The sequence below is a fragment of the Phocoena phocoena genome, chromosome 6 (assembly GCF_963924675.1).
Source record: "Phocoena phocoena chromosome 6, mPhoPho1.1, whole genome shotgun sequence".
NCBI lineage: Eukaryota > Metazoa > Chordata > Mammalia > Artiodactyla > Phocoenidae > Phocoena > Phocoena phocoena.
The window spans coordinates 108,098,533-108,653,292 of NC_089224.1; the positions used below are offsets into that span (position 1 = coordinate 108,098,533).

A 554,760-nucleotide genomic window follows, 5' to 3' on the forward strand; every position below is an offset into this window, starting at 1 on the left:
GGCTCCAGGAGAGCCCAGGTTTTACATCCAAGTCTGTCTATCAGCAAAGGCCATGTTCGTACCCAAGCCACCATCTGACACGTCTATTTTCCCAGCACCCGGTGATGTTGGAGCCATGGGAAGTTAAGAACTGGGACTCAGACATATTGTCTGATTCCAGTTATGGAAATATTCAGAATAGGTAAATCTATAGAAACAGAAAGCAAAAAATGGTAGCTTAGGGATGAAGGGAGGAGACGTTTGGGGGGAACAGGGAGTGAAAACTAATGGGTATGGGGTTTCTTTTGGGGGTGATGTAAAGGTTCGAAAGTTGATTGTGGCGATGGTTGTGCAACTCTGGATACACTAAAAACCATTAGATTGTACATTTTAAATGGGCGAATTGTATGGTTTGTGGATTACATCTCAGTAAAACTGGTATTAAGAAAATGGTCGAGGCTCAAGAATCTCACCTCTGCCGCTTACCTGCGAGGCACATCACGTCGCATCTCGTAAAATGGGGAAAATAAACGTCTCATGGGGTTAATGTAAGCACTAACTAAGAGAATACATGTTACTATCCTCATTTTATCGAAGCGGAGCCTTAGGCCCAAAAAAGGGAAGTGACTTGGCCTAGGATGCACAGCTGGTGGGTGACAGGTGAGGGGCTCTGGCACCGCTGCTTCTTCTAGCATGATGTAGACTGGGTCAACATTTGTGCACCCACCCAGCCCACCACCACCACTCCCTTCCATCTTCCCCCTTCTCTTGGGCTCTGAGGCCCTGTCTCCCCGCTGCCCATGCCCATGAGCAGACTGAGGTAGCGGGATTCCCCCAGAGCACAAGACGCCCTCTCCCCCAGCCCCTACCCTGCTCCCCTCCTGGAGCCATGATGCTGTCTTGCCTTTGCTTGTAATAAAGAAAATATCTCAGCTACCCTTCCACAGTTGCTTGGCAACCCCAAAGGGGGGTGGGGGGAGCAAAGGGGAGGAGGAAAGGGGGAGAACTCTGGAGCCAATCTGGAGACAAAGAGTAGGATTTGGGTGACATGGAGCCTGTTCTTAGTGCTAACCTGGCCTGGCCGGGGCGACGGGTGGGGGCAGGGGGCTTCCTCTCACCCCACTGTCTCACACCAATAAATATGGATTAGGGAAATGGGCAGAGTTTTTCCCACGGGCCTGAAAGACCACATCTGACCTTTCTACCCCCTTTATGTACCAACATGACAGTCAGAGAGAGCAAAGAGCAGGACCCCCTGAGATGCCTCCCCCGTGGCCTTCTGACTTGGGGAAACTTTTCACCCTCCTCCTTCCCCAGGCCCCAGACCAGGTCACAGCCCCGCCTGGGCCCAGGTCCCAGAGACAGGAGGAGGCTGCTCTTCAGGGGCCAGTCAGGAGCTCCCAGCCTCGACGGCACAGAGCCCAGGCGGGCGGCCCTGGGACAGCCTGTAAAGGTGCTCCCTGCCTCCCATGCCAGCCCCCTGCCCCGTGGCTCGGGCTCTGTGCCCCCCGTCCCGCCCACCTCTGCCTGGGCTCCCTGCATTAGGAGCCCTGCTCTCCCCACTGGCCCTCCTACAGCCCTGTCCCTCTTCCTCGTCTTTCCTGACCTCACTTCACACCCCTCTTCCCCCACCACCCTCGTTTCCATTTGGTTTCCCTCTTTTCCTCTTCTCCAGGGTGGGCCCCCCTGCCGTAGTCCCCCCCAAACCAGGAAGCTCTTGAGGCTGAGATTCCTGAAGTGAAGATGGCAGAAGGGGTTGCAAAGGCGGGAGGGTGGGGTGGTGATCTCTCTCCCTGGTGCCCCGGCTCCCTGGCCACTGGCCCGGGGTGGAAAAAGGCCTCTCTGAATGGAGTCAGTGTGGAGACAGGAAAAGCAAACACCTCAGCCTGGGCTGTACTGGCCTGCTGGGGCGGGGGGCAGGATGGGGCAGGGGACTGGGCTCGTCTCAACCTCACCCCGTCAACCCTCCCCTGGTTCCCGAGGGCCCATGGCTTCCTGGACCCTCAGCCCACAGTGTCCAGAAAAGGAGTGGGTTTAGGGACTGGGGACAAGCCCTCCAGGAGACAACTTCGCCCCAATCTTTCCCTGCCCCCCTGCCCAACCCCCAGCCAGTGCCCTTCCTGCCCAGCAGATGCCAGGAAAATCTGTGCCCAGGAAGGGCGGGCTAGCACCTGAGGGCCTGCCTGACCAGCCCTTCTCAGCAGCGGGAACTGGGTAGGGAAGTCACCAGAGATGGCCCCAGCAGTGCCATCCACCTCCCGGGCCGAGGGGACCCCAAGATGCTCTGCCCAGGTGAGTGCTCCTCTGGCCCCACAGCCGGGCAGTGAGGGAGCGGGAGGCTTTGTCGGGGCTCCCTATGCGTCCCCAGAAATCTGTGACATTTTCTGTCGGACTGTCTCACCCTCTGTCTGCGGTGCGTGTGGCACTTGTAGTTTGGTGAGAGGAACCAAAAGGATGATTAGAAGAGCTGGAGGTGATATGGGGATGAAGGGAGACAGAAGGGGCTGGAGTCTGGGGAGCGGGACTTCTAGATTCCAAGCCAACCTTTTGCTTAAGACCTATGGAATCACAGAGGCTCCTGTGATGGTCTCCTTTGAACACTTTGGATCCTAAAAGACTCTTGGAATGAGCTCAGAGAGGGGTAGCAACTCATCCTGGGTGACACAGCGAGTTGGTGGAACTGGAACTCAAACCCACCAGGCCCCCTTATGACGCCAAGGGCAGTACTGTTTGTGCTCTGGGCGCTGTGCTCGGCCACCTTGCCTTCGCCCTCCACATACAGTTTGGTCCCTCTGGCTTTCAGGGGCAGTTGGGGGAGGGCAGACTCTGGATAGCACCTCCCAGGGCATCCTTCCCTTTCTATCCTCTCTCCAGGCACCATGCCCAGGGCCAAGCAACCCCTGCCCAGGCATCAGAGAAGCCACAATCTCTTCTGATGAGAAGGCATGGTTTGGCCTCGACCTTACAGATCCCAGAGAATGTGGCCCCCTTAGATCTCAGGGTCTAACTGTAGTCCCTTATGCTGTAATCAAAGCCCAACCACTCCTTGGAAAGCAAGGCCAACAGCTGACTGCCTGCTACAGGGTCCCCAAAGTGCCCACCTTGAGGTGCCCTGGCCATGGCACCTTCCTGAATAGAAACAGGCAGCCCTCACTGAGTCAGATGCTGTTCTAAGGCCTTGCATATACTTCGCTGAATGGTCTCCTCACTCCTAAAAGGTGGGTTCAGTTTTACAGATTGGAAAACTGAGGCACAGAAAGTAGAAGTAACTGTCCGTGGACCCACTGCCAGGAAAAGTCAGAGCCGGCATTCGAACTCACAGCCTGGCTCCAGTGCCCTGAGCCCTTAAATGTTCTCCTATCCTGCCTCTAATTCCTAGGAGGTCTCCACTAGAGGTCATTGTGTCCAGTCCCCGCATCTGGGTGTCTGCCCAGGCCAACCTCTGCTCACAGACAAGAATCATTCTAGTTTTTAAAGGCACCTGCTCCAAGGGTGGAGTTCCCCCTGGGGGTAATCAGACATTTATTTATTCATAGCCTTCTGGCTGGGAGGACAGGCCTTCCCACCCAGGACTCAGCAGGGTCCAGCTGCCTCGTTGCCCCTCTCTCCTTCCCACTGCAGTATAATCTATAATCAGAAGAGAACCAGCCTTGCCTCATGTCTCGGCTCCATAACCTCCAAGCTGTGTGTCCCTGGACAAGTGACTCAACTTCTCTGAGCCTCAGTTATCAACTGTAAACTAGGGTTAATGGTACACCCGCTTTGTGCGGTTGGTGAGGATTACATGACAAAAGCGGATGAAAAACTCTACTTTCAGGAATCATGTCTGTAGTTTGTTACTAGAAAAGTTTCTCTGAACGTGTAGAGCACCGGAAACCTCGAGGAGGAGGCACAGCGTTCTCTCCTGAGTGTGAAACCTGCTCTTGGTGTTGCTTCTGCAGCTGCCATTTGCCATTGATAATCGCTCTTCTCTTGGGAGAGTAAGAGGCAGAGGATGCTGCCTGAGTGTTCGCCATCGTTAAAAAAAAGAAAAAAAAGAAAGAGGAAAAGAAAAAGTGGGGGGGGGGAGGTGGCTTAAGGCAGAAAGGGGTCAGTGATCACAGTGCCTGGCACCTGTGAAGTGCCCAGAATGAAGTGGTAAATCCTCTCATCATCATCATCATCATCATCGTCACTGAGACCCTTTTGCCTGCAGGATCGGAGCCTCTTGCTTTCAGCCTTATCGTTTAGCCTCCTCATTACAGAGAGAGAAACTGAGGCCCAGAGTGGGGAAGGGCTTTCTCAGCAGAAAAGCTCTCAGGTCCCCTCATTCCCTGTTGGATCCCCTGTCTCTCCTCCTTCACTCCTTCCCACCTCGAGTCCTGCCCTGGCTTTCCGTGCCCAGGGCCGGGCCCTGGCCCCCAGTCCTGCCCAGGCAGTGCCCAGGAGAGAAGCGAGCAGCGGTTGGAAGAGTAGACGCAGAGGCCCTGCGCGTTCTCAGCCCTGGCTCTTTGTCTGTCGCTTTGTGATGGTAAGTGCTGCTCCTAAATCAGTTCTGTGACACTGTTATTGTTGCCCAGGGCGCAAAGAGTCTAAACTTTTCCCCTGAGGTCAAGAATGTGGCCGGTCCCCAAGCCGCCCGGAGCAGGGGCCTGGGTGTCTGGGGGTGGGGCTGGGGCCTCACCCCGAGCTGGGGCGAGATGTTGGGGGGAGGGGGTCAGCGGGAACAAAACGCTTTGAAATGCCTCCTCTCCATCACTGCCAACATTGTCCGCTGCCCACGGGGGGCCTGGCACCGCCTTGCCGGGGCTCCGGCCCCCAGCCCTGGCCAGACCCGGCCCGGCATCTGAAAATGGACAGAAGGTTATTGTCCCTCCTCGCAGCCCTTTGTCTGCCCCAGTTCCAGATGTCTAGGCTGGGACCAGGGAGCTGACCCATGGTGGGCAGGGGGGAGGGGACAAAGGGGGAGAGCACGGGTCACTGCATCCTGAGGGGTCATTCCCAGACCCTGAGATCCCACCCAGCCACAGCCCAGTCACCTTCTGGGCCATCTCAGCCCTGGGATTGTCCCTGTTCCCTTGTCTCTCCTGCCCTTCCCGGCAGACCAGGTTCCGGGCTCAGGAAGAGTTAAGGGCACTTTGGGATTCCCGGTGCTCTACCCCGCTAACTGTGTAATCTGGATAAGCTGTGCCCCTTCTCGCAGCCTTTGCTCTCGCGTGGGTATCACTGGACCAGGGTGCATTCATTCACAAGAAATGACAGAGCCCTCCTATGTGCCCGCTCCGTGCTGGGCATGGGGGCGCACAATGGTGGGTGGGCCACTCAGATCCTTCCGGATTGTTGTTTATAGTCGTGATAGTAAAGGGGCAACATTTCCCACCGACTCTGTGTCAGGTACCTGCTAACCGCTTTACTTGCATTATCTCATCCTTTTCACAACAAAATCAAGGACGCGGTAGATATTGCTCTTCTATCCATTTTCTAACTTTGGATACTGAGATTCCGAGAGGTAAAGTCCCTTGCCCAAAACTAGGCTGCCAGGAAGCAGCAGAGCTGGGATCTTAGCCCAGGCTGACCGCCGCCACCGAGAGGAATGATCCACTAATAAATACTTGGAAGGTGCTGAGCGCAGAGCCTGGCACTGCTCCGGACTCAGCCCACGGAGTGGGTGGTGGTGGTAATTCCACCCGTGAGCTTCCCATTTCACACATGGTGCTACTGAGGCCCAGATCAGAGAGAGAGAAGCTCGGGGAAACTTAAATAGCAACACCAACTGGGATTCCAGGACCACCAGCGTCGGCCAGAGAGAGGCAGGCAGCCCGGTTTTGGTTTCAAACCCCAGTTCCGAGTAGGCTTGGGCAAGTGATTTAGCTTCACCATGCCTCCATTTTCTCATCTATAAGATGAAGATATTCCCTACTTCACAGGGTTGTTGTGAAAACTAAGTTAGGTAATACATTTCAAGCACTTAGCACAATGCCTGGCACACAGCAGACAGTTAATGATAGCTATTACTGTTATTATTCTGAATGGGGTAACATCTATCCTTTTGAACCTTCCTCTCACCTGGGGTCACCTGAGGACAAGGCTCTGTTGAGAGGAGGGAGGGGCTGCGGGTTAGCAGTTGCTGAGTGGGGGTGGGGATAGCAATGCTTGGTCTGCTTGGGGGTTGCTAGAAGTGTTGCGACACGATACTCCTGCAGGTCAGAGGAAGGCAGAAGGGGTCAGGCTGGGAGGGGAAGGGGCTGCCTGGCCCCAGAGGAGTTAACAGCTCCTGGGCCCTGGCCCAGCGGGACTGCCACGATTTTAGCAGAGGAGCCAGGGCTGCTTCCTGATGGGCAAAACAGCTGGCTGCGCGAGGAAAACAGCTGGCCTGGACCCAGCCTCCTGAGGACAGAGGAAGATTCTCAGAGGAGGACAGCTCCACATCTGGGCTCCTGGGAGAGGAGGGCATGGCCAAGAGCGAGAGGGTGGTCCTTTGGGGGTGGGGTGGGCATTGGGTGGGACCCTGGAAGATGAGGGGGCATGGGCAGATTCCTCGACCAGAGACCAAGATATGCTATGTCTAAGCGGAGTGGTGACTCCATCTGGAATTTGGGGGTCTCAGTCTCCCCTCAAATAGGAAAGATGAGGGGCAGGGGAGCAGATGGGGGGCAAGACTTTGGCGTTCAGCCCTGGGTCCGCTTGGAACCGGGCTTGGAACTTCATGTAGGAGGGAGCCTACTGGGGCTCCTGGACCCCCATCTGCCGAGCTGCACTAGGACCAGGAGCAGGGTGTGGGCTCCTGCTCTGGCCAGGATCCTGGGCTCCCTTGGCCACAAAGCAGGACAGGGGCCCAGAGAGCGCCCAACCCAGGAGACGTGAAGCTCGCAGCTGGTAAGAGCTCCATCTGTGCATCCCCTCTGCCGTAGGCCCCCTGTTCCCATCCTGCTTGGCTGCCAGGCTGTGAGGATCAGCAACCCTGGGGCTCTGTGTGGGCCCTGGGGTACTTTTAGGCTGCCCCCACCCATTGGCAGGGAAACAGCACCTGAGACCTCGCGTTAGGTTGGGCAGGGATGGCGGAGGGTTAATGGGGGTGTGACCAGCGTCCACTGGACCACAGCCACCTGCCAGGGCTCCTGACCCCCAAGCCCCACAGGCCAGACACCCCTAATTTCTCTCTGACCTAGGGGGTTCCTCTAGCCCACCTTCCTAACCTCCAGGAAGAGGAGGTTAGCCTTCACCTTGGGTGTGCCAACCTCAGCGCCCCTCTCCCTGATGAAGGTCACTCTTCAGGGTCCTTGCCTGCAGGCAGACCTTGGAGCTGAGGCTCCCAGAGGGGAGAAGAAGGGTGCCGGGGAGGGGGACAATTCTTCCAGGGTCTCTGTTTCCGGAAGCCAGGGTGGAGCCTGAGGCACTGGCGCCACCACCTGGCTTTGGCCAGAACTACAATGGCTGAGGGACGGGAGTGAAGATGCTGTGGGGAGGGGAATCCAGAGCCCAACTATGTGTTGGTCCAGGGTGGTCTGGGTCCTATTCAGCCAGATGGACCCAAAACAATCATTTTCGGGGTCCTACGTGACCCCTAGAATGAGTCCTTAGGCCCATAGAATAGCAGCTTCAAACTTGAGCTGGCATCAAACTCACCTGAAAGGCTTGTTGGTTTAACCTCCACTCCCAGAGTTTGATTCAGTAGATATGGGGAGGGGCTTAGCAATCTGCATTTCTAACAATTTCCAGGTGACGCTGCTGCTGGCTCTGGTCCAGGGACCATGTTTTGAGAACCACTGCTTTAGAATTTCGGCGGGTTTGGCTCAATATTACCTTTGCAGAGTACGCCATATTATTATATGTGAAGGCAAAAAAATGAGTGTAAGTAGGAGCACAGGGGCTTGGTCAGCCCACCCTAGTCAGTAACCCCATAATATTTCTTTTTTTAAATTAATTTTTATTGGAGTATTGTTGATTTACAATGTTGTTAGTTTCTGCTGTGCCGCAAAGTGATTCAGCTATACATATATATATATATATATATATCCACTCTTTTTTAGATTCTGTTCCCATATAGGTCATTACAGAGCACTGAGTGGAGTTCCCTGTGCCATACAGTAGGTTCTTATGACCTCATCATGTTTCTATTGAGAGCCCACCCAGTGCCCGGCTGGCCCTGCTCTAGGGCTGGTATAAAATGGTGAAGGCGGTGGATGGGTCCCTGCCTCAGAACTCACAGCTGGGCAGGCGTGGCACGTGATCTTTCCACTTGCGAGTCTAAAAGGCAGCTCAAAATGAGGTCCAACGCAGAACCTGATTTCACATTCTACCTGCTGCTTCTCAGGTCTTCCCCATTCAGAACCTATCCCACCACCCAGCCCACTTCAAACCCTGTGAGTCATCCTGACTCCTCGCTCCATCTCTCACATCTAATCCCATAAGGCTGTGGGAAATCTCACAATCTTTTTTTTTCCTAATTTATTTATTTATTTTTGGCTGTGTTGGGTCTTCGTTGCTGTGTGCAGACCTTCTCTAGTTGCAGTGAGCAGGGGCTACTCTTCATTGCGTTGCATGGGCTTCTCATTGCGGTGGCTTCTCTTTGTTGCGGAGCACAGGCTCTAGGCACGTGGGCTCAGTAGTTGAGACTCGCGGGCTCTAGAGCACAGGCTCAGTAGTTGTGGCGCACGGGCTTAGTTGCTCCGTGGCATGTGGGATTTTCCCGGACCAGGGCTCGAACCCGTGTCCCCTGCATTGGCAGGCAGATTCTTAACCACTGCACCACCAGGGAAGTCCCCAGAGTGATCTTTTTAAGAGGAATCCTGTCACTCCTCTGCTTACCCCCTCCAGTGTCTTCCTGTTGCACTTTTCAAAAGAATCCAAAATCCTGCCATAGTTTTAAGGCCCTAAGTGGTCCTCACCTCTTACCACACTCCCCTTGCTCACTTTGCTCTAGCTACCCTGGCCTCCTTGCTTGTTCCCACCTGTTCCCTCCATCTGGAACACTTTTCCCCAGATCTGCTCTTGGCTGGCTCCCCTTTGCTCTGAAATGTCTTCACTGACCCCTCTATTCAATGTTGCCTCCCACCCTCAGTTACTCTCTGTTCTCATTACCTTGTTTTATTTTGTTCATAGCATTTACTGTTCTTCGAAGTTATCTATTAATTTATCAGTTTGCTTGTTTCCTGTCTGTCTTCCCTCATCAGAATGTGAGCACCTTAGGAACAGAGACTGTCTGTACCTCTGTATCCCCAGTACCTAGAATTCTTCCTGCACATAGCATGTGCTCAATAAATATTTGCTGAATGAATGGGATTATATAGGATTCCCTGTAGGAGTAGGTCCCCCTGACATGACATCAGGGAAGGCTTTCCAGAGGGCCTGTAGAAGTTGGCCCAGTTCAAGCAGAGGAATTAAAAAAAAAAAAAAGGATGTGGGAAGGTCTTCAAGCACGAAGTGTTCTGGAAACTGTACATAGTCCAATTTGGCTGGAGCAGGAGATAGGGGAGGGGAGGTCAGAGGAGTTGGAGAAGCAGCAGACAGGCCACGAAGGGCCTCCTTGTCCCTTGAGGGGTTTGAGCTCTATGCTGAGGGCAATGGCAGCCCCCAAAGGGTGTAACACCATGCAGTTGAGAAAGCACCACTGTGTGAAGAACAGTTTCCAGGGAGAAAGCCTCGGGCGCGGGGGTGAGTACTGGCAGGTGCTGTAGCCCAGGTGAGTGGTGCTGAGCCGCACAAGTGGCCACGTGCAGGAGACATTGAGGTGGTCTAGCCAGGATGAGGAGTGGGCTGAGAGAGAGGCACTTGTCATCAGCTTGAGGGAGGCCACCGGAGTGGGAGCAGGTTTGGGGGAAAGACTGGGGTTCTGTTTTAGACAGATGGCATGTGGGTCCAGGTGAGAAGCAGAGACACATGTCAGTTTTGCAGAAAGAGGGAGTGGTCCATGAGGTCAGCTGCTGGAGGGAGCCCTCTTGGATGAGGGGCCAGGAGGATGCCGGTCTTGACGGGAGCAGTTTGGCTGGAGCAGCCTTGGTGTGTGTCAATCAGCGAATGAAGGTGAGGAAGTGAGACCGGGAGCAAAGCACAGGCAGGCAGCTGACTGTATTCATATATTTAAAAAAAATATTTATTTGGCTGCACCAGGTCTTAGCTGCGGCATGTGGGATCTTCGTTGCAGCATGCAGGATCTTTTGTTGCGGCATGAGGGATTTTAGTTGTGGCATGTGGGATTTAGTTCCCTGACCAGGGATCGAACCAGGGCCCCCTGCATTAGGAGCACAGAGTCTTAACCACTGGACCACCAGGGAAGTCCCTGTATTCACATTTTAAGTTGGGGGAGGTTTAAGTCCTTTGGAATGTTGAAGGAAGGATCGAAGAGACGGATGTTGGTGATCCAGGAAGGGCAAGAGAATGGCTTTTGGAGTCCAAGGATGGTTCTGTTATGAGGAAGAGGTGCCTCTTCCATGGTAATAGGCCGTGAGAGCAGAGGCCAGCTTGGTCGCAGGGCGTGGAAGGTTTGGAGGCTGGAAATAAGAGTTCTCAGGTGATGGCTTCTCTTTTTCCAAAGAAGGCAGGAAGATTTTCACTGGGGGAGAGGGAGTGGAGTGAGAGCTTCAGAAGACCCGGGCGTGTGAAATGCCGCAGAGGAGCGGGGGCAGCAGCGCAGGGAAGCTGGATTGTTGGGCTCAGTGAGAGTCCAGTGGAGAGTGGAGATCAGGAGTGTGTGGCAGTCCTTACGTGCCCCAAAGCAAGATGGCTGTAGGGTTTTTTCAGGCAGGAATGATGGGACAACCCTGGGGCAAGGGAGTCAGTGACAGGCTAGACCACTGGGTGGACTGGGGAGGGAGAGAGGTGAAGATGGGAGGGGTCAGTGCATTGGGAGGAGGACGACGACTGAGGTGAGAGAAGAATCTGGAAGCCCCATGACTAATAGCATGGGCAGAGGCTCTGGGATGATCCTGGGATGGGTGAGGTGGGGGATATTGCTTTGGTATCCCCAGGACTTCCCTGGCGGTCCAGTGGTTGAGCCTCCACGCTTCCACTTCAGGGGGCACAGGTTCAATCCCTGGTCAGGGAACTAAGATCCTGCATGTTGCTCAGCATGACAAAAAAAAAAAAAAAGGGGATCCCCTTTCTGGGGCCGGGAGTGCCTTCCAGCAGAGGCAGCCGTGCAAGGGAAGGGACTCATTATTTCCCCAGGATGCTTCAGGGGGCCTCAGGCCTTCCATTGCAGGGCACTGGCTGTGAAGCAGCCCCACCTGGAAGCTGTTGGAGGCTTTGGAGCTGGGCTGGAGACCAGGACTCTGGGGTCTGATGCCTCCACATGCTGCCCTATCACCAGGCTGTTACTTGCTGGGCCCCCACCCCTTTTCTTGCAGTGGAGATAGTGTGCACAGGCTTAGCCCCCCTCCCTGACCCTGGGAAGAACCTGAAGGGAGACCCAAAGGTGCCATAGGAGAGTAGGTTCCCATGGGTGAGGGGCTGAATGGAAGGAGAGGCTGGCTTCTCCAGTTCTGTCTTCCAGCCCCAGGAACTCTTCCCGCCTGCCAGGCCCCATGCATAGAATTAAGTGCATTCACGCTCTCAAGGAATCCTTGCAAACCCTCCTAGGTGGGTGCTGTTAGCAGCCCTTCTACCCAGGAGGCCCTGAGGCTCCGGGAAAGCGGCCTGCCTGAGGTTGGTGGTAGAGAGGAGCTAGAACCCATACTGGTGCCTCCAGACCCCTCCCCTCCCCTGCCCTAAGAGAGTCTGGGGACCCTCTTCCATCTCAGCAGGGGCCTTAGGACCCCGACTCTGACCAGACACAGGAGTCACCCTGCTTTGGAGGGGGCTGGGTCACCATGAGAGGCTGAGTGGTGCCCCATGTTCTACACTCAATCTAAGAGTAGGCCTTGCTCTCCTAAAGGGCCGGTGCTGGCGACGGAGGCGAGGACGATGACGCGCTGGGGACGCCAGGCTCGGACCGCGGCGGGATGACGTCTGCAGGTCAGGGGGACTCCCTCCCCGCCCCTCAAGCCGGTCTTTCTGTCCGCCCACGCGTCGGCTGGCTGGTCTGAGAAGTTCCGTCTGGGCTCGCCAGAGGGCGCCAGGGGGTGGTGGAGCGGGCTGGAGCGGGGGAACCCGGAAAGGCCGCGGCCCAGTGGGTCCCGTCCCACGGGGTCTGCGGCTCAGGTCAGAGGGTCAGATGGATGGCCAGGGAATCCGGACTCAGGGGCGCTCAGTGGAGCCGGATTCTGGCGATTGCACGCCCAGGGATTCGTAGTCGAGCATTCTGAGATGCCCGGGCGGCTCGGATGCCGTCCTCCACGACCCTCCAGCAGGGAGGGAGCTGCTCCTGGATCGCGTCCGGGGCGGGTGTCCGGGCCCTGGCCTTGCGATGCCCCTGGTCGAGGAGAGGACACTTGAGAATCCAAGAATAGGGGTTGGGAGTGGGAGTCCACTCTTTGGGGGGTGCGCCCCCCACAACCCCTTCCGGGCCCGCCTCGGCCCCGCCCCGGCCCCAGGCCCCGCCCCGGCCGGGACGCACCGCACCGCCCACTACCCTCGGCTGGGCTGGGAGCCCCGGGGGCCGCCGCAGCCGCCAGAGCGCCCGCCATGCTCGCTACCCCCGCCGCCCCGCTGCTCCAGCTGCTGCTCCTGCTGGGGCCGCGGCTCGAGGCTGCGGGCGTCGCAGAGCCGCCGCTGCCCGCCGTGGTCCTTGCCATCCTGGCCCGCAATGCCGAGCACTCTCTGCCCCACTACCTGGGCGCTCTGGAGCGGCTGGACTACCCCCGGGCCAGGCTGGCCCTCTGGTGAGAGAGACCCGGGCATCGGCATCCACCGGGCATCTATCCCCCAACCCCACGGACAGTCCGGGCTCCAGATGGCCCCATCTGCTCGCTGCCCAGACACCACCCAGACAGGCCCCTCCCTCGCAGATAGGCCCTCCGCAACCCGTGTCCCTGGACAGGACCCCTTATCCCCCTGGCCCTGCAGACTGACCTCTGAGGCCTTAGGTTGACAGAGGGACACCATTCCCTAATTCTGGCCCCTATTCCTCCTCTTGGGACCTCCTCTGGGTGTAAGTTGGGCCCAGTCCCTCTTGCCCTAGCCCTCAGAGCTGAAACTGAACCCGTGGGACCTGTGGTTGGCCTGATTTGGAGCGGAGCAGACAGGAGTAGCTGGCGTCCCCTGGGGCCCGATGTGGCACAGACCAGCAGGCCTCCGGGTTCCTGGGGAGCCCGTTAGGGTGCTGTCAGCCCTGGGCTCCATGCTGCCCTATGGGGGATTCACACCCGTTCCCCCTTCCCCTGGGCTGGTTTCAGCCTCTCTCAGGAGAGGGGCTGGGTCCTGCGGCCAAGGGCAAAGCCCCCTTCCTGCAGTCTCTCCCCCTAGGCGTCCCCACAGGGCACTGGAATCAGAGGCCACAGTCTGTAGAAACCAGAGCGGGGAGGAGTCCCAAGCTGAGGTTGGGGATAAACTGAGAGAAATGACCAAACTACCCTCCCTCCCCAACACACCAAAGTTGGGCTGGGGTTGGAGCCAGTGGCCTGGGGAGGCTGCCCACAATTACCAGTTTGGGAGTTAGTTAGTTCCCACCCATAGAAGACTTGACACGTAGTTAATGTTCACTTCTGGGGAATTGACTTAAAGGGGCAGTATCACCTAAAACCTGGGCTCTTGGCTAAGCCCCCTGCACCCCCCTCTGTCATGAGAGCCCCTTCAGAGAGGCTACTCGTGGTGGCAACGGAGCTCGGGCCCATCAGCATTTCTCAGGGACGCTCAGAGTGTGGTTTGGTCGTTATTACAACTATCTGGTGGAGGGAAGCAGCAGCTCCTCTGTCCAGTCCTGACTCAGAGAGGGGAGGGGGCTGACCTGTGGTCAAACAGCAGGGAAGGAAGGTAACCAGAGAATGTGGCAGGTATGTTCCTCAAAGTTGAGGTACTTTTCATCCTTCAAAATGCATTCAAGTTCTGTCATCTCAGCCCCTGAGCATGCCAGGACAGCTGAAAGTTACAGGGAGAAAGTGAAGCCCAGAGAGGGTCAGAACCTGCCTGAGGTCACACAGTGGATCACAGACCTATGATTAGGACCTGGCTTCCTGCCTTCCTCTGGAGCACACCTGCCTCCTCTGCTCCCAGGAGAGGCCAGCCCTGCAAGTGTTGGTGCTCCGGGGGTCAAGGCTGCCTCGGGGTTTGGTCCTTCGGTGGCTGTGCCTCCTCACCCTTCTTCCTCCTGTGTCCTCAGGTGTGCCACAGACCACAACGTGGACAACACCACAGAGATGCTGCAGGAGTGGCTGGCTGCTGTGGGCGATGACTATGCCGCTGTGGTCTGGAGGCCTGAGGGGGAGCCCAGGTGGTGACCTGAGGGGAACGTTCTGGGGAAGATGGACAACAGCTGCAGCCCAGAGAAGGAAAGGGACAACCCCGAGCCACAGCCTCCAGACCAGGGCTCTGTCCACTGCCCTGCAGAGAGGGACACCACATGCACCTACTGCATGGGAACATCTCATCGTTTTACCCTCTCAGGTCCTACCCAGACGAAGAGGGCCCTAAGCACTGGACCAAAGAACGGCACCAGTTTCTGATGGAGCTGAAACAGGAAGCCCTGACCTTTGCCAGGGACTGGGGGGCCGACTATATCCTGGTAAGAAAGCCTGGCCTACAATTGGGCTTCCCACAGGTGGTGGCACCTGTCCTTGACAGAAACCTTGGTGTGACTTAACCACCTGTAGGCTGGCTCCTTCAGCTAGCAACGTGGGTCAGAACCCAGATCAGATATTGAGCTTGGATCCCTATGCTTGAGTTCAGACTTGGTACTAAACCTGGATCCCTGAGTCAGAGCTCAGGGTATATACTGAGACTCGATCCCTGGGCTAGAGCCCAGGGTATAAACTGAGCCTAGTTCCCTGGACTAGAGCTCAGAGTAGGTCTTTGGATTTACTTCCTAAAACTTCAGATAAAGTTCTTAGATCAGCAACTCGGGTATAATCTCTGGACCCAATCCCCGAGCCAGTGCCCCAGACTAGATTCTTGGTCCAGAAACGGATCTACTGGTTTATAGGTTAGACCTCTCTGAGGGAACCCCATTGGATCCTGGGAGACTTTCTGGGTTTCTGGAAATCTGGAGGGATCCCACTCAGTGAATCCTTGGGGGACTGCAGCCCAGACAAGGCTGGGGCCTGTGACATCCCCCTCCGCACAGTTTGCAGACACGGACAACATTCTGACCAACAGCCAGACACTGCGGCTTCTGATCGAGCAGCGGCTGCCTGTGGTGGCCCCGATGCTGGACTCTCAGACCTACTACTCCAATTTCTGGTGTGGGATCACCCCCCAGGTAAGGCCGGGTTCGGGGGCCTCAGGAGGCTTGAGGTCTGAGAGGAGGGACGTGGAGAGACTGAAGGCCTTAGGGTCTGTGGGCCCTGGCAGGGGAGCAGTGTGCTGGGGATGGAGGGGCGCCCTCTCACAGCCCGGAGCCACCCCTTCCCCAGGGCTACTACCGCCGCACAGCCGACTACTTCCCTACCAAGAACCGCCAGCGCCGGGGCTGCTTCCGTGTCCCCATGGTCCACTCCACCTTCCTGGTATCCCTGCGGGCGGAGGGGACAGAACAGCTTGGCTTCTACCCCCCTCACCCCAACTATACCTGGCCCTTCGACGACATCATCATCTTCGCCTACGCCTGTCAGGCTGCTGGTGAGGACAGCTCTCCTTGAGCCTTTCTCCCAGGCCTCTAGGCCTTTGCACATGCTATTCCCTCTGCTTGGCGTGCTCTTCCCCACTCTGCAATTCATCTTTTTAATTCCTGTGTGTCCTCCAGGTCGTAGGCTTTCTTGGGCCCACTGCCCCGGTAGGTTAGATGTCCTTCTGGCCGTCCCCACCATGGCCCTTTCACGTATTCCTTCATTAGGCAAATATTTATGGGACACCTACCAGGTGCCAGGCACTGGGGAGACAGTGGTGAGTAAAATCAGGCAGTCTCTGACCTCCTGGATCCTCCAGTCCAGTCAGTCAAAGGATCACACAAATCAATGTCCAATCACAGTGACCGGAAGAAGAGCTTTTTGATTATAGGTGTTTTGGGAGCTTAGACTAGAGTTAACCTGTCAGGGAAGGCTTCCTGGAGGATGTAAACTTTGGGGCTGAGATCTAAAATATGGGCAGACATTAACAAGGTAGACAGAGCAGGACAGAGCATTTTAAGCAATGGGACCAGCAGGTGCAAAGGTCCTGTGGTGGCAGGGGATACAAGAAGGCAGGCAGCTGGAGCACAGTAAGCAAAGGGGGCATGGTGCAGGCTGAGGCAGGAAAGGTAGGCAGGGGCCAGCTTGTGGACCTGATGGGCAAGCATCTGGTCTTTAGCCTGTGGATGTCGGGCAGCCATCAGAGGATCACGTGATTGGATCTGAACACTAGAAAATATCATTCTGTTGTCGGTGGTTATTTTTAAGATGAAGGTTACTAGAAAGTGTTTGGGTTTGGGGAATTCCCTGGCGGTCCAGTGGTTAGGACTCTGTGCTTTCTCTGCTGAGGACTCAGGTTTGATCCCTGGTCGGGGAAGGAAGATCCCGCAAGCTGTGTAGCGCAGCCAGAAAAAAAAGTGTTTGGGTTTGGATGGGATAAACCCAGTTCTGAGGAAGAGTCGAAGTTGAGAGTGAGACAGAGATACTGCTGTTGGAATAAAGATCTTGAGAAGGCTACAGAGAATGTATTTCATGGTGTGCACTCACGGGGGGCAAGGACATGAAGGCTGTCTAGTGGGTGGAGAACTCTGCTCGCGGTCAAGGTGAATTAGAAGTGATGATTTAGTCAAGAAGCGTTGCACTTGGGCAAGCAGTGTGTGAGAAGTGTCCAGGGAGAAGAGAGTGTCATCTTTTTTGTGTGTGTGCATGAGGTACTAGCAACATCTGCAGTGCAGAGATGCAGGAAGAAAAAAGATCAAGCGCAGAGAGAGTGAAGGTGAAACAATACATGGACAAAAAAATGAGAAGAAGCAAAGGTATTTCCTTTTTTTTTGGCCACACCGGGCGGCTTGCGGGATCTCAGTTCCTCAACCAGAGATTGAACCCAGGCTCAGAATCCTAATCACTAGGCCACCAGGGAATCCCCTATTTCCTTATATTTTCATTCTTACCTCTACTTTGAGTATCAGCTGCTCTTTATTGGTCAGCGGTTTGTAGGAATTTCGTGAACAGGGGTTCTGTCTCCATCATTCGTGCTTCCACCACCTGCACTGGGCCAGGCTCTGTGCTCAATGCTGGGCCTGGGGTTAACTTTTTAGTAGATACCATGTGCCTGCCCTGGAGGACTCACAGTCTATAGAAGACAAAGGCTAAATATATAATTATAATAAAGATGATAAACATTGAAGGAATAAAAAAGGCCACTCTGGTTGCCAGGTGGAGGACAGCATGGTGGGGGCAGGCGAGGGGGTGGGGTTAAGTGTAGGGATCCGGGCAAGAGGTGATGGTGCTGGATTGGCGAGGGGGGTTGGGCAGAGGTGGGAAAGATTTAGGGGGTGGAGCAACGCCCGGTGGCATCAGGTGGCTGTAGCCAGGTGTGAGTTTGCCTGCTCCTTCCTCACCTTGATCCCCCGAGGGCAAGGACTGTCTGTCTTTCTCACCACCAGCAGCCAGCTGGTGCTCTAGATGCGTCTATCGCGTGAATAAACCATTTCGGCAGGAAGATCCCTTAGATATTGTTTGAGCCAAGCCGTTTCTCCCTCCAAGCCCAGGTGGGGACGCCGGGTTCCAGACAGGACTCACGTGGTGGGTCACTGGCAGGACTGGGCCTAGGACCTCCCATCTGGGTTCTGAGAGCCCCACCCTGCACTCCAGTGCTCACTCGGCCTCTCTCCGCAGGGGTCTCGGCCCACGTGTGCAACGAGCACCGTTATGGGTACATGAACGTGCCTGTGAAATCCCACCAGGGGCTGGAGGATGAGAGAGTCAACTTCATCCACCTGATCTTGGAAGCGCTGGGTGAGGGCTGTGAGCCGGTGTGTCCCCCCTCCCCACCGCTGGGGTTGAAGCCTCTCCCCAACTCATTCCCTGACTCTGGGCAAGTCCCTTTTCCCGCTGGGCCTCAGTCTGCCCATCCGTACAATGGAGGCAGGTGGATTCTGTGATCTCCTGCTGGGTATTCTGCCAGGGGGCAGGAACGAGGGGGGCTAGGACTCCAGGGCTGCCGCTGACTAGAGCCAGTAGGGACTCATGATGGGGGGGTGCTTTCCTCTGCAGTGGATGGGCCCCCCATGTGGGCCTCAGCTCATGTGTCCCGGCCCCCAAAGAGGCCCAGCAAGATGGGGTTTGATGAGGTAAGTCTTCCGGGCCTGCAGGATTGGGGCCAGGAGGTGGGTGGGCTCTCCCCTCCCCCTGCACCCACTCCCCTGCCTCCCCTCCTCTTCCAGGTGTTTGTCATCAGCCTGGCCCGCCGGCCCAACCGCCGAGAGCGCATGCTGAGTTCGCTCTGGGAGATGGAGATCTCTGGGCGTTTGGTGGATGCCGTGGACGGCCGGTGAGGCTTCCTGGGTGGGGACAGGACCCTGGGCAGCCGGTGGGGACCGGGTGGTCCATCACAGCTCCATGGGGGTGGGAAAAGCAGACAGTGAGCTGAATGAGTTGGCCGTTCTAGGAGGTATTCAAACAGGGCCTGAGTAATTCTGTCTCGGGGAGTCCCAGGGCAGACAGAACGGGACAGGGTGCCCTCCCTCAGCCCACCTGAGGGAGGAGAGTACAGTGGTTAAGGCCCAGGGTCTGGAGCTTCTGGGCGTGGTCACCAGCTGCGTGACCTCCATCTCTCAGCCCTACTGTGTAAACGGCGAGTAACTGCCTTCCTCTTAGGGACTTGTAAGGGTTCAGTGAAGGTTTAGCCAGGGCCTGAAATGTAGTAAGTATCCCAAAGGTTAATAATGTCTTCATTACGGTTATCAGGGTTATTCTTTTCCATCCTGAACTTAGGTCCCTGATGGGCGGGGCGGGGGTGGGAGCAGGCCAGTCGTGTTCCCCCAGCAACCAGGGGTCACACGGCCCCACATGCCCACTGCTGTTTGCTGCATACGCCCCGGCCCTGTGGACTGCAGGATGTCCATCCTTCGCTTGGGCCGCTGCCTAAGAAGTATCTGCCGCGTTCCCCGCATTCATCCTGGGGTGTGTCCCCCTCAGACTGCCGCCCCCTCCCCTTAGGATCCCCCCCGCCCGAGGTGGCAGTGGCGCTCTAGGTCCAGTCACTGATGGCTTCAGGCCACACGAAGCAGTAACAAGACTGAAGCCTCCTTCCAACCAGACTCCAGTGTGACTGTCCCCAACTTGCACAGGCCAGTTCCCCCTGGACAGGTCCCTGGCGGGCACCCCTGACCCCCTTATACCATCTGCCTCAGGGCACTCAACAGCAGTGTCATGAGGAGCCTCGGTGTGGACCTGCTTCCCGGCTACCAGGACCCCTACTCGGGCCGCACACTGACCAAGGGCGAGGTGGGCTGCTTCCTCAGCCACTACTCCATCTGGGAGGAGGTGAGGACCCCCATCCACTGCTCTGTACCAGCACTCGTGTGACCGGGGGTGACCGAGCACACTAACAATGACCCGGCCAGCAGCTTTCAGCCTCCTAAGGGCCCAGCCCTATACCTTATTCACCCTGCGGTCTCCACTGAGCACCTGCTGTGTGCTAGGAGAACTTCTGCTCTGAGAACACAGAGGTGAACAAGAAGAATGCAGCCGGTCCCTCCTGGGGCAAAGGGACCAGAGCAAGGCGCAGAAATCAAGAAAGAACTAAGCTTGCCACGGAGCGGGGATATGCAGGCTGTTCAAGAGTGCGGACTGGCCCGGCCTCCTGGCCTCCTGTGGGGTCAGGGTGGGCCTCGCCATTGAGGGGCAGGGAGAGGGGGCTTCTCAGCAGAGGAAGGCAGTGCGTGCACAGGCCATGGGGCTGAAGGAGTTGGGTGTGTTCTGTGTGGGAAGAAGAAAGGCCTAGGGCTTGGCCAAGCAGCCTCAGCCCAGGGCTGGGGTGTGAGTGCCTGGGAGAGGTCACTGCCTGGACACGGCAGGAGAGGACCCGGGCCTGGCCCTCCAAGGGGCGCCCCCTCCAGGAGGTGGAGCACAGACTCACTCCTTGTTTTTATTTTCTACTGTAGCAGAAATATGGGCGTGTGAGCTTATATTTCTGCTTTTCTGCTACCTCTGAACAGATTGAAGGATGATGTACATTTCACCACTTACTGAGCTGATCTCATGCTCTTTTCACATTTCCAACAGTTACAAAAAGTATTTATTCTCAGGGATGTGTGGGGCTAGGGCCTTCCTCCACCCCCCCAGCCCCCCACCCCCCAGCCTAGCTTCCTCAAGGAAAGCCCAAGAGGCGGAAGTGAGGAGCCAGGCCCTGGAGTCCAGCAGATGTGGTTCAGATCCCAGTTCTGCCACTTCCTGGCTGTGTGTCCTTGGACGAGTGGGTTCATCTCCCTGTGTCTCTATCTCCTTGCCGCAGTACGGGGACATCGTGCCTCCTGAGGGTCCCTGGAGATGAGCACTGTGGCCCCAGTGCTCAGTGACTGCAGCAAGGGTTCTGATTGCCATTGTGATCTGCTTGGAGAGCAAGACTACCCTCTGGACCCATCTTCCATCGGGAGAAACCACTCAGAGACGGGTCCCCTTCCCCAAAGGTCACATAGCGCAAGGGCAGGGCTCACAGGCCCCCTTACTTTGCCGGCCTGATTCAGGGCCAGGGGTGGAGGGAAGAAGGGAGCCCCCCCCCCCACCCCGCCCAGCCTTTAGCAGCTGAGTGACGCAGCCAGGGCTGAGCATTTGGCCTGTAACTGAGGCTAGGAGTGTCTGTCAGAGTCAGTCAGGTGGGAGGGGTCTAAAGAGCCTCCCCCACCGTGTACCACAGGTGGTTGCCCGGGGCCTGGCCCAGGTCGTGGTGTTTGAGGACGACGTGCGTTTTGAAAGCAATTTCAAGATGCGGCTGGAGCGGCTGATGAAGGAGGTGGAGGCGGAGAAACTTCCTTGGGACCTGATGTAGGCAGCCTGTGCCCCCAGGGGCCAGGGAGAGGGGTGGGCCTCCAGGGGTCTGCTTCCTCCTGAGGGGTCCTGGGACATCTACAGTGACTCCTGGGACCCCTGGTGTCACCTGCAGCTACCTCGGCCGGAAGCAGGTGAACCCTGAGGAGGAGGCAGCCGTGGAGGGGCTGCCGCACCTGGTGGTAGCTGGCTACTCGTACTGGACACTGGCGTACGTCCTGAGCCTGGCTGGCGCCCGCAAGCTGCTGGCCTCCCAGCCCCTGCGCCGAATGCTGCCCGTGGATGAGTTCCTGCCCATCATGTTTGACCAGCACCCCAAGTGAGCCTCAGATGGGGGTAGGGCAGGGTCAGCCTGTCTCGAGAGCCCACCTCAGCAAGTAGTAAGTCCCCTCACTGGGCAGGTGGAGAGACTGAGGCTGGCAGGGCTGAGTCACTTTTCTGGTCACCAAGGAATAGCCCAGCTTAGCCTTGGAGTCAGACCAATCTATGTGTGAATTCTGTGATGCCCTGTGGTTTTCAGTCAAGCGATTTTCCTGTTCTGTGCCTCAGTTTCCCCATCTGGAAAATGGGGATAAGAGAAATCCTGCCTCAGGATTAGATGGGGAGGGCGGTCAGGTGCTCTGGGGGTGAGGTGCCTGGCTCTGGGCTGACATGGGTCTGGGTGGAGGGGCCTACCCCCGCCCCCCTGAGCCAGCCTCCCACCTCTTAGTGAGCAGTACAAGGCACACTTCTGGCCGCGGGACCTGCGGGCCTTCTCAGCCCGGCCCCTGCTCGCTGCTCCCACCCACTACGCGGGGGACGCTGAGTGGCTCAGCGACACAGAGACGTCCTCGCCCTGGGACGATGACAGCGGCCGCCTCGTCAGCTGGAGTGGCTCTTATAAGACCCTGCGGGACCCCCGCCAGGACCTGGCCGGCAGCAGTGGGCACAGCCTCCATCCCCACCCCCAGGATGAGCTCTAGGTGGGCCTTGGTTTTCTCTCGCCTTCAACGACTGACTCTGTGTTTGGGTCTCCCTTTCCTCTTCTCAGCTGTCTTCTCTCTCTCCCTCTCTCTGTCTCGGGCTTTCTCTCTCTCTGTCTCTGTTTGTATCTTTGACTGTGTCTGCATTTCTCTGTCCACCTCTAACTCCCTCTCTCTCGCTCTCTTTCTCTCTGCCCATCTCTATCTCTTTGTGTCTCTCACTATCTCTGTATCTGTTTCTGTCTCTGTCTCTCATTGTCCAACTCTAGTTCTTTCTACTTCTTTCCTCTTACCTCTCTTGTCCCACCAGGTCAGGGTGGTGACTCCAGAGAAGTACCAGGGAATAGGCCATAGCTGTCCAGGGAGCAGAGCAAGAGCCGCCACCAGGAACCATAGACCCAGTAGAGACCTGGCTTCCACCTTGGGCATGGCCACTCTGCCCTCTGGACTCGTCTTCCATTGGGAGAAACCACTCAGAGACGGGTCCCCTTCCCCAAAGGTCACGTAGCACAAGGGCAGGGCTCGCAGGCCCTCTTACTTTGCCAGCCTGATTCCGGGCCTGGGGTGGAGGGAAGAAGGGAGGGCCCCCAGCCTTCAGTTTCAAGCTGGGCGGACACAGGAGCCCTGCCCCCAGCTGAGGACCCAGCTGCTGGGGCCCCTCTGCCACCTTCTACCTCCACCTCAGTTCCCTATCCAGCTTGACACATGGGTCTCACCTGCCACCCTCTTCCCTGGCCAGTGGGAAGTGCAGGGAGGTGGGAGGAGGACCCAGCACACAGTAGGCCCTCAATAAAAGCTGGCTGGTATTGCACTTTATACTTTTTAACTCATGGTTGAGCCTCTTTGCGTGTCCTGAGGGCTGGGAGGGAGGTGTTCCTGATCTGTGAATGAGCAGGTGGAGAGACAGAGGGGGAGGGCAGCCTAGAGAAGGAGTCAGGCGATCGACCTGGCATCACGTCCTCAGTCTGCTCATTGGTAAAGTGGAGGTGGGAGAAGTATCTCACGGGCCAGGTGGGTATAAAGTAGCCAGGCCTGGAGCCCAGCCCACAGTGAGTGCTTACCCACTGCGGCTGTCGTGGTCATCACTGGCCTCACCTTGCTGGCCAGGGTGGGCCCAGGCCAGACCGAGGGCTGCTGAGGCCTCCTTGCCTTTGGATCTTCACTTGTGCAGTTGGAACCCCTCCCCTGGAAGTGGCTGGGGAGATCCAGGGCTCCCCTCCTGCCCTAACTAGTGTGGCAGCCAGAGGGCGCAAGGTGGCAGAACCTGGACCTTGTGGGCCAGGGCGCCCTCTGCTGGTTTGGGGCCAGCAATGGGAAGGGAGCCTGGGGCATTTGGAATCTGCCCCCTGTGCTCTGGGTTACTTGCAGCAGCTTCACCTTCTAATGCTCTCCTGCTTGGGAACTGCCGGCCTTCCTCTCTCCCCACCCCTGGAAGGCCCAGCAACTGTCTCCACTGCCTGCGCTCAGGCAGCCGGAGGGGATGGGGAGGCGACTCCTTGTCTTGCCCGTAGCTGCTGTGGCTCCACCAGCGCAGGACCTGCCATCTCCAGGTTTCCTCCTTCAGAGGAGCCCCTCCCCCATGCAGCCTCTTGACTTGGTCTTGTAAGCCCCTGGGTCCTGGCAGAGTCAGTCAGGCACCCCCTGGGGCTGGGCTTTCCCTCCTTCTGTACCAGGGATGAGGTCCTGCTGGCCTGGCTTTGGTTCCAGAGCTTGGCATGGCTCTGAGAAGGACTTTGGGCCAGAGCTGTGGAATTGGTGCTTTGTTCATTCCAAGACCAAAAGCCATTGATTCTGGATGGCTATGACCTTGAGTAAGTCACTTCTCCCTTCCAGGCTCCAGGTGTCCCTTTCATTCATTAAAATGAACATTTATTGAGCACCCTCTATGGGCCATGTTTAGATACTAGGGATACAGCGGTGAATAAAACTGTCCCTCAAAAATCCCTGACCTCATAGAGCTGATATTCTAGTGAGGGAGACAGACAAAAACAGAGAAGCAAATATTGGAGGTTGTTAAGTCCTACAGAACAAAACGAGGGAGGAAATATCAAGTATGAGCTGAGAAGTTAACACATGAACAAAGACTTGAAGGAAGTGAGGGGACAAGCTCTGGGGATATGGGAAAGAAGACCATTCTAGGCCAAGGGGGCAGCATATGCAAAGGTCCTGAGGCAGGAACAGGACTGGCAGGTTCAAAAGACAGGGAAGATGCCACTGTGGCTGGAGCAGAACAAGCAAGGAGGAGCCAAGTTCTGGAGGTGAGGGAGCCAAGGTCAGGGCCAGAGCATGGAGGGCCTTGGAGGTCATTTTGGCTTTTACTCTGAGACAGGGAGCCCCTGGAGGGTTTGAGGCAGACAAATGACACAATTTAATTTTTATTTTAACATGATTAGCCTGGCTGCTGTAATGAACTGTAGTTGGATCCAGGGTAGCAGTAGGTAGATGGGTTAGGAACCCATTGTAATAATCCAGGTGAGACATGATGGTGCCCCAGACCAGGGTGTTAACAGTGGGGTCGGTGAGAGGCAGCAGCAGAATTTCAGGAGGAGACACTGATACGCCACCGCTGGGAGCTTCTCCCTGCGCTGCCTAGCAATGGTCAGCCCCTCTGTGTTCTTCCACATTGTCAGCGAGCCCTTGGGCTGCATCTCCTTCAGGCTGTTTGCAGACAAAGTTCCAAAGACAGCAGAAAACTTGCGTGCTCTGAGCACTGGGGAGAAACGATTTGGTTATGAGGGTCCTCCTTTCACAGAAGTATTCTGGGATTTATGTGCCAGGGTGGTGCCATCATGGCACTGGTGGCATCCAGCTACAATGAGAAATTTGATGATGAGAATTTCACCCTGAAACACACAGGTCCTGGCACCTTGTCCGTGGCAAATGCTGGACCCAACACAAGTGGTTCCCAGGTTCTCATCTGCACTGTCAAGACTGAGTGGCCGGATGGCAGGTGTGTGGTCTTTGGCAAGGTAGAAAAGGTCATGAACGGGGTGGCAGCCGTGGACCACTCTGGATCCAGCAATGGCAAGACCAGCAAGAAGCTCACCATTGCTGTCTGTGGACAAATCTAGTAAATCTGACTCGTGCCTTATCTTAAACAGCCCATTCCTTCCGTAGCTCAGTAGAGCATCCCTCACCCTCATCTGCTTGTGACATCCTATAATCTTTGTGCTTTTGCTGCAGTGCTTTGGGTTTCACATTTTCCATTCCCCGCTCCAAGTCTATCTGAATTGCAGAGTTAAGTTTATGATTATGAAATAAAAGCTAAACAACAACAGAGAGAGAGACCTAGACAGATTGAGGATAATGTCAAAGTTTTGGACCCAAATTACTAGAAGAATGGAACTGCCATCAACAGAAATGGAGAAAACTACAGAGTGTGGGGCAGGGGACTGGCTTGGGGCGGGTCAGGAGATCATTTTCAGATGTGCTACATTTGAGATTCAGGTGCAGGTGTCAATGAGTTAGATACACGAGCCTGGGATTCAGGGGTCGGGTCTGGGCTGGAGATAGAAGCTTGGCATCCCCTGTCCTGACCCAGAAGTCCTGGCCCCAAACCACACACTCCACCACCTGTTACCTGGGGAGCTGGTTGAAATGCAGATTCCTGCCCCCTCCTAATTCTCCTGCCCAGGGTTCTGATTCAGTAGGTTGTGGGTGAGGCCTGACTGTTTTTGAACAAAACTATCGCAGGTGATCCTGAGAAGCTGACAGGTTTGGGAACTGTAGCTGAATCTACATATGGTAAAATTTACTTTGATTTTTTTTTGGAATGAATGATTCTTTAAATTCTATAGTGCTTTACAATTTTCAAAAGTTTCACACACATGATTTCATATAATTCCATAATAACCCTGTTTTCCCCCTACCCCTCTACTGCACCTCCCCCTTCCCTGTCCCCACTGGTAACCCCTAGTTTGTTCTCTGTATCTAGGAGTCTGTTTCTTTTTTTTTTTAATTATGGACATTTATTTTATTTTATTTTTTTATGTTGGGGGTAGGAGTTTATTAATTTACTTATTTATTTTTGCTGTGTTGTGTCTTCGTTTCTGTGTGAGGGCTTTCTCTAGTTGCGGCGAGCGGGGGCCACTCTTCATTCTTTTCTGTTTTATTCACCAGATTGTTGTTTTTTTTTTTTTTTAGATCCCATATATAAGTGATATCATACAGTATTTGTCTTTCTCTGTACTTTGATGATTTTTGACAGATGTAAAGTCATGCCACCAGTACTACAGTGAAGATATGGAATATATACATCCCCCCAAAAAGTTCTCCTCTGCCTCTCTGCAGTCGATTCCCTTTTCCCACCCCAGTCCCTGGAAACCACTGATCTGTTTGCCTTTTCCAAACTGTCACCTGGATGGAATCATGTAGTACCTGGCCTTTTGTGTCTGTCTTCTTTTATCCAGTATGTTTTATTTGGAAGTTTTATACAAAACTGAGCTTTAACGTCTTCCCTAATATTTTATACCACAGTTTCTAATCCTAATATATATTATGAAGAATGAAGTATGAAATTTTTTCATCAAGACTTCCAAACGTCCCACAATACCCACCAGACTACTTAGATGCTGTGTAAATATTTTGGTTTTCTGTGGGTGCCCTGCTCTGAAAAAAGGCTGGGAACTCTTTCTCCAAGGCATACCCACTGCTTGGGGAAGGCACGGGGAACTGTGAGAAAGTGAGAGTGGGGATGGGTCGGGGCAAGAACCAGGTCTCCTTCTCACTCCTGCTGGACCACTTCTAATCTGCTCTTCCCCCCACCCCGCTACTGCCACAACAGTGTGCAAACCAAGAGACAAGGGGCTTTGCTATGAGTAAATGGCAGCTTTTGGGCATTGGCTGTTTGCCAACTGTTTCGCCTGCTTGGAGAGCTCTTTCTTTCCTTCCGGTTTCTTAGCCGAATTGTAAATGCTGGAGAATTCCCTGGCGGTCCAGTGGTTAGGACTCCGCACTTTCATTGCTGAGGGCCCTTGTTCAATCCCTGGTGGGGGAACTAAGATCCCTTAAACAGCAGGGCGGCCAAAAAAAAAAAAAAAAAAAATGAAGGGATACTGGAGAAGAGCCCTCCCTGCAAACCTACTAGTCACAGCGTAGGCCCTGCGGGCAGAGAAAACTGTCTTGAGTTGTCTCAGCCCCTTCTAGCTCTATGACCATGGGCAAGTGTCCTGACCTCTCTCGAGACTCAGTTTTCTGCTCTGTAAAATGGGATTACACTCAAGCCGACCTCACCGGATGTTGTGAGGATCCATTGAGCTAATGCAGGTGAGCGCGGTGCCTGGCACAGAGGGAGTGCTGCACTGAGGGTCACTGGTATCACAGGGACCCTCTAGACGATGACCGTGAATCAGGATGGACTTGGGTGGTCTGCCTGAGTCAGAGGAAAAAGTGGGGCAGGGAGAAGGAGGGTGTCTCTGTAAACAGGTAATCGAATTTCCAATTTCACCTCTGCCACTTAATTATCTGTACCCCTTGAGCCAGGTCCTTCTCCTCTCTGTAAAATGTGTTTCCTTCATTAAAATGAAGGGGCATGACCAGATTTGCCCTCCAAGGTCACTCCCAGATGGTCCGGGAAGTGGTTCTCAAACTTTAGAGTCCAAACTTTACAGTGCATCCGAATCACCTGGAGAACTTGTTAAAACACAGATTGCTGCTCCCCCCGCCCCCCAGTTTCTGATTCAGTAAGTCTGGGGTGGAGCCTAAACAATGTGTATTTCTAACAAGTTCCCTGGTGATGCTGATGTTGCTGGTACAGGGACCCCACTTTGAGAACCGCTGCTTTGGGCCACCGTAGAACCTGGACTCTCTTCTCCACTGAGTCCAGCATCCATCCAATCTCAGAGGCCCAGGGTCAGTGAGGGGCTGGTTAAAGGTCCAAGAGGAGCCAATCCTTGATAGGGCCTGGGAGAATTTTCTCTCCCTACTCCACCCAGGACTTGAAATCTCTCAAGTCACCTGAAAGAAAAAGCTAGACCCTGTTTGGAGCACGGATTCCTTCTCCCCAGGGTTATGCTGTGGCCATTGCATCAGGGCCCTGGAGGAAGTGCTCTAAGATGGAAACAACCGGTAATCAGGCCCTAGGGCAAATGGAGAGGCTGCTTCAGAGCCTAAGGACTCCGGCCATCCCCCTGCCAGGAGCTGCACGCAGGGCTGGGGTCCAGCGCTGGAGCTAACAACTCCTCCTTCACCTGTGTTTATTTCCAACGAACAAGAAAAGCCCAGGTTCATTGTTGAAATTTAGAGAAACAGAATGAGGAAACTAAAATGGTTAGTGTTAACATTCTGAGATAGTGTCTTCCGGTTAAAAATTTTAAAAAAAATTAAAAAAATAAAAAAAAATCTTTTATTACTTAAGCTGGGTGGCTGGGTGGTGCTCCATTAGTGTTTATTTTATTGTTATTAATATTATTATTTTTGGCCGCACCGTGCAGCATGCAGGAATCCTACTTCCCTGACCAGGGATGGAACCCATGCCCCATGCAGTAGAAGCACAGAGTCCTAACCACTGGACCGCCAGGGAAGTCCCGATTTTATTATACATCTTTAAATGGAACATATGCATTATGTTTCGGTTGAATTGTGTCCCCCAAAAGTTAATATGTTGAAGTCCTAACACCAGTACCTCAGAATGCAACTTTATTTGGAAATAGATTTGTTATAGTTGTAATTAGTTAGGATGAGGTCATACTGGAGAAGTATGGGTCCCTAATATCCACTACAGCTGTTATCCTTATAAAAAGGGGAAATTTGGATGCAGACACACACATGTGGAGAAGGCCATTGGTAAACTGGAGTTCCGCTACCAAGGAACTACCAAAAGCTAGGACCAAGGCCTGGACCAGATCCTTCCCAAGCACCTTCAGAGGGAGCATGACCCTGCCAACACCTTGACCTCAGACTCCTGGCCTCCAGAACTGTTTAGTTCTGTTTAGTTTCTGTTGTTTCATTCACCCAGTTTGTGGTACTTTGTCAAGGCAGCCCTAGGAAACTAATACACATTACATACCCTCTTTTGTTCACAGTTTTATTTTTTATTTCATTTATTTATTTTTCAATTTTTGGCCGCCTCTCACGATATGAGGGATCTTAGTTACCCAACCAGGGATCGAACCCATACCCTGTGCAGTGGAAGCGCAGAGTCTTAACCACTGGACCACCGGGGAAGTCCCTGTTCACAGTTTTAAAAAGAGGATATATAAGTGTAATACAAGAAACACCCATGTATCCTCCACCCTAAATTTGTAGTTTTTTTCTCTGTGAATATATATCTACATCATCATGGTCGACTTACAGCTTTGCACCTTGTCTTTTACTTTTCTCAGCTATATGTTTTGGAAACCTTTCCACATTCAACAATTGATCTGTATTATTATCTATTTTATTATTTTTTTTTGGCTGCATTGGGTCTTCATTGTGGTGCGCGGACTTCTTACTGTGGTGGCTTCTCTTGTTACGGAGCACGGGCTCTAGACGCGTAGGCTTCAGTAGTTGCAGCACGCAGCCTCACCAGTTGTGGCCCGCAGGCTCTAGAGTGTAGGCTCAGCAGTTGTGGTGCACGGGCTTAGTTGCTCCGCGGCATGTGGGATCTTCCCGGACCAGGGCTCGAACCTGTGTCCCCTGCATTGGCAGGCGGATTCTGAACCACTGCGCCACCAGGGAAGTCCGGTTACATCAATTTTTAAACCTACCAGCAATGTGTGAGACTGCTTATTTCCCAATGTCCTCATCAGTGCTAGGTAGTGCTCTTAAAAAAAAAAGTGGCCAGTGCTGGCCAGGCTTGGAGTGGCTTGAATTCAGAAAACACGGTCCAGCAATCCAAAGTGATATCAGGGAATTCCCTGGCGGCACAGTGGTTAGGACTCCATGCTTCCACTGCAGGGGGCACGGGTTTGATCCCTGGTCAGGGAACTAGATCTCACAACTAAAAGATCCTGCATGCTGCAAAGAAGATCCCGCAAGCCGCAACTAAGGCTCGGCGCAGCCAAATAAATAATATATTTTTTAAAATTCCTGTTCTCTTTCCAATCGCACGTCCTTCCTGCAAGCCGCTTGATGCAGCCAAAACAAAAAACAAAACAAAAAAACCCCACAAAAAACAAAGTGATATCAGAATAACTCAAGTTCTTTACCTGCATTTCTCAAACACCACAAAAGGGGCAGATAACAGACCACAGCTATGATTTAAAAATTCCTCTTCTCTGGGACTTCCCTGGTGGTCCAGTGGTTAAGACTCTGAGCTCCCAATGCAGGGGGCCCGGGTTCGATCCCTGGTCAGGGAACTAGATCTCACAACTAGAAGATCCTGCATGCTGCACAGAAGATCCTGCAAGCCGCAACTAAGACTCGGCGCAGACAAATAAATAAATAATTAATTAATATTTAAAGAAAAAATCCTGTTCTCTTTCCCATCGCATGTCCTTCACCCACTACAGGTGTCCCTGTGCCCCTGTCTTCAGCACCCCTTCCTCCCTGTTGCCTGTCTCTAAGATTTTCCCCCTTCTCCTTCCTGTCACTCGCTTCCAGTGTATGCATGTGTGTGTATGTGTGTGTGTGTTGAGGGTGGTGACCTCTCAGTCCTGTCCATTCTCAGATTCTCCATCACAAAAGCCCCGAAGAACTGCACTGGCAGAGAAAAACCCTCCTCAGATGGTGGGTAGGGGACAAAACCACAGAGGCAAAATCCTTCAGTGGGTGGGGAGGGGAAAGCTTTAATCATTTCATCTGGTCACGTCAGAGGGGTTGGCTGTGTACTCCTTGAAGACCGAGTGGGATGTGTTGGTTTGGTGTCCCTCACCCTGGGCTTAGCACACAGTAGGGACTTAATAAATGTTGGTTCATTGAATGTGGGAGCACTGAGAAATGATCAACAACTCTGCGTTGGGGCTGGCAAGAGATGTTTTACAGAGATGTTTGACCTAGGCCCGCCTGGAAACAAGGTTATCTTGGGCAGCAAAAATGACATCACTTCTTCTGAAGGCGGGGGGGTGGGGGGGTGGGGGGGGTGGGGGATAAGGTGGGGGAAGGTGGGATAAGGTGGGGGAAGGTGGGAGAAGGTGGGGGAAGGTGGGAGAAGGTGGAGAGAATTCCACTGGATGAATTTATGTTTCTCTATGAAAAAGGAGAGTTGTCATATGGGATGGGGAAGAGGCAAAGATTTGGAAAAGCCAACGTGGCGGGCTTCCCTGGTGGCGCAGTGGTTAAGAATCCGTCTGCCAATGAAGCGGACACGGGTTCGAGCCCTGGTCCAGGAAGATCCCACATGCCGCAGAGCAACTAAGCCCGTGCGCCACAACTACTGAGCCTGCGCTCTACAACCCACGAGCCACAACTACTGAAGCCTTTGCGCCTCGAGCCCGTGCTCCGCAACAAGAGAAGCCACTGCAATGAGAAGCCCACGCACCACAACGAAGAGCAGCCCCCACTCACCGCAGAGAAAGCCTGCACACAGCAACAAAGACCCAACTCAGCCAAAAATACATAAATAAATAGATAGACAGATAAATAAAAAGCCAACGTGGGGAGGCGGAGGGGGTCCAGGGATAAATTAAACCACTGCTGGGCAGTGGTGAGGGCTCAGCTGAGGGTGGAGGAAATGATTTGTGCATTTGATCTTTGCAGAGACTCAAGTGGTTGGATTACAATAAGGATTGGGGATCCATCATTTCTTCAACAGGGAGAAAATGAACGGGGCAAGGGAGTGGAGGGCTCCCTAACACTGAGGAATGAACGCCATAAGCATTAGACAGTAGGCGGGAAGGCAAAAGAATGAGTTCTGTTTGGAGAGGGGGGAGCTGGAACTTAAAGATTTCAGGTGGACCAGTTGTGTGACCCTGGGAGTACATGGCTGAGGTGGAGAGAAGGTCATGGAGGTGAGGATGTCAAGGAACTGAGGCCAGGATGGCCCTGAGGACGTTAAAGTCTCCCAGAATCCAGGGCGGCTGCGTGAGTCACGTGACAGCCCCCCATGATTGGCTGACAGTGAAGCATAGTTGAGAAGATGGAGACTCAGCGAGAACTTCAACGGAGTAGGTGTGTACACACAGCAGCATACAGTGTGCAGGAGGGCAGTGAGGAGCAAGGGGAACGCGGACCCTTCCTCCCCCCTGGACAAAGACAGGCGATGTGGGAGGGGGAGAGAGTCTGGGTGGTGTGCAGAAGCGGGCTCCATCTCTGCACCAACAGGGGAGGAGAGACAGGGCTGTATTTCCAGAAGCAGCGCGCAGCTCCGGACAGTAACATGTTTCCTACCCCTGAGCCCAGTGGCCTAATATGAATCAGAGGGAGTAGGCTAGAAGTTGGGCGCTCCTCTGAGTTAGGGGAACCGATGAGGGCTGAAGGCAGGGTAAAGATAGCGGAGGGGGTAAAGCTCGTCTTGACCGGCGAGGCAAGCCCGGGCCAGGCCCGTCAGTGGCGTCGCGCGTCTCCCTGGCGACGCTACGCGTGGCCCGGAAGGGGGTGGAGCTTCTGGTGGGGCGGGGCATCTCTGTGACGCCAGGGGCTGGGCCTAAATGGCGACACCCGAGAGGCTCCCGGGGGGGTTTGAACTGGCCAATGGGCGACCTGCGGACCGGTTGTCGGAAAAGGAGGAGAGAGCGGGGAGGAGTCGCTGCCAGAGCTGGGTTGAATCCGCCGCGGCGTCTCCATAGCAAGACCCTGGTCTCCGACTTCAACGACTTCATAAGGAGGCGTTTCTGGGCGCAGCCGTGTCGTTCCTGGTGAGAGGCCGCCGGCAGGCGGGAGCCAGGGCGCTCCGGGGCGTCCCGCGGCCGCCGCCGGGCCTGGTCCCCACGGGCGGGGTGGCCCCCGCCGAGCTCGCCGGGTCCCGCTGCCCCCCCCGGGCCGCCCCCGCCGGCACCCTCCGGCGCGCTCGTCCAGTTCCCGTCAGAATCTCGCCCCCCCGCCCCGCCCACCGGCGCGGGCCTTCTCCTCCTCCCGCTAACGGGCGGGCCTTTCCTCACCTGACCACCGGCAGGGTTCTGCTCCCTCCGGGCTTCGGCCTTCTCTCTATGGGCAGAAACTGGTCCCCTCCTGCCCGCTGGTGGGTGGTCGTCCCTTCTTTCCGCCGACAGAGACAGGCCCCGCGCCCTCTTGCCCGCTGGTGGGCGTCGCCCCGTCCGCCTCGCCCTCCCTGAGGGCCTCGGCCCGGCAGTTATTTGCCGGCTCCTCGTAGGCAGCGCAGTCCCCGGGGACCGCCTCCGGGCCGCCCTACCCCGTTGGGTGGGTTCACCTGTCTAGCGGGCCTCCCGGTTCTCCCGCCGCGCTCCCTGCACGACCCGATGTCGAACCCGCTCTAACTCGGATACTAAATCTCAGCGGCCGCTGCTTCGCCCTGGAGGATTTTCCCTTTGCCGTCGGGGCACCCACTCGCTGCTTAGCGCCCCTTTCCCCCTGCAGCCTCCGCTCCTTCCTCCTTCAAATACTATTGGTCTTCTCGGGTGTCTATTTTGCCGGGAACGCCCTTCTCCTAGGAGACAGTTGCCCTGGCTCCGCCCCGAATATCCCTCCCGCTGCCTACGCCGGTTCCGGCCCTTTGGGGCCCACTTGGAGCCTAGCGGTTCTCTCCCGCCCGCTTCGCACGCGAGCCAGCCTCTCAGGTTTCCCCCCTGGTGGCCACCCACCTTCCCTCCCGCTTGGGGCCTGGGTGTGGTGGTCCTTTACTTCGAAGTTCCGCCCCCTGGCCCTCCCTGGGGAGGGGAGCTCTCACCGCCCCGCCCACCGGGTCGCTCAGCCTCTCCTATCTCCCCCCACTTTGGCAGGACAGTCAGTTGCTGTGCGACTTGGACAGCAGAGGAGCACCTCCCAAGTTTTCATCCAACTGTCACCCCCAAAGCTTACACTCTCCTCCCCTCAGGACGTTTGATGCCCGGCCCCTGAGATTCTCACTGACACGCCCCTCTGGGTCCCCTTGAGCAGAGCCTGCTGACCCAATTGCCCATCTTTGCGGCTTTGATGCCTAACCATGTCTGCGTCATCCTCAGGCGGCTCCCCCAGGTACTGCCATTGTGGGGGGCGCCTCCGCCATAGGGCAGGGAAAAGTGGGCAGGGGCTCCCAGGCCAGGCTCACTGGAGGATCCTCTTTTCAGCTCTCTGTTCTGTGTACTGAAAGCCTGGACCAAAACATTTAAAAATAATTTTTAAGAGGAAAGAGGAAAATGCACGCATGTAATCCCAGTTCTGCCTCCCTCTGGCCCTCCTTCCTCAGGTGCCCCAGTTCCTGGTAGCAAATAGGATCACCATCGTTGTCATTGGAGTACTAGGTTCAGATCCTTTTTGAAAGAAGGTTAGGTGTAAATAAATAACAACAACGTAAGAGGTGGACGCGGCAGTTAGTCAGATGTTGGTGGAATCCAGGTAGTTTGATGGAAAACCCGCCGAGGGTGAGAGCTTTCCCAAATCTATTGGCTTCAAGTAAACAGAAATGTTCTAAGTGAGGAGGGAAAAAAAAAACCCACCTGCACAGATTTGGTATTCCTTGGCTAAATGATTAGTAGGACTCAAAAGTTTTTTTTCTTTTATATCAAGGTGTGATATACATACAGCAAAATGTATGCTAAAGTGCTAAAGAATTTTTATGTTGCATTATTTTTTCCAAAATAATGGAGGGCGAGGGCAAGGTCATATTTTGGGGGCTGTCGTCAGGCAGTGGGATGGATCAAATGTACTTTCCAAGTCCCTTCCCATCCTGGAATTCTTGGATTGACTGCTGCCAGATTTTGGAGATTAAACTTTTGCTTTATTTGCAAATTTGGTGATGGGGCTGTTTATGTATAAGATGAATTACACGTGATGTTAAAAAAAAAATCCATAAAAGCAAAAATAACCCTGCCTCTTAGGTGCTTAAAGGGTAGCAAATGGAATATTTTGGGAAATGGTCATTTTTCATCCTCTTATTTGAATATTTAACTATTAATTTTATGAAACTGAGTCACAGAGACCTTGTTCCTGAGCTTATGCCTCTGTCTTTTCATGGCAGTCATTCACTGAGCATTGCTCCAGCCAGTGTCCTGGGTGGGCACTTTCGCCCTTGGCCAGACTAGCATGTTGGCTGTTGCCCACATGCTGCCTGCTTTTTTTGTCTCCTGACAGACAGGATGACAGCTGGGCTTTTCAGTAAAAGGTCACAATACGTGTGATGTGATGGCAGGTTAAAAGGCCAGCCCTGCGAATGCCCATCACCCCCTGCTTCCATCCCCCTGCCAGGCACACCATGAGAGCTTGGTGCTTGTGTACAGGGAGCCAAATGATTCCACACTGGTTCTCCTAGCCGTGGACTCGTTAGACACCATATGTAGTATATAACTTCGGGAGATCTAAGAAATAGAAGAGCCCTAGTTTTCTGCTTATAATCTGCTTCTTGTGCCTGGGTACAGGTTTCCATCGTGTGAGAAGAACAGAGTAACGAGTCTCAAGCAGAAAAAGGTCTTGAGGACACCTTGTGGCTCACCCAGTGTGACTGTGACGGTAGGTGGCATGCGCGCGGAGCAGCCCCATGGTCTGTGGCCCCGCCAGAAGAAACGCTTCTGCTGGCAGCCCGGTGGCCAGGTGCTCTGTTAAGTGCCTTCGTGCATAGCCTGCTGATTGATTGGATTTGGTTTTGCCTGTGGCAAGGCTGCCGGGTGTGAGGAGGTTGTGTTAACCTAATCCTTCCAGACAAACTTCAAAAATCTGAAAACAGAATTTCCAAAAAAAAAGACAAGAAGGAAAAAAGAAAAAAGTAAAAAAAAAAAAAAAAAAGAATGGGGATTGACAGGAGCTGGTGGTAGGCGAGGTCGGCGAGGGGTATGTGTTCAGCCCTGCTTAAGTGGCCTTTAGAATCCATACAACCTTCTCATCTCGGCATTTCCTCCAGCTTTCTGTCTTCACCGTCCTTTATCTACCTGCTGCTTGAAGTATTTTGCACCGTAACTGTTCTGTGCATGTCCCGTGCTAATCCGCATGCCCCATTCAGATTCCGGTGTAGGAGGACTCACCTTTCCATCTGTGCTGTGCTGAATGAGGAGGAGCTGTGCATTCCCGCAGGCTCGGAAAGAGATGCAGCTCTGAGGACCCCGGGGCCTGGGTTTGGGCTCTTTTGTAGAACTTGTGGGTCTCACAGACCCTTCTCTTGAACGGACCTGTGTCTCCCCGGTGGTCTACAGCTGGGATCTCTGCAGGAGCCTGCTGAATGGCACGCCCGCCTTGCTTCCTGCCCGCATGCCAGTAGCGCTGGTTGCTGTCCTGCTCGCTTGGTGGCTAGGCTTTCAGTGGCCCCCAGAGGCTGTGAGCTCGGTTTTTCACGCCCAGTTTACTCATCCACAGATCAACCTTTTTTGTGTTGTCCTCCCCCACCTGCCAGAAGCGAACCATGAAGGACCGCTCTTCAACTCCCCCCTTACATGTTCACGTGGATGAGAACACCCCTGTCCATGTCCACATAAAAAAACTCCCGAAAGCATCAGCGACCAACAGCCAGGTAGGAGCATGCCAGGGGGGCAAGGCCAAGGCTGTGGAGCAAGGCGACACCTCCCAGCTGGGCCTCCTCACACTTCTAACTCCAGAGATTTGAGAGACAGACACATTCGCTTTCAGAGCTCAGTTGCCTGGTTGGAAGGTAGGACGGTCACCTGGAAGTGGCAGCAGTAGCCTTAGTCAGAAGCGGCTCCCCAGCAGAGTTGGAAGCAGATGCCACCAGAGTGATGCCACGGCCAGCTGCGTGGGGAAGTGACCCTGGGTTTGTCCCTTTCCACAGAAATCTCATAAGCGCGGAATGAAAGGGGACACCGTGAATGTGCGGCGGAGTGTCCGGGTGAAAACCAAGGTACCTTGGATGCCCCCTGGAAAATCATCCACCCGGCATGTGGGATGCAAGTGGGAGGTAGGCTCATTCTCGTTCAGGCTTTTCTTCTCCAACTGGTCAGGTTCTAGCAGGCCTCACACTCTGTATGGCTCAGGGTTGGCGGGAGCTCTCAGAGACATCCCAGTAGGTCCCGCTTACTGAGCGCCTTGCTAAACCCTGAAAGTATGGGAATCTTCTTGAGTCCTGCCAACACTGCAATGTGGTAGGTCCCGCTCTCCCAAGGTGCAGATGAGGAAACCAAGGCTCAGAGAGGTGAAGTCTCACAGAGAGAGTAGCAGAGGTGGAGTTAGGACTCAGGGGTGGGTGTCTCATTCTATAGGCGGTACTCGTAGGCTCTCTGATTTGTATGTGAGGAGCTACATGTCTTGCTCCACGTAACTTTGCTAGTGCCGAAGCATAATTTTAAAATATATACCAGAACGTACATATCAAAGAAAGCATCTTCACTTTTACGGTCACCCCCATAAGAGACTGTGCACGTATTCCATAGACGTCATCAAAACCACTGGAATAATCTCCTGAGGAATAACTGCCTTCCGTGTGAGTTGCCAAGGTTCCAAGAGAACTGTTGTCTTTTTTTAGCCACACCTCAAAACGTTTTGCTTGTCCATCTATCCATCCGTGTAGTCATTCATGCATTTCTTGCGACACTGCTGCACACTGGGGTTACAGCTGCAAACTGGCAGCTGTGCCTTCCTTACGCTTACGTTCTAGTCAATTGCAGTGAAGAAACTCATTGACAAGACAAGGCCTGTGACTGTGTTTTAGACAAAGATCTTATTATTGAGACAAGTAAAGGGCTTGAAACTACAGTTGGCCCTCTGTATCCGTGGGTTCCACATCTGTGGATTCAACCAACCACAGATTTAAGAAAAAAAAAAAAATCCATAAAGTTCCAAAAAGCAAAACTTGAATTTGCTGTGTGCTAGCAACTACTGACAAAGCATTTACATTGAATTAGGTATTATAAATAATCTAGAGCTAATTTAAAGTATACAGGAGGAGGTGCCTAGGTTATGTGCAAATATTACACCATTTTATACAAGGGACTTGAGCATCCTTTGATTTTGATATCCATGAGGGTCCTGGAACCAATCCCTGTGGAGACCAAGGGATGACTATACCTTAAGATGATGATGCCTGATATATATATATATTTTTTTTTGCGGTACGTGGGCCTCTCACTGCTGTGGCCTCTCCCGTTGTGGAGCACAGGCTCCGGACGCGCAGGCCCAGCGGCCATGGCTCACGGGCCCAGCCGCTCCGCGGCATGTGGGATCTTCCCGAACCGGGGCACAAACCCGTGTCCCCTGCATCGGCAGGCGGACTCTCAACCACTGTGCCACCAGGGAAGCCCCTCATCTATTTTGAAAGATTCTCTTTCTGAGAGCTTATTACTTTTAAAATTAGAAATAATAGTAATCACTCTGAAGTTTAGAGTCATACTTCACTCTCTTGCCTCTCTGATTTACCATGTTATCCCTAAGAGACAAAGGGAGTTTGGTATTCTAGGGAATAAATGAAAAGTGTTCTGACACATCTCTCTATATAAAGTGCAAGGAAGACTGGAATTAAAATGCTTTTTAGATTTTTTTTACTATGTGTACCTCACTAATAATCAGTGAAATGTAAATTAGAAACAACTACATTTTAGATAAAACAAGCTGTCATTTTTATTGAATGGAAAAAAGTTGAAAAGATTATGAATACCTTGTGTTGACAAGCATATGGGAGGTATCAACGAATCTTTTTTAGATGGTTTTTTGTGTGTGTTTTTTTTTTTTTGGCCGCGCAGCGTGGCATGTGGGATCTTAATTCCCCAACCAGGGATCGAACCTATGCCCCCTGCAGTGGAAGCACAGAGTCTTAACCACTGGGCCACCAGGGAAGTCCCTGGACAGTTTTTTGTTGTTGTTGTTTTTTAATATATATTTTTAAATTTATCTGTTTTATTTATTTATTTTTGGTTGCATTGGATCTTCGTTGCGGTACACGGGCTTCTCATTGCAGTGGCTTCTCTTGTTGCAGATCACGGGCTGTAGGCACATGGACTTCAGTAGTTATGGTGCACGGGTTTCAGTAGTTGTGGCTCGCGGGCTCTAGAGCACAGGCTCAGTAGTTGTAGCGCACAGGCTTCGTTGCTCCGCAGCATGTGGGATCTTCCTGGACCAGGGCTCGAACCCGTGTCCCCTGCATTGGCAGGCGGATTCTTAACCACTGCGCCACCAGGGAAGCCCCCCTGGACAGTTTTGAGTGGATTGTGAAACCGATTCAGCCGTTCTGGAGGCAGTTTGGCAGCATCCATCCAAACATGGATTCTATAGTTCTACACTTGGGAATTGATGCTAAAAGTACAGGGATCTGTGTGTGTATCAGGATGTTTACTAAAGCATTGTTTGCAATAGAGAAAAATTAGAAGCAACCTAAATGTCTGTCAGGAGGGTATTGGTTAAATTATGATGCATCCGTACAACGGAATGCCATGCAGCCACTAGAAGATTGAGGTAGATATTTCTACATGATAATGAAGCACCAAGTGGCACAGCATGGAGAGTTTGGCCCTATTTGTGCAGAAAAGTGCATCTGTGTGTCCATGTGTGTATGGATATGTTTATATGTGCAAACCTGTTTTGGGGAGGAAATATAAGAAGTGGTAAGCAGTGATTACCTCTGGGGTGGGAGGCTTTAATGCTTTATCTTTTCATGGTTTGCTTGAATTTCTTTATAACAAACATACTATATTTTACTTAAAATGCTTTTTTTCTTTTCTTTTTTTTTAATGAAGAGACTTAGTAGTTCTCAAATTATATATCAAAGTCATGCCGCTATGGAAATGGACTTCCCGTTGACATGGGTTGCTAGGACTATGGTCCCCCCTGGAAAGCTCAGTGCCCCGTCCAGTCCTGGGGCCACAGAATCCTAGAAACGGAGGGGCCCAGAGATGTGACTTACCATCTCTCAAGCAGTAGCTGTCTTTCATGCTGTCCTCTTGGTTCAGCTCCTTTCCATTTTTCAGTGGCCTTCCATGTTCCTGGGAGGCCCCAGCCTGCCCTTACCATTATGGACAAGAGAGAAAAGACCACAGGAGGAAGAGTTTGTGGTGGAGCTGGACATGGACCCCGGAAGCTGCTATGTGCTTGTGGGGATTCATGTTTCTTTTCTTTCTTTTTAAATTAATTAATTAATTAACTTTTGGCTGTGTTGGGTCTTCGTTGCTAAATGCGGGCTTTCTCTAGTTGTGGCGAGCGGGGGCTACTCTTCGTTGCGGTGCATGGGCTTCTCATTGCGGTGACTTCTCTTGTTGCAGAGCACAGGCTTTAGGCACGTGGGCTCAGTAGTTGTGGCTCGCGGGCTCTAGAGCACAGGCTCAGTAGTTGTGGTGCACGGGCTTAGTTGCTCCGCGGCATGTGGGATCTTCCTGGAGCAGAGCTCGAACCCGTGTCCCCTGCATTGGCAGGTGGATTCTTAACCACTGCGCCACCAGGAAAGTCCCCGTGTTTCATTTTTAAAACCCCTCCTGGTACACAAGATAAGATCTTTGGGAGAAAGCAGGTCTGGGTTTTTTCTCTACCCTATTACTAATTAAGTCATCTATTTTTATGACAGAAAGCTGAAAATACAGAAAACTAGACAATCACTGTAATTCTACTACTCTGATCTGGCTGCTATTAAGTTTTAAAACCTTTTCATTGGAAAGTGCAGGATAGTACATGCATCAGAAGCATGTTGATGAATTTTTACAAAGACCCAGCTCAAGAAACAACATCACCAGTCCTGTTCTTGTCACTGCCACCCTAAAACTATTAATATTGCAGTACATTTATTATCACTTTTTCCCATGCGGAGTTTTTTTTTCAAATTGTAATCATACGGTCTATACATTTTCCTATTGTCTTTCTTTTATATATTAAAATAACTCTTTTTCTTATAAAAGTAATGCACAGTCATTGTTGAAAATTAGAAAAAATTAGAAAATCTAAATCAGCACAAGGAAGAAAGTAAAAACCACCTGTAATTCCACCACCCTGAGAAGAGACCCATGTAACTTCTAGGTGCAAGATTTCTGGATCTTTTCTTGTGAATAGACGTGTTCTTTTGATTTTTGTAACAATGGGATTATATTTTACTTATTGTTGTAATGTTCTTTTTTCCACATATTTTGACTATATTTATATCGCACATTATTTTTTTTTTTTTTTTTTTTTTTTTTTTTTTTTTTTTTTTTTTAACGGTATGCGGGCCTCTCACTGTTGCGGCCTCTCCCGTTGTGGAGCACAGGCTCGGGACGCACAGGCTCAGCGGCCATGGCTCACGGGCCCAGCCGTTCAGCGGCTCCGCGGCATGTGGGATCTTCCCGGACCGGGGCACGAGCCCGCGTCCCCTGCATCGGCAGGCGGACTCTCAACCACTGCGCCACCAGGGAAGCCCCGCACATTATTTTTTAAGGCATTATTCCATTGTGTGTACATTTGTGTACTGTTAGTATTTAACGAATACTATCTTGCTGTACATTAATCTATACCCTAGCCTTGAATTTAAATATTAATTCACATTCTTAGATATTCTTGATAAATTCCTCAAAAATAGAATTGCTGGGACAAAGGGCACATACCTTTTTAAAATTGCACCCTATGAGTCCTACTTGTTTGACATAACAGTTTACACCCATATAAAACACTTCCTTTGGGAGGGGGAAGGATAAGCTGGGACAAAGTGAGAGAGTGGCATGGACTTATATATACTACTGAATGTAAAATAGATAGCTAGTGGGAAGCAGCCGCATAGCACAGGGAGATCAGCTCAGTGCTTTGTGACCACCTAGAGGGGTGGGATGGAGAGGGTGGGAGGGAGACGCAAGAGGCAGGAGATATGGGGATATATGTACATGTATAGCTGATTCACTTTGTTGTAAAGCAGAAACTAACACACCATGGTAAAGCAATTATACTGCAATAAAGATGTTAAAAAAATTAAAAAAATAAAACACTTCCTTTTATTCCTGATAGCCATCATCTTTCCCTGGAAATTAGCACAGAAGTTTAGCCACCTCAGCTTATGAGAAGGAAAAAACGGTGCAAACAATGAGAAATAGCAATTACTTAATACAATGGAATAAATGTATAGAATGAGAGAGTCAAATTCAATATATCAAAATCCCATGGAGGGACTTACCTGGTGGTGCAGTGGATAAGACTCTGCACTGTCAATGCAGGGGGCCTCGGTTCGATCCCTGGTCAGGGAACTAGATGCCACATGCATGCCGCAACTAAGAGTTCACATGCCACAACTCAGGAGCCTGTGAGCTGCAACTCAGGAGCCTGCCTGCCACAACTAAGGAGCCCGCCTGCTGCACCTAAGACCCGGTGCAACCAAATAAATAAGTTAATTAATTAAAAGACAGTTAAAAAAACAACAACAAAAAACATGGAAACACTCGCCCCCAGATTAGAATATCTTTTTGAAGTCTTGAAAGTATTATATAGCTTTGCATAAACTTCTCTGAGGGACACATGCATTTTAAAAAATATTTAGGTAAATATTTTCCAGAAATACCATTTTAACCCTAAATAATTCAGTATGCATTTCTAATAACATTTTCTCCATAACCAAAATAACAGTGATTAGTCCTAAAAACTTCACTTCATTTTTTTTTAAACTTAATTTCTTAATCATGTAACATCTGGTTAATATTTAAATCTCTCCACTTGTCCTTAAAATACCTGTTATAGGGGGTTTCCCTGGTGGCGCAGTGGTTGAGAGTCCGCCTGCCGATGCAGGGGACACGGGTTCGTGCCCTGGTCTGGGAAGATCCCACATGCCGCGGAGCGGCTGGGCCTGTAAGCCATGGCCGCTGAGCCTGCGCGTCCAGAGCCTGTGCTCCGCAACGGGAGAGGCCACAGCGGTGGGAGGCCCGCGTACCGCAAAAAAAAAAAAAAAAAAAATAAAATAAAATACCTGTTATAGAAGATTTGTTTGCCTTTGCAACTATCCACAGTATTCAGTGTATTCATACAATATACAATGTATACCATATCCAATGTATTCATATTCATTTAAAAGACTTTTGACATATTTCATGTCTACCCTAGGTGTATGAAAATATTTACTGCCCCCAACTTTTGCCAACTTTGGGAATCACAGTTTTTGCCAATTTGTTATATCCTTCATTTTAAACTTGACACTGGGGATGTCCCTGGTGGTGCAGTGGCTAAGAATCAACCTGCCAATTCAGGGGACACGGGTTTGAGCCCCGGTCTGGGAAGATCCCACATGCTGCAGAGCAACTAAGCCCGTGCGCCACAACTACTGAGCCTGCACTCTAGAGCCCGCGAGCCACAGCTACTGAGCCCGTGTGCCGCAATTGCTGAAGCCCACGCGCCTAGAACCCGTGCTCCGCAACAAGAGAAGCCACTGCAATGAGAAGCCCACGCACCGCAATGAAGAGTAGCCACGGGCTGTAGGCGTGCGGGCTTCAGTAGTTGTGTAACACACGCTTTTTATTTCTATGTTAGAAGAGCTTCAGAAACAACATTTAAACAAGGGTAGGGGGCTTCCCTGGTGGCGCAGTGGTTGAGGGTCCGCCCGATGCAGGGGACACGGGTTTGTGCCCCAGTCCGGGAGGATCCCACATGCCGCGGAGTGGCTGGGCCCGTGAGCCGTGGCCACTGAGCCTGCGCATCCGGAGCCTGTGCTCCGCGGCAGGAGAGCCCACAGCAGTGAAAGGCCCACGTACCGCAAAAAAAAAAAAAAAAAAACAAGGGTAGGTAATGAGGCAGTGTTCCACCAAGAAGGTCGGTGTGCCCTTCCCCTTGGGGTCTCTGTGGTTTTGCCCTGTAGCAGTTTTAGCTCTTCCTGCTCAGCAGACAGCCAGGGATGGTGGGACCAATGGTTGCAGTTCTGCCTTATGACTTCATGTGTCTCTCCCTCCTCTACATCAGAATCCACCTCACTGCCTGGAGATCACACCACCATCTTCAGAAAAGCTGGTCTCAGTGATGCGGTTAAGTGAACTCTCTACTGAAGATGACGACTCGGGTCACTGTAAAATGAACCGTTATGATAAGAAGATTGACAGTCTAATGAACACGGTTGGTTATCTCAAGTCTGAGGTGAGGGAGGTAGGGGGCTGGGCTGGCCGGTGTCCCGAGGACACTTGGGACTGCCAGGTGAGTTCCTGGTGGACACCTCCTACCTGCTGCCTCTGCAGGCCTCCCAGGGTTTCAGGTGCCCCTGGGGAGGTAGTCGGGGCAGCCTGGGATCCCTTTCCATCAAGCACTTAGCCCAGGCCTGGCCCTGACCTTGCCTGGTGCTCTGTATGGATGGCCTGGTTTGATTTTTTACTACAGTAAACGAAGCCGGTGATATTATTGTCCCTGTCTTGGAGATGAAGTGACTGGGACACTGGGGCCTCTGTTTTCCATTTTATACAAAAGTTAAAAAAAAAAAAAAAAGAAAACAATGCCCCAAACAGGCAGAGGAAGTTTGTCCCCAGTTGCTGGGCTATGTCTTTGGGTGGGATGTGGCAATGAAATTGGAAACAACCCGGAAGTCCAAACAACCCGGAAGTCCAACTAATAAGTTGGTGGAGCTGCCGTGGAATCCTCGTTGCGGCTGCTGACGGGGCCTGTGTCTTTAGTCCTCCCCTGCGACTGAGGCCCAGGGCCCTCTTGGAGAACCTGCGGCTGGTGGTTGCCTGGCAACAGGCCTGCCTTTCTCCACAGCCCGAGGGGCAGGGGCCTTTTTGTGACATCTCTCCTCCCGTGGAGTGCCAGCTGAACAACCGTTTGTATCCTGGCTCTGTCCCCAACCAGAAAGTCACTCAGGCTCCCTTTGCTCCCTTTCCTCAGTGACGAGGAAATGAGAGGAATCATGTCTGTCCAGAGTCTTTGTGACGATTGACTGAGCTTGCGCCCAAAGGACCTCAGTAGTATGGAGCGCTCAATCGGAGGTGCCCCTCGCTTTGTCCAAAGCAGCGGGCCTTGAGATGCGGTGGAGAGGAGCTCCTCCCCTCAGTGGCCCCTGCCTGCATGCCCCTGCACAGGTCAAGATGCAGAAGGGAGAGCGCCAGATGGCCAAAAGATTCCTGGAGGAACGCAAGGAGGAGCTGGAGGAGGTGGCCCAAGAGCTGGCCGAGACCGAGCACGAGAACACAGTGCTGCGGCACAGCATCGAGCGCATCAAGGAGGAGAAGGACTTCACCATGTAAGGCGGCGCTGCCCTGGGTACCTTCCCTCTTGCGGGAGCACCAGCCTAGCCCGGGTTGCAGTGTTCAACAGAGTCACTAACGCACTCATGATTCCCGGTCAGGGAAGAGGGCCCCGCAGAGTTCCGGGGGGAGGGCATCAGGGAGGCCTTTCTGGAAACAACAGGAGTCCGGCAGGATGGCCAGGTGCTAGGCAGGTGAGTGCGGGGGAGGAAAACACACCAGGTAGCAGGAACATCTTGCAGGAAGGCCCCAGGGCGGGAGGAGTTTGCAACTAAGAAATGAAAAGCGGGGCAGAGCAAGGGGAGAGGGTGGGCCGAGGGGAAGGGGGGCCACGGAGGTTGGCAGGGGCCGGCTCTTGGTGGCCACTTCAGGGTGTTTGCATCGAGGGCGGTTGGGAGCCACAGAAGGGTTTTCGAAGCAGGAAGTGGTGTGACCAGACTTGGCTCCAATGGGGAGAGTGGAGGGGAGGGCTCAAAAGCGGATCTGAAGATGGTAGTTAGGTGGCCATGGCAGTGGCTGGGGAACGAGGTGACACTGATTTCTGTCTGAGAGACAAACAGGTGGCATAATGTCCCCCGGTGTGGAGGCCCTGCTCTGGTGACCAGGTGTCCTTCCAGAAGGCCACTCGGGCCAGAAGGGCCATCCCTGCCCCCTCCCCCACTGTTCCCTGACCAGGAGATGAGCCTCGCAGGGCATTGTGAGGTGAGCGTCGGAGCTCCGGGTGGGCAGGGGCCTGGGAGGGCTCACAGAGCCCTGTTCTTTCTGGGCCCAGGCTTCAGAAGAAACACCTCCAGCAGGAGAAGGAGTGCCTCATGTCCAAGCTGATGGAGGCTGAAATGGATGGGGCTGCTGCGGCCAAACAAGTCATGGCCCTGAAGGATACCATCGGGAAACTGAAGACGGTAGGTGGCCAGCCCAACCACCCAGTGCCGGGGCCGGGCCCAGAGCGGAGGCAGCTGCACACCGTGGCGGGGTCTTTACGCAGTCGTCATGCTGACTTTATGACATCTTCAGGCCAGGGCAGGGCACACTTAACTCCTCGGCCCCCACCCCTCTTCTCACTCTTGGGCCCTGACCTTCGAGGCTGACCTTTGGTAGCCAGGGCCTCTGAGATGTCATCGTGGGTCTCCTGGGATCACAGTGAGTCAAGGCACGTGTCTGATTCCTGCCAGTATCAGCCACCAAATGTTGTCGTCCAGGAAGCGCACCTCGTCCAAGAAGCCCACCCTAACTGCACTCGCCCACACTGAACTCTCCCGCCCGTTTCCCCACCTGGTGTTCTCAGCAGGCTCGGAACCTGCCCATCCTTCCAGGTCTGCCTCCTCCGGGAAGCCTGCCTTTGCCCAGCTCTTCTTGCCCGGGCTGCCTGGCACCAATACCTCTTAAGCTCCCCATGGGGACTCCCTGTGCCAGCTCTTCCCTTCTCCACCCGTGCCTGGCAAGACTGCCTGCTGTCTTCCAGGAGAAACAAATGACCTGCACGGACATCAACACCCTAACGAGGCAGAAGGAACTTCTCCTGCAGAAGCTGAGCACATTTGAGGAGACCAACCGCACCCTCCGAGAACTGCTGAGGGAACAGCACTGCAAAGAGGTGAGCTGCGGTCCTAGCCGCACCCCTACCCAGTGCTCACTCGGAGCCCTGGCCCTGTAGCACCGCAGGCTCCTGTCTGTAAAAAGAAAATATTCTTGGTGCCTGCCTGACTTGAGGGGGCCATAGAAAGATTTGCTGAAATCATTCATATGAAATGCTGGGCATCTGGTAGACGAGTGCTGTCTTCGTTGTTGAAGTGGGCCTGGTGGCACAGGAAGGACCTTGAAAGTCAGAAGAGCAGTGGAGAGTCAGGCAGGGGTTCAGCCCATCCCAGGGGTCATGCGACAAAGCGGGGAGAAGACCAGACCTGAGTTTTGGTGAAGCAGGCGGCTTAATGGCTGGCGGACACATTGTATGGTATCACTTTGTTTTCTTAAAAGGTGGTCTCTGAAATATATTTTATGTTAGCAAATGACTCTGAAAAGACTGACAGTATAAACAGCTCTCTTCCTGTTTGGTTCAAAACCAAAGGGATACCGAGAGTCTCAAAATGCCCATGCTGGGACTTCCCTGGCGGTCTAGTGGTTAGGACTCGGCGCTTCCACTGCTGTGGGCGTGGGTTCGATCCCTGGTTGAGGAACTAAGATCCTGCAAGCCTTGAGATGCAGCCAAAAAAAAAAAAACAGCCCGTCCTGATGAGATATTTTTTTTAGTTTAACTTTTTTAAAAAACAGTGTCAACTTCCTTTGTTTGTAGTTTAAAAATTAATATTTAAAATAAGTAAAAGTGTACCCACTATCCAGCTTTCCAAACAAAACTTGTCCACATGGTTAAATCCCTCTTGGTGTCTCCTTTGGCAGTAACCTCATCTTCCCACCAGAGGGAAACTTTATCTGGAATCTGAGAGTTTTTCACTTATATATGTATCCCTAAGCAACATATAGTATTGTTTAGCATGTTTTCAAACTTTACATAAATGATATTGTTCCATATGTTTTCTTCTGAGTTGGCTTTTTTCAATCAATGTTTCTATGAGATCCGTCCATTTTTATCCTTGAAGCCTAAGGTAGTTCATTTTCACTGCTCTATTCCATTTTATGACAATACCACAACTTATTTACCCACTCTTCTGTTGATGGAGACAATTTTTGGTTGTTTGCTTTTACAAGTGTTACTTTGCGCATTCGTCTGTACTATCCTGGTGTACTTGAGGGTTTCCAGAATATATTTCTATGAATGTTACTAGTTATAGCTAAATTATTCTCTTAAAATAGTTTTATCTGTTTCATTTCCAGCTCAGTGTTCATGGGTGGGTGATTTTTACCTCTCTGGGCTTCAGTTTTCCCACCTATAAAATGGGAATAGCATCTTCCATGTGGGGTTGTGAGGGACTTAGAAGTGATGTGTGGATGAGGACTGTGCGTACTCCTGGCATGCAGTGGGTACTTGGTAAATGGTGGCTGTCGCTGCTGTTTGTCCTGGGACTGGGGGCGGTGTGGGGGGGGCGGGGCTTCAGAAAACGTCTTCCTACCAGTTTTTTCCCTTTTCGCCTTCTTAGCTCCTACAATCCCGGAATCCCAGAATCTCCAGTTGGAGGTGAAGGGTCAGCTAATTTAAACTCCACCGCAGCAGGCATTCCAGGTTCTGTACAGGCTCTCGCCTCCTCCCGCCCATGTGGCCCTCCCGACCACAGCCCCGCTGCGGTGCTTACTGGGGAGTACTCAGTGTGCTGGGGGAATGCTCTGGCTCTGGAGTCCTTTGGCTTAGCGCCCAGCTCTGCCATCTCTGGCTGTGTGATCTCAGGCAGCTCACCTCACTTCTCCCAGCCTCGATCTCCTCGTCTGTGAAATGGGGGTGGTGATAGTGCCTGGCTCCTTAGAGTGGGGGATTTGGTGAGATGGTGTGTTAGTTTGTGTAGAGTCCCCCAGAGGCTCAGAGGGCATGGCCTGTTGGGGCAGTGAGAATAGCTTCAGGCTCTGGGGCCCTGGCCTAGGTTTTCGTCCTACGTTCTTTGCCTCCTCTTGTTGCTAGAGAACCCATAATGCTGTCTTCCTCCAGTTCCTAGGTTCCTGGGAAACTTTGGGACCAGGGAGCCCTTTTCTCTTAGCCTGCGAAGGTGACCTGTGGGACTGAAAGGGAAAGGGGGGTGAGATTTCTTCTAGGGACACTTTATTTAGGTGACTGGGAAGAATAGAGACAGTTCAAAGACACAGCCCTGTGCGAGAGTGGGCAAAGGTGTGAGCAGGCAGTCTGGGGAAGAGGAAGCTTAAATGGCTAATAAGCATATGCATAAATAGGGAAATGCAAACTAAAACAGGAGGATTCATGCTGGCAAGACTGGCAACAGGCAGAGGCTGGCTACTGCCCGGCGTTCTCACGTCCTGTTTGTGTGCGTCAGTGCAGGCATTTTGCAGGGCATGTCACCTGCCACAAATCACAGATCTTCGGGCCCAGCCATTCTTACTCTTTGTATCAATCCTGGAGAGACACTTAGTACGTGCCCAACATGTCCACTGCTGCCGTGTTTACAGCTGCAAAGCCTGGGAACCACCTTATTGCCCAAAGGTTACGGGGAGAAGTTAAAAAATGCCACGGCATATTAGAGACAGAAAGCAGATTAGGGTTGGGGATTTCCCTGGCGGTCCAGTGGTTAGGACTCAGCACTTTCACTGCTGGAGCCTGGGTTCTATCCCTGGTCCCGGAACTAAGATCCTGCAAGCCATGTGGTGCGCCCGCCCCCTAAAAAAGAAAGCAGATTAGGGGTTTGGGGGAGCTGGGGGGAGGGGAAAATGGAGACTGACGGCTTGACAGGTGCAGGTTTCCTTTTAGGGTGATGAAAAAATTCTGGAACTAGATGGTAATACTGGTTACACGATATTGGAAATGTACCATATGCCACTGAATTTTACACTTAAAATGAAAAAGTTTGTTGTAATATACCACAAACCATTGAATTATACATTTCAAATTGGTGACTTGTATCTGAATTTATATCTCAATAAAACTGTGGTTAAAAAATCCAGTTGTGACACAAAAATACAGTATGATACCATTTTGGTAAAATTACACATTAATCCCTTCTCACCCCTCATCCCCCAAAAGATACTTCTCTAGGTGTAGCTACGTATAAATGCATAGAGAAAGGATGGGCAGGACAGTCCGAACTCATAACAGCAGGGCTGGATTTGGAGGTAGGGATGAGGGGGACTTTATCGGTTTTCATTAAATATTTTATAATGAGAATATAATTTACTACTTCTATCATTAGAAGTATAATTTTTAGAAAAGGAACAGGACCTAGAGGATGTAGACATCTCAGTTTATTGCTTAATGAGTTGGCTTTCCCTGCCTTCCCTTGAAGGATTCCGAAAAGTTGATGGAGCAACAAGGAACGTTATTGAAACGGCTGGCAGAGGCGGACTCCGAGAAAGCGGTAACACACAGCTCCCCCTGCCTGCTCCAGGGGGTATAGGCGACGGCGTAGAGGTGCTGAGTGGCGGCAAGAGGGCTGGAGCCCCGCTCTGACTTTTCTTTGGGTCTTAGTTTCATGATCTGTGAAATCATGAAACACATATCCCCGTCCCTCCTGCCCCACCGGGCTTGTCTAGTCAATCACTCGAGAGCTTGAACCACCAAGCTGGACATCAGCATGAGGGATGGTGTTGACAGTGATGGATTTGTAAATCATCAGAGTGTTCCCTGAATTTCCTTATTTGTATTATGGTACAGACTTGTTGACTCAACAATTCCTATCCTCCCAAGGAATCTCTCCCAAGGCAGCATGTTCCAAAGTCTGTTGCATAGAACCCTGAGTTCCTCAAGGTGTTAATGGGTACAAGAAACAAAAGGGGGGTTGATCCATGGCCAAATAAATTTGGGGAACTGCTGCCCAGCCTGAATGACAAGTTAAACCAGCTGCTTAACTACAATACCTCTTGGAGCCTTTGATGTATTAATGCCTGTTGGGAGTCTCCAAGAGAAAGAAAGAAATAGAGACCATGGTTCCCGAGGTTTGGCCCTTGGCCCTCGGTGCCTGGCCGAACATCGCTGTAGGGGATTCAGCGGTCATGGCGATAATGCCTAAACCTGCATTCCCAGCTGAAGAGCCTTATCAAATTATGATACATCCGTAAATTGAAATGTTAAGGTGCTTTTTCAAAAGATATAGAAGATTTAGTCACACTATGGTAAATGTGGTTATAGTGCAAAATAGGTATCTGACTTTTTAATGTGTGCTAACAATGGTGATCTCTGGGTGGGGGATTATGGGGCTTACTTAGTGTTTTGTGTGTCTGTGTTTCAGTGTGTCCCACAACTAGCATTATTTTAAATTGTTGTAAAAAATTGTGATACAGATGTTGGGTGCTTCCTGCTAGAGTCTCTGTGTGACTTGGGCCAATGTATTTGGGACAGGCACTCACAGGAGTGTTTGTCCTCCCTGGGCGGGGCCTCCTCACCCTTCGCAGGGAGCTCAGACAGTGTGTGTGTGTGCCCTCTCCAGCGCCTGCTATTACTGCTGCAAGACAAAGACAAGGAGGTGGAAGAGCTCCTCCAGGAAATACAATGTGAGAAGGTACCGTCCCCAGCAGTTGCTCCTCTATATGGGCCAGCAGAGCTTAGTGGGTAGAGTGCGCTCTGGAACAGGAGAGCTGGGTTCAAACCCCGGCTCTGCCACTTTCTCTGTCTCTCCAAAGGCTCAAGCGAAGACAGCATCTGAGCTTTCGAAGTCCATGGAGACCATGCGTGGGCATTTGCAGGCACAGCTTCGGTGCAAAGAGGCAGAGAACAGTCGCCTGTGCACGCAGATCAAGGTACCTGCCAGCCCCACAGGTGGGGAAGGGAGGGGGCGGGGCCTGGCAGTCGAAGGGCAGTGGCCTGGCCAAGGCTCTCACACTCAGGAAGGCTTTGCCCTAAAGGTGTACAGGGCCGCTGTTGCCAAAGCACTCTGAGCCAGTGGCAAGAGCAGTGGACCCTGAGGGTCTTGGGTGCCCTTCCCAGCAGTGACCAATTGGGTGCCATGCCCCTGAGCCAATCACTTAATCCCTTAGGCCTTCAGTTCTCGTAACTACCCATGGGGTAGGGGGTGGGCTCCAATGCAGCTTGCATCTTTGAGCCAGGGACCTGCTGAGGTCACAGCTCTGCTGAGGGACACACAGCAGCTCTGCTGAATATCTCTGACCACTATGTTGAGTTCAAGGAAGGATTCCAGAAGAGCTCTGTCTTCACACTAAGACCCCAGTGGGTTCAGCAATGGGAGGGGTGCTATGGAGAGCTGGGAAGGGCCTTCACCTCTGCTCTGCACTGGGGGAGCTTTATGCCTCCACACAGTTGACCTGATTTCTCTCTCCCTCATTCCTTCTTTTTGCTCGTCCCCTCTCACCTCTACTCTCTGCCTTGCCCTTTCCCGGCCTTCCTTGTCTCTCTCCTCCGACTCTCCCTCATCCTTGTCCCTCTCCCCGCACCTGCTCCCGGGCCGTCCTCTCCCAGAATCTGGAGCGCAGCGGAAACCAGCATAAGGCGGAAGTGGAGGCCATCATGGAGCAGCTGAAGGAACTGAAGCAGAAGGGAGAACGAGACAAAGAGTCCTTGAAGAGGGCCATCCGAGCCCAGAAAGAACGAGCTGAGAAGAGTGAGGAGTACGCTGAGCAGCTGCACGTGCAGCTTGCTGACAAGGTAGCAGGCCTCCCCGAGAAGGGCTGGCCGACGGCGAAGGGTCGGGGGTGGGCTGGCTGACAGCGGATGGCTGCTTTGAGCAGGGAGAGGTGAAAAGCTGAGTAGAGGTGGCCGGGCGGGTGGGCGAACGGAGAGGAAGATGGCAGTGGAAAAGGGTGAATGAGCTGGGAGGACTGCTGGCTGCTGGATGGAGGGAGAGGCGGGGGGGGGGGGCAGTAAATGGGTAAAAGGATGACGATGGGGGTGGGCAGCTGGCTGGAGACAAGTGGAGGGTTTGTGGGACATTTTAACCACATCCATATTGTGGGTGGGAATGACGGTTAAGGAAGGATTTGCAGTCAGGGCGCGTGGGATGCTGGAAACTCAAAAGCAACAGCTGGGCTCCCGCTTCACTCTCAGTGCTTCTAGGAAGGAATTGCAGGAGTGAGGTTGAAGTTATCAGGGTGAGGGGTGACCTGGGGTGATTCCTAGCTCGCTTGGCTTCAGCGGTGACACCAGGCTGATGGGCCCTTCTGTCCCATGTTCCCAGGATCTTTATGTTGCTGAAGCTTTATCCACTCTGGAATCATGGAGGAGCCGCTACAACCAAGTTGTGAAAGACAAGGGGGACCTCGAGCTGGAAATTATTGTCCTGAACGAGTACGTCTGTGTTAGGAGAGGGCGTGTGGGCCGATGGGAGGAGGGGGTGTGCCAGTGCACGGCGCCAGGCAACCCGCGACAGCTCACGTCGCTCACACGGCTGCCATCTGGTCTCCTCTGGTCAGGGGCTGCATCGGACTGAGCTGTGGGCGGCCCTGGGGTGGGCCTTCTGGTTGGACCCTGGGTCCTGGCACCAGCCCCCACCCCAGCATCCTGCCCCCTGGCAGGCACTATGCAGGGGCCTTCTCTGCTCACACCTGGGCTTGAGCTGGGCCCCAGTCTGCACGGCATGGGAAATGGGCACAGGCACACTGGTATCCTCCTTCCTGTCCTTGGGGCACAGGTCAGCTGGTAATCCCTCTGTCTTCTCTCAGTCGTTTTGTCCACCAGTCAGTAGGTCAGAGGTATGGCCTGGAAGTAGGGGGCAAAAGTGGCCTCAAGTTGAAGGTGACTGAACTCATACCTTTCTTGCCACTGTTGAACTGTCAACAGTGACCATTCTCAGAGTCAGCTATAGTCATGTGATCATTCATTTAAAGATACTTATCGAGCATCTACTATATAACAGGCTATGTGTTGGCCTTGAAGGTTACAGCAGTAAAAAAAACAAATGCATTGGACTTCCCTGGTGGCACAGTGGTTATGAATCCACCTGCCAATGCAGGGGACATGGGTTCGAGCCCTGGTCCGGGAAGATCCCGCATGCCGTGGAGCAACTAAACCCATGTGCCACAACTACTGAGCCTGCGCTCTAGAGCCCGCGAGCCACAGCTACTGAGCCCGCGTGCCGCAACTACTGAAGCCCGCTCGCCTAGAGCCCGTGCTCTGCAACAAGAGAAGCCACTGCAATGAGAAGCCTGCGCACCTCGACGAAGAGTAGCCCCCACTCGCCGCAACTAGAGAAAGCCCGTGTGCAGCAACGAAGACCCAACACAGCCAAAAATAAATAAATGAAATAAATTAATTAAAAAAATTAAACACTAAAAAATTAAGTTGCGTAGGAGTTTGCCAGTAAACCAATACGAGGCGTTTGCTTGGGCCTAGTCAGTACTCACTAAATATTTGCTGAGTGGTGAACTGTAATTTATCAATACTGAAAACATACACTGTGCAAAGGTTCTGCAGTATCAGGTGGGTCTACAGTCGAGAGCCCCAGTGCTCTTCTCCTCAGTCTCTATTCTTGGATTATAGCCCTGCTGAGGGCCTGCGGGTAGGGGAAGGGAGCAAGGGAAGCTTGTGCCTTGTTATTGCTCATGGCACCTGCCCTCGACTCGGGGAGACAGAACCCCAGTGGAATATGTGTCTGAGGGAGACGGGTGCCTGGGGTTATCCCTGACCACTGGGCCTGCGAGTTCTGTCCTAACTTCAGTTCCTAACGGGTTAAGAGATCCAGGGGGTGCCGTGGGGAGCTGGGGAGGGACTGTGTCTCTGGCCCTTGTCTTCAGGGAGTGTCTCAGCCTCACAGGAGGATCACAACAGAGAAGGCTTCTTGGAGGGGGTGGTATGAGAGACAAACCTTAAAAGGCTGTTAATATGAAGTGGGATACCTGGGAATGCCACAGGCGACAGTGGCAGGGCAGCTGCTCCTCGGGGTGGAGACTGGGGAGCAGGCAGGGTGCCAAGAAGAGAGACATGGGTGACCTGGGTAGGAACACTTGGCCCTACTCCATACCAAGTCCAGGGCTGCTCACAACCTGTGGAATTGATTCTGTCTGCTTTCACTTTGTGACCTTCCAGCCGGGTGACAGATCTTGTAAACCAACAACAAACCTTGGAGGAGAAGATGCGGGAAGACCGGGACAGCCTGGTGGAGAGACTACACCGGCAGACTGCCGAGTACTCCGCATTCAAGCTAGAGAATGAGAGGCTGAAGGTCGGTAGTGAGAGCCGGGACCAGGATGGTTGGGTGGAGAGCAGAGGCTGATGGTACTCCTGGTTGGGCCCCAGAGATGACCACCCTTCAGAGGGCCTGGAGGCAGCAGCGTGATAAGAGGGCTTGTTCTGGAGTCGGAAAGACCTGGATTCAAGTCCTGACTCTGCCTCTTAGAGCTGCAGGACCTGAACGGGACGTTTCCTCCTGTGTTGCTGCAGTTTCCTCAGCGGGAGGAAATGAGGTCCTCGTGAGAAGGTGGTGATGCGTGTGAAGTGCTTAGCATGACAGTCAGCCCCTGCGTGTGAGATGCACCTGACTTTGGGGTTAACATTGACTCTTCTGGGGCACTACTGGGCCCCTTCACATGCATTAATTCTCACTTTAGCCTCCCGATAGTGTAATTATTATCTCTACTTTACAGAATAAGGAAACTGAGGCTTAGAGTTTAAGTTTCTTGCCAAGCTTTTGCCCTTGGAAGCGTTGGAGTTGGGATTTGAACCTCAGTCTGACCCTGGGGCTCTAACCACTAGCTCTTAACCACTCCCTCTACACCCTCCCAGCACACCGAGGGCGAGAGGCAACCGAAAAGAGGTAGATGTTGCAGAGCCAGGTTGGATCTTGGTTTTTAGTTGATCTGGGCAATAACATCTAGATCTATTTATTTATTTATTACTGATTTTTTTTAAGTAAAATTGATTTTAAGGAAGTATAATACAGAAAGGTACACAAAATGAATGTAACTATGTCCATCAGTCACCCTGATTGAACCTTAAAGCCAGCACCCCGGTGACCTTGCCTAGTTATAGACACCCCCTGCCAAGGGCACGGTTATCCTGACTTCTGTCACCGCAGATTAGTTTGCCTGGTTTTGAACTTTGTGCCTGGCCTTTATGGCTTTTACTCAGCATTATGTTTGTGGAAGTTACCCATGTCATGTGTGGCAGTTCATCATTCTCAGTGCAGTGCAGTGTATGAATGCACCACGATGTGTTTATCCATTTTACTGTCGGTGGACATTTGGGTTGTAGAACGTCTTTGTACCTCTTTTGGTGCATATATTTGGTGTATTTTTACAGTTTCTATACCTTGAAGTATAATAGAAATGCCAAGTCATCAGGCGGTGTACACAAATTCAGCTGTGGTAGATGTCAACAAATAGTAAAGCAGTTGTACAGATTTCCACTCCCATCAGGGATATGTGAGCTAATACTTGGTATTGTCCATCTTCTTCATTTTAGCCACTCTGGTGGAAGGATAATAGTATCTCATTTGTTGTAGTGCAATTGTTGGATAAATGACAGATAAGCCCCGTGTCTAACAATTAGCTGCGGTATTGGTTGCAGTATGGTATGTCTGTGTGGTGAAACACAGTGTGACTGTTCAAAATGATTGTAGAAGTGTATTTTCCTAGCTGTTATCATTACAAAGATAAAATATGCTCATAGTGAAAGTTGAAAACATCACAGAAACGTTATATAGAAGTGAAGGTCCCTGTTACCGTAGATGTGTATTTTTCCAGTTTTTTCCCCTGATACTCACATACACATTCAAACACATGCACATCCATTCATCCAGCCATTATTCTGCAGCTCGCTTTTCTCCTTCAACCATATTCCGTGGATATCTTTTTAGATTTTTTTTTTTTTGCTTTATCTCTTTCTTTTAAATGATTGCTTGTTATTTTTTTGAGATACCGTGATTTATTTTGTCCTATCTGCTAAGGTGAGCATTTGGGTTGTAGGAGAACATTCATTGATGAGAGAAGTAGTTCCCAACTTACTTGTTAATTGAAAAAGTTGGTTGCAAGGCAGTAAGTATATCATAATCCCATTCTTATTGGAAAAAATAAAATAGCTACACGGTTATCAATATATAGCCATATAATAAGGCATCATGATTCATTTTTCTTGGTTTTATCTCCCTTTTCTTTAGTGATAATGTAGTGCTCTTCTTTTTTGTTTGGCAAGCCGCAAGGCTTGTGGGATCTTAGTTCCCTAACCAGGGATTGGACCCGGGCCCCTGGCAGTGAAAGTGCTGAACTGAGTCCTAACCACTGAACCGCCAGGGAATTCCCCCATAATGTACTGCTTTTTGTAATTAGAACAAAAAACACAGGAGTCTCTTATTTGCATCTGTATTCACTTGAGTTGGTCTTATCAGGAATCCTGCCCTGATGCCTCTCTGAGGAAAACTGCTGGCGTGGGTTTGAGTAGGTGGGATGGCCACCTGCCCCGGAACCTTCCCACTGGTGACCAACGAGCCATCCCTTCTAGGCTAGCTTCACCCCAATGGAGGAGAAACTCAACCAGGCGCACGTCGAGGTTCAGCAACTGAAGGCATCGGTTAAGAACTATGAGGGAATGATTGACAACTATAAGAGTCAGGTAGGCCTCTCAGGTGCCAAGCCTGCCAGGGCAGCGCCTCCCAGGAGGCTGGGATGGAGACTCACCATAAGGCCTCTCCTGGGAAGGTGTTTTTCACCAAATCTTGGCTCTGCCTAAGATGGCCCGATGCTTTCTTGGTCCCCAGGTGATGAAGACCAGACTGGAGGCTGATGAAGTGGCTGCCCAGCTGGAACGCTGTGACAAAGAGAACAAGATCCTTAAAGATGAGATGAACAAAGAGATTGAAACGGTATTGCTCCCCTTCCTCGCCCTCTTCCCCTACCCAGTCCCATGTCTGTCGGTCTGTCCGTCTTGTTTGTCATTGGCCCTTTCCGATGTGGATGACAGAGATTCATGAAGGTTCTTATTGCTGGGCTGGTCCACTCTACTGTGTACGTACTCTCTCCTTCCTCGTCTCATCTCTTCCTTCTCTCCTGCTTCCTCATTATCCCTCTGTCTCATCCTGATTACCTTCTTTCTTCACTTTCCTTAAAAAAAATTTCCCCTGCTTGGAACATCCAAGTGGATTCAAATCCACAGATCTGTCAGGCCTTAGCTGTGCCTATTTCATCCTGTGTGGTGTCTTTATTTTGTGCCAACCGAAAGTGTTCCTCCTGTCCCCTTCCCCAAAGAGCCTTATTCTTCTAGAGATGACTTGTCTCTCTAGAAGCAAAGGGGTCATCTTAATAGTAACCTTGGAGATGGATTGAGTCCAGGCTCAGCCATTAACTTGTTGCATAACCTTGGGCAAGTCACTGCCTCTCTCTAGTCCTCAGGCTCCTCGTTAATACAAGGATGTACTAAGCCCAGATAGGCCGTAGCTTTCCCTCTGACCTAGAGCATTGTGATTGCCTTCCCAGGGGCTTTGAGGTTAGACTAGACTTGAATCCTGCCTCTGCCAATTTGTAGCTGAGTGACCACGGGCAAATGATCCTTTGATCCTCAGCGTCCTTATATGGGGATAACGGCACCTACTTAATAGGTTGTTGTATGAATTTAATGAGTAATGCCTGGGTCCTGGAGTTTGCTACATGGTTGCCATTATTCTTCAATGACTGAAGGAGTGGCAGGCTCAAGTGGCCAGTCAGGGCCAAGTGTGTCCCCCCAGAGAACAGCTGGACACCCTCAGTGGCCTGCAGGGAGGCCGCACTTCTGCCCGTGGATCTTTCAGGATCCTTTCTGGGGACTGAGGGCGGCCCTGCCCTAAATCCAAAGCACTCTGCCTGGCCTCTTCAACAGCCAGGCCCTTCCCAACGGTGGGCCCCTCTCTCCCACTCCAGGCGCGGAGGCAGTTCCAGTCCCAGCTGGCTGACCTGCAGCAGCTGCCTGATATTCTCAAGATCACGGAGGCTAAGCTGGCAGAGTGCCAAGACCAGCTGCAGGGCTATGAGAGGAAGAACATCGACCTCACAGCTATCATATCAGACCTGCGCAGCCGGGTAAGGGACTGGCAGAAAGGTTCCCACGAACTAGCCCGAGCGGGGGCCCGCTTACCAAGATGAGCTGCACGCCCCCCGGCCCCCAGGGAGGACCACTTCCTTTTTCTTGGCTGCCGCTTTCTCAGAGGAGTGAGCTATCATCAGTGCTGTGAAATAAAAGTCTGGTGTGCCAAATGCCTTGTGTTTGCACAATGTGATTGTAGTTATAGGAGCCGCCACTCGACTGGAGCTGCCGGGCCCTCCTGCTCTTGCCCCTCCCCGAGGGTTCCAAGTCTCCGCCAGCCTCTGCCCTTCCCGCTCCGCTGCTGCCCTCAGCCATGCGCCACCAGCAGACACCAAGCCATGGGTTTTCTTTTTTTCCATCTTTCTCTTGCTTTAGCTGCCTTTCCGTAGTCTTAACAGACCCCTTGCCTGAGCTAGGGGTCCTGAAAGAGGACTTCCTTTCTACCAGAAGCAGTCTGCCTCTGGGTTACTGGAACCAAGCCTACGGTGTCTAAGAAATGCTATGCCTCTCGTCTGCACTGTGACCTTGGGCAAGACCCTTCCCCTCTCTTAACCTGCTTCCTTGTAGTACCAGTGAAAGTAGCTACCATTGTTTGAGCACGTGCTCGGTGCTCCAGCATTCCCTCATTGAATTCTCCCGGGAACTTTGTAAGGGGTCTTATTTTCCCCATTTTACAGAAAGCAGCCCAGGGCATAGAGGGGAGAAGTCATTGCCTGAGGTCACAGAGCTAATACTTGTCAACAGGGATTGGAACCCAGCCAGCTCTGTCTGGTTCCCAAGCCCAGGTTCTCAGCACTCTCAAATCACCAGGCTTCTCTTGAACCTGAGCATTCTCAGGGCCTTTCAGGCCCAGACGTCTGAGGCTTCTGCAGAAAGCAGCCTTCTGGATAACTTCTCAAACTTGCCAGCCTGAAGGACTCAGTAGATTTCCTGTGGCCTTGCCTGCATTTGTCCCCATTTAAGAAGAATGAACTCAGCGGTCCCAACTACATCCTCGGTAAAGCTCCGTGGTGTGTCATGTGGGCCAGTTAGGCCTGCCGTCTGCTTCTGCCTTCTCGCGTCCGCCCAGATCCCACTGACTGGCCTCTCCTGATCAAGGAAGTGTCGTCGTGGCTCTTCAGGATCGAAGCTGGCTTCTCTCGGCGCAGGAAAGCCTTCAATCTCGGGGGTCGGGCCTAACCTGTCCCCGCTCTCCCCTCTCCTCCAGGTTGTGCGTTGAGACTCAGATGCCTGCTGAGGGCAGTGTGCCTCTCTCCTGGGTGTGGATGACAGGTCACAGGGAGAAGGGAGGGCTGTACCGGGAAGTTCTTTCGTAAACCAGTCTGTGTTCCTGTCATTTTAGATCGAACATCAGGGGGACAAGCTGGAGATGGCAAGAGAGAAACATCAGGCTTCCCAGAAGGAAAATAAACAGCTGAGTCTGAAGGTGGATGAACTGGAGAGGTTAGAGGCACTTGGTCCCATCTCTGTCCTCTTCCTAGGACCTGAGACTTTCAGCCACTTAGCTGCTTTGGGCCTAGTGTGCAGAAGCGTTTGAGAGACTCAAGGCCCTGGAAGGTACTAGGCAGACCTTAGAGGAAAAGCTGCTTCCATTGCAGTGGTAGGCGTTGTGGGAGAGAGGAAGGCGTTCTCCGGCCAGGGGGGACGCTCCGTAGCAGTGTGATCAAGGTCAGACCATCCATAGGCATCACCTATCAGAAAGGCACGCTTCGTCCAAGCAAACGGGCAGGGCCAGGATGCTGCGGTGGGGGCCTCCCCCCATTCTGCTCTTTGCTCCCGATCGTCCTTCCCAAGACCTTTCTGATCTGTTCTTCCCTGTTCCTCACGGACTGTTGGAAGCAGTCGGGTAAAGAGGACACGTTTTGGAATCAGAAGCTCTGGGCCTTGGTCCCAACTTGGCCACTTAACCTGCATTGTGATCTTGAGCAAGTCATTTCACCCTCTGAACCTCAGTTTACTCACCTTGAGAAAGGGACCAAGGTAGGGATAACAACCCAGCTCATGGGATTATTGTGAGTCCTCCATGAGATAATCCTCAAAGGGCTTAGCATACTACCCGGCATGCAAAAATGTGCCATATAGGTTAGTATATACGAGTTGATATTTTAGATGTGAGGAAACTGAGCTCAGGGAGAGGTTAAGTGACTTGCCCAAGGTCACATAGCTGGTACTTGGCAAAGCTGCGACTTAGACTGTCTTCCTCCAGGGCTTTTAGCATCTGTAAAATGAGGGCTGGAGCCTCAGTTTTCAGAGGTGAAAGGCTTGGGGTCCCAGGAGGCTGTAACTGGCCCAGGTGGCTCACACAGCCTGCCAGCAGGGACTTAAAGCAGGTGGTCTGCCCTGGGCTCCACCTCTACTCTGCTGGCCTCGAAGGTGTAGCTGGATTCAGCAGGACTTGCAGAGCTCCTTAAATTGCAAGGTGCCCTGGAAGTGCAGCGAGGACCATGTGTACACACGGGATGGTCACTGCTGCCCCATGGCTGGTCATGTATGATGTTGAGTGGCGCAGCTGAAGTCCCTTTGCTGAGGGAGGCAACAGTGAACAGAAGAAGTTAAGCACGTAGGTTTCGGTGACAGATGTGCTAGCTGTGCTGGCCTCAGCCAATGACTTCACCTGTCTTCGGCTCAGTTTCTTCATCTGTAAAGTGGGAATCATGATGGAACCCACCTGCCTGAGCCGCAAGTTGCCGTATTACACGTGATGACATACAGACTTAGCACAGCCGCGGTCAGTCTGTGCTTCTCCCACACTTCGTCCAGCTCCTTGCCGCCTTGCTGCTCAGCAGATTTCTTTGGTTTATTCCTGTTGTTCCTTGGAGATTCTTGGTGTGATGAGAACCCCAGCCCGGGGTGGCTGGCAGCCCCCAGCTGTGTGGAACCCGACAGGCAGGGGGACGAGCAGGATCTGATTGAATGCTTTCACCTAGGAAACTGGAGGCGACCAGTGCCCAGAATATCGAGTTCCTACAGGTGATTGCCAAGAGGGAGGAGGCAATCCACCAGTCCCAGCTGCGACTAGAGGAGAAAACCCGGGAATGTGGGACCCTGGCGAGGCAGTTGGAGAGCGCCATTGAAGATGCCAGGAGGCAGGTCAGTCTCAATTCCATTACTAAACTATCTCTGTGTCTTTGGACAAATCGCCTAACCTCTCTGAGCCTATCTCTCCATCTGAGAAATGGGCACATAGAAGTAGTACCTGCCTCATGAAATCATCATAAGGATCAAGTGAGCAATTATCGTAAAGGACTTGGCACTTTATTCACAACCACTCCTTTGATTGCTGCCTGAGTGGGCATCAGACAGGTGTACCACGTCTTAGGTGATGACTCATGGAGTGTTGGCAAAGGGCAGGTAAAGCGGGGTTGCAGAAGTTGTCCCCATAGTTTGCTCCTGCCCTGAGGCTCCAGAGAATTGTCCACAGCGAGACCAGTTAGTGGGAGCGGCCCAGCCTTCTCTTTACCAGGTGTTCCCCATGCCAGGTAAGCCAGCCCCACCTCTGTGCCTTTCTGGCAGGTGGAACAAACCAAGGAGCACGCAGCCTCCAAGGAGCGAGCAGCCCAGAACAAAATCCTGGACCTTGAGGCCCAGCTGAGCAGGACCAAGACTGAACTCAACCAGCTCCGGCGGAGCCGGGACGATGTGAGTCGGGCTGGGGGTGGGAGGACGGGGTAGGAGCAGACAAGAAGGGAGTGGGTTGAGATCTGAGCTTCCTGGCACCTGCAGGGCAAGGTGTCCTGTTATTTTTATGAATATGACATGGTTTTATTTTTCTCGCATCACTTTCCCATCCCTTCAGGATATCCCAGGCCAACCCCCTTTTTTATTAACAGTTTTGTTAAGACAGCATTTACCGTAAAATTCCCTCATTCAAATTGCACAATTCAGTGGTTCTGAGTATATTCAGTGTTGTGCCATTATCACCACAATCCAGGTTTAGAATATTTTCAGAAAGAAAATTACCTGTTAGTAGCCACTCCCATTCCCCTGCCCCCAACCCCTGGCAACCACTAATAAAGTCTCTGTCCCTATGGGTTTGTCTGTTCTGGATGTCACACACACTTGGCCCCGGCCCCGTTCCTCCTCTTAGGCTGACCGCCGCTACCAGAGCCGCCTGCAAGACCTGAAAGACCGCCTGGAGCAGTCAGAGAGCACCAACCGCAGCATGCAGAACTACGTCCAGTTCCTGAAGTCATCCTATGCCAACGTGTTTGGGGATGGCCCCTACACTTCCTACCTAACGAGTTCTCCCATCCGCTCCCGGTCTCCTCCTGCCTAAGGCAGCCACTCTTGGGCTAGGAGCTCGGATGGATGCCGTGGGAACTGAGGCTTTGCTAAGCCATACCCAGAAAGCCTGTTGGTTTTCCTCTCTCGTCCTGTGATGAAGTATGTTCAGGGTCTTGTCTTAGCTACTAGCTCCAGAGAAGTGCCTGAAGCAGCAGGGGATGAAGCAGAACCCACTTCGTTCTCTCCTCTCTGACAGCATCGCCTGACGGAAGTTTTTAATTACCCTGACAGGCCTTAAAGTTACTACTATTAGGGTCAGATTGTAACTCACCGTGACTTTGCTCATTCCTTTCCCAAGAGAATGTTTGGACTGGACTTGCCCTCCAGTTCCCTTACAGCTCTCTTCTTTTTAGGACTGTCTCTTGGGTTTTCCCTGACCTGAACCAGCAGGAGCTGTTCGCCAGAGGTCCTCACCGCTCCTCATGTTCACTTGCTGTTTCCCTTATTTCACGGGTACGGTGTTTTCCCCAAGGTGCTCCCCTCCCAAGCCCAGTGGAAACCTCTCATGGCCAAGTTTCCTCAAGGCCACTTGCCCTCACGCACTTGCCAATAGGCACTCGAGGGCTTATGTCCAGTTCGCCTTGTAAAAGTACAATCCCAATCTCATTGATTTTTCTCTTTGCCAGGTTTGTATCTGTGGAATGCATTTATTCTTGAAACATGTATGTTGTTTTACAAAAAGCTTTTATAATCAGTATTTAAGTCTCCATCGGATGATTTCCTTTACCCGCCCCAGCCCTCTTCTAAAAATGATTCAGTAAAATGCTGCAGGAGAGCCAGTAAACGTTTTTAAAGGACTTGGTGCATGAGACTCCTCATTTCATTTTGGCCAGGCTGGCTCTTTCTCCTTTGCGTGCTTTCACTTACAATCCCGTGAAAGGCCTGGAGGAGACACACTGAAGGGCACTGCTCAGTGTGTGAGGGTAGCCTACTTTAGCTGTTAGGAGGAAGATGGGATGTGTATGTATTACTATTTTTTTAATGTTAATTGTTTTCTGAATGATAAGGTTATGGGCTATTTTTGTTCTCTTCACATTTTCCTGTATTTAAAAGAAAAAAAATTCTTCAGAGAGAAGAGAACAAATTTGGTGTACTATGCTGGTACTGACCTCTGGGAGATCCAGTCTGGTCCTCTCTCAGCCACTCTAACCCAAGTCCAAGAGTTCCCCTATGTCCTCAAAAGCAATGGCTCCCACCCAGGCATCTGGATTCCACTACCAGAACCGCCCCCACCTCCCCATCCCCCCGTTTTGGAGACATGCATAGTTTCCAGCTTTTAATGTTTTGGGTTTTTTTGTTTGTTTGTTTTGTTTTTAATTTTATTTCCAGCTTTTAATTTTGCCAAGGAAGGTCACTGAAATCACTACTACCAGCTACCACTGCCACAAAACCAAGCCTGTTTTCACACCCTTAACATAAATGGACTTGAACTTTCATCCAATGTATGAAAGCTCTTCCTAAGAAAAAACAGTCGGCAAACTTACACCAGTGTGCATTCATTTCTGTATAGTTTGTCATTTCATTAGTTTGCCAAACTAATGAAAACCTCCTCAGTGCAGGGTTCTGCTATTTGTAATGATGGTGCGGGAAACACCTCTTTTCCGGTCCATTGCTGGGATTCTCCCAAGAGCGTTCTATTTTTCTTCGTAAAATGTTGTATTCCAGAAAGTCCAGAGAGTTTGTGGGAAATGTTTATATTGCTTCAAACTCGAGAGTTTTCCTTTCTGCCTCAGACTGAGATCCCATGAAATGGGCAAAAGGGTCAAAAGTTAAAGGGTCCTAGTTAAAGCTGGCCTCAGGCAATGGTGAACATTTCATTTACTGAGATATAATTCACATAAAATTCACTCTTTTAAAGTGTATAATTCAGTGGCTTTTAGTATATTCAAAGTTGTGCGACCACCACCTTTAGCTAATTCTCGAACATTGTCATCACACCCCAGTGGAACCCATACCATTAGCAGCTGCTCCCCATTCCCCTCCCCCCAGCCCCTGGCAACCACTAATGGTCTGTTTCTCTGGCTTTGTCACTCTGGACATTTCACATAAATCATATCATATTGTGACTGGCTTCTTTCACTCAGCACGATGTTTTCAAGGTTCATGTCGTAGCGTGCATTTGTACTTCATTTTTATGGCCCAATAATATCACATTGTGTGGATACACCATATTTTATTGACTCATTGGTTGACGAACACACGTGTTTCCATTTTTTGGCTGTTACAAGTAATTCAATATTCTACCAGTTTTTTGTGGACACATTTCTTTTGCGTATATATTTAGTAGAACTGCTGGGTTAATGGTAACTTTTTTGGCCGCAGGCAGGCGGGATCTTAATTCCCCGACCAGGGATGGAACCCGCGCACCCTGCAGTAGAAGCGCACGAGTCTTAACCACTGCCAGGGAAGTCCCTCTTTAACCTTTTGATGAACTGCCAGACTGTCTTCCACAGGAGTTGACCCATTTTGGAGTCCCACTGGCAGCGTATGTATGAGGGTTCCAATTTCTCCACATGCTCATCAATACCTGTTCAGTTTTCTGCAACCTGGAAGGCCCAGCCTTCTGAAGCCCCCAGGTCGGAGGTCCCTGCAGGGGAGCGAGCCTCGGGCCAAGCCCTGTGCGCAGGCGCGTTGGTGGGCGGGCTCAGTGCCAGAGGCGGGGCCATGCAGCCGTTAGGGGCGGGGTTGAACTGCGTCGCTACGTCTGCGCCCCGGAAGCGGAAGCGAGCACCTGTTTCCGGTCGGCTGATTCGAGGACTTGTTTTGTCTCAAGCGGCGCCCCTGGAGAACTGTAGCGGGGCAGGCCATGCCTTCCGAGGGTCGCTGCTGGGAGACCCTGCAGGCGCTGCGCAGGTCTGACAAAGGTCGCATTTGCTACCACCGCGATTGGCTGTTGCGGGGCGAGGTGAGCAGTGGCCCCAAAGGGGGCGGTGGTCCTTCCTGCCCCTCGTCACAGGACTCTGCTCTTCCCTAGCCCTTGTCATGTCCTGCGCCAGGGAACCGGTGCGTTCTTGTAACAGCCCGGGTTTGCTGCTTGACTCCGTGTGTGCACCACCGTCCCTCGCCTATTCTAGCCTTCCGTGGCTCCCCTTCAGACGTGCTCTTTGAAGGCTTCATTGCTCCCCGCAGCTGGCGTTAGGTGCCTGCGCCTATGTTGTCAAAGCAATCCTGGCCTCTCAGGGTCAGTTAGTTTACTGCGCGTCTCTTGTGTTAGGAGATCCAGATTTAGTGGTGAACGGTTAACAAGACCTAACCTATTGCTGCCAGTGAAATGACCAAACTTTTAGACGACGTTGGACGGACCTAGGAACTTTAATGGGGGCGTGGTCACTGCATCTAAGATTCGCAAAGCCCTGTACTAGACCACGCAGGTGGGGGAATATAGAGACGGTTAAGGCATAACTCCTCTTCCCGAGTTGCTGGTAATCTAGCTACAGGTATGATGTCTTGTCTCTTCAGACTTAAATGTGAAACGCTTCTAAAGCATTTATGTCTTTGACGGTTTTAAAGAATACATACGTTACATTCTGTAGGATGAATTCCAGCCTGAATCTGTATGGTGTAGACTCAGGTTATGCATTCTTAGCAGGACTACCACAGAAATGATGCTGTGTCCTCAGTAAGTCACATCAGTCACACATAGATGCTTCAGCCCATCCCAACACTGGTGATGCTCACCTTGATCACTTGGTTACAACGGTAACTTCCAGATATTTCCACGTAAAATTCACTTAAAGTTCATCATTTTCCCTTTTGTAACTTCTTAGTATTTTGTTGGGAGGTAGTCCAAGGTTACACAAAAATATTTTTTTCTTATCAAACCTCCACCGTTAGCATTTATTGGTGATTTCTTCCTGAATCAGTCTTTTCTGTGATGTAGACGAATGGTGTTTCTTTATAGCTACCGTTCCTACGTTTGTTAGCTGGCATTCTACTGTAAGGAAGAGCTTTCTTTTCTCTTCCGTTTAATTATTCATATCAGAATCCTCATGGGTTCCTTCTGTTTAATTGTTTATATCAGTATCCTCATGGGTTGTGATCCACTACTTGTAACCTTGTGTGTGTATATTTGCCAGTTTATGTCTTTGGCTCATTTTTCTATTGGGGTTTTGCCAATATTTTATAAGTTCTTTAGGTATTAAGGATAATAATATTCCTTTATCTGTGATATATATTTCATCTTTTTTTCTAGTTTGTCAGTTGAAATTACTTTCTCCGTTGATGGTGTTTTTTATGGGTATGGGTTTATTTTTTAGATTTGAAACTTTGTTCCTGGAATTTATTTTGGCGTAAAGAAAGAGTAAAAAGTTGTCTCAAATTCAACATCCTTTCATGATAAAAACTCTTCCCAAAGTGAGTAGAGAGGGAACATATCTCAACATAATAAAAGCTACTTTTATTATGGGACAAATAAAGCTACTTTTATTGTGGGACAGACCCACAGCCAACACAATACTCAGTGGTGGTGAAAAGCTGAAAGCCTTCCTGCTAAAATCTGGAGCAAGACAAGGATGCCCCCTCTCACCACTCCTAATCTAATATAGAATTGGAAGTCCTAATCACAGCAGTCAGACAAGGGAAATAAATAGAAAGGTATCCAAATCAGAAGGGAAGGGGTAAAATTGTTATTATATGCAGATTACATGGTACTATCTATAGAAAACCCTAAAGACTCCACAGAAAAACTACTAGAACTGATAAATAAATTTAGCAAGGTAGCAGGATATGAGATTAACATACAGAAATCTGTTGCATTTCTTTACACTAACAATGAAATATCAGAAAGGGAAAGTTTAAAAAAAAAAAAACCTTTTAAAGTCACATCCCCCCCGCAAAAAAAGAAACCTTAGAAATAAACCTGACCAAGGAGGTGAAAGACTTATATTCTGAGAACTGTAAAACACTGATAGAGGAAAGGAAATTGAAGATGATTCAAAGAAATGGAAAGATATCCCATGCTCTTGGATTGGAAAAATCAATATTATTAAAATAGCCATACTACCCAAAGCAATCTACAGGTTTATTGCAATCCCTATCAAATTACCCATGACATTTTTCACAGAACTAGAACAAGTAATCCTAAAACTTATATACAAGCACAAAAGACCCAGAATTGCCAAAGTAATCCTAAGGAAAAAGAACAAAACTGAAGGCATAACCCTCCCAGACTTTAGACAATACAACAAAGCTACAGTAATTAAAACAGCATGGTATTGGGACAAAAACAGACATGGATCAATGAAACAGAATAGAGGGACCATAAATAAACCCACACACCTACAGTCAATTAATCTTCAACAAAGCAGGCAAGAATATACAATGGAGAAAGGACAGTCTCTTCAGAAGGGTGTTGGGAAAGTTGGACAACTGCACATGAATCAATGAAGTTAGAACACTTCCTCACAGCATACACAAAAATAAATTCAAAATGGCTTAAAGACTTAAATATAAGACATGACACCATAAAACTCCTGAGGAAAACATAAGCAGAACATTCTCTGACATAAATCATAGCAGTGTTTTCTTAGTCTTCCAAGGCAATAGAAATAAAGGAAAAATAAACAAATGGGACCTAATCAAACTTACAAACTTTTGCACAGCAAAGGAAACCATAAACAAAATAAAGACAACCTACAGACTGGGAGAAAATATTTGTAAACGATGAAACCGACAAAGGCTTAATTTCCAAAATATACATGCAGCTTGTACAACTCAATAACAAAAACAAACAACCCATTCCAAAAATGAGCAGAAGACATTTCTCGAAAGAAGACATACAGATGGCCAATAGGCACATGAAAAGATGCTCAACATCGCTAATTATCAGAGAAATGCAAATCAGAACTACACTGAGGTACCACCTCACGCTGGTCAGTATGGCCATCATTAAAAAGTCTACAAATAATAAATGCTGCAGAGGATGTGGAGAAAAGGGAAGCCTCATACACTGCGCCCTAGTGTATGAGGCTTCCCTTTTGAAAAGATATATGCACCCCGATGTTGTTAGTAGCACTATTTACAATAGCCAAGACATGGAAGCAACCTAAATATCCATTGACAGATGAAGAGATAAAGAAGATGTGGTATATGTATACAATGGACTACTACTCAGCCATAAAAAGAATGAAATAATGCCATTTGCAGCAACATGGATGGACCTAGACATTATCAGACTAAGTGAAGTAAGCCAGAAAGAGAAAGACAGATACCATATGATATCACAAGTGGAATCTAAAATATGATCCAAATCAACTTTTTTTTTTTTTTTTTGGCTGCATTGGGTCTTCATTGCTGCACGTGGGCTTTCTCTAGTAGCGGTGAGTGGGGGCTACTGTTCATTGTGGTGTGCGGGCTTCTCATTGCGGTGGCTCCTCTTGTTACGGAGCACGGGCTCTAGGCACACGGGCTTCAGTAGTTGTGGCACACAGGCTCATTAATTGTGGCTTGGGGGCTCTAGAGCACAGACTCAGTAGTTGTGGCACATGGGCTCTAGGTGCGCGGGCTTCAGTAGTTGTGGCTCACAGGCTCTAGAGTGCAGACTCAGTAGTTGTGCACGGGCTTAGTTGCTCCGCAGCATGTGGGATCTTCTGGACCAGGGATCAAACCCATGTGCCCTGCATTGGCAGGGGGCTTCTTAACCACTGCACCACAAGGGAAGTCCCTAGTAAGCACTTTTCTATGCCTATTTTTTATTTGCTTATTTTCATTTTAAAAGGTATAACATGTTCATTTAGAAGTTAAATACAGAAAATTAGAACAAGTAGAAATATGTCACTGATCACCCAAGCTTAACTTCTGGTATATTTCTGTCAAATTTGTTAGGGTATTTATTTGTATTTATTTTGTATCATTGTAGACATAGTTATTTATACTCTTGTTTTTTCACTTAAAATTGAATCTTGGGGGAGGAGGAAATGGAGTAAGGTCGTCAAAAAATAGAAACTTCCAGTTATAAGATAGATAAGTACTAGGGATGTAGTATACAACTTGACGACTGTTAGCTAACACAGCTATACAATATATAGGAAATTTAAGAGAGTACCTGCTGAGAGTCTCATCACAAGAAGAAATTTTTTTTCCTTTTTTCTTTCTTTTGATTATATCTATATGAGAAGATGGATGTTGTTAGCTGAACCTATTTAATCATTTTACAATATATATAAATCAAACCATCGTGTTTAGGCCTTAAAATTTTACAGTGGTGTTTGTCAATTATTTTTCAATAAAACTGGAAAAATTTGAACCTTACATAGGATTCACAATTGGCATTTTTAAATGACTAATATTCACTGAGTGTGTATACCATAGTTTACTTCAAAATTCCTTTCATGTTCTTTTCTGTTACAACGTTTTAGATTGATTTCAAATCTGCTTTTTTTTTTTTTTTGCGGTACGCGGGCCTCTCACTGCTGTGGCCTCTCCCGTTGCGGAGCGCAGGCTCCGGACGCGCAGGCTCAGTGGCCATGGCTCATGGGCCCAGCCGCTCCGCGGCATGTGGGATACTCCCGGACCGGGGCACAAACCCATGTCCCCTGCATCGGCAGGTGGACTCTCAACCACTGCGCCACCAGGGAAGCCTCAAATCTGCTTTAATGACCATCTTTGTGCATTGTTCCTTTTTCTGTAGTTAGGGTTATTTAGTCTGATACTCTAAAAGGATAATAGTCAAGGTCATTATCAAGCAGCTACTGTACTTTCTCTTCATCTCTGATTGTTAATACAGTTACTTTGGGTCTTTGGTATGTATGTATGTATATATTTATTTAGGCCTTCTTAGATTTTCAGTAAAGCATGTAGTGGATTATAAGGACAAAATTATATTTGATTGCTTAGATCAGTTGACATCAAGTTGAGCTTAACCTTCCTCTTCCCTCTAGGATGTTTTAGAAGAATGTATGTCTCTTCCCAAGCTGTCTTCTTACTCTGGATGGGTAGTAGATCATGTCCTACCCAATATGCAAGAGAACCCACCTCCCTCTGAGACTTCAACATCCCCTAGATCTACTTCAGCCCTCGGCCAACCTTCATTTGTTCCCAAATCTCCTGTCAGAGACCCTGCCTTCTCACCAGCCTCCTCAGCAACACCAGATGGAACCAAGGTAAGGCTTTTGATCAGTTTAAGACAAAAGACAATGGTGGCTGCAAAGTTGAAGTGTTTAACATTGTCATACTACAGCGACCTTACTCTGGAGAAAATAATGGTTGCTTCTTCGAATTCTTGTAGCTGTTTGTAGCGACAGTGTTTTCCACATCACCCAGCGTTCTCTTTATGAAGACCCAGAGAGAGAAATTCCTCTCTATTCTTAGTACCAAGAACAGTAATTAATTTCATGAGCAAGTGGATTTTTTTCTCATGAGCATTGCATCTGTTTAACTCAACAAGGTCTCCCTTTTTGTTGTTGGCTGCTGGAAAGCTTAGAGTAAATTTTATACTTGCTCTTAGATTTACGTACCTTATTTTTGCTTCTGGATGAGTTTTTACCTTCTTTCTGGCTCTATTTTGTTCCTGCCTTTGTTTCTCCCACTTAAAACAGTTAAATTGTTGCTGGGGCTCTGCTCTTCTCTTTTCTCTTCTCTTCTCTTTCTTTGTATCTCTAGACATATTTATTTATTTATGGCTGCATTGGGTCTTGGTTGCTGCACATGGGTTTTCTCTAGTTGCAACGAGCGGGGGCTACTCTTCGTTGCGGTGTGCAGGCTTCTCATTGCAGTGGCTTCTCTTGTTGCGGAGCATAGGCTCTAGGCATGCGGGCTTCAGTAGTTGTGGCTTGCAGGCTCTAGAGCGCAGGCTCAGTAGTTGTGGTGCACAGGCTTAGTTGCTCCGTGGCATGTGAGATCATCTGGACCAGGGCTCAAACCCATGTCCCCTGCACCAGCAGGCGGATTCTTAACCACTGCACCACCAGGGAAGTCCTGTTGTTATGTTTTATGTTCCTTTATAAGATGCATTAAATCCTTTCTGGATCAAAGTAAGGTATAACAAGTAGTATAACAAGAGTTAATAGAAAAAAAGTCTTTTAAACTTCTAAGCACTATTGTGCTTTTTCTTTTTTTTTTTTTAATTAATTAATTATTTATTTATTTATTTTTGTCTGCGTTGAGTCTTTGTTTCTGTGCGAGGGCCTTCTCTAGTTGTGGCAAGCGGGGGCCACTCTTCATCGCGGTGCGCGGGTCTCTCGCTATCGCGGCCTCTCGTTGCGGAGCACAGGCTCCAGACACGCAGGCTCAGTAGTTGTGGCTCACGGGCTTAGTTGCTCCGCAGCATGTGGGATCTTCCCAGACCAGGTCTCGAACCTGTGTCCCCTGAATTAGCAGGCAGATTCTCAATCACTGTGCCACCAGGGAAGCCCAAAACTTCTAAGCACTATTGTGCTTTTTCAAGTTTTAGATTTTTGTGCCAGCAAAATAAGACTAGGCAACTCTTCAGAAAGGTAGAGATTACATTTTTCATGTTTAGCTTCCAAAAGACAAAGTTCTTTGTTCTTTTTGTTCATACTCACTGCAGACTTTTGTTTACTGAAAATATATTATCAATTCAACAAAAGGAAGAAGTTAAATCTCCCTGTGGTTTCATCATTCAGTCATCAGTTACTTCTTTCCACTTTCACATGGCTGCATCCTTGTACCTTGGCATAATTAAATTGTATGTGCACGTTCATGTTCTGCTTTTCCTTCCTAACATGAACTATTTGAATTATTTGTTCACGTTATTTCCACCTTTGTAAATGTCTACTTAGAGGATATGTAATATCCTGTAATTTATTAACCTGCTCCTTTATTATTAGGCATTTATATTTTTCCATTTCATTGCTTTTAAAGATATTACACTGAGAAACTTTCTGCAGAGAGATCTTTCCGTTTTTAATCTTAAAATATGTCTTCTGGCTAATATCTTAAAATAAATGCCCAAATGATTTGACTGGCGTCAAAGATAAAAGGGTATGAACATTTTTAAAAAATTTTAAACCTTTTTTAAATTGTAAAATATTCATGACATAAAATTTACCATTTAACCATTTTTTAGAGTACAATTCAGTGGCATTAAGTACATTTATAGTGTTGTGTAATCGTCACCACTATCCATCTCCAGAACTTTTTCATCACCCAAAACTAAAAACACTACATTCATTAATCAATAACTCCAGGACTTTCCTGGTGGTGCAGTGGTTAAGAATCCGCCTGCCGAGGCAGGGGACGCGGGTTCGATCCCTGGTGTGGGAAGATCCTACATGCCATGGAGCAGCTAAGCCTGTGTGCCACAACTACTGAGCCTGCTCTCTAGAGCCTGCGAGCCACAACTACTGAGACCGCGAGCCACGACTGCTGAGCCTACATGCCACAGCTACTGAAGCCCGCGCGCGCCATGCTCCACAACAAGAGAAGCCACCGCAATGAGAAGCCCGTGTGCCACAACGAAGAGTAGCCCCCGCTCACCACAACTAGAGAAAGGCTGCGTGCAGTAATGAAGACCCAACGCAGCCATAAATAAATAAATAAATAACTCCTTATTTCCCCCTACCCCCAGTCCCTAGCAACCACCATTCTACTTTCCGTCTCTATGAATTTGACCGTTTTAGGTACTTCGTATAAGTGGGATCATGTAATATTTGTCATTTTGTGACTGGTTTATTTCACTTAGCATAATGTCTTCAAGGTTCATCCATGCTGTCACATGTGTCAGAATTTCCTTCCTTTTAAGGCTGAATAATACTCCACTGTGTGTACCATGTTTTGTTTATTCATTCATCTGTCACTGGACGTTTAGCTTGCTTCCACCTTTTGGCTGTTGGTGACTAGTGCTGCTCTGAATACGCATGTACATGTATTAGTTTGAGTACCTGTTTTCAGTTCTTGGGGTTTGTACCCAGAAGTAGAATTGAGGAATCATATGGTAATTCTATGTTTAAATTCTTGAGGAACCATCATATTGTTTTCCACAGCAGCTGTATCATTTTACATTCCTACTAGCAATGCACAAGGTTTCAGTTTCTCCACACCTTTGCTAACGTTTGTTATTTGCTGGGTTGTTTTTGTCTGTTTGTTTGTTTTTATTTTGTTTTGTTTTACAAAAGCCATCCTAGTGGGCATGAAGTGTATCATTGTGGTTTTGATTTGCATTTCCCTAAATGATTAGTGATGTTGAGCATATTTTCATGTGCTTATTAGCCATTTGTATATCTTCTTTAGAGAAATGTCTTTGCAAGAGTTGTTCACAATAAGAAAGAATTTATTGTACAGTAAATAATAATCCTAAAAAATAATACAGGACAGAGATGATTATTCATATTATGAAAGACTGCATGATTACATACATAAAAAGTTTACTTTTTAGTTTATATTTCACACTTCATCTTTTAAAATATTAGTCTTTAAAAAATATTTCTAGCAATTGAGCATCATAGACACAAAAATGAACTTTAGCCTAAACTTTACAACTTACATAAAAATTAACTCAAAATGATCATGGACTTAAATGTAAAACTATAAGACTTTTAGGGAAAAAAAAAAAAAACATAATCAGAACCTAGGACTAGGTGAAGAGTTTTTAGATTTGACACTAAAAACTTAATCGGGCTTCCCTGGTGGCGCAGTGGTTGAGAGCCCGCCTGCCGATGCAGAGGATGCGGGTTTGTGCCCCGGTCCAGGAGGATCCCACGTGCCGCGGAGCGGATGGGCCTGTGAGCCATGGCCGCTGAGTCTGCGCGTCTGGAGCCTGTGCTCCGTGGCGGGAGAGGCCACAACAGTGAGGGGCCCGCGTACCGCAAAAAAAAAAAAACAAAAAACAACTTAATCCATAGAAGGAAAAATTAATAAATTGGACCTCATCAAATGAAAAGCGTGGCTCAGTGAATGACCTTGTGAAGAGGATGATCAGACAAGCTACTGACTGGGAGAAAGTAGTTGCAAACGACCTATCTGACAAAGGTTTATGTATCTAGAATATATTTAAAATCTATATCGAGAATATATATTTAGAATATATTTTTAAAACTCAAAGGTTAAACAAAAACTTTCAATCTTCAGTTAGAAAATGAGCAAAAGATATGAACAGACATTTCACCTAAGACAATATATAGACAATATAAGTACATGAAAAGATGTTCACAGTCATTAGCCATTAAAGAAATGCAAATTAAAACCAGGACGAAGTAGCACTACACACCTATCAGAACACCACCAAACGCTGACAATGATGTGGAGAATCTGGATCACTCGTGTATTTTGGGTGGAAATGTGGAACGGTACAGGCGCTCTAGGAAACAGTTTGGCAGTTTCTTATAAAACTAATAGGTACTTAACTGTATGACCTAGCAGTTGCATTCTTGGGCATTTTTCCCAGAGAAATCAAAACTTATATTTACGTAAAAATCTGTATACCAGTGATCACAGGAGCTTTATTTATTATATCCCCAAGCTGGAAACAGTGAAATGTCTTTCAACAGATGAATGGTTAAACAAACTGGTACATCTCTATCATGGAATACGACTGGCAATAAAAAGGAACAAGTCCTTGATAATATGCAACAACTTAGGATCTCAGAGGCATTACACGAAGTGAAAAAAGCCAATCTCAAAAGATTATGTGCTGTATGGTTCCATTTATTTAACGTTCTTGAAATGCTATCATTATAGAGATGGAGAACAGATTAGCAATATAAAGGTGTGGCACAAGGAAGCTTCATGGTGGTGGAACAGTTCTGTACTTTGTGATGGTGGTTACACATGTGATAAAATTGCATAAAACTATACACGTACCCAAATGAATTCCTGTAAAACCTGGTGAAATCTGAATAAGTTCTGTGGCTCATACCGTCAATTTACTGTTTCCAACTTCCTGTAAATTATAATTATTTCAAAATTTAAAAAAAAATTTAAGTTTCTATGAGCAGCTTCTCAGAGGCAGCAGTTCCTAGTCCTGATCCTGCCAATAGTGTGGCATGCCCTCAGGCAGGCGTCTTTCCCTCCTTAGGCCTCAGTTTCTTCATCTGTAAATCTGGTATTGGACTACATTGCCAAGGTCCTCTCCAGGTATAAAATTCCGTAATTCTTAAGGTTTAAGTAAAGTTTTGGGTGGCTTTATATAATGAATTGTATCATTTACAAATTTTTGATGTTTAGGTAACAGAAACCCAGTTTAAACTAGCTTAAGCAAAACAAGGGAGTCAGGGGAGAAATTAATTAGCTCATATAACCAGGAAATCTAGGAGTGCATTTCGAATCAATTAGATCTAGAGGATCTATTTTCTGCTTGTCTGTCCTTGATACTATTTCTCACTTGATTCAGTGACTCAGACCCAGGGCTTTGCTTCTCCATTTCTCAGTTCTGTCTAACTCATCTTGGTTTCATCTTTCAGATAGACTGTCTGGCAGGATGTCTCTTGGTAGCCCTAGACACATATCTTCTTAGCTTAGCATCCCCAGAATAAGAGAAAACCATCCCAAATAGCTCCATCAGGAAAATTCAGGATGGACTCTGGCTTAGCTTAGGTCATAAGCCTCATTCCTGAAGTAGATACTGGGTACTGGGTACAGGGGGACAGAATACTTTGATTGCCAGGCTGGTCACATGCTTAGTGACCCCTGACACTAGGGGGCGTGGAAGAATCGGGGATGTGGGCTGGGGTTTCTCCATCCAAACCAACCCAGCAAAAACGGACACTTATTAGAAGAAATAGGGAAAATGTGCTGGACAAATCAAAACAAACGAGCAAGCAAAAAAAAAAAAAAAAAACAAAAAACACAAAAAAACTGTACAAAGCAAAAACATCCACTTTATTAAGGAAACCAATTAGAATAAGGTCAATATCATGAAAAGCACACTGGTTCTAACATATATTGTTTTGTTGTTGTTACTGGTTGTTCATAAGTAAGGATGTGATTTTTGTTCAGATTGAATAACACCAACTTTACCATCTTAAAAGCTTAATTTTTCCATCTTCTGTCTGTATAGGACAAATACGAGTCTCAGCATACAGAACCTATGGTACTTCAGTCCTCCCAAGGGATCAAAGTGGAAGGCTGCATCCGAATGTATGAGCTGCTGCACAGAATGAAAGGAGCAGTAAGTAACCCTTGAAGTAAGACAGGCCTGACCCTAGGGAGCCACGTTTAAATGCAGTTCCTCAGGGATTATGAATGTCCATCATGTACTAATAATCATCGTGCCCCACCTACTAGTAGCTCTGATTCAGCTGGGGAGATAGCATAACATAGCAGTCAAGAGTAAGCTCTCTAAAGTCAAATCTGGTTTCAAATCCTACCTCTTCTATTTTACATGTGACTTTGGGAAAATTACCTGGGCTTTCCTGGCTTCCATTTACTTCTCCAAAATTTGAAGATGATCTTTGTTGTCAGATAAGGTTATACTGAGAAGATTGACCTTAACAGCCTCTTGAAAAAAGAATAGCACTATTTTAATTAGTCTATTTGACTTTATTCTTTTTATTAGAAAAACAATGCATGTTTTGTAAAACTTTTTCTTTTTCAAATTTTTATTTATTTATTTTTGGCTGTGTTGAGTCTTTGTTGCTACACGCAGGCTTTTTCTAGTTGCGGTGAGTGCGGGCTACTCTTCGTTGTGGTGCGCAGGCTTCTTATGGTGGTGGCTTCTCTTGTTGTGGAGCACGGGCTCTAGGCGCGTGGGCTTCAGTAGTTGTGGCTCGCGGGCTCTAGAGCACAGGCTCAGTAGTTGTGGCGCACGGGCTTAGTTGCTCCACAGCATGTGGGAATCTTTCTGGGCCAGGGCTTGAACCCGTGTCTCCAGCATTGGCAGGCGGATTCTTAACCACTGTGCCACCAGGGAAGTCCCAGTAAAACTTTTTAAAGAGTACATGAGTTTATAAATTTAAAGTCTTCTAGCATCTACCCTCATTCATTTATTCATGGAATCACCAAATACTTATTGAGCACTTTTGTTCTAGGCCTAGATAAAATAGTGAACAGGGAATTCCCTGGCGGTCCAGTGGTTAGGACTCCACGCTTTCAATGCTGATGGCCGGGGTTCAGTCCCTGGTTAGAGAACTAAGATCCCATAAGCCGCGTGGCACAGCCAAAAGAAAGAAAAAAAAAAACAGTGAACAGAGTAGACGCAATCCATGTCCTCATGGAGTTTATATGCTGGAGGGAGAAAACAGAACCAAGGTTCTAAAATATAGTTAGAAGACTATTATAATCTGAGTGAGAGACAGCAACAGTCATTGAAGCATTCACTTTGACACTGGATAAAAAAGGATGAAAGTTGCTTAGACTTTCATTTAAAGTCTAAGGGGAGCAGGTATCAATGGAGATAGTGAGGGAGAGAAAGACAGTTTCTTCTTGAGTTTTCTCAGCTCTCTTCTTTCAGTCATCACTTCTGCATGGACTTTCTGTCCTCCAGATGCGAGTAGAAAGGTTTTCCTCACTGATAATCTTCCTCATGTGCTCTCTGTTGTTGAGTCTTTTTTTTTCTTCCCAACTTTTAATTAAACAGTCTCAGAGGAGAGAAGATATATATTTGTGTTCAATTTGCCGCCTTCTACTGGAAGTTTTCTTTTTCTTCTTGTAAATTTATTTATTTATTTATTTTTTTATTTATTTATGGCTGAGTTGGGTCTTTGTTGCTGTGCACAGGCCCTCCCTAGTTGCAGCGAGTGGGGGCCACTCCTCGCTGCGGTGCACAGGCTTCTTATTGCAGTGGCCTCTCTTGTTGCAGAGTACGGGCTCTAGGTGTGCAGGTTTCAGTAGCTGAGGCTCGTGGGCTCTAGAGCGCAGCAGCAGCCGTGGCGCACGGGCTTCATTGCTCCACGGCATGTGGTATCTTCCTGGACCAGGGCTCGAACCTGTGTCCCCTTCATTGGCAGGCGGATTCTTAACCACTTTGCCACCAGGGAAGCCCTACTGGAAGTTTTAAAATAACTTTTAAAATACAATAGCCTAGGGCTTCCCTGGTGGCGCAGTGGTTGAAAGTCTGCCTGCCGATGCAGGGGACACGGGTTCGTGCCCCAGTTCGGGAAGATCCCACATGCCGCGGAGCGGCTAGGCCCGTGAGCCATGGCCGCTGAGCCTGCGCGTCCGGAGCCTGTGCTCCACAACGGGAGAAGCCACAACAGTGAGAGGCCCGTGTACCGCAAAAAAAAAACAAAAACAATAGCCTAATATCTTAACAATATATATTAACATATCACCATGCCAGTGTATACAGCGTGTCATCTTCCTTAAAGGCTGCAGAGTATTTTCTAGTATGACCTACTGTAATATGTTTAACTATTTCCCTGTTAATTTAAATTGTTTCAAATTTATTACCATTATCAACAAGGATGCTCATTATCAATGAGCATCCTTGTACATATATCTATTTTTTTAAATAAATTTATTTATTTTATTTATTTTTGTTTGCGTTGGGTCTTTGTTGTGGCACGCGGGCTTTTCATTGCAGTGGCTTCTCTTGTTGCAGAGCATGTACTCTAGGCATGGAGGCTTCAGTAGTTGTGGCACGTGAGCTCAGTAGTTGTGGCGCACGGGCTTAGTTGTTCCGTGGCATGTGGGAAGTCCCCTTGTACATATATCTTTGCACACATATGCAAGTATTTCCTCAGGACAAAGTCCTAAAATGGAATGAGTGTCAAAGGATATATACACTTTAAAATTTGATAGTTAAAATGTCAAATTACTCTTAAAAACCAAATGAGAGGGCTTCCCTGGTGGCACAGTGGTTAAGAATCCGCCTGCCAATGCAGGGGACATGGATTCGAGCCCTGGTCCAGGAAGATCCCACAGGCCGTGGAGCAACCAAGCCCGTGCACCACAACTACTGAGCCTGTGCTGTAGAGCCTGCGTGCCACAACTACTGAAGCCTGTGCACCTAGAGCCCGTGCTCCCTTCAACAAGAGAAGCCACTGCAATGAGAAGCCCGCACACTGCAACGAAGAGTAGCCCCCGCTCGTAGCAACTAGAGTAAACCTGCACGCAGCGACGAAGACCCAATGCAGCCAAAAATAAATAAATAAATAATTTTATTTTAAAAAAAAACACAAATGAGAGTACTCTCGTGAATAATAAATGGAATACCTGGTACCCTTAGGTATAAAGGAATGGGACTTTCCTAAGTGACGGTGGAGGAAAAGACTCTAGGCAGAGATAATAACCTGAGGGAAGGAGTGAGATAGGAGTGTGCATAGCATATTTATGGAATTAGAGTAAGGATTTCTTTAGATTACCCTGAAGCTCTCATAAGAATACACAGGATGGAAATTCCCTGGTGGTCCAGTGGTTACTGGACTCCATGCTTTCACTGACGAGGGCCCAGGTTCGATCTCCAGTCAGGGAACTAAGATCCCACAAGGTGTAGAGTGTGGCCAAAACAGAAAAAGAGTACAGTAAGCTTAAGGATGGAAGCTTAAAAGTGCAGGGCTATTTGATACTATGTTGGTGAATACCCGTCCATTCTTAGCTTATACTGGAGTGACATAAACCATATGGGGCAAATTGGAAAAGCTTTCCACAACAGCTGAGTTTAAAGATCAACCCAAAGCAGAGAGGTGACTCAAGCAAAGGTTCCAAGAAGTAGGCAGATGATTCCATGCCCCGAAGTATCTTTGATGGAGTTAAGGGCTGATGGGAGGGCAGCCCATGGGGTAGATGAGCAGGGTGTAATGGAGCTGCAGAGAGCTGGTTTTGATCCTTTGCAGGAGGGCTTGAGGCAGTGGCAGGAGGAGCAGGAGAGGCAGGCGCAGGCCCTCTCTGAGATGGCATCTGAGCAGCTGAAGCGCTTTGATGAGCGGAAGGAACTGAAGCATCATAAAGAATTCCAGGACTTACGGGAAGTGATGGAGAAGAGGTGAGTTCCCTGAATTACAACGGGAATGTCGGCGTGGTCCACCGGAACTCTTTCCCTACATAAAACCCAAAGGGAAGGAGTTGAACTTCTTCTGAGTCCTTAAGTATCAAAATAAAATAGCCAGAGAAACTTATAACCTAGAAAAATGACCAGCCTTGGAAAGATGAGCAATGCAACACAAAGAGAGGAGGCTTTTAGGAGAGGTAAAACAATTTTAGGAAGCATCCCTGACTCTTCCTCCCTCCATTTTTCATTCAGCTCCAGAGAAGCCCTGGGGCAGCAAGAGAAGCTGAAAGCTGAGCATCATCACAGGGCGAAGGTCAGAGCTTGGGAGAGTCCGTGTGGGTGTTCAGTGTCTGAGTGACGTGCCCGAGGAGTCGGGTTCCAGCACAGTCACAGAGGACCTGGCCCCTGTCATGCCACTGTGTGGCTGACTTGGGGCAGTCCTTTGTCGCTCTGGGCCTCTCTGTGAAAATATGTAGCCCACACAGGACTGGAAGAATGTAGACAGAGAAGGCCCAGGAGCCCTTAATTTGACCGCCCTTCCTGTAGATTCTCAACCTGAAGCTGCGGGAGGCAGAGCAGCAGCGCCTGAAGCATGTGGAGCGGGAGCGGCTCCGGAAGGAAGAAGGCCAGATCCGCCTGCGGAACCTCTACGCGCTGCAGGAGGAGGTGCTGCACCTCAGCCAGCAGCTGGATGCCGCCGACCAGCGCAGAGACCTGCCCAGGGTCGACCTGTCTGCCTTCCGGACCCGAGGCAATCAGCTGTGCGGCCTCATCTCGGGGATCATCCGGGCCACTTCTGAGGTGAGGGGACTTCATGAAGACTCTGTCTTTGAAATGAAGAACATTGAAAGCAAAACTGTTTTGTGATTTAAAAATAATACCTGCTTATTACCGCTTGTCATCCTCTTACCTAGAGATAACCACTGTTAGTGCTTTATATTTCTTTTTTGCGCACGCACGTGTGTGTGTGTGTGTGTGTGTGTGTGAGTGATCTCACCCTAAATTGGGCTAATATAGATATAATTTCTTATCTTAGGTTAAAAAAAAATTTGTTTCTTCCAACTGCAAAATACTATAGTTCATTCATTAATATAAACTGAACACCTTCTATGCTTATGATAAAAATTAAAACCTTACAGAAATGTATATTGCTTTTTTTCACTTCATATGGTATTTGATATCATTTCATTTGATATGGTATTTTGAACACGTAGTTACTGTAGTCATTGCAGTGTTAAAACCTGCAAGTATTGCCTTGACACATAATAGGTATTCAATAAATATTTGATGAACAGATGAAATCGGATACTTCCAACATGTAACCATACCAAAATTTATTGAAAAAGCATGCCTATTGGTGAATATTTAAGTTTCTGTGTTTTCACTATCGTGAGTAACACTGCAGTGATATCACTTTGTGTACGTCTTATCTGTATTTTTGATTATTTCTTTGAGGTAAATTCCTACAAATGGAATTACTTGGTCAAAGAACTTGAAGGTTTTGTTTTGTTTGTTTGTTTGTTTGGTTGCACCCGGTCTTAGTTGCGGCCCGCCGGCTCTTTAGTTGCAGCACATGGGCTCCTTAGTTGCAGTTCGCTGGCTCCTTAGTTGTGGCATGCATGTGGGATCTAGTTCACAACCAGGAATCGAACCTGGGCCCCCTGCATTAGGAGTACAGAGTCTTATCCACTGAACCACCAGGGAAGTCCCAACTTTAAGGTTCTTGATTTGCATCCTAAAGTTGTACCAGTTCACGCTTCTATGAATTGTATGTTCTTTTTTTTCTTTAACTTTTATTTTCCTTTTTTTAAATTTTTGGCCACGCTGCACAGCTTGCAGGATCTTATTTTAATTCCCCGACCAGGGATGGAATCCACACCCTCGGCAGTGAAAGCATGGTGTCCTAACCACTGGAGCGCCAGGGAATTCCTGAATTCTATGTTCTTTGCCCTTTGTTCATATCTCTACCAGTTTGTGTTTTGAAAAATCAACTTACGTGAGTTCTAAATGTTAAGAACCTTAAGCATTTATCATATTTGAGGCAGAAATTTATAGTTTATAGTTACCTTTCAATTCTCTTTTTGGCTTTTGTTTACCATTCTTTTTGTAAAATTTCAAACCTACACGGAAGTGGAGAGAACAGCATGATGTACCTTTTGGCACCCATTCCCCAGCTCCCTCAAGAATCTGCACATGGCAGTCTCATTTCATCTATGCTGCCACCTGCACCCCTTCCTCCAGATGGTTTTACAGTAAATCTCAAACATACTACTTCGTCTGGAAAATAATTTAGTATGTATCTCTAAAAGATATAACTCTCTATTACATAACCAAAACACTAATATCATACCTAAAAACCTAATAATTCATTTTATATGATCAGATACCTAGCCAGTGTTCAAATTTCTCCAGCTGTCTCAATAATTTTTTTTTTTTTTACAATTGGTTGGAAAATTAACATCCATACAAAGTTCAGCTTTTTGGTTTGCTGTGTCTTACTTCAGTCTTTTAATCTTAAGACTCCCTTATCTCTCTCTTTTTTCTTGCTATTGTTGAAGAATCTGGATCATTTGTTCTATAAAATTTCCTACATTCTGGAAAATTTCAAGGCAATTGCTAACCCTAACCCTTGGATTTTTTTTTTGTAATGTCTGAAACATTTATATTAACATATTTCCATACAAATAACCCAAAGAAAGTTTAGTATTAGTTGTTTTTCTTTTTTTACTGCAGGTTCTTATTAGTCATCAATTTTATACACATCAGTGTATACATGTCAGTCCCAATCGCCCAATTCAGCACACCACCATCCCCACCCCACCACGGTTTTCCCCCCTTGGTGTCCACATGTTTGTTCTCTACATCTGTGTCTCAACTTCTGCCTTGCAAACTGGTTCATCTGTACCATTTTTCTATGGTTCCACATACATGCGTTAATATACGATATTTGTTTTTCTCTTTCTGACTTACTTCACTCTGTATGACAGTCTCTAGATCCATCCACGTCTCAACAAATGACTCGTTCCTTTATATGGCTGATTAATTTTCCATTGTATATATGTACCACATCTTTATCCATTCATCTGTCAATGGGCATTTAGGTTGCTTCCATGACCTGGCTATTGTAAATAGTGCTGCAGTGAACATTGGGGTGCATGTGGCTTTTTGAATTATGGTTTTCTCTGGGTATATGCCCAGTAGTGGGATTGCTGGATCATATGGTAATTCTATTTTCAGTTTTATAAGGAACCTCCATACTGTTTTCCATAGTGGATGTATCAATTTACAGTCCCACCAACAGTGCAAGAGGGTTCCCTTTTCTCCACACCCTCTCCAGCATCTGTTGTTTGTAGATTTTCTGATGATGCCCATTCTAACTGGTGTGAGCTGATACCTTATTGTACTTTTGATTTGCATTTCTCTAATAATTAGTGATGTTGAGCAGCTTTTCATGTGCTTCTTGGCCATCTGTATGTCTTCTTTGGAGAAATGTCTATTTAGGTCTTCTGCCCATTTTTGGATTGGGTTGTTTGTTTCTTTAATATTTAAACAGCTGCATGAGCTGTTTATATATTTCAGAGATTAATCCTTTGTCCATTGATTCATTTGCAAATATTTTCTCCCATTCTGAGGGTTGTCTTTTCGTCTTGTTTATGGTTTCCTTTGCTGTGCAAAAGCTTTTAAGTTTCATTAGGTCCCTTTTTTTTTTTTTTTAATTTCCATTACTCTAGGAGGTGGATCAAAAAAGATCTTGCTGTGATTTATGTCAGAGTGTTCTTCCTATGTTTTCCTCTAAGAGTTTTATAGTGTCCGGTCTTACATTTAGGTCTCGAATCTATTTTGAGTTTATTTTTTGTGTATGGTGTTAGGTAGTGTTCTAATTTCATTCTTTTACATGTAGCTGTCCAGTTTTCCCAGCATTTATTGAAGAGACTGTCTTTTCTCCATTGTATATCTTTGCCTCCTTTGTCATAGATGAGTTAGCCATAGGCGTGTGGGTTTATCTCTGGGCTTTCTATCTTGTTTCTTTGATCTATGTTTCTGTTTTTGTGCCAGTACCATATTGTCTTGATTACTGTAGCTTTGTAGTATAGTCTGTAGTCAGGGAGTCTGATTCTTCCAGCTCCGTTTTTTCCCCTCAAGACTGCTTTGGTTATTTGGGGTCTTTTGTGTCTCCGTACAAATTTTAAGATGATTTGTTCTAGTTCCGTTAAAAAATACCATTGGTAATTTGATAAGGATTGTACTAAATCTGTAGATTGCTTTGGGTAGTATAGTCATCTTCACAATATTAATTCTTCCAATCTAAGAACATGGTATATCTCTCCGTCTGTTGGTATCATCTTTGATTTCTTTCATCAGCGTCTTATAGTTTTCTGCATACAGGTCTTTTGTCTCCCTAGGTAGGCTTATTCCTAGGTATTTTATTCTTTTTGTTTCAGTGGTAAATGGGAGTGTTTCCATAATTTCTCTTTCATCATTAGTGTATAGGAATGCAAGAGATTTCTGTGCATTAATTTTGTATCCTGCAACTTTACCAAATTCATTGATTAGCTCTAGTAGTTTTCTGGTGGCATTTTTAGGATTCTCTATGTATAGTATCATGTCATCTGCAGACAGTGACAGTTTTACTTCTTCTTTTCCAATTTGTATTCCTTTTATTTCTTTTTCTTCTCTGATTGCCGTGGTTAGGACTTCCAAAACTATGTTGAATCATAGTGGTGAGAGTGGACATCCTTGTCTCGTTCCTGATCTTAGAGGAAATGCTTTCAGTTTTTCACCATTGAGAATGATGTTTGCTGTGGGTTTGTCGTCTATGGCCTTTATTATGTTGAGCTAGCTTCCCTCTATGCCCACTTTCTGGAGAGTTTTTATCATAAATGGATGTTGAATTTTGTCAAAAGCTTTTTCTGCATCTATTGAGATGATCATATGGTTTGTATTCTTCAATTTGTTAATATGGTGTATCACATTGATTGATTTGCGTATATTGAAGAATCCTTGCATCCCTGGGATAAATCCCACTTGATCATGGTGTATGATCCTTTTAATGTGTTGTTGGATTCTGTTTGCTAGTGTTTTGTTGAGGATTTTCGCATCTATATTCATGAGTGATATTGGTCTGTAATTTTCTTTTTTTGTAGCATCTTTGTCTGGTTTTCGTATCAGGGTGATGGTGGCCTCATAGAATGAGTTTGGGAGTGTTCCTTTCTCTGCAATTTTTTGGAAGAGTTTGAGAAGGATGGGTGTTAGCTCTTCTCTAAATGTTTGATAGAATTCATCTGTGAAGCCATATGGTCCTGAACTTTTGTTTGTTGGAAGATTTTTAATCACAGTTTCAATTTCATTACTTGTGATTGGTCTGTTCATATTTTCTGTTTCTTCCTGGTTCAGTCTTGGAAGGCTATACCTTTCTAAGAATTTGTCCATTTCTTCCAGGTTGTCCATTTCATTGGCTTAGAGTTGCTTGTAGTAGTCTCTTAGGATGCTTTTTATTTTTGCGGTGTCTGTTGTAACTTCTCCTTTTTCATTTCTAATTGTATTGATTTGAGTCCTCTCCCTCTTTTTCTTGATGAGTATGGCTAATGGTTTATCAATTTTGTTTATCTTCTGAGAACCAGCTTTTAGGTTTTTTTTGTTGTTGTTTTTTGTGGTACGCGGGCCTCTCACTGTTGTGGCCTCTCCTGTTGTGGAGCACAGGCTCCGGACGCGCAGGCTCAGCGGCCGTGGCTCATGGGCCCAGCCACTCCGCGGCATGTGGGATCTTCCCGGACCGGGGCACGAACCTGTATCCCCTGCATCGGCAGGCGGACTCTCAACCACTGCGCCACCAGGGAAGCCTCAGCTTTTAGTTTTATTGATCTTTGCTATTGTTTTCTTTGTTTCTATTTTATTTATTTCTGCTCTGATCTTTATGATTTCTTTCCTTCTGCTAACTTTGGGTTTTGTTTGTTCTTCTTTCTCTAGTTCCTTTAGGTGTAAGGTTAGATTATTTATTTGAGATTTTTCTTGTTTCTTGAGTTAGGCTTGTATAGCTATAAACTTCCCTCTTAGAACTGCTTTTGCTGCATCCCATAGGTTTTGGATCATCATGTTTTCATTGTCATCTGTCTCTAGGTATTTTTTGATTTCCTCTTTGATTTTTTCAGTGGTCTCTTGGTTATTTAGTAACGTATTGTTTAGCCTCCATGTGTTTGTACTTTTTATGGTTTTTTCCCTGTAATTCATTTCTAATCTCATAGTGTTGTGGTCAGAAAAGATGCTTGATGTGATTTCAATTTTCTTAAATTTACTGAGGCTTGATTTGTGACCCGAGATGTGATCTATCCTGGAGAATGTTCAGTGCACACTTGAGAAGAAAGTGTAATCTGCTGTTTTTGGATGCAATGTCCTATAAATATCAATTAAATCTATCTGGTCTATTGTGTCATTTAATGCTTCTGTTTCCTTATTATTTCACTTTGAATGATCTGTCCATTGGTGTAAGTGAGGTGTTAAAGTCCCCCACTATTATTGTGTTACTGTCGATTTCCTCTTTTATAGCTGTTAGCAGCTGCCTTATGTATTGAGGTGCTTCTATGTTGGGTGCATATATATTTATAATTGTTATATCTTCTTCTTGGATTGATCCCTTGATCATTATGTAGTGTCCTTCCTTGTCTCTTGTAACATTCTTTATTTTAAAGTCTATTTTATCTGATATGAGTATAGCTACTCCAGCTTTCTTTTGGTTTCCATTTGCATGGAATACCTTTTTCCATCCCCTCACTTTCAGTCTGTATGTGTCCCTAGGTCTGAAGTGGGTCTCTTGTAGACAGCATATATATGGGTCTTGTTTTTGTGTCCATTCAGCAAGCCTATGTCTTTTGGTTGGAGCATTTAATCCATTCACATTTAAGGTAATTATCGATATATATGTTCCTGTGACCATTTTCTTATTGTTTTGGGTTTGTTTTTGTAAGTCCTTTTCTTCTCTTGTGTTTCCCACTTAGAGAAGTTCCTTTAGCATTTGTTGTAGAGCTGGTTTGGTGGTGCTGAATTCTCTTAGCTTTCACTTGTCTGTAAAGCTTTTGATTTCTCCATCAAATCTGAATGAGATCCTTGCTGGGTAGAGTAATCTTGGTTGTAGGTTTTTCCCTTTCATCACTTTAAGTATATCATGCCACTCCCTTCTGGCTTGTAGAGTTTCTGCTGAGAAATTGGCTGTTAACCTTACGGGAGTTCCCTTGTATGTTATTTTTCATTTTTCCCTTGCTGCTTTCAATAATTTTTCTTCGTCTTTAATTTTTGCAAATTTGATTACTATGTGTCTCGGCCTGTTTCTCCTTGGGTTTATCCTGTATGGGACTCGCTGTGCTTCCTGGACTTGGGTGGCTATTTCCTTTCCCATGTTAGGGAAGTTTTTGACTATAATCTCTTCAAATATTTCCTCAGGTCATTTCTCCCTCTCTTCTCCTTCTGGGACCCCTATAATGCGAATGTTGTTGCGTTTAATGTTGTCCCAGAGGTCTCTTAGGCCGTCTTCATTTCTCTGCATTCTTTATTCTGTTCCGCAGCAGTGAATTCCACCATTCTGTCTTCCAGGTCAGTTATCCTTTCTTCTGCCTCAGTTATTCTGCTATTGATTCCTTCTGGTGTAGTTTTCATTTCAGTTATTGTATTGTTCATCTCTGTTTGTTTGTTCTTTAATTCTGCTAGGTCTTTGTTAAACATTTCTTGCACCTTCTCGATCTTTGCCTCCATTCTTTTTCCGAGGTCCTGGATCATCTTCACTATCATTATTCTGAATTCTTCTTTCTGGAAGGTTGCATATCTCCACTTCATTTAGTTGTTTTTCTGGGGTTTTATCTCGTTCCTTCATCTGGTACATAGCCCTCTGCCTTTTCATCTTGTCCATCTTTCTGTGAATGTGGTTTTTGTTCCACAGGCTGCAGGATTGTAGTTTTTCTTGCTTCTCCCCTTGGATGTATTTTATAAATTTATTTCTGGCTGCATTGGGTCTTCGTTGCTGCACATGGGCTTTCTCTAGTTGTGGCGAGCAGGCTTCTCATTGCAGTGGCTTCTCTTGTTGCAGAGCACAGGCTCTAGGCACACAGGCTCAGTAGTTGTGGCTCGCGGGCTCTAGAGTGCAGGCTCAGAAGTTGTGGCGCATGGGCTTGGTTGCTGTGTGGCATATGGGTTCTTCCCACACCAGAGCTTGAACCCATGTCCCTTGCATTGGCAGGCAGATTCTTAACCACTGCACCACTAAGGAAGTCCCTAATATGTTCTTTTATTCCCTGTATTTCCTGTGAATTTGTAACTTTCTCTAGGGCAGTGCTAAGAGAATTTTCTGTGATGATGGAAATGTTCCGTATCTGTGCTATTCAATACAGCAGCCAATGGCAACATGTGGTTATTGAGCACTTGAAATGTGACCAGTGTGACTGAAGAACTGAATTTTAACTTTTAAAAAGTTTTTAATTAACTTAAATGTAAAGAGCCTTATGTGGCTACCTTACTGCACAGTGCAGTCTAGAGGCTTGATCAGGTTCAGGTTTGAATTTTTTCCCCCCTGCTACAGTACTTCATAGTTGGGAGTGTGTATTTGTTACTGTATCACACCGGGAGGTGTAGAGTATCTGATGGTCTTTCCATATGTGATGTTAAGATCAACCAGTGGCTTCAGATATCGTCAGGCTTATCTCCCATTTTAAAGATTCCTCTGAGCCTTTAGCTAATGATGTAGTAGACATTGCTGATCATTACTTATATCTATTATTTCAATAGGGGTGGTAAATTTTGAGTTTTTCTAATGCTATCATTTTTCTACATTTATTAGCTAGAATTCTACTACAAAGAAGAAAATTTCCCCGTAAACTATTTATCTTGAAGGGTAGTCTATATAGGGAAGGAAGGATAAATGATTGATTCTTTCCCTTTATCCGTTTTCAGAGTGTTGAGTTGCTTTTCTAGTATTCTCCCACAATGACTTGAGGTTCTCTTCTTTTTTTTTTAACTATCATTAAGAACATACGAATTTTATATACTTGAAGTATAATATGTTTCAGTCTGTTATAGATTCATTGTTGTTCAAATTGTCCAGTGGGAACACCTCCACATTGGCTCCTCTGTCCTTTGGACATGGCCCCAGTAGTACTTGTTGCAGCAGAAAGCAGGCAAGCTGTTTCTACCTCATCTTGAACATTTTCTTCTCCAGAGCTAGAATCGGGCATTTCTTCACAAAGCCTTATTACTTGTTAATGGGTAAAGGTATTAGAAAACACAGATTAGTTACTAGGATTTGTCATTGTTTTTAGGCCTTTTCAATGGATCAAACTAGGAAGTGTGTGTTTTTTTTTTTAGGTGAAAATGCATCATTAATTAATGCTGACCTTTTCCATTTGAGTGTAGTAAAGGGTTACAGCATTTATTTAACTTCTTTACTTTTATGCATGTATCATTTTTATCCCATATTGAAAATCTCAGTTTCTAAATTAATGAACATTACTTACTTACCTTACCCTACTGTGTACAGTAAAATATAGGTGTGTATATATGTACTATATATGTGTAATTTCATAACATGTAATCTCAAAATAATAATACCAATGCTAACAATATGATTGCTGATCACAGTTTAAGATTTGCAGTTCTTGGGCTTCCCTGGTGGTACAATGACTAAGGCTTTGTGCTCCCAATGCAGGGGGCCTGGGCTCGATCCGTGGTCAGGGAACTAGGTCCTACATGCCGCAGCTAAAGATCCTGCATGCCGCAACTAAGACCAGGAGCAGCCAAATAAAGAAATAAATATTGAAAAAAAAAAAAAGATTTGCAGTTCTTGGACTCTCCTGACAGTCCAGTGGTTAAGACTCCCCCTTCCAGTGCAGGGGGTGCAGGTTCGACCCCTGGTCAGAGAGCTAAGATCCCACATGCCTTGCGGCCAAAAAACCAAAGCATAAATAACAGAAGCAATATTGTAACAAAGGCTTTGTAATAAAGACTGTGAAAATGGTCCACGTCAAAAAAATCTTTAAAAAAAAAAAAAAGATTTGCAGTTCTTTTTGCCTATAGCTATATACCACTAAGGGATATATGATTAAATTACTGTTTCATTTCACTTGAAATAATTCTCCTGAGACTTCCCCGGTGGTACAGTGGTTAAGAATCCACCTGCCAATGAAGGGGACACAGGTTCTATCCCTGGTTCAGGAAGATCCCATATGCCGTGGAGCAACTGAGCCTGTGTGCCACAACTACTGAGCCTGCACTCTAGAGCCCATGAGCCACAACTACTGAAGCCCACGTGCCTAGAGCCCACGCTCCACAACAAGAGAAGCCACCACAATGAGAAGCCCGCGCACTGCAAGGAAGAGTAGCCCCCACTCGCCACAACTAGAGAAAGCCCGAGAGCAGCAACGAAGACCCAACACAGACAAAAATAAATAAATAAATAAGTTTATTAAAAAAGAAAGAAAGAAAGAATTCTTACTGTTAAGCCACCAACTTGATAAACAGTTGGGTTCTTTGTTTCATATTTGCTTTTGATTTTTAAGAGTTTTTTCCAACTGGATTTAATTTTATTTTATACTTATTGAAAACATTTACATGATTCCAGAGTCAGAACTACAAAACAAGGTATATTTGGAGAAGTCTGGCTTTCTTCTCATTTGCTTCCACCCTGTTCTTGTCCTGTCTGCCAGTGATTGTTTCTGTTAGCGTATGGGTGTTGTATCTTTTCTTTAAAAACAAAAGCAGGGGACTTCCCTGTGGAGCAGTGGTTAAAAATCCGCCTGCCAATGCAAGGGACGTGGGTTGGAGCCCTGGTCCGGGAAGATCCCACATGCCACAGAGCAACTAAGCCCATGCGCCACAACTACTGAGCCTGCGCTCTAGAGTCCATGTGCCACAACTACTGAGACCACGTGCCACAACTACTGAAGCCTGTGAACCTAGAGCCCGTGCTCCGCAACAAGAGAAGCCACTGCAGTGAGAAGCCCGCACACTGCAACGAAGAGTTAGCCCCCGCTCACCGCATCTAGAGAAAGCCTGCGTGCAGCAGCAAAGATCCAACACGGCGAAAAATAAGTGAATAAATAAATTTATTAAAAAACAAAAACAAAACAAATACATGGAATTCCCTGGTGGTCTAGTGGTTGGGACTCCACGCTTCCATCACGGGGGGCACGGGTTCAATCCCTGGTTGGTGAACTAAGATCCCACAAGCCAAAAAAAAAAAAGCATAAATATACATATATATGGGGTGGGGTGTGTGTGTGTGTGTGTGTGTGTGTGTGTGTGTGTGTGTGTGTGTGTGTATCCCTTCCCAGATAAAAGATAACTTGCTATAGGCACTGTTCTGGACCCTGCTTTTTTGCACTTAATTTATCTTGGAGATCACTGCTTTGAAACATGTAGTTTTCTTCATTTCTTTATGTAACTGCATGGCACTCTGTTCTGTTGCAACCATAGTTTATGACATTTTTTTAAGGTCTTTATCTTTTTTTTATAAATTTATTTTTTATTTTTATTTATTCTTGGCTGTGTTGGGTCTTTGTTGCTGCATGCGGGCTTTCTCTAGTTGCAGCGAATAGGGGCTACTCTTCATTGCAGTGTGTGGGCTTCTAATTGTGGTGGCTTCTGTTGTTGCAGAGCGTGGGCTCTAGGTGCACGGGCTTCAGTAGTTGTGGCGCACGGACTTAGTTGCTCCACAGCATGTGGGATCTTCCCAGACCAGGGCTTGAACCCGTGTCCCCTGTGTTGACAGGCGGATTCTTAACCACTGTACCCCCAGGGAAGCCCTTATGACATTTTTTTTTATATTTTATTTATTTATTTATTTATTTATTTTTGGCTGTGTTGGGTCTTCGTTTCTGTGCGTGGGCTTTCTCTAGTTGCAGTGACTGGGGGCCTTTATGATATTTTTCTTTTTTTTTTTTGCGGTACGCGGGCCTCTCACTGTTGTGGCCTCTCCCGTTGCGGAGCACAGGCTCCGGACGTGCAGGCTCAGCGGCCATGGCTCACGGGCCCAGCCGCTCCGCGGCATGTGGGATCTTCCCAGACCGGGGCACAAACCTGTGTCCCCTGCATCGGCAGGCGGACTCTCAACCACTGCGCCACCAGGGAAGCCCCCTTATGACATTTTTGATATAAGAATGCTTTGGGTTTTTTCCCCTCACTTAATCCACCTGGAATTTATTTGATGGTTGGTGGGAGATAAAGACCTTTATGCTGTAAAATATTCACACTATTTTACTACCACTTTCCCTCCTGATTTGTAAATATCTCTTATCACGCTAAATAGTATCCTAGGAGCTCTTTCTCAGTTTTGGTTTTTTTTACTTTTTATTTTATATTGGAGTAGAGTTGATTAACAATGTTGTGTTAGCTTCAGGTGTACAGCAAAGTGATTCAGTTATACATATACATGTATCTATTCAGTATTTTTTTCTGTTTCCTTGATGTGTTTTTATTCTTATATCAGGATCATTATAATTTAATTGATATAGCTTTTTTTTTTTTTTGATATAGCTTTATAATACATTTTAATACCTAAAAGACAAAACTTACCATGAATATCCTGTAGAATTTTTTTGTTGCTGTTGTTTTACTATCTGGAACAAGTTGGTTTAATATAAGAATTCAGGGACTTCCCTGGTGGCGCAGTGGTTAAGAATCTGCCTGCTAATGCAGGGGACACAGGTTCGAGCCCTGGTCCGGGAAGATCCCACATTCTGTGGAGCAACTAAGCCAGTGCGCCACAACTACTGAGCCTGCGCTCTAGAGCCTGCGAGGCACAACTACTGAGCCCATGTGCCACAACTACTGAAGCCCACACACCTAGAGCCCATGCTCTGCAACAAGAGAAGCCACCGCAATGAGAAGCCACCGCAATAAGAAACCCGCGCACCACAACAAAGAGTAGCCCCCACTCACTGCAACTAGAGAAAGCCCGCACTCAGCACCAAAGACCCAACTCAGCCAAAATAAATTAAAAAAATAAAATAAGAATTCAACATTGTAAATCAGCTATACTCCAATAAAATTTAATTTTTAAAAAAATAAATGAAAAATAAAAATAAAATAACAGGACTTCTCAGACAAAGGCAAATATATCACTAATATGTGAAATCTAAAAAATGATACAAATGAAGTTATTTACAAAAGCAGAAACAGACTCACAGACTTCAAAAACAAACTTATGGTTAGCAAAGGGGAAAGGTGGGGGAAGGGCTAAATTAGGAGTTTGGGATTAACATATACACACTACTATATATAAAATAGATAACCAACAAGGACCTACTGTATAACACAGGAAACTCTACTCAATATTCTGTAGTAACCTATATGGGAAAAGAATCTGAAAAAGAATGGATATATGTATATGTACAACCGAATCACTTTGCTGTACAACTGATGCTAACACAACATTGTAATTCAATATACTCTAATATAAAATAAAGATTTTTAAAAGTGAAAAAAGAGGACTTAATTCATGATGCATATACACCTGAAATTAATATAATATTGTATGTCAGTTATACTTCAGCCAAAAAAATTTTTTAATAAAAAATAAGAGATCTTGTTTTAAGTATATTGCAAATATCGTAACATTTTATTGTTTCCACTGTTGCTTTTTTTTTTGAGGTATAATTGACAACATTATGTTAGTTTCAGGTGTACAACCGTGATTCAGTATTTATAAACACTGCAAAGTGATCACAATAAGTCCAGTTATCTTCTGTCACCATAGAAACTAGGAAACATTTTGTTTTTCTTGTGATGAGAACTTTTAAGATTTACTCTCTTAGCACCTTTCAAATATACAACACAGTAGAGGCCTTGCTGATTTAACAGGCAAAACTATGAAACATGTTGATAGGACAGAACATAGAAAATGGTGCAGAGCTTCTCAATTCATTTTAAAATCCTGAGTGAAATTCTGACAAAATAGCACACTAAAAGAAATGTGCATGTTCGTTGGACTTGTATGTGAGCCCATTTATGAGCAGATGTTCTTAATAAAAGATAAAGAACTCAAATTTGTCAGTGACTCAAAGGAATAATGCACTATAACCAAAGAGGTGTCATTCTAAGAAAATGTAAAGCTGGTTCAGTTTTTATCTAGACTATTGCCACAAGCTTTTAAAAATTTATTCCGGGGGGCTTCCCTGGTGGCGCAGTGGTTGGGAGTCTGCCTGCCGATGCAGGGGACATGGGTTCGTGCCCCGGTCCGGGAGGATCCCGCGTGTTGCGGAGTGGCTGGGCCTGTGGGCCACGGCCGCTGGGCCTGCGCGTCCGGAGCCTGTGCTCCGCAGCGGGAGAGCCCACAGCAGTGGGGGGCCCGCATACCGCAGAAAAAAAAAAAAAAAAAAGAAAAATTTATTCCGGGCTTCCCTGATGGCACAGTGGTTAAGAATCCGCCTGCCAATGTAGGGGACACAGGTTCGAGTCCTGGTCCAGGAAGATCCCACATGCCGTGGAGCAACTAAGCCCATGCGCCACAACTGCTGAGCGTGTGCTCTAGAGCCCGGGAGCCACAACTACTGAGCCCACGTGCCACAACTACTGAAGCCTGCGCGCCTAGAGCCCGTGCTCCACAACAAGAGAAGCCACTGCAATGAGAAGCCCGCGCACCACAAGGAATATTAGCCCCCGCTCACTACAACTAGAGAAAGCCCACGCGCAGCAACGAAGACCCAGCGCAGCCAAAAAATAAATAATTAAATGAAATAAAATTAAAAAAAGAATTGGCTACCATCTTTTAAAAAAAAAAAAAAGTTATTCCAGCCAGGGTTGGTGAGAGCATTGAAAAATCTCTCCGTCGATCCTGTGGATGTGATGGTAAATCGGTATTACCTTTAAGAGAACAGGAAAGCAGTAGGTATCAACGTGTTGAATGTGGGTACTCCACTGGCACAATTCCATTTTAGAAATTTGTGGACTTGTGTGAGGTATGATTCAGCACCTCAGGTACCTAGGAAATAACCACTAAGCTCTGCCTCTGTCGCTGTGACAGAACGGCTTTCCCACAGCAGAGGAGCAAGCTGTGGCTGAGAGAGCGCTGCAGGAAATGCGGGACCTCCTTGTGAACTTGCAGCAGGAAATCGCCAGGGCCTGTGAGGACAGGAGGAGGCAGGATGAAGAGGAGGCCCAGGTAAACCGGCAAGAGTCACAGGTGCAGCAGGGGCCAGAGGTCCGCAAAGAGCCCCCAGCTTCCAGGCAGGGCCCAGGAGGGAAGCTGAATGAAGGTAGGTCTCGGTGTGGAAATGGTCCTTCAACTTGATGTGTAAAAGTTTCAGAATGGGAAAAGAAACAAGAACGTGTTTTGAATATTATATTTAAGCTACAGGACAATTTACCAGAACTTTTAAATAATGTAAAATTCAGTACTTTCAGTGAATTAAATTTAGTTTTTGTTGATGTGAAGCCTCACGTCAGATTCCAGCATTTGCCGTGAGGACTTGAAATTCTGTATAATTCTAGTAGATGTATTATTCCAAATATTGCTGATACTGAGTATTTTAAATAAGTATGTATAGAATATATGTTTATTGAATACACAAGAGCATCGATATAGCATAGTGGTTCAGAACGCTGCCTTTGGAGCCAGATCAGTGGGAATCTAGTTTTTGTACTTCCTGGCAACGTGACTTTTGCAAGTTACCTAACCTTTCCATGACTGTTTCCTAATCTGTAACATGAAGATAATAATAGAATCTACCTCATAGGATTACTATGACAGTGAAAGCAGTTAATCCATATATAAGGTGATTAGAACAGTACCTGGCTCATATTAAATGTTAAGAAATTCTCCTATTATGAAAGCCTTTCTTTCATCCCTCAGACCTCCAGGTGAAGGTACAAGATAGTACAATGCAGTGGTACCAGCAGCTGCAGGAGGCCTCCAGTCAGTGTGTGTTGGCCTTTGAGGGACTGAGCAACAGCAAAGACAGTCAGGTAGGAGGGATGGGAGTTGGGAATTCTCTGGGCCGCATGGTGCCGCCCACAGCCTCGTGTCCCAGAGGAATGTAGCTAGCGTGTCACATTCCCTAACCCTAAGGGCGTCTACTCAGCTCTTCAGAACACTCTGCCTTCTCACTGCTCTGTTCTGACAGGCCAAAAAGATCAAGATGGACCTCCAGAAGGCTGCCACCATTCCAGTGAGCCAGATCTCCACCATTGCAGGTTGGTCAGAGGAATTAAGAACATGGCCCTTCACTACATTGTACAAGTATTTTTTGAGATTCCAAATCCACTTATCTGTAAGGTTCTTATAAATAGAATGTGTTTCAACAAATGTTGACAGTTGGATTAGGTATATAAGCTATATGCATATAGCTTACTCTCCTTTGTTTTCTTTCAACATGTAGAAGGAAATCATTATGTGTTGACACATTAAAAAAAAATAAGCTATATATTAATAGTAAGTTATTGGGGACTTCCCTGGTGGTGCAGTGGTTAAGAATCTGCCCGCCAGGGGCTTCCCTGGTGGCGCAGTGGTTAAGAATCTGCCTGCCAATGCAGGGGACATGGGTTCGAGCCCTGGCCGGGGAAGATCCCACATGCCGCGGAGCAGCTAAGCCCGTGCGCCACAACTACTGAGCCTGCGCTCAAGAGCCCGCAAGCCACAACTACTGAGCACACGTGCCACAACTACTGAAGCCTGCGTGCCTAGAGCCCATGCTCCGCAACAAGAGAAGCCACCGCAATGAGAAGCCCTTGCACCGCAACGAAAAGTAGCCCCCGCTTGCCGCAAATAGAGAAAGCCTGCGTGCAGCAACGAAGACCCAACACAGCCAAAAATAAAAACAAACTAATTAATAAAAAAAAAAGAATCCGCCTGCCAATGCAGGGGACACGGGTTTAATCCCTGGTCCAGGAAGATCCCACATGCTGCAGAGTAACAAAGCCTGTGCACCACAACCGCTGAGCCTGTGTGTTGCAACTACTGAAGCCCGCATGCCTAGAGCCCGTGCTCCACAAGAGAAGCCACCACAATGAGAAGCCTGTGCACTGCAACAAAGAGTAATCCCCACTCGCTGCAACTAAAGAAAGCCCGTGCACAGCAATGAAGACCCTAGGCAGCTAAAAAGAAAAAAAAGTGAATTGTTTAGGAAGGCTCTTACCTAAAGTTAGAAGTTATTGCAGAAAGCACCCCTAAGAGAACCTAGGATGTGACTTGTATTCTTTGCTTTTTGTCCTACAACATTAGCTTTTCCAGACTCGAAGCCTGCTTGTTAACACTTGAGAATGCTTTCCTTTTCTCTCCAGAGACTGAGATTTAGAGAGGAAGAACCAGACAGGAGAAAGACCCCTTTTTCCTATTCTTTAGAAACAGAGGTTCATTTTCACAGAGCTCAGATGTGGAAGCCTCCACAGTACAGACTGTGCTGCGCAGTGGCTGGGGAGCGCATGCAGCGGGCAAGCTGCTCTGACTTTGCCTGGTTCCCAGTTCCCTTGAGTAACTTGTTGCCCAGAAAGCATAAGCAGTTGCAGTTCCTGCCCTTGAGAGGCTACATGACAAAACTTCCATATCACGTGGCTGCCTGGAATTCATTCTGGAACAGGGCAAGGTCAAATAAGTAAACACGTATCACTTTCTAGAATTGAAAGTGCCATTTCCTTTGATAGTCAAGGCAACAGGGGCGAGGTTGACTGAACAGCCGTTCCACACCTTCGCTGCTCTCCTCAGGCTCATCCTCAGGTCTTTACCCCTCAGTTGACCGCAGGCAGCCCTGCCTCCTCCTTCATCAGGAAAATTTGAGACGCCAGGTGTGAGATCCTCAGATGCACCCCCTTCCACCGACACACAGCTGTATTTACCTCTTCGTCTCCTGCTTCAAAAGGTGCGCTACCCTTCCAGCCCACACTTAGCCTTCTGCCTAAGCCTTGAACGAGGCTCTCGGGAGCCTTATTCTTATCCCCTCCCATCTCCTTCAAGAGAGATCGCTCCTGTTTTCTGCAAAATTACTCCCTTTTACAGGCTCCCTTCCCTTTAAACATGCCTGTCACTCACATTCTAAAATCTGTTTCTTTTGATTCTGTGTCTTCTCAGTATTTTCTAATTTTCTTGTTGCCTTTTGGTTAATTAATTTATTTTTGGCTGCATTGGGTCTTCGTTGCTATGTGTAGGCTTTCTCTAGTTGCAGCAAGCTATTCTTGGTTGTGGTGCGTGGGCTTCTCATTGTGGTGGCTTCTCTCGTAGAGCATGGGCTCTAGGCACATGGGCTTCAGTAGTTGTGGCTCATGGGCTCAGTAGTTGCGGTGCACAGGCTTAGTTGCTCCACAGCATGCGGGATCTTCACGGACCAGGGCTCGAACCCATGTCCCCTGCATTGGCAGGCAGATTCTCAACCACTGCACTACCAGGGAAGTCCCCATGTTGCCTTTTGGTACCGTTGATTATTCCCTCCATCACCTCTACTCCTCTGGCTTCCGCAGCATCATTAATTTCCAGCTTCTCCTCCTCCCTCTCTTTCTCCTTTGTGGGTTCCTCAGTCTCCTGCCCCCACATCAGTGGTAAGTGTGTCCTCAGGGATGTGCTTCTACCCCGAAGTTCTTCTCATTCTAAAGAACCCCCATGGTGTCAGACTTGACCTCTGCACACATGACACTCAGATCGGTCTCTGGGTCATTCCTTTCCTTTGAGCTTCAGGTTCCCTCGCTCCAGCTAGCCGAGGGGCAGCTCTGCCTAGATGCCCCTCAGCTTTGTCAGGTTTAGAATGTTCCGATGTGAACTCATCATTTTCCTCTTGCCTGCCTTTTCTCCTGTTCGCTCTAAGTAATCAATAGCACCTTATCTACTCGGTCACCTTAGTTGAAACCTGCGAGTCATCCCCCTGACTGCTTCTTCTAGTTCATTCTCTATATCTGATTAGACTCTAGTTTTGCCATTCTTCATTTTCCTGCCTATTCCATTCCATTCCATATGTCCCTTTGTCTCCATCATTATTGTAAGCACTTTAAGAGCTTACAGCCCAGTCAGACATGAACATTTTCTAGAGTTAGTGCCCAGTAAATGTTGAATGACTGAGAGAGAGGTGACCTAATTGCTGCCTCTTGAAAGGTGGGTGTCCGTGAGTAGTTAGATTCGGAGCAGAATTTAAAGAAGGATATGGTGCCGTTGTGACATATGGGATGTGGGAGGCCATATCAGGCATAGGGTTGGGACCTGATTTTCCTAACTGGAGAGCCACGGGGAGAGGGGCCGGCTGGGGATTTGGCCAATGGAGCCCTTTGAAACCGTCAGTCAAGGAATAGTAGGGTATGACTTAGCAGGAAGGTGAGCTGAGTAAATTTGTGTGGAAATGTACATATTTTAATATCTCAGTAAGGTTACAGTCTCTGTTTCTGTTTTTCTGGGATGATTAGCCTTGAGATTTCTGTGATATCTCATTATTTAATTCTTGGTTTCTTCCTGCTTCTCTTACTTCCTAAGAAATGTGCTGCCACTCTCCCCCCCCCTTTTTTTTTTTTTTTTTTTTGCGGTACGCGGGCCTCTCACTGTTGTGGCCTTTCCCATTGCGGAGCGCAGGCTCAGCGGCCATGGCTCACGGGCCCAGCCACTCCGTGGCATGTGGGATCTTCCCGGACTGGGGCACGAACCCGTGTCCCCTGCATCGGCAGGCGGACTCTCAACCACTGTGCCACCAGGGAAGCCCTCTCCCCTTTTTTAATGGAACTGAATCAGTGGTTTGGGGAGGATTTTTTTTTTTTTTTTTTTTTGCGGTACGCGGGCCTCTCACTGTTGTGGCCTCTCCCATTGCAGAGCACAGGCTCCGGACGCACAGGCTCAGCGGCCATGGCTCACGGGCCCAGCCGCTCCGCCCCATGTGGGATCTTCCCGGACCAGGACACGAACCCGTGTCGCCTGCATCGGCAGGCGGACTCCCAACCACTGCGCCACCAGGGAAGCCCTCTGAGATTTTTAAATATTAAAGTGATTAGGAATTTGGCAGGGTATTTCTAAACTGGAGATGCTGTATTTGTTCAAACATTGATTTTAAATAATGGAAACTAATTCAGATCTGCTTAAGCAAAGAAAAAAAAAAGAAAGAAAAGTAAAAAGAAAGGAAAGAAAAAGTGGGTGGGGTAGGGGGGTTTGTTCTAAAGATAAAGCAGTTTCGGGACTTCCCTGGTGGTCCAGTGGGTAAGACAGTGTGCTCCCAATGCTGGGGGACTGGGTTCGATCCCTGGTTGGGGAACTAGATCCCGCATGTATGCCACAACTAAGAGTCTGCATGCTGAAACTAAGAAGTCTGCACGCCGTAACTAAAGAAAAGATCCTGTGTGCCACAAGGAAGATCCCATGTGCAGCAACTAAGACCCGACGCAGCCTAAATAGATAGATAGATAGCAGTTTCACAGAACCTATGGCAGGAATGGAGCTGGATCTCAGGAGCCAGAAATTTTAGGACCCTTTTCTCTCTCCTCTTGGCTTCCCTCTGTCCACCTCCATTCTAATTTTGTAGACTGCTGTTCTTTGGTCCACATAGCAGGGCCAGAGCCCCACTGCTTACATGTGTACCTGTCACAGGAGTGGCCACTTCAAGGAATCGACTCTGTCAGCTGGATGATCAGCTCAGCGTGACTAGTCCTAATCTAACTAGCCAGTGTGGAAGATGGGGCACACAGGATCTGTAATACAAATGTAGCTTCTGTGTTGCTGAGGATAGAGGAAGGCAGGTCGAAGAGAAGGGGGGAATCACTGTGAGTTGGGGAAGATCCTTTAGAAGGTTTTCCCTAGAGTTGCAAATGACTTCTCTAGGGACCAGCCACACCCGTGGCATCTATAACAATTCAACACCTATTTCTATACTACTGTTCATCTCTCGGCTGTGTCAGTTTCAGAATTAGTTGACTCTGCAAATAAGGAATTCCTTTGAAATAGTACCACGCTTTGTGTACTTTCTCATCCCCCACATCATGGATTTGATTGTCATACATTTTTCCGCATCTGTATTTTGGCTTTAGGCGTTGACCTTCTGTAGGGCTGCACTGCTGGGTTTGTATAGAGGATTTGTTACTGCAGTGATGAAAAAAATAGATTGACTGCAGTTGTATCTTTTCGCTAACTTTGTCTTTCATACCCAGGCTCAAAGCTGAAGGAGATCTTTGACAAGATCCACAGCTTACTCTCTGGAAAACCCGTTCAGTCTGGTGGGCGCTCTGTGTCCGTCACACTTAACCCACAGGGCCTGGACTTTGTCCAGTACAAACTGGCAGAGAAATTTGTGGTGAGGAACCTTGTTGCCAAAGGTATGGGAAGAAGAGGCTGGTGCACAACCTTTAAACCTTTCTCAAGTATTAACTTAAAATCACCCCTTGTCTGTGCTCCCAGAAACAAGGGGAGGAGGAAGTGGCCTCCCATCATGAAGCAGCATTCCCCATCGCAGTCGTGGCATCCGGGATCTGGGAGCTCCACCCCAGAGTGGGGGACCTCATCCTTGCTCATCTGCACAAGAAGTGTCCTTACTCTGTTCCTTTCTATCCAGCTTTCAAAGAGGGAATGGCTTTGGAAGATTATCAGAGGTGAAGTTGTTTTTCTCCTTACTTACTATCCCTAGAGTGATGAATGAAATAGAAATAGAACTGGGATTTGTTTCCTCTCCTCAGAACATCTCTTATGTACCTTGAACATTCTATCAGAGAATACAGTATCTTTCAAACTGTCTTTGAAAGACTTATTGTCTTGCAAACTGGATGGCTTTAGAACACTGGATTTAGAATCCAGGGGTCTTAGAATTTTATCCCTGCTTTGTCTTTTAATAGATTTGCAAAAATGGGGAAATCATTTAATCTCTTTAAACATTATTTTCATGATTTGTAAATGGGGGTAATGATATCCATTACCTCCTGGGAGTTTACCTCTCAGGGTTTATATGATGCACAGATTTGATAATAGGTGTGAGTAGCATGTAAAAATGTATTAATAATAATGCTAAATGTAGTAATAATATAGTTACTTTTAGCCATAAAAAGTAATTGGTCACCCTCACTTTGGCCTTGTCACATTGAATATTTTCTTCCCACATAGGATGCTTGGCTACAAAGTGATGGATTGCAGAGTAGAACAGCAAGACAGCTTTCTAAAACGCATGTCCGGGATGATCCGTCTCTACGCTGCCATCATCCAGCTCCGGTGGCCGTACGGAAACCGACAAGAGGTAGTAGAAGCGGCTTAGTATCGATAATGAGAGGTTGGACCAGAGTCCACGTTAGTGTATCTTACCTGCAGGAAATACTGACCTTTCAGAGAGGCAGTCCAGTCACATGATAAGTTAAAGACTATTGCTGCTTCATAGGTACTCTTCAGAGAAGTTGATGTTGATTATTAGGAAACTTTTGGATCATCAGAGTCATTTGTTCAGAGACAAATTGGTGCCTTAGAGGCCATCTAGGTCACATACCTTTACTTCACAGATGGACAGACGGAGGCTTAGCAAGCTGTAGTGATACACACTTGTCAATGACAGAGCCACGGCTGGGGGCCAGGGCTTTGACCTGCCAGCCCAGTTCTTTTTTCAAGGAATGGAGATCAGAGGGTTGGAGAAGTTGATGGACTTGGAAACCTAAAGAGAAAGGAATATAGGTTGATTGAATCCAAGAAGTTTTTATTGTGCACCTGCTATGTCCCAGGTTCTGTGCTAGAGATACCAAGAATAATAAATAAAATGTCTATGAGAGTAACTGTGGAATCCCTGAAACTGAAGCTGACAGCCCTGTGTTGCAGGGATGCTGTGAAGAATGTGTGGATACCAGTGTCTGCAGTATTTAAAAACAGAGTTTGTTTGGCTTGTGTTGTTTCTGCCCTGTGGCAGCTGCTTAGGTTAGCTGATCTGGGGGTTCATGTCCTGTTGGTAATGGCTGGTTGATAATGGTGGAAATTTACATCTCTGCATAAAATGAGATTAAACAGTGACCGACTCTCTCCTCCCAGATTCACCCTCATGGCTTAAATCATGGCTGGCGCTGGTTGGCACAGATCTTAAACATGGAGCCCCTGTCAGATGTGACAGCCACCCTCCTCTTTGATTTCTTGGAGGTACGTAATACAGCTATCACACGAGAGAGAGCCAGTGGTTGAAGCAGCCTTGGGCCACTGTGTGACGTGACTGGGAAAGGAATATGGAGATAGAGACTAATGGGCATTTCCTGGCAGTCCAGTGGTTACAACTCCGTGCTTTCACTGCGAAGGCGCAGTTTCAGTCCCTGGTCAGGGAACTAAGATCCCACATGCTGCATAGCCAAAAAATTTAAAAAATACATAAATATATATACAACAAAAGATGTTCTTTTTACCTTTATCACTTAGGAAATTACAAGGATTTTAGGAGCTAAAATAAAAAAGAAATAGAGACTTAACGGTGAACAGCATTAGCGTCCACTATCATAAATTTTTTCCTGATCCCCAAGACAAAGCTAGCTTTTGATTTTTCTTCCCAGTGTACTTTCCTTCACTGTGTGGTTGTCTTCTTGTTCTAAAGAACAGAAAACTATACATCCCAGTACAAGTGAAAAGGAATTTGTTTCAGGGATATAGAAGTGACTCACTCCAGAATCAAGGGTAGGATGTGCGGTTGAATCTCATCAGGGCCTGGAACCAGGAACTGGAATGTCACCAGGTACCAACGCAGCCTCCCCCTGGGACCACGTGTCTTCCATGTCTGCTCTTCCTGCAGGTTGCCTCCTTCTTGCTCTATAAGCCAACTTTCTGAAGTTTTCTGTGCGTAGTGGAGAAGATGCCATCCTGGGCTATATCCCTCAGCCTCAGTGTGGTCACCCAGTGTAATGGGACTAATGTCCCACCATTGTGATTGCTGATTCCCAGGAGAGAAAATAGGATTAACCAGCTTGGGTCACAGATTACCAGTCGTCTAGGAGGCTCCGTATAGTCCTCTCTGCCCATTAGGGACCCCACTACAGGGAAAGGGTAGGGTTTCTGTGGAAAGGAGACAGTTCTTAAAGAATAAAGGCTTGGGGCACATGCCATAACAAATCTGGGACCATTTGGCCTATAACGCTAACAGTTTCTAGTCACCTTAAAGCTCCTGAAGTCACAATATGGGAAGTATGTCAAACCTTTAGAATCAATAGTAAGTTAAGGGTTTTTTTTGTTCGGTTGGTTTCTTTTGAATTTTATTTTATCTATTTTTTATACAGCAGGTTCTTATTAGTTATCCCTTTTATACATATAAATGTATATATGTCAATCCCAATCTCCCAATTCATCCCACCACCACCACCCCCAGCCACTTGCCCCCCTTGATGTCCATATGTTTGTTCTCTGTATCTGTGTCTCCACTTCTGCCCTGCATACAGGTTCACCTGTACCGTTTTTCCAGATTCCACATATGTGTGTCAATATACGATATCTGTTTTTCTCTTTCTGCCTTACTTCACTCTGTATGACAGTCTCTAGATCCATCCACGTCTCTACAAATGACCCAGTTTCGTTCCTTTTTATGGCTGAGTAATATTCCATTGTATATATGTACCACATCTTCTTTATCCATTCATCTGTCAATGGGCATTTAGGTTGCTTCCATGACCTGGCTATTGTACATAGTGCTGCAATGAACATTGGGTTGCATGTGTCTTTTTTTTTTTTTTTTTTTTTTCCCGTACGTGGGCCTCTCACTGTTATGGCCTCTCCCATTGCGGAGCACAGGCTCCGGACGCACAGGCTCAGCGGCCATGGCTCACGGGCCTAGCTGCTCTGCAGCATGTGGGATCTTCCCAGACCGGAGCATGAACCCGTGTCCCCTGCATTGGCAGGCGGACTCTCAACCACTGCGCCACCAGGGAAGCCCACCTGTGTCTTTTTGAATTATGGTTTTCTCTGGGTATATGCCCAGTAATGGGATTGCTAGGTCATATGGTAATTCTATTTTTAGTTTTTTAAGGAACCTCCATACTGTTCTCCACAATGGCTGTATCAATTTACATTCCCACCAACAGTGCAAGAGGGTTCCCTTTTCTTCACACCCTCTCCAGCATTTGTTGTTTGTAGATTTTCTGATGATGCCCATTCTAATTGCTGTGAGGTGATACCTCATTGTAGTTTTGACTTGCATTTCTCTAATAATTAGTGATGTTGAGCAGCTTTTCATGTGCTTCTTGGCCATCTGCATGTCTTCTTTGGAGAAATGTCTATTTAGGTCTTCTGCCCATTTTTGGATTGGGTTGTTTGTTTTTTTAATATTGAGCTGCATGAGCTTTTTATATACTTTGGAGATTAATCCTTTGTCTGCTGATTCGTTTGCAAATATTTTCTCCCATTCTGAGGGTTGTCTTTTCATCTTGTTTGTAGTTTGCTTTGCAAAAGCTTTTAAGTTTCATTAGGTCTCATTTGTTTATTTTTGTTTCTATTTCCATTATTCTAAGAGGTGGATCAAAAAAGATCTTGCTGTGATTTATGTCAAAGAGTGTTCTTCCTATGTTTTCCTTTAAGAGTTTTATAGTGTCTGGTCTTACATTTAGGTCTCGAATCCATTTTGACTTTATTTCTGTGTTTGGTGCTAGGGAGTGTTCTCATTTCCTTCTTTTACATGTAGCTGTCCAGTTTTCCCAGCACCACTTATCGAAGAGACTGTCTTTTCTCCATTGCATATCCTTGCCTCCTTTGTCATAGATTAGTTGACCATAGGTGCGTGGATTTATCTCTGGGCTTTCTATCCTGTTCCATAGAATCAATAGTAAAATAAGTTTGATTCATGTTTTCTGAAACACCTGGCTACCTGGCAGTCTGGTTAAATGGAGGTATTACCGTATATGAGAAATGCTTCAGAAGAAAGCTGGATTTTAATTCCCTTGCTTAGCTGGCTAAGTGGCATTGTGGTTGAAATTCTTGATAGGCACAAAAGGCAAAGGTCTGATTGTCCTTTATGGATCTCTCATATGAGTGTGAATTTTCATTCTCTGCTCTGACAGTGCCCACCTTCCCCTCTAGGTGTGTGGGAATGCCCTCATGAAGCAGTACCAGGTCCAGTTCTGGAAGATGATACTTCTCATCAAAGAGGACTACTTCCCCAGGTATTAGACTTGTTGAGTAGACACCAGGGGATTTGGTAGGTGAAAACTTACGACGTCAGATACCGTGGCTGCTGTTACATGCTGTTTCTGACTCAGTTAAGCACCTGTGTTAAGTGTAACATCTGCTCCCATCCATCTCTTCTTTGTTATTTGAATAAACACTTCTGAAGTCTCTCTTAAATATTGTTGACTAAATAAAAAAAACAAATTAGGAAGATCTTGGATTCAGATACCTGACGTTTTTTAAACTCTCTTCTTTTCTAAACTCACCTAGTTTAGAAATCTGGGATGGTGATTACATGCAGTCATGAATGAAACCAAGGAGGCAAAAACTCCCTCAGTAAATCAGCTGGTGAAACTGATTGGTCAGCCAGTTTGCTTGGCTCTGTTGTGGCTTTAACCTTCAAGGACCCTCTCATTCCTCTCAACTCACTGGCCTTGCAAAGTGGGGAAAGGCATTGGCAGCACCCATCCCACCTGATCACAAAGACCTTGGAAAGGAACAGTGCTCTCTTTTCCTTTATCCACTTATTTGAAAAAAATAAGGGGACTTCCCTGGTGGTCCAGTGGTTAAGACTCCATGCTTCCACTGCAGGGGCGTGAAAAAAGAAAAAAGAAAAGAAAAGAAAAAAATGTTGAGACCATTTAGTAGAGTGACAGCATCCAGTCTAGAAGACATGTCTGTGAGTCATTTGATCTGCCCCTTCCTCCAGATCAGCAGGTCTCTTAACTCCTCCAAAAGATAAGTGTGAGTCATAGGTATGATTCACCTGTCTTCTTTCTCTCCCTGTAGGATTGAAGCCATCACCAGCTCAGGACAGATGGGTTCCTTCATACGCCTCAAGCAGTTCTTGGAGGTAAGATGCCCTTAGACCAGCACATCCCAGACTGTTGTCGGCCTCCAGTGCACCTGTGTCTGACATGTCTTGCACATCCATACTCTGACTGTGGTCTCTTCCTCTTGATTTTTCCCAACCCTACTGTTTTGTCCATCCACCCCTCTTCACCTTAAGGGCTGCTATTTCATCGTCTTCCTATGCGTCATTGTCCATACTGCCCGTGGGGAAAAGCTCTCCTAAGAGATGAATAAAATATATGTAGTGAATCTTATCTCACTGATACACTTTTTGCATGTTGGCCAAGGTTCTTTTCTCAGTCTCAGGTCTAGGGAACAGGTATGTGTGGTCACCTTTCTCCACGAAAACAGACTACAGTTTGAGCCAGACTCCTCTCCTTTTTCCAAGTGCCAAAAAACTTTACGTTTTGGTATGTCTGCCAAGACAGCCAACTGACTTCCAGTTTCCAGTAGCCCAGTTGGGGAAATTGCAGTAGTGAAAGGTGAGGCCAGGCTGTGGGAGATGAAAGTGGGACAGACATTAACAACACCCTGGCATTTGTCTTCCACTGCAATTCATGCAGAAGGAGAAGTCTTATAGACAACCTTTTTTTTTTCAATTAATTTTTATTGGAGTATAGTTGATTTACAATGTTGTGTTAGTTTCTGCTGTATAGCACAGTGAATCGGTTGTACATAAACATATATCCACTCTCTTTTAGATTCTTTTCCCATGTACGTCATTGCAGAGTATTGAGTAGTTCCCTGTGCTGTACAGTAGGTCCTTATTAGTTATCTGTTTTATATGGAGTAGTGTGTATATGTCAGTCCCAATCACCCAATTTATCCTTCCCCCCACCCCGTAACTATAAGTTTGTTTTCTACATCTGTGACTCTATTTCTGTTTTGTAAAGAAGTTCATTGGTACTATTTTTTTTAGATTCCATATATAAGCGATATTACATTTGTCTTTCTCTGACTTACTTCAGTCAGTATGACAGTCTCTAGGTCCATCCACATTGCTGCAAATGGCATTATTTTGGGTTTTTTATGGCTGAGTAATATTCCATTGTATATATATGTACTATATCCATAGGACTTACTTCCTCTTGCTGTCCCTCAAAGTTTCTTCCAAACTTTAAGTGTTGGAAGCAGTGTTATCAGAGAATCATTCTGTTTTCCTTGTCTTTCCCTGACCAGAAATGTTTGCAGCACAAGGAGATTCCTGTCCCCAAGGGCTTTCTGACTTCCTCCTTCTGGCGTTCCTGATGTTACTCCATCGCCCACCATCACCATTTTGTTGCAAAGGGACAATAATAAAGCAACTGAAGACAGCTGTATTTGGGAGAAGTCATGTCAATATGTGTTTTGTGTACTTGTACCTTGTCACTAGGAGAGCAGATTTTCATGGGTCACAGATCTAAGAGGTCCTTTAGTAGATGTGATGACTCCTTAAAGGGGTCCGCATGGCACAGTAAGCAGAATTGGCCTTTCTCATTTTTGCAAAAAATTTGAAAATAAATTATGAGAAGAGTTTAGCACTTGATCTCACCCTTGATTTCCTTTGTCTCTAGTATCTTTCAGAAGGTAGGTTAATACCTTGACCATTTCACTCTGAGCTGAAGTGGCTTTCACTCCACCACCACACCCCAGCCCCTCCCCGCATGCTGCCCCCATTCAGTATAATTCCCAGGAGGAGCAAAGACTCAAGGTCACCTTTAAAGTAGCAGTTAATAGATGAGGCCCAAACCCTCACATGCAGGACTGGGTTATGTTTGTTTTGCCTTAGTCAGCTTGTGAAGTAATTATAAATTCAGAAGAAATGCCTGGTGTAGACATGGGCTAAATCAGTCCCAGACTGCATCGGAGGTAGCTTAGTGTCTGGGATTAGGACTGTTAACACATGTTATATTGAACCAGGACGCACTGTTTGTCCTCTTACTTTGGAATTTGGTTCCTGGATGAGTCGGCATGCGTGAACCAAACTTTGTTTTTCAATTTGAATTAAGATGGGCTGAGATGGAGCTTGCAACATTGTACATGAGCTGAGCATCCATAAGCAATGAGTCAGGGGTTTAATAAAGATGTTGGGGAAGAATTGAGAACTGCCTTACAATTTTTTTACATGTTCTGAGTAATGAATGATGATAGATTTGCCTGACTAAAGCCACTACAAAAATCCAGAGTCTGGCTGTACAGATAAGAGTTGAGATTTGCTTTATGGAAAGACTCATTCTCTTGGATCTATTCCTCTGTAGTAAATGTTGTATGTGGGGTTGTGTTTCTTGTGGAGGATTCTCTGGTAATCTTGAGTCGCTCGAAGTGACCCATTCTGTGAATTATCGACCGTAGTGCCAAAAGATAAGTAATAAAGCTTGATTTTTAAAAACCGCTTGCTGGTATCCAGTCTGTTCAGTATGATCAACTTCCTGTACCTGGAGCTGTGTAAATCATAAGGGGCATGGTGGTGCCCGAGTCTAGGTATAGAGTGGTGTGTTTTTCTCTTTTTTGTCTTCTTGACCTTCACCTTGGGAAAACTGATTTTTTTCTGTTATTTCTTTTGTGGAATTATGTACCAATAACTGACCCTGTTTTATCTACCAGATGGGAAAGAATTAAAGTCTTTTGATGTGGACACAATGGAATGAACACTGGGGAAGGAGTCTAGAGACTTGGGTTCAATTCACTTTTTTTTTTTCACATCTTCAATGGAATATAAATGCTTTACAATGTTGTGTTTCTGCTGTACAGTAAAGTGAATCAGCTGTATGTATACATATATCCCATATCCCCTCCCTCTTGAGCCTCCCTCCCGCCCTCCCTATCCCATCCCTCTAGGTCGTCACAGAGCATCGAGTTGATCTCCTTGTGCTATGCAGCAGCTTCCCACTAGCCATCCATTTCACATTTGGTAGTGTATATATGTCAGTGCTACTCTCTTACTTCATCCCAGCTTCCCCTTCCCCCCCCCCCCCGTGCCCTCAAGTCCATTCTCTACGTCTGCGTCTTTATTCCTGCCCTACCACTAGGTTCATCAGTACCGCTTTTTTAAATTCCATATATATGTGTTAGCATACAGTATTTGTTTTTCTCTTTCTGACTTACTTTACTCTGTATGACAGATTCTAGGTCCATCCACCTCACTACAAATAACTCAGTATTTTTCCTTTTTATGGCTGAGTAATATTCCATTGTATATATGTGCTACATCGTCTTTATCCATTCATCTGTTGGTGGACATTTAGGTTGCTTCCATGTCCTGGCTTTTGTAAATAGTGCTGCAGTGAACATTGTGGTACATGACTCTTTTTAAATTATGGTTTTCTCAGGGTATATGCCCAGTAGTGGGATTGCTGGGTCATATGGTAGTTCTATTTTAGGTTTTTTTTGGGTTTTTTTTGCAGTACGTGGGCCTCTCACTGTTGTGGCCTCTCCCGTTGCGGAGCACAGGCTCTGGACACGCAGGCTCAGCAGCCGTGGCTCACGGGCCCAGCCGTTCCGCGGCATGTGGGATCCTCCTAGACCAGGGCACGAACCCGTGTCCCCTGCATCGGCAGGCGGACTCTCAACCACTGCGCCACCAGGGAAGCCCCTATTTTAGTTTTTTAAGGAAACTCCATACTGTTCTCCATAGTGGCTGTATCAATTTACATTCCCACCAACAGTGCAGGAGGGTTCCCTTTTCTCCACACCCTCTCCAGCATTTATTGTTCCTAGAGTTTTTGAGATGGCCATTCTGTCTGGTGTGAGATGATATCTCATTGTAGTTTTTTTGATTTGCATTTCTCTGATGATTAGTGATGTTGAGCATCCTTTCATGTGTTTGTTGGCAGTCTGTATGTCTTTGGAGAAATGTCTGTTTAGGTCTTCTGCCCATTTTTGGATTGGGTTGTTTGTTTTTGTGATATTGAGCTACACGAGCTGCTTGTAAATTTTGGAGGTTAATCCTTTGTCATTTGCTTCATTTGAAAACATTTTCTCCCATTCTGAGGGTTGTCTTTTCGTCTTGTTTATGTTTTCCTTTGCTGTGCAAAAGCTTTGAAGTTTCATTAGGTCCCATTTGTTTATTTTTGTTTTTATTTCCATTTCTCTAGGAGGTGGGTCAGAAAGGATCTTGCTGTGATGTATGTCATAGAGTGTTCTGCCTATGTTTCCCTCTAAGAGTTTTATAGCGTCTGGCCTTTACATTTAGGTCTTTAATCCATTTTGAGTTTATTTTTGTGTATGGTGTTAAGGAGTGTTCTAATTTCATTCTTTTACATGTAGCTGTCCATTTTTCCCAGCACCGCTTATTGAAGAGGCTGTCTTTTTTCCATTGTATTTTCTTGCCTCCTTTGTCAAAGATAAGGTGACCATATGTGCGTGGGTTTATCTCTGGGCTTTCTGTCCTGTTCCATTGATCTATATTTCTGTTTTTGTGCCAGTACTGTATTGTCTTGATTACTGTAGCTTTGTAGTATAGTCTGAAGTCAGAGCCTGATTCCTCCAGCTCCATTTTTCTTTCTTAAGATTGCTTTGGCTATTCAGGGTCTTTTGTGTTTCCATACAGATTGTAAAATTTCTTGTTCTAGTTCTGTGAAAAATGCCATTGGTAATTTGATAGGATTTGCATTGAAACTGTAGATTGCTTTGGGTAGTATAGTCATTTTCACAATATTGATTCTTCTAATCCAGGAGCATGGTATATGTCTCCATCTGTTTATGTTATCTTTGATTTCTTTCATCAGTGTTTTATAGTTTTCTGAGTACAGGTCTTTTGCCTCCTTAGGTAGGTTTATTCCTAGATATTTTATTCTTTTTGTTGTGATGGTAAATGGGATTGTTTCCTTAATTTCTCTTTCTGATCTTTCATTGTTAGTGTATAGGAATGCCAGAGATTTCTGTGCATTAGTTTTGTATCCTGCAACCTTACCAAATTCATCGATTAGTTATAGTAGTTTTCTGGTGGCATCTTTCAGATTTTCAATTCACTTTTAGGTTTGTGACCTTGAATGGGTCATCCACTCTCTGAACCTCAGTATCCCCACCTGTGAAACACAAGAATTGGACCAGTCACCAGATGAGTAGTTTTCAAATTGTGCTCAGTAGCGGTGCCTTAGGGCAGAGCTTCCCTGCTGTGTGTCGTAGCATACTGATCTCTGTAGCCCATGGGGCCCATGGCCCTTTGCACTTCCTCTCTCTACCTGTGCTTTACAAATGGCATTTTCTGTGCATCATGACGGAACAACTTGGGAAGCACTGGGTGCTTGGTTGTTGAGTGGATGGGGCTCAGCTGTATAGTCAGTCAGCATATGGAGGCTTTGTGCAAATTTTTAAAAGGCTTCCCTTCCTACTACTGCCATCTGCTGGAAAGCTGTTCTATTAATAACTATGAAAGTGGAACCAGGAGGTGAGCAGTGCCTCTTACTGGAGTTAAGCAGCTCACATTTGCACAGCCTTTAATAGGACTTAATGGGCCTGCATGGAACGCTGGGATTCTCTCTGCCACAGCATTTTTGCTTTATGTGCTGTATATATTGGAGTTCTTTGTAACATTATATATGGGAAAGTTCTGCCAAAAATGAAATATAAAAAAAAATCACTGGACAAGATGATCTCTAAGGTCTCCTCCACTTTGAATTTGTACCACTCCATAACAGACACCTCTTACAATATTTGAATCTTCTTTCTCTAGACATGTTTAACAGTCTTGCACGTGTCATTTAAAGCTTGGTATTCCTATTGGGTTCTTGATGGTAAACCAAGAAAGGAGAGCATCACAGAGGCCAGGTTTTCAATACTCACTGATAGCGTTGCCTCCAGAGGTAGAGATTGCAGGCCGATAGCAGTGACTCCTGGTGGATGGTAGCGTCAGATTTCTAAGAGTAGAATACCAAGGACTGCATTTGCCTTTAAATTCAAGCGCTCACTTGCCTGCTTGCCTCCTTTTAAGTTTGACCTCATTTCTTAGGCTGAGTGCCCATATTTTTGTCTTATCATGGTCCTACATCATTTATTTATTTATTTATGGCTGCGTTGGGTCTTTGTTGATGCGCGTGGGCTTTCTGTAGTTGCAACGAACGGGGGGGGGCTACTCTTTGTTGTCATGCGTGGGCTTCTCACTGCAGTGGCTTCTCTTGTTGCAGAGCATGGGCTTCAGTAGTTGTGGCTCACAGGCTCTAGAGCGCAGGCTCAGTAGTTGTGGCGCATGGGCTTAGTTGCTCCGCAGCATGTGGGATCTTCTCAGACCAGGGCTCGAACCCGTGTCCCCTGCATTGACAGGCGGATTCTCAACCACTGCGCCACCAGGGAAATCCTGTTCTACATCATTTTAAAGCAAATTTGATGATGAATTGGAAGTTCCAATGGGAGAGAAACCCAACACATCCCTTGGATAGAAGAATGGAGTTGTTCTGGAGGTTTCTCACCCACGTGCTAGGAGCTTTCCCCCACTTCTCAAGCTTCCTGTGGTGACAGCAGTGACGTAATTAAGTTTGAATGTCTTCTATCTCAGTGCCAGGGAAAAAGAGCTCCAGAGCTTCCCACAGGTGCCTTATCAGGCTTGGCCATTCACTTCCCTTTTCTCTGTGCCATTAATGAATCCCTGATATTAGGTCCTGTGGACCTGCAGAAACCAGATGAAAGCTATGGTCTCCCAGCTGTGTGATGGATTTCCAGAAACACCCATTATAGAGGAATTTATAATATCATCTAGTTTACAGCCAGGCTCCATTTATTTTAAATATCAGTCTACACAGATGATGTAGTCAAGAAACATTTTTCTTTTAGCTCCTTCAGGATGTTTACACTAAATGTAGTACATGATGCTGGATTGGAACCTGGTCCAGGAAAAAAAAGATCATTCTGTGTGTTTGTCTTGTAAAGGATGTTGGGACAATTAGCAAAACTTGAATAAGGTCTGTATGTTAGATAGCAGTATTATGTCAACATTAATTTCCTGACTTTGATCACTGTATTGTGGTTATAAGAATAAAAGTACTTGTTCTTAAAGTACTTAGGGGTGACTGGGCATGACGTCTGCAACTTATTCTCAAATGATTCAGGGGGAAAATATCTACACGTGTGTGTATATGTGTAAGTATATACCATCAGAATAATGGAGCAAATGTGGTCAATTGTTAACAAATTGGGGAATCTGGTTGAAGAGTGTATGGGATTTCTTTCTATTACTCTTGTAATTTTTTACAAATTTGAAATTATTTCAAAATTAAAAGATAATCCTCTTCCCCACTTAAAAAGAAAAACAAACAACAGCAACAAAATCAGGCCTACAATTCTGATGAGGTGACAAATTCAAGCTCTAGAACCTAGAACCCTGCAAACAGGACGGTGATGCCAAAGGTGACCTTGAAGCCATCAACCTGTAGCAGGGATGGAAAGTTGACTCTAAACAGGTTTTGCTGGGACTTCCCTGGTGGCGCAGTGGTTGGGAATCCACCTGCCAATGCAGGAGACACGGGTTCGATCCCTGGCCCGGGAAGATCCCACATGCCGCAGAGCAACTAAGCCCACGTGCCGCAGCTACTGAGCCCACACACTCTGGAGCCTGCGCGCCACAACAAAAGTTCCCGCATGCCGCATCAAAGATCCTGTGTGCCGCAACTAAGACCCGATGCAGCCAAATAAATAAATAAGTAAATATTTAAAAAACAGGTTTTGCAAAATGCTTCCTACTTAAAGTGAAGTAGGTGACTGGGGGGTAGAATTTTAATTCAATGTAGAACGAGATTTACAAACTTGGAGTGCTTGATGGTTTGAACTAAAAGTTACCATAGTGCAGAAGAAAGCTCCATTTCATCTAGGTCAGCTTTGTCCAGGAAGTTTTTCTGCAGGAACCTAAAAAAGAGTTCAGCAAAGAAGTTTGGCAGCTACTGTGTTAAAGGTAAACTAGTGAAGTCCTATATGAAATAAGAATGGCAGGATGTTGATAATTGTTGAAGCTGGGTGGTGAACCGATGGAGGTTCACCGTACTATTCCATTTTCTAGGTTTATCTTTGAAATCTTCCATAATAAAATGTTTAGATTATAAAGAAAAGAAAAAGGACTTTTCTTGCAGGACTTTTTGGTGCCTTAACTATGATACTTTGAGTTAACCTCCAAGAGTTCATATTGTTTCCCAAACTTACCACGGAACTCTTGAGCTTCTCTTGGGACTAGTATTTCTGAGAATATACTTTTTGAAATGCTTTAGTTGGAGGTTAGGATGGTCAAGAAAGTATCTTGAGATAGTACTTCATCCAGATACTTAAAACTATCTGTAAATTTTTTAAAAGGAGATAAAAAAGTCCAAAAAGCCTTTTATTCTAGGTACCCACTGTGAACATCTCTTTAATCATCTCTGTGCATATATACATGGATATACAAATATAGCTCTTAAGTAAATAGCTCTTAATTAACTGACTGCCATTGTTCAGTAACATCTTAGATATTTTTCAAGTCAATCAGTATGAACTATATCACCAATATAGTCTTGAATTAATGAATCTTAATTAACCATTTTTCAGTTGGTGACTAGCTGCTTCTAATTTTTTTTTACAATTATTAACATTCTTAAATATATTTTCTACCTTCTTAGGTTGTATTCCTAAATATAACGTTGTGTCAAATGGCATGCAAATTTCATATGCTGATCCATATCGCCAAACTGCTCTTCCAGAAAGGTTCTACTTACATAAACTCAAAATGGGTAAGATTTGTCAGAAATGAGGAGTGGGTGTTGGGAAAGAAGGACATTCTAATTTAGGGGGAAAGTATGAGCAAAAGCATGAAGTTGGAAGAATAAATAACCTGTTTAGGAAGTGGCTAAGCTCAGGTCTAGAGAAGAGCAGTAGGAAATAATGCTGTGGAAAGTTTGTGTAGGCTCCGGAATCTCTATTAAAATAGTGTGGGTGGGGACTTCCTTGGTGGCACAGTGGTTAAGAAACCGCCTGCCAATGCAGGGGACATGGGTTCGAGCCCTGGTCAAGGAAGATCCCACATGCCGAGGAGTAACTAAGCCCATGCACCACAACTACTGAGCCTGCACTCTAGAGCCCGCAAGCCACAACTACTGAGCCCACGTGCCACAACCACTGAAGCCTGCATGCCTAGAGCCCGTGCTCCGCAACAAGAGAAGCCACTGCGATGAGAAGCCCACGCACCGCAATGAAGTGTAGCCCCTGCTCGCCACAACTAGAGAAAGCCCACACGCAGCAAAGGAAGACCCAACACAGACAAAAATAAATTAATTAAATAAATTAAAATACTTATATAAAAAATAATAATAGGGCTTCCCTGGTGGCGCAGGGGTTGGGAGTCCGCCTGCCGATGCAGGGGACATGGGTTTGTGCCCCGGTCCGGGAAGATCCCACATGCCGCGGAGCGGCTGGGCCCGTGAGCCATGGCTGCTGAGCCTGTGCGTCCAGAGCCTGTGCTCTGCAATGGGAGAGGCCACAACAGTGAGAGGCCCGCGTACCGCAATAAATAAATAAATAAAATAATAATAATAAAATAAAATCGTTTGGGTGATTCGGTAGGCAGTGGGAAGCTACTAGAGTTGTATTTATTTATATATGGCTGCATTAGGTCTTCATTGCTGCACGGGCTTTCTCTAGTTGCAGCGAGCGGGGGCTACTCTTGGCTGCGGTGCGTGGGCTTCTCATTGTGGTGGCTTCTCTTGTTGCAAAGCATGGGCTCTAGGCGTGGGGGCTCCAGTAGTTGTGGCACGTGGGCTTCAGTAGTTATGGCTCACAGGCTCAGTCGTTGTGGTGCACGGACTTAGTTGCTCCACAGCATGTGGGATCTTCCTGGACCAGGTGTCGAACCCGTGTCGCCTGCGTTGGCAGGCAGATTCTTAACCACTGCGCCACCAGGGAAGTCCGCTACTAGAATTTTTTGAGAAGGTTTCACATGGTTTATGAAACTGATTCTGCGCGTTCGGGATGAATAGGAAGGAGAGAGACTGATGGGGCTTAAAAGGTGGTCCCGTGAGAGTACATACGGGAAATAAGCCAGCTGGATTAGGAAGATGTGCCAGGGGAGTGAGGGGCTCCCCTCTTTGCTGTCACTTACAGTCCTGTTAGGCAAACCAGCCTGTTAAGTCCATGCTCCCAGCAGCTATCAGGCCTCTTCTCTAATGTGGCCCCTGCTTTCAGTGGCAGTCATTGTAAAGTAATGTAACATTTACAGTTTAAAATTTAACATAAAATTTACAGTTTAAACCATTTTTTAGTGTACAGTTAGTTGTCTGGCATCAAGCACACTCGCACTGTTGTGTTAACCATCAACACCATCCATCTCCAGAACTTTCTCATCTTGCAAAACTGCCACTCTGTACCCCTTAAAGACTGGCTCCCCAGTTTCCTGTCCCCACAGGCCCTGGCAACCCCAGCTCCACTTTCTCTCTGTGAATATGACTGTTCTAGGGTTCTCCTGTAAGTGGAATCATACAATATTTGTCCTTTTGTGTCTGGTTTATTCCACTTAGCAGAATGTCTTCAAGGTTCTTGTGGTCACTGTGTTGAAGGTCTGTGCTCTTCCTTGCCAGCTCTGTCGCTGCAGAATCTCATCTGGGAAGAAGTACAGCGCACCTGCCAGGGTGACTTCCCAATCGGCTCCCTTCTTGCGGGGCAGATAAAAGAGTGGTGCTTGCCTGTTAACTTTCGTGTGTGTGTGTGTGTGTGTGTGTGTGTGTGTGTGTGTGTGTGTGTGCACGTGCTTGTGTGTTAGAGACAGAAAGAGAGAGATTCTCCCAGGGAACGTGGGCAAGTAAATTGCCATGGCCAGAGTATGTGAAAACATCATTACAGTTAGTTTCCCAATGGTTGACCTCTCGAATGACTCGTAAAGGTATGGGGACTACCTAAATGCCTAAGCTTAGGATAGGGCACATATCAAACCTTCCTAGAACTGCTAGAATAGAAAAAGGAGCTTGGGGGAGTTCCCTGGTGGCCTAGTGATTAGGATTCCAGGCTTTCACTGCCGTGGCCCAGGTTCAGTCCCTGGTCAGGGAACTGAGATCCCACAAGCCGCAAGGCACAGCCAAAAACAGAAAAAAGAAAAAGGAGCTTGGAATTCAGTCCTAACTGTACCCCCACCTTTGCAAGAGGCTGGGATGGACATGATTAGATTGGTTACAGAGCTGCTATGCTACCCTTTTTTGTTTTTGTTTTTGTTCTGAATGAGCGGCTCTCAGAAAACAAAGAAAGCCAGTGTCTCCTTCATCATCTCCTTCCCCACACCTAGCAGAGTGTCAGGCATATGGTGAAATTGGTGGGAGGTGAGGTAGGCAGACAGTAGAACACAGGAAGAAGGGCTTTCTAAATGTCTCATTTCCAGTGCCAAATGCGGACGGGGTGGGTGACTGGGTGGGTACTACACAGGTCTGGAGGCAGTGGGTTTTGGCCGCATCTCAGATCAGACAAAGGATCGACAAATAAGACTTACATTTCTGTATCAATACAGAAGCTGTCTCTAAGATCTCAAATCTGTTTTGCGCCTGGTAAAAGCAAAACCCCCATTTCACTAGGAGGCCAGATTGATATAAAAGAAAAATCCTTCCTTTTTGCAGCTTCTGTCCACAGCCTTGAGCCCCGTTCTTTGCTGGAGCAGACGGTCTTGGAAATTTTGGAGAGCTATGATTGTGTTAGCCATTTTGTACCCAGAACTGAGTATTTGGTTAAACATTTTGCTGCTACCCACTGGAGAAGACGCCATCAGCTGTTCCCCGTAATGCACACCCCAGGCAGGAGTTACCCGGTCCTGTTTTCTCTACATGGAGGATTGCAGGAAATGCCTCTCAGCTCCTATGTCTTTCCTCCAGATTCTGTAAAGCCGCTTCTGGGGTGTGGCCACTCCTTTTCTTTTCTCTGCACTCTGGTAGAGTAAGGGAATGTGGGGGGGGGGCGTTCCTCATTATCAGGGCTCCAGCCAGAGCAGCTCAGAAACCCGATTACAGATCCCAGGCACAGGGAAGAAGCCAAACTACTGAAGACCAAGAAGCTCAGGGCTGGGCCGGGGCCCAAGTCCTGGTGCAGTGCCTAGTGCCTTTATATTTATTTAAAGGGGAGAGTGCTTGGTAACCAGGAGGCTGAGGCCTTCCTGAGCTGCAGAGCTCCTGGTCTGCCTGACTGCACAGGAATGACCTGGATGCTACTCTATGGCTGTCGCCCAGCTGTCATGGGGGTGGGGAAAGGGCGTCCTACTTGAGGGCTTCTAGCTACAGAGCCAGGCCCTTAAACTGCTAAGACTATAAGGAACAGAAATTCCAGAAATCCTCTGTTTTTCTTTTCTCAGCATTCCAGCATCCACCATCACAATGCCTCCCTTTCCTATGGTAAGGCAGTATAGCACACTGTTTAAAAGAAGGTTCTGACTGCCCGGATTCAAATCTTTGCTTTTCCTCTTGTTAGCTGCCTGACCCAGGGCAAGAGACCTAGCTTCCATGTCAGGGCTCCTTTGTAAAATGAGGAAATAATACCTAAATCATAAAATTATTGCAAAAAGATTTTTTAAAAAGGTAACACACATAGCATAGTGCTTGGTACATAAGGAAAGGTCAATTAATAATGGCGAGAAGAATCAATGTCTCATTTATAAAATACAATTCGTGCATCCTATTCCATTGCTGAGCTGTCGAAAGCTTTTGATGTAAGAATATAAGAAATTATTAACTCTTCAAATCTCGGAATGACAGACATAAACACCAAATTAGTCGGCTTTATTTTTTATGATCGGATTCGGCCTTTTCTTACCACCTTCTCAAACCCGGAGCCCCAAATCATCCTCGGTTTCTTGACCCTAACTCCCACCAGAGAAGGCTGACTTGGGGCCCCGGCACCAGCCTTCTCCTAGGGAAAGGGGGAAGGAGGAAGAGAAACACACGGGTGATCTCACCCTTTGGGACTGGATGTTTTTCCGGCTGGGACGCGCAGCATCCCCAGCCAGACTGCGGCGATGGCCCTGCCCCGCCCTTCGCTGCAGTCCTGGAAGGGCTCCCAGGGGCGGAGGGGTGGGCTGCCGAAGATTCTCTGCAGGGCGGGGAGGGGCAGGATTGGAGGATGCCAGCTGCGGGGAGGGCGGTGCGGCTGGAGCATCTCTGCCCGCCTGGGCGGACGCTGCGACTCCACTGCACCATCAACCCCCACCCCTGGCGCGCGCGCTATTCCTTCCCCACCCTGCCGCGTCCCTCCCGGGGCTCGACTCTTCCGCCGCATCGCCGCTTCGGCTCCTTCCGGGAGTTCTCGGCCCTTTCCGCCGGGTGATCGGGCAGCGAGCAGGCGGGAGCTCCGCCCCCTTTGGTTGGCCGGCGCTCGCCCCCGCCCCTCGCGCCGCGCTGCGGCGCTTCCCCCGAGCTCGCGACCGCCCGCCGCCGGAACGCGCGTGGCCGCCTATAAAAGAGGCGGGGCGCGCGCGTCGCCGCCACTACCCGCTGCGGAGCGAAGAGGGAGGAACGGAGGCCGCTGAGCCCCGTCGGTTCCTCCAGCACCCCCGGCCCGACGCACCCACTGCCCCCACCCCCAGGAGCCGGTGAGAGGGGGAGCGGGCGAACTCAGGGCGGGAGCGAGGCCCGAGGGCGGCCGACCCCTGGGCGGGGAGCCGGACGGCCCCTGGGGCAGGGCGGGGCCAGCGCGCGGACAGGTGAGCCCGGCCGGCCTCGCCGTTCCCTCAGTCGGGCGGGGAACCGGGCGAGCCGGCCGCGACCGGCTTGTGGTGCGTGGGCTGCGGAGGAGCTGCCGGGCCGAGCCTGGGCGCCGGCCGCTGGAATGTCATTGACTGGGCGGAGGGGGCGGCGAGGCCGCCGGGTCCTTCCCCGCAGCCCAGCCTGGCTGCGGCCCCGCCCTGCCCCATCCGGCTGCGGCAGGTGGGGCGGGGGCTTCCTGGTCCGGATCGTTTCTCCAACCCCCCTCTCCGCAGAGCGCGCTCCCCCCACCGCCCCCAATCCCTTCCCTCAGTGGGGAGCGACTTGTGCAGCTCCTTTTCTCACATCCCCACCAGCAATGCCGGCCCTTGAAGGAGAAAATTCCGGGAGTAAAGGGCTCTTTGACCTTAATTTCATCCTGTGTGGCGGTTCTTGGCCTTCTCTGGACGGAGAGGTCCGAGACCGGCCATCTCCGTTTCTTATCTGTAATAAACATATTTTTCTTACCCAACTGTGATTTGCTTGTAAATAGCAGGTAGGTGCGGCGCTTGCTTTGTATGAGACCCAAACCAAATAACTTAATAGCTTAGAGTTCTTTTTTTTTTTTTTCTTGCCCCGAGACCGGGTCTTTCGAGTCAAGGACATAATTATTATTTGTCAAAAATTTTACAGCCATGCCGGTGTTGAATGATAGAGCAGCCTTTTGTTTGAAAGCAGTCCCTGCGAATTTCATTAGATGCTTCCCAAAGAAAATTGCTTTTAAAAGTCTCTGAGGGACTGGGTTAAAATGTATTTTAAACAAAGGGCTTGTCAAGGTTAAGGGTTGAATATGTTTTAAATTAAAAGCTTGAATAGCTCAGGAAGCTGGGTTGAGATGATGCTTGAACTGGCCAACACCTTGTCAAATCTCTTTTGTATAATAGATCCTAAACTATGCAGGCCCTTTGTTCTGTCTTCATCATGGCATATTAGAAAAACTTAGCATGATGGCTGTTAGGGAAGAAGAGAAGAGAGACCATATGAAATATTTTCAGAATGTGTTGAGAAATTGCGTCGTCATAGCAATTGGACTTAACTAAAACAGAATGTGTCAAAGATGGAAGGGTGGGAGTGTCTGCAGCCAGGAAACAGAAAACCTGAAGAAAAGCAGTGGGAACACTCAGCTGTATGAAGCCATCGAGCCAAGATTCCAACTCATCAGACTAGTCATGTATTTTCCCTTTTGTCTGCAGCTAATGTCAGCTTTTGAAAGGTCACATTGAAGTCCGAGTTTTAAAAATGTGCTGCAGGAAAATAAAAACGTGCTGCAGTAAGGGCCTCTGTGCAGGAAATTAACAGTAAGCCTTTTTTAGTAACTGGGCCAATATTACTCAAAGGGACCCTCAAAGTGTGTTAGCTGTTATCCAGGGACCTAGATGGAGAGCCGAGACTCAGAAGGTGGATTTGCTCTCTGCTGGACAGGTGTGAGGCAGACCTGCAGTAAACGGTCAGCTGGGGAACATTCTCCGATATGCTTTTGGTCTTTGGCAGGGCGTTTGTAGGAATTGAATAATTAGCAACCTGATACGTCACAGGCTCACAATATGAGCTTGTCAAGCAATCTCATGAACAGGTTTAGGTGGGGAGAGCTGTTTTTAAGTATATCTTTTGGTTCCCTGGGTTAGACTTTCCTCTGCTCTTCCTTTACCCGCCTTCTTCCCTTGGGCGCGGGGGCGGCGGCTGCAGATGCTGAGAAGTGGGTGTCAGGAGTAGTCCACAGTCCTGTCATTGCTGAACCTGCACTAAGGACAGTGGGCACAAATCCGGCCTTGTAATCAATCCTCCGTGGGCTACGCGAGGACTCTGCTAGTCGTGCGGTGGGTCTGCTGCAGCCCATCAGCTGTGGTCGGAGTAGGTAGAAGAATGCAGCACCCTGATGGCAAATGCCGACTCCAGGAATGCAGAGGAGGCCCACAGAACTGATCGCTTGGGGCCAGTGGGCAGAAGCAGCTGCGCTTGTACTTCCCTTCCACCGCTTTTGCATACTCCTCTTGTATGGGTTTTGAACAGGAAATAGTATTTTGTGAAGGAAGTGTCCCAGTAAACTAGGCCCAAGGTCGATCTTTGTAGCTTGAGCTCGTTCTTGTTTCTGATGACTTCACGAAATTATGCTATTTTATTACTGAATGGAAGGGGGTACAGAAATCATCTAATACTGGGAATCTCAGCTAATGTATCGGAATGTGGGTTGGGGGAGTGCACGTCTAGAAAAGGGATATTTAGTATTATTCAGGATTATTTGAAAATTGGGAAACTGAGACCCAGAAGAGGGTATGACGTGGCCAAGGCAGCGCATCTGCTCAGACCAGAGAACCTTGGTTCTTTCTGCATTTTCAATTCCTGGTTTAGAAGCTCTGTAGAATGAGAAGGGCACTGGGAAAATAGCTGAAATTTGATTTTTACCTGTATTCATATATTTTTAAAGACCTGTTGTCTTCATTGTGAAATTATCGTGTTCAGTTTGCCCTTAGAAGCTTGTTACCTTGCTCTTCGCCCTCCCTCTTCAGACGCCACATTCCTCCATCATGCTGTCATCATTTCGTAAACGCAGAGTCCAGGTATTTGACCAGCATGCGGGAAGTGTGTTACCTTTTCGGTTTTGCCTGGCTTGCAGTGAAGACACATATGTGTCAAAGAGGTTGAATGATCCAAAGAGAGGGGGAAGAAACCCCTCCTGCATGACCTGTTAAGCAAATTGGTTAGGGTTTGGGCTTTTATTTGTTTTCTTTGGTGTTACATGAACAAAAGTCTTAGTAGCTTTATTCTAAAATTTCCAAAGCCTTTGTTTTTTTACCTTCCTCTCTTTAAGGCATGAATATATTAATTTCTTATCACCCTACTGGTGTCTGCATGTACTGTTTGCTAATTTTTTTGATTGATGGTTACTTGGTTCTTAAAAACCAAGGGAGTAAACACATTATCTTAGATATTTAGAAAAAGTAGTCTGAAAACATGTAAAAATAGTGTTTTTCAATTTGACAAATATTGTAAACTTGGGTTTGTTTCCTGTTTCCATTGATTTACGTTTTTTTGCCACAATCCTTATAATGAAATGGAACTTGGATTTTCTTGTTTATAAAAAAGCTCACTACCCATGTTTTTATTTGTGTACAGTTTTTACGTGTTTGCTAAATTGGACCTTTTTCAGAAAGAAAAATGCTTAAAATTAATGTCTTGATATCCCATAAGCAGAAGTATAAGCTCTGCAAATTTCTAGTGATTATGGGTGATAAATCCGAGGCAAGCCCTTTTATAAGTCAGACTGGTTAATTGTTTAAACAAGGTTTATAAAAATGGGCACGTTATACCTTTTTCCTGTTTTGAATCTCAGTAACAATATTTTGCACTTAAACACCTCTCATCTGGATTTTACAGGTTATAAAAGGTAAGTAGCAGCAAGGTAGTGTTTGGGAGGCATTCGGGAGTAAGTTTTCTCAACCTTGCTTGGCGTTTCTGGATTTTGATGCAGTGCAGTATGAATCTTTTGCTTCTTTAAGCTAAATCCCTGCTCACCTCCGCAGAATCCTGCTAACAAGTTGAAATGAATTAATCAATTTGAAGGCTGATGTGCAGATCTACAATCCTGATTGGAATGCGGTTTAAGCAAAAATATTTCTGTTTTTTCCATGGTTAAAATTCTTAATTTATATATCATTTACCTCTTGCTTACCCTCAGGTCTACCACTGAAATCTGCAGCCGAGCTGGTTTTGACTTAATTCACTTAATCTGAGAATCAGTTGGCATCAGATTTTATGGTGCTCACCATTTCTTTGGTGCTTTGTTCTCGGGGAGCCCTTCCGCATCCGTGGATGTAGTTCTCCTGCTTTGGAAATGTAAAATGTGCTGGCTTTCTAAGCCAGGGAAAAAGGGCATTGTTGGTTCTGCACCTTTGGGCTCTGACTAAGCAACAAAAACAGAACTGATGGATGGTTCCTCTGACATTTTGCTCTCGGTGATCTTTATGAATTTTTCCATAGAGCCAAATGCTCTCTTCATCCTGTTAGTCCTGAAAATCCCTTTCCCTGCAAAACAGTATATCTGAGTCCTGCCTGAGGTCTGAATTCATCTTGCAGTGTTCCAAACGCCCCTGTCTGCCACATTCAGCTCGCTGAGATGTCGGCACTCCCAGACCTTTGTTTCCAGATAGGCACTCCTCTTGTCTTCATGACAGTTTTACTGTCTTCTGAGGTTCCAGAGGGAAACTCTTGACTAGTGAATTCTTCCACTCTCCAAGATCTGCGTGAGGGTGTCCTAAGCTACTCACTCACTGCAGGTGCCAAGTGAGCAGAGTTGGAAGCATTTGACCTTTGGTTTGAAAGTGTGTTTCCACAGTCTTTTCTGTTGCTTTAACAGTGTTCTTCCCACCCACTGCCTCTCCCCGCCCTCCGCCCTCCGGAGACAGACACCTTCCCTTGCACAGTGGTCTTATAGCTTCTGTGGATGAGGGTAAGGCTTTAAAAACTTCCTAAGTACATAGCAGGAACTGCCTCGGACAGCTGTCTGTTGGCAGTTGTCAAGAAGACAAAGATATTAATTAATGGCTGGCTTCTTTTGTAGGAATCGTTTTCCATTGATAGTGTGTATAAGTTGGTGTTGGTTATGAGGAGTCATTCTCGTGCATGACTTTGGATTAAACCAGAACTTTCTAGCCAAGATTCATATCTTGGCTTTCTTCTCAGAGATCTAGCTGTATTGTCAGAATACTGACAAGTTCTTTTTATTTATTACAGTAGAGGACATAGTTGTAATTCCTGTTTTGTCCTCTGTGCTCAATTCACATTACTTGCTGAATGATGCAGCTAACATTTTGATTGCTGCATTGCAGCGGCATTTAAAAATAGCCAGTCTTCTCTAATAATTATTTGCCAAAATGTGACGTTTTTTCTTCAGTTCCCTTAAATGGGAAGCTGTCCTTAAACAGAGAGTACATTTAGCCCTTCGTCTCCCCTCCTTCGTTAGCCACAAACATAGACCTGATTGACAAAATCAGAGTTGAGATAAGCAGTCAGTTGATTGCTGTCCTGGAATTTGGCTCCTTTGTGGTTTTTAGGCAGTCAGTGGAATAGATAGATAGGCTGGTATGGTTGGAGATTTTTTTTTTTATGGCACATTTCCCAAAGTCTTCCTTTCTAGCTCTCAGAAGGTGTTAATCCCATTAAGGCTGGGGACAGCCCAGGGCATTCTTTGTGGAGTCCACCCTATCAGTCAGCTGCACGTTTCTGGCCTGGGGTGGAGTTCTTGCTGTGTGCGGCAGCCTCAGGAACACGGTGCCCACAGGCAGAGTCCGGAAAATTCCACTGACTCACAGAGTTTTGGGTGAGAGGTCGTAGCACCTTTGGATGGCAGTAGTTCTTTGGAGATAGGAGATTTTTTCCTGTGTTTAATGTAGTCTGTGGAAATGAGCCATTTAGAAGCAAAGAGAAACTGGAACTTGTATAGAGACAGCTCCCTATCAGGAGAGGGGGTGGGGAGGAACTGCCGTTACCCTGTCATCCTTGGCTCCTGTAATCACGCAAATGAAAACTCTGCCCACAGCAGTGGGAGAGCACTGCTGACTTTCAGATGCCCAGCTACCCGGAGACAGCCAGTTGTGACTTGGCCAAGCTCCCGCCTACTGGCGTCAGCTGATCTACTGCAGGAAAGAAAAGTCCATTATTGCCTGACCAAAGCACTTGGTATAGAATTGACTTGTTCTACTTCACTGGGGTGACAAAGAGGGCCTTTTAGGTTGGTTAATTTCAGCAGGGCCTCGCTGGACTGTCTCCCTGGATTGGTAGGGTCAGATCCGCAAGCGCAACCCAGGCCGAGGGGCTCGCTCAGGGGGAACCTTTTCAGTATTATTATGTTGGGAATTCTTTTTTCATCAGAAAGGGCTGCTTCCGAATGTGATCGTTTAGAGACTTCCGTGGCAGCTGAAGGAAATGCAGTGAATCCTGTCATCTGGGGCGGCAGGACAAACGCCATAGACATTCTAAAGACTGAGGCATCTTGTAGAAAGGCACATACAGTGGAGCTATTGTTACATGCATAACTAGCTATACATTCCTTGGAAATTTTATAAGCAAGCGAATTAGACACACAGTTTCCTACTGTTTCTCCACCTAACTGTTTCCGGAGAGATGAGAACAAAGGAAGTATATAAATTATTCTTAACACCAATTGTTTACTAACTTTAAGAAGACTCAATCTTAAAAAAATTAATTTTGATTTTTTTTTAATGATTCATATATGCTCCTTCCCCCTTTTTTTCCCCCCTCAAGTGGGGATGGAAAAGATAAGAGGTAGTAAAGGGAATTAATAAATAACTGAACAGCCTTTAATAAAGAGTGTGTCAGCTCCGATCATGTTAAGAATCACTGGTTCTAGCATGCTGGTCTGGGAACTGGAGCATCCTCGATCACCCTAGCTCTACAACTTGCTTATTAGATGATCTTTTGTCTCCTGACCACTTAATAATGAAGTGACAGCAGTTTCTCTATTTCTAAGCTCAGAGTGTAATTGACTGTCTAAATGTGTGCTGAGTTCTGTGGTCTCAGAGAGTAAGATAAGGTCTCTTTTTATAGTCCCTTAGGAACTCTAAATTCCCTAGAGAACTTACAAAAACGCAGGGAGAAGACAGTAATCACGTGGCAGAATGTGACGTGAAGTTGCTCTAAGGGGGGCCAGAGAGGGAGTGAGGGCTTCTGATTCAGGGCTGCAGACAGGACAGCGTAGTTGCTTTAGACTTGGAGGGCTTTGAATGGTATTAATGGTCGAGTTGGGAGTGGGGGGAGAAGAGAACATTTCGGCCAGAGGGAACTTTCTGGTTTGGGAAGTGGACCTGCCCCGGGCCTGTAACTTGGGCTTGATGAGGGAGTTTGATGTAAGGTATGCCTGGAGCAGGTCACGCAGGTGAACGAGTGAATTGTAAATGTGGCCGGACCCGGTAGGGATTCTTGTCAAGATCCCAAAGAGGCTGATGTCCTAGGGCGGCAGCGTAAACCAGAACGGCCCTGTTCTTAACAGACGTTTCCTTTGTCAAGGTTACCCTCAGTTTTTGGGTTTAAGGACTCTCTTGAAGCCCATTTTAAGAACAGAAACTATTTTTTTCAGACACAGCTATCTATGGATGATACAAAACTGTGCCTTCCTGAACTCGATTTCCCCAAGGTCCCACCCTGCCAGCGTGAAAAGAGCGGTTACCCGGGTGCGGGCCACCCAAGCTCAGTAATTCAGGTCTGGTCATTAGGTTGATGCCCCGTGTTGTAGCTTCAGTCAGCACATTCCAGCTGTTCATTCAGCCACCAAATCTAGCTGTTACCTGGCCAGAATTCCAGTTTGACGATACAGAAATGAAACTGGGGTGGACCACTGAGCTCTCTCCACCCTTCACAGAGGAGCTCAGAGCTGCTTCTCCAGCACTCAAACAAACATTTGTTAATGACATCTGTCTGTTAGAAATCGGGATACAATTGGGACTTCCCTGGTGGTCCAGTGGTTAAGACTACGCCTTCCAATGTGGGGCATCAGGGAGCTAAGATCTTGTGGCCAAAAACCAAAATGGAGAACAGAAACAACATTGTAACAAATTCAATAAAGACTTTAAAAATGGTCCACATTGGGCTTCCCTGGTGGCGCAGTGGTTGAGAGTCCGCCTGCCGATGCAGGGGACGTGGGTTCGTGCCCTGGACTGGGAAGATCCCACGTGCCGCGGAGCGGCTGGGCCCGTGAGCCATGCCGCTGAGCCTGTGCATCTGGAGCCTGGGCTCGGCAACGGGAGAGGCCACAACAGTGAGAGGCCCGCGTACCGCAAAAAAAAAAAAAAAAGGTCCACATCAAAAAAATCTTTAAAAAAAAAGAAAGAAAGAAATCGGGACACAACAACAAAGATTACATTGTTCAGTCTCATTATACCGTGAGAAGTATGTGCAAGTGCTTTGTAAATCTGCAGAAAAATGTGATTAAATCAGAGAAGGAGGGAGGGAAGGAGCCTTGAGTACAGCTTGGTAAGGAGGCCAGATCCCTGCAGCTTCCTCGTTTCAGCTCCTATTGAGACATGAAATTATCCGGACAGAGGAGAGACAGAACATTCTGGGCAAAGGAAGCCTGAGCAACCGACTTGGAGTCTTTAGAGAGAATCATGTGTTTGGGAAGAGAGTATTTCTCTGTGCCAGGAGGGTACGGGGCATGGGTGAGACGTATCAGTCAGGTGTGCTGGGCCAGATTGGAAGATTCAGCTAAGGAGGTAGATTCTTTCCTCTCTCAGAAGGGAGTGATGAAAGGTTTTAAAGCATGGGAATGACGTGACAAAGAATATGTTTCTTGTTATAGTCAACCAAATACATTGGACTTTGTGGGAGAAAACCAATAAAGATAAATGGTTAATATGTGGAGAGTAATTTGGAACGAATGGTGATAGGGCTAAAATCCCCTCACGTTCTCTCCCTAGGAATCTAGGTCTCTTCATAGAAAAGATAAGCCTCAGAGTTGGTTAGGTGCAGTCGATAACTTTTCCTGACACCTCTTAAAGCTGCTTTTCTCTCTGAAGAGCTGGAAACTTTGCCCGAGCTTAGCAGTGTTGTTTATCTCACAGCTGGATAGGGGCAGGGAGTGGGGGGCACTCAGTGGCCTCCAGACCTAATCCTTAGCCAGGCTCTCCTTTCCCATCAGCTGGGCCAGGCGAACAGGGTAACGGGAAGAGCTGTCAAATATGTTTCCTGGGCAGCACAGTTTTTATATCTTGTATAAATTATGGAACAAGAGCTGGAGAGGCCATAAAGCTTATCTGGTGTGCTTTTTTACCAGGTCACAACAGACCCTTCTCTGTAGAATGTAATTTTAAAGTTAGAAAGGTCTTGGGACCATCTCATTTTCAACTGGTGTTTTCAGTCATTCTGGGAAATTGAGACACAGAGAGGGAAGGCAGCTCGTACAAGGTCACATGTTACTGACAAATTTACATGCTCTTTGTCATTAGTGTGTACCTATTTCCTTCTGTGGGTCCTTCCTTGGTTAGAGGATAAAATGGCTTATTCCTGAGAGAAGAGCAGGGAGCATATTCTGGGTTTGTCTCATAAATAGGTCAGATTTTCTTTTTGACATTCAAGGTTGATGAAACTGTCCAGATCTGAGAGTTTAAAGTTGGGGTAGATTGAGTGCTATGGGAAAGTACCACCTACTCAATTAGCCTGGGTTTGTTGTTAACTGGAGCAGGTAAGAGTCGGGTAGGATAAATCTTTCACCACACCTTTTTTTTTTAAGATATGCTGTGATTTTCTTTTAATTCTGTGCATTCGGATGAAGCAAAGCCTGTGCATTGCCCAGCCTGAAGGAGATTGTAGGATTGACTTTTTGGGGTGACTGAAAAATCCACTACTTTAGGTAAATCCAATTGGATTTTGATGTTAAAGACCCAGTTACTGGGCTTCCCTCGTGGTGCAGTGGTTAGGAATCTGCCCACCAATGCAGGGGACACAGGTTCGAGCCCTGGTCCGGGAAGATCCCACATGCCGTGGAGCAACTAAGCCCGTGCGCCACAACTACTGAGCCTGCGCTCTAGAGCCTGCGAGCCACAACTACTGAAGCTCACATGCCGCAACTACTGAAGCCTGTGCACCTAGAGCCCGTGCTCCACATCAAGAGAAGCTACAGCAGTGAGAAACCCTCACGCCGCAACGAAGAGTAGCCCCCGCTCACCACAACTAGAGAAAGCCCACACGCAACAGTGAAAACCCAACGCAGCCCAAAAATATAAATAAAAAAAAAGACTCAAGTTACTTGATAATCATTCCCTTTTCTTCAGTGAATAACAGGCTGAGATCTAGAAAGGTAGAAAAGCTGAACTAAGAATAAATGTTTTCGGGCTTCCCTGGTGGCACAGTGGTTGAGAGTCCGCCGGCCGATGCAGGGGATACGGGTTCGTGCCCCAGTTCGGGAAGATCCCACGTGCCGCGGAGCGGCTGGGCCCGTGAGCCATGGCTGCTGAGCCTGCATGTCCGGAGCCTGTGCTCCGCAACGGGAGAGGCCACAACAGTGAGAGGCCCGCGTACCGCAAAAAAAAAAAAAAAAAGAGTAAATGTTTTCTAATCTCCACACCATGAAATGCACAGACCAGATGAAAGGACTGTTGAATGGATTTCTCAGTAATTCTTTGAGCTCCAAAGTTGGTGTTTCCTTTGAATTCTCAAGGCTCTGTAGAATTGACAGTGTAAACCATAGTTCTCCCCTTCACATTTCTCGCCTGGTCTCATTGCAGTGTTGGTGAGGCATCCTCTGAGGGGCCCACTTGGGCAGCCATTTTTTTTGAGGGAATGGGGCCTGGGCTTCACTCTTAGCTCCTGAGAAGGGACCGCTTTCAATTCATTTGTCTGCTCGGGCTCTCATAATTCTTTATTTCCTTCCAAGAGGCTAATGCCATTAAGTCTATTTTGGTGTCATGTGCTTACTTCAGGACCTTGTCTTTTCAGAAAATGGACCCAAGCGGGGTCAAAGTGCTGGAGACAGCAGAGGACATCCAGGAGAGGAGGCAGCAGGTCCTGGACAGATACCACCGCTTTAAGGAGCTTTCGACGCTTAGGCGCCAGAAGCTTGAAGATTCGTACCGATTCCAGTTTTTCCAAAGAGATGCTGAGGAGCTGGAGAAATGGATTCAGGAGAAACTGCAGATTGCATCTGATGAGAACTATAAAGACCCAACCAACCTGCAGGTGTGTCTGAGGTGCCTCCCAAAACTCTAGAGCTCAAATGTCTTTGCCCCGAATTTATACAGAGCTAATTATGACCTTGAGAGATTGAATGTAGATCAGACGTAAGGAAGGACTAACTCACTATTCTGAAAAGCCCTTAGTGGTTGTATTAGTGAGCATGAATGTGGAATCCTGCAGGTTTTAATTTATCTTTTGCGGATGCTTTAAGCCGATGGTTCTCAACCCGCTGCCTTATAGCCATTGGTGATCCTTCATCATTTTTCAGGGAGGGTCTGGTTTGATCTCTTGGAATATGTGTTTTTGAGAAAGGTATGCTAACAGTGTTGTTGCTGGTGAAAATTTGTATAGCTGTTTAAAAAAAAGCCTTTCTTGTTGATTTTGGTGAAAGACTTTTTTTTAACAAGTGGAATGAACAGTGGTTGTACCCATGGTTTTTTTTACTATGCCACAGTCATCTGAGAAGAGAAAATGATGAATGCTGGTTTAGGTGCAGGCCCTGCCCAGCTCAGCATATGAGTAAAGGGAGGTATTAAGAGATGGAATGGATCAAATCAATCAAAGAGTATGGTTTCTAAAGCAAGCTAAAAAAAGTCATATCATGAGTGAATGTGAATGGATTCGTCAAAGATAAACACTACATGCTAAGCGGGCTCTCAGTGTGGTTCTGTATTTCTAAAAGGGATTGGATGTCCATAAAGGCTCATTTCCTGATACACAAGAAAATTACGGTATTTTGTAGCATCTTTTGCTGTCTGCAAAGCTGTGGTCCTCAATGGCCAAGCTTTCAGAGGGCAAGTATGGATGCAGGCAGAGCATTTGAGTAATTGAACCGGTAGGGGGATGGTTGGGAGGCTGAGTGAGGCGTCCATAGAGAGAGGGAGTGGGATGCAGGAGGGGAGGAATAATAGGGAGCTGGGCGCAGAATGACGCGTGCCGAGGAGCACGTATGGCTCATTTCATGGTCCACCGACAGGGCAAGCTGCAGAAGCATCAAGCCTTTGAAGCTGAGGTGCAGGCCAACTCGGGAGCCATTGTGAAGCTGGATGAAACTGGCAACCTCATGATCTCAGAAGGGCACTTTGCATCTGAAACCATCAGGGTGAGTAAGAGCCGTGCCTCGTGTGGATGGCCTTCCTCTCTGGTAGAGGAATGTGGATTCATGCTTACATGTAAATTTGGGTTCCTAAAAAGATAGACTTCCTAAAAAGATAGGAATTTGTGAAGTATCCTGATGGAGTTACCAACTCCTGCTTTTGTAATATGATGATTCAGTAGGTCTATAAACAAGCGTTTGTGCACTCAGTGAGGAAATTAATGTTCTTTTTGTAGAACAAATTAGGATGCAATTAGACTTTAAAGAAGACTGCATATATTAAACTTTTAACATTTTCAGATGGTAATTGGATGGGAGAGCATATTAGTGAAATTGGTGAATTTAGGGATTAGGACACAAAGATAAATAAGATTAATCACAGACACTATAAAGTTCTCTGTCGGAAAGCTTGCTTTCTGGATCTTGGTGCCTTGCCCCAGGAGGGATTTACTGAGGTCTGGTCAGCAAGCCTGTTAAAGGTCCAGCTGTGAGGAATGACATGTGGTACCTGTTGGTCGGTGACCGTGGCGATGTAGCTTACTTTGAAGCAGGAGTCCTCAGACTTGGTCTGGCTTGTTTGGGTGCCATTTGTCGAGGCTGGGGCAATAATTGGTCTTTCTCTGTTTTGTTTCACATTTCCAATACCAAGGTATTAAGGGCAAACAAGCCTCTTAGGATGAAGTGCGCATGCGTAGTCTCTCATAGCTGGATGCTCTCATCTATCTTTGATTTCCTTCTTATCTGTCTTTGTGTTTTGTCCTTTGTCATCCAAAGTCTCGTTCCATTGAGGGACCAACCTTTTCAGTCCTTGACCTGTCGAGGCAGTCCCAAAGACTAAGATGAAAGCCACAGCTAGAAATGTCTCATCCTCTGCTGTTCCCTGAGATGCACAGGGGAACATCCACAGGGATTTCATTCCCTTAGGTTCTGGTCTAGTAAATACTTGCTGTGTCTCTTTTGCTCTAATATACTCTGCAGTCTTATACTGAAGACTTGCAATTAGCCTTAAGCTTATTATTAATAATAAACTATTACTAGTAATGATTGTAAACAGGCAATAAACGTAAATTCTAAATGCTATATGCCAACTATTTAATTACTACATTCAACCCATGCAGGCAACATGATGCGTGTCTCTGCAATTAAATACAAAGACGTGGGACTTCCCTGGCGGTCCGGTGGTTAAGACTTTGTGCTTCCACTGCAGGGGGCATGGGTTTGATCCCTGGTTGGGGAACTAAGATCCTGCATGCTGTGTGGCGCGGCCAAGAAAGTACAAAGATGCATCTGCTCATTTCCCCACTCTTTTGTATATAGTCTTACTGTAAATGAAATCAGCCAGAGTGCCGATTTGCTGATTCAGCTGCTCTGTATTAGTTTAACCAGGTTACAGACGGGGAAATATGAGAAATAGATCAAGTGTTTGTCTTTAGTAATTAATGTGGGGGAGGGAGACCCAAAGCTCTCTTCATTCCCCTCTTCCCTGTTTAGAGATCTTATTAAAGCAACATTTGAGGGACTTCCCTGGTGGCACAGTGGTTAAGAATCCACCTGCCAGTGCAGGGGACACGGGTTCAAGCCCTGGTCCAGGAAGATCCCACATACCACAGAGCAACTAAGCCCATGTGCCACAACTACTGAGCCTGCACTCTACAGCCCGTGAGCCACAACTACTGAGCCCATGTGCCACAACTGCTGAAGCCCACGCGCTCTAGGGCCTGTGCTTCGCAACGAGAAGCCACTGCAGTGAGAAGCCTGCACACCACAACGAACAGTAGCCCCCGCTCGCCGCCACTAGAGAAAGCCCGCGCGCAGCAACAAAGACCCAGCACAGCCAAAAATAAATAAATTTATCCAAAAAAAAATTTTGAAACTACTGTTAGCTACTATTTGTTGAGAAGCTGTTAATAGCTATTTATGTGCGAACACTTTGCTAGGACTTTTACATACGTTCTCTCTAATCTTCACAAGAAGCTTGCAAGGTAGCCATAGTATAGAAGGGTAGAAGCTGAGGCTCAGAGAATTTTGAGCAACTTGCTCAGGTTCCCACAGCTAATAGGTGACAGAACCAGTGTTTCAATCTACTCCTTTCTTTAGTTACAGTTATTCACTTTATTTTCCCAGCCCGAGTTTCATTCCTATCAGCTTTCTTTTCCCCCAACTGCTTTCTCTGAAAGCTGCTGCTGCTTGCTCAGGACCCTGTTGAGAACTTTGCCTGAGCCAGCCAGGATTCTCCTCCACCCTGCCCGCTGTCCACGCGTTCCCTAAGCGCACCTGCCTCCCTGCCCACTCACGCTCTCAGACACCAGCAAGCTTGTGAAACTGGCCTCTGTCAAAACTGCAGTATTGACAAGAGGAGACATACTGGGAGTGGGAAAGTTGTTCCAGTCCTGGAACAGTCCTGGCCCTGGCTCTTCCCTCGAGGGTATGGAAATGAGATTTGTGAGAGACTGACGGCTGACTTGTAGGTGAGGATTTTCTTGAGGCTTCTGTGGCCTCATTTTAATTTGAGCAAAGGGGGGACTTCCCTGGCAGTCCAGTGGTTAAGACTCCACACTTTCACTGCAGGGGGCGCAGGTTCGATCTCTGGTTGGGGAACCAAGATCCCATATGCAGCACGGTACGGCCAAAAAATTAAAAAAAAAAAAAAAAAAAGCAAAGTGTTCTCCTTTAATCCCTGCGTCCATGCCCGCAGGCCCCACGGCCGCCCCGTCTTGTTACTGACCTGGCCCAGTAACGCAGTAGCTTAGTTAGGCAGGCAGCATTAACGTAGAGGAAGGTGGGTGGGCTGTGAAGACTGTTTGTGTCCTGGATAACCTGTCTGTCACCGGTTTAGACTTTCACACCGTACCGGACGGCGTGGCGCCCCATAGTGACCGCCACCCACATTGGCTCCCACATCCGAGTAGGTGGAGTATTGACTTGCTGTTGGTTGCCTTTTCCCCCTTGCCTGGGAATGCCTTTCACTTCCTTCTCAGTGGTGGAGTCCGGTTTGAACCATCAGCGATGGAAGTGATTGTAGTGGTGGAAGTGAATTGTGTGAGCCTTTATTTTCCTCCCAGTGCTTTCTCCTTTCAAATGAACCACCAGTACTTGCTCCTAAGAGAATCCACCCACGTTGACTATCCCGTGGCTTTCAGCTTCTCAGTTTGCGGGGAGTGGCATCTCAACGATGGGTGGATCCCAGGTTTCTCTCCTGGTAGTGTTTGTGTTTGTGTCACTTGTTTCTGTCTGTGTTATACAGAAACTCCCAGTATCTTGGGTAGGCATAATCAACACCTAGAGATTGGGTTAGAATGCCCGACTGCATCGCCTAAGCTTGAATTGATGATAATCCCTCTAGTTCCTGACGGGTCCTTACTAGGACTGTGCCATGAGAACCCAAAATGCTGGGAAGTGACTGTTTGGGCCTGTGGCTGCCACCTGGGCGCAGCTTGACGTAAACCTCACTTGGGATGTACTGTATGTACCACAAGCTGCATCTTTTCACGAAGCACCAAAACAGCTTCTGCCAGGGATCCTCTTTGATAGCTGATTGTGTTTCAGGACCCCATCTTTTTACTTTTATACTAAGGTTTTCCTCTTTACTTGTGCCTCATAGTTATTTCTTTACACGTATGATGCCTATGGGACATCTTGTTTTCTCCCCTCTACCTCCGTGAACTCAGAACACACACTGAAGTGATTCCTGCTGCGGTTGCATGATCACACCTCATCTTTCCTTCCCCGGTAGTCTTATGACCTAGAAATCCCACTGTAATAATTTAACAGTTAATATAACTGAAAACATTACCTAAGTACTTACCAAATAATGTGCTATCTATAATAACTGATAGTTACAAAATAACAGTAAATTCCTTGGCATAAAATAGAATACATCTACCTACGAAAGGTCAGTTATTTTGTACTTTAAGACCTACCAAACCACTGTGAAGTGTGTGCATTTTCCTCTTCTCATTTAACTTTACAATTTCCCCTCAGTGTAGAGATCATCTGTCTTTTTAAAAAGACTTGTTCAGAGCTCTATGAGGTTTCTAACTTGTTGGAACTCTGTGGAGGAGCCAGATCCCACAGAAAAGGTTGTAATCTGTGGGGTTGGGCTCTTTAACCTCCAGACTCGTTTGATGGAGCTGCACCGCCAATGGGAATTACTTCTGGAGAAGATGCGGGAGAAAGGAATCAAGCTACTGCAGGCCCAGAAGCTGGTGCAGTTCTTACGAGAATGTGAGGACGTGATGGACTGGATCAACGACAAGGTACGTTTGAGAAGGAAGGTGTGCTGGGGAGGCCTTGAGGAAAGAAGGGGACGAGACCCCTCCATGTCTGCAGCTGAGAGACGGCAGAGCGGCAGTACAGCACACAGAAAAAACTGCGTCTGCCGAAGCTGCCGCGGCCCCTACCGGGGCCCATTTTGTGATAGGGTTCTGGAAGCCATTGTTCCCAAGTGTTTTTTGGTGACTCTGGCTCTGTTGTGGTCCCTGAATAGGAGGCAATTGTGACCTCTGAGGAGCTGGGCCAGGACCTGGAGCATGTGGAGGTTTTACAGAAGAAATTTGAAGAGTTTCAAACAGACATGGCTGCCCACGAAGAAAGAGTTAATGAAGTGAACCAGTTTGCCGCCAAGCTCATTCAGGTAAATAGGGAAGTGCTGTGCTTCTCACAGCATCGTCACATTAACTTCCTTTACTTGAACATTAACGTAATGTACCGTCATTACATTAACTTTTCCAGAAGAGAAGTTTTGATTGGGTCCCTGATTTCTGAGTGAGCAGGTTTTGGTAAGCATGTCTAAGAGTTCTGTTTAGGTCTAAGTAAGGCGGCAATACTGATCACTCCTAAATTGGAAAATGCGTTCTAACTTGTGGCCGTGGGCAGGAAGGGCAGAGTTCCTTTGATCTGTTTCCTTCACCCACTTTCAGGTAGGGCTGAAGCTTTTATTGGGCTGCTGAAGCTGGGTGTCGGGGTTTCTCAGACTAGGGTGTGGTGGTGAAAGCTTCGTAGGGTTGGCAGACGTCCACCACTGCCTGATTGCTCTTCCCTTCCTTTTTGAGTCGGAGCTTCCCTGGGCTCCCGGGAGCCTGGGGAGCCCTGTGATGAATGGCTCTCCACCGGGAGCTCAGGAGCCATTAAGAGGGGAGTGGGGCAGCCCCTCCCAGTTGCATGCATGTGCGGTCCTATCACTGCCGCTTTATTCTCACCTGCTACCACAGGGCTCCGGAGACATCGAGTAGAATGAACTCGGGAGTTTCTGCTTTAGGGAAAACGATTTGGGGGGCGGCGTACACATTTTATGTATGTAGATCCTTTGGCACCGGCACTTGTTCCCTTTTGGATCCAGAGCCAGCATTCCTCAGATGTAATCTCACCCTTCCAAGTGGCGAGTGAGCTGTCCCCGGAATCCTGGGCCGTCCCAGGGTTGTGCTGAGGAGAGCAGGCAGGCCAAGCCCGAGATCTCACAGGTGGATCCCGAAACCCGGAAGTGCTTCACCTTATTACTTTACATGTTATTTTTATTTAAACAAGACAGAATGTGGTTAGTGGGGAAGAATACTTTGAAAGGAATATCTCCAGTCTGAAGTCAGGAACAGACCTGGAAAACCATGTGTCTGGGCAGGAATGCTTATTAATAGCCTTGTGACGTTTGAAACTGAACTTTGGAGCGGCTGGGGCGAGCGGTGGCGTTGACAAGGCCGCCACAGAGGTGCAGCTGAAGGGCCTTAACTAAGCAGGGGGTTTGGTGCTGATGCACAGAGAGAGACTCGCCCCACAGCTCCAGGACACAGAGAATGGCTCTCGCCTTTTTATAGAGCAAGAAATGGAAGCTCTTTTTTTTTTTGGAAGCTCTTTTTGAATGAGCTTCCCTTCATTCCACACAAAAAGCCAGTGTTTCTTTAGAACAGTAAGGTTTGCTGAGGCGGCCGCATCAGGGAGCCAAGGCCAGGCGCGCAGTTGGTGGGGCCAGAGGTGCTGGTCTGAGCGCAGTCTCTGCCCTTCCTGGCTCAGGAGCAGCACCCCGAGGAGGAGCTCATCAAGACGAAGCAGGATGAGGTGAACGCAGCCTGGCAGCGGCTGAAGGGACTGGCCCTCCAGAGACAGGGGAAGCTGTTCGGGGCAGCCGAGGTTCAGCGGTTTAACAGGTACCGAGCTGAGGGGCTTGCGGGAAGGGGTCTCCCGTGGGGCGTGGTGAGGCCCAGGGCGAGGCTAGGAAGATGTGGGGCTGACTGGGTCTTGGCCCCGCGTGGCATCCCAGTCCCAGGTGGACGTCGTAACTGTGGATTAACAGGTGCCTCTGTGCTGTAGGGATGTGGACGAGACCATCAGCTGGATTAAGGAGAAGGAACAGTTAATGGCCTCTGATGATTTTGGCCGGGACCTGGCCAGCGTCCAGGCTCTGCTTCGGAAACACGAGGGTTTGGAGAGAGATCTCGCTGCGTTGGAGGACAAGGTGGGTTTTGAAGGCAGCTGACTCTATAAGTGAGTTAGCCCGGTCAAGAGAGCAACCCTGACAGAGTGTGTCTGCAGGTCAAAGCCCTGTGCGCCGAGGCCGACCGCCTGCAGCAGTCCCACCCTCTGAGCGCCACCCAGATCCAAGTGAAGCGAGAGGAGCTGATCACCAACTGGGAGCAGATCCGCACCCTGGCCGCAGAGAGACACGCACGTCTCAACGATTCCTACAGGTAGAAATGCTCCTCCAGGGCCCCGCAGCCCGTACCAGGGGGCGTTTTTTTTAGCGGTGATAGGAAGGCAGGGTTGACAGTCAGTTCTCTCTGCTGAGAAACCTGTATCGCTTGACAGCTTTCCTCTAGTAAGAAACGGCAGATGACTTTTTCTTACTGTATTTGTTAAGTATTTTTATATTGTATATTAATATATTTCTGTGTTATATTTGGAGATTGGAAACTTTGTAGTGTTTGCATATACACACATAATATTTATAACTTTATACATATCTTTTTTCCGTCCCATATCACTGTGTTAGAACCAATAGAAATGGAAATAGTCTCTTTAGCATCGTGTGAAATACTCTGTTAAAATTGAGTAAATCACGGATCGAAAGGGAGAGAATGCTTCTTACTAATAACTAAGGGTTGAACTGGGGAGTGACAAGGAAGTTGAAAATAAGGGACAAGCTTGGGGAATTATAGTGATGGACAGAACCTAAATTTTAAAGGCTTGATTTCAGCCTTCTTCTGCTTTCCTTTATAGTCTAGATTGAAAGAGTCCCATGTTTCCGAGGGCTAGAGTTTGTATGGTTCGTTAAGACATCCGAGGACATGAATTCAGAGCTCTAGGGCGGCATCTTCCACCTGGGGCCTCCCCTCGAGACCTCTCCTCACTGACCTTTCGTTTCCCAGGCTTCAGCGCTTCCTTGCCGACTTCAGAGACCTTACCAGCTGGGTCACTGAGATGAAAGCCCTCATCAATGCAGATGAACTTGCCAACGATGTGGCTGGGGCCGAAGCCCTGCTGGATAGGCATCAGGAGCACAAGGTAAGGTCTCCACGGTCTTCCAAAAGTAAGGCCATGAGCTTAACAGGGCATCACTGTAGCTCTGGCACCTATAGCCGGAAGTGGCTGAAACCTTGCTCATAGGTGGCTCTCACCGTAGCGATTGTGGCTGGTTCTGCCTTTGGAGACTTGCTTTACACCTTCTTCTAATAGATGGTTAAGGGAGTTACACGTCAGGAGAATAACTACGGTTCGTAAAAGCAAAGGGCCAAGCTCTGGCAAGGTGGAGGTGCTACTGTTTTGCACATGTGTCCTGTGCCACCTTAAACAATGTCTTTGTTTAAATGCTGAATTTCATAGTTGGTTTGAGTGAATTTAAGTTTCATGATTTGCTATTTCCCCAGAGAGCGTCCATGGGAAACTAGTTTTATGAGATCTTAATAGGCTCTACCTTAAGAAGGAGGGGTTTCTATGGCTAAGAAATTCTGGAAAACACTGTTAAACAAGATTTTTAAAATTATTATTACTATAGGTCTTCTGAGAGGTGCTAGATATAAAAAATTAATATACAACAGTCAGATATGCCCCCTCTGCACTAGCAGCAGTTAGAAGCGTAATTTTTTAAAATCCTACTTATAATTGCATCGGAAAATATAAGATACTTGGGAATAAATCTGACAAAAGTTTGTAAGACATCTGTGGAGAAAGCTGTAAAGTTTCGATGGAAGAAAAGAAACACTGAATAAAGGGATGGGCAGGGATGGAATGATCTCTTATAAAGGTACAAATTCTCCCCAAGATTTATACATTCAGTGCAATTCCAGGCGAAGGCCTTTATTTCTGGAATGAGACAAGATGATTTTTTTAAAAACTTAATTAATTTATTTTTGGCTGTGTTGGGTCTTCGTTGCTGCGCACAGGCTTTTCTCTAGTTGTGGCAAACGGAGGCTACTCTTTGTTGCGGTGCGCGGGCTTCTCATTGCAGTGGCTTCTCTCATTGTGGAGCACAGGCTCTAGGCGCACGGGCTTCAGTAGTCGCGGCACGTGGGCTCAGTAGTTGTGGCTCACGGGCCCTAGAGCGCAGGCTCAGTAGTTATGGCACACGAGCTTAGTTGCTCCGCGGCATGTGGGATCTTCCCGGACCAGGGATCGAGCCCATGTCCCCTGCATTGGCAGGCGGATTCTCAACCACTGCGCCACCGGGGAAGCCCGACAAGATGATTTTAAAATTAATTTGGAAGAAAAAAAAACCAAAAACAGCTGAGATAATTGTGAAGAACAGGGGAGGGACTCACCCTACCAGGTATTATAAAATCATAAACAGATCCATCTGGCAGGACTTCCCTGGTGGCACAGTGATTAAGAATCCGCCTGCCAATGCAGGGGACACTGATTCGAGCCCTGATCCGGGAAGATCCCATATGCTGCACAGCAACTAAGCCCGTGCACCACAACTACTGAGCCCGTGTGCCACAACTACTGAAGCCCACACACCTAGAGCCCATGCTCCCAACAAGAGAAGTCACCACAATGAGAAGCCTGCACACCACAATGAAGAGTAGCCCCCGCTTGCCACAACCAGAGAAAAGCCCACGTGCAGCAACGAAGACCCAATGCAGCAAAAATAAAATAAAATACGTTAATTTAAAAAAAAAAAAGAATCACCCTGCCAATGCAGGGGACACGGGTTCGAGCTCTGGTCTGGGAAGATCCCACATGCTGTGGAGCTACTAAGCCCATGTGCCACAACTACTGAGCCTGCGCTCTAGAGCCCATGAGCCACAACTACTGAAGCCCGTGCGCCTAGAGCCCGTGCTCCGCAATAAGAAGAGCCACCGTAATGAGAAGACTGTGCGTAGCAATGAAGACCCAACACAGCCAAAAATAAATTAATTTTTTTAAATGTTAAAAAAAAGAAATCCATCTGGCACAAGAAAGACCCGAAATAGACCAATGGAACAGAAGACAGAGAGCTCAGACCCTATAGATGTGTGGAAACTTGACAGTTTGACAGGTGGCACAAAAAGCCAGTAGGAAACAGACTTCTTAATAAATGATGCTCTCCTGTTCGATGACCTAGGCTGTTATTCGGAAACCTGGCCTTATCTTTGATTTTTTTCCTCATTCTAGATGTGATATTCCTGATTTGTAATGATTATGTGAAATTCAGTAACTTCCTCTTCTTTTACAAGATGCTGGGCATAAATTGTCCTTCCCCCCCCCCCCCCCCCCCCCCCCCCGCCTTAGGGTGAAATTGATGCTCATGAAGATAGCTTTAAATCTGCCGACGAGTCTGGACAGGCCCTGCTTGCTGCCGGTCATTACGCCTCAGATGAAGTGAGGGAGAAGGTAAGAGAGGAGAAAGACTCTTTTACTAAGTCTCCGAAAACTATTATCCAGCCTTAAATATCCAGACGTCGCAGTCACCCTGGTGTGTGAGAAAACTTACACAAGAGATTCCGCCTGGAAGCAGCAGCTCCAGAGATTTAAAAAGAAGATGTGTGGTGATTGATCAGGGAGAGAAAGTTCCATTTGTTTGGGATGCATGCAACACATTTCCTACTTAAAGGGGGCTTTGCAGGGAGCTGAGTCCTGCATTAGTAGTTGGAGCCAAGGGGAAACAAATTTGTATTATTTGTATGTGTGTGTATAATTCCAGGGTTTCAAAGTATCTTTATGAAGATGCTTGAGGAACATTAGATAACGATATATATTTTTAATATTATAGAGACCAAGAAGAGACATTTCAAAGACAAACTTTATTGTCATTAACTTTAGAGCCTAAAAATTAAGCCTAGGGCATTCCTGGGTCTAGTCAGCATATTCTGGAGAGTACCCACTCAATTGACATCTCTCACCTAAGAGCCCCTACTCCATTTATGCCGCCTCACTTTTACATAGATGCCCTTTTTCTTCTACCTAGGGGTTTATTCGCCATTTTTGCCTAATATTATTTGTGATAATGTGGCAGTAAATAAATTCTAGATTCATTGGAGCAGGGCCACCCCTCTTAGGTTTAACATAAACTTTCAGCAAGCCGCTCAGGATCTGTGGTTTCTTGTGGTTTGCCTGACTCGTGCAAGGAAATGTTCTCCTTCCCTTATTTAAATCGGAACAGAGGCCTGAAGGTTGGCAGAGGGTTGGAAATGCCAGGGCAGCCTCTGTGTCTGCCCAGCGGCCGTGGGCACTGAGGTTCCCTCCACCTGCCCCCTCTCCCTCCCAGCTGACCATCCTCTCCGAGGAGCGGGCCGCGCTGCTTGAGCTGTGGGAGCTGCGGCGGCAGCAGTATGAGCAGTGCATGGACCTGCAGCTCTTCTACCGCGACACTGAGCAGGTGGACAACTGGATGAGCAAACAGGAGGTGATTGGGGATGGGAACTGGCTGCCTGCGCCGTCTGCTGCTCAGTTAGCGCATTCTGTGCGGGGATCACCACTTGTTCGGTTCTGCGTCAGGTGGAGGGGTTGCCAGCTTCTGTGGGCTCTGCCAGCACGGTCCTTGCTGCCGAGATTGAAAGGCCCTCAGAAAAGGCCCCAGTTTTTCAGGGGAGTGTGATGGCGTGAAGTGTTCTGTTAAAGAGATTTTGTTTCTTTAGAACATAGCATTATACGTAATTTAAATCTAATAGAAGCAACAGAAGCTATTGGAAAAAAGTTTCAGTGGAATGTGGAGTAAGGATTTCATGCTCTTGTTGGATTAGTTTTAAGGGAATCTGAAGAGGCTTCTGGCTTTCTGGGGGAGATTTGAAGGTGTAATAGCCATAGAACTTCTTTCCTTCTTTTTGTCTTTCTGCCAGAACAGCCTTTGCTTTCCAGCCTTAGGAGGTGAAAGGAATCAGACATTATCTCAACACTTTGTTTCCTCTTGTAAGGCGTTCCTGTTGAATGAAGACCTGGGAGATTCCTTGGATAGCGTGGAAGCGCTTCTCAAGAAGCACGAGGACTTCGAGAAATCCCTCAGTGCCCAGGAGGAGAAGATTACAGTAAGACCCCTCCTTGCTGTCAGTGCCTTCAAATGATCATGAGAGTCAGCAGAGGTCTCGTCTTGTTCCAAACGGTTCCTGAGCAGGTTCAGTGAAGGCTCCGGGTGCTTAAAGTCTCACGGTGATGATTGACCACCTTGTTGGAGACACAGCACGACTTCTAGAATGAAGTCATTTTCTTGATGTAAACCTCCAAGTTGAGATTACCTTCCTCTAAAAGTAATTAAGAATTAATGTAAGAGATATTTTCCCATTGAACACAGACCTTAGAAGTAGGAATTGAAAGGCTGTTGACCCATATCTGACTCCATCAGTTCCTGCTGTGACGTTAGCTGCAGCTAATGTGTCCAGTCCTGAGTGAAGCTAGCGTGACTCTGTGCCCTCTAAGAGAACATCAAGCAAAAACTCAGCGGTTGAGGGATAAAGGTTGTCATAGCAAACCTCAGAATGAAAACCTTGACCTGTGTTCAGGTCTAGAGCATTCCGTGCCCTGTTCTGCACTTTCCTCTGGGGTCCAAGCGGTGGAAGAGTCGCTCACCAGTGAAGAACCTTATTCTTCTTCCTAGGCCTTAGACGAGTTTGCCACCAAGCTAATTCAGAACAACCACTATGCGATGGAAGATGTGGCTACTCGCCGAGATGCGGTAGGTGTGCAGCCTCTTTACACACCTCCTTTCTGTCCGTGGGTGGCCCTTCTGAGGCTGATCTGCGGGGGGGTAAGAGCTGGAGATTCACAGCGAGCCTTGCCTTCCAGCTGTTGAGCCGCCGCAACGCCCTTCACGAGAGAGCCATGTATCGCCGGGCCCAGCTGGCTGATTCCTTCCACTTGCAGCAGTTTTTCCGTGACTCTGATGAGCTCAAGAGTTGGGTCAATGAGAAGATGAAAACCGCCACGGACGAAGCTTATAAAGTAATGTCCTGTTAGCATTGCCATGTAGCACTTGGTTAGTAAGCTAAACACAGCACTCACAGATAAATTGTAGCTAAACAAAGAAATCGGAAATTTCAAAATATACACTGTTTAATGTAAGCTGGTCGTTTTATACGTCCCCCTATAAAGCTAAGTGTGAGGGTAATGCAGCATAACTTGATGTCCTTAGGTTCAAGATAGAACCCCCTTCTTCCTTTCCTTGGCAGGACCCATCCAACCTGCAAGGGAAAGTACAGAAACATCAGGCTTTTGAGGCTGAGCTCTCGGCAAACCAGAGCCGCATTGACGCCCTGGAGAAAGCCGGGCAAAAGCTGATTGACGTCAACCACTATGCCAAGGACGAGGTGGCAGCTCGAATGAATGAGGTCATCAGTTTGTGGAAGAAACTGCTGGAGGCCACGGAACTAAAAGGTGAGAGGAGGGCTTCCCTGGTGGCGCAGTGGTTGAGAGTCCGCCTGCCGATGCAGGGGACACGGGTTCATGCCCCAGTCCGGGAAGATCCCACATGCCACGGAGCGGCTGGGCCTGTGAGCCATGGCCGCTAAGCCTGCACGTCCGGAGCCTGTGCTCCGCAACGGGAGAGGCCACAACAGTGAGAGGCCCGCATACCACAAAAAAAAAAAAAACGTGAGAGAAGGTGTGCACGGGGTTACGGGAGGCCGTTTGGGGAATTAAATCTTCCTCCCTCTTTCCGCGTTTTGGGGACATGTGCCGCCCAGGCAAGCTGAGCTGGGTGACCTGGGCACTCGGGCTCACTTCCTGGGTAGGAGTCACCTGCCTTGGGTTCCTGATGCTTTGCTGATTTGGTGAATGTGGTTGAGCGTGCTGGTCAGGGAGGGCAGGGAGCCTGAGTGAGAAGGGGATGATTTGGTCGTTGGGCCTGACTGAATTGGGCCTCATCACTGAAAATCAGAGCTCAGCCGGGAGCCAAGGGCACTTAACCATTCGCCAGCCCCTGTCCCATGGGGGTTAGAAGGCTTCTTAAACGACTTCCACTTCAGCATCTAAAAGGTGGAGCAGAGGCTGCGGTTTTTCTTTATCCTCTTGATAGCAGTGACGCTGTAACTAGAATCCTGCCCCGTGGTCCTTCTGCGAGGTGCCATTGTTGAGAGCACACTGGCAGAAGGACAGTGTTAACTAATGCAATCAAACTTGCCTCCGTGACTAGGAATAAAGCTCCGTGAGGCTAACCAGCAGCAGCAGTTTAATCGCAACGTTGAGGACATCGAACTGTGGCTGTACGAAGTGGAAGGTCACCTGGCTTCGGACGATTACGGCAAAGACCTTACCAATGTCCAGAACCTCCAGAAGAAGCACGCCCTGCTGGAGGCCGATGTGGCAGCACACCAGGTATGGTGAGCTGGGCGCGGCTTTTGGGCCAGTGAGCACAGGAGTGAGAGTGGCCAGTCGGTCAAGAGCAGCTGGTGTGGGGAGGGATGAAGTGTGTTGATTTTCTTAGGGAACCATGTGTGCGCCATATGCTTCTGTTCAAATTAGACTGCCTTCCCTCGGACTTTTCTGGGATCCCAGAATGAGGGCAAACAGTGGCAGAAAGAATGCTCTCGGGTATGGGAAAAGAACCGTGTTATATTTTCTCGGTATGTGAGCAAACCACACCTGAAGTAATAAAGTCAGCCTAGAAATGTCCAGAACATAGTTCCCCCACGCTGGGCCAGGCTTTCAAGACTCTGTCCTACCTGTTCCCAGGATCGAATCGATGGCATCACCATCCAGGCCCGCCAGTTCCAGGATGCTGGCCACTTTGATGCTGAAAACATCAAGAAGAAGCAGGAAGCCCTGGTGGCCCGCTATGAGGCTCTCAAGGAGCCCATGATTGCCCGGAAGCAGAAGCTGGCAGATTCTCTGCGTTTGCAGCAGCTCTTCCGTGACGTCGAGGATGAGGAGACATGGATTCGAGAGAAAGAACCCATTGCTGCATCCACCAACAGAGGTCAGCCTCCCGCCGTCAGACAGGAATCCAGTTGGGAAAGGGCTCTACCCTTATGGCAGGAAGGGGACCAGTGTCAGAGTGAGCAAGGTCAAGTTTAAGTTGAACTGGAAGTTTAGGTAAACCGTGGTGGAAGCTAAGTGACAGTTATGCTGCCTCTTCTCTTGATGGCTTGGGTGACTTGGGAGTGGTTTCTCTTTCAGGCAAAGATTTAATTGGAGTCCAGAATCTGCTAAAGAAACACCAAGCCCTACAAGCAGAGATTGCCGGACATGAGCCCCGCATCAAAGCAGTTACACAGAAGGGGAACGCCATGGTGGATGAAGGTGAGTGTTGTCGGAAAAGTGGCTTCACTCTCATTCCTCACGGCACTCTTCTTGGAAGGCTGAGTGCGTGGACCTGAGTCAGGCTGGGCTGTAGGGTTGAAGACCGTCCCCGCTCTCTCCTGACTATGACTTTGACTTGCCCATAACCTCTCTGAGCTGAACTTGTTACCTGTGAGGTGGGGATGATATCACCTGCTCCCACAGTTGTGAGGATTAAACAAGGTCAGACACTGAGGAGGCTGAGACAGTGCCCGGCAAGTGTGAGTCTCCGTGACTGGGAGTTGGGGGAGTGGGGGCTGTTATTTTTATTGTTTCTTTATGATAACATCACTGACACCAACTAGGGATACCCTCCTTCTTAGAGTCTAGATAGACTTCATGCTTTGAGGAGGCAGAAGACAAGCAGATCTGTTGGGCTGGAACCTGGACCTCTCGTAAAACTGAAAATATGAAGGGGCCTGGCTCCCCAGGATGTAGTGTCGTAGGTGCTGCGAGCGCACAGAGGACGTTTTTGTCCTGCTGCAACGTGTCCACCTGCTTCTCGTTGTCCTCCGTCCCCTGCCTACCTCGCAGGCCATTTTGCTGCAGAGGACGTGAAGGCCAAGCTTCACGAGCTGAACCAGAAGTGGGAGTCGCTGAAATCCAAGGCCTCCCAGCGGCGTCAAGACCTGGAGGACTCGCTGCAGGCCCAGCAGTACTTTGCCGATGCCAACGAGGCCGAGTCGTGGATGCGGGAGAAGGAGCCCATCGTCGGCAGCACCGACTATGGGAAGGACGAGGACTCGGCTGAGGTGAGGCGAGCTGGGGGCTGCCGCGCTCGGGCTGGGGCTGGCTAGGAGAATGACCACGTAGAAGGTGCAGCCTCACGGTTGTCGCCCTTCGAAGTGTTTCAGCGTCTTTTTTCCCTTTTTACTATGGAAATTCAGTCATACTTAAAGAAGAGAGGAGACGGCCTTTCACCATCAGCCGTGACCATTTCTCCATTCTTGTTTCATCTTTCCTCCCCCACCTGTGTACACATACGTACATAAACACAGTTCTTTGTTAGTCATCTTTTTTTAGTGGACCCCTTAAATTTTATTCATAAAGGTCTAGGTGTAGCCGTGTGCCTACCTCTTCTCTTGCCAGTCTTCACAAAAACCACAGTGAGCTGAATATTGACATGACCTGAGATGAGTTTTGGAAGTGGCGGTAGAGGAAAATGGAGAAGCACCGAGTGTGGCGGGGAACGGGGTTCCCTGGACGAGGGAGCTGCCACTTGTTGGGAATGTTTATTTCTTAGGATGGGGGTGGATCTGCTGTACGTGTGATGTTGTTCTTTATGTCCCTTCATGTGTTTCAGGGATGGCATAGTTAAGCTTGTAAAGGCAGGCTGAAAAGATTATAGTAGAAATCACAGTATTTCCTCCAAATTAAATGTTTATCAAAAAGGGGGAGAGAGTGGAGGACTGATCAGGTTGCTGGGTAACTAAACAGATTTCAGAGGCAGGTGGCGTGTGGGAGAGGCAGCAGGGCGGCTCTGGCTTCTTGCTCAGGGTCGCCGTGTGTTATTTTGGTTCCAGGCTCTGCTAAAGAAACACGAGGCTTTGATGTCGGATCTCAGCGCTTACGGCAGCAGCATCCAGGCTCTGCGAGAGCAGGCCCAGTCATGCCGGGTGAGTGTGGCTTCCGTTCAGCAGCTGCGAGTTCCCTGGGGGCTGGGGGGCTGGGGAAGATGAAGGACCCGGATGCGGCCAGCAGGTGTCACGGTCATGGGTGTTGTTCTTGTGACCTCAAAGATCCCAAGACAGCTGAACTTCCTGAATCAGATTTTGTTGGTAGCTTCAGAGAAGAACTCTCACAAAGGTGTGTTTGGTCAGTTTGGGACAGCTGTGGAAGTTGGAGTCCCCCGTGGGCTTAGGTGCCACACCGGGGACATCCTGTAACTCTGTTTGCCCTTCCTTTGGATTTTTAGCAACAAGTGGCCCCCATGGATGACGAGACTGGGAAGGAGCTGGTCTTGGCGCTCTACGACTATCAGGAGAAGAGCCCTCGAGAGGTCACCATGAAGAAAGGGGATATCCTCACCTTGCTCAACAGCACCAACAAGGCAAGCACAGAAAGAGGCCGTGGGCGGGTCTCCATCAGCACCGCCAGTTGCGCTCAGTTGGGCGTCTTGGGAGTGTGTCTTTCCAGGATGAGGCTGGTTTCGAATTTGAAGACTTTAGTTCCCTGGTCCACCTCCCACTTCATACAGGTTTATCCTGTTTTGCCTGTGATCAAGATGACCAGTCTTGTTTCCTTGAATACCCGGAAGCTAGTGTAATGACCCACCCTCTCAAGGGTAGCTTTTTTCACCATTGAAAAAAATTCCAAGTGGAATTTTTTTCTCTCTTGAATCAAAGTGTGCTCCTCTGTATCTTGTACCTGTTGGTTCTAGACTGTACGACTACAGCAGACAGTTGAAGACGGCGCCAACGTCACCCCGTAGGCTCCGTCTTCTCAAAGTTGAACGCTGCCTGGTTCATCAGCGTTTCTCGCCTGACACATTCTGGTTTGGCAGTGTCCTTGGAGTGAGGCCGTGGTCCTCCACGTGTCATAGGACCGATCCCCAAAGAGCCTGCCTCCCCTCTTGGTCTAGGCTGGGGAAGTGTCCTCGGCCCGGCCGTTGTCAAGAACCTCCTATTCCCACACCCTCAGCTTACCCCAGTCGTGGGAGTTTGAGAAAACCTGACTGGTGTCTTTATGTTGACTCTCACCCTCAACCAACCATCCGGTCTGACTGACTTACTCAACAGCAGCGTCGTCCAGTAGAACCTTCTGTGGTGGTGGATGTTTTATGTCTGTGTTGGCCCTACAGTAGCTGCTAACCGCAGGTGGTTGTGAAGTACTTCACGTGTGGCAAGTGCAGCTGCGTTTTTATTTAATTTCACTTAACTTACTTCAGCGTGGCTCATGGCTGCAGTATTAGCACAGTTGCAGGGCGTCTACGCGAAGAGAAGGCTGGCCTTCCTGTCCCGAGCCATCGGGGCTGCACTGTGACTGTCTGCATACTTGGCACGTCACGGGATTCTCTTGCCGTGATCAGAGCTTTCTTTTGGCCTCCTTGGATTCTTCCTTCCTCAGGGGAGGAGTTGGCTTTCACGTCTCTCTCTTTTTCCACTTAGGACTGGTGGAAAGTGGAGGTGAACGATCGTCAGGGTTTCGTGCCGGCCGCGTACGTGAAGAAGCTGGACCCTGCGCAGTCGGCCTCCCGGGAGAACCTCCTGGAGGAGCAGGGCAGCATCGCGCTGCGGCAGGAGCAGATCGACAACCAGTAAGGGCCTCGCCGTCGGGCACGGAGGGCCCAGCGCCGCCTGGGGCTTAGTCTGCGTCACGCACGGGCTGAGGTTTAGGCAGCGTCCTGAGGCTCCAGAGCAAATGCTCTTATGATGCCTGTCTGCACTCAAGAACACGCTCTTCCTGCCTTTCCCAAGTCGCTTCTAACCCACACAGCTCTGTTGGAACCTAAAATCCCTGACCCGTACCTTTGTTTTCCATTGTTTTGTTGTCTTCCCCTGCATTGGCAAGTTTCTTTTCCTAGACATTTGCAAATTACTACCATCTCAGTCTTTGTCCTCGGGTCAGGAGATGTTCTTGAAATGGGTTTTTAGCTGTTCCACACCCCTCCTGCTCTGCCCTTTGTAAAAGGCCGCATAGGGAGCATCTCGTCTATCGACTTTGTGCTCTGAGAATGGAGTATACTTTTTATGAATTGGCTCTGTCCTCTTTCCTGTGGCTAAGCCCCCATAAAGACCTATGTCCCTCCTTTAGGGCATATCTTACTCTGCTAATGAAATCAAAAGCTTTTAGACACTTGGGAGAGACCCAGAAAATACATCCTCACTAGAGTTTAGAATAATAGAACTTTTCTGACCCTGATGATCCCTGCGAAGATCGGTTATTTATACACTTAATTAGACGTTTTCTGTTACTGTTAAGACAAGAATGAGAGGTTTTGGCCTGGATCATAAATACGAGAGCAACACAGTGGACCAGATATCTGACTACAGTTGCGTGTTAGCCCTCAGGAGAATCTCTTCCTCGGGGCGGTCACTGTATCCCCTGGCCTGGCTCTGCGAAGTGACCAGTGTTTCTAGCACAGGAACATTTACTGCCTTAAGCGTGGCAGACGTCAGGAAAATGAAGGTGAACTAACCCTCTAATTTAATTTGATTTTCCTGCTCTTTCCTTACTGTGATTTTACTGCCGGCCTGGCCTGCTTCCAAGAGCTCTTGAATGACTCCCTAATTTTCCCCACTCGAAGCCTCCGCCGTCACAGCACCCATCGGAGCCGCCGCCTTCCATCCCTGTGGATTAACCCACTAATCCGTGCGTGCTTTTGCTGTGCCCCTCTGTGCAGGACGCGCGTAACTAAGGAGGCCGGCAGCGTGTCTCTGCGTATGAAACAGGTGGAAGAACTGTGAGTAGGCCGGAAGCTCTGCCGAGCGCCGCCCTTGGCTCCCCGTCCATCCTCCCGCTGCCGCTTCTCTTGAAGGCGCTCGTGGGTCCAGGAAGGCGAGGGGCGGGAGGGGCCCGTCTCCGGCAGCAGCTTTCGCTCACAAGGGAAGGGGTTTGGGTGAAGCTGTGTCAGCTGTGGCCGCTTCTCTCGTTGGTTGCTTCTGTGCAGCTGTGTGTTCAGAGTGTTGTTGGTTCCCCTGCTGGTGGCTTTTGTGCTGGACCAGCCGCTCTCAGCAGACCTGGAGGCCGATGATGCCATAGCCCTCAGTAGGCAGGAAACCACATGCCTCGTAAAGTGCTCTGATACTTGGTAATTCGTTCCTTTTTTATTTCACTTCTGGAAGCTTAGAACGGATTCTAGATTTTTTTTTTTGGAATTTTAACTCAGTTGTGCTAAGTTTGTCATTTTCACATCTCTAAAGATACCAGAAGTTCAGTCTTTAGTATTTCAGTTCCCCAGGGTGAGAGTGTCATTTGAGTCTCTTCATAAGAAGCGTTCAGCTAATGAAATGGGATTTATGTGATTTCTCCTTCTGAAGTGGCCAAAACTTTCTGAGAAATAAATGTATTATTTTAGAAACAGTAGAAATTTCCTACTGTTCCGGAGATACTAAAATCCTATGTGAGGCTATTTAAGATAGCTCAGCATACCTTCCCCCACCGCCTGGGGGCTGCTGGCAGAATCACACGGCAGGAGAACAAGCCCTCTGTATACGTTACGCGCGGCAAGCTCATCTCATCTCGCAGCTGTAGTCGCATGGAGCCTGTGGTGGTGTGCCAAACGCTTGGTTTCGGTCCTTTGTGGTTGTGATGTCAGTGCGCACGTGGCTGGGCATGAGTGTGCCGGGCCACCCAGCCACCCAGTTGTGAACAGTGCAGTGTGTGCTTGTCCCTGAGGTTGTCTGTGGGTGCTCGGGGTCTTCGTCTGCCTTCCGATACTTTGTCACCAGGGCATCATCGTTACCGACGCACAGCCTGGGACCCACATCTTGGAGACAGCTGGTAGTTTGCCACTGTAGGAAGCTAACTGTCTCCCCTGCCTCCTCTTGTCACCCTCTCAAATTACATCAGGTACCATTCTTTGCTGGAACTGGGGGAGAAGCGTAAAGGCATGTTGGAGAAGAGTTGTAAGAAGTTTATGCTGTTCCGTGAAGCAAATGAGCTACAGCAGTGGATCAACGAGAAGGAAGCGGCCCTGACGAGCGAGGAGGTCGGCGCAGACTTGGAGCAGGTCGAAGTGCTGCAGAAGAAGTTCGATGACTTCCAGAAGGTACAGAAAGTTGTTCGGGGACTTGGTTCTCTTGATTTTTGCTGCGGATTACCAGAATGAAAATTCAGTGATGATATTCCTTCATCTCTGTAGCCATTTTTAAACGAGTTTAATCGAAACTTCTCTCACACCAGTTTAGTTTTGAGGAAATACATGCAGTTTTTTCTACATGTTGTTTTAAGAACTTTCCTAGGGCTTCCCTGGTGGCGCAATGGTTGAGAGTCTGCCTGCCAGTGCAGGGGACACGGGTTCAAACCCTGGTCTGGGAGGATCCCACATGCCACGGAGCAACAAAGCCCGTGAGCCACAACTACTGAGCCTGTGCGTCTGACACCTGTGCTCCGCAGCAGGAGGGGCCGTGACAGTGAGAGGCCCGCGCACCGCGATGAAGAGTGGCCCCCTCTCGCCGCAACTAGAGAAGGCCTGTGCCCAGAAATGAAGGCCCAACACAGCCAAAAATAAATTAATTAATTTTTTTAAAAAATAAGATTTATATTAAAAAAAAAAAGAACTTTTCTAAACCTAACGTACAAACGTGTGAAAGTAGCTTTTCTAATTGGGGTTAAATTCACATAACATAGAGTTAACCATTTTAAAGGGTACAATTCAGAAACACTTAGTTCATTCACAGTGTTGCACTACCATCCCCTCTGTCTAGTTCCAAAACATTTTTTATCACTTTAAAGGAGACCACAGACCCATTAAGCAGCCACTCCTTATCCCCCTCTCCCCTCCCCCACAGCACCTGGCAGCCACCGAGCTGCTTCTTGTCTCTGGATTTATGTATTCTGGACATTTCCTATAAATGGAATCATAGATCATGTACTTTATGGCTGACAGCTTTCACAGAGCATAATGTTGTCAAGGTTCATCCTTGTAGATGGATCAGTGATCTGTTAACTATTTATGGCTAATGTTCCATGGTGTGTATATACCACATCTTGTTTATCCATTCCTCAGTTTAAAAGTATTCTTGGGACTTCCCTGGCGGTCCAGTGGTTAAGACTCTGCACTCCCAATGCAGGGGGTGTGGGTTCAATCCCCAGTCAGGGAACTAAGACCCCCCGCATGTCGCACGGTATGGCCAAATAAAAAAGTATTCTTATAACCAATTCAGGTGGGTTCAGGGGCTTTTCTCCCAGAGTGGCTAGCATTAAAATTTCATCACAGTTTTGACATGTGTCCTGTCCCCCACAAAGAAAGGTTTTTAAAAAATCTCCAACCAGGGTTTCCCTGGTGGCACAGTGGTTGAGAGTCCCCCTGCCAATGCAGGGGACACAGGTTCGTGCCCCGGTCCGGGAGGATCCCACATGCCGCTGAGCGGCTGGGCCCGTGAGCCATGGCCACTGAGCCTGCGCGTCCAGAGCCTGTGCTCCGCAACGGGAGAGGCCACAATGGTGAGAGGCCCGTGTACCGCCAAAAAAAAAAAAAAAAATCTCCAACCAGAATAATGGATTTTTAAAAAATTAATTAATTATTTATGGCTGCATTGGGTCTTTGTTGTTGTGCGTGGGCTTTTCTCTAGTTGCAGCGAGCGGGGGCTACTCTTCGTTGTGGTGCGTGGGCTTCTCGTTGCGGAGCACGGGCCCTAGGTGTGTGGGCTTCAGTAGTTGTGGCACACAGGCTCAGTAGTTATGGCTTGCGGGCTTAGTTGCTCTGCGACATGTGGCATCTTCCTGGACCAGGGCTTCAACCCGTGTCCCCTGCATTGGCAGGTGGATTCTTTTTTTTTTTTGGCAGGTGGATTCTTAACCACTGCACCATCAGGGGAGTCCCAATAATGGATTATTATTAACTACAGATAGTTCAGTAAACATGAGACAGACCATCTCCGATGCCCTACTGTTTTCTTCCTTGGTAGTGACAATCAGCATTTTCTGATTTAGGTGACCGTCAAGGAGTAGAAAAACTATAAGATACCTATTGGGCAGAAATTTATATATTCAAACCATAGTTTATGAGTACCTGTTGCTCTTCTTTGAATTGCTCTTGTGGGTTTTAGTTATTATGTCTTTTTCTTTGAAGGATCTCAAGGCCAATGAGTCACGGCTGAAGGACATTAACAAGGTGGCTGAAGACCTGGAGTCCGAAGGTCTCATGGCGGAGGAGGTGCAGGCAGTGCAGCAGCAGGTGGGGGTCTGGCCCCTGCACGGTGTCTGTTAAGGAAGCAGCTTGGCTCCCCCTTCATCCTGCGTAGCCTAGCACGCGTGCTCCGTAGCACAGAGTGTGGCCAGGGCACAGGTTCTCTGTGTGACCTGCACTGTCTTGGTTACCTTTGATGGGAGGGAAAAACAGCTGTCCTCCTTATGCCCATTAAATATTGTAGAAGTTGTTGAATGTTTCTTTAGTCCTTAACTAGTAATAAATTCATGCAGTCCCTTAAATAAAGAAAAGGTATTACATAGGAACACTTGGTCTCTCTCTAGACTTTAAGAAGTTCCTCTGGCCAGTCAGGCTGCCTGTCTTTTTGTAATTCTCTCCAGGTTTGACATGACAGTGATGAGTGTAACTTAGAAGTGTGTATTTCCTCTAATAATAGAACTGGTTTTCTTCTCTGCTTGTAGGAGGTGTACGGCGCGATGCCCAGGGTAAGTGTCCGGTGCCCCGTGTGGAACTTGAACTTGAGAAGGATTAGCTCTTGGGAAGAGTATAAAGTCAAGAGCCTCATAAGGATTTCTGTTCTTGAACCTCAAGAGATGCCTTTTGTGTGTAAAAATCTGTGGAAAAGAAATAGCAGAAAAAAAAAAAAAGAAAGAAAAGAAATAGCAGAAGTTGGTCTCTATTGGCCATCCTCCAAAGATCAAAAGAGTTTTTTCTCTGTTCAGTTACCTAGAACTTTTTCCACAGCAATTCTTTTTTTTTTTTAAACATCTTTATTGGAGTGTAATTGCTTTATAATGGTGTGTTAGTTTCTGCTTTATAACAAAGTGAATCAGTTATACATACGTTCCCATAGCTCTTCCCTCTTGCGTCTCCCTCCCTCCCTCCCTCCCTATCCCACCCCTCCAGGCGGTCACAAACCACCGAGCTGATCTCCCTCCCCAGCAATTCTTTAGGTGTGTTTATCCCTCTTCAAAGAGTCCTCTGAATATGACATAAAGAAACGCTAGACATTTTATTAACTTTCCCCATTGTCTCCATCTCTCCTACTGCATTAAAAAAGGAAGAACTTTTCTCTCCTGTTTCTTTGCTTCGTTTCCCTCGAGCAGCCTTGCAGTTTGCTGCCAGCCAGTGTTGAGTTCTGAGTCACAGAGGGAATTGCTGTTCCAGCTGATTTCTCTGTGAACTTCCTGTCGTCCAGAGGGAAGGCCGGGGCTGCTTTGTTTTGTGCACAGTTGCTTGGCTGCCTAAATGCCTCCTTTTTCTTTGAATAGGATGAAGCTGATTCCAAGACGGCCTCCCCGTGGAAGGTAAGAGCTTCTGTGCAAATTATTATTTCCAAAGGTTTTCCAGGAACAGAAATACTTTACATCCTTTTCTGGCGTGCCTGTTATCTGAGTATTTAGGCTTGTCTGAGCCTGTGGTTGTTTCTGGACCTGTTTGGCCTGGTGTCTTTCTGACCCTGGTGTTGTATTCTTGGAATCTGTCATGCCTTGAAATGGGGTGCTTAATACACAGAAGCAAAATGTCTCCTTACAGACGCTCAGCACAGATTCAGTTAGGTCGAGTTTATCATGCACTGTCGCTGCCAGGGTATACAGTTGGCCCTCCACATCCGTGGGTCCACATCCTCGGATTCAACCAACCAACAATTGAAAATACTAGCATCTGATCCGTGGTCGGTTGAATCCAAGGATGCAGAACCTGCCCATACAGGGCGCCGGCTCCAAGGGACTTGAGCATCTGTGGATTTTAGTACCTCGGGGGGTCCTGGGATCATTCCCTGTCGGGTACCAAGGTTACAGGGGTGACTGCAGTTCACAGAGGTCACACTGCATAGTCAGGCATGGTCCCACCAATAGGACTACAGCCCAAAAGGACACATGATGTGAGGATGAAAAGGAGCGTAAGCTCCACTTATCATCTGCCTGACCGCTTCCTCCCGGGGCCTAAGAAAGACTTGAGAGAAGGTCCACATCCTGACGAGACACATAAAGGGGGGGACACCAGGTGTTTACCAGCTGCAGTGGACATTATTCCAGAGAGATCCAGGGGTGGTGCTTGACCAGAGTGGGCATAACTTCCAGGAGGACAGGGGATAAGCTTTTTCATGTGAAGCGTTTATAGCCGTGATTATGGAACTAGTTGCCTAAATGCCAATTCTAGCATCTTTCCTCCTGACCCAGCTCTTCAGGAATATGCCACTCAAGTTATAGACAAGCTAGAAAGAGCAGATTTCTACTTTATGAAAGTACACCTTCCTAAAATATGAAGAAAGCATGAAAACCTCTAAAAACAAAAAGTCTCCCCACACCGGTCCCTAGGTTGGTACTTCTCAGCCCTGTCATGAGGTCTGACCTGTTGTGAGGACCTAGGCTGAAAGGGGTTTGTTTCTTTGGCCTCCTTATCCCTCCAGGCTCTGACCATTCTGCTTATTAAATAGGCTCCAGATTGGCAGGAAGGGTACATTTTTCCTTGGATTCAGCTTTCTCCTCTTCTCTCAATCTTAATTTTCGTTGCAAAGCACAATTCAATCATTGGTGACATGAGTGAGCAGCACCCTTACCTGTCTGATCTCCTGCCAGAGTTTTTCTGGTAACAGGTGTTTTTTCAGAAACGTACTCCAGATGACTTGACAAACACCAGTCAGTACCTCCTGTTTCTGAAAAGGATTCGAAACAATGGGTGTCTGCTTTCCAAACCCTGTACGCACCCACACTGGTTGAACACGTCACTGGGTGTGTCACAGGAACATCCTAGGAGCCTAACTTCCCTGCGTCCAAGCTCAGCTCCTCCTTTTCTTTACATACTTGAAGATTACGAGAATCACAGTGCCTGCCAAGTGGGGTTTCTTTCTGATAAAACTAGGCAGGCTCTGAGATCCCAAGGGGCGTTTGATTTTTAGAAGTGACTACATTGATGAGAAGGAAGCTAACTCACCAGCGTATTTTCTTTCTCATCTAGTAAGGCTGTTGCCCTTAGTTCAAGGGGGATACTGTTAGAAGGAACCACAGTCCAGTAACCGTAAACAGAAATGAAATTAGTGGTGTCCTTGGCTATTTAAATAGTCCCAGCCGCCAGCATTTGTTCAGCTAAGTGTGTTTTCTGGACTGTTCTCCTGTAGTAGGGACAAGAAAAAGACACCAATCAGTAGTCTTTGAGCCTTTTTTTTCCTGTCCAACCAGCCGTTTTAATTGTGGTTTTCACCGCTCTTTTCACTCTTCGAGTAAAATGAATCATTGAGTTGGGTGTGATTGTGCACTTGGGTTTCTGCCTGACTTTCTAGCTGTTGATACTCATTGCTGCTCTGCTCAGAAATTTGATGGTACCCTTTTACAGTCATTTTGGTGGACATTTGGAACCTAATTAATAGCACTTGCACCTCAGATTTCTCTCTTAATCAGCAGACACTTGATTAGTTTGCTCTTCTGCTTTCCTCCCCACATAGTCTGCTCGCCTGATGGTTCACACCGTGGCCACCTTTAATTCCATCAAGGTAAGAAACCATGGCAGCTTTCCTTGTCTTCCCCGGTCTCCTTCCTTGTCTCCTTCTCCTGTCTTCAGCAAGGCTCTTGTCCTGATTAGTTGTATGAACTGTAGCACTGGTCACTCTCCTGGGCCCGAGGGTGTCCTGGCCAGGACTCTCTTTACTCTCTGTGCAGCAGGAGGCTGTGCTCGGCTCGCCTGGTCCTGGCGGTGAGCCTGGTGAGCTCCTCCCCTCCCCCCCAGGAGGGCCCGGAGCTGCGAGGAGCGTATTGTTGGAAGGCAGTGCCTGCCTTTCTTGCCTCCTTTCTGGACCCCGAGCTGGCTTGTCTCCCCAGTACAAGGGCCTGCAGCTGCGCTGCGCTCCTTGGGCTGCCGCTGCTGCCCGGCGATGCAGCCGTGCGGGGTGTTGGGGAGCAGTAGACTTGGGGGTTTGTCCACTCGGTGGTTGTTAGGGAGCAGTTGCTCTGAGGCCAGCACCAGGCTAGGCGCTGAGAGTGAAGATAAGTCAGCGGCGTCTCTCCTGCTGCTTCTGCGGTGATTCCAAGTCAGGTGTTGGTGGAGTGTTCGCGCCGTGGCGTCCGGCAAGCTGTGGCAGGGTCTGGCTTTCTGGACTTTTGCTGTCGTGGCGTGCTCATCGACTGAACTAGGAAGCCTGGAAACAGGAAATCATCTGTGCCCCAGCCTTTCCTTTCACGTTAAGCCACCATTCCTCTGGTTCTGGCCCTTTTCCCAGAGTCTGGTGTAGCTGACGCTTTGCTGTCCTCCCCCAGGAGCTGAACGAACGCTGGCGGTCCCTGCAGCAGCTGGCCGAGGAGCGGAGCCAGATCCTGGGCAGCGCCCACGAAGTGCAGAGGTTCCACAGGTGAGGGACGGCCGGGGCTGGCACGGGGGGAGCAGGCCACAGTTGGGTTCACGCCGACGGTAACAGCTGGCTCTTGTCGATGGTTGTGCTCTCGCACCTGGTGGGCGCTCTCAGTCAGTAACGCTAAGCGGATCCATATGTGTTCCTTGCTGTTTAGAGCTGTTGGGCCACTGACACGTGTGCTGGTGCCAGTGAAATGAAGTTTCCCTACTTGACCTGAGGTTAAGGCAGCCATACTCAGCACTCATTAACTTGAACGTGTGTCCCACCTGCAGAGATGCTGACGAAACCAAAGAGTGGATCGAAGAGAAGAACCAGGCTCTAAACACAGACAATTATGGCCACGACCTGGCCAGTGTCCAAGCCCTGCAGCGCAAGCACGAGGGCTTTGAGAGGGACCTCGCGGCCCTCGGCGACAAGGTGAGAGGACATGCGTGTGGAGCCGACTTCCTGCGATTCTGCCCGAGGCTGCGCTCTCTCCTTCCCTGCTGCTCACCGCTTTCTTCCCCAGGTGAATTCCCTTGGGGAAACGGCCGAGCGCCTGATCCAGTCCCACCCCGAGTCGGCAGAGGACCTGCAGGAGAAGTGCACCGAGTTGAACCAGGCATGGAGCAGCCTGGGCAAGCGCGCCGACCAGCGCAAGGCCAAGCTGGGCGATTCCCACGACCTGCAGCGCTTCCTCAGCGACTTCCGGTGAGAAGCCGGCTCGCTGGCTCTGGGCCAGAGGCCTTTCTAGCTGGATTAAATGCATGCCTGGATCTAGCACTTAGAAGGCTTAATCCTGGGAATTCCCTGGAGGCCCAGTGGTTAGGACTTGGTACTTTCACTGCTGGGGGTGTGGGTTCAATCACTGGTTGGGGAACTGAGATCCCACGAGCCACACAGCAAAAAAAAAAAACAAAAAACAAACTTAATCCTAAAGAAGAGCATTTGCGTTTGAAGCTGTAGAAAACTTAACCACAGCTACTGTCTGTAAGAACCTGTTTTTCTGTAGGGTGAGAAGATCTTAGTTATAAACCTCTTCATTCTTCCTCTGAGGAATTCTTGAGTTTTTCTTTTCTTATTATTTCAATAAGACAAACAAGAAGCTTTGAAATACTTTGCCTGGAGTTCTAGCCCCATTCGGTAGATTAACTAGATTAACCCCAAATAGCCCTCTGAGATAAGAATTATGTAGTTCTCTCTTTTCCTGGGCAGAAGGCCTGCTTGCCAGGTAGCGTAACAGCCATTCCTCTGTGGATCTGGTTTCCAGGGACCTCATGTCTTGGATCAATGGAATCCGAGGTTTGGTGTCCTCAGACGAGCTAGCCAAGGATGTCACCGGAGCCGAGGCCCTGCTGGAGCGACACCAGGTAGGTGGGCCTGCGGAGCAGCGGAGACGTGGCTGCCCTGCCAGGCTGGGAGGGCCTTTGCAGCTGACGTGAGAGTGGGCAGCTCCTGCCGGTACCTAATCCCTTCCCTCCTCTTGGCAGGAGCACCGGACGGAAATTGACGCCAGGGCTGGCACTTTCCAGGCGTTCGAGCAGTTTGGGCAGCAGCTGTTGGCCCATGGGCACTATGCCAGCCCCGAGATCAAGGAGAAACTACATATTCTAGATCAGGAGCGTGCAGACCTGGAGAAGGCCTGGGTCCAGCGCAGGATGATGCTGGATCAGTGCCTTGAATTGCAGGTACACGTGCTGGACAGTAGCTTCCTGTTTGCTGCAGGGTTTCTGGCCAGGTATGTCTTCACCACAGGCTCTGTCTTCTCACCTGCCCGTCCCCTCTTCAGCTGTTCCATCGGGACTGCGAGCAGGCTGAGAGCTGGATGGCTGCCCGGGAGGCCTTCCTGAGTACCGAAGACAAAGGGGACTCGCTGGACAGCGTGGAGGCTCTGATCAAAAAACACGAGGACTTCGACAAAGCCATTAACGTCCAGGTGAGGCCTTTGTACCTTTCCAGGTTGACATCTTCGGTCTCTCTGTTGGCGTATTCTCCTTTCCCTTCTCAGTGACGAGAGAAAAAAATAGTTATTGTTTGCTTAACTCAGCTGCAGAGCTTTGGCAGCATCCTCAAATTAAAATACTTGGTGTTGACTACAGAGGAAGCAGCGTAGTCCCCATCGGGTCCAGTGCAGAGCTGTGCATTCTAGGAAAAGTGACGTGCATTAATAGTTTTTTAAACTTTATATATAAATTCTGGCACTTCTGAGGTTTTGTTTGTTCGTTTGAGGCATACTTTTAAAAATGTTCATGTTATCCAATTTGTGTCTTTTTTTATGTTATTTATTTATTTTTGGCTGCGTTGGGTCTTCGTTGCTGCGCACAGGCTTTCTCTAGTTGCGGAGAGTGGGGGGCTACTCTTCGTTGCGGTGCGCGGGCTTCTCACTGCAGTGGCTTCTCTCGTTGTGGAGCACGTGCTCTCGGCGAGTGGGCTTCAGAAGTTGTGGCGCACGGGCTTAGTTGCTCCGCAGCATGTGGGATCTTCCCGGACCAGAGCTCGAACCCATGTCCCCTGCATTGGCAGGCGGATTCTTAACCACTGCGCCACCGGGGAAGTCCCATTTCTGAGGTTTTTGGTTTTTTTTAAATAACAGAGATGCCACAGGGAAAAAATTTTATACCGAAAGGGAAGAAAAACAAACTTATGGGTAGGTAAGTGAATCCATGAACGTAAACCAGAAAGATGCAAAACTCCTTGGCTTAGAAACCAAGGAGTTTTTTTTGTTGAAAATCGGACAGTGTTTTCTTATGAAACCTAATCTTGTACGTGACGTCTGCTGGTGCTCAAGCCCCGGCCCCACCCCAGCGTGACCTGGAATCTTCTTGAGTTAAACTCTACTCTAATAATGATTGAAATCAAGCTTTCCTCTGGCTTTTTACACTCCTGCTTCTAGAGTGTCAGTGTATTCTGATCGCATCACCAGCTAGTCACCCAAAATAACCGTTCTCTTCTCGAGACCTACAGTCCAGGCGAGGCGGAGTCGTCTTGCCCGCCTTGACCTCACGCCTCTTGTCTGCCGACAGGAGGAGAAGATCGCCGCCCTGCAGTCCTTTGCCGACCAGCTCATCGCCGGCGGCCACTACGCCAAAGGCGACATCTCCAGCCGGCGCAACGAGGTTCTGGACAGGTGGGTGGTCTGTGCAGCCGACGGGTCTTGCCGCCCTTGTGTGAGCGGCCCAGCCTGTCTAGTTCTGTGGGGTGCTCACCTTTGCTCTCGGTTTCACTTTCTCAGGTGGCGACGTCTGAAAGCCCAGATGATTGAGAAGAGGTCAAAGCTGGGAGAATCGCAGACTCTCCAACAGTTCAGCCGGGATGTGGATGAGATTGAGGCTTGGATCAGTGAGAAATTACAGACTGCAAGTGATGAGTCATACAAGGACCCGACCAACATCCAGGTGAGCTGAACAGATTAGCTGTTTATCTCCAAAGTAGCCTATGTTATTGAGCAGATCTTGTTAAAATAAGGTATCTTTAAAAGAGGGAGATACCTCTAAGACAACTTCCTCGTACCCCCAGTGATGCCGAGAAAAAGTATTTTAATAAGATGAACCGGTGGGAAAGCCTCACTTAAATGATGAGAGCCGTTTCAGAAGCCGCTTTCCTCATTTGCCTCGGTTGAAACCGTGTCTGCTATTAAAGAGTCTGCAGAAAAGGCCCCCTTGTATTTGCTGTTCCTGAATGCTCACCTTCCCAGGGGAAGTATGACAGCAAAATGAGTTTCTGTTGAATAGCTGATGTGCATATTCACATAAGTGTACTGAACTCTCGTTATTTTAATCTATTTTTGTAGCTTTCCAAGCTGCTGGTAAGTTTTATGTTTTTTATTTAAGAGTTCTAGTTAAACGAGCTCCAGTGTTTGTGCTCTTGTGTGTAGATTCTCGCAATTGTAGATTCTGCCGGTGTCTCCTCATCCATGCTTTTCATTTCTAATCATCCGTCAGCCTCCATTCAAGTGTCCCCGTGGGATGTGGCTTTCTCTGTTGTAATTAGCCTGCAGCCCTTCGCCCCCCTCCCCCTCCTAATTTATCACTTAGGCGGGTTGTGCACAGTGTTTGATCTGGGGGGCAGTAGCTGACTGCTTTCTTTTAAGAGGTGTGCTTCTTTTAAAAAATGAAATCGCTTTTTCTGCGTAAACTTGGGTTCCTCTTGCTCTGGGCTCGTGGCTCTCGGTGGACTAGGGCAGGGCCAGGTGTGAGAGTTTCGTTGCCCACGCAGTCTGGCATCCAGAAGTGCTGGCCACTGGAGAGGGACAGCTGGAGATCCACAGAGAGGCAGGTGATCTGCTTCCTAAGTCTAAGAGGAACTAGGGGTGAGAGGTTAAGATAGAAGTGAACATTACCCAAGGGGCAGGGAAAGAGACTTTCCAGTCGAAGTGTAGCTTAGAAGTTGCCTAAATGGTTGGAAGAACTGAAGAAATAGAATGGATGGGAGTTGAGCCAAAGAACGATCAGAAGGAGAAACAGAAGAAGAGGGGCTTTTGTCAGGACGCGTGGGCATTTGAGACTGTTTCTGTAGTTGGGCTTGGGCGCAGAGTTGGTGCGGGGACGCTTCAGGTTGGTGCTGCATTTCGCCAGCCACGTGGCTCCATCTTTTGACAGTTGCTGCCCCTGAAATGAAACATTTGATGCAGAATCCTTCCCCAGTTGTACTGCTTTTTTCCTTTTAGTTCTTTTTTCCCCATATCACATTCTTGCCTGCAACCCTGCATTTCTCACCCAGAACTGCCCCACAGCTGCGTCCTCCCACTTGTCTCCCGTGGTGCCCCTCAGCCTCAGATGCCCATCATCCTCCCAGCCCTCTCTTCTAGCAAAAAGAAATTCTTACCTACAGTCAAGCCTGGATTTTGACAAATCCAGCAGTTCTGATTGATTGCAGCTGCCAGATGAGAAGCTGGCAAAGCCAGGGTTTGCGGCAGCTGTAGCCTTCTTCTCTGTCGACGGAGGGGAGGCTGGCCCTCGGACACCTTGTTTCACAGTGCCTGCCACCTTAGATGATGAGAGGGCCATATGTGTGTGTTATTAGTTAGAGCTGCTTTCCACTAAGGAGAAAGCCGTGGATGGAAATTGATGCACAAGTAGATCCAAAACTACAGTTGGCCGTTACCAGCTCCTGCAAAATGTTAGAAAGTGTATAATTCTAGGATTTCACTCACAGATAGCTAGTCCAACTGACTCAGGGGTTGACACAGTTCACTTCCTCCTGAGCTCGGACCTTCTGCTGAACTTCCATCAGACTGACCCCTAAAGTATTTCACACAGATTCTGTGATCACCTTCTGTAAAAATGTTGACACTTGCCCCTAGTTCCTCGAGTCTGCTACCACTCCCTCCCTTCTGAGAACCCCTTCTCCCTGAAAAGACAGAGCCTAGCAGGACCTGGTTTCGAAAGGTTGTGGCAGGGTTTCTTTGGTGTTTTCAGAGCAAGCACCAGAAGCATCAGGCCTTCGAAGCAGAACTGCATGCCAATGCGGACCGGATTCGAGGGGTTATCGACATGGGCAACTCCCTCATTGACCGCGGGGCCTGTGCCGGCAGCGAGGACGCCGTCAAGGTACGCCGTCCCCCAGCTCCCCTCCTTCTGGCCCGGGAAGAAGAGGGGGCTGGATGTGACTTTCAGCGTTACTGTCAGCTTGATGATGACTCTAGAATGCAGTCTTAGGAGAATAAACAGAAGACTTCTGGCTGCGTTGCTGAGGGGATGCTAGTGAGAGTGGCTCCTGTGAGCATCTTCCGTCCTCCTCTGTGAGGGGCGTCAGGTTGACTTCCAGAGAGGGCGCTGACCGTGGAGTTGGCCACGTCCAACGGCTCTCTTCTCTTGCCCAGGCCCGGCTGGCCGCCTTAGCTGACCAGTGGCAGTTCCTGGTGCAGAAGTCGGCTGAGAAGAGCCAGAAGCTGAAAGAAGCCAACAAGCAGCAGAACTTCAACACTGGGATCAAGGACTTCGACTTCTGGCTCTCTGAGGTGAGGCCGCGGGGCTTCCCTTCCCCACTGGAGGATTCGTGGAAAGGCAGGGCTCTCCCGACGTCCCTTTTAACAGAAATCATCATCAGGTGTGAGCTGTGTACTCTGAGGGGTTTGTAGTCAGAGGGAGGGAATGTTTACACAAGAGAGAGCTTATCTCTAGTTGGACATGGGTCACTTGTTTCCATAGGAAAATGCAAACAGGAGTGGGTGGTGGGGTCTGTGTGCAGGCCGCTGTCACGGTGCCCAGACAGAAACCAGAACACCAAAGAGCCCGGAGTCCAGAGTTAGTCCTGCGGTCTCTGTAGACTGTTCGGAGAGTACAGAAAGTAAAAAGAAAACATTTTTAAAGACCACTATTCTGTATCTCTCTGGTCCACACCTATTTCCGTCACTTTTTGTGTAACTGTTCTTTTATGTGTATTTGAGCTCATGACGTAATTTTTCATCAGGACGTATTGGTGGTGTTATTTCAAGTCATGAAAAGTCTTCCTGAACATTTGAATTACTGCCTTAGACCATCACAGAGTTAGGCCATAATTTAACCATTCCCATACTGTTGGCCACACTGGTGCTCCCAGCTTTGGGGGATACGTTTTGCTGCAGTGAACATCTCTGTACATTAGTCTTTGCCCAAGCTGCTGCCTCTCTGCCCAGGGGAGGGTCCACGCCAAGCCGGCACAGCAGCAGCGCGTGGTGGGGAAGTTCAGCTGTCCAGACGGGGGGGCCTGGGGGACGAGTGGGCATCCTGGGTTTGCCAGGACAAGGGATGCGCTCCAGATGGCAGCCTTCCCTTTCATGTTTCATTGCCAGGTGGAAGCCCTCCTGGCCTCTGAGGATTATGGCAAAGACCTGGCTTCTGTGAACAACCTGCTAAAAAAACATCAACTGCTGGAGGCGGACATCTCTGCCCATGAGGTAAGCAGAGGGGGCGCCAGGCCGGGCTTGGGACACGCCACGCGTGACTCTAAGGCACCTGGCACATTCGGGGAAGGACAGTGATGTTCATCCCGTAAAGCCAAGGTGCTCAAACGCTGTGGTCTCGGGGCCATTTTGTACTCTGAACTATTATTGAGAGCCCCTAGGAGAGTTAGTTATGTAGGTTTTATCTATTGGAATTTGCCATTATTAAAAATTAAATTTTTAGAGTTAAATTTTTTAAAACAATTTCAAAAACATTAAAAAATAATTTCAAAAGGTTATCTACTGTATGATTTCATTTATATGATATTCTCAAAATGACAGATTATAGAGATGGAGAACAGATACGTGGTTGCCAGGAGTTAGGGACAGGGTAGGGGTACAACTGTAAAGACTATACGGAAGTTCCTTTGTGGTCTCAGAACAAGGTCCATATCTTAATCTTGGCGGTAGTTACGTAAATCTACACATATGATAAAACTGCATGGAACTACTTGCACATACTCAGGGACACACAAATGCATATAAAAATTGGTGAAATCTGAATAAGGTCTATGAATTGTAGCAATGTAAGAAAACTGAGAAAAATGTGTTAATTCGTTTAAAATAATAAACCCATCACAAGTTAACGTAAGTAACATTTTTTATGTATAATGTCTCTGTTTTTCCAAAAACAAAAATATAGCAAGAAGAGTCACACTGGTTACATTTTTTGCAAATCTCTTTGATGTCCAGCTTGATAGAAGACAGCTGGATTCTTATAGCTGCTTCTGAATTCAGTTTGTTGTGTGTGATGAAAATACAGCCTCACACAGGTAGAGGAGGGAGTAGTATTTTAATTCAGATAATTGTCGATACTTTTTGATACTACCTTCAGCTCAGTAGGTGGTAGTTTCTAAAGGTTAGTTGGAAAGTGAACTCGGAAACACTCAGCTTTTCATACTGTTTATATTTAAATCCACTGGTCCATCTTGGACTTTGAATGGATCATTTACTCATGCCTGAGGTTACAGAATCATTTGGGAAGTGTTGATTCGCAGAGTTTAGATCTTCTAAATGTTGACACATGTCTGTATATGGTATCAAACATCACGCTCGTTAACATCACAGCCAGTCTCAACAGAAAAATCTACACGTATCGGGGAAGCTGTCAGGCTCACGGAGGTGGATGCCAATTTTCCAAAATTCTAATTTCCTCATGAAAGTTTGAATTTTATCATTAGCAGCAAACTCAGTTTTCCTTAAAGTGACAGGTTCACTTTATTCATTCTCGACAAAGTATTTGTCAGCTCCCAAAGTCAGAATGACCATAGTTTGTCCGTTGGCCGTTCTTTCGAGTGAAACTGGTGTTCCGTGGAAGAAGTGGCCAGTTCAGCTCGGAACGTGCGCTTCTCCTCAGCGCGGTCATTGAACTTCGGCACTCGGCCGAAGTGCTTCGTGTGGGTTCCCCGTATTATCAGACAGGATATTAAAACGACACGTACTCAAAGATGGAGACTTAATAAAATTAACAACCTTGCTGCTTGTTCAAGGATGTTCTTAAGTGAAACAGCGATTTCTACTGGGAGTGCGTGGCAGTGAAGAGTTGGATTTCTGCTCGTAGTTTGCCACTGCCTTGAGCAGCACCACCCCTACCCTGGATTTTGCACCATCGGTGCAAATGTTCACAGTAAAAAAGGCAGATCATGTTTTTGTATTGTTATGAAAGTAGTTTTGATCTCTTAGAATTCTCGGGGTCCACATACCACACTTAGAGTAACCTGAATAAATCTTAAACCAACCCGTCAGTGAAGAAGTCCCGAGTTCTGATTTACGAGCAGATATTCGTGGGTGCTCCAGATCTCTGACCCCTCCGTCGTGTCCCTTGCCCAGGATCGCCTGAAGGACCTGAACAGCCAGGCAGACAGCCTGATGACCAGCAGTGCCTTCGACACCTCCCAAGTGAAGGACAAGCGGGACACTATCAACGGCCGTTTCCAGAAGATCAAGAGCATGGCGGCCTCCCGGCGAGCCAGGCTGAACGAGTCCCACCGCCTGCACCAGTTCTTCCGGGACATGGACGATGAGGAGTCCTGGATCAAGTACGCACCCCGCTCCGGGTGCCCTCGGTGCCCTCGGAGCCTTTCACGGAGGGCGTTAGGAACCCCGGGCTTATCCTCTCCTGGACCGTGGTGGTGAGATGGGAAGTGGGTCAGAAATGGCACGGACTCAGCAGCTGTGCCCAGCTGGTCCCAGCCTCACCGCACAGCCGCGGTGAGGCGCCCCGGCTTCCCCTCCTGGTGTCTGGGCATGTGGTGATGGTGGTCGGCCATGGCCTCCACGTGGCGGTGTGTGTGATGGTGTCCAGGGCTTGTCTAGTCCCTGCCCTTAGGTCACTGGTGACATGAGTGAGTTCCCATCTGGGAAAGATGGTCTGATCTCCTGGGGAAGATTGCTGCTTGCAGGAAGAAAAGTTCGTCTTGTTTGTTTTTATCTCCCCTCCCCCAGAATTTCAGTCTGCCTTTTCCAGATGATGTAGCCTGTAAACAGACCATTTTTAAGGACAGGATTCTCTCAATTCACTGCCTTAAAACACTGTTTACATTAGCATTTTCATATGTTATCGCGTGTGATACGTGTGTATTTGATCAGGTAGGATTGATAGGGCGACAGCAGCGGCACCTCCTTGTTCTCCAGTGCACCCCGACCCTTTGCAGAGTCGGACACAGGAGGTGCTCCTGGAGATGTACGTGGGCACTGTTCATTGGGGAAGTAGAGGCTTTTTTCCCCAGAAGCCTGGCTTCTGAAGGACTTTCCCGGAGAGATGGGTAGATGCAGGTGAAGGACATCACGGGGTGCGTGAGCTTCACGTTCTTCGACTGCACGTCTCCAGCTGAAGACACGCAGGTGCAGAGGCTGACCGCCCTCCTATGCTGCCCAGGGAGAAGAAGCTGCTGGTGAGCTCGGAGGACTATGGGCGCGACCTGACGGGCGTCCAGAACCTGAGGAAGAAGCACAAACGTTTGGAGGCAGAACTGGCTGCCCACGAGCCGGCGATTCAGGTGAGGCGGGCCTCTCCCGGCCGAGCGGGCAGCGGGACTTGAATGGGCCCAGGTGAGCTCGTCTCACTGAGGTCTCTACAGTGGTTACAGCTCCTCATCCCACAGCGGGGTGGAGAAGGCCTGAGTCTAATGTCGAGGCCCTTTCCTGGAAGCATCTGTTGACCCAGTCGTTCTTGCCTGTCAGGGGGTCCTGGACACCGGAAAGAAGCTGTCGGATGATAACACCATCGGGAAGGAGGAGATAGAGCAGCGCCTGGCACAGTTCGTGGAGCACTGGAAGGAGCTGAAGCGGCTGGCGGCCGCCCGGTGAGCGTGGCGGAGGGGCGGTGCCAGGGCCCTCCTGTGCCCCCGGGGCCCTCTTCTTGGTTGTGCCAGCGCCGCGGTTGGCTTGCTCTGACAGGCCCAGGCCGAGCTGGTCCCGTTATGTGAATCCGGACCGAGCATATGGTTCCAGGATCTCGTGTTGGACCAGCAGTCACTGCTCTGTGTTAGGAAGAGGGCTCGAGTGAACCATTTACGTCCCACGCTCATCATTCGTGTTTGTAAGCGTCCAGGTTAGAGATTATGGCTGATTTCATACTGTCCCCTGTGATTAGGGGCCAGCGGCTAGAAGAGTCCTTGGAGTATCAGCAGTTTGTAGCCAACGTGGAGGAGGAGGAAGCCTGGATCAATGAGAAGATGACCCTGGTGGCCAGTGAGGATTATGGAGACACTCTTGCTGCCATCCAGGTCAGAGAAACTGGAGGTGCTGCCTGCTGCTTCCCCCCCCCCACCCCCAAGCAGCTGCCTGCCCCACCCTTTTCCTGCCAGCTTGCTCGGTGGCTGTGCTCTTCCCAGGAGAGCACTCAAAGCCGGCAGCCAGCGTCTCGTTGGCGGGTCTCGGTCCTCAAGATCCCACGCGAGAGACGCTGCCCCTCTGTAGACAAAATTGGGGTGACTTTGTCAGCCCCAGTTCATGGAGTCCTGCTGTCAGCCCAGCAGTATGGTTGGTATCGTTAACCACAGGTTACTAGAACCCTGTTAGTTTCCTGTGGCTGCCTTAGCAAAGTACCACAAACTGAGTGGCTTTGAAATAATAGAAACTTGTTTTATCCTAGTTTGGCGAGGTAGAGGTCTGTGATCAAGGTGTCGACAGGGCCTTGCTCTCTCCGAGGCTTCTAGGAGAGGACCCTTTCTTGCCTCTCCCAGCTTCTGGTAGCTGGGCTTGTGGCAGCGTGACTCGAACCTCTGCCTGTGCTTTCGCATGGCTGTCTTCCCTCTGTGTCTTTGTGTCCCCGTGGCATTCTGTCTGCCTGTGTCTGTGTCCAGATTTCCCTCTTCTTATATATGTAGGACACCAGTCATATTGGATTAGGACCCACCCTGATGACCTGTCTTAACTTGATTGCACCTGCAGGGGACTCATTTCCACATTCTTAGGTGCTAAGGTCTGGACCCATATCTTTGGGAGGACGCAGTTCAACCCGTAACGTATTTCCTAAATACATTGGTTACCTATTGCTGTGTCACAACCCTAAAAACAAGTTTATTTCCCACAATTCTGTGCATTGATGGGCATTGCCTCTGCTGCTCTCACTGGGACCCCCTAACACAGCTGCACTGAGGCAGAAGGCCTCTGGGCTGAGAGGTGCACGGTGATGTCACTCAGGTGGCTCCAGCTGGGACGTTTCAGTCCCCTCCACGTGGCCTCTCACCATCTGGCAGCTTAGATCAGCTTCTTCAGGCAGCGTTCAAAGAGGCAAAGGAAAGGCTGCAGGGATCCTAAGGCGTAGCCTGTGGGACAGAGCAGCCCCGGGTCTCGGGGGTGAGGCGACTCCCCTCTTCATAGGGGGAACTGCACGTTGTGGTCGGGTGTTCCTCCGTCCGTGCCACCAGCTGTGGAAGCAGAGTTAGCATTCCCGAGGGTCAGGGTAGCCCCAGAGTTGCGCTCCTCCCGGTGGGAATCCTATTCAGCTAGTTGGGGGACGCAGGTAGGAGGCAGACGCAGTCATTGGTTTCCTGTCCTCTGCATCGCTGTGTTCCCTGGAAGCCGACACGAGGGGTGTTGTCTCCAGCACTTCAGCTGTACGGAGGAAAAGACAAGATTTGGGAGGTCCCGCAGGAGATGTGCTCCGGTTAAACCCTAGGGCGGGTGTCACTGTTCTGTTGGTGCTTATTTGAAGGCTGCTCGGTGTCCATTCTCTGGCCTCCTACAGGGAAATGGGGCCTGTGCTCGTTGACTGGCGGCAGCCTCACCCCTTCAGAAAGGCCTCTGGTTATGCTCGCGGTGTCCTCGTTTTACTGCTGTAGGATTTTCTGTTTATCCTATACCTGTCTGTTGTCTTAGCCCCAGCTGGACTGGGGTGCGTGCGAGGGCACCTTCCAGTCCTGCTCCTCTGGCCCCGGGGCCTGGCCCACCGCACGCACGTGCCAGGCCCTCAGTGGCGAGCCTTGCTGTTTCCCCTCCAGGGCTTACTGAAGAAACATGAAGCCTTCGAGACAGACTTCACTGTCCACAAGGACCGGGTGAATGACGTCTGCACTAACGGACAAGACCTCATTAAGAAGGTGAGCCTGGCCCGCTGGTAAGACCCTCATTTCTCGCTCCGGGACACCGCGTGCTGGTACCACAACCCGCAAAGCTCCTCCCCTGGGATACTCACCAAACAGAGGTCTGCGTGGAGACCGGTAGCGGCTCCATTCCTGCATTGCGTGTTTAACTGGATATTTACCCCCTTCTTGAAGCCAGTTAGTAAAGCCGTTCTGCAGCAGTTGTTTTTCTCTGCTTTAATTAAGCAAAGAAGCATCCCTGCTGTGACATTGGCACTCCCATGTGTTTGCTCTTCGAGTTTACTTCTCCAGGAATACAAGCTCTTTATAGAGGTGGTAGAAAACACAAGTGGGCAGGTCAAAACAGTCACCCATAGGACCACCACCGGAGATGGCCCCAGTGAGACCTCCGTGCCGGACCCTCCAGACACTCCTCATGCTGAGGCATCCACTAGGCTAAACGGCAGCTGTGTGAAACCTGGCTGCTATCCAGGATGTTTTATAAATGTGTCTGTCGGAATCACAAGGTTCATTTCATTCACACAGCTTTCCAGGGAGAAAGCAAAAACTAAGGGGTCTTGGTGCTGTCTCAGCAGCAGTGCAGTCGAGTCACTCCCCAGCGGAAATCCAGACTAAACGCGGTGCCGCGATCTGTCACGAGGTCCACGAGACATGTAGTTGCACAGGACAAATGACTTCTATCAACTCTGATTTCCTGTCACAAACACGTAATGAGTGAATAAAACTCCTCACAGAATTTGCGCTGGTGATCAGGCCTTAAGACTAGAGATTTGGTCCACAGGAGGTAACTGTAGTTAAAACCTGTGTTCACTAGGGAGCTTTTCTCCTCACTCTTGCGGGCAAACAACCTAACGGAGACTGATTTCAGATACAGACCATGTCCGCGTAGATGAGGCCTGTGTACGACTCACCACACACAAGTGCGCCCCACCTGTGAGATGACGGCTTGTGAATGTCCTTCAGCCTTGGGGCAGAGAGCCTGGTGCTCTGTTTCCAACAGCAATCTTCGTTTCCTCCCTGAGTTTCTTTCTGAATTTTATGCTGACTTATGGTTTGTTTTCTCACATACAGTTTTAACCAAGACTGCATCAGAGTGTTTGGGGCTTAATAATTTTTAATATCCACAGTGTGAAAACATTGTTCCAAGCCATTGTTTTTATTGCATACGTATAGTAGCCATTGAGTCATAATTATTTAGGCTTTTTCTAATTTTTTGCTGTCAGAAATGACACTAATGCATATATCCTCGTGACTTAACATTTTATCACATTCCTCATTATTACTTGTAGGAGTAGAATTGCCAGTGTTCATCTCTTTAAGGCTCTTAGAAAAGCCTTCCCCCATTCTCCTGGCGGTGGGCAGGGGAGCACGGCCTGTCACAGAGGTTGCAAGCCTGCCTGCGCCCTGCAGGGAGGGTGCAGATCAGGTAACCGCAGCAGGGGCCAGGCTGACAGGGTGTGCCTTCTCCACGGCCTAGAACAATCACCATGAGGAGAACATCTCTTCAAAGATGAAGGGCCTTAACGGGAAAGTATCAGACTTGGAGAAAGCTGCCGCCCAGAGGAAGGCAAAGCTCGACGAGAACTCGGCCTTCCTTCAGTTCAACTGGAAGGCTGACGTGGTGGAGTCCTGGATTGGTAAGCACGGCCTCGGCGCTGCCCAAACCTCTTACCCTCCCGGGCCGGGAAGATTGTTCAGAACCACAGCCTGTTTGCTTCCTACGCAGCTGGTTTTCTTCTGCGGAGAAGAAACCGCTGGAATGTGAGCGTATCAGAGACCCCTGCCACCGGGCAGACCACTGGTGGCAGCGGGAGACAGGGTCCTGAGGCAGAGAGCCGAGCCTCAGCGGTGCCCCTGGGCCGGCACGAGGGTTAACGAAACAAAGGTCCTGTAACGCTGAAAGAAGCAGTGGGCACCACAACACAAGTAAGGGCCACACGAGCCGGACCAGCCTGCACCGGCACCGTCCCCGAGCTACACGGGTCCAGGGTGTGATCCAGCCCCCAGGCGAGGAGGAGCTGCACTGATTTCAGGACCCACATGACCTTGGTAGTTGCTGTCGCATCAGTAGCGACTGAACAGCATCTAGGACAGGCTGGAGGGACCCCTTCAGGACACAGGCTTAGAAGGGGGCCCGGGTACAGGGAGGAGCCAGCTCATTTGGGTTCAGAGACTGCTGTCAGTAGTATTGGAATTCAAATGTAAGCAAAATGATAGGTCTCGGTTTTCTTTCTTCTTCTTTTTTTTTTTTCTTTCTTCTTTTCTTTTAAGTTTGTTACATTGAAAAGGGATGGTTGGTTTCCCATGCTTGGTTTTCTAGGTGAAAAGGAGAACAGCTTGAAGACAGACGACTATGGTCGAGATCTGTCTTCTGTCCAGACTCTCCTCACCAAACAGGTCAGTCGTGGCTGCTTTGGTGACTGACTGAAATGTACTCCAGTAGTACTTCCTGGTCAATGAATGATGGTTAGCATCTTTCATTGAGACATTTGACTATTTATATTAGGCCCTAGGGGCCAGCAGTAAACAAGACACAGTCCTGGTCCTCAGGAAGCTCTCAGACTAGGCCTCTGAGCTGCAGCCTGAGGGGTGCTAACAGGGCAGAGCACAGCAGGATGTGGACTTCACTCAAGAGGTGTCTGACTCAGTTTCCAGCAGGCAGGCGTTGACGGGAAAGTCTTCCCAGAGGAGGTGACATGCAAGCTAGATCACGGAGGGTAAACTGAAAGTGGTTGGTGAAGAGCTGGGCGGGTATTCTTGGCAGAGGTAGTGGAGGGAGCCCGGGTGCCTCAGCCCGAGGCTGAAAGCAGGGCCTGGGAGGAGCTGCCTCAGTGAGCTGAGGTCTGGAGGAGATGCAGCAAAGTGGCGACCAAGGTGTGACCAAGGGTCAGGAGGAGGTGGGGACTCGAGGCTGACAGTCCGGCCTGGGCAGCTGGCTGGACAGACGCGGGTGCCGTCCGAGCTGAGGCGCCGGGAGGCCTACGGTCTCATCTCAGTGCAGTCCCTGCATGTTGCCTTCTCGCTCCTCGTTCCAGGAAACCTTCGATGCTGGCCTGCAGGCCTTCCAGCAGGAGGGCATCGCCAACATCACTGCCCTCAAAGATCAGCTGCTGGCCGCCAAGCACATCCAGTCAAAGGCCATCGAGGCCCGGCACGCCGCCCTCATGAAAAGGTGGAGCCAGCTTCTGGCCAACTCAGCCACCCGGAAGAAGAAGCTGCTGGAGGCCCAGAGTCATTTCCGCAAGGTGAGCTTGGCCCCGGCCGAGCTCAACCAGCTCAATGCACAGGGAAAGCAAACCCCTCTCCCGGGACAGAGGTTCTGCACGGGGGTGTGGAGTCAGCGTAAACCAAGGGAAGGGGGACCCTTGCCTTCAGGAGGCTGCTGCTCGGCAGCTTCCGGGAAGACTGAGCTTGCACGCCCCAGGGAAAGGGGAGAAAGAGGGAGGACTTTTCAGCAGTGGGAGGAGGGCGGCAGAGAGCCAAGCCGAGCCGAGCCCGACACCCTGGGAACGACCCCCGCCTTTCTGGTGCCCACACCACTGCCCCCCCCACACCCGCCCACCAAGGATGGTCCATACAGCCCCTGCAGCTGTGCTGACTCAGTCTCCTCTGCTTTCAGGTGGAGGACCTCTTCCTGACCTTTGCCAAAAAGGCTTCTGCCTTCAACAGCTGGTTTGAAAACGCAGAGGAGGACTTAACAGACCCGGTGCGCTGCAACTCCCTGGAAGAGATCAAGGCCTTGCGTGAGGCCCACGACGCCTTCCGCTCCTCGCTCAGCTCGGCCCAGGCCGACTTCAACCAGCTGGCCGAGCTGGACCGCCAGATCAAGAGCTTCCGCGTGGCCTCCAACCCCTACACCTGGTTCACCATGGAGGCCCTGGAGGAGACCTGGAGGAACCTGCAGAAGATCATCAAGGTGCCCTTCTCCGCTGGGCCGGGTGGGGCGCTGGGCAGGGAAGCCCTTCCTGGCTGAAGCGTGAGGAGATGGGGGAGGAAGCGCAGTTTCATTCATCACAAGTCACCCTGTGTGGGTCCCGCAGGCCCGCATGGCTGTGATCGGCCCTCCCACCCACCCCCCGACGTCTTGCAAGGTCTCTGGGGAAGCGGGCTGGCGAATGCCTACCAGACGCCTTCCGTGCTGTCTGTGGGTTGAGATGAACAGCTCGTCCTCCCTGACCCCCCCGAGTAGCTTCAGAAAACTATGCCCTGTTCCTCTCTAATGTTGAGACCGGCCGGTCAGTGGCTGAGCCTCGAGCCTGTCCGTGAAGGGGGGCGGGGATGACACGCCTCTTCCTCCCTCGGTCCTTAGGAAAGGGAGCTGGAGCTGCAGAAGGAGCAGCGCCGGCAGGAGGAGAACGACAAGCTGCGCCAGGAGTTCGCCCAGCACGCCAACGCCTTCCACCAGTGGATCCAGGAGACCAGGTGCGGCCCCGGGAGTGCTCGGTCCTGGGGGCTGAACGCCCAGGCCTCGGGCTCCAGAGTGTGGAAAGAAGGGTTAGGAGTGCAGCCTGGTCTGGCTGGAGCCAGAGGGGTGGGCAGAGTTGGGAGGGTTCTCGAAGGAACTTCTCCAGAGGTGGAGTCGCTGGATGTCCTGGATTGGGTGGGACTGAGCGTCGCCCGTGGTTGCACAGCGACGGTGACAGGGGTACAGGGTTGAGCGCAGCGTGGGTTACTGATGACCTTGGTTTTGTTTTTGTTTTCTTTCTTGTGTCTGCCTTTGTCCCCCACCTCGCGATGCTGCTGTCCGGACACCACCTTGTCTTGTGGCTCCTTGGATCCCATCTCCACAGAACATATCTCCTCGATGGGTTAATATTGACTTCTTATTTCTCCGGGCTTGTGGTGTGATGGTGTCTAGTGTGCTTGTCCCTCTGCCCTTTGTCCCCTCGTGGCCTGGCTTGCAGAGGATCCCAGAATGGACCTTCCTGCCTGGGGCAGGCTGCACGTCCCCCACCCTACCCTCGCCCCCTTCCCTGGCACCCATGGCCCACTGTCCCTGACGGCCTGCAGTCTGGGGAGGGGAGCCGCTCCCACCTTCCTGTTCAGATTCCAAGGGTTCTCTAAGATAGGGCCCGAAGGCCAGAGCTGGAGTCCAGAGCCTCTGAGAATCCCCATTATTCAGCCATTGGGATTATACTGGACTTCTTTTCTGCCTTGTTCCCCCACGTGTCCATTGGGATCATGTCATGGGCGTGAAATAGGATGACATTGTTGAGGGGCTCCAGCTGGTGCACTAAGTCCCCGTCTGTGCACTGACCCCTCCTCCCCCAGTGCCCCCATGGAGGGCTGAGGCTGTCTTTTGCCTCAAGAGGAAGCCCAGGTGCTCAGGGTTTCTGGGTGATGGAGAGACACAGGACTTGGGAGGAGCCCCGAGAGGAGCAGGGCTGTCCTGCCCGGTGCCAGTGGGGCCTCCCCAGGAGGCCCTGGCCTCTGCCCGGATCGGGCACCCTTGCATTCTCTCCCGGGACCATGGTGGCTTAGACTAGCGCTCCCGAGGCCCTGCAGGCAGGCACGTCAGTCGTTAAAGGAGGCAGCGGGAGTAGTGTCACCCTCGCTCATGCGAGCACGTGCTGAAGGCAGAGTGGGGCAGGATCCTGGGATCACAGGTTTGGCTCGAGCTCATAAGCTGCCCTGGGGTCCGTTCTCCTCCCCGGTGCCCGTGGCCGTGTCTGCTGGCATTGGACTTGTCTCCACGAGGTGCCATGCTCCCCTTACCATGTGGCTCCTCCCAGCCCTGTCCCGTCTTGCCCTGTCCCCATGTGAGCCGCCCAAGGCTGCCTGCCCTCACAGGCCGGCTGTCGGCTTGGCCTGTACCACGTCCCTGCCTGGGCGCCAGGTGGCCCTGCCTGTGCACTGACCAGCTTGGGCCTTGTGGTGTGTGTCTGTCTCGGTGTGCTCTTGCCTCCCCTTCCGCTGGTGTATTCATTTGGTTTCTTTTCTTTGAATAGCATAGCGTATCGTCGGGTCATTCGTGTCTATCAGTATGAAGTTGGGGATGATCTGTCTGGAAGGTTTTTCTCCTGTTTCTCTTCTTACCTTGCTGTGGTTTTACCAGTGCACTCTTGACTTCCCCAGGCAGCTCTGCTTTCTGACTAACCCACCGCCCGTGGCCGCATGGGAAGGAGGGGTCTGCCCTCCTCCCACTGCACCAGCACCCGGCCTCCTGCCCCCAGGTCCTGGGGGTGTGCTTTTCCTGGGGGGACATGGCGTGACTGTGAGTCTGACCTGCTGGGGTAGGAGGAAGCCTGGTGCCTTGCCTTGCTAGAGCACTTTGAACCTAGGGAGATTTCACAGCTAATGCTGGCTCGCTGGGTGTTGAAAGGGTAGGTTGGGGCAAAGGTGGGTACCGGGGAGGCCGGGCTAAAACCCCACCCAGGACACACACACAGTGTGACTCATCCCTGCACGTAACCTCATTCATCTTCGTTCACTGGTAGCCTCTGTGACCTCACACTGTTGTCGGGAAGATAGAGGCTCCCCAAAGGCCCCCTGCTCCTCAGAACTTAGCCCCGGAAGGAGCCTCTGGTGCTGTGTCTGTAGATGATAGAACCTGAATCTGGGGCTTAGTGGCAGCCACCTCTCCTTTGGGCAGGACCAAACCCAAATCTGGTCATGATCTTCACACCCCAGTTCCCATGTCAAGGGGTCATCTGACTGCCTCTCCTCCCACTGCTGTCACTTATCCTAGAGTGTGGCTCCCCTCAGGAGCCTGCAGGAGACTCCAGGACTTCTCGGGGTGGCTTGCCAGCCTCCCCTCACCTTCAGGTCTCCTGTCTGAAGGGTTGCACAGGCGTCCTTCTCCCCCTGGTTGCAGAGGAAGCATGCTGCCAGGCCTGCAGCCCCTCTCTGTTCCTATGGAACTTAAAATCAGTTCCTGAGGTACCCTTCAAGGGCCTAGCTTGGATCAGGTACCATGCTACAGCCTGGGTGGGCTTAAGGAGCCAGCCACATGAGAAGGGGTCCCAGCTGGGGAGCGGGGAGCAAGCTGGATGGGGGCTCGGCCCTGGCTTATCTGTTGGCCTTACCAGGTGGCACACCACATCAGGCAGCAGCTTCCCAGAAGTATACTGGAGAAGTATTACCTGCCCTCCCTGGCTCCCAGAGCTGCTTAAGAAAAGATAGCCAGTAGCAGATAGGTTTCATATCCTAATAAGAGGAATTTGAGACTGCAGACACTTTTATCTGAGGGAAGTTAATTTCGAGCTGGCAATCGGGCCTCCTGCCTCACTGTGCTTCTGTGTTTAGGTCCTGCATGGTGGAAGAATCCGGGACCCTCGAATCCCAGCTTGAAGCTACCAAAGTAAGTGCCCTTAGTGTTTCTGGCGCGCCTAAAACCCTTCGTCCCACCACTGCCAGCAGGCCTGCTTGGCTTCAGGTTGGGTACAAGGTGGGCTGGTCAGGTACCCCCTTTTCCCAAAGCAGGCCAGGACCTCCGTCATTTTAAAGAGTTTTTTGTCTTTGACAGTTGCTACCAGGAGCCCTGCTGGGAGAGGAGGCGGCTCCTTTGGTCCTCAGTACTATGTTTCCCTGGCAGGTCAACCCACTGATGTGTGACTGTCACACTGACGCCTCTTCCTCCGTTGAGGCTGCTGGATTTCTTCAACCTCACCCCATCCCCACTTTCCCCTTGCAGGCAGCCCTGCAGGTCTCAGGCTGGGGGTGCAGAGACGGAGGAGGGCTGTTTAAGCAGGCTCTCGGGCCCGGTAACGGAGGCAAGAGCCGCTGTCCCACGCAACTTTGCTCCCTCACCCCCGCAGCGCAAGCACCAGGAGATTCGAGCCATGAGAAGTCAGCTCAAGAAGATTGAGGACCTGGGGGCGGCCATGGAGGAAGCCCTGATCCTGGACAACAAGTACACAGAGCACAGCACCGTGGGCCTGGCCCAGCAGTGGGACCAGCTCGACCAGCTGGGCATGCGTATGCAGCACAACCTGGAGCAGCAGATCCAGGCCAGGTACCTGCAGCTTCCCCGGGCGGGCACAGCGGCAGCAGGGGCCATGGGAAGCAGGGTCGCCCCCACGTCCAGCAGTCAGCTTACTGGGAGAGGACAGAACGTGTCACCAGCTGTATGGGGTGGAGTACCGGTCCCTAATTCTGTTCTTTCCTCCAGGAACACAACCGGGGTGACCGAGGAGGCCCTCAAAGAATTCAGCATGATGTTTAAGTGAGTATATGCGTTGCGCCCTTCCTGGCGGGGGAGGTGGGCTCAGCAGCAGGGCCTCTGTGCTGAGCCCTCGGCCTTGTGCCACAGACACTTTGACAAGGACAAGTCTGGCCGGCTGAACCACCAGGAGTTCAAGTCCTGCCTGCGCTCCCTGGGCTATGACCTGCCCATGGTGGAGGAAGGGGAGCCCGACCCCGAGTTCGAGGCCATCCTGGACACTGTGGATCCAAACAGGTGAGCGTCAGGGAACGTGGTAGAAGCAGCTCTGCACGTGGCTCCTACCGCACCCTCCCTGCTCACTGCACCTTGGCCCCCCAGGGACGGCCACGTCTCCCTGCAAGAGTACATGGCCTTCATGATCAGCCGTGAGACCGAGAACGTCAAGTCCAGTGAGGAGATCGAGAGCGCCTTCCGGGCCCTGAGCTCCGAAGGGAAGCCTTATGTGACCAAGGAGGAGCTGTACCAGGTCTGGGGCTCTGCTTCCCTAGCTTGGGGTGGGGGTGAGGGGTTCCTTTGAAAAGTGAAGCCCAGGCAAGGTTGCCCCGTTGGTTAGGGGCAGAGCCGACTCTAGAGTAACGCACCCCGGTTTTGAGCGTTAGCTGCTGGGTGCAGGCATGTTTATCCCTGTTTTCAAATGAAACTCAGTCCAGGCTAAAGGCCGTAGCAGCAGAGGTCCTGAAGCTTGGGCATTAGCGTTCTTGAAGTCGGCCTCGTCCCCCGGCCTCAGTGGGAATGGCTGGTGGGGGCTTGGCTGACAGGTGCCACCTTGCCCTCCAGAACCTGACTCGGGAACAAGCCGACTACTGCGTCTCCCACATGAAGCCCTACGTGGACGGCAAGGGCCGCGAACTCCCCACTGCTTTTGACTACGTTGAATTTACCCGCTCGCTCTTCGTGAATTGATCCTCTGCTCCTAGGTTAGCCTGGCCCACGCCGCTTGCCCTGCCATCGCCTTGCTGCATGTCAACTCATCTCTGTGCTCTTAAGAAAAATCCTCCAGACAGTGTTGCTTTCCATTGTAACCTTAACCTGCTTAGCTTGGGGTGAGACTTATTAGTAGAAAACGGTGCTTCAGTGAACTGCTCCTGGTCCGGTCGCCGGTGCCACGTTGCTGTGGGGACCCCTTCCTGTCGTGAAGCCAGCTGCCCCATTCCGACTGCAGAAATATCTAAGCAGCTGGCTAGTTCTTTTGTTCTCCCTCCCAATTTTCTGTTTCTGTGTAAAAGACAAATAAATGACTCCCCCCAAAGCTTGTCGTGCCTTCATTCAGCTTCCATCAGAACCATACAGCACAGATGTAGCCTCACCCCACCTGCCTCTGTACTTGGGACTCCCCCCACCTCAGGTGGCCACCTCTGCTGCCAGTTGGTCCAAGTCCTCTGTTTCCCGGGGTCCTTGTTCAGTGAACTCGCTGCTTAGCTGCCACACCTTTACGACGCCCTTGGCATCGCCAGCAGCCAGGAGCTGAGTCTGCTGACGATTGAATTCAAGACAGTAGACTGGGCTTTCATCCTGGGTTTGCTTGATCGAAACTGTGGGTTTCTGGGAGCTTTTCTGGAGATCAAACAGCTGCACATCACCTTCAAGGGGAGATTCATGGGGTAAGAGAGGCCCAGAGCAGCAGCCTCTTCAGTTTCCTGTGCACAAGATCAGGCTGTTACTCAGTGCAGCTCTCCACCCCACACAAGGAAAGTCATCCTCACCCCACGTAGTCTCCCCAGCCCAGAATTCCAGGTACAGGCTGGGCTTATGTCAGCTTCAACGCATCCAAGCCTGGTGTCCATTTCCTACCTTCCCCAGAAGCAGCTGCAAACACCAAAGGGCGCACTGGGGACCAGCGCACAGCGAACAGGTACTTGTGGGACAGTTGCAGGGAGGTCAGGGGCTGGGCCTGCAGCATGGAGTACAGGTGGACGTGGCCGTCGGTCCCAGCGCTCAGGAAGAGATTCCTAGACAGGATGCAGGGCAGACAGCCAGGCAGGGGATGAGCGCTGGGGATTCAGGTGTGGCTGAGGGCTTCCTGCCGGACTCCTCATGGGCTGTCAGGCTCATGAGAGGCCTCCCTAGGCCCCCAAACCTGGGGTCCTCCTCGAAAGTCAGGGGCCGATTACCTGGCGCCAACCCCAGGAGCTCCGGATACTGGGGCTCAAATGGGGAAGACCCAGGCCCAGGGCAGACCGCAGGTCCTTTAAGCAGTGCTATGTGTGGCCTGGTGGGACTCCCTCACCCTCCCTGTGCCAGAGGCCCTGTGGCTGATGGAGGAGGCTCCGGCCCTCCCTACCTGTGGAAGGGGGAGCAGCTCACAGAGTAAACAGGGCCACCGTGGGGAGAGAAGGTGAACTGTGCCGGGGCCCGCAGGGGCACAGAGCTGGGCACCCGCGTGAGGGCGGGCTCCTCCGCTGCCAGGGAGCACTTGAGCGGGAAGCCGCCTTCCGTGCCCAGCACGAAAAGGCTTGGGTCAAAGCTGGAGAAAGCCACTGCTGTGGCACCCACCTCGGTCTCCCCCCGGGGAGGCTGTGGAGAAAAGAACAGCAGGGCAGAGCAGAGGGAATCCGCTCACGGTGTCCCCGAGGAGCCCAGGCATGTGCGTGGACGCTGTGGCCCTCTGGCTCCCGCCTGCCTGCCCCCAGGCTCACTGGCTCAGGGGTCCCACAGCCTGGGGCTGCCTCGGGGGCCCATTTCCAGGGCAGCAGCCTCGCCCCTTCGTACCTTCTTCAGCTTGGTGCTCCTGGGGAGCTGCTGCACGGCCAGGGCGAAGCCCGCGCTGAGCTGCAGCCGGCCAGCCCCGACCGCCAGCCAGAGCAGCACCTTCCCATCAGCGGCCACGCTCAGCACCTGGAAGCGGTGGCCGTGCTGGGGCCCCGGGAGCCAAACCACCTGGACAACAAGTGTGCGGGGCCGAGCTGAGAAAGGACGCCTGCCCCATCTCCCAGCAAGACCAGGTGTCCCTCCCCTCCCCCCTCCCCTTCTCTTCCAGGGAGACTTACGCGGGGAGGCCTGGGAGCCGCCTCACCCACCAGAGGGTTCCAAGGTCCCCCCAGTCCCAGCAGAAAACCAGGACAGTGGGGACTGTGGCTCTGATGGAAGGGGCGGGTGTGACTCATGGCCTGGGAGCTGAGAATGCCAGAGGCAGCTGTTCACTGCCAGCTCCCTGGTGACCTTCTTCCTTGGCTGTGGCAAGCAGGCGCCCCCTCTCCTGCCCCGCGTCGTGGAGCAGGCCCGCGACATCAAGGCGCAGCCCGGGAGGACGTGCTTCCCCACCCGCCAAGCATGCCGCTGCTCTGACCTGGTACACGGGGTCCGTGTGCGCGTCGTCCGTCAGGCCCGTGCGCCAGAGGAGTGGGTCCTCCGGATGGCTCACGTCCCACACCAGCACCTCGCCATTGTACAGCCCCCCTGCGGGACCGAGAGGGCCTGGGCAGGAGCCGACCCACGCAGCAGCCAAGCTTCCTGGACAAGCCCCCACCCTTCCCACCCACTCAGCCAGGACGTGGGGCCACTTTCTCGAAAACAGTCCTGAGGAAGAAACGTCCTGGTCCCCGGGCCTCACACTCCAGCCTGCTGTACCCCGCCCCAGGAAGCTTCTCCCACTGCCAGGCTACCATCCCCCACCCAGCACCCTCCATTCCCTCCAGCTTCACCTGCCCCCTTTCCCCAACGTGCACAGCTCATCACCTCTGTCAACTCCCCAAGGGTGCCTGCTTCGTCCTGCCTCTTGTCCCGACCAGGCCACACCTCTGCATGGCCCACACCCCCTCAAGACTCAGCTAAGGACCTGCCGCCTCCTCCAAGCTCTGCGCCCAGCACGGGCACCCCAGCATCCTCACCTGAGCCCAGGGGTCCGGGCCACCTGTGGTCTCTGCTTCCCCCACAGACCTGCCCTGGCCGTGACCAGGGGCTGAGGGCCCAAGGGGGGGCTTTGGCCACCCTCTGCAGGGTGGGAAGCAGAGGCAACTTAGGCTGGTGGTCTCACCTGCAACGTGGGATGGCTGCGTGGGGTGGAAGGCCAGGCACATGACGGCGCTGGGCACCTCCACCACCGCCGACGGCTGCTGCGGGTTCAGGCCTCGCCGGTCCAGATTCCAGGCGCACACAAAGGACTTCAGCGTGCTCCAGTCCCCGTCATCCAGCCTGCACAGACGTGCCTGAGCTAGCTCTGCCCCTCAGCCTGGGCTTCATCCCAACCCACCCTGCCCCCACTGTGCTCCTATCACCTGACCCACCTTCACCCCCTACTCCCCCAAACAGGTGAGCCTCTATAGCCCCATCACACACAGACACTGTGCTCGGTATCGAAGCGGCAGAGGCTCCTCTGAGGCACCCCGAAGGCATGAGTTTCTCTGGAAAAGGGTCTCCAGCTGGGCGAACCTGGGCATATCAGGAGACAGCTCTCGGAGCAGGTGAGGCAGGCCTGGGGCCCACTGCTGGCAGGTGGGCACTGGGAGTCCCTTCCCTGCTCTTTTCCTGCCAACCTGATGCCCAGGCAGCCTTAAGAAGGAAGACTCCCAGAAAGGCCAAGCTCTGGGCCAACCCCTTACTGCACAGACGGGGAGACAGAGGCTCAGACAAGGGTCTGAGGGCCTTCTATTGCCCCACACCCAGCCCTGCTGCCACTCACCGGCCATAGGCACAGGCCACCACAGAGCCAGTGGTATTCCAGGAGACACCAGTCACATGCAGACCCTGTCCTTGGGCTGGGGGGTAGCCCAGGGTGTGGAGGCAGGTCACCTGCAAGAGACAAACCATCCCCAACCCTGAGCCCCAAAGCCACCCAGCCAAAAAGCACACACAGCCTTGGGCCTCCCAATCCCTGTAAGTGATTCAAGGCCACCGTCCAGCCCTACGGGAAAGTGTGGAGCCTTCATCCCAACATCTCCCCTAACAGGATGCTTCCAGAAACCCAGAAGGAAGGGCCTTGGGAACTGAGACAGACTCCAGGCTCCAGATCAGAGCTGGACCCTGTACTCACATCTGTTTCAAAAGCTTTGGCTTCTGAAGCTAGACGGTGGTGATGGTTGCACGACAGTGTGAATATACTCAATGCCACAGGACTGTACAGTTAAAAATGGTTGAAATGGTAAATTTTATGTTATGTGTATTTAAACACACACACACACATTTTTTTTAAACTCTGGCACCTTGTTTCTCAGCCCATAGGTGGCCAGCAGCAGCTAACGAGAAGGCCGGCGATGCCGGCCACGGCGAGGGATTTTGCACCACAGACACACTTTCCAGGAAGTATTTGCACCATAGACCAAAACTCCTGTGAACAGTTTCACACTTCTTGACCTCATAACCCCATATAAAGAAACCATCCAATGGAAAGAATCCAAAATCTGTAAGAAGCTGCACTGCGCCCTGCTAGTGAGAACGCAGAGCAGCGCAGCCGCTGAGGAGTCTAGCAGCTCCTCAGATGTCAGTTACCATATGGACCAGCAATTCCACTCCTAAGTATATACACAAGAGAACTGGAAACACACACTTGTACACAAGTGCTCACAGCTCGATCCGTAACAGCGGAGTGTGGTATATCCCTACAACAGAGTGTGATTCAGCCATAACAGGAATGATGCCCTGATAGACGCTGCAACACAAGGACCCTCGATAACACTCTGCTAAGCAGAAGCAGCCAGTCACAGAGACGTGTTGTATGATTCCATTTATATGAAACGTCCAGAAGAGACAAACCTACAGAGACAGAAAGTGGAGCAGTTGCCAGGAGGTGCGGGGGAAATGGGGAGTGACTGCTAATGGATATGGAGTTTCTGTTTTGGGGAGGTGATGAAAATGTTCTAAAACTGACTGTGGCAATGGTTACATACCTCTGGAAATATACTAAAACTCACTGAACCGTACACTTCAAATGGAGAATGATATGGGATGTAAATTATATCTCAATAAATCTGTTATTTTAAAACAAAGCCATACAGTGGGGCCAGGAAGTAGACGGGGCATGAGAAAACCTTTGGGGATTTGGTGACATTCCATTTCTTTTTTTTTTTTTTTTGACATTCCATTTCTTGATCTCAGTCCTGGTTCTACAAATGTTTTCACTATGTGAAAAGTATGGACTTGAACACTTGCAATTTGTGCATGTGTTTATGCATGTTTTATAAATTTAATAAAAGTTTATATTAAAAATAAACTATATACATAATGTATCATAACACCATTTATAATTGCAATGATCAGTACAATTTAAAATCTAAAGATGAGAATGCAGAGGGATGGAAAGATGGGCCGTTCTCGGGACTTCCCTGGTGGCGCAGTAGTGAAGAATCCGCCTGCCAATGCAGGGAACATGGGTTTGACCCCTGGTCCAGGAGGATCCCACATGCCACGAAGCAAATAATCCCGTGCACCACAACAACTGAGCCTGCGCTCCAGAGCCTGCGAGCCACAAATACTGAAGCCCACGTACCACAACTACTGAGCCCACACGCCACAACTACTGAGCCCCTGCACTCTAGGGCCCGCATGCCGCAACTACTGAGCCCGAGTGCCACAGCTACTAAAGCTCGCGCGCCTAGAGCCTGTGTTCCACAACAAGAGAAGCCACCACAATGAGAAGCCCGCACACTGCAACAAAGAGTAGCCCCCACTCGCCGCAACTAGAGAAAGCCCGCGGGCAGCAACAAAGACCCGACGCAGCCAAAAATAAATAAAAATTAAAAAAAAAAAAAAAGATAGATGGGCTGTTCTATACCTTCACTGATGGGTATGTGTTTGCCAAGATTCAACACAGCACACAGGATGAGTTTACCTGTATGGAAAATATACCTCAACAAACCTGACTCCAGAAGAAAAAGTTTATGGTAAAACATCATGTAGCAGTTAAAAAGGAAACAAGTCTATAATGGAAAAGAATCTCAAAAGAATATATATATATATATATATATATATATATATATATATATATATACACATACCTACATATGTATATCTGAGTAACTTTGCTGTACACCTGAAGCTAACACAACGTTGTAAATTAACTATACTTCAATTTAAAAAATGGTAATAGGGAATTCCCTGGAGGTCCAGTGCTTAGGACTCCATGTTTCCACTGCTGGCGGCTGGGATTCGATCCCTGGTCAGGGAACTAAGATCCCGCAAGCCTCCCAGCACGGCCAAAAATAAATAAATAAATAAAATAAAAAATGGTAATAAAAAATAAATAGGGGCTTCCCTGGTGGTCCAGTGGCTAAGACCCCACACTCCCAAAGCAGGGGGCCCAGGTTCGATCCCTGGTCAGGGAACTAGATCCCACATGCCTCAACTAAGAGTTCACATGCCACAACTAAAGATCCTGCACATGGCAAAAAAGATCCCGCGTGCCACAACTAAGAGCCGGTGCAGCCAAATAAATAAATATTAAAAATAAATAAATGGATAGAGAGATAGAGAGATACACAGATGGATGACATCTGTAGCAACGTGACAACACAGAACGGGCTTTGCTTCTGAAGAGAGAAGACCCCAAGATTGGTCACAGTGCCTCACAGCAGTCAGCCACACCCACATGGAAACAAGAGGCAGGACACGACACAGCAAAGAGGTCAAAGGTTTCAGGGGGTGCCCTGGGTCACCTCTTCCTCATCTCTAATTCTGAAGTGTTCAGCCACATTGTCACTGATTTTAGAATTGTGAAGTTACAGTCCTTCGTTAAGACTGGCATCTCAGGGCTTCCCTGGTGGCGCAGTAGTTAAGAGTCCGCCTGCCAATGCAGGGGACACGGGTTCAAGCCCTGGCCTGGAAAGATCCCACATGGCTGGGGAGCAACTAAGCCCGTGCGCCACAACTACTGAGCCTGAGCTCTAGAGCCCACGAGCCACAACTACTGAAGCCCACGCACCTAGAGCCCGTGCTCCGCAACAAGAGAAGCCACTGCAATGAGAAGCCCACGCACCACAACGAAGAGTAGCCCCCGCTCACCACAACTAGAGAAAGCCCGCACGCAGCAACAAAGACCCAACACAGCAACAAAGACCCAACACAGCCAAAGATGATAAATAAAGAAAAGAAAAGAAAAAAAGAGTGGCATCTCAGGCTTTCCGGGGCTACTAGAGCCAAGGACGGCAGTGAAATGTCAAGGCCAACACCTAGACAGCTGGAGTAGACACAGAACAACCAGACATGTCAGCCGAAATAGTAATCCCACCAGGAAGAACTAATCAAAATACTGATGCAAAAGAAAAACAAAGTGAGAGAGAGATTCACTTCAGTTTTGTCATATAACAGCAAAATCTGAAAGCACTACTCCTCTGCCCAACAGTCAGAAAGGCAAGAAACTTCAGGGCCGTGAGGGGACCACACGCCACACGGCCACCCAGAGGGTGCTGGGCAACCGCCCGCCCATTCACGTGTTTCTGGAGGATACGTGTCTAGAAGTGAAGCTGCTGCTGGGATGTCCAACAACAGGGGACTCAAGAAAGGCTGGTGTGTCTGTGCAGTGGGACGTGATGCAGGTTATAGGGGGATTGGGGCCCCTCTAGGAACTGGCGTGGAAAGCTCTGGTGAGTGAGAAAGGTCACAAAATGTACAGTGCTTTCCATTTTTGTTTAAAATGCTCTTAATGACAACCGTAGTAGCACTAATGCTATGTGTCAGTGTAGCATGGGAAAGGCCTCTGAACCAGGGCTCCCACTCACTGTCTACGTATTACATGTTCTGTATTTCTGTGATGTTCATATTTATTATAATGAACATGTATTGCTTTTGTAATCAGAAAAGAATAGTTTTTAAAGGGGGAGAAAGTAATACACAGGTGGACCAAACTAACTGCACAGAAGGGTGGAAAAGCCTCAACAATGAAGAACAAAAGCTTAACCTCTCTGAATGCAACTGTAAGAGGGGGCAGGCTGAGCTGTGCTTTTAACATTCATTACCTTCTTCTTGTGCTCTGCTTAAAAAGATACAATGACTCCACACTTTGGTGTGGACTCGGCAGCTATTTTTCAGAGGGATTTTGAGGATTTCTCTCAAATAAACCGACTTTCCCATACCTATCAACGAGTTGGTGGGAACAGGGCAACTATGTATCTGGAAATAGACAGAAGGAAGATACAAGAAGAGGAGGGGAGTAGAGGAGGGCTTATGACCTCTGAATACAGAATTATCTCCATTTCTAAAGGAAGAAAACATTGTATAAGAAAAGTTTTTACTGCTTGCTCAGTAGCCTGTCCACAGGCAACACCAGGGTGGAGCAAAAGCCACCAAGGGGCCCTCCTTCATTCAGAGGTTACCTGGTCTCAAAGCAGAGGCTGCGTACCCAACTGGACATTTGAGCTGACAGGGTGACAGCTCTGAGCTGTGCCTTGAGACCAGAAAGTCTTGGCGACGCTGAAGTCACTAGAGCATGGCAGTGAGACCAGACAGACCAGGACTCAAACTCCAGCTCAGCCACTTACAGCTGTATGACTGTGGACAAGTCCCTTAGCCTCTCTAACTCTCACCTATAAAATGGAGATCATGGGAATTCCCTGGCAGTACAGTGGTTAGGATTCTGCCAGGGGTCCAGGTCTGATCCCTGGTCGGGGAACTAAGATCCCACAAACTGTTCAGCGTGGCCAAGAAAAAATAAAAAATATAAATTGGAGATCAGGATAGCACTACCTCATACAGTTGTCCTGAGGGATAGATGAGTTGGCACAGAGAGTGCCTGGGGAAACACAGCTGAGTGGTTAAGAAAATAAGATCCAGAGTCAGACTGTCCAGGTTCAAATCCTGCCTCTACCGCTTACCAGCGGTGAAATGGAGATAACAAGGGCACCTACTTCAAGGGCAGCAGGGATGGCCCAGTGACTTCTTCTTAACTTAGTACCTGGCAAAAAGTAAGAGCTCGGTGAATGCTGTTATTATTACTTTTGGTGTTACTATTATTTGCATGGCACAAAAGAAGGACTTAAAAATGGGGTGAAGCCGCAACCTGAGACATCCCAGGCCCACACCAGCCCATCCCTACCGTCTGCTGCTGCTCGGACCAGTTCACCTCGAAGCCGTCAAACGCATGGCTCTGCCAATTCTTGTTCAGCTCTCGGGTAACCATGGCCTCCACTCTCCGGAGAAAGGCCACAAGCCGGGGGCCATCATACTGGGGCACAGACTGCAGGCTGACGGGCTCAGGGGCCTCGGTCTGCACCTCAGCATCTGCATGCTTCCGGGTCTGGGCGGACGCTTCAGCAGTGGCAATGCTGGCCGTCTGGCAACTTTTCTGGAGAAGGAGATCGAAACACAGTCACCAGCCAGATGTACTCCCAGCATCACCTGCCCAGGGCATTCACCCTCCCCCAAGGATAAATAACTGGACCGCAGTTCATTCTGTCTGTCCCCTTCCTCTAGTAAATAGCCTATCTTTCTTTGTGGCATGGGTGAAGACAACCCACTGAGAGGGATACCTGACCTCCAGCTAGCCAATCGGAGCACTCGGTCCCTCCCCCAGCCACAGTGATTGGTTTAGGGTGACCCAGTGAGGGCCTGACCCAGGACTTTCGGTGACACTATTTGGAGGGGACATGGGAGGGCCCTTTTTGAAAATATGGACATCAAGAAGAATCAGGTCATCTTAGGGCCAGCAGTGGCTGTCTTAGCCAGCACTGAAGAACCTCAGACCTGGTCACCAACAGAACACCCCTCTTCTCCCCCAACTTGGCAGCCAGCCCTCTCCAGTAGGGTACCTTTCAAGGTGCCACCGTGATCAAAGGACACATGTGTGTCCGTGATGAGCTAGTTGGGAAAAGACAGACTACTCCCCAGGCGCAGCTCTTGTTAGAACGTGGAGAACTCAGCACTTGTCACCATGCTCCTCTTCACGTTCAACTTAATTCTCTCTTTGCTTGTCCATCTCCCATTAAACTCTGAGCCCCTCCAGCATAAGAACTTCCCTGGTGGAGCAGTGGTTAAGAACCCACCTGCCAATGCAGGGGACACGGGTTCAAGTCCTGGTCTGGGACGATCCCACATGCCGCGGAGCAACTAAGCCCATGAGCCACAACTACTGAGACTGTGCTCCAGAGCCCACGAGCCACAACTACTGAGTCCACGTGCCACAACTACTGAAGCCCACGTGCCTAGAGCCCATGCTCCGCAACAAGAGAAGCCACCACAAAAAAAAAAAGAAGAGGAGAAGCCACCACAATGAGAAACCCGCACACCACAATGAAGAGTAGCCCCGGGCTCCCCTGGTGGCGTAGTGGTTGAGAATCCGCCTGCCAATGCAGGGGACATGGGTTCGAGCCCTGGTCGAGGAAGATCCCACATGCCACAGAGGAACTAAGCCCTTGTGCCACAACTACTGAGCCCTCCTGGGGCAACTACTTAAGTCCACGTGCCTAGAGCCCGTGCTCCGCAACAAGAGAAGCCACCACAAACAGAAGCCCACGCACCACAACAAAGAGTAGCCCCCCGCTCACCACAACTAGAGAAAGCCCGCGTGCAGCAACGAAGACCCAGCACAGCCAAAAATTAATTTAAAAAAGAAAAAAAAGAAAGAACCCGGGCTTCCCTGGTGGCGCAGTGGTTGAGAGTCCGCCTGCCGATGCAGGGGACACGGGTTCGTGCCCCGGTCGGGGAAGATCCCACATGCCACATAGTGGCTGGGCCCGAGAGCCACGGCCGCTGGGCCTGCGTGTCCGGAGCCTGTGCTCCGCAATGGAAGAGGCCAAAAAAAAAAAAAAAGAAAGAACCCTGTCTATCTTTACATCCCCAGCACTTTGCATGGTATTTGATAGCTAGTACAAGTTCATTCATAATATACACACACACATTTTATCTCTCTATTTAACATCTACTTGCCAGGTGCTGTCAGGCTATTATGGATATAGCAGAAAACAAACGTGCAAGATTCCTGTGCCCAAGGAGCTTACGTAGGGGTTGGGGACAGGCAAATAAACACACAAGAAAAACATGATGGAACACAAGTGGCGCTAGATGGATGCAGAGGTGTGGGAGAGAAGGGAACAGCTGGGGACGCAAGTGGGATGGGATGGCGAGGGAGCCTCTGGGGAGATGGCATTTGAGCTAAGGTGTGAAGGACAAGTGGAAAGCTGCAGGAAAAAGGGTCCCAGGAAAGGGTTGGGGGGAGAACAGAACAAAACCTTATGAAGAAAAGGCCCCATGCTTAGAGGCTGGACGGCAGGCAGCGTACCTGGGAGCAGAGGGTGAGGAAGGGCAAGGTCCAGGCAACAGAAAGTCTGTGAGCCAGGACAAAGGGCTAGGGATTCCTTCGCAGTATAAGCCACAGGACCATGATGAGAACCAGTGGATGGGGTGTCCCTGAACTGAAAGTGAGGGCAAATTCCAGGAGAAGAGAACACAGAAGGCTTTCTGTTAGACCCCCTTTAGACAGATGCCTCTCAGACATCCCCATAGAGGCGTCGAGGATTTCTGAGACTGGTCACGAGCTCCAGAAAGCATCCAATCACAGATGTGACTTGAAGCCACAAGACGAGGAGTCCACTGAGGGAGTGTGAACACTGATCAATCAATGGATGGGCACAGGAATCAGAAAGTAAACACACCAACGGGATTTCCCTGGTGGCACAGTGGTTAAGACTCTGAGCTCCCAATGCAGGGGGCCCAGGTTCGATCCCTGGTCAGGGAACTAGATCCCACATGCATGTCACAACCAGGAGTTTGCATGCCACAACTAAGGAGCCCACGTACCATAATTAAGGAGCCAGCATAACCAAATAAATATTTATTTTAAAAAAAGAAAAAATGAAAGTAAACATGCCGAGACAAAATGTTAAAAGACTGTGGGTGAATCTCAAACTTCCTGGAAGCCTCAAAGATTGTAACAGTACCAGTTGTTAAGTGCTAATTGAGGCACTGTCCCCATAGCTTTACCTGTATCATCTTTTTTTTTTTTTTTTTTTTTGGCTGTGTTGGGTCTTCCTTGCTGCCCATGGGCTTCCTCTAGTTGTGGTGAGCAGGGGCTACTCTTCATTGTGGTGTGCGGGCTTCTCATTGCAGTGGCTTCTCTTGTTGCGGAGCATGGGTTCTAGGAACACAGGCTTCAGTAGTTGTGGCATGTGGGCTCAGTAGTTGTGGCTCGTGGGCTCTAGAGCACAGGCTCAGTAGTTGTGGCACACGGGCTTAGTTGCTCTGCGGCATGTGGGATCTTCCCAGACCAGGGGTCGAACCCGTTTCCCCTGCATTGGTAGGCAGATTCTTAACCACTGCGCCACCAAGGAAGCCCCTACCTGTATCATCTTACTCATGCTCACGTCCACCCTATAAAGTAAATCCTATTTTTTGCATTTCTAAGGTTGGCACTGAGACACAGAGAAGTTAAGTAACTCACCCAAGGTCACACAGCAAAGAGGCAATCACAACAGAGCTTGAATCCAGGCATTCTGACACACGACACTGAATTATCTCTCAGTCAAGGTGTTTTCTCTCAGTCTAAAATCCTGGCCACTAATCACATCAGATGAACTCAAAACAATGTTTCTAAGAGAATGTTACATGAATGTCTTAATGTAAAAATTAATGTAAGGTCACAACCACAAGCAAAAATGTCCAAAGAGACAACAAGCTCTTAACTTTTCAGGTATTGCTATTAGTGTTCCTTTGCTGTTTGCTTATTCAGGCAAATAACAGATGCCAAAACACTAAGGAAAATTTATGGAGGGAAACTTAACTAAAACTTAACTAAAAAACTTAAAACCAATGACACTGCAGCCATAATTTTTTTCTGTTAACTGGTGAGAAGCCACTATTATTCTCTCTTCACTCTGGGACACCTAAGTCAGCTCCCACGGTTCGAGATACACATAACTCATAACCGACCCTGACCCATCTAGGGATGAGGTCCGGAGGCTCCGGGGGGAAGGGCTTGCCCACGACCGCCACATACAGGGTGGTGCCTTCCACGCCAGGAGGCAGCATGTGGCTGTCGCCAGGGCGCGGCTCCCATAATAAGCCTCTAAGAGGTGAGAGGAAGGATTCGCGGTGAGCAGGATCCTTGCTCCCTGGGCAGGTGACCACTGTGGATGCTGGGCCTGCCGCCTGCCTTCTGCACCTCAGAGGCACTGCAGGGGAAAACGGGTGGGATCCAGCCAGACTTCGATCACACTGGGACATGTGGCCAAGAAACAGGAGAACCATTCCCAAAGCAAGATCCTCAAACTCTGTGCAGCCTTCAGCGGAGCAGGAAGCCGGTGGGACTCAGGGAGCAGAGTCCAGGTAGCAGTCCTGCCCTCCGGTCCCAAGAGAGCCTACAGACACCCAGAATGTCAGGGCTCCTGCATCTTGCCAACAAAGGAAACCGAGGCCCAGAATGGTGAGGAAATACCTTCTAGAGAATCTGCCCTCCCACAAGGGCCAGTTTTTCCAAAAACTTCCTACCCATGATGCAGGCTGGGCCCAAACACCAGGCCTGTAGCTACCGACTGGACAAGAAGCAGAGACTAAGCAGGCCAGGCCAATTGGGTTCTCTCAGGGAAATTCACATCTGAGACAAAGACTCCAAGATAAACGGCACATGCCTAGAACTGAAACACAGTGCCAACAATCAGCCAGCGCCACAGTGCAGACAGGAGACGTGCAGAGACAGGCCTCACAGGGTGTGTGGCAACAGGAGAGCTGAGAGGTGGAGAGAGGGTCCCAAAGCCGCCTAGCTTCTGATTCCTGCCCCTTCCTCAGGACCAGGTGCATCTCCATGCCAAGCCCAGGAGACACCTCCGCATCCTAAAGAAAAGCGTCCGATGGGAGCTGGTTGGCTGGTTTCTGTTACTTGCTGCCAGAGCCCTAGCCCATACCCAGGAGGGCTCTGTCTCCCAGACCACCACCCCACAAAGCCCCACTTCAGAAATAAGATGCCGCTGCTGGCCTCAAGGACTGGTCAATCAATTTCAGGAACACTTCCCATGACTGAGGAAACGGCCCTCATGGGCCAGGCGACCAGTCACTCTCCAGCAACAGGTGGCAACAGTGGCCCAGAGGGGTGGTCTGTGAGAGAACAGGACTCTTCCCCACCTTCAGCCCCAAAGGTTAAAGGAATCCCATGTCGACAGTGCCTATGCATGATTCACTCATTCAGAAACTGTCCAGCCAGGGGATTCCCTGGTGGCGCAGTGGTTAAGAATCCTCCTGCCGGGCTTCCCTGGTGGCGCAGTGGTTGAGAGTCCGCCTGCCGATGCAGGGGACACGGGTTTGTGCCCCAGTCTGGGAAGATCCCGCATACTGCGGAGCGGCTGGGCCCGTGAGCCATGGCTGCTGAGCCTGCGCGTCCGGAGCCTGTGCTCCACGACAGGAGAGGCCACAACAGTGAGAGGCCCACGTACCACAAACAAACAAACAAAAAGAATCCTCCTGTCAATGCAGGGGACAGGGGTTCGAGCCCTGGTCCAGGAAGATCCCACATGCCGCGAAGCAACTAAGCCCATGCGCCACAACCACTGAGCCTGCGCTCTAGAGCCCACGAGCCACTACTGAGCCCACGTGCCACAACTACTGAAGCCCATGTTCCACAAGAGAAGCCACCGCAATGACAAGCCCGCGCACCACAAGGAAGAGTAGCCCCCGCTCCCTGCCAACTCAAGAAAGCCCAAATTTAAAAATAAATAATTTTTTTAAAAAAAGAAACCCATTCACACGGTGTCAACATGCAGTGGTCATAAGTAGAACACAGTCACTTTCTTATTAAAAATATACCTTCTAGATCTCCTTGACTACTGATTATAAAACATACCAATTGGGACTTCCCTGGTGGTGCAGTGGTCAAGAATCCCCCTGCCAATGCAGGGGACGTGGGTTCAAGCCCTGGTCCGGGAAGATCCCACATGCTGCACAGCAACTAAGCCCGTGCACCACAACTACTGAGCCTGCGCTCTAGAGCCCTCGAGCCACAACTACTGAAGCCCGCGTGCCTAGAGCCCGTGCTCTGCAACAGGAGAAGCCACCGCAATGAGAAGCCTGTGCACCCAACTAGAGAAAACTTGTGTGCAGCAACGAAGACCCAACGCAGCCAAAAATAAAATATATATATAAATAAATTTAATAAATAAATCAAACATACCAATTATTTAGTAATAGCTCTTCAGGAGGAAACTATATTAAATATACACATCAGTTGTGAGACACACCCCTTTGTAATACCTGTTAAAATGGGGGTTGGGAGGATGACGAAATACAGAAACACACAGAGAATAGGCAGAGGTCTGGGACGCCATGCAGCTGAAGGCTGAGCCCCCTCACTCTCTTCGGCAGTAACCACTACCAGCAAATACGGAGCACACAGCCCGTCATTTCACCCCCAAAACCCACCTGAGCCGCACACCTGACTCCAGAGTAGAAGAGGACCTCAGAGACCATTCTAGACTAGTGTCGTCAATGAGCCCCAGAATCACCGGGAGGCTCCTAATAGACAAACTGCTGCTTCCTCCCTGTACAGTTTCTGGTTCAGTAGGTCTAGGATGGGGTCCTAGAATTTGCTCTGCTAACATGCCCCCAGCTGATGCCATGGGGAGGGCACTCAGACCCCAGATGTGGGCCTAGCCCCTCAGCTATATACTTCCCATGGCCACACCCCAGGCCCCAGAGCCCTCACCTCTGCCCTCGAGGTGCAGACAGTGCTCATATTGCCCCCCTTCCCCTTCTCTGGGGACCCAGGTTTCACCTGGGTAGGATGGGGTGAGACAGGGCTCCTTCCCAGGGGCTGAGAAATGTTGCCAATGTGAACATGGCTCGGCACTGTCACTGCCACATCCATTCAGGCTCACTGCTGCCCCCCCCCTCCCTCCCTCCCTCCCAGAATTTCCCTTCCCCTCAGGTTCTCTTCCCAGCCCTCCCTTCCATGTCCTTTCTGAGTCTTATACACACACCTGATGATACTCAGGTGTGATGGGAGCCGAGATGACTCCTGACCTAATTCAGCAGCTCTTTATCAGCATACCAACAAAATTTGACCCTGGTGTGAAATACATTTTGATGTTAACTAGCAGAAGCTGTATGATGGGACTATTTTGAATATAAAGTTGATGGGAATTCCCTGGCAATCCAGTGGTTAGGACTTGGCACTTTCACTGCTGGGGCCGGGGTTCAATCCCTGGTCAGGAAACTTAAGATCCTGCAAGCCTCACAGCACAGCCAAAAAAAAAAAAAAACCAAGTTGAGCTGAGTAGATTTTGTGATGCAACATAGACAGTTACACTGTCTCTTGTCTCGCTGGTGTGAGACCTCCAAGAGTGTGCAGGTAACTGAACCCAGAACCAACATCAAGGTATGACCTCCCGTTCTTTTTGTTGTTGGTTTTTGGGGGATTTTTAAAAAAATATTTATTTATTTTTGGCCGCATCGGGTCTTAGTTGCAGCGTGGGCTCTTCGTCGCGGCTCATGCGCTTCTTTCTAGCTGTGGCGCGTGGGCTCCACAACAGTGAGAGGCCCGCGTACCGCAAAAAAAAAAAAACAAAAAAAAACCCAGCCAAGCCAAAGCAGGAGGGGAGAAATGCATCAGAATCATGCCCATGGATGACAGGACACAAGAAAAGTATTAAATTCAGTATTTCCTGGGGGCCTCTGGGACATACAAAAGTACACAAGACCCACACCCTGCCCTCTGGGAGCTCAGAGTCCAAAGGAGACAGACCGGAATGCCCAAAATGCAACGGCTGATAAAAAAGTTCTAGAACTAGATGGCAGTGATGGTTGCACATCGTGAATGTACTTAATATCACTGAATTTACACTTTAATATGGTAAATTTTATAAGTATCTCACCACAAAAAATGGAAAAATGCACCCTACATTCTGATAGGGTCAGAATGGGCTTCAGAAAGGTAACTGCTGCAGAGGAGGGTGGATTAAATTAGTGGTTCTGAAGTTTTGCCACACGTTGAATGACCTGGGGAGCTTTTATAAAACCAGATTCCTAGATCACACCATACCGATTAAACCAGAATCACTGGAGGTAAGGACCAGACATTCATATTTTTCAAGACTCTCCAGGGCATTCCAGGGTCAGCCAAGTTTGAGAAAGCAGATGAGTAAGGTTAAGGCAATCAGGAGCCCTTCATCTCACACAGCTGCTTGCCTGAGCACTGACACTCGTGATCCCCCCCACACCTGAACAGAGCTGGGATCTCAAACTGTTTTCTTAGGAGCATCTCATTTAATCCCACAGAAGTATTCTACCAAGACCTATTTTGCAGAAGAGATCACATGACTGGCCCAAGGCCAAGCCCCCAAAGAGTCTGTGCACTCAAACCCACAGACTGGTCCCAAAGTCCAGGACCCTGTCCTTCTGTGAACCAATCGAAACAGGACAAGAAAAGTCAAATCAGGCCAAAGATCATTAATACTTAAAAAAAAAAAATTCATCACTGGGACGTAAAAGTACATTCCAATATTGCACCACTACGTGGGCCAAGCAAAGAACAATTTTCGGCTTTTCCAAAGTAACTTACAAAAAAAAAATTAAGAAGCTGCATACAAATTTAGCTAAAACACTCATCACAGGGTTTGTCGATAAGAGAAAAACTGGAAACAGTCCTTCAAAAGGGACTGATTAAATAAAATGAAGTTATAAAAAAAAATTTAAACACAAAGGATGTTCAGGGTGTACTGAGTGAAAAAAGTGGGTCTACAAAATATTATGTACAGTGTGATTCCATTTCTGTAAAAAAAATGGGAGAAAACAGACAAAACAAAAAAGGAGCAGGTATAAACCAAATGCCTGGGCAATGAGACTGTGGGGTGGTTTTTATTTCCAGTCTTTGCTTATCCAGATTTTTTTCTAAATTTGGACACAGAAATTTCTATAAAGAGAAACAAGTTAATTTGGAAAAAGCAATTTACCACTTTCCTCTGACCCCTGCAACAATCTTACAACTTAATAAAGAATTTCCTTAATAAGACAGGAAAGACTGATTCAACTGGAACACCTGAGATGAAAGCCTTTACACCTCAAGTATTAGAATCAGTTCTTAGAGCCCTATGGGTTAAAACTATAGCTACGAGAAAATCAACAAGCCTCAATCTCATTCTTTGTTTTTAAAAAAAAAAAAGTAAAAAGTTAGACTGAGTCAGTGGTTCCCAACCTGGAATCTTTTAAAATCTGTATCTTGGACTTCCCCAGTGCCCCAGTGGTTAAGAATCCGCCTGCCAATGCAGGGAACACAGGTTTGATCCCTGGTTCGGGAAGGTCCCACATGCCGCGGAGCAACTAAGCCCGTGCACCACAACTAGTGAGCCTGAGCTCTAGAGCCTGCGTGCTGCAAGTACCGAAGCCCACGCACCTAGAGCCCGTGCTCTGCAACAAGAGAAGCCCCTGCAGTGAGAAGCCTGCGCACCAGCAACAAACAGTAGCCCTGGCTTGCCGCAACTAGAGAAAGCCCTCGTGCAGCAACGAAGACCCAACGCAGCCAAAAAAAAAAAAATTAAATTAAATTAAATCTGAATCTTCAGCAAACAAGAACTATTTCAAGTATTTTTTCAAAGCCAGTGAATGTGAATTACACATTTACCTTCAGTAAAGATGGATAGATATAACTAAACTATCCGCTGCCTTTGCTTTTAACTAGAACCATTAGTATCCAGCATGACGGAGTGTGAAGTGCTTTGAAGCCAGATGAAATCTGGCTTGAGACCTGCAGACTGCTGGCCAGAGGCAAGAAACCTGTCCTCAAGAGTACGACATCATAGGGCTTCCCTGGTGGCGCAGTGGTTGAGAGGCCGCCTGCCGATGCAGGGGACACGGGTTCGTGCCCCGGTCCGGGAGGATCCCACATGCTGCGGAGCGGCTGGGCCCGTGAGCCATGGCCGCTGAGCCTGCACGTCCGGAGCCTGGGCTCCGCAACGGGAGAGGCCTCAGCGGTGAGAGGCCCGTGTACCGCAAAAAACAAACAAAAAAAAAGAGTACGACATCACAGAAACCTCATTGGTATTGGTGTTGGTGAGGACATGGTCTCTGCAGGTTCTAACACCTGTGTGGCAAGCTCAGCCTGAGTTTCCTCTGCTGGGAAATATGCAGCCCCCTTGCAATGCTCATTTTCACCGAGGAAAAGCCAACATCCTTACAATGATGAGCAAGCCCTATACTTGACCTGCCTCTCCTTACCCTCTCCGACCTCACCTGGAACTATTCTCCCCTTCTCTTTCCTCTCCAGCCCCACCTGCCTCCTCACACACACCAGATTGGCTCCAACCCCAGGACCTTTGCACTTGAAGTTTGCTCTCCCTGGACTGTTCTACCTCAGGTGTCCACTTGGTGAACTCTCTCACTCCAAGTCCTTGCTCAAACATCACTCTCTCCATGAGGCCCGCCCTGCAGCCCACCTCTCACTCCCCAACCCAGACTTTCTAACCCCCTCGCCCTTTTTCTTTTGTCCATGTCCACTGCTCACCTCTAACACACAGTATACTTATTTATTACATACAGTTTATTTCCTGTCCGATGCAGACAAGCGCCCCGTGTACGCTCCGGGAGGGAGCTCACCCGCTGGTGACGGAGGAATCGCCCCCGACGCAGCAGGGGCTCCAAGTCTACACACAGATCCCTCAGAAGCCCTGGGCCCCTGCAGCCCTGCCCTCATCTCAGACCACCTCGTCTGTGTGCTTTGGATTAAACTACGTACTAGAAAACGGGTGTGTCTCGACCTGAAAATGCAGTTTGGTCGTCTTTTTTAAGTGAAAGTTAGTTTGAAATGCCTAAAAACCGCAGTTCACACGAAATCCTTCAAAACGTGGGGTTTTTAGAGGTTTTAAAGAAAAACTCTTTTGTTGCTATTCAAAGACTGGGGAAATTGAGACGAGGGTATCCCAAAGGGTTAGTTTCTGCGAGTTAAAATATAAAAAGAAAACGGTGGGACCTCAGAACCTGGGCCGGCAGCCGCGCGAGGCCCCTCGCCCTCCCGCCCACGTCGCCCCGAGCCAGACCCGCGCCCTCACCGTCTCCCCGCGGATGCCCTGGACGCCCCTCCACTGCGAGGGCACGGACGCCACGCCCAGGGTCTCGTCCTGCAGCGGACCGGGCCGCTCGGGCCGCTCGGTGCTCGCAGCCCCGCCTGAAGCCAGCGCCTCAGCACCCGCGCTTCCCGCGCGGCAGAGCTGCCCCGGCTGTGCGCGGGTTACCGTGGAGACGGCTCCGCCCCCCACCCCTCTCCCCAACCCCGGCGCCGGCGCAGTCTGACGCAACCTTCGCCCCCGCTCCTCCAGAGCGGAAGGCTGGGAAGGTGAGGCTATCGGCGCCATTTTTGAAATTGTCAGCGCGCCGCCTCCTCCTCCTCCTCCTCCTCCTCCTCCTTGTCCACCTTCTCCTCCTCCTCCCCCCCACCCCAAGATCCAAGAAGAAGAGATAAATTATTCTTTTCCGACGGTGCGACAAGCAATACCAGTTCTGGATTTTCCAAACGCAGAGGGAGCCCGCTTGGGGCATGCGCGTCTATTCTGGGTGGGGAGGAAGTGCGGAAGGGACGCGCTCGTGCCAAGTTCAAAGATGGCGCTGAGCGGCCAGGCGCAGAGGCGAGGGCGGGGGGCTGTGGCCGCGGCGGGCTGGAGTTGTGGGGCCTCGGGGTGCAGAGCTGGCGCAGCTGCCGAGTGCTCCAGCAGAGAGCTCCAGTTGGCGACCACCTCGAAGCCAAGTGCTAGCCGTCTGATCCTCAGTTTCTGCCACAATAGAATGGCGATTTTAAACATCCATATGAGGATCCAGTGTGGTTGAGTAGTTGGAAGGCCCAAATGAGGTCGAATGTAGAAAAATGCTTGTTAAACCGAAGTTAAAGGCCTGCACAACTACCAATTACTGAGTGTCTACCATGTGTCAGGTAGAACCCAGAGCTTTCTGTATGTTGATCTTAATAATCCTTAAGATAACTATGAGGAATCAACTGGAATGAATGTCGCTTGAGGGTGCTGATTGTCTGAAAAATAACTGCCCCACATCACCCATAAAGCCTGCATCACATTTGCCCAAGACCCCCTGGAAAGCTGCTTGGCCCCAGGGCCCCGTTCTGAGCCTCTCAGCAAGAATACTCTGGCCAGGTTCTCTGGGCCGCTTTCCTCCTATCCCTGAACTCTCAGAGGGATGGAAACCTGCCCAATCAGAGGCCTCTCTGTACCCACGACTGAGTCCTCATTGGGACCCTGTTCCAGCCAAGGCCATGAGGACCGATTAGATTAGCAACACTGGAAAGAATGGAATGCAACAGAAATTTCCTAGAAAGAAAGTAGAACCAAACAAAATTCTCCTGGTGAGGCCCTCTTAACGCTAGAAACACTTGCAAACATCACCAAGGATTCCAAAAATCACATTCAAAAAGAAGCTTAATGGGCCTTCCCTGGTGGTGCAGCGGTTAAGGCTCCACAATCCCAATGCAGGGGGCCCGGGTTCCATCCCTGGCCAAGGAACTAGATCCCACATGCATGCTGCAACTAAGAGTTCGCATGCCACAACTAAAGAGCTGGTGAGCCGCAAATAAGGAGCCTGCCTGCTGCAGCTAAGACCCAGCACAACCAAATAAATAAATGAAAACATCTTCCCAGCAATCAATAAAAAATGTTAAAAAAAATAAAAATAAGAAGCTCAAGGCTGTGGAAGTCGGGAGGCCTGGATATGAAGCCTGAACAGTGCTATGTCCTCTTTAATAGACTTGGTACCTCTCTGGGCCTTGGTTTCCTAGCTGTAAAATGAGGCTAATAAGACCTGCTTCACCTGAGTAAGGAAGGAGAATATTTCAAGAAGAGAAGGGTGGGGCTTCCCTGGTGGCACAGTGGTTAAGAATCCGCCTGCCAATGCAAGGGACACGGGTTAGAGCCCTGGCCCTGGGAGATCCCACATGCCGCACAGCAACTAAGCCCATGCGCCACAACTACTGAGCCTGAGCTCTAGAGCCCTCAAGCCACAACTACTGAGCCCACGTGCCACAACTACTGAAGCCTGCGCACCTAGAGCCCGTGCTCTGCAACAAGAGAAGCCACGACAATGAGAAGCCCCGGCTCACTGCAACTAGAGAAGGCCCGCACACAGCAACGGAGAACCAACACAGCCAAAAATTAAAAAATAAATTAAATTAAAAAATTTTTTAAAAAGAAGAAGAAAAGGGTGGCCCACAGTATTAAATGTCCCAAACAATTGCACGAGAGTAGTGGGAAAAAAAGCCAGCCTGGGGCTTCCCTGGTGGCGCAGTGGTTGAGAGTCCGCCTGCCGATGCAGGGGACACGGGTTCGTGCCCCGGTCTGGGAAGATCCCACGTGCCGCGGAGCGGCTGGGCCCGTGAGCCATGGCCGCTGAGCCTGCGCGTCCGGAGCCTGTCCTCCGCGGCGGGAGAGGCCACAGCAGTGAGAGGCCCGCGTAACGCATAAAAAAAAAAAAAAAAAAAAAAAAAAAAGCCAGCCTGAAGAGGGTTTAGGAGGGAAAGGAGGAAGTAGAGAAAGTAATGGACAGTATTGGGAAGCTCAACATAGAAAGTAAGTGTGAGTGTAACTTGGTAAAACTTAATTGGAGGGTAATTTGACCTTAAAGTGTGCCTCCTCTTTAATCCAGAAATCCTACTTCTGGGAATTTTTCCTGAATCAACATCTGATTCACAGAGACATTGAGACCCAAGGATATTCAGCAACTATTCATTTACGATAGTATTACTATGATAATAACAAGATCCTGCAGTCAGCCTAAATTTCTTTTTTTTTTGGTACGCGGGCCTCTCACTGTTGTGGCGTCTCCTGTTGCGGACCACAGGCTCCGGACGCGCAGGCTCCGCGGCCATGGCTTACAAGCCCAGCCGCTCCGCGGCATGTGGGATCTTCCCAGACTGGGGCACGAACCCGTGTCCCCAGCATCAGCAGGCGGACTCTCAACCACTGCACCACCAGGGAAGCCCAGTCAGCCTAAATTTCCAAGCAAAGTCTTGGCGCACAACAGGTATTCACTAAATATTTGAGAAAGAATGGATAGTAAGCCTTTGGTTGAGTAATTATGGTACATGGTATAGGATCTCAGGTGGCCATTAAGAGTGTTGTTATTTGCTATTTAAATGTGGCAAAATGTTTGCAGGATATTAAAGTTTTTATAAAATGCAATTTATATACATTGTATCCTGTTTTTATAACAATATATGTTTCTAACAAAACCTAGGGGTATAGATCCAAATATGGATAACAGATGCCTCTGGGTAATCTGAGTTTTCCTCTCTTTGTAGGGTTCAAGTTTTATGTGGTTTATTTATGAAAAGAAAGGAGGGAATGAATGAACAGACAAATGCGTAGCGTGCTGGAGAGAGTATTATACCTCGGGTGGACAGGACAGCTGGGGAAACATTTCCAGGGTAGGAGAGTTTCGAGCAGGCATATGTGCCAGAAAGGAGGAGGCTGAAAGGGTGAGCAGGGCTCACTAGAGGAGGAAGGGGAGGAGAACGTGCAGTTGGGCAGCAAGTGGCCCTGCGGTGCTTCTCCAGCCCCATCCCCATCCTGAAGCCTCAGACACTCTGGCCATTCCCTGTTACCATGACAGCAATTCAAACTCCTCCACCTGACCTCTAGCTTCCATGTACTTTCCCTCTTCCTGGAGCACTCCTCCCTGCTCTCCTATTTACTTCGAAACCAGATCCCAAGCCTATTGTTGGCTCTCAGGGGACTGAGTTTCTCTTCTCTGGAGCACTCCTCAAAATTGTAATTTAGTAACAAGGTAGTATTGCCTGTCTTTTCCCCAGTGGGTCAGCTCCTCCAGCATGGGGAACATAGATGTCCCCAGAGCCCAGCACTGTGCCTGACACACAGTAAAGACTAATTGAATGAATGTCTAGCCATCAGTAAGAACAGTTTCTAGCCTTATACATAGGACAGAGCCCCACTCGCTTTTTTTTCTGGCTTTGCCATGCGCTTGTGGAATCTTAGCTCCCCAACCAGGGATCGAACCCGGGCCCTCAGCAGCAAAAACCTGGAGTCCTAAACACTGGACCGCCAGGGAATTCCTGAGGACAGAACCCCTTTTAAATCTCAACTAGGCCTCATCCTGCCTACCAGGGCATTTCCAGGAAGACTCCTGCTTCCTACCTCTACTTCTTGCTGCAAAAAAGTTCAGTCAGTGTGTGTTCAGAGAATGTTCAAATACATTCAAGGAGACAAAGAGTCAAAAAAGAAGACATCCCCATTTTAAAACCCTGGTGACAATCCTTTCAGGAACATTCAGTTCTATTTAGTAAAACAACTCAACTTCTGAATGTCTCTACCATGCTCCAAGGACAAAACAATTATATAATAATAACACCTCCTAGAGTATGGAGTTCTCAGTATGTGCTAGGCACTTTGCATGAATTCTCACAACATCCTGATAGGTCAGGTATTATTACAACTCACATTTCACAGATGTGGGAAAGAACGAAGGCTAAGAGACCTTTGCAACTTGCCCATGGTCATGCATAGCTGGTGAGGTGGAGGTTGGACTAAAACCCAGAATTGCCTGATTCCAAAGACATGCTCCTTTCTTTAAATCATTCCATGCTTCAATTTTCTTATTTATAAAATTAGGTTGCTAGGCCTATCCCATTGGGTTGAAACAGGACTGAATGAGTTAATACTTGGAAAGCAAGCACAAAAAGCAGTACATAGTATGTTATCAGTATTTATCAGTACTTCTTAATTATTGACATTATTATTACCACCAAGCCATAAGGGATCAGAGAGACCACACAAAGGGAGGCTGGGCCTTAAAGGATGGGAAAGATTAGTCCTAAATCACAGGGTAGGTTCCACACACACACACACACACACACACACACACACACACACACACACGACTGGCCATCTAAATCAGTGCCGTCTTCCCCCAGGTTGACACCAATTATGAGCTAGGCATTGTGATAGGTTCTGGGAACTATGATGGTTCCCGCCCTCAACAAGCTTATAGTTGCACGAGAGAGAGTCAGTCGCAAAACCCTGCCTCAGCTCTCGGCGATGGCCAGGGATGTGTGGCCAGCAGAGGGCCCTCTGCAGTTGCGGATTGGGCCTCAGGGAGGAGAGGGCTTCTAGGCTGAGGTCTGAAGAAAAAGAAGTCAACCTGGCAAGGACAACCTGAAGATGAAAACTAGGAGTAAGGAGAGGGGGAGAGTCTTCCAAGCAGAAGGAAGAACTCTGCGAAGAAGTCCCCAAAGCAACAGAGAACCTGGTGCCTTGATGGTGCATGTGAACAGGGGCCAGACCATGAAGATGCTAAAGGGACATGGAGCTTGGACTTTATCACTAGATCACCAGGAAACCAGTGATGGGTTTTCAGCAAGGGAGTGACTTGATTGGATTTATGTATTTTAAGAAGATGCCTGGATGTAGAGTGGAGAATGGATTGTGAACAGCTAGATTCCCTTAGCCCAGGACAGCCCCGCTAATTCATTACCTCTAAGGTGCGCTCTGGGATTTCCCTGGTCACTCTTTTGTGCTCTGAGGTTTAAGAGACACTTACTCAAGAGGAATCCCAGAACTATTTAGAGTAAAGGCAATATCATTGAAATAAGAGCCGCTCAGAAGAGGAAAATCCCATAGAGTTCTGGGCAGTAGGCATTACCTCAAAGTCACATAGGCAGGCTTCCCAGCTCAGCCCTAGGAGGCCTTTACCAGCCTAGGTAAGGGCTTCATTCATTCATTCACCCATTCATTCATTTATTCAGCAAATGATTACCCTACATCCCCTACGTGTCAGCCACTGTGCTCAGGAGTAGCCGAGACCACCAAGCAGTTCTGCTTTCTTGGAATTTATACTCTGAGCCTTGACACATAAGTAATTATAGGGTAAAAAGGGCTTGGAAGAAGCCTAGGGTCATTACTACTGGGGAGATGGAGGGTGGGGTGGGAAGGATGTGGTGATAAAAGGCCCAACCCCATGCCTCTCACATGGAAGAACACAAATAACTATTTTATTCAACAAATACTAATAGAATGCCTACTATAAGTCAAAGACTAGAAGAAAAACAAAACAGGGGAAGGGAACAGAGAAGGATAAGGGTACATCTGGGAAAAACTCTTTTATCTAGGGCAGACAAGGAAGACCTCTAGGAGGAGGTGACATTTGAGAAGTCAATTCAGTCCCTTCAGGCCTCAAGATTCCCTCTTGGCCTGCCCGCTTTCTGCCTCTCGGCCTTTGCTTCCACCCAGCACAGGCCCCATCCCTCCCCCACCCGGAAAGTCCCCTGCTCAAAGGTGGATTAAGACAAAGGCTTAATAAACTTATTAAAACAGCTTTGTCAGAGCTGGAGTCTGAGAGCGGGAAGGAAGGGAAGGACAATGGGGTACAACTCCCGCCCCTTCCCCAACCGGGAGCCCAGGATGATAAATCCTCCCCGCACTCACAAGCATTGCTGTAGCTTCAGCCCCAGCCTTGAGCAGCCATCCGTCCACTCAGGATCAAACAAGGCCTTGATTTTTCTTCGGACCTCCTGTGTGTGAGTCCCCACACTTAGCCGGGTTAACGACGGTTACTAGAATGTCATGGAGGGGAGTTTGGCATCTGGCATTAGGGTTTCAAATCTTGGCTTATTCTGTAGTCCTTGTGTGACTTTGTGCCCTTCCTGTCCCTCTCTGAGCCTCACTTTCCTTGGCCTGGAATGTTTCTCTCCCAGCCCTGCAATGTGCTGGCTCCTTTTTTTTTTTTTTTAATTTGGAGGTGCCGCATGGCTTGCGGGATCTTAGTTCCCCGACCAGGGATCAAACCCAGGCCCATGGCAGAGAAAGCACTGAGTCCTAACCACCGGACCGCCAGGGAATTCCCTCCTTTCTATTTTTTAAGTCCGAGACAAGATTTTTCTTCTTAGACCAACCTTCCCTGAAGACTTGATTGAAAGAGGCTTTCCTTGTTATTCTCCATTGCAATCCTGCTTGGCTGCCTTCTTAACTTGGTATTACACATTCACTGTTTGTTTTCTGCTGTGCAGTGTGTCTCCTCACTCTACCATGTGCTGGGACCATTGTCTCTTTGGCTTCAAGCTTACCTGTGCCAGGCCTGTGCTCACCCACAGTAGGTAGGTCATCAATAAATATGTGCCCACCTTGAGTGAACACATAAAGTGGGATGATTACAATACTTGCCACACCTGGTCATTGTGAAAATTCAGTGCATCTGGCACCTGAGAGAGCTTAATAAAATGTAGCCATAATTAACGTACCTGTTCTGCGCATGCTTTTGTGTGGCCTCTGTAGGGCCACACCAGGGCTGGTGTGGCCCTACAGAGGGAAAGTGGAGGTAAAGCAAGTGAATATTCACGATTCCAAGTGTCACAGTCCCCATTATACAGATTACAAACAAACAACTGAGGTTCAGAAAGGAAGAATGATTTGCCATGCAGCTGAGTGTATATATGTCTTTTGTTTTTAGGAAGCAAACTGGCTTAATACACGAAGAGAACCTTCAATCAGTTACCTTGTAAGGTTATGATGTATATAATTATTCTGGGGCTATAGTTTATTTATTTGTATCCTTTTTAAAATAAATTTATTTATTTTGTTTATTTATTTTTGGCTGTGTTGGGTCTTCATTGCTGCTCACAGGCTTTCTCTAGTTGTGGTGAGCGGGGACTACTCTTTGTTGCAGTGTGCAGACTTCTCATTGCCGTGGCTTCTCTTGTTGCAGAGCACAGGCTCTGGGCGTGCGGGCTTCAGCAGTTGTGGTTCACGGGCTCAGTAGTTGTGGCACACGGACTTAGTTGCTCCACGGCATGTGGGATCTTCCTGGATCAGGGCTCGAACCCGTGTCCCCTGCACTGGCAGGCGGATTCTTAACCACTGCGCCACCAGGGAAGTCCATATTTGTATTCTTTTTAACTTTTATTTTATTTTATTTTTTGGCCACGCAGCAAGGTATGCGGGATCTTAGTCCCCTGACCACGGATCGAACCTGCGCCCCCTGCAGTGGAAGCGTGGAGTCTTAACCACTGGACAGCCAGGGAAGTCCTGGGGCTATAGTTTAATTCTGTGTGATAACAACTTCTTCTGGAACAATCATTTTACTCTGAGAAATGCCCAAGAAATTTCCTAAAACTGAAGAATAATGAAAGAAGTCAGGCTCACTACATATTAAGAAACAGATAAAGTAAAGCCAGATGTAAAAGATGACATATTGTATGATTCCATTTATATGAAATGTCCAGAAAAGACAAATTTATAGAGACACAAAGTAGATTAGTGGTTGCCTGGAGCTGGGGGTGGGAATGAGCATAAACTTTCTTTTTGGGGTGATGGAAATGTTCTAAAATCAGATTGTGGTGATGGTTACACAGCTTTGTAAATTTACCAAGAATCATTGAACCTTATGCTGCAAATGAGTGAAATATACAGCATGTAAATTACACCTAAATGAAGCTGTTAAAAATAAGAGAGATGGGCTTTCCTGGTGCCGCAGTGGTTAAGAATCCGCCTGCCAATGCAAGGCACACGGGTTCGAGTCCTGGTCCGGGAAGATCACACATGCCACAGTTATTGAGCCTATGCGCCACAACTACTGAGCCTGCGCGCCTAGAGCCCATGCTCCGCAACAGGAGAAGCCACCGCAATGAGAAGCCTGCACACCGCAGTGAAGAGTAGCTCCTGCTCTCCGCAACTAGAGAAAGCCCGCGTGCAGCAACAAAGACCCAATGTAGCCAAAAAATAAATAAAATAAATAAATTTTTTTAAAAAGTTGAAGTCAAAAAAAAAAAAGAGAGAAAATAGTCCAAGTAAAATAATAATATAGAATGTGGAATTGACACTGGGATAATCATAGATATCAATTCAACTGAACAGCAAGTCCAGAAACAGACTTAAGTATATATACATATATGTTTAATAAATTTATTTTTTTTTGGCTGAGTTGGGTCTTTCTTGCTGCACGCAGGCTTTCTCTAGTTGTGGTGAGCAGGGGCTACTCTTCGTTGCGGTGCGTGGGCTTCTCATTGCGGTGGCTTCTGTTGTTGCAGAGCATGGGCTCTAGGCGTGCCGGCTTCAGTAGCTGAGGCTCACGGGCTCTAGAGCACAGGCTCAGTAGTTGTGGCGCACAGGCTTAGTTGCTCCGTGGCATGTGGTATCTTCCTGGACCAGGGCTCGAACCCGTGTCCCCTGCATTGGCAGGCGGATTCTTCACCGCTGCGCCACCAGGGAAGCCCAAGTATATATATATATTTTTTTTTCCAAGTATATTTTTTAATGTATGTCAACGGTGACATTTCAGAGCGGAATAGAATACTTAAATTGCTCAATAAACGGTGTTGCCCTCAAAATCCCTGCAAGCACACACACTCCATTAGTCTATGAGATTTGAATGATGGAGCCATATCGTTTTCATTTCTGCAACCATAAGGCCTAGCTCAGTGCCTGACAACATATAATATCCACTCCACAAAAGGCTGAGCTATCAATTCCTTGCAATTTTCAAAGTCTCAGACAAGGGAATTCTCATCTTTTAAAGGGAAAACCCTGGGACTTCCTTGGTGGTCCAGCGCCTAAGATTCTGCTCTCCCAGTGCATGGGGTCTGGGTTCCATCCCTGGTCAGGGAACTAGATCCCACATGCTGCAACTAAAAGGTCCTACGTGCCGCAACTAAGACAGGGCGCAGCCAAATAAATAAATTTTTTTTTTAAAAAAGAAAAAATTGAGAGCCTTGCTTACATCAAAATAAAATACTTTAGTGAGTCTCAAAAAAAAAAAATTAAAAACCACTAAAGGGGCTTCCCTGGTGGCGCAGTGGTTGAGAGTCCGCCTGCCGATGCAGGGTACATGGGTTCGTGCCCCGGTCCGGGAAGATCCCACATGCCGCGGAGCGGCTGGGCCCGTGAGCCATGGCCGCTGAGCCTGCGCGTCCGGAGCCTGTGCTCCGCAACGGGAGAGGCCACAACAGTGAGAGGCCCGCGTACCACAAAAACAAACAAACAAAAAACAAACAAAAAAACCCCACTAAAAATACAATGCAAAGCAAATAACCTAGGGAAAATATTTTGCAATATGTAAAAGAGAGGCTTATATGCCTAATATATAAAATACACTTATAAATTAATGAAGAAAAGAGATACATCATAACAGGAAATTGGGCAAATTGATATGAATGGGCTATTTACAAAATAAGAAATGCCATTGTCAAGATGCATAAGAAAAATTGTTCTGATGCAAATCAAAACTACAATGAGGGGACTTCCCTGGTGGTACAGTGGTAAAGAATCCACCTTACAATGCAGGGGACGCGGGTTCGATCCCTGGTGAGAGAAGTAAGATCCCAAATGCTGCAGGGCAACTAAGTTCACACACCACAACTACAGAGCCCACGTGCCCTGGAGCCTGCACGCCACAACTAGAGAGAAGCCCACACGCTGCAATGAAAAGCCTATGCACTGCAACGAAAGATCCTGCATGCCTCAACAAAGATCCTGCATGCCACAACTAAGACCCGACCCAGCCAAAAATAAAAATAAAATAAAGGATAAATAAATCTTAAAAAAAAAAAAAACTACAATGAGGTACCACCTCACATTGGTCAGAATGGCCACGATTAAAGTCTACAAATAACGGGACTTTTCTGGTGGTCCAGTGGCTAAGACTCGGTGCTCCCAGTGCAGGGGGCCCAGGTTCGATCCCTGGTCAGGGAACTAGATCTCACATGCTGCAACTAAAGATCCCGCACGCCCCCACATGCCGCAAACAAGACCTGCGCAGTCAACCCAACTTTAAAAAAAAAGTCTACAAATAACAAGTGCTGGAGAGGGTGTGGAGAAAAAGGAACCCTCCCACACTGTTAGTGGGAATGTAGATTGGTGCAGCCACTGTGGAAATCAGTATGGAGAGTCCTCAAAAAACTAAAAGTAGAGCTGGTATATGATCCAGCAATCCCACTCCTGGGCATGTATCTTGACAAAACTGTAACTTGAAAAGATATATGCACCCCGATGTTCACATCAGCACTATTTACAATAGCCAAGACATGGAAGCAATCTAAATGTCCATCGATAGATGAATGCATAAAGAAGATGTGATATATATATACAATGGAATACTACCCAGCCATTAAAAAAAAAATGGAATAATGCCATTTGTATCAACCTGGATGGACCTAGAGATTATCATACTAAGTGAAGTAAGTCAGAAAGAGAAAGACAGATATCATATAATATCACTTATATGTGGAATCTAAAATATGACACAGGAAATTTCCTGGCAGTCCCAGTGGTTAGGACTTGGCGATTTCACTGCCAGGGTGTGGGGGGGCTGTGTGCAGGGCCGGGTTCGATCCCTGGTCAGGGAAAAAAGATCCTGTAAGCCATTCAGCAAGCCAAAAAGTAAAAACTAATTAATTAATAATTAAAAATAAATAAAACATGACACAAATGAACTTATTTATGAAACAGACTCACAGACATAGAGAACAGACTTGTGGTTGCCAAGGGGGTGGGAGGGTGGAGGAGGAATGGATTGGGAATTTGGGATTAGAGATGCAAACTATTACATACAGAATGGATAAACAGCAAGGTCCTACTGCATAACACAGGGAACTATATTCAATATCCTGTATTAAACCATAATAAAAAAGAATATAGGACTTCCCTGGTGGGGCAGTGGTTAAGAATCCGCCTGCCAATGCAGGGGACTCGGGTTCGAGCCCTGGTCCGGGAAGATCCCACATGCTGTGGAGCAACTAAGCCCGCGAGCCACAACTACTGAGCCCATGTGCCACAACTACCAAAGCCCACAAGCCTAGAGCCTGTGCTCTGCAACAAGAGCAGCCCCCACTCGCCGCTACTAGAGAAAGCCTGCGTGCAGCAACGAAGACCCAATGCAGCCAAAAATAAAATAAATAAATTTATTTTTTTAAAAAAAAAGAATATATAGGGACTTCCTTGGAGGTCCAGTGGTTAAGACTCCACGCTTCCACTGAAGGGGGCACAGGTTCGATCCTGATCCCACGTGCCATGCGATGCGGCCAAAAAATATTCCCCCAAAACGAGTATATATACATACATATATATGTATGTATATATATATGTATGCATATATGTATATGTATAACTGAATCACTTTGCTGTATATCAGAAATTAATACAACATTGTAAATCAACTGTACTTCAATAAAGAATAAATCAGGGCTTCCCTGGTGGTGCAGTGGTTGAGAGTCCTCCTGCCAATGCAGGGGACACGGGTTCATGCCCCGGTCCGGGAAGATCCCACATGCCGCGGAGCGGCTAGGCCCATGAGCCATGGCCGCTGAGCCTGCGCGTCCGGAGCCTGTGCTCCGCAACGGGAGAGGCCACAACAGTGAGAGGCCCGCGTACCGCAAAAAAAAAAAAAAAGAAAAGAAAAGAAAAACTGTTTTTCTGAGATAAAATTTTCCACCTACTGAATATGAACTTCAGAGAATGAGGCAGGGTTCAGTGAAATATACACAAACACTGCAGGAGAGCAGCTGGACAATTGGGCAATATGTTACAAACCCTTAATATTTTACATACTTTCCCACTCAACAATTGCTGTTCTAGGAATGTATTCTAAGGAAATAATCATATGTGTCAAGATTTAGTTGCCAGGATGTTTATCACAACATTGCTTATAATAACAAAATAGTAGGAACATCTTAAATTTCTATTGTCAAGTTTTGGTTAAATAAATTATAAGACATTTACCCAACAGAAAACAATATAGTAATGAAAAATGTTGTCACAGGAGTATATATAAAGAAAAATCGTTGGACTTCCCTGGTGGCGCAGTGGTTGAGAGTCCGCCTGCCGATGCAGGGGACACGGGTTCGTGCCCCAGTCCAGGAAGATCCCACATGCCGCGGAGCGGCTGGGCCCGTGAGCCATGGCCGCTGAGCCTGCGCGTCCGGAGCCTGAGCTCTGCAACGGGAGAGGCCACAACAGTGAGAGGCCCGCGTACCGCAAAAAAACCAATAAAAAAAAAAAAAAAAAAAAGAAGAAGAAAAAGAAAAATCGTTAATGGAAAAAATTAGACTAAAAACCAGCTTTGTACAATAATCCTGTTTAAACTGCACACAGATACATATTATAGGACATATATGTGTTGTTAGTAGTTCCTATCTTTTTTTTTTTTCAGGCACAACTTTTTTTTTGTGGGGGGGTGGGGCGGGGGTGCGCGGGCCTCTCACCGTTGTGGCCTCTCCCGTTGCGGAGCACAGGCTCCGGACGTGCAGGCTCAGCGGCCATGGCTCACAGGCCCAGCCGCTCCGCGGCATGTGGGATCTTCTCGGACCGGGGCACGAACCCGCGTCCCCTGCATCGGCAGGCGGACTCTCAACCACTGCGCCACCAGGGAAGCCCTCAGGCACAACTTTTTAATTATTTTTTGTTTGTTTTGTTTTGTTTTGAAATCAGTAAAAGAAACTGGAGTGATCTAAGCAGCAGCAAGTTTGTGCATTCATCCTTTTGTTTTTGTTTAAATACGTTTAAATTATCACACTGCTGGCACACCTCATTTGCATGAAATTCTGTACCAGATATACTAATTGTGGTAAAGTTACCCCCCCTTCGGGGGGAAAAAAAACTACCCTGGAAGATAATTTTCACTGAACTCTAACCAAACTTCATTAAGTGGACTGTGACAAGATTATAAATGATATGAAAAATAACATTTGGCCACAACTTAAAGAATTGGTTTGCCTATACAAATTTTTGTAATTTTTAATATATTCTACCATAATATGGTCCTCAGAATGAAAGCATAATGAACAGAAAAGAAAAGGAAAAAGAATGCAACTGAGTGCTAAGGCAGGACATCTTGCCAGAAGTAATGAAGGTAGAGTACATACTAAGTATCAAGTGCAGAATTTCATAGGGTCAACAAGGTAACAGTCTATCATTTTCACTTACACAGGCGAAGTGGATTTTGCAATTACCAGTTGCATAAAATGAACCAAATAAAGCTCTTACAATTGATACTATAAGGCACCACCTTAAGTTTTCCAGGCTGCAACCGTGCACAATTTTAAAATGGTTTTCTTAAATGTATTTATTTTTTTAAACATAACACGAGGAAGGTGTTAAAACTGGTGTAATAGCTCAATAGAATAAGTATTACAGATTTTGGGAGGGATGAAGAGGGAGATATTCAGAACCCTTCACCAGAATCCCCCCAACTTGATCATAGTGGATTAATGATGTGCTTTGTGGATGTGGTTAGTCAATGACACCAGCTTAACAGATCTTTCTTTCGGCACCAAATCCCACTGAGTTATCTAGTCCCCTTGGCTGACGAAGAACCACTAGGCAAGGAGCCCTGGCATCATCCAGGGTGATGTTCTTCAAGCGATTGACCAACCTATCAGGTCGTGGAGCTGCAACAGCCTTGGGGCCCTCGCAGACTCGCCAAACATTACAAGCACTGCACTTGCCAGTGCGCTGGTTAAAAATCACTGAGAATTCCACCTCATCTCCTGCCTGTAGCTCAATGCCATCCTGAACTTCTTTCACATGGAAAAAGAGCTTCTTGCTATCTCCTACTTCATAGTTAATGAAGCCAAACTGACCATTCACACATTCCACTGGGGCCCTACGCAGGGGTGTGATGTTGTAGGCCATAGTCTGTGCATTATGGCCCAGGACACACTATTGGAACTTGACGCTCTCCCCTTTCTGTAGGCAATCCCCTTTGTCGGCCATCCCAACTATGCCAAATGGATAGACCTCACCTTTCATATCCACTTCATCCATGATCTCAGTCATTCCTTGGTACTCAGTCTGTGTTGGATCAACATGCCTCAAGGGGCGAATAGTAGCTCCTACCTCTTGATGGTGGGATACCGGTGTAACTTTTTTTAGATGATTATTATTATTACTTTTGGCCGCGCCACGCAGCTTGCAGGATCTTAGTTCCCTGACCAGGGATCGAACCGGCCGCCCCCCTTCCCCCCCCCCACCACCACCCCATCCTCCCCTTCCCCTAGTCCCCGCCCCAGACAGTAAAAGTGCTGAGTCCTAACCATTGGACCACCAGGGAATTCCTTATTATTAACTTTTTAATAAGTACCAAGGAGCCAGAGAACAGTGTGAGGGCAATGAAAGAGGTACCAAATGACCCTCAGGCCCTGGCACCCATTTAAGACAAGAAACGCAGAATGTGGGATCTTAGTTCCCTGACCAGGGACTGATCCCGTGCCCCCTGCTTTGGAAGCACAGTCTTAACCACTGGACAGCCAAGGAAGTCCCGAAAGACACCAGTTTGAATCCTGAGTCTTCTATTCCTATCCTTTTGATTTTTGGACAAGATTCTATGGCCGTCAATTTTTCATTTGGTTTGATTCTCCCATCTGTAAAATAAGGACATAATACTGTCCTGGAAAGGTTGATGGGAAGGTTTAAAAGGATAATGCTATTGAAATCCTCTCATACAGCTACGGGTGTTTGGGATGTTTTGGAAAATTCTGGTTCCCAGAGAGAGCCTGGCCTCAGGGTTATGGAACGTCATGATCCTGTCAACTTTTGGGTGGAGTGGAGGGAGGTCATTTGCCTTGCCTCCACCTTGTCTGCAGCCAGTTCTGGAATGAAGCAGAGTTGCACAGTTGCCTGGTAACACCTCTGGGAATCCAGGAAGTTCAACTTTTGGAAGCTATGGAGGAAAGGAAAGGTGGGGTCTTGCATGTTTGAATTTAAGCTGACGTGTACCAAGTGGGTGCTGTTCTTATGTGATGTAAGTGATTCTAAGTACTAGAGCTCAGGTAATCTTTGTTTTGTTTTAATGTAATATATACACAGGTTCAAAATTCAAAATGTACAACAGGGTGAAGAGTGAAAGATCTCTCTGTATCCCTGTCCTTTCATTTCTCATCACCCAGTCCCCTCCCCAGGGATGGCTGAGTTATCACCTTCGCAGGAGTCCTTTAAGAGCTGTGTTACAAGTATACAAGCAAATAAGTGAACATGTATTTTTTTTCTACCCTCCCTTTTACACAAATGGTGACATACTACCTGCTTAGTAGGACCTTGCTTATTTCACTTCACCATGGCTCTTTTTCCCTATTTGATTTAATGGTTGCAGCTCATTCTGCTGTATAGGTTATACCCTTTGGTCACCCAAAGCCCAAAGAAGTTGTTAGGTTGTTTCCAAGCTTTCACTTTTATGATGTTGCAGCGAATTGCTTTGCATAGGTGCCACCTCATTTATCTGTAGGATAAAAAATAGAAGGGGAATTTCTGGGTCAAGGGTATGTACTTTTGCACTTTTGATAGATACTCTGATGGTTAAACTGCCCTCCAAAGGGCCTGTATCCATTTAAGGTGCCTTCTCCCAGGTAGGCTGTTTTTAACTTTTGGATCTCAGGTTGGTGGGTGATAAAAGGGAATCTCAAGGTAATTGGAATTTGTATGGGTCTCATGAAGTTCCTTTTGCTACTCCTCACTGACCCCCTTCTCCTTTGTTTCTAGGAACTGAGCTGGTGCAGCATCCGGTCAGTACACTCCCTTCTGGCTGCTACAAGCAAGGGATTTAGGGTTTGCCCCTCAGCTGCCAGAAGTGTCCTTTGCTGATACTCCCAGAAATCTGTAGCTAGGGCATCTGTCCTCTCTTCCTGCATACATCCTGTTCCTTTTCCACTGCTTTGCCCATCCAGCCACCTATTCTGTGCTTTGGAGTTTAGCTGACTCCCAGTTTCATCAAAAGAGAGTTTTTGTTTTTGTTTTCCATGCTGTTGTTTTGGACAGTTTCTTTGGTAAAAACAGGAGAAAGATGACTCTTTGTCCTTAATTGAAAATCCTGAAACAAAGAGGCAGGTATTATTATCATCCATTTTACAGGTGTAAAGACTGACACTTAGGCTGGTTAGAAAGTGCATCCTTGTGATAAAATGACCCCAGAACTGGGGCTCCAGTTTTAACTCAGTTTTTCTCCTCGTGACTTTAGGTAAATCACTTCTTTCAGGTCTCAGCTTGCCTAGCTGTGAAACCGAAATGTCTTAGAAGAAGCCCAAAGTCCCTCAAAAGCTGTCAGAGAATGGAGGGATGGAAGGGAGTAAGAGATGTTGGTGGTGCTCGGTCTTCCTCCAGAAAGAGCTCAGCTTTTTATCAGTATTGACATCACTGACTTATGCCTTAGGTTTATTTTAAGAGGGTAATTAATGGAAAGAAAACAAACAGGAAAAAAAAAAAGGAAAATCATTGCACTATCTCAGAGGTTGTAACCTCATGGCTCATAGGCTGAAAGTGGCCTGATGACATGCTTTACTTGGTCCACAAAGTATGTTTTAAAGTGTTTAATTAGGCTTCCCTGGTGGTGCAGTGGTTAAGGGTCCGCCTGCCGATGCAGGAGACGCGGGTTTGTGCCCCGGTCCAGGAGGATCCCATGTGCTGCGGAGCGGCTAGACCCGTGAGCCATGGCCGCTGAGCCTGTGTGTCTGGAGCCTGTGCTCCGCAACGGGAGAGGCCACTGCAGTGAGAGGCCCGCATACCTCAAAAAAAAAAAAAAAAAAAAAAGTTTAATTAGTTGCTAACTTTTTTTTTTTTTTGGCTGCGTTGGGTCTTCATTGCTGCGCATGGGCTTTCTCTAGTTGCAGTGAGCGGGGGCTGCTCTTTGTGGCAGTGCGCGGGCTTCTCATTGCGGTGGCTTCTCTTGTTGCAGAGCATGGGCTCTAGGCACATGGGCTTCAGTAGTTATGGCATGCGGGCTCTAGAGCGCAGGCTCAGTAGCTGTAGCACGTGGGCTTAGTTGCTCCGCGGCATGTGGGATCTTCCTGGCCCAGGGCTCAAACCCACGTCCCCTGCATTGACAGGCGGATTCTTAACCACTGCGCCACCAGGGAAGCCCTAGTTGCTAACTTTTAAAAATCCAGAGATTTCGTATAAAAATGTGTATCTCTGGGACTTCTCTGGTGGTCCAGTGTGTAGGACTCCGTGCTCCCAATGCAGGGGCTCCGGGTTCAATCCCTCGTCGGGGAAGTAGATCCCACATGCATGTCACAACTAAGAGTTTGCATGCCGCAGCTAAGAAGTCCGCCTGCCGCAACTAGCATGCTGCAACTAAGACCTGAAGCCGCCAAAAAAAAAGATTGAAAACAAAATGTATACCTCTGGCTGTTCTTTAGAAGAATCAAAGATATGGCAGCTTGGGGTTCACAAACCAAACACACTGGTATAGCAAACCCCAGATCCAGAAACTGGGCATCACTAGAAAGGACTTAGGCCCTTAATCCCACCTCAGATGATGTCCCTCCCCAGGGCAAACGTAACCACACTCCAGACTAATAACAGCATAGATCAGTTTTGTCTGTTTTTGTAATTTATATAAGTGCAATCACACAGCCTGTCCTATTTTGTGTCTTGTGTCTTTCACTCAACATTATGTTTGTAGGCTGCATTCACATGATGGCACATAGCTGTAGTTCGTTTGTTTTCATCGTTTTATCATGTTCCGTTGTATAAATATCTCACAACCTATTTATTCGGCTGTTGGTAGACATCTGTATTGTTTCCAGATTTTGGCTAGTATGAATCTCACTGCTATGGACATTCTTGTACACATTTATCACACATATTGGCGCACACAGGTATGCATTTCCGTTGAGCATGTTGGCGGGAGTAGAACTGCTGGGTAAGAGTTACTCAGCCCAGGCTCTGCTTTGATAGAGCCGGCACCCGTTTTCCAGAGTGGTTATACCAACCTACCTTCCTCCAGCTGTTGTGAATTCCAGTTGCTTGCCTTACTCATAGTTGTTACCTGACACGCATTGGGTTTTGGGACCCCCCCCCACCCAGACAACATGCCTTCTACAGGTTCTTCAAACTCTTAACCTTCTAATCGTACCTGAAATGAGAGAAGAATGAACGGCTGTCCCAAGTCCTCTCACGGGTACCTGCTTTTCCTTTTGCTTTCTAATACTCGACTGGGATTCTTTTATTTTTCATTTGGCTGTGCTGGGCCTTAGTTTCAGGATCTTCGTTGCAGGGCGCAGCGGAAGATCTTTAGTTGCTGCATGCGGGATCTTTTAGTTGCGGCATGTGGGATCTAGTTCCCTGACCAGGGATCGAACCCAGGCCCCCTGCATTGGGAGCGCGGAGCCTTAGCCACTGGACCACCAGGGAAGTCCTGGATTCCTTTATTTTAACATTCATTTATCCCTCCAAGCTGAGACGTGGAGGTTGGGAAGGAGTTAGCCAGACAAGGCGGTGGGAGTGGGGAGACTGAAGAATGTTCCAGGCTGAGGTGAGACAAGAGCACGTTTAAATCTTCTAGGAGGCCAGAGGAAAAAAAGAAGGGTACAGTTCTCAATGTGGGCAGTGCTGCCTACAGAGAATATTTGAGACAGGACTGGGGGATGGGCCACTGGTGCTTCAAGTCAAGACCAGGAGGGTCCCGGAAAGCACAGAACTGCTCCCCGCCCAAGGAAAACACCTCCCCCCCCCCCCCCCACCCCACTGCCGAGAAAGCCCTTAGAGAGAAAAGCAAAGAGCAAGTAAAAGAAGTTGATCTTGATTGGAGGGTGGGTAGGAGGTTGAGGCTGGGGGAGGGGGAATGGGTGTGTCCCACTGTCACGTAAATATCCCCTCCAGGCGGCTCGAGTATATTTAAACCTCTTGTCACCTGGGGCAGCCTTAGTTCTCAGAGCTCCTGGTACGAGCTTTTTCCCTTGGGTGGGTTCTTGGCTTTTCTCCCAGCATGGCCCCCAAACACCAGTCTTCACTTCCACCCCAAGCAAAGAAACCGAAGAAACCGAGACGGACTCCCGCCTCCAGACCAGAGGAAAAGTCTGCTTCTCTGAACTTGCCGAAGGAAGGTACGTCCGGACACTACGTTTTATTGGAGATTTAAAGGATTTGCAAGGATTGACTTCTAGGTGATTTCTTCTTTTTTTTTGCCCCACTTTTTGAGATGACTGCAAATTCCCCTGAAGGGTTTTAAGCATGGGGTGCATGGATTAGGTGTATGTGAAGGAAGAAGCAGAAGGGGTGAAAGTGGGAGGCCTGGAGCACGCGTGAGCTCGGTCCTGGCCCCAACCCCACACCTACGCTCCCAGCCCCCAAACTCGTTCCTTTTGTCTTGGTCAAGTGACACCAGTAGCCAGCCTGAGGCTGGGGGAAACACGGGTGACCCCTCTCCTCTCCTCCACGTGCCATCAGATCCCTGAGTCCTGGTGGTTCCTCAACACCTCATATCCGTCCACCTCTTTCCTGCTGTTGCTGCCCGCCCATAACTCTGGCCCGGATTACTGCCCCCTCCTCCGCCTCTTGCTTCCGGCTTCCTCCTCCCTTCCAGGCAGAGCAAAGCCAATCATGTGACTCCCTGGCTTAAAACCCTTCCTAGCCTTCCCATTGCCCTCGAGGTACTGACTAAGAGACTTCCGGGGCACTGCCCACCCGGTCCTTGCCGACCTCTCCTGGTTCAGGCTCCCTCCAGCACCTTTAACCTCTCTTCACCTCCTGGGGCTCCATTCTTTCACCTCGGGGCCTGGAAGCCTGTCTGTCCTCTGCCTGGATCGCTCTTCTCTCCCTACATGTGCATGCCTACTCGTTCTGCAGCTTCCTGCTGGAAAGTCACTCCTTGCAGGTATTCTCCTTTGAGCGACAGCTGCTGTGTGTTAGGAGCCCCCTTCTGCCCTTGCAGCACCCAGAGTCACCCCAGCCTGGCCTGTACATTCTAATTGTTGGTTTCATGTCTGCCCCACCCCCCCATTAACACTTAACTTGGAGGTGAGGGCTGTGTTTTGCACACACACAGCTTGGAGTTGAGCACAAAGTGCATTGTTCTAGTGATTAGGCCTCCCGGATAGATCGCGGGTGTGGTGGGGCCTTCGCGGCAGGGGGGCAGCTGGAGGGGGTGAGGGTGAGTTTGGATAGGTCCTGGAAGGCAGGACAGCATTGCCCCAGGAAGTGACAGCCAGCTGGCTCAGCATAGAGGGGAGGGGCTTGGAGTCCACGAATCTTCCTAATTTGCTCACTTGGCTGAGGTCCACATTTGCTTGTGGAAGGAGCAGTGGATGAGGAGCCCTCATTGCAGAGCTCCTGTGGATCTGTTGGGTGATGTGGAAAGTTTACGTTTAATGGGTCTCAGTCCATCCCCTTCCAAATGAGGTGCAAAGACCTCCTGCCCAGCCGATGTCCCGATGTGGTAAAGCTGGACAGGGCTCGAAACCTGGCTGCATCCAGCTGTGTGACCTCGTTGGGAAAGTGACATAACCTGTGCTTCTCTCCTCTTCTGTAAAATGGGCTCAATAGTATCTGTTAGGCTTGCTGTGAGGCTTAAGTGGAAGTGAAACACAAGACAGCAATTGGCTCATCACCACTGCTCTTGAGACGGATAGTAAACTCTTTCCCACTTGTGAGCAGCAAAATGTGGATGAGTCCTTCTGGTCGCCTTCTGTTTAGCTTCTTGGGAGAATTAACAGTACCAGAAGGGACGGCAGGGTGCAACCACAGTCCCTCCAAGGTGGTTCATCCTGGGACACTGCTGCATTTCAGGGAATGCCAGCATCTCTGTTCCAATCTTTAAGCTGTGGGATTCTCCTCCTTCAAAGGAAGCTGGGAAGGAGAAGGGAGAGGAATTCTGAGAGTGAGGTGAGAGGCCAAGGAGAGAATGCAGAGCTCCTAAGGTTGGAGGGGAGAGAGCCCACAGAGAATAATTCAGTGGGTGAATTATCTCTTAGTGTGTCCATGCCACTCCCTTGTTTACTGAAACTTGGCGTTTTCGCTTTCTCTTTCTCTTCCACTTCCTAGTGTGTGCTCCTTGAATTCATCTTGAAAAGTGCTGTGGGAAAGGTCTGGAAGAACAGGATGGTCCTAAGGGCTGGGGTGGGAGCCTTGAAGCCCATTGCCTAACCAGAAGGCATTAGAAGGCTCCCTGCAGCCCCTGCAGATACATGGGAAACACTGGTAGATCAGTCACTTAGGAGATGCTCTGGGTCACTGGTACCAACCGGTGAGCAGGCTTTGTTTTGTGTATGAAAGCAGCCTTCAGCACAGTGTTTTTCAGACCGTTTCATCCCATTTGTGGGTCATGAAATCATTTTAGTGGAGAGTTACCTGCATTTAAAGAAAATAGAAGATTAAGAGTCATCACACTCAGTGAGGGTAAGCATTGTTTTGTGTGTAGGTGTGTACTGGGCCCTAACGTCAAATGTACCTCTTACTGTAATTCATGTCAAAAAAGTGGAAAAACTCTGTCCTTAGGGCAGGAGCTTTGTTATCCATTAGCCTTGGTCCTGCCACCTGTATCAAAAAAAGTCGAGTTTATCTGTGAAATGAGAATATTAATACCTGTCTTGTATTTTGTGAGGACTGAAAGAGAAGGAAATGCGTGTATTTATCACAGCCTGTGGCCCATGCTACATGCTTCAGCAGTGCACTGGAGCCTGGTATTTTTGTTTGTTTTTTAAAATTTTATTTGTTTATTTTTGGCTGCACTGGATCTTTGTTGCTACACACAGGCTTTTCTCTAGTTGCAGCGAGCAGAAGCTACTCTTTTTTTTTTGTGGTACGCGGGCCTCTCACTATTGTGGCCTCTCGTTGCGGAGCACAGTTTCCAGACGCGCAGGCTCAGCGGCCATAGCTCACAGGCCCAGCCGATCCGCGGCATGTGGGATCTTCTCGGACCGGGGCACGAACCCGCGTCCCCTGCATCGGCAGACGGACTCTCAACCACTGCGCCACCAGGGGAAGCCCAGGGAGCTACTCTTTGTTGAAGTGCACGGGCTTCTCATTGCAGTGGCTTCTCTTGTTGCGGAGCACAGGTTCTAGGCACATGGGCTTCAGTAGTTGTGGCACGCAGGCTCAGTAGTTGTGGCTCACGGGCTCTAGAGCACAGGCTCAGTAGTTGTGGCGCATGGGCTTAGTTGCTCCGCAGCATGTGGGATCTTCCGGGACCAGGGCTGGAACCTGTGTCCCCTGCATTAGCAGGCAGATCCTTAACCACTGCGCCACCAGGGAAGTTGGAGCCTGGTATTTCTTTCTATCTCTGTTCAGTGACATCAAAGTGGTAGCAGGAGGGCTTCCCTGGTGGCGCAGAGGTTGAGAGTCCGCCTGCCGATGCAGGGGACACGGGTTCGTGCCCCGGTCCGAGAAGATCCCACATGCCGCGGAGTGGCTGGGCCCGTGAGCCATGGCCGCTGAGCTTGCGCGTCCGGAGCCTGTGCTCCGCAACGGGAGAGGCCACAACAGTGAGAGGCCCGCGCACCGAAAAAAAAAAAAAAAAAAAAAAAAGGTGGTAGCAGGAAATTTGCCATGGTAGGAGTATTTATACACCACTGAAATCAGCAAATGCTACAAATCAGGGTTTTTGGTGTGTTTTTTTCTCTTCTGGGAGCTGGTTGTCAAACATTTCCCAGCTTCTCATTGGTGCTAATAATTCTTCCCTTAAAAATCCTGTCCAATTGGGATGGGTATGGATTGAGCTGGACTCAATTGAGAATAATAAGGTTTGGAGGAGAAAGATTAACTTCTGGGTTTTGGGGAAAGCCCCAAGAAGACATTTGTATTCTCTTCCCATGGACTGTCTGCCACTTAACATTTATCGATCACCCACCAATGGATTATCTTGAACATGAAAGACACTGCTTGAGCTTTAAGAACTGATAGTAACATGTGAGTCCTGGAAGGCAAATAATCCAACCCCTGGTTTTGGTTATAAACACCCAAGGAGAGATTTCAGACTTTTTATGTCCATGTCTTGGGGCCCTGCAGGAGGGAGTAGAGCAGTTAGTGGTACATTTGCATTACCTGGAAAGCATAGTTTAAACAGAAATGCCTTGGCCTTCCTGTTTCAAGACTTGGCTTCTAAAGCAGGCCTTGTTCTCTGACGTAGCGAAACGAAATTAACACAGCCGACTCCATCTTGCAGTTGTGCGATGCAGGCGCAGTTGCTGGGAGTGGCGCTTAGCACTCTGTACGGATTCTTGCAAGCTCCTTGAATTAGGCACTGAATTGGGTCAAAAGCACCCGCGGATGAATGTGGCACCTCCTTGCCTTCAGAGGACTTCCACTTTAGCGTGGCCCTGCTTAAACATCACCACTTAACACAACGTTCCGTTTGTCAGCCTTTCTTGAATTTTGTAATTTCATAACAAATAGGCCCACAGAGGGAAAATGACTTGCCCAAGTGCACACAGCCTGCTGGGCAGAGCTTGGACTAAGAGGCAGGAAAAGCCCCTGCCTGTGAGTGGACTGGGCAGCTTCGGGCTTTGCAAACAAGCCTGACTCCGAAGGCAGCTTCCCTCTCTGGGAAATAGGATGGAGGTGGCGCCTTCCTTCCCCCACGAAGAGGGGCGCCCCAGTAGTGTCCCAGAGTGCAGAACCCGGGGTGGATATATATCTGGGCTCCAGTGCTCTGAAGCCAGGCTACTACGAGGCCTGCGCTTTCGGGGGGCTGCAGACACCCCTCTCCCCCGCGCCACCCGGCAGACAGGGGAAGCCGCTCCGCCACCACGTGACGCACCCGCCTGGGAGCCTGCGCGCAGCCTGGCGAGGCCCCGCCCCTCGGGGCGCCGCGCGCCCGTAGCGCGCAAAAGTCCCGGGTCGGGCTGGAGAAGGGGAAAGCGGGGGAGGGGAGCGCGGCGCGGGGGGCAGTCCCCGTACGTCGCGGCGTTCCTTCCTCCCGCCTCTTCGCCAGGCCCTGTGTCTCCTCGCCGCGGCTCCGCCCGCTGGTCCTGGCGCCCTAGCCTATGGTGAGGCGGCGCGAGCCTCTCTGGCCGGAGGCGGGGCGTGCGCGCGGGGCCTGGCGCGCCTGCGCCCTGCCGCCCGCCCCTCGCCGTGAGGAGGAGGTGGAGGAGGAGGCGGCTCGGGGAGATCGAGCAGCTAGCTGGAGCGCGGAGCGTGAGTGAGGGAGCAGAGCAGCCTGCCCGCCCGCCGCCGCCTCCCCTCCGTAAGCAGGAGCCCGGGCCGGGGCCCGGCACGCAACCCCAGCCCCTCCCTCGTCGTCAGGCAGCGAGGGCAGAGCGCGCGAGCCAGGGGGAGGGAAAGCGAGCGAGCGCCGGGAGGAGGCGGCCGGACCGAGCGAGCGCCCGCGCGTGTGGCGTGAGGGGAAGCCGCTGCCCGCCCCCTTCGCCTTCCCTTCTCTCCCCCTCCCCGCTCCCCCCCCGACCGCGGAGCAGCACCATGTCGGCGCCGGCGGCCAAAGTCAGTAAAAAGGAGCTCAACTCCAACCACGACGGGGCCGACGAGACCTCAGGTGAGGAGCAGGCGAGGCGGGGGCCGGCCCGCGCCGCCATCTTCGCCACCCGCCCGGCCGCAGGCCGCCGGCGGGGCTCGAGGCGCGCGGGGGGCGCCGGGTGGACGGGTCGGCGCGCGCCTCGGCGCCCTTTTTTGTGCGCGCGGGGCCGGGGCCGGGTGGCGCCGCGGCGGCGGACGGCGCTGCGAGGCGGGGGCGCTGCGGCCTGCTCGGCGCGGGCGGAGGAGACCCCCCCCTTCCTCTCCCCCCTCCCTCGCTCTCCTCCCCCTCCCTCCCTCCCGAGAAGCCTCTCTTTATTGTGCTCCGCCATGATGCCTCGCTCCCATCAGCCGCCGTCGCCGCCACATGGTGCGGCCGGACGCGGCCCCGCGCCCGGGCCTCCGCGCGGCTCCCCCTTCGCGCCCGGCCCGCGGGCGGCGCCCCCACACTCCCACCCGGATGCCGGCCCCGGCGCGGTCCTCTGCCTCGAGCTGGGGCGGGGTTGGGGGCGCGGGGAAGCACGCGGCCGCGCCGCGGCCCGGGCTGCTCGGAGGATGCTCTGGCTGGCCCCGGGCAGCCCCCACGTGGGGTGGCCACCTCGTCGCGGCAGCGCGCTGAGAAACCTGGCGCGGCGACCGAGGCGTCGGAGGGTCTTTACAATGGCTCGGAGCAAACCTACTGGCCTTTTCCGTAAAGGCTTTCTCGGCAGGGGGGCTGCACCACCCGGGTTGGTTGCCGGAAATGAACCGCGCGATCTGGCCCCTTCACGCCCCCTTAGCTTTGTAGGTTTTGTGGTCTTTACCGGACAAAAGGGTACCTTTCCCGTAGCACACCCCCTTTTCCTCCTCTCCGTTCTTTGGCCCATAGTTTCTGACTGCATGCTTGCTCCCTGTAAGTGTGCTCCAAAGTCGTGCGGGGCCGCCTCTGAGATCAGCCCGCCTGAAATTGGGTTGGAGGGGCGAGAAAGGTCGGATTCGAATCCGGGGGTTCATATTCTTAGAAGGTAAAGTCGAGTGTTTACGGTGGTGAGGTAGTTCCCAGGGCCTTCCCTGTCTTTGTAGGCGTGTCTGATGTCTTAATAGTAATCAATACTGAGCAATATTTTCAACTTCGTGTAAAAGAGGGTTTCACCGTGGAGATAGGTGGTGTCCTAATTTTTGTTAGTGTCATGGGTTAGTTTCCGTATTCTAGTTAATAGCTGGTGCTACTCTGTTGCAGGCTTATAATGTAATTTTTTAAAGAGAACTTAAGGATTTCTGAATAGTGTTTATTATCTCATTATAGAAACTTTAATTGGTCTTGTAATAGAACTCGTAAAAGCGTTACAGTCAAACATTTTGACTAGTCTAACAGCATGATTTGTGAATAGTCTTAATTGAAAAGTAATTTGTCAACTATACACATGAACACGTGGAAAGCATGCCTTGTAGTAGTAGGCAAGTTTTTTTTTTTAAACAGCTTTATTGATATAACATCACAGACTGTTAACGTCAGGAAGGAAAAGCAGTTAAATTTATTTTCAAATTAGTATTGAGTCTCACGCACCTTTTTCTTGCAGAAAAAGAACAGCAAGAAGCAATTGAACATATTGATGAAGTACAAAATGAAATAGACAGGTAAAGTTTTTCTCAATTTGCTTTGAAGTTTTCTGACATGCATCTTATGGTTTGGTAAATATTGAAACTGTGGCCAAATACATCTGTATCTACTGGCCAAGTGGAGATGATTATAACTTAGTTGGAAATCTCAGTATGAGGATTCAGTGTTATTTTCCTGTGAAACATTTTACAGTCACCAAAAAGTTTCTGATTAAAATACATTGACCTTGTAAAGACAGGGTTTGCTTTCGTAGCCTACAAGTTGTCTGAGCTGCCTTGTGTGCACTTGTGATAGTTTAGTAGTATGGCATCATTGTTGCTCTGACCTGCCTTATAACTTTGTTACTCCGTTGGCAGCTTTTTTTTTTTCTTCTTGATCTGCCTGAGGGAAACAATCGAAGTTGGCCTGGTAACAGAGTAGATAGATATACAAAGTTACCAGAATGCTGTTTGGGCACCGTCAGGACTGTCAATTGTCCAGTGCCTATTGGTAAAGCTGATCAAATGGCCATCTCAATTTTGACTTGGGTCTCTGGCTACAAAAATCTAGGTGATTTGGTTTTTATAAATGCGTACTTTGCATTGTTCTAAAGCTAATAAGAGTAAATATTCTGTAATCTCAGCAATTTTTGTATTTGCTAAGTACCGTCCTCGTCAACATGTCTTTTCATTTGCTTCAGACTTAACGAACAAGCCAGTGAGGAGATTTTGAAAGTAGAACAGAAATATAACAAACTCCGCCAACCGTTTTTTCAGAAGAGGTCGGAATTGATCGCCAAAATCCCAAATTTTTGGGTAACAACATTTGTTAACCATCCACAAGGTATGTTGCGGCAAAGCATTATTAGAGGGTGTGGGGTGTCCACTTGTTAGAGAGTGGAGGGACCTTGGTTGAGGACCTGGTCCACCATGTTGATTACATGCAGAGGTTGAAACGGGGAGAGGCTTGCAATTCATGCTTTCTATTTAGAAGAGATCCTATTCTAATTTGGGATTCTGTTTAATTACTTGATTAAAAGAAAGTGACAGCTCTGACACTGAGCCATTTGGTTTTCAGTTTACAATGGATTTATGAAACCAAATTCGGGAAATTTTAAAAGGGATTGCTTGAGTTGTTTGTTAATGTTTGTTTAATAATCATTTGGCCTATTTACTGATCTAGTGTCTGCACTGCTTGGGGAGGAGGATGAAGAGGCGCTGCATTATTTGACAAGAGTTGAAGTGACAGAATTTGAAGATATTAAATCAGGTTACAGAATAGATTTTGTAAGTATCAGTAACTTGTTTGTCACTATGGAAATCAACTTGAGTATTGGTTAGAAGGGCTCTTTTGTATTGATTTCTAATTCTCTGTTTATTGTAGTATTTTGATGAAAACCCTTACTTTGAAAATAAAGTTCTCTCCAAAGAATTTCATCTGAATGAGAGTGGTGATCCATCTTCAAAGTCCACTGAAATCAAATGGAAATCCGGAAAGGTATTTGAGGGATTGTTGGGCATTGATATTTTCTCTAGTTTGATCTAGTTGAACCATTTAATTAAATATTTGGTGTTTTTGTGATGTGTTAAATGCAGATCCTTAAAATATAAAAATGTCTATTTCGTTAAAGCCAAATACAGTAGCTTGTGGTCTTATAAATTATAGAGCAAGTTTTTGTTGAGGTGGACTAAATCATTTTGGTTTCTACATTGGTAACGTGTGGTTTCCCAAAACCTATTTCTGTCTGCGTTGGGTCTTCGTTGCTGCGCGCGGGCTTTCTCTAGTTGCGGCAAGTGGGGGCTACTCTTCGTTGTGGTGCGCGGGCTTCTCATTGCGGTGGCTTCTCTTGTTGCAGAGCGCGGGTTCAGTAGTTGTGGCGCGTGGGCTTAGTTGCTTCCGCAGCCTGTTGGATCTTCCCGGCGCCGGGCTCAAACCCGTGTCCCCTGCATTGGCAGGCGGATTCTTAACCACTGTGCCACCAGGGAAGCCCTCTCTGTGTTTAAGTAGTAAATATATTTTAAATTATACTGTGTTAAGATACTGGTTGTTGAAGTGGAACTAATTTTGTTTAAAAAAAAAGCCAAGTCTAGATGGTAACTTTCAAGAAAAGCTTGATATACAAATTTGACAGCGTTCTTTGTAGACCTAAAATTCTTGGGCTTCTCTTTCTCTTTATTAGCTGTACTTTTTGTAACTTTTTTTAGATAAGAATAATAGTGTAGATAATGTAACATCCAGTTTTTGCTCTGCTTTTGGGTTAAAACCTTCTTTAAATTATAGGTATTTAAGGTGTAGTGAGCCTGTGTCAAAAGTTCTTCCATCTTCATTTAGGATTTGACAAAACGTTCAAGTCAAACTCAGAATAAAGCCAGCAGGAAGAGACAGCATGAGGAACCAGAAAGCTTCTTCACCTGGTTTACTGATCATTCTGATGCAGGTGCAGATGAGTTAGGAGAGGTCATCAAAGATGATATTTGGCCAAATCCATTACAGTACTACTTGGTGAGTTGAGAGTGTTCTTTTCAAGGTTGCACTTGTTTCATTTGTTTGGAAATGAGTTCTTGAGGTGACTCTTGGTTTTTTGTGTGTGTTTTTTTCCCTAGGTTCCAGACATGGATGATGAGGAAGGGGAAGGAGAAGAAGATGATGATGATGATGAAGAGGAAGAAGGATTGGAAGATATTGATGAAGAAGGGGATGAGGATGAAGGTGAAGAAGATGAAGATGATGATGAGGGGGAGGAAGGAGAGGTAAAAAGATTTGGTTAAATCCAAAAAGAAAATCTTCAAAGAATTCACCATGTTACTTTGGAAATTATTTATATTGTATAGTGGAACTGACTCAACAAATTGTGGGAAGACTTGTAGAAAAGATAGGCTGTTTTGTCCAAGGTTGAAAATTTTGATAAGCTCATTGTATCAGTGATTCAATTAGTTCTGCTTTTGTGGCTAGCACTTATAACCGTTCAATTATGTCATTCCCTAGCCAGTACTTAAGGAAAGGGCTGTGGACTGTGCAGCTGCTCAGATTCTGAGAAATCTCCCAAATAACAAAAATACGCATGTTTTGGACAAACTGTAAAATTCTTACAATCATATTGGGATAGAGTGAGTTTTGGTTTGTATTACTTGGTCTGAAAGATGTCTGATTTGGTTACTTCTGAAAAGTTAATTTGTCTGAAACATCACTGAGTCTTTTAGTCAAGAATCAGATGGGGATGCAGATTGGGGAGCTCCCTGGTGGTCCAGTGGTTAGGACTCGGGTGCTTTCCCTGCTGAGTCCCAGCTCCTGTCCCTGGTCGGGGAAGTAAAATCTGTAAGCTGCGTTGCCCTGGGGAAAAAAAAAAAGAATTGATGAAGACTGATGTATAGTTTGTTTGTTTTTGTGTTTTTTTTTTTTTTTTTTTTTGGCAGTGTGTGGGCCTCTCACTGTTGTGGCCTCTCCTGTTGCAGGGCACAGGCTCCAGATGCACAGGCTCAGCGGCCATGGCTCATGGGCCCAGCCGCTCTGTGGCATGTGGGATCTTCCCAGACTGGGGCTCCCCTGCATCGGCAGGCGGACTCTCAACCACTGCGCCACCAGGGAAGCCCTGATGTATAGTTTGACCTTCGTATCTGTGGGTTCCCATTCTTCAGATTCAACCAACAGATTTTTTAATTCCAGAAAGTTCCAAAAAGCAGAATTTGAATTTGTCAAGTGCTGGCGACTATTTACATTGTATTTACAACTATTTACATTGTATTGGTTATTATAAGTAATCTGAGACAATTTTAAAAGTATATGGCAGGATGTGGGTAGGTTGCATGCAAGTACTGTGCCATTTTATTTAAGGGACTTGAGCATCCTGAGGATTTTTTTTAATTTTTAAAAATTTTTATGTCTTTATTTATTGGCCATGCTGAGCGGCATGCGGGATCTTAGTTCCCCTGCTGGGGATCAAACCTGTACTCCCTACAGTGGGCATGGAGTCTTAACCACTGGACTGCCAGGGAAGTCGTCGTCGTTGTCATCCCCCCCCGAGGATTTTTGTATGTGGAGAGGGTTCTGAACCATCCTTCGCACATACAAAGGGACCACGGTAGAGGTTCCTAAAATTAATTTCCCTTGGCATGTCATGTTCTGTGGAGTCCATCATGGTCCATATGAATATTGGGGACTGGCCTTAGAATTAACCCTAAAGATTAACTGCCTGCTTTTTTTTTCTTACAGGAAGATGAAGGAGAAGATGACTAATGGAACACTGATGGATTCCAACCTTCCTTTTTTAATTTTCTCCAGTCCCTGGGAGCAAGTTGCAGTCTTTTTTTTTTTTTTTTTTTTTTTTCTCCTTCTCCTCTTGTGCTCAGTTGCCCTGTTTTTGAGGTCTCTTTTCTCCTTTATACCATGGCTCACAACTTATTTTGGGGGGAAATACCTTGAGCAGAATTCAGTGGGAAAAGAATCTCTACCCCTTTCTGTTCCAAATTCATTTTTATCCCTTCCTGTCTCAACAAAAACTTTATGGAATCAACACCATCATGCTCTGTGGGAAAAAAGAAAAACCTTCTGCTCCCTTAGCTCTGCTGGAAGCTGGAGGGTGCTAGGCCCCTGTGTAGTAGTGCATAGAATTCTAGCTTTTTTCCTCCTTTCTCTGTATATTGGGCTCAGAGATTACACTGTGTCTCTATGTGAATATGGACAGTTAGCATTTACCAACATGTATCTGTCTACTTTCTCTTGTTTAAAAAAAGAAAAAAAAAACTTAAAAAAATGGGGTTATAGAAGGTCAGCAAAGGGTGGGTTTGAGATGTTTGGGTGGGTTAAGTGGGCATTTTGACAACATGGCTTCTCCTTTGGCATGTTTAATTGTGATGTTTAACGGACATCCTTGCAGTTTAAGATGACACTTTTAAAATAAAATTCTCTCCTAATGATGACTTGAGCCCTGCCACTCGATGGGAGAATCAGCAGAACCTGTAGGATCTTATTTGCAATTGACATTCTCTATTGTAATTTTGTTCCTGTTTATTTTTAAATTTTTCTTTTTGTTTCACTGGAAAGGAAAGATGATGCTCAGTTTTAAACGTTAAAAGTGTACAAGTTGCTTTGTTACAATAAAACTAAATGTGTACACAAAGGATTTGATGCTTTTCTCTCAGAACAGATATACTTAATATGACTTTCCAAGTTTGACTTGTATGTTACTGTCAAACTTTGTCACCTTAACTTCGTATTTTTTGATATGCACTTTGCAGGATGACCTCAGGGCTATGTTGATTGAGTAAAGGGATTTGAATCAATGTATTAATGTCTCCATAGCTGGGAACCCATATGGGTACAATTTGACATCAGTTTCTGAAATTTTTCACATCATTTGGGATATCAGATTGCTGAAAACTCAGTTCTGAATATGTTGTACCCTTGATTTGTATCTCAAATTGGCATTTCAAAATATGGGCTTTTATTTACCTGGATATAATAGTGCCTGCCACCACCATCAGACAGACCTGGTGCTCTACTGCTGAGTTAATACACAGGACGATTGTTGGCATGTCTTCGCCGGCACTGTAAAACGTGGCCGAGAAGACAGGCTTTCAGAGTAAGAAGTCCGTATTGGTGGTAAGAAACTCAGGTTAGGAGTACTTTTGTCTCAAAGTACCAGCTCTTTTAGCATATAGCTCTCAAGTGAGACCTGTCTGTGTGAATCTGGGGGAGATGATGGACTCTGCTGTCTGCTAAATGCCATTGTGCATGAATCACATTTTGAGAAGCTACCTAAATGCGTAAGCTTTTTAATGCTGTAAAGTATAGTAGCTAAAGTTAAATGCCACTTAGCTTTTTCAGAGATGAATTAATGGACCGCCAGGTCAAATTCAAAGCTTTTTGATGTATAAAAACTTTATAAATGGAACTATTCCATCAGTAGGCAAAGTGTAACGAAAACCTGTCTAGATGGATAGTATGTAATTTCTGCACAGGTCTCTGTAGCAAATACATCACTGTATACTGGTCAGGAATCTTGCTCCAATAAAGGAACATAAAGATTGTTTTGGCTGGGGTCATTCTCCTTGTTTTACAGAGAAATGTTAGTACTTGCTTTTGAATTTAGACGATAAGCTAGTTTTTGCTTTGTTTTTTGGTCTTGTTATTTCCGTTCGTAGTGACTGGGAAATGGGGAGAGCTGTGCTTCAGATCATAGGTACGTCTATGTGGAAAGGTATGTTTGGAAGTCATGGACAAATTACCGTTATTTGGAATGTAGTAGATTCGTGAGGGGATTCTGTATTTTGATTTTGAAGTCGGCATTTAAGGGACTTTTCACTATGGAAAAAAAACAAGTCACTTGAAGTAATACTCAAGAAGTAAGCCTGTGATTTTTGTTTCACAGAGTGACAGCTTACCAAAACTGGTTTTTAATGTGCTGGTGAGGTCATGGCACTGTTAGGTTATTTAATCAAACTACAATGTTTATTTTGGGGAATGTGGTCAAAAGATAGGAGCCCCTAAAGGTAATTTCTTCCCAGTTATTGAGACAACCCTTTAGCTTCCGCTGTGGCCGTAAATCTGAAGGAGTGCTAGGCTGTGAGAAGGCAGAAGGGGCAAACTTAGTGTACTGGAAGATGGCTACAAAGTAGTGTGCTTTGTTTGCAACTCCAAGAGTTCTTGGGCTGGCCCTTAGGCAAGTATGTTTTGGGAAGTGCCAGGTGAATGGCTCAAAGCGCCTTTGGTACAAGGACATCTAAAAAGAAAAGAGCAAATAGTGGCTGTGTAGCTCATTTCTCTTGAGACATCCTCTTCCAAAGCTGTGCCATACTCTGCTTACGAGGGGAACTTAACTGCATGAATTGGGGCAGAGAGGACAGTAGCTTGTAATGTGTCTTTACATTTAATTTAAAAACTTGTACGGAATGCTCTGCAATCGAGGTTGTGTCTCCAGTGATGTACTGATATTTTTAAGACTTTAGTCTGTGCTCTCTGACCTCCATGACAGGCCCTTACTATTTCAACCAATGCTGGCTCTAAAGTGTAGAGTTTAAATGTCAGTGGAGTACCTCAATGTCTTGTTGGGCTGACAGATTGGCTTGGCATCTGGCCTGCTTCACCTGTGTTAGCTGTTTGGGTGCTGAAAAGTAGGAGTCTTTTACTTGATGGATTCTTGGGAGTTTGGGGGCTTCAGAGGACTGTATAATTGTGTTTGTGTATTAATTTGGTAATTGTTATCATTACTGCTTTATAACACAACTGGTTTCATGGTTTCACTTGGTCCCATGAACACAAATTTGGTTTTTTTGCCTTTTTTGTTATATTTTGCTATAAACCCTTTCTGGCTATTGTCAGAATGGGATTCTATTGCAAAAAATGAAGACTTTCAGGATTTCATTTAATGAAGACTTACAAGTTTTATTTTTAATGGGTCTGAGGGGACAGGGACTGCAGTTTTGTGATGAGAACAAGAACAGGGAGGACTTTTAACGTGGAGGGTGTGTTACAACTTGATTAGTTAGTAACATTGCACACTCAGATACTACCCAAGGGAGGCAAATCTAAATGTAGATGGATTGATGGCTGCAGTACCAGGAAGGAAAAAAAAAGTATAGAAAGGGGTAAATGTTTCTTTATGTAGCCTGTTGGGACAGTTCCTTTCAGGTTGATATTACACAACTTTAATAGCTCGTTAGCCAGAGTTCGTTTGGGCTATTCACTACCCACTGGGTGTTAAATGTGAACTTCAGTTTTCCTAAGAATTACAATTTTATGAAGCACCATCACCATCAGACATGGAAGATGCAGCTATCTTCTCAGACTCATCCATCAGCCCAGGGCTATAGGTTTGTCCAGCCTGGGGTTCATTAGGAAAGGTGGATGTATTCTATTTCTGAACCCCTTTCCCTCAGTGGCCACTGAGACAGTGAAACACTTCACAGCAAACTTAAAAATCATTGTTCTTCCACATAATTCAGCTTTCTGACTGGAGGATTGGATAAATGAGCCTCAAGATGGGAACTAGATACCCTCCTGAAAGGCAGAGCTTTGCTCATTTGATGTTTTTTTTCTGAAACCCATGACCTACAGTCAGAAGCTGGTAGTCTTTTTACCTCTCAGTTGTTAACATTCAGCTAAGGGCACTTCGATAACCCCCACTTAAAGGAGCCTACCATGTGCCTGGCTAGCTTGCTTACTAGCTGTTAAATGTCTAACCTTCAATAATTCTGATTTGTATATATGTAAAAGTGTTGCACTTGGCTCTGATTATGAAGTCGACATGTCCCCCAGTGAACCAAGTCTCCTTAGCATATGTTCATGTCACTTGGTTGATTTCCCATTGCAGGACAATCCCAGGATTGCCCATGTTTTGCCGATTTCACTTTCCAGTACACTGTGAAGGAGGTGATAGAGCAAAGTGGAACTGACATGGTTTCCTCCTATAAAAGCACTGGAGGGCACCTCTTCCAAGTCAGCAAATAAGCCACCTTCAGTATTTGAGCCTTACTCACTTCCGGCCCCTTGGACAAGGCTCCTTCCAGTAAAGTCCTGGCACAAAGTGCTGGTGAGCACAGGATAACAGGAATTGCCTAAACAACTCTAGACTAGGCAGTAAAGAACCAGGGTCCCCTACATACCTAAGCCATTGCAAGAACCGCCTAGCGCAGGCTAGTTTCCTGAAATGGTGGCTTTTCCTCAAGGTTTAAATGTGTATTCTGTTTAGATGAGCCCTTTAGGGCAAAGGCTGAGCAGCTCTGGCTGAACCAGAAAGCTCCAGTCTAGTCAAGTGATGGGGCGGGGGTCCTGAGGGATTTTGGATTCGTTTGTAGTTTGGTGTAATTTGGGTAAGGCTTTATTGTTTTCTCACGCATGCATTCTTACAGTGATTACAGACAGGGCCAAGGCTCCTTGGAGGGCGACAGGTATGGGATTAGCCCATTTTACACCAATGACATGGGAGAGGAAGAGTGACTCCGGGCGGGAGCCAGGTCGCGGCGGGGTTCCGAGGAAGAGGCTGACCCGGCCCAGAGAGAACAGACCACACAGGCATTGCCCCGCGGCCGGCAGGCGGCGCTGTCCCCACCCGGGCCCGCCCCTCTGGGCGCGCGACCCGGCAGCTGGACAACTCCGGCCCGGGAAATGTCCTTTTCTGACCTTGTATCGCGGGACGGGGGTCAGTGTCTCAAGGAGCGGGAACCGCGGCCTCAGATGAGGGGCGCTGGGCTCCAAATCCCTCGGAACATCGGATCCGGGGGAGGCGCCGGGGCCTCTGGGTCAGGAGCCGGGCTCGATCCCTCGCGGCCGAGAGGCGGCGCTGATCCCAGGTCCCGCGAGGGCCAGCGGACCTCGGGAGGGGGCGCCCGATCCCGCGACTCCGGCGCCGCTTCCCGGGAAGTTTCAAGTTTGAAAGCCCTGGCGGAGGGGCCCGGGCTTCCGGAACCGGAGTGGTCGAGAGGAGGGGCCGAGCTGCCCGAGCGGCGCCATGGAAGAGGGGGCGCCGCAGCAGGTGAACGGCGCCCGGGACGGGCCTCGGGCGCGGGCCGGGGGGTGGGGGGAGCCTCATTCACTGCCCCGGGCTCCGGCTGCGTCCCCAGCCCCTCCCCGTGTCCCTTCCCAGCCCTTGCCCTGCGCCCCCCTACACCTTCGCAGGGCAGACCTGAGCATTGGGGGTAAGTCGTTCCTGCCTCCTGGAAACGTCCCCAAATCACCTCCAAGTGAATCAGAGCCTCCAGTCAGGCCTAACCATGAGCACGTCTGAGTCCGCAGTCAGGGCCACCAGGGTGGGCCCCAAGTTTCCTAAAATCTGTTCTTCCAGGTAACACTCTAAGGCCGATGTGCATCCGCTGCGAAAGCAAAGGGGGGCCATGCAGGCACCTAGGGACGGGTCCTGGGAGGGGAGAAGAATATGTGCGGCAGGCGGAGGGTGCCACTCCCTCGCGGTCGTGGGGTTCTTCCCAGAGCACACAGGCAGGCGGCGAGTGGGGACCCCAGAGGAAGGGGCCTACCCAGTTCCCGGGGGAACCCTCGGGTACACAGGGTTCCAGACCAAATGGCGAGGGGGCGGGGTTCTTGCCGGAGCTGGCAATAGGTTCGCGTGGGACCGAGGCTGTGTGTCTTATTGGGGAGTGGGGAGAGGTGGGGTACTAGCCCAGAGCAAATGGGTGTGGGGACGTTTGTGTACAAGATAGCGCCCCAGTCGCGGAGCCGAAAGGGAGAGGGGTGTGCGCACTTGGCAGGATTCCAGCCCGGAGCAGGCAGGACCATGGGCTCTGGTCAAGGGTGAAGTGTTGTCCACAAGACTCCTAGAGTGCCCCCACCCCTTGGGCAACTTTCAGGGCTGCGTCTGTGCCCTCCCTCCCCCTTCCTCCGGAGGTCCCTCTGCCTGTTCCAGCCGTGGCTTGTACATATTTTCCGATTTCCTGTTAACCTCCGCCCAGCAGCGGCAGCTGGGTGACTCAGGACCCCGGTGCCGGGCCCCCAGCTCCGTGGGATCTTTGTTTGCTCAGGCCTTTGGCTCTGGCCCTCTGGCCTAGGGCCCTCAAAGGATTTCCTGAGCCCCGCCCCTGCCCTCTGACAGACGGGCCAGAGGGCCAGCGGAGGCCTGGGGTGGGGGTCCCCAAGGCTCCACTGGGCTCAGGAGATGGAGAGCCGAGAGGTAAGGTGAGGGCTCTGAGGCAGTCCTGGGTTGGGGGCATCATGGGTTACCCTGGGCTGAGGTCAGCAGCAGCACCCGTTGGTTTGAAATGGCCTCTGGGAAGGAGCTTTTCCTCTTTCTTGCTCTCGCTTGGGGTGAAGCAGTGAGAGAGCCTTCTAATTCCTCCCAGGAGCTGAGCTGGGAGTGGGCCCCGGAGACCTCCTCAACCCCTCTGTGCCTCTGCTTTTCCAGCTGGGGTGTCGGAAGATCAGGGGAACAGCCCTAGCTTCCACTCAGGCCACAGGCTTCCCTGTCTGCATGACCTTGGTGGTGGTGGTGGTGGGGCCCTTCTCAGTGCCAAGCCTCTTTTCTGGTCCCCAGACCTTAGCCTGGATCCCAGACTGAGAGCAGCCTGATGTAAGCGTGACCAGCAGGGAGAGGCTGGGGCCCAAGAGATGACGGTGCATCTCCTTCCCTGTGTTGTGGCCTTGGGCAAATTACTTCACCTCTCTGTGTCTCAGCTTCCTCATCTATAAAATGGGGATAATAACTACACCTACCTCATGGGGTTGCTGTCAGGATCAACAAGTTAATGTCTGCACAGTTCTTAGAACAGAACACCATGTAAACATTAACAATTTTTCCCCCTTACTCTTCTCTCTGATGGCACAGGACAGGAGCATGGGCTGGATAAATAGCCTTGGGGTTTCCATCTGGCTTAGGGATGCTAGCTCTAAGCTCATAGTTGCTTCCCAAACTGTGTGTGTCAGTCCTGGGTGCCGACTGCGCCTGCCTCCCTCCCCCTCTGCCTGTGATGAGATGAGGCCGTGGAGGTGGGGACTGAGGGGACTAAGGCCTCTGCCTTTCCAGCCTGGGGCGGGCCAGTGGCCCCCAGGGGATGAGAAAGAGGCGATCCGCCGGGCCATCCAGAAGGAGCTGAAAATCAAGGAGGGTGTGGAGAACCTGCGGCGGGTAGCCACCGACCGCCGCCACCTGGGCCACGTGCAGCAGCTGCTGCGGTCCTCCAACCGCCGCCTGGAGCAGCTGCACGGGGAGCTGCGGGAGCTGCATGCCCGCATCCTGCTGCCCGGCCCCGGGCCTGGCCCGGCTGGTGAGTGAGGAATCTGAGCAGGCCCCTCGGGACAGCAGGCGGCAGGCTGACCCAGCTCCTTGGCCTTGGCCCTGACCTCTCTCAGAGCCTCCTCTTGTAGCCCCTGCCCGGGAGGGGCGGGGAGGAGAGAGCTAGGCCATGAGGGGCTCTCGGCTCTGGGGGAGGGGTTCATGAGCCCCACACTCTTTGCACACAGAACCTGTGGCCTCAGGACCTCGGCCGCTGGCAGAGCAGCCAAGGGCCCGACACCTGGAGGCTCTACAGAGGCAGCTGCAGGTAGAGCTGAAGGTCAAGCAGGGAGCCGAGAATATGACCCACACGTATGCCAGTGGCACTCCCAAGGTGAGGCCCCTGGGATCTGAGGGGAAGAGATTTGGCTCTCATATTATTAGAGAAGATGGTGATCCAGACCCTATTCTTTTTCTTTTTTTGAATTTTTGAATTTTTTTTATATAGCAGTTTCTTATTAGTTATCTATTTTATACATATTCGTGTATATATGTCAATCCCAATCTCCCACTTCATCCCACTACCAGCCCCTATTCTGATAGGGAAATGCAACCCGGCCATTGACCCTGTAAGAGAGACAGTCTCACCCTTAGTCTGATGGGGGAGGCAGAACCCTAAATCTCAGCTTGGTGGGAAAGGCATGGCTCGAACCCCTCGTCTAACAGAGAAGGCAAAACACCAGTCTAATGGGGAATCTCAGCCCAACTCCCAACCTGTCCCAACTCCCAGCATGATGTGGAGGCTCACCCTGATCTAATAAGGGAGGCTTGACCTTAGCCCTCCCTTGTCTAGTCTGATGGGGGAGGTCTGCTCCAGACCTAGTCTAAAAAGGGAGGCTTGGCTGTAGTATCTGGCCTACCGAGAGAGGCTTAGCTTCAATTCTGGACTGATGGGGGAGGCTTGCTCCAGTCCCTGATCTGACCAGGGAGGCTCCAGCCTGGTCCTGGCCTCAGGGGGCATATGTCACAACCCCACAGGAGAGGAAGCTTCTGGCAGCCGCCCAGCAGATGCTACAGGACAGCCAGCTGAAGGTGGCCCTGCTACGAATGAAGATCAGCAGCCTGGAGGCCAGCGGGTCCCCTGAGCCAGGTGAGGCCTTAAGAAGTGTGGATGGGGCTTCCCTGGTGGCGCAGTGGTTGAGAGTCCGCCTGCTGATGCAGGGGACATGGGTTCGTGCCCTGGTCCGGGAAGATCCCACATGCCGCAGAGCGGCTGGGCCCGTGAGCCATGGCCGCTGAGCCTGCGCGTCCGGAGCCTGTGATCCACAATGGGAGAGGCCACAACAGTGAGAGGCCTGCGTACCGCAAAAAAAAAGAAGTGTGGATGGGCAGAGCGGAGCCGGGCATGGGCCTGAGGGCTGACCCCCTCCTCCCAGGGCCGGAGCTGCTGGTGGAGGAGCTGCGGCACCGGCTACGCATCGAGGCTGCCGTGGCCGAGGGCGCCAAGAACGTGGTGAAGCTGCTCGGTAGCCGGCGAACACAGGACCGCAAGGTGCTAGCCGAGGTCAGATCATGGTCCCCACCCACTGCTGCTCTTCTCTGAGTGGTACCACCCTCTGCAGTGGCGGGAGACACCGCTGGACTGGCTGTGAGGGGTGGCAGTGAGGAAACAGGAGGCACATTCTTGTCTAGACCTCAGCCAGGGTGTCTCCAGGTGGCCTGAGCCACTGCCCCCGCCGTTACCCCATGGCCCTGTATCCCTTCTGCAGGCTCAGGCCCAGCTCCAGGAGTCCTCCCAGAAACTGGACCTCCTGCGGCTGGCCTTGGAGCAGCTGCTGGAGGGACTGCCTCCTGCACACCCTCTGCGTGGCAGAGTGGCCCGGGAGCTGCGGACTGCTGTGTCTGGGAACCCCCAGCCTTCAGGGACACTCGTGAAGCCCACCGCCATGACAGGTACCCGGGAGTCCCTCCTACTTCAGAGCTCTCCTTCCCTTCCAGGGAGGAGCCTGAAACACAGTGGGGAAGAATCTTGGAGACTTCCAGTCCTGGCCTCGCCATCCCCTAGCTGTGTGACCTTGTGCAACTGACATCCCCTCTCCAGACCTCAGTTTTTCACTCTGTCAAATGGGGGTGATGACAGCACCTATTTCATAGGGTTGCTGCGAAAATTCAGTGAGTTGTTGCGTGTGAAGTGCTCAGCACCGTGCAGGCACAGAGATCGCTCAGTCGGTGAAGCTATTATTTAAGTGAGGAACCATGAGAGTGCCCAAAGTGCCAGTGTTAGGGAGCTCATAGCCCTGGAGGCCTTGATACCCAGTCCCGGGCAGTTTGGGCTGTTGGAAAGGTCTTCCTTATCCCAAGCTGGATCTGCCTCCAGATAATCTAACAGTGTCAACTCTGGAAGCCCTGAACTTCCCACCTGGGACACGGTGCCAACTAGAGAGCCCAGCCCCTGCCAACACAGAGCTGATGCAGGGTAGACGGGCCCCATCCCACTGTGAGCAGAGCTGAGAAGGGGAAGTACAGCAGCTGGATGGGCCCCCTCACCTGGCCCCTGGGGAATCAAGGAATGCTTCCTGGAGGGGGTGGTGTCTGAGCTTGGCCTCGAAGGGCTTATGTGAGTTAGCCAAGTAGACAAGTTGGGGAAGGTGGGGGTAAGGGCTTGTTAAATGGCCTAAAATTCAGGTACTTGGGGCCACCCCACATCCTGTCTTCTGGCTGAATACCCATATTCTTCCAATCATTCTTCCACCCTGGCACTGCCTTGTTTTATGAGGTCTCTCAGAGTATAAACCCCAGGCCCAGACTCCCTAAATGGTGCTCTTAGGCCCAGTGTATGTCCTCAAGGGTGGCCAGAGTCCCACTGCTTCCTCTACCCTTTGAGGGACACATCTCTAATGACCCTAAAATGAATCTGCTTGGTTGGCAAAACACGCTTGTACCCATTGCAGGAGGTAGGGCTGAGCTGGCGCTGCTTGCCGCTGTGCAGATGGGGAGACAGGCCTGGGGAAGAGGTGGGACAGGGCCGCCAGCCAGGCCTCCTGCTCTTCCCTGGGCTCTCATCCCTGCCGTGGCGCTGTTCCTAGGCCCTGAGCCCTGAGCAGTGTGTCGCCACGCGCTGCGGTCCCATGCAACTCGGCTGAGGTCTGAGTCTCACTCCTCTGCCTGTATGTCCCTGCTTCTTCCAACACGTAGAGAGTGTGCAGGAGGGGAGGACCAGTTGGCCGACCCCAAGGGTGGCAGGTGGCTGCCGAGGCCTAATGTGGGCAAGGTCTGTGTTTAGCTATACCTCCAGGAGAAGGTAGCATTCCTGGGGTCCCAGGGGTCCATTGGAGGACGGCACCTGATAACGGCCCCCCACCATGCTCCCTGGCAGGGACACTGCAGGTCCACCTCCTGGGCTGTGAGCAGCTGCTGACAGCTGTGCCTGGACGTTCCCCCGTGGCCGCGCTGGCTGGGACCCCCTCCCAGGGCTGGCTTTGGAGCAGGGCCAAGCAGCAGCGTGGTGGAGGCGAGCTGGCCAGTGAGTAGGGGGCATGGGAAGCTGGGGAACAGCGAGGGACCCCCGCTCCAGGCCTGCCCTGAGCCCTGGCTCTGGCCCCACAGGTGAGGTGTTGGCCGTGCTGAAGGTGGACAATCGCATTGTGGGCCAGACGGCCTGGGGGCCTGTGGCCAAGCAGTCCTGGGACCAGACCTTTGTCGTCCCCCTGGAGCGGGTGAGGCTGCTTTGTGTGGACAGGGGTGACCGTGGGCCGTGGGGTGGAAGGCCGGCCAGGTAGTGGCTCGTGCCACGCTCCACCCCTCAACCTGGCCTCCCCACTGCAGGCCCGAGAGCTGGAGATTGGGGTGCACTGGCGGGACTGGCGGCAGCTGTGCGGCGTGGCCTTCCTGAGGCTGGAGGACTTCCTGGACAATGCCTGTCACCAGCTCTCCCTCAGCCTGGTGCCGCAGGGGCTGCTCTTTGTCCAGGTGCCCACTGGCCCCTGCCCTCTGACCTCGTGGGCCCCTGGCTCTGTTAGAGCAAAGAAGGGCCTTTGAGCCTGTGCTCTGCACCCACATGTAGGACTGGAAATTGAGGCCCAGAGGGAGGAGATCTAGAGGAAGGAAGGATTCCCAGCCCCTCTCTGAGGACTTCATGGGAGCCTAGCGGCCTGCATCCTTGTCCTGTCTGCCGTGCCGCGTGTGTGACCCTGGACCACCTCTGTTCTCCGGGCCTCAGTTTCCCCACTGGTCCCAATGAGGATGTTGGATCCATCTCTCTGAGTCCTTCTGGCTCTTGTGTCTGTTGACATGGGCTCAGGGTGGGAGCCTGGAGGCTGAGGAGGTGCCCGTGGCAGGTGGGGTGGGAGGGGACTGGTCTTCAGCCCTGCCCCCTGCCCCCGCAGGTGACCTTCTGTGACCCTGTCATTGAGAGAAGGCCCCGGCTGCAGAGGCAGAAGCGCATTTTCTCAAAACGCAGAGGTGTGGAGTGGAGAAGGCTGGCTAGTAGGGAGCAGGGCTGGGACCCTTAGGAGACCCCGGGACTGAGCCCCCTTTCGCCCCAGGTCAGGACTTCCTGAGGGCTTCCCAGATGAACCTCAGCATGGCGGCCTGGGGGCGCTTGGTCATGAGCCTACTGCCCCCCTGCAGCTCTCCAAGCACCATCAGCCCCCCGAAAGGGTGCTCCCACACCCCAGCCACACCCCGGGGGGCCGCCGGCCCTGCCTCGCCCAGGTGAGGAGCCTCGCCCCAGGCTGCCTGCTCCTCTGTGGAGCCACCTCACTCCAGATGCAGACAGTACCTGTCCCCGTTGCTCGCCCTCTGACCCGTCTCTCTGTCTCACGCGGCTGTGGGTCCACCCCCCACCCCACCCCCGCATTCCATCCGCCTGTGTCCGGTCGTGTGTCTGCTTCCTCCCCACAGTAATTTCCCGCCCAAGAAGACCCCCTTGCGAGAAGAGATCCAATCACCACCCAAGCCACCGCGCCTCTACCTGCCCCAGGAGCCGACCCCCGAGGAGATGCCGGTGAGCGGCGGCAGGGCTGGTCATGCTGGGGGCTGTCTGGGTGGGGACGGCAGGGCTGGAGGGAAGAAGGAGAGGAAGCCCCCTCTGCCCTGAGCCCCTCTGCCCTCACAGAGCACCAAACGCCCCCACATGGAGCCCAGGACTCGACTCGAGCCATCTCTGCCAGCCTCAGCCACCAGGTACCCCTGGCAGGCTCACCTTGGCGTTTGAGAGAGACATCTGTCCACTCACTTGGGTGTTTGCATGTCAGGCGTTCTCACGTCGCCCCGAGCTCTTGGCTTGCTCTCAGGTTCTCACTTGCGGAGCCCGCGTTACTGAGCTCCACCTGCATGCCAGACCCCAGGAAATGGCAGTCCTAGGAGCTCCCACCCGGCCTCTCCAGCCCCTGCCCCTCTTGCCTCACAGGTGGGGACAGCCCAGGACCAGGCGTGGAGGGAGGGTTTGGAGCGGCCCTTGGCGGAGCCCCAGCCCTTGTCCCAGGGGCTTCCTGTACCTTCTCTCTTGCAGGAAACCTCCCCGGCTTCAGGACTTCCGCTGCTTGGCCGTGCTGGGCCGGGGCCACTTCGGGAAGGTAGTGGGCTCATGAGGTGCAGTGGAGGGGGGTGGGCAGGCCCTGACACACTCTAGCTAGGGGGACTCTGGGGTCTGTGGGGCAGTGGGTGGGGGAAATAGACTCCTGTACTGCCCACCTGGAGCCCAGTCTCTCTCCGGTCCCCAGGTCCTCCTGGTCCAGTTCAAGGGGACAGGTCAATACTATGCCATCAAAGCGCTGAAGAAGCAAGAGGTGCTGAGCCGGGACGAAATAGAGAGGTGTGTGCTGAGGCCAGGGGGTTCCCGGCATCCGGGCACGTGGAGGGTACCCAGGATGGCAGGCCTGGGCTGGTGGCCCCGGAAGGCAGCTGAATGCTGCTGGGGCTTGTAAGAGGTGACCCTGTGGGGCCAGCCAGGCCTGGGCTCTCTTGTTAGCAACTGCAGTTGTTAACTATGTGCCCTTGGGCAGGTCCCTTCGTTTATGCACCTCAGTTTCCTCATCTGTGAAATGGGAACAGGGTGGTCGTACAGGTTCAAGACCTATGTGAGGGACTTCCCTGGTGGTCCAGTGGTTAAGACTCTGCGCTTCCACTGCAGGGGCTGCTGGTTCCATCCCTGGTCGGGGAACCGAGATCCCGCATGCCACACAGTGTGGCCCAAAAAAAAGACCTATGTGAGCTCCTGACACATATGAACCACCACTCTAGCTGCCTGGCACTTTGACTTAAGAGCCAGTGACCCAGGGGTGTTGTGTGGATGACAGGGCATAGTCAGGGGAGGTTTTCATTCCCTTTTGGGTTCCCTCCTTCCCTCTAAAACCCACACCCTCCTCTTGCAGCCTGTACTGCGAGAAGCGAATCCTGGAGGCTGTGGGCCGCGTGGGGCACCCCTTCCTACTCTCCCTCCTCGCCTGCTTCCACACCTCCAGCCACGCCTGCTTCGTGACTGAGTTTGTGCCCGGTGGCGACCTCATGATGCAGATCCACGAGGATGTCTTCCCTGAGCCCCAGGCCCGGTGGGTTCCCATCTCTCCTGTACGCCTCTTCCAGCAAGCCTTCCCTACTTCCCTGTACCTGGCGACGGCTTCATCCTGCTTCCTCCAGGGTGCCCATCAGCAGAAGAGCACGGAGTCAGGGAGGCCTTGGTTCAAATCCTGGTTATCAACCCTCACAGCGTTTGTGACCTCAGACCTCAGTTTATACAGCTGTGAATTGGGCTAATGGTAACTATTTCATAGGCCTGTTGCATGGATGAACATAACACTTAGCAACTGCTGAGCACAGGGACTGGTGAGCAGTAAGTAACCAACAGCTGGTGGTGTTATTTCTTGCCCAGCAGAGTGTGGGCTCTGGAGCCTGGATTCACATATCTGCTCAGCCACTAGCTGTGCGACCCTGGGTGGGTCATTTACTGGGAGTCTCAGATCCTCATTTGAAAAATAGGCATGACGGGTATCCACAGCAGGCTGCTGGGAGGATGCCAGGATCGGCGTGAAGGATACTCGGTGTCATCCCTGGCACAATCTCAGAGCCCAGGAAGGGCAGGCTGTTATCTGGAGGAGCTCCACCCCTGCTACACATGAGGCTACTCCCAGTCTCTCACCCACACATGACTCTGGCAGGGATATCTGGGGTCCCCAGGCCATGGCCATCCTGGTGCCTCCCTGCCCTGTCCCCCACAGTCCTGGGCCTGAACTACCCCCTGCCCCAACCCTCCAGGTTCTATCTGGCCTGTGTGGTCCTGGGGCTGCAGTTCTTACATGAGCAGAAGATCATTTACAGGTAACTTGCCCCCGAGATGCTGGGGGAGTAGGCGAGGGGACAGATGCTACCCTCCTCCTGGGCTGCTCTAGGGTGGGGCCGCTGTTCCCTGGGCCTCAGCGCTTCTTAGCCCCTTTGATCTGCCCCGCCTTTGCCCTCAGAGACCTTAAGTTGGATAATCTTCTGCTGGATGCCCAGGGTTTCCTGAAGATCGCAGACTTTGGGCTCTGTAAGGAAGGTGGGTGCCTCCTGTCCAGGATCCCGTCTTTCAGTCGTGCTCACTCAGCCCAGGCCAGCAGGGTGGTGGGCAAGTGGCAGCTCCCAGGAAATCTGCCTCCCAGCCCTCATTCCAGGGACTAGCTGGACACATTGGCTCGTCCTTCCCAGCCCTAAAAGCTCTAAAAGAGCCCCTTGCCCTTGGCCAGAGGGAGTTCCTGGGCCGGGAGAGGGCACTGGGTTCTGCTTTCTGTGTGACCCTGGCACACGAGCTTGTCTGAGACTCAGATTCCTCATCAATCAAGTGGCATAAAAACCGTTCCCACCTCCAAGGGTATGGGGCAGGGCTCGGCACAGGTTCAGAACATGGGGTCATAAGGGTGGGTGCTTGATTCTTACAGCGAGAGGTACTTGTGGGTAACACACCGTGCTGGCATCAGTGTGGATGTTGGTTTGCAGGGATCGGCTTTGGGGACCGGACGAGCACCTTCTGTGGCACCCCGGAGTTCCTGGCCCCTGAGGTGCTGACCCAGGAGGCCTATACGCGGGCTGTGGACTGGTGGGGGCTGGGCGTGCTGCTCTACGAGATGCTGGTGGGCGAGGTGAGCGCTGGACGGGGTGCTGGTGGGGCCTCCAGGTCAGGTGGGGGTGGGGGTGGCCCACGTACCCTGCTGAGCCCCATCCCTGCAGTGCCCGTTTCCAGGGGACACCGAGGAGGAGGTGTTTGACTGCATCGTCAATGCAGAAGCCCCATACCCACGCTTTCTGTCGGTGCAAGGGCTTGAGCTCATTCAGAAGGTAATTGCAGGGACTTCCCCGGTGGTCCAGTGGTTAAGACTCTGCACTTCCACTGCAGGGGGCACGGGTTCGATCCCTGGTCGGGGAAACTAAAATCCCGCAAGCTGCGTGGCGCATCCCCCAAAAAACAAAACAAAACAAACTCTTTTAAAAAAAAAAGAAGGTAATCACCGCAGGGTCCAGGGCTGGGCCGACAGCTGCTCCTGGCTCAGGGATCCCTACCTGAGAGGCTGGAGAGGGGGAGGCGGGCAGTGCCTGGGGCCCGAACACCCTGAATGAGCACCTGCCCTCTCCCCCAGCTCCTCCAGAAGTGCCCCGAGAAGCGCCTGGGGGCGGGGGAGCGGGATGCTGAGGAGATCAAGACACAGCCTTTCTTCAGGGTGAGTGGCCAGGGCCGCAGTGGTCCAGGAGCCTGGCACAGTGGGAGGCATCGAGGGCCCGCGGGGCTGCCACTCCCGTCGTCTGAGGCACCTCTACCCTTGCCCCCAGACCACCGACTGGCAGGCCCTGCTCGCCCGAGCCGTCCGGCCCCCGTTTGTGCCCACCCTCTGCGGCCCCACAGACCTGCGCTACTTCGAGGGCGAGTTCACGGGGCTGCCACCTGCCCTGACGCCGCCTGATGCCCGCAGCCCCCTCACCGCCCGCCAACAGGCTGCCTTCCGGGACTTCGATTTCGTGTCCCAGCGATTCCTGGAGCCCTGAGGGCCTCTCGGGCTCTCTACCCCTTGCCCCCCCGACGGTTGGAGCCTCTGCTTGCCCGCCTTTCTGCCCGCCTGGGCGCCCTGGTATTGATGAGCCGTTGGGACTCAAGGTGGCGGCCACGGGCTGCTGTCGTGGCTTTGCTCAGTCACCGGGCAAAGTGCTGCCTCCCCTCCCTTCTCCCGACCACCTCTCCCCTGCCCATTGCAAGACCTGGACCCGAAAGGGAGGCACAGCGAGGAGCGGTTTGGTTTGTTTTTTTGAATACTTGACTTGCTTTATGGATTATTAAATTTATAAAACTGTGCACTGGAGGCAGCCTGGCTTGGGGTGGGGAGGGTGGAAGTCTCCACAATCCAGGTCCTTGGTGCCCGAGCCCCCATGGGTCCTCTTCCTCCTTTGAGGCAGGGTTCTGTCCTTCAGCTCTACCCTGAGGCCTGGGAGGAGTGGGCAGCAGTGAGGAGGTCCAGGCCCTCGGAGCGCTGACGCCCCCGGGTGCAGCCCCTCCGGTTTTCAGGCACAAGACGGTGGCCCGGCCTCTAGCAACCCTAAACATCCTGGCTGCTGCCTTCCTCGTCCTCAGCCCAGAGGGTCTCCCAGGACCCCGAGGGCCATCCACAGAAGAAGTGGGCCAGGTTGCGGGTCAGGCCGCGGTCGAAGGGGTTGCCGGAGCGCTGGCGGAGGTAGGCGATACGGTGTGAGGAGATGAACTCCCAGGTGGTGGTGTTGCTGGCCACCAGGTAGAGGTGCGAGGCCAAGAGCAGGCTGGCCACTAGGGAGAAGAGCGACAGCAGCAGGAAGGTGGCAAACAGGAGCCCGCTGGACCGCAGCCAGAGCCCCCAAGGCCGGAAGAAGCGGAGGCCAGACCTGCAGGGAAGGAGGGGGAGAGGGACCCAGAGCTGGCGGGTGTGTGGGTGGCAGCTTTGCCCCAGGGACCCCAGGTGGGCCGGCCATTTGGGAGAGGGTCCGAGGCCCCTGAAGAGGGAGCCTGGCTCTCTCCACACCTGGTGGGTGCCTGCTGCCTGCCCCCCCACCACCCAGGGCGCTGGGGGAACCCACCATGCCAGGTACAGGCCCCACAGAAGCACCACCAGCTGCAGCGCCAGGTAGGCCACGAACAGTGGGTGATTGCGCTCTCCCACGCAGTTCTCCATCCAGGGGCAGTGGTGGTCATATCGGCGGACACAACGACGGCACTCACGGCAGTGACGGGCCCGCAGGGGTTGCTGTGGGCACACAGGGAGTCAGGCCTCAACACTGGCTCCCTTCTGGACCCAACAATGTGGGCGGGAGGTCAGGGCTGGCATCTGGGAGGCCTTCCTGGAGGAGGGATGAGGCCAAGGAGTCTCAATCTTGCCCGACCCTCCCACGGAGGTCCCTGCGTCACCCACCAGCACCATGCAGTGTCTGCAGCGCCGAAGGGGGATGGCCTGAGGAACCATGGCTGTCTGCTCTTCCTTGGCCTCCTCCTGAAAATGGGGGGACACAGTATGAGATGGGGTTCCCTTGGGAGGCAGAGGGCACTGGTGGGTAGCTCCCTTGGGGGCCAGCTTAACTCTGGGTGTGCACATTTGGGGATCCATCCCCTGTGTAATGGAGGCGGTAGAGTGGGGGCAGAGTGCCCTGGACGGCGGGGCTGTGTGACCTTTGGCAGTTACTTCCCCTCTCTGGGTCTTGGCAATTTCCTCATTGTAGGATGGGGCTCTAGGTCTGGCAAGACGATTCCCTGGGATTCCCTAGGAAAGCCCTCAGCACAGGGTCTAGCATGAGATTGTTACTGGGGCCTTGAGTTCCCTGTTGGCGGGGGAGGAGATGTTTGGGAGCCCTGGTTACCTGGGGCTGGGGCAGGACATTCACGTATCCCGGGTCCATGAGTGACACAGCCAGGTAAAGCAGCAGGGAGCCCAGTACCAAGAGCAGGAAGGTGAGGGGCGCGAGCAGCTCCCCCTGCTCTTCCCACTGCCGCAGCGCTGGAGAGGCCAGAGGGGGAGAGTGAGGCGGCGGGGACAGAACAGGAGGGTGCAGGTGAGGGGTGCAGCTGGAGGGGGGAAGTGTGTCCCTGGCTGAGGGAAGGCCTGGAGATGGAGTCTGAAGAATGGTCAGGTGTGGCCACTGCATAGGGTGCAGGAGGGAGAAGTTCATGTTCGGCAAAAAAAAAAAAAAAAAAAAAAAGAAGCAGTTCATCTACACTCTCTGGAGCGCAATAGAGAACCATGGAAGGTTATAGGGTCAGATATGTTTCTGAAAGCCCTCTTACTGCTAGAGAAAAGATGGATCAGAGGGGAGGCTTATCTGGGACACGGAGCGGAGCGTGTCTGGACAAGGGCAGTGGCAGGAAGGGTGGAGAAGAGGGGATGGACGGGGGGGTAAGGAGGCTGATGGGGCCAGACTTGGCTGGATGTGGGGGAGAGGGAGGAGGGGTCTGGCTCTGAGATGCGGAGAGGCTGGCCAGGTCCAAGATGCCCAAGAGACAGAGGAGGGCAGGGTCGGCAGGCTGGCTGGGATGCTGCAGAGGGACAACAGGGGAGCCCAGGCCAGGAAGGGTCCAGCCCAGGGAGGTGACTGAAGGATTTTGGGAGGCAGGGGGCTGAAGAGCGAGGGGCAGGAGACAGCCAGACAGCCGAGTGTGGCCGACTCTGGTGCCCCTTGACTGTAAAAGGGAGCGGAGAAAGAAGGGGGGTTGCACTGAGGGGGGGTTCTTTCTGATGGGGAGACTGAGCAGGTTTTTAGGCTAAGGGGCAGAGGCAGTGGAGGAGACTTGAGGTCTTGGGAGAAAAGTGAGAACGCCCCCGGTCCGGGGTTTTATGCTGGAGCAAGGAGGGATGATGAGTGGGGGCTGTGATGGGTAAAGAGGGGGAAGGGTGGAAGGGGGTTGATGGGATGAATGAATGCTACCAGGGCGAGAATCAAGGATGAGGACGTGAGGGACAGGCTGCTCCCCTATGCGGTGTTCTCTTGCCTGAGGCTGGGGAGCCTGGACTTGGGCAGCTAGTGGCCACAGGGCTGGGCGGGACGCCAGTCCTTCATCTAGTTGATCCTCGGAATCTTGGGAGTCAATTCCTGGGAAGGGTCGGGCGGGTCCCAGGATCAGGGGAGAAGGGGGCTCGAGTCGGTCGTCGGATCTGGGGCACCGGGTGGGTCCTGGGACAGACAGGATATCTGGCAGGGATCAGGAAGATTCTGGAATTAATTAGAGATCAACTGGGTATTAGGCAGAAAGCAGGTGGCTCTTGGAATGAGAGATGGGGAGGGGGCCTCAGGATGTGGAGGAGATTGGGTGAATCCCAGGATCTCTTGGGCTTCGGCAAGGGACTCGGTGAGACCCAGACATCTAGGGAATCATGCGGGATCGGGGGGGGTCCAGGGTCGCGCGGGGTCCGGCTCACCGGTATCATGCAGGAAGAGCACCAGGGTGATCCCCCAGGTCAGGACGGTGTGCCCGGTCCGCACCAGGACCCCAGGCCTGAGCAGCGCCCACGGCGCCATCGCCTCTGCCCGGGGCCCCACCCGGAAGAAGCGCTCAGAGGGGCGGGCCCTCCGAGGGAGAGGACCCACCACCACCCGGGGATTGGAGGAGGCAGGCTGTGGGCGGGGCCGAATTGGGTGACGGAGACTGCCTATTGGACGGTAGCTGCGGCCGAGTAGGCCCTCGAGCCCACAGGTGCCTGAAGAGGCCGAGGGCGGGGCCGGCGCGCGCGCAGCCGGTAACTCCCCCAACCCCAGCCCCCACCCGCCAGGTAACTTTCGAAAGCCGGGGAGCCGTCGGGAGCCTCGACCCAGCCCCACTGGGGTTCCACCACCAGCCCTAGGGCCACAGCCTAACGCATGCGTACAGCTTCCTGGACGCTTCAAAGATCCAGGTGTTGTGACTTCAGGTTGCAGAATTGTGCGCGGTTCGGAGATGTGACGCCTGAGGCCTCGAGAGGGGCAGGACTCGCCCAAGGTTGCGCCGTGGTGATACCCTTACCTCCTGTTCATTTTCAGATATTGCAGATGGGATGAGAGCAGAGTGGAGGTACGTGGTGCAAGTCTGACTCTGACTTGGGTCAGAGTCAGAAATCCCAGCACTGCCTCTTCCTACCTGTATGAGTTTGGGCAAGTTACTGAACCACTGCGAGCTCTGTTTTCTGTCTGTGTAATGGAGATGATAATAGTACCCCTCTGCTGAGGTGGTTGGAGGACTCAATAATGGAAATAAAAGTGTCTAGCACAGGACTGTCTTGTCTCCCCGGCTCTAAGCCAGCACCTGCACCCTTCAGCCTTGCCCAACCCAGGGCTTCAGGCCAGGGAAGTCCCAGTGCAGCTTTGATTTGTATAGAGGTGACTGGGTATTTTAAAGGGAGAATGAGGGAGTTGAGATGGGGAAGGGCAGGGGCTTGAAGAGACTCAGAGCAGTGAAAAATTACAAACAGTGGGTCAGGGTAAATGCTGATTGGGCCAGCTGTGTCTGCTATCTGGCAATAATTGAAGTTCAGCTTCTATCCTCCCACAGAGACTGGGAGACAGAGGCCTGATCCTTCCTGATGATTACATTTTAAAGGGATGGCTATCAGGTCCTTGAGAAAGACACTCCTGAGTTGTAGGAGGTACAAATACACCTCAGAGGGACAGAGAAAGCATTCACAATTGTAAGCCCTTTTTAGTAAATGCTCTAAGAAAGGGTGGTCAGGGGCCTGTGATCAGGTGTTGGTTAAAAACAGTAAATTCTTTTGGCAGCCTGGAGCTTTCTCAGGCAGGCACATTAAGGGGGGGCTAGGGTCATCCTAGGGATGTGACCTTGAGCTGTTAGAAGCTATGTTAGTGTTTAAGTCTTTTAATGTCAGAGGTAGGAGTGAATGAAATCACTTGCGCTGAAGTCTGTAGTTGTTTGTTTTTTTTGCGGTACGCGGGCCTCTCACTGCTGTGGCCTCTCCCGTTGCGGAGCACAGGCTCCGGATGCGTAGGCTCAGCGGCCATGGCTCACGGGCCAAGCCGCTCCGCGGCATGTGGGATCCTCCCGGACCGGGGCATGAACCCGTGCCCCCCGCATCGGCAGGCGGACTCTCAACCACTGCGCCACCAGGGAAGCCCTGAAGTCTGTAGTTTTTATAGGCCAAGGTTGAGGCCTAGTGGAGAAGAGGGCTTGGAGCCTGGCTACAGTTTGGTCTAGGAGAGGGCCTTTGTCACTGGGCACTGGGGACACACCACCTGGCACATTTGGGAATGGTTCCACTTGATCTGGGACCAGCACCTAGACTGTTTTTTGGGGAAGAGCTCTCCCTCATTGGGTGCAGCCTCAGTAGTACTTCAGGGGCACGGAAGTCACTGCTGATAGTCACTGGGACAACAGGTGTAAACCAGGACCATCCTGGGCCGAAGCTGAGTCATCTCAGGATTTGGCCCCGGCTCCTTCATCCCCTCCTGCTGGCGGCCTCGCCCTCCACTCTGCTGCAGCCACGTGGGCGGCTTCGTGGTTCTCCCTGCGAGGTCTTCTCCTGGCAGGGCCCTCTGCCCAGGACACTCTTCCCCTGGACCCCTACAGCCAGGCCTGGCAGCCCGGTCTTTCTGATGGATTCAGCTCGCATGTCTCCGCTTGTGAGAAGCCTCCCCTGCCCAGGATACCACGCTGTCCCTTGTCTGCACGTATGCGCTTCCGTCTCCCTAAGGGGCTGTGGCCCAGCTAACTCCAGTCTCTGCTGCATACTCCCACCGGCCCACAGGAGGGGCCTGCTCTGTGCTCCCTTCTCCCTGCTCCTCACACACCGGGTCATAATCTCGTATTTAACATTTGTCTCTACCATCAGACAGCCATTCTGGGCGGGGGCCCTGTTGGTCTGTTGCCAGCTGTACCCTCAGTGTCTGGGCATAGCGGTGTGGAGAGACTGCAGAGGAAAAACAGGTGCTCCAGCCCAATCTGCCACCTGTCCCCAGTCTGCAGTTGACCCTCTGGGCTGGGCACACAAACTGACCCAACGCACCCTCACTCAAGGCCCACTGCCTGAGCCAGCCCAGGGCCCTCTCCAGACCCCATCCCTTCCACAAAAAAAGACACTCTGCTCCACTTTGCACAAAAATGTATTTCTGTGACATCCCAAAGTACAGACATTTACCCAGGCCCCAGGTGGTAATGCAATGCAATGTGAGCTCTGCCGGGGCCTGGCTCAGGCCACGTGAGCATGGAAGGGAGGGGCAGACGTGGCCCATCTGCTAAGCTGAGGGACGCAGGGCAGCTGGCCCTTCCCACAGCTGGGAGCGAAAGACCCCAGGGGAGAAAGGCCAGGTGCCTCTCCCCTGGGCTGCTCATCCAGACCGCTCTGTCTGCAGGCAGAAACACCAGGAGAATCCAAAAACAGGCCCAGGGAAGGAGGAGGGAAGAAAAGCCACCCCCCAGGGGCCACCTGCAGAGTCAGCTCTGCTCCCCAGCCCTTGTTCCAGAGGGGCCTCCTCACCGCCGTCTGTGCCATGAGAAGCAATTCGGAGTGACATCAAGGGAGGACCACAAGATATTTCAAGATACGTTTGTGTCTCACACTTCCCTGAAACAACAGCACGGAGGTTTCCGAGGGAAAGCCTGGGGTCAGTATGGGAGGGGCGCGGGAAGGGCCCCGGAGGGCCGGGCAGGGCCGCTGCAGGATGTGCCAAATGCTGGTCTGGAGGCGGCTGCCCGTTGCCACCGGGAAGGGCTGGCGGGGGACCTCCTGCCTGTGAGAGCGGTGTGGAGGCGCCTGCCCGTTGCCACCGGGAAGGGCTGGCGGGGGACCTCCTGCCTGTGAGAGCGGTGTGGAGGCGCCTGCCCGTTGCCACCGGGAAGGGCTGGCGGGGGACCTCCTGCCTGTGAGAGAGAGAGGTGTGGGGTCCTCGGGGCAGCGGGGCAGGCAGGGGCGAGTGAGGCAGGCTCAGTTCTGCTGGTGGGGTGCCTGGGCACCGTGGGTGCTGCGGGCAGATGAGGGGTAGGGGGTGAGGGGAAAAAGCCCCTGGCCCCAGGAGGTGCTGGCTTCCAGGGTGGGGGGCAGGTTCTGGATATGTTTGGCAGAAGGGGCAGCGGAATCTGCCTGAATTCTGACCAGCCCTGGGCTGGGGCCTTCGACAGCCTGGGACCTGGTGGGAGACTAGGAGGCAGCCTCCATAGCAGCGTGGCCTCAGGCAGGCCTGGCCAGAGGGCAGCAGAGCCACTGTGAGCTCCACTCCTCAAGGGCCCTCTGGGGCTGGGACTGCCTGGACCTAGACAGGTACGGCTTACTTGCTCGCCCCAGAGGCCCACAGCCGAGAGCACCAAGGCATTTGGGAGACCCAGTGGGGTTAGTTGTAATCTCCAAACCCCATCAGCTGCACCCAGGGACCTAGAGGGCGTTCTCAGGCTTTGGTGGGTGGGTTAGGGTGCTGGAGTGGGCTATCGAAAGCCCATTGCCTCTCCTAACAGGAAGGGAGGCCAAGGTCAGAGGTTACAGGGCGAGGGCTGGACACTCACAATGTTACAGGCATTTAGTCTGGCAGGCGTAGGAGTGAGTGTGGCAGCGATGAAGGCTTTGAGTTGGGGCTTGAGAATGGCCGAGGAAGCTGCGAGGACTCAGGGAGTGTTTCTTTTGTTTTTGTACAGAAATCATACACACAAAACTTCACACTTCCTAACCAAAAAAAATATATATATATATATAATATATATATATTATATATATATATATAATATATATATATATTATATATATATATATATATATATAATATCTATATGTCACTAATGTTAAGGAAAAGCGTCGGCTGTGCAGAAGCCCCCTGTGTCCCTTCATCCAGTGGGAGGCTCCCCGAGTCGGGATCTGCCAGCTGGGCTGCTTGACAGTGCTTCCTCCCAGCCTCGTGGTCCAGAGCAGTGGCGGCCGTGGGGGCAGAGGCCTCTATCTGGATGTATCCATGTTCTCCTCTTTAAAGTTACTGCAGTGCTCAATCACCTTGCTGGAGACAATGACAGAAAGAGGATTGGAAGGTGGGCTCGGGTCGGGGTGGACCCAGCCCCTCCCAGCTGATCAGGCTGCTGGATTTGTTAGCCAACGTTAACCATGATGTTGACGCTGAATGAGATGAAGCGTACAAAGTGGTGGGCAGAGTGGCCAGCATGTGCGGGGTGCCCAGGAAATGGTACTTGTGGCCACGAATGCCATCAGCCCCGCGTGCTCCCCTCCTACTTCCCCAGGCCCCCTTTCCCACCTCTCAGTGCCTGGGCATCTGTGGTTAGAGGCTTCCCTGAATCAGCTCAGGCCTAACCTCCAAAACCTTCTGGTCTTTTTTTCAGCAACATCTTCCTTCTTCACCTTTTCCCTGTACACCCAGGCCTTTTTCTTCCCCAAAGTCTACTGGTGGTCCCCAAACTGGCTGCGCATCAGATTCACCCAGAGATCCTGATCCAGCAGCAGGTCCGGGTAGGGCTAGGGCAGCTGTGCTTGCACAAGTACGAGGGCCCGACACCCTGCAGCGGCCAAGTCCCCGTGCAGCGTTTGGGAATCACCCCTCATGCTCAGATCTCGAGTCTGTCTCCCACTCTAGTCTGGCCCTTGGGAACCGCCGTCAGGTGTCACCCTGAACCCTGCACGGCCTTCCCGTTCACACTAAGCCTCTGGGTTGGTGGCGGGTGTGTGTGTGTGTGTGTGTATGTGTTCACTGCAGCCTCCATGTGCTAAAGAGGTGCCTCAATGCCTTTTAGGAAGTAAGGGATGCCTGGGGTGGGACAGGACTGGTGAACAGGCAGAGGGATTTCTCCTAAGCACCCTGCCATCAGGCTGGCCAGCTTGGGTACACACCTCAGGTCTTACAGAGATGTTCAAAGTGACTGGGGTAGGTTATGGGTCAGTCTTACCCAGTGCTTCTCAAACCTCCTGGGAGCCCTGTTGACAATGCACATTCCCAGGCTCACCAGAAAAGAAAATCTAGAGTGGAACTGAATGTTTTTAACAATCTTTTTAGGTGATTCTTTAGGGAGATTAAGTTGGAGAACCACTCATTTTACCATTCTCAAACTCAGACCAATCTGTCAATTAAATGTTTAAGCAGTGGGCTTCCCTGGTGGCGCAGTGGTTAGGAATCCGCCTGCCAATGCAGGGGACACAGGTTCAAGCCCCGATCCGGGAAGATCCTACATGCTGCAGAGCAACTAAGCCCGTGCGCCCCGACTACTGAGCCTGCGCTCTAGAGCCCACGAGCCACAACTACTGAGCCCGCGAGCCACAACTACTGAAGCCCGCATGCCTAGAGCCCGTGCTCCGCAACAAGAGAAGCCACCGCAATGAGAAGCCCGCACACCGCAACGAAGAGTAGCCCCCGCTCGCCACAACTAGAGAAAGCCTGCGCGCAGCAACAAGGACCCAACATAGCCAAAAATAAATAAATTAAAAACAAAAATAACGTTTAAGAAGTGCCTTTTTTTTTTTTTTTGCTGCGGTACGCAGGCCTCTCACTGTTGTGGCCTCTCCCGTTGCGGAGCACAGGCTCCGGAAGCACAGGCTCAGCGGCCATGGCTCATGGGCCCAGCCGCTCCGCGGCATGTGGGATCTTCCCGGACTGGGGCACGAACCCGTGTCCCCTGCATCGGCAGGCGGACTCTCAACCACTGCGCCACCAAGGAAGCCCAAGAAGTGCCTTTTGCCAACAATAACTGCAGAAACAGCTAGTGAGTAGTTGTCTGGGGAGCCTCTGAGCTCCAGGCCCCTCCCCCACGATACTCTTTATTCTGCGCTGTGTTTAGAACTGGGGTAAACTTAACTCTGTTCTCTTCTAGAATGCATCCTGGGGAAAGCAAGGTCGTTACTGCTGATTGCGACACGTAGCATCTCTGAGGGTCTCTCTTGTGCACTGATGGGTGTGAGATCCCGGTAGATGATATTTTAGACCCCGTAGTGAAAACGACACAGCAGCGGAAGGCCTTGATGGCCCTGCCGTGTCCGGGACCTTCACATTCAGAAACTCATTTGCATTCTGCCTGATCCCTAGAATGTATTTTACCATACTGTGTCCTCTCTTTAGTTGGAATGTCTTTGGCCAAAAATAACGACAAGTTCTGACCTGACTTGCTAATGCCCAGGGATGAGAGGACGTAAGAAAATAAAGCTTACAGATGAGGGCAATGACGCTCCGCTCAGAGCTTGGTCATCCAGTTTCCGGCCGCACTGTGGCCAAAATGACACTCAGGGAGGCCCCAGCTGGACGTCAGTATGCTGTCCACCTCCTCACTCAGCTGAGTTGCCCCTGGGAATTTCAGCCATTCCTAACCACGAGAGGGCCTGGCTGTGTCCCTCACTCCCCCAAGTCTAGGCTCCAAGCAGAAACACTGCCAGTCTCTCACCGGGCCATTTCCTTGGTCTCTTGCCGCGCGGTTGCCATCTTGATCATGTCCCTCAGGAGGGGCATCCCCCCTTCTTTGATCAGCAGGGGGCAGTACTTGTCCGCTGTGGATAGGGACAGACAGCAGGTGATCAGGGTGGGATTTCTATCAGCCTGTTGCCCAGAAACCCACCCTTGCTGCAAGAACTGCCCTCCCAGGAGGCAGGATGAAGACTCGGCCCTGAGTGAGGGCACTGCTGCAACCGGCCAGGAGCCATGTTTGCCCAGCCCTGGGGCCCAAGTTCCTGAGGCCACCTGGGGGAAGCAAGGGATGAACCCCTTGGAAAAGGCTCTTCCCTTCTTTGCCTCACGGTGGCATTTTCCCCTGCCAAATGTCACCCAAACCAGCACCTTCTACTCTGAGAAGTTTTTGTAAAAATAGAGCTTCCTAAGCACTGCCCTTGGCTATTCTGATTCAACAGATCCAGGAACCTACTTATTTGTACTTTTAACAAAATATTTCCAGCCAGGATGGAACCACCAGGGCTACCTATTGGGTGGCTTCATGGTTCACTCCAACAAAGAACATTCTAGGGCTCGGTATCCAGGGCTATACACTCCACGGAGAACACGGGCATTTCAATGGCCCTCCAGCAGCTCTATGTCGTAGGAGCTATTTTTATCATCTCCATTTAATGACGAAAGAGCTGAGCTTCAGAGAGATGAAGTTATCCACTCAAAGTCACTCTAGAGGCTTGTCTGAGGGAGTCCGGGCTCAGGGCTCTTCCTCTGTGCTACACTGCCTCTTTGAGGTAAGGTGCTACTTTTTAGTAAGACTAACCTCAAGGAATAATAAAAAATTGGCAAATGCTTACTGAACAGCTGGGATGTGCCAAAGCACTCTTCCAAACACTTTACATGTCTTATTTCACAGCAATCCTATGCGGAAAGTACTGTTACTACCCCATTTTAAAGGTGAGGCAAATGAGGCACGGAGAGGTTGAGAAACCTGCTCAAAGTAACACAGGCAGTCTTCCCCCAAGGCCTGCACTCTTATTCACTCTGCCAGTAGCAGGACTGAGCAGTATCCAGGCACCAGGGCTCAGCACTTTCTGCTGGTTCTCTTTCCACATCAATCTTATGAGGTAAGTGTTATTATCCCCATTTTACAGAGGAGAAAACTGAGGCCCAGAGAGGTTAAATAACCTGCATGAGATCACATAACCAGTAAAGGAGAGAACCAGGGGTCAAACCCGGTCTGCAATCAAAGTCTCTCGGTGCTGCACCCTCTTTTTCCGCTCCCCCAAAGCCACTGAGCAGAGGACAGTTCAGGCTCTTCTAAGAGGGGGTGGGAGTCTCTCCGAGGAAATGAGTGAGACTTGTTTTCAAGTTCTCTCCTGTTCTCTCGGATGTCTGTTTCCTCGGGGGTTAGTTCTTGGTTTGGGTTGGTCTTACCCTGCCTTACAGAAGGCATGGAGATTTTTGACTATCTACTTGTATGGAAGCAGGAAACATTAGGAAAGCTGCCTGGGATCTCTGGATGGGCCGGCTCATCTGCCAGGCCTGCTTCTGCCGATGAGGCAGGGGCCAGCCATTATGCTGGGTGTCCCACCAATGCCAGAAAGTGGAGGGCTGGGTGCTGAGACGCAGACACTGACACCAGCTCTCATAGTACTTCCACCTGGATTATCACCTCCCTGAGGGCAAGTCTGCTTTCAGCCGATGAGTGAACAAAGGGTTAGTGGGTACTCACGGTAGACAGACACCAGGTTGTACAGGGCCCAGGTGGCCCAATGCTGGCTGACAGGTGAGATGCCCTGGGGAAGGAGGCGAAGAATTGGCTCAAATGACCTATAGGAAGAAAAATCAAGGTCACTTTTTTTTTTGCCACTCTGTGCGGCTTGAGGGATCTCGGTTTCCTGACCAGGGAATGAAGCCAGGACATGGAGTGAAAGCCTGGAATCCTAACCACTAGGCCACCAGGGAACTCCCTCAAGGTCACTTTTGATGCCGGGCATTGTGGGGGGAGGTGCATTGTCTCTTGTTGGGGGGTTGTCCTCACTGAAGGGTCCCGTGGACAAATGATGAGCAGGCCAGTAGGATGGAGGGGACGGGGGGCACCCGGCCCTTCAGGCTCCACAAAGAGAGTGCCCTGGTGAGAGAGGTCATGAGCATGAGGGAGGTAGGAGGAACACAGATCAGGTGGTGCAGAAACTGGGGACCACGGCAGGGAGGAGAGCCCCAGCCTGGGAGGTGGGGGACAAAGGACGCTGGGAAGCAGAAGAGATTGACTGCACTTCCCATAATGGCCTTCTACTATGCATCATCTGGAGTCATGGTCCAAAAGCCTGAAAAATGTATGTGCAACCTCCACCCCCTCCCCAGGCCAGTGAGTCCACTTCAGCTCTCCTCTGAAATGACAGTAATTGGAGTGTCGGCAAAGCCACGAGTGTGAGCCTGTTCCTCCCAACACGGGTTTTCAACTTCAATGTCCATCGATACAAGATGGCCCAGGTGCACACAGAAAGTGACTCAGTTGTAAAACGATGAGGGAGGTGCATAGCTGCGGCTTGAAATTCACACACGAGATAGTAAGACTTGATGCCAGCTGGACTGGAGGTAATTAAATCTGTGCATAGAAAACTGCTGGAAAGGGAGACGCCAGAATGTTAGGGGGAAGATGCTCTTTTAGGGAATGAATGGTTTCCGTTTTGTCTCCTGTTGCGTGTCTGTATTTTCTCTTTTTTTTCACAACTGGACAGGTATCAAATGTTTGTAGACGACAGGCTTTGGGTACACACAGGTGTCGATGTGAGGAAACAGGCACCGAACTGTAGAGGTGAGATGTGCGCATTTACATGCTGTGCTCTACGTGGACTACACCTCAGTTAGTAACACCTGACACAGGACTAGGAGGAGGGCAAGTAGCTCGCACCAGACCTTGTTGGGAAGGAGCATCCTGTCCTAACACTTACCCCACGTCCACGTCCCACGCCTCCCCACTCCGCACCTGTAATTGATATTTCTCCGTGAGTTGATGTCCCAGCTCTGGATGGCTGCCCACATGCGCTCCTCTACCTCCTCCCGCTGGGGTTCACAGATGCCCCAGGCCTCAGGGCCATCAAACATGATGTGGGAGAGGACGCCACAGGCATTGTAGGAAACCTCAATCCCATCAGCCTTGCTCTCCAGCAGGTTGCTGCCAAGAAGAGAGAAAAATGGAGTCCTGATCCCCAAATCCCTCTTCAGATACCAGCTGCTGGACCCCAACTAAAAGACCAGATACCAGAGGTACTACTGATTTCTTTATCACTTATCATTTGTACCCAGATGACTTCTAAAGGGGATATAAGGTCGCTTAAGGTAAGATACAGCTACAACAGGACCATTTATGGAGGGTTGAAAGAATAAGAGACCGCATCATAGAGTGAAGGCGGCATTCCTAACAGAAATCTAGGCTAACAGCAGTTACTGGAACTGAGCACTGACTAGAGCTCTGAGCATCCTGGCAGCCAAGGCAAAAAGGAAAAGAAGAGAAGTACCAACCTGAAGACACTGATGAACTGGGAAGTCATTAGCTGGGGCCGTAGCTCCTTCACCTCTGCCACATTCCCCAAGAGTCCTAGCATATTCCGATGCAGCTCCTGCTTCTCTGGGAACTCCTGGCAAGATGAGAGCCATTGGGGGTCATATCAATGAGTACTTAATTAGTGTCTGATACTGGTAACCTAGAAGCTTTATGAGCATCTGTCTGGCCATTTCAACTAGATAGACAAAGCGGGGGTGGGGCGGGTGCGGGTGCAATCTGCTGCTCTCCTACCTTCCGGTACACCTAGGACAGTGCTGGGTACACACTACAAGGGATTAAAGTGGTAGAGCTCCCTGCCACAAAATCAAAGGCTGAGTGGAGATCTGACCTATAAAATTATGAATGGGACAAACATGATTCTATTTACCAAAGCTCAAAATGTTAGTCTAAGGGAATCCTTTTGGAAACTAGAGCAAGACAATCAAGAATGAGTTTTAGGATGAAGAGACCATCCTACTGGACAGAATTCTGTCTGGCTGATACCTCAGTGGACCCCAGCCAGACCTGGAGAGTCTGAGAAATCGTGCTGAGAAGGACGGGGCTGAGTTCTCCCTTGGAGGGAGGGCTCTAAGGGAGCGCCCAGCCAGGTCGTCTGGGTCAGGGAAGACCTCTGGAGCTTCTTCCTGTTGGCAGCAAATCCTGGCTGGCGGGCCTGTGAGTTGATCCCCACTGCCCTTCCATGGGAACCATGAGGAGAGGGGTTGCTGGGGGACATGGGGACAGAAGAGCGGCCAAGTGGGAGTCAAGGAGGCTTCTGGAGAGGGCGCTACCTTCAGGCAGTCCAGGAAGAGCTTCATGCCGTTGAAGTTAAGGAACATCTCACAGTTGTCGGGAGTCTCATCCGTGATGTTCCACAGGGCGCTCCAGGAGAACTCCATCACCTGGTCACACTGAAGCGGGGAGAGGGCTCAGCACAGGTTCACCTGGATGGGCCCCCAGGCTCCTGGCACCCAGTGACAGGGTCCCCTGACACAATGTGGACACCCCCCCAGGGGCAAGCCAGTCCCTTCTCAGGCTAGGGGAGGGGCAGGGTGGCTCCATGAAGACTCAACTTACTGTCTTGTCCAGCAGCTTCTTCTGAATCAGCTTCAGCATGGTCTGCGGGCAGAGAAGAGAGCTCGCCAGGGGGCCAGGGCTTCAAGAGCTGCCACGTCCCCCAAGAGCCAAGAGGGAGGGAAGAGTCAGCAATTCTATTCCTGTTAATACATCCCGACGAGACCAAATCTGCCTATCTATTTGGGAGGCTGTTGGGAGAAGTGCCACCCACGGACCTGATACTTGGCATCAGGACGCCTGGGTGCTAGTCCTGGCTCGAGCCTGACCCCATGTGGCTGTGGGCACGGCCCTCCTCCTCTGTGGGTTTCAGCCTCCCCAGTGATAACTGAAAGGAGGAGACTAGATGTGCCTTCCTTTCTTCAGCAAATATTGATTAACTCCCCACTGTGCACCAGGCCCTGTGCTAGGAAGTGCCGGGGACGGGATGATGGAAGGAACAAGCATGGCGTCTCTCCCTACGGAGCTCACAGCCAGTGGGGAGGCTAATGTTAAACAGATAGGCTCTCAGATATTTATTGAATCCCAGTTGGGAAGACATAAGAGGGGCACTTGGTCTGAGGAGGCAGGAGTGACTTGTACAGTGGGACCCAACAGGAGAGTGGAGGGGCTGGTAGAGGATGACAGAGTGTTCTCTAGGTGGAGGAAATCTACAGGTCATCAGCAACTTTCACCGTTAGGAAATTCTTCCTTTGGAAGTAGCTGGTTTTTTTTGGGGGGGGGCGGGGCAGCTGTTCCACGCGGCACACGGGATCTTAGCTCCCCAGACCAGGGATCGAACCCGCAGCCCCTGTATTGGAAGCTCAGAGTCTTAACCACTGGACCGCCAGGGAAGTCCCAGGAAATTCTTCCTTTGGTCCGGCCTAAATCCTCCCTTTGGGCAGTGGGGCTGTGGAGGAGGGAGGGAGAGGCAGCCCCCACCGCGCACGCACGCACCACGACAAAGCCCATCTTGCCCACGGCCTCCTTGTGGTCGTTGTCCACCTGGCAGACCAGGGCGTTGCACAGGTGCACGGCGATGCGCTGGATCGACTCGTCCTGCCGCGTGGGGTTGAGGATGCTGAGCAGGAGCTCGTTGACTCGGCGGTACTGGAACTCCAGCTCCTCGGGGATGCTGAAGTTGCAGAGGGTCAGGCAGCAGTTCCGCTGGACCTGGGCGGGGCCAGGAGACAAGCGGAGCACAGTCAGGGTCAGCCTTGGGAGCCGGACTTGAGGGGCTCTCTAGAGGTGTGAGATCATCCAGAGCTGTGGTGGTCCACGAAGGCTGCCTGGAAGAGGAGACTACGAGGCTTTTTTTTTTTTTTTAATATTTTTTAAAAACGTGAACTGTAATATACAGAAGAGTGCATAAAACACAAATGTATAGTTTTGCAAATAATTATAAAGCAAACAAGCTTTTCAACAACCATGTAAACACCATTTGGGTCAAGAAACAACATTGCCAGCACCCAGAAGTCCCCATATGTCCCTTCCTTGTTATAAGCCCCTCTCCCCACGAGAGAGCCCCATCCCTGCCTTTCACTTGAAAGATTCTCTAGCATCTTGTGGCTTTTTGTTCAACCACAGGTTTGCAAGATCAACCATCTTGTTATAAGTAGCTGAAATGCATTTTTTTTCATTTGCAGTATAGAATTCTAATTTATTTATGCAGTCCACTGCTAGCGGACGTTCGGGTAGACTTCAGCGTTTGGCTACTTCAAACAATGTCCTGTACGTGCATCCTGGTGTCCATGTGTGTGGGCTCCTCTAGGGCACCCACGCGCAGGGTGGAGTTTCTAGGTCACAAGTTGTGCACGTCTTCAGCTTTACCAGGTAACACCAGACTGTTTCCAAGGTGGCTGTACCAGTTTATACTCCCACCAGAAGCACAGAAAAGTTCCAGTCACTCCACATCCTCAATTACTCTTTGTGCTGTCTGTGGGTTTCTTTCTTTCTTTATTTTACAGTATTCTCAGTGCATTTTCCTCATAATTTCCTTCCATGCTTTCTCATTAGATACTGGAAGTTCACCATACTTCATTACTTATATAAATTAGAGGATATCCTAATCCTCTAATTAACTTGTTAACCCTTGTTAACTCTGTCCTTTTTCTCCCCCACAATATACATATATTTCGTAATTTGAGAAAAAAATTATTTAAAATCATAAAAGCAATACTTACTATAAAAATTTCAAAATATACTATCTGAGTAGAAAGTTATAAAGTCCCCCACTTAATTCTTCAGAAGTAATTGCCGTTAAAAGTTTGATGCAGGACTTCCCTGGTGGCGCAGCGGTTAAGGATCCGCCTGCCAATGTAGGGGACACGGGTTCGAGCCCTGGTCCAGGAAGATCCCACATGCCGCGGAGCAACTAAGCCCGTGCGCCACGACTACTGAGCCTGTGCTCTGGAGCCCGCAAGCCACAACTGCTGAGCCCACGTGCCACAACTACTGAAGCCCGCACACCTAGAACCCGTGTCCCGCAGCAAGAGAAGCCGCCACAATGAGAAGCCCACGCACCACAACGAAGAGTAGCCCCCGCTCACCGCAACAAGAGAAAGCCTGCGCACAGCAACGAAGACCCAACGCAGCCAAAAATATTAAAAGAAAAAAAGGTTTGATGCACAACCTTCTAGATTTTTCTACCATGGCAATACAAATGTATACTTGGGGGAGGGGAGAGGCGAAAGAAGGTTTTATCCATATTGGCCCAAAACTTCTCTTCACTTATCAACATGCAGGGCCATCCATCTTTCCATGTTAGGATGTACAGATTTACCATCATATCCCATGATGTGGGCAGATCTTACATTAATCTTTCAGGTCCAGGCCCCTATTGCTAAAACATTTTGGTTGCCTCTGACTTCTTATTTAATCAAAAAGGGAGGATGTACATGTATCTTTTTCCTCTAAGAACATTTCTAACTGTGGAATTTACGCCAAAAGATAAATGCATTCACAGTTTTGGCAGGTTCTGCAAGTTGCCCTGTGAAGAGGTTGTTCAGGTCACACCTCACCAGTGGAAAGTGCAAGTGTGTTCTTCCCCTGACCTTTGTCAACGGACATCATCAATCTCTCGAGTCAAAAAGTGATTATCGGGCTTCCCTGGTGGCGCAGTGGTTGAGAATCTGCCTGCCAATGCAGGGGACATGGGTTCGGGCCCTAGTCTGGGAGGATCCCACATGCTGCAGAGCAACTAGGCCCTTGAGCCACAACTACTGAGCCTGCGCGTCTGGAGCTTGTGCTCCGCAACAAGAGAGGCCATGACAGTGAGAGGCCCGCGCACCGCGATGAAGAGCAGCCCCCGCTTGCCACAACTAGAGAAAGCCCTTGCACAGAAACGAAGACCCAACACAGCCAAAAATAACTAAATAAATAAATAAAGTTTAAAAAGTGATTATCTTGTTACTTGAATTTCTATTTCTTTGAAAGAGTTTATGAATTTGCGAGTCTTCAACTAGCATTCTTTTCTCGTTAAAAAAAAAAAAGAGACAAGCCTTTTACCTGATTATAAAATCAATCTCAATGCAAGAAGAACTGTTGCTCTAAAGTCTGGAGTTGGCAGGCAGTGGGAAAGGGGGCCTTCTCATCCCTACAGAGACTATATCCCCACCAGAGCCTTTCTGGAGGACAATGCAAGAACACGTACCAAATGCTTTAAAAATACACAAACCCACTGCTCCAGCCATTCTCCTTTTAGACGTGTCTTATGAGGAGCATCAATTACTTGTATTCAGCAAAGCCTTATTTGAAATAGCAAAACATGAAAAGCAACCTAAATGTTCAACCGTGGGGCTGACTCAGTAAGTGCAGCCCGTGTATTTGGGGGAGCCCCGTCCTGCTACCCCTCGGGGATGGGGCTTGACCACTGCCTCTGAGCCCCAGCACAGAGTCAGCACCAGGGCAGCCTCTCCTTGGATGAGAACACTTCACACTATGTTGACACCAACACTTATGAAGCCGACTTGTTCAAACCAGCTGCTCCGGGGGGAGGAGAGCTGGGATTGGAACTTTCACTTTCTAGTTAGTGCATTTTCTATTACTTGAATTTGTTTTCTAAGCATTAGGTATCTCACTTTTGTGATCAGAAAAGAAACAATGCTTTTAAAATTTTGTCGTAAAATGTTTTGTTGATATGGGAGATGTTCACATTTACAAGACGCTGTTGAAATGAAAATCCAGGTTATACAACAGTACACACAGAATGGTCCCATTTACTAAATAAATATGCACAGACTAAAAGCCAGAACAATAGATATCCATTGTTAATCTTGGCTCTCTGTGTGCTGGGATTACCAGTGTTTTTTTTTTTTTTTTCTTTTATACCTGTAATTTTTCTCCAGTAAAAATTTTGATTACTTTTATAATAAAAGCAGTTATTGAAAAAAATACCCACCTCAGCAGAGTGTCACTGGGCAGGCTAAGGAGTTAGCACGAGCAAAGGCCCAGAGTCAGGAGGACAGGGCCCCTGGGGGAGGGTGGCAGTGGGTGACGGACTGGCCGGGTGGGGCCAGGTCCCAGGGCCCTGAATGCCAGGTCCCAGAGTCTGGCAGCAATGCAGCGGGAAAGGGGGATTGGGGGGGGGCGGTATAGAGCCAGGAGAGAAAGGTTGAGAGCAAGCATGGCACCGGGAGGGCTCTGCGAGCCTGCTGGCGAGGCTGGGACACACAGGGTGAGCAGGAAGTGGGGTGTCTGGGGCAGAGCAGGCAGCGGGTGGGGGCTCACCGTCACCTCCTGGTAGGATTCCATGCCATTCAGCACCACCTGGATGACCTGCCGGCGCAGCCTGATGCTCTGCTCTGAGCGATACTCGGAATTGGTCAGGTAGAAGAGGGCAGCGCTGCCTGTCACTTGAATGTTCTTGTCATACTTGTGGCACTTGAGGGCCGTGATGACCAGCTGTATGAAGACGGAGTACGGGCTGGGGTTGGCCAGGCCCGTCCAAGTTGTGCGGGGACAGGCCTGGGGCTGTGAGAGGGGCTTGGACGGTCCTCTGGGGCAGGGCTCAGCCTGATCCTGCTGCCTGAGGGCAGAAGTAGGGGTTGGGGAGCAGAAACTGGGGCAGGCCACAGTCCTGGGACAAGGCCAGCGCTGGGGCAAGTTAGGCATTGCGAGGCGGGGCTGGGGTTTGGGAGGCGGCACGGCCGGTGTCCTGGGGAAGAGGAGGGGTGTAGAGGAGGGAATGGTGGGAACGGACCGGAGCCCGAGGGCCCCCAGGGTCGGGACTGACCTTCAGGGCCCGCAGAAGCTGGTTGCAGCGTTCAATGCGTGCGATGTCAAAAAGCAGGTTGATGGCCCGTGAGGTGATCTCCGGCCTGTGCTCCGTGTAGGCCTCGATGGCATTCAGCACCTGTTCCTCATTTTTGTCACCACTCACCTGGAGATGGAGCATGATCAGAACATCCCAGAAGAGGCCAAGCACTGGGATGCCCGATCCCAGCGCCGCCATCTCTAGGCCCAGGGCAGACCCCTCCTTCCCTTCTCCCAGGGCACCCTGGTCCTCCCCTCCCCCTCCCCCTCTCACTTTGTAGGCCGGAATGTGCGTGAGGCGGCACAGGGAGGTCTCGAAGAGCCCAAGGAACTGCAGTGGCCTCTTCAGAGCCCGGAAGGGCATGATGCTGCTCTTGGAAGGCTCGATGCTGAGGGAAGAGGGTGTTGGGGTGAGTGGCCTGGGGCCCGGGGCTGCCCTGGGTCAGCACAAACAAGGGCCTCTCCCTGGGGGGTGGCGAGGCGTTTCCTTGGGGCCCTCTGCTAGGCCCTCCGGCCTTGTCTATTTTGTTTTTGATTTTTTTTTTGGCTGCGTTGTCTTTGTTGCTGAGCACAGGCTTTCTCCAGTTGTGGCGAGCAGGGGTTACTCTTTGTTGCGGTACACGGGCTTCTCACTGGGGTGGCTTCTCCTGTTGCGGAGCATGGGTTCCAGGCATGTGGGCTTCAGTAGTTGTGGCATGCAGGCTCAGTAGCTGTGGCACGTGGGCTCAGTAATTGTGGCACACAGGCTCAGTAGTTGTGACACGCGGGCTCAGTAGTTGCGGCATGCAGGCTCAGTTGTCGTGGCACGCGGGCTCTAGAGCGCAGGCCCAGCAGTTGTGGCGCACGGGCTGGTTGCTCCACAGCACATGGGGTCTTCACGGACCAGGGCTCGAACCCATGTCCCCTGCATTGGCAGGAGGATTCTTATCCACTGTGCCACGAGGGAAGCAGAGAAGTCCCTTTTTTTTAAAGGCAGGGGACGGACATAGACCCCACCTCTTGATGGGAGGGTGACAAGGTCACACTGTAGAGAACATGTGGGATAGGAGATACTGTTGCAGCCATCTTTGGAGAATCCTATCTGCCATTCTAGTGAGGATGTGTCACCTTTAGGTTCCCCCAACAGTCATGAAGGGACATGCCCATCAACCAAACCCCACTCCATTCCGGTGGGGGAGAGGGTTTACGGCCAGTGACAGCTGGATGGGTTTGAATCAGCTCTCTCCTCCAAACAACGAACCTGGGGACCAGCCTGTCTGCCCCATCACCTAACGAGTGGCGGGTATGCTGGCCTTACCTTAATACCACCACACCAGCTCCGGCCCGTCTGAGCGCCGTAATCTCCCAGTCACTCCCCGTGCAGTACCTCCAGCCTTTGCACGTGCTGTCTCCTCTGCTAGGACACCCTTCCTCTGGCAAACTCAGAATGAGCTTTCTGCACAGCCTGGGTGCCATTCCTCTTCCTCCCTCCTTCCTGACCCTCAGGGCAACCCCAGAGCCCTGTGCAGCCCTAATAATGACCCGTCTGTCCCCACTAGCTCACACAGACTCGGGAGGGTCTGATTTGTTTCTTTCTGTCCAGCATCCAGGACAGCACTTGACAGAGGGGCACTTGGTCAATGCCTGTTGAATGATACCCTGCTAGCAAACATGGCAGGTGGGTCCCCACCTGGTCTGTCCTGCATCCTCGTCCATCTTAGAGATGCTGCAGTTCTCCAGGATCATGTGGCCAGAGATGTCCAGGGACATCAGGTTCCCCAGCTTCTGCACAAAGAGGCTCAGCACCTTGCGAGTCAGCTTGAACTTGTAGTAGCTGGAGAGGCGGTCTCGGGAGATGTCCAGGTGTCTGGAGATTGGAGTTGGGGGCACAGGTCAGGAGCTGGACACAGACTGGGGCTGCCTCGTAGACCCCTGCTGTTTCAGTCCATGGCAGGGGAGGGCCCATCCCTATTACAACCACTCCAGGGCGTTCTGGGAAAAAACGTGCTGGGACCCAGGTGCCCTTAACAGCTCCGGTCAGACCAAAACAGTGGGTTTAAGGAATAGGACTGTCTCTTCTATCCCCACCTTCTGCCTGGCCGGGGGCTCAGGAATCTCCTGGGACTGACAATCCGCACCTCCCCACCCCCACCCCGCGAGCTCTGGGCTCGCAGCTCACCGCAGCTTGTGCAACTGGACAATAACACGGATGTGGTCATCAGACAGGTCCATGTTGTAGAGCACGAGGGACACCAGGCTGTCTTTCCACTGGGTTAGGAAGGCCGCGTCGCTCGTCTGGATGCCCGAGAGGTCCAAGGCGGCCAGCGAGTTGAGCGGCCGCAGCAGGGACTCCACGGGGACCCCATCGATCATGCGGCCCAGGTTGAGGAAGCGCAGGCGGCTAAAGCCCTCGAAGGTGAAGTCCTTGACCAGCACCTGACAGGTGGGGTTGACGAGGCACTCGTCTTCACAGCCCCCCGGGTTCTCCTCCTCGTAGAAGATGTTCGCGCAGCCGAACAGGCTCAGGGACACCAGGGTGTGGCTGAAGCTCCTCAGCGTCTGCAGGCTCTTGGCGGACAGCTTCTCGCAGTTGGTCAGGTACAGCTCCACCAGGTCCTGGCAGCGGGCACAGCCCCATTATCACCTCTGCACCCACACCCCAGCCTAGGCCGGGCCCTGAGCCACACGTGGGGCTTGGGGAGGGGTCTGCACGAGGGGGAGAGCCCTGGAGGTGCCTCAGGATTCCTGGGCTGGAGGTGACCGGTCCTGCCCCAACTCTGCCTGACCGTCTCAGGGTGGCCTCCCCTGGCCATCCCCGGTGCCTGGTGACCAGGTCTCACCTGCTTGCGAATGGCTTCCAGGTCCTGGTCCTGCACCAGGTCCTCGCGGAGGTGGATTCGGGTGAGGCGGGTGCTGCGGGGGTCTGAGAAGAGGCTGAAGAAGCTCTCATGCGGCTCAAAGTTGCAGGCGGCATTGACCAGCTCCACATACCTGGGAGGGAAGGAAGCCTGGCTCAGGGGAGGGACCCGCATGCTCCCTTCAAGGCCCAGCACAGCCCTCCCCTTCCTCTGAAGCCTTCCCTGGCCACCCCGGCAGCAACCTCCAACTCCTCCCCTCCTCTTCCTCACAGCACCTGGTTGGATCCTGACTACCCTACAGATGAGACTAAGGGTGGCCCCAGCAACCAGGAGTCCAAAGGTAGACCAGCTGGTGATAAAGGGGCCTCTATCAATGGCAAATCCCAAGCTCTTCCCCGCCAAACTGTAGACGCTTCTATAACAAACATACACGTCCACACTCCCCATCTTCTTTAAGCCAGCTTCTGACTTTGATCAGCCCTTCCCAGAACCCTGTCCAACAGGAAGACTGAGCCGAGGCGTTTGGAGTTCCCAGCTGGGTACAGAGCAAGCTCTCAGCAAAACTCTTGTCGAGATACCAGCAGATGCTGGTCTGGTGGAAAAGGCTGTGGAGTCATACACCACCCTGGCTTGGCTGTTCACTACCTGGGCAACTTCACACGAGTAACTGCAATTCCCCAGACCTCAGTTCCTTCATCTGTAAAATGGACACAACTCTGCTCTGCAGTGTCCAATATAGTGCCTGACCCACATTAGCTGCTCAGAATGTTTTTACAAGTTGGGCTCTCAGGTCACACACAGGTTCCCACTTTTATATGCAACTGTCTGGTCTAACAATTTCCCTCTGGGCATCTGGACTGAACCTCCAGCAGTCAGGCCTGTATATCATCCTTCTAGGAGCCTCTATTAGTGGGGAGTCCCTTGGAGAAGCCACACAGAGATTTTCTGAATGATCTGATCCCTGCTCAGGGGTCCATTATTCTGGCACTGGTGCATAAATATGTATGTATTCAGGTTCACACACAGACACGTGTTCACAGGCACAGGTGCATCGTGTGTGTACGCACACGCGTGTGCGTACACAAATACACACACAGGACAGCATATAACTCCTTCATTTATATTATAGGAGAGGTTTCTACACCCTCTCATAGGTGTAATGCATACCTGCAGTTTTACACTCAAACCTACCCTGTGCTGCAGAAGCCCACGTGTGTGCAAACACATTCCTTCACGTGCGCCCCCCTCCACACACATACCAACATGCGCAATTACAACTTTACAGTTATGGAGGGGCCAGTGTTCTCTTGCACCCACAGATACCCACGTGTGTGCATATCCCCACGGGGGGGCACACACAATGCTCCCAATCTCTCCGCACAACTCATGCTGAGGCTCAGGCCCCTGCCCCAGCCCCACGCCCGCTCACTCGTTGACGAGCCGGTCACAGATCTCGCTGGGCAGGAAGATGTCTGGATGGAGCCGCAGAGTCTCCTTGTCCAGCAGGTAGCCCAAGGTGCCATCCAGGTTGCGCAGGCAGAAGTCAGTGCAGAGGGCCATCAGGGACTCAGGGGTGTCTGACGCCATGCTGGGAGCAGACAGGTAGACCACTCTGGGACAGGGGCCCCCAGGGGCAATGGTGACTCCCTGACACTCACAGGATCATTAGCTGAGCCACGGCCTGGGGAACCGGAAAGAAGCTAAGTGAGCCATGCATAAGGGCCAGAACTACCAGCTGCCCTATGTCCACTCTCTAGTAGAAAAACTGAGGCCCCTGGATGGCACATACAAGCTAGCAGCTTAGCAGGGTCAGGGCCCGGGACTCCTGATTCCTCCCTTCCCTGCCCTGCTGTGCTACCACCTACGTGTGATTTGACCTGCAAAGAACAGGGGGCGTTGTCTGAGCATTTCTATGACCTCCCAATGTCTGCGGGCAGATGTGTGTGTTGGGGACCCAGTGCTTGGGTGGGGATTACAGGGGATTTTTTTTGGCCACACCACACGGCTTGTGGGATATTAGCTCCCTGACCAGGGATTGAACCCGGGCCACGGCAGTGAAAGCACCGAGTCCTAACCACTGGACCGTCAGGGAACTCCCTACAGGGTCTTTGGTTAACAGCTAAATTGTGGTGTCTGTTGCTCTGTGTGTGTGAGTGTGTGTGTGTGTGTGTGTGTGTGTGTGTGTGTATTACCTGTATATAGCTGTCACTGTTTGAATGCTTAGTATGTGCCAGGGCTTTAAAGACACGTCATCAGTGAATCTCATTGTATATGATTAAGAATGAAGGCTCCTCACGAGAGCAATGAAAATATACTTCCACATAAAAGTTGTACATAGTGGTATTATCCATAATAGTCAAATGGAAACAATTCAAATGCCCATCAACTGATAAACGGATAGACAAAAACATGGTATAGCCATGTAATGGAACCTTATTTAGCAATAACAGGAATGAAGTACCAACACAGGCTACAACACTGCACCTTAAAAACATTATGCTAGGGGGCTTCCCTGGTGGCGCAGTGGTTGAGAGTCCGCCTGCCGATGCAGGGGACACGGGTTCGTGCCCCGGTCCGGGAAGATCCCACGTGCCGCGGAGCGGCTGGGCCCGTGAGCCATGGCCGCTGAGCCTGCGCGTCCGGGGCCTGTGCTCCGCAACGGGAGAGGCCACAACAGTGAGAGGCCCGCGTACCGCAAAAAAAAAAAAAACGTTATGCTAAGTGAAAGAAACCAGTCACAAAAGGCCACATATTTTATGATTCCATTTGTATGAAATGTTTAGCCAGAACAGGCAAACCTACAGAGACAGAAGTAAATTAGTGGTTGCCTGGGGCTAAGAGGTTGGTGGAGGGGGCGGGGATGGGGAGTGACTGCTAATGGCTGTGGGTTTCTTTTTGGGGGGAAGAAAATGTTCTAAAATTGACTGTGGTGATGGTCGCACAACTCTGTGAATATCCCCGAAACCCACTGAACTGTCTGCTTTAAATAGATGAACTGTATGGCATAGGAATTACAGCTCAACAAAACTGTTATTAAAAAAGTAAGGTCTTGGGCTTCCCTGGTGGCGCAGTGGTTAAGAATCTGCCTGCCAATGCAAGGGACATGGGTTCAAGCCCTGGCCTGGGAAGATCCCACATGCTGCGGAGCAACTAAGCCCGTGCGCTACAACTACTGAGCCTGAGCTCTAGAGACCGCAAGCCACAACTACTGAAGCCTGCGCGCCTAGAGCCCGTGATCCACAACGAAAAGCCACGACAATGAGAAGCCCACGCACCGCAACGAAGAGTAGCCCCCACTCACCACAACTAAAGAAAGCTTGTACACAGCAACGAAGACCCAACACAGCCAAAAATAAATAAATAAATTTATTTATTTATTAAAAAAAAAAAGTAAGGTCTTGGGACTTCCCTGGTGGTCCAGTGGTTAAGACTCCATGCTCCCAATGTTGGGGGCCCGGGTTTGATTCCTGGTCAGGGAACTAGATCCCACATGCTGCAACTAAAGATCCCGCATGAAGCAACGAAGACCCTGTGTGCTGCAAATCAGACCCAGCACAGCCAAATAAATTAATTAAAAAAAAAAAGTAAGCTCTCATCAGACAGAGAAACATAAATACTGTATGATATCACTTACATGTGGAATCTAAAAAATAGAACTAATGAATATAACAAAAAGGAAACAGACTCACAGAAATAGAGAACAAACTAGTGGTTACCAGTGGGGAGAGGGAAGGGGGAGGGGCAAGACAGGGGGAGGGGAGTAAGAGATACAAACTATCATGTATAAAATAGTTTATAAGGATATATTGTACAACATAGTGAATATAGCCAATATTTTATAGTAACTATAAATGAAGTGTAACCTTTAAAACTGTGAATCAGTATGTTGTACACCTGTAACATATAATATTGTACATGAACTATACCTCAATAAAAAAAAAGTGAAGTCTCCTACTACCTTCATGACCTTGAGATAGGTAAATATTTCTTAAGTAGGACTCATAAGGGAAAAATGATAAACTGATATGCACTGAAGTGAAGAATGTTCATTCATATACACACAAAAATTAATTTGACATGGACCACAGACCTATACGTGAAAGGTAAAATGATAGGTTTGTAGAAGAAAACATAGGAGTATATCTTTATGATTTTCAAGTAGTCAATAATTTCTTAAATAGGTCACCAAAAAAAACAGAGAGAAACTGATAAATTGGACTGCCTCAAAATTTAATATTCTTTTCATCAAAAGGTACCATTAAGAAAGAGAAAAGGCAAGGGACCTCCCTGGTGGCGCAGTGGTTAAGAATCTGCCTGCCAGTCCAAGGGACATGGGTTCGAGCCCTGGTCTGGGAAGATCCCACATGCCGTGGAGCAACTAAGCCTGTGAGTCACAACTACTGAGCCCACGTGCCACAACTACTGAAGCCCATGCACCTAGAGCCCATGCTCCACAACAAGAGAAGCCACTGCAATGAGAAGCCCGCACACCGCAATGAAGAGTAGCCCCCACTTGCCGCAACTGGGCAACGAAGACCCAACGCAGCCATAAATAAATAAATAAATAAATTTATAAAAATAGGGAAAAAAAAGAAAGAGAAAAGGCAAGCCACAAACTAGAAGACGTTTCCAATAATATATCCAACAAAAGGCTTGTATTCAGAATATATAAACAACTTCTACAGATCAGGACATAGCATCCAGTTAAAAAATAGGCAAAGGACTTGAACAGGCATTTCATAAAGGATAAAGAAATGCGCAATAAATGTAAAGGAAAGGAAAACCATAATGAGATACCGTTTTGCACCCACCAAAAAGGTTCCATTGGAAACAATAGTAATACAGGCAACACCCAGCTTGTGTTATAGTGAAGCTATGGAACGAGGGGAAGTTACCCACACTGCTGGTGGGAGTGTGAATTGGTGTGAACTGGCAGTGTAACTGGAATACTGTGTGACACTATCTACTAAAGCTGAACAAACACATATGTTCAGTGTTCAGCAGCTCCACTACCAGATATACACCCATCAGCAACGCATATAAATGTTCACAAAAAGACACAGACAAAATGTCCACAGCAGCACGATTCCTGATAGAACAGAACCTAAATGTCCACTGACACGAGAATGAATATTAGGGTCCACTCACCAGTGAAACACTACACAGCAATGAGAATGTACCACCACAACAGCTTGGATGGACCTCACAATGTTTAGTGAAAGGAGCCAAACGCAAAAGAGTGTATACTCATATACTGAATGAATCCATTTATGTTTTACTCCCTTAAGTTAAAAAACAGGAAAATCTGGGACTTCCCAGTGGTCCAGTGGTTAGGACTGCACGCTTCCACTGCAGGGGGCATGGGTTCGATCCCTGGTTAAGGAACTAAGATCCTGTATGCCGGGTGGCATGGCAAAACAAACAAACAAAATTTAAAAAAACAGGAAAATCTAATCTGTGTGGCAGAAGTCAGGACTGTGGTTACTTTGGGGGTTTGGTTCGGAGCTAAGAAGCTTCTAGTCCCTTATCTGAGTGCTGGGCATACAGGCATGTGCACTTCGTGAATATTCAGGGAGCTGTACATTATGACGTGTGCACCTTTAAAAATGTATACTGCGATTCAACAAAAAGTTAAGGAAATGGCCTGGACACCAAAGAGGTCCACGTTTAAAAGGAATTCGGGGTTCAGCGAAGTAACGATCTCTGACTATGCACCCTCAGCTACAATAAGTGGCTAGGAGAGAATGAAAACTGAACCTTCACATCCAAGTTGAGTGAACAGGATAGAAAACAATCCACCATTTATAGACCTGCGGACAGTCAGGAATTAGTCCCAAACCTTTCTCCTATGAGAGTTTACATCAGAAAGGGGAAAAAATAGGCAAAATGAATCTATGGTGTTAGAAGTAAGGGTGGCGATTACCTTTGCAGGGAGGCAGTAATTAGAAAGTGGCAGGGGGGCCTCTGGGAGGGCTGGGACAGGTGTGTACACCTGTGGAAATTCATCAAACTGTCTGCTCATGCTTTGTGGTCCTTTCCTTATCTATATTATCCTTCAATAGCTATTGCTTATTTTCCTTTTAAGTGAAGGCTCTAGGTTAGACAGATCTATGTTTCAATCCAGTTCCACAATTCACGAGTCTATTACTTAACCTCTCTGGATCTCAGTTTCCTCGCCTGGAAAGTGGGGACAACAATCCCCACTTCACAGGGCTGTTGGGAAAATGCCTCATCTCAAGCTTGAGATGACTCAGTGCACAACAGATGGTGGTTATGAGCCCACCTTACAGATGAGGAAACTCAAGCTCAGAGAGAGGGGCTACTCTGTCCAAACTGGCATGTGAACCTCATCTCGTGGAGGGTTATGCAGGAGCTCAGTTTGCCCCTGGCTTCTTGGAGCCTCCTAGTCCACATGTGAGCCTTCCAGGATGCTCAGGAAACCGAGTGGGCGGCCACAGAACGCTGTGCCCTTTGCAATGGCCAGTTCTCAATTCTGGCAGCACCATTCACTGGTGACCGTGCTCTAAGAGCTCTGGAGCCAGGCCAACCCAGCTCCAATTCTCAGCCCCGCTGCATAAGAGCCGGTGAACTTGGGCAAGTGTCTTCACCTCTGTGCCTCAGTTTCTTCTCTAAAATAGAGAACACTGTGTGCAGATGGACACGGAACAATACAGAAGGGGTTTAGCGTGGTGCCTGGCACATAGTAACTGCTCACTAAAAGGCAGCTTTCATCATCAACATCCCTCTCTCCTGCCTCACCTGCCCTGGGCCCTAGAGCAAGGTCTGTTCCTGTCCAGCTCCAGGCCCTTGCTTCTCAGGCCTGGGTCTCCTGCCACAAGGCCCACTGTGCCAGCTGCCCCAGTGGTGCCATGACACCCTCGAGGAAAAGCACAAGAAACAGGCTGCCTGGACCCTGGGCATGGCCTTCCTTTGCCTGCACTCACTTTCAGATCTTGACCCAGAAGGAGCACCGCTGGCAGGGAGACATGCCCTGCTGGAAACTGCCAAGTCCAATCTCTTCAAGCAGTCATTCAGGGCTTTCAGAAGTGGGACCAGCTCTGCGGCCTACTCACCACCCCCCGACCCCCTACTCCCGCTGAACTGGCCTCCTCCGTTGTACTGGCAATAGGCCAGAGGCACAAGGTCACCTTCGGACCTTTGGTCATCCACTTTCTGTTCTAAATACTGCTCCTAAACCCCCAAACACATTCATGTCCCTCTTCCAGGAAGCATCTCCCAACCACTCCAGCCCACAATACCTTTGAATTCTCCTCTTGACTCAGCTCATGTCTATGCACCCTCAGGCCTTAGTGTCACTTCCTCCAGGAAGCCTTCCCTGACCCTCCAGGGTGCTCTTGCTGTGTGCCCCCATAGGCCCTACCATAACAACTAACATTTAGGACTGATGCTGTTTTAATTATCCAGCTTTCCTGCCAGACGGCCAGCTGCACGAGGGCAGGAACCGGGCTGTCTCCTCTGACATCATCCCTGTACCTAGCCCAGGGTTACTGTCTATTGAGCACTGTAGGTCCAAGGGTGAGCGAAACCAGACAAGGTCTTTGTCCTCGTGGAGCACACTGGCTCTGGAGCGAGACAGATCTCCACCTAAGAAGCACACAAACCCATGCCACGGAACTGGGCCCAGTGCTCTGAAGGAGAGGGTGGGACCTGGGACCCTGGGTGCCCGTGCCAGGGGACCTGCCCTGGACTGGGGAGTCAGGGCAGGCGTCCTTGGAAGTGACATCTCAGCAGTGACCCAAAAGATGAGTCATAGTTCACTCCAGTGGCGGGGAGAGAAGGGAAAGGCGTTCCAGGAAGAAGGATAAGATGCTCACAGGCTGAAAGGGCAGAGGGTGTGCGACACTGGCACCATGGGCCCAATACCACGACTACTGGCTGAACGAGGGGCTGCACACCCCACGTGGGCCTGACACGTTGTAGGGTTGCAGCACATGCAGGGAACCTGGGAGGCAAGGCACGCTCTCAGATTCCCCCTGCCCACCATGCCCAGGACAGTGCTGGGCACCCAGTGGCCACAGTGAAACTCTCACCACTCTGGATGAGAGAGCCGCCAGGGGCTTTGCCCTTTCTGCAGGATGAGCTCAGTCACCCAGGTAGCCACTCTGCCCTAACCCTGCTCCCCAGGTGGAAGAAACACCACCTTGTCAGCCGCCAAGATCACCAAAAGCCTCCAAAAGATAACCCGGGCAGATGGCACAGATCTGCTAACCACCTTTTCGCAGTGCTGACCCCGCTGCAGGGGGCTGGCGTGAGCTGGAGGAGGAAGGAGCCATCTGTCTTGGCACCAAGGCTGGAGGCCTGGGGCCGGCGCACCCTGCCACTTGGGCCCCTTCCAGCTACAGCCTGGCACCAGCCAGAGGTGGCCATCTCTACCCACCCCATGCCCAGCCCCTAGGGTTTCTCATTCTTGTGGCAGGCACCAGCCATCTGGGATTCTGGCAACGGGAGATGGAGGGAACTCTGATTATGACAGAAGAGCACACATTAAGAAGAACCCTGTGTCTTTCTCCATCCGGCCTCTTGCCTGGATCCACCATGAGCTATGACATCCTGGGGGGTGGGGAGCAGTGGAGAGCGAATAGCAGCGGCCACCTCCAAGCTGGTTGCTTCCAGTCTGAGCTCCTTAAGGGGTTTATTTCATATAGTCTCTAACTTAACCAACAGACGACATTGCCTAGGATCCTGTGCTTGTGGCTAATTCATCATTTATATAACCATCTGTCTAACGACCCCTCCCCCAGCCCACAAGCTCCAGGAGGACAAGAACACTTTCCGCTTCCACACTTCTGGATCCTTAGGGCCCGGCCTGTGCCTGGCATGTAACAGAATAAAGGTTTGTTCTTGCCTGAGTTATCACACTAAAAAACCGTGAGGTAGAGATTGTTACCCCGTTTTCTGACGAAGACACTGAGGCTTGTCTAAAATCACACAACTAGGGACTTCCCTGGTGGTGCAGCGGTTAAGAATCCGCCTGCCAATGCAGGAGACACGGGTTCGAGCCCTGGTCTGGGAAGATCCCACGTGCTGCGGAGCAACTAAGCCCGTGCGCCACAACTGCTGAGCCTGTGCTCTAGAGCCCACAAGCCACACCTACTGAGCCTGCGTGCCACAACTACTGAAGCCCGCGTGCCTAGAGCCCGTGCTCCGCAACAAAAGAAGCCACCGCAATGAGAAGCCTGCACACCGCAACGAAAAGTAGCCCTTACTCGCCGCAACTAGAGAAAGCCCACGCTCAGCAGTGAAGACCCAACACAGCCAAAAATAAATAAATTAAAAAAATCACACAAGTAACAAGAGTGGGACACAATCCAAACCTAAAGCAAAGCTATGCTTCTCACCAAACCATCCAGTCTTCTGTCCATCCAGTGTAGGGGGAAGAGAATGTGAGGTCCAGAGGAGGGAGCACGGGACCCCACCAGTGTCCTGACCCCCAGCCTCTCTGTTGGCTGAGGGAGCCAGAAGCTCTGAGCCTTGGAGCGGCACCCACCCTGTGAAATATTAACCCAGGAGCTGGGGGGAAAACCCAAACAAATATCCTATTTACAGAGGCTGGAAGCTTTCCAGGAGGGAGTGGATCACAGGCCAGATACTGGGGGTGGGAGGCTGATGTGAAGGGAGCCAAGGCAAGTGCCAGGGGCCCCCTGGGGGCAGGGGTGCAGTTGAGGATCTGACGGCATCCCGGGGGGGGGGTCACTGACCTGCATAGACTAATCTGCAGGGTGGGTTACATTAGGAAGATATGAGGGGGGAATGCGCATCACCCCTCACTGATGCCACTTGGAGGCAGAGGGCCTTGGGGACACCTGGGTTCCAGGCTGGCAGTCAAACAGTGATCACAGCCATACTGAGCACTGTATTCCAAGGACTCTGCTAAGTACTCCACATGCATTAACTCACTTAATTCTCCCAACAACTACACGAGGCAGGAATTATAATCGACAACTTACAGATGAGGCAGCTGAGACTCAGTGGTGACGTGACCGGCCACAGACTATGTACATGTACAAGGGTCTATATGTACCTATCAGTATGTATACATGTATTCATTAGTTTGAGACCCAGAATTCTGAGCTTTCCATGCATGTTTTCATTGAAGCCACAAATAACCTATAAGGACATACTATTTTGTTTTCCAGATGAAGAAACTATGGTTCAAATATGTGCATTGATGTGCCCAAGTCCCCCAGTAAGTGCCTGGCTCTCTCCACCATTATGCTATGAGCAGGAACTGTTTCTCCAAGCCTCAGGTCTCCCTTCTGCGGCATGAGCCTTTGCCTGCTTACAACCTGGAGGGTCCTGGGCCCTGAGCATAGATGATCGGGCATCACTGGTAACTATTCTACAGGCATATATCATTTTTTGACCACAGGACTAGAAGCTTCCTGAGGACGAGACCTAGTGTGACCCATGGGGTCTCCATGACACAGTGAGTGCATGACTGGTTGGTTGCGGGTGAAGGAGCCTCAGCTCCATGAGGTCCCCAGGCAATATTTACCAGCCTCAATATTCATCAGGGTCCTTATCTGTCAATGGGTTGCAAACCTACCACATGGGGCTGCTGAGCAGATGCCATGAAATAATGGCAAGAAGGTGGTAATGAATAATTATGGAGTGATTTCCTAAGAATAATGCTTGGAGAGATCCTTCTGCTCATTTCTGAAGCTGGAAAATCAGCTTCAGGGATTGAACCAGATATAGGATGTTTGTCTCAAAGTAAATGATCCAACAGGGGTCTCTGAACTTGCATTTCGGGGGTCAAGAACAGCTGAGGTACTGAAGCCTTCTGCCCCAAAATAAGTCGCAGAATCCTGGTGGTGCTAATGATAACAAGAACTGTTTTTAACCTTTGTAGAGAGCTTTAGGATGCACCGAGTTCTTTCATCCTCCCAGTAGCCTTCAGTTAGTGTAGAGATAGGAAAACTGAGGCACAGACAGGGGATAGGACTTGCCCAAGTTCACACAGTGAACCATAGCAGAGCCGGGCTTGAACCCAGCTCCCCAGATGACTAGTCCGCGCTTTTACCCACAACAACCGGCTCCAGCACCCTGGTTCTTGGCATTGGTGTGCTCTGACTTTTCATTTTCAAATCCACTGGCCCAGCTGCCCTGCTCAGCTTATGACCCAGGCCTGATGACACAGTCCAGGCTTGGGGGTTGAGGAGAGAGAGCAACCATTGTTCCACTCCCTATAAGGCATGCTGCAAAGTCTCAGCCTCTGCTGGGCACATCTAGGATCAACAGTCTCCAGCAAATCCGCCACACACAACCCAACCACACAAGTAGAGCCAACATATACTGCCCTACCCAGCCCATCTCCATGTCATATTTATTTCAACACCACCATTTAGCCTATATTATGCAGAATAGGGATTTGCTTGCTCTTTAAAAAAAAAAAAAGGCCCCATAACCTTCCACTGGTGTGAAAAAAGACAGGGCCAAGCCACCATGACAGTGATGTGCAACCACTGTTCCCACTGAGGGGTGACAGCAAGTTTCCACTTTGTCTCCCCCGCTGTTCTCCAAAATTCTACTAGTTCAGGGAGGCAGCCAACAGCTGGTGACATCAGCAGCTGGTGCTAAAAAGAAAGGCTTTGAGGTAGACACATGCAAATATTTCCTCACCATTGTCATTGCCATCGGCATACCTACAATGTCCTGAGGATTTAATATGTGCTAAATAATGCACTAAGCGCTTCAGTGCATGACCTCTCATTTAGCCCAACAACCCTATTTTACAGATGCGGACGTTGAGGTGGGAAAAGGTGAGTTGAAAGTGAAACTGACTGCTGGCTACTATAGCTCTGTGGGTGGAACTTGACTTGGCTGCTTGACTTGCCCAAGTTCTCACAACCAAAAAGTAAGTGGCATGACCAGATTTATTTACAGTGTTCTGTGGCTGCCCTTTTAAAATTTATTCCATCAGTGGCCATTATAAAGGTGGAGAAAGGGTACTTACAATGCCAGGCCAGAGCACAATGTCCATTTGTCATCTAGAACATGTTTTCTCTGAACACCAGACACTTCAAATTAACACAGTTCTGAAACGGTGCCCCATTAGACACCCTGTGACCCTGCATCACATGAACAGCCCCTGATATCCTCCCCACCAATATCTGGTCCCTACTCTTCTCTGATTTCCTTGTCAACCACTCTTCCTCTCCTTCACTCTGCTCCAGCCCTATTGTCCTCCTGCTGGTTTTTAAAATCATCAGATATACTACCTCAGGACCTTTGCGCTTGCTGCATGGCTTGCTCCCTCCCTCCCTTCAGGTCTTTGCTCAGATATCACCTTATTAGAGCCCTTCTCTGACCACCCTCTATAAAAAGGGCAACCCCACTCTCTGGCCCTTACCGTGGCCCTTCCTGCTCTATTTTTCTCCAACCTACATATATTTTTCTCCACCTTACATATATTTCTGATTTGCTGAATGAACTAGTGAACTGAAACAGAGAGACCCCCTCACCACTGGCAACCACCTCCTGCCCTAAGTACATTCTCCTGTGACCCTTTTCAAAGCTGTTCTCAATGCTCATTCTAACCAGTTTGAACCCTGAAGAGAAACATTCTGTGGGAAAGATCATATGGGGTGATTTTTCCATGGAGGCATCAGGCATTCCCCCTCTGATTTAAAAATCAAATGTGCTGACAGGCACAAAGACTGGAAGTCTTGGACTCCTTGGGCCAAAAAGCAGCCAAGTCAAGTTCTTTCCACAGAGCTATAGCAGCCAGCCGTCAGTTTCACTTTCAACTCACCTATCAGGCTCCCTTGGCCCTTAGATTTGCTACCACCCCATCCCTTTGCCACCCTGTTGGATTTCCCCGCGCCTTGTCATCCCTGAGCTTTCAAGCACTGCTTTGGGGAAACTTAAGCTCATCCAACAGGTAGGAGGGGCAGAGGCTGCCTCTTTCAGCCCTGCATCTATCCCCCATTTTGTAGGGGCATGAGACAGGGCGTCATTTTCTTTCTGGAGGAAGGGTGCTCACTTTTAAAGGCATGTTTCTCAGACCTGGCAGCAGAGGTAGAGAACGGAGTCCTCCCACCACTGGCCGAGATGGACCTTTGCAAATGGTTGCAGCGGCGATGGTGAGGCACCGGAGGCAAGAAGGGAAGTGGGGAGGACGCAGATATATCCCTTGGCCCCGGGAGCGGACGGGATGCTTCCTCGGCGAGGAGGAGCGGAGGATGCGGCCCGGGAGATGCTGGGGAGGCATGGGATCTAGTCAGGCTAGGGCCGGGGTCTGCGGAAGACGAGGGTCGGAGGGGTGGAGCTTGGAATCCCAGGGACAGGAGCCGGGGGCGGGATGGGGGTCGCGCCGGGGGGACTCCGTGGCCATTACCTTGCCCTTAGGGCGGCGGGCGGGGCTGAGGGACGCCGGGTGCTGGCTCCGGGGCCCGGCCCCTCCCCCGATCCGGCTCCTACGGCTCGCAGCCTGCAGCTGCCGCCGCCTCCGCTGTCAACAAACCCGGGGCGCGTCACTTCCGGGGCCGCCCCTTAGCAACAGCTAACGGGTTCCCCCGACGGGTCCCGCGGCGAACGAGGGCGGCGGCTGCCGAAGGTTCCGGAGCCCCGCGACGGCTCTTCTCCCGGACACCGGCTGGGTCTGCGGGTGGAGGAGGGAGCGGTTGGTCCCCACCCCAGTGCTCAGCGCGCTTCTCACGGGCTCTCGCTGGGCTGGGGGAGCTGGGGAGGACCCGCTCGGTGACACCGGCTTCCGGGCCCGCTCTGCCTTGCGGTTTCCCGGAGTCCAGGGAATGATTAAGGGCGGACTGACTCCACCTTCCTCGTCAGCACGGACATGCCTCCAGCGCCAGCCCCTACATCCAGCGCCCTATTGAACATCTATCCCTGGCTTATCCGCAGGTAGCTCGCACCCACGCGTCCAAAAGCGGTCACCATCTTCCCCCCGAAACGCGCTGCTACTTCTCCAGCTAGTTAATGCGCCCTCCAGGCAACTCGGCTGTCACCTGGGAAATGGGGAGTCGGCCTTGGCCCCTGCGTTTCCCTTAGCTCCTCTTCCAGTCGCCAAGTCCTAAGGATCTCTCAAACCAGCCCCTCCCCTCCTCCGCCAGTAGTGCCCGACTCTGTCCACCATCATTTCTCCTCTGGATTTCTGCAACAGCCTCCTAACAGAACTCCCGGCTCCCTCCCCTCATTCTCTCCACAGTTCGACAGTGAATTTTCCAAAACCAATAAATCTGATCAGAGCACCTCGCTGCTTATAACCCTTAAGGTAGACAAGGATGATCTGTCCCCCGTCTCTCTCCCCACCCTCTTCCCTTATTTGCCCCCCCCCACACGCTTTCATTCTCCAATTCAGACAGTTTAAAGCAATTTTGGTTCTTTTAATGATCCTCTTCTCTTCCATAGGCTCAAATAATTTCTTCCCTACTAAACACTTTTCTTGCTCCCATCTATATCCTCGTCCTTCTGGTCTCAGTTTAGATGCTGTTTTCTTGACGAACCCTTTCTTGACACGACCCTCCTAATAACTACTTTTGTGGATGTTTTCGTTCTGCACAGTATCTTTTAGTCTTTAACTATGTGTAAGCATGTTTGTGCAATTTTGAATCCTTTAAAAAGCCTTTTGATTTTGAATTCTCAAAACAAGATGTGCTTGTTTAAATAAAAAATCTAAACATTACAGAAATATAGGGTGGAAAAAATGAAAAGTCCCATTCAAACCCTAACCCAACCCCAATTTCATTCCCTTCCCCAGAGGGCACCACTCTTTAACAGTTTGGTGAGTATCCCCTTAGTCCTTTAAAAATTTGCATGCATATGTAAGAGCTAAAACTATAAAATTCTTAGGAGAAAATAAAGGCATAAGTCTTTGTGATTTAGGGTTAGGCAATGGTTTCTTAGATATGACACCAAAAGCATAAGCACAAGAGAAAAAAATAGACAAACTGGATTTCATCAAAATTTAAAACTTTTGGGCTTCCCTGGTGGCGCAGTGGTTGAGAGTCCGCCTGCCAATGCAGGGGACACGGGTTCGTGCCCCGGTCCGGGAAGATCCCACATGCCGCGGAGCGGCTGGGCCCGTGAGCCATGGCCACTGAGCCTGCGCGTCCAGAGCCAGTGCTCCACAACGGGAGAGGCCACAACAGTGAGAGGCCTGCGTACCGCAAAAAAAAAATTAAAAACTTTTGTGCTTCAAAGGGCACCATCAAGAAAGTGAAAACACAACTCACAGAATGGGAGAAGATATTTGCAAATCACATATCTGGTAAAGAACTAGTAATCCAGACTATATAAAGAATTTATGACTAAATAATAAAAAGACAAGTAACCTAATGTAAAATAGGCAAAAGAGCTGACTAGACATTTCTCCAAAGAAGATACGCAAATGGCCAAGAAGCACACGAAAATATACTCGACATCATTAGTCATCAGGAAAATGTAAATCAAAACCTCAAAGAGATACAACTTCATATCCTAGGATGGATACAATCAAAGAGATAGACAATAACAAGTATTGGCCAGGATGTGGAGAAATGGGAACCCTCCTACGTTGCCGATGGGAACTTAAAATGGTGCAGCAGCTTTGGAAAACAGTTCGGCAGTTCTTCAAAAAAGTTAAACATAGAGTTATCATATAACCTTGCAATTCCACTTCTAAGTATATACCCAAGAGAAAATTGTCACAGCACCATTATTCGTAATAGATAAGAAGTAGAAATAACCCAAATGTCCTTCAACTGGTGAATGAATATGATATGGAATAATATAGTCATACAATGGAATATTATTTGGTGAGAAAAAGGAATGAAGTAGTGATACATGCTACAATATGCATGGGACTTGGAAACATGGTAAATGAAAGATACCAGTCACAAAAGATGATACACTTATGATTATATTCCTATGTCCAGAATACACAAATCTATAGAGACAGAAAGTAGATTAGTGGTTGCCTAGGGCTGAGGGGGTGGGGGAGAATGGAATTACTGCTAATGGGTACAGGGTTTCTTTTTGGGGTGATGAAAATGATCTAAAATTAGATGGTGATGATCATTGCATGGTTGATGGATGATAGTTGTATATGTACAGCTCTGTGGATATTCTGAGAAACAGTGAATTGTTCACTTTAAATGTATGCTCTAAATGTATTGTATATGTGGGGCTTGCCTGGTGTCGCAGTGGTTAAGAATCTGCCTGCAAGTGCAGGGAACACAGGTTTGAGCCCTGGTCCGGGAAGATCCCACATTCTGTGGAGCAACTAAGCCCGTGCGCCACAACTACTGAGCCTGCGCTCTAGAGCCTGTGAGCCACAACTACTGAGCCCGCATGCCTAAAGCCCATGCTCCCCAACAAGGGAAGCCACTGCAATGAGAAGCCCACGCATCACAACAAAGAGTAGCCCCCGCTCAGCACAACTAGAGAAAGCCAGCATGCAGCAATGAAGACCCAAAAAAAAAAAAAAAAAGAAAAAAAAAAACGGTATGTGAATTATATCCCAATAAAGGTGTTAAAAATGCATTTATAAACGTGTATATGTAAACTCATAATGCAGGATGGATTTAACAACATAAATAGGATCATACTATACAAATTGTTCTGGGACATATTTTTATCACTTTTTATGTCAGATCATATAATCCTGTTTAATTCTTTAGAATGGTTGCATTGTATTCCAATAATTGCACAATCTTCTTATTGGTGGAATTTGGTTGACAAATTTAGGCAGAAGACCTAAATAGACATTTCTCCAAAGAAGACATACAGATGGCCAAGAAACACATGAAAAGCTGCTCAACATCACTAATTACTAGAGAAATGCAAATCAAAACTACAATGAGGTATCACCTCAAACCAGTTAGAATGGGCATCATCAGAAAATCTACAAGCAACAAATGCTGGAGAGGGTGTGGAGAAAAGGGAACCCTCTTGCACTGTTGGTGGGAATGTAAATTGATACAGCCACTGTGGAGAACAGTATGGAGGTTCCTTATAAAACTAAAAGTAGAATTACCATATGATCCAGCAATCCCACTACTGGGCATATACCCAGAGAAAACCATAATTCAAAAAGACACATGCACCCCAATGTTCACTGCAGCACTGTTTACAATAGCCAGGACATGGAAGCAACCTAAATGCCCATTGACAGATGAATGGATAAAGAAGATGTGGTACATATATACAGTGGAATATTACTCAGCCATAAAAAGGAACAAAATTGGGTCATTTGTAGAGATGTGGATGGATCTAGAGAATGTCATACAGAGTGAAGTAAGTCAGAAAAACAAATATATATTAACACACATATGTGGAACCTAGAAAATGGTACAGATGAACCCGTTTGAAGAGCAGAAATTGAGACACAGATGTAGAGAACAAATGTATGGACACCAAGGGGGGAAAGCGGCGGGGGGGTGGAGGTGGTGCTGCAATGAATTGGGCGATTGGGATTGACATGTATACACTGATGTGTATAAAATGGATGACTAATAAGAAAAATTACATAAAAAATAAACATTAAAAAAAGAATATGAGGGCTTCCCTGATGGCACAGTGGTTGAGAGTCCGCCTGCCGATGCAGGGGACACAGGTTCGTGCCCCGGTCCGGGAAGATCCCACATGCCGCCGAGCGGCTGGGCCCGTGAGCCATGGCCGCTGAGCCTGCGCGTCCGGAGCCTGTGCTCCGCAACGGGAGAGGCCACAACAGTTAGAGGCCCGGGTACCGAAAAAAAAAAAAAGATTGTCACTATAAAAAAGAATATGAAAAAGAATGTATATATATATGTGTGTGTGTGTGTGTGTGTGTGTGTGTAACTGAATCACTTTGGTGTACACCAGAAATTAACACAACATTGTAAATCAACTACACTTCAATAAAATAAATTTTTAAAAAATTTTAAAAAATCTCTCATAAATTCTACCAGACACTTAAGGGGTAAATATACCAAATAATACCAGTTCTACACAACTTCCATAAAATTGAAGGGGAGGGAAGACATTCCTACTCATTTTATGAGGCCATCATTACCCTGATACCAAAGATAGACAAAGACATGACAAGAATATAAAACTATAGACCAATATCCCTTGTGAATATAGATGCAAAAATTTTAACAGAATTTTCAACAGAATAAACTGAATTCGTATTTTTGTTTGTTTTTTTTATAAATTTGCCATGCGCAGGCTTCTCATTGCAGTGGCTTCTCTTTATTGCAGAGCACAGGCTTTAGGCGCCCGGGCTTCAGTAATTGTGGCACGCGGGCTCTAGAGCGCAGGCTCAGCACTAGTGGCTCGTGGGCTCTAGAGCGCAGGCTCAGTAGTTGTGGCGCAGAGGTTTAGTTGCTCCGCTGCATGGGGGATCTTCCCGGACCAGGACTCAAACCCGTGTCCCCTGCATTGGCAGGCGGCTTCTTACCCACTGCGCCACCAGGGAAGTCTCATTTCTTCTTTGAAGTGCCTGCTTATAAGCTTTGCTGTCTTACCTCCTTCAGGTGTTTGCTTAGACATCACCTCAGAGCAGTTTTCCTGACCCCCTATGTAAAATTGCAGCCCCTCCCGCTGCCCACTCCTGTTTTATTTTCCCCTGTCGGAATTTATCACCATTTGATGTACCATTTAGTTTACTTATTTACCTTATTTAATGTCTAACTCCCCTCACTAAAATGTCAATGCTTCGAAGGCAGAGATTTTTGTCTTTTATTCACTACTAAATTCCCAATACCTAGGACATACCTGGCACGTCGTAGGCACTCAATACATTTCTTGAATGACTGAATGCTTTTTTTTTTCTTCTTCTTCTTGGGGTGTTTGTCTTTTTCTTGTTGATTTAAGAACTCTCTATACATTAGGGAGATTAACCCTTTATCATAAAGGGTACATATATTTTCCCCTGTTGATGCTTGTCTTTTCCTTTACCATTTAGAGACTGAGAATTTTAGGTAGTTATATATCTGTCTTATATTTCATGGCTTCTGGGCCTTATGTCTTCCTTCTCCGAGATTCTAAACATTTTTCTATATATATTTTTTCTAATCCCATAGGATTTTTCCCTTGCAGAGCTTTAATTCATTCAGAATTTACTTTCCTGTCAGATGTCAGATAAGAACAGACCTTTATTTTTTTCCGAATGATAGCCAACTGTCTTTTTTTCTTAACACGTTGTTTGTGTTTTTCCCTGTCTTTCTAATCAATCTTTCAAAGGGCTGGTGGTATTTTTTTTTAACCTGGAAAAAATTCCTGTCCTGTTGTGCAACTAAGTCAACATTTATTCATTTCTTATATTTCATGCAAAGGAACATAATCTTTGTATTCTGATGAAACATTTATCACAGTACCTAGCACATAGTGGGAGCAGAAATTTTGGGATGAGTGAATAAAGGAACGGGTCTCCCTGTGCTTGCTCCATGGAGTAGTGAAATCCTGGTGGGCAGCAGCTGAGAGCTGGAGGGGCTTTCGAGATTATACAGTCCAGTGACAAACTTTTCACCGATCTGTGGAGAAATTTAAAAAATAAGGACAGGAGTTCCCTGGTGGTGCAGTGGTTGAGAATCTGCCTGCCAATGCAGGGGACACTGGTTCGAGCCCTGGTCTGGGAAAATCCCACGTGCTGCAGAGCAACTAAGCCCGTGTGCCACAACTACTGAGCCTGTACTCCAGAGCCCGTGAGCCACAACTACTGAGCCTATGTGCTGCAACTACTGAAGCCTGCGCTCCTAGAGCCTGTGCTCTGCAACAAAAAAAAGCACTGTAATGAAGAGTAGCCCCCGCTTGCCGCAGCTAAAAAGCCAGTGCGCAGCAACAAAGACCCAACACAGCCAAAACTAAATAAATGAATTTATTTAAAAAAAGAAAATCTGCCAGCCAATGCAGGGTAGAAGGGTTTGATCACCAGTCTGGGAAGATCCCACATGCCGCGGAGCAACTAAGCCCGTGCGCCACAACTACTGAGCCTGCGCTCTAGAGCCCGCGAGCAACAACTACTGAAGCCTGCACGCCACAACTACTGAGGCTGAGCACCTAGAGCGTGTGCTCCACGAAAGGAGAAGCCACTGCAAGGAGAAGCCCGGGCACTGCAACAAAGAGCAGTCCAGCTGGCTGAGCGCAGCAATGAAGACCCAACGCAGCCAAACATAAAATAAATAAAATTTCCCTTCCGAAAAAAAAAAAAGACAATTATGCACATATGCATATATAGGTGTAGAGAAAAAACTGAGAGGCTGCCAACTTTTTTCTTGGGAAGGATCCTGAAATTTTGGCTTTCCTTTTCTATTGTCCTGATATTATGATAAATTTCATGTTCATGAAATCCAAAAGTCAAGGAAACACTGAACTGTAGTCTTGCTCTTCCATCCAATGTTTATTGAACCATCTGCTCTGTGCAGTCACTGCTATAGGCGTCGAGGTTTCAGCAGTGAAAAGACCAGCAGGCAGGCCTTGTATAGTTTAGCAGGTAAGGTCTACATCCCTGAAACGATAACTCAATAGCTTATTGCAGGTGATGAACGTGTAAGGAAGAGGACAAGGTGACAGGTATACTGCCTAGTTGGAAGCTGAGGCCCAGGAAAGGTCAAGGAATAGCCTTGGGGAGCACAGACTGCGCGGTCACCTGCGCGACCTCAAACTTGGCGCACTAGGTCCGCGGGCCTCGTAGGTGGGGGAGCGGAGGCGGGACCGTGTTCCCGGCGTTCTCTTGCCCCGCCCACCCCGCCGAGCCGCCAGACGGCAGAGCGGAGAAGGGGTGGCACGTGAACGGGGCGGGGCGGAGCGGAGCAGAACGCGCGCGCCTGAGGCTGAGTTTCCGGTCGGAGGCCTTTGCCCAGCGCCCCGCGTCCCTGAGGGGCGGCGGCGCTGGCGGCGGCGGAGGCAGCGGGGGGATCCGGAAGTCAACACCATGTCGAGTCTGCACAAGAGCCGGTAAGGGGCCATTGGGGCAGACCAGCCAGGCCGCTCCTGGCCAGGTTGCCCATTCTGACCTGCGGAGGGGGCGCGCGGATGCGGCCGTGAACCGAGACACCCCCCGCCCTGCCCCTGGCAGAAGGTTTTGGGCGCCTACTTTCCAACCTCTTTGCTGTGGGCCTGAGGGGGGCACGGAGCGTGGACACCTCTCCTGCCCCTCGGTGTCGCCCCTTTTCTCGCTTTCTGTCTCTTCCTCACCCTGGATCCCTTCCCCTGGTGTCTTCCTCTTCCAGGGCCTCGATGCCCGATCTCACCCCCACCTCCCGTCCTTTTTTCCCTTGTTAACCCTTTGCCCCAGTACCTTAGTCTATCCAGATGCTCCCCGTCCCACGTGTCCTTTTCTTACTAGAAATGCTAGAAAACCTGGATTCTCCAGTTTGTTCTCTCCTCAGGCCAAATCCTGCAGCGTTGGCTAATTTTGCTCTCTCTTCAGTTTTCCTCCAGGACTTTTTTTTTTTTTTAGTTTAATTTTATTTACTTTTTATACATCAGGTTCTTATTCGTTATCTGTTTTATATATTAGTGTATGTATGTCAATCCCAATCACCCAATTCATCCCCCTCCCCACCCCCCGGTGGAGCAGGACTTGTTTTTTAAACCTTTTGTCCTTGCCTGCGGGCAGGCCCAGAGGTCTTCTAATGGTTATACATTTGAGCTTGGAATGCTGATTACACAGGTCCTCATCTACAGATCAAATTACTCCTGATTCCTAGGGTTTTTTGAGTTCAGATAGCAGCAGTGTGTTGGACCTGGCCAGCAGGAAGTGCCCAGTAAATGCCAGCTCACTAAATATTAGAATGTGTCTAATTTCATGGTGCTCATATGAGAACCTCTAGACAAGAATATCTCTACGTTTCTGGGCTTAGAGGAAAAAGTGATCTCTAGTTCTCCAAAGCTGCCTTTGGCCAGGTTTTGCTTGAGCTTTGCACATCTGTATGTCCCGAAGGGGAGGGAGGAACAGGTTGGAGACTGGTGGTGTAAGGGAGCTGTGGGCTTTAGGAGTGGTCGCTAAGCCTGTCATCTTGGGGTTTGGTTGTGCCTCATTTGCCTCCCCCTCCCTCCTTCTAGGATTGCAGATTTCCAGGATGTCCTGAAGGAGCCCACGATTGCCTTGGAAAAGCTTCAGGAACTCAGTTTTAGTGGTAAGAGGCAACTCTCCATTTTCAGGGTTTTCCTAGAGCAGCGTTGTGACTAAGATGGAGGGGAGGGTGCCCAAGGCCACACCTGGCCGGTTCTGGGGGCCAGCCTGCCTTTTGGGGCCATCTCCAGCTTCTGTGGAGCTGAACAACCAGTGACTACCCTGAGCTTGGAGGGGGTTCCTGGAGCAGTGGCCACAATTAGCATGCCTGTAGGCCTTAGACAGGGTGCTTATGGGCCTATAAATGATGCTGATTGCTTCCTGAGAGTAACTGGAGGGCGGAGGGGAGACTTCGTGAGCTGAGGTCAGGTCTTTCCTCATTCCTCAGCAAGCTTCCTGTCTTGTAGAATTTGGTTAGCTACAGAGTGGTTCCTGGTTCTATCCCTGGCTTAGAATCAAAGCTAACTCAGGCAACAGTGAACTTTGGTTAATGGTAAGATTCCAGCCTTGAGACACTCACTTTAAGGAGCTGAACCCCAGCAGCTTTTGACTTTGCCCTCCGTGGCCTGTTAACTTCGCAACACAGAGGCTTTTGCTTGTCTTTAAAAATACCCTAAGGTGTTCTGGGTAGCTTCTTGTGACTGCTCTGCCCTTGTAACTTTGTCAGCAAGTAATGCTTGAGTTGCCCCCCTTCATCCCCATGCAGATTCTGAGGTGGGGGTATTAGCTCCTGTTCACGGTACTGGGGAGACGGTAGCAACAGCTGCTTTAGTGAGGTTCATGATAGTATTTCAGGAGAAGTTTGTCTTTCTGTTCAGGAGTGATATTTAGGCCCTGAAGATCTTTTTTTTATTATTTTTAAAAATATCTTTATTGGAGTATAATTGCTTTACAGTGGTGTGTTAGTTTCTGCTTTATAACATGGCCCTGAAGATCTTGAGGGGTTCTGGCATCTGTGCTGAGCTGAAGAATCTGCCAGACCCCAGGGGTTGCAGCCTGCTGAGGTGGGCTCTAGAGTCAGACAGACCTGTGTGTGAGTCCTTGATTCCTCTAACTTTACAGATGAGTTTCTTTATCTGTAAGATGGGGACAATAATGCTGATCTTCCCTACTTACTAGGGCTATAATGAGGATTAAGTGAAACAATGTCCGTAAAGCCCAAAACACTTAGCATTCATAGCTTTGTTTATATTCCACAGATACTTATGGACTACCTGTTGTGGGCCATGCCCTGGGCTAGGTACTGGGACTGTAAGACAAATTTGGTCCTCGTCTTTCTGGGGCTTACCCAGTAGTAGGGGTTAAAGGTGTTAAATAAATATACAAATCACATTATACGATCCCATTTGTGGTGGATGTTGTGAAGGAAATGCAATGGAGTTATTATTGTTTATGTCAAGGGACCTGACTTTGTTTGGGAAGAGATGGTGGTTGGTAAAGGCTGCTCTGAGGAAGAAATATCAAGGGTGAGAAGGTGTTATCCTCCAAAGAACATTCCAGATGGGCCATGGAGAGAGAGTACACACAGGATTAGCATCTAGTCTAGTGATCTTTCTGGCAGAAAACCATCCTTGAAGAAGTAGTTCTTGCCCACTCCATTCCCTGCCGACTGGCTCCGAGGTGGAGGACTGGGGGGTTCTGGGACTCTGCGGGGGCGTGACCTTTGCCTGCTATGTCCACAGGCATCCCCTGTGAGGGCGGACTGCGGTGCCTCTGCTGGAAGGTGGGTGTGCCTGGGTTGGAGCTTCTGCTCTGCTGAGAGTCCCTGGGTTCCTGCATGGGCTGCCCCCACCTCTGGCCCCTTCTTCCTGTTCTCTGTCTTTCCTTGCTTGTCCCAGGAAGCTCTTCTGGGAAGTTCTGTGTTTTCTGTTTCTCTTGGCGTCCCCTCCAGGATCCCCTTGGGGATGGAACACTTTGTAATGCCAGCGAAGCCCTCTGCTTCCTGGTCCAGACAGCTCAATGGTAGTGATGCTTATTGGGACAAAAAAAGGCTGCGCTTCGCCTAAAGCCTTTTGCTGAGGTGGGAGCAGAACCCCGGTGTCCTGGTTTCCAACCCCTTTGAGCACAGAGTTTTATTATCGTTTGGAAGAGTCTGTGTGAGGAAATGCAGTAGAAAGGGCTGGCTCAGGATGAAGGTGGGGGAAGCCAGTGGGGAGAAAAGGGGAGGCTGCCCCCAGCCCATGCCTGTGTTCCTGGGTTTTATTTAGCCCATCTTGCTGTCTCCGGGGTTTATCAGACATTTTCTTTGAGGCCTCTCAGCCTCCATCTACTTCCAGGGTTGGGCTGGGGGGCTCGCCAGAGCTTTGCTCTTCTCTCTCTCTGCAGATTCTCTTGAACTACCTCCCCTTGGAGAGAGCGTCATGGACCTCCATCCTGGCCAAGCAGAGGTGAGACCCTGACAAAGGCGGGTGATGGGAGGCCCTTTGTATCAGACAGAGCAGGTGGTGTGAGCCCGGCCCACTTCCTGTTGCTGCTGCTGCGCTCCGGGCTCCCTGGGTGAGACCTTTGGGGATCATCCCTCTCTCCTCTTCTCTCCTACAGGGAGCTGTATTCTCAGTTCCTGAGGGAAATGATCATCCAGCCTGGCATCGCCAAGGCCAACATGGGTGTATCCAGGGAGGATGTGACCTTTGAGGACCATGTGAGTAGGGGTCCGCAGTGGGGACCGAGGCTGCAGAGTGGGGAGAGGTGTGGGCTTTGGAATGGACTAGGTCCCTCATGCCAGAGGCCAGGTGCAGCTGCTCTTGGTCCCCTCTGGCCCTCCCAGTACCTCATTTCTGCATTTAGCTCCTCAGCCCCTGAAGGCTGTTGTCTCTCCCTGTTCTCCGCAGCTCTGGGCCCAGTCGGGACTGTAAGCAATGACTGGGATCACAGGAGCGTGTGTGTGCAGCGCTGAGCCAGGTCCTCCACGTGCATTGTCTCCTTTCCTCCTCAGTCCCCTTCCTCGAGGAAGGTTCTGTGATATTATAGTTGAAGGGAGTCAGAGCCGGGTCGGCGGGAGGATAAACTGCCTTTGTGTGGCCTGGAGGAAGCCTCGTTCCAGCCACAAATACCGAGCTCCTCCCTGGTGCTTTGCAGTCGGGAAGTGGAGATGGATTGGACCCAGGCCGACTGGAATTGGCAACTCAAAGTAGTAATGAGTTAGATTCAAAGAGACCTAATGATACAATATTCATTCATTCAGCAGGCAAGTGTTCAGTGAGCACCTGTTACAGGCAGCATTCTAGAGCTACAGACAGGAAAGCCAGAGTCCTTGCTGCGCAGGGAAGTACTCAGAGCGGACTACGGGGCTCGGCTGCCGGGTGTGGAGTGTGATCGTGCTTTGGGAGGCTGCACGAGGCCTGTGCTGCCCCCAGCTAGCTCACAGGCTGTCTCAGCGACAGCTGCGTCTCTGCTGGGAATGCTGGTTCGGAGGCACTGCTCAGGCCCCCAGACTGGTATCTGTCCCTGGGCTTCTAGCCGGCCGAGGACAGAGCAGCTCGTTTTCCCTGACAGCCACTCAACCCTAACCCCGACAGCCGATGGAACACGTACTTTAAGGACAACGAGGTGCTGCTGCAGATCGACAAAGATGTCCGGTGAGCCGGCCCCTGGGGCTTCTGGGGGATTTCCAGTTCTTCTGCCCTGTCCCTTCCCAGCCCAGGCCCGCAGGGGCGTGTTTGAGGAACTGCTGGTGAGTTGTCCTGGTAGCTGAGTCCAGGCCCTAGTGATAGCAGGCCTGGGCTGGGGCTGGCGGTGCGGTGAGTGCCCTGAGTGCCCGGCTCTCCTCTCTCCCTGCCTTAGTTTCAGTTGTAGCCCTGGCGTCTGTGGATTCATCTCTTCCTTCCTTCAGCAAATATTGAGACCCCGCTACATGGCAGGCTCAACGGCAGGCTGGGCGTTGAACGCGGAATAGACAGACATGGCCCCTCTCCTTAAGGAACCTAGAAGCTGGCAGGGAGGACGGGAAGACGGATGTTCAACAAAACAGATGTTCCGTGTCACTAAAGTTTGTGGAGAATGCTCTGAAGGCAGAGTTCAGGGTGCTTCAGGGCACCCTGAGGTCGAGAAGCCTCGCCTGAGGCGGCAGCTGAGATGAGAGGAGCGGGCACCTTGGGGCAGGAGGGAGGGGAGGGGAGGGGAGGGCCCTGTGGTGCTGGGCAAGGAGCTGCTGTGGGAGGCCCTGCGAGCCTGCAGAGCTTGGCTGTCCGAGGAGCAGTGCGAAGGCCTGTGTGCCTGCGGCCACACTGGAGGCAAGCAGGGGTCGGACCACCGCTCCATCCCAGGGGTGTGGGTCAGGCGCGCAAAGGTTTTAAGCACGGGAGCGACAGGGTCAGAAGTGTGTTTTTTTTAAACTGTGAGCTACGCTGTGTGCGTGTGCATGCCGCTCCTCCTGGTGGAGAAGTGTGGAGACGCTGGCTGTGCTGTCCTGTTGGGTGGGCGAGTCTGGCGGTGGGTGACTCTCCCACAGGGCTGGGTGAGGAGCCGGCAGGCCTGTCTGCAGTGGACCCAGTGCTTAGAGCTTGGGTTCTGAGTCTGCCCGCCTGCTTTCAGTTCTGCCTTCACCGTTTGTGTTTGCAGCCCCTCGCCACCTGGGGCTGCTCCTCTCCTGTGCTCATTGTGCCCGCAGTGGGACCCAACCCTGGGCGGCTCAGCCAGGGGGCAGAACAGGCTCTTGCTTCCTTCCTTCTCAGTCTGGAGCCTCTACTCACCAGGTGTTTAATAGCCCCATTTAAGTCAGGAACCACATCTTGAGCCCAGTTCTGGGGAAACAGGTTCTTACCCTGGTAGTGATTGTAGCACGTTGTTCAGTGTTTATAGAGGGCAAGTTCGCAATGTGCTCTGTATAAGATCTTTGGAAAATGTGCGTGTACTGCAGTACATATATTTTAAAAACTTGATCACGATCTAGAGCCTGTCTCCCAACTTGCTTTTTTCTCTTGCTCTGTCTTGAGCATCTCCTATGTCAGCTGTGTAACATTCTGTTGTATAATGTGTGGCTTAACGGAACCTCTTTTACCATTTTAAGCCACAATGCAGTTAATACGTTTTTACATATGAGATATTGTTGACATGCAAAGACGTTTGTTTTAAGAGAAGAGTTAAGACCCTAAGGACACTTAAAAATACATATGCGTGTGTGTGTGTCTATTTGCAAATACACGTAAGATATATGGGTATGTATACATATACCGTGACTATATTGCTTTTGAAATAAAATGTTATTAATTTAAAAACACGCACACACATACAAGAGGCTTTGGGGATGCTGGGGCATCTGGCAGCAGGGTGCTGGTGGGATGCCTAAAAATTCCACGCTGAGTAACAGTCCTCTCCTGTTCCGTCTTGACAGAAGGCTGTGCCCAGACATATCCTTCTTCCAGAGGGCCACCGAGTACCCCTGCCTCCTCATCCTGGATCCGCAGAATGAGTTCGAGACCCTTCGTAAGCGGGTGGAACAGACGACACTGAAATCCCAGACGGTGGCCCGGAACCGGAGCGGGGTCACAAATGTGAGAGGCAACCTGGCAGCCCCAGGGACGCCCCGTGATGGCCTTTTCCTTCCTGCTTCTCTTGGACTTGTGGCCACGGGCCATCAGACCCCTGACCGTCTGCCCCGAGAGTTACCCAAAGCAGCCTTGGTCCTGCCCGGTCCCCCTCCAGGCTCTCTCTGAAAGTCAGGCATCAAAGGCTGGTGTAATGGGTGTGGGGGAGGGCCCTGCTGTGCTGTGAAGGAGCCACACTTCTGGTCTGTGGTGTAGACGGCGCTTGGAAAAGTAACTACCAGTGTGATGAGAAGGTGCGGTGGGAACAGTGATGGGGGGAGCCGACCTGGTCTGGGCATCAGGGAAGACTTCCCTGAGGAAGTGACATTTAAGCTGAGGCTCCAAGGATGAAGAGGAAAGAGACTTCCAGGTGGAGAGGATGGCATGTGTGGACGTCCTCAGGCTGGAGAGAGCTGGGTGTGTTCAAGGAAGGGAGTCCAGCATGAGGTGGGGCGGGGGGGGGGGGGTTCGGTGGGGAGGGCTGCTGGAGGATGCTGGAGAGATGAGTGGTGGTGAGGCCAGCGGGGCCTTTATCCTGAGGGTGGGGACCCCTGCACCATTCTAAGAGCAGGGATGTGATTTAAGTCTGCCTTTATACAAGATTTGACTGGCGGGGATAGGAATGGAGGTGGAGAGGCCGCCTGGGAGGCAGCTGAGGTGTCCAGGCAACAGGGGGTGGGGGTGGGGGCTGGGGGCTGGGGTGGAGTGGGGAGGGGTGTGAGAGACCTAGGAGAAAAGAATGGTAGGTCTTGTGCTGGCCGGGTGATGCCGAGTGTTTGAACCTCGGTCTTCTAGCAGGTTCCTGTGGTTCTGAGAAGCTGCTTGTAGCTAAACAAATATGTTGTCTTGTTCCTTAATTCACACCTACTGCTTTGGCACCTGGAGCTTTGACTTGTTCCTCACAATTTTTCGCTGTCTTCCAACAATGGAAAAATCCTCTGTAACCTCCAACAAGTTAAGCTCGTTTCCCCCAAGTGGAGTGACCGGTCAGGGCTTTGTGTTTCCAGGAGAGCAGCCGTTTTCCACCACAGGGGTGACGGGGCCGTTCTGGCTGATCCCCGGGTGCCACGTGCTCACGACAGCTGGGTGTGTCAGGAGGTGCCACGTGCTTGGCTAAGTGGCCCCGTGGCTGGGTTGGTGGCCCTGCTGCTTGGCTGCTGTTCTAGCTGCCTGGCAAGATGGGGACCCGGCTTCTGTCATGCATTTTACTACAGTAATTGGTGGCTGAGAACTGATTTTAGGTTTGGACCTGGTCCTGGTGATAGAGAACCGGACCGCAAGCTCCATCGCTAGACCTCTGGACCAGTGGCTGGGCAGTTTTGAGTTTAAGCAGACTGTTTGATCCTGGGCAACTAACACCAGACTCACCTTGCTGGGCCTCCGCCTCTTCTTCTGTAAACTGGGTGTAATCATTTCCGCCCTGTCTGGCTTTTGAATTGCCCAGAGGGTGAAATGAGGTCATGGCTGTGCAGATTCCTGGAAAGCAGTGGGCACTCTCTGAGGCCTGGGCCTCGGGTTCTAGAGTGAGCTGGTCTGGGCTCACTTTAGTGCGAGACGTCTGATGAGTGGCCTAACATTTCTGAGCCTGTTTCCTCATCTTGAAAATGATGTTGAGAGAGTATTCTAGGCCGTTCAGGGCATTAAACAGGAAGGCTTGTGGAGCTCTGTTCTGCAATAGAACACTCTGGGTAAACATTAGTGATGTGTGTGTCTGTGTGTGCACACGTACACGCATATGTATATGTGTATACGTGTGTATATATAGTGGAAAAGGGAGTTTCCTGTTTTCAGGACCCTGGGCTTCCAGGACAGTTTCATACTCTGTCCCTGCATGGGTGTGCCTGTGGCTCTCATACAGTTAATCCCAGGCACCTGAACCTTTACGAAGCTCCCAGGGGATCCTGATGTTGGGGACCTCGGCTCTATTGCATGAGTTTTCAGCGGGGATCATCTCTTCATTCATCTCCCAACTTTTTCTTATGAAAATTTTGGAACATTCAGAAAAGTTGAAAGAAGAGTACAATGCACACCTATATACTTTCCACCTAAATCCAACAGTTGTTAACCTTTGGCCATGTTTGTGTGTGTGTCATACATAGACAGACGTCCTGACCCTTTGCCTCCAAGTACTTCAGCAGGCATCCCGTGAGAATAAGGACATCCTCCTTACCATTGTCTCATCTACGGAGATTAACCATAATCCATAACAAGACCTCACATCCAGTCCAGGATCGGGTGTCCTCTGTCGTACCAAGAATATTTTGGTTGTTTGAAATCCAGACCAGCCCCTCTTCAGGGTTCATGTGTTGCGTTAGGATGTTACGTTTCTTTAGTCTCTTCATCTGGAGCATGCCTCCACCCCCGCTTCCTCAACATTGGACTTTTTTGAAGAGTCTTAACCAGTTGTCTGTTTTTGATATACTTTTATATTTTTTTTAAGTTTTTTTTTAATTGAAGTATAACTTACAATAAATGCACAAATCTTAGGTATACAACTAGATGGACTTTTTCTTATGTGTACACTCGTGTAACTGCCAACCAGATCAAGACACGGAACATTCCCATCATCCAGAAAGTTCCCTCATGCCCCTTCCTAGTCAGTACGCCTTCCCTCAGAGGTAAGCACCATCTGACCTGTATCACCATAAATTAGATTGCAGCCCAGCTGGCTTGTAGAGCGTCGCACATTCTGGATTTGTCCGCTTGCTCCCGGTGGTGTTGGACGCGTTCCTCTGTGCCCTGGGTTGCCCATGAGATGGAAGTTAGGTTTCGGCTTGTGGGTGAACATATCCGGTGAGAACATACTGTCGGTAGTGCCACCCACCTTAACGGGCTGCTCCTCTTCTCCCCCAGATGAGTTCCCCGCACAAGAACGCGGCGCCCTCAACCGCAAACGAGTATCAGGTGCTGCCCAACGGCTGTGAGGCCCACTGGGAGGTGGTGGAGCGGATTCTGTTCATCTACGCCAAGCTCAACCCTGGCATCGCTTACGTGCAGGGCATGAATGAGATCGTGGGGCCCCTGTACTACACCTTTGCCACCGACCCCAACAGCGAGTGGAAGGGTAGATAAACGGGCTCCAGGCTAATGGGCTTTGTTGTGTCTAGCTGTGCTGCTCACTTTCCTCCTTTGGGCCTTCATTTTCTTGTCGGATAAGCGGGTTGGCCTGGATCATCTCAGATCTTTTCTGGCTTGAACTTTCTAGAATGTTAGATGTTCACTGACCACTTGCTATCTGTAACTGAATTTCTGGTAGAGGAGATGAGCTGTATATACAGGAAGCTGAACGATAGAAAGGATTTAAGTAAATCACAATTTGAAAAAATGTCAGCAGAAGAGTATGTAATCAGTCGCTGAGCTGGTGTACAGCATTGTCAGGTGTGAGAAGAAAGAAGTGATGTCCTTAGTCGGGGGTGGAGAGTGGCCACGGACAGAGGAGGGGCGCAGCCTGACCAAGGTGGGGTGACTTGGTGAGGCTCAGAGGGGAGGGGTGTCTCGCGTAGCTGAGCGGTGGGGTGGGACACGGGAGGGTGCCAGTTCTCTCACGGCTGCCCTCACCCTGCCCGTCTCTCCCAGAGCACGCTGAGGCGGACACCTTTTTCTGCTTCACCAACCTCATGGCTGAGATCCGGGACAACTTCATCAAGAGCCTTGACGACTCACAGTGTGGCATCACCTACAAGATGGAAAAGGTGTACTCCACCCTGAAGGATAAGGACATGGAGCTCTACCTGAAACTGGTGAGGACCCCCAGCACCACACGGGCCAGGGCAGACAGAAGGGGGCAGAGGACGGCAGGCTCCTGAGCATCCCAGGCCCAGGGTGAGGACTGGCTGGAGCCTGGGGCTTGGACGTGGCTGCTGCTGCCAGGGAGTGCTGAGCCGGGTGCCGAGGTGGGGCCGGGGGACCTGGGCAGCAGGTGGTGGGAGCCTAGCGAGCTGGGGGTGGGGGAGGTGGATGCAGTGCCCCGTGTGCCAGGCGCGGTGTGGGGCCTTGACTGTGTGCTGTTAGTCCTCTAAGAAAGGAAGTATGAACTTCATTTTTAAAAATTAGTGGAGTGGCATTCCATGTTTATTTCAGGAAACAGTTCAGTAAAAAGGATATTTACTTATAAACAAAACAAGTTTCATGAACAAGAAGATATATATATAAACATATCTTTTTAAGCAAATATGGAATCACATCTTGCTGTTTTGTAACACGCTTTTTCGGTCAATAGTGTTTGCTGTGGCTGACCAGAGGGCTCGTCTCCATTGGGAATAATTGCCTTGCAGGGTTGCCGTGTGGAGTAAATAAGTGAGATATTTACCATGTTAAACACAAGGCCAGACACGTAATGAGTGCCCAATAATGGTTTCTCTGTCCATAAATCCAGAGTTATAATCTGTGTAGTGTATTTATTAATCTAAGGAGCTGATATAAAAGTTCGGGTATCTGGCTTCTCTCAAAAAACCATCAGACGATCTGACAGCATTGGCTGGCAGCAAGCAGGAGCTGCCCCTTGCACTGAGCGAGGCTCCCTAGGCAGCTCCGTGCCATCCCCGCCCCAGCGTGCCTGGCGCTTACGCCTGGCCTGTTGCTTATATGAATTCATGTCTAACAGGTTGCATGGTGTTCCGTGGCAACCAGCCAACACGGATTCTTGCACCCACCCTGCACCTCTGTCTCCCCAGCAAGAGCAGAATATCAAGCCCCAGTTCTTCGCCTTCCGCTGGCTGACACTGCTGCTGTCCCAGGAGTTCTTGCTGCCTGATGTCATCCGGATCTGGGACTCCCTGTTTGCCGACAACAGCCGCTTTGATTTCCTCCTTCTGGTCTGCTGCGCCATGCTTATGTGAGTGTGGCCGCGAGCAGGGGGCGGGCGGGGCCTGCTCTTGAGAGGCTGGTGAGAGCTGCTGGGATTCTCAGGCGAGCATCAGACCAAACTTGCTGCGGGTGCGGTGGGGCGGCAGGAGCGGGAAGGGGCCCGGCGGGCCTGCACTCAGAGTGGCCCAGGGGCCCAGCACTTTTGTTGCTTGTTTTTCTTAGACTGATCCGCGAGCACTTGCTGGAAGGGGACTTTACGGTAAACATGCGGCTCCTGCAGGTAATGGAGTTTGGAGGGGCAGGCTCAGTCTTCAGCCATGAGACAGACACTTAGCAGGCGGCCGCCCCACGCCAGCTGCTGTGATAGGCTGCGTCAGGATCAGGAGAGGGTAGCAGGGCTTGAGTCCAGACCCCTGAGGCAGGTCTGTGTTTGGATCTGGGTTAAATCTGGCTTTGCCACTGACCTTGAGTGTGGTGTGGCCTTGAGTGAATGACTTGGCTTCTCTGAACCAAGCTGGTTCAGAGAAGCCAAGTCATTCACTCAAGGCTGTGACTTATTACCCAGTATGTGGTAATAATGCCCGTTGGTAATCGTGCTCAGACCAGGGGAAGGAAAGCGTGGGCCTTAGTGGTTAAGAACATGGGCTTGAGGGCTTCCCTGGTGGCGCAGTGGTTGGGAGTCCGCCTGCTGATGCAGGGGACGTGGGTTCGTGCCCCGGTCCAGGAAGATCCCGCGTGCCGCAGAGCGGCTGGGCCCGTGAGCCATGGCGGCTGGGCCTGCGCGTCCGGAGCCTGTGCTCCGCAGCGGGAGAGGCCACAGTAGTGAGAGGCCCGTGTACCGCAAAAAAAAAAAAAGAACATGGGCTTGAGAGTCAGACGATTTTGGGTTCACATCTTTGTTCTCCCGTGCTAGTCATGTGACCTAAGCTATGTGGCAGCCTCTCTAGGCCTTAATTTCTTTGCCAACGCCTGGCCTGAGGTTGGTTTTCAATAACTTCATTGACTAGATCTATAAAACGGGCCGATTCACAGTAAGCCCTCATTGGGCTGTTGAGGTGACCCAGTGAACTAGTACATGGACAGTGTCCGGCCCTATTCCAGGCTCACTGTCAGTGGAGGTCAGGGTTCGATGGCAGGAGTGGGGAGAGGTGAAGCAGGTGGTCCTTGTCCTAGGGAAGGGGCTGTGAGACATTTTGGGTGGTGACTAGTTGGGTTGGTTAAGTTAACTGCTGCAGTGGGTGTAGTATAGCTCCATGCAAGGTTTGGGCAGACTGGGCCTATCCTGTGCTCCCTATCCCTTAGGCCTGGGGTCCAGCATGGTGACAGGTCTACTGGAGAGGGCTGGGGGCAGCAGAGGTGGTGAAGGGTGAGCTGAATTCTCAAGCATACTGTTGGCCTTTCCCCTGCCCAGGATTACCCCATCACAGACGTCTGCCAGATCCTACAGAAAGCCAAGGAACTCCAAGACTCCCAGTAGCCTGGTGGCAAGAGGCCCAGGTTTGGGAGAGAAGCCACCGCCGACCCCTGTGCCCTGGCTTCTGGGACGTGCAGGAGCCCGTGGGGTCCCAGCCAGCGGGGCCGCTGCAGGATCAGCCCGCTCCAGGCCTCTCACCCTGGTCGCTGCCACCGGGGGCCCGCTGGGCCCTGTTCTTCCCAACCACCGAGCCCTGGCTCCTCCCCCCACTCCACCCCTTCAACCCTGGACCCTTGGCCCAGGCTGCTGAGCAGGGCAGGAGCTTGTGAGGTGGTGTCCTGGGGCTGGGGCAGATGCGGGCCCTGCGGGCGGGCAGGCAGGGGCCCCTCCCTGCCTCTGCTCTGCTTCTCTCTTCCTGCTCTCCTGCTCTGTCTTCTGGGCGCTGGTTGGGGAGGTGCTTGGCAGATGAGCCAGAAACCACTTCTGGAGGTTGGTGCTTGGCCTTCTCCACAGGGAAGGTGACACCGTGAAGGAGCTAAGAGGCTGCCAGGCCCAGGTCTCACCCTGTGTCTCTGCCACAGAGTGTTTGTGTGTGTGTGTGTGTGTGTGTGTGTGTAGTTGTGGGTTGCTGTGTATGTCTTCTAATCCCCCTCGCGTGTGCTTCTCTTTCGTCTGTGTGTGTTTTCATGTGTATGGAGGGAGGTGACTCCCTCTTGGTCTTTGCTTCTCCTTGTCTGTCTCTGCCTCTGTCTCCCTCTCTCTCCTTCCACCTCTTTCACTGAGGGTGTGTGGCTGTCACTCTGTCCGCCCCTCTCTCCGTTGCTCACTCTCTCCCCTCTCTTGGGGTTGCCTTATCCCCCGCCTCTCCCCCACCCTCCTCGCTATGCCCAAGAACCCTGGAGACAGAATGAAGAGTCTGGCTGAGCCAGGCTCCTGGAAGTCAGCCTTGACCTTCGCAGCCTGTTCCCATCTCCCAGCTCTAGGCTCCCAGGGCCCCCAGTCCACAGTGCCTCACTCGAGGGCCCTGAACCCTTGCCCCACCACAGGATTCTTGGAAACCCAGAGTTGCTGAGAATTAATAGCCCATGAAGCTTTGAGCCTCACCCACCTGCCCAGGGAGGGAGTGGGGAGGTGAGGGAGAGCTGGGTCTTCCAGAGGTTCCCCCAAAGGTCCTTCTCTCCCAAAAGAAAAAGGACATTAAGGTTGGGATCCAGGTACTTCTAAGGTGTAGTCGTTCCCATGGCTTCCAGGTGCCAGCCCAGGGCAGGCGAGTCCCATAAAGGGCGGTGGGATCAAAGGGAGTCTCTCTGGGCCAGGCGTGGCCAAGCTCAAAGGCCTGGGTCCTGTCAGGGCCAGGAGAGCCATGTCTCCCTCAGGCAGGGGAGCTGAAGGAGGTGCAGGCCCTTCTCCGGTCACCTGCCGGGCTGCTCCCAGGATGTGGGGCCCATGCCTACTGAGTAGGAGCCGCCGGCTCCTCCCAGGCTGGGCTGTGGGACTAGTGGGCCTATTCTGACCAAGGCCCTCCCTCCTTTTGTGAGGAGGCAGCTGGTTTGCATCTGGAAGGCTGGGTAACGTAGCACGTAGCACGGGTCCTCTTCGTCTCCCCAGACTGGCCAGCAGGGACCCTCAGGCCCCCCGGAAACATCCTTAGCCTGACAGCCAGGACTTGTGGCTATGGGCCGGGGACAGCTTTCCCAAGGAGGCGCCTTTCCAGGCTGTCCATTGGATGCTTCTAGGACTCCATGCACTTGCCTTTTTCCTCCTCCTCTCCCAGCACAGTATTTGGGAGGTTTTTACTATTTATTCAGACTCCTGGTTATTTATTGCAGGTTGGCAAGTGCTTGATTTGGGGATGAAGGGTAGGGCTCGAATGGTGGAAACCAGCTGGAGTCATGGTCTTCCTGACCTTCCAAGGTCAGTCAACATCCTCTCCACCTGCTTCTGGGACCTTCCTTGTTTTCCAGCAGGTCCTGCCTGGGAGGGCCCTGAGCTCTGTAATAGAACTGGGTGTAAGGGAGACAAGAGAGTTGGTATCCTTGCCAGCTTCCAAGACACCGGCATGGGGTAGAAACGCTGCTTCCCAGCAGCCTGGCTCACCCTCTTCCCAGAACTTGTCAGCTGGTGGTTCAGTCACAACTTGATCCCTTCACAGCCTGTCGCTTGGGCCACAGCCTGGGTCCCAGCAGACACTGCCCAGGACACCTGATGCATTGCCTCTTGCCTGTCCCTCTACCTTCCCTCCTGGGACCATACTAGAATCACTGCATTTCATTTGCCTCAGTGGCAGACCTGGGTCCAGTGCCCTCTCCTTGACCTTGTGATGAACGTCAAAAGAGCACAGGGACCACGTCCAGGTTAGACTGAGCTCGCCAATGGGAGGACCTGCCCTTGGCAATTCTCCCTCCCCAGACTCTCAAGGGAGGTCCCCAGAGAGCTAGAGACCCCAGGCTTCCTGCTTGGGAAGCTGCCCCCAGGACTTAGGACGCTTAGAGAATGGGCTGTATGAATTCAGCAGGTCTCATTCCAAGGGTCAGAATGTTAAGTCTGCTTTTGTTTTTTCATCTGTTTCGTTCTTTGAATCAGTGCTGTTGATGACAAGTTGTCTTTAATAAATCATGTGTTCTTTGCAGTGGGCATTGGTTCTGTGAGGGGCTGAAACCTTCAAGACCTCTGAGCAGGAAAAATGAGCAAAGATGGAGTCAGGAAGCTCTTAGAATGGTCAAAGGAAAAGGTTAGGAAATTGTTGGAAGAGCCTATTCAACTCTTCAACAACTGCAATTTGCAGTTGTAGGGAGGAGAGAGTGTGCACTGGGGCAGAAGGTATTATTACATTATGATTTCATAGCAAGTTATTTTTTAGATTGAGAAAATTTTGAAATTCAACAAGTCGTTCACAGCCCACAATCTGGAGAAAATCACCGATAACATGTTGGTCTTCTCTTCGTTGATGTAATTACTATTATATAATTGTCATTTTCTTGATACGGAGTTTTGTGTATTGTCTCTCCCTTCACGTTAGGTGGTGAGCAAGTTGCTGTATGATTTAAAAATATTTTTATGGTCTAGATACTATTCTAATGTGCTAAAAATGTCCGGAACCAGTGCCTATTTCCGAATATTTTGCTTATTCCCCGGCCTCTATTATAAGTAATACGGTGGGGAATCCTTGCATCCCTGGTTTATTTCCCCAGCTCAGTCTTCTAAGTGATTTAGAAGGTATGAACCTTTTTAAGGCTTTTTTTTTTTTTTTTTTTGGTCCGCTGGGGGCTTGCGGGATCTTAGTTGGCGGAGCGGGAAGATCCCTCGGTGGAGACCAAGGCGACCTGGCGGGGCGGAGCCGGCTCTGGGGGCAGCCAATCACAAACCGCGACGGTGATGCCACGCCCTTTCAGCGCCCAGTCTTAACAAGGGCAAAGGAAGGGCCCTGGGAGGTCCAGTTGGGCCGGTTCTGACGCCTGGAAGGGTCCCGGGAGGTCCAGTTGGGCCGGTCCTGACGCCTACTGTTGGCTTCCTGAGTATAATATTAATACTTTGGAGCGCTCGGGAGTGGAAGGGACCCGCGTTCCGCTGTCTCATTCCTCCACTCGGCGCTATCCTCGCGGTGGGCCCCGCAGGCCTGTGCGGCCTCTTTCAGAGCCTGCCGGGTCGGACGCGTGAGGTCGAGGCTTTCCTTCGTCTCCGCGGACCGCTCTCCATCCGCGCTCCGGCCACAATCCATGGCCAAGCAGTTGCTTCGGGGCGGCTTGACCCTGGCGCTGGGCGCAGGACTGGGTGCAGCCGCCGAGGGCTGGCGGCGGCGGGCGGGCGCACGGGCGGCGCCGGGGCTGCTGAGCCGGCTGCCCGTGCTGCCTGTGGCGGCGGCGGCCGGGCTTCCCGCCGTGCCCGGGGCTCCGACGGGCGGCAGCCCCGGCGAGCTGGCGAAGTACGGGCTGCCCGGGGTGGCGCAGCTCAAGAGCCGTGAGTCGTACATGCTGTGTTACGACCCGCGCACCCGCGGCGCGCTCTGGGTGGTCGAGCAGCTGCGGCCTGAGAATCTCCGCGGCGACGGCGACCGCCGCTCCTGCGACTACCACGAGGACGACTCGGTGCATGCCTATCACCGCGCCACCAACGCCGACTACGGGGGCAGCGGCTTCGACCGCGGCCATCTCGCCGCCGCCGGCAACCACCGCTGGAGCCAGAAGGCCATGAACGACACCTTCTACCTGAGCAACATCGCGCCCCAGGTATCGCCTGCGCCCCCCGCCCCGGCGGCGGAAGGCGAGGCCACCGCTCGCCTCTGAGCCTCGATTTGCTCCTCTGCAGATAGGAAACCTGCCGAGTGCGCGCTTTACGCCAGGCGCCTGGCTAAACACACCGCGCGCCGCAGGCGGAAGGGACGGAGCGGTGGGGCGCTGAGCACCCACTCTGCACTCTGATCTTAACCGAGGGCCCCCGGGCGCCTCCCTGATCTTCAGTTTCCTTGTCTGTAAAATGGGGATAAAACGTTATTCACCTACCTCGTGCAGAGGCGCTGAGGAACTGAGGACACCATGCACGTAAAAGTACTGAGCACACTTTCTGGCACACGGCAAGCATTCAGTAAATACCAGCTATAATGAGGGAAGTGATTCTCGGAGAGACAAAGGGACTGGCACAGTGTCACAGTGGGAGGAGACCCAGGCAGCCTGCCTAGAGGACTCTGAGCTTTCAGCCATTGTCCTACCCTGCCTTCCTTCCAGGAGTAAAAGGAAAGATAGCTGCACGCAGTGGCTGTTAGTAGCAGTCGCTGTGCGCCTGGACTAGCCGCCCTACCTCTAGCCCTGTTCCCACCAGGGCCTGATACCCACGTGGAGACGGATGTCAGGCTCTGAGTGAGGCTTGTGAGGTCCTAGCCTCTCTGACCTGACTGTGCTCACCCAGGAGCACAGTCCCCTACCCATTTGACTAGACGCCGTGCTGAGGACTGGAGAGCTCAAGTGGTGGAGTCAGGAGCAGATTCCTGACCTTCCCCGCTGATCTCTGCATGCGGTTCAGACTAGGAAAAGGAAAGGAGAGATGGTTAGGAGAGCTGGTCTTCCCACGAGCCCCTGGGGGCAGTGGGCAGGACTGTTTCTATCTGGGAGGTTTGCTCCTTTCCTTCATATGGCTCTTTGGAGCTGAGAAACAGCTTTGAGACCTGGGATGCTAGTTCTCCCACTCTAGCTGGACGAAAGTAGCACCTCCTTGAGCTCTATCCGGGCCCCACCCTCGTGACTATGTAGGCTAAGTGACTCTCCTTCCATGAACCTGTTTCCTCCACCTGCTTGTTCCCACCCCCCACCCACGCTGGAACTTTCTGGCGCCATGCCAGTGCCAGCCCCTCAGGGCCTGGGGCAGCCCTCTGACTGCAAGTGTCCCAGTCAGTCTCACTGAAGCCCACTTCTCCTGCCAGGTGCCCCAGCTCAACCAGAATGCCTGGAACAACCTGGAAAAGTACAGCCGCAGCCTGACCCGCACCTACCAAAATGTCTATGTCTGCACGGGGCCTCTCTTCCTGCCCAGGTAAGGCTAGAGCTGGGGGGCCTGGGGACACCAGCACCTCCCGTTCATCCCGTCCACGCTCCCCCCAGGCTCTGTGTCAACACCACCAGGTCCCCACTCATCTGGTTTCTTGGCGAGTCTGTCCATTCCGTCTCGGGCCCCCCAGTTCTACTCCACAGAGACCTTTGGGGTACCCACCTAGACATCTCCGCTGCCCGTGGGCACCAGGCCCTGAGTCTACCCTGTTCCTCTCTCCTGTGTCATCTCTTTTCACATCCACCTGACTCTGTGTTCTGCGCGGGTAGAAACCCTTGCACTAGGCTCTCGCCTTTGGGCTCCCCTACTTGGAGCAGCCTTCCCCTATGCTTCCCCTGGAGCCAGGTTTGAACTCCATCTCCCTGACCCTGAGCCTTTACTCTTGTCCCTCTGCAGTCCGGCCTCCCGGGTAGAAGGGACTGAGCTCTTCTGAGCTTGCTTGGTGATTTTCTAGCCTGCTGATCACTGGGATGAGTGAGGCTAGACGTTGTGGCCACACAGCTGGCTCTGCCTGGGCTGGAATCCAGGCCCTGTCACCTCATTTCTGGGTGCCGTGGGCAAATGAACTCAACATCCTCTCCTGTAAAATGGGGATAATACCCACTAGCTACCACGTGGTTGTTTAAGGGACAAAGGGGGATGGTGGATGTCACCGTAGTAAGGGCTCAGCACAGGCTTGCTGAGGCGCTGGCTGGGACACTGATGTACTTTAATTAGCAAGTGCCTCCTCTGGCCTGCTGAAATGGAGCGGACGCCGTGGAGGCTTAGCCTGAAGTCACCCAGCCGGTGCTCCGGGCACCTGCTCTGCCCTGGGCCCTGTGCTGGTGCGGGGAATTCTGCTGCCACAGCCCTGCCCATTTGGTGCCCACCCTCCACAGGGAGAGACAGACAGTAGTCAAGGGTCCACACGGATGAATGTGAATGAAGGCCTGATCCTTTCTGCAGCGTTTATTGCCACCACCCACTCTACCTGACCCAGTGTTGGACATGAAGAAAACAGGGGAAGAGTGAGTCTCTACCCTGCAGGGAGCTCCCAGCTTCCTGGGGGAGCCAAGCAGGGCAAAGAAGCCTCACGCTGAGGGGTGGTCCTGCAGGTTGACACAAGCTGGAGGTCGGGTCAGGGAAGGCTTCCTGGAGGCGGTGGCCTTGGGTCTGACCAAGCCCCCCAGGAGCCCTAAAAGGCCATGTGTGCCTGGGTCTGCCCACAGGACGGAGGCTGATGGGAAGTCCTATGTGAAGTACCAGGTAATTGGCAAGAACCACGTGGCGGTGCCCACCCACTTCTTCAAAGTGCTGATCCTGGAGGCAGCAGATGGGCAGATCGAACTCCGCTCCTATGTGATGCCCAACGCACCTGTGGATGAGGCGGTCCCGCTGGAGCGCTTCCTGGTGCCCATCGAGAGCATTGAGCGGGCCTCAGGCCTGCTCTTTGTGCCAAATATCCTGGCACGGACAGGCAGCCTTAAGGCCATCACTGCAGGCAGCGAGTAAGGGCAGCCCCAGCCAGACTGTGGAGTCGGGGGGACTGGGTCGAATTAAAGGTGTTCATTTTTGGAGACAAGTCTTTGGTGTGTCTGTCCCAGGTGACCCATGGGAACCTCTGGCTTCACCACTGCTTCTGTGCCATCTTGGGCCCGACAGAACCTTCAGCTGGGCCGGGCACCTGCGTGGGTGAGGCCAGGCTGCAGGGCAGCCAGGGAGATGAGGATGGCTTCCTGGAAGAGAAGCACAGCAACAGGCTGGGGCCTGGGAAGCTAGCGGGTGCCCCACTGCCCAGGACCCAGCCCCTTGGGGCATGCTGCCCTCAGCAGGGCCTGGGGTAGGGGGGTTGTGAAGCACAGGCCCAGCTTCATCCTGCAAATCTTGTCACTGGCCAGGAAAGGGCCTCACCTCTCTGCTTCTAGGTATCTTCCTCTGTAAAATGGGGATGACCGTAATAGCTGCCTCCCAGGGTCGGGGAGGGGGAGGGGGAGGGGTTGGTGATGGGCAGGAGGGCCCTCTGTGCAGCTGTCGGAAGGGTGGGAGCAGGGATTCCTGCTGGGAGGCTGTAGCTGGCAAGCGTGCAACACCTGGCCCTGGCAGGGCTCTCAGGGACAGGTAGACTGAGGCTGTCCACCTGTTTGGTCACCACCCTTTGAGACCAGTGGAAGGAGTGGCACCTTCCCCCAGGAAGTGCCCACAGGTACAGCGTTCTGTGCTGCCCTCAGAAGTGGCTGCCCAGGTGGAAGGCTCTCAGAGCTGGTCGCATCCTGTCCCCCGTGGGACAGAGGTGCCAGAGAGGAGGGCTGCCCTGCCCACCAGGGTCAGACACGGGGAAGTGGAACACGGAGCGTATAGCTAAGGGAACAGGCCTAGAGCAGGGATGGGTGGGGTCTCCTGGGTCAGCCAGGTGCTCCTGGAGCAGCTGGATGGGCACCAGCACCCAGGATTCCCAACTCCCAGCCTACTCTCAACTTGTCCCTGCTGCAGTTCTGCTGTGGTGAGAGGCCAAACGGGGCGAGGAGGCTGGCTCGGGGCAGCCCTGGGCGGGGTGGGGGACCGGGAGAAGTTGCAGCGCCCCACTTTGGACGGACCCCAAGGCTCCAGCCCCTGCTGATGGTGAGCAGGCTGGGCCTGGAGGTCGGGGGGGTGGGCGGGCTCACCTCGGTGCGGATGGTGCGGCTGCCCTGCTTGGGGCAGGTGTTGACGTACCGGTCGAAGAGGACACTGGGCTCAGCCACCTCCAGGTTGGGGTCAGCATCCACTCCAGCTTCCAGCCCTTGGAGGCCCCCAAACACCACGAGAGCGTGCCTGGCGCCCACAGGAGGGGGGTCACTGAGTGCAGCCCCCAGGGCTCTCAGCCCCCCATATGCGCAGAGGCCCGGTCCGTATAGCTCTGCCCCCACCAGTCCTGTCCCCTGCTGCGTTCCTCCTCCCCTGGCTGGACCCACCTGAAGTTGGGAAGCTGGGCGGAGGCCACGTCTGAGCCTCGCTCTGATGTCCCAATGGTCAGGTCATAGCCGTCCTGGAAGGGGGCCTCAGCAAACACAGCACCTGGTGGGGAGGCAGGCTCACTGGGGGCTCTGTTCCCCACAGGCCACTGCCACGTGGCTGCACGTGCGTGTTGGGGGGCGTGGCTTAGGTAAGAGAGCCACAGCCAGGCCCCTCCCTCTTGCTGGGAAGTCAGTGGTGGAACAGGCAGAGACCGTGCGTGTACCAGCTTGGGGAGACAAAGCAGAGGGTGGGGAGGAAGGAGCTCCAAAAGCAAGTAGTGGACCTCTGACTTATCTGGCCCTTTTGCCCCCATTCCCGACCCCATGGCAGACATTATTAAAGATGCTTTTCCTCAGAAGTCCTTAAAAGCATTCCAGGCAGTGCACTCAAGGAGACCAAGGCCCAGAGAAGGAAAGGCACTTGCCCAAGTCACACGGCAAATGAGTAGGGTTAGGACCCCGGTCTGACTTTTGGGTCAAGCAAGGCTCTCTGTGGCCTCCCAGAGAGAGAGGACGGATATTCACAGGAGGAAGCTCTGTCCTTACTGAGGCAGGAGGCCAGGCGGACCGTGTAGCCCCAGTAGAGACCAGCTTTGGTGCGAGGGTCCTGTGACGACACAACTTTTCCACGGTAGGTCTTGCTTTCTGGAGGGGAAGCAGACAGGCTGTGAAGACGGGGTGAGGGGACAAGGAAGTGGTTCTGAGCCCGCAGGCGGGCCAGGCTGGGGACGCTTTAGGGTACCTGGGAGCTGCTGCTGGTTCAGCCGCACCGTCACCCGGAGTCCAGGCTCCAAGTGCTTGTCGATCTTCACCTCCTGGGAAGAAGCCAGAAGAAACTGGTGCTGTCCTCCGCAGGAGAGCGGGGGTCGCTGCTCTCCCAGACACAGGGGCACCCCAGGGGTCCACGTCACCCTTCGAGCCCCGCTCCCCGGCACCCGGGCCAGACCTGCTCACAGAGACCATTCTTTTATTATTAATTAATTAATTAATTTTGGCTGCATTGGGTCTTCGTTGCTGCACACGGGCTTTCTCTAGTTGCAGCGAGCCGGGGCTGCTCTTCGTTGCGGTGCACGGGCTTCTCATTGCAGTGGCTTCTCTGGCTGCGGAGCGCGGGCTCTAGGCGCACGGGCTTCAGTAGTTGTGGCGCTCAGGCTCAGTAGTTGTGGCTCTTGGGGGTCTAGAGCTCAGGCTCAGTAGTTGTGGCGCACGGGCTTAGTCGCTCCGCGGCATGTGGGATCTTCCCAGAGCAGGGCTCGAACCCGTGTCCCCTGCATTGGCAGGTGGATTCCGAACCACTGCGCCACCAGGGAAGTCCAAGAGACCATTCTTGCAAAACGACTACTGCAAGACACTGGTCCAGGCCTGGCACAGAGTAGGAAGTATTTCATGAGTAGATTAAATCCCAGTTTCCTACATTTTGGTGCCTATGCCACTTACTAGCTATAGCAGTTTGAGTGGTCACTTAACCCCTCTGAGCCTTAGTGTCCTAATCTGTCAAACAGAAGATGTTCCGTAAATAATACCTATTGTTACACTGCAGGGGGCCTGGCATGAAGTAAATGCTGACTACATAGGAGCCTGTGACGAAGGACACTTGATGTTTGCGTTTTGTCCCAGTTTTAGTTTATTTTTTCCCCCCACCGCGCTGCATGGCTTGTGGAATCTCAGTTGCCTGACCAGGGATTGGACCCACGCCCTTGGCAGTGAAAGCGTGGAGTCCTAATCAATGGATTATGAGGGAATTCCCTTGTCCCAGTTTTGAATTCAGGATGGGACACTTTCTCTTTTGAGGGTTTCACATTCATTTCTCTCTTCATCTGGGTCTGGGTCATCCTGTTCTGTTTTTAGCCAGTTACCTCAGATCTGTTCTTTTTGAGGGGAGGGGATCCTCATCTGTTTAAATGTTTCTGCCTCCTTCTCTAGGAGACTTAGGATTAATAGGTGGCAAATGAATGCTCCGAGCCCTGGCTTGGCAGCACCCTGGAACAGCCCCAGAGGCATTGTGAACTTGATTTTCCCGGGTTTTGTTTTGGTTTGTTTTTCGTATAAGGACTATCTTCTGTTGATTTGATTTTTCTAAAACAGTAAATTTTGCTCCTGGCTTTATCTGTTGAGCCCCATTTTAGGCACTTCTCTGGCCCAAATCTGCATCAATGGGGGACTGGCAGGCAGAGATGCCTGGGGCCAGGGCTCCCTACCCATGTGCCCTCCGTAGCCAGGGTGTGTCTGGGAAACGTGTCTCGACCCACCGTCCAATTCCTACCTTCTTCATGCCACAGTTGACAAAGGAGCCCTGGCCCGGCCGGGTGGGCCGGTCCACCACGATGCCCTCTCGGAACTCGGATTCCTCATCCTGACGCATGTGGTGAGGGCTGTCCAAGGGGTTCAGGAGCCCTGTGGTTGGGGAGGGCCAGGAAGATTCTGGGAGGTGCAGAGGCACACGGAGGGGTAGAAGGTAAGGCTGGGAACCCTGGTTCAGGTTCCAGCTCTGCCACAGATCTGCTGCTTACCACCAGCCACAGGCCTTGCCCTGCCTGGGCTTGCTTTCCCAACTGTACCATGATTTCTCAGGGTCTGGGGGATGATCCATGGGAAATGGGGGTCAGCCACCCCCAGCCTTACCTGCAAACAGTAGATCCTGATGCTTGGGGAAGAATGCTTTTCTTAGGTACCTAGGAAAGGACGCACATCTCAGGGAGGCCACCTCCCATCCGACCTGCACAGTGACCACCCCTCCCACATGCTCTGGCAAGTCTGTCCTTCATGCCCTTACTGTGGACACTCTAGGTACTGCAGGATCCGGGCCAGCTGCACGCATGCCTGCCCCTTCTTGCCGACTCCCCTGAATTCCCCCTCCACAGTCCTGGAGAGAGAAAGAAAGGGCTCAAGCCCACCGGGTTTCCTTCAAGAGCTCCTCCCCCCAGTATGACCTCTGCAGCGCCCCTGCTTTGCAACTCGACCCGCCAGGGTTACAATGGGGGCATTCAGACAGGATCCTCAGCCCAGGCAAGTAGGCAGGGAAAAAAGGGAAGCCCAGCCAATCATGGCAGCCCCGGGGCCCGCTGGATGGCCCCTCACTTGGCATCTTGGCCCTCTTCATCAAACACCACAATCTCATCCACACAGAAGATGGTGCAGGCTCTAGCAATCTGGCCGGCCAGGTAGGTGCGAAGCTCGGGCGACTGGGCGTTGTCCAGGATGGAGCCCGGAAGGGCCACGCTCAGGGTGTAGTGCCGCCCTGGGCAGGACAGGGGTGTTCATGGTCAGCCAGAGAGGCCAGGGCCATCCCTCCCCTCCCTTGCTCTAATCCCAGGGCCCAGAGTTAGAGAATTTTCCTACTGTGAGGAGTTTTGAGCTAACTCCCCTCTCTGGGCCTCGACCTCTCCAGGAAGAAAATGGAATCAGGTCTCCAGGACGCCCATAAGAAGGGCGTACCACTGGGCCAGGCAAGGGAGCGGTTAGAAGAACTGACCTATATTCACATCCTCTGCCCCCTACCGCCTCAGCTCTCCAGGCGTCAAATAGGGAAGATAATGAGTTAATATTTATTCTTAGTGCCTTTTATATGTGCACGTTTAACCAATAATCCTAGGAAGTAGGTACTACCATGATCCTGATTGAGAGGTGGGGAACCTTCAGCCCACAGAGGTCAAATATGTGACCCAAGGTCACACAAAAGGTAGGACAGCTGGCTTCAGAGGGACCACCACACTTTCCCTCCCAGAGTTGTCCAAAGGGAGCCACAGGAGATAAAGGGCTTTCCTGGTGTCAGACAGCTGACATGCTCAGTTTCTGTCCCCACTGTCACCATCATCACTGGTAACCACTGGGCTTACAGAGTACAGTATGGCCCCCTGACCCTCCAGACCTTTGGGTCTGGCCGAGGAGGAAAGATACAACTTGTTAGGGTAGATCCAAATGTACGAACACGGAAGGACATCCAGGACACAATGTGGGATGAGAAAAAACAGCTCCAGAAGTACGTGGATAAAGCAGTCTCAACTTTTGTAAAACTGTATCTGTATACCTCCCTATCTATATATAAGTGGGTGTTAACATAGCTGGAGAAACGTTAACTGCAATGTTTGCTGGGATTTTTCCTTTCTTTATTGTTTTCTGTATTGTTTGGGGAGTTTTGTTTTGAGCATGTATTATTTAATGAGAAAAAAGAGACATTCTTATTATGAAATCAAAATAATTAAATGAAAAGTGAAATTAAAGCACGGTGATCAATAAAAAAGGAAAAAAATTAACTATCATATTACAATGATGAGGTTCTAGAGGCATAAAGTGGTGATATATGATGCTTACCCTCCACAGAATCAAAATCTACCTAAGTAGGAAGTTAGGACTCAGTTTTCTGGGTCCCTCCCATTCTCTGAGCCTCATTTTCTCCATCAGGACAAGATGTCTGGACCCACTGGCCCCTAAGGGCCCTTCCAGCTGTAACATTCTCTGCCCTACCGAGGGCCCAGCTTGCTCACCCCGATCCTCCCTCTGGGCAGCTGCCTCCTCCTCCTGCTGTCGCTTTGCCTGTTCCTCCTGCACTCGCTGCCGCTCCAGTTTCTTCATCATCTTGAGATCCTTCCACTTCTTTTTCTCCTCTTTTTCTGGATAAGAGGACATCCCGATTGGTGGAGGGAAGAGGGACTTGGAGGTGAGGAGGACTTGGAGCAGTCCAGGAGGTGATGTCCTCTCAGTAGGGGCAGCCTGGGCTCTCCAATGCTGCTGAGACAGCAGCCAAAGGCGCCTCCCAGGGCTTCTGGCCCCGTCTTCTCCATTTTGGGTACTGTGGGACCTAGAGGGGCCAAATCTGGTGGCTTTTCCCCAAGATTCAGCTGTGCACTGATGGAGTGGCCTCGGGGAGAGGTGAGCACAGACGCTCAGCTCCCCATCTGAGCCCACCGCCCCGGTCCCTTACTTACTCTGTTGCTTCCATTTTCGCCACTCCACCCTCTGGCCATGTTCACCCTGGAGTAGGGGTGGGAGGAGATGTAGGAGTGAGGCTGAATGGTCACACCCGAGAGGATGTGGTTGGTGCTCCACAGCTGTCCCCTCTCTTTAAATGGAGGTGGTGAGGAAACGAGGAAACCCTCCCCCCGCCCCCCACGCCACACTCCTGCTGCCCAGAGAAAGCGTCAGGAGGGCAGGGACCTGTCGTACCCCCAGTGCCTGAGACCACACCTGGCACACAGTAAGCGTTCAATAAATTGTTTAATGAGTTCCCACTGGAGAGAAGAGGAAACAGGTTCAGGGGGACAGGACCTGCCCACTGTCGCCCTGGTGTCAGAAGAGATACGCCACAAAAGGGCTCGGGATTCCGAGCCGGGTCCGGTCTTCTGAATCCGGGCCCCGGGCAATGAGTTACCCAACGCAGCCCCGGCTCCGACTCGAACCCCGGCTCCCACCTCGAACCCCGGCTCCCACTTCCGGTTCTCATCTGGACAGGGGTGCTTGAGGCCATGAGCATGCGGCACCTCGGGGACTCGGGCCGCGGAGCAGCGACGAGCAGGGCCAGGCCCCGCCACGGGCCCCCAAGCGGCTCTTTCTCCTGCCTCCACCCCGCGCCCTGCCGCGGGATCCCACATCCCTCCACCTACCGGGCCGCAGGGCCTCTTCCTCCCGCGCTCCGCCATGTTCGTCGCACACCGTCGGCCCCGCCCAGCCAATCAGACTCACCCCTTCCGCCAACACCTCCTCCGAGCCGTCCAATCGGAGAGCCAATGGCGTGCGAGGGCGCGGCCTATGCGCCGGGCTGAGGGAGTGTGTGGGCCTGGGACTGGCTCCTGGGGGCGGGCTCCCGGGGGTGGGCGGGGCTCATCGCAGGCCTGGGTGTCCAAAGACGCACGGTATCCGGTTCTCTCCTGAACCCTTGGACGATAGGAGAGCTACCCTCTCTCCTCCCGTCGGGCGCGAAACTCAAAGCTCAGCTTGGTTTTACACATGGGGACCCTGAGGCACAGAGCTGGAGTGTGATTCAGAGCTGGCAATAATTTAATCCAATTATTTTATAGATTCGTTCATTTACTCTCTTTTAATTATCAGACTTTACTTTTTTAGAGATTTAGGTTTACCGAAAATTGAACAGATAGTACAGAGTTCCCACATAACCCCCACTCAGTTTCTGTTGTTCACATGTGTTAATGTGTACATTTGTTATAGTTGATGAACCTATATTGATGCATTGTTCATAGTTTACATTAGGGTTCACTCTTTGTGTTGTACATTCTAACAGTTTTGACAAATGCATAATGTCATATATCTACCGTTACAGTATCATACAAAATTGATTCACTGCCCTAAAAATCCTCTGTGCTCCACCTACCTCCCCCACTCCTCAAGCCCCTGGTAACCACGGGGACCCTGATCTTTTTTACTGTCCCTATAGTTTTGCCTTTTCCGGAATGTCATATAGTTGGAATCAGACAGTATGCAGCCTTTTCAGACTCCCTTCTTTCACTAAGCAACATGCATTTAAAGTTCCTCTAAAGTAGGAGATAGATGGGCCCCTGGGCTGGACAGCTGGGGTTTGTCAAGTGGAGTAACACTGAAGCTGTGTTCTCACCCAGATGCTCCAAGGTCAAAGCTAGTGGCAGAAGCTGAGCTCTGCTGAAGTAAAGAGATAAGATAACCACTCCTGAGGTCAAGGAAAACTTCCTGTCTGGACATGTGCAGGACGGCTCCTTGGGGGTCAAAAAGGGAGGGGGCACCACCCCATAATAAGTGTGGACATATACACACAGGCCTCTGCGGTGGAATCCATCTTAGCAAAAAGTTGCACACGCAGCTTGGGGAGGGTCCTAGGACCAGTCATGTGTGAAAAAAGAAACGAGATAATTGGCCAAAGGTAAACAAAGACCAGGAAGAACTGTCCTATATAAGTGATTTAAATTGCCTCTTTACTCCACTCCTCCCCATTAGAAAGGATGCCCACACCCTTTCTCTCTGGGTGTGTATTTCTGCCTAGCTTCGACTTAAATGAATAAACTGTTTCTCTGTGTGCTCTCCCATAGTGCTGTGTCTCTAATAATAAACTTTGTACCTGTTTTTTACAGTTTTTGCCTCCTTGAAACATTCCTGCTCTCAAATGGGGGAAAGAGCCAGGGCCACTTTGCTTCTAGCCTCTAGCCCCTGGTGCTCTAGCGGCTAGGATTCCTGGTTTTCATCTGGGCTACGCAGGTTCAATTCCTGGGCAGGGAACTAAGTCCTCACTGCTGTCTCTCCGAGATCTCCTCCATATCTTCTAATGGCTTGACAACTCATTTCTTTTTCTTTTTTTTTTTTAATAGTAGGTTGAAGATATAATTTTTAAAAATTTATTTATATTTATTCATTTATTTGGTTGCGCCAGGTCTTAGTTGCAGCTCGCCGGCTCCTTAGTTGTGTCATGCGAACTCTTAGTTGCTACATGCATGTGGGATCTAGTTCCCTGAGCAGGGATTGAATCCGCGCCCCCTGCACTGGGAGTACGGAGTCTTAACCACTCCACCACCAGGGAAGTCCCCGATAGCTCATTTCTTTTTACTGCCGGATACTATTCGTTGTATGGCTATGCCACTGTGTGTCTATCCATTCACCTTTTGAAGGACATTTGGTTGCTTCCAGTATTTGGCAATTATGAATAAAACTGCTGCAAATATTCATGTGCAGGTTTTTGTGTGGACATGAATTTTCAGCTCATTTGGGTAAATAGCTGGAAGTCTGATTGCTGGATCCAACAGTAAGACTATGTTTAGCTTTGTAAGAAATTGCCAAACTGGGAATTCCCCGGTGGTCCAGTGGCTAAGACTCCTTGCTCCCAATGCAGGGGCCCCGGGTTCAATTCCTGGTCAGGGAACTAGATCCCACATGCATGTAGCAACTAAGAGTTCGCATGACACAACTAAGGAGCCCACACGTGGCGACGAAGATCCTGTGTGCCGTGACTAACACCCGGCGCGGCCAAATAAATAAATAAAAAGAAATGGCCAAGCTGTCTTCCAAAGCGGTTATACCAGTTTGCATTCCTACCAGCAAGGAATGAGATACACTTTCTTTTTTAAATAATAAATTTGAGTCAATATTCATCCAATCAACAAATATTTATCAAGCAGATCCTATTTTGAGGCTGGAACTCCCTGTGCTAACCGCCAGGGACACAATGGTAGGGAAAGCAGATACTCATCTGGAGTTTACAACCTAGTAGAGGAGAGATTCATTTCTAATTCAAAGTGTGTGTTAACATTACAGGGGTTGTGTTTATTTCACCATTCCCCGCTCTCCCCTATCTGAATGAAAGGCAAAGTCATTTATGCATCTCAGGTTGGCTGAGGTTACTCAGTCTAAGATCTGGAACCTCTGTAGAGTCACAGATTTGAGTTATGGGCAGATTCTGGATTGGTTCATGAGACATGAAACCTTTGGTCAGGGTGGTTCTATCCAAGAAATCTATGGGTTTACCCCATTGAGGACTTTCTTATCATCAGGCTATGTGTAGTATGGCAAAGGGGCTCCAACCCTGAGCCTCTGAGTTGTTATTTTGTTTCATAATCTTGACTTTGGAACAGTGATAGTATTACAAAGTCATAGTTGGGAAAGGAAGAAGTGTCCTGGGACTTCCCTGGTGGTCCAGTGGTTAAGACTCTGCACTTCCAGTGCAGGGGGTGCAGGTTTGATCCCTGGTCCGGGAACTAAGATCCCATGTGCCACCTGGCCAAAAAATAAATAATTTTAAAAATTAAAAAAAAAAAAAAAAGGAAGTGTCCTGTCATAACACCAAGTATGTTCCAAACAGCAATTCTCTGACACCAAGTGGGTATCCTACACTTCAATTAAATTCTGACAAGTTGGCACAGAACTCATAGGTTAAGGGATCAGTCCCACAAGACTGTCTCCCACTTCAGATGTCAGCAGCAAGTGGGGTCACCAGCCACCCCCACTTCTGCCTGGCCGACTACAAATTCCAGCATTTCCATGACCACCCCCCAGATTCAATAATTTGCTGAAACAATTCACAGCCCTCAGGAAAGTGCTATACTTACAATTAGAATTTCATTAGAGAAGGTAACAACCCAGGAACAGCCAAATGGAAGAGGTACATAGACTAAGGTCTTGGGAGAGGGGGGTGCAGAGGTTCCATGCCCTCTCCGGATGGGCCACCCTACCAGCTCATCGATGTGTTCACCAACCCAGAAGGTCCTTGAGCCTCAGTGATTCAGGGTTTTTATGTGGGATTTTATTACATATGCACATCTGATTAAATCATTAGCCACGGGACTGAACTCAATGTCCAGTCCCTTTTCCCTCCCTGAGGTCTGGGTTTGAGGCTGAAAGTTCTGACCCTCTAATCACATGGTTGAAGGGGTTCATTCTGAGTAACAAAAGACACTACTAACACTCATGGAATTACAAGGGTTTTAGGAGCTCTGCGCCAGGAACCAGGGACAAAGACCAAATGTATTTTATTATCCTATATGTTCCCATCAGCTCCCCAGTTAAATATGTGATATGAGCAAAACCCATGAGCTTGCTATGCAAATGCAACTTCAAGACAATTCCCCAGCACCACCTTCCAAATGATTTCAGGAGTTGCGTTGCTTTCCAGTGGGAGGCCCACCCCTGGGATCAAATCTCATTTCTACATTTTACCAGCTGGATGGCCTCAGGTAAGTCCCCTCACCTCCAAAGCGGTTTCCTCACCTGTAAAATGGAGGCAGTAACTCCTGTCTCAGAGGGTCCTTTAATGAGATGGTGTGCATCCAAGTGCCCGGCATATAGGGGTGAGCAGTAAATGTTAGAGGAAACATTCCTTTCCCCTTCTGTCTAATTATGTAATCCCTGGCAATCCTGGCCTGGACTCTGATTCCTGTGGGGTGTGACTGTCCGAGTCTTCCCTGTTAGACACTCAACTGAGGCCCCCATCACACACACACACACACACACACACACACACACACACACACACACACACCCCACACCACCACCACCACCAACAACAACGGTAACACACACCATCTGGGCCCCTAGGCCTGGTTTTACCATTAACTAACTGGGTGGCCTCAGACAAGGTCCAAGTCCCTGCCCTTCTTTGGGCCTCAAAACACATTTGTACAAAGAGTCTGGGATCTGAGGTTCAGGGAGGTGGGAGTTGCCTTCCATTCTGACTAAGCCCCCATCTGCAACCAGCACCAGGGTGTGAAGCAGAGAGAAGCAGCCAATAACAGTTTGAATAACTTAAAACTTTATTATGGGCAAAAGTACTGGCTTGAACAGTCAAGCCTAAGGGCAACTTTCCAAAATCAAGCTTAGATAAGGAAAGGGAGGGATGCCTGAGGCCTGGATGGGGCCAATGCAAGGCTGGGGCCAGTGCTGAGACCCAAGGTCAGTACACTATTGAACTCTGCCCTCTGAGTCCCAGCTGAGTCTGGGGAGGCCAGAGGGGACCCAAGACCATGTAGCCCAGCACAGGGAGGACCAGGGAGAGGCCTCGGTCAGGCCTCCTTCACCTCTGCAACAGGAACACAGCTATGCACCATGGGGAAGTGCTCCTGACTGTCCCAAGACCAAAAGGGGGGCTCTTCCCTGAGGTTATTCTGTGTTACAGAGAAGAGATCCTCCAGTACCATCTACCCCCAACCTGGGAATGGCTGAAACCTGGACAAAGACAGAGCCCTGCAGAGTGTCAGGGAGCAGGCAGTGCAGGGCCCAGGGGGTGATGTCAGGGCCTAAGCTCATCCTTCCACTTCTGTAGCTTCTTGTCCATGGCCCGGAGCGTGGATTCATCCTGCACCAACACAGATTGGTCCTGCCCCTCTCCCCATACCCGCAGGAGGCATGGGGAGGCTTGAGGAGGTCTTCCCTCCCCCAGGCCTGTCCTTTACCTTCATGAAACAGAAGCGGATATAGTGGTCAAAGAGCTCCTGATGTGGCACGCTGCAGAAGATGGAGACCGGGATGGCCATCAAGCCCTGTGGAGGAGGAAGCCCATGTCTCAGCGGCCCCACCTCTGGGGGGCTCCAGGGGGTCAGAGACTGGACTTTGGCACATCAGCCCCCTGGTCAGGCACCCTTAGCAGTGCACAGCCTGTAACACGTACACAGCGGCCCTGGCAGAGGCCCAGCCCACCTTGTTCTTGATCATCCACTTGACAAAGCGTCTGTCGTAGGGCTCATCTGCAGCTCCAGGCAAGTTGGGCATCTTGCTCTCTGGGGGACAGAGGCCAGGCTGAGCCCTGAGCAGCCTCCAGGACCCTGTACCTGGCCCAGCCCGGCCAGTCCCACTCACTGAATTCCGAGATGTCTGTGATGAGGAAGTAGCTGCCCTGGGGGATCACGGGCCTCAGGCCTACAGACTTCAGGCTCTGTATCATGTGGTCACGGCAGCGCTGTATGGCCTGTGGGAGCTGCACAAAGTAGCTGCTGGGTTGGCCGAAGTGCAGTTGCTCCCGCTCAAAGCTCTGGGCTACTGCAGCCTGGGGAGGGCGGAGGGACAAGCAGGTCAGGTGTGACCTGACCTTGGAGCCAGCCCGAACTCCTTTCTTGCCCCACTCCCTCCCCCGGTGGGGTGGGTCCTGCCCCCCCCCACTTCACCTGGGCCTGTGTGGGACAGTGGAAGATGGAGTTCTGGTGCATGGTGCGCAGGTGCTTCAGGAGACTGTCCGGGCCTAGGACCCAGCCCACCTGGACCAGGAACATAGGTAGGGGGTGAGGCTCTTCGGGGCCTGACCAAACCCTTTCTGGATTTCCAGGCCAGACTCGCCTACCAAGGCTTGTAGAGGGAGGGGTCACCCCCGCCCTCGTTGACTCACCTTCCAGCCTGTGGCGCTAAAGGTCTTGCCAGCGCTGCCAATGGTCAGGGTGCGTTCCCACATGCCAGGGAGGGTGGCTGCCCAAGGCCAAAGAACGCAGCCGCTGAGATGGGGGTGGGGGCAGGGGAGGGGTGGGGGCTGGACCCCAGCAGGCACTCAGGCTCTCAACGCTCCGGATTCCACCATGTGCTAAGCTACTCCCAGGACTTATTTGAGCTCACCCTCATGACAACCCTGGGAGGCAGGTGCCATGTGTTCCCCTGTCCTCAGAGAGGTGAAGTCACTGCCCCAGGTCACCTGACCTGTGTGGGTCTAGACCCCTCGGTCCTAATCAACAGGCCTGCGCTGACACCCAGACTGGGCTCAAGGCCCTGCCACAAATGTCCAGGGGAACGGGGGCACCCTGGCCGGCTCGGCTCACCGATGCTGACGTGCTGGCACCCGTCGTAGACCAGCCACTGGTAGACCTCGTCGGTGATACACACCACGTCATGCTGCTGGCACAGGCTGGCCACCAGCTCCAGTTCTGCCCTGGAGAACACCTGCAGGGACCATCCCCAAACAGAGAGGCCTGCTTACAGAGATGAAAAGACAGGGCCAGAGCCGGTGCTGAGGGCTTTTCTGTCCCATCCTATCCTTGCAACAGTGACCCTGTGAAGTTGGTTGTGAGATAACAGAAAATGCATATATATATATATGTGTGTGTGTGTGTATATATATATATATACACACACACACACACACACACACACACACATACATATATATATATATCTGCCCCAATTCCTGGCACAGAACTCCTAAAACCCTTGTAAATTACTAAGTGGTAAGAGCACTAGGAACATCTTTTGTTCTAATACTTGCTCTTTGATCCTGACCTAGACACAGGGCGGCTCTGGAAACTCTTGTAAATTCCTAAGTGATAAGAGCACTAGAAGTGGACTTCCCTGGTGGCACAGTGGTTAAGAATCCGCTTGCCTTCAATCCCTGGTCTGGGCAGATCCCACATGCCGCGGAGCAACTAAGCCTGTGCACCACAACTACTGAGCCTGTGCTCTAGGGCCCGTGAGCCACAACGACTGAGCCCTCGTGCCACAACTACTGAAGCCCATGCGCCTAGAACCTGTGCTCCACAACCACAACAAGAGAAGCCACCGTAATGAGAAGTCCGCGCACGGCAACAAAGAGTAGCCACTGCTCGCTGCAACTAGAGAAAGCCCATGCACAGCAATGAAGACCCAACACAGCCATAAATAAATAAATAAATAAATAAATAAATAAATTTATAACCAAAAAAAAAAAAAGAATCCGCCTGCCAGTGTGGGGGACACGGGTTCGAGCCCTGGTCCAGGAAGATCCCACATGCCACGGAGCAACTAAGCCCGTGCGCCACAACTACTGAACCTAAGCTCTAGAGCCCGTGAGCCACAACTACTGAGCCCGCATGCCACAACTACCGAAGCACACATGCTCTAGGGCCTGCATGCCACAACTACGGAGCCCAAGTGCTGCAGCTACTGAAGCTTGCACACCTAGAGCCTGTGCTCCGCAACAAGAGAAGCCACCACAATGAGAAGCCCATGCACCGCAACAAAGAGTAGCCCCCACTCGCTGCAACTAGAGAAAGCCTGCACGCAACAACAAAGACCCACTGCAGCCAAAAATAAATAAATTAAAAAAAAAAAGAGCACTAGAAGCATTTTTGCTCTAATGAGGCAACTCTAAGTGGGCTCTTGGATTGGGGCTGATCATCAGAAAGACGAAGCCATATTGGAAGTTTGGAATTTTCTCCAGAGAGGGCAGAGGGGCTGGAAATGGAGTTGATAATTGAAGCCTCCATAAAAATCCCAATAGGACAGGGTTCAGAGAGCTTGCAGGTGGGTGAGCACATCCAGGTACCAAGAGCTTGACACACCCCAGCTCCACAGGGACAGAAGCACCTGTGCTCGGGAACCTCCCAGACCTCACCCTACATGTCTCTTCATCAGGTTGTTCATCTGTATCCTTTACCGTATCCTTTAATAAACTGGTAACTGTAAGTAGGTGTTTCCCTGAGTCCTGTGAGCCACTCTAGCAAATTAATTGAACCGAGGAGGGGGTTGTGGGCACCTCAGATTTACAACCATAGGTCAGCAGCACAGGTGACAACCTCGACTTGTGACTGGTGTCTGGAGTGGGGTGGGGGGCAGCCTTGTGAGACTGAGCCCTTAACCTGTGGGATCTGACGCCATCTCCAGGTAGACAGTGTCAGAATTGAATTAAATTGAGTTGACTTGTGGGACACCCAGCTGGTCTCACAGAATTGCTTAGTGTGGGAAAAAAAAACACATATCTGGTGTCAGAAGCGTTTTGAGCGTGATAATGGTGTGACAGTAAAGGAGAGACACAGGTGGAAGCCTGGGTCTTCCTTCACATCAGTTCTGTCATGTTCCCATTTTCCAGATGAGAAACTGGAGAGGTGAAGTCACTGGCCCAGGTTCATGGGCAAGTCATGGAGATGTCCAGCCCGCTCCACCACCCGAGGCCTGATACCTTCCCTGGGGATCCCTGCCCCAGGCCCTGGGACGTCTGGGAGCTTCGGTCCTCAGAGCTCATCGCAGGTAGTCCTCCCACTTCACAGACAAAGAAACTGAGGCCCCATGGCAGCACAAGAGTAACAGAGCAGGGACGTGAGCCAATCTGGAGGGGTCCCCAGAGGAGGTCTCTCAGGTACCTTTCCCAGGGGGTTGTTGGGTGTGTTGAGGATAAGGGCTTTAGTGCGAGACGTGAACTTGCTGGCCAGCTCCGTGGGGTCCAGCTGCCAGCTGCTGCTGGAATCCAGTTCCCCATCCTGGTTGGGGCTCTGCAAGGAGGTGGGAGGGGGTGGCAATACTTACCCACATGACTTTCATCTCAAGAAAGTCAGCCTTCCTCCCCCCAGGTATCTCTCCCCACTGTCTCTCCTCTCGGGCTCTGGACACCCCTCTCCTCACCCTGGAGAAACTGCCCTCCTTCACTTCCTTCCTTCTTTCCCACCTCCCAGGGTTCAACCCAGCACACTCCTTGGACCCCTCTGCCCACCCACACCCCAACCAGCATCCTTACCGGCTTCAGGGACACAAACACAGGGCGACCCCCTGCCATCAATGTCATGGGCTCATAACAGTCAAAAAAGGGCTCGATGATGATGACCTGGTACAAGGATCAGATTGGCTGGGGTCGGCACCACCCTGACCCTTCACCCCCACCCAGCCCTGGCCTTGCCCACTCACCTCATCTCCTTCGTCCACCAGGGCCTGGAAGGCTGTGAACAGGGCCCCATAGGCACCCACAGTCACCAGCACGTTCTTGAGTGGGTCTATGTCCTGTCCCAGCAACTTCCCGAAGAAACTGGCCAGGATCTTCGTCAGGGGTGGATAACCCTGCCGGGACAGCAGGGGTCAGCGGCCTGGTTCAGCCTGGGCCCAGCCTCCCACTCAGATGCATCCAGGCAATTCTAGCATCTTCCAGCAGCAAGCCTTGGGGCAGAGTCAATTCCTGTGGGGTGAGTTCTTTCATCTCCATCGCCAGCGCATGCCATAAAGCCTGCTCTGTGCCAGGCCTAGCATCCAGGGCTGGGATCAGTGGGAAACCAGACAGAGTGTATGCCTTCGTGGAGCACAGTGCAACGGAGCCCTCAAAATAGCAGCAACTCCACACTTTAAACACCTCCCTCTAAGTTTAAGTAGCACTTTTGTGCCATCTAATCCTCTTGGCAGCCTTGCAAAAGAGGTATTATTTGATCCCCACCATTTGACTGGTAGAAAAACAGTGAGCCAGAGAAAGAAAATGACTTTCCCAAGGTCATGCCAGTTGAAGTGCAGGAATAGGACTTTATGTTGCAGCTTTGGAAGTACCCCACTTTGAGAGGAAGACTGGATCTGTATGCTTGTTTGTTGAGGACACTTATAAAACACTCCAGGCTGGGCTTCCCTGGTGGCGCAGTGGTTGAGGGTCCACCTGCCGATGCAGGGGACACGGGTTCGTGCCCCAGTCTGGGGAGATCCCACATGCCGCGGAGTGGCTGGGCCCGTGAGCTATGGCTGTTGAGCCTGTGTGTCCGGAGCCTGTGCTCCGCAACGGGAGAGGCCATAATAGTGAGAGGCCCACGTACTGCAAAAAAAAAACCCCAGACAAACAGACAAACAAAAAAAAAACACTCCAGGCTAAGCCAAGGGACTGAAACCTAAGGTCTAGAACTTAACTAAATAATTCACTAAACCAGAATTGACTACATAAAAATGAAAAATTTCTGTACAAAAAATATCCCATGAGCAAAGTTAAAAGACAAAGAGAGGAACACTGCAACATAAGAGAAAGAAATAAGATATTTAATATATAAAGAGCTCTTTCAAAGCAATAAGACAAAGATATACACCCAAATGAAAAAAACAACGTCAGGCATGAAAGAAAAAGTCCTGAGGCCCAATATGTACATGAAAAGAATGAACATTCCTGCCAGCTCTGAGACCAGCCTGTTGGTGGGTATGTGAGTAAACCTCACTAGAGGGCAATTTGACAATATCCAGCACAGGCTGAAATGCTTACACCCTTTGATTCTCTAGTTTTACTTCTTGGGATATATCTGAGAGAAATATTTACATATGTGTACAAAGGGATACACAAAGAGATATTCACTGTGGCATTGCTTAATAGTGAGATAACCAAACCAGATCATCAGTGTAGGGCTGGGTAAATAGATTATGGCACACCTAGGCAATCGGATACTATGCAGCCATCAAAAAGAATGAGGCTAATGGAGTACATATACACAATGGAATACTACTCAGCTATGAAAAATAATGAAATAATGCCATTTGCAGCAACATGGATGCAACTAGAGGTTATCATACTAAGTGAAGTAAGTCACAAAGAGAAAGACAAATACCATATGATATCACTTATATGTGGAATATAAAATATGACACAAATGAACCTATCTATGAAACAGAAACAGAATCAGGGACATAGAGAACAGACTGGTGGTTGCCAAGGGGGAGGGGGATGGGAGAGGGTTGGATGGGGAGTTTGGGATTAGCAGATGCAAACTGGTATGTATAGAATGGATAGACAACAAGGTCCTACTATATAGCACAGGGAACTATATTCAATATCCTATGATGAACCATAATGGAAAAGAATATGAAAAAGAATGTATGTCTGAGTCACTTTGTTGTACAGCAGTAATTAACACAACATTGTAATTCAACTATACTTCAATAAAAAATAAATTAAAAAAAAAAGAATGAGGCTGTTTTGACATGGAAAGATGCCTATGTCATACTATTTAGTGAAATAAGTTATAGAACATTACTAGAGTATGAGTCCATTTGTGTTAAGAAACACAAATCTCACATGTGGGCATGTGAATGTGTGTGTGTTTATACAAGCATTTTTAAAAGTTAAAAGTTCAGGGGACTTCCCTGGTGGTGCAGGGGTTGAGAGTCCGCCTGCCAATGCAGGGGACACGGGTTTGGGCCCTGGTCCGGGAGGATCCCACATGCCGTGGAGCACCTGGGCTCGTGCACCACAACTACTGAGCCTGTGCTCTAGAGCCCATTATCCACAACTACTGAGCTTGCGTGCCACTACTACTCAAGCCCACGTGCCTAGAGCCCGTGCTCCACAACAAGAGAGGCCGCCACAGTGAGAAGCCTGCGCATGGCAACAAGGAGTGGCCCCTGTTTGCAGCAACTAGAGAGGGCCCAGGTGCAGCAATGAAGACCCAACACAGCCAAAAATAAAATAAATAAATAAACTTATAAAAGTTAAAAGTTCAAAAGTCTAAACACTCAGCAAAGTAGCAAACTGTTAGCAGTGGTTACCTCTGGGTGGTGGCACTGGAGGGAACTTTCCCCCAGGGCGATGAGATGCACACCTAAGTTTAAGAAACTACTCCAAGGGGGCAAATATTTACTCTGTGGTTCTTCACAGAAAGACTTCGGATTTAGAGGTAAAACAATCAGCAGCTTGTCTTTCAGGGTTAAGCTTAGGTGTCACCTCCTTCAGAAAGCCCTCCCTGATCTCCCAGGTCTCATTCCCTCCTTCTTGCTCCCAAGTACCCCATTCTCCTCCATCACAGCATATCAGCTACCTTTGTCTTCTGCTATTGTTTTGGGTTTTGGTCTGCTTTTCCCACTAGACTATGAGCTCCTGGCTCATGCTTTTTTATCTGTCTTTCCCCCAGACCATGAACTGTTCCAGGGACTGGAACAAAGGAGACAGTCAGTGAACACTGAACCATGACCAGACTGAATTCCCGGGGCTCTGCCCCATGAACCCTGACACTCAGATGGGCCTGCTGCCCAAAAAGATCTGCTCCGTCCTCCCCTGGGACCTCCTCAGAGGCCCATGTCCAGGGACCCCCCAGAGGGGCTGGTAGACTCACAAATGCCTTCGTGTACTGGTTGAGCATGAAGTCCCCACTGACGGCGTGCTGAAAGGCTTCCACGGCGAAGTCTGGGGGTGGGAAGTCTGGGAAGCCTTGGCCCAAGTTCACGACATCAGCCTCACTGGCCAGTTTGACAAACTCCACCCTGGGCAACAAACAGAGAGTGGGTACCAGCCCAACCCTCCACCCCGACCTGTACTTCTGCTTGCTTCCAGGGCAGGGTGAGCAAGGCGTTGGGCTCCTTCTAGAAAAACTGCATGATCAGCATCCACCCTGGTCTGGAGATCTGTTCGTGGTCATAACTGGTTCCATGCTGATCACATGTCTTAGCCCAGGGGCTTTCCAACTTTCCACCACGATCCATAGTAAGAAATCACTTTTACATCCCAAGCTCTGTAGAGCACAAACATGGACTCAACTTTCTCCTTCCGGTGTGATCCACTGCAGTACTTCCCATCCTATTCTACTCTAGTCTTTAGAAATACTTGGTGAGCGCCCCGAAATGGATTTCATGACCCGTTCATGTGTCTCTCAGCACCACACTTTGAAATGCTTGCTCACATCATCTCTGATAGTCTATGAGGCATGTTCTGCTCCTTGATCACAGGGGGGACGGAGAAGCTGCGGTTCGGGCGACTTGCCCAACATCTCCCAGTTAGCACTGCCAGCCTTTGGTGTCTGAAGCACCAGTTCTGCGCTTGACGATTACCCTGGACAGACTGGGGCCTGCCATCTGCCGTCTCTGGCCCCTGACCATCTTTCTTCTGGCCCTGCCTAGTGGCTACCTGTTCAGGGAAACTGGAAGAGAGGCTGAGAGGCTGAAGAGGCTGGTATGCAGTTCCAGGTCGGTTGGGGGCAGAGGGGTCAGGCTGGGTGGAGTTGAATTTGCATAACAATAAATATCATTATGTCTAAAATTGGTCATTTTCTCTCCAGAGCGCCACAGTGTCTCTGAAGACAGAGTTGCTGAAGCTCAGAGAGGCCAGTGACCTGCCCAGAGTCACACAGCCGCTAAGGCAGAGCTGAGATGCAAAATCAGGTGGTGGATGTTCCATGGTGGCTGGGACAGGGGAGCCAGGCTCAAATACCCTACGGAGACCAGCTGCCCTGTGGGTTGGGCCTCTAGGGTCCTGATCCTCAGGCCACCACCCTGGGGTCAGCAGGAACCTGGGACCTTTCATGGCCCTCATCCCTCCTGACACTCCTCTGCTGTCCCGTGCATTCCTCCCAGGCCAGCTCCTGCTCTGCCCTGCCTTCGCATGAGACTTAGCCTCTCCTGGCCTCAGTCCTTCCTTCTGTACAATGGGTGTGACGGGTTCAAGAGTCTGCTGGGTCTGTGAGTCAGGAAAGATTCTTCCTGTCTCTCCCAGCCAGTCATTTCCTCCTTCGGAGTTGGACTTTACCTTATCTGAAAAATGGGCCATAAGCCTGCCCACCTGCCTCACAGAGAGGACAGAGTGTGGCAGCCTGGGGAACAGGACCCTGGAGGCCCAACCTAGAGGGCAACCGGACCCTACAGGGCCTTTGGGCCCAGCTCCCCCATCCCAAACACCACGGAGCATCAGAGGAGAAGATGGAGGTGGAAGATTTTTGCAAAACACAAAGCGTTGTACAGCAGGGGAGTTTGAAAGAAAAACTGGTTCTCTTTTTGGTAAAAACAACAGCCAATGATTTTTTTTTTTTAAACATATAGAGGTGGCTCAATGCCCTTGGCCAAAGGTAGAGCAGGCCAGGAGCAGTGGTTGGGGGGAAGCGGGAAGGTCATTAAATCTTTCTCACACATCTTCCATTGCATCCATCGAATCACGGGTGACAAGGGGCACATATGCCTCTCATATTTAGAATAGGTCAATAAAGAAAAGATGTCGACCTCTGCAAGTGTTGGTGAGGAGCTGCCCGTGTCTTACCTTCTTATATTCCTTAGCTTAGCTTGTTCTGTACTAAGTGTGAAATGAAAGAATCCCTGGAAAGCCCTCAGCCTGGTGCCTGGGTAATGCCTGGGTAATGGCCATCGCTCACATAGTATGTCACCTCATCCCCCCAGGCCCTTCAAGGGAAAGGGAATTACCTCCATTTCCCAGATGGGAAACTGAGGCTCAGAGCAGGCGAGTCACCGGCCCCAAATGCCACAGCCAAGCAGGGCGAGGCTGAGATCCGAACCTAAGCTGGCTGCTGGGGGTCTCACCTCTCAGGAGCTGTGGCTACAAATCTTCCCCCGTCCGAGTGCGCGGCCGTCCTGGGTACCACTGAGTTACTGCCAATCCAGGGACCGCCAGCCCTGCCCTGCCCTCGAGCCCAGGGGACCCCCACACCCCTCCCCAGCCCCGCCCAGCTCACCATGGGTTGTGGTCGATCCCATCCAGCCTTCGAGCCTGCAGCCGTTTGGTCATGGCGAGCTGAAGACAGAACAAACGGAGGGTCAGTGGTGGAGGCCCAGCAGCCTGGGCCTGCCCGGGAGGCAGCTTCTCTGGGGCCACAGCCTTGGTGCCCACTCCTCCAGGCGGGAGGCAGAGAGCAGGGCTCCCAGACAAGACAAGGGGGCGGGGTCTCCCGCCGCCCCGCTCAGCTCCTCCCACTCCAGCAGCCTGGACTCACCCACCTGCCAGCCCAGGGTCCACGTATCCTGGCACACAGCCTGGATTCCATCAGGCTAAAGTTTGACCCAGGAGGGGCTGGGGCCGAGGAGGAGGGGCAGGAGGAAGGGGGAGAGCAGAGCACGGGAAGGATCGTGGTGACAGTGACTGCAGCAGCTTCTCGCTAAGCTCTTCCTTTGACTTCTCAGGACCACCTGGCTGGTCCCGTTTTACAGATGAGAAGATGGAGGAGGGGGAGCGGGGAGAGGGATGTGTTCAAGGTCATACAACAGATACACTCAGACTCGGGGCTATTTGAGACGAGGCCACGTTCTGACTCAGGCAAAGAGGACACTTGCTCGGTCCTAGGGGGCTCAGGGGACCTCCCCTCCCCTTCTCTATGTTCCTTCCAGGCCAGCTTCCCCCTCACCCGCAGGTGTGCAGACACTGGCCAGGCCTGAGAACCACCAAACTCGGGTCCTAAGCCCACCTTGGCTGGGTGACGTTGCACAGGTGCTTTAGCCCCCCTGGCCTCAGTCTCTCCATCAGTATAATAGGGGCATAGGCTCTGTGGTCCCTCCCAGCCTCCTGGTCCTGTGGCTTGGAGTCTCAGATGGCCGGCAGGTGGTGGGGCCACAGCTGTATCTAACAGTGAGCCCCCACTGTTCCTCATGGGCTTAGTCCCCACAGCACGTCTATCAGAGGGACCAGGATAATCCCCACGTAAAGATGAGGACACTGAAGCTCAAAGAGGTTCAGGGACTTCCCCAAGGTTGGAGGAGGAGCTGGACAGGACCCTGGTCAGGGTGGTGGCAACAGCAGGGCTCCTAGTGTCTGGCCCCTGCCCTGGAGAAGGGCATGGGGACCATCTGTATACGGGCCAGGCTTTTCCATCACCTGGGAGTCTTGCTGATGGGAATGATTTGCAGAGAGCCCAGCATGGGGCTGACACCTAGTAGGTGCTTTGCTAACATTGGCAGCCCTGTCCCTGACACCTCTCACCAGACCTGGCACTCAGAACATGTCAAAATAGTTAAAAATGAGAGCGTGATCCCTGCCAGGGAAAATCATGTCATCACCCAAACGTTAGTCAGCAGTGATTATCTTTAGTTGGTTAGTTGACAGATGTTTTTCTTCTCTTCCTTATAATTTTCTTATTTTCCAAATTTTCTAAAATAAAGGTTTTATTTTTATGATTAAAAAATGTGGGAGAAAATTACATTTTAGAGGAATGTTTGTAAATATGATATACCAACATCAATAAAACAGGCTACAAAATAGCATGTACAGGATGATTCTATTTTTAAAAATATACCCTAATATATATTTTTATGTATATATATTTTTTATGATCATATGTGAATAGAAAAAAATTTAGAAGGAAACATACCAAATGTTAAGAAAGGTTCTCTCTGAGTGGTAGAATTATAGGTGATTTAATTATAAGTGTACTTTTCTATGTTTCTAAGTTTCTTGTATGGAGAGCATACCATGTTTGATTCTGTGTATTTTTTGCACATTGCACTTTCAGATGTGTCTTAGAATCTACAGCATGAGTTTAACTGGCAATTTCCCCACTTACTAGTCCATAAAATAACAGTGCATCTTAATATTGACGGCATTATAGGTTCAATGATATAAGGAATTACGTTTGAATCGGGTATGCATCATACTTAAAAAAATAAGGTGAAGATGAGTCAGGGCAGTGGGGGTGGGTGGGTAGAGGTTGGAGTGAGGGAGTTTGTGGAGGGCTGGGGTGGGCGAAGGAGTAGAGGGGTGCAGGGGCACAGAGAGAGAGCAAAGGGGGTGGATGGAGTTGAATGAGTTCAGGAAGAAGATAAAAAAGGAGGGACTCTAGAAACTTGGGGTGCTCAATGGAGTGACCTTTGAGTATGTCACACACTACCTGGATAAGTGAGGAACCAGTGCCTGTTCTTGAGCTTATGCATAATGTATTTATTCAGCCAACATTTATGAAGTACCTACTGTGTACCAAACACTGGGCTGGGCCCATGGGGTGATGCGGAGGCAGCAGCTCCGAGGAGACCATTCAGATGCATAGCTACAAGTTCTAGATTAGAAGCAAGGGCAAGGGAGAGGCCCACATCCAGGCTGCGGTCAGAGAAGGCCTCCTGAAAGAGGAGGCTCATGCACAGCTTTGAAGCCGGAACCAAGCCAGATCCCAGGAGCCCTGGGGCACGCAAGCAGCAGAGCACGAGGGGCTAGAGCACTTACAGTCTGATGCAAACACCGGGCGAGCGAAGCTCCAGACTTCCTTCCCCGGAAGGGCCCCACCAGGTGCAAATAGATGGCCGCCGCATTCCTGAACATGCCTCCCAGAGCCATGGGGCAATGACGACGTCTCCTCCAAGGGCAGAGGAGAAGAGAGGAGAATGCCCTGGCCAGAAAATGGCTCCGAGCTCAGGACTTGGGTCCCCCACACAGCTCTAATAACAACAACAACAGTAAGTGCTAATATTTATTGAGTCGTCCCCGTGTGCCAGGCACGGCAGCAAGTGCTTTGCTGCATGGCTATCCTTCAGTCCTTGAAACCCTGGGACCCCTTCCCCCGCAGCAACCAGAGTGACCCTTTCAAAGTGTAAATCACCTCTAATTAAAAAATGATCCAGGGACTTCCCTGGTGGCACACTGGTTAAGAATCCACCTGCCAATGCAGGGGACACGGGTTTGAGCCCTGGTCCGGGAAGATCCCATGTGCCGCAGAACAGCTAAGCCCGTGCGCCACAACTACTGAGCCTGAGAGCCACAACTACTGAGTCCCTGTGCCACAACTACTGAAGTTCATGTGCCTAGAGCCCGTGCTCCTCAACAAGAGAAGCCACTGCAATGAGAAGCCCGCACGCTGCCATGAAGAGTAGCCTCTGCTCGCCGCAACTAGAGAAAGCCCGCGTGCAGCAATGAAGACCTAACACAGCCAAATAAAAAAGATCCAGGGACTTCTCTGGTGGTCCAGTGGTTGAGACTCTGTGCTCACAATACAGAGTGTAAGAGTTTGATCCCTGGTCGGGGAACTAAGATCCTGCATACCATGTGGCAGCCAAAAAAAAAAAAAAAATCCAGTTGAAGATTATGGATGGCCCCTAACATTGCAGACAGAGTCAACCTTACACGTTCTGACTCTGGAAACACACATATCACCTGCAAATTATTGCTGTGCTAAAACTAAATCTAAAGCAGATCATGCCTCTGGATTACTAAAATACAAGGGACAGAAGAACATGTTAAATTACACCATGGAGATGCAATTAACAAATTCAGACTGATGGAAACTCTATAGAATAAATGACCCTGTTTCTTCAACAAATAAAATGCAAGAGGGAAAAAAAGTCTGGGACTTCCCCGGTGGCACAATGGTTAAGAATCCACCTGCCAATGCAGGGGACACGGGTTTGATCCTTGGTCTGGGAAGATCCCATATGCTGTGGAGCAATTAAGCCCATGCAGCGCAACTACTAAGCCTGCACTCTAGAGCCCGCGAGCCACAACTATTGAGCCCGAATGCCACAACTACTGAAGCCCGTGCACCTAGAGCCTGTGCTCTGCAACAAGAGAAGCCACTGCAAGGAGAAACCCATGCACTGCAACAAAGAGTAGCCCCTGCTCACCACAACTAGAGAAAGCCCCTGCGCAGCAACAAAGACATAATGCAGCCAAAAAAAAAAAAAAGCCTGGAGCGTTATAGATTAAAAGAGACTCAACAGACATAAATTAACAAGTGAATGCCTTGGGGCTTCCCAGGTGGCACAGTGGTTGAGCGTCCGCCTGCTGATGCAGGGGACACGGGTTCGTGCCCTGGTCCGGGAAGATCCCACATGTCGCAGAGCGGCTGGGCCCGTGAGCCACGGCTGCTAAGCCTGCGCGTCTGGAGCCTGTGCTCCGCAACGGGAGAGGCCCCAACAGTGAGAGGCCCGTGTACCGCAAAAAAAAAAAAAAAAAATAGACACTTTTGTGTCTCAAAGGATACCGTTAAGAAAGTGAAAAGAAAACCCACAGTATGGGAGAAAATATTTGCAAATCATAAATCTGAATCTCTCCAAAGAGATACAAATGGCTAGTAAGCACATGAAAAGATGTTCAACATCATTAGTCATTAGGTAAATGCCACATTAAGATACCACTTCATATCCACTAGAATGGCTATAACAAATAAGACAGATAATTACAAGTGTTTCGAGGATAGTGAGAAATTGGAACCCTTGTATATTGCTTCTGGGAATGTAAAATGGTGCAGCTGCTGTGGAAAACCATCTAGAAGTTCCTCAAAATGTTAAACATAGAGTTACTATATGATCCAGCAATTCTGTTCCTAGGTATACACCCAAGAGAAATGAAAAAAATATGTCCACATAAAATCCTGTACATGAATATTCATAAGCAGCATTACTCCTAAGAGTCAAAAAAGTGGAAACAAACCTAAATGTCCACCAACTGATGAACAAAATGTGCTAAATCCATATGATTTAACAATATCATTTGACAATAAGAGGGAATGAAGCACTGAATCACGCTACAACATGGATGAACCCTGAAACATTATGCTAAGTAAAAGGAGCCCATTACCAAAGGCCACAAATTGTACGATTCCATTGATATGCAACAGGCAAATCTAGAGAGACAGAGACTAGATTAGTGTTTGCCTTGGGCTGGGAGTGGCATGGGAGGTGAGGGTGGGGAACGACTGCTAATGGGTACGGATGTCTTTTATTTTTTTAAGATTTATTTATTTATTTATTTTTGGCTGCGTCAGGTCTTAGATGCGGCGTGCGGGTTTTCTCTTCTCTAGTTGTGGCGCGCAGGCTCCAGGGCACATGGGCTCTGTTGTTGGCGGCACGTGGGCTCTAGTTGAGGCATGAGAGCTCGGTAGTTGTGGGGCACAGGCTTAGTTGCCCCATGGCATGTGGGATCTTAGTTCCCTGACCAGGGATCGAACCCGCGTCCCCTGCATTGGAAGGCGGACTCTTTACCACTGGACCACCAGGGAAGTCCCGGTATGGGTGTCTTTTTGCTGTGATGAAAATGTTCTAAAATTAGATTGTGATCATGGTTTCACAAGTGTGAATATACCAAAAACCACTGAATGGTACACTTTAAGGTTGAATGGTGCGTGTGTTATATTTCAATAAAGCTATTTTTTAAAATTGCCAAGGTTTAAAAAAAAGGCAGTGCCCTGGTAGTGGCCACGGGGATGTGTCTCTGCACTGCCAGGAGCCTAAGTGACAGAGGGGACGGCTGTGCTCAGAAATCCATCCCCATCCTTAGCACAGAGGCCGTGCTTCCAAGGGCTGCTCCCAGCCAGTGCCCAAAGGACAGTGAGACAGGCTGTTGCTGGGACATGTGGCCCTCTCAAGGACTCCCACTGGCTTTCCTGGAACTTTCTGAGAACTGCACTGCATCTGAGACTTTTCCTTCCTTCCTCCCTCCCTCCTTTTCTTCCTTCCTTCTTTCCTTCTCTCTCTCCTCCAAGGGGGTCAGAATACAGCCCTAAAAAAGAAGTGGGTGTCTGGGCGTGAGGGGGACTGTTCTAGATTAAAAGACTAAAGAGACACTACTCGGCCATAAAAAAGAATGAAATAATGCCATTTGCAGCAACATGGATGTAACTAGAGATTATCATATTGCAATACAAGTGAAGTAAGCCAGAAAAAGAAAGACAAATACCATATGATGTCACTTATACGTGCAATCTAAACTATGGCACAAATGAACCTACCTATGAAACAGAAACAGACTCACAGACATAGAAATCAGACTTGTGGTTGCCAGCGGGGAGGGGATAGGGAGAGGCATGGACTGGGAGTTTGGGATTGGTAGATGCAAACTATTACATTTAGAATGGATAAACAACAAGGTCCTACTGTATAGCACAGGGAACTATATCCAATCTCCTGGGATAAACCATAATGGAAAGGAATATTAAAAAAAGAATGTATAGGGACTTCCCTGGTTGTCCAGTAAGGGAAAATGCACACCAGGGAACCATGGAGTGTCTCAGTGAAAGGGTCTTCGAACTTATTATAGGACCTATAAGGGAAAAGAATCTAAAGAAGAGTGGACACGTATGTCTATGTATAACTGATTCGCTTCGCTGCACAGCAGAAACTAACACAGCATTGTAAGTCAACTGCATGCCGATAAAAATTTAAAACAAACAATTCGCTCCTCAAAAAAAAAAAAAACTAGTTTAGGATTTGGACTTTGGTGGGGTGATTTGGGTGAGGGTCCAAGGCGTGGGACTTTGCTCTGGATTGGTGCTTTCAGAAACAGGGATAATTTTATGGTTGGAGATCTCAATAATTTTATTTATAGGGAGGGAGGGCAGGCTAGAGTGAGACTAGTTATCATGGTAAGGAAGCTGCAGTCCCTCGGATTAGCCAGGAGAGGGGTGTGCTTGGTGTTGTGTGGCTTCAATAATATTCGGGTTTGTCTGTGTTTAGACATGATTATGGAGGGTCTTGTTTTTTTTTTTTTTTTTGCGGTACGCGGGCCTCTCACTGCCGTGGCCTCTCCCGTTGCGGAGCACAGGCTCCGGACGCGCAGGCTCAGCGGCCATGGCTCACGGGCCCAGCCGCTCCGCGGCACGCGGGACCCTCCCGGACCGGGGCATGAACCCGCGGCCCCTGCATCGGCAGGCGGACTCCCAGCCACTGCGCCACCAGGGGAGCCCGGGGTCTTGCTTTGTCTTGATTCCTCAAGGTCACAGGATGGCTTTGTCTGATGTCGATGTTCCGCGAAATTGTTCAGGTGCGACGCAAGACCAAATCTGTAGGTGCTGGACAGCTCCTGGATTCCAGATTCTGCTTTTCTTTTTCTAAATCCTCATACCAAGAATAAAATCCAAAGTCTTTCCCCTGTACCATGAGGCCGTATTAGGTCAGACGTGAGGCCTCCTGTGCTGGGGATATCCTGCCACTGTCCATTTTGCTTGCTGTCCCCTAGCCACACTCACGATTCCTGTCTGTTAGTTGTTCTCCTTATTCACTCTCCTTATCCTACAGCAGCGCCAGCAAACGTTTTCTGCATTGGGCCAGTGCAAATATTTTAGGCTTGACAGGACAGACAGTCTTTGCTGCAGCTTCTCAAGTCTGCTGCTGTAGTGGGAAAGCAGCCTTAGACAACACGTACACAACGTACAACACGTACACAACAACAACAGGGCGGCAGCGGTTTGCCCTGTGGCCTCACGTTTCCGATGGATCTAAGGAGAGGTGTTGATATTTCATTTTGCTCAGCTTTTTATTCAGAAGGACAGAGTAACAACTTCTAAGCTCCTTATGTGCAGGACTGGAAACCGGAAGTCCAATATAACCTATCTGTTCACACCATTTCATAACTATCAGTACAACGCTCGAATTTTACTAGAGAGGGGAAATAAAAGGAGAGTAATTTATAAACCAGTAATGGATATTTTAATATGTAAATGCTCAGGCCTGTCCACACTAGAAGGTTCTAGGAAGTAGAGAGCTGTTGGCACCTGCTTATAAGAAATGTCTGACCTAAACTAGGCAACTCCCTAGCCTAGTCCCTTCTAAACCCCTCCTAACCTAGCCTCTTCCTCTAAGGTCTTTCAAAGCATCTCAGAGCCCTGAAAACTAGCCATCTGTCCAAAGGTGGGGCAATTCCTCCTCTGTTCCTCACTCCATCCTCAGCTTCTGCCAAGCATGTTCTCTGGCCAGGCCCTGACATAGCGCTGAGACTCCAGTGTGGACCAGGCCTGGTGAGAGATGCCCACAAACACTGTCTCCTTCATTATCCAGCAAGTATTTCCTGACAAGTGCAAAAATGTGTGTTATGGCTCGAATTGTGTCCTCCAAAAGGATATGTCCAAGTCCAAACCTCTGGTACCTGTGAATATGGCCTTATTTGGAAATAAGATCTTTGAAGATGTCATCAATTTAAGATAAGGTCATACTGGATAAGATTGGACCTTAATCCAGTATAATTTGTGTCCTTATAAGAAGAGGAGAAGAGACACAGACATTCAGGGAGAAGGTCATGTGAAGATGACGGCAGAGATTAGAGTAGAGCACCTACAAGCCAAGGAACACCGAGGATTGCTGGCAGCACCGAAGCTAAGAGAAAAGCGTGGGCCAGATTCTCCTCTGGAGCCTTCAGAGAAAGCATGGCCCCAGTGACACCTTGATTTTGGACTTCTGGTCTCCAGAACTGTGAGAGAATAAATTTCTGTTGTTTAAACCGCCCAGTTTGTGGTACTTTGCTGCGGACGACCAGGAAACATACAGCGGGACACTAGGGGGCGCTGGGGACACAGCCCCCCGCATGCAGGAGTTAGGGAGGGCTACTTGGAGGATGTGGCCTTCCAGCTGAGTCCCAAAGGAGGGAAAAGGGTGCCAGGTGGTGCAAAGGCCCGTGGAACAGAACTGAGAGATTCCAGGAGCTGGGAAGTCAGTCCGGCCAGAGTTCACCCTCTAATTTCTCAGAATCGAGAGTACTCCCTGGAAACCGGAAGTACTCCCTGATCCCTGTGGATCCAGAACCAGAGCTTGGAGCAACAAAGGGCAGTGTGATTATTATCTGAGGAGGGGCATTCCACCATGTGTCATGTCAGGGGGTGGTTGTCGGCATGCTTCAGCTTCCCTCAGCCAGAGGACAAGAGGCCCACGGCTGGGTCTGAGCCCAGTGCTGGTTATAGTGGGCGCCTTGTGACCACTGCGTGTTCTAGGGGGACCAACCATCCTGCTTGCCTGGGATTGAGGGGTTTCTCGGGATGCAGAACTTTCAGTGCTAAAACCAGGACCATCCTGAGCAAACGGGGATGGGTGGTCCCCTCAGATCGGCCAAATGTAGGGCTGCTGCTCCCGTCCTGTGCCTGATGTCCTGCTGACTCCTCCAGATGGGCTTAATCCTATGGGACCCCCCTTGACCATCTTCTGACCACTTGGTTCAAAATCTGTGGGTGCCTGGTAGGCTGATCCTCTCTCTGACACGGTCGCCCACATCACTCCATGTCTATGATTTCTGTCCTTTCTCCTAAGGTGGCTACACCTCCTCTGCCCCAAATCATGCTTTCATCATCTCACCAGATTACAGAGGTAGGAATAATATTAACACAACCAGCTCTAATTTGCTCACTTGGCACCAGGCACTGCAATAAAGACTGTACTTATGTCATTGGACCTTTTCAACAGTCCTGGAAAGCAGGTGCTATTCTTACCTCCATTAATAAGCAAGGAAATTCATAATAATGAAAAAATAATAACAAACACTCAAATGGAGCTCCTGAAGGTCGGGGGAGGGTCTGCATCCCTGGATACCCAGTAAGTGGCAGAAACTCACATGGGAAAAGATCCCAGCTTGTGGCCCTTTCCTCTCCTCTGCCCCAATCTCAGCCCTTCACCCTCACTGCCAGCTCTCAGGAAAGGTGGTACCTTGGGGCTGGAGGTGGTACCTTGGGGCTGGAGGTGGCCTGGGACACCTGGCTCCATGGAGGGCGAGGAGAGCCTGTGCTGGATGAGGATACGCTTAACCAGTCTCGCTGCCTCGGGGCTGGGGCTGGAAACCAGGTTGGGGCTTTCACTGCAGAGCACTGCCAGGGCAGGGGGCGGTGTGTGTGTCCGGGTGAGTCTGTGGGCACGGGAGTGAGCGTTACACTGCACCCCCTGTGGGGCAGATTTGTCCTGCCAAACATTTGGTGCTCCCCTGGGATCAGGCACCAAGCAGACCCCTGAGGAGAGGACTAGAACACAGCCTTTGGGGTCACGCAGACCTTGGCTGTGTGACCCAGGGCAAATCACTTCTCCTCTCTGAATGTCAGTTTCCCTGTCTATAAAAAAAATAAAAATAAGATAATTCATGGAGGGACTTCTCTGGTGGTCCAGCAGTTAAGACTCCATGCTCCCAATGCAGGGGACCCAGGTTCGATCCCTGGTTAGGGAACTAGATCTCGCATGCCGCAACTGAAGATCCCACATGCCACAACTAAAAGATCCCGCACGCCACAACGAAATCCCACGTGCCGCAGTGAAGGTCTGGCGCAGCCAAATAAATAAAAATAAAATAAATAAATATTTTAAAAAAGAGATAATTCATGGAAAGCACTTCACTTAGTGCCTGGCACATAAAGGGTGACCGTAAATGACAGGTTTTTCTATGTTTGTTTTGGCCACACCACACAGCTTGCAGGATCCTAGCTTCCCAACCAGGGATCGAACCTGTGCCCCCTGCAGTGGAAGTGTGGATTCTTAACCTGGTTATTGGACCACCAGGGAAGCCCCAGTGACAGATATTAATAATAGAGTGGGCACTTTTTGGAGCTAGATGTGTGTGAATTCACACATGCTCACTGGTGGGGCTGACTTCTCCGTCAGATCTCCTCAGGAGGCTTAGTGCTGAGGGCCTGTGATAGTTTCAGGAGCCTATGAAAATGTTTTCATTTTAATTTATTTTAAAATAAGAAATAAAGAGAATATAATAACAATGAATTGTATAATGAATCCAGCCTGGACGATATCTGTTATTTACACCAACATAGTTGTAAAATATAATTTTGTTTTTGTAAAATATAACTTTTATTATTATCTTTTAATGGAGAAAGGGGTCCATGAAGTAAAAATGAATAGGGTCCCTGGAAGTTTTAATGTGACTTTAAACATGGGTATATCTGTGTGTGGTTGTGACGTCATGTGCAAATAACAGTGTTTGAGGGATGGGGGGGTGGGAGCAACTGGGAGATTGGGACTGACATATATACACTACTATGTATAAAATAGATAACTAATGAGAACTTACTGTATAGCACAGGGAACTCTACTCAGTGCTCTGTGGTGACCTAAATGGGAAGGAAATCTAAAAAAGAGGGGATATATGTATACGTATAACTGATGCACTTTGCTGTACAGCAGAAACTAATACAACATTGTAAAGTAACTATGCTCCAATAAAAATCCATTAAAAAAAAGTGTTTGCCCTTGAGCACTTGTCCACGTCTCTGTGTTTGTGAGCATGTGGGCGTCGTGGGGACAGTTTTCAGGAACTTGAAGGGGAGCGAGAAGCCACTGGGGGTCTGAACCGAGGGCAGGAAGGGCACAGGTGGCCACGTGGGCTGCCCTCACCAGCAACACTGCCTGACGTCAAGGCAGGAGGGGAAGTGGCTGAAGCTGCCAGCAGGGGGCATGAAAAGCCAGCCCTGTCTAGACTTCCAGGTAGCTGGCCCTGAGGATCCACACGTTAGGCCACAGGACAACTTTCGTGCCTCAAGAGGGGGCTGTGGCCTCACTTCATAGAAGAGGTCCACCGCGGGGAGCTTGCTGGTCCAGGCCCACCTCGAGGCAGGACTGCTGGCCTCCCAGTCCAGGGTTCTCCCACTGACTGGGCTGACCTAGAGACCTCCACAGGAACTCATTCATAAGCACCTGGGGGCTCTCACCGGGGACCCATTCAACTCATTCAAGGGCAGCCTTTCCCAGGCCACACCCACCTCCAACTCCCCATGTGCCTCATCTCTCATCTTCCAGGAGGCAGGTCTTCCCTGGACAACTCCTCTGTAGCCCTGAAGTCTATGCTAAGGGTAAGGACAATGGCCTTTTATTTACTGCACACGTTCTCTGTGCCAGGCTGCCGGCCGAGCACCTCACAGGGTCCATCACTTTATTTATTTATGAATTTTATTTTATTTATTTTTATTAGTCATTACTCATCAATTTTATACATCAGTGTATACATGTCAATCCTAATCTCCCAATTCATCACACCACCATCCCCACCCCCCCGCGGCTTTCCCCGCTTAGTGTCCATACGTTTGTTCTCTACAACTGTGTCTCAATTTCTGCCCTGCAAACCGGTTCATCTATACCATTTTTCTAGGTTCCACATATATGCGTTAATATACGATATTTGTTTTTCTCTTTCTAACTTACTTCACTCTATATGACAGTCTCTAGATCCATCCACGTCTCAACAAATGACCCAATTTCGTTGCTTTTTATGGCTGAGTAGTATTCCATTGTTATATATATCCACTCTATCCATTCGTTTGTCGATGGGCATTTAGGTTGCTTCCATGACCTGGCTATTGTAAATAGTGCTGCAATGAACACTGGGGTGCATGTGTCTTTTTGAATTATGGTTTCCTCTGGGTATATGCCCAGTAGTGGGATTGCTGGGTCATATGGTAGTTCTATTTTTAGTTTTTTAAGGAACCTCCATACTGTTCTCCATAGTAGCTGTATCAATTTACATTCCCACCAACAGTGCAAGAGGGTTCCCTTTTCTCCACACAGGGTCCATCACTTTTAATTCCACCAGAAAGGTTCCATCAAGAGGCTAAGTCACACATCCAAGGCCACAGCTAGCATGTAGCAGAGCCGGAATTTGAACTCAGGACACTGACTTCAAAGCCTGTATTCACTGCCACTGTGGAGCAAGGGGAGGCTCTGAGCAGTGACATGATGGCCCCTTAGGCCACTGACTCCTACTTCCAGAAAGAGCCAAAGAAGCACAGACTGATAGGTGTTCAAGGGGAAATGAGAGAATTTGGTCCAGTCGCTCACATTTTACGGATGGGGATACTGATGACCAGGGAGGGGAACTCACCAGCCCAGATTCCAGTAGGACCAGGTCACCTGAGTCACAGTCCTGGCATTTTTCTCATCCTAGCAGGCTGCTTAGGACATTATGCACATGGCCCAGAGGAAGCTGCTCAATAAACTTTTGCTGAATGAGAGAATTAATGTCTACTCTCCAACCAGATTGTGAGCTCCATTAGAACAAGGACTCTCCTCTGTTCATCTTTTTACTGTCAACATCTGGTTCAGGGACTTAGGTGCACACCTTTTTATCGCTTCAGCAAATATTTATCGAACTTCTGTTATGTGCTATGCCCTAGGCTAGCCGTCAGGCACACAAGGGTGAATAGGATACCTTCCTTTCCTTCAAGGTGTGCACACAGAATGAAGGAGACAAACAAGTAACCAGACTATTCTAATATAGTGTGAGCCTTAATATGCAAAGGATTCTTATAAATCAATAACAAAAGCCCAACATCTCAATAGAAAAAAAAAAGTGTGCAAAAGATATAAATTCACACAAAAAAGAAAATAGCCAATAAACTTGAAAAGATGCTGAATCTTGTCATAATTAACAAAATGCAAACTAAAGTGAAACACTATTTTCTGCCTCTCAGGCAGAGAATAAGAAGATTAAGATCCACCAAGTCAACACTATGGTGCACTAAAAGTCATTGGTACAACTTTCGGAGGGCAACTTAATAATAGTGACTTATATTACTCTTTGACTTAACACTTCATCTTCTAGAAGTATCTTACAGGAATATTCATACATATACATAAAGAGGTATCCACCTGGATGATTTGTGCAGCATTGTGTGTAAGAGAGAAAAACTTGGAGACAATCTGATGTCCATCAGTTGGAGGCTGGTTCAATTTGTTATGATTTATCCATACAATGGAATATTGTGCAGCCATCAAAAGGAATGAGATCACCCCTAGCATTCTGACATAAAAAGATATTCAGGTTACATGAAAAATGTGTGTTGATTTCAAAACTTACTACAAAGCTACAGTAATCAAAACAGTGTGGTACTGGCATAAGGATAGAAATACAGACCAATGCAACAGAACTGAGAGCCCAGAAATAAGCCCAAGCGTCTATGGCCAATTGATTTTTGACAAGGATGCCAAGACCATTCAATGGGGGAAACATAACCTCTGCAACAAATGGTGGTAGGGGAACTTCCCTGGCAGTCCAGTGGTTAAGACTTCACATTCCAATACAGGAGGTGTGGGTTTGATCCCTGGTCAGGGAGCTAAGATCCCACATGCCTCGCGGCCAAAAAACCAAACAGAAGCAAATTGTAACAAATTCAATAAAGAATTTAAAAATGGTAAACATCAAAAAAAAATCTTTAAAAAACAAAACAAAACAAATGGTGCTAGGACAACTGGATAGCCCCTCGCAAAAGAATAAAGTTGGACCTCTATCTCACTCCATCTACAAAAATTAACTCAAAATGAAACAATGACCTTGATCACATTCTTGATAGTGTCCTTTGATGCACAAAAGTTTTACATTTTTATGAAGTCCAAACATAGAATTACCTTATGACCCAGCAATTCCACTCCCAGGTATATACCGGAAAAAAATAAAAACATATGTCCACAGAGAAACTTGTACATGAATGTTAATACCAGCGTTATTCATAATAGTCAAAACGTGGAAACAACCCAAATGTCCTTCAACAGAAGAATGGGTAAATTAGGGTATATTCATACAATGGAATATTATTTAACCTTAAAAAGGAACAACTGACATATTGATACATGGTACAATACAACTTGGATGAACCTTGAAAACATTATCCTAAGAAGTCAAGCACAAAAGGTCACCTATTGTGTGATTACTTTTATAGGATATATCCAGAAGAGGCAAATCCATAGAGTCAGAAAGCAGATTAGAAGTTACCAGGGCCTGGGAGGGGGAAATGTGGAGTGATTATTCAATGGGTGTTTTTCTGAGATAATGAAAACATTTTGAAACTAGAGGGAAGGGGTGGTTGCACAACACTGTGAATACACTAAATGCCCCTGACCTGAACACTTTAAATGGTTAATTGTATGTTATGTGCATTTTACCTCAATTTTAAAAACGTATGGTAGGAAAAAAAGGCAGGTTGAAGACAATATACTCCATTTGCGTTTTAAAATTATACAGATAGATACATATGTGGTGGTACATGCATACACATACACAGTCCTCACGTCCCACTGTACTGTGGGACTGTAAAAATGACCATGCAAGCTGAAATCATGCAAAGAGAACTTAATTAATGGGAAAAATTATGATCGTTCTGTGACCTTTCAAAGTTGTTGTTGAAGCATTAAAAACTCTTGATGGTCTGTTACACATGTAGAGACAAATGAAAAAGTAGTAAAACTAGTAATAAATTTAATACTTATTAAATTACTAGTGTAATTTAAATTAAAAACATTGGAATTCAAGAGTTTTCTTTCTTTATCAAAATGTATCAAGGACAATCCAGCAATCCCACTTCTGGGTATACAACCAAAGGAAGCGAAAACCCTGTCTCAAAAGATACCTATACTCCCATGTTCATTGCAGCATTATTCATGAGAGTTAACATTTGGAAACAACCTAAGGGTCTGTTGATGGTTAGATGGATAAAGAAAGTGTAGTATTTATGTATATACAATGGAGTATTATTCAGTCTTTAAAAAGAAGGAAATCCTGCCATTTGTGATGACATGGATGAAACTGGAATACATTATGCTAAATGAAATAAGCCAGAAAGAAAAAAGACAAATACTGCATGGTATCACTTATACAGAAACAGAGTGTGTAATAATGGTTGCCAGGTGCTTGGGGATGGGGGAAGATAGGGAGGGGTTGATAAAAGGGTACAAACTTTCAGTTATAAGATGAATGAATCTGAGGATCTAACTGGTGACTATAGTAGATAATACTGTATTGTATAATTGAAATTTGCTGAGAGAGTAGATCTTCTCCCTAAAAAAAGGGTAACTATGTGAGGTGATGGATGTATCAATTAACTTGATTGTGGGAATCATTTCACAATGTATACATATATCAAATCATCACATTGTACATTTTAAATATATTACAGTTTTATCTGTCAATTATGCCTCAATAAATCTGGGGAAAATTATCAAGAGTAGTTTGAACAGTGCTTGCCTTCTTCCTGTAGTGTAACTTGAGATACAGAACGAGCATCTTTTCTATGCATTGGTGAGTCATCATACTCCTTTCTAAGTTTAGATCAACTTAAAACATTTTATCCTTTGTACTTTCAATGTCATGAAATATATCTGGCAGTTCCTTTAATGTGATGTTTTTGCTGGCATCACTTCCTCAGGACAACTTCATCCTTTTTGTCAGAACCACTCCCATTCATATGTCGATAGGTGTACCTTCACCAAGTTTCCCTGGCTGCATACCTAGAGTTTCTGGAATAGCAAATAGCTGTGGTGTCAACATTCCCAGAGCCAGCTATTCTTTAAATCACTCCATTTACCTTCAGTTCAAATTGCACTTTCAGTGTTATCACTCTGCATTTCTGTGCTGCTCTTTCATGTGTGTTGGCCAATTCCCTCTTTTGCTGATACATTTTTATAAAATGTCACATGGGTTTATCACAGGGAGACGGGAGGCAACACAAGGACATGCTTTGCTGTCTGTGTAGGAACCGAATAACACGCATGGTGACCAATCAACAACAGGCTTTGAAAGAAGTGGTGTAACTGGTCACTGGCCATTATGCATCTGTCATTTCCACAGCGATTTGTGGATGGAAGAGCTAGCAGCGAAGTCCATACTTAATGCAATTACTCACAGTTAACATAACATGGCAACTGAAATTTGAACAGTGTTATTGAGGGACTGGTGTTATTTAACTAAACCGTGGTATCTGAAACTCATACAAAGCAAGTACTGCCTGATTATATACTGTATATGTTTGTGCATGAATTATTAACAGTGGCTCTCCCTGGGATTGGCTTGGGGGGGGTGTTATAAACTTCCATGTAGTTTTTGTTTTGTTTTGTTTTGTTTTTTTAATGAGGCTGTGAAGTTCTGGAATCAGACTGTGGACTGAAGTCATTTACTAGCTGTGTGACTTTTGGAGAATTACTAACCCTTTCTGAGAATCATTTTTGAAGTGAGAATAATGATAGTTCCTGCCCCACGGGTTGCAGTGAGAAGTCAATGAGACAACACGTGAAAACCACTTAGCCTGGTGCTGGGCAAGGAGTCAGTGTTCCACAAATGTCATCATTGTTATTGTTATTACTAAAATTTAGTCTGAGAAGTGCTGAAATGCAGGCAGCTCTTGGGAGGCCAACCCTGCCTGGAGAAGGGAGCAGAGATGCACCAGGTGACCTTTAGGACACCTTCCTGTGCAGCCTCCCAGACATCTGAGGTCACAGGTTTCCTTGCTGCCAGGCGAGGGGCTGGCACCCGGCGGTCAGTGCCCTGCCTAACACACGCCTCCATCAATCCGGGCAGCTATTGGCCACCTTCTCAGCCAGAAGGCACCACGACTAGTGAACAGCAGGTGGGTGACCCTTTGGAACACGCCTCAGCGACCAATACTCTGGCGGCTGATGTCAGCTACACCTCCCGCTGGGTACAGCCTGTGTTGAGACTGGATAAAGTCCAAAGCCTCCCTAGCCTGGCCTTTGGAGCTGGCCTGAATCCAGACTCTGCAGCTTCCATGTTCTCTCCTCTTCCAGACATACGAATCCTTTGCTCTTGAACAGAGGTTGCCCATCTTTGCTCAAGCTGTGCCCTGCCTGACATGCCCTTTAATCTGATCCCCCTGGCAGGGCTGAGCCCCACCTCTCTCCGCCTCCTCTCTGAAGCCTTCTGGGTCGGCCTGGGCCTTCCTCTGAACTCAGAGCACCTACTATGCACCTGCCCCCCTGTGCTAAACTCTCATCTTCACAGCAGCCTATGGGAAGGCGTCATTGTCCCTATTTTGCTCAAGAGGAGAATGAACAAAGCTTACTCAGCTGAGAGAGCCTGAGCCGGGATTCAAACCCTGGTTCGTGTATTTCCAAAGTCTAAACTCCGCCCCCCAATCCTTCTTTCAGGAGGTGGGTGCTGCTGCCTCTATCAGCTCAGGAGCCCATCAATCCCTGGGGACAGGAGCCACGCCTACAGGAGCCCATCAGTCCCTGAGGACAGGAGCCACGTCTTTTCCAGCTTCCACCCTGCATGGCAGCTTGCAAGGACAGGCAAGGTGATTTTGTCTTTGCAGCCTAGCCCCACATCACCTAAGCCAATTCTGTGCAGTAAGGATATTTGGTTTTCTTTATTTATTTATTAAAAAAATTTTTTTTTAGGGCTTCCCTGGTGGCGCAGTGGTTCAGAGTCCGCCTGCCGATGCAAGGGACGTGGGTTCGTGCCCTGCTCTGGGAAGATCCCACATGCCGCGGAGGGGCTATGCCCTTGAGCCATGGGCGCTGAGCCTGTGCGTTGAGAGCCTGTGCTCTGCAACAGCCCGCGTACCGCAAACAAACAAAACAAACAAAATTTATTTTTTCAATTTTTTTGGCCGCGCGCGCAGCATGTAGGATCTTAGTTCCCTGACCAGGTATTGAATCTGCGCCCCCTGCGGTGGAAGGGTGGAGTCTTAACCACTGGATGGCCAGGGAAGTCCCAAGGATACTTGGTTTTAGTGTTTCTCAATAGTGGTACACTTGGAATTTGGGCTGAGTCAGTTCTTTACTGGACAGATCTATACAGTGCCTAGAACGATGTTTAGCACAACTGGGCTCAAAATGTCAGAAGCCCCTTCCCTCTCCAGTTACTGAGAAAATACAAACCATGGCACCTCTGGAGAAGAGGCCTGGGAGGGGGTACCATGCCCAGGCAAGACCAGTCTGTTACACGAAAAACCACAGAAGATGAAAGCTTGGATTTGGAACTTGGACTTGGATAAAATGGTCCCAGCTCCATTCCACTAGCTATAGGATCTTAGTCGTGCCATACCAGGGTTAGCTTCCTCATCTGTGCAGTGGGGACAATAATAATGCAATCACCCCCAGAAAGCACGTAGCACAGGTCCTAGCCTACTTAACATGTCAATGACAATAAGCTAGTAACATTTAAACCTATAAGACTTTCCATAAGGGCTTTCCTGGTGGTACAGTGGTTAAGAATCTGCCTGCCAATGCAGGGGACACGGGTTTGAGCCCTGTTCAGGGAAGATCCCACATGCCACAGAGCACCTAAGCTTGTGCACCACAACTACTGAGCCTGCGCTCTAGTGCCCGAGAGCCACAACTACTAAGCCCGCGTGCCACAACTACTGAGCCTGTGTGCCACAACTACTGAAGCCCACGCGTCTAGAGCCCGTGCTCCACAACAAAAGAAGCCACGGCAATGAGAAGCCCGCGCACCGCAAGGAAGAGTAGCTCCCGCTCGCCGCAACTAGAGAAAGCCCGCGCGCAGCAATGGAGACCCGACACAGCCAAAAATAAATAAATAAAATAAATAAATTTATTTTTAAAAAAAAGGAATGCAAGAAACAAAAGAAGCAAAACTAAAAAAAAAAAAAAGCCTTTCCATAAAAATTAGTTAACCAAAGAGGACAACAAAATCTCTTGCAGTTAATGAATCCTGATTTTTCTGTTAAGTTTGCTTTGGATCTAAAAACACAGAGTCCCTACAAGACGAGTGTTTGGTGAAAACTTGTCAAGTCAACGGTTCTGCCCCAAGGGAGGTGACAGCCTATCTGGGGAGCCCCAACAAGTACACTGACTTAAGACACAGTTCCCCTTGGCTTTGGAATTGGCAAAAGAGAGAGAAATGGCTTCCGGAGCCCAGACTGCAGGTTCCGGGCCAGAGGGGTTGGCGGGTGGGGATCCTAAGTTAGATACACAGTAGCAAAGCCACTCCTTTTTCCTCCTGGCACAGGATCCAGATCCAGAATCGGAATCTCACTCTTTAGGGCAGTTTTACACATGCAAGAAAAAACAATATATGTATATATATTTAGTGCCTGGCAGGAAGATTAGAGAGCGTCATATCAGTTTTACAGATGGAAAAACTCTCAAAGTGGAGAAATGACTTACCCAAAGTGAAAGTCTTAGAAAATCACAGAAGGACCCCAGCTGTGAATCCAAAGCTTGTATCACTGTCCAAGAATGAGGAAGTGAGATGAGGGTTTGGGAAATATTTCAGGGAGATGGCAGTGCCATCTGAGAGTGGGATGTGGCCCCAGGTCTGTTAGGGTAGGAGCGACGGTGATTCCTCACTTGCTGCAGCTGGAGTGACTTTGGCCTGCTGGCTACAGAAGCGGGGGCGGGGGGGGGGCATGCCCAGCTAGATGTCACAGCACACAGGCAACCTGATAACCCCAGTGGGCACAGATGGCCAGGGAGACAGGAGGGACATTCCTGTGCTGACACACCTTTGTTCACATGGGCAGAGTTTCTACGTCAGCAAGCGTGGGCTGCCACTCTGGGGGCCGAATGAATGGGGGGAGGGGGCACCAGTGTGAAGGACTTCCTCACTGCTAACTCTCCTGTGTTCCTTTGTTGCCTGCATCTGGATTATGAAATTAGGGAGTCCTACCCTTTGGGGATGCAGAAGGTTAAGTGTGGCCTGGAGGGTGGGAAGCCACAGATGTTGCCATGAGGAGACATTCTCTAGGAGGAAAGAGCAATTCAGGCAGAAGCCAAACTGATCATTTCTAACCTGCATAGTCTCTGATCATGTCAGTTATCTTCAGGCATGAGGGCGTCTCTGCTCCAGTCTCCAGCTTCATCATTTCTCCTCCCAGATATCTTATGTATCTTTCAGTCACAGATTAAAAGTTACCTCCTTTGAGAAGTCCTCTGTGACTCCACCCAGGCTGGACTAGGGGCTAGACTAGGTGCTACCTCCTCTGTGCTCCCAAGGCCTAAGCTTCTGCTCACCCACCACAGTGCTCATCACAGGTGCTAACTGCTGGGTTGTCTGTTGCCCTGAGCAGACTCCAAGGACAGGAACTGTGTGTCTGTCCTGTTCTACATCAGCTCCACAGCCTCTGGCAGCTCAACTAGCCCATCTGAGGTGTCTCAAAGAATTCGTGCTGGGGCTTCCCTGGTGGCGCAGTGGTTGAGAGTCTGCCTGCCGATGCAGGGGACTCGGGTTCGTGTCCCGGTCCGGGAAGATCCCACATGCCGCGGAGCGGCTGCGCCCGTGAGCCATGGCCGCTGAGCCTGCGCGTCCGGAGCCTGTGCTCCGCAACGGGAGAGGCCACAACAGCGAGAGGCCCGCGTACCGCAAAAAAAAAAAAAAAAAAAAAGAATTAGTGCTGATGACCCCAGGAGGCTGAGGGAGAGACCAAGGAGCTCAACAACCTCTCCAGAAGTGGGGGAGTAAAGACTTGTGGGGACCCCCTTTGGGCAACTTTTTTTAAATTGAAGTACAGTTGATTTACAATGTTGTGATGGGCAACTTTCTTAACTTCTCTGTACTTCACCTACTGACCTGTAAAATGGAGCTAGTCTGCCTGTAAAGCACAAAGTAGGACACGAGGGAGCACTCAGTGTCAGTGACTGTAGTTAGTTCTACAGGAGGGGGCGTGGAGGCTCAGGGAAGTACATGCCAGGCCCAGAGTCTCAAGGCTGGAAAGGGTTCTGGCCTCCAATGTGTGCCTCTCTTCATTTTGCACTGCTGGTTGTCTCCTGTCTGTTCCACTTGCTCAGTCCATAAACAGCCAATAAATAGCTGCTGGATGCCTGCTGGGTGCCAGGTCCCAAGCTGAGTGTTGCATGGTTGATAACAAAAAAGCTTTTCAGGAGGGAGTGCGATGAGAAAGAATGGTGGGCATTAGCATAAAATCCTCCCTGGCTCAAATTCCAGCTTTTCCACTTCCTGGCTATGAGATATTACTAAGGTCCCAAATCCCTGAGACTGTTTCCTCCTCTAATGATGGGGAAATACAAGACCTCCCAGCAGGAGTGCTGAAACCAGGCACTGGTCAGCTAGATAAACGGGAGCCAGTTATTATCTGCAGCATCCCACTTTATTTTTAACCAGCCTGTTCGCTTGGTAGTAAATTCTTCCCCCTTGTCCGGGCACCCACGACCCTGGTTCTCCTGTCGGAGGCCACCACTGTTAACAACTCGTGCATCTCACCAGCCGGCTCGTGCACACACCGGCAGACACCCATGCCCACACACGCGTTCTTTCACACAAACGGTAGCACCAATCAGCGCTGTTCTTTTCGCCCCTTCCCTTTTCCATCTACGGTATGTTGGAAGTGGTCCCATATTAGTGCATATTGAACATTTTTCTTTTTAGCGGCTGCATAGTATTCCATTGTATGGATTCTCTTTTGGCGTGCTTGCCGTTACTATTATAAATATGGGAACTCCGAGGACTTAGGATCCCTAGAGCTGTCGAGCTGGAGTCCGGCACCCGGTTCCAGCCCCGGCTCTGCCCAGAATTCTCCCAGTCGCCTTGGGCTCCCTCTCCCCACCGGTACCGGTACCGTACGATCGCGGGGGTGGGGGTGGGGCGGGGGATGGGGGTGCAGAGAGGACCAGCCTGGCGGGTCCCAGCGTCCGAGTGAGGGTCGGCGAGTAGCACGCGCAACAGCTCCCGGCTGGGTCAACCTTTCAGCGTAGCCACTCCGCTATATCAGAAGCACCAAACGCAACGAGTAGTCTGGCACAATCGACCTTGTAACCGGTTTCCAGGCCCTCCCGCCTCGGCACCTGACCCCGGGGCAGCAACGCTCCGGCACCAGCTACTCACCCCTGCCTCGGCCGCTTCACCCTTCGTCCCCAGGCGCCGAAGGTTACAGCCGTCCCTGTCGTTTTAAGAGGGCCGAGCCCGGGCTCCGCTACTTCCGCCCCAAAGCAACATGGTGCCTGCAGGGAGAGGGTGCAGGCGTGAAGAGAGCTCCCCTCAAAAAGATGGCAACGCCCTGGTGGCCCCGTTCGCGCCCGAAGGTGACGTCACTTCCGGGGCGGAGGAGGCTGAGTGGTGCAGTGAGGGACAAACAAAAGGAGGCGCCGGAGGGGCGCAGCGGCTGGCGGCGGGACAGAGCGGCAGGGGCTCGGGGCTGCCGGCTGGGCGGCCGCGCGCGGCTGGCCCAGGTGAGTGGGTGGGGTGGGGAAGGGGGTGCGAGCTGTCATCTCTCGAAATACACTCCTGTACGTCCCCGGCTAGTTGGCTGGCCCCGGGCACCCTGGGTAGCTTGGGCTCTGCCCGCCAGGGCCGGCTCCCTGGGGGCCTCCCGCGGCAGCTCAGTTCGGCCTACCTCCGGGTTCCCCATCCCCCGGGTCACCGGGCCCCCCCCCCCGCCTCTCTCTGGTGCCGCGGCGCGCGAGCCCCCTCCCAGGCACCCCAGTGCCTCCCTGCGCTCTACATAACCGGGAGTTTCCGCCTCGGCTCCCCAGGTCCCCTTGTCATCTCCTGGGTTCCCCCAGATCCTCACCCCTCCACACACACACGCCCCCCTTACTAGAGGTTCCACCTCTGGGCTTTCTCCTTGGCAGGTTTTTTTTTTTTCTGTTTTCAAAGGTTCCCCTTGCGCTCTTCTCCTGGGTTCCTGGCCCCCTCCTCTTCCCTTACACCCCTCCCTCCTCTTGACTGGGCTGGAACTGTGCCCTGACTTGGGGGCAGATCCCTGGCTATGCTTGTGGGGCCTGGCTGGGCTGGGGTTGCTGGGAAGCCCAGTCCAGGGTCTGAGGCTCCGGACCCTGTCGGTGTCCTGTGCATCCAGATGGGCCTGAGAGCCAGGTCTGATGAGGTCTGGGCTGGAGACCCAGCAAAGTTGGCTGACCAGCTGAAGCAGCATAGCCGCTGGTTCTTGAGGTTCATGATGATTCTGCTCCTTTTGTTGACTGCTTCTTTCCCCTGGTCTGGACTGGACTGAACCAAGATTGGGCTGGTTCTTAGCTGATGCATGTGCTGCCTTTTTTGGAAAGGAGGAGAGATGGTTGGGGGGTGGCTGGCAACCTCCTCCTGGTGGGGACTTGGCTGGAAGGGTGGGGCCGCCCCTTGGTGACCATGCTCCCCGGAGGGCTCTTCTGCTGCCCCACCCCCGGAAGCCTTTTGAGGATGAGGTGTGAGGATGAGGAGGGAGAGAGCTTGGTGCGGGAAAGGGAATTTGGGCCTAAATTGTGGAGGAAGGATTTGGGGGAGCTGAAAGGCTCCCAGGGGCCTCTCCCACCTTTTCCATTAGGAGTACCTTTTACCCCTGATGAACTGTATCCTGCCCTTTGAGCAGACAGACAGACTGGAGGCAGGAGGAGGAGGTCTGATGTTGGTGATCCCTCCTGTGGAGGGGATGGGGGAGTGAGAGCTTTGTTCAGAGGGACTGGGCAGTGCCGACGGCTCAGTCACACTGGCATTGCCTTCGTGAAGGTCAAGTTTTCCTCTGGCTCAGGAGGGGAGGCAAGGACAGATGACAATGCTGGAGGACTGGCTTTTGGAGAGGTGCTGGGGCATGAATGACTGGCCCCTGCCTCCCTGTCTTCCCAGTTTTAGAGATTCTTTGGGGTTAGCTCTAATGCCCCTCTGCCTTCCGGGGGCTGTGAGGCACAGCACAGGAGCCCAAGAAATATTTGTGACTTCCCCCTGGAACTCAACCAAATACTCCATCCCTTGGGCACATCCGCTAGGAAGCTGTTTCCTCTGCAAACTTCGAATGGCCTTTCTGGATAGTGGAAGCTCCTGAGGATTGCCCCAGTAGGTCAGAACTCAGGGAGCTGGCTTGGCCTGGACCTCGCCTGCAGGAGTTGGAGTGAAGGGATCGGCCTGGTTCCTGACTCTCCTGAGAGTGGAGGTGATTCTGGGTTTTCACAGGCTTTCACGGGGAGTCAGGTGGGTTGGATGTGGGGCCCTGGAGCCCAGCACACCATCTCTCCATCCCTTGACTCATTCATTCATTCATTTATTCATTCATTCAACCATCCTTTGGTAAGTGCCTGGTCTGGGCCAGGAATGGTGCTACGAGAACACAGTCCCTGGCTACAGTCTGGGAGGAAAGGCAGACAGGAATACGTTGATACAGTGGCCAGCATAATACTAGAAATATTACAGAGGCAACCCAGAGGAAAGAGGCATCAGCTGTGGGTGAATGTGTAGGGGGTGGTCAGCGTGTGTTTCCTGGAAGAGGAAGGGTTAGAAGAATCAGTGCCAGTGAGTCCAGAGGCCTGAGTTCTGGGCCTGCCTCTGTCATGGACAAGTGACTGGCTTTCCCAGCCCCCGTGGGTATCCCTCTCTTTGCCGAGGAGGGGAGGGGTTGGGGTAGAGGCTGGCTCCCATGGCTTCTGTGCCTTTACAGACGCAGGTGCTTCGCTGTCTAGCTGCCATCACTCTGTGTGGGATTGCCAGGTTACTGTCTCTCCCTGTGAGGCTGGAGACTATCTCCTGCTTCTTTCCTCCTAGCACAGTGCCTAGCATTGAGTAGGTGTGATAAATGTTCAGTGGTGTAAACAGCTGAAAGGCTCCACGATCCCTTTGTCTGTGTAACCACGCCTCCTCACCCCCCTTCCTGCTAACTCCTCCTTGTCCTTTGGCCTTCCTTGATGGCTGGGTCACACTCCCAGCGCCTGGCTGGCTTAAATACTCCCCCTACCCTGCTGTAGCCTGACCACACTTTTCTCCACGCCCTCCTAACTTGTCTTGTTCCCTCCTGTGAACAGTTCTGAGCAGAGTGCCTGGCATGTAGTAGATGCTCACTAAACAGTTCTTGACTATAGATGATGGTTGGGTTTTTGGTTTTTTTGTTTTTCTTTTTTGCGGTACGCAGGCCTCTCACTGTTGTGGCCTCTCCCATTGCGGAGCACATACTCCGGACGCGCAGGCTCAGCGGCCATGGCTCACGGGCCCAGCCGCTCCGCAGCATGTGGGATCTTCCCGGACTGGGGCACGAACCCGTGTCCCCTGCATCAGCAGGCGGACTCTCAACCACTGCGCCACCAGGGAAGCCCAATGGTTGGGTTTTGTGTTTGAGTCGAACTCATGTGTCTGGGTTGAGGGTGTGTCTCTGCCTGGATCCAGCTCACCCTTCTGTAGCTCACCTCTCGCCACTTCCCGCCTCCAGTCCTAGATCCAGCCAGAACTCTCAGCAGGCTCTAGATGTCGTGTTCTCTCCCCTCCAGGCAAACGTGCTGGTCCTTCTCCCTGGAATGCTCTCTCTCCACCTCCCACTCTTCCCCAGCAGTCAGCCCAGGCAACACCCTCTCTGGGGAGCCTTCACTGACCCTACTAGTCAAGGTCTAGTGCTTCTTCCATGTCCCCATAGGGCCCGGGCTCCCCCCAGCAGAGCCCCGGGCTCTCAAGAGCCAGTTGTAATTGTTGCCTTGGCATATCCCCCGCAGACTATCTGATTCTCTGTCATCACCCCAGAGCCCAGCCCAGGCCCTGCACCGAGCAGGGGCTCCGAAACTGTCGGCAGTACAGCAGGTAGCGCTGATAGTCACACACGTCCCTGCTGACTGTAGCTCTTGCTTCCTTGTAGGGAGGCAGCTTCCATGGAGCAAAAGGAATGCCAGGACCCTGCCCAGACAGACGTGGGCCAGCCTCAGCACGGACAGCCAACTCGCAGATAGCAGAGCCTTCCGCAGGGTAAGGACTGGGCCCCCACCCCCCAGGCCAGCCGAGCAGGTGCCTGGAGGGCAAAGGGTGGTGTCTCTGTCCCTGCAGCCCTTTGTTCTTCTCTCTGGAAGGCCTGGGCTTCTAGGGCAGAGATGCCAGGAAACAGAATTCTTCCTCCTTCTTCTGACTCAGTGGCCAGCTGAGTAGTATGTGCTGCCATACTCAGGCTGGCGTGAACTTGTATGGTGAACCCCTGGCTTTTGTCACTGGGTGGTGGTTCGTGCTGTCTCGTGACCACGTTTCCTGAGGTGTGTTCTGTGGAACACCAGTTTCTTTGGTCACAGTGGTCAGGTGATTCCAGGAACAATATCTTGTCGTAGTCTGTGCTGCAGGACTTCTCAGAGCCTTGAAGGATGTCTCAGAGCTCACTGAGAGCATGACGAGTCTCTGAGAGGGAGCTAGCAAGTCATGTTTCCCCACACTTATCTGATCATGTGGACGTCTTTGGGCATGGGGGTTCCTCGTCCTGAGCTTTGGAAAACAGTTTCCAAAGGCAGGAGCGTGCACTGGTTAGGACCCAGACTTTGTAGTCATACCTGGGTTTGAGTCCCAGCTGTCACATGCTCGACAAGTGATTGTGGGCCAGTCACTGTACCTCTCTGAGCCTCAGTTTCCTCATCTATGGAAAGAGGATAATATTAGCACCTTGCCTCCCTTTAGGGTATTTTGAAGATTAAATATGTTGATATAAGGAAGGTAGCACAGGGTGTCTTAGAACGTGTTCCCTAATCATAGCAGGTGTATGTATAAGCTGCTTAATAATTTGTAAAACAAACCTTATCAGTGATCTCTTTGGTCATTTGCGGAAACTCAGGGAGTGGCCTTGATCCCCCGTTTACAGACGTGGAAACTGGGGCTCAGAGGGAGGAAGCAACTTGCCCAAACTCATCGGGAAGAAGGTAGGGATGTGGGACCTGAGCCAGGTCCTGGAATCCTGGGCTGGGGTCCTTTGTTCTGTGTCTGAGGGCTCCCTGCCTCCACCTCTCCCATCTAGGCTTTTTTTTTTTTGGCGGCTGCGTTGGGTCTTCGTTGCTGCGTGTGGGCTTTCTCTAGTTGTGGCGAGCGGGGGCTACTCTTCGTTGCAGTGTGGGGGCTTCTCATTGCGGTGGCTTCTCTTGTTGTGGAGCATGGCCTCTAGGCGCACGGGCTTCAGCAGTTGTGGTGCGTGGGCTCAGTAGTTGTGGCTTGCGGGCTCTAGAGCGCAGGCTCAGTAGTTGTGGTGCACGGGCTTAGTTGCTCCGCGGCATGTGGGATCTTCCCAGACCAGGGATCAAACCCGTGTCCCCTGCATTGGCAGGTGGATTCTTAACCACGGCACCACCAGGGAAGTCCCTATAATGTCTTGATTTTAATGTCATGTAGAAAGTGAGAGTCTCCCTTGATCTCTATCTCCAGAGATTTGAGTGAGGAGGGGTAGGTTCTCCCACATGTATTTTTACCATTTGCTTATTTTCCTAAAACCAAGTCCTGTTAGAGCTGCTGGTTTGCACCTTGCTCTCGTTTCATTTAATGGTCCGCCCTGGACCTCTTTCCCAGGCGAGGGTAGAGCTGTGGGTGAGTCCCGTCAGAAGAGGGAGGTGGGAAGTACCTGATGTGTGATTTTGTTGACTATCCTGTTTACTGGGACAAGGTCAGCAAACCCCAGCCCTGCCCTGTAGGAGTTTCCTGTTGGTTTTGAGGAACTCTTACCTCCCCCCACAAGAAGGGAAGACTGAGCCGAGGTCTCTGGCCAGTGATGAGCAGGAAGCAGCAGGTCCTACTTATCTGAGGTCAGAATTCCTCCTCTGTGCCAGGGAGGAATGGCATGGGCCAGCCTGACAGGTTTTAGCCTCCAGGTTTTGGTCCTCCTCTGTCTGCCTGAGGCAGGGGCTGCTGTGTTGTGTTGGCCTGAGCCTGGCCCTGAGTCCTTTCACCTGACTGTCCTTGTGGACAGCCCGATCTTGGTCCCCCTGGACGCTCCTCTCAGGTTTTAGCCTTGAGGGTGGACAGGTGAGGCGACGGGGTTGGGGGCGGGGTGGGGGGGCTTCCCTGGGACCTGGGTCTAGAGATGCACTGCTGGGGCGTAGACACCTCAGGCCGGGTTTCGGCAGGAGGAACCCCCGGCCTGGCAGCCTGGCTCGGCAGGGACCACCCTGGGGGTGAGGTCTGTGCAGAGACGCGTCCCTTGGCCGGCGGTGTTCAGCTCTCCGTCAGGACCCTCTCCCTCTCCCCTGTTTCTTTCTCCCAGTCTTTCCTGGAGTCATTTTCCTTCTGGCACAGGCCACTTCGGGCCGCTTCCTGTGGGAGCCCGGGAGCTGGCCTCTCGGTGGACGATGCTCTGCTCGCCCTCCTTCCAGCAGCAGAGCCTTCACGTCCACGGTGGCCGCGGTCCAAGCCCAGGCGGCGCGCCGGTCACTGTGAAGTTTGCCATCTTACCCGCCACCGTCTCCTGTGTCACTTTTACAGGCGAGGAGACCAGGGCTCGAGGCACGAGGGCTCCCGCCCAAAGCCGTACAGTTCAGGTGGCAGAGCCGGGATGTGAACCCGGGTCTGTTTGCCTTGGAAGCCTGTGCTCTTTCTACCCCACCTTCCGTTTGTGTCTTTCTCTAGGTTCTCGGGCTTCGGGGTGCTTCAGAGTCTCCCGAGAGCTTGTTCAAAATGCTGGTTCCCCTGGACCCATCACCGCAGCCCTGCAGAGTCCAAGTTGGGGGGTGGGCCTAGGAACCTGCACTTTGAAGACACTCCGCAGGCCGTCGTGAGGCTGGGGGTCTTCCGACTGTGCTGGCCAACACTGACCAGCACGACTCTTTTGGTGCCGGTCCCCACCAGCTGCCACCAGAAGGGTCGCCCTTGGTGTAGAAGCGGGGCTGGGCTCCCTCAGGCCCTGGATTTCAGTGTGTATGTGCGAGCAGATGAGGTTTCTGGAACAGCTTTTACACCCAGCCACAAACATCTCCCTGTGCGCTTTCCCGATGCGTTTCTACTGCATCTCACATCTCGTAAAAAGTTCTTTGTTTAACTGTCTCTTGAGGACGTAAAACCTCAAAATTAAATAGACATTGCGATACAGCCTCATGCCGGGAGCCGTGTTCCACTGGAGTAAAAGTGGCTGTAAAATTCCATGGCTCTCACATGGCACCTAGGCACCCTCAGAGACGCCACTGCCAACCTCATCCCCCGGCAGAGTTGACCTGTTGGCAAACGTGCTGACCGGGTGGGGCGGCATAGGAATCCTTCTGTCACATCTCCCGGCTGGTGGCCTGGGTCAGGATCCCTGGGGGCAGCCCCCCAACAGCCCAGAGAGCCAGGCGACAGATGGCTTACCCTCGGCCAGGCCCTCTTGGTCCCAATCCCCTTGGATCTCAGCAGATGAGTCTGTGGCCTCCTGTGGGCGCTCCTGCCCACTTTTCGTGCGCTGTCCAGGAAAGCGGCGCTGGTGTTCAAAGCAGATCAAGGCCTGTCTTCAAGGCCCTTCTGCCCGCCATGGGCCCAGACCCAGCACCTGGCTTCCGGGCTCAAACCCAGAGCTGGGCTCCCCCACCAAAGTTTCCTGAGTATGGCCTGCTAGAGTTCCCTGCAGAGACCTTGATTCCATGTACCCCTCCGGAAATGGGGGTCTTGTCCCAGGAAGCATTTCCAGGGTCCTCTGGGTGCCCAGGTAGGTCCAGGAGACCTGCTGGCCTTTGAGACAGGTGGGCACAATGGAAAGGCAGACCTGGGTGATCTTCCACACCATCTTCTTCTAGCTGTGTGGCCTTGGGCAGGTCAGTTAACCTCTCTGGGCCTCAGATTTCATACCCCTAAAGGGACTGATAAAACGTCCCATGATGGTAACAGCAGCTGACGTTACAGAGGCTTACTGCGTGGCAGGCCCTGAGCCAAAAGCTTTCTATGGACCGCCTCATTCATTCCTCACCACCGCCCTACCAGGAATAGACTCAGTGGCCACTTCATGGATGAGGAAACCAGAGCCCTGGGAGGGAAGTGACTTTCCCAAGGTCACATGCTGGTGAAGTGGGGAGCCGCCGTACCTGTGTTTCTGGAAATTGGGGGCCGAGGCCCAGGAAGTACCAGGCTCAGTGCTGGCATGTAGTCCACGTCAGTGACCCAGAGCTCATGTCAGTAACACGTCAGCCTGGTGGGGTGAGGGGATGGCCTGAGCCTCAGGCCTGGCCTGTTGCCTGTGAGTGCTTGGCTCAGGGAGCCATTGCCAGAAGCCCCAGGTGGGTGTCCTTCACCTGTCACCCTTCCCCCGCCCCCAGGCCGCCTGTACCCTTGCAAGTTTGCATGAGAAGCATGAGGACCAACCTGTTTGGGAGGCCCAGCCCACATGGAGACGAGTTTGGAACGGAAACTTGTTCCCTCCCCCCTCCCACCCTGGGCGTCTCCCCTCTTCTTTCCCCAGAAAGTGAGGGTGTGCCCTTCTACGCAGGGTGCACGGAGCCAGGTGGTGCCCCAAGCCCGCACGCTCCCTGGCTGGGTGTGGGGACCTCCAGGGCAGTGCCCGTGCTGGGGCGGGTGCGGGCCGTGTGCACCAGAGTGGGCCCTCTCCTCCCTTCCTGCTCTGGGAGCAGAAGAGGCCCCAGGGTGCTGACCGAGGAGCAGATTCACAGGCCCAGAGCACTCCCAGGACAAGACCTGTGACCCAGTGTCTTCCTCCAGCCTCTTGGGTGTGGCCCTTCCCCCTTCCCTGGGAGAGCCTTGGAGGGACAGCCTCCCCAAGGTAGGAGGAGGGGCGAGAGGAGGGGTGAGGGGTGCAAGCCTCCTGCCTCCCCTCCCTCCCGCCTGGGAAGTTTTCCCAGCCTCTCTATTTGGGCTATAACAAAAGGCTCTCTGTGCCCTGTTTACCCACAGCCTAGCCTGCCTGCCGCGGCTCAGGTGTGAAAGCCAAATCTCTGCAGGCCAGCATGGGGGTGGAGCATGCTTGGGTGGTCGCCCAAGGGGGCAGCGTGTCATTTCTTTGACTTCTTTCCCCATCTGTGAGAAGCTCCAGGAGGAAATCACCAATGTGGACCAGGCTGGACACCTAAGGGGTGATTCTGCGAACTGCTCACCAGCTCTCTGTCTCTGTCCTGTCCTGGGGTCCTGAGCCTGGGCTCCAGAAGTTCAAGGCCATTGAGTGTGGTCTCTGAGTCCTGGGAGGTCCTGGGGGCCTTGGGGATGCTTGGAGGTATTTGTGCTTGTGGCTCAGTGCTCTCCTGGGTGTCTTCTCCCACTAAATTCTGGGTGGGTTTCTGCAGTGGCATGTGGGTTGGCATAAGTATGGTGCGCCTTCCTCTGTGCCAGGCCTGGGGTTGTCCCATAATATGTGCATTCTGTTATTTTTAATTCTCACAGTAAGCCTCTGAGGTACTGCAATATTCTCATTTTACAGGTGAAGAAACTGTGGCTTAGAGAAGGAAAGTCATTCATCCCGGGGTCTGAGCTCACCCACCCTGAGGTGTTGCTTCCCTGCGCCCTGTCGAAGTGTGTGTGTTACCTGGGTAGGGCAGGCAGGGGCAAGCTAACCTTTTCCTTACATGATAGATGGCAGGTACTTCTTGTAAACTCTTACAATATTTAGAAACGACTCGGTGAGGGAGGTCTTTGTTTTTTTCCCAAGTATTTTTTTCTTCTCACAAAAGTAGCAAATTTAAGTACCACATACTGGAGTCATGAAGTATTTGTTGTTTTGTGCCATTTTATATTGTTTTATCATGCATGATATATCATATCATATGCTGGTCAACATCTTTTATTTTATTATTACTTAATATCCCTTGGACATCTTTTGGGTCACTGTATACAGATCCGTGAGGTGGGTAGCACTGTTCTTACTTTAAAGTTGCAAAAACGGAGGCTTGGGCTAAATAATTTGCCTGGAGTCATGGAATTATTTCATGCTTGAGCTGGATTTGAACCCATGTCTCCCCAGCTCTGAAGCTATTGGTCTTCACACTCCCCGAGATCTGCCTGCCACCATGGGGAGGAGAGGGGCTCTCTGGGTTGCCCTAGTTCTGCTGCAGGAACCTGGTCCCGCTTCTCTGCACCTGCGTGTGCTGGACAGTGGGAAGGGTCTAGCTGCATCCTACACACTTCTGCATCTCCCTGGGGCAGGGCAGGACTGGGCACGGGTGATGCTGCATCCTTCAGTGTCCTCAAAGGCCGCAGGTGCCTCTGCGCCAGCCAGGAGCAGGCCAGTTGGAAGGAGGACCTGAATCTGCTGCCCTGGCGATCATCTAGTAGAGGCTGCCCCCAGCTGAGCCCAGCAGGTGTGAGGACCAGAGAGAGGAGCAGCCAGGAGTAGAAACAGATGCTTTTGTTCCGGTAAACTTTGTAGGATATGGTTTAAGCACACACGAACGTTATAAAACTAGAGCAGATATCTTTGTTCCCAGGGCTCAGCTTTGTTCGACTTTCATGTTTGGCAATAATTGCTTCAGACACACACACACACACACACACACACACACACACACACAGACACACACACATACCCCTTCTCTCTCTCCCTGTCTCAAATCATCTCAGGCACAATATAAGCCTCTTCCCCAATCCCATTTTCTTCCCTCTCTAGATGAAATTAGCATCTTGGTTTTGGGGCTCTCCATGCATGTGTTTATTTATTTTTGGCTGTGTTGGGTCCTCGTTGCTGTGCACGGGCTTTCTCTAGTTGCGGTGAGCAGGGGCTTCTCATTGCGGTGGCTTCTCTGGTTGCAGAGCACGGGCTCTAGGCGCGAGGGCTTCAGTAGTTGTGACACACAGGCTCAGTAGTTGTGGCTCGCAGGCTCTGGAACGCAGGCTCAGTAGTTGTGGCACATGGGCTTAGTTGCTCCGTGACATATGGGATCTTCCCGGACCGAAGCTCGAACCCGTGTCCCCTGCATTGGCAGGCGGATTCTTAACCACTGCGCCACCAGGGAAGCCCCCGTGCATGTGTTTATACCTTCACTACACTTGGATATGTACATTACAGAACACCTTATATAAGGTATGTATTATTCTATAGCTTGTTTTGGGGTTCAGCATTGTTTTGGGGTCTGTCCATGTTGGTACGTGTAGCTAAAGTTTACTAACTTTACTGCTTTAGCATTTCACCGGATGCTTAGAGCAATTTATACTTTCTCCTGTTGATGGACATCTAGGTTGTTGATTTTTCGCTATTAAAAACAGCTCCGGAGTGATCATTCTTGTCTGTGGCTTCATGCGTATGTGTAAAGTGACTCTCAGATCTTTACCTGGGAGCGAAATTGCTCCGTTGGAGGATGCGTACATACATTCTATCTCCTCATTTAAGAATTCAACATTGTTGCCAATCGCAAGGGAGCGAAATGGCATGTGACTGTCTTAATTTGCATTCCCCTATTAGTGATGAGATTAAGAATTGTTTCATCCATGCATTTCCTTTTGTATTTTTCTCCCATAAATTGTCTAGCCGTACGTTTTGCCATTTTTTGCCTGTTGGATTGTCTTTTTGATATATTTGTAACAGTTGTATATTTGTTCTTTGGTAGTTATACCTATTGCAAATATCTCCTCCAGGTCTGTGGGTTCTTTTCATTTGTTTATTATTATGTCCTTTGATGTGCAGGCATTTTAACTTTAATGTGATCAGTAGATCAATCTCTGCCTGTAAGGATTTTTATTCTTTGTGATAAGAAATCCTTCCCTGTCTTAAAGCCATCGAGATGGTCTCTTAGATTTTTCTTTAAACACTTTCAAGTTTTACTTTAGGTCTTTAACTCATTGGAATTTATTTTCCTGTAAGGAGGTAGATGGAGCTATGCTTTTCTCATGTGAGTAACTAAGCCAGCTCCTTTCCTGGACACCCATTTTTCCCCCCGAACCTGCATAGACACTGTCATGTCTAAGTTTCCAGAAATTTTGGGGTCTGTTTCTAGGCTCGCTCTTCCAATCCTCTGGTCCATCCATCCATCCCTATATCAGCACCACGCTGGCTGAATTCCTAGAGCTTTATAGTAAGTCTCCTCCCACGTTATTCTTCCGAATTGTTTTAGCTATTCTTGATCCTTTGGAATCTTGATTTTTAAAATCTTTTTTCTTAATTACCTGAGTAACATATGCTTATAACAGAAAATAGAGGTACGTTTGGGGTGAAAAAAGATTATAAACAGCAGGCTGATCTCACCGCCAATATTTTTCAAATATACGTCTAAGTTATTGCAGGAGGCTTCTTACTCTATCACAGTTTTGTTACCTACTTTTTGCATTTAACGTATTTTGTCATGTCATCAAGTGTTTTGCTCGAACATGTTTTCATTATTTCATAGTATTCCATCATCTGATCATTTAATAGGTATTTACCAATCACCCAGTAACAGGCATCTAGATTGTTTCCAATTTTCCTGGGGTATAAATAACACCGTGATGAACGTTCCTATGACTAAACCTTTGTCCTAGAGTCTTTCCCTGACAATTGCCAACCTCCCTCCTACTTCCTCTCCCTCCTGGCTCAGCCCAGTTCAGCAAACCTTTACTCTACCTTCGGTATTCCGGGCTCTGCACAGAGACTGGGATGAATCTGGAGTGGTCCCCATCCTGTAGGGCTCCCAGTCTACCCCCATCCCCACCCCTTGGTGGTCTCTTGCCCATGAGCTTTACCTGGTACAGCCAGGGTGAACCCCACCTCACTGGTGGGTGTCAAGCCCTGACCTCCAGGAGGGCACAGTCTGTAGCTTTAAACAATGCATCTGTTCTGGAAGAAGGAGGATTAGCTGGACTGGAGCTCAGAGGACAGCAGGGCATGGGGCCTTTTTGTCTTTCTCAGCCACCTCGATTTCAACCCTTTAATCTTTGCCCTCTATTCAGGATCCTCTGCAAATTCTCCATCTCTTGGGGCAGAGATCTGATCTGACCCGACTCCCCATCACCCTCCCGAGATTGCCCTCTGAGAGCCACAAAAGAACACCTGAACTCTCCACCTGAGAGCTTATTTTTTTCTTTCTTTTCTTCTAGACTGTATTTATTTTAAATTCTGTACTACTTTTCAATCACAGAGGTAAGGCATGCTGGTAAAAAATTCCAGTTTCCTTTCATCCTGCCTCCTATTCCCACTCTAAGAGGGAGCCGTTCCCCAAGTTGGTCAGGGTTTATCAGCATGGGATTGTATTTATTTATTATTCTGGCTCTCGCTTTTTTCCAAAATGGCATTACATACAGAGCTCCTTTATTCTGCTGAAAAGGCCCTGTTGTATTCTAGAGGCTTCTTTAAGCGACCAGGATCTGCTTTCTGCCCGCCTCCTTTGTGCCTGGCCCCACCTAACTCTGCCCCTTTGCCAGGTGTCAGGGCAGGCGTCTTGGGTGCTTTTTCTCCTTCCGTTTCCTTCCTTCGTGCTCAGGTTCTGCGCTCTTTTCATCTGCCCATCGACTGCCTGTTGAAGTCAGGATTGCTGTCGGGGGCCAGGTCTGCATCTGTCTTAGCCTCATTCCACAGATGGGGGAACTAAGGCTTAGAGAGGTGAAGTCATCTGCCCAGCGTCACAACATTGCTGAGTGGCAGAGCCCAGGCTGGCCCGGCTGGCCCTCTCCCTCCAAGCTCCTATCACCGTTCTTCCTTGCTCTCCACCTGCCTGAGATCCCCACCACAGGCTGTCGGGGAAACCTCACTCTTGTGACTTCCTGATAGTCCTGAGAGCTTGGCAGGGCATCTGTTACCACGTGCATTTTATGGACGGGGAACCAAGTCTTGGCTGCTGGAGGCGCCTCTCCCTCCCTGCTGGCTGTAGGCAGGTACTGCCAGGACCAGGGAGTGTCTGTAGTGGTGCCAGTGGGAAGGGAGGTGTCAGGGTGGGTGGAGGCCTGGATCACGTGCCCCTTGGTACCTTGACCACCTTATACAAAATGTGGGCACATCCATGACAGAGTCTCTGTTCCCTTCCTGACGGGGAAACGGAGGCCCCAGGAGAGAAGCTGTTGCACACCTCTGCTAGGGGCAGTCCTGGCTGCGGAGGACCGGAGGCCTCAGTGCAGGGAAGGGATGAATGCACTGCCTACAGGAAACTTCCTGAAAAGGGAACTCTCCGTAACTAGGAAAACAGGCCCCTTTTCCCTTATGGTGCTTTCCTGACCACCCCCAGGTGTGCCCTGGGGCAGCTGTCAGCTGGGCTCTGCTCCATCTGAGTGGCTTCCTGGAAGTGCTACTTGTCAGCGCTCCACCCCAGAACTGGGTTTGAAGGTGGCCTCTAATCCCTGACAGGCAGTGTGAAGTTGGGCACGTGACTTCTCTCCCCAAGCCTCAGTTTCCATATCTATAAAATGGGCATGAGGAATATTATTCAGCCTAGAAAAGGAAGGAAATTCTGGCACCTGCTAAGACATAGATGAACCTTGAGGACATTATATTCAGTGAGAGAAGCCAGTAACAAAAAGACAAATATTGTATAATTCTACTTGTATGAGGTACCTAGAGTAGTCAAATTCATAGAGATAGAAAGGAAAATGGTGGCTGCCAGGGGCTGGGGAGGTGGGAATGGGGAGTCGTGTTCACTGGGGACAGAGTTTCAATTTTGCAAGGTGAAAAGAATTCTGGAGATGGATGGTTGGTGATGGTTGCGCAACAAGGTGAATGTACTTAATGCCACTGAACTGTTATGGTTAAAACACTAAAAATGGTTAAGATTGTAAATTTTATATTTTGTGTATTTTACCACAATAAAACTGTTGTGAGAAAAAAAGAAAGGGTGCCAAAACAGTGTGCACCTCTTGGGCTCCTGAGGATTCTGGGCTGGGCCGTCATTCTCAGAAGGAGCTGTTCCCCCCAGGGCCCTCAGGGGTGGGCAGGAACTGGGAGGGGACCCAAAGCTGCCTCAGCTTCCTCCCTTGCCCCGACCATCTGAAGCTGTGGCCCCACCCACCACCCAGGCCCCGCCCTTCCCCGCCCCACTTCTTCCCCATCCCTCCTCAGGCGCTCTCTTGATACCTTTATTGAGCACCTGCTGTGTGCGGTAGACCCTTGTCCTCCAGCAGCATCTGGAGGAAAGGTTGAAGATTGACGACACCAATGCAGACTGCCTGCTGCCCTACTCTGTCCTAAGTGCTTTAGACGCATGGAGCCCCCTGGGCTCTTCCGGGCAGCCCTGCGGGGAATCTGCCCCTGACATTTGTGAAGAACCTGAGGCTGAGAGCCAGGGAGGACCCTGCCCGAGGCCAAGGCAGCAGCAGAGCCTTGGCCTGCACACAGGTCACATGCTTTCGGCTGCTGGCTACCCCCTGTCACCTCCACTCCAGAGGGGCTGCCCCGACCACCTGGCCGTCTCCTCTTGGGGCCAGTCGTGGGGAAGGCGCGGTCCCTGGCACCCTGGGGACTAAAGCCTGGGCTTTGGCACCTGCAACTTCTTTCCAGATTGCCCCGAAAACGCCATCAGAGAGGGGCAGTGACTTGTCCAGAGCCCCACAGTGAGTTGGTGGCAGAGGTGAGGCAGAAACACGGTGCAGCTAAAGGGTGACCCCTCCCAGACAGGTCCCCCACACGAGGCCGGGCCTGCCCTTCTAAGCTGTGTGACCTGGGCCCCTGGCTCTGCCCCTCTGAACCTCTGAGGCCTCCTCGGCACAGTGGAACGGGCGCCGGCCTGGGCTGAGGAGGCACCAGCAGCCTCGGGGGCCAGCACAGGACCGTCCCCTGCACGAAGACCTTCTCAGCAGGGAGGTGGCATCCATCTCTCCTGCCATAGCCATGGCTGCCCCCTGCCCTGACTCGAGTCTAGTTATTTGGACACTCCTCTGTCCCTCCCACCCCTCCCCACATGCTCACACTGGCCCGAGAGCCCCCTGGGGCAGGGGCGTTTTATTGGTCACATTTATTACCCATAGAGGAACGGGCCAGGGGCTGAACGGAGAGCTTAGAGCGTGCTTCGAGACAGGTGTTTGGGGGCCGGGGGTCGGGAGGAGCCAGACACGCTCGGTGGATGGGACTGTCTCCTACCTCTTGGAGCCTCAAGGTCCCTCACCTGTGACGGAGCTGTGGACAGTTCCCACCTCAGACCCAGAAGGAGTTAGGAAGGCGACATAAGCAAAGCCCCAGGACAGCAGGGGCCCGGAGACAGCTCCTCACCGGGAGAGGCTGAGTGTTCTCCAGTACGTGACACACCCACTCCCCCGAAACAGTGAGGTGGTAACCACATCCTGCCTGGTCATCAGCTGCCCCCACCCCCAGCGTCTGGCATCCTGCCCTGGCAGTCTCGTCCTGGACTCTCCAGGGGCAGGCTGTTGCACATTCTTGGGCCCTCCGTCCTGGCCCCTCCTACCTTCCGGCCCCCAGTCTTTGGGCGCCTGCCTGGATGTGGCCAGGAAGGGAGGGGGGAGTGTCGGGGTGTCTTTCAGCTGGGGGCCGGCTGTGTGATTCAGCAGGCCCTCCCCTGGACAGCTGCTTGCCCAGGAGTGTGGGTGGTGTGAGGGGCCAGCTGGTCATTAGAGGGCCCGGGCCTTCCTGTGGGGCCGGCTCTCACCCTGGCCTGTGAGTCCCGGCCTCACCAGGAGGGCTGACCCCGGGGCTGGAGCCGCCGGCTCAGGGCAGGTGGTGGTGGTGTCTGCTGGCCTTGCGGTGACCTGAGCTCTGGGAACCCCGCAGGGGCAGGGAAGCTGAACTCCTGGACTCTATCTCTTGGCCCTGCCCTGCGTGGGGCCTTGGGCAGGTGGATGGCGAGGCTGTGCAGTGGTGAGGATCTGAGTGGGGAGGTGGAGGGACAGGCCTGAGTTGGATCTCGGCTCTGGCCCTGAGTAGTAGAGTGACGTTGGGCAGGTGACTCTCCCCTGAGCCTCAGTCATCCCACCTGTGAAATGGGACCAAAGACAGACCTGCATCTGGATGTCAAAGGGACCCCGCGAGGAGGATTCCATCGTAAGGACCAGCCCGGTGCCTGGCACACGTTCTCTGTTGAGCACCTCTATTCCCTCAAGGGGTCTAGGTTTGCTTTCCTCCTGTCCTCACCCGTCCCAGCGTGCCCGAGGAAGATGAGATGGGAAGCATCTGGTGTTTGCAGGGAGGCCCTGTTTTATGAAGTGTCTGTTACTTACTATTGTCACTATTAATATTATAAATAATCAAAATAATGTGGCCCCGTCCCATAACCTGGGCACCCTTGTGCCTCTCCCAACAGAAACAGACCCATTTGTCAAAACACAGGTATTTAGGGACCTCCCCAGCAGCCCAGTGTTTAGGAATCTGGGCTTCCACTGCAGGGGGCATGGGTTTGATCCCTGGACAGGGAACTAAGATCCCACATACTGCGTGGCACAGCCACAAAAAAAAAAAGTTCATACTAAGCCCCCTCTTCTGCATTTGGCTTTTCTCACACTTTGAATAAATCTCTTCGGACCACTGGCGCAGCTTCGTGGCAGCTGGTGAACTGGAAGTTTTCAAGTAGCCCCTCTGGTTGGTCTGATGATTAGCAGGATGGGGTCTCTAGACAGGAATTCAGGAATACTCCTGCTGAAACGTGGGGGTCCCTGTGAGGCTGCTTTCGCAGTCTGTCAGCGTGACCTGGATCTCAGTGCTCAGCCTTCCTGTCTATGGAATGGGGAGGCTGCCTGCCTTCCCTCTGGTGGTTTCCCAGCCACCTGGTGAACATATGGTTTCTGGACAGACGCCGATCCGTGGGCTGGCCCATGAGTGTTGCCCAGCTAGTGTGACTCACAGCTAGACTCGAGGTAGAATTTTGGACAGTGGGTCCACCCACTGGCCCCCCTGTAGTAACCCCCTCCCGTGGGTCCCTTTCAGGTTGAACCATGATTCCGGTGACAGAGCTCCGCTACTTTGCGGACACGCAGCCAGCGTACCGGATCCTGAAGCCGTGGTGGGACGTGTTCACCGACTACATCTCCATCGTCATGCTGATGATCGCGGTTTTTGGCGGCACGCTGCAGGTCACCCAGGACAAGATGATCTGCCTGCCGTGTAAGTGGGTCACCAAGGACTCCTGCAACGACTCGTTCCGGGGCTGGGTGGCCCCCGGCCCAGAGCCCCGCTACCCCAACTCCACCATCTTGCCGACCCCCGACACTGGCCCCACAGGCATCAAGTATGACCTGGACCGGCACCAGTACAACTATGTGGACGCGGTGTGCTACGAGAACCGCCTGCACTGGTTCGCCAAGTACTTCCCCTACCTGGTGCTTCTGCACACACTCATCTTCCTGGCCTGCAGCAACTTCTGGTTCAAGTTCCCTCGCACCAGCTCGAAGCTGGAGCATTTTGTGTCCATCCTGCTCAAGTGCTTCGACTCGCCCTGGACCACGCGAGCCCTGTCGGAGACGGTGGTGGAGGAGAGCGACCCCAAGCCAGCCTTCAGCAAGATGAACGGCTCCATGGACAAGAAGTCGTCGACGGTCAGCGAGGACGTGGAGGCCACCGTGCCCATGCTGCAGCGAACCAAGTCTCGGATCGAGCAGGGCATTGTGGACCGCTCGGAGACGGGCGTGCTGGACAAGAAGGAGGGGGAGCAGGCCAAGGCGCTGTTCGAGAAGGTGAAGAAGTTCCGGACCCACGTGGAGGAGGGGGACATCGTGTACCGTCTCTACATGCGGCAGACCATCATCAAGGTGATCAAATTCGTCCTCATCATCTGCTACACTGTCTACTACGTGCACAACATCAAGTTCGACGTGGACTGCACCGTGGACATTGAGAGCCTGACGGGCTACCGCACGTACCGCTGCGCCCACCCGCTGGCCACGCTCTTCAAGATCCTGGCATCCTTCTACATCAGCCTGGTCATCTTCTACGGCCTCATCTGCATGTACACCCTCTGGTGGATGCTCCGGCGCTCCCTCAAGAAGTACTCGTTCGAGTCCATCCGCGAGGAGAGCAGCTACAGCGACATCCCCGATGTCAAGAACGACTTCGCCTTCATGCTGCACCTCATCGACCAGTACGACCCGCTCTACTCCAAGCGCTTTGCCGTCTTCCTGTCGGAGGTGAGTGAGAACAAGCTGCGGCAGCTGAACCTCAACAACGAGTGGACGCTGGACAAACTGCGGCAGCGGCTCACCAAGAACGCGCAGGACAAGCTGGAGCTGCACCTGTTCATGCTCAGCGGCATCCCCGACACCGTGTTCGACCTGGTGGAGCTGGAGGTGCTGAAGCTGGAGCTGATCCCCGACGTGACCATCCCGCCCAGCATCGCTCAGCTCACGGGCCTCAAGGAGCTGTGGCTGTACCACACGGCCGCCAAGATCGAGGCGCCCGCCCTGGCCTTCCTGCGCGAGAACCTGCGGGCGCTGCACATCAAGTTCACGGACATCAAGGAGATCCCGCTGTGGATCTACAGCCTGAAGACGCTGGAGGAGCTGCATCTGACAGGCAACCTGAGCGCGGAGAACAACCGCTACATCGTCATCGATGGGCTGCGCGAGCTCAAGCGGCTCAAGGTGTTGCGGCTCAAGAGCAACCTGAGCAAGCTGCCACAGGTGGTCACGGACGTGGGCGTGCACCTGCAGAAGCTGTCCATCAACAACGAGGGCACCAAGCTCATCGTCCTCAACAGCCTCAAGAAGATGGCCAACCTGACGGAGCTGGAGCTGATCCGCTGTGACCTGGAGCGGATCCCGCACTCCATCTTCAGCCTCCACAACCTGCAGGAGATCGACCTCAAGGACAACAACCTCAAGACCATCGAGGAGATCATCAGCTTCCAGCACCTGCACCGCCTCACCTGCCTTAAGCTGTGGTACAACCACATCGCCTACATCCCCATCCAGATCGGCAACCTCACCAACCTCGAGCGCCTCTACCTGAACCGCAACAAGATCGAGAAGATCCCCACGCAGCTCTTCTACTGCCGCAAGCTGCGCTACCTGGACCTCAGCCACAACAACCTGACCTTCCTCCCCGCTGACATCGGCCTCCTACAGAACCTGCAGAACCTGGCCGTCACGGCCAACCGGGTGAGTGGCTCGTGGCGGGGGTGCTCCCGGGTGTGGAGTCTTCAGCTGTGGTTCCCAGGACCCCCTGGGAGGAGCTGGTTGAAAATACAGATCCCCAGGCCCCGGACCAGACCTGCTGAATCAGAATCTGTGGGCTTGGGAGGCCATCTGTGCCGCAGAACGTGGCAGAGTTCACCTGCCAGGAGGGATGGTGTGGTCAGGCGGGGCCTGTCCCCGAGGTGGCCTTGGGCGGGTTCCTCGAAGGCAGTGATGTGCACGGGCAGGAGGTCCACGGCCTGCCCTGCTCTCTCAGAGCTCGGTCGTGGGAGGTGGGACTTAGCCTGGAGCTTGCAGTGTCTTTCTCAGCTTGTCCTGGACCAGATTTGGAGCCCAGGATGGGCCCACCAGGGACAGAAACTTTGTGGGTGACTGGTGCGACTCCCAGCGCCACTCACACCCTTTCCCCTCTGTGTTTTGAGGGTGGCAGAGGGCAGAGTTGAGCTTAGCTGGGGCTGGTTTGTTACCACTTGCCTTTCTGGAGAGGAAATTGTGCGAACCGTTGTGGGCCCGTGGTACGGGAGGCCACGCCCGGGAGACGATCGAGACCTCTGGCGGCTCCCGTGCACCAGCCCCTTGCCTGTCTGGACAAGCCCCCCACCCAAGGGCCCCTCCGCGGAAGCAGGCAGGTGAGGGTTGAGGGCAAGTGGTCCTGTGGCCTTGTGGCCTGGTCTCTGCCGTGGAAACAAAGCCACAGCTGCTGGGGGGACCTCTCCCTGCCCTGCCCACCCCTTCCGGGGCCCTGCAGGGAGGTTGATATTGGAAAGAAAGTCTTCCCGGTTTGTTCCTACTCTGAGTGGAAACCCTCTTGCAGTGAAGAGGGTGGTATCAGGGTGGACACTCTCGCAGCGAGGCCAGGGGTGATGGAAGCCCGTGGCCGGGGGCTGGGATGCTGAGGGAGAGCCAGTCCAGCCAGCACCTCTGCGCCTCTGTTGCCGGCAGCAGCATGAAGCCGCCCCGTGGGCTTATGGAGCTCCTGCTCTGTGTCCACCCTGCGCTGGGCACCCTGCTCCCGGCACCCTGTGAGTCCTCCTGGCAGGAGCTCTCTCCAGCAGCCTGGAGGCAGGCAGCCCCTGAAGTGTCCCGTTCTAGGAAAGGACGTGCCTTCTCCAACATCACCCAGGTTGGAGGGTCCAGGCACCCCAGACCTCTGACCACCAGAACCCCTCCCGTCTTCCCTAAGCTTCTCTCCCTGTAAACCACAGAGATTTTGACAAATCCTTTCTCCCTCCCTCAAATTATACCTGTGTGCATGTGTGAGAACGTACAGGGGTGAAGGTCAGATCCCAGGCTGCTTCACTCTGGAGAATCCGCCTCCAGGGCCTGGGACAGGCCCACTGGTCAGGAAAATTGGCCTCCCGGGGAGAAGCCCCATTTGGGGAGCATAGGACAAACACACACTTCCTTTAGCATGTTGAGGGGGACCAAGGGGCCCCCCCCCGGAGCACAGTGCGGGGCCAGATTGCCCCTGGATTCGGGGCTGCCTTGGGCATCCCAAGGACCCCTCGTGGTGCCCACTCTGTCCCGGGAGCTGTGTGGGCACCAGGTCTTGATGGGCCTTCCCAGCCAGTGGAGGGTGGAGGGTACAATTCCCGACCTGTCCCCACCCCCAGCTCCTCACCCCAGGCATGGCTGCCAGGTCATGCCTGTTGGCTGAGGTCACCCCTCAGGAAGAGCTGGGGGCAGGCACGCTGTCGCTGTCCCGAGGAAGGAGACCCTCTGACACCCAGTTCAGCACAGTGCTTAATCATGTCCTGTCCCCGCCCACTGGAATGCTAGAGGCCTTTGTGGGGAAAAAAGTTCGCTTGGGCCAGTCCTAGTCAGGCTCCTCCTTTTAGGCAGGAGCCCCCCTCCCTTCCTCCCTCTGGGCCTGGCGGTTCCTTGTGAGCCACCCCGGGCTATGGGCCTCGTGTGAGTGGACAGGCAGGGGCGAGTGTGGCCCGGCTCAGGCCCTCGGCCTCTGTTTTCTTAGGTTTGAACTCATGTTAGCGAACACCTCGATAAGTGGGCGTCCACTTGTTTGGTTATTCATTGGTTCATTGATTTGGGGAATGTTTTTTGAGCACTCCTAGTGTGGAGCAGGGAGCTGGGGACCTAGGAACAAACAGGCGGCTGCCCATCCTGAGCTCACCTCTCTCAGGGAAAGACAGGCAACCAGCATTTAGCACAGTGGACGAGACTAGGCTGGGGTACAGCGGAGTGGCCTCAACCCGGACTTACCCCAGGGCAGGCGGGCCTCCTGGAGGAGGGCGCATCTCATCTGGCCCTGCAGGACAAGGAGTTAGCCAGGTGAAGAGGAAAGGGAGAGTCTAGGAGGCTCTGTCCACAGAGAGCTGAGAGCCCAGGGGGAGGAGCCGTGAGCTGAGCCCTGGAATTTGGACTTTCCCCTGAGGCCAGGGCTTGAGGAGCGTCCTGTTCTTCCCACTTGGTTTCAGATAATCTGTCTCACGTCCCTTCCCTCGACCCTCTGACAACAAGGACCTTGGCTCTTCCGTCCAGTGCCTGACGTGGACGTGGAGCAAAATGTTCACCGAATTCCCATTGACTGAGCGAGGACGAAGGAATTAGGCTGCCTTGGAATTTAGAGAGCTCGCTCCTGCTGCAACTCAAGGGTATTGGGGGTGGGGCAAGATGAGAGGTCAAGAGCGGATAGGATAGAAAGCCCGTCGGCAGCCATCAGGCGGGGGCGAGGCCTGGACTGGCAAGGGCTGCCAGGGATGGCGAGACGGACGGATGTGGGGGAGACTTCGGGGATGGAATCCACAGGACATGGGCGGGATTGGATGTGGGGAGAGAGACGTCTGACGTGACTCGAGGTTTCTCACGTGGCTGCCTGGGTAGCTGGAGGGTCATTGAGGCCAGGTGTGGGACAAGGCACAGGTTTTCAGAGAGGAGAGAGTAGGTCCCATATTGGGACATCCAAGGGACCAGGTTGAGTCAGCCTGAAGCCCAAGGAGTCATCCCCCCAGGCTCCTGGGTGAAGATGGGTCCTCGATGAGGTCACGGGGGAAAGGATGGAGGGAAGGGGAGTCTGGCTCGAGCCTTTGGGATTGACGGCGACGAGCCGGGCCAGGCAGGAGTGGGTGGGCACACAGCCCACGGGGGAGTCCGGTGAAAGGAGAACAGTTGCATGTCCGGTGGATTAGGAGTGACCGCTGCTGGCTCTGGCCAGATAGTTTCCAGGGTGGGCAGCGGCAGAAGCCAGATCACGGCGGGCCAAGGAGAGAGACGGCGTCTTTCCAAACGGTTTGTTGGGAAGCCTGGAGAGGCTCCTGGGAGGGTTGTCTCTTTTGCAAAGACCAGGTGGACTTGAGGGGGAGCCAGTGCTGATGGGGGAGCCGTTGAGGCCCCTGAGGAGGTGGGAGAGGGCAGGATTGGGGTGACGGGACACGACTTCACACCTTCAGCGCACGAGCACACCTCACGAGGGACAGGAGTGGCCTGGGTGGGGCACTGAGCCACCGAAGGCACCTTCTTTTCTCTCCACGCGCCTGGAAAGAGCTCGCTGATGGGCTGGGGGTGCTCCGGGGAGGGGACGTGTCAGGGGGAGGGCTCCGATGTGAGCCCCAGCTCTGCCACCTGCTGGTCCAGCCTCTCCCACTCCCTGGCCACTGTCTGTGTCACCAGAGGAAGCCAGTGTTGGGCGCAGTGGGGTCTCTGGGAGGCTCTGGCCCGTCCGTCCTGCCGGAGCCCACTTCCCATCTGCCCTCTCACCTTCATGTCCCTGCTGACCTGGAAGCCACCTCTGCCCCATACCTGACCAGTGGGCCACGTTGAAGCCCCAGGTCAGGAGTCCCCTTTAAAACAGTCACAGTGTCCCTCATGGCATGGCCTCTGCCTTCTCAGCGGGAAAATGGGGACGGTGACAGAGCAAGCTCCCCGTCACCCTCACATGGGCTCGGGCCCAAGTCCCTTGGCTCCTGCCCTGCTGGAAGGGTCCCTCCTGCCCACCATATCTGAAGGAGGTGGTTGTAGGAGAATAGGCTCAGTCAGAGCTCGTGTTTGTAGCTGATTGCTCACAGGAGGGCGGGGAGGAAGCTGGCTTTTATGGGGCTCTTCCCGTGTGGCAGGAGACACGGCAGGTCCCCACCCAGGCTGCACCATCAACAGTGTGGACATTTAAGAGCACAGACTGTTGAGCCACGTTCGAATCTTGGCTCCACCCTCTCCAGCTATGAACCTCTAGGCAGGCTGGCTCCTTCAGGGCCTCAGTTTTCCCATCTGTAAAATGGAAAGAGTGTTTACAAAGTACTTACAGGTAGTTCCGAGGGTTCAGTGAGTTAATAGCATCAGCGCTCAGAGCGAACCTGCCCTGTAGTAAGTGGCATGTGGGTGTTGCCCATTATTCAAATTTTGCAAAATCAGAAGGAGGGGGCTCTGAATGGCCAACACTGGGTTCCCCACACCCACCATCAGCCTGTGACTTGACAGGTAAGGAAACTGAGGCCCAGGAAGGGGAAGTGATTGGTGAGCTCTCCCCAGTTCTCAGCAACAATTAAGGCTGTGGAATTTTCTCAGCAGGTTGCTCTGCTTTCATAAATTGCTCTTAAACCAGGCAGGACCAACAGCCTGGCTCCTGGTGAGCCCTGGGCGGTGGAGGACGGGGTGTGATTGGGAGTAGCTGGCTACTGTGATTTGCTTCTGGGGTGCTAGGCGCTGGGAGACAGCGGGGAGCACAGCACACCCAGCCCTGCCCTCTCAGAGCCCCCTGTCTGGGGGCGACAGGAGATCAAGCAGTTTGACCATGGAAGGGATCAGTGCTGTCCGGGGGACGTTGGGTGCCATAGGTTACCAGGAGGTCAGGGAGGCTTCCTGGAGGAAGTGACTGCAGAGCTGAGACCTAAAGAACAGGGGAAAGTTAGCCAGACTTGGGCCCAAATTGTGCTGGTCCCTGGGGTCTGGGGTAGCTGAAATGGGCATCAGAGAAGGTGCTGGTACCCAGGGCAGGGAAGCCCAGAGGCCCAGGTCCGAGGTGCGCCTGCCTCACTTCGCCCTCTGCTCCTTCCCTGTAGATCGAGGCGCTGCCCCCGGAGCTCTTCCAGTGCCGGAAGCTGCGGGCCCTGCACCTGGGCAACAACGTCCTGCAGTCACTGCCCTCACGGGTGGGCGAGCTGACCAGCCTGACCCAGATCGAGCTGCGGGGCAACCGGCTGGAGTGCCTGCCCGTGGAGCTGGGCGAGTGCCCTCTGCTCAAGCGCAGTGGCCTGGTGGTGGAGGAGGACCTATTCAACACTCTGCCTCCCGAGGTGAAGGAGCGGCTCTGGAGGGCTGACAAGGAGCAGGCCTGAGCCACCACGGGCACTGAGCACAGGCCGCCCAGAACAGCCAGCAGCGGGGCCTCCGGGGAGGTTTCAGGCCCAGGAGCCCAGGAGGCTCTGACTGACGACCGGCCCAGCCTCTCAGTGGGGGCAGGGCAGGAGCTGGGCCACAGGACCGCCCCTGAAGGGCTGGCCCCTTTCTCCTCAAGACTCACGCCCCCGCCCCCCGCGGGGCAGGCGCCTGAGGGGGAGATCAGAGACCTGTAGTCCATCTCTGAGCACAGTATTTGGACAATCAGGGCCTCCTCCCTGGAGGCCATCTCTGCCCCAGAGGCTGAGCCGACACCAGAGGTCCAGGGACACCTACTTAGTTCTTGGTATTTATTTTCTCCGCCTCCCACCCCCTCCCTCCAGATAACTTATACATTCCCAAGAAAGTTCAGTTCCGATGGGGGGTGTCTGAGGAAGGGTGGGCTGCGTTTCCCTTTTCCTTTTTTTGGTGGTTTCAAAACCATTTAGGGCCCACCCAGCCTTGAGCCGAGCGGTCCAGGGTGAACCAGCTGTGGGACGGTCACCCCAGAGGTGCCAGGCTGGGCTCTGGTGGCACGGCCCGTGGGAAAGCAGGCCACCAGGCGGAGAGGCCAGGCCTGGGGTTTGCCGCAGCAGTTTAGATTTTTTTTAAGTAAAAAAAAAAACAAAAAACAAAAAATTTTTAAACTCTAAAAATTGATGGTTTGGGTATTAAAAAGAAAAAACTAAAAAAAAAAAACAAAGGACACTAAAGGCCAGTGAGTTGGGGTCTCAGGGTGGGACAGCAGTTCCCCTTGAGAGCGGCAAGACACTGAATTGTGTTTCCTCCCCCCGGGGTGCAGGCTGCAGGATGTCTTCCGAATCTGCTGTGACCTTGGTCCAGGAGTCTGTAGTTCCTCTCCCTGCCTGGGGCGGGGATTGTTGTGTCTTGTTTTTGGTGTCTTGTTTTCTTTCTCCTCCATGTATCTTGGCAGGCTCTCATTTCTGTGACTGTTGGCCGAAGAGAATGTTCCGGAGCTTCCAAGAAGGGAGGGGACTCGGGTTGGCTAATCCCCAGATGAACGGTGCTCCATCCCCCCCCCCAAATCCCTTGTCGCGGTGTTAAGGAGCCCAGAGGAGCCCCCTCACCCGGACTCTGTTTTCCCACCTCACGCTCACGAGTTTGACCAGTGCTACTACTGGCCTCAGCCGCTGACGTCAGTCCTGTCACCACCTGGTCCTTCACAGCGGACACTTGGAGGCGGGGCCACGGGTGAGGAGGTTGCCGCCGGGGAGGGCGGGCTATCCAGGTTCTGGTTCCAGTTTCTGTCCCAGGCGCCTGGCACGTGCAGCCCACTCAGCGCCTGGCGGCGGGAAGCCAGCTCACTTTAGATCAGTCACCGGGATCCCCGCTTTAGAAGGGTCCCCACCTTAGATCGATCACTTGGACATTAAGGCACGTTTTAGCGTCTCGTCTTAACGATTATGTCCACTCGTCCATTTGTGTTTTCTGCGTCGTGTCATTGGATGTAATCCTCAGAAATAACGCACACTAGCCTCTGACAACCATGAAGCAATCTGTTACACGTGGGTCTGAACTTGTAGACTCGGTTCAAATATCAAATAAATCTATAACAGAAAGTAGCCTCTGGAGGTCTCCATGTCATGGGCGGACCCTTCCCTCATCTGTCTGAGGCCCGCTCAGCCCCGTGGACTGGTTTGTGGAGTGATCATTTATCGGGCACCTAGAAGATAATGAACTCTGCTCCTCTGCCTGCCCCGTGATACAGGAAGCTCCTCGGAGGCAGCTACCGGACATGAGCTGGACGCAGCCCCTGTTCCACATCCGGTGTGGGCCCCACCAGGATCCCACAGCCAGCACGTTCTCTGCTGGCTGAGGCCTAAGGTTCGGGCCCTCCCGAGCTTTGATGGGAGGGAGGGAAGGGTGTTGGAATGGGAGCCAGTAGTCTCGGGTCCTTTTCCCAGCTCAGTCATCCCCTTTGTCAAACTGGGCAAGCCCCTTTCCTCCCGTGCCCTCCACATCCCCAGCTGTGCAGTGGGCACTTCCACTCTGCTCCCATCCGTCCCTTGTAATTCCAACAGCCAGTCTCCAGGGCTCTGCAGAGGCAGGACTGAGTCACCGTGGGCAGGCCTGACCCAGCTTCTAGCCCCTGTGGGCTGGAGGTGCTGAAGGTGTTGGGGTCAAGGGCAGAGGCTGGGGGAGATGGGCAGAGTTGTCTTCAGATTCTAGCTCTGCCATTTATTTGATGTGGACCCTCGGTTTCCTCATTTATAAAATCAGGATTGTTCTGGGGCTTACTCAGCTTTGTGATAATTTTGCTGGTAGGTGGAGTTTTTAGCAGAGGGGCTGGCTCCTGGAAATGAATAAATGATCTATCTTCCTCCTGGCCCAGCAAGGCTTGTGCTGGGCCAACGTGGGCCCTGGGGCAGGGGTCTTTTGGTGAAGAAAAAAGGTCATTGTGGGGGGCTTCCCTGGTGGTGCAGTGGTTGAGAGTCCGCCTGCCGATGCAGGGGACGCGGGTTAGTGCCCCGGTCCGGGACGATCCCACATGCCGCGGAGCGGCTGGGCCCGTGAGCCATGGCCGCTGAGCCTGTGTGTCCGGAGCCTGTGCTCCTCAACGGGAGATGCCACAACAGTGAGAGGCCCGCATACCGCAAAAAAAAAAAAAAAAAGGCCCTTGTGTCAGACCTTGGCCTTAACAATGAGTCCTTACCTGCTGCTTGGGCACCTCCTCTGGGACACACCAGAGTCTGTCCTTCCTCCCTACGTGGGACTTTGACCCCCCAGGTGACCTCAGGAGTGGGTCAAGAGTCCCTCTCTCTTCTGCCTCTGTCGTGGGATTTTTGACTGGGAGGCCAAGCAGCTGGCTTGGGCAACCCCCTAGAACACCCTCCTTTATCTCCAGAGTAGAGGTCTTCCTCTCCTGTCTGGTCTGGTACCTCCCCACCAGTGCCCGCTGCCCTGCCTCAGGCTTGGGGTGGCCCAAGCACCGGATCTGGAGCTGGTTAGCTTTTGGAAAAAAACAGCAATGTGGAAACACCACCCACCCACTTCCCAAAGCCTGAGTGGAATGAATGAACAAGTCGTGGGAGGCCCAGCCGTCCCCCCGCCTCCCCCCAACTCAGGGCTCTTCACTCCATTTAAAACCACACTGCTGGCCTTTTCTCTGATGATAACAGCAGTTTGGAAAACTTGGGGAAGTTCAAAAAGTAAAGTAAAAATACCCTCACATTCCACCGAGAACAGCTCAGAACAGCTCCTGCTAACATACGGTGAACAGCCAGTGGGCACTTTCCAAGTGCCCAGGAGGTACTTCTGTTATCCCCAAAGCACAGATGGGGAAAGTAAGGCCCGGGTGTGGATGTAAGCCTTGGATGGGGGTTCCCTGAGGAGTTGCTAGCCCAGCACTACTGGACCCTCACTGTGTTCCTGGCACATGGCAGGTGTCTCTCTGGATCTGTTGGGAAGGGGCCAGGACAGCTGGGATCGCTCCCTGCCTTGAGTATTGGCTGTATTTCCCCAAAGGGTTCTGTCTTCCACCTGTCTTCCTCACCCGGCCTGTCCCCTGGGAACCTCTTCACCCTCCAGCCTCAGGAGCCTGCTGGGGCTCTCCCCTCCCCTGGCTCTCTGCTCTTGGGAAGCAGGGACCAAGCAGCTATACTCCCAGTGCGGTGGCACAGAAAACACGACTTGACTTAGGGCCAAGGCTCCTGAGGGCTGAGCAGTGTCCCCACGCTCGCTCCTGAGACACTCTGTCCCTTCGCCATTCAGAAAGCATCATTTCAGGGAAGGCCAGTGGCGGCTGGGTTTCAGAAGCCGCAGCCAGAACGGCCCCGCCAGCTGCTGAGCAGGGCTGGTTGGAAGGGTGGGTGTGCTGACGCGGCCTCCGCTGTGCCAGCCGGCCTCAGGCACCAGCATCTTGGGCCTGGGGGTGGGGAACAGGAACCATGGCTTCCCTCGCTCTCATTTTGAAGACCCAGGCCCCCGCTCTAGCCCCTTCCCCTTTCTAAGATCCCCCCTTATCTTCTCTCTTCCTCTGAGCTGCAGACAGATCTGTAATCCCTTTAGGACCTAGAGAGTCCCAGGGGATCGGAGCTTGGGGGGCAGGGGCGGGGGCCCAGGCAATCCTCTGAAGCCCTCTTCCACCTTTGGAATGCAGAGCTCAGAGTCTGTCTGATGTGTGTGCCCCCAGACCCACCTTGCATCCCATCCCACCCAGATGCTGCTGCTGGTGGCCTGGGCACTTTCTAACCCTGCCTCGACCCAGGGGCAGATATGGGGTGGAGGTTACAATTAGTTGTGGCACCTGGGCAGGGACTCGGGTGTCCTCCTGCCTGCCCAGACACTCCTAGGACACAACTTCTGGGCACCTCGGAAACAGCCAGCCGGGAGTGGTTTCTGGAAAGAAACTGCAAGGAGGCAGTTAAAGATCTTGTAGGAGATCAGAAATGGCTAATCCTGGATTAGCTGGGGGGATGGACCCAGGGTGTGGGGCAGAGACAAGGGCCCCTACCCAAGGACAGAAGTGAGAGGGGGTGGGGTGGGTGTGTTGGGGGCTGGGAATAGGTTTTCTCTGGATGGGGGGCAGGGAGGAGCTGAAGGCCAGGATTCGGTTTTCTCTGGGCAGGGAAGGGTTAAATCCTCCTGGGCCTCCCAGGCTCTGGCCTCTCTCCCCTCCTGACCTTTCTCCTCTCCAGCCTCAGGCACAGCCGCAGAGCCACCCGTGCGCCCTGCCTCGTCCTCATGGCCTACCTGAGCCCCTCACAGCTCCAGAAGGTAGGGCCCTGCTGGGTGGGTACCCCGAGGGTCAGGTAAATGTGGGGGGCCCCTCCGGACTTGGAGTAGTCCCGGGGAACTCGACCCACCCCCTTACGTTTTTCAGAAGAGGAAACTGAATCCCAGAGTGGTCGGTTCACAGCCATGACCCCTAACTTCTGCACACACAGCCAGGGGCCATTCAGGCCAACGCACCGCGGTTGGGGTGGGAATGTTTGCGTGAAGAAACCAGAAGAGAAAACAGGATCCTGTGAACTGGGGGCGGGGGTCTGGGAAGAGGCGGGGCCGACGAGGGGCGGATCCACCCGCCCCACCCTACCCACAACCCACCTCTAGCGCGGGGCGGGTGGCCGGGCAACCACCCGGTGGGCGCGTTCAGACCCGAAAAGGCTAACCCATGGGAATCACAGCGACGGAGACTTTTAAAAAACATGACCCTTGTTGTTTGTTCCTGATGGCAAGAGGAAAATGCAAAAAAATACAGGAAAGCTCAAAAAAGAAAATTTAAACCCACCTATGGATTCTATGCTGAGACAATATTTTGGCATACAGCCCTTGAATCTCTAAAAGTTTCAGGGGACTTCCCTGGCGGTCCAGTGGTTAGGACTCCGCGCTTCCACTGCAGAGGGCACGGGTTCAATCCCTGGTTGGGGAACTTAGATTCCACAAGCTGCGCTGGGGGGCCAAATAAATAAAATAAAAGGTCCATCACAATACACAAAAGCTGTCGCCGATTGCTTGCTTGCTTGCTATGTGTTTCATAAAGGAGGCACTACTGTGCTCCCCATCTGATAGCCTGACAGTCAGAGAGGGGAAAGCATTTGCCCAGGTTCTCACAAATTAGGATACTAATTTGTAGTTGGCTTTTTTTTTTTTAACTCACAATATGTGTGGAACACATTCCCATGCCAATAAATATTTTTCTATCAGCTGTTTTTTTTTTTTTTTTTACTGAGTTGCATTTTTTTAATTTATTTTTTATTTTTTTGGCTGTGTTGGGTCTTCGTTTCTGTGCGAGGGCTTTCTCCAGTTACAGCGAGCAGGGGCCACTCTTCATTGCATTGCGGTGCGCGGGCCTCTCACTGTCGTGGCCTCTCTTGTTGTGGAGCACAGGCTCCAGACACGCAGGCTCAGTAGTTGTGGCTCACGGGCCCAGTTGCTCTGTGGCATGTGGGATCTTCCCAGACCAGGGCTCGAACCCGTGTCCCCTGCATTGGCAGGCAGATTCTCAACCACTGCGCCACCAGGGAAGCTCCCACTATCAGCTGTTTTGTATTTCAGGTAGATAAACCATACTTTGTGTGATAAGTTCACCTGTGTGCTGGTTTGTTTGATATCCACCTCCTTCCCTAGACTAAGTTCTGAGAGGCAAGCATCATGGCTGGCTTGCTCATGACTGAATCTCCAGCTCCTAAAACCATGTCTGGTGCACAGGAGATGCTCAGCCAATATTAGCTGAATAAATGAATGAGGTTGTATTCCCTGGAAGGTTAGGGCGGGGACACCTCCCCTTCCACTTCCCCTTCCTTCATTCAAGCAGCCAACACTGATTGCTCTTCACTGGGCGCTAGACACCATCACCAGGGAGGGGGGCAGAGCAATGAACAGGATGCTTTGTCCTGCCTCCACACGGCTTATGGTTTGGGGTAGGGTCAAATCAGTTCTCATCAAGAGCGTTTGAGGGCAGGGAGAAAGAAGCCTGAGTCTGCTTCCTGCCTGCAGTTTCGGGAGGATGGATTCCTGGTGCTGGAAGGATTCTGGTCTGCCGACGAGTGTGTGGCCATGCAACGGAGGATTGGCGAGATACTGGCTGAGATGGATGTCCCTCTCCACTGTCGCACGGAATTTTCCACCCAGGAGGAGGAGCAGCTGAGAGCCCAGGTAGGTGCCTGGAGCAGGTAAGAATGAGATTTGGTCTTTGATGGGTGGCTCAGTCCCCAGCCAGCGCAGCAGCCTGGAAAGGTTAGGACCCCAAGGCCCATGGGCTCATGCTGGTAACGAATCAGGCCCCAAGCTCACTGTGGGCCAGGCTCCAGGCTAAGTGTCTTATATGCATATTTCCTTCACTCCCTACTACGAATTTATGAGGTCAGCATTATTGCCCCCATTAGACAGGTGGGGCAAATGAGGCTCAGCTCACTTGCCCCAAACTACACAATTAGTAACTGATAGGGTCAGAATTTGAACCCAGATCTGCCTGATACCAAGTACATGCTGTCACTGCCCTGCTGTACTTTCTTAGAAGTTTTCCTGCCACAAAGGACCTCTTTGTGGCCAGCAAGCCGGCATGAGCCAAGTGATTCTGATGGGCCCACCTGGGTAAGTCATCCCCCAATGAGACAAGGAACTGCTTGTTTCCCCCAGTGACCTACTAGGACTCAGTACAGCTTGAGATGGGTAAGTTGCGGCCCAGGGGTTCTCCCACACAGTTCTCTTAACCCTTCATAGGCTGAATTTATGAGCCTGCCTGCGGCTGGGCCCCCAAGCCAAAGCTGTGGTCCAGGCTCAGTAATGGGGCTTACGCTTACTCATGGCTAGGAGCTTCTGCCATCTGGTGGGCATAAAGGGAATTACAATGACTAGAAGGCTTGCAACCAACCCAGAGAATGGGGACTTCAGAAAGAAAAAGGGTTACAGAATGACACTTTCCTCCAAACAGTCGGTTTCATTTGGCTGCACTGGTATTCAGTAAACCCTCAATATTCACTACTGATACTGTGAAAGACTTTGAAATGGGTTTTTAAATAATTAATTAATTAATTAATTTTTGGCTGCGTTGGGTCTTCGTTGCAGCGCGCAGGCTTTCTCTAGTTGCGGTGAGCAGGGACTACTCTTCGTTGAGGTGCACAGGCTTCTCATTGCGGTGGCTTCTCTTGTTGCGGAGCACGGGCTCTAGGCACGCGGGCTTCAGTAGTTGTGGCTCGCGGGCTCTAGAGCGCAGGCTCAGTAGTTGTGGCTCACGGGCTTAGTTGCTCCGCGGCATTTGGGATCTTCCTGGACCAGGGCTCGAACCCGTGTCCCCTGCATTGGCAGGCAGATTCTTAACCACTGCACCATCAGGGAAATCCCTAAAAATGAAAAAAATATTGGCGGTGTCCTGTCTAGTAGTGCTCCGATCCAGCTTACCAGCACCTTTCATTGTTTTTGAGTTATTATACAACTCTGTAAGTTAGTTATATAGAACTGATAGTAACTCACATGATACTCGTCCATAGAAATGGGTATGAACTGGGCCCGGCAGGATGCAGTTATTGCCCTTGTGGATCGATTCAGTTTTGCATTGATATGTAAATTCATTTCAGCGTTTCTTATTGCCTATATTTGTGTGTTTCTCGGAATTCTCCTTTCAACATGTTTCTGGTTCCCTTGTGAATTACTGAGTTAAGTAAAAATCTTTGACACGCGTGTAGCGTCACCGTCTTTATTATTATCAGTTATGCTTCCCAGACTTGTTTCCCTGCTAGTGCAGAGGAGTTAAGAATGTTGAATAAAAACTTTTAGTTTTCAGTGGGAAGGGTGTGGAAAGGGCCAGAGAGGTCACTGAGTTGAGCCACGCAAGGCACTGTGACAGTAGTGCCTTGTGCAGTTGAGGCAGTGCTGGGGCTGTGCCATATGGGAACCCAGGTAGGGGCGTCGGTGACACTCAAACCGTACTTACGTCACCATGAAGGAAGATATATATGGTGATCGTAGGTGGCTAAAGCCACAAGGAAAGCATGGGGCATCTCCCTGGAGCATCATTTTCTTCTTTTTTAAAAATTATTTATTTATTTATTTATTTATTTATATGTGTTTGGCTGCATCGGGTCTTAGTCGTGGCACTCGAGCTCTAGAGCATGCGGGCTTAGTTGCCCTGCAGCATGTGGGATCTTAGTTCCCCAACCAGGGATCGAGCCCACGTCCCCTGCACTGGCAGGTGGATTCTCAACCACTGGACCACCAGCGAAGTCCCTGGAGCATCATTTTCATATGCTGCTAGGAAATTTAAAACATGATATTCAAATTAACAAGAAGGGAGTTCCCTGGTGGCCTAGTGGTTAGGATTCGGCACTGTCATTGCTGCGGCCCGGGTTTGATCCCTGGTCGGGGAACTGAGATCCCAGAAGCCACAGGGTGTGGTCAAAAAAAAAAAAAAAAAAATCAATAAAATTAACAAGGAGAGGTTATTAAGATAAAAGAACAGGATTAGTAATAGCTTGTGTTTATTGAGAATTTAGCCATGTCCTTGCTGGGTGTTTTCTGTTTAGTAGCAGTAGTAATAATAATAATAAAGGCAGATATTCACATGACACCACAGTCCAAGGACTGTTCTTATATGCCTTATATATACTGATTCATAATCCCTACAACACCCTATGAGATAGGTGCCATTAATAGCCTCTATATTTTATGAGGAAACTAAGCCTGGAGAGGTTCAGTAATGTGGTTGTGACTACAGTCAGTTAGTGGCAGAGCTGGGATTTGAACCCAAGTATTCTAGCTCCAGGGTCTGTGTTCTCAACTTCTATAAGATTCAACCTCTACCTGAACCTGAAGCCTCCAACAGTCCAGGGAGGTCAGTTCTATTATTATTCCCCTTTTACAGATGAGGAAACTGAGGCTTTGAGAGGTAAAACAAGTGGCCCAAGGCTCCCTGGGAACCAGGTGTGTTTGATCTAGTACCTGTGTTTCATGCCATTATGGAGTATGAGTCATGTGATTTATTTAGAGGTTTCTAAGAAATTCTATGCTTGTAGCTTCCGGCTGTGCTTCCAGGTCCTTGGGGTTCCTCAGAGGCGTCTGCAGCTCTGTGGGGTGGGAAGCATCTGAACCCTCTTCCTTCTCTGCCAGGCCCACCTGGGACCCCCGATGCTCTCTCAGCCCCTCTGTTGTCCCCTCTCCACAGGGCAGCACAGACTATTTCCTGAGCAGCGGCGACAAGATTCGGTTCTTCTTTGAGAAAGGCGTCTTTGATGAGAAAGGTTTGGAACTGGGGCCCTAGAGGCGGGGGTGGCTGGACTCCAGTCCTTCCAGCTTGACCTGTCCCTTGTGCCACAGGAAATTTCCTGGTCCCTCCGGAGAAATCCATCAACAAAATTGGCCATGGTAAGCAGGGGCTGGAGAGAAACTGAGGTCTGAAGAGTTTGGGGGCCATCCCCCAAAGCACACGTTAAGGTAGTAGCCCAACAAATGGCATTTCTGGGCGCAGGGTCCTTCTTGGGCCCTGCTCTCCTGCATCTTATGAGGCTAATCACATGACACTGCCACTGTATCCCTGGGAAGAGGGGTCCATTTGAGCCCACCCCCCCGTGCAGATGGGTGTGTGGAGGCTCCTCAACTCTCTACTGCCGGGCCTGTGTATGATTCAGGCCCCAGGCATGTGGGGATTCTGGGTCCCATTGCTCCCTGAAGGCTTCTTAAGGAACACCAAACATGTTGACAAGGTCCCTGTTCCAAGACCCCTAAACCAAGCTAAGAAACCCTCTTTTTTTCTTTCTTTTTTTTTTTTTTTTTTCAGGATCGTGCATTATAGTTATTTTGTAGGGAGTTCCCTGGCGGTCCAATGGTTAAGACTCCGTGCTCTCACTGCCGAGGGCCTGAGTTCGATCCCTGGTCAGGAAACTAAAATCCCACAAGGCGCGTGATGTGGCAAGAAAAACAAAAACAAAAACAACCCTTATAATTTATCTTGTAGACTGATTTTTAAACATGAAGTTATATCATGGTAGCTTTGCTTTTTTTTTACAAGTTGTGGTAAAATACATATAATAGAAAATTTACCATCGTAACCATTTTGAAGTATACAATTCAGTGGCATTAAATACGTTCAACCCTCACTTTTTGTAATAACAACAGTAGTGAATAATGAGAAGAGTGACTGTTCTGTACCTGGCCCTGGGCTGTGCTCGCACACGCATTAGCCCATGGAGTCCTATGGCAGCCCAGGAGGCAGGGCTGATCCCATTGTACACAGGAGGAAACTAAGGCTTAAAGGAGAGAAATCGGTGCTCAGAGTCCGACAGAGCAAGCGGCAGTACCAAAACTGCTACCAAGTGATGGGTCCCTTGGAGTCCTTGGTCCTCTGAAGGGCGGCCAGTCAGGGCTAGAAGGTCAAGAATAAGGTCATAGGTCAGGTGAAGGCATCTGTGGGGCCCATTTCTCAGTTATAAGCAAGCAGAAAGCTTAATGCACAGAAAATAGGTGAGAATATCAAAGCGAGGCCTGACCCTGGGTGCCCAGGCCTAGGCGTGGGAGGGATGCATGGGGACTGGGGACTGGCTCTTCAGCCCACCTCTGTCCCGCAGCTCTGCACGCCCATGACCCTGTCTTCAGGTGTGTCACACACTCCCCCAAGGTGCAGGTGAGCAGAGGTGTCGGTGAGGGTGGGCCGGTGGGCCATATGTGAGTGTGGGCGGGCTGGCCATGTGACCTCTGCCCCCTTCCAGGCTTTGGCCAGAAGTCTGGGCCTCCGGATGCCTGTGGTGGTGCAGAGCATGTATATCTTTAAGGTGAGCTCCCCGTCCTCCCCAGGCCTCCATTTACCCTCTGTAAAATGGGCACAGTGCTCATACCAAGCCCTTCCTTACAAGGGCCGCAAGCTGCCTCCCTGAGGAAGTATTATTAAGTTGGTGGGAGAACGTGAAAACCGGGTCTCCTCTGGTTAGAGTGTCTGGCACTTAGTTGGGGCTCAGTTAGGGTGCCGTGGAAGGAAAGGGGATCCTGGGGCTGCCTCCTCCCTTTGTTGGCTCTGCTCCCAGTTTTCAAGGCCCAGCCCAGTGCCACCTCCTCCAGAAAGCCTTCCAATGCCCTTGGGAAGAGAGGACACATCTCTGATCCTGGAGCCCAGAGGCTTAATCGCTGGCCTGGGCCCCAGCCTCTCCCACTGCCCCTCACTTCTGCCTTGTGTTCTCGTTAGGGACGTGTGTGCTCAGACTGGGAGCTCCCTGCCAGACAGGGTGGCTTTTCTCTTTGCAGCCCTCCTGGGCCTGGCACATAGTAGGTGCTCGATAGCTGGGTGCTGACGTGGAAGCCTTGCTTATAAACACCTGTGGTGGGGGGAAGAGCATCCTACTGGGAGGACTCAGGGCAGCCCCTGCCCCTCCCCGCTCTCCCTGGCCTCACCCGGCCCCTCCTCTCTCCTGCAGCAACCTCACTTGGGCGGCGAAGGTGAGCCAAGAGCAGGCTGGGGGGCCAGCAAAGGCCCCGGCGGGAGATCTGGGACTTTAGTGGTTGTCAGGTCTCCAGAGGGAGGGAAGGCGCCTGCCAAGACGTCCGTAGACAAGAGCCTGGGCCAGCGGAGGAGAAGCCATCTTCTGCTGCTTCCTGAAAGAGTGGATGCCGGGGGGGTGGGGTGGGGTGGGAGGGTGGAGGGGGGTGTCCTGGAGCCCTTGACCCAGTGGTTCCCAAACCTGGCAGCGACTCCTTGCTGGTTAAAAATACAGATTCCTGGGCCCCATTCCCTGAGATCTTGAGTCAGGAGGGTGGCAAGGTCCTGGGAATCTGTATTTTACCAAGTTCCCTGCAGGACTGATTCAGCATAGAAACTGCTGATCTGACTACAAAGCCCCTGGATACCCAGATACCCTTTCCAGCCTCCCTCATGGGTGATGATCCACTTCTCTCAAATACCTCCAGTGACAGAGGGCTCACCACCCGTACAGGCAGCTCTTCCTTTCCTGACATGAGCTCTAGTCATTCCCCTTGTGAGGCCCCCTCCTCCCCACCAACCAGCCTGAGGACAGTCTCCTGAAGGGATGGCCATCCTCTCCCTGAGCCTTCTCTGCTCAGTCCAGCACCCCCAGCTCCTTCAGCCATTACTCCTCCAAATGTTTTGGGGCCCCCACCATCAGGACACCTTCATCTGGACACTGTCTGGATTGTCAAAGTCTGACTTAAACTTTGGTGCTTAGAAAGCACACAGTTCCCCAGGAAGGGATGAGGCGAGACTAGCACCCTCTTCTTGTTACAGACTAAGGTCCTCTGTTCAGCGGTTCTCCATCCTGCCTGGGCCCCAGCATCACGCAGGGGATGTTTACAATGTGGATGCTGGGTTCGTTTCCTGCTTCACACCCAACTTCCAAGTCTTAGACCACTGGTGGCTTACACTGGACCATCTGGTGGCTGGAGGTGCTCTCGCTGGTTAAGGACGGAGGCTTGAGTTACCTGGCTGGAATTAAATGATAGCAGCTGCTTTTCAGGCAGCGATTACAACGTCAGGCCCTGTACTAAGCACTCTTCCTACACTGTCTCAGAATCCTCCAGCAACCTCGTGAGGTTAGGTTATCGTTGGGGCTGCTTTATGGTTTAGGAAATTGAAGCTTGAGAGGTGAAATCTCTTGCCCAGAGTCTCCGGGCCAGGAAGCAGTGAGATTCTAACTACTCATGGGAAGGCTGGGCCTGGAGGGCCCTGGGAGGACCACGGAGTGAGTAGAAACGAGGCCAAGGTGGGGTGAGGCCAGGCGCCTCATGCCCAGGCGGGCCTGCTGCAGTCTCCCCTCACCAGGACGCCTCCTTCCTGTATACGGAGCCTCTGGGCCGGGTGCTGGGCGTGTGGATTGCTCTGGAAGATGCCACGCTGGAGAATGGCTGCCTCTGGTTCATCCCTGGCTCCCACACAGGTGAGGCCACCTGCCTCTCCCTGCCCACTCGTCCCCACCCCCCACAGGGGAGGGACCCCGAATAAAGAGAGGCTAAAGTCCCCACCTTGGCCCGCAGGCGGAGTGTCGAGAAGGATGGTCCGGGCCCCTGCTGGCTCGGCGCCTGGCACCAGCTTCCTTGGGACCGAGCCAGCCCGGGATAACAGCCTCTTTGTGCCCACACCGGTGCGGAGAGGTAGGGGGTGTGCAGAGGGGCCCGGAGGCCATGCCTGGGGGTCTGTGCTTGCTCTGACCAGCCAGCTCACCTGAGGGCTGGCAAGTGACCGCATGAGGGAAGGTAGGGCTGGGTGGGCACTGGGAGGTCTGAAAGCTGTGTGGTTGACAGCAGGGTCTCCCAGATCAGGCTGGAATTCAGACCCTGCTACTTCCCGGCTGTCTCTGTGAGCAAATGACTGAGGCCCCAGCTGGCTGGCATGGGACAGAGAGCTTCTGTCTGGTTCTGCAAATGCCATGGAGGTGGATGCCCTTGCTGAGGCTTGCCAAGGGCACGGGCCACAGCGGAAGGGACTTGACCCCAGGGGAACCCATGTCCAACAGCACAGCCTCCGATGCTGGGGCAGACTCCAGGCCCCTGAGCGTCCGGGGATGGGAATGGGGATGAATAGCCCACGACGCCGCTTAAGGGAGGGGGTGCCCACCATGTCCCTTCCTGCCTCGAGTGCGCTTTTGACTCGCTGTGTCCCTGCCAGGGGCCCTCGTCCTAATCCACGGAGAAGTGGTGCACAAAAGTGAGCAGAATTTCTCCGACTGCTCACGCCAGGCCTATACTTTCCACCTCATGGAGGCTGCTGGCACGGTCTGGAGCCCAGATAACTGGTAGGTGGCAGGGTGTGTGTGGGCCCCAGACAGCTCCCGAAGAGGTCCGGGAGGCTGGGAGCAGTGCTACTAGCACCTCGAGGTCCTCTCCCCATCCTCTGCAGGCTCCAGCCGACAGCTGAGCTGCCCTTTCCCCCACTGTACACCTAAAGGCCCTCTGAGGGCAGGGACGCCACCCCCTCTCGGGAGAAGCTGTGGGCCACCAACGCCAGCGCCTCAACCCACCGCCCGGCTGCAACGGGGAATTCGCATCTCTCCTCCAGGGCTTTCCTTTTGCTGGTGTCTGTGCAGACAGGCAGGCAGGAGCAGAAGTCTGGGCTGGGTGCCTTCCCCGAGATCTGTCTCTGTCTGTCCCGACCCCAACACAACCTCCCCCTAGCCTCATGGCCATGAAAGGGTTCTGGCTGCTTCTCTGCTGGCTTCTCACTCGTCGTCTCCCCTCTCACATGGAACTCTTGGTCATTACGGTGGGAGACACTGAATAAAAAAGACTTCCAAATGCAGCATCTTGATCCTTCTTCCCTAAGCAGCCTTCCTCTCAAGATGGGAACCCTGCTGAAAATCATCGCAGGTAGCCCAGCCCTGCCCGGTGAGGTAGGCACGGTGTTAATAACAGTAAGTGACATTTAGTGGGCATTCATGGTGCCAAGAGCTTTCTGTGCTTTATCACTGGATCCTCACCCCTTTCAGGTAGGTGCCGTTTACAGATGAGGGAGCTGACACATGGGAAGGTTAAGTGACCTGCCCAAGTCCCACAGCTGTTCAGGCGTTTGGCGAGGTCAGCCGGATCCGGAGCCTGTGCTTCTAACCTCTATGCTCTCAGTTCTCCTTTCCTGGGGAGGGAAAAAACCAGAGCCTGGAATCTAGTCTGAGATTCTGGTCCTGGCTCTGTGACCAACTCGATTTCCGGCCTCAGGCCAGGCCTTCTCTCTGGGCCCATTTGGCCACCTGCACCATCAAGGGGCTGGACGAGGGCCTCCACAGGTCACTCCTGTTTGGACATGCTTGGCAGGCACCCAGAGCTGCAGGAACAACTACCAAATCTGAAACCTGCCTGGCGGGGGTCTGCTCAGAGGTTGCAAACTGGGGGCCACCAGCCGATTTCACAACGCAGAATTGTTTTGTCTGGGCCTCGGCATTTTAAAACAAACGAACAAAAAACCCACAACATTTTAAAATTGGGAGATTTCACGTAACAATTCAGGTTTCCAAGCTTCTTTTTTGTTTTGTTTTTGTTTTGTTTTGTGGTACGTGGGCCTCTAACTGTTGTGGCCTCTCCCGTTGTGGAGCACAGGCTCCGGACACGCAGGCTCAGCGGTCATGGCTCACGGGCCCAGCCGCTCCGCAGCATGTGGGATCCTCCCGGACCAGGGCACGAACCCGTGTCCCCTGCATCGGCAGGCAGACTCTCAACCACTGGGCCACCAGGGAAGCCCTCCAAGCTTCTTTGAATGAGCAGGTCAACAGCCCGGGGGCCTGTGGTCTAGCCTACGTACCACTGGCTGAAGCTGCCTTCTTACAGGCACACGTGCTCTCCGCTTCCCTTCCCTGTCCTCCTTCATTGCATTACCTGCCGGGCCTCAGCGGCCTTATGATTTTATGACCTTGACTTCCAACCCCTACTCTGTATGGGAACAAACCACCCAGGGAGTCAGTGGGGCAAAGCCAGCACTCATATACACTACACCCTAATCAGCGAGCAGTCGCGGGGAGCCTGAGCCAAGGGAAGGGTTTGTTAAGGCTCCTTTGAGCCCGAAACCAATGTCGTAATACTCTCCGAGGGAAAGGGCTTGGCAGTGATGCTCAGGCAGAAGCAAGCTCCCAGAGCTGGGCTCCTGGCTTCCGGCCTTGGTGGGCCCAAGTTCTCACCTCTTCCTGCCTAGGCCCCTCCCTGTCAGGCTGGTGGCAAGTGGGGAGAACCCGGTCCAGCCTTGAGAAACCTGCTGTGCTATCTTCTCACTGATGGGAAACGTTCATCCATTCAGCGAAGGTCTGCCGAGTTCCTGCTATGTGCCAGGCTGTGCTGGCACTGGGGGATGCGGTGGGGAACCAGGGAGAGCTGGACTCTGCCCTCCCAGAGAGCAAGGCTGAAGCGTGCACTGCCCCCTCCCCCCGCCCCGGAAGAGCGATCCTGAACTCTCAGTAAACTTCACCAGACCTTGCCTCTAATTTCTCGCCAAGAGAAGAGACCAACACAGGTGTGGACGTGACTGGAGGGTGAGAGGCCTCAGGAGGGACCCCCTGACAAGGACCCTGTGCTGTCCAGCCTGTCCTTCATCAGCACCACTCGGCCAGGCAGCAGAGGCCTTGAGGCAGGGTGGGGTTGGCTGCAACAGGTAGGCGGCCCAGGACGGATCCTCTTCCTCCAGCCCTTCCAGGGATGTAACAAACAGATCCCATCTCTCCCCTTCAGCTCTTCCTAGCCCAAATGGGAGAAACCACATGCACTTGGCTATTTTCCTCTCGTAGTCTCCTCTGAATGAAGCCAGGGGAGTAGGGTCACTCTGGTCTCCAAGTACAACCCATATAACCCTTTGGTTTGCCTGGCTTTTTGCTGAGATGAGGACTGGCCTTGGGTAACAATGACACTTTCCCTCACTTACGTGACACTTCCGCACTTGAGTGCAGGCTCTGGGCTGGTCACCTCACACACGTCACTTCGCCAGAACCTCACGACACCCCGTGAGGTGCAGGCTCTTATTCCCATCTTGCAGACGTGAGAATTGAGGCCCAGGGCGATTAAGCAACTCACACAGTTAAGACGTGGTTCAGCCAAGGATTCTGACCAGATGAGTCTGACACCAGAACCTGAAGTGTGAACCACTCTGCCCTACGGCCTCCAGTGTCCACTCCGGCCCCCCCGAGGACTGCAAGGTGAGGGGGGGCCCTACGGCGCACTCAAGCTCTTTGAGCTGTTGCACCATCGGTTAAGCCTTTTTGCTTTTAAAAATATCAGGAAAACTAAACCCGGGAGTGCTTTGATTTTTATTTTAAATCTCAATCAACTGAAAAATTAAATCTGCTTCTCCCCTCCTGGCTCTTCAAGCCCAAGTGGCTGGCTGCCGTGGGGACCATTTGTCTTCCCCATGTCCCTGTTTCCTTCATTGCTGCTGCACAGCACCTAGGCCATCAGCAGTATCAGGAGGTAGAGAGGCAAAAGGAGGTTGTCTATCTGCGTAGTGTATGCTTCTAGGAGGGACACGGTGCTGATGGACCCCAAAATCCAAGCATAACTGTAGTTTAAGTCCACTCCACTGTCGAAGATTAAGATCAGAGCTACAGAAATGATCTGGGCAAATATAGATGTCATGGTCCCCTCAAAAGTCTTTTTAGTTCCAGGCCAGCGGATCTCCCCCATGGTGCTGCCGAATATGGAGGCCACAGTGTCGCCCACACCGACGGCCAGGACTCCTGCATAGGGGACTAGGGCCCTGGCTCCCCCGAGGCTACCCTTCTGTGTGCAGGGTCTGGGGACTAACCAAATGGGAAGAGACATGCCTAGGAGCAGGTAGATGTGGGTCAGGATGAGCGGTCCACTGTCTCGTTCGTCCAGGAAGAGGGACAGGAGGCTTCGCAGAGTGTGGCCCAGGGGCTTGATGCGGAAGTAGCGCACATACTCTAGGAAGATGAAGACCGCCAGACATACGGTGGCGGCCACGTAGAGCAGTGGCCGGTCCAAGATGATACCTGGGATGTAGGTGGCTACCACAATGAAGTGGAAATACTTCCGAGCAATGGTGGGGGCCTGGTGCTTCTTGGACTCGGAAGATGACCGCTTGGCATTCTGGTATAGCACCACCAGGCAGGCTAAGGTGGCCAGCAGAGACCAGTAGGCTAGGAGGTAGACTCGGGTCTCTGTCTGGAAGAGGAATTGAAAAAGCCACAGCAGGGGGTTCCTGCGGATGAGCCGGTGCAGCCAGGGCAGGACCACGCCGAGGCCCAGTACACAGGTCATGAGGTGGAAGAAGATGGAAGAGGCCCAGGTGCCTGAGTCCATGAAAACAAAGAGGGTGCTGAAGAAGATGCCCATGAGCACCATCCCTACCACCACTACCAGCAGGAAGAAGTCCAAGGGGTCCCCCTGGCTTTCCACCACAGTCAGAGAGCGCTTGATGAGCTGGTTGAGCACGAAGCTGATGCCACCCAGTACCAGCAGAGCCTCTCCAGGGGTGAAGCAGCGGGGCAGCAGATACAGCAGGATCATATTGAGGTAGACAAAGATCAACAGGACCTCCAGGACCTCGATCACCTCGCCTACACTCAGCGAGTGCTTCAGGATATAAACGATGACACCTCCGGCCAAGCCCGAGAGGACACAGGTGTTGGTGGGCACTGGGCGAGTGATGCCCAGTGCCAGTACCGATGAGAAGAGGGCCACTGCCATGCCAGTGGCCGCCACCACAATTCCAAACCGCTCGAAGTATGGGTTCCCCGCAGCCTGGCAGCGCTCCTTCATAACCAGCCCGAGCAAAGGCATGACCACCGAGGCGGGCAGTAGGCCACTGTTTGCGGACATTCGAAACTGGAAGACAGCGCTTCCCTGCTGTAGCAGCCGGTCCCACTTGTATTGGACGTAGAAGGCCTGCACCGCGAGGGCCACGGCGCACCACGAGTATCGATCCCACACGGCTGCGTGGATGCTCAGCACCACTACGAACACCACTGCCGCCTCTGCCAGCACCGAACCGCTCAGCGGAGCCCCAGGCCCAGGGGCCGGGGAAGCGCACTCTCGGGTCATGTCTTTAGACCTGAGACTCCGGGTAAACTGGGGTGACCAGGAACACCCTGGACTCTGGGCCCTTTAATCCCCGCCAGGCAGAGAGCGGTAGCTTCGCCCAGCCAGCACCTTCTCAATCCGTTCTCCAGCTGCGAGAAGGGAAGCTCTACTGTAGGCCACTCTCTGACGCCTGGGAGCTGGCGTCGGGCTACCCTCCACCGCCTCACACCTATGGCGTAGACGTCGACCCTCGGCCACCTCCCTCACAGCCTCGGCCGCCCTAGCCCGGACTTCCTCACCTCTCTGGGAATCGCCATGTTGGCCCCGCCCCGGCGTCACGTGACGAAAAGCCCCGTCCACGCCCTGGAGGCGAGTGATCACGTGGGCGTGGCGTCTGGGGGCGGGGTTGGAGCGCGCGCGCGCGCGAAGATGGCGGCGGCCGCCGGCGATCCGTGTGTGAGGTGCGGAGCGGGCCGAGTCGGCGGGCGTGACTGTGAGGCGCGGGGTCGAAGCCGAGCGGAAGCGGGGCGGAAATTGGGGGCTAGATGTGGCAGCAGTGGCTGGGCGAAGGCCGGCTAGATGGACGGGCTCCGGGACGGGAGGCGGTTACAGCCAAACGGTCCCCGCGCGCGGGGGTCTGAGGTGACTTCTCCAAGAGGGGGGCCGGTGCCTCACCACTTCCCTGGACTCCGGCCTCCTGTCTCCCTACCCAGTCCCTTTCCCTTCCTCCCCTCTCCCCTCGGCGAGTCCCTCGGCGCCCCCTCCCCCCCAGCTCGCTTCCTGTACGGCGTGACGCTCCCTCGAGGCGAGACTCGGCGCTTCGCGGTCGCCCGGGGGAGCCCCTACCCGGGCCCCGCTGCAGCCTCCTGTGCCCGGCCCGGCGGCGCTCCTCAGGTTACCCCCTGTGCTCTCGTTGGGAGGTCTGTTTCGGACGTCGCCGAGCCACCTCCTGGCAGTTTCAGCCCTCTTTCGTTGCTCAGCCTTTCATTCATCCCATCCGTCTAGTCGTTTTCTCATGCATCGATTCCGTCAGCGGACATCCCAGGCGCTGTACTGGGTTTTGGGGACGGGAAGAGAAAATATTAAAAAAGAAAGAGACAGTTCTTGCTAGCGTACAGGCGCACTAGCGCCAGACACTGGCGACGCGCTTTCTTTTATCCGTGTTATCTTCTTGAACTCCCACAACTCCGGGAGGCACCCTGTAATTTACAGATGACTCACAAACCCAGCTCCGAACGGGCTGCGTGTCCGACTCCGAAGCTTTAACCGGATCGCCACACTTCCATCTCTCACTTATTAGCCTGAAGTGTTTTTCCTTTCCAGCCTCCCGCCTAACCGTCCCTGTCACTTCTTGCTCCCTGTGCCAGCAGTGGTTCCCCACTTTTTTGTCTTGTTCACTGCTGTAGCCTCAACACCCAGAAGAGCATGTAACAGGCTCTCGGTAAATGTTTATTCCGTTTGCCATTTCCTTCATCTCTCCGCTCTAGTGAGGTTTTCTTCTTTGGAATTTCCATGGAACTATCCGAACCTTGTGAGGACCTTTTTTGCTTTTTCTTCCTCTGCTGTTTCGTGTCAGCTCTTCTGTCGGGCAGCATGGTGGTCGCTGTGCTCTCCTTTTCTTAGGCTTATCTTACAGCCATTGTGGAGCTTGGGTAAAGTTTAGCTCCTGCAGGGCAAGGCGCGTTCTTAATGAAAGAGGACAAGGAAAGGAAAGCTGTTAGTTTGCCTGAAAGATGCTCTCTGCATCCTGGAGAACCTACCAAGCTCATACCTGAAGGTGGAAGAAATGACACTAGGATTTCTAGGCGCTGCTTTGCTCATAGCTTGTTTTAGGAGCGATCTTTTTTTCTTTTCTTTTTTTTCCCCTTTCCTTTCTATTTGTGTTGGAAGGCATGCTGTAATGATTGGGATTATACTGAACAGCAGCCTTCTGTTTGAAATGCCTAGAGGTCTGAACTAAGAAGAAACTTAAATTCTATTCCTGGTGCCTGCTGATTTGCAGATGACCACAGACAGGCCACCTTACCATATGAGTCTGTTTCTCCAAATGAGAATCGTTTTCAGAGCAGTATTGAGGTGGCTGTGAAGCATGTATGTTAATATGAGTTGGCACTAGTCAAAAATGCAGTAATACTCTCAAATCACTCAGGGTTTTGGGAGGATCACTGAGGGTTTGACGGGAAGTCAGTTTGAATTTTGGCATTTTGGCGTATCTGTTGTGTTCTTCAGTTAATGTGTGCTTAAAAAACAAACAGGGCTTCCCTGGTGGCGCAGTGGTTGAGAGTCCGCCTGCCGATGCAGGGGACGCGGGTTCGTGCCCAGGTCCGGGAAGATCCCACATGTCGCGGAGCGGCTGGGCCCGTGAGCCATGGCTGCTGAGCCTGCGCGTCTGGAGCCTGTGCTCCACAACGGGAGGGGCCACAGCAGTGAGAGGCCCGCGTACCGCAAAACGAACAAACAAAAACCCCGTGGTTTGAAAAGCTTGCTGCTTAGCTTAAACCCCAGTTCATGCAAGAGAGGTGTGCCTCATCTGTGGAGTCAGAGCATCCATGAGCATTCATTATTTCCGTGTGGAATATTATAACTGTGTTTCTCAAAAGAACTATCTCAGAGTAGATTGACTGTGTCTCAGGCTTTCTATCGAAAGGACTCAGTTGTAGAGACTGTTAATTCTAATCTCCTGGTTGCTTTCATCCAAAGGTTTCCAACCACATGGATCTCTGTAAGGAAGATAATTTCCAGTTTCATTAACTTCAGCTCTTTTAGGAATGGAATTCCATGTTGTCTGCTAGAACATTGGACTGCAAGTCAATATTTTTTTTTAACCTCACCTTTGAGGCAAGTTATTGAATTTCTGTGCCTTAGTTTCTTCCCAAAACACTTAGCTCAAATTTATTTATTTTATTTATTTACAGTGTCTGCAAACAAATGACAGACACTGTAGCACTTATTTCATTTCTTGAAAGTATATATGGAAGATGTTACTCTGAGGCTTGAATTAGACATCACAATTCCAACCTTGTCTGTTGGGTCTTGAAAATCACCTGCTCAAACCTCCAGATCTCAATTTGAGGTGAAATCTTTCATTGATCCCTGGATCAGTACCCAGTGGTCTCTCTCTTTTCTGTCCTATATGGTTATTTTCCTTTGTAGTGTCTAATTATTAGGATCATGCCCTTTGGTACTTTCTACTTTTTTGCTGATTGTGTAAGGTATGTTTAACATCCTTTATCATTCCCAACACTAAGCTTATGAGTATCGTGAAGGTCTTAGATTTATTTGGATCCCCATTATTCCTAGACCATAAATGTGTAGGAATTGAGGATCCAGTAACACTCATTTCCACAAGGATTCCCTTCCTGATAAACCACTGTTTTCTCCTTTATTCTGCCTTCTCTTGGCACTTCTGCGTATAATATTTGTTATTTCTAGTTTTTCTGTTCCAGGTCTAAAAAGGACTTATATCATTCTTATTCTTTAATATTTGCTCATCAGCATGTGTATTTTGAGCCTCTCCTGTGTGCCAGCCGCTGTGTTAGGGAATGGTCTGCCACTGTAGGACAGAAGGCTTCGCCTCAGTCTTTGCCTGCTTGCAGCATGAAATTCTTGGGTGCAGCTTGAGGCAGTGTAATATAATGATTGAACTCTGGAGTCCTGCAAACCTGGGTTCAAGCCCTGGCTCTATTATAAATTAGCTTTGTGGTCTAACAGAATTTACTTAACCACTCTGAAACCTTAGTTTCCTGATGAGATAATGGGGATAATAATAGTATTTGCTTCATAAGTAAGTTGAAATATTCAGTAAGACAAAGCATTAAAGACTTACTTAGCACAGTGCCTTACATAACTGCTCAATAAATGTTGGCTAATCTTGTTATCAAACTCATTCTCAATAAACATTATTGTTTTTGACACCTTATAACAAAAAGACCATAATATAACTTAGTTTTGCAAGTGAGAGTCTTAATTTCTAAAGATATAGCTAACTTTTTTTCTTTTAAGTAGTAAGTGTAAAAATTACTGTATTTTTCTAGGGCAGTGATCTATCTCCAGTTTTGTTTTGTAGCAGAATCGTTTTCTCCCCATTCCTCCCCGCCAAAAAAATAAAAAATAAAAAAGCCACTATATCAAGCATAAAAGGCAAAGAAGATCGGGACTTCCCTGGTGGCGCAGTGGTTAAGAATCCTCCTGCCAATGCAGGGGACACGGGTTCGAGCCCTGGTCTGGGAAGACCCCATATGCCGCAGAGCAACTAAGCCCATGCACCACAGCTACTGAGCCTGCGCTCTAGGGCCTGTGTGCCTCAACTGCTGAGCCCGCGTGCTTCACCTACTGAAGCCCACGCACGTAGAGTCCGTGCTCTGCAACAAGAGAAGCCACAGCAATTAAAAGCCCACTTTCCACAACTAGAGAAAGCCTATGTGCAGCAGCAAAGACCCAAAGCAGCCAAAAAAAAAAAAAAAGGCAAAGAAGATCTATACTGACCAGGTCTTTTACCTGCTCCTCTGAGACAAGCTGATGCCCTAGAGCAGTGGTAATTTAGGAATTCATTTGAGTACTCATTTTAAAATGTAGATTTACCATGCCCAACCTCTGAGAAAGAGTAGCTCTGGGTAATGACCAGGATTCTGCAATGTTGCTATGTTGTTTCCAGCTGATTTTGCTGTTTGGGCTGAGGACCAACTACATTTTGAGAAACACTCTTAGAACATTTTTTTGTTCTTTTTTAATAAATAAATAAATTTATTTAAAAAAAAATCCTTGACGTACAAGGGAACACCTGTAACACTGTTGGTAGAACGTAAGTTTGAACAGCCACTATGGGAAATAGAATGGAGGTCCTCAGATATTAAAATTAGAACTACATATGATGCAACAATCTCATTTCTGAGTATATATCCAAAGGAAATAAAATCACTATCTTAAAGAGATATCTGGACTCCCACATTCATTGCAGCATTATTCACAATAGGCAAGATATGGAAACAAAGTTAAGTGTCCATCATCAGATTAAGAGATAAAGAGGATTTGGTATCTATACACAAAGGAATATTATTAAGCTGTGAGAAACATGAAATCCTGCCATTTGAGACAACACAGATGGAACTTGAGGGTGTTAGGAAAATTTAAAAATTCAGACAAAGAAAGACAAGTACTATATGATATCACTTACATATGGAATATAAAAAAGCCAAACTCGGGCTTCCCTGGTGGCGCAGTGGTTGAGAGTCCGCCTGCCGATGCAGGGGACACGGGTTCGTACCCCGGTCCGGGAAGATCCCACATGCTGTGGAGCGGCTGGGCCCGTGAGCCATGACCGCTGAGCCTGCACGTCCGGAGCCTGCGCTCCGCGACGGGAGAGGCCACAACAGTGAGAGGCCTGCGTACCGCAAAAAAAAAAAAAAAAAAGAATAATTTAGCTCAGGCATACAAAAGCCTTCAATTAATGATAAATTTCTTTCCATTAATTGTGATGTAATGTTAGCCCCATTATTAGCTATTTATTATATAATAGGTATCTAATCTGTTTTGTGCAAACCAGAAGCTATCCTTGGTAAAGTAAAAGCATATGCCATTTTAAAGCCCCCCCCTTTATTTTTTGCTAACTCAGATTTATCAAACAAGTAAGTTAGATGATAATTATTCTCTTTACAAAAGGCATTCTTCCAAAATTTACTATAAATTTCTTTAAACAGTGAGCTTGCTTCTGTCTTTAATTTCTTAGGGCTTGGCTTATTCGTACCTTTTAATATAGATTATCAGTACAAAGAGATATATTTGTTTCATCAACTGGATCTAATCTCCTAATTTTTGAATAGTGAATGCTCTCGTTATCAGAAAGATGATTAGTGATTCCACAGTGCAGTTGTGGGAGTTGGTGATTATTGATTCAGCAGAATTGAAGTTGTTTTCTTAAAAGCATTAACCTTTAGGAAAGATTTATAATTTTTAGGTGTCTTTCATCCTCTTTTGATGGGAAAATCCTGAACATTTTTAAATAGGGCTAGTGCTTTGTGTTACTGTCTTAATGGGGAAAAGATTTTTCAATTTATCCTCGTAGTTAATATAACTTGCATTCTTGTTAACTGTCTAGTATATTTTATTAGGACCTTTTCATCGTCTCTCTGAAAATAGGCTTTCTAAGCAGTGTTAATTATTTCAGGTTACTATTCTAGGGCTTATTTAGGATCTCCCAAAATATAATCCCTATGCTTTTTATAATACTTTCTTTATTTTATGACTTTAAAAAAAAATTGGGGCTTCCCTGGTGGCGCAGTGGTTGAGAGTCCGCCTGCCGATGCAGGGGACACGGGTTCGTGCCCCGGTCCGGGAAGATCCCACGTGCCGCGGAGCGGCTGGGCCCGTGAGCCATGGCTGCTGAGCGTGCGCATCCGGAGCCTGTGCTCCGCAACGGGAGAGGCCACAGCAGGGAGAGGCCACAGCAGGGAGAGGCCTGCGTACTGCAAAAAAAAAAAAAAAAAAAAATTGTTACTTTTATTTATTTATTTATGGCTGTGTTGGGTCTTTGTTGCTGCCCGTGGGCTTTCTCTTTGTTACTTTTATTTATTTATTTATGGCTGTGTTGGGTCTTTGTTGCTGCCTGTGGGCTTTCTCTAGTAGCGGCGAGCGTGGGCTACTCTTCATTGCGGGGCGTGGGCTTCTCGTTATGATGGCTTCTCTTTGTTGCGGAGCATGGGCTCTAGGCACACAGGCTTCAGTAGTTGTGACACGTGGGCTCAGTAGTTATGGCTCACAGGCTCTAGAGTGCAGGCTCAGTAGTTATGGTGCATGGGCTTAGTTGCTCTGTGGCATGTGGGATCTTCCTGGCCCAGGGCTCGAACCCATGTTCCCTGCACTGGCAGGCGGATTCTTAACCGCTGCGCCACCAGGGAATTCCCCATAATCCTTTCTTGAGAGAATTTCTTAATGATTACATTTTGAAATTTAATTCTAGATTAAAAAAAGAACCACAAAACATGTTTCCATGGATGAGGGAAGGAACTGGGGTTAGCACATGGTTGGGAGTATATTTGAAGAGCTCCCTGAGGGCAGGGACTATATCTCATGTGTGTGGGGGGTATTTTTTTGGTATCAATGTTAAATTTCTTGATTTCAATTGTTGTACTATGTATGAAGTTGTCCTTGCTTTTAGGAAAGATACACTGAAGTGTCTAGGGATAAAGGAATATGATATCTCTAATACAATTTTGTATAGTTTTGGAAAAATATGTGTGTGTACAGGTACACAAATAGCATTTTTTGTTGTATATATAATACAGTTATACACACACACACAAAGAGGGAGAAAGAAAATAATAAAACAAATAATAATTGGTGAATCTGAGCAAAGGATATATGAAAATTCTTTGTAATATCAGAAGCAGAAGTTGCTTCCATGGCTCCACGGCTAGAGAGAAGACAAAGCCTGTTCTGGGAGATGGATTCACCAGTTCACTCTGTTCCTACTTTTTTTTTTTTTTTTTTGCTTCCTCTTGCTGTGATGTACATTCTTTAAAGGACTCACTTTTGGAATCTTACTGGAATTAAGTTAATATAAATCTGAAGTAGATTCTGATAAGATGTATGTGATAAGCCCTTGAACAGCCACTGTTTTTTCCATCACTTTATCCATATTCCCCAGAGATGCCACATTTCTCCAGAAATACGCCTGTTGTTGAATGATGAGTTGATGGTCTTGGAGGGCCTTCTGGGGAGGTGCGATGTGGGGGGGCAGCTTCGGCTCACTGCGAGGTGAAGGACACTGGTGGTGGAGGTACTGGGGATACTCATCGGTATGAGCTGTCCTGGAGGCCGCCATTTTGACACCAAGACCTGGCCCTGCTCCTCATGTGTGTTTTTTTAATCTCCTGTATTTAGCACTGCGTGTGGTACCTAGTGGGAATTCATTAATGATTGAATGAACGTAGTGCCATTCATAATGACTGTTAGACTTTACTGGATTGAGAAAGTGCATTATGTCATGTATTTAGAAAATTTTCTGAAGGTGTTGGGGGTCCTGAAACAGATTAGTCTTTTTCTGGACTTTTGTTCCTTATCGGTCATTACATTTTAATGAGAAGGGAGGAGATAGAAATACTAAATTGAGGCATCTTCTTAGCATAGAAGATGTACTGTAATTCATTAATTACTGTGTTTCATTAATTCTAAAATATACATTTTTCTTTTTTCCGAAAGAGCAAGATTACCTCTGCTTTCTGTCATTTTTTAGGAGTAGTAGAGAACTGTGGACAATTTTGCTTGGAAGGTCAGCTCTGAGAGAACTGGTAAGTGGTGTGTTCTTGAATGGATTCTGTGGTTCTTTGTGTAGTTTACATGACCCAAAAATGCCCTTCTCTTTGAAATAGGAAGTAAACACCTTTTATTATTCCTAAAATAGGCATTATGCATTCCCCACTTCTCTTTGCTGAAATGCAGTGTGTCTTATAGCCTAGCTGTTGAAGTTTTCGAAATCTCCACTTTTCTTTGTACCTCAGTGATTCCTTTTCTGAAAAGATACCAGTGCCACTTGACTGGCTGCTGAGAGTAGGGGTACAAACACCATTTTACTACTATAGGCTAACAGAGATTCTCAGGCCTTTTCTCTGTCTCATATTCACTTGCCTTTTCTTCCTTTTCTGTTTAGCTAGCTGCTTAGGTCACAGAGGCTGAGGTTTTTAGGACATTTCCAAGTATATAATCAATAAAGAACAGTTCTTCATGTGGATCCCTGAGTGTTCTGACTCTGTGAGGCTGAAGTGTTAAGATGACATATAATTATTACTAGTGTTGTTATTGTAATTAGCATAATGAATGTTAACATCATTTTTAGAGCTTTAACAGTTTTTGATATGCCTTCATCAGATAATTCCATGTCTGAGAATATATTTTAAAAGAAAGAAATTGTTTTGGGCACAAAGCTCTTTACCATAGTGTTATTCATATAAATAAAGAATTATAGCCAGCTTAAATGTATCTAACATTAGAAGAATGGTAAATAAATTATGATCTAGCCACTTGATAAAATATTATGCAACCACTAGAAAGGATGTTTATCCAGATTTTCATAATAAGGTTAAATCATTATGTTAGAATGTTAAGCAAAGAAAAGCAGACTACAGAATTCTATATCCAAAATTATTTCAACTGTGGGGGAAAATGCATATTAAAAAGACTCAGAGGAATATTTTATCCTCAGTGTGATCCTGGAATCTGATTAAAATTGCATTTGTATAATTTCCTTCTTCTTTTCCAGAATCAGATTGAGGCAGAGCTGAATAAACATTGGCAGCGGCTGTTAGAAGGGCTTTCTTACTATAAACCTCCCAGGTATGGCTATTCTTTGGGTCTCATTTGAGTAATTCCCCTGAGGAACCTGACATAGATGAAACCACCCTCATGTAGGATTCTGTGATATTACTGGGTTAGTTAGATCAGAGGATATATAATTTGGCTAACCAGGGAAAAAGAGTAGGGCACATTTTTTTCTCTCTGTTGAAGAAAAGGAAATTCCTTCTGGAAATACAGTATTGTTGAATCCGTTGTATAACCCTAGTATCCAGGGATGAGGATTTATTAAATACTCAATTAAGATTCCTAATACTTATTTCAGTCCATCATGTTTGTGTGAGAGACCATCAGCACCAAATGCTAGGATATAGCAGTGAACAATGCTGACACAAAATAGCAGCTGACACTCATGTATTTTTTGCTATGTACCAGTTACTGCTGTAAGCAGTAGACTTACGGTAAGTTATTTAATCCTCACAACAGCCCTTTGAGATAGGTACTATTTTTGTTCCTTTTTTTTTTTTTTTTTTTTTGCGGTACACGGCCCTCTCACTATTGTGGCCTCTCCCGTTGCGGAGCACAGGCTCCGGACGCACAGGCTCAGCGGCCATGGTTCACGGGCCCAGCCGCTCCGCGGCATGTGGGATCTTCCCGGACCGAGGCACGAACCCGTGTCCCCTGCATCGGCAGGTGGACTCTCAACCACTGCGCCACTAGGGAAGCCCTATTTTTGTTCTTTGTTTGAATATATAGATTTTTTTTGCTCGGCAGTGGAAAAGAACAATAATAAAATAGAAAGTGGTTAAAAAAGAAGACTCTTTTATCTTAATTCCTAGTCCAGCTCTTACTCTGTTATGCATCATAGTTCTCAAGCTGCCCTCATTTCCCTTCTACTTCTGAACACCTGTTGATTTTATTACATCTTCCCCTTCCATCTTCATTCTCTTAGGTTAGTGAAGAACTTTCTTTTTTTGATCATCTGTTAACCCTTCCCCCATAATTATTTTGAAGTAACTCCCAGACATCATGTTGTTTTATCTGTAAATACTTTACTGTGTATCCAGAATAGATGGACTTGAAAAAAGAAGATAAGTACTATGTTATCACATGTAGGTATTTTTATTATTATTGTTTCCATTTTACAGATGGGGAAACTGAGGCACAAAGAGGTTAAGTAACTTGCCCAAGGTCACACAGCTAGTAAGTGGTAGAACCAGGATTCGAACCTGGCAGTCTTACTCCAGTGTCTGTGTTCTTAATCATCATTCTGTGTTGCCTCTTTCAGACCTTATTGTTTAACTTTATACTAGCCTTTGTGTTGTGGATTTTCTGTGAAATGTGAGAGTCTCTCTAAAAAAAAAAGAAAAAATCCAACAACAATATGCTTTAGTTCACAGAATGGGCATTTGTGGTATGAATTTCTTTTTTTAAAGACAAAAGTTCCTTTTGTAGTAGCATGGGATTTTAAAGTCTGACAGACTTTTTTTTTTTTAACTGCAGGCTTAATTTAAATTTAACACAGATTTTTAAACATTTTTAACTTTTTTTTAATGTCCTCTTTCTGTTCCAGGATTCAGCCCAGGGTATCGTATTGCATTTAGTTGTCATGTCTCCTTAGCTGTTAGCTGTGACAGTATCTCAGTCTTTCCTTGGTCTTCATGACCTTAAATAGTTTTGAGGAAGACTGGTCAAGTATTTTGTAGTAGAATACCGTCAATTTGGAAGTCTGTTTTTTTTTTTTTTTTCATTATTAGATTGAGGTTGTGGGTTTTTGGAAAGAATACACTGAGGTGAAGTACCATTCTTATCACATCATGGCAGAGGATACATGTTATCCACATGAAGTCACTGGTGATGTTAACCTTGCTCACTTGGGTAAGGTAGCATTTGCCAAGTATCCCTTCTGTAAAGCCACTCTTTTCTCTTTCCCTACTCTATTTTTCGGAAGTGAGTCACTCAGTATAGCCTGCTTTCAGTGTGTGGGTGTAGTGAAATTAAACTACCTCCTGAAGGGGGTAGCATATATGTGTGTTACTGGAACTCCTTCTGTAAGGAAGATTTTTCCCTTCTTCCCCATTTATTTATATATATATTTATTCATTCATTTATTTAAATCATTATGGACTCATGTATATTTCATACTTTGTTTTTACTTTGTTCTAGCTTTGGCCATTGGGCATTCTTTGAGGTTTTGACATGTCCCCATGCTTTTGTTTTCTGAGTATTTTCTTACTTTCTGGCATTACAAGGTGCTCCAAGCTCATCTGGTATTTTCCCCACCCCAGCTCTAGAATCAGCCATTTCTCCAAGGAGTCCTGATACCTTTTGTTAGAGAATGGTATTAGAAATAAAGATCTGGGTGCTGGGTGTGCGCGCTGCTACTGGAATGTCATAGCTTCTAGGCCTTCTGAGTGTACATAGACAATAGATATATGTATACTAACAGACCTGGTTTTAAATTTCACCTCAACTTTTTATTAGCTGTGGGATTTTTGGTAAGTTATTTATTCTTTCTAAGTGTTGGTAATTCCATTTGTAAAATGGGGATAGTAATGTTTACCTTCCAGGCTAGTTATAAGGATCAAAAATAATTAATGTAACTAAGTAGATCTACAAATAATATAGTTATAACTATAGTTTGTAACAGACATATACTGTATTTATTACTTAGACATAGTTTTGTGTTATAAAGTCTGTAGAGATGAACTTGTGTGTGTGTGTGTGTCTGTGCGCGCACATGTATGTGTATTTTATAGGCACCTAAAAGGCAGAAAAAGGTCTGTGGTAAAAATATCTTTAATATTTTTGTTTTAAACCCCTAGAGGGTCATTGAGAATGAGGAAATGATTCACTGTTCTTTTCATAGTCCAAATTCAGCTGAAAAAGTGAAAGCTAATAAAGATGTAGCTTCACCACTGAAGGAACTGGGTTTAAGAATCAGCAAGTTTTTGGTGAGTAAAAATTAGCACTGGCTCTGTTTATTACCTGCAGGGTGGATATGTGTGGTTTTGTTGTTAGTGATTGTTAGTGAAAATTCAGTTTATTTCAGTTTTAGAGATTAAACTGAGCATATTATATTTCAGAAATGCCCAAGTTGCAATTCTTCTTGCTAAAAGCCACAAGTCAAGTTGCCTGACCCTGTTTACTGCATATCATAGAGTTTTCTTCAGCATACTTGGGGTGTTCTTTAAGTCGCCCAGATTGTATTTAATTATGTAGCTGTTTCCTTTTCATTTTGGAAACCCATATCATGCCTGCTGCTATATTAATGTTCTTGGTGAATAAGCACAGTTGTTTCTGACATGTAAGTTTAACTGGCATGTAAATTACATGTCAGTGGCTGCTCCTTTTTTCTCCTGTTTGGGTTAAAATTATGTTGTGTGAAATCTTTTAAAATAATTTTTGTTTATTCAAGTTCCGTGTTCATTCTATAGAACAAATCTTTAGATTGCTTTGCGTGCTCTTTGTGGTTTCTGACCTGAGGTGGCTGTTCCTCCCTTGTAACCTCTGTTTTCAGGGTCTTGATGAAGAACAGAGTGTGCAGTTACTCCAGTGTTACCTTCAAGAGGATTACAGAGGTACTCGGGACTCACTAAAGGTTTGTAGTTATGTCCAGCTCCCTTCTCCTACCTTTATCCTTTTCCTTGTTGGTTTTAGATAATTCAGGATTTTGGTGCCAGTTCTCTGCAACAGAGATAGGTGATCAGATACAGCCATTCTCAGGAAAGACTTTGTAAAGCCTTTAAAAAACATATGCTTAAGTCGAGGTCTGTCCTCAGACTTGGAGGGGCCAAGAGGTCAAAGATTGACATGTTAATCATAGAATCGCAGGATGTCAGAGCTGAAAAGGACCTGAGACAACATCTAGCCTTTCCAGCCCCTGATTTTATATATGAGGAACTTGAGGCCAGAGGAGAGGGGCAGGGATTTGAGCACAGACTTGGATACACTTAGGTAAAAAAATGTATCCAGAAATGAACGGGCAATTATAATCTTGAACGGTAAGGTAAAGATGTTTACCTTTTTCTTTGTTAATTGATTTTGCTAATAAGATGGCTCTTTGTTCTTTTTTCTTTCAGATGGTACTGCAAGATGAGAGGCAGAGCCAGGCCTTAATCCTGAAGGTCAGTGCTAGTCGCCATTTCCATTCTTTGATGTAAAATTGGGCAACAGATTCTTGACCGTGTTCTGAGCATTGCTGGCTTTTTTAAATGCAGTAGGATTAATTTGAAGTTTTAAATTTCTTTATCTTTCTTTCTTTATCTCCCCCCACCCCCAAAGTTGTATTTTTGTTTTATGATTTTCTTTGCTGTGCAAAAGCTTGTAAGTTTGATTAGGTCCCATTTGTTTATTTTTGCTTTTATTTCTATTGCCTTGGGAGACTGACCTAAGAAAACATTGCTATGATTTATGTCAGAGAATGTTTTGCCTTTGTTCTCTTCTAGGAGTTTTATAGTATCATGTTTTATATTCAAGTCTTTAAGGCATTTTGAATTTATTTTTGTGTATGGTGTGAGGAAGTGTTGTATCTTTGACCTTGATTTACATGTGGCTGTTCAGCTTTCCCAGCACTACTTACTGAAGAGACTATCTTTTTTTCATTGTGTATTCTTCCCTCCTTTTTCAAAGATTAATTGACTGTAGGTGTGTGGGTTTATTTCTGGGCTCTCTATTCTGTTCCATTGATCCATATGTCTGTTTTTTTTTTCACCGCACCATATGGCATGCGGAACTTCCCTGACCAGGGGTCGAACCCGCGCCCCCTGCAAGTGTGGAGTCTTAACCACTGGATCATCAGGGAAGTCCCCATATGCCTGTTTTTGTGCTAATACTACACTGTTTTGATTACTGTAGCTTTGTAGTATTGTCTGAAGTCTGGGAGGGTTATGCCTCCAGCTTTGTTTTTTTTCCTCAGGATTGCTTTGGCAATTCTGGGTCTTTTATGGTTCCATATAAATTTTAGGATTATTTGTTCTAGTTCTGTGAAAAATGTCATGGGTAATTTGATAGGGATCGCATTAAATCTGTAGATTGCTTTGGGTAGTCTGGCTATTTTAACGATATTAATTCTTCCAGTTCAAGAGCGTGGGATATCTTTCCATTTCTTTGAATCATCTTCAATTTCCTTTATCAGTATTTTATATTTTATAGTTCTCAGCATATAAGTTTTTCACCTCTTTGGTCAGGTTTGTTCCTAAGTTTTTTGTTTTTGTTTTTTTTGGTGTGATTTTCTTTTTTTTTTCCTTTCTAAAAAATTTTTATTTTATTTTGGAGTATAGTTGACTTACAATGTTGTGTTAGTTTCAGGTGTACAGCAAAGTGATTCAGTTTTACATATACATGTATCCATTCTTTTTCAGATTCTTTTCCCATATAGGTTTTTACAGAATATTGAATAGAATTCCTTGTGCTATACAGTAGGTCGTTGTTGATTATCTAGATGTGATTTTAAAAGGGATTATTTTTTACTTTCCTTTTATGATATTTTATTGTTATTGTAAAGAAACACAGCAGATTTCTGTATGTTAATCTTGTATCCTGCTACCTTGCTGAATTTGTTTATCAGTTCTAGTAGTTTTTGTGTGGAATCTTTAGGGTTTTCTGTGTTATCTACATGTAATGGCAATTTCACCTCTTTTCTTCCAATTTGGATACCTTTTCTTTTTCTTCCCTGATTGCTGTGGCTAGGACTTCTAATATTGTGTTGAATAGAACTGGTGAGAGTGGGCATAGGATCTCATTTTAACATGGAATTTGACCATGACTTCTGAAGTAGTTTCCTATTTGGTATTTAGTGAGAACTGGGTACATCAGTTACAAGCAATTAGGACATATACTAATGGTATTTTTATATTTGCTTTCATGTATTTGGCCTGTCAGTTTATTTATTTATTTTAAAATATTTATTTATTTATTGGCTGCCTTGGGTCTTTTTTTAAAAAATAAATTTATTTATTTATTTATTTTTGGCTGAGTTGGATATTTGTTGCTTCACGCAGGCTTTCTCTAGTTGCAGCGAGTGGGGGCTATTCTTCATTGCGGTGCGCGGGCTTCTCATTACAGTGGCCTCTCATTGTGGAGCCTGGGCTCTAGAGCGCAGGCTCAGTAGTTGTGGTGCACGGGCTTAGTTGCTCCGCAGCATGTGGGATCTTCCAGGACCAGGGTTTGAACCTGTGTCCCCTGCATTGGCAGGTGGATCCTTAACCGCTGTGCCACCAGGGAAGACCTGCATTGGGTCTAAGTTGCAGCACATGGGCTCTCTAGTAGCTTGTGGGCTTCAGAGCATGTGGGCTCTGTAATTGCAGCGTGTGGGTTTAGTTGCCCCGTGGCATGTGGGTCTTAGTTCCCTGACCAGGGATCGAACTGGCATCCCCTACATTGCAAGACGGATTCTTAACCACTGGACCACCAGGGAAGTCCCTGGCCTGTCAGTTTATAGTCAGTTTATTACTTGAATGCCCAACTGAGAAGTCATGCTAGAAAACTTGTTTATATTTTTAAATAATTCCTTTTATCTTGTATAACTTTACTTGTATCCTAGTTCATGAAGGTCTTTTGCTTTCTTTTGGCCTAACACTGTTTCCATTTCTGTGATTGTTTATACAGATCTAATTTTTCCATTCACATCTTTTTTTAAAAAAATTAATTAATTTATTTTTGTCTGCATTAGGTCTTCATTGTTGTGCGTGGGCTTTCTCTAGCTGTGGCGAGCAGGGGCTACTCTGTTGCAGTGCGCGGGCTTCTCATTGCAGTGGCTTCTCTTTGTTGCAGAGCACGGGCTCCCTGCATGTGGGCTTCAGTAGTTTGGGCTCGCGGGCTCTAGAGTGCAGGCTCAGTAGTTGTAGCACACCGGCTTAGTTGCTCCGCAGCATGTGGGTCTTCCCAGACCAGGGCCCGAACCCGTGTCCCCGGCATTGGCAGGTGGATTCTTAACCACTGTGCCACCAGGGAAGTCCCCCATTCACATCTTTAAGTGATTTTTTAATCAATAAATTTAAAATTGAGTATCTTCCATGCAAAGGTGAGTAACTGATTTTGAATCTTTGGGTTCTTCCCAGATTGCAGATTATTACTATGAAGAAAGAACATATATTCTTCGTTGTGTCTTACACCTTCTCACTTATTTCCAAGATGAAAGACACCCCTATAGGGTAAGCCCATTTAGTCCTCTTGTTTCTCTTTACCCTGTAAAATTCAATCCTTTTTATAATTTATTCATATTTCTGTTTATTTGAATATTTACCTTTTACTCAACATATAAGTTACTGTTTTGGATTTTTTTTTTAAGGTTGAATATGCAGACTGTGTTGATAAATTGGAAAAGGAACTAGTTACAAAATATAGACAGCAATTTGAAGAGCTTTATAAAACTGAAGCACCAACATGGGAGACACATGGAAACCTCATGGTATGTGGTTATTGGGCCCTCCTGTAACGCTCAGGAGAATTGTATATCTGCTCATAGAGCTCTAGGTGAAATTATTTATTCACCTATGAACTTAAAACATTTATAAATTGTCATTCTTTAGAATAGTTTAAACATGTGATATGAATCAAAACATTGACTTTAACTAATGGTATTTAATTTGGGCCTTCCCCTTGACTTTGTCTCTCCAGTTAATTTACTTTTTTTCTTACCTGAAATATTCTCTTAGTGGTTAATGAAACTCTAAACCCAAGATTTCATCTTCTTTATTATCATTATCTATTAAGTGTGTGACACTAGTCTAATTGTTTTATCCTAAATCTTAAACCAATGTGCATTTATAGATTAGAACATGACCTTTTTTGTTTTGAAATTATTATTATGTTTATTAAAACAATTCAACCAAAATACAGACAGTAGCTATTTAAAATACTTAATAGAAGAAAAGAGCTCACTTGTAATAGCAACAAAAGCATAAATTTCTCAGGAATAAGCTTACTATAATCCAAAATCTAAATGAAGGGTACTTTAAAATGCTAAAGGGATATAAATAGTCATAATCAAATGGAAAGACATGGTGCCTTCTTAAAAATAAAGACTCAGCACCAAGTGTCAGTCCTTCTTATTTTAACCTATAAATTTACTGTGATCCTAGAAAAAATAATAACAAGTATTTGCTTTGCCTTTTATTTTGGAACTAGACAAGCTGGTTCTAAAATTCATTTGAAAAATAAATAAGAATAGCCAGGAAGTTTTTCAGAAGGGAAGATAAGCTTTATTAGATAATAAGACTAAAATAATTTAAAGCATGGCAATGGTACATGAATAAATAGACTGATGAATAGCACATAGTAGAAAGTCTGGTGTAGACCAAATGCTGATAGGGAATTAGTATGATAAAGGTGGCATTTCAAATTAATGGGGAAATGTTGGGTTTTTTTTTTTTTTTATTTATTTATCTTTGGCTGCATTGGGTCCTCGTTGCTGTGCGCGGGCTTCCCCTAGTTATGGGGAGCGGGGGTTGCTCAATAGTTGTGGCACAGGGGCCTAGCCGCTCCGCGGCATGTGGGATCCTCCCAGGCCAGGGCTCGAACCCGCGTCCCCCGCGTTGGCAGGCAGATTCTTAACCACTGCGCCACCAGGGAAGTCCCAAATGTTGGGTTTTTCAATAAATGGTGTTGGAACTACTGGGTAGCCATCTGGAGAAAAATCAAACTGTATCTCTATCTCATTCCTTCTACCAGAAGAAAATCAGAGAGATATCAATGATTTAAGTTTTAAAAATTCAACTATAAAAATACTAGAAGACACATGGGAGTTGGTTTTGTTTTTATTTTTTCGGATTGGAGAAGACTTTTTAAAGTCTTCTTCCTGGACTTCCCTGGCGGTCCAGTGGTTAAGACTCCGCGCTTCCACTGCACGGGGCACGGGTTCCATCCCTGGTTAGGGAACTAAGATCCCTGGTCAGAGCACTAAGTGCCATGTGGCCAAAATAGATAAATAAATAAAAATAAAGTAAAACTCAGAAGCCATAAAAGAAAAAAGAAAAGATAAACCCGGCAACATCAAATCAAAAACTTTTACAAGGCAAAAAAACAAAAATAGTGCTATAAGCAAAGTCAAAAGACAAACTCATAGCATAAAGGGTTCTTGAAATAGAAAGAACACCTGTAAGTCAATAAGCAAAACCGAACAGAGAAACAGGCAAATGAAATACATATTTGCATGACAAAACTCACATCCAAGGGATGGGATAATGGGCACTCATACTTTGCTGTTTGAATTTGTATACTTTTTAATGGAAAACATTATGACAATATCTAAAAATTGAAAAGCACATATTTCTTGACCTAGTAGTTCCACTTTAAGAGTTTATCCCATAGATACATTCACACTTACATGAAATGACTGTGTAAATGACAAATCTGTAGCATCCCTCAGCTTTATTCAGATATAATTTACATCCAGTAAAATTGATTCATTTTAAGTGTACAGTTTGAATTTGGCAGTTGTATATAGTTACATGCAGTAACCACCTTCATGATCAATATATATTGATAGAACATTTCTGTCTATCCAGTAAGTTTGCAGTTAGTCTGTGACCCCTGGCCCCTAGCAACTACTAGTCAGAATGAATGAATGTGTGTGGCATATTATTGGAAGGAAAGACAAACCTCTAACAGTGGTTGCCTCTGGGGATAGATTTGGATGACTGGGCAATAGGAATTGTAGGGAGGGATACTTTTTTTTTAATCTTATTTTTATACATGATTTACCTAATAAAAATAACTCGAAGAATTTAAATGTGTTTTAAAATCTGACTTTATTTCTCTCCCATTTTTCTTCATTGGTTGTGCAGACTGAGCGCCAGGTGTCTCGCTGGTTTGTTCAGTGCCTTCGGGAGCAATCCATGCTGCTAGAAATTATTTTCCTTTATCATGCATACTTTGAGATGGCACCTACTGACCTATTGGTATTAACCAAGATGTTTAAAGAGCAAGGATTTGGTAGTAGGCAGACTAACAGGCACCTGGTAGATGAGACCATGGATCCTTTTGTGGATCGGATTGGGTAAGTCTGAATTGAGGTCTCAGAACTTGTACAATGTTTAGAGTTTAGAGCATTGATATTAGAGTGGTCCTGTGAATGGGTGAAGGTGGGGGCTAGGTATACTTTTCACTTAATGGGTGGGGAAATAGATGGGCGTACTACCATGTTCTAGGTCATTCAGGGAGTGAAGACTTGGATTGAGAGGGATATCTTCTCAAAATAAGTATCACATTCTATTCTTTTACTTACTGTTTTCATCTAATAGTTCATCCTTTCGTTCTACAAAAAATTCGTTGAGCAACTGTTGTAGACCAGGCACTGTGCAAATGCCAAGAAGACAGTGATAAATAGGGGAGGTGTATTCCCTGCCCTCTTTGACGTCATAGTCTATGTACTTTGAATTTTATGGAAATGGGTATATCCACATTTTGAGGCCTGTTTCCTCTGTGAACAAAAGTACACACTTGACAGACTTTCCTCGTGGCACAGTGGTTAAGAATACACCTGCCAATAGAGGGGACACAGGTTCGAGTCGTGCTCCAGGAAGATCCCACATGCCATGGAGCAACTAAACCCATGCACCACAACTACTGAGCCTGCACGCTACAACTACTGAAGCCCACGTGCCTAGAGCCTGTGCTCTGCAATAAGAGAAGCCACCGCAATTAGAAGCCTGTGCACCACAACGAAGAGTAGCCCCCGCTTGCTGCAACTAGAGAAAGCCCGTGAGCAGCAACGAAGACCCAACACAGCCAAAAATAAATAAATAAAATATTAAAAACAAATACACACTTGACCATTGAGACATTTGATCTGGCCTAGATGTAATTGGTGGCTGTAGAAACCTTCAGTACTAGATCTGTGCTTTGATAGGCAGAAGCCACATGAGCCTACCAGCATTTAAAATATGACTGGTGGACTTCCCTGATGGTCCAGTGGTTAAGATTTTGCATTTCCACTTCAGAGGGTGCGGGTTCGATCCCTGGTCGCGGAACTAAGATCCCACATGCTGCGCAATGCGGCCAAAATAAATAATAAAAAATAAAAAATAAAAAATAAAATACGACTGGTCATGGGAATTCCCTGGTGGTCCAGTGGTTAGGACTCTGCGCTTTCACTGCTGAGAGCCTGGGTTCAATCCCCGGTTGGGGAACTAAGATTCCACAAGCTGAGTGGTGCAGCCAAAAAAATAAAATATGGCTGGTCAAATTGAGATGTGCTGGAATTGTAAAATACATATTGGATTTAGAAGTCTTAGTATGAAAAAAGAATGTAAAATAACTCAACCTTTTTGACACTGAAGTGTCTTACATTTCACCTTAGTCTCCATTGAGGTTCAGAGTAGCATGTATGACACCATGATATTTTTCTTTCCAGCTACTTCAGTGCCCTTATCCTGGTGGAAGGCATGGATATTGAATCCTTGCATAAGTGTGCTTTGGATGACAGAAGAGAACTGCACCAGTTTGCCCAGGACGGGCTTATTTGTCAGGTGAACTTGGAGCAGCTTCTTAATTTTTTCAGATGGTTTGTAGTTAGTAGTAAGTTTTTAACCACTCAACTATACTGCCACATACAATTTTCCTTATTGTGGAATTTGTGGTTCTACATTGTTAAGAAGTTAATTGGATCTGGAAGAAGTCTCAGATTTGTTAGTTATTTTCACAGAGGTGAGAGTTGAATCTGTGAGAACAAGTAGAGTGACTCAGGGAGATGATATAAGGACAAAAGAGGCCCAAGGACAGAACCTTGGCTGTTGTCTGCATTCATGTAGCCTGTGAAAGAAGAGGAAAGGGGAAGAACATGAGATGGGATGGTCAGAAAGATAGAAAAAGAGAGAGATCTGAGAAAGTTCTAGGAGGATCAGGGAAATTTACTAAGGAGTCTCTATTTGAACATGTATGTTATAATCTTAATACTACTTAAAATCAAGAGAGAAAACTGTGGGTAAAGGGAAGAGTAATTGAGGGGTCTAGTAATGAAGTAGCTGTGGCTTGGGAAGAGTAAAATGTCAGAATGGGAGAGAGGGGCCACTGAGGATGAATGGAAGACTTATTAAGCATGGTGAAGGATCCTCTGGAAGGGTCTTGACCCTTTCTGTTAAGTGACACAGACGTTGTTTTCTCTTTCCATTAGGATATGGACCGTTTGATGTTGACCTTCGGGGACATTCCACATCACACCCCAGTGCTTTTGGCTTGGGCTCTCCTCCGTCACACCCTGAATCCAGAAGAGACAAGCAGTGTTGTCCGGAAGATAGGTGGCACAGCCATCCAGCTGAACGTATTTCAGTATTTGACCCGACTACTCCGCTCACTGGCCAGTGGGGGAAATGATGTGAGGCTTGGGCTATTGGTGTTTGAGCATGAGAGTGGGCAAAGAGCGAGGCAGAAGCTCATTAATGAGTCATGATAATAATAATAGTAATTGTCAAGGACATGGATAATGAAAATAGTTTTGTAACTAACCTTTATAGAGCATTTACTGTGACAGACGTGCTTGGCACTTTCTGTACAATATCTTGTTCCATCCTTAAAATACTGTGCACTAGGGCTTATCATCCTATTTTACACATTAGGAAATTGAGACTGAGGGAGATGGAATTTGCCCACAGAAACAATAAATTGGCAGTAAATCGTGGATACAGTTTGAACTATGTCTGACTCTTTGCTAGTATGTTATGCTGCGCCACTTAGTATCTCTTAGAAGATAGCTTTGGTCATAATGACTGGAGAAATCTTTTTGGGGAGCTTATTCATTCAACTGTACAGGATGAATTAGAAATTCTCTTGAGTCTTGTGTGTTGGGACTTAATTTGAGTGACACAGTTTAATCAGCTTGTTTTGACATGCTAAAGGAAACCTCAGCCAGCTTGTTGGCACTGGTTGATTTATCTCGGTGACAGTTCAGGCAGCTGCATCATTCATACCAGCACATAGAGACTCTATCCTTTTTGTAGGCTGGAGGTGGTTTTATTCCCCACAGAAACTTTGATCAGTTTGAAAATGGTTCCTTTTTGATGTTATTCTTGACTATGTTGTAATATTTATGGTTCCTGCTTTCTCTTTTCTCCCTTTGTCTTCCTGATCTTGGGACTAAATTAGGAATTGTGAAGCCTCAGGTTCTCTTCCCATTTGTTTACAGAGACTATATTAATGTGATGGGATTGTGCTGAGTCTAGAAAAGAGTGGTGTTACTCAGAATTACCCACTGACTCCTTTGTCATTACAGTGTACCACTAGCACCGCGTGCATGTGTGTCTATGGACTCCTTTCTTTTGTTCTGACCTCACTGGAGCTGCACACACTGGGCAATCAGCAGGTCAGTGTCTGGCTTTCATGAGACTGTCTACCCTGCCCCACTTTGCAATCATCTTCCTAAGATACCCCTTTGAAGCTGATATAACACGGACCCATTTACTTCAAGTATGATTTGTTTATTGTTGTTTTCCACTTATTATATTATAAAAATGATGCATATTAATGATTAAAAAATTAGAAAGTGCTGATAAAAAGAAAAAACTATAATCCCACCTTGCAGGATAACATATGTTAACATTTTGATGTGTTCCCTTCCAAATATAAAAATATAATAATTCTCTGGAAATGGAATCACAATGTATATACTGTTTTGTAACCTATTTTTTTTACTCTGTAGTGCATCTGTCCCAAACAGCTGTGGATGCTAATTAATATTCTTGTGCAATATTTTTTTAAAATGAAATATTTCAAAGTTATTCCAAAGGAGACAAAAATCGTCTAATGATCCCATCACCAGCTTCCAAATTATCAATGCATAGCTGATCTTGTTCATTTCTGCCCCTTTCCTCCTTGATTATTTTGAAGCAAATCCCAGACATCATTTAGTAAATATGAATATTTTAGTAAAATTTCACAACCATTATCATATCTAAAAAAAAAAATCTTCAAATAATCAAGGCACGGTTCAAATTTCTAATTATAAATGTCATAAGTTTATCATAAGTTTGTATCAGGATCTAAATAAATAAGATATGTACATTATTGGTTGGTAAGTCTGTCAAATTTCTTTTAGTCTATAGTTGTGCTGTCCACTATGGTAATCACAAGACACATCATTGTCTAGATCCATTAGTTCCTTAGGAGTTACGAAATGGCACCTATTCTGACTCTATCTCTCCTCTTTTGTTTACTGGTTGGAACATTGCTATAAAAAAGAAATTTGTTTCACCATATATACAAATATCAAATCATTATCTAGTGCACCTGAAACTAATATAATGTTATCTTTCGATTATTTCTCAATTAAAAAAAGAAATTCTCTCTGGTTAACTATTTGATACTCGGTATGGAGTACTGTACATGCTTCTTTTCCTGTATTTACCACTTTTCCCTAGCATCCTTAGTAGCATCCCAAGTTGGCTACTGAGGTTTATTTTTTACATGGCATTGTGAACTCATGGATTTAAACATATTAGCTGTGTTTTAATTCATTGCAGTCATTATTCTTTTCTCATTTTTTGTTTGTTTTTTGTTTTTCTGCAGTTAGTATTCTTAGGCTCAGGTTGCCCCATCTTTGGCCAGTAAGAGCTTTTTCAGATTAGCTTCTGAATCTGTTTGACATTTCTCTTACACATTTTGATAGCTCTATTGCTTTCTGATATGACAAAATCTTGCAGGATTATCTTAGAAGATTCTTGCCCCAGACTTGGAATCTGCCGTTTCTCCAAGGAGCCCTGGTTCCTTTCAGTGGGAAATGATATTTGAGTTCTTTATAACTAAGTCATTTTATTCATTTACGATGAGTGACTTATTTTGGAAATTGAAGAAATTGATTAAGTTGATGAAAATGAATATTTCTTATCATTGGAGAGAAAAGAAATTGGTGTTAATTGAAAGACTCAATTTCCAAAGCTCTAGGAGCATAGAACAAGCTTTGTATCCTTTGCCAAAATTCTGGTCACATTTGGACCCTACTATATGCCTGGAGGATTGGTGTTAACATTTTGGGGTTACAGGTGTCCTAGTGCTTGGAATTTTTTCAATAAATCATTTCATAAGCCTTCACTAGATTCCCATTGTGTGCCAAACTCTGTGCCAGGTGCTGGGAATAAAAAATTTAAAAAGGCGTTATTCTTGACCTCTAGGAGCATAGATCAGCTGAATCTAGTAGTACCTAACATTTACATGGCGTTTTAAACTTTACAGTTCATTTTCTCGTACATTATCTCATTTAATCCTTATGACAACACTGTGAAGCAGATAATAGTTTCACCATTTTAGAATTTGAAGTTCAGAAAGGTTAATTTGCCTAACATCATACAACAGATTAAGATTACATCCCTTACTTTTTTTTTTTTTTTTTTATGCGGTACACGGGCCTCTCACTGCTGTGGCCTCTCTCATTGCGGAGCACAGGCTCCGGACACGCAGGCTTAGCGGCCATGGCTCACGGGCCCAGCTGCTCTGCAGCATGTGGGATCCTCCCGGACCGGGGCACGAACCCGTGTCCCCTGCATCAGCAGGCTGACTCTCAACCACTGCTCCACCAGGGAAGCCCCATCCCTTACTTTTTAATCCCAGAATTCTTTCTGACATACTATATGAAGGTATTATTCATGTTTTTATTTTAACAGAATACAGTTAAAAAAAGATGGACTGGTTCAACTAGGGAAAATAAGCATTTTCTTTTTCCCTCCCCAACAGGATGTAATCGACACAGCATGTGAAGTCCTGGCAGACCCTTCTCTTCCAGAACTGTTCTGGGGAACAGTAAGTATGTCAGAGGGAGCCATGCTACGGTATTCTCTATAGCAGAAGAATTTATTAATCACTTACTTTGTGATAGGTCTTATACTAAGCTTTTAAGTCTATTTTCTCATATAATCTATACAGAAATCTATGGATTGGGTAGTATTATTATCATCACCATTTTGCATGTGAGGAAATGTGATGCTCGGAGATGTGAAGTGATTTGCCCAAGCTAGTCACAGCTAGACAGTCAGGATCAAGATCTAGTTCTGGCTGACTTGAGTCCCTAGTCCACATTATTAACCAGTGTGTTCTCTCTCCTACACATCAAGTCTTTTTTTACATTGAGAGACTCAGGCACCAGTAGTGCTATTAACTCCTGAACGTACCACTGGGCGATTGTAATTGTGTCTTAAGAGATTTCAGAATATTGTAACAGGTTTAGAGTAAGAATATGGCTTTGGAGAGAACAGTTTCTCACCAGTACTTAGTCTTACCATTGACGGCCTCAAGCCTCAAGGTCCAGCTCATGAATAAATCTGTTTTCCCTTAAACTGTGGCCTGACTGATTTGCCTATATATCTTATCCTCTTTTTCCTGAGATGCTATCCAGTCTCACAGAATCAGTGTTCCAGGGAGAATCCGGTGGGAAACAATATTCACATTGAGGATGTGTTGCTCGTGTGTTTGGTGCTATCTGCTGACATGTTGTGGGTGCTTTTCACATTAGTGGAAACAGGTCATGCACAGGTGAATGGTGTTTTCCTATGGAGAGGACGGCAGAGGTCACTGGAGGCAGCAGTAGTCTCTCCTCAGGTCCTGACTCAATCAGTAGTTGATAGCCTTTTTCAGTGGAAACGTGGAAGTCTTAAATTATTAGAGAGGAATGATGTCTGCCTAAAGGAAAGGATTAATTTTACTCTTCCTTGTGATTGCTGGGCAGTTCAGAGATGTGTTAATCCGTGGATAATGTGAAGGTCGGTGACTTCTACCCTTCCATCATAGGAGCCAACCTCTGGTCTTGGGATCATTCTGGACAGTGTATGTGGAATGTTTCCCCATCTCCTCTCCCCACTCCTGCAATTGCTACAAGCCCTCGTATCAGGGAAGTCTACTGCCAAGAAGGTAGGTTTTATTCAGTTAGATGCCTAAGTAGAGTAGGAGATGTTTTTTAGGAATCCTTTTTGCTTTCCACATTGAAATTTCATTGCCATGGCAGGAATTAGTGTGAGGTTGAATGAAAAATGTCAAAGACAGTGCATCAGTTCTATAAAATTAAATTTAAATCTTTTTATTAAGTACCTATTGTAGATATTTTGGGAGTGAGACAAAATGTGAAGTCCCTTAGTATCTAGATGGAAGAGAGTAAGGGGTCTAAGAAATAAGTAATAAAGCCAGGTGGTATGTAACTAATGTCATCTGAGTGGTAAAGACCATACTGTTCAGGAGAGGCAACTCTGTGTGGAGTGAGGGGGGCCTTGACTTGGGTGTTAAAGAATAATAAGGATTTGACAAGGAGTGCAGAGGCAAGTCTAAGAAGAGTCACAGGGGTGGGTTTGTAAGAAGTTTGAGAGTCAGCACAGTCTGGCTGACCACACAGTTTGGCTGAAAGAGCAGAAAAGCAGATGGGAAAGACCCCTTAAATGTCCCCCTGGTAAATGTGTGGCTGAGTTTTTTTTTTCTGTGTGTTGGCAGGTGTATAGTTTCTTGGATAAGATGTCTTTCTACAATGAACTTTATAAGCACAAGCCCCATGATGTGATCTCCCATGAAGACGGAACTCTCTGGCGGAGGCAAACACCCAAACTCCTTTACCCTCTTGGTAAGATAGGCAGACCCTGGTTCAGCCGTCTCTTTTCCATGGCCTCTGTGTGGACCTTACTGCTGTTTTAATATTTCACATGCATGCCTTTAAAGCAGGTCCTTCTCCTCTCCACTGTGCTTGTTGATTTGCTAATAAATAGTTAGTTTCTCACTTCTTTCCATCTTTAGATTGTTTTACTTCAAAAATAATGCATGTTCATTATAACAAGGGAAACAATGCAGAGATACATTTTAAAAAGCTAATCTCTCTTTAGACCTGTCTCCATCAGATGATTAACGTTAAGAGTTTGGTGTGTGTCCTTTTGCACATTTCTGTGTTCTTTCAAAATTCATTCTGCAAACTGATTTTATTACATGTGGATCTGACTCATTCTTTTTAGTAACTATGTAATTATTCTTGATGTCCCATCATTTTTTATCTTTTCCCTTCCAGAGGACATTTAGGCTGTGTCAGGTTTTTGCCACTATAATCAACGCTGCTTTGGGGACATGTACCTTTATATACTAGTGCTTTTATTTTTAGTATATAGAATCCCCAAAGTGGGATTGTGGGTAAAAGGGTATATACAATAAAATTTTTAAATGCATGTCCACTGACAGATGAAACGGATTTTTAAAAACGTGGTATATATAGGTGAGACATTAAGTCTTCCCAAGAGCCAAAATGTGGAATATTATTCAGCCTGAAAGAGAACAGGAATTCTGACACATGCTATAACACGGGTGAACCTTGACGGCATGATGCTAAATGAAATAAGACAGTCCCAAAAGAACAAACACTGTTCCACTCATATGAGGTACTTAGAGTAGTCAGATTTACAGAGACAGAAAGTAGAATGGTGGTCACAGGGGCTGAGGGATGGGGTAATGGAGAATTATTGGTTAATGGGTATAGAATTTCAGTCTTGCAAGATGAAAACAGTTCTTTGGGTGGATGGTAGTGACAGTTGCATAACCATGTGAATGTACTTAATGCCAGTGGACTGAACACTTAAAAATGGTTAAAATGGTGTATTTTATGTATTTTTTACCACAATTTAAAAAAATAATAAAAAGTTTTGAATGGTAATATCAAATTAAGTTGTAGAAAAATGTTGTAGCAATTTCCTTTCTTACTGTCAGTGTCTAAGAGTAACAGCCTTACTGTCCTAATCTTGGCATCATTACTGACTTACCCAGTCACCCAGGCACCTACTGTCCCATAAGGTGGTCTTCCTATAGTCATCATTTGAGTGGAGAACCACTCTGCACTCAGCTGTTTTTCAGACACATGGAAAGAGTCACTTCCCCAATGATAAGAGAGGGCTTTTGTTTTTGTTTTTCTTTTTAATGGAAAAAGCTGTAGCAGTGTTGGATACTAGGAAGAGAAACTATGCATCTCTGAGTGATTAAATATTGCTGTCTGTTATAGGAGTCACCTCTTCCTATTAGACTAATTTCTCTTTCTCCCTTCCTTAGGGGGTCAGACCAACCTTCGCATACCTCAAGGCACTGTGGGCCAAGTAATGTTGGACGATAGGGCCTACCTGGTACGCTGGGAATACTCTTATAGCAGCTGGACCCTCTTCACCTGTGAGATTGAAATGCTGCTTCATGTTGTTTCCACTGCAGGTGAGGTCAGCTTTGGGAGACATCTCTGTGGGAAGAAAAATGGACATGCTTAGAGGATTTGGAAGATAGAGAATTTCAAGATAAGATTCAGAACCTTCCAGATTGTGATTAGCATAATTTGTTCATCTGGGTCTCAGAGACTGCTCGGTGATCTTAAAGGAATTGTTTTCATTGAGATCACAAGCTTCCTTCCCCCTCAGATGTGATTCAGCACTGCCAGCGGGTCAGACCCATCATTGATCTGGTCCATAAGGTCATCAGTACAGACCTGTCGATAGCAGACTGTCTCCTGCCCATCACGTCCCGCATCTACATGCTGCTGCAGCGGTCAGTATCTGGTAACTCCACTGGGCTCAAGTCTGCACATGTTGCACTGTGGACAGCCCTGGTGATATCTGTCCCCAGCTGAGGGCTTTCCTGTCTCCACATCCCTGCTGCCAGGAGGGATTTGGGAAGAGGACTGGGAAGTACTTGGGATGCAACGAGCCGCATCGTTCATTTTACTGAGGACAGTGCACTGCTCTCCACCAGGTTAACAGCCGTGATCTCCCGGCCTGTGGATGTCATTGCTGCTTGTGTCAATTGCTTGACCGTTCTGGCTGCCCGGAACCCAGCAAAGGTGAGACGCCAAGTCTTCCTAACAGCCAAAAAACGTCACGCTTGGTGTATACCTGAAGACACATGGACATTTGACTCTTCTTTTCCCTTCTCAGGTCTGGACTGATCTTCGTCACACAGGCTTTTTACCTTTCGTGGCCCACCAGGTCTCCAACATGAGTCAGATGATTAGGTGAGCCAGGTCTTAGGTATAGAGTATACATACTTAGAGTATATTCCCTGGGAGTACCACATACATTTCAGATCTAAGCTAGCTTCGTTAGTTTTTTTTTTTTTTTTTTTTTTTTGCGGTACGCGGGCCTCTCACTGTTGTGGCCTCTTCCGTTGTGGAGCACAGGCTCCGGATGCGCAGGCTCAGCGGCCATGGCTCACGGGCCCAGCCGCTCCGCGGCATGTGGGATCTTCCCAGACCAGGGCACGAACCCACGTCCCCTGCATCGGCAGGCGGACTCTCAACCACTGTGCCACCAGGGAAGCCCTCGTTAGTTTTAAAGATGCTTCTCTGCCCGTTTGCTCCTTGTCTGTTCAGCCCTCTCACCGGAAATGAGTGAGGGCAAGGCAAAAGAGGTGATGGGACTTGGGGCACAGAGGCTGCTTTCCTCTTAGGCCAGCACTGATGGTTCACAGTCTTGAAAGCCTGAGAGAGAGAGACACAGAGAGAAAGAGGTATTTCTCATTCACTTTAGGTACGTGGGAGTTAACTTTCCAGTCTAGAGTCCAGAGGTTTCTGGATCCAGAGGCTCAACTTCCCCTTTTTAAGCCATAGTCACTCTGTACTTTTCCTTGATTCATGGCCACTCGGGCTTGCCTGGTAGACCAGTTATTCATACACAGGCTCCATCTTACTACCTGAACATTCTCTCCTTGCTTTCTTTTGCTTACAAGATGAGGATGTTTTCCTCATGTTTATTTGATTTTTCACTTTTGAGGTTGTATATCAATAAAGTCTTTAATGCTTACCCTGGGTATTAGATAGCCTAGATTTGATTAATTCCTGTGCAGAGCTTTCCTGTTTTATGCCCAAGCCATCTAAATAATAAGAAGAATGCTCTGTGATTATAATTTTTTTAAACCTTTTTTTCCCTCTGCCTCTCTGTCTTTTCCCAGTGCTGAGGGGATGAATGCTGGAGGGTATGGAAACCTCTTGATGAATAGTGAACAGCCCCAGGGCGAGTATGGAGTCACTGTTGCCTTTCTGCGCTTGATCACCACTCTTGTCAAGGTAAAATCTAATCAGATAGAAGTATCTGAAATAGTTTCCCTGCCCCCAGCTACTGTAGTCATTTTGTTTGCAGCTAGACCAGTTGTCCTGATGTTATGGTGATGACAGTTTCTGTGTATTGAGTATTTATTGTGTGCCAGATTCTGTAGTAGATGCTTTATCTGTGTTAACTTATTTAATGCTCAGAGGCTGTATGGTATAATGCAGCAACTCTCAAGCTATTTTGACAGAGCCCAGGGTAATATGTACACATTACATCATATCCCAGGATACACATTGTATGTTTACTTCTAAAGCAGAGTTTCACAGTACAACACTACTTTTATTATGCAAGATGCACTCAGATGTTTTCTAATAAGTTATCTCACAATCCACTAATGGGTCACAGCTCTCTTTGAAAACTGCTTGTGTAGCATAGATTTTGGAGTCAGAATTAGGTTTACTTTTCAGGTTGACCACTTACTAGCTGCATGACCTTGGGCAAGTATTGAATTTCTTAGAACCTCTCTAAACTGGGATGATAAATATCTCTGCCTCATGGAGTTGTTGAGAGGGCCACACATGCAAAATACTCAGCACACTTCCTGCCTGCAGGAGTCAGTCAATCAGTGAGTGCTTAAAAAGATAGAAACAATCCTATGTAGAGGTAGGGATATAGATATTGATGTTTATATAAAGAAGCCCCATTTTTAAGATAAGGAAGCTGATGGTAACAAGTAAGATTAGGACAAAGAATTTGGACTGTCAGATCTCCTTTCTGATATCCGAGTGATGGGGTAGAGGTTGGGGGTGGTTGGTGATCACGGCAGTGAAACTGGCATTCTCCATCATCAACAGTCCTATATCCTCTGTGTTTAAGATAGACCTCTCTTCTGCTCAGATTTAGCCTTCATCCCTCTCTTTTCTTGCCTTTTGTGACATTATCAAATTGTCTTTTTAGTCCCTTTCTCTGTTCTAGAGAAACCTACAACTTGGATTCAGTTGAACTAGAGTATTCTGATGTTTCTTTTTTTTTTTCCACTGATGGCCAAGGTTTGCCCAGATTTCCTTTGGACCTATTTGGACCTATGGTTTTGGAGTTAAATCTCTAGTGACAAAATGACTTACCTTTAAGTGGCATAAACCTTCACAGCATGGTTTCTTATAGGGGCAGCTTGGTAGTACCCAGAGCCAAGGGCTGGTGCCCTGTGTCATGTTTGTGCTGAAGGAGATGCTGCCGAGTTACCACAAGTGGCGGTACAACTCCCACGGAGTGAGAGAACAGATTGGTAAGGAAAGCGTGGGCAGGGAAGATGGGAGGAATTGTTGGTTCCCTGGATTTTTCTCTCTTGGGATAAGGTTCATCACACAAGGCCGCGTCATTCCTCTGTCTTTTCTGGAGTCCAGGTTGCCTGATCCTGGAGCTGATTCATGCAATACTGAACCTGTGTCATGAGACAGACCTGCACAGCAGGTAGGAGGCGGGTGATTGCTAGAGCTCAGTACTCTCGGATGCTGCCAGTCTGCAAGGGAAGACACAGGCTTCTGCTGTGCAGAGCTAGCTCATTCTTCCAGAGTACTCAACTTGGTTAGGCCCAGAGCTCAGTGCTCCTGGGTTCTGACTTGCTTTCCACCAGGCTGTTTCTCCTTTCTCCCTATGAAGAGAGAAGAGCCAATGAAATGGGAACAAGGTTGTTCCCAATGAAATTGTACACACACACACACACACACACACACACACACACAGACCTTTTTTATGACCTTTACAAAAATTATGCATGTTCATAGGGAAACAGGACTATTAACAAGTTAATGTGTATCTTCTAGGTTTTTTCCTCTGCTTGTACTAACTCTGTACCTTTTATTTCTGTGCCACTGCATATAGATCTGTCTTGTTTTAATGGTTCCATGCATTCCACTGTATGGATTAATTATGATTCATTTCAGTAAGCATATCCATTAATTGACGGACATTTAGATTGTTTCTCAGGGTCTATTTAAGGGAAGGAATCGGAGTGGCTTCCTCTGGCAGCGAGAGCTGATCTGTTTCACTAATGTCCAATTGTTTAGGTTTGGACAATACCCTTTCCTTCCAGTAGTAAATTTAGTAAATTTGGCAGCTCCCCGGTAACTCAGAACATGTCTGTCTTCCAGTCATACCCCCAGTCTGCAGTCTCTCTGCATCTGCAGCCTGGCCTATACGGAAGCAGGACAGACTGTGATCAATATCATGGGCATTGGCGTGGACACTATCGACATGGTGATGGCTGCTCAGCCCCGCAGGTAGGCCTCCCTTGCCACCTTCCCCCATTTATCTTTATTGTGCCTGCATGTTGTAAGAACTTCAGCATAAGAAAGACAACCTTGTTCTTCCTAGGGCATAGCCTTTGTGTAACCTAGTGGCTGCTCTGTAGACTGGCACATAGCAAAGGGAGTTGATTGCTCCTCCTCTCTCCTAGTTTGGACTGGGGCCTCTAAAAGAAGCTGTTGAACTCTGGGATTATTGTTGGAATCTAATTCATGAGAGCACATGTATTGCGAATGAAGTCATATTGTCTGAATCAACTTTGGTTTCCATTTGGCACCCTAGTGATGGGGCAGAGGGCCAGGGGCAGGGCCAGCTGCTGATCAAGACGGTGAAACTGGCATTTTCCGTCACCAACAATGTTATTCGGCTGAAACCTCCTTCTAATGTGGTGTCCCCCCTGGAACAGGCTCTCACACAACATGGTATGTAATTTTCTTCCACTCAGCAGCATTTCTGCCCATAAGTACATACTTCAGGCTGTGTTTTTAGAGGTTAACAATATTTTCTGATGGAACTCTTTGAGGAAATTTGGGAGTGATCACCAGTTCCCATCCTGGACTTAGAAATAAGAAGACTGTATCATACTTCATCTCTTCCTCCTATTGATGACAGAATAATAGTAAAGAACACATGTTCAAAGTTAGACGGTCGAGGTTCAAATTCTGACTTCAACCAGCTTTGACCTTGGGCACGTAATTAAACAACTCTGCTTCAGATTTCTCGTCTATGAGGTGGGGATAATAGCAGTATCTACCTTATGAGATTATAATGAAGATTAAATTACTACTTGTAAAACCTGGTACCTGTTTAGTATTGACTGTTATTACTCTTTGACCTTAAACTACTCATTTAACCTCTTTGGGACCCAGTTTCCTCATTTTCAAGTAGGCGTTTGGGTAACGTCTCTGACCTTTTTCGAGCTGTATCATTTTGGGACTTTTAGCATTTCAGTGCCGTGCTTTAATGTGGTGGCACTTTAATGTGATGCTTTAATGTGGTTAGGTTTTCCTAACCTATTTGTTAACATGCTGTTTTCTTTAAAATGTATCTTTTGGGCTTCCCTGGTGGCGCAGTGGTTGGGAGTCCGCCTGCCGATGCAGGGGACACTGGTTCGTGCCCCGGTCCGGGAAGATCCCACATGCTGCGGAGCGGCTGGGCCCGTGAGCCATGGCCGCTGAGCCTGCGCGCGGGGAGCCTGTGCTCCACAACGGGAGAGGCCACAACAGTGAGAGGCCCGCGTACCGGAAAAAAAAAAAAAAAAAAAAAATGTATCTTTTGTGCTCTTTTTTTTTTGATTTATTTAATCTATTTTTTTTTTAATTTTTGGCTGCGTTCGGTCTTTGTGCGGTGCACGGGCTTCTCACTGAGGTGGCTTCTCTTGTTGCGGAGCATGGGCTCTAGGCACGTGGGCTTCAGTAGTTGTGGCTTGTGGGCTTCAGTAGTTGTGGCTCACAGGCTCTAGAGCGCAGGCTCAGTAGTTGTGACACACAGCCTTAGTTGCTTCTCAGCATGTGAGATCTTCCTGGACCAGGGCTCGGACCCGTGTCCCCTGCATTGGCAGGCGGATTCTTAACCACTGCGCCACCAGGGAAGTCCCTCTTTTTCTGCTCTTAATGAATTGGATTGAGCTGTTTACCCCAATCCTGCCTGTCCCCTTGGCTACTGAAAAAAGAGGATGATACAGCCACCTAGATTTGCTCTGGCCCTCCAAGTACTTGAGAGTAAATTCCCTCACATATATGAGCCTTTTTGAACAGAAGGCTCTCTTAAGAGCTTGAATCAGGCATGCTTTGGTGTCTAAACTGCTTCCTGTACTTCTTCAGGTGCCCACGGGAACAACCTTATTGCTGTTCTTGCCAAATACATCTACCACAAACATGACCCTGCTTTGCCACGTCTTGCCATCCAGCTACTGAAACGTCTGGCCACGGTAGGATCCCACCTAACGAGTCAAAGCCCCAGAAAACTGACTTTGTGCTTGAGACCACTCTTGCTTTCTCCCAAGAGAAGTAGCTAACTTGGACTTTTAAAGTGATGTAGCCATAAAGACACACACACACGCACGCAAATTGTGTTTTATGAGAGGTGTTTTTTTCCCCTGTTTATAAAAGACATACAAATTCATTTAAAAATGTTTATTTAAATGTTACAGATAAATGTAACATAGAAAGTTAAGGTACCCTATGATCTCCTCATTCCAAGAATTCCTATGAGCAGGTTGGTACGCATTGCTCCAGATTTCTTTTTATCTGTGCTTATATATTAAGGGATGTTTGGTGTGAGCTTTTTTTTTTTTTTTTTTTTTTTTTTTTTTTTTTTGCGGTATGCGGGCCTCTCACTGCTGTGGCCTCTCCCGTTGCGGAGCACAGGCTCCGGACGCGCAGGCTCAGTGGCCATGGCTCACGGGTCCAGCCGCTCCACGGCATGTGGGATCTTCCTGGATCGGGGCACGAACCCGTGTCCCCTGCATCGGCAGGCGGACTCTCAACCACTGCGCCACCAGGGAAGCCCTGGTGTGAGCTTTTGTTCTTTCCAAAAGCAGAATTCCACGATACATACTGTTTTTTGTCTAGCTTTCTTCACTTAACACGATATCCTGCAGTATTGCCGTGTGGGCACATTTGGAGCTACTTCATTTTCTCATGCTTGCAAGGCATGCCATAGAATGGATGCCTCCTAATTTATTTGGACTATTTTCTGTCTTAGTGTTAAACAGTGCTGTAGTGAATATTCTTATCCATAGAACTCTGTAAACTTTTGTTTACAGTTCCTAAAAATTAGATAGATATCAATGGGCATTTTAATTTTTATTAGAAATTTTGAAGTTACCCTCCAAAAAGGATTGTAACAGTTTATGCTCCTAAAACCCAAGTCTTGTATCCTTGCCACAGTGGCTCCATCAGTTTTTTAATCTTTGCTAATCTAATAGACAAATCAATACCTTTTTTTAAACTTTGCATTTATTTAACCATGAGAGAGGTTATGCATCCTTTTATGTTGATTACTATTTCTTCTGGGAGTCGTTGGGCATCTTTTGCTGTAGTTTGGAATGATGTCTCTTCTGACCCAGAGCTATCCATCTGAATGTTTCCCTTTCTGGCATTTTCCGAGAGTTGTTCAGCACCTTTCTTCAGGAGTCTGTTGAGGTTTCTCTGGAGGTAGAGCTCTAAGCCTGTGTGTCCCGGTCTCCACCAGGTGGCCCCAATGTCAGTATATGCCTGCCTGGGCAATGATGCGGCTGCCATCCGCGATGCCTTCCTGACCCGACTGCAGAGCAAGATTGAGGACATGCGCATCAAAGTCATGATTCTGGAATTCCTCACAGTTGCCGTAGAGACGCAGCCAGGCCTCATTGAACTGTTTCTGAATCTGGAGGTGAAGGATGGCAGTGATGGCTCCAAGGTGAGCCTGCACCTGGGATGAAGCTGGGAGATGGCTCCCTGGGAGGTGGGTGCTGGACTCTGCGGGTCCAGTTGATGGCAGAAGCTGTGGGGCTGAACTGTCACCTGCCCCTCTTGCAGGAATTCAGCCTTGGGGTGTGGAGCTGTCTCCATGTGGTGCTGGAGCTGATTGATTCCCAGCAGCAGGATCGCTACTGGTGCCCACCGCTGCTGCACCGTGCAGCCATTGCCTTTCTGCATGCCCTGTGGCAGGACCGTCGGGACAGTGCCATGCTGGTCCTCAGAACCAAGTGAGTCTGTCTCCAGGAGTTACTTAACCTCCAGAGCTCATGTCCTTGTCTGTAAGATGGGGTAACAGTCATTCTGAGAGATTTGTTGTGACAGGTCCCTGGGCACATGCATAAAAGTGCTTAGTGCCTGGGTCGGTGTGTGGGAGTTTATTCTCTGTTTAAAGCTGCCACCAGCAGGTGTAACCTTTACTCTGATGTGTTTACCTTAGAGTTTCCACCTTTTGCATTTCTGCCTTCTGCCAACCCCCCAAAGCCATTGTTCGTGAGAAACGGTAGATTCAGATGAGAGTGGCTCACTCAAGCCATTGGACTGAATGGAGCACCTCTTCTCTTGGAGCCTGTTTTTTCCATGGAACCCTTGATGTTTATGTAGGAGCAAGCGGCCCACGCAGCAGATGTTAGGGTTGTGGGAGCGATAAAATGTGGGGAAGTAACCACCAAGGGGAGGTGGAGAGAGGAGAAGGGACCGGGTAAGAGAACATGTGATTGCCAACACGTATTTTCTTTTTAGACCCAAGTTCTGGGAGAATTTAACCAGTCCACTATTTGGAACCCTTTCTCCTCCCTCAGAAACATCCGAGGTGAGCAGTGGTGGAGGGAGGGACAGTGACTGAAAGTCCCTGGGAGTCAAGGCTGGGCTGTGAGACTGAGCTGTGGAAAGTGACTCCTCCCCTAATTAAACAACCAGAATGTTTTCTTCACTAGAAACTTCTCTCTCGGAGAAGTGCTTGCCTCCGCTTCCTTTGCTGTCTTGCTCTGGGAAGGAGAGCGGCATGCCCTGCTCTGTTGCTGGCTCTGTGGTCTCTGCTCACTTGGAGGCACTGTGGACCTGATGCTTCTGCTCTTGCTAGTTAGATGGCCGCTCACATTCGACAGGGAATGTGCTTTCTCGTTTTCTAGTGTCGGGTTCCTGCTCTGTTTCCTTGTGGGAGGGCGGGGCACCAGGGGAGAGGTTCTCATGATTCTCTGCTCTCCCTCTCCACAGCCCAGCATCCTGGAAACCTGTGCCCTAATCATGAAGATAATTTGCTTGGAGATATACTATGTAGTTAAGTGAGTCCTTTCCCCTTTTGAGATTTTAATTAGAGGTTTGTGGCTGGGGGACCATGGTAGTCTACGGCTGAGGGCACGGCTATATGAGCCAAGGCAGAGGAGAGAGCTGGTTTGGAGCCATTTATGGAGGGCCACTGGTCTGTGTCCCTGGCCAGTCCATTGATGGCATTTATGATTGTCAGAAAGAGTTATTGTGAAGCAAACTCTATGTGCTTGGGATTTTATGGAGGAGGAATCTTAGAAAAGGCCTCAGCCTAACCCATTATGCTGAGCAAGAAGTGTGAGCCCCACACATCAGAGCTGATTGGGAGCTGTCTGCTTTTAAGCCCATGTGAGGTGGTTTTCTCTGCCTCAGCAACGATCTGTGCCCATCACATTCCCATCTGCTTTTAAAACCTAACTGTAGGTTTTGTTTTTCTCGGCACCATAGGGGCTCATTAGACCAGTCTTTAAAAGATACACTCGAGAAATTTTCCAGCGAGAAACGCTTTGCCTACTGGTCAGGGTATGTCAAGTCCTTGGCAGGTCACACGGCTGACACAGAGGGCAGCAGCTGCACCTCCCTGGTAGAGTATCAGATGCTGGTCTCCGCCTGGAGGATGTTTCTCATCATCGCCACCAGTCACGTAAGAACCTCCTGGGGTGCGGTTTTCACTTTGGTATCCTAGCAACGATATGCTGGGATGCCTAGCAGATACAGCCCCTTGGGATAAAGAATGAATCAGGATTTTTCTCTGAGAGCTAAAACGTAACAGGTTCTGTGCCAAATATGGGGTGTTTGAGGGCTTTGGGGCAAACAAGAGACCCTTAAAGAAAGTGCAGAGAAGTCATTTTAAATCCCTTCAGACATTCATGAAACCCTCCTATAGCCACCTTTGCAGCCCTGGATAGGTCCAGGGGCTCCCTTCATTCATCCACCTCTTGTGCACGTGGGTAGTTGGCCTTCTCACACTGTGTGCCCTGTGGACGCTAAGTACATATTTGTTGACTAGTCAGCAGGTAGCTACAACGGCTGCAGCAGCACCCTCTCTAGGGAACAGTTGGTTTTCCTTGGTTCTAGAAACGGCATTTCCTGGGCTTCTTAGAAAAAGAACAGAGGCCATTGTCTCTGCAACGTGTGTCTACAGAGCATTGGATTTTAGAGAGAGAGTTAACGTTTGGGAAGAATTTGCATTTTCCCTTGGCGCGCGCGCTTTGACAATGCCATGCTGTGGAATAAGGACTTGATATTGACCTATTTTGCCTTAGGGAATCCAGATTATTATCTTGATTTCATTACTAACTTCAGCTTAATAGATGCCCTTTGTTCCAGGCACACTCTTACATCTTCCATGACTTGTTCCCTAGTGCCAGACTGCCCACAGCCTTGGAGCTTGGCTGTGGCAGAGTGGTTTTGGACCCCTGAGACTGTAGACACACTAAAAGGCTCAACCATCTTGGGGGAATGATTGATTCCCCAGGCAGTAATTTGTGTGTCACCTGCCTTTTAGGTCCTACCTGGGCAGCAATTCTTGAATTGCAGCTCTGAAAATCTCACCATCCTCTTTTCCCCTAGGAAACCTATTTGGTTTAGTCCAGGATATTGATCATTCATTCATTTAATGGATAGTAATGGAATGCTTACTATGTGCCAGGCACTGGGATGCAGCAGTGAATAAGGCAAATAGGGTCTTTGATCTCATGGAAGGTGGCCCATGAGAGAGGCAAATTGTGAACAAATTTACAAAGAAATACAGTTTGGGATTGTGGTAGTTCACTTGGAAGACGCTGTGGTAGGGCTTCCCTGGTGGCGCAGTGGTTAAGAATCCGCCTGCCAATGCAGGGGACACAGGTTTGAGCCCCAGTCTGGGAAGCTCCCACATGCTGCGGAGCAACTAAGCCCATGCGCCACAACTACTGAGACTGCGCTCTAGAACCCACGAGCCACAACAACTGAAGCCCGTGCACCTAGAGCCCATGCTCCGCATCAAGAGAAGCCACCTCAGGCTTCCCTGGTGGCACAGTGGTTGGGAGTCTGCCTGCCGATGCAGGGGACACGGGTTTGTGCCCCGGTCCGGGAGGATCCCACGTGCCGCGGAGTGGCTGGGCCCGTGGGCCATGGCCACTGGGCCTGCGCGTCCAGAGCCTGTGCTGTGCGGCGGGAGAGGCCACAGCAGTGAGAGGCCCGCGTACCGCAAAAAAAAAAAAGAGAAGCCATCTCAATGAGAAGCCTGCACACTGCAAGGAAGAGTAGCCCCCGCTCACCACAACTAGAGAAAAAAGCCCGTATGCAGCAACGAAGACCCAACACAGACAGACAGACATACATACATACATACATACATACATACATACATACATAAATAAATAAATAAATAAATAAGTAAATAAGTAAGTAAATAAATAAATAAATAAATATAAAAGAAGATGCTATGGTAGCGACTGCTAAAGGAGGATAGGAGTGGTCGGGAGGCCCTCTCTGAGGAGGTGCTGTCCACACTGAGGCCTGAGTGTGTGAGGAACCTTCCAGAGGGTGCTCTAGGCAGTCAGAGTCACAGATGCAAGTGTCCAGAAGTGGGAAGAGCTTGGTGTATTCACGGAGGAGGAAGGAGGCCTGTAGGGCTGGAGTCGAGTGAGCACAACGGGGATGATACCAAAATCAGGTGGACCAGATCCTAAGGGGCTCCCAGGCCTTGTAGAGGAGTTTGTGTTTCTAGATGGGTTCCACTGGGAAGCCTTGAAGGGTCTGAGCAGAGGAAGGATGTCATCAGGGGGAGGAGGTGAACCTGGGCTTGGTTCTGAGCATGACTAAGGTGGACAAAGAAACAGCAGGGCCCTCAAGCCCCATTTTAAACAGGCAGTCGGTAAGGACCCCACCTTTCTTGGCTTTTAGAGTCTGGGAAATTTTCCAGACGTTTTTTTCCTGTTCCTTTGCAGGCGGAGATAATGCACCTGACTGACTCTGCAGTGCGTCGCCAGCTCTTTCTTGACGTGCTCGATGGGACCAAGGCGTTAGTAAGTGTGTCTGGGAGATTTCCCATTCCTCCCAGGGAGAAGGTCTCCGAGGTCAAATAGCTGCTCGCAGCCTGCAGCCGCAAGAGTGGTCAGGTCAAAGGGCTCAAGTGGCCTGGGAGGCCCGAGGCTGCAGTGGGAGGCAGAGGCCTGCTGCCGCCGTGCCAACCCCTGGCCTCTTCCCCGTGACCCACCCCTGTGAGCTCGCTGCTGGGAAAGAAAGGCCTGAGGCCGAAGGTGCCTGTGGACGGAGCTCACATCTGCCCGCCTTGTCAGCTCACAGGAAGCCTGGTGTTAACTGTGTGCCGTCTCCCCTCAGCTCCTAGTCCCCGCCTCCGTGAACTGCCTCCGCCTGGGCTCCATGATGTGCACTCTGCTGCTTATTCTTCTCCGGCAGTGGAAGAGGTGAGCCCTGTGACAGGAGGGGCGGCCTGTCCCATCCTCTTTAGTGACGCTTGCCTTACCCTTCCCGAAGGGGAGGAAGTGGGTGTGAAATGGGCTGGGCTCCCCTCGTGGGGAACGGGACTCAGGCAGACACCTGACGTGAGGCTCACTGCTCCACAGGCATCCTGAGGGGGAGCAGGGCAGTGTGTGGCCTTTCTCTGAGGTGTGTTCTCCCGGCCCTCTCCTCTCCACGTTGCTTCTAGTGAGTTAGGTTCTGTGGATGAAATCCTCAGACCCTTGACGGAGATCCTGGAGGGAGTGCTGCAGGCAGACCAGCAACTCATGGAGAAGACCAAGGCCAAGGTGTTCTCAGCGTTCATCACGGTGCTGCAGATGAAGGAGATGAGAGGTGAGGGGCAGAGAGGAGCCGGTGGAGCAGTCTCCTGGCCCCTGTGCCAGCCAGCCTGGACAGGGCTTCCTCCACTTCAGAGCCAGATGTTTCTCCTGTGAGGCTTGAGTTTTTGGTCTTGGAACTCTTATCTTCAGGAAAACTCTTTTTCTCCTCCCCTCCCATGGGACAGATGCCTTGGTGAGCATGACAGCATCCCCTCCCGTCTGCTTTGCAGTGAGCGACATCCCCCAGTACTCCCAGCTGGTGCTGAACGTCTGTGAGACCCTCCAAGAAGAGGTGATTGCGCTCTTCGACCAGACCCGCCACAGTCTGGCATCAGGCAGTGCCACAGAGGACAAGGACAGCATGGAAACTGACGACTGCTCCCGGCCCCGGCACAAGGACCAGCGGGATGGGGTGAGGGGGCACCCTGTCTGTCCTTCCCACACGCATCCACAGATATGAACTGCTGCCTCGTCTGTGCCAGGCCCTGGGGCTGATTAGTGACCAAGACAGTCACAGCCTGATGGGGAAAGTTAATAAATCAGACTGTGCAGAGATGTGTCAGAATTCCATTGTGGAAAGTCCTGCAGGGGTGAAACAGGGAGCATGTGCAGCATGGAGTTCTCACATCATCTAGGGACTCAGAAAGAAAGTGCCCTTTCAGCAGTGACTTAAAGTACTGGTAGAGCCGTGCAGGCCACGGGAGCAGGGGAGCTTCGGGCAGCAAGGACAGTGTGTACTGAGCTGTGGGTAACAGTCATCTGGTGTGAGCCAAGATGAAGTGAGGCCTGGAGAGCTGGGGGCTAGATGACCAGCAGCCTTGTCAGGGTCTTTGGTCTGGGCTCCTAAGTGAAATAGGAAACGATTTAAGGATTTTAAGCAAGGGAGAGGAAACATGAGATTTGTACTTTAGAAAGTGTGGTGGATGTAGTATGGAACACTTTTTCAAACTGTGGGTCAGGACCTATAAATGGGTCCTGAGCTCATTTGGTTACAACCAGCTTTTTTTTTTTTTTTTGCGGTACGCGGGCCTCTCGCTGCTGTGCCCTCTCCCGTTGCGGAGCACAGGCTCCAGACGCGCGGTCTCAGCGGCCATGGCTCACGGGCCCAGCCGCTCCGCGGCATGTGGGATCTTCCCGGACCGGGGCATGAACCCGTGTCCCCTGCATCGGCAGGCGGACTCTGAACCACTGCGCCACCAGGGAAGCCCCACAACCAGCATTTTTTAAACGAATTAGAATAAAACATAAACGAAAATATCTGTGCTTTGCAGGAGATAAGGGTAGGTTTAATGAAAACATGTAAGTATGCCTATACTGGAGCGCAGTGTAAAACGTATTATTACTTTGGGTGGCTCGTGGTCAACAGTAAGTGTGAAAAGCCACTGGGATGAAGAATGGAGTAGAGAGGATCCAGAGAGAGTGAAGGCCCATTTAGTAGGTGACTGCAATAGTGCAGCTAGAGGGGAGGCCACTTTGACTCCACGCAGCAGCGGGCTCAGGTGGTGGAATCGGGAAGGAGCGCTGACACGGCTTGATGGCAGTTTGGGGTGGTGGGGAGGGCGCTGGAGTCCTGTCTCAGCCGGCTCACTCGGAGTGGGGGTGACCGGGGGGCAGTCTGTCCTCGTCCTCCCCTCCTCCTCCCCCTGCACTGCCTCCTTCCCTTTCACCCATCTTTGCCCCTGGGCCCCAGCAGGTGTGTGTCCTGGGCCTGCATCTGGCCAAGGAGCTGTGTGAGGTGGACGAGGATGGCGACTCGTGGCTGCAGGTGACCCGCAGGCTCCCCCTCCTGCCGACCCTCTTCACCACCTTGGAGGTGAGCCTTCGCATGAAGCAGAACCTGCATTTCACCGAGGCCGCGCTGCACCTACTCCTTACCCTGGCTCGCACCCAGCAGGTAGGAGGCAAGCCCGAGGGAGCCTCTTTGCGTATGCTGGGTGGGTTCTGACGCTGCCTGTGAGTCTCCCAGCCCAAGACCTCCACCTGCCCTTGGGTGGGGCGGCTGCGGTGACAAGCTTCCATCTCATTCTGCATCTTTCCCTCCCAGGGGGCCACAGCAGTGGCTGGAGCCGGCATCACCCAGAGCATTTGTTTGCCCCTCCTGAGTGTGTACCAGCTCAGCACCAATGGGACAGTGCAGGTGAGTGCCAGTGGCCTGCCACTGCCTCCCCCAGCCCCACTTGGTGCTTTCACTTGCCCCAGAAGTTGCTCTCTTTAGTGGCCTAGTTAATGCACTGATGGTGCAGAATCCTCCCCGCCCCCAGACTGACCTCTAGCAAGAGTAGCTCACACAGTTAGTTAGTGCTGGACGCGGGTCTAGAACCTAGATTCCTGTAACTGCTGCCTTCGGACCCCATCTGGCCCTGCTGCCGTCCATTCCAGGAGCTTTTCTATTCTGACCAGCCAGGCTGCCTCAACTGCTGGGCTGCAAGGAGGCCCCGCTCTACCTGTCAGCTGGGTTCCTCGGCGCTGTCGTGATCCTGTCTGTTGTTTGTGTCTCAGACGCCCGGCACCTCTCGGAAGTCGCTGGACGCCCCCTCTTGGCCGGGTGTCTACCGCCTGTCCATGTCCCTGATGGAGCGGCTCCTCAAAACCCTGCGCTACAACTTCCTGACCGAGGCCCTGGACTTCGTGGGGGTTCACCAGGAGCGGGCCTTACAGGTGAGGGGCCGCTGGGATCCTTGGGGTCGGGGCTTGGGGTTCAGGGGCATCTAGACTGTTCGGGTCTGAGGCTTGGCAGTTGAGCGGTGCCAGTACTCCCGCTTCTGAGATGCCGTAAGGACTGTTGGCTGACAGGCCAAGCAGTGTGGCTGCCCTGCTGAGGGAGGGGAATGGTCTGGGATCCGCTCAGACAGAAACCTCTTAGTCAGAAACCGCTTCGTCCAGCCCCCTGTTAACGCTGCCACCTCAGCGTATGTGGACCCAGGACCTCTCCTCCCCGTGGGAGGGCAGGAGCAGGCATGGCAGGTCCCTGAGTCACCCCATCCTTCCCCGTGTCCCCCCTCCCAGTGCCTCAATGCGGTGAGGACGGTGCAGAGTCTGGCGTGCCTGGAGGAGGCGGACCACACCGTGGGCTTCCTCCTGCAGCTCTCCAGCTTCAGGAAGGAGTGGCACTTCCACCTGCCTCAGCTTATGCGGGACGTCCAGGTGGGGCCTCAGACCTGCTTCTTGAAGGGTCTGGGGAAATGCTCGGAGGGGATGGGGCAGGCAGTGAATCGCAGGCCTGTTCCTGGAATGTGGGCTTTTTCTTTAGGTATCACAGGGTTTGGTTTCACACTGCTCCCTCTGGAGCTGAATTTTCCCTCCACAGGACAGGGCAGCCTCATAGGTTGAGAAGCTGGGCTCTGTGGGATCGACCTTGGTTCGCATCCCTTAGAACAGGACTTGGGAGCCAGCCGAAGAGGGGGGCAGGGAAAGAACACAGGCTCTGGAGTCAGACAGGCCTGTCATTTGCTGGTTGTGTGAGCTTGGTGAAGTTACTTCACCTCTCTCTAAGCCTTTTTCTTCTTCTGTAAGATGGGAAAATTATCCCCATCTTACTTATTTACTTAGGACCTCATACTGTGCCTGGCATCTAGCTGGGTCCCAGGGAAACCGTCCAGGCATCTGTTGACCCACAGTCTGCAGTCGAGCGTGCTTGGTGGCTGTGAGATTTTGAGATAGAGAATGTAGGGAGGGGCTCAGGGGGCCGGAGAAGTGCGTTGTTACCATAGAGACCTGCAGGGTCGGTCTAGTTGGTTGGGCTGCTGCCTCGAGGCTCCCCCTCACCCCTCCCCTGGGTTTGCTGCAGGTAAACCTGGGCTACCTGTGCCAGGCCTGTACCTCCCTCCTGCACAGCCGCAAGATGCTGCAGCACTACCTGCAGGTAACTGAGCCCTTGTCCGCTGCTGCTGCCCGGACCGCCTCGCCCCTGGCTTCCGTGGGCTCCAGCCATCTCTTGTCTCCCCCCCAGAACAAAAACGGGGAGGGCATCCCCTCGGCTGTCGCCCCCCGAGCTCAGCGGCCACCCACAGCTGCCCCCTCCTGCTCCTCCTCCAAGCAGCCCACTCCTGACACAGAGGCCTCGGAGCAGCGGGCCTTGCACACCGTCCAGTACGGGCTCCTCAAGATCCTCAGCAGGACCCTGGCGGCCCTGCGCCACTTCACCCCCGACGTATGCCAGATCCTGCTGGATCAGGTACCAGCCACATTGTGCCACCAGCCTCCAGTGGAGCCGTGAAGGCTCTGCTGTGCCCTGCTCTGCACCAAGAGCTGCCTGGGCCCTGTGGGGCCCTACATCGCTCTCGTCTTGCCTTGCCTTGCAGTCCCTGGACCTTGCTGAATACAACTTCCTGTTTGCCCTGAGCTTCACCACTCCCACCTTTGACTCCGAAGTGGCCCCCTCTTTTGGGACCCTTCTGGCCACAGTGAATGTGGCCCTAAACATGCTTGGTGAGGTAAGTTGGCCCCTCAACCCAAGTCTTCCTGTGGGCACATTTATCTAGCCTTCCCTTCATAAAGGGAGTGTGATAGAGCTGACCTGTAAGAATTAGCATGAGACTTAAATGAGTAACTGATAAAACAGCTTAATGTAGGCCCTGCAAAATGGAGGCTCTCAAGGAGTTGGAGCTGTTACTGTTACCTTATTTTTTTAACCCCATTTCTTTTTCTCCAGCTGGACAAGAAAAAGGAGCCTCTCACCCAGGCAGTGGGGCTCAGCACACAAGCGGAAGGGAGCAGAACACTGAAGTAAGAAAGCCTCCTTCCGGGATTGGTTTGGGGCTGGGGCAGTCTTGGGCTGGCTCTTCTCTTGGCGCAGTGGCCCACCGCACACTGCCAGCTTGGCCCTCCCTGCAGCAGCGCCCAACCTGCCCTCCTCCAGGTCCCTCCTGATGTTTACCATGGAGAACTGCTTCTACCTGCTCATCTCCCAGGCAATGCGTTACCTTAGGGACCCGGCTGTGCACCCCCGGGACAAGCAGCGGATGAAGCAGGAGCTCAGCTCAGAGTTGGTAGGATGGGTAGGGGGCCCTGCCTGGTGGGGCAGGGCCACTGGGGAGGGGCCCCAGGAGGTCCCAGTCCCCCACTTCCCGTGGCCAGTCCTGAGGGTGGGGGACACGGGGCCTCATCAGGTGCTTTTTCTCTTGCAGAGCACTCTGCTCTCCAGCCTCTCACGCTACTTCCGCCGGGGAGCCCCCAGCTCCCCTGCTGCTGGCATCCTTCCCTCGCCTCAGGGCAAGTCCACCTCTCTCTCCAAGGTCAGCCCTGAGAGTCAGGAGCCTCTGATCCAGCTAGTGCAGGCCTTTGTCCGGCACGTGCAAAGATAGGGCCTTGGGCCCGCCGCCACTCTCCACCAGCCTGCATGGGAGCCGTGGGCAGCAGGGGTGCTGCTGGCCTGAGGGGCCTGTCTGGGGCTGAGAGCAGCTCCTGTCACCCTCCCCAGAGTAGCCACGACTCCAGCCACCAGCCCCCAGCATTATTTTTGTAATAGATCAAGAGGTCAACAGCGGGGAGCCACGAGTCTACTGCGCTCACAGTCTCATGTTCAGAATGCCCCCAAGAGGTGTATTCCTTTCCTTCAAGCATTCCCCACAGCACTTGACCCTGGCCCTGGGGAGAGATGGGGGAGCCAGTGTCACGTGCAACCAGGAGAGGCTGTACGCACGGGTTTGAGAATCTCTTTTCCACGCTCTGTTCTTGCAGTTTTGGGTAATATTGTGGTCTATTTATACAAATATTAAAATACTGTTTATACACAACCGTGTGGGGTGTACCTTCAAAGCCCAAGGACTAGCCAGCTCTCAGAGCATCGAACCGCCTCCCTCGGCCGAGGGCCCAGAGTGGGGTGGAGGTTTGGGGAAGGCGAGATAGCCACCACTGACCTAACGAACATTCCTCCGTTCACGTCTTGGTGTTGGGGGTGCTGGGTGGGCGCTCAGATTCCGCCCCCCAACCCCTACCACGCACCTCCACTTACAGCTGGCTGAGCTCACCACTGGCTAGAGCCTTCCTTGAAGCTCTGCTCCTGTTTATAGCTCTGTGCCTCCCCCTCCCTTCAGAAGGCCCGACAGTGAGGCCCACCAGCCTCTAGCCTCTAGCCTCCTTGGGACCTAATCACAGAGTTCTGGGCCCGGCTACAGGCCTTAATCTAAAACTGGCTTGTAGCCCAGAGCTACCACTTGAAGTTTCTGGAACCAGACTGACCTGGGCTAGAGTCCCTGCGTGGCCACTTGCCAGTTATGGAACGTTGCGGAGGTGACTTTCTGATCTCTTCTTCCCTCATCTGCGAGGACGACACGAGAATACACGTGAACGTGCTTGGCTCAGTGCCGGGCCCCTGGGAAGCACTGTCAGCCGGCAATTACTCGAGCTTAAACTATCGTGCAAATTTTACAGTCCACTCTACCCGATTTTAGGCAAGTCTTTCTTAGGAATAAAACATCTATTATGCAGCTTCATGGGACTTCCCTGGTGGTCCAGTGGTTAGGACCCTGCGCTTCCACTGCAGGGGGCCTGGGTTCAACCCCTGGCTGGGGAACTAAGATCCTGCAAGCTGCACGGCATGGCCCAAACAAACCCCCCGCCCCCCCCCAAAAAAAAACGTAATTACGCAGCTGCAGTAGGAGAACAGCACTCCCTCCTGAGCAGCACAGGCAGCGTGGGAGGAAGGGAGGTGCTGGCTTTGCCCTAAGAGCTCTCCCTCCCTCTGCCCTAGTGCTTCTGGGAGGGGCCCACAGCAGGCACGTTGCTCTCTCTGTACATCACGCCCTCCCCCCAGAAGAAGGGGTGGTGCAGATGTGAAGTCTCCTCTTCCCTTTCCCACCTGTGAGGCCCGTGACCTGACCGGAGCCCAGGCAACATGCACACGAAGGATGGTTTATTATTTGTCACTGGCTAGAGAGCAAGCAGACAGGCAGAGTAAAAAGATCAGTTAAAAAGTGAGTGTGGAGAGGTGCAGGCTGCAGCCACCATACTTGGCTTGAGCTGTATGAGAGGGGAAGGGTAGCACCGGGGAGATGCCGCTCCATGGCCCAGGCTCCCCTCTGCTCCAGCTCATCCAGAGGAGAAGACATCCGGTCCTCAGGCCTCCACACACCTGCCTGCCTTTCCCCCTTTGCTGCTTTTGGCAACTAAAAGGCAGGAGCTCCCTCCCCCAGGGTGCGCCCCAGGGCTTCCTCAGGCCTTCTGCACTGACCCCCACGGGCCTAGGCGCTGAGTGCTGCCGCTGCAGCCAGGCCCTCCCTCCTTAGCAGGAGCCGGGAGGGCTGGGGAGCTCAGAGATGCGGGCGGGGGCGGGGGGGGGGGGGCGCGGGGCGGGGGGAATCTCCAGAACCAGGTCAGAAGCAGGGCTGGGGGAGGGGCCAGGATCATTCAGCCTCTGGGGCCCCTCGCAGCTGGAGGACCACGGGCGGGATGGGATGGGGTTACTTTCCCCACCCTGAGCAGCTGGGTCACCAACAAACAAGACAAGTGGCAGGGCTGCACCCATCCTCCCCTCCCAGGCCAGAATGGGCAGGGCCTGGCAGGGGCCCGCTTAGCTAAGCAGTTCCAAGTAGGTGACAGGGACCTTGCCCTTCTTGTTGCCTCTCTCGCCAATGAGCCAGTCAGGGTCCATGCCAGGCAGGCTGTAGACGGTGATGAGCTGAGGAGGGCGGAGAAGGAGGGTCACGCCCCGGCCAGACAGAACTGGCCCCAGCCCTAAGGGGGAACAGACTTGCGGTCTCCCCTGATACATAGGAAACGACCTCCTCAGCTGCTCTACAGAGACAGATCAGAGAGGCTGCTTCCTCAGAGCTGGAGCCGTCTCTGCCTACCCGACTGGCCCCAGCTCTACCCGCAGGGCCACTCGGAGGCTGGAAGCCCGCGGTGCAGGGTCTGCAGGCCCCATGCCCCCAGCTCCAGTTTCCCGGCGCCCGTGAGCCGGCCCTCCCCCCGTCCTCGTGGCCCCCAGGCCTACCTCGTCAGCCAGCAGGGCCAGCTCGCTGCTGTCGGCCGCCTCGTAGTCGTAGAGGACCCGGGCCTTCCGGGTCCCGCTGGCAGGAGGCGCCACCTCCTCCAGGCAGAGAGCGGCCTCCCCCGGAGGAGCCAGGCTGGCCACAGAGGGCCCCCCAGGCATAGTGGCCGCGGCGGTGGTGGGCGAGGTGCTGCTGAGGGGCGGGGAAGCGGGCTCTGTGGTGCCCACGAAGGTGCCTGGAAATCTGGAGAGGAGAGTGGGGGCACACCTCAGCAGCCGCGAGCCACACACCCCCGGGAGTCCCATGTGCCCTGCTAAACGCCAGCTAGGTCCACGGCCGCGGAGGCGAGGAGACCCCGCTACTTACATGGCTCCCTGGGAGCTGGCGGCATGAAAGGAAGAGGGAAACGGGGAATGTGAGATGCTCCCGCCATCCCCGCCACCCCCCACCCCCCAAAGTCTCAAGAAACCACGCCAGCAGTCCCCAAGGCCAGCCACCTCGCTGTCATGGTGAGAGGGTGCCCGGGCCCAGAGCGCAGTGTGATGTCCCACCACAGTCGGCAGCCCTCCACCCCGCCCTGGGTGTCACGGGGCTTTCCGAGCTTGGGGCGGTCGGGGCTGGGAGCCAGGGGACCCCGGTGGGCACCTGCCCAGCTGTTTCTGTAGGTCCAGCATGTGGCGGTAGCACTGGGCATAGTAAGTGGTCTGAGACTCAACGAACTCATGGAGGCAGCGAAGGTGGTTCACCTGCGGGGAAGACGCCCATGGCTGACGGGGGGGATGCGAGGGGCCAAAACATCCCATTCCCCATCCTGTCCTCTGCAGACCCTGGCCCGGCATTCTGATGTCTTCTGCCCAGGCCACTTGCTCCCTGGGGTTGGAGGGAGGTACCCACCCTTTGGGACCTGCTCTGCTGAGGCTAAATCCCATCCTTACAGACTGCGGGCTCAAGTACACCCTTCCCCACCTGCCTTCGAGATCCAGGTTCACTTGCTGCCTCAATATGGACTAGTTTCATGGGGACACGAGGGGCGGCAAGAAGACGGTGGACGACAGAAGGAGGAAACGGGGGCAGGACTCACGTGTGTGCTACTGATTCCCTCCAGCAGGAGCCGGGTCACTTCTGCCTGCCGGTCAAACTCTGTCTGGGCCACTCGGAGCTCCTGCTCAGCCTGGGAAGGGCGGGGCATGAGCGCGAGAACAAGAACCGCCCCCCAGCTTCCCTCCCACCGCCTTCTCCCGCGCCCCTGAAGCCGCCCAGGAGCGGCCTCCTCTTCCCTTCTGTGGCAGCTGTCACTTCCCCCCAGGGATGCAGACATTGGTGGCAGGAGTGCACTTCCCACCCCTGACTTCAGGCCTGAAGCCCTGACCACTGGAGGAGCCCCGCTTGGACCCCACCCCCTCCTGAGGCCAGTTCCTGGACAAGCAGACAGAGCCTCGGGCGCCCTGCCTTGGCCTTTCATATTCATTTGCCCATCTGACGCCATCACGCATCAGGGACAAATCCAACCAACAGTTGCCTCCGGAGGGCCCACTGTGTGCAACAGGACAGAGGTGAAGTGACAACCCCTACCGTGGCCCCAGCGAGTGAGGACAGAGCCCAGAACTAGAAACAGACCTGCCCCTGCCGGCAGCAGGTGAGCCTGGACTCCCGGTGCCCACCCCCTGCAGCCTCTTCCCTGAGCCCCGACTTACCTTGTCCACCTCATCATTCCAGAGCTGCGGAGACCACAAGAGGACAGGTCAGCGGGGGAGGGAGGGGGGCACCGGTCAGCAGGGGAGGGGAGGACGGCTGAACCCCAGAGCCCAGGCCCTGCCCCAGCTCCCTGAGACCCCAACCTCTCCCCAACTCCCTCCCCACAGCCCAACGAGGGGCTGAGGCTGGGGTGAGGCCTGGTGTGAAAGGGGGGGCTCCGACATCAGAGTCCGTCTAGTCCCACATGCCACATGCGGGGAGGGGGGACAGCCAGCTGGGGAGTCCTACTTGGGTTTCTCCTACAGTGCCAGTCCCCAGGCTCTGACTGGGGTCTCAAGGGAGATTGAGCGTCCCGCACCCCACCCTGACACTTGACTAAGGCTGGTGGGCTGGGAGGCAGGACTGTGTGACCCTGGACCAGTCACTGAACCTTTCTGTCCTTCGGCAGAGAAAGGCAGCCTCGTGCCCGAGTCACACTGGGGTTCAAAGGCACAAGGAAAAAACAGGGCCGTCTCCACCCTCCTGGATACTCCTCTTTCCACTCGGCCCAGGAAGGGGGGCGGGAAGTGTCATCCAGAGTCTAAAGAAGAAAGACCCCCCTCCCCCCCCCCACGGCTTAGGAGACCCATTTCTCCTGCCCCCTGCTACCCTACGATGTGACCTGAAATGCGGAAAGCAAAACAAGGCCAGCCCTTGGACAGATGTGTCCCACCTCAGTGCCGTTTAGCAAATCACAACACGGGAAGCAACCTCCACATGGACACACGTCGGAGACCCAGCCACAGGGGCCCGGTGGACTACACTGTGGTTCACGCCCCCGAGGACAAATGACTGCACACGGCAACATGCTTATGACAGATGGAGAAGAGCCAGAGGGTCTTGGCAGAAGGTTGTCACCCGTCGGGGGGTGGGGTGGGGGTGGTGGAAGGGACAGAGAGAGGCAGAGACACAGTGGTGGTTTCGACAGGCATGATGGGATAGGTGTGATCTGTCTATTTCCCAAACTAAACAGTAAATACCACAAATCTCAACAGAGCTGTAGGAAGAAAAGACACCAAGACATTCAACGTCCTCCTGATCCAGCCCCGCCCATCCGACCTCCAGAGTCCCCGCCCCCGCCCCGCCCTCACGCTCAGCTTCAGGCCAGCTCAGGACACGCTCTGTTCTCCAACGTCTGGGCCTAGGGCCCAGGCGGCTCCTTCCCCCACCCAGATGTGCCCTCCCACCCTCCCTGTTCAGTCTCAAGCACTTCCACGACACCTAGCAGATGTGCTACGGAGGCAGCTGGATGGACAGCGCCGTCCCTGTCTCCCGTGACCCCGTGGCAGGCCAGGCCCAGACCTCCTCCCTCTCCTCCGGGCCGCACGGCCGGTCGCTCCGGGACGGTGAGTGTGAGAGGGGGCGGTGCCTGCTTTGGGGGGATCGGGGCTGGGCAGACTCTCAGGTGCCCTGGAGGTGGGGCCGCTGCCGCCCCAAGTGCACCGGGCTGTGCCGTGCAGTGGGCCAGGCTCACCTTCAGCGCTGGGCAGGGAGAAGCAAGGCCGGCAACACGGGCACAGGGCACAGGGCAGAGGCGGGTGGACAGAACTTGCCTGACCAGGGGCGCGGCCCCTGCCTGCCCCTCTGGCTCCAGTTCGCTTCACGTCAGGCCCAGGCCCGAGTGTGGGAGGGGAGGGGGGGCGGGGCGGGGCAGGGGCGCTTACCGCGGAGGCGCTGGCCGAGAGAATGTAATTACGAGGTCTAGTCTCCTGAAAGTCAGGCACCGTCTGGCGGGGAACAGAGTTCATGGGGGGAGGGGGTCATGCGGGGCCGGGGCCGGGCCGGAAGGCCGCCCTAGACCCTCCCATGGGAGATGCCAGGAGCCCCCGACCCCACGGACAGGAGGGTACAGACAAATACAACACGGAGCCCCCCGCTTCTCCCCAAGCCAACCACCTGCAGATGAGGCGGGCCGAGGCGAGTCCAGACCAAGATTAAGTGGGTGGACATGCCTGCCATCAGGGCCCTTACCTGGGGCAAGCCACAGACGGGTCCAGCCCCTGGCCCGGCGGCCACGGACCCTTGTCCCCAGGCCCCGGCCTCACTCAGATGCCCCAACTAGACCCACCGTCCTCCCAACAAAGCCCGCCCCGCCCAGCTCTCTCCGTTCAGAACCTCCGCACACCACGTCTCTCGCTCCTGCAGCAAGGACCAGGCCCCTCTCCCCACAACGAGGATGGACAGACGGATGCATGGATGGACACAGTGACAGGCTTTCAACATTTGCAAAAAGCTGACTCACAGGCTCCAATGCCTGGCGTCCCCCCGAAGCAGAGGCTACACATGGTAGAGCCTCCGGTGGGGAGACCAGCTGCTTGCAAAACGCCCCGAGGACGTCCCCGGCCGACCCGGCACTGTGGGCCCGAGGCCGAGATGGGCAAACCAGAAGCAGCACAGCACGTGGGATAGGTATACTCACATCTCCCTCACACTGAGCCAAGTTACCCAAAGCAGAACAGAAAGGAACAAAAACAAAGAGTTAGTGAGTCCACAGCGCAGGCGGGAGCAGGCCCCTGGGGTCACACAACCCTGCCCTCTGGAAGGAGTCCTGACACGTACGTGTGTGTGTGTGTGTGTGTGTGTGTGTGTGTGTGTGTGTGTGTGTGTGTGTGTGTTGAGAGGGGTAGGAAGGACACGGTACACTGCTGGGCTGGAGTCCTCTGGGATGCTGTATCTGGGCTGCCAGGGCCCAGCTCGGGACGGGGTGTCCTGCCCAAGCCAAAGACTCTGGGCCAACCAACTGGAGGGGAGGTTGTGCCGTCCCAGTAACTAAGGAAGGGCTCCCCCGCCTGGCTGATGTAGGAAGAGCTTGTCCTGGCCAAGTTACTCCAGAGAGGTGGTCCACCCCTGAGTGGCGGGGAGACTGTCCTGTCCAGGTGACTTAGACAGACATAGGTCATCCTGCCCAAGCCAACAAGACTCCAGTGGCTGAGCCCCTGCCTCCAGTTTGGACCCCACATAATTGGATGAGCCGGGACCTTGCCCACGGCTCTCGCCAGACGCACTGCCCAGGCTCAGCGGCCCCAGGTGGCCACACTGAGGGAGGGGAACGTGAGAAGGGCTGGAGGCTGTAACTCTCAGGGGAGCAGGGAGCCCAGGCCGGATGTTTCCACGGTGTGCCCTGGACCTGACCTGGGGATTCCCTCCCCAGGGCGTGAGGTGGCCTTTTGGGCCCTGCACCCCAAGCAGCCTGGCCACCCTCAGGCCCAGCTCTCCCAACCCTGGCCTAGCCCTGGTCAAAGTGTCCCACACTGTGTCCCATCGGCCTGGCTGAACAGGCCTCCGTGAGCCGAGAGTGAAGGGGGAGCGAAGACAGCCCAGGCCCTACCCAGTGCCGTGGGGCCCCCAGAGGACCCCTCAGACACGCCCCTGGGCAGGCGGGTAGTCCAGCTCCGGGGCCCTCCGCACCACCACAGGGGAGCCTGAGCACAGGGCACCCTGCGACCAGCGCTGGAGCAGCAGGTGGGGGAGTTAGTAGGGGGAGCCATGCCCGGGCAGAGCCGGGAACAGAGCCGAGCACCCAGGGAGGGCAGGGCAGGGGCATGCAAGAAGCCAACTGGCTGTCGGTCTGGGGAGGCTGCGGGCCGCCCTGAGCCCAGGTCGGGGCACTGCTGGTCCGCCCACCCCATCAACGTCTGCCCTGGGTCCCAGGGCTCTGGGCCGCCAGGGGTCCGTTGCAGGTGGGGCAGAGAGGTGTGACCTGAAGTGGTCAGCCCAGAGCAGCAGCCCCCAGCCAGGCCTCTCCAGGCAGGGACAGGGGAGAGAAGTCATGCCAAACACCAGGTTCCTTCACCCCCTCCTTGGCTCCAACCAGGACCGGTGGGGGTGGGGGGGGCAGGAGGCCGGCACGACACCTACCGTGGCTTTGGCTTCTGCGGCCTTGGCCTTCTTCAGCCGTGCTTTGCAGGCATCCAGGTCCAGACGCCGGTTATGGAGGAGCCGCCTCTCCTTCTGAGGGGGTGGGGACAGGGAACAGTGAGACCTGGGCAGCCCTGGGAGACCCCTGGCCCTGGCAGGACCAGCCCCCAGGACCATCTGGTCAAGACGGGGAAACTGAGGCCTGGATGGGGGGAGTCATCCACTCCAGGCCACTCAGTCCACAAGAGCCATGTCTGGGGAGGTCCCAGGAGTGCTGGGTCCCAGCATGGGAGGAGAGCCTGGGCTCGGCAGCTATGAGGAGAGGGCTGCCACCATTACCAGGAAGCAAGTGGCCCCAGGCCCCTCACCGAAATCGTCTTCCAGTCCCCTTCCAGGAAGGTGCGCAGGGGTGTAAGGAAGTTGATGGAGGCCGTGTGGATAAAATCCCTCTCTGCGGCTCCCAGGCGCTTTTCTGCTTCTGCCACCTTGATCAGTGTCTTTCCTGAGAAACAAAGTGGAGGGGTGAGGAAGAGGGTCTGGCTCAGGCCGCTCTGACCCCCAGGAAGTAGGGGAGAGCTCAGAGAGAGATGTTCTGAGAGGCAAGAGCAGAATGGCTGGCCTGGGAAGATGTGGAAAATCTACATATCCATATCCCTATCGACAGATAAATAGTGGGATGCCTGAAGAACGGACCGCTACACAGCCATTAAAAAGATGTGTGGTGGGGGGGACTTTCAGAATGACAGAGGAAGGAGCTCAGCAAATCCTCTCCCCAAAAAGCAATAATAAAACTAGACACAGGGACTTCCTTGGTGATCCAATGGTTAAGACTCCACGCTTCAACTGCAGGGGGCCCAGGTTCAATCCCTGGTCGGGGAACTAGATCCTGTATGCTGTGCAGTGCGGCCCAAAATAAAATAAAATTAAAAAAAGAAGAATATCCTTTAAAAAAACCACAACTGGACACGGTTCCCAAAAACAACGATTTCTGGACTCTGGAAGTTAACCTAAGGCAAATAACAAATTGAGAAGCATTTATTCCAGAACTTCTGGACCTTGGTTAAAAACAATGGAGCCTGTGGCTTTTTGGCCTGGGGGTGCTCCCATCTCCTCAAGCTCTGTGGTGCTGTAGCTCTAGCAGGGTGGGGCAAGCCCTGAGGGGGCTGACTTGATTTGGGCTGGAACACAGAAAACCCATGGGACAGGACCACAAACAATAGTGATCTCAATGGCAAACAATCAGGAACATCACAGCTAACATGAAGCTGGAATACCGGTTGGAACAAGCAACAGAGCTGCCGGAAATTTAACAGGACATCTGGGAAATGAGATAGTCATAGTGGGCCTTGATAAAATCCAGATATCTCTGGTGGTATGGAAGGCTATGCATGTGTATAGCACACTTGGGAGAGATGGGGGAGTACCCCAGCTATCAACTCATTCTTGGCTAGTGGGATGCTTTGCACATTCACAAACTAAAAGATGGGCAGACATGTAAATTGCTTGAACTTTGAGTGTGTTCCCCAGCCCACTCATAGATTCATCAGTAAAGCCTTAATGGTGCAAGATGTTTGAGCACAACCTCTGATTAATCATTGGCTGACCACTAACATATGCTGACCTGGAAGAAACCCCTAGGAAGCTAGGCTTAAAAATAAGGATAATTTAAAAAGAAAAACAAGTAGACATCAGTAGCTGCATACTGCAGAGAACGCAGACTCTAAACAATTAGCTCAGGCAAGTCTCCAAAGAAACAAACAAACAGCAGTAATAACTCAACAAAAATTATAAGACATGCAAAGAAATAGGAAAGTACGGACAGTACACAGGGAAAGAAAAGCAATCAACAGACACTATCTCCAAGGAGGCCCAGACATTAGACCTCGCAGACCAAGACTTCCAAGCAGCTATTACAAATAAGTAAAAAAACAAAAACAAAACAAAACCCTGACGGTGGGGAGGGACAAATTAGGGTTATGGGATTAAACTACTATATATGTAATAGATAAGCAACAAGGATACAGGGACTTCCCTGGTGGCGCAGTGCTTAAGAATCCTCCTGACAATTCAGGGGACACAGGTTCAATCCCTGGTCTGGAAAGATCCCACATGCTGCGGAGCAGCTAGGCCCATGTGCCACAACTACTGAGCCTGCGCTCTAGAGCCCACGAGCCACAACTACTGAGCCCACATGCCACAACTACTGAAGCCCGTGTGCCTAGAACCTGTGCTCTGCAATAGAAGCAACCTCGATAAGAAGCCAGTGCACTGCAACAAAGAGTAGCCCCTCTCTCCACAACTAGGGAAAGCCCACGCGCAGCAATGAAGACCCAACACAGCCAAAAATAAATAAATGAATAAATTTATTAAAAAATAAAAAAGAATCCACCTGCCAATGCAGAGGACACAGGTTCGAACCCTGGTCTGGGAAGATCCCACATGCCACAGAACAACTAAGCCCATGCGCTACAACTACTGAGCCTGTGCTCTAGAGCCTGCGAGCCACAACTACTGAGCCTGCATGCCACAACTACTGAAGCCCATGCACCTAGAGCCAGTGCTCTGCAACAAAGAGAAGCCACTCCAATGAGAGGCCCACACACCACAACGAAGAGCAGCCCCCACTCGCTGCAACTAGAGAAAGCCCGTGCACAGCAATGAAGACCCAACACAGCCAAAAATAATTTTTTTAAAAAAAGGATATACTGTATAGCACAGGGAATTATAGCCATTATCTTGTAATAACCTATAATGGAATATAATCTGCAAAAATACTAAATCACTATGCTGTACACCAGAAACACATATTATAAATCAACTATACTTTAATTAAAAACTAAAAAACCTAATAGAAGCAATGTTTAAAGATTTAAGGAAAGTATGATGACAATGACTTCTCAAATAAGGAATGTCAATAAAGAGATTAAAACTATAAAAAAGAAATGAAAATTCTAGAGTTGAAAAGTATAACAACTGATAAGAAAAAATCGCTAGAAGGGTTCAACAGCAGATTTGAACTGGCTTCTTATCAGAAACAAGGGAGGCCAGATAGTGAGAAGATATATTCAAAGTGATGAAAGGAAAAAACTCTCATCCAAGAATTTTATATACAGCAAAACTGTCTTCCAAAAGTGAACACAAAATAAAGACATTCCCAGATAAACAAAGGCTAAAAGAATTCATTGCTGGCAGACCTGCCATAGAAGAAATACGTCAGGTTAAAGTGAAATGACACTAGATGGTAACCTGAATCTACATAAGGAAATACAGAGCAGCAGTAAAGGTAATTATATAGGCACATATAAAAGACAAACTTTTTTCTCTTTTCTTAACTGATTTCAAAGACAACTTCATAAAACAATAATTATAAAACTGTGTTGTTGAGATATAATGTGTATGACAATAATGGCACAAAGGAAGAGGGCGAGAAGGGAGTTATACTGGAGCAAAATGTCTTTATTTTACTGGAATTCAGTTAGTATTACTCCAAAGTAGATTGTGTTAAGTTAAAATGCATATTGTAATTTAAATTGTAAAACCACTAAGACGGACTTCCCTGGTGGTCCAGTGGGTAAGACTCCACACTCCCAATGCAGGGGATATGGGTTTGATCCTTGGTCGGGGATCTAGATCCTGCATGCATGCCGCAACTAAGAAACCCACATACTGCAACTAAAGATCCTACATGCTGCAATGAAGATCCTGAATGCTGCAACTAAGACCTGGCACAGCCAAAATAAATATAAATAAATATATTTTATAAAAACCCACTAAGAAAGATTTTTAAAGTAAAAAAAAAAAGCAACAAAGAAATTAGAATATTACACTAGAAAATATCTATTTAACTCAAAAGAAGGCAGTAACAGAGGATCAAACAAAAAACACCTGAGATACAGGGAGACAATAACAAAATGGCAATCCGACCACATCAACAATTACATTAAATGTAAATGGATTAAACACTCCAATCAAAAGGCAAAGGCTGTCAGATTGGATTTTTTAAAAAAAGATTCAAATATATGCTCTCTATAAGAGACATACCTTAGATTTAAAGACATAAGTATGGTGAAAATAAAAGGACAGAAAAAGATACATGCCCCTGTTTGCATATAACAATATGAGAATAGGAGTGACCATAAGAGAACAGGAGTGGCCATACTACTATCAGATAAGCAGACTTTAAGACCAAAAAATGTTAACTAGAGACAAAGAGTAGTATTTTACAATGATAGAAGGGCCAATTCATCAGGGAGATATATAATTATAAACATACAGACCTAACAACACAGCTCCAAAATACATGAAGCAAACACTGACAGAATAAAGACAGAAATAGTTCAACAGAAACAACTGGAGACTTTAATACTCTCAATAAAGGATGGGGCAATAAGACAAAGTCAACAAGGATATAGAAGATAAACAACACTATCAACCAAGATGGCCTGACAACACTACCCTACAACATAAAGTACAATATCTAAGTGAACATGAAACATCCTCCAGTAGATACCACACACTATAGGCCATAAACAAGTCTTAATACATTTAAAAGGATTAAAATTATGTCAAGTATGTTTTCTGACCACAGTGACATTAAATTAGAAATCAACAACAGAAGGAAACTTGGAAAATGCATAAATATCAGGAAATTAACCACCACCCTGCTGGTGGGATGTAAAATCACACGGCCACTTTGGAAAACAGTCTGGCAATTTCTTAAAAGGTTGGTGGTCCAGTGGTTAGGACTCTGCACTTTCACTGCCGAGGGCCAGGGTTCAATCCCCGGTTGCGGAACTAAGATTCTGAAAGCTGCACAGCACAGCCAAAAATAAAATAAAATTTAAAAAAATGTTAAACATAAATTTACCATATGACTCATCAATTCCACTCCTAGGTATATACCCAGTAGAAGTGAAGACATATATCCTCACAAAAGTTCATATGCGACTGTTTAAAGCAAAACAACCCAAATGGTACGTGGACAAAGAAAATGAGATCAGCCCATACAGTGGAACACTCTTCAACAGTAAGAAGGAATAAAATCCTAAAACACATTATAACATGGATGAACCTCAAAGACAAAGAAGCCACGTGCAAAAAACAACATATCGCTTGATTCCATTTATATGAAATATTCAGAAAAGGCAAGTTTATAGAGACAAAACCACATTGGGATTTCCCTGGTGGTCTAGTGGTTAAGAATCCACCTTCCAATGCAGGGGACTTGGGTTTGATCCCTGGTCGGGGAACTAAGATCCCACGTGCCGCGGGGCAACTAAGCCCATGTGCTGCAACCACTGAGCCCATGCACTCTAGAGCCCACGTGCCACAACTAGAGAGCTCACATGCCGCAACTACTGAGCCCACGCGCTCTGGAGCCTGTATGCCACGCAAGTAGGGAGAACCCTGTGTGCCGCAATGAAAGATCCCACATGCAGCCAAATAAATAAATAAATTTATAAAAAATGACAAAAACAACAACGAAAAATAACAAAGCCACATTAGTTTTCTGGGGGTGGGAGTGGGACTGACTATAAGTAGACACAAGTTACTTTTTTGCAGGTGATGGAAATGTTCTTTAAATTGGATTGGGGGAGTCACCCAAGTCCAGGAAGCACAGAAAGTCTCATACAGGATAAACCCAAGGAGAAATACACCAAGACACATAGTAGTCAAACTGACAAAAATAAAGACAAAGAGAAATATTAAAAGCAACAAGGGAAAAGCAACAAATAACATACAAGGGAATCCCTGTAAGACCATCAGCTGATTTTTCAGCAGAAGCTCTGCAGGCCAGAAAGGAGTGGCACAATATATTTAAAGTGATGAAAAGGAAAAACCTACAAACACGAATGCTCTACCCAGGGCTTCCCTGGTGGCGCAGTGGTTGAGAGTCTGCCTGCCGATGCAGGGGAAACGGGTTCGTGCCCCAGTCCGGGAAGATCCCGCATGCCGCGGAGCAGCTGGGTCCGTGAGCCATGGTCGCTGAGCCTGCGCGTCCGGAGCCTGTGCTCCGCAACGGGAGAGGCCACAACAGTGAGAGGCCCGCATACCGCAAAAAAAAAAAAAAAAAAAAAAAATACTCTACCCAGTAAGGCTCTCGTTCAGATTTGATGAAGAAATCAAAAGCTTTACAGACAAGCAAAAGCTAAAATAATTCAACAGCACCAAGCCAGCTTTACAATAAATGCTAAAGGAACTTCCCTAAGCGAAAAAGAAAAGGCCACAACTAGAAACAAGAAAATTATGAAATGGGAAAGCTCACCATTACAGGTGAACATACAGTAAAGGTAGGAAATCATCCACACACAAACGGGATATCAAGACCAGTAATTGTGAGAGAAGGAGAGCACAAGTGCAGGACATCTGAAATGCATTTGAAATTAAGAGATCAGCAACTTAAAACAATCATGTAGTTACACAGACTGCTATATCAAAACCTCATGGTAACCACAAATGAGAAATTTATAACAGATACACACATGAAAAAGAAAAAGGATTCCAAACATAACACTAAAGATAGTCATCAGCGACTTCCCCAGTGGGCCAGTGATAAAGAATCCACCTTCCAATGCAGGGGACACAGGTTCAATCCCTGGTCGGGGAACTAAGATCCCACGTGCCATGGGGCAACTAAGCCCGCACGCCGCAGCTACTGAGCTCACGCACCTCAATGGGAGAGACTGCGTGCTGCAAACTACACAGCCCACGCACTCTGGAGCCCACGCACCACAACTACAGAGCCCACGTGCCCAGGAGCCCACGTGCCACAACTAGAGAGAAGCCCACATGCTGCAACAAAGAGCCCACGTGCCACACTGAAAGATCCTTTGTGCCGCAACTAAGACCCGATGCAACCAAATAAATAAATATTTTAAAAAACGTTTAATCCATCTATCCTAAACCCTTAAAAAATAAATAGCCATCAAATCACAAGAAAGGAGGAAAGAAAAGAGGAAAGGAAGAAAAAAGACCTACAAAAACAAATCCAAAACAATTAACAAAATGGCAATAAGGGACTTCCCTGGTGGCACAGTGGTTAAGAATCCGCCTGCCAATGCAGGGGACACGGGTTTGAGCCCTGGTCCGGGAAGATCCCACATACCACGGAGCAACTAAGCCTGTGCACCACAACTACTGAGCCTGTGCTCTAGAGCCTGCGAGCCACAACTACCGAGCCTGAGAGCCACAACGACTGAAGCCCGATGCCTAGAGCCCATGTTCCACAAGAGAAGCCACTGCAACAAGAAGCCTGTGCACCGCAACAAAGAGTAGCCGCCTCTCGCCGCAACTAGAGAAAGCCCACACACAGCAACAAAGATCCAACACAGCCAATAAATAAATTAATTAATTAATTAAAATAAATGTATAAAAAAATGGCAATAAGAACATACACATCGATGATTACCTTAAACGTAAACAGATTAAATGCTCCAACCAAAAGACACAAATTGGCTGAATGGATACAAAAACAAGACACAAGACCCATATATATGTTGTCTACAAGAGACCCATTTCATTTTTTTTTGGTTGTGCCGTGCAGCATGTGCGATCTTAGTTCCCTGAACAGGGATCGAACCTGCGCCCCCTGCATTGGAAGCACAGAGTCTTAACCACTGGACAGCCAGGGAAGTCCCAGACAAAACAGACTTTAAAATAAAGACTGCTACAAGAGACAAAGAAGGACACTACATAATGATCAAGGGATCAATCCAAGAAGAAGATATAGCAATTATAAATATATATGCATCCAACACAGAAGCACCTCGATATATAAGGCAAATGTTAACAGATGTAAAAAGAGAAATCGACAGTAAACAATAATATGGGTCTACTTAAACACCCCACCTACATCAATGAACAGTTCATCCAGACAGAAAATCAATAAGGAAACACAGGTCTTAGATGACACATTAGACCAGATGGACTTAATTGTTATTTATAGAGCTTTCCATCCAAAAGCAGCAGAATACACACTCTTTTCAAGTGTACATGGAACATTCTCCAGGATAGATCACATGCTGGACCACAAAGCAAGTTTTGGTAAATTTAAGAAAACTGAAATCATATCAAGTATCTTTTTTGACCACAATGCTATGAGATTAGCAATCAAGTCCAAGAAAAAAACTGCAAAAAACACAAACACGTGGAGGGTAAACAATGTGCTACTAAACAACCAATGGCTCACCAAAGAAATAAAAGAGGAGGGACTTCCCTGGTGGTCCAGTGATTAAGACGCTGCACTCCCAATGCAGGGGGCCCAGGTCCGATACCTGGTCAGGGAACTAGATCCCGCATGCTGCAACTAAAGGAGCCCATATGTTGCAACTAAAAGATCCTGCATGCCGCAACTAGGACCTAGCACAGACAAATTAATTAATTAATTAATTAATTAATTAATTAAAAAAGAAATCAAAGATGAAATTAAAAATACCTAGAGGGAAATGAAAACACTATGCCAAAACCTATGGGACACAGCAAAAGCAGTTCTAAGAGGCAAGTTTATAGTGATACAAGCTTACCTCAGGAAACAAGAAAAATCTCAAACAACAAAACCTTACACCTAAAGCAACTAGAAAATGAAGAACAAACAAACCTAAAGTTAGTAGGAAAGAAATCATAAAGAACAGAGCATAAATAAATAAATTAGAGACTAAGAAAACAACAGAAAAGATAGATGAAACTAAAAGCTGGTTCTCTGAAAAGATAAACAAAATTGATAAATCTTTAGCCAGGCTCATCAAGAAAAAAAGGGAGAGGACCCAAATCAGTAATATTAGAAATGAAAAGGAAGAAGCTACAACCAACACCACAGAAGTACAAAGGACTGTAAGAAACTACTACAAGCAACCATATGCTACTAAAATGGACAACCTAGAAGAAACGTACAAATTCTTAAAAAGGTACAATCTCCCAAGACTGAACCAGGAAGAAAGAGGAAATATGAACAGACCAATTACAAGTACTGAAATACAATTTCTGATTTAAAAACTTCCAACAAACAAAAGTCCAGATGGACCAGATGGCTTCACAGGAAAATTCTATCAAATGTTTAAAGAAGAGTTAACACCTATCCTTCTGAAACTATTCCAAAAATTGCAGAGGCAGGAACCAAACTCATTCTACGAGACCACCATCACCCTGATACCAAATACCGACAAAGATACCACACAAAAAAGAAAATTACAGGCCGATATCACTGAAGAACATAGACACAAAAATCCTCAACAAAATACTAGCAAATTGAATCCAATAATACATTAAAAGGATCATACACCATTACCAAGTGGGATTTTTCTTCCTTTTTTTAAAAATATTTATTTATTTATATTGGCTGCTCCAGGTCTTAGTTGCAGCACGTGGGCTCTTAGTTGCAATGTGTGGGCTCCTTAGTTGTAGTGTGTGGACTTCTTAGTTGCAGCATGTGGACTCTTAGTTGCGGCATGCATGCAGGATCTAGTTCCTTGACCAGGGATCGAACCTGGGCACCCTGCATTGGGAGCGTGGAGTCCTACCCACTGGACCACCAGGGAAGTCCCTGTAAGGATTTTTCAATGTCCGTAAAACAATCAGTGTGATACACCACATTAACAAATTGAAGAATAAAAACCATATGATCATCTCAATAGATGCAGAAAAAGCTTTTGATAAAATTCAACATCCATTTATGATAAAAACACTCCAGAAAGTGGGCATAGAGGGAACCTACCTCAAATGATAAAGGCCATATATGACAAACCCACAGCTAACATCATACTCAATGGTAACAAACTAAAAGCATTTTCTCTAAGATCAGGAACAAGACAAAAGATGTCCACTCATGCCACTTTTATTTAACAGTTTTGGAAGTCCTAGCCACAGCAATCAGAGAAGAAAAAGAAATAAAAGAATCCAAATTGGAAAAGAAGAAGTAAAACTCTCACTGTTTGCAGATGACATGATACTGTACATAGAAAATCCTAAAGATGCCACCAGAAAACTACTAGAGCTAATCAGTGAATTCAATAAAGTTGCAGGATACAAAATTAATAAACAGAAATCTGTTGCATTTCTATACATTGACAATGAAAGACCAGAGAGAGAAATTAAAAAGAATAAAAATACCTAGGAATAAAACTACCTAAGGAGGACTTTCCTGGTGGCGCAGTGGTTAGGAATCCACCTGCTAATGCAGGGGACATGGGTTCGAGCTCTGGTCTGGGAAGATCCCACATGCCGCGGAACTAAGCCTGTGCGCCATAACTGCTGAGCCTGCGCTCTGGAGCCCACAAGCCACAACTACTGAGCCCACGTGCCACAACTATTGAAGCCCGCGTGCCTGGAGCCCGTGCTCCGCAACAAGAGAAGCCATCACAATGAAGAGCAGCCACAACTAGAGGAAGCCTGTGCACAACAGCAAAGACCCAATGCAGCCAAAAAAAAAAAAGATAAATAAATTTATTTTTTTAAAAAAAAGCTATCTAAGGAAGCAAAAGAACTGTACTCTGAAAATTATAAGATGCTGATGAAAGAAATGGAAGATGAGGGAATTCCCTGGTGGTCCAGTGGTTAGGAACTAAGATCCCACAAGCCACGTGGCACAGCCAAAAAAAAACACCCAAAGATGACACAAGCAGATGGAAAGATATACTGTGTTCTTGGATTGGAAGAATCAGTATTCTCAAAATGACTATACTATCCAAGGCAATCTACAGATTCAGTGCAATCCTTATCAAATTACCAATGGCATTTTTCACAGAACTAGAACAAAAACTTTTTTAATTTGTATGGAAACACAAAAGACCCTGAATAGCCAAAGCAATCTTGAGAAAGAAAAATGGAGCTGGAGGAATCAGGTTCCCTGACTTCAGACTATACTACAAAGCTACAGTAATCAAAACAGTATGGTACTGGCACAAAAACAGAAATATAGACCAATGGAACAGGACAGAAAGCCTAGAAATAAACCCATGCACCTACAGTCAATTACTCTAGGACAATGGAGGCAAGAATATACAATGGAGAAAAGACAATCTCTTCAATAAGTGGTGCTGAGCAAACTGGACAGCTAAATTAAAAGAATGAAATTAGAAATTCTCTAACACCATGCACAAAAATAAAATGGATTAAAGACCAAAATGTAAGACCAGATACTATAAAACTCCTAGAGGGGGACTTCCCTGGTGGCATAGTGGTTAAGAATCTGCCTGCCAATGCAGGAGACACGGGTTCGAGCCCTGGTCTGGGAAGATCCCACATGCCGCAGAGCAACTAAGCCCACGTGCCACAGCTACTGAGCCTGTGCTCTAGAGCCCACAAGCTACAACTACTGAGCCTGTGTCAACTACTGAAGCCTGCGCACCTAGAGCCCATGCTCCACAAGAGAAGCCACTGCAATGATAAGCCTGTGCACCGGAAGGAAGAGTGGCCCCTGCTCACCACAACTGGAGAAAGCCTGCGCACAACAACAAAGACCCAACGCAGCCAAAAATATATATAAAAAACAAACAAACAAACAAAAACTCCTAGAGGAAAACTCTTTGACATAAATTGCAGCAGTATCTTTTTGGATCCGTCTCTTAGAGTAATGGAAACAAGAACAAAAATAAACAAATGGGAATTAAACTTAAAAGCTTTTGCTTAGCAAAGGAAACCAAACCAAAGGAAACAAAACGAAAAGACAACCTACAAGATGGGAGAAAATACTTGCAAACGATGCAACTGACAAGGGATTAATCTCCAAAATATACAAACAGCTCATACAGCTCAATATCAAAAAAACAAGCAACCCAATCAAAAAATGGGCAGAAGATCTAAATAGACACTTCTCCAAAGAAGACATATAGATGGCCAAAAGGTACATGAAAAGATGCTCAACATCCCTAATTTTTACAGAAATGCAAATCAAAACTACAGTGAGGTATCTCCTCACACCAGTCAGAATGACTATCATCAAAAAGTCTACATATAATAAATGCTGGAGAGGGTGTGCAGAAAAGGGAACCCTCCTACACAGTTGGTGGGAATGTAAACTGGTGCAGCCACAATGGAGAACAGTATGGAGGTTCCTTTAAAAAGTAAAAACAGAGCTACCATATGATCCTGCAATCCCACTCCTGGGTATATATCCAGAGAAAACCATAATTGGAAAAGCTATATGCACCCCAATGTTCATTGCAGCACTATTCACAATAGCCAAGACATTGAGGCAGCCTAAATGTCGATCAACAGGTGAATGGATAAAGAAGATGTGGTATATAAGTACAATGGAATATTACTCGGCCATAAAAAAGAATGAAATAATGCCATTTACAGCAACATGGACACAACTAGAGATTATCATACTAAGTGAAGTTAAGCCAGAGAAACACAAATATCATATGACACCACATATATGTGGAATCTTAAACAATGATACAAATGAACTAATTTACAAGACAGAAACAGACTCAGAGACACAGAAAACAAACTTATGGTTACCAAAGGGGAAAGGGGGGGGTGGGAGGAGGGATAAATTAGGAGGTTGGGATTAACATATACACACTACTGTATATAAAATAGATAACCAACAAGACCCACTGTATAGCACTGGGAACTACACTCAATATTTTGTAATAACCTAAAAGTGAAGAATTTGAAAAGGAATATATATTTATGTTGTGTATGTGTGTGTGTGTATAACTGAATCACTGTGCTGTACACTTGAAACTAACACGATATTGTAAATCAACTATACTTCAATTAAAAAAATTAATTAAAATGTCAAAAACACAAATTGGATTGGGGGATGTTTGTTCAATTCTGTAAATTCACTAAAAATCATCAAATTACACACTTAAAACAGGTGTACTTTATAGTGTATAAACTGTACCTAGATAAAACTTAAAAAATAAAGATTGAGGTGACTCTATAAATGCTGTGAACAGATTATTTGTAGTACAATGCCAAGTTTAAAAATCAGGTTGCAGAATACTACACATAACATGATCCCATTGAAAAATACACACAAACCAAACCTGGGTAAGGGAGGTTTCAATTTTTTTTGTTTGTTTTTTGGCTGCACTGTGCGGCATGCGGGATCTTAGTTCCCCGACCGGGGATCAAACCCGTGCCCACTGCACTGGGAGCGCAGAGTCTTAAGCACTGGACCACCAGGGAAGTCCCGGGAGGCTTCTATTTTTTACTCTATTTTCATCTCCATTGATTGAGGTGTTTACAAGCAGAATGAATCCAGGTATCATGTGTGCAAATTAAAAAACAGAGAAAGGAAGGAGAGAAGGGAGGGAAGAAGATTCGTGCCAGAGACCGTGACCCCCGACCCTGGCTGTGGGGACTGGCTCACCGTAGGGCGTGGTGGGCCCCAGCTCACTGGCCGCCTCTGCCATGTACTGAGCCAGCAGTTCCCCGTTGGTGACCCTCGAGGGCACCTTCCTGTCCAGCTTCTCATACAGGAACTCCTCCACTCGGGCACCTGCGGGGAGACAGCAGCCAAAGCCACAGGGCTCTTCGGTAGGAGCCCAAGGATGAAAGCCGTGGTGACAGAAACAGATCCAGACCAGGGCCTGCCCACAGGGGCGTCCAGCCTGGTGACTTCCAGAATACTCTCTTGCTGATTCTCAACTGTGTGAGACTGGCACTTGACCCCGCGAAGCCCTCACTCTAGAGAGGAAGAAGCCACGGCTCAGACACGTGAAATGCTTGCCCAAGGTCACACAGCTGAAGGCAAGTGCCACCCCTTCCCGCCTCACAACTTCTCCCTCCTTACACTATGGATTTACAGGGCACAACACACACGCGAGCAATGCCCTGGCCTGGCCCCAGAAAGCTCTCAGTACACTCACTCAGCTAACAGCAGACATACAGGCAGACAAGCTCCCCGACCCCAGGCCAGCCAGCCCCTCTCTTCCCACAGGTTCTCCTGCAGCTGCATCTGCCTGCACCACGTTGCGTGTGACTCTCAGCAAGTCCTCTTTCATCCCTGAGCCTCGCTGCCTTCCCTCCAGTGACCTGGCTCCCGTTTCTCCTGCCTCTTCTCCCAACTGTGTTTTAGTGTCCAGGCATTTCTTCAACTCCTCTGTGCGACACTTAGCATTTCCACTGTCCCAGAGAGCGCATCCTGGAGCCCGACACTGAGTCTGCTGTTTTCTTTAAGTGGGACCCCCCAAAACAGCAGCCTTAAGCCCCAAGTGTCTAACCCAAATCCCACCTGCCGCCCAGGCCCACCTGCACGGTCTCAGCAGCTGGGGCTCCTGCCCGCTGCTTCCCGCCCCGAGCCCGGGGCCGGCCCGTGTCCACTCACTGGGGTTGGGTTGCAGCAACACCTCTGTCTGCCTCAGGATTTTCTCCGTCCAGTTCTTGGTGCTGTCTGCCCGGGCCAGAAGGTTCTCAAACTGGGCATCAAGCTCAGTCTTCTCGGCCTGGCCGAATTTCTCCTCTGTGAACTGTGGGGAGAGCACCCAGGGCGGAGGGCTCAGAAAGGGGGACGGGAGGAACACCCCTGCCCCGCCCATCTACTCCTCCCACCTGGCTGGAACTCAGGCCCCAAGGTAAAGAAACTTGCTCTGCCCCTGACCTGATCAAGGTGCAACCTTGCCCTGGGCCTCAGTTTGTTCCTCTGTGAAATGAGGTGGTTGGACCAGAGTTTGGGGATCATGGCTCCTTTTGGAAATCCAATGAAAGATACAGACTCCCTCTCCCCAAAAAAGCACATCAAAATCAGACATACAGCTTAGGGTGTAAGGAACCCTTGGGAGCCTACCACTAAGGGTCCGCCCAGCCTGACTCTGAAGGAAAGCACTTTGGTTACAAGTGCTCAGGGAACAAAAGGGGCACAGAGCAAGGTCTGGGGTTATCAGGATGTTCCAGGGGCAGCTGGGAGCCACGGGAAGGGGATACCAAGGGAGGGAGCCAGAGGAACCCAGGTTCCAGAATCAGAGGGACTTGATTCAAGTCTCAGTCTGATGAGCTGTGTGACCTTGGGCAAGTGGCTTTGCCTCTCTGAGCATCAGTTTCCTAAGCTGAAAATGGTAATAATAGGTAGTAGCATCTCCCTCATAGGTTGTAAGAATGAAATAAAAAAGATGTGGATAAGACATGAAGGCTAGGATCTGGCAGGCAGGCAGTGCTCAGTGTAAGAGCTAATGCTGTTAAGAGCTGATGCGCAGAGAGATGGCTGGGAAGGAAGGGGAATGCGGGGGGCGGGGGGGAGGATGGCCACATGGCTGGCCTCCAGTTGCCTGGAGTGGTAGATGGGGAACAGCGCCAGCTCATCAGAGCCAACTGCTGGGCACACCCAGGGCCCAGAAAGCTCAGCAGCCCCGCCCCAAGGCCAGGAAAGGACCAGGATGTCACAAGGGTCCCCCTTCAGAGCTGGCAGAAACCATGCGGGCCACCTAAAAAAAAACAGAAACCGGTCCAAGTCCTGGCCTCTCTGATCTCAAAGGCCCCGTCCAGCCAAGGGGAGGTCACAGGCAAACAGCAAAGGGGTGAAGACCTGCAGGAGTAGATCAGCCCTGACAACAACAGACACTGCCCTCAGGCCGGCCAAGTTTCCCATTTCACAGAAGATGCCGCTGAGACTGAGTAAGAGGCAGGCTGTGCTGGAGTCACATAGGCTGGGGGTCTGGAAGCCCTTCCCAGATGACCAGGCAGCGGTGAGGCATCCAGAGGCCAAGGACAGGTCCAGCTGCAAGGGGCAGGAGGCACCTCCAGTGGTCAGGCTGCCCTGTCGGGTTGCTCCAGCTCGGCAGCCATCAATTATGCATGGGGGCTTGGGTTTCCCTCTGCAGAGCTGGGTGGGCCAGGGTTAGAGCCTGCGGCTCCTCACCTGGGAACCAGCTGCTCCTGGCCTCCTCCCGGTCTCCCCACTCCTCTTCTTCGTCACATTCCCCAAGCTGGGGCCTCCCCGAGCCAGGCCCTGAAGAGGCCTCACCTCACCCAGACCCTTCAGGGGTTAGCATTACCCCATTTTGCAGATGAGAAAATCGAGGGTCAGAGGCAAAGTCACCTCTCTGGTCCTCAGTTTCCCCCTGGAGGACGGGGATAACAGGACCTATCTCACAGAATATTTGGAAGGTGCTTAGTTTCGTGGTCAGCACACAGTATAGGCCTGATAAACGTTAGCTGGCGTCATCATCATCATTAATAAAAGGTCTCCCTCAGGTCCCTCCTTGGCTCTCAGGAGCCACCTAGGGACACCCTTACCCCGATGGCACCAGCCAGTATGATTCAGGTGATTGTGTCACCCTCAGTGTGCACCTCAGCATCTCCCCTTCTTACCAAGGTTAATGGCAGCACTCCCCGCCGTGCCACCTGGCCACCCATCCCTCACACCACACACCCACCCAGGTTCAAAGTCCTACCGGGCTTTGCCAACATCTTGGGCATCCTTCCCACGTTCACCGCTGCCTGCCTGGCTCGGATGAGAACGATGCCACAGCCTCCCTGGCTTTTATTATCATTACTCCTACCACTGCTATTAGTAATACTGCAATTACTACCAACAGCATTAGTACTAGCACTTCCACTGCCCACTCCCACCCCCACTGGCATTTTACCCAAACATGCCTTAGGTTTTCCTGTCTCGGTGTCCTTAGCTGGGCTGTTCCCATCACCTGGACCAACTCGGCAAACCCCTCCTGACCTTCAAGGCACAGTTCGGGGACTGAGAAGCCATCCTAGAATCTCCCATGCAAAAGGGATCTGGTCTCCGGATTCTTATCCCAGGGCCAAGGTCCAGTTCCCTACCGGATGGGGATGAGGTGAGGCTCCTAGAAGTGTCCTCAACACATGGAGGGGCTGAGTGCTTACCCAGCATGTCGTGCGTAGGTAGGTGGCACCTACGCAGAGAAGCTGCCCACACATTAATAATAAACCACTCCCATCCCTCCTGGCTGACTCCTACCCCAGGGCAGACTGGCCTCAGGAGGGTCCCCTGAGTGTGCTCTCCTGCCCAGGTCACATTTCAAGCCCTTCTCTCTTCTGGCTGCCACCCTGCCCCATCCCTGCCAAGAGGAAAGGCCCAGGCTTCAGAGGCTGCTCCCTGCAAGATGGCAGCAGCAGGGGGTGGGCGTGCAGGGCCAGAGAAAGCCTCTATTTATAAAGCTCCCAGCTCCCTCCTCCACTCTGGAGGCGGGGGCCTGGGCGCTGGCTCCCACTCCAGTATGGGCGAACCAGTGGGCCTGCCCACCCCCAGGAGAAAAGAGGCCACAGGGACCAAGCTTCCCCATACCCCAGGCTCTGCAGGCCTGGCCAGGTCAGGTGCTAGGGCCCCAAAGTAGCAGGAAACTCGCAGATCAGGTTCTTCCCAGATGTGGGAGATAAAGTGGTTGCCATACCAACACTGGGGAGAATTCCCTACCTTCTGAATGGACAGGGGCTGGCCAATGAACTCCAGGCTGCTAGCATCCCCACTAGGGCTGGGGTCCACGGCAGGGCTTCGAACACTGAGCAGCAAACCCTCTCTGGGGCGCAAATCCTCAACGGGACACTGTGCTTTCTAGTAAACATGGGCGTGTGGGCTTCCAAGAGACTGTCTGGGGCTGGGCTCCTCCAGAGAACCAACAACCAGGGCAAGGACAAACAACAGAATCTGTTCCCAGAGCGCAGTGACGGGCCAAGCCCCAAGGCAGCAGCCACCCTGGGAGGCAGACTGGTGCGACCCGATTGACAGAAGGGAACACGGAGGCTCCGAGACTTGCCTAATGTCACATGCTGCATAGCTGCAATACTAACCACGTTACACCAAGAATGACTTGCCTTTAGTGAGCATGTTCACGTGGAATGCCTGGGACACTCACATCCACGCTGGGAGGGAGGGGCTGCTAAGGCCATTTTTCAGACTGAAAAACTGTGGCCCAGAGAGGTGAAGCCCCCATCTTCAAAGTCACTAGAGAGGGGCCTCCACACCCACAGCTGACTCCCGGTCTTCACCATTACACTCAGCTGCTTCTGTTTTTTCCCTTGTCCCCAAATGGATAGGACTTTTTCTAATCCCAGCATCACCCACTGTACAGCTTCCCAAGGAGGGCACCCAGCCAGCCCCCGGGGCCTGGGGAAATAAGAGAAACAGGCCTCCCACGGAGCAGAAAGTAAATAACCCCAGCCCTCCTGGCTTCCGGACTATCGAAAAAGGGACCTGAGGGAATCAGTACCACCAGTCCATTGCACAGGTGCGGAGACTGAGGCTCAGAGAAGGGGTCAGGGCGGGTGCACGAGTCCTTAGGCCTGAAACTCAGGCCTCCAAACGCCTGCGGGGAGTCAGAGTCACCGCTGGGCAAGGGCAAGGAGACAGGAACCACCTGGGGCCCTCTGCCATCAGCGGAGCCCCCCACCGGGGGCGGGGCGGGCGCCAGGACAGCGGGACTACCCGGCCGTCGGGTCGAAATGGTGTTGGCTCACACCTCCCCCGCGGCAGCAGGGCCGAGGCAGGCCCGGCTCACTCCCCAGGCCTGGGCCACGCTGAGGGTGCGGCCAGTGTGGCCGGCCGCCCCGGGCTCTTTCTCTCTACTGGGCACCGCAAAAGGAGGAGGGGCTGGGGGGGCGGCTAGGGCGACTCCGCAGCGTGGAAGGAGCGGCGGCCGCGAGGGCCTTCTCCCGCGGCCCCGGGCTCTGCTGCAGGGGTGCCCGCCGGCCGCGCGGGGCCCAGGGCGTACGGCCTCACCTGCACGGCCCGGGTGAAGAAGATGCCCGCGTCCGACGCCAGCTTCTTCATGTTGAAGTCCATGGCGCTCCGCACGGCCGGCCACGTCCGGCCCGTGCGCCGCCCGGCAGCCCCCGGCCCGCCGCCGCCAGTCCGCACCGCGCCCACCTGCTGCCGGTGCTCTGGCCCTTAGCGCGCCCGCCTGGCCCAGCCCCAGCCGCCTCCGTCAAGCTTGCCCGAGCGCGCAGGGAGGGGCCGCGGCCGCGGGGGAGGAGCCTCCGGGGGGCGGGGCGGGGCGGGGCGGGGCGGAGGGGCCCGGCTTGAGGCTGCTCGCGGCTGCCCCCTGCGGCCGCCGCCGGGCCGGCCTCTCGCTTCCTCGTCCTATGGCCCCCGCCCATTTGTGCCTCTTCCCTTTGTCGATTCGCATCCTCCTGGCCTGCTGGGCCCTCTGGCTCCCTATTTCTCAGCGTCTTTTGACCTGGATCTTTCTGTGTCGACCATCACCACCACCTTGACCTCTCTAGCCCCCCCCTCCTCTTCTGCCCCAACCTTGGTGACACTAAGTACAGTTGAGCCAGGGGATAGGCCAGCTGGGGACTGGTCCTCCACCGCTGGGGAATGGCTGTTTGGCCCCCGGAAACCCTCTGGTTCTCCAAGTTGGGTGAGGGTGTGTGCAGGAGTTAAGGGGAAGGAAGGAGAAGAGAAAGAGGGGCTTCCTTTCAGCCCAGGTGGAGGAACGTGCTACCCTCCAGGCCTGGACATGTGCTGACCTTGAACCAGCTTCTCACAGCCCCAAACAGGCAAAAGGATGGCCTGCACATACATTTCCCCCCCTCCCATGGGGCTTGGAAGGGGCTTATTACCTGTTTCCACTGCTCCCCACTCTCTACCTCTAGACTCCATCTTCTTACCCAGCGGAGAGCTCTGTTCCTGAACTGGTACCCTTTCCTCTCTGGCTCTGTCCTCTGGATTCCTGGCTTCGATTATCTCCCTGCACTTATACCAGTTCCCCATCTTCTATCCCAGCCTGTCTGTCCGGAGTGAGCTTCAAGTCATCTGGAGGTTTATGAAAAAATCCCTGGGCCCACTCCCAGCCCTGGTTCTCTCAGTTCAGGTGGAGCCCGGCAGGTGGAGTCTTGAAAAGCTTCCAGGTGACTTAAATGTGCACCACAGGTTCAGAACTACTGATCTGCATTATTATCTACATGGAGCCATCATCAACCTTTGTGTCACTCACACACCTGCAGTTCATCATCTCTATGTGTTTCTTTGTGTGTTTCTATGTGTTCACTACGTATTTCTATTGGTATTGATCACTGACTTATTTACCAGTGTCTGTCTGTAGCTAACTATATCATTTATTTAGCCAGCACACAATCATATCATCTTTCAAGAGCCATAAATCAATGTAGTTACATGTTCATTCATTCAATAACCACATTGAGCAAGGTTAAAGAAAAAAAACATTCATGATATTTATTAAGGACTGTAAGGAAGACTTCATTCAAGAGAGCCTAGTGCAGTGGGGGGCTGTTGCAGTAGGGGAGAGAGATTGGTCTCAACTCCAAATACAACAAGGACAAGTGGAGATTTATAGACAATGAGCAGAGTGGGGATGTCAGGGGATGGAAAATGACTAAGTGGGAACGTCAAGGCTAGTGAGATTCTTGCGGAGGGCAGGCTAGGGGGATAAGATATTGAGGATGGAGGATGAAGAATTTGATCAAATATGGAGGGTGATCAGATACCCAGGGTTGGGGATTTTACTAAACTGACCCTGCAGAATTCTTGTTAAAACTGGACTCTACAAGATGGAAACTCAAGGTTGCACCTAGTCAAGCAGAGGGCTGGCTCACAGGAGCCCGACTCTGGTTTGGTCAAGGAGAAAGACCTTATCGGCACCAACTATGTGCCAGGGGCTGTTCTAGGTGCCATGGATGCAGCAGTGAACAAAACAAGGCTCTTCCCCTCTTGGATAAACAGATATATAACAGGTCAGATCCTGGGAAGAAAAACAGCAGGGTAAAGGAGAGAGAGAGAGAGAGACAGTAGGTCCTAGTTACTCCCGATCTTGTAGCTGTCCCAGTCCGTATGTTGCATCGATTTATCTAGCTTTCTACTTAGCTAATGCAGTTTTTCTAACAGCAATGGCCAAAATGTCCTAAGACCACGCTAGGCCCAGCACTGAGCACTTTTAAGTGAATAATCACTTAAGGTCCTCGTAGAAGCTCAGAAACCATCATTCTCCTCATTTTAGGAAGCTAAGGTTTAGAGAAGTTAAGTGATTTGCCCAAGGACACGGGGGAGGAAGCAGTGGATTTGGCCCCAGACGCAGGCAGTTCAATGGTGGAGCCTGCTCTCCTTTGCTCTGGCTGCCACTTCCTTGGCTCATCAGCTACCACTCTCCTCTCTCTCTGCCACCTTGAGTCAAAGATGCCAGGTTTGGGGACTTCCCTGGTGGCCCAGTGGTTAAGACTCTGTGCTTCCACTGCAGGGGGCACAGGTTCGATCCCTGGTCGGGGAATCAAGATCCTGCATGATGTGGGGTATGACCAAAAAGAAAAAAAACAAACAACATGCCAAGTTTGCTCTTGCCTCTGGACCACACAGCCCATGCTGTTCCTGAGCACTCCTTCCTCTTCTCTCTGCCCAGCTGACTCTTAGTCATCCTTAGGTTTCTGTTTGGACGTCACTTTCTTTCGGGAGTCTCTCACCTCCCCATGGGAGCGCAGGTGTCCCTGGGAATCCCCATATTCCTGAGTTTCCACCATTAGAGCAATATCACGTAAGATTGTAATTAAGTATCTTAATTATATGTATCTTGTCCACCACTGCACTCCCAAGTCCAGCCAAAGGGCTGGCACACTGAAATATTAGTTGTTGATGAATGAAAGAATGTGACCTTACTGATAATTACACTAAAAAAACTTAGATGTGTCCAGTTCTTTGGTTATGAAAGGGCTGCCACACTGTTTTCTTATGATCAGCACCAAAGCCCTGTTACTCAGGCAAGGCAAGAATTCCATTCCCATTTTACAGAGGGGTAAACTGAGTAAACCCCAAAAAGCTGATGTGTCAGAGCTTGATTCCAACTCAGGGAGGCCTGATTCCAAACCCAGTGTTTAGTGCAAGGCACAGTGAACCGAAGCACTGGACGCCAACTCTTAGGGAGACGACGTCTCGTAGGGGAGGCGTGGCACTCCTGCAAACAACCCCAGAAAGTGGAGAGTGGCAAGTGCTCAGGAGGATGCTGTAGGAAGTTAGAGGCGGTAGCGTTGGAAAGTGGGCGCTCGAAGGGCGGGAAGAACTTGTCCGTGTGGGCACCAGTGGAGGCAGAGGAACCAAAGATGAGAGCTCAGACCACCGGCAATTCCTTCCACAAAGCGCCTTCGAAACCTGTTTGCTCCGCCTCATCCCTTTAAGAGTGGCCCCGCCTCACTCAGCCACCCGGGTCAATCTAATCTCGATGGCCAATCACAGGAGAGAAAAAAAATCACTTCCGCGCCTCAACCGCACTTAGGGGGAGGAACAGAGGGAGAAGGGAGGGTGAGACAATATTGGTCACGTGGCCCACCCAATTGCATAGAGGCCGGGGCGGTGCAGAGGAGTTCGGCGACACTCATTGGCCAAAGAAAGGTTGGCCCTGCGTGAGGCAACGCCCCCCGTGGCCCCGAGGTTGGTTGCGCGGGCGCCGGGGAAGGAGACGCTGTCCTTCCGCAGCGATGGGATCCTGGGTGAGTGGCGGCGGTCCGGGCTGAGCCCGCGGAGCAGGCGGGCGGCGCGGCAAGGTCCGGGTCTGAGGCTTGCAGCGGGCGGGAGCCGTCCCTGAGCGGGGAACTGGGTAGGGTTGCAGGTGTCCCAGCTCAGCCGGACTAGAAGGGCCAGCGTTGGAAAGAGCAGGTACTCGGGCCGTGGGCGGCGCGAGAGGTGGAACGGAAGGTACCCGGTCAGTGGGAAGATGCCCGGGCCTGGAACATTGCAGAGATCGGAGCAGGGGCGCAGGTACTGGACCCGCGCTGGGCAAGTACTGGGATGGAAGGACCGGGTGCGCGGGCTGTGGAAGGCGGCGGCAGTGGGCACCTGGACGACCCTCAGGGATATTCCGGGGGTCGGGGCAAGAGAGGAGGGGGCCTGACCAGGGCATGCGCAAGGAATTGTCTGGGATGGAAAGAGCAGATTCTGAAGAAGGGGGTATTGCTGAGGTCCAGCGTGGGAGTGCTCAGTGCCGGTCCTGGTCAGACTGCTGAGGTGTCCCACCGGTGTGGAATGAACGGAGACTGGGCAGAGGGGACATTGCTGGGGTCAAGGCGGCATGAAGGGTGCTCAGACTAGAGTCATTTACGGGGTGGTTCAGGGCAGGGGAGAAGGTGTCCGGGATGGAAAGCGTGGGCATCCAAGCTGAGAGGTTGTGAGTGCCCTGGTGGGGGTGGAATGAGGAGGTTACTGCCCAAGGTTACAGGGCAGGAGAGGTGACTTTCCCAGGTTGGGACGACATTAGGAGTGTCCACGCGGTGGGGGGACATTGCCATGGTCTTGTCGTCACAGAGAAGAGGTGGAGGCTTCTCTCATTCAGCCCTGGGTCGTGCCAGGAGGAAGAATGGCGTATGGTTGGGCTGGATCTGGATCCATCCCTGGAGTGAAGCTGTCTTGGGGTGGGTGTCGTTACCTGGCACCTGCCACTCTTCCTCAGTCGGGGCAGCAGAGGCTGCTTTTGACTTTCCTGCAGGTAAATGCCAAGCCTTGGGGTCCCCCAGAACTGAGGTCATATCCCGGCTTGGCCATTTACTCAGTGACCTTGGTAGGCTTGATTACCTTTTGGAGCCCCAGTTTCTCCATCATTGAGATAAACAGTGCTTGCCTTGAGGGTTCTGTGGGTGACTAGACTTAAAACCCTCCATGGGGAGTCTGTTCCAAGCCTGGCCTGTTAGAGTAAGTGCTTGGGAAATAGTAGCCGCTGATCCTCTGATGTTCTTGTCTTCCCTCGTTCATTCTGAGGCTTGGGCCAAGTTGGGGGTGGTGCTGCGAGAGCTGGCTTGTGACCACTGGAGGTCACATCGCTCAATTTGTAGCCTCCTGGCAGGATGTCCCCTACCCTACACACACACACACACACACACACACACACACACACACACACACACACACACACAGCCCTAGAGCTAACTGATAGGATCATTCACCCTTCCCACTCACTGAGGATAAGCCGTTTCTTGTGCCAGTCCAGTGACTTTGGCCGCCATCCCAGGTAGACAGGGTCCATCTGGCCTTCGTGGTCATTTCGTTTGAAGGCCTCCTTGGCCTTGGTGGTGGTGGTCGGGGAGCTCTCTGAAGGATCTTGGGGACTGGGTTATATGTGCTCAAGCCACTTATTCACTGGCCTTGGAACGGGCCGTGGGGTACCCTGGGGAAAGTTGCCCTTGTAGTCTGTAGTTCTGCTGAGGCTCCCACTTCCTGCTCCATGTCAGATTTGGCGAAAAGGTTGTGTTAGGCACAGGAGTCGAAAGTCCGTTAGATCTTGGTCCGAGTCCTGACTCCGCCTGGTACCAGCTGTGTGACTTGGGACTCCTGACTTAGCTTTTCTGAGCCTCAATTTCCTCGTTGGAAATTGGCAGGGGTGTGGGAGGTAGATCACATCTACTTCATAGAATTGTAATGATTCAATGAAATGATGTACGTAAGGAACTCTGCACAGAATACCCACATACGGTGTAGTAGCTGTTATTATTTGAGGAAATACCCTGCTGTTTTCGTAATACGTCCACAGGAAGTACAGCATTCTTGGTTTCGTGGGAGGTGGAAAAGATGCAATGATTCTCACTCAGGAGTCTGACCCTTTAGAGGCCTAAGGTTTTTGCTTAGCATGTGGGCCATGGGTTTAAAAAGATTGAGAAAGTGTGGTATAAAGCCCCAAGTTTGAGAGCGACCTATCCATCTCCCAGGCTCTGGGTCCTCACTTGGGCCAGCATGCCAGACACTGCCTTCTCCCAGGGCTCAAGGTGGGCAGAAAGTCTGTGGGGCGTTTGGCTACCTTCCTGCTGGCAGGTGCAGAAGGCGGGGGCCTGGTTCCAGGCCTCGCATTCCACACGTGGGCTTTGCTCCCACCTCATCCCCCAGAGCACTCTTGTGTGTGTTTCTTTATGCTCACATGCACACACCCTTGTGGCTGACTTGGTCGTCTGTCTCTCAGCTCTGTGGAGGGACCTTCTGGTATGTGTGTCCCTGTCCTTTCGGGGCGTGGATGGTGCCCGGGACCCAGCCAGCAACCAGTTGAAGACGTTCTCCTTGGAAGCTCTCGGCCCCGAGGGCTCTCGCCTGGGGTGCCGATCCTGCCATGGCATTCCGGAGGACTGAGGGTATGTCCATGATCCAGGCCCTGGCCATGACGGTGGCAGAGATCCCTGTGTTCCTTTACACGACGTTTGGGCAGGTAAAGATCGGGGTGGGTTGTGGTCCTGCCCTTTACCTCTCTGGTCCCTGAAACACTGAGCCACTCATCCCAGGGTCCCTCAGCATCCAGGAAAGTTGGGCCCTCGTGATTGCTGTCCCAGGCAATCCTCTTTGAGCAGAGTAAGGAGGACTGGGTTAGGAGTCTGGGGTCCCAAGCCCGGTCTCCACCCCAGGCCTATGTGGACTCTTGACCTCAGTTTCTCAGTTTATAAAAGAGGTCAGTAATGCCTGCCAACTTTAAATGTTTGTGGCTGACCAGTCCTCTTGATACTTCCTGAAGCTCTGCCCTATGGGATGCCACCTCGCTCGAGGGCCTCCCAGTCCAGCAGGCAGAGTGAGGGTGGAGCAGGGGAGTGTACAGATGGACCATCGAGTAAAGTGAACGTCATTGTCTTTGAAGAGTGGAGAAGCGGGGTGGGCAGACCTCAGTTCCATTTCTACCTCTCTGTCCCCTTAAGCGTGCGTCCTAACCCGTGTAAGCTTCAGGTGCCTCACCTGGAAAATGATGGGCATTCGGACAGGTAACACAGGTGAAATCCTGGCGCGGTAGCTGGCATAGGTGCTCCGTCGGTTCAGCTGGTAGAATCCTGACCGATGGTGTTGGGGACACCTGCTGGACCCCAGATATGATCTCCTAGCCTTGTCATTTTGCCATCCCCCGTCCCCCTCTTTTACATCTCTATGATCCAGGTTTCAGAGGCCAGGGCCCCCAACTCCCACCCCCACAGCCCCCTGCAGGTGGCTGCCTCTCAGTCATTCCTGGTCAGGAGGTATCCCCTGGGGGCCTGATGCGTTCCCTGCCCCTCACGTGTTCCTCAGGGCAGCTCTCCCAGGGAGATGTAACTGGCTGCCTCCCTCTTTTCTTGCAGTCTGCCTTGTCCCAGCTGCGGTTGACACCAGGCCTGAGGAAGGTCCTCTTTGCCACGGCCCTGGGGACTGTGGCCTTGGCCCTGGCCGCCCACCAGCTCAAGAGGCGACGGCGGAAGAAGAAGCAGGTCGGCCCCGAGATGGGAGGCGAGCATCTGGGCACAGCGCCCCTCCCCATCCTCATGGCCAGGAAGGTCCCGTCAGTGAAGAAGGGTAGGTGTGAGGTGGTGGGGAAGGGCCTGACCTGGAGTCGAGTCTCAGCTGGACCCCTATTAGCTGAGATCTTGGGCTAGTGACATCCTGTCTCCAAGCTGAGTCCCTTTCACCTGGGAAGCAAGTCATTGTGAGGATTTGCTGGGTGATGTGGCCGGATGCACATGTCGTTGGAAGCGATGGTTCTCATTATCTGAGGACACTTTGGGAGCCCTGGGTCCAGAGTGGGCTGGTGGGGTGCAGCTCCTCCGTCCAGCGATGGAAGTGCCCTGGCTCAGGAGCAGAAAGGGCCAGATGGTTCCTGAGCCTTTCGGTATTCTCACCATCCCCCTCTTTTTCTCTTTGCATACAGTAAGATTCACCCTTTTTTGAGTTTTGACAAACACTTATAGTCATACAGTCACTACCACAATCAAGGACTGTTGCTCTACATCCCCCCAGGGCCCTTGGTAGTCAGCCCCTTTCCCCTTCCGCCAGCTCCTGGCAGCCACTGACCTGTTTTGTGTCTGCTGATGTGGCTTTAAAAGCCTCTTATGGTCCCGTTAATCTTGTAAGCCAGTAACCCAGTGTATGCCGTATACAGATTGCTTTCTAAGGCAAGGAGTCCTCAAAGGCTCTCATGTTGGAAGAAACTTGTTTTAAGAGGCAAAATCTCCTTCCGGGCTCTCCTGCCTCCTCGCTCTTCTGAGCTCCCTCTTGAGCGACGTGGTGGGGGGCACGGCTGCTCTCCCTCTGCTGGGGGCCTGATACCCTTCTCTCCCGTCTCCCCCGCCCACACTCAGGCATGGAGCTATCAAAGTGACAATGACTTTTTTAAAAAAAATTTATTTATTTAAATTTATTTTTGGCAGCGTTGGGTCTTCGTTGCTGTGCTCAGGCTTTCTCTAGTTGCGGCGAGCGGGGGCTACTCTTCGTTGTGGTGCACAGGCTTCTTATTGCGGTGGCTTCTCTTGTTGCGGAGCACAGGTTCTAGGCGCGCGGGCTTCGGTAGTTGTGGCACGTGGGCTCCGTAGTTGTGGCTCGTGGGCTCTAGAGCACAGGCTCAGTAGTTGTGGTGCACCGGCTTAGTCGCTCTGCGGCACGTGGCATCTTCCCGGACCAGGGCTTGAACCCGTGTCCCCCGCGTTGGCAGGAGGATTCTTAACCACTGCGTCACCAGGGAAGCCCGACAATGACTTTTAATTATGAATTATCATTGCAAAAGGGAAGTTTTTGTCTTTTCAATTGGACAGAGAAGTTTGTAGACCAGTCTAGAACAAGACCACGAGACATGCTGGCACAGCTGGCTTTCCATTCTGCGTGGGCCCCACTGGAAGCCTGGAGTCGTTTCTGGACTAACCTCTTGCTTGCCTACTTTGTACCAGCACCATCTCTGGTTCCACCTTATTTTGCCTTCCCTACTTTTCTCACTTAAAAGAACCAAACCAAAACAAAACTATGTCTTTTGAAAAGTTGGTACCTCAAATCCTTTTTCGAAGGAGGAGAATTCCAGATCAGTCAGTCAGTCAACAACACAGGGGAAGCTGAGTCAGGAGGGAGAAGTGGCTGGGCCTCATTCTCAGGCTTAACCCATCAGATCCAGGCCCCTCCGGGCCAGGCCCTGCGCCGTGTAACAGGGGTACAGAAGTGAGCAGGACAAGGGGCAGGGGCCCAGCCCTCTGCTGCTAGGTGCACACCCTGGGGGTGCTCTGCGGTCACCCTGACTTAGAAGGTCAGGGCAGACTCCCAGGTGAAGACGGGGAGAGGGATCCGGAGCGGGCAGCAGCCGTGCGAAGGCTGGGTGGGAAGCTGGCGTGACCCCTCTCCTGTTCCTCACAGGCTACTCCAGCCGGAGGGTCCAGAGCCCCAGTAGCAAGAGCAACGACACTCTGAGCGGCATCTCCTCCATCGAGCCCAGCAAGCACTCAGGCTCCTCCCACAGCTTGGCCTCGGTGAGGGTAGCAGGGTGCCTGTCACGGCCTTGGGGCTCCGGTCTCTGCCCTCGGGGGCTTCTGGGCTGGTAGGAAGATGGGAGAAGAGGTTCCACCCATTCATTCGTTGGTTCATTCACTCATCCATCCGTGCAGACTTCCAGAGATTGTCAGTGATCACTGCGTGCCGGGCACTGGTGCGGGAAAGGTGGATAAATGCGGAAGAGAAGCTGTGATCTCTTGGGGAAGATACTTACCCATGAAAGTGCACTCATTCATTCATTCATTCATTCATCAGACACTGAGCGGGCACCGGCTTTATGTCAGAGACTACTAGGCGCTGAGGATAGATAAGACAAAGAAGTTCATTTTCTCTTGGGGAACGGCTTTGGCTCATTCACTCGTCTAGTTGTTCATTCATCCAGCGAGCGCTGAGCCCCAGCTCTGAGCCGGCCACTGCCCTGGGGACCCAGGCATGAGTGGGAGCTGGCTCTGCTCCCGCCTGGGAGGCGGGTGGCTGCTCGTGTGGGAGAGATGCGTGGGTGAGAGCCGGGCCCTGCCGGCCCGTATGTAATGGGTGCACGTTGCGTCCTCCCTATCTCACTTGTAGTGTAGCCCCGGAGCAGGGAGGGGGTCATGCCTTTCGGGAGTGGAGTTCAGGGTGGGTTTCGTAGGAGGCTGCAGCTTCCTCGGTTGGGCATCGGCCTCAGTGTTTCCTCCTGCTTTGGCCATTTCTGTGACCCGTCCCCAGGCGCTTGGAGTGGACGGAAGCAGGCTGTGCCGAGGGCTTGCCACTGCGGCGCGGGGCTGTTTTCAGGGATGGTATTGCAGAGGGCACGTGGCGTGTGGTGAGGGGTGGGGTGGGGGTGGGGGCTCAGGGGTCCCGCAAAGGGTCCGGGAAGGCCTCATCCCTTATTCTCGGGTTCTTGCGCTACTTGGCACCCAGATGGTAGTGGTGAACTCATCCAGCCCCGTGGCTGCATGCTCGGGGCCGTGGGACACCAGAGGGATGGAGGAGTCCGTGACCACCAGCAGCGGCAATGCTGAGAGCCTCTACATGCAAGGTACGGGCCAGGAGGCCGGCCTTGGGCACGCCCTGCCCAGCGCTCGCCCCACCCCCGCGGCCGGGGCAGGGTAGTGGGGAGCGTGGCCTCCTCCCGGGAGCCTGGGCTGGGTTTTCTGGGTGCTGCTTTCAACCAGTTCCAAAACCACCCACCCCAGATCCCCGGCTCAATGGTTTCCAGCCATTTCTGGACTGGGCAAAGTCTCCAGGAACAGATCTGGTCTGAATGAAGACCTGCAAGCTAGCCAGCCCTGAAAAAGGGGTCAGGACCTGGTCCACACGGTCCTGGCTGTTCCCATCCTTCCGGGCTCTCCTGCCTCCTCGCTCTTCTGAGCTCCCTCTTGAGCGACGTGGTGGGGGGCACGGCTGCTCTCCCTCTGCTGGGGGCCTGACACCCTTCTCTCCCGTCTCCCCTGCCCACACTCAGGCATGGAGCTATTTGAGGAAGCTCTGCAGAAGTGGGAGCAGGCGCTGAGCGTGGGGCAGAGGGGGGACGGCCTCCGGAACCCCGAGACCGCTTCAGAGGCGCTGTCCGAGGTAGGCAGTCCTCCCCCGGGTCTCTCCTACCCCCGGCCACCGAGAAGACTGGTGGTGTGGCTGGTGGGGGGTCACGCTTGGGAGGCGTCTAGCAGCGCTGCCTTCTGCCAGCCCATCACGTCCTCCTGGATGGGAGCTTCCGCTTGACCAGGATGTTGACCCAGCTAAGTAAGAAAGTTCACGTAAGGTGCATTAGCCCATGCCTGGTACTTGGTAATTACTCAGTAAACCACACTGGTGATTACAGCCTGATCTTGACTACATAAAGAAAATAAGGGGGGCTTCCCTGGTGACGCAGTGGTTAAGAATCTGCCTGCCAATGCAGGGGATACGGGTTCGAGTCCTGGTCTATGAAGACCCGACATGCTGCAGAGCAACTAAGCCTACGTGCCGCAACTACTGAGCCTGCGCGCCACTACTACTGAGCTCGTGTGCCACAACTACTGAGCCTGCGCGCCACTACTACTGAGCTCGTGTGCCACAACTACTGAGCCTGCGCTCTAGAGCCCATGTTGCCACCACTACTGAAGCCTGCGTGTCTAGAGCCTGCGCTCCGCAACAAGAGAAGCCCCCTCTCACTGCAACTAGAGAAAGCCCATGTGCAACAACGAAGACCCAACACAGCCAAAAAAAAAAAAAAAAAAATGGGGACTTCCCTGGCGTTCCAGTGGGTAAGACCCCACACTTCCACCGCAGGGGGCATGGATTTGATCCTTGGTCAGGGAACTAAGATCCCGCATGCCCCTTGGCAAAAAAAAAAAAAGCATTCTTGAAGGGCTGGAGGGAAATAGCCTGTGTTCATAGTTGATTGGGTCACACAGCTTTTGTCTTGTCTTTTCTTTATACGGTTTTTTTTTTTTTGGCACAGTCCATGTTTTCTATAAGTGAATATTTATCTCAGTATCAGAAAAGAAAGATAAAGTGGAAAAGCCAAAATAAAATTTTTTTTGTGCAAAACACACTAAATATATGTCCTAGGATGAATTGTTTTGTAATAGTTTTTGTAAGTGCCCATCAGTAGGGGTTTGGAATACCAGGCAGCCTTTATGGTGGCGCAGTGGTTAAGAATCTGCCTGCCTGGTGGCGCAGTGGTTAAGAATCCGCCTGCCAACGCAGGGGATACGGGTTTGTGCCCTGGTCCAGGAAGATCCCACATGCCACGGAGCAACTAAGCCCATGCGCCACAACTACTGAGCCTGCGCTCTAGAGCCCACGAACCACAACTACTGAGCCCGTGTGCTGCAACTACTGAAGCCCGCAGGCCTAGAGCCCGTGCACTACAACGAAGAGTAGTCCCCACTCGCTGCAACTAGAGAAAGCCCGTGTGCAGCAACGAAGACCCAACGCAGCCCCCCGCCCCCCCCCAAAAAAATAAATAGAAAAAAAGGACGGACTTCTCTGGCGGTCCAGTGGTTAAGACTCCGTGCTTCCAATGCAAGGGGCGGGGGTGTGATCCCTGTTTGGGGAACTAAGATCCCACAAGTCGCGTGGTGAGGCAAAGAAGAAAAATAAAAGGCTGAAGGAAAGCTGTATGGGCTGTTAGGTTGTCTTCTCCACTATATTTTATGAAGTGAAAAAAGCAAGGTATAGAATGTGTATAGTGACCCATATCTACATTTTTTTCTATTGAGATGTAGTTGATGTGTAGCATTATGTAAGTTACAGGTATATAACATAGTGATTCATGACCCATGTGTACGTTTTATTTATTTATTTTTATTGAAGTATAGTTGGTTTACAATGTTGTACTAATTTCTGCTGATGTGTACATTTTTAAAAAGACATCCATCCTTGCCTACATATGCCTGTTGGTAACTGCTGGTGTGTATGTGCACTTTTATTTCCCTCTGGACAGATAACACAAGAGATTTTTTTTTAAATATTTATTTATTTATTTATTTTTATATCTTTGGCTGCATCAGGTCTTAGTTGTGGCATGTGGGATCTTTTGTTGTGGCACTCGGGCTTCTCTCTAGTTGTGGCTCGAGGGCTCAGTAGTTGTGGCGTCGTGGGCTTAGTTGCCCCGCAGCATGTGGGATCTTAGTTCCCTGACCAGGGATTGAACCCGTGTCCCCTGCATTGGAAGGTGGATTCTTAACCACTGGACCACCAGGGAAGTCCCCACAGGAGATTGTTAACAGTGATCTATGAGGAGAGGGTCTGCAGGGAAAGGAGGAGAAGGCTTTTCTTGTACTTTTTTGGTCGATGTTTTTTCTCATTCTGGGGGTTGTCTTTACACTTTCCTTTTGTTTTGGCTGCACCTCACGGCTTGCAGGATCTTCGTTCCCCAACCAGGGATCGAACCCGTGCCACCTGCATTGGAAGCGCAGAGTCCTAACCACTGGATGGCCATGGAATTCCCAATCTTTTCACTTTCTTGATGGTGTCCTTTGAAGAACAAAGGTTTTTAATTTTGATGAAGTTCAGTGTATCTAATTTTTCTTTTGTCACTTGTGTCGTATGTAGGAAACCATTCTCTAACCCAAGGTGGCTTCCCAGAGAAAGAGCTGGCAGATCTGCCAAAGCTACAAGGCTCTGCTGGCCACGCTGAGCAGCATTACTAAGCAAGATGGCCAGCAGGTCTGGGGTCCCATGGGCTCCGCCAGGCTCTAGCTGGGTGCACTGGGCCACATAACCTCCTTGAGTTTTCTCTGTGAAGCGGGGTCATGGCAATCCCTGCCTCAAGGAAGCCCTGAGGCTGAACAGCGAGTTGCCTGTCCAGGGCTAGCGCTCAGTGAAAGGCAGCCATTACAATCTTACTGTCCCCCTCTGAGTGCTTCCGCCTCTTTCTCCCAGTGGCCTGAGGCCCGACTTGGCCCTTGTCTCTTCCCCAGGGTCTGGTTACATGCACTTGCAGGATCTGGCAGCCTCTGTGGAAAACAGGGTCAGGCCTGCCCATGCCTGGCCCCCTGGCCTAGAAGCTCCTGGGTTCAAAGGAGCAGTGCCCCCATCTTCGCACACCCTGGTGTGGAGGCCAAGGGCAGCGAGGAGGTCACTGAGGCCACAGGCTGTGGTGCCAGCGGTGCGATGCCTTCCCAAGTGCACACGGTTAATAGGAACAGTGGGGTTGAACCCAGCTCTTTCTGGGCTCCTAACTGCCCTCTGATTATAATAGCCAGCACTTACAGGCCATCACCATGGGCCAGTCTTGTAGGAAGTACTTTATATACCTTATTTCATTCACGTTTTCCCTAAAATCCTAGGAAGTAGGTTCTCTTACTTCAGCTGACAGATAAGAAAACCGGGGCTCAGAATAAGGGAGTTATTTACTCAGGGTCACACAACTCGGAACTGGTGGCGCCAAGGTCTGGACCAGGTCTGCTCGGGTCTAGAGCAGTGCTGTTCAGTAGGAGGTCATGTATCTTATTTAAAATTTTCTGGAGACCACATTAAAAAGCAAAAGGAAATGGGTGAAATGACTTTTTAAATTTTATTTATTTAGTTTTGGCTGCGTTGGGTCTTCATTGCTGTGCACTGGCTTTCTCTAGTTGCAGCGAGCAGGGGCTACTCTTCGTTGCGGTGCACGGGCTCTAGGCGCGCAGGCTTCAGTAGTTGTGGCACGTGAGCTCAGTAGTTGTGGCTCGTGGGCTCTAGAGCGCAGGCTCAGTAGTTGTGGCGCATGGGCTTCGTTGCTCCGCGGCATGTGGGATCTTCCTGGACCGGGGTTCGAACACCTGTCCCCTGCATTGGCAGGCGGCTTCTTAACTACTGCGCCACCAGGGAAGCCCTGAAATGACTTAATAATATATTTTCTATAGTCTGGTATATCCAAAATATTATCATTTCAACATGTAATCAAGATGAAAAATCACTGAGGTATTTCACGTTCTTGTAGTCTTGGGGTTTTTTTTGCGGGGGGATACTAAGTGTTTGAAATTGGTGTGTATTTATGCTTATGGCCCATGTCAGGTGGGACTGGCCGAGTCTCAAGTGTGCACTGGCCATGCGTTGCCGGTGGCTCCTGTGTGGGGCAGCTCAGTCCAGACCTGTGCTTGCTGCTGGGCCTCAGAGCTGTCCCCTGTTTCCCTGGGGGCTGGGCCCCCATCATGGTGAAGGAAGGGGCCGTTGGCGTGGGGAGCTTGGGGGGCCTGGGTTGACCGTCATTGTTTTACCCACAGCCAGAGTCACAGCGAAGGGAGTTTGCGGAGAAGCTGGAGTCCCTGCTGCACCGGGCCTACCACCTGCAGGAGGAGTTCGGGTCCACTTTTCCGGCCGACAACATGCTGCTGGACCTCGGTGAGCGGGGCCGGGGCGAATGATCCCCAGGGCCCACGACCTCATCCAATCAGTGCCTCCCTGCACAGACGGGGAAACTGAGGCCCCACAGGCAGGAACAGAATTGGAATGAGGCCCCGGGAGTCCCTGGCCGGTGTGCCTTGCCCCATCCCCTTGGGAGCGGGCTTTTGGGGCTTGTATGTCAACATCTCCCCTGCTGGCTGTTCCAGGTGTTTGGTTTGAGCCCTGTTCTGCGGGCACCGGGTGGGCGGAGGGTGGCTCATTGAGGTCAAGGGGTGTGACATCACTGAGATGGAATGAAGTTATTCAGCCAAGCAGCCAATGTTCTCCTAGTGCCTGCTGCGTGCCAGACCCCGTGTGGTGACTGTGACCCCCCAGGGCCCTTCCCTGGGGGCTGTCCGCCCCCAGGGGGGAACATCAGACTACTGAGTGTCGGGCTCCCTGGCTCTTCCAGTGGTGGCACAGGCCCAGTGAGGGCTGGCCAGGGTGACACATCTTCCACTTCTGTCCCCATCCGAGCAGTCCCACTTCCTCTGGCCTCCCCGTGTGACAGAGAAGGCTGGTGGGGCATTCAGGGCTGTGAACCTTTCCCAAGTCCCCTTGAGTGTCCAGACCCCCTCGCCCTTGAGCGGGTGGGATGGAAGTGCTGAGTGAGGGGCCCTTTGGCATCAGAGGCTGTTTCAGCTTGTCAGAGAGGGGGAGCAACTTGCCCAGGGCCACACAGCACAGCACAGCCTGCCCTCAGAGCTCAGGGCCCACAGTCCTCAGGGTCAGGCGGTGCGGACGTGGCACAGAAAATAGGAGCTTTGCTACCATCGGCGTCATTCGTCCAGAATCGGGCGTTGGGAGGCTTGGTGTACGTTTAGCTCGATCGGTGATTTCAGGAGTCTCAGCTCAGCCCCTCCCTTCCCTCTCTGCCCAGAGCGGACCCTCATGCTGCCCCTGACCGAGGGCTCGCTGCATCTGCGGGCGGACCATGAGGACAGCCTGACCTCGGAGGATTCCTTCTTCTCCGCCACTGAGGTGGCGTGGGTTGGGGGGATGGCTGCGGGGAGAGGGGTGAAGGCCGGGGCTCCCGCGCGGCTCCTTGGCGGGCGAGCACTGGGTTGTGGGAAAGTGAAGGCATTTCCTCTGATGGGAGCAGAATCTGGAGGTCGCCAGTGCTGCTCCCCGGGGGACTCTTCAGTGTTGCTGGAATGGGGAAGCCTGAGAAACCAGGGGTCGTAGGTCCTATGAGTGAGGGCAGGGGTCCCCGTCCCCAGCAGCTCCAGCCCACGCCGGCCTCTCCCTTCTCCAGACCGAGTGCTCATTGCTTGGTTAGTTTCCTGCCATGGCCACGTGTGCCAGGCGGCTGTCCTTTCCTGGGATGGGAGGACACGGGTGTGTGTCCAGTAGATGGTCCCTTTCGGAAGGGCACCCGGTGATGGGGATGCTGAGAGCCAGAGTAGAACTCAAACCCGGGCCTCTGCCCTCAGCCAGCATTCCTGCTGACGTTCCCTCTGAAGCGTTGGCCCCTAGGGCGTACTCCGCCAGAAGTCCCCTGGGCAGGTGCCCTTGACCCACCCCAAGGCTCCGCCCCCGCCTGCCAATGCTGCTGACACAGGCCTCCACCCTCCCCCCAGCTCTTTGAGTCCCTGCAGGTTGGAGATTACCCGAGCCCACTCTCCAGGCCTGCCGCCGCCTACGAGGAGGCCCTGCAGCTGGTGAAGGAGGGCAGAGTGCCCTGCCGGACCCTCAGGTGAGCATGGGAGGGAAGGAGGCAGGTGTGGGGGGGGGCTGTCCCCTTGGAGGAGGCTGGGGAAGCCAGCAGGGCTTGGTGGGGACCCAGCTGAGCCAGGCTGAGGGTGGGATGGTCTGGCCGTGGCTCCTGCCCCAGCTTCGGAGACCCTAGGATGGCCCCGGTACAAGACAGGCAGGTCTAGGGTTGACGATGACAATAACTAATTAATATAAGTAATTAAAATAACAATCATTCGTACATGTTCTAAGGGGTCCAGTCATGGAAGCACCGTGGGCGCTGTCCCTAAGCCCTGTGTTCTGACACACTCCTTTAAGGAGCCGTCCAGAAGCCAGGCTTTGGAGACAGACAGACCCCGGTTGTCTCCAGGTCTTGCTACTTTGTGGCGTGTGGCCCTGGACAAGTCTCCTGACTTCTCTTAGCCTCAGTCTTCTCCTGTGTGGTATATTGACGGCTCTTATCCACCTTAAATTAATTGTTCTGTATGATGGTCATGAGTCCCAGATTTAAGTATGTGTGTTTAAAGTTCACTGACTGAAAATGGCCAAAGGCCCCAGCTGAAGCCTTGGGGATTTGGATAAAGTGCCCATATCAGGGCACCTCTAGCTGCCCCAGAAAGCCCTGCCCTGGCCTTGGGAGCAATTTGGCCATTTTGGTCCTTTGCTAGAGAGGGTCCTTTGCTGGTTGGGGCCTAAAGGAGGCCGGGGTCAGCCCGATCCCCAGTGACCACACCTGCCAGGGGCGCCCAGTGCCATCGAGGCAGCCCGTCCTCAGGGAGCATCCTGTCAGCCCCTTCCTCGGGTTTGGGGGAGACTGAGGCCTAGAGGGGGGCAGCCACCTGCCAGAGGTCACACTACCAGGTGGAGGCAGGGCCACCCAGGGCTCCGCCCTGACCCCACGGGGGGTCGCTGGCTGGGGCCCAGGTGCTGTGACTCTGCGCTTCCCCTCAGGACAGAACTGCTGGGCTGCTACAGTGACCAGGACTTTCTGGCCAAGCTGCATTGTGTGCGGCAAGCCTTCGAGGTGGGTGCGGTCCGGGGCGCGATGGGGGGATGGGGGCAGTCAAGCAGGCTCCTCTACGCGGATGGCCACCTGCCCAGCGCACGGTGTTGCCCTGTCTGCGGCTTGGGGGGGCCGCCAGCCTGTCAGCTCACCGCCTCCCTCCTCACCCCTTAGGGCCTCCTGGAGGACAAGAGTCACCAGTATTTCTTCGGGGAGGTTGGCCGGCAGATGGTGACGGGCCTGATGACCAAGGCTGAGAAGGTAGCAGGGAGTGGGGGGCTCTCTTTTCGGCTCTTCTTCCCCCTGCGTTGTTTGTTTTTTTTATCTTTCTAACTTTTATTTAATTCTGTTAAAAAAAAGAAAAGAAAAAGAAAAAACCCAATCTAAAAGCGAGCTGACGAGCTCTCACTTCATCCTGCAGGCCACAGGAGAGCAGGGAAAGGGTTGGATGTTTTTGCTCCCTGTGCTAATTCTGAAAAGTACGGATCTGTCTTGCCTCTTATTTCTGATTACAGCATGACACAGTTTTACAAAGTTCGCCTATTATGAGACGCAAACCGTACAGGGTCTCCAGGAACCCCACTTGCCAGGGGAAACCGCTGTGCACAATCTGATATATGTCCTCCTACTCGGTTCCATAGACTCTAACCTTTGAACATTGTAATTTAACTTCCAGAGCTTGGTTTGTGTTCTGCGGACTGTTCTGCAGCTTTATTTTGTTCTGTAAGAGTCCATCTCGTCCATCTTTCCGTGTCAGTAGACGGACAGGTTGTGTGGTATCGTGTCAGGCGGGTCGGCTCTGGTTAGTCTGGTCCTCCCAGGGATGGACATTTGGGTTGTGTCTGACTTTTCCGGAATCACAGACACCGCTATTATACTCCGTCTGTTTATAATCAGTCCTCTTTCGGTACCGGTGGGATTTTCTGTGGGGCAAAGCCCAGGTGTGGTAAGGCCGCGTCTTGGGCACAGACGTTTCCAAGGCTGGCAGATCTTGCCCGTTTACCCTCCGAAATGCCTTAACAACTTGAGCCCCTCTCAGCAGTATAAGGCTGTGTCTCCTTACATCTTGGCCAATACCGGATATCAGTACAGGCATACCTCGTTTCGTTGTGTGTGTTTTGGCTTCATTGTGCTTCGCAGTGTTTTACAAGTTGAAGGTTTGTGGCCACCCTGTGTCGAGTAGGTCTGTTGGTGCCGTTTTTCCAATAGCATTGGCTCACTTCATGTCTCTCACATTCTGGTAATTCTCGCCGTTTTTCAAACTTTTTAATCACTATTGTATTTGTTATGGTGATCAGTGATCTTTGATGTTACTGTTGTAATTTTTTTTTGTTATTAATTTTTATTGCAGTGTGGTTGCTTTACGGTGTTATGTTAGCCTCCACTGCACAACAAAATGAATCAGCCAGGGCTTCCCTGGTGGCAGTGGTTGAGAGTCCGCCTGCCGATGCAGGGGACACGAGTTCGTGCCCCAGTCTGGGAAGATCCCACATGCTGCAGAGCGGCTGGGCCCGTGAGCCATGGCCGCTGAGCCTGCTCGTCCGGAGCCTGTGCTCCGCAACGGGAGAGGCCACAACAGTGAGAGGCCCGTGTACTGCAAAAAAAAAAAAAAAAAAAAAGAATCAGCCATACACAGACAGATATCCCCTCCCTTTTGGACTTCCCTCCCATTTAGGTCACCACAGTGCCTTAGGTAGAGTTCCCTGTGCTATGCAGTATGTTCCCATCAGTTGTCTATTTTATACTTAGTATCAATAATGTATATGTGTCAATCCCAGTCTCCCAATTCCTCCCACCCCACCCCTTTCCCCCTTGGTATCCATACATTTGTTCTCTACATCTGTGTCTCTATTTCTGCTTTGCAAATAAGATCATCTATACCATTTTTCTAGATTCCACATATTTGCATTATTATATGATATTTGCTTTTCTCTTTCGGACTTACTTCACTCTGTATGACACTCTCTAGGTCCATCCACGTCCATTGTAATTGTTTTGGGGTGCCACAAACCGCACCCATACAAGACAGCGAACTTAATCAATAAATGTTGGGTGTGTTCTGACTGCTCCACCGACTGGCTTTCCCCTGTCTCTCTCCCTCTCCTTGGCCTCCTATTCCCTGAGACACCACAGTATTGAAATTAGGCCAGTTCATAACCCTACAGTGACCTCTAAGTTTTCAAATAAAAGGAAGAGTCACATGTCTCGCACTTTAAATCAAAAGCTAGAAATGGTTAAGCTTAGTGAGGAGGGCATGTTGAAAGCTGAGACAGGCCAAAAGCTAGGCCTCTTGTGCCAAACAGTTAGCCAAGCTGTGAACACAGAGGAAAAGTTTTGAAGGCGATTAAGTGAACACGTGACAGTGAACATGAATGATAAGAAGGCAAAACAGCCTTATTGCTGATACAGAGAAGGTTCGAGTGGCCTGAATAGAAGATCAAACCAGCCACAACGTTCCCTTAGACCAAAGCCTCATCCAGAGCAAGGCCCTAACTCTCCTCAATTCTGTGAAGGCTGAGAGAGACGAGGAAGCTGCAGAAGGAAAGTTTGAAGCTGACAGAGCGTGGCTCATGAGGCTTAAGGAGAGAAGCCATGTCATAACATAAAAGTACAAGGTGAAACAGTTAAGTGTGGATGAATTAATCAAGGTACTACACTAAACAACAGATCTTCAGTGTAGACGAACTAGCCTTCTGTTGGAAGAAGGTATCATCTAGGACTTTCATTGCTCCAGTGGAGAAGTCAATGCCTGGCTTCAAAAGACAGCCTGGGGCTTCCCTGGTGGCTCAGTGGTTGAGAGTCCGCCTGCCGATGCAGGGGACACAGGTTCGTGCCCCGGTCCGGGAGGATCCCACATGCCGCGGAGTGGCTGGGCCCGTGAGCCGTGGCCGCTGAGCCTGCGTGTCCGGAGCCTGTGCTCCGCAACGGGAGAGGCCACAACAGTGAGAGGCCCGCGTAGCGCAAAAAAAAAAAAAAAAAAAAAAAAATAATGCTAAATCTACCCTGACTGTTCTCTATAAATGGAACAGCAAAGCCTGGATGACAGCACATCTGTTTACAACACGGTTTACTGTTGAGACCCACTGCTCAGGAAAAAAGATTCCTTTTAAAATATTACTGCTCATTGACAATGCACCTGGTCACCCAAGGTGGATGGAGATGTACAACAAGATTCATGTTTTCATGCCTGCTAACACAACATCCGTTCTGTAGCCCATGGATCAAAGACTCATTTTTGACTCTCAAGTCTTATTATTTAAGAAATACCTTTTGTAAGGTTACAGCTGCCATAGACATTGATTCTTCTGGTGGATCTGGGCAGAGTAAATTGAAAACCTTCTGGAAAGGATTCACCATTTTGGTTGCCATTAAGAACACTTGTGATTAGTGGGAAGAAGTCAAAATATCGACATTAACGAGAGTTTGGAAGAAGTTGATTTCAGCCCTCCTGGATGACTTTGAGGGGTTCAGGACTTCAGTGGAGGAGGTAACGGCATGTGTGGTGGAAATAGCAGGAGAACTAGAATGAGAAGTGGAGCCTGAAGATGTGACTGAATCTCTGCAACCTCATGATAAAACTTGAATGGATGAGGAATTGCTTCTTATGGATGAGCAAAGAAAGTGGTTTCTCAAGATGGAATCTACTCCTGGTGAAGATGCTGTGAAGATTGTTGAAATGACAACAAAGGATTTAGAATATTACATACACATAGTTGACGAAGCAGTAACAGGGTTTGAGGGTATTGACTCCCATTTTGAAAGAAGTTCTGTGTGTAAAATGCCATCAAACAGCATTGCACGCTACAGAGAAATCGTTTGTGAAAGGAAGAGTCAGTTGATGTGGCAAACTTCATTGTTGTCTTTCTTTTTTTTTGTTTTTGTTTTTGTTTTTGTTTCTTGCGGTACGTGGGCCTCTCACGGTTGTGGCCTACTCCTGTTGCGGAGCACAGGCTCCGGACGCGCAGGCTCAGCGGCCATGGCTCACGGGCCCAGCCACTCCGCGGCATGTGGGATCCTCCCGGACCGGGGCACGAACCCGTGTCCCCTGCATCGGCAGGCGGACTCTCAACTGCTGTGCCACCAGGGAAGACCTCTTTTTCTTATTTTAAAATAATTTAATTAATTAATTTTTTTTGTTTGCGTTGGGTCTTTGTTGCTGTGTGCGGGCTTTTCTCTAGTTGTGAGCAGGGGCTACTCTTCATTGTGGTGTGCCGGCTTCTCATTGCGGTGGCTTCTCTTGTTGCGGAACACGGGCTCTCGGCGCGCGGGCTTCAGTAGTTGTGGAACACGGGCTCAGTAGTTGTGGCTTGCGGGCTCTAGATCGCAGGCTCAGTAGTTGTGGTGCACAGGCTTAGTTGATCCGTGGCATGTGGGATCCTCCCGGAGCAGGGCTCAAACCCACGTCCCCTGCATTGGCAGGCGGAACCTTAACCACTGCGCCACCAGGGAAGCCCCACTGTTGTCTTATTTTTAAGAATTGCCGCAGCCATCCCAGCCTTCAGCAACTACCACCCTGATCAGTCAGCAGCCATCAACACGGAGGCAGGACCTTCCACCAACACAAAAATTATGACTCACCAATGGCTCAGATGATGGTTAGTGTTTTTTAGCAATAAAGCATTTTGGAATTAAGGTATGTACATTGTCTTATTAGACATAATGCTATTGCATACTTAATACACTACAGTATAGTATAAACATAACATTTATACACACTGGGAAACCAAAGAAATTCATGCAGCTTGCTTTATTGAGATATTCACTGTGTTGGGGTGGTCTGGAACCAGACCTGCAGTATCAACGAGGTCTGCCTGTAATTTTTTTAAAAAATATTTATGTATGTATGTATGTATGTATTTGGTTGCGCTGGGTCTTAGTTGCATCAGGCGGGCTCCTTAGTTGCGGCTCCAGGGCTCCTTAGTTGTGGCATGTGAATTCTTAGTTGCGGCATGCATGTGGGATCTAGTTCCCTGATCGGGGATTGAACCTGGACCCCCTGCATTGGGAGCATGGAGTCTTAACCACTGCACCACCAGGGAAGTCCCTGTAATGTTTTTAATCTTTGTTTCATCCATTACTTTATGTTTCTTGGATTATTAACAAGGTTGCATACATTCTCATGTTTATTTGGCCACTTGTGTTTCTTTTTTTTTTTTGATGGGTTTGAGCAAAGCTCTTGAACCCGCCTCTTTCCTCTAGAGTCCTTCCTCCTCATGGGCTGGGCGTAATGTGAGGTAATGGTTCTGAAATGTCACCTCTGACACATCACCCAACTGCTTAAAACCCACCCTCGCTCCCACTGCCCTTGGTGTAAAGACCAAGCTCTTCTGCCCTGTGGCCTCAGGGCTTCTGGTGCTCACAGACTTCCTCCCTGATCTGGCCTCTGCAGATGCTGGCCGCTCAGCACCTGGAACGCTGTTCCTCAACTCTTTTTGTTGTCGTTAGTTACCTTGTTGTAAAATACGCACATAAGAGTATCAAAAGGTAGGATGTGGACTTCCCTGGTGGCACAGTGGTTAAGAATCTGCCTGCCAATGCAGAGGACACGGGTTTGAGCCCTGGCCCAGGAAGATCCCACATGCTGTGGAGCAACTAAGCCCGTGCACCACAACTACTGAGCCTGTGCTCTAGAGCCCACGAGACACAACTACCGAAGCCTGCGTGCCACAACTACTGAAGCCTACGCGCCTAGAGCTCATGCTCCGTGACAAGAGAAGCCACTGCAATGAAGAGCAGCCCCCGCTTGCTGCAACTAGAGAAAGCCCGCGTGCGGCAACGAGTGCCCAACGCAGCCAAAAATAAATAAATTTTTTTTAAAAAGTAGGATTTGGGCTTCCCTGGTGGTGCAGTGGTTGGGAGTCCGCCTGCCGATGCAGGGGACACGGGTTCGTGCCCCGGTCTGGGAAGATCCCACATGCCGCAGAGTGGCTGCGCCCGTGAGCCATGGCCGCTGAGCCTGTGCATCCGGAGCCTGTGCTCTGCAACAGGAGAGGCCACAACAGTGAGAGGCCCGCATAACGCAAAAAAAAAAAAAAATAATAATAATAATGATAAATAAATAGTAGGATTTAATGAATGGAAAGATGAACCCCTGTGTACCAGCCCCCAGGGTAGAAGGTGGAACACATACCAGTATCCTGAAGTCCCTGTCCCACTCCCTCCTTCTCTTCCTTGGTCACCTGCCTTCTGAGTCCCAGCTCTTTCCCCAGGAGAACCTCACCTGACTTGTCCCCTGGGTCCCGAGAGCCCTTGGGCTCATCCTGCCCAGTATGGCCCCATCACCCTGCATCCTCATGCCTACGAGGGCCAGAAGCCCCGCTCTCCTGGCACAGGTATGTGCCCAGCCCAGGGCCTGGCACAGGGCAGCTGCTCCATAAACGTGAATACTGTTGGCTCTCCGTATCCATGGGTTCCACATCCGCAGGTTCTGCATCTGTGGGTCCAACCAACCTCAGACTGAAAATACTAAAAAAAAAAAAAAATCCAGAAAATTCCAAAAAGCGAAACTTGGATTTGCCATGCACCAGCAAATTATTTATTTAGCATTTACATTGTACTAGGTGTTATAAGTAATCTAGAGATGATTTAAGGTGCAGGGGAGGATGTGCTTAGGTTATATGCAAATACTGTGCCCTTTTATAAAAGGGATTTGAGCATCTAGATTTTGGTATCTGCATAGGTCCTGGACCTAATCTTTTGCAGATTCTGAGGGACAACTCATTATCCTCCCAGCAGCTGCCATTTACCGAGCAGCACAGCGAGCCTGGTGCTTCACTCACATTTCGTCACCTCCGGTAGCTCATTTGATCCTGATGTCTCCATCTGCTCGGCCGAAAAGGAAAGTGAGCCTGGGGAGGTAGAGGGGCTTGCCCGGTCACTAAGCAAGGTTAGGGTGGAGCCAGGATTTGAACCCCAGTCAGCCTGAGCCCAGCCATGCCCTTAGCCTGTTCTTTGTGGCCTCCCCAGGAGGGTGAAAGGACGAACAAGTGAAGAAGGGCAAGTGAGGCTACAGCAGGTGTCAGGGGCTTTAGTGGACGGCCGATTTCTGCGGCTGCTCCCAGAAGGGCCCGGAGGCTCGGCTTTTTTCTCTCTGGCCTCTGCACCACTACAGGACTTGGCTTGATTTTATTTATTTATTTATTATTTATTTGTTTGTTTATTGGCTGCGTTGGGTCTTCATTGCTGCATACGGGCTTCTCGTTGTAGTGGTTTCTCTTGTTGCGGAGCGCGGGCTTTAGGTGCGCAGGCTTCAGTAGTTGTGGCGTGTGGGCTCAGTCATTGTGGCTCGAAGGCTCAGTAGTTGTGGCTCAGGGGCTCTAGAGTACAGGCTCAGTAGCTCTGTGGCATGTCATGTGGGGTCTTCCCAGACCAGGGATTGAACCCCTGTCCCCTGCATTGGCAGGTGGATTCTTAACCGCTGCGCCACCAGGGAAGTCCTTGGCTTGATTTTGATTAAGAAATCAAGAAGAGGCTCGGCTGGCTATCTAGCAGCTCTTGAGCGCCAGACCCCACTCCCAGCCCTGGACTGAGCGGTAACTGACAGCCCTGTCAGGTTTTTCCAGGCAGCAGACCTGGGGTGGCCTCTGTCTGGGAAGACGCCAGCCCCTGCACACACCCAGGCTCTGGAATTGTGGAATCAGGCCGCCTCCTTGCTATGCCTGGGGCCAGACGTGAAGCCTCCCCAAGCCTCAGTCCCCTACTGTGTAGATGGGCGTGTCCTGGGGATGTCACGAGCTGATGCCAGTGGCCATCAAAAATGTCAGCAAGGGCCAGCCCACATCTTCAGCTTCGTTGTCAACTTTTACATATGAGGAAACTGAAGCTCGGGGAGGTTAAGGCACAGCCCAGGGTCATCCTAGCAGATTCTCTTTAAAACTTAATGAAAATAGTTTTTAAAAAGTTTATAAAAATGGGAGTTCCCTGGCGGCCTAGTGGTTAGGATTCCAGGCTTTCACTGCCATGGCCCGGGTTCAACACCCAGTCAGGGAACTAAGATCCTGCAAGCCGTGTGGCATGGCAAAAAAAAAAAAAAAAGAAAAGATTATAAAAATGACTCATGCTGGGCTTCCCTGGTGGCGCAGTGGTTGAGAGTCTGCCTGCTGATCGATGCAGGGGACACGGGTTCATGCCCCCGTCCGGGAAGATCCCACATGCTGCAGAGCGGCTGGGCCCGTGAGCCATGGCTGCTGAGCCTGCGTGTCCGGAGCCTGTGCTCCGCAACAGGAGAGGCCACAACAGTGAGAGGCCCACGTACCGCAAAAAAAAAAAAAAAAGTAACAGGAAAGTCAAAATGTCAAAATCTCAGAGCATCAGAAAAAAAAAAAAGACTCAAGCTAATTGTAGAAAAAACTAAGATGATGCAAAAAGCAAGAAAAATTGTCCCCAACGCCACCCTGTTCACATCTTGGTGAACATCCATCCAATGCCTCCTCTGCCTGTGGTTCTTATAAATGGCATCAACCTGCCCCTGCTGCTCTGTGTCAGTTCCACTCTGCCAGGCTCTTGGGCACATCAATGATCTGAAGCCTCAGGATTCATATCTGTAAAATGGGCACAAAATTGGACCATCCCTCATAGGACTGTATGAATTAAATGAGTTGATCCACGTTAGATCAGCCCTGGCACGTACTAGCTTTCCACGTCCGTGAATTACATCTGTGTCTGCAAACTTTGTCGTAAGCCCCAGCTAAGCCTCCCAGTCCCAGAGAGTGAAGAATTCCTCCTGTGTGCTGACCATCTCCGTTCCTGGCAGCATTAGTCCTATACACTATTTATTGCCTGATTGTGTTACACAAACGAGCTTATTGACTCCCCCAGAGTAGCCCCAAGTGTGGGGCTGTAGCTTCTCCCGTTTCACCAGTGAGGCCGATGATTGCGGAGATCTGAAACTTTGGCGGCTGGCTCGACCTCACACCCTTGCCCATCCTTCCAAAGTGAGTGCCTTCTGTGGCATGTGCACATCTTTTGGAAGGCGGTCGTTGCTCAGCAACGAGCTGGTGTGAGACATTGCTGGGCGCCCCTGGTGTTGCATCCCTCTGGGACGTGCCCTGGGCGCCGCAGAGGTGTGTGGAGGCGGGCACAGGACACTTCCTGTCCCATTCTCTCCATGAGTGCTACTCAGGGATTGGCCTTGGCCCAGCCTTGGTGTGTCCCTCTTGCACAGGCCAGCTTGCCCCTGTGGGTCCAGTCCAGCTGCGTCTTGGGGCCTCTCCCACGGCCAAAACAAGCTCTGCTTCTCCCCCCAGAGCCCCAAAGGCTTCCTGGAGAGCTACGAGGAGATGCTGAGTTACGCCCTGCGGCCGGAGACCTGGGCCACCACGCGGCTGGAGCTGGAGGGCCGAGGGGTGAGTTGTTTGTGCTGAGCCTCGGTGTCCTGGGGTTCCCCGCACCTGAGCTCCTTGAACTGGGTGGAGGTGCCTATAGGAGCCCTGCCTTGATTCTGAGGCTCTGAGATGGCTCCATGGCTGCTAGAAGCCCGCATTCCTGCCCTGCCTGCCCCAGGCCCCTCCTCACACCGCCTGGTGTGCCTGCTCAGCCCGGTGTCCCCACCCGCTCTGCCCTCAGAGCACTGCTGCCCCCCGCAGGTGGTGTGCATGAGCTTCTTCGACATCGTGCTGGACTTCATCCTCATGGACGCCTTCGAGGACCTGGAAAACCCCCCGTCCTCGGTGCTTGCCGTCCTGAGGAACCGCTGGCTGTCAGACAGCTTCAAGGAGACGGTGCGTGGCCACCCCACTCCCAGGCACACACACACTCACGTGACCCTACGCGTGCGCCTGGGCATCAAGGCTGGCTCCCCACCCATCAGGGAGCAGTCACGCCACTGGGATGCTGCCTGCCGCTGTGATCCAGGGCTGCTGGGCACACCAGTCCCCTGCCCTGGAGAACTTCCCACAGGATCCCCTTGCTCTCCTCTGACCAGTGTAGCACGGAGGGACGTGCACTTCCCTTCTGCACTGTGGTTTCACTTAGGCAGTCTACTCATTTCTGAGCTGCCATTCATTCTGTTCCATTTGAATGCATTAAATAAGTTAAAATACGGGGGAAAAAAAGAAAAAAGAGGTACAGCAGGAGAGCATTGAGCACAGGGCCCCTGCAGGGCGGCCGTGCTGTGTGCCATGGGGGTGGTCTGGAGAGGGGTGGGGCTGGTCTTTTATAGGTGGTAACCATGGATCCCCACAATCACTGAGTGAGGTGGGGCTGCTGAGTCATGGCCATTTTACAGAGGAGGAATCTGAGGCCCAGAGAAGACTGGTGGCTAGTCCAGGGAGCCGCCCAGTAAGGGTTAGAGTCAGGATTCAGATTTAGGTGCGCCTGACTCGTAATTGAGGGCCGGGAGACGACGGAGCTCAGACAGCCGTCCCTATCTCCCTGCTTGGGGTGGGATGAGCTGGGGGTAAGGGCCTGGTTCTGGACTGGGGGTGGCTAGTGGCTGCCGGCCCGGCCTGTTAGTCTGACCCCCCGGGGGTTCCCATCTTTGATTTAGGCCCTGGCCACTGCTTGCTGGTCTGTCCTGAAAGCCAAGAGGAGGCTGCTGATGGTGAGTGAGCTGACAGGGCCCCTGGGGAGCGCCACGCGGGGGCCTTGGGTGTGGAGCCCAGCTCAGTTGACCCTGCATTTGGTGTGTGCTGGACCCTGGTCTAGGGGCAGGACGTGTGGGCTGGGCAGAGGAATGGGGCTCGTGCAGGGAGGTCTTACTGAGCCCCCAGGCCCTGCTGCACCTTTTGGCCTTTGTCACAGCACCGGCCACCTGTCCTGCCATTACTGCTCCCTTGACCAGGAGGGCCTCAAAGGCACACGTAGATCTGTTTCATCTTCCCACCCAGGGCTCAGCACAGAGCAGGCCACTGTGAAATGTCAAAAGCGGGGAAAGGGTGTCTTCAGAGGGAGGAAGGGCACGTGTAGAGCAGTGGTGGTTGGCTTGGTGGAGGCACCTCGGCGGGGCAGGATGCTCCCGGAGCGGGCAGAGCCTCCCTCCCGCCCATCGGGCTGCATCGTCTGCCCTCCCAGGCGGCGACCGGCTGCACTCTCCGGGCTGCTGCGATCCACTGTGCCCCTCTGCCAGCCCGGCTCTGCTGCCCAGCTCATACCAGCTGCCACTGCCACATGCTCTGGGCACTTCCTGTGCTGAGCGTACCCCGGGCCCCTCGTGCAGCCCTCACCACAGCCCCAAGGTTGCCCCTATTCTTCAGAGGTGAAAACCAGGGCTTCGAAAGCCCCAGTCATGGGAATTCCCTGGCGGTCCAGTGGTTAGGACTCGGCGCTTTCACTGCCAGGGCTTGGGTTCAGTCCCTAGTCGGGGAACTAAGATCCTGCGAGCCGCGTGGTGTGGCCAAAAAAACCCAAAAAGCCCCAGTCACCTGCCCGGCATCACCTAGCAAGGACAGTAATGAAGCCCCGGCTCTTAATACGACCCCAGGGCCTGGCTGCCTCACCCTGCCTGGGTCCCAGCCCTCAGCCTTGCCACCCTCCACAGGTGCCTGATGGCTTCATCTCCCATTTCTACTCCGTATCGGAGCACGTTAGCCCCGTCCTAGCCTTCGGCTTCCTCGGACCCAAGCCTCAGCTCTCTGAAGTCTGTGCTTTCTTTAAGGTAAACAGGGAGCTCCGTGTCTGAGAGCTTGTGCTCCTTCCACTGGGAGCCTGACCCGGGTGGGTCCAGAGGAAGCCCCGGGAGGGCAGGAGCTGAGGACAGAAGGGGCTGGGTCAGGGCTCCAGTGGTGAAGGAAGAGGCTTTGGGTGGCCCGGACGACCTCAGCGCGGGGGGTGCGGGGGCCCCGGCCCAGGCCCAACGCCCGCCCTCTCCCCCAGCACCAGATCGTGCAGTACCTGAGGGACATGTTCGACCTGGACAATGTGCGCTACACATCGGTGCCGGCGCTGGCGGACGACATCCTCCAGCTGTCCCGGCGCCGCAGCGAGATCCTGCTCGGCTACCTGGGGGCGCCGGTGGCCAGCAGCATTGGCCTGAACGGTGTGCTGCCCCGAGATAATGGGCCCCCAGAGGAGCTGCAGTAGTGGTGGGTGTGGACCAGCAGGGGTGGCTGGCTGGTCCTCATTCACGTGGCTGATGGCAGAGAGAAGGCCTTGGGGTTGGCATTGGAGGCCTGGGTGTCTGGCCGTCAGCAGTGGCAGAGCCCAGGCCACGGTGGCCAAGGGTGCTCGCCCCTGACCTCGCCCCCACCCCAACCTCCATCACCTGGAATCCCCGAGGCCCAGGGGATAAACTTCCTCGGAGCGGCGTGGAGCCCCGAGGGGCCCGCCTCAGCTGTTCGTGGGAAAGCAGAGGCTGGACCAGTGGCCAGTGGGGCCTGAGGGGTTGTGAGGAGAATCAGGACAGGCAGAGATGGGATGCCCTGGGGGTGGGTGCCCAAAACCCCCTGCCACCCCAGGGCTGCTGAGTGGGGCTGGGAGGGTAGAGATGAAAAAGGGGGTGGCCGGGCGCTGCGGTGGAGGAACCTGGGCTGGACAGTTTCAGATCCAGGCATCTGCCCGGCCAGTCCTGATGGCCTGCTGCCACCCGAGAGAATGTGCTGCTCCAGAGATGGAGGGTGGGAGCCACAGAGTGTGGCCGGGGGGCACCTTGGTGGGCGGCGGGCCTGGGCCATCCAGAGGCGGGCCCGCTTTCTTTGCGCTCACGTCAGGGCGGGGACCAGGCCCTTGAACAAACCCAAGCACTGAACTGGGACAGCGTCCTCTGACATACCCTGGCCCTGCCAAAGGCCGTCACTTCTCCCACCTACCTCTGCCACCACCAAAGACGGAGGAGGTGGGGCTGGTCCCCTCGCCCCTGCCCTGCCCTCTGTGAGCCCGGAACTCCCCAGCTGGTGCTAGGCACTGAGCTGGAGGCTCTGACCACGGGTCACCAGGAGCAGGGCCCCTGGAGTGAGGGGGCCCAGGGGCCACATCAGGGGAGGTTAGAGGATGTAGGCGGCTGGACCAGCATCAGGACAAGAAACTTGCCTGGCACTTTGCCTTCAACTCGATGACAAATGCTCTCAAGCCGTGTAGAGCCCGCCTCCCCGCTGGTCCTGCAGAGGAAGGCCAGCCGGCATTTGTAGACTCACTTCTCTTACAGTGTTTTCATCTGAGGTGGGATGGGCTCTTTTATTTATTGCCTTAACACTTTATTTTGAGGTCGGCCCCTTTCCAGGTGGAGAGGCCTGCAAGAGAAACAGACTCCTGGTTCTCCACACTCTGGAGTTGGGACTGGCTCAGACGGGCGGTGGGGGGGCACCCTCCCCTGAATGGCAAAGGGGTCCGGGGCGGGAGGTGGTCTGGCCCTTGGGGGCGGGAAGGAGGGGGGATGGGAGAGGGCCCACTATCTCTGAGCCCAGTCCCTCCCCCACGTGGTCCCTCCTGCCCCCCAGACTGTAGGACCGCTGTACACTAACTGTGCTTCTGGCTCCAAACCCACCTCTCAGGAGTCGCTGCCCTGGACGGAGCAGCCTCCTGGGTGGGAAGGACCTGGGCAGCCCCTCCCTTCTGACATTCCGTTCATTTGCACTTCCCCGCGCTGTGAATGTAATCTTGGGCCTGGGCCCCCGGCTGCTCTGACTTGCTCCCAGAAATGCTCCCAGAAGTGGCATATTCATTTCGTCTTTGTTTACACGTCCATGCACTGCCTCTCGCACTTGATTTGTTGCAGCTTCCCACTTTTGTACGGTAGGGCGTGTGCACATTGACTCAGAGTCAAATAAATGATTTAATGATTTCCTTCCACACTGCCGTGCACGTGTGGCTGTTGCTTCCTGGGGGCCTGCTCTTTGGGGTGCAGTTTGGGGGAGGCTCCAGGAGGGCAAAGGTGGAAGGCAGCCTGGTGGGAGCTATGAGCCGCTCGGCAGCCTGCCAGGGCCACGTGTCCCTCGGGTGAAGGTGGGGAGGGTGCCACTGCAGCGCTTAAGGGCATAGATGTGGGTGGGGCAGCCTGGGAGTGGATCCTGCCCCGGCAGCATCTAGGTGAGGTCGCTTAGCTCAGGGGCCTCGATGTCAACAGCTCTTAAGATACAGGCAGGGGACCCGGCAGGGGTGCAGACTCAGCCTCTCAGTCACGGTAAATGGCTGAGTGGGTAAGAGCCAGAGGGGAGGGCTGGAGCAGGAATGCAGCAGATCTGAGCTTACCAGGTGTTCAGAAGTTTTCTTGGGCGGTCAGACATCACAAAGTTTATTTGAAAGGTGCAGTAATCCCCTCTATGGGTGGGGGATACATTCCAAAACCCCCAGTGGAGGCCTGAAACCATAGGTAGTACTGAACGCTATATATTCTACGTTTTTTCCTATATACACATACCTATGATAAAGTTTATTTATTTATTTATTTATTTTTTGGCCACGCTGTGTGGCTTGCGGGATCTTAGTTCCCCCAACCAGGGACTGAACCCACACCCTCGGCAGTGAAAGCACGGAGTCCTAAGCACTGGACCGCCAGGGAATTCCTAAAGTTTAATTTCTATAAGTCAGGCACAGTAAGAGATCGATGACAAGAATAATGGGACAATTGTAACAGTATACTGTAATAACAGTTACGTGAATATGGTCTGTCTCAAAATATTGTACAAATTTAATGCCTTTTCCATCTCAACTAATCACATCACACACTGGCTGTAGCTTGCAGCTTGAGGTGCAACAGCAAAACTAGCACAAATTTCTTTTTCCTTCTTCATAATTTCATGGATAAGAGACTTGTTCTTACTGTAGATCTCAGCAACCTCAGTACGTGATTTTTTTCCTTTCCTAAGTTGAAAACTTTCACTTAAAGGAAGCACCTGACAGCTTCTCTCTGTCATATCTGGATTGCCAGCATCGCTACTCTTGTGCTGGGTGACCATCTAGTAAAGTAAGGATTGCTCACACACAAGCACTGTGACACTGTGACAGTCATTCTGATAACCCAGATGGCTATTAAAGGGCAGGTAGTGTATACAGCACGGGTATGCCGGACAGAGGGATGATTCGCATCCCAGGGGACAGAGCAGGATGGCTTGAGATGGCCCGAGATTTCATCATGCCACTCAGAACGGTGCGCAATTTAAAATTTATGAATTGTTTATTTCTGGAATTTTCCGTGTAATATTTTTGGACCATGGTTGACTGAGGGTAAGTGCAGTCTCAGAAAGCAAAACTGGATAAGCAGGGACCACTGTACGTTTTAAATTTTTTCTGTGCTTTTGAAAATTTTAAATGTATAGAAAAGTTTCTCTAGTTGCAGCGAGCAGGGGCTACTCTTCGTTGCGGTGCGTGGGCTTCTCATTGCGGTGGCTTCTCTTGTTGCGGAGCACGGGCTCTAGGCGCGCGGGCTTCCGTAGTTGTGGCTCGCGGGCTCTAGAGCGCAGGCTCAGTAGTTGTGGCGCACGGGCTTAGTTGCTCCACGGCATGTGGGATCTTCCCGGACCAGGGCTCGAACCCGTGTCCCCTGCATTGGCAGGCGGATTCTCAACCACTGTGCCACCAGGGAAGCCCACTGATAGGGTTTTGATATGAGTCTGCAAGCAACTGATTTATTACAGTCTCTGTGCAGTGAAACCTCTCTGCTCATCTGTATTTGCAGCCGCTCCCCAGCGCTAGCATCACTGCCTCAACTCCACCTCGGATCATCAGGCATTAGATTCTCATAAGGAGTGCGCAACATAGATTCCCTCGCATGCGCAGTTCACGGTAGGGTTCGTGCTCCTGTGAGAATCTAATTCCGCCACTGATCTGACAGGCGATGGAGCTCAGGCGGTACTGCGAGCGACGGGGAGCAGCTGTAAAGACAGATGAAGCTTCACTCACTCGCCCGCCGCTCACCTCCCGCTGAGCAGCCCGGTTCCTAACAGGCCACGGACCGCTACCGGTCCATCGCCCAAGGGTTGGGGACCCCTGTTTTAGAGTATTTCCATCACCCCAAGAGACCCCTTATGCTCCACTGCAGTGAATCCCCCAGCCCCCAGGCTGCCACCAATTTACTTTCTCTCATGACTTGCCTTTTCCAGACATTTCCTGTAAGTGGAGCCACACAACATGTGATCTTTTGTGCTTGGCTTCTGTACATAGAATAATGTTTTGAGATTCATCCCTTTTATGTATCAGTATTTTATTTCTCTGTTGCTGAATAGCATTCCACAAAGAGTTTTACCTCTTCCCTTTTGAATACCACTATGGACTCGTGGGTTATTATTTATTTGATATTTACAATCAGTTACAATCAGTTTTCTGATGTTCAGATGGTCACAAATTTTCCCAGTGGGAGCTCCTCTGAGCTGGCTCCTGGCTCCTTTTGCCACCCACCCCCCCCCCACACCCTGAAATCAGTCTTCGAGAACTTCCTTTCTAGCATAACAAGTCCCAGGAAGCTCAGAATACCAGACACCAGGTCTGGGAAGGCCCTCAGGGGAATCCTGGCCCACTTATTTCTGTGGCGGCTGGTGGACTGTTACAGTCACGGCCCCCACGAATCGTGCCTCTTGGAATCCACGTCCTTGTATAGGCCTCTCCCATAGCAGCTCTGACCTCGGCCACGTGACCTGCTTTGGCCAGTGGAACAAGAGTGACGTGATGCAAGCAGAGGCTTGGCGAGCTCTGGTGCACTGGGGTCGCCCTCTTGGAGAGTATTTGCGGCCTTGAAAACCTTGGCTCTTCTGCTGGAGGCCACGTGAAGGAGAACGCGGCATCCGGACCAGCAGCCCCAGCTAAGGGTCAGATTTGAGGGAGGCCCCCTTGGACCACACAGGCCCAGTCGAGTCCCCAGCTGCATGAGTGACCCAGCAGAATTGAGCCAGCCAAGTTGCAGATCTTGAACAATAAAATGGTGATGGTCTTAAGGCACTAGGTTTGGGACTGGCTTGTTACACAGCAGTATGTAACTGATGCCAGCCCCCTTGCTGATGAAAGGGGGAACTGAGAGTGGAGGATGACCGCCCCAGTGCATACAGCGGATACACAGCAGCCCCAGCGTGGACACGCATATCTCCTGAACCCGTAGGGCTTCTGCTGCATCACCTGTGAGACTGATTCTCGTGCAGCCTGAGGGGGGTGTGGAGGGTAAGATCTCGTAGTGTCGTAGTGTCATCTTTGGCCCAATCTGTGGTTCACATCAAGTGCTCAGTAAACAGTGGTTTCGATTACAATATAAATGGCTCCCAGGGCGTGTACGCAAATGGGACAGGACAGGTGAAGAAGGATCATCTGTCCACCAAGTATTTCCTGTGCGCCTACTGTGTGCCAAGCACTGCGCCAGGTGCTGCACAGGCAGCGGTGGAGGCTCCGGAGCCGGCTTGCACCCCATCTGCTAGCGAGAGCGGACTGTGCATCTCTTCCTAACTCCTTGTTCAGTACCATCACGGTGGTGGCTGGCAAGTGGCCACAGGAGAGAGTATTTACACCATGGAAGTCAGCACATGCCACAAACCAGGGGAGCCTGTGGCTTGGGAGACTGAGCCAGACAATGTGTCTCGAAGACTTGGCTCCACGGTGTTTGGAACGCTAGGCCCTGACTTCTAGAAGCCTCTATTCTAAGACACAGACAGTGAATGGCTCCTTTCAGAGGTTTTGAAGCCAAAACTGTCACTTCTACTTTGAGACCATTTGTCTTTCTTACTGGCATCTTTAGGATCCAGGAGTCCCACATCCTCTGTGGGAAGGACAGTTTCTCAATGGCGGCACCCTTGCTCCTCTCCATCTTTCTCCCTTCATCCTTGATGCCCAGACGGACGTGGTCTGGCACCGCCTAGGAGCTCAAATAGTCCCGGAAGTGCATGAACAAACCTCTAATCTAGAGGGCGGCAGCTGACACATTTCGGGGAAACAGGCCCAGAGAGGGGAAGAGTTCTTTCCTAGGGACTTTGAGCGCATGCCAGGGTGGCTGGGGTGTGGTGCACAGAGTAAGACATTGTGCCTCTAATCCGGGGGCCGCACTGTCTGTGAACTCCCTTCCAGAGGAGAGGCCAAAGTGAAAGGCCTGCCCTGCCCGGGACAGCTGCGGCTTGTCTGAGGACTCCTCTGGGCAGTGGGAGGAGGCAGCCTGCAGTTTGGTTAATGGGATGCAGGGTGGTTCAGAACCTGGGCCTGCCCATCAGGCAGACCTGGATTCAAATCCTGGCTCTGTCACACACTAGCCAGTTGACTTGGCAAACGGTGGGACGCTCAGAGCCTTACTGTCCTCAGCTATAAACTGGGTGCATTAAGAACTGCCTCCCAGGCTGTAGTGGAGCTAAGACGAGTGACTAAGGATGGAGCACCTCCCAGGATGCTCAGAGAGATACCAGGGGCATCACTGGTCCACCCCTCAGCTCAGGGAGGAGGCAGGTGGCTCCTTCAGCTTCCCATGGTTCCCCTCACAGCATTCATGCCTGCACAGCCCAGCTCCTCATCCACATGGCAGGTCTGTGCTGTCATCTCTCCCATCTCATGGGACCCCGCACTGGCTCCTAGGCGCATCGCCATCGGAAAAGCATCCGTTTGTACACCAAAGATCTGCACAAGGCTGTTCCTCGCAGCACCACTCCTAATACCCCAGACCTGGAAACACCCTGAAGTCCAGCAGAGTTGAATGGAAGGACTTCCCTGGTGGCGCAGTGGTTAAGACTCCACACTCCCGATGCAGGGAGCATGGGTTTGACCCCTGGTCGGGGAAGATCCCACAGGCCGTGTGGTGCGGCCAAAAAAAAAAAGAGTCGAGTCGAATGGAAAAGAAACCAATAAACACGGTGTGTTCACACCGTGGAACACTACACAGGGAGAGTAGACGAATTACAACTAGAGGCCGCAGCATGGATCTCACAAACACAATGCCGGGAAAGGAGCCATGCCCCCCAAAGCACGTACTGTATCATTCGGCTTATAGAAAGTACACAGATCAGACTAACCTAATGTATGGTGCTAGCAGATGGGATGGTGGTCACCCTGGGGTGATGAGAAGGGGTGTCAGGAGCTCCTGGGGCTCTGGTTCTCGATCTGGGGGCTGCTAACACAGGTGTGCTTAGTTTGTGAAACTTCATCAAGCTATACACATTCGATTTCTGGATTTTCCTGTATGAGTGTTATATTTTAATTTTTTTCAAAGGCAAAACCGAACCAAACGACAAAGTCACCTTTCAAGATCCCCTCTGTAGTCACCAAGAGTGGCCCTCCGAGTTTTGGGGGGCCAGGCCCCTCTCCCCCAGCACCTCACCTCTCCCTCTCTCTTGCCTATTTCATCCTGTGCTGTTCCCTCTGCCAGGAAAAGCCCACTCCAGCTAACTCCCTCACATTTTATAGTTCCTCACCCTGACACTCTCCCTGAGGTGAGAGGATAGGCCTGGGTTTCAGGGACTTGGCTTCTCAAGCCTAACTGCTCATCCATGAAATGCCATCTAACCAGGGAGGGGCCATGCAGCCAGACGGGACAGCGTCCCTGTCCTAGGGAACTATTCTGGGAAACTCACAGCCCACTCCTCGCACCTCCTGCCTCTCAGCGGCTAATAATGGCAGTGCCTGAGGTAGCTGAGGGCAGGTGACAGTGAAATGGGGCCAGTTGACCCACACGAGCCCAGGCTGGGCCGGGTGGGAAGCTGAGTACAGTTGAGGGGTCCTGGGGGCCCTCCTGGCTCGCTGGTGGGTTCTGAGTCACCATCATGCCCCCAGTCCTTTCAGCCCCACCCATGGTACTCACTCCTGCTGCGTGGCTGGCTCACAGAGTCAACGGAATTCTCTGCTGTGTTCTCACTTCTCATAAACACTTAGGCTATTTATCAGGCACTTGTTCTAGCATCGGCCTGGGCCAGTCTCCAATACATAACAGGCCCTGTCTTCATGCTGCCCAGGTCTTCTCCAGTTGTGGCTGCAACCACTTATATCAGAGCCCCAGGGGACATAAGAATGTAGACTCCAAGGCTGCAACCCAAGATCTACTGGATCAATCCAGGGCCCATTTTCTACAAGCTGATCTCGGCGCTGCATGAATTCAAAGAACCATTGTTTACTGTTGAGAGACAGACAAGGAGCCAATTACACCCCAGTGTGGTCAGTGCTGGGGTAGGAGAGGGGATGCAACTGGGATGCAACTGTGGGAGCCCAGTGGAGGCCCCTCTCCTGGCCATGGAAACCTCTAAGTGAGGACAGACACCTGAGACAGACTGGAACAGCATGTGAAAAGGCTCAACGACAGGAGGAGCCGGGCACTTGACCTGACTGTAAGCACTGCAATATAGCCCGAGAGAGAGTGAGGGTGGGAGAGGGAGAGGTGGGTGGTAAGGTGTGGCTATTTATGCAAGGCCTGTAGGACAATGAGAAGAATGTTTTGGGAAAACTGAGGAATAGGTGGAAAACCCGCCTCTTGTTTAAAATGCTCCCAAGATGGCCTCATTAAGCAGCATAAATGGGATTGAATCAATAAATCTGTGTTAATTGAATGAAATGAGGGACGGAGTCTTTTAATTTCAATTACGCCTCCACTCGACATCAGTTAAGCTTCCATAAAGCATTCAGGGGGCCGACTGTGAGCCCCGACCCGGGAGTTCCTTCCCCCATCCCACCCCCAACCTTTAATGGAAAGGTTGTCAGTTTTGTGTGACTTGCTCCGTTGCCAGTCAGTAAAGGGCAAAGGAAAATAAGTCCCCTCTGGGTCTCTGGCCTCAGTTAACTCATAACTAAAAGTAGGTGAGTTCAGACTCCATAGTGCCGAGGTTGCCTCCCCGCTTCGAGCATGCGCTCTGACAGGCGCTCAAGTCCTGTCGACCCCGGGCTGGCTCCCGGTATCGAGGAAGCCTTCACTCGGTACACGTCCCCACCAAACCAAAGCTCCCACCAAAGTTCAACACGCCCCCCAAGCTAGCGGGTGATTGGCCCGCCCTGCCCACACCGTGAGCCGGCCTCACCTTCTGATTGGCTGTTCTGCTCTCTGTTGTGTGCCGAAACCCTCCTTTTCTCTGATTGGTTAGCCACCTACCTGCGCTCGTCCCGGATTGGGCGCCGTCTTGGCCGGCTCGCAGGCTCCTAGGGGCCCTGCTTCCTGATTCGCCGCTCGGGCCTGCCCCACGGCCTGCACGGTGAATGGCTGCGCCGCTACCTGTATCGGCCTCCGATTGGGTGCGCGGCACCTCCCCCGGCGTGATAGGTCAGGACCACCGCCCCCCTGGCTCCCTATTGGCTGCTCGGCGAAGCCCGGTCTCCGGGTAAGATGGCAGCGGACGGACAGTGCTCGCTCCCCGCTTCATGGCGGCCGGTGACCCTCACCCACGTCGAATATCCTGCAGGTAAAAGACAACCCCGGCTTCGAGGACGCCTTCCTGGGGCCGGCCGGTCAGTGCCGGGCGCTCCGGCCGGCGCAAGCCTGCAGAGGGGGCGCCGGGGGACCGGGGTGGGAACTGTCAAATAGTGAGCCACGGAGGGTTCGGCCGGCGCGCGCGCCGCGCAGGCGCAGTGGTGTGGCGATGAGCTGGGCGAAATTGTGAGCCGCTCGCTCGCGCACTCTGCGGCTGCGCGGCCGGGGTGCTCCACTGGGTCCTGGGGCGCCGGTGGGCTGTAATGGGGCGGTGGTGTGCGTGAGGCGGGAACGGATCACTGGCCTGGACCTGGGCCCTTCTTCCCCGCCCTTCCCGGAGCCGGAGAGGCTGAACTCTCTCCTCGGCGTGTAGGGAGTGCCTTTTTCCTTCAAACAGTGCTTTTGGGCTGCCTGGAAGAAAGAGCTCCCCATTGCTGGGAGTGTGCAAATCGAGGCCGGGCAGCTCTTCGTTGTTTGAGTACTTCTGATGCCACGCCCTGGGTAGGGGCACTGCTCTACAACTCAGGGAACCCGGTGAGGGGTCAGGCAGCCTCTGGGATGTTAACTTCTGGAGCTTCCCATCAGACACAGCTCCAGAAGCTCAGCGTTTTCCATCCGTGAGGTCCTTTAGTGAGCGTTCTGGAGGCCGTTTAATAGAGTGGTGCAGAGCTTGGGCCTTGGGGTCAGAGTTCAGGCCGAGGCCTTGTGCAAGTGACTTCACCTCTCTGTGCCTCTCTAAAATGGAACTAATCACAGTGCCTCCCTTCTAGTGGTGACGTGAGAATCAGAAATAGGAGATGTGAGAAATGCTGAGCGCAGTGCCTTGCATACAGTAAACATTGAAGAAATAACTGCAGTTAACGTGATCCCACCTTCCCAGGACCCTCTCAAGCCCACCCTGCCATCTATGTGTAGGATGGTTGGGTGTTGGGTGAGGCTGGGGGCCCCCTCATTGAGCCCTGGTTGCCCCAGGAAGGGCCTACTCATGCAGAGACATGAGAACCTGGCCCTGCTGAGGGTCCCAGGACTGGATGCCAGGAAACTTGGACCCTAGGTGTTCTGGGTTATACTGGGGATGGGGCAGCCCTGCAGCTGTTGGGCCCTACTGTCTGCCTGCCTCCCCGCCATTCACTCATCCTTCATTCAGCTGGTATCCACTGAGCACCTCCTGAATGCCAGGCCCTGGGCTCGCTCTGCATTTTGAACGGTGAACAAACCAACATGTCCCTGAACTCCCAGACTGTGAAAAAAAAAAAAAAAGCCCACTTTACAGGACGGAAACCAAGGCCTGGAGTGGGGAAGGGACCTGCTTAAGTCTTCAGCACCTTCATGATTTCCCTTCCCTGGCAAGGGAGTACTTCTCTGGGTGCTCACGGCGAGAAGGAGGAGGCTGGCAGACGTGAGCGGCATGACGCAGGCTGTGATGAGGGGCCCTTTGCAGGGACTGTGGGTGCCTGGAGGAGAGACCTGGCTGAACCTGGGGACCTCTCTCAAGGTCTAGTGCCCCTGCTAACTCTTCTGTGACCCCCCTGCACTTCTCCTTCGTGCCCCTCATCACACGGACCCTGCTTCCTTCATCCGTTCTCCATTCATTTAACATCATTTTAGAGCCCAGTTAAGTGCCAGGTGCTGTGCTGGGCTTGGGGGAATTGAGTGGGGTGTAGAGACCCCATCCCTGCACTCATGGCGCCTACTTTCTAGAGGGAGAGACAGATGCAGGCCGGATAGCTCCACTAATGAGTGGTGTCCTGAATGATGCCCTGGTTACAGATTCTGAGAGCTCTGCAATGGCAGGAGTGTGATTTTTTTTTTTTTCCCCACTGTGGTGGGTACTTAATTTATGTTGAGTTAACCCAGACAGCATCCCAGGTGGGAGAAACAGTGTGTGCAAAGGTCCAGAAGCAGGACAGAGCATGGTCCGTTCAGGGAACTAGAATTTGGTTCCTGGAACTGGAGCAGAAGGTGGGAGGGAAGCAGGGCCAGGACTGCAGGGCTTGATGAGCTGGATTGAGGTGGGACTTATCCTAAGGACTGAGAGAGCCACCGGGGGGCTTAGATCAGAGGATGGTGAAGCCAGAGTTGCTGACAGCATCTGCAGGAAGGCCCAAAGGTGGCGCTTGCTGTGAGACAGGCCATGGAGATGGCCAAGGGTTTGGGGGCACCAGCCATTTCCTGTCTTCCTGATGACCCAGTGTCCTGGGCATCAGCTGGACAGCTGAGAGACCCAGAATCTCAGGGCTGGAGGGGGCCAGGCCACTGTGTGGATGAGGAGACAGAACCCCAGAAAAAGGAAGGGCCTCACCCAGTGTCATCCAGGGGGCCTATGGCAGTACTAGCATTTGGACCTATGTTGCTGGCCTGTTCTCCCAGGCCAGTTCAAAGCCAGCCCTACCCTGGGTAGGTGTGGGGGAGGCCAGGTGTGTGCCCATCCCTTCAGCCTGGAATCTGGGCTCGGCCTTGGGTGGGTACCTTCCTGCTGCCTGTGTAAGGCCAGGCTGGTGGTGGGGCGATTTCCCACACTGAGTTCTCCAAACATGGAAGTGTCCTGGGTGCCAGGGACCGAGCTGGGCGTCTCACAGGCCTGGTCACATCAGAGCTCCCATGGCTGTAGGAGGTGGCTACTCATATCCCCATTTCACGGGTGAGAGAGCTGAGGCTCAGGGAGGTGAAGTCCTTGTCTGAGGTCGTGTAGCCAGCAAGTGCTGGCATGGGAACTAAACCACACTCTCTGACCCCAGAGCTGCTACATAGCTGCCCTGTCTCAAATGGTGAGGGTGGCCTTTGGACTCGGTGTCAACCCTGCCCTTGGGCTAGCAGGAAAGTGGCTCCTGTCTGTTGGCTCCAGGATCCTCCCGCCGAGACCTATTAGGGGGTAAAAAGCAGGTAGTCAATAGGTAGCCAATTTTTTTGCCAGTAGAGAGGCAGTGAGAAGCTGTTACTGCAGCGGGTGGCCATAGTGGGCAACGGAGCTTCCCCTGCACCCCCAGCCTTGGTCCCTGTCAGAGTCCACAGTGTAGACCCAAGTCTGTGTGGTGTTCAGAGAATACCAGGTTGCCCTGGAGGCCCAGGGCTTGGCTGGGTCGGTCTCCACACAGCACTGCGTTCCAGAGGCATCCATGTGCCCGCCAGGCTGCCTCCTGGGACAGGGCCCAGCCTCTGGGGTCAGACCAAGCCAGGTTCAAATATCCGCTTTGGTGGGATAGTGGGTGTAGCACCTGGACCAGGCTAGAGACTTGGATTTTAGTCAGATCCTACCTCTTTCTGGCTGTGTGACTTTGGACAAATCATGCAGCCCCTGTGGGACTCAGTGTCGTCATCTGTAGAGCAGGGAGAGTGAAGGCACCTGCTTTAAACTCATGATCTGTGAACCTGAGTGCTTAGTAAACACGCTGTGCCCGTGACTGAGGACGAGTGGTGAGCTTGGAAGGCTGAGGCACCCCCAGCCAGCTGGCCTTGCGCTCCGGGCCCTGCTGGGACCACCTCTCTGACTGAGGCTCTACTTGGCTTGCTGGGGCCCAGGCCCTCTTCGATGGCTGCACTCTGTCCTCATCCTGTTCTCCCTGCCTTGCCCAGGTGATCTCTCTGGCCATCTCCTTGCCTACCTGAGCCTCAGCCCCATATTTGTCATCGTTGGTTTTGTGACCCTCATCATATTCAAGCGGGAGCTGCACACGGTGAGTGAGTCACTCCCAGCCCAGGGAGGAGGGGCCTCACCGTTCCTTCCCAGGGGCTTTGCCTTCCCTTCCCTGCTTCCACCTTTCTTGAGGTGTGTGGAGCCTCCTGGCTGGTTGCAGGCTGTCCACTGGGCTGGAGGTTCAGTGGGCGGCCACGGCCTTTGGGCTGGGCGGCAGCCAGCAAGCACACAGAGGCCCTGCTGACCATGCATCTTCCCAGCAGATCTCGTTCCTTGGGGGCTTGGCACTGAACGAGGGGGTCAACTGGCTGATCAAACACGTCATCCAGGAGCCACGGCCCTGTGGAGGTAGGGCCCAGGCCTTGGGGGTCTGCGGGTCCCCCAGGTTAGGGCATTACTAGGAGGCCTGCATCCTCCCATCATGCCCTGTTCTCTGTCTCCACCAGGTCCCCACACGGCAGTGGGCACCAAGTACGGGATGCCCTCCAGCCATTCCCAGTTTATGTGGTTCTTCTCCGTCTATTCCTTCCTTTTTCTGTATTTAAGGTGAGCTTCTGCCCTGGCTGGGGTGGCCCTGAACTGGCCCAGGCTGGCCTCTGCCAGGGACTTGCTGCAAGCCCTTTGGATGCCATTTAGGGCTTGGCCTCTACTGGGGTGGGAGGAGCTGCAGCCAAGGCAGAAGGTGCCCGGGGAGCATGTGGCTGGGGCCGGGGCTGTGTGGGAGGCCTGGGCCCCAGGCTGTGGGCCGAGGCCACCTAACAGGCTTGTTTTCCCAGAATGCACCAAACGAACAACGCCAGGTTCCTGGACTTGCTGTGGAGGCATGTACTCTCCCTGGGTCTCCTCACCGTGGCGTTTCTAGTCTCCTATAGCAGGTACAGAGGGAGGTAGAGCCCCTGCCCCACGCCCTGCCCACTGGGGTCCAGCTGGATACTTGGTCCCTATTGGACCTCGCTGTGGACCCGAGTCCCAGAGCCTGTAGAGCAGGGCTGCAAAGGGGGTCCCAGGCCTCTCATTTTATTTTATTTATTTATTTTTATTTTTTTATTTTTGGCTGCGTTGGGTCTTCCTTGCTGCATGCGGGCTTTCTCAAGTTGCAGCGCGCGGGCTTCTCCTTGCGGTGGCTTCTCTTGCTGTGGAGCACGGGCTCTAGGCGCGCGGGCTCAGTAGTTGTGGCTCATGGGCTCTAGAGCGCAGGCTTGGTAGTTGTGGCGCACAGGCTTAGTTGCTCCGTGGCATGTGAGATCTTCCCGGACCAGGGCTCGAACCCGTGTCCCCTGCATTGGCGGATTCTTAACCACTGCACCACCAGGGAAGCTCCAGTCCTCTCATTTTAAAGGGCCAGGGCTCCAGCTGGCCTTTCCAACCCAGTCCTTGCTCTCTCCTCTTGGTTGGGCCCAAGGTTCTAGGGTTAGCCATCTGTTCCCAATGTCCTGGAGCAGCCCCTTGCGGACAAACTCCAAGTTCAAGGGCTGGACAGAAGGGGGGCAAATCCTACCTGAGCCATCCCTTCACTTCTAGAGTCAGGGGAGCAGCTGTTGGGGTCCAACCCCTTGCCTCCTTCTAGAAGTAGCTCTGAGTCCGTGTGGTCACAAGGGCCTGTCCCGTCTGTGTATGTCTCCCGTGTGTGTGCAGAGGTCCAGGGAAGCTGGCACTCAGGCGTGCAGGGAGGCTGTGCAGGACTGTCTCTGGCTGGCTCTGATGAACTTCCCTCTGTCCTTGGCCCAGGGTCTACCTGCTGTACCACACCTGGAGCCAGGTGCTCTATGGGGGCATCGCTGGAGGCCTCATGGCCATCGCCTGGTTCGTCTTCACGCAGGAGGTCCTCACCCCCCTGTTCCCTAGGATAGCAGCCTGGTAACTGCCTCCTGCCCCTGCTGCTGTCCCCCGCTCCCCCCACCTTCCCAGGCACTATGGCCCGTGCCCCTTCCTGCAAAGGGGCCATCAGTGGGAGGACCCAGGCGTCCTGACCCCAGCCTCAGTCTCCCTGGTAGGGCCCTAGTGCCCAGGCCTCTGGTGGGCATAGGGCTGCAGGCCCTGCTCGTCTGGCTTCCATCTCCCCCAGGCGTTTTCTCAGCCCAGAAGCCAAGATGCCAGCCTCTGTCCTTGCCTGGCCTCTCAGGGACTTGGAAAGCAGCATGTATCCTTCTGGGTTGTGTGTGCCTTGGGGCATTGGACCTGCCTGAGTGTCACACAGGCGACACATCTGGGTCTTGCACAGGCCAGGCAAAGTGGTGGGGAGAGGGTGCATCGCCGGCCCCAGGCACTGGTGGGAGAGTCTGGCTTGGTGACAGACTCATGTCCTGATATGGTCCTGGATTTCCGGGTGTCTGTCTCTCCAGGCCTATCTCTGAGTTCTTCCTAATCCGAGACACGAGCCTCATTCCCAACGTACTCTGGTTTGAGTACACGGTAACCCGGGCAGAAGCCAGGTGAGTCAAGGGGATAGCAATCACTGGGTCGTGGCTCAGTGGGGCACATCCCTCAGTCAGTGCCGCCCCCAGTTTTGGAAGGCTGCCTGAGAGCCAGGCACTTGCCTAAGCACTTTTCTTGTACTGCCTCAGTGAATCCTCCCCTGGACCCCATTTTACAGATGAGAAAACTGAGGCTCAGAGAGGGGAGGAGAGCAATCACTTGACCAAGGGTTTGCAGATCATGCGTGTGGGAACTGGGCTGGGAATCTAGGCTGTTGAGCCCAGGGCCATGCTTTTTTTCTCTTTTTTTTTTTTTTTCTTTTTTTTGCGGTACGCGGGCCTCTCACTGTTGTGGCCTCTCCCGTTGCGGAGCACAGGCTCCGGACGCGTAGGCTCAGCGGCCATGGCTCACCGGCCTAGCTGCTCCGCGACATGTGGGATCTTCCCGGACCAGGGCACGAACCCGTGTCCCCTGCATCGGCAGGCGGACTCTCAACCACTGCGCCACCAGGGAAGCCCCAGGGCCATGCTTTTAACCTCTGTGGCCCGGAACCAGAGAGCTGGGCAGCCAGGATTCTCTGGGGGCCTGTGTGTTGACCCCCCTTGGGACTGTTTAGTCTAGACACTTTCCTCTGGAGGGGTAAACTGAGGTGTGGTGAGTTAGGGGCACCCGTGTTTGCACAGCCAGTCAGGGCAAAGCCGGCTTTGGAGGCTTCTTCTGACTCAGCTCTCCACGCACCCCAAATCCTGGGTGGGGTGCCAGGTGGGGTCGGGAAGGCCTGGCTCCTTCCCAGGTTCAGAGGGGAGCTGAGGCGAGGTTGGGCTCCAGCACAAGCCTGGGAGGTTTCCTGAGGAGCCCTGGGTTCCTGGTGAGAGGAACCACAGGGCGGGGTCACAGCAGCCGGGAAGTGTGTCTAGGGCATCATGGTCCCAATTATCCTAACGAACTTAAGGGTAAAGCCCTGGATCCTGAGGAAAGGGGATTTGAGGGGTTAGGGCAGGCAATCCTGTTATTAGCGGAAGGCCCCAGCTGGCCCAGGCTCTCCACCTGGCTCCCAGAGCGGCCCCGCCCCTCCCGGCTGGCCGCCACCCACCTTGATGTACCCAAACTTCCATGTGCACCTGCTCTGTGCCAGGCCGTGGCCGGCAGTGGCCGGCAGGGGGGACACGAGGAATGAGGCACCTACCTGTACGACAAGTGCCTCGGGCTTGAGAGCTCGTGACAGCAGCGTGCTGTGAGGGTGTGTGGTTGGGCTGGCTGGCCGCTGTGACAGGTCTGAGCAGAGAGAAAGCGGGACTGTCCAAGTTGGGGTTTAGCAGGGAGAGTGCTCTCAGCATAGGGAACAGCTTGTGCAAAGCTTCTGAGAACAGGAAGCTTGGGGAGTCCACCAAACAGACGGAGGCAGGTGTGGCTGGAGCCTGGGGAAGAAGGGGGCTGCCCATGGCACAAGGCTGGGGCTGCATCACACAGGACCTGTGGGGACAGTTAGGTTTCTGAATTTCAGTGGGGTCTCTCGAGGAGCCAGGCCCTCCAGGGAACGGGGCTGCCCCTGCTTCCCTCAGGCTCCTGAGCCCGTCGTAGATATCGCCACACCCCCAAGTCAGGTACTCAGATCCACTCGATAACTTGTATCAGGAGTGCTCCTACCTTTGCTTATGTATATCCCAAATGGAGAACTCACTACCTTCTTGTCTGTTTAGGTTGATGGTAACAGAACCCCACTTATGCTGGCTTATCTGTAAGTGGGAACTGCCCATGATTACTGGAATCCAGCCAGGTCCCTCTTGCCTCTGTTCTCCCATCCTGGCCCCCGCCCCTGCCCCGGCCTCCTGGCTGCACTTGGACTCCAGAGCTGAGTACCTGTGATACAGGCCCAGCAGAGACATTGACCCTCTCTAGGCTCCAAGTCCCAGGTCCCAGGGCAGGAGCTGTGATTGGCCCAGCTTGAGCCAACCACTGGGGCTACTGGGAGTGGACACTCATTCTGATGGGATTGTGGGGAGGAAGGAGACAGCTGAGGGGCGAGTCACTGGACGCCAGGAGTCCCCTCATCTGACCCCCACCCCCACTTTGCAGGAACAGACAGCGCAAGCTGGGGACGAAACTGCAGTGACCGGTGAGTGTGGCTGTCTCCAGCCTCCAGATCTGGCCTGCACGATGCCTTGCAGGGTGGATGGAATGACAGACAGAGGGACGAAGCAGAGACCTCTACAGACCCAAGTCACCGAGTGGAGCCTTTTTTTTTCTTATTTTAATTTTAATGAACAAGGTGGACCAAAGGGCTGAGCCAGCCCCTCAGCCAGGACCCTGGAGGGCCTGTTGCCAGGGGGCCTCACAGCCAGAGACCCTCACAGTGCTGCTGCCAGCCCCCAGTTGGGCGGAAAGTGCCCCTGACGTGGGCACTGGGGCATGGGGTAGAGAAGGAGGGCTTGAATCTCTGGCCACAGGGCCAGGAAATGTAGGTGGCGTGAAAAATGCACACTATTTATTTTTTGGTTTTGTCAAAGGCAGATGGGATTTTGGAGAGGGACTGGAAGACCCAGCTCTGCGGGGGCTGCCCTGCGTACCGAGGAGCCCAGGTCAGCTTCCCAGGCCCTTTGCCCTGGGCCCGAGAGACGGCCTGGGGGCCCAGGAGGAGGGAGCACCCCCATGCCCCCCCTGCCGCCAACGCCATTCCAGAACCTCGGTCAGTGTTTCCCGTGCGGGAGCCAGGCCCAGAGAGAGCAGGGGTCTGCGCTGCCATCGCTGCGTCCTACCCGCATCGACCCTGCGCCGCAAGGGCTTTCTCTGGTTCCCTGTCCCCAAGACAGCGGTCCCTTTCTGATGAAAGAGCCTGCGCCTGTGGGTGAGCAAACCCAAGCTGTTTACAGCTCTTTCCTGTCCTGCGTCCGCTACTGGGTCGTCTTCATCTCCACCCGAACAAAATGCAGAGGAAGCAGGAGCTGGTGAGAGGAGTGGGGCAGCGGTGCCTACTGTCCCCACCCTTCCCTCCCCTCTGTGTGCTCTGAGCATTCCTTGTCCTTCCCGACCCCCCTCCGAGAGGCTGGGAACCTGCTTGGGTCACCCCAAACCTGTGTCCGGGGTGTGGCTCACAGATCCCCACTGCCCAGCTCGGAGGACGACTCCTCCCAATCTTGAAGCCGCTTTGAAATGGAGCTGTGGAGAGGAGATGCGTCCAGACTTGGAAGCTTCTAGAACTGAACCAGGCTGCTCGGCACCTGTGTTCCGGGCCCGACCCCCCTCCCGCCCCCTTTTCTTTGTGGAGGTTCCTGATCTGCTGCTGAAGCACAATATTTTGGTGCTTTCTTTTCTCATTTGCTGAAGACAGTGTCCAAAGCCATTCCAGATGCCAGGACCAGGGCCTGTTTCTGGGGAAGGTCGGTCAGTCCCCACATTTTCCTTTCCTTCCCTTCCCTTCTCATTTTTATTTTTTACTTTTTGCCTGAGATAAGCCAAGTGTGAGGTGGTTTGACTTAAGAAAAATCGATGAAAATTGTTTACTATTGTTTTAAAATAAAATCTTCAACTCTGGCAGCTTGAACATGTTGACTGAGCTGATGGGAGGAGCCGGGGACGTGGCTGTGCGGACACACGACCCGAGGGGCAAGGGCATGGTTAAGACCGGAAGATCGTGCGCGTCTCCAAGACACCTAGTCCCCTCCAGCCCCCAGAGCCAGGGTTGGAATGGCCTCTGTGACATACCCCACTGGGCTCTGAGGACAGCTCCCTTCCATTGAGTTTTTTTAGTCCCAGTCTACCTCCCCCTGTGGCACTGGCTGGCTCTGCCGTCAGTAAGCCTAGCTTCTCCTTCATGTGACAGCCCTTGAAGACTGGGGACAACCAGCATGTCCTTCTCAAGCCTCTGCCAGGATAAAGACCTCCACTCCTTGCTGAATTCAGTGCTTTAGTGTGCGGACAGGTGAGTATCGTGCTTTGGAAGGAGTAACTGCAAACTGACCTGGGTTTTGGATGCCTTGTAGGAGTGAAAAGAACACAAGCCGTTTCAGGGGTCCAATGTGGGGGTTCTAACCCTTCTTTAATTCATTAACCTGAGATTCATAACAGCTTCACCCTCAGGCGAATCAGAAGTAATCCCATCCTCACATGAGCTCGAAGGCTGGGTTTGGGTTCCCCACCACGGTCCATACAACCTGGACATTTAGTTAAGGTGACCTCATCCCAGACGTGTGGCAGAAGCAAACAAATCTCTGGAAGAAGGAACCTTCATGCTAGACTTCAATTACTTATACAGTTTTAAGAAATTACCATGAACAAAATACAGACAAAGATGACCAGGTAGGAAAGGAATCACCACCATCCTTGAGAACTAGCTGGAAACAAGTATTAGAAACAAACCCACACGTACTTCAGGTGCTGGAATGATCGGGCACAGATTTTAAGTTTTACTTTTTTAAAGAAGTAAGGGACAAGCTTGAAAATATCTGCAGGACTTCGCTGGGCGTGCACTGGTTGAGAATCCACCTGCCAGTGCAGGGGACACAGATTTGATCCCTGGTCCGGGAAGATCTCACATGTCGTGGAGCAGCTAAGCCCGTGTGCTACAACCACGGAGCTTGCGCTCTAGAGCCTGTGAGCCACAACTACTGAGCCCACGCACAACAACTACTGAAGCCCATGAACTCTAGGGCCTGCGTGCTGCAACTACTGAGCCCTTGTGCTGCAACTACTGAAGCCCACACGCCTAGAGCCCGTGCTCCATGAGAAGCCACTTCAATGAGAAGCCCACGCACCACAACGAAGCATAGCCCCCGCTCACCACAAATGGAGAAAGCCCGCACGCAGCAATGAAGACCCAAGGCAGCCAGAAATAAATAAATAAACATATATATGTATATATGTATGTATGTATGTGTGTATATATATGTGTATCTGCAGAGAACAGGAAACTATAACGTGAACCCTGGCAGATTTTTCAATGAATACTGGAAAATATAGCTAAAAAACAAGAACTCAGTAGGTAGGTTGAACAGCAGACTAGACATAGTTAAAGAGAAAAACTGGAGGTCAGAGGAAATCCAGGATGCAGCAAGAGAGAGGACGGGGCCGTCTCATGAGCCCTGAGGTTTCCCCGAATCCCGGGTAAACGCTGCTTTTTACCCCAGTTGGCACTCACCCACACGTTCACCCTGGTTGGGCTCTCAGAGAGCTGCCCGGCACCCCACCTGCGGGTTGCCCAACTCCTTTTCCCATTCAGTTGGTCACCAAGCCCTGCTCACTCCACCTTGTCAGTGTCTTTTGAAATAGCCACTTTCTCTGCCTTCCAGGCCAGCCTGGGTCCCAGCCCACTACCCCCTGCTCAGCAGCAGCAAAGCCTCCTGGCAGGTTGCCCTCATCCCCACCCATCAGGGCCCTTCAATCCATTCCTCAGCATCTTCCTAAAACATCGTCCTCAGTGTCCTGGGATAAAACCCAAGCCTTTAACTTGGCCCATGGCATGCAGCCCTCACTCAACCTTGGGGCTCTGCTCCAGGCCTGCCCTTGATTCCAGCCACTGCACTTTCCCAATGGAGAGAGCAAAATCAAGTTCATGCCAACCCGGACAAACTTTTAGAGGACCTAGGTAAAAGCCAAGTAATCTTTATTATTAATTTTATTATTCTCAAATTTCAAATGCTGTATTACACAAAATATATAAGTTGAGGACAGTTCTTTTTCACTCATTTTGCAAAAAAAAAAAAAAAAGTTCTTCATCTGCATCATTGGCGTCAGGGTCTGGTTGTCCCTGGGCAACCTCTGGGTCTGCTGACCTAGTTCTCCTGGGTCCACTCCACAGGTAGTTTGGGCTACAGCAGCACCTTCTGGATTTCATGCATGACACGGTACTTGAAATTTTATTCCAAACATACTGGTGTAACATTCAGACAGCTGGATTTTAAAAATCGCTCCTGTAGGGGTACGTGCCCTCCCCAAAACTTACCTCCCCTCATGTCCAGGGACCCGTAAGACACTTGCTTGTCCTGCATTCAACACTTGCAAAGTGTGAGGCCACAGGTCACACCCTCAGGAATAATTACTACATCTTCATCGTTCTTTTGACTTTTTTCCCCCAGAAGCTCCACCAGGGGACCTCTAAGCATTCCATCTAACACTGACTGGGGCTGTTTTAGGTGCTAAATGTGTCTTCCCCGAACAGTACTTTGCTGTCCTCAAGAACTGAGTGAGCCTCTGTGTTATGAGACCTATAGCAACTCAAATGCAACGGAATGACCTCACTTCTGAAGGGTAACGTTTTGGGAAAAAATCCTGCCTTACAGTCAGACCCATACAGTTCTTAGGACTTGAGTTTCAGGAGTCCTGGGTGTGTGTCACTGCAGTGTCCTTGGCCTGCATCACTGTCTCCCCTCCCTGCCTGCCCCCAGCTGGGTCGGCGCAGCTCCGCCCTAGCGCTGCTCACACAGGGCACGCTCAGCTCCTGCTGCGGGCCCTGCTTCCTGAGACCCAGCCTGCGGACACCAGGGGCCCGCCCCGCTCCCCAGCTGCAGAGCAAGGCCTCTGTGCTGTTGAGGTGGGATTCTCTTCTGGTCCTCCTGCTTGAGGTCCCTGAAGGGACACTTGTGCACCCCTGCCCTGGCAATACCCCACCCTGCCGGCCTTGCCGGGCCCCAAGGAGCAGCCAGGCCTCGGGTGAAACCCACTCCCCCACGGGCTGGGCTCTACTCCTTGCTCCCCGAGGCTTTGCCCCATGGTGTGGCAGTGCTCCCCAAGCCTGTTCCGTCATCTGCAAAACGGACACCACCTCAGGACCCGCCTCCCGCAGTGACCACCGCAGGTCAGCCAGGCCATGAAGCACCGCACCCACAGGCTGGGTAGCCTCTCCCACCCTTGGCATCTCCGTTTGGGGCTTCATATGTGTCTTCCTCAGGGCCAGAGTCCCTCCGCTCTCCACAGGCAGCCCAGCTGACTTTGGCAGGACACCCTGCCCGTACCAGGTGCGTGGGGTTGGGGACAGATACAATGTTCGTACTGGGTGGCCACATGATCTGGTGCCTGGTGGTCCCAGGCAGTGGCTAGGGCTGGGGTCAGCACGGCTGCCCAGCACCGTTCCTGCTGGGCTCAGTGCAAGGCAGCAGATGAGGCCTTGGGCCCTGGGTGTCAGCCACACTGCCCAGACAACCAGACCCGAGGGTATCGGGCCCCACAGTCCCCTGGGAGGGCTGTCCCGGCGCACAGCCCATGGCACTGGAGAGGCCCAAGTCATGGGTAGGTGGGAGGTATCCATGAAGAACGCAGGCCTGGGTCTGGTGCCGTCCTGACCCAGAGCCCTGAGGTCCGAGCTGGCCCTTGGCTTCCTGACCCAAGCCTGAGAGCTCCGCTCCTCTGGGAGCCCTACCCTTGGACCCACTGGCTGCTTGGACACCAGCTCCCAGATGCAGGGGAAGCTGCAGGAAGGCAAAGCCAGGCATCTGCCTCACCCTGCCTGCCTCCTCGGCTGAAACAACTCTTTCCCAACAAATTTCCCCTTTATTAACTGCCTCGCGTGATACTGTTATACAACCAGGACATGGTTCAGGAATCAAGCTGTGTGGAAGCAAGCGAGCTGGGGCCTGTGAGCCACATCACCCAGAAGAGCACGGAGCCACGGGGGACGGCGCTGTGACAGAGCGTGGGCTTCCCCTCCACCAGCACACCTTGCGCCCTGGCCCCTCAGCCCTGGGGAAGCCTGGAGGCCCCCCAGCTCCAGGTAACCCTGTCTCTAGGTCCTTGGGAGCTTAGGGATCAGGGTACAGACCCAAGCCTGGCTGCGTACACGGCAGGACCTGGGCAGAGCTGAGCTAGTAAGAAAGGGACTCCCCAGTCCCCACCCTGACGAGGGATGAGCTCAGCTGGGTCCTCTCCCAGGAGGAGGCCACGGCGGGTGAGATGCTGGGCGCCGGGCCCGACCTCCTGCTCAGCTTCTGGACTCAGCCCGGGTGCTGGCGAGGACCCACGGAAGGTACTCAGCTCGGCCCCGCGGGCCCCGCTGGGGGATGCCATCCCAGACTCGGTCGGATCTGCGGGGGCCCAGGGGGAGAGGGAGCGAAGGAGTAGGGCCCGGTGGGTGGGCCAGCCCAAGGCGGCCTGGCCGTGGCACCGGCAGGCCTGAGCAGCGGGGCTCAGAGCTTGGCCTGGGGGTGGCTCTGCAGCAGAGCGCGCATGTCCAGGAGCGCCTTCTCCAGGTAGTGCGCCAGGCGGACCGCATTGGTCTCTGCGCAGCTGTTGTAGGCCGACACGGAGAAGTTGATGTGCGCCTCCATGGGGTTATAGCAGACACCGTAGCCATCTGGGACCACAGGCCCAAAGAACATGACACAGTCTGTCTTGGCAGGGACCTGAGAATGGCACAGGACCAAGGCTCTCATCCCAGCCCCATGGTGGCACCAGCCTGCCTTTCCACGTCGGCTCCCACCGTGCTCTGCCTGAGACGCCCTCTCCTCGTCTCCAGCCAACAGCTTACTCCCTCTCATTCTTTGGGGTGCAGTTCTGGTGTCACCTCCCTACAGAGACTTCCCTGACGTCCCTGAGGGGGGGCTGTCTCATTCCCTGTGCTTCCTGTCTGGACTGTGAGCCCCTGGGTGCAGGGGCAGTGGTCTGTCCCCTGCTCTACCCCAGTGCCCAGACGTTCCTTCACATCTGATCAGTGAACGAATGAAAGCAGGCAGGGGGGATCCTGACTCCTTCCCGGCCTGCCCGAGCTGCAGCGAAGCCCCCTGACCCCAGCTCCTCCTCCAGAGCTCAGCTGCTTCGGGAGCGCGCCTCTGCGCGTCACATCACCACCAAGTGACCATGTTCTGGACCTCAGCTCTACTCAGTGCAGCCTTTGTCCGGCTCCAGTTTCTAGTGGCTTCTGTTCCCTGCCACCCCAGGGCACCTAGGGCAGTGGCCCACCTGGCTGGTGGAGAGGTTGAAGTGCATGGCGATGGCGTAGGAGGTGTCCATGAAGATGTCGGGCATGCTCACCAGGTCTTCGATGGCCTGCAGCTTCAGGCCCAGGAGGTGCCGGTCGAAGGCCTCCCCACGGATGGCCTGCAGGAAGGAGAGCTGTCAGGAACAGGGGCTTCAGGCCCACGAGGCACCGCTGCCCTCCTCAGGAGCCCATGGCGGCAATGCCTCTTCCATTCACTGGCCCCTCAGACCCGTGAGACCAGGGCAGCCAAGCAGAAGAGCCCTCACTTCACAGATGGGGAAACTGAGGCCCAGGGACCCACCCAGGGAGGCAGAAAAGTGCAGCCTAAGAGCACAGGACTGCAGCTGGGTAGCCTGGCCTCATCCTGGCAGGGACCTTGGCAGGTCACTTACATCTTGGAGCCTCAGTGTCTTCATCTGTGAAATAGGGACAGTCACTAAACTCCCTTTGCGGGGCGGCAGTGAGATCTAGATAGACCTCTGCATGTGACATGGGCAAAGCCTGGCATGTACAAGCGCTGAGGGCCAGGATGGGAATCAGACCTCCACCCCTTGACTGCAGCCCAAGCTGTCAGAGGGCAGGAACCCTGCTGTCTGCCAGCCCGTGCACACCCTCAGCATCCTGGGCTCCAGGGGCATCGGGGGAGCCCTGATGACACAAGATCCAGAGGCCAACCCGGGCAGCCACTGGGCCTCGCCTTGGTTTCTCCCACTGTGAAATGGGGATGTTCAGCTTTGCTCCAAGTGCCCCAAGCCTTAGGGGAGGGGTGTCTGATGCTAAGGGGAGCAGCCATTGGCTGCAGGGATGGACAGGCAGGTGGACAGGCCAGTGGGAAATGCCCGGGTCACGCAAGCAGGGACAGGAAGGGCCGGCTCACCTGGTTGGTGTAGGCCCGGTGGGCCTGCACGGCCTTCCGCAGCAGCCCCACCTTCTGGTGCTCCTGGGCAGGGGGAGGGGACAGGGAGCTGCAGCTTCCTGTTCTTGCCACCTTCCTCAGTGGCCCACTCCCCACTCTAGATTCTGAGCTCCCTGCGACCAGGAACTGGAGCTGCCATTTCTCTGGCCAGTCCCCAGCCAAGGCCTGACACAGGGCAAGTGCTCACTGCTGATGACTGACCCTTGAACAACTCGGGTTTGAACTGTGCGGGTCCACTTAACACGTGGCTCGTTTTCAATAAATTCGACAGTACGACATGACCCGTGGTGGGTCGAACCTGCAGGTGCAGAACCACGGACACAGAGCTGACTACAAAGTTACATGTGGATTTTTGACCGTGCGGTGCCCCTATCCCCTACGTTGTTCAAGGGTCCACTGCAGTTTCCTTTTCTCTTTGGCTGAAAGAAAGCTTCACGCTGATAAATTCATGGCTCCATCTTCCCCTAGATGCCCAGTATCCACCACAGGACTGGAATACAATAGGTGCTCACTGCGTCTTGACAGAATGAGCAGGAAGGGAGAAGGCTCGAACCCAGCTCTCCCACCCTTGCCCCAGACCTCTCACCGTCACATCAGGGTTATCCATGGCCTTGACGAAGGTCAGTGAGTCCATGGAGGCCGAGCGGATGGTGTCGGTACGGCCCAGGTGAAACATGCGCAGAGAGGCACTTTCATAGGTGGCGCACGCCTGCCCGTAGATCCTGGGTGGGAGGTGGGCTGAGCACACCCCTGGCAGGTCCCCATGCCCCCGCCCCTAGGCTTCACCCCTCCTTCCTGGGGGGCGGGGCGCACCTGTAGTAGGCCAGCTGTAGTGCCATCTGGATGAAGGAGTCCGGGCTCAGCTTCTCAGACTTGGGGAAGTCCTTTCCAAAGTGGTGGAACATCAACATCGTGATGTCCAGGTCCTGGATCATGCTGGGGGTCGGGGGAGGTGGGTGAGGAGCAGACCCCTGGCAGCCTCTGCCAACCCCAGGGAGGGGCTGAGGGCAGTCTCAGAACCAGCCAGGCACGATGGCAGAGCTGACTCTCGTGCTGGCTAGAGGGGCCCGGCCCCGCCCGCCTGCCACCCCGCACTCACATGCTGAGATTCTGCTTGGCCTTCTCGATGTCGCTCTTGATCTCAGGGGTGATGTTGAACCGTAGCTTCTTGGGCATGGGCAGGGGCACCATGGGAGACCGCACGAGCTCGGGCTTCTTCCTGCATAGGACGTGGGGGTCTCAGCCTCCTGCCGGGCGTCTCGGGAGCCTGGGTCCATCCCCGGGATTAGGATGGGTCCCCGAAGCTGGCGGGGACCAGCCCAGGGAGACTCTTGGGTTTGTTCTTCTGAGAACTGTCTTCATTTCAGCTTTTAAATGGCGAAAACGGAGGAGGGGAAGGGACTTGTCCAAGGTCACAAGGCTGAGAAGTGGCAGAGCCAGAATTCAAACCCCAGTTTGATCGACTCTAAAACCCATGCCCTCTTCTGGCTTCCTCTGAAGAAACAGATTCCCAGGTATAAGGGAGAATGCCGTTGCTCCTTTGAAGGCTACTCTGTCGCCTCTGTGTCACCTGTCATCAGGAGCTGGAGAACTGGCTGGAGGATGGGCGAACCACACTCACGTGAACTCAACGACGTGGTCCACAAGGGTGACGATGGGGGGTCCCTCTGCTGCCGCATGCTCGTAAACGAGCCCACAGGAGCCGTCTTCTGCCACGATGAACTGCAGAGGAGAATGGGGACCCCGACAGCCCCAGGTCCCTGGAGCCACTCTCCGGTTGGGTCCCATGGGTAGGGCGTCCCTGAACCATCTCAAGGGGTTCTGCTGACTTATTACTGTTATTCCTAACAGCTAACACTCACTGGGGGCCTTGGAACACCTGTCCCAGGTCACGCTAAGCACATCTCGTGCTAAATAGACCTCTCCGAGTCCTCGCAACGACCCTTGCGAGTCCTACCACCCCCTTTTACAGGTACAGAGGGAAAGTCACGACCAAGGTTGTGCCACTCTGCCTGGCCCCTCTCTGATCTGCTGATGGGTATGTCGGAGGAGTGACGCGGGTTACCAGGCCAGGCCCAGTAATGACAGGCTGACTGCTGCTAAGTATAGCCCCGCCCACCTTCTGGCTTCCCCGCTGCTTTACAAGCTGGGAAGCCAGGGACTCCGGGCTCCAGGGGAGGGGCAGGAAGTCCCGGGCAGCAGTGGGCCAAGGCTGGGTGCATGCCTGGGCGGGAGCCCTGGCCCTGCCAGGTCCTCACCTGCAGCGTTTTGTCGAACCAGCGGTTGCCGCTGTTGAGCTCGCTGCCACCCCCGTGCAGCATCTGGCCAGCCACCTGGCTGCGGCGCACGTCTTCCGAGACCCGAGGCATGGGTGCGTCCAGGCACACGGTGAAGATGCTCTTCTGAATGGAGTGCACTGACTCCCGGTTCACCTTGTCTGTGGGGATGTGTGTGCGCGTGTGTGTGCGGTGGCGTGGGGGCCAGGCCTGGGGAGGCCTCCGGAGCTTCACTTGGCAGGGGCCTGCGGCCCCACGGCACCCCGTGAGGCAGGGCTAACACCTGACCCACTTCAGAAAGGAGGAAACAGGAGCCCAGGTCACGCAGAGAGCCGTTGAGGCCGTCGGGGATCCGACCTGGGGGCTGACTCTGGGGACAGTGCTCCTGACCAGCACGGGGTTTGGAGGGAAGGTGGAGGCGGGCTCCTCGGCCAGAGGACTTGCATTCTCACGGCAACTGGCTACTTAATAGAAAGAATAAACTAACTGGACCCAACCGCACTGCAGTTTCCTCTTCCATGGAATGGGGCCAACAGCACCCGCTATGAGTTGAGAGGATTCAGTGAGACACGTGGCTGCCCAGGGCCTGGTGTGGGCCTCCCCTCCCATCCCAGGGGTACCTTTGATGAGGGTGCTGTATGCCTTGGCCCAGGAGTTACGGTGGTTGGAGGTGAGGATGCCCACAGGCTCTTTGTTGGTTTGCAGTGATGAGTTCCAGATCTTCTCCAGCTGCATGAAGATCTGATCCGAGGTCAGGGGCGTCCCATCGCTATGGTACACATCCAACTCAAAAAACTGTCCGGGCACAGGCAGGTGGAGAGAAGGCGGTTCGTGGGAGCCTCAGATGGGCAGCAGTCACCTCCCAGCATAGCCTCCTCCTGGCCTGGGCAGCCCAGCTGAGAGGATGGCGTCAGGCCGAGGGCGAGGAGATGGGAGGAGGTCCCTGCACTGCTCTCCCCAGGCTGGCCAGGCCCATAGCCCTTCCTGGCCTCCCCCAGGCCGGGGCCTGGCTGGACACCCAGGGCAGAGAGAGGCCCAGGGCCTAACTGTTCCGGGGGCACATGGGCAGGTGTGTTGGGGAAGCTGACTCTCGGCCCCGCCCCTCTCCTCTGGGCAACCGAGCGCAGGGGGCGGGGGGGGGGGGGGGGGGGGGGGGGGCTAAGGCTGCGGGGGCCCACCCACTTGGTAGTTGTGCACCACGGTGACGTGCATGGGTGGCTTCTTGGTCTTGCTGAAGTTGGTGACCGAATCCTGCTTGGGGCCCGGCACGCGGCAGGAGGACAGGATCTGATAGTACTGGTTCATGCACAGCGGCTTTCCCCCCAGGTACTCCACGGGCAGGGTCTCGCTGCAGGGGCAGAGGGACAGGGAGGAAGGCGGGACCCACAGGGAGCTGCTGGCTATGGCTGCGGGCTTGGTCAGGCAGTGGGGCTCACACAAGCAGTGTTGGGCCCCTTCGTGTCCCCCCGCTCCCTCAGCGTGAGGTCGGTTGCAGGGGGGCCTGTTGGAGCCCGACTGGGTCAGGAGGCCTGACATCCACCCTGCTCGTGAGTCACCCTGGAAACTCCCTTCTCCTCTCTGGGCTTCAGTTTGCCACAGGGAAGATGAAGCAGCAAGTCGACCCCGGGGGGGGTGGAGGGGGTGGGGGGGGCGGGGTCCCCTTTGGCTGGCTGGGACGCCAATTCCAGGGCTCTCTTGGAATAGGACCACCCGGAGGAGGTCACGGCGGCTGGAGCGGAGGACCCAGGTCTGTCTCCGCAGCCCCTAAAGAGGCTGGGTCAACAGGAAGTGAAAGTGACTGAGCTCTGGGCCTGCTCAGCACCCCGGCAGGGGGTGCGGGGTGTGGGGAGGGGGCTCCGGTTTAGGGTAGGGCGGGGCCGGCTGGAGGGGCTGTGGCAAGTAGGCAGTCAAGGTGGGAGGAGACAGGGTGGGGGCGGGGGCACTCACTGGTCAATCCTGGCCTTGAAATCCAACACACCCTCGATTAATTTGGCAGCGAACCTGGAGGGACCAGTTAGAGATCAGAAGGCTGTGTGGACACCCAGAAGGAGGTCCCTGGGTCAGAGAAGCCAGGGTGATGGGCGCAGCCTAGTCCAGGGAAGCGACCTACTCCCTTCCTCCTCTCTCCTGCTTACAGAGAGCCTGAAGGAGTTCAAGTGCAGAACCTGCGTTCCAGTCCCAGCCCACGTAGTCTCTAGGGAAAGGGATTAGGGAGATGCACGGCCAAGCGCCTGGCAGGAACAGCAGCATGATCATGGCTGGGTTATGAGTCAGTGCCCTCTGACTCCACCCGCAGGGGGCCTGAGGCCCTGATCCACAGCCTGGAGTCTGGAAGGCCGTCACCCGCTCTGAAGCATCAGTTATGGAGGGACCTAGGACTGTGGGGGTAGGGGAAGGGTGAATGGGAGGGCAGTGGCGTGACGTGTTCCCCTCTCCTAGATCCCTTCCTGTTTCTGGGCCTCTGTGTCCCCCAGGCCACCTTGCTCATCCTGCCCTTCATCCCTGGACTGTCTGGGCCATATCAACCATGCCCAAAGCCTGGGGGTGCTCCTGGCCTCCAACATGGGGCCCACTGGCTAGAGTTCCTGGGCCTGAACCCCTGGCCCTTCCTGGGGTGCCCTGATCCCTTTAAGAGAAGCAGTGATAGCCGTGAGTGTCTAGTCCTTGGGCAGGAGATCCTCGTCACTGGTATTTTTACCCCTGGTAGGACTGGAACAGAGGCCAAGGCAAAGTGACATGGCCAAATGTGGAAAGGGGATTGTGTACAAAGGTCACCCCTGTGGCCAGCGGAGGAGAGCAGGAAGGAGTGGTGAAGTGCCAGAACTGGGGTGAGGGGTAGTCTCAGGTTTAGCAGGAGGGAGGGGCCCTAGTCTGCAGTTTGGTGGTTAACAGTTATGAAGCTTTGGAGCCAGGAAGATCCTGCTTCCTGTCTGGGTCAGCCAATCCTGAAAGGTGCCTTGAGCAGGTGCCTTCACTGCTCTGATCCTGTTTCCGTACCTGTAAAACAGGGATGACATTCCCTACTTCCTAAGGCTGTTTGTGGGGATGAAAGATAACAGGGCCGGGGCCCTTCCGATCTTCCAGCAGAAAGCCCAGAGCCCCACGCCCACCTTGGCCACTCACCTGAGCTGGCCCTGCCGATCCACAAAGTCTTGCCTGGGCAGCACCAAACCAGGGCTGGAATAGATGACTACGGGCTGGCGGTACTGGAGATAGGCTGTTTTAAGCCACCAGTCGGACAGCTGGGGGAAGGACCAGAGCCTGTGAGGAGGGGTGCACGGGGACCAGGTTGCCCCTTCCCCACCAGGGCCAGTGGACCTGGCTGGGCATCCTCTGTCCCCTCTAGGGAGCACAGATTCTCAAAGTGAATGCTGAGATCCAGACCCCGCCCAATCCCTTAAACCCAGCAGCATCCCATCATCCTCCCTTTAGATGGAGCCAATCAGCATTAGCGAGGGAAATCAGGCAACACTGCCGAGAAGAAAAGACTGGCAGGAAACCTGGGGTGGGGGGAAGAACAGAGGCGGAAATATCAACCATTTTTCCTTATCTTACATGTTTCAGGTCAATGATTTTAATACTTTTAGAAATAAAAACGTCTGTCTAAGAGACAAAGGAAAACAGAGAAAGCTATATAAAAATAAAGTCTGATGAATGAGTTTTTGCCCATCTCAGGTAGGTACTGTCCAGGTAGGCAGGAGCCCGGGGTTCAGAAGAGCCCTCAGGAATCCTGGTCCTCTGTGGCCTCAGTTTTGTTGCTGTCATACTAGGGAATGGACACCCACTTGGATCTCAAGGTCAGGGTAATTTGGGGAGCTCACTGTAAAGACAAATCATTGCACTAGTGACAAGATGTAGGTGACACGCTGCGTCTCCACTGGGCTGGCCGTCCTCCGCCCAGGGCAGGGTATCTCTGGGGACTAGCCACGGACATGCTGCTAAAGGCTCCTGTCTTGGGACAACCAGGTGCCTGTCACCCTTGTACCTTAGGTGCTGATGGCAACATCGCCCCCACTACACACTCCCCCAAGCACAGGCCCAATGTGCCTTTTTGTGGCAGGTCCCTCAATCCCTGGAGACCCAGGCGCCACCGTGCTTCCGCATCCCATCTTAAACAGCACTGGGACGTGCCTCTTCACCACACAGACTCCCCTTCGGAAACTGCTGGCCTTGGGCCCCTGGCAAGGGGTGAAGGAGGACAACGTGCCCGGGTGGCACAGCAGGCCAGTGGGCGACTGCTGTCTGCTGATTTGCGACCTGGAGACATGGCCCCTGATCAGCCAGGCCCTCCTGTCTAACTCGGAGCCTCCTGGAGAGCTGCTGTGTGCCTCTGGGATTTCAGTCTATCTCTCTGGGCCTCAGTTTCCTCATCTGTAGATCAGGGAGGGGCAGATAGGAACTCCCTCCCCTTGAGGACAGCCGGGCTGGGCTGGCCTTTAGCCAGGAGCCCTCACGTCACCAAGGACCTCAGAGCCTCTGACCCGAGCTCAAGGGGAGATCCTATAGATGTGGGCATTCCCTCAGTGAGAATCTGCTGGGCAGTGGTAAAGCCCCTTAAGAGCCCTGTGAGTGGAGAGGGGGTGGTGCCCCCAGCCCTTTAGCCAGCAGATTCTGTCTGAAGCAGTAGTTCTGGGCTAAAGAAAGTTGGAAAACTGCCAGGTCTCAGACTTGCTGAGACCCTGATTCCAGGGTCCAAGGCCCTGACCCGCTAAGGCTCATCTGTGCCCTCCGCCAGCTGATGACTCCCACCTCCTCTGTGCAGCCCCCACCCTTCCACCCGCTCCCTCACAGCGCCCCTCACGTTGTAGGGCCAGACCTGGCTCTGGTCCTCTCCTACACACCCGCTTCTCCCTCATTCACCCCTCTCTCAACACATTCCCCTTTGCTTCACCCACACAGTTGCTTTAGGACAGGACTGTCCACCCCCGAAATATACCCTGGACCAAATGACTTCCCACCCTCTCCCCACCGGGCTCCCTGTCCCAGCCTGCTTCCCTCCCAGCAGCAGGGCAGTCCTCTCTAACTTCACGTTGAGGTGTAGGATGCGCACAGACAAGGGCCCGGGGCATCTGCATGCGCTGAACACAACTTTGTGACAGACGGAGACACAGGACCAGGACAACGAGTCACCGTCAATATAATCACCCTGCAGCCCCCTCCCACTGAGCTCAAGTCCAAGTGCCCAACTCTCCTGGGGGCCCCGCCCTGCCCTTGCACTCCACTCTAGCCTCTGTCCCCGAACGCGCGAGCTGTTGCCACCTTTGCCCGTGCTGTTCCCTCTGTCTGTCTCAGACCCAACACCGCCTCCTCCCTGCCCTCTCTGCCCCTTCAGCATGAAGACGCTACTGTTCTCCACTCTCACTCTCACATGGTCCTTTTTATTTCTATAGAACGTCACTGCCTGAGAAGACCTCGTCCACTTGCGTGTGTCCTCTTCCTGCCCTACTTGAATGTCAGTTCCTGCAGGCTGCTGACGGCGCCCCTCTTGCTCTCCCAGCACCCTGCCTGGTGCCGGGCACAGAGTAAGTGCTCAAGAAACTCTGTGGTGCAAATGGATGCACCAGAACAGCCCGTACTGGAAAATCTGGGGTGTGCAGCCAGCAACAGGCCACAGGAGGGACGACCCAGAGTCTCTGGGTGGGGGGTGCCCTGTTCCCCTAACCCTGCACGCGATTCAAGGGGACTGGTGTGCCCCTGCCTTCTCACTCACCCAGTTCTCCATCTTCCTGGCCCTGCGCTCCAGCCCCTTCTGCAGGCGCTCCCCTACGCCCCCCGCGGTCTGAAACTCTTCCACCAGCTGCTTGGTTTGGGCCCACTCCTCCTCGCTCACGATGGGCTGCAGCGCCTTGAGATAATGGTCCAGGGTCTGCTGGAGCGGGGGCACGGGCAGCCGGGGTAGCGAGTCCTGGTGTGTCTTAAAGCGACTGGAGACCGTCATCATGGAGGAGGGCTTGAGGAAGCCCAGGGGCTTCACCTGCAGGCAGCAGAACACCCCACTCATTCTCGCGCCGGCTCTGGGAGGCCCTGGCAACCCCAAAGCCGAAGTCCTGGGCACTTCTGTGCCCACTCCTGGGGACAGAGACGGCCTCTTGGGTGGTGACTGCCCTGGTTTCCCAGCTCTCCAGCTGTAGGTGTCTCTACCTCTTAGGAGCCAGGAGATGTAAGTAGGGATGGAGGAGGGTGGGGAGTGGCCACTGATCTTGGCAACACTCAGAGGAACTGAGTCAGGATGAATGGCACCTACTGGGGGTGGCAGAGCTCAGAGGGACCTCTCACCTATTGGATGCACAGGGCCCCACCTTTCTCACCCTGGGGGTGGCAGAGCTCAGAGGGACCTCTCACTTATCGGATGCACAGGGCCCCACCTTTCTCACCCTGGGACGATGAGCCAGCCAGCAGTGAGGTGACCACTCCCTCCCGGAGGTCCCCACCTCCTTTTCTCCCATCCTTACCAGGTGGAGACATGGGAGGAAAGAAGAGAAAATCAGATAGGGCCAGACGACGACATTACCTCTGGGTGAGGGCGAGGTCTTGGGCTTTTTCCTGTCTGTGGGGTGGGGACAGGGGTGGCATGGGGGCAGCGCTGTGCCAAGAGGGAGCTGAGTGGCCTGGCAAGGAGGGTGAGAGCTGACAGAGAGAGAGAGTCTGGAGACTCTGGAGGCGGACAGAAAGAGAGACAGGAGGGTCCAAGGCTGCTGGCAGCAGTGGGCAGGCAAGCGGCAGAGGCTCCGTTTCATACCTTCTCTTTCTGCTGCCCGTCCTCCATGGCAGGACTGAGGTTCTGAGCCCTGTCTGTCTGCCTTGGGCTGGATCTCTAAGCCTAACTGTGCTACCAAGTGGGTGAGCAGAACCTAGCAAGAGGCAGCCACTTGCCCGGGCTGGAAAGAAAAGACAAGAGCCAAGATTCAGGGGGAGGCAGAGGGGGCAGCGGCGATGGCTACAGCAGCTGTGGTGGCATCTGGGGTTATGGCTGTCCCAGGAGCAGCTGTTCCACCCTCTTGAACTTCCAGAAGTGGAGGAATGGGGAGGAGGTGAGAGGGCTGGTGGTGTGCACTGGAGTAGAAGGAAACCTGGAAAACTTTTCCCTTTCTTCCCTGGATGGGCCCAATGCCAAGGAGGCAGGCCAAGAGGTTTTAAAAATGCACCTGTCAGAATCTGCATAGGTGTTTTTGATGAGGGACAACTTGGCTGGAGGACAGAAACTGCTTGGCCGCTGAGGTTAAACTACAACCCTGAATATAGTCCTGAAAATAGGGGTTGGTGCAAAGGAGCAGACACTGGGAAGGGAGTGTAAATGGACATTTCTCTCCAAAACTCTTGGGGCCCTTCTGGGCCACCCTTCCACCAAAGCCTGGTTCTCTTGAGTTGTGGCTCATTCAGCTGGGGGTTACGAGACCTTTGGGCATTAAAAATAAACCAGAGGGCTTCCCTGGTGGCACAGTGGTTGAGAGTCCGCCTGCCGATGCAGGGGACACGGGTTCGTGTCCCGGTCTGAGAAGATCCCCCATGCCACGGAGCGGCTGAGCCCGTGAGCCATGGCCACTGCGCCTGCGCTCCACAACAGGAGAGGCCACAACAGTGAGAGGCCCGCGTACCGCAAAAAAATAAAATAAAATAAACCAGGGACTTCCCTGGTGGTGCAGTGGAAAGGACTCCGAGTTCCCAATGCAGGGGACCCGAGTTTGATCCCTGGTCCGGGAACTGGATCCCACGTGCATGCTGCAACTAAAGAGTCCGAGTGCCGCGACTAAGACCCAGTGCAGACAAATAAATACATAACCCAAAACAGAGAATGCTGGCTTTGCGATTGGACTAGATTTGAGTCCAGGGGAGGCTGGCCAAGTCTCCCCTTGCCTCAGTTTTCCTGGCAGTACAGTGATCAGGCCATTTAGCAGGTCCTAGAATATGACCCAGAGGCCATCTGTGGGATGGGAACAGAGCTCAGGTGGCAGTGGCAAGGATGAGATGGAGCTCTGAGGTCCTGGAAAATCTGGAAAAGCCTCTGGGCAGGTGCATGGGTACCTCAGCCCTCTGGGCCTGGCAGTGTCTGAATACCCTTCTTGGCCCAGACAGAGGGAGATACAAACAGAGATATACTTGGAGTAGAAAGGAAAGGAATCCAAGTCAGGATAGCAGCACTACCTGCTCCAAGCTGCCCCCCGGGGGAAGATTGGGGGTAGGGGTGGAGGCATGGGGGTGTGCAGTTGTTAATCAAGTTGGGCGAGTGACTGGTGGAGAGGGAGGGCATGGGGCTACCACCTGCTGCCTTCTGCCAGTTCTGAGGACTTTCTGAGCAGCCCAGCTTGATGCCCTCACTGAAGTGTCTCTGGCCACACACAATACCCCAGGGGCCATTTGATAAGCCCGGGGAAGGTGACCAGCTGGATGGGGTTGGAGACGTGGCTCTGGCCTGGGAAGAAATGGCTCGGGCTGAGCGTGCGACAGGTGTGTGAGGCAGAGAATAACCGTGAGAAGACACTCCTGGTTTCTCCGCTCCTTGGCTCCGGGCCTAAGGTGGAGGTGCTGCCCGAAGCCAGGGTCCTTACTGTGTCTGCCGGGTCTTTGGAATTTGGCGCCACAGAGCGTGGCTTCTATCTAGCCTCTGACCTTAAGCCTCAGTTTCCCCCTCTGACAAGCGGAGTTAGCCCACCTGCCGACCCCGGCCCAGCAGCTGCTGGTGAGGCTGGACTGCAGGCACCGGGCCGCGGCGCCTTGACGGCCGGTTTTCCCACTCGGGCGTAGCTGCGCTGCTGGCCCGGTATGCGGCCCGCCCGCCCGCCCGGTCCAGGGCCCGCTAGGCCGGCTTCCCGGCCGCACTCACCACGGTCCTGGCAGCGAAGGCCAACATCTCTGCGGCCCGCCCGCGGACACACGGTCCGCTCCGTCCCCCGCGCTGGGCAAAGTCCGCGCCGCCGCCGTGGATGGGTTCCCGCTAGAGCCTCCGGGCCAAGGTCGTCGAGTCACTGCCGCCAGCCGGTAGAGGCGGCCCCGCGCCCACCCACCGGGCCGGGCAGGCGGCCCGGGGTAGGCGGACTCCCGGGGCGCGGCCTCGGGCCAGTTGCTGGCCCCGGCGGCCAGCCGAGAGCGTGGGGCGGGGCCTGGGGCGGGACCAGGGCGCAGTTAGTGGTTGGGGACCCCGCGAGGTGGTGGAACACCGGAAGGGGAGCAAGGCGGAGGCTGCCGTCCAGCTCGCCCTCTCCCACCTCCATAAGCCGTCCAAACTGTTGGAGGCAGTGGTGTGCACCCCTCTCAGTCCTTTTGGTGCCCTTGAGCGCTGCTCTCAGAGTGGTGGGAAAACACAACCATGTTGACAAGGGAATGTCTTCTACTAGTCCTAGGGATAGCGTCAGAGGCACGCTACGAGATGACAGGTGGGGACCGCCCAGCAAAAGCATGGCTGCCGCGCTCCCAGGGCCCTCCCAGCAGGCGGTTGGCGAGTCGCGCGGCGAGCCGGCCGTTGGTGCGCATGCTCTCCGGCGCCCCGCACCAACATGTCCACCGCCTCCGGGTGAGCGCGGCCGCCGCGAGTCGGCCGTTGCTGGGCATGCTCCCTGAGTGCCCCGCACCAATATGGCGGGCGTCCTCGCTGGGGTGACTCTAATTCTCGGTTTTCGGCTCTAGCCGGCCGGTGCTCATTTCTCTTCGGAAACCTCTGAGCGCGTGGTGGGGCCGGGGAAAGGCAGGGTGGGTGCGGGGGTGAAAGGTGAGAGGGGACTGCAGGCATCCAGGCCGGCCCCCGGCGGCAGAAAGATGGCTGAGGGCGAGCGGCGGTCGCAGCCAGGTAGGGCGGAGGGGCCGCGGTGGAGTGGGGGGTCGGGGGCGGTGCCAGGCGTGGGGGCGGGGACGGGGTGGGGTGTGGGGGGTGCGGTGTGTGGGTTGCTCAGCGAAGGGGAGGAGGGTCGGGAGGTGGAGGAGCTCGAGGGGCAAACGCTCTTGGCCCCCGAGGGAGAAGTGCTGGGGGATCTGGAGGGAGGGTAGGATCCCGGGACTGCAAAAGGGCGATGGGTGGGGCGTAACGCCAGGACTTGGGGAGCCTGAGTTGCCCGACGGTCGGGCGGGCAGCCCCGTGGCCCGAAGGGGAGGCCTTTTCCACACCTGGGCTGCTCCTCCTAAAGTCAGCTCTTGACCTGGCGGGGAAGCAGGCGGGGATGGCGGCTGCTGTCTTCATTAGACTCTGCACTGGGGCTGGGGGCTGGTGCTCCGTGGGGCCTGCCTCGACCCCTCGGCCCTGACTCCCCCTCATCACCTGCTCTCTTTTCCCCTTGGAGACCGGGCTCCGGAGTTTCAGTGGCTAAGAAGTTATCGAGGGAAACTGCCCTTGGTCCTCTAAACCACTGATTTAAAAACGCTGGTTGTGCAAAGAGACGACTTTCTTTCTGGCATCACCATCTGTAACTTTTATTTACACTGTGCATCTCAAATAACTGGGATGGAGGTGCGAGGGAAAGGATCCTCTTAGACCGGTAACGTGGGGAAATGGAAGGGTGTTTGCTGACCCCTCCCCGTCCCCTCCCTTGAGTCAAGAAGGACTTTTAAAATTCTGTCAAAGGTGCAAATAGGTTGGCTAAACAGCTATTTCAAAACAGCTAATGTTTTGAAACCATTCACTGTTCCTTCTACCTTGTCTCCCCTTTTATGACCTCTGGGAAGGTCTCAGGAGGGAGAAACTTTGAAGATCAAAAGAGGCATCCCCTCCACTCCCTACCCCGTCACAAAAAAACAACAACAACAGCAAAAAAAAAAAAAAACCCCAAAGAGCTGGGTATGGTCTGTTAAGGCATTTGAAACCTGACATTTATTTTGTTTGGTACAAAACTTCTGTGCATGTGACCTTAGGAGTTCCGGTAATGACATCAGGATATATAAGACAACCAGAATTATCAGTGAGATGAATGTGTCTGTGAAGATGGGCGGTGGGAGGTGTGGGGGGAGAACCTGTGCACTGAGACCGAGGAAGGCTCAGGGAGGTTATCTAGGGCTGAGAAGATTCGGGTTCCCAGGAGGTGTTCCTTCTTTGAAGTTTGAAACAAGGGATGTTTAGGAGCAGTGGAAAGAACTGCTTAACTCAGTGTAGTGATGAAAACCTTGGATTCTGGAGTTACATAGACCTGGCTCTACCTGGCACGCTGCGGCCTCTGTGACCCTGTTTTCTTATCTCTCAAAATGGGGCTACTGTAGCTTCCTCACCGAGCTGGTAGCGTGTGTTCCGTCGATGGTGTGGGCAAATCATGGGGCGTGGGGGTAATCAGTAAATCTGGATTGCTGTTATCCTTTTCAAAGATGGTACAGGTTAAAACATGTAGACAGGTTCCCAAGTCGTAGGTGATAACATATTATACCCTGTGGGATTTTTTAGGAACACCTCTAAAACTCTGGAGGTTTCCATCTTATACTGAGGGTTGGTTGTAGGGGATCCAGCTGTCCCGTGGCACCTTTGTCAGAGGCAGAATAATCTGAGGCTAGAGAGGCTGTGGGTCTGACCTCGCTGATCACAGTCTCGAGTTTGAAGTCTTGTCTTTTTGATTTGGGATTGCATGTTCTGGTGAATTGTGTGTGTGTGTGTGTGTGTGTGCGTGTGCGTGTGTGTGTGTGTGTGTGTGTTTCATCAGTGATTGGTCGCAAAACTTCCAAGTAGCCTTTCCTCTGGGAACAGGGCCCAGCCCTGTGAAATAACGTGGGGAAGGCTAGTCCCTTTCAGGGAACAGTTCTTGCAAATTTAGAAAAGGGCTCTGTTCCCAAAGATCATTTGCAAATGGATAATTTGGAATGTAGAACACATTTTCCCATAAAAACAATGCGGTTAGGTCACCAGCCTGACCTACAAAGCTTTTAATTTAGCATCTTACTTGAAGTAGCAATTTATTAATAGGATGGTCGTCAATTGAAGGCTCTGGGAACAGGACTTGCAGAACAGGTGGGAGGAGGAAGAGAGTTTCTGGTCTGGTTTTTGGGGCCCTGGGTTGAATTTGAATTAGGCAGAGGTTTGCCTTGGTCTTATCCCAGATTCTCTGTCTCCTTAGGTCTCCAGGTCTCCTGGCACTTTTCCTTTCCTCAGGGCCTCTCGAGGCAGGCTCTAGTCCCCCAAAGGTCATATGTTCTAGAACCTACTTAGGTCTTTGTTCCCTTTTCTCCATGCAGCTGATGTGAACTAGGTTTTAGGAGGACAGCAATGGAACAGATTTATACTACATTGTGAGTGACTGATAGTCCTTTACACTTCTTGGGGAGTTTTCATTTTCATTTATTTACTTTTTTAAAATAAATTTAGTTTTAAAAAATTTTATTTATTTTTGGTTACGTTGGGTCTTCGTTGCTGTGCACGGGCTTTCTCTAGTTGCGGCAAGCGGGGGCTACTCTTTGTTGTGGTGCGTGGGCTTCTCATTGCGGTGGCTTCTCTTTGTTGTGGAGCACGGACTCTAGGCACGTGGGCTCAGTAGTTGTGGCTCACGGGTGCTAGAGCGCAGGCTCAGTAGTTGTGGCACATGGGCTTAGTTGCTCCGTGGCATGTGGGATCTTCCCGGACCAGGGCTTGAACCCGTGTCCCCTGCACTGGCAGGCAGATCCTTAACCCCAGCGCCACCAGGGAAGCCCTATTTATTTTTTTAAAAGTTATTTTTATTTTTTGAGAGTTTTCATTTTTAAAGGAAGGGATTTACTAATCTGACAAATCTCCAAGAGTAGATTCAGGCCCACAACTCCCAACCTGTAACCTTTGGGACTAGGTGTATTTTGGAATTCAGAGTTTTTCAGATTTCAGAAAGCAGTGTCCCATTATCAAACAAAAAGATTTATGCAGCAAAACATACATTTCAGCTAAATGGGATACACAAACTACCCTGTATTTTCCTTTCCCTCAGCTTCTGAAAATACAGAAACTCTATTTAAAATAGTTTATTTCTGACCACAAAAGTACTACAGTGTCAGTTTTTAATAGTAATATGTAGGACTTCCCTGGTGGTGCAGTGGTTGAGAGTCCACCTGCCGATGCAGGGGACACAGGTTTGTGCCCCGGTCTGGGAAGATCCCACATGCCGCGGAGCGGCTGGGCCGGTGAGCCATGGCCGCTGAGCCTGCGCATCCGGAGCCTGTGCTCCGCAACGGGAGAGGCGGCAGTAGTGAGGGGCCCGCGTACCGCAAAAAAAAAAAAAAAAAAAAAAATATGTAGCTTAGAAAGTATATAAATCCTACCTCCTAGAGATGACAGCTATTAACTTTGGTGTTTAATCCTTTAGATTTTTCCAATGCATAAGCTAATAGGTATATGTGTTATTTATATTAGTATGTAAAGTTTTCATTTACAAAAGTAAGATTATATTGTATATAATATACTGCAGTTTTGGTTCTTCATTTATTAGTATTTAGGCTGTTTTTCTCATGTCAGTAATTTAGATTTTGTTCTTTTCAAAAGCTAGGAAGATTTCCATCATACGGGCATATCATTATTAATCCATCACCTTATTGATTGATATTTGGGTTGTTTCTAGTTTTTTTCGATGCAGTAAGCACTTTTATATACATCTTTGTCTATTTCTGTGGGCACATCTGTAGGGTTGATGCCTCCTGTTGGCTCAGTGGGTGTAGAATGCAGTTTTTACTTCAAAAGACAGCGCTGAGTTGCCCCCTCAGCAGATTCTACCATCTAAGACTCCCACCAACAGTGCAGGAGAGTTCCTGTTTCCCCTTCCCCAATCAGTGCCAGATGTTTTTAATCTGCCAACCTGATTTAGAAAAGCAGTCTCATCTAATTTACATCTCTTTGCTTATTCGGGATGTTGGTAATTTTTTTCAAATGTATCTTGGCCTTTTTTTTTTCCCCTTCTTCTTCTTTGAGTTGCCTGTTTATGTCTAAAAGGTCAACTTGGCTTTATTCTTCTAACCTTTCTGCCTGCTTGGGAAGCAGGAGGAGAGGGCATGGCAGATCCACTGGACGTATCAGTTGTTGAGGGGGTTGCCAGGATTGCCCAGCTCCTCGCAGAGTGAGGAAAGGCAGGAAGCCAGTGGGTTTGGCTTAACAAGCCAATACTTTATCCTGGGAGTACGTGTCTGGTTTATGCTAGGGCTTGCGCGTTGGAGTCTTGGTTTAAAAGTGTGTGTGTGTGTGTGTGTGTGGTGTGTGTGTGTGTGTGTGTGTGTGTGTGTGTGTGTGTGTGTGTTGGGAGGGAAGGATTCTATTTATCTGATTGCTTTTTCATTTTCTTTGTCAAGATTCTTCGGAGGATATCCCTCCAGCCACTCAGAACTTCATCATTCCAAAAAAAGAGATCCACACTGTTCCAGACATGGGCAAATGGAAGCGTTCTCAGGTACCAATGGTGTCTGCACTGTAGGGTCAGAACTGGATGAGAAACTTGGGCTTTTTCAAAGACAGTGGTTTTCTAGGCCTGAGTGGGGCTGTGAGCTCCTGACCCTTCTTGCTTTTGGAGCCAGAGCTGTTTAGAAGCTATGGAAAGAGGTGACAGGGGAGCTGGCTGTCTCTTCCTCCTCAGGGGCAGCACTCAGTTTAGTGGGAAGGTCTCTGGGGGCTGGGGTGAGGCTAACCATGGAGAGTTCTGCTCCAGATTCTTGTAAGCCATCGCCCCTTGGGTGTTACTGTATTGGCTGAACATCCTACATGATGGAGTGGGTCACCCTGATGCTTGGTTGCAAGTGATAGCAAGTCTGGGAGCCAGTGTATCACAGGGAGAGGAGGTTACCACATGGAAACCTAGGGCAGGGAAGTGGCTGAGTCTAAAACACCAGGGAACTGGGATCCCAGTTTTCTGTGCTTCTCAGTCTTCATGGTAGGCAGAAGACAACAGCTTGTACCTTCCCGGCTTCTGGTACAGGCTGTGGAAAGACTGGGACTAAGAAAAAGAAAGCCAATTTCAAGTTCTCAGGGAAGGCCTTGCGTCCAGCTCCATCCAGTTGCCTACACCTGGTCTGGGCAGCTGGAGTGGGGAGTGTCACCTGTGTAGAAGGGTGGCCCAGGGTCCTGGCAAGCTTGGCAGGTTCTCTGTGAGGAGTCTGCTGTGCTTACGCTGAGCCCGAGTCCTCGCAGCCTTGTTGGGGCCGGGGTCGTGCTAGCCTGTCTGGCTCCTCTTTCACAAGCCTGCCCTTTAAATATCTGGGGATGGCTATCGTGTCTTCTCTGAGTTGTTTTCTCCCCCAGGTCTTCACCGGGATAAACGCCTTAGTTCTTTAGCTGCTCAAAGGATGTGGTTTCCAGTCCTTTCATCGTCTTGGTTGTTCTGCCTCAGGGTTTCTCAAGCTCAGCACTGTTGACGCTTGGGGCAGATAATCCTTTGCTGTAGGGGGCTGTCCTGTGCACTGTAGCATGTTTAGTAACAGCCCTGGCCGCTACCCACTCAATGCCAGTAGCAGCCTTCCTCCCAGTTATCACAACCAAGAATGTCTCCAGACATGTTGGAAGTCTCCTGGGAGCCGTCTCGCCCAGGTTGAGAGCCACCACTTTTCTCTTCCCTGAACCTGCAGGATTGTCTGAATCCAAACGTGGCTTTAGTTCCTTGCTTTCCCCTAGATGTTTTCCAAAGAACATTGGGTGTTTATGATGCGCCAGGTGCTTTAGCTGATTTAACCCTCACAAAAACCCTGGGACTCTGAGGTCATCTCCATTTTGAAATTGAGAAAACTGAGGCCAGGAGGTGAAGACATTTAGACATCTAGCAAGGCACAGTTAGTGGTCGAGATGAGAGTCCAAAGAGTTACGTCTCCAGGTTGCCTGGCTCTGGAGCCCCATGGGTTGAGCTGCTGTGCTCTAGGCTGTAGGTGGGCAGCCTAATCTGGCCCGCTGCCTGTTTTTTTTTTTTTTTTTAGTTTCTTTTTATTTTGGCTGCACTGGGTCTTAGTTGCGGCATGCATGAGGGATCTAGTTCACCTTCAACGAAGACCAGGGATCGAACCCGCGTCCCCTGCATTGCAAGGCAGATTCTTAACCACTGGACCGCCAGGGAAGTCTCCCCCCCCCCGCCCCCCCCCCGACATCCTTAAGTGTTGGATAAAGAGGAAGCAAGAAAGTGAGAGGCAAAAGGGATGCAGAAGAAACAAGGCCACACAGAAGTTGCTTGCTGCCAGGAGCTGCCTCTACAGGGGCCCGCACCTCAGTGCTTTCTTAGGCCTCTGCTGGCTGTAACCTGCAGCCCCGTGGGGAAGAGGTTGCCCAGTTGGAAGCTGGGGATGGGTGTGCTGGGAGACCTGGCCGTGGGCAGAAAGCAGCTTCATCTCCTGGGAGCAGGGCATCTGCAATGCAGGTACGCAGCCTGGCCTGCCTGGTGGGGGAAACATCTGGAAAGTTACTAGGGGATGGACCCTTGGTGGTATAGTATAACGGTGGTGTACTCGCCGCTCTACTTTGGAGTTTGGCTGGCTGGGTCCTAGCTCCACGTCTAATGACATCTTGGTCTTAGGAGTCACTTCCCCTGAAGCCTTGGTTTCCTCATCTGTAAAATGGGGACAATGATAGTGTCTACCTTGTGGGGTTGTTGTATAAAGAAACTGCTGGCAGCCATGGTGAGTGCACAGTAGACTCTGGTTGGAGGTCCAGGTGTCACTGTGGTCATTGGCCTGCCAGTGGTTTTGGATGGAGGATCAGGTTGGGATCTTTCTGCTGCTCCTGCTGTCGGGGTGGGAGCCGGGGGCAGCTTGGAGCTCTTTGGTAACTGGGTGGAGCTGGGGGCTGTCAAGGTTGTAGAGGGTGGGGCTCTGACACCCTTCTCCACGTCCCGCCCCCACTCTGTTTGGCAGGCTTACGCTGACTACATCGGATTCATCCTCACCCTCAACGAAGGTGTGAAGGGGAAGAAGCTGAGCTTCGAGTACAGAGTCTCCGAGGTAGGCAAAGGCAGGAGCCTGCCGGGCCGGGTCTTTCCAAAAATAGCTGCCAAGAGCCCACAGTGGGCCCAGTGCAGAAACTAAGATCGCCCAGACACATGTGCCGCTGACATTTTAGTGTCTGCATTTCTAATTTAAAAAAAAATCTGTGCATAGATGTGTATTTATAAAATTGAGATCAAGGTATATAAGCTGCTTTATAGCCTGCATTTTTGTTTTGTTTCGTTTTGTTGTTCTTTTGTTTGGGGCCGCACCGTGTGGCTTGTGGGATCTTAGGTCCCCGACCAGGGACTGAACCCGGGCCCCAGTATTGGAAGCGTGGAGTCCTAACCACTGGACCGCCAGGGAACTCCCTAGCCTGCATTTTTGTCAACTGGTGTCTGTATGTAACTTTTTAAATTAAAAATGATCGCAAAAGAGGTAAAGATGCTCACTGAAGGGATTACTGTTAGAGGGGACTTCCCTGGCGGTCCAGTGGTTGGGACTCCACCTGCTAGTGTAGGGAGTGTGGGTTCAGTCCCTGGTCGGGGAGCTCAGACCCCACATGCCTCGCGGCCAAAAATCCAAAACATATAACGAAACAATATTGTGACAAATACAATAAAGACTTAAAAAATAAAAAGGTCCACATCAAAAAAATCTTAAAAAAAAAAAAAGAGATTACTGCTAGAAACCTGTATAACACGAACAAAAACGCTGGCCGCGCCCTGTATTCCGCCCCGTGACGTGCTCCCGAGGGCAGCCAGCTGCTCGCAGCGAGGGGACTGTCGCCCAGACCTGCCCCGGGGGCTCCTCTGCCCCCTGAGCCATGCCCTCGCTGGTTTAAACAGTCCCCCACTTAGACTTTGAGGTTATTTCCCTAAACATTGCTGCTCTGAACACCCTCGCACATAGACCTGTGGGCGTTCTTTCCTAAGGATTCATTCCGAGAGGTGGAAATGCTGAGTTGCAGGGCGTACGCTGCTTGGTGCTCTTTGGCTGTGTTTCAAAGACCGGCTTGTTTGTAGAGGGAGGGTGAGAGCTGTGGGGAGGCTGATAGGCACGGGCAAGCTCTCGGCCCTTGCTGGATGCCATCCCAGCCCCGGTGCCAGGCCTCCAGCGGCCTCCTGTGTTCCTGTCCCAGGCAGCCCAGAGCCCCCTTGAGCTTTATCTTATCTCAGACCCCAGGCCCGAGCAGCCTCTCAGTGCCTTGTCCACCCAGCTCTCTAGCTGTAGCTTCGGTCTGTCGGGTAAGGCCTGGCCCTGCCCTGGCCCAGTCCGTCCACCTTTGGCAAGGCTGGCATAGCCCTCATGCTCCTGGACCCTAGCTGGCTGCTGGGAGGCCGAGGTCCTGTTCTGTCACTGCGGGGAGAGGGGAGGGGGGAGGGGGAGGGGGGAGGGCGGAGTGGCCTGGGGGCGGCTTCCAGACCACCCACAGCAAGGGGAACCTGCGAGGCGCTGTATGAGATCGTCTAGACCCTTGTTTAGAATGCGCTCCTTCCTTCTGAAATTATGTCTGTCCTATTCTTTGGGGGTTAAAATGTTTTATTTTTGTAAAATAAAGGTGATAGTAGATAGGAGGCTTATGTTTTGTTGTTGTTCCATTTGATTTTTTTAAACGAGGGCAGAATTTAAATTTGGCAAGTAAGATTTTGGAGAAAATTTTACTGGTCCATGAAATTTGAAAAGGAAGCTTTGGTTCAAGGAGGAGGAGGGTGGCTCAAATTATTCTTCATGCTTCCTAGGGGCTTCAGCCCACAGCTCCCTCCCCTCCAACCCTCTCCTCCCAACAAGGCAAACAACAGAGGCAGCCCCTGCCTTCAAAAACCCTCTCCAGAAAGAGAAGCTATAGGAGACTTTTAATTATTCATTGGCCCAGCTGAGCTAGCAGCTGGGGCCTGGCCCCCCGCTGGCTTCAAGCACCTTCTTTATATCCCCTTCAGTGCCTCACTGAGAAGAGAGTTCTCTGGGGAATCTGTTCTGGTGCTTCTGGGGCCAGGATTACTGCACCAACCCTTATAAGTCCCAGCTGCTGCATGGGGTTAGGTTTGCTCTGTCCTTATCAGCTCTTCCTGGCGACCTGGTTCTTCACAAAGCCAGGCTCTGGCAGAGCGTTTGGTCACATTTCAGCAACGCAGCTCTTTGTCACCCTGGCCCTTGGCCACAGCCAGGTATAAAGGGAACTTTCTCCTCTTACAGATAACTTTCCTCTTCTCCCAGGCCCCAAGCGTAGGGAAAGGGGAGGTGAGGGAGGGCAGCATCAGGGCCACTGTCACGTTGCTATTTGTGTGGACTGCACGGACTGCAGTGTGGTTTGTGCCTCCCGGTGCGGGGGGCACGGGCTACCACGTACCCCGTTAGCTCAAGGCCGCCTTTTCCCTCCCCACAAATACACACTCAGCTCTCGGGACCATTTCTCTGCAGAGTCTCCGCAGTGGCAGACCTGACCGTGCCTCGCCCTCTGTGCCTTTGCCCCTTTTCCCGTGGGCACCTCTTGCTAGTTCCTACCCCCGCCAGGAGCGCCTGGAGGTGTCTCCTTATACCATTTGTACCTGGCAGACACAGGCGAGATCTGCTTCTGGGCAAGGCCCCTCCTCCCGGCCCACCTGTCCCCTGTGTCGTGTGCTCCCCGAGCCTTTCGTTACCTTTGTCCTGGCCCATTTCTGCGAGCTACATCTGGAAGGGGCACTTCTGGAGCTGCCCTCACAGACCTTTGTTTTAGATAGATAGCATCACCTGATGTCCTCGGTGAGTAACATTTGGTGTGCTAACGCTGCCTGGCCTGTCACACCGATTCCACTCCTTAGTCCCTGCCCTCTGTAGGAGAGATAGAGGTGAGAGATGAGAGATGGGTCTCAGACACTGCTGGCCGTACAAAGCGTTACCCACGTTCGCACCTCTGACCCAGCATTTCTGCACAGGGTATTGTTCATGGGGTGAACAATTGGAAGTAACCCAAACATTTAACAGTGAGGGATTTGGTAAGTAAATCACAGTACATTGGTACAGTGAAATATTATTCGCTTGTTAGAGGCTTTTGCAAAATTGCGAAATTATGTTTCCATGTTGCTGTGGAACGAGGGTCATGAGGAAACTGATCAGGCTACGAAGTGGCGTGTGCCCTGTGATGCCTGTTTCAGCGTCTGTGTGTGGATGTGTACCATCACCCTGTACCAGGCACTGTGCTTCCTGGATTGTCACTTAGTCCTTGTGACGGCCCTTGGAGTCATTTTCCATCGTGCCCATTTTTGAGATGAGGAAACAGGCTCAGAGAGTTAAAGTCACTTGGTCAAGGTCTTGCGGCAACCAAATGGTGTTTTAGCTGTGATTTGAAGGCAGGTCCAGCTGCCTTCAAAATTCTCACCATGATAAACAATGGAAAACACTATTAAAAAGATGCAATAGAAGAGTACGTTAAAATGTTAATAGAGGTTCCCCCGTTATCTGAAAGTAGAGCGTTTCTATGAAACCTTTTGTAAACCAAAGTAGTGTAAAGTGAAAATCCTCTTTAGATTTCTTTCTGTTAGCAAAAACAGCTACTAATGTAGGTCTTCCGTAAAAGTAAAGCGGCGAAAAGCGAACTTTCGAAAAGCGGGGTATACCTGTGGTGTTGCTTTCTGGGTGGCAGGATTATTGGTCATTTTTGTTTTCTTCCTTTTTGCATATCTGTTTTCAGTGCTGAGCAGGTATCCTGTACTAGACGGAAGACACCAATAAAATGTAGTAAAGCAGGTCAGGGCCGCAGCTTGTGCTCACGTGGCAGCTCCCCCGGGTGAGCTGTGAAACCGGGTGCGGAAGCCACGCTGGTCCCTCAGCCTAGTGCCAGGCCCTTTCTGTAAGGCTCACTGTGTTCACCTGTCCCCTCCTTCATGCTCAGGGTGGTGGGAAGAAAGGGGGACAGCAGGGAGATGCCAGTAGTGCCAGGCCTCGCGGTCACTGTCCAGCAGCAGTTGGGACTTCTTCCCTCTGTGGCTCTAGCTTGGGGACACTAGTCTTCATGGCTTGGCCCCCTCTACTTGCCTCCACAGGCCATTGAGAAGCTGGTCGCTCTCCTTAACACGCTGGACAGGTGGATTGATGAGACTCCTCCCGTGGACCAGCCCTCTCGATTTGGGAACAAGGCCTACAGGACCTGGTATGCCAAACTTGACGAGGTGAGGCTGCTGCAGGACAGGCTTGGGGGCTGGGCTGGGGAGAGAGCTGTCAAATATCAGAATCACTGGGGAGTTTGTTAAAATGGCAGTTCCGTTTCTCAAAGTACAAATGCGTTTACCCTCTCCCGCAGCCATCCTCCAGGAATCACCACTGTGGATGCGCAGTCCTCTGCACAGGGCTGTTTATTAGGTGATCGTAGCAACGGATTGAAACGTCCCACGTGTCCATCTGCAGTTTATTATCCGTTAAATAAATTGGAAAGTCAACCCAGGGAGTACCATGCAGCTCTGAGAGAGAATAGGGAGGCCGACTAAGGAACTCGGGAAGGGACCGCAACTTCCAGTGGTCCCTCGGCATCTGTGGGGGATTGGTTCCGGCACCCCCTGCGGATGCTCAAGTCCCTTGTATAAAATGGCGAGGTTCGGTCAGCCCTCTGTATCCATGGGTTCTCCATCTATGGATACAAAGGGCCGACTGTACTGTTAGGTTAGAGGGGAGCTGGGGTGTTATGCACACGGCAAGCTGCCTTTTGGTAAGAAAGAGGGGAAACAAAAAAGGTATGTTTGTATTGCTCAGTTTGCACTGGAAGGATATGTAAGAGGCAAATAAGGCTGTGGTTTCTTTTTTTGAGGATGGGGGAGGGGGTGGACGGGAAAGGGTGAAGTAAGACTTCTCAATGCATCCCTTTTATAATGTATTTATTTTTGAGTCATGCAAAGGTAATACCTGTTAGAAGCAAACAAAAAATAAACATGAAGGATAGCCACCCCTGGGAGTCCAGATTCTCACCAGGTCTCCAGGAGATTCTCATGCCAGGTGATTTTTGGGTTTTTTTGTTTCTTTGTTTTTTGGCCACGCCACGTGGCATATGGGATTTTAGTCCCCCCAACAGGGATTGAACCCTGCGCCCCCTGCGTTGGAAGCTCAGAGTCTTAACGACTGGACCACCAGGGAAGTCCCTCATGCCAGGTGTTTATAGACTGAACTTGGAGAAACTTGCATCCTAGTTTCTTTGGCCTAGTGTTTTCACATGGAACAGAGGGGAGTCCCAAGGACCCAGCAAAACACCGTCCTTGCGTAAGAGCGGCCTGGGGCTGCTTCTGGTCTCTAAGATGGCACATGGGCGTATTTTTTTTTTATTAAGTTATAACTTAAAGAAAGCTGACAAGCCATAGCTGTCAATCATGTACAGCTTGATCGATCTTTTTTTAAAAATAAATTTATTTTTATTTATTTATTTTTGGCTGCATTGGGTCTTCGTTGCTGTGTGCCTGCCCTCCCTAGTTGTGGCAGGCGGGGGTTGCTCAGCAGTTGTGGCGCAGGGGCCGAGCCGCTCCGCAGCATGTGGGATCCTCCTGGGCCAGGGCCCGAACCCACATCCCCCGCATTGGCAGGCAGAGTCTCAACCACTGGGCCACCGGGGAAGTCCCCTTGATAGATCTTAACATGTTTTTACCCTTGCATCCATCCATGTCAAGCCATGGAAAATTCCCGCACTTCAGCAGGGCCTTGGTGCCCCTTCCTAGTTGATATCCCCCAGACGCTTCTGACAGCTGTCCTGTAGCTCGATCTTGCCTGTGTTTGAACTTCACGTAAATGTTTGGCTTCTTTTGCTCAACATTGTGTGACTCCCCTGTGCTGGGCGGAGCAGTGGGTCTTCTTCCTTGCTACGCAGCATTCCAGGGTAAGGCCATAGCACAAGTTATCCCTTCTGCCGTTGCCGGACGGTTCGGTTGTGGGTTGTTTCCACGTTTCGGCTGCTATAAATAATGCTGCCGTGAACGTCCTTGCATACGTCTCTGGTGGACGTCGGGCACAAACTCCCTCGCTGGGAGTATGAAGAAAGAGGACATCTCTGGAGGTGTCAGTGAGTTACTAGGTGGGAAAGTCGAATGGCTTCTTTGTAGATCCCTCCTGTCTTGCCCCCAGAACCGTGTCCCCTGGAGGGAGGGTCAGCAGATGAAGAGCCACCCCAGGGTGGTCTCCGTTGTGTGAAAAGACATGCTCTCCCTCCTCTTCCTTCTGTGGGCAGTCAGAGCAGGGAGCCAGGACTGCTCGCTGTGGCAGCCAGGCTCCAGCCAAGATGCTGCCTCTGGCACCTGGCCACCGAGATGCTGCCTAATCTGCCACCACTTTGTGTCTCTTATGTTATCAGGAAGCAGAAAACTTGGTGGCCACGGTGGTCCCCACCCATCTGGCAGCTGCTGTGCCCGAGGTGGCTGTTTACCTAAAGGAGTCAGTCGGGAACTCCACGCGCATCGACTACGGCACAGGTACCCGTTACCGTGGGCGGCGCCTGCTTGGCTTCGCAGTGGCCCTTTCTCGGGCTGCCTGCTCTTCGCT

General features: G+C 50.8%; 22 protein-coding genes, 2 non-coding genes and 2 pseudogenes across 59 annotated transcripts in view; 16 read left to right on the forward strand and 10 right to left on the reverse strand.

Annotated features, from left to right (window-relative positions):
* Nucleotides 1-3,780: 3,780 nt before the first annotated feature.
* On the forward strand, nt 3,781-3,989 carry LOC136125272 (small nucleolar RNA U3). Its single transcript, XR_010656035.1, has one exon. It is a non-coding gene; the product is annotated as a small nucleolar RNA U3 (small nucleolar RNA).
* A 6,170-nt stretch (nt 3,990-10,159) lies between these two features.
* On the reverse strand, nt 10,160-10,232 carry TRNAR-CCU (transfer RNA arginine (anticodon CCU)). Its single transcript has one exon. It is a non-coding gene; the product is annotated as a tRNA-Arg (tRNA).
* A 2,282-nt stretch (nt 10,233-12,514) lies between these two features.
* On the forward strand, nt 12,515-22,702 carry CERCAM (cerebral endothelial cell adhesion molecule). Its single transcript, XM_065878851.1, has 13 exons — nt 12,515-12,716; nt 14,153-14,263; nt 14,437-14,554; nt 15,113-15,247; nt 15,402-15,606; nt 17,772-17,891; nt 18,150-18,226; nt 18,320-18,426; nt 19,289-19,421; nt 20,794-20,921; nt 21,040-21,243; nt 21,634-21,886; nt 22,197-22,702. Exons 1-12 carry the CDS (start codon nt 12,520-12,522, stop codon nt 21,884-21,886), a joined length of 1,788 nt encoding a protein of 595 aa, XP_065734923.1. The 5' UTR covers nt 12,515-12,519; the 3' UTR covers nt 22,197-22,702.
* Nucleotides 22,703-24,481: 1,779 nt separating this feature from the next.
* Nucleotides 24,482-24,957, forward strand: LOC136124287 (peptidyl-prolyl cis-trans isomerase A-like; annotated as a pseudogene).
* A 7,480-nt stretch (nt 24,958-32,437) lies between these two features.
* On the forward strand, nt 32,438-63,848 carry ODF2 (outer dense fiber of sperm tails 2). 12 transcript variants are annotated; one of them, XM_065878910.1, is made up of 21 exons: nt 32,438-32,601; nt 35,257-35,347; nt 36,222-36,338; nt 36,615-36,740; nt 43,661-43,831; nt 44,764-44,924; nt 45,701-45,830; nt 46,391-46,522; nt 49,824-49,895; nt 50,964-51,035; nt 51,157-51,273; nt 51,950-52,135; nt 52,665-52,774; nt 54,512-54,647; nt 56,921-57,031; nt 57,177-57,281; nt 58,312-58,470; nt 59,817-59,917; nt 61,402-61,564; nt 61,988-62,113; nt 62,562-62,750. In XM_065878910.1, the coding sequence occupies exons 1-21, from the start codon at nt 32,438-32,440 to the stop codon at nt 62,748-62,750; spliced, it is 2,739 nt and encodes a 912-aa protein (XP_065734982.1). The 12 variants fall into 12 exon arrangements, with proteins under 12 accessions (XP_065734982.1, XP_065734983.1, XP_065734984.1 ...); XM_065878911.1 differs by having other exon boundaries at nt 36,615-36,683; XM_065878913.1 differs by lacking the exon at nt 32,438-32,601 and adding an exon at nt 33,846-33,877.
* A 1,663-nt stretch (nt 63,849-65,511) lies between these two features.
* Nucleotides 65,512-108,976, forward strand: GLE1 (GLE1 RNA export mediator). 2 transcript variants are annotated; one of them, XM_065878833.1, is made up of 17 exons: nt 65,565-65,663; nt 70,636-70,857; nt 76,710-76,820; nt 80,425-80,573; nt 80,832-80,892; nt 81,126-81,380; nt 95,578-95,809; nt 96,406-96,518; nt 96,677-96,746; nt 101,033-101,056; nt 101,652-101,797; nt 101,902-102,092; nt 102,598-102,727; nt 103,501-103,605; nt 106,513-106,595; nt 107,389-107,452; nt 108,631-108,699. In XM_065878833.1, the coding sequence occupies exons 1-17, from the start codon at nt 65,565-65,567 to the stop codon at nt 108,697-108,699; spliced, it is 2,124 nt and encodes a 707-aa protein (XP_065734905.1). The 2 variants fall into 2 exon arrangements, with proteins under 2 accessions (XP_065734906.1, XP_065734905.1); XM_065878834.1 differs by lacking the exon at nt 101,033-101,056 and having other exon boundaries at nt 65,512-65,663; nt 101,655-101,797; nt 108,631-108,976.
* A 14,637-nt stretch (nt 108,977-123,613) lies between these two features.
* On the forward strand, nt 123,614-181,560 carry SPTAN1 (spectrin alpha, non-erythrocytic 1). 6 transcript variants are annotated; one of them, XM_065879809.1, is made up of 58 exons: nt 123,614-123,646; nt 131,535-131,774; nt 132,748-132,873; nt 136,983-137,123; nt 137,354-137,500; nt 138,871-139,004; nt 139,168-139,312; nt 139,390-139,544; nt 140,223-140,358; nt 142,564-142,665; nt 143,540-143,677; nt 144,186-144,296; nt 144,863-144,940; nt 145,051-145,206; nt 145,434-145,638; nt 146,396-146,577; nt 146,935-147,178; nt 147,379-147,501; nt 148,075-148,292; nt 149,064-149,156; nt 149,456-149,590; nt 150,648-150,796; nt 151,883-151,942; nt 153,052-153,250; nt 155,276-155,380; nt 155,815-155,838; nt 156,625-156,660; nt 158,799-158,846; nt 159,607-159,698; nt 159,974-160,118; nt 160,210-160,391; nt 160,951-161,050; nt 161,171-161,368; nt 161,470-161,616; nt 162,704-162,807; nt 162,913-163,075; nt 163,471-163,485; nt 165,098-165,229; nt 165,502-165,639; nt 166,453-166,557; nt 168,433-168,641; nt 169,481-169,601; nt 169,786-169,907; nt 170,198-170,330; nt 172,050-172,148; nt 173,629-173,788; nt 174,472-174,548; nt 175,187-175,396; nt 175,771-176,067; nt 176,461-176,573; nt 176,942-176,959; nt 178,100-178,162; nt 179,397-179,451; nt 179,909-180,105; nt 180,262-180,315; nt 180,403-180,549; nt 180,634-180,781; nt 181,093-181,218. In XM_065879809.1, the coding sequence occupies exons 1-58, from the start codon at nt 123,614-123,616 to the stop codon at nt 181,216-181,218; spliced, it is 7,533 nt and encodes a 2,510-aa protein (XP_065735881.1). The 6 variants fall into 6 exon arrangements, with proteins under 6 accessions (XP_065735881.1, XP_065735882.1, XP_065735883.1 ...); XM_065879810.1 differs by lacking the exon at nt 178,100-178,162 and having other exon boundaries at nt 181,093-181,560; XM_065879811.1 differs by lacking the exons at nt 123,614-123,646; nt 163,471-163,485; nt 178,100-178,162 and having other exon boundaries at nt 131,538-131,774; nt 181,093-181,560.
* A 1-nt stretch (nt 181,561) lies between these two features.
* DYNC2I2 (dynein 2 intermediate chain 2) lies at nt 181,562-201,503 on the reverse strand. The gene is made up of 9 exons (XM_065879960.1): nt 201,201-201,503; nt 190,277-190,525; nt 184,934-185,043; nt 184,289-184,446; nt 183,602-183,711; nt 183,025-183,192; nt 182,597-182,829; nt 182,107-182,264; nt 181,562-181,895 (listed from the first exon to the last, which is right to left on the reverse strand). Exons 1-9 carry the CDS (start codon nt 201,501-201,503, stop codon nt 181,657-181,659), a joined length of 1,728 nt encoding a protein of 575 aa, XP_065736032.1. The 3' UTR covers nt 181,562-181,656.
* Nucleotides 201,504-215,378: 13,875 nt separating this feature from the next.
* Nucleotides 215,379-216,839, reverse strand: LOC136125143 (cold shock domain-containing protein E1 pseudogene; annotated as a pseudogene).
* Nucleotides 216,840-220,845: 4,006 nt separating this feature from the next.
* SET (SET nuclear proto-oncogene) lies at nt 220,846-233,932 on the forward strand. Of its 4 annotated transcripts, XM_065878885.1 has the most exons (9): nt 220,846-220,963; nt 222,001-222,003; nt 227,882-227,939; nt 228,602-228,744; nt 229,084-229,187; nt 229,285-229,398; nt 230,233-230,403; nt 230,505-230,651; nt 232,111-232,134. In XM_065878885.1, the coding sequence occupies exons 1-9, from the start codon at nt 220,846-220,848 to the stop codon at nt 232,132-232,134; spliced, it is 882 nt and encodes a 293-aa protein (XP_065734957.1). The 4 variants fall into 4 exon arrangements, with proteins under 4 accessions (XP_065734957.1, XP_065734958.1, XP_065734959.1 ...); XM_065878886.1 differs by lacking the exon at nt 222,001-222,003; XM_065878887.1 differs by lacking the exons at nt 220,846-220,963; nt 222,001-222,003 and adding an exon at nt 226,075-226,344 and having other exon boundaries at nt 232,111-233,932.
* Nucleotides 233,933-237,346: 3,414 nt separating this feature from the next.
* Nucleotides 237,347-248,875, forward strand: PKN3 (protein kinase N3). The gene is made up of 22 exons (XM_065878454.1): nt 237,347-237,370; nt 239,369-239,609; nt 239,806-239,951; nt 240,596-240,707; nt 240,994-241,121; nt 241,327-241,510; nt 242,934-243,080; nt 243,164-243,273; nt 243,383-243,526; nt 243,943-244,018; nt 244,102-244,270; nt 244,460-244,562; nt 244,674-244,741; nt 245,070-245,133; nt 245,281-245,372; nt 245,932-246,108; nt 246,812-246,874; nt 247,015-247,091; nt 247,529-247,671; nt 247,760-247,867; nt 248,167-248,247; nt 248,357-248,875. Exons 1-22 carry the CDS (start codon nt 237,347-237,349, stop codon nt 248,567-248,569), a joined length of 2,670 nt encoding a protein of 889 aa, XP_065734526.1. The 3' UTR covers nt 248,570-248,875.
* A 239-nt stretch (nt 248,876-249,114) lies between these two features.
* Nucleotides 249,115-252,052, reverse strand: ZDHHC12 (zinc finger DHHC-type palmitoyltransferase 12). Of its 2 annotated transcripts, none has more exons than XM_065879533.1 (5): nt 251,953-252,052; nt 250,400-250,536; nt 249,958-250,035; nt 249,626-249,792; nt 249,115-249,433 (listed from the first exon to the last, which is right to left on the reverse strand). In XM_065879533.1, exons 1-5 carry the CDS (start codon nt 252,050-252,052, stop codon nt 249,115-249,117), a joined length of 801 nt encoding a protein of 266 aa, XP_065735605.1. The 2 variants fall into 2 exon arrangements, with proteins under 2 accessions (XP_065735605.1, XP_065735606.1); XM_065879534.1 differs by having other exon boundaries at nt 249,146-249,433; nt 249,604-249,792.
* Nucleotides 252,053-256,247: 4,195 nt separating this feature from the next.
* On the reverse strand, nt 256,248-285,046 carry ZER1 (zyg-11 related cell cycle regulator). Of its 3 annotated transcripts, XM_065879114.1 has the most exons (16): nt 284,925-285,046; nt 272,994-273,245; nt 271,547-271,697; nt 270,886-271,322; nt 270,397-270,573; nt 269,002-269,116; nt 268,708-268,854; nt 268,203-268,376; nt 264,432-264,647; nt 263,499-263,540; nt 263,213-263,332; nt 262,400-262,515; nt 261,864-262,052; nt 260,607-260,704; nt 258,876-258,978; nt 256,248-256,495 (listed from the first exon to the last, which is right to left on the reverse strand). In XM_065879114.1, the coding sequence occupies exons 2-16, from the start codon at nt 273,149-273,151 to the stop codon at nt 256,438-256,440; spliced, it is 2,301 nt and encodes a 766-aa protein (XP_065735186.1). In that variant the 5' UTR covers nt 273,152-273,245; nt 284,925-285,046; the 3' UTR covers nt 256,248-256,437. The 3 variants fall into 3 exon arrangements, with proteins under 3 accessions (XP_065735186.1, XP_065735187.1, XP_065735188.1); XM_065879115.1 differs by lacking the exon at nt 284,925-285,046 and having other exon boundaries at nt 256,438-256,495; nt 268,209-268,376; nt 272,994-273,151; XM_065879116.1 differs by lacking the exons at nt 261,864-262,052; nt 284,925-285,046 and having other exon boundaries at nt 256,438-256,495; nt 272,994-273,151.
* Nucleotides 285,047-292,436: 7,390 nt separating this feature from the next.
* On the forward strand, nt 292,437-306,559 carry TBC1D13 (TBC1 domain family member 13). 2 transcript variants are annotated; one of them, XM_065879023.1, is made up of 12 exons: nt 292,437-292,462; nt 293,573-293,646; nt 295,265-295,305; nt 295,908-295,969; nt 296,124-296,223; nt 297,078-297,160; nt 298,915-299,074; nt 301,961-302,171; nt 302,684-302,847; nt 303,781-303,941; nt 304,136-304,193; nt 305,325-306,559. In XM_065879023.1, exons 1-12 carry the CDS (start codon nt 292,440-292,442, stop codon nt 305,388-305,390), a joined length of 1,203 nt encoding a protein of 400 aa, XP_065735095.1. In that variant the 5' UTR covers nt 292,437-292,439; the 3' UTR covers nt 305,391-306,559. The 2 variants fall into 2 exon arrangements, with proteins under 2 accessions (XP_065735095.1, XP_065735096.1); XM_065879024.1 differs by lacking the exons at nt 301,961-302,171; nt 302,684-302,847 and having other exon boundaries at nt 292,440-292,462; nt 305,325-305,390.
* A 2,264-nt stretch (nt 306,560-308,823) lies between these two features.
* Nucleotides 308,824-312,421, forward strand: ENDOG (endonuclease G). Its single transcript, XM_065879414.1, has 3 exons — nt 308,824-309,553; nt 310,741-310,850; nt 312,074-312,421. Exons 1-3 carry the CDS (start codon nt 309,044-309,046, stop codon nt 312,354-312,356), a joined length of 903 nt encoding a protein of 300 aa, XP_065735486.1. The 5' UTR covers nt 308,824-309,043; the 3' UTR covers nt 312,357-312,421.
* Nucleotides 312,422-312,511: 90 nt separating this feature from the next.
* On the reverse strand, nt 312,512-319,473 carry SPOUT1 (SPOUT domain containing methyltransferase 1). The gene is made up of 12 exons (XM_065879770.1): nt 319,438-319,473; nt 318,763-318,808; nt 318,322-318,447; nt 316,916-317,075; nt 316,611-316,700; nt 316,460-316,509; nt 316,101-316,231; nt 314,580-314,652; nt 314,384-314,482; nt 313,796-313,898; nt 313,508-313,655; nt 312,512-312,580 (listed from the first exon to the last, which is right to left on the reverse strand). Exons 1-12 carry the CDS (start codon nt 319,471-319,473, stop codon nt 312,512-312,514), a joined length of 1,131 nt encoding a protein of 376 aa, XP_065735842.1.
* Nucleotides 319,474-324,044: 4,571 nt separating this feature from the next.
* On the reverse strand, nt 324,045-356,920 carry KYAT1 (kynurenine aminotransferase 1). 5 transcript variants are annotated; one of them, XM_065879764.1, is made up of 15 exons: nt 354,212-354,285; nt 341,401-341,405; nt 336,840-337,049; nt 334,369-334,427; nt 332,029-332,176; nt 328,874-329,023; nt 328,707-328,793; nt 328,336-328,464; nt 326,044-326,164; nt 325,623-325,699; nt 325,405-325,494; nt 325,100-325,286; nt 324,941-325,020; nt 324,697-324,783; nt 324,045-324,599 (listed from the first exon to the last, which is right to left on the reverse strand). In XM_065879764.1, exons 3-15 carry the CDS (start codon nt 336,948-336,950, stop codon nt 324,534-324,536), a joined length of 1,392 nt encoding a protein of 463 aa, XP_065735836.1. In that variant the 5' UTR covers nt 336,951-337,049; nt 341,401-341,405; nt 354,212-354,285; the 3' UTR covers nt 324,045-324,533. The 5 variants fall into 5 exon arrangements, with proteins under 5 accessions (XP_065735836.1, XP_065735837.1, XP_065735838.1 ...); XM_065879765.1 differs by lacking the exons at nt 341,401-341,405; nt 354,212-354,285 and adding an exon at nt 356,886-356,920 and having other exon boundaries at nt 336,840-337,051; XM_065879766.1 differs by lacking the exons at nt 336,840-337,049; nt 341,401-341,405; nt 354,212-354,285 and adding an exon at nt 356,886-356,903 and having other exon boundaries at nt 325,100-325,217.
* A 213-nt stretch (nt 356,921-357,133) lies between these two features.
* Nucleotides 357,134-382,585, forward strand: LRRC8A (leucine rich repeat containing 8 VRAC subunit A). Its single transcript, XM_065879007.1, has 4 exons — nt 357,134-357,229; nt 360,604-360,710; nt 374,434-376,598; nt 381,647-382,585. The coding sequence occupies exons 3-4, from the start codon at nt 374,442-374,444 to the stop codon at nt 381,920-381,922; spliced, it is 2,433 nt and encodes an 810-aa protein (XP_065735079.1). The 5' UTR covers nt 357,134-357,229; nt 360,604-360,710; nt 374,434-374,441; the 3' UTR covers nt 381,923-382,585.
* A 4,059-nt stretch (nt 382,586-386,644) lies between these two features.
* Nucleotides 386,645-396,654, forward strand: PHYHD1 (phytanoyl-CoA dioxygenase domain containing 1). Of its 2 annotated transcripts, XM_065878837.1 has the most exons (11): nt 386,645-386,699; nt 388,422-388,580; nt 391,585-391,660; nt 391,737-391,784; nt 392,984-393,039; nt 393,125-393,187; nt 393,824-393,845; nt 395,168-395,296; nt 395,394-395,510; nt 396,025-396,151; nt 396,256-396,654. In XM_065878837.1, exons 1-11 carry the CDS (start codon nt 386,667-386,669, stop codon nt 396,299-396,301), a joined length of 876 nt encoding a protein of 291 aa, XP_065734909.1. In that variant the 5' UTR covers nt 386,645-386,666; the 3' UTR covers nt 396,302-396,654. The 2 variants fall into 2 exon arrangements, with proteins under 2 accessions (XP_065734909.1, XP_065734910.1); XM_065878838.1 differs by lacking the exon at nt 393,125-393,187 and having other exon boundaries at nt 386,667-386,699; nt 396,256-396,301.
* A 2,431-nt stretch (nt 396,655-399,085) lies between these two features.
* Nucleotides 399,086-401,179, reverse strand: DOLK (dolichol kinase). The gene has a single exon (XM_065879398.1). It carries the CDS (start codon nt 400,887-400,889, stop codon nt 399,273-399,275), a length of 1,617 nt encoding a protein of 538 aa, XP_065735470.1. The 5' UTR covers nt 400,890-401,179; the 3' UTR covers nt 399,086-399,272.
* A 118-nt stretch (nt 401,180-401,297) lies between these two features.
* Nucleotides 401,298-447,673, forward strand: NUP188 (nucleoporin 188). 2 transcript variants are annotated; one of them, XM_065878706.1, is made up of 44 exons: nt 401,298-401,329; nt 409,099-409,153; nt 410,122-410,195; nt 413,023-413,107; nt 413,674-413,754; nt 414,236-414,280; nt 417,215-417,307; nt 417,445-417,564; nt 419,942-420,153; nt 421,510-421,624; nt 422,269-422,469; nt 423,364-423,453; nt 425,817-425,882; nt 426,867-426,986; nt 427,557-427,683; nt 429,144-429,296; nt 429,497-429,623; nt 429,828-429,915; nt 430,010-430,086; nt 431,022-431,136; nt 432,284-432,404; nt 432,523-432,589; nt 433,270-433,398; nt 433,706-433,845; nt 435,247-435,353; nt 436,619-436,825; nt 436,945-437,114; nt 437,626-437,695; nt 438,100-438,167; nt 438,598-438,793; nt 441,084-441,161; nt 441,478-441,563; nt 441,806-441,951; nt 442,169-442,350; nt 443,629-443,832; nt 443,983-444,075; nt 444,438-444,596; nt 444,945-445,082; nt 445,726-445,800; nt 445,888-446,112; nt 446,240-446,371; nt 446,590-446,663; nt 446,797-446,926; nt 447,065-447,673. In XM_065878706.1, the coding sequence occupies exons 1-44, from the start codon at nt 401,298-401,300 to the stop codon at nt 447,239-447,241; spliced, it is 5,250 nt and encodes a 1,749-aa protein (XP_065734778.1). In that variant the 3' UTR covers nt 447,242-447,673. The 2 variants fall into 2 exon arrangements, with proteins under 2 accessions (XP_065734778.1, XP_065734779.1); XM_065878707.1 differs by having other exon boundaries at nt 443,632-443,832; nt 447,065-447,241.
* Nucleotides 447,674-448,774: 1,101 nt separating this feature from the next.
* SH3GLB2 (SH3 domain containing GRB2 like, endophilin B2) lies at nt 448,775-474,319 on the reverse strand. Of its 3 annotated transcripts, XM_065878606.1 has the most exons (13): nt 474,102-474,164; nt 469,740-469,881; nt 468,783-468,911; nt 455,830-455,963; nt 455,462-455,554; nt 454,023-454,034; nt 453,268-453,330; nt 451,564-451,587; nt 450,951-451,040; nt 450,515-450,615; nt 450,236-450,250; nt 449,872-450,112; nt 449,449-449,556 (listed from the first exon to the last, which is right to left on the reverse strand). In XM_065878606.1, exons 1-13 carry the CDS (start codon nt 474,162-474,164, stop codon nt 449,449-449,451), a joined length of 1,215 nt encoding a protein of 404 aa, XP_065734678.1. The 3 variants fall into 3 exon arrangements, with proteins under 3 accessions (XP_065734679.1, XP_065734678.1, XP_065734680.1); XM_065878607.1 differs by lacking the exons at nt 450,236-450,250; nt 454,023-454,034 and having other exon boundaries at nt 448,775-449,556; nt 474,102-474,319; XM_065878608.1 differs by lacking the exons at nt 453,268-453,330; nt 454,023-454,034.
* A 3,464-nt stretch (nt 474,320-477,783) lies between these two features.
* On the forward strand, nt 477,784-504,111 carry MIGA2 (mitoguardin 2). Its single transcript, XM_065879213.1, has 16 exons — nt 477,784-477,814; nt 480,268-480,507; nt 481,397-481,607; nt 483,426-483,538; nt 484,464-484,581; nt 485,008-485,117; nt 489,236-489,353; nt 490,276-490,376; nt 490,976-491,091; nt 492,042-492,114; nt 492,268-492,354; nt 501,339-501,437; nt 501,678-501,812; nt 502,580-502,633; nt 503,570-503,686; nt 503,905-504,111. The coding sequence occupies exons 2-16, from the start codon at nt 480,412-480,414 to the stop codon at nt 504,109-504,111; spliced, it is 1,755 nt and encodes a 584-aa protein (XP_065735285.1). The 5' UTR covers nt 477,784-477,814; nt 480,268-480,411.
* Nucleotides 504,112-513,208: 9,097 nt separating this feature from the next.
* Nucleotides 513,209-522,892, forward strand: DOLPP1 (dolichyldiphosphatase 1). Of its 2 annotated transcripts, XM_065879228.1 has the most exons (8): nt 513,209-513,302; nt 516,884-516,984; nt 517,208-517,292; nt 517,391-517,490; nt 517,721-517,819; nt 518,673-518,801; nt 519,287-519,376; nt 521,436-522,892. In XM_065879228.1, exons 1-8 carry the CDS (start codon nt 513,227-513,229, stop codon nt 521,470-521,472), a joined length of 717 nt encoding a protein of 238 aa, XP_065735300.1. In that variant the 5' UTR covers nt 513,209-513,226; the 3' UTR covers nt 521,473-522,892. The 2 variants fall into 2 exon arrangements, with proteins under 2 accessions (XP_065735300.1, XP_065735301.1); XM_065879229.1 differs by lacking the exon at nt 518,673-518,801 and having other exon boundaries at nt 513,227-513,302; nt 521,436-521,472.
* A 3,933-nt stretch (nt 522,893-526,825) lies between these two features.
* On the reverse strand, nt 526,826-540,420 carry CRAT (carnitine O-acetyltransferase). Of its 3 annotated transcripts, none has more exons than XM_065878504.1 (14): nt 540,278-540,420; nt 537,167-537,430; nt 534,580-534,698; nt 533,404-533,457; nt 532,639-532,804; nt 532,077-532,251; nt 531,439-531,617; nt 530,802-530,902; nt 530,280-530,399; nt 529,994-530,116; nt 529,767-529,902; nt 529,142-529,204; nt 528,246-528,383; nt 526,826-527,689 (listed from the first exon to the last, which is right to left on the reverse strand). In XM_065878504.1, the coding sequence occupies exons 1-14, from the start codon at nt 540,302-540,304 to the stop codon at nt 527,474-527,476; spliced, it is 1,881 nt and encodes a 626-aa protein (XP_065734576.1). In that variant the 5' UTR covers nt 540,305-540,420; the 3' UTR covers nt 526,826-527,473. The 3 variants fall into 3 exon arrangements, with proteins under 3 accessions (XP_065734576.1, XP_065734579.1, XP_065734578.1); XM_065878507.1 differs by having other exon boundaries at nt 527,474-527,689; nt 537,287-537,430; nt 540,278-540,304; XM_065878506.1 differs by having other exon boundaries at nt 527,474-527,689; nt 528,318-528,383; nt 540,278-540,304.
* Nucleotides 540,421-541,206: 786 nt separating this feature from the next.
* The window catches only part of PTPA (protein phosphatase 2 phosphatase activator), a 25,899-nt gene continuing 12,345 nt past the window's right edge, over nt 541,207-554,760 (forward strand). The window contains exons 1-5 of the mRNA XM_065878812.1: nt 541,207-541,237; nt 545,662-545,759; nt 548,197-548,283; nt 552,291-552,416; nt 554,573-554,690. Of these exons, the coding sequence (XP_065734884.1) occupies nt 541,207-541,237; nt 545,662-545,759; nt 548,197-548,283; nt 552,291-552,416; nt 554,573-554,690 (460 nt within the window). The remainder of the gene's footprint in view (nt 541,238-545,661; nt 545,760-548,196; nt 548,284-552,290; nt 552,417-554,572; nt 554,691-554,760) is intronic.

What these genes read in the sequence shown, in the direction of transcription:
- MIGA2 (XM_065879213.1), top strand. Translation starts at nt 480,412, where the DNA reads ATGGCATTCCGGAGGACTGAGGGTATGTCCATGATCCAGGCCCTGGCC. An exon ending in TTTACACGACGTTTGGGCAG is followed by an intron (nt 480,508 to 481,396) that starts GTAAAGATCGGG and finishes CTTTTCTTGCAG; the next exon opens with TCTGCCTTGTCCCAGCTGCG. An exon ending in CCAAGAGGAGGCTGCTGATG is followed by an intron (nt 502,634 to 503,569) that starts GTGAGTGAGCTG and finishes CACCCTCCACAG; the next exon opens with GTGCCTGATGGCTTCATCTC.
- DOLK (XM_065879398.1), bottom strand. Translation starts at nt 400,889, where the DNA reads ATGACCCGAGAGTGCGCTTCCCCGGCCCCTGGGCCTGGGGCTCCGCTG.
- SPOUT1 (XM_065879770.1), bottom strand. Translation starts at nt 319,473, where the DNA reads ATGGCGGAGCGCGGGAGGAAGAGGCCCTGCGGCCCG. An exon ending in GGAAGAGGCCCTGCGGCCCG is followed by an intron (nt 318,809 to 319,437) that starts GTAGGTGGAGGG and finishes CCCCTACTCCAG; the next exon opens with GGTGAACATGGCCAGAGGGT. An exon ending in CAGTACCTAGAGTGTCCACA is followed by an intron (nt 316,510 to 316,610) that starts GTAAGGGCATGA and finishes GTCCTTTCCTAG; the next exon opens with GTACCTAAGAAAAGCATTCT.
- ZER1 (XM_065879114.1), bottom strand. Translation starts at nt 273,151, where the DNA reads ATGGCGTCAGACACCCCTGAGTCCCTGATGGCCCTCTGCACTGACTTC. An exon ending in TGTGACCGGCTCGTCAACGA is followed by an intron (nt 271,698 to 272,993) that starts GTGAGCGGGCGT and finishes CTTCCCTCCCAG; the next exon opens with GTATGTGGAGCTGGTCAATG. An exon ending in GAGGATGCAGGACAGACCAG is followed by an intron (nt 269,117 to 270,396) that starts GTGGGGACCCAC and finishes CTCTTCCCTCAG; the next exon opens with CATCGAGCCTTCCAAGAGCA.
- DOLPP1 (XM_065879228.1), top strand. Translation starts at nt 513,227, where the DNA reads ATGGCAGCGGACGGACAGTGCTCGCTCCCCGCTTCATGGCGGCCGGTG. An exon ending in CCACGTCGAATATCCTGCAG is followed by an intron (nt 513,303 to 516,883) that starts GTAAAAGACAAC and finishes TGCCTTGCCCAG; the next exon opens with GTGATCTCTCTGGCCATCTC. An exon ending in GGAGCCACGGCCCTGTGGAG is followed by an intron (nt 517,293 to 517,390) that starts GTAGGGCCCAGG and finishes TGTCTCCACCAG; the next exon opens with GTCCCCACACGGCAGTGGGC.
- NUP188 (XM_065878706.1), top strand. Translation starts at nt 401,298, where the DNA reads ATGGCGGCGGCCGCCGGCGATCCGTGTGTGAG. An exon ending in CCTTTTGTGGATCGGATTGG is followed by an intron (nt 420,154 to 421,509) that starts GTAAGTCTGAAT and finishes TTTTCTTTCCAG; the next exon opens with CTACTTCAGTGCCCTTATCC. An exon ending in GGAAGTCTACTGCCAAGAAG is followed by an intron (nt 426,987 to 427,556) that starts GTAGGTTTTATT and finishes GTGTGTTGGCAG; the next exon opens with GTGTATAGTTTCTTGGATAA.
- LRRC8A (XM_065879007.1), top strand. Translation starts at nt 374,442, where the DNA reads ATGATTCCGGTGACAGAGCTCCGCTACTTTGCGGACACGCAGCCAGCG. An exon ending in TGGCCGTCACGGCCAACCGG is followed by an intron (nt 376,599 to 381,646) that starts GTGAGTGGCTCG and finishes CCTTCCCTGTAG; the next exon opens with ATCGAGGCGCTGCCCCCGGA.
- PHYHD1 (XM_065878837.1), top strand. Translation starts at nt 386,667, where the DNA reads ATGGCCTACCTGAGCCCCTCACAGCTCCAGAAG. An exon ending in GCCCACACCGGTGCGGAGAG is followed by an intron (nt 395,511 to 396,024) that starts GTAGGGGGTGTG and finishes TGTCCCTGCCAG; the next exon opens with GGGCCCTCGTCCTAATCCAC. An exon ending in GTCTGGAGCCCAGATAACTG is followed by an intron (nt 396,152 to 396,255) that starts GTAGGTGGCAGG and finishes CATCCTCTGCAG; the next exon opens with GCTCCAGCCGACAGCTGAGC.
- TBC1D13 (XM_065879023.1), top strand. Translation starts at nt 292,440, where the DNA reads ATGTCGAGTCTGCACAAGAGCCG. An exon ending in CAGATCGACAAAGATGTCCG is followed by an intron (nt 297,161 to 298,914) that starts GTGAGCCGGCCC and finishes CCGTCTTGACAG; the next exon opens with AAGGCTGTGCCCAGACATAT. An exon ending in TGGAGCTCTACCTGAAACTG is followed by an intron (nt 302,848 to 303,780) that starts GTGAGGACCCCC and finishes CTGTCTCCCCAG; the next exon opens with CAAGAGCAGAATATCAAGCC.
- CRAT (XM_065878504.1), bottom strand. Translation starts at nt 540,304, where the DNA reads ATGTTGGCCTTCGCTGCCAGGACCGTG. An exon ending in GCCAAGCAGAATCTCAGCAT is followed by an intron (nt 530,117 to 530,279) that starts GTGAGTGCGGGG and finishes CCCGACCCCCAG; the next exon opens with CATGATCCAGGACCTGGACA. An exon ending in TGGATAACCCTGATGTGACG is followed by an intron (nt 529,205 to 529,766) that starts GTGAGAGGTCTG and finishes CCCCCTGCCCAG; the next exon opens with GAGCACCAGAAGGTGGGGCT.
- PKN3 (XM_065878454.1), top strand. Translation starts at nt 237,347, where the DNA reads ATGGAAGAGGGGGCGCCGCAGCAG. An exon ending in CGACCCCCGAGGAGATGCCG is followed by an intron (nt 244,563 to 244,673) that starts GTGAGCGGCGGC and finishes CTGCCCTCACAG; the next exon opens with AGCACCAAACGCCCCCACAT. An exon ending in GCCGGGGCCACTTCGGGAAG is followed by an intron (nt 245,134 to 245,280) that starts GTAGTGGGCTCA and finishes TCCGGTCCCCAG; the next exon opens with GTCCTCCTGGTCCAGTTCAA.
- SH3GLB2 (XM_065878606.1), bottom strand. Translation starts at nt 474,164, where the DNA reads ATGGACTTCAACATGAAGAAGCTGGCGTCGGACGCGGGCATCTTCTTC. An exon ending in GGAATGATGAGGTGGACAAG is followed by an intron (nt 451,041 to 451,563) that starts GTAAGTCGGGGC and finishes CGCCCTTCCCAG; the next exon opens with GCTGAGCAGGAGCTCCGAGT. An exon ending in TGGCCCTGCTGGCTGACGAG is followed by an intron (nt 449,557 to 449,871) that starts GTAGGCCTGGGG and finishes CGCCCTCCTCAG; the next exon opens with CTCATCACCGTCTACAGCCT.
- SPTAN1 (XM_065879809.1), top strand. Translation starts at nt 123,614, where the DNA reads ATGCTGTCATCATTTCGTAAACGCAGAGTCCAG. An exon ending in CAGATGAAGTGAGGGAGAAG is followed by an intron (nt 142,666 to 143,539) that starts GTAAGAGAGGAG and finishes TCTCCCTCCCAG; the next exon opens with CTGACCATCCTCTCCGAGGA. An exon ending in ACTGGATGAGCAAACAGGAG is followed by an intron (nt 143,678 to 144,185) that starts GTGATTGGGGAT and finishes TCCTCTTGTAAG; the next exon opens with GCGTTCCTGTTGAATGAAGA.
- ZDHHC12 (XM_065879533.1), bottom strand. Translation starts at nt 252,052, where the DNA reads ATGGCGCCGTGGGCGCTGCTCAGGCCTGGGGTCCTGGTGCGGACCGGG. An exon ending in ATGTCCTGCCCCAGCCCCAG is followed by an intron (nt 250,036 to 250,399) that starts GTAACCAGGGCT and finishes CCCCATTTTCAG; the next exon opens with GAGGAGGCCAAGGAAGAGCA. An exon ending in GCAGACACTGCATGGTGCTG is followed by an intron (nt 249,793 to 249,957) that starts GTGGGTGACGCA and finishes GTGTGCCCACAG; the next exon opens with CAACCCCTGCGGGCCCGTCA.
- ODF2 (XM_065878910.1), top strand. Translation starts at nt 32,438, where the DNA reads ATGGGCGACCTGCGGACCGGTTGTCGGAAAAGGAGGAGAGAGCGGGGA. An exon ending in CATCAGCGACCAACAGCCAG is followed by an intron (nt 36,339 to 36,614) that starts GTAGGAGCATGC and finishes CCCTTTCCACAG; the next exon opens with AAATCTCATAAGCGCGGAAT. An exon ending in TCCGGCGGAGCCGGGACGAT is followed by an intron (nt 62,114 to 62,561) that starts GTGAGTCGGGCT and finishes TCCTCCTCTTAG; the next exon opens with GCTGACCGCCGCTACCAGAG.
- KYAT1 (XM_065879765.1), bottom strand. Translation starts at nt 336,950, where the DNA reads ATGGCTCTGGGAGGCATGTTCAGGAATGCGGCGGCCATCTATTTGCAC. An exon ending in CCCGGTGTTTGCATCAGACT is followed by an intron (nt 334,428 to 336,839) that starts GTAAGTGCTCTA and finishes TTCTGTCTTCAG; the next exon opens with CTCGCCATGACCAAACGGCT. An exon ending in TTAGCGCCACAGGCTGGAAG is followed by an intron (nt 325,495 to 325,622) that starts GTGAGTCAACGA and finishes TTCCTGGTCCAG; the next exon opens with GTGGGCTGGGTCCTAGGCCC.
- CERCAM (XM_065878851.1), top strand. Translation starts at nt 12,520, where the DNA reads ATGCTCGCTACCCCCGCCGCCCCGCTGCTCCAGCTGCTGCTCCTGCTG. An exon ending in GGTGTGGGATCACCCCCCAG is followed by an intron (nt 15,248 to 15,401) that starts GTAAGGCCGGGT and finishes CCCCTTCCCCAG; the next exon opens with GGCTACTACCGCCGCACAGC. An exon ending in AAACTTCCTTGGGACCTGAT is followed by an intron (nt 20,922 to 21,039) that starts GTAGGCAGCCTG and finishes TGTCACCTGCAG; the next exon opens with CTACCTCGGCCGGAAGCAGG.
- GLE1 (XM_065878833.1), top strand. Translation starts at nt 65,565, where the DNA reads ATGCCTTCCGAGGGTCGCTGCTGGGAGACCCTGCAGGCGCTGCGCAGG. An exon ending in TGCACAGAATGAAAGGAGCA is followed by an intron (nt 76,821 to 80,424) that starts GTAAGTAACCCT and finishes GATCCTTTGCAG; the next exon opens with GAGGGCTTGAGGCAGTGGCA. An exon ending in CGTACGGAAACCGACAAGAG is followed by an intron (nt 102,728 to 103,500) that starts GTAGTAGAAGCG and finishes CTCTCCTCCCAG; the next exon opens with ATTCACCCTCATGGCTTAAA.
- DYNC2I2 (XM_065879960.1), bottom strand. Translation starts at nt 201,503, where the DNA reads ATGGCGCCGATAGCCTCACCTTCCCAGCCTTCCGCTCTGGAGGAGCGG. An exon ending in GGTCCGAGCAGCAGCAGACG is followed by an intron (nt 185,044 to 190,276) that starts GTAGGGATGGGC and finishes TGTCTCTTGCAG; the next exon opens with GTGACCTGCCTCCACACCCT. An exon ending in TGCAGCTGCTTCTGGGGAAG is followed by an intron (nt 181,896 to 182,106) that starts GTAGGAAATGGA and finishes CTCCCCTTGAAG; the next exon opens with GTGATGTGCAGCTGTTTGAT.
- ENDOG (XM_065879414.1), top strand. Translation starts at nt 309,044, where the DNA reads ATGGCCAAGCAGTTGCTTCGGGGCGGCTTGACCCTGGCGCTGGGCGCA. An exon ending in TGAGCAACATCGCGCCCCAG is followed by an intron (nt 309,554 to 310,740) that starts GTATCGCCTGCG and finishes TTCTCCTGCCAG; the next exon opens with GTGCCCCAGCTCAACCAGAA. An exon ending in GGGCCTCTCTTCCTGCCCAG is followed by an intron (nt 310,851 to 312,073) that starts GTAAGGCTAGAG and finishes GTCTGCCCACAG; the next exon opens with GACGGAGGCTGATGGGAAGT.
- SET (XM_065878885.1), top strand. Translation starts at nt 220,846, where the DNA reads ATGGCCCCCAAACACCAGTCTTCACTTCCACCCCAAGCAAAGAAACCG. An exon ending in CAGGTTACAGAATAGATTTT is followed by an intron (nt 229,188 to 229,284) that starts GTAAGTATCAGT and finishes TGTTTATTGTAG; the next exon opens with TATTTTGATGAAAACCCTTA. An exon ending in ATGAGGGGGAGGAAGGAGAG is followed by an intron (nt 230,652 to 232,110) that starts GTAAAAAGATTT and finishes TTTTTCTTACAG; the next exon opens with GAAGATGAAGGAGAAGATGA.